The sequence below is a fragment of the Schistocerca nitens genome, chromosome 3 (assembly GCF_023898315.1).
Source record: "Schistocerca nitens isolate TAMUIC-IGC-003100 chromosome 3, iqSchNite1.1, whole genome shotgun sequence".
NCBI classification, from domain to species: domain Eukaryota; kingdom Metazoa; phylum Arthropoda; class Insecta; order Orthoptera; family Acrididae; genus Schistocerca; species Schistocerca nitens.
Window position 1 is genome coordinate 127726767 of NC_064616.1, and position 533750 is coordinate 128260516.

At 43.5% G+C, this 533750-nt stretch overlaps 1 protein-coding gene, 1 non-coding gene and 1 pseudogene across 2 annotated transcripts; 1 reads left to right on the top strand and 2 right to left on the bottom strand.

The window, feature by feature from the left end:
• Positions 1-41520: 41520 nt before the first annotated feature.
• On the bottom strand, positions 41521-448121 carry LOC126248071 (ras GTPase-activating protein raskol-like). Its single transcript, XM_049948722.1, has 20 exons — positions 448042-448121; positions 432613-432687; positions 411222-411335; positions 276661-276717; positions 79835-79929; positions 64736-64830; positions 64458-64608; positions 62907-62980; positions 60049-60150; positions 59439-59623; positions 57230-57399; positions 56817-56979; positions 56394-56652; positions 55597-55745; positions 54223-54389; positions 53084-53340; positions 48938-49737; positions 48049-48167; positions 47705-47850; positions 41521-44706 (listed from the first exon to the last, which is right to left on the bottom strand). Exons 2-20 carry the CDS (start codon positions 432677-432679, stop codon positions 44397-44399), a joined length of 3480 nt encoding a protein of 1159 aa, XP_049804679.1. The 5' UTR covers positions 432680-432687; positions 448042-448121; the 3' UTR covers positions 41521-44396.
• On the top strand, positions 398871-398989 carry LOC126249994 (5S ribosomal RNA; annotated as a pseudogene).
• A 15609-nt stretch (positions 448122-463730) lies between the features above and the next one.
• On the bottom strand, positions 463731-463814 carry Trnas-gga (transfer RNA serine (anticodon GGA)). Its single transcript is given in 2 exon segments — positions 463731-463765; positions 463775-463814. It is a non-coding gene; the product is annotated as a tRNA-Ser (tRNA).
• Positions 463815-533750: the final 69936 nt, after the last annotated feature.

Consider the following 533750-nt stretch of genomic DNA (forward strand, 5'->3'; position numbering starts at 1 on the left):
CATCCCAGATATGCTCAATAATGTTCGTGTCTGGGGAGTTTGGTGGCCAGCGGAAGTGTTTAATGTCAGAAGAGTGTTCCTGGAGCCACTCTGTACCAATTATGGACGTGTGAGGTGTCGCATTGTCCTGCTGGAATTTCCCAAGTCCGTCGGAGTGCACAATGGACATGAACGTATGAATGTGATCAGACAGGATGCTTACGTACGTGTCACCTGTCAGAGTCGTATATAGACGTATCAGGGGTCCCATATCACTCCAACTGCACACGCCTCACACTATTATAGAGCCTCCACCAGCTTGAACAGTCCCCTGCTGACATGCAGTGTTCATGGATTCATGAGGTTCTCTCCATACCCGTACACGGCCATCCGCTGGATACAATTTGAAACGAGACTCGTCCGACCAGGCAACATGTTTTCAGTCATCGATGTTCACGGGCCCAGGCAAGGCGTAAAGCTTTGTGTCTTGCGGTCATCGAGGCTACACGAGTGGGCCTTCGGCTCCGAAAGCCCATATCGAAGATGTTTCGTTGAATGGTTCGCACGCTGACATTTGTTGATGGCCCAGCATTGAAATCTGCAATAATTTTCTGAAGGCGTGCACTTCTGTCACGTTGAACGATTCTTTTCAGTCGTCGTTGGTCCCGTACTTGCAGGATCTTTTTCCGGCTGCAGCGATGTCAGAGGTTTGATGTTTTACCGGATTCCTGATAGTCACGGTACACTCGTGAAATGGTCGTGTGGGGAAAATCTGCGCTTCATCGCTACCTCGGAGATGCTGTGTCCCATCGCCCGTGCGCCGACTATGGCACCACATTCAAACACACTTAAATCTTGATAACCCGCTATTGTAGCAGCAGTAACCGTTCTAAAAACTGCCCAGACACTTGTTCTCTTATATAGGCAATGCCGACCGCAGCGCCGTATTCTGCCTGTGTAAGTTGCTTTGAGGCTTCAGTGTAGATTTACTTGCTGTCCTAGGTATGTACAAAATTTTAAAAATTTTTCTATCCGGGTCCCAAAGGCTGAATATACATGTACATACATGAAAATTTCGTTGAAATTTCTCAAAATAGGTTACTATTTCCTTCTGAAGAAGATGTTGTTAGCAATGTTGAGACCATGGTTAAGAGACTGAAGTAAACCTTCCATTTTGAATTTGATTGGCTGTTTATTAATTCAACAAGCAGATTTCATTCTACACTTGCTGCGCCAGCCATGTATAAAATTTAAAAATTTTTACTTGCCCAGGTCTCAAAATTTGTTTCTACATATATGGACATTTCGTTGAAAATTCTCAAAACTGACTGTTACTATTTCCTTCTGAAATGGTTCAAATGGCTCTGAGCACTATGGGACTTAACTTCTGAGGTCATCAGTCCCCTAGAACTTAGAACTACTTAAACCTAACTAACCTAAAGACATCACACACATCCATGCCCGAGGCAGGATTCGAACCTGCGACCGTAGCGGTCTCGCGGTTCCAGACTGTAGCGCCTAGAAACGCTCGGCTACCACGGCCGGCCTTTCCTTCTGAAGAAGACGTTTTTATAAACGCTGAAGCCGTGGTAAAGGGGATTAAATAAACCTCCCACTTTGTAGCTAATTGGCTGTTTATTAATTCTACAAGAAAATACAGTAAGAGTAGATGTCTACCAAACTCATCCCGAGCGGGAAGGCGTGCCGGACCACGGCACAAATCCGCCCGCCGGATTAGTGTCGAGGTCCGGTGTGCCGGTCAGTCTGTGAATGGTTTTTAAGGCGGTTTTCCATCTACCTCGGCAAATGCGGGCTGGTTCCACGTATTCCGCCTCAGTTACACTGTGTCGGCCATTAATGTGCAAACACCGCTCCCAAGTACGTGTACACCATAATTATTCTACCACGCAAACATTCTGGGTTACACTCGTCTGGTATGAGACCTTCCTGGGGGGTCCTCTGGGGGCCGAACCGCACAATAACCCTGGGTTCGGTGCGGGGCGGGGCGGCGATGTGGTGGGTGGACTACTGTGGGCTTGTGAACCACTGAGGGCTCCGGCGGGTCGAAGCCTCTCCGTCGTTTCTAGGTCCCCAGTTTAGTACATACATACATACATACATACATACATGCATACCTCACAAGCTATAAATTCTACCAATCTATCTGTTGACTAAGTAGTTGGGTAGCTAAACGCCAAATAAATACTATAGCAAAACAGAGTATTTCTCTCTCTCTCTCTCTCTCTCTCTCTCTCTCTCTCTCTCTCTCTCTCTCTCCCCCTCTGTGTGTGTGTGTGTGTGTGTGTGTTTTGTCAATATGGCAGCTTCGATTAGTTTTTTCAGTAAAGAGCAAAAATTCTGCAGCTTGGGTTGATGTACCTACTAAAGTTATTAAAGCAGTACAAAACATGATTGCATGCCCACTGTCTCAAGTAATCAACCAATGTTTTAGAAAGTACTTCTTCCCAGGTGCACTGAAGTGTTGTTGTTGTGGTCTTCAGTCCAAAGAATGGTTTTATGCAGTTCTCCATGCTAATCTTCCAGTGCAAACCTCTTCATCTCTGAATAACTACTGCAGCCTATATTCTTCTGAATCTGCTTACTCTATTCATCTCTTGGTCTACTTCCATCATTTTTACCCCTCCCCCTCACCCCACATCTCTCCAGTACTAAACTGGTGATCCCTTGATGTCTCAGAAAGTGTCCTGTCAACCGAATTCTTCTTTTAGTCAAGTTGTGCCACAAATTTCTTGTCCCTCAAATTCTATTCAGTATCTCCTCATTAATTACGTAATCCACCCATCTAATTGTCAGCATTCTTGCGTAGCACCACATTTCAAAAGCCTCTTTTCTCTTCTTGTCTAACATTTTTCATCGTCCACGTTTCACTTCCATACATGGCTATACTCCTAACACTGGAATCTACGGTCCATGTTAACAAATTTCTCTTCTTCATATACGCTTTTCTTGCCATTGCCAGTATCCGTCGGCCATCATCAGTTATTTTGCCCAAATAGCAAAACTCATCGACTACTTTCAGTGTCTCGTTTTCTAATCCAATTCCCTCAGCATCACTTGATTTAATTCGACTAAATTCCGTTCTCCTGGATCTGCTTTTGTTGATGTTCTTATCTTATATCCACCTTTCAAGACACGGCCCATTCCGTCCAACTGCTCTTCCAACTCTGTTACTGTCTCTGACAGAATTACAGTGTCATCGGCAAATCTTAAAGTTTTTATTTCTTCTCCCTGAAATTTAAGTTCTACTCCAAATTTTTCTTTGGTTTCGTTTACTGCTTGCTCAACGTACAGATTAAATGACATTGACGATATGTTACAGCCCCGTCTACCTGCTTTCTCAACGACTGCTTCCCTTTCATACCCCTCGTCTAAGTTGTAGATATAAGCAGACTGAAAAGACGAATGAAAATCTGCACTACCGCGAGGATTCGAATCCGGGTCCCCTGTCCACTAGACAGATGTGCTAATCACTACGCCACCCAGGTAAAGTTGCTTTCAACTACATGGACTACCCTAGCATGCTTCTCTCCTTAATACAGATTCCCATTCACGCCTCAGCCGGCCGCGGTGGTCTAGCGGTTCTGGCGCTGCAGTCCGGAACCGCGGGACTGCTACGGTCGCAGGTTCGAATCCTGCCTCGGGCATGGGTGTGTGTGATGTCCTTAGGTTAGTTAGGTTTAAGTAGTTCTAAGTTCTAGGGGACTGATGACCACAGCTGTTGAGCCCCATAGTGCTCAGAGCCCATTCACGCCTCGGACCACTAAGTTTGTTTCGACTTAGGTCTTTCTGTGCTCACTCAAATTCTTCTCGCAGTATCGTATCTCTCATCTCATCTTCATGGACTTACTCTTCCCTTTCTATAATATTGTCTTCAAGTTCATTTCCCTCGTGCAGACCTTCTATACACTTCTGTTTTCCTTGTTAAATATTTGACTAGCTGCTGTCCCACGACCACAGTGGATCAACAGAGATTCTATATACTCCTTCCACCTTTCAGGTTTCCCTTCTTTACTCAGTGTTGGTTTTCCATCTGAGCTCTCGATATTCACACAGTTGCTTCTCTTTTCTCCAAAGGCTTCTTTAATTTTCCGTAGCCGGTGTCTATCTTACCCCTAGTGATATATGCTTCTACATCCGAATATTTGTCCTCTAGCAATCCCTGCTTAGCCATTTTGCACTTCCTGTCGATCTCATTTTTGAGACGTTTGTATTCGTTTTCGCCTGCTTCATTTACTGCAGTTTAATATTTTCTTCTTTCAGCTATTAAATTCAGTAGGATAAGTCAGGATGATATTGTGAATCGGGTGAAATGGTGAATTGCTTTAATTCTTTACTGGTTAAACAGATGTCTGTATGTCTGCATGCCAACAGCCTCTGATCATCTGTGCAGTGTGAACGTGTTGAAAACCAGCTCCGTTTTAAAAACCGTAAGTACTTTGTACAAAACTGTTTTCGATGCTAAATAATTTTTATATGCTGCATGCATTTGTAGATGTTACTTGAGGTGCGTAGTCCGCGGGGTATTTTTTGATATATTCTGCCTTCTTATACTGCTTATGTACTACATAACCTAGAAATCGTAGCGTCCAGTGTTTTGAACTTCTTGCCGTGCTATTCACCGTTTCACCCATAACAAATGGGAGAAATGGTGAACTCGGACAGGGGTGATACGGTGAAGTACTTTTCTTATGTGTAAAGTATAAAGCTTTTATTTAGGTACATCCCAAGCAGAGTTTTTCACAAGTCATGAAATGTTATGTAAGGTGTCAGGCAAATCCAACACCTTCCATGAAAACCCTGACATGATAGCAAATCTGACAGTATGTCACATATTTCCTAATAAATCCTGACATTAAATTAACCAAAGTAATACGATCAACAAGTGAGCAAATGGAATACCACAGACTAACACAAGAACGCCTAAATGCATGTCATACCTTCCCATCGTGAAACAGACGGAGTTCCGAGGGGAGAAACGAGAACAGAAGCCGAGAGCAGAACCGTGTTAAGCTAGAAGGCCCTGCGATAAGGGACGGACACCCACATTGCCGGCCGACCCCCAAGACCACGCCCCAGCCCATGTTAAAAGATAGAGCCCTCCAGAAAAAGAACAGTATAGATCTTATGCTAACACTAAAAAGGCCACACCAGGTGCAAGTTTTAGTGTGAGACTATACGCGTCTCTGTTACGTAGCAAACATTAAAAACATTGCCCCACCACGAAAAGTATAACGTTTCTCATTGGATAGACAGAATTTTTGTAGGCGGAGCTTAAGGTTAACATTGAGACCCTGATTGGTCAGTTGAAAACACAGCCAGATAGCTTTCCTTAAACTAACTTCGGTAAATTGTAGTAAGGAGACGTTAGAAAGAGTTGCTTCCGAGACGGCGAGGTGTGTGGAGATGCGGCGGCCGCCGCCCCCTGACGCCACCTAAACACCGACAAGGTAATGAACGCACGCGATGCCGCATAACAGCGCATAAAGCTTCACTGAGAACTGCAGAAGCCTCATCTGTTACATCCCCTTTTTACGTAATACTAGTGTCGATCGTCAATTAAACTTCGTGGTATTCACATTTGCTATTAGAAATTAAAAATCTGAAACGCGATGATTTTTCTGTTATATAATTATTGAGAAGCCACATCAGCCACTGTAATTTACGACAAGTTACATAAGTAATTAAAGATAATTGAGGGTCACTGTAGACCATTTTTGATAGTTTTCTCTTTTATGAAACTTCATTTAAACCTAGATTATAGATGTGATATGGCATAGGTCATCCTTCGATCCATTATAGAACTTGGAAACCCGTTCAGGGAATATTCGTCACATTTTTGTTGAAGGCAGTTGGTTTTTATCATCCTGTATTAAAATATTTCCTTTTATTAATAGTGCAATTTATAAACGATGTTTTGTGAGTAGAATAAAATTTCCAGTGGTAAACTTAACTGCTTTTTCGATGTTATTTTACCAGCTAATTAAAAATAGGAAAGCCTTGAACCCCTTCCACTAAATTTAGTTAGTATTAAGATTCTTTTATAGGGAGTGCAGTGGAGCTGACGCTGAAATCATTAAGTATTTGGTTATATCATCACTAGTCTCACTGAACTCTTCTGAATTCTACACGTCATGTGTGGTCTGGCGTCTCCTTACCAGCAACAGGTCCCAGGTTCAAACTAGTCAATTCCCTAAAAAACATGCTCAGAGCGTCGTTGCGCGAAAGTGGTAGGGAGACACGACTTAGAACAAACAGACACCACAAAAAATGTTAGAGTTAGCGTTTCCTATCCCATGCGAGAGTTATATTCTGTTTTATCCGACGTCTCAATACCATCGTTAATTTAAAAATCGGTTTATATATATTTTTTGCGAGTACAGTTTGGTTTGTCAGTGATTAAAAAAGTAAATGTTCTAACTACCGCCATTGTTCCAGGCAAAGATGCCTACATTAAACAAAAGACAAAAAGGATCCAGCCGTGCTGATTGGACGGAGGAGCAACTTAACGATGCAGTAAAAGCGGTGCAAAATGGAATGAGCCTGAATAAAGCCTCAAAGGAGTTTCACGTTCCATGGTCAACGCTGAAGAGACGATTAGCAAACGGGTGCTTTACGAAAAAACCTTTGGGTGGGCCGGCTGTACTAACCCAAGAATGTGAGAAAAAGTTGGTAAAACATGTCATACAAAACTTCGGATTTGCACCGACAAGGACAGAAGTACGTACCATGGCATATAAACTAGCTTTAAAATATGACCAACATCACAAATTTAACCGAGAAAAGAAAATTGCTGTAATGGACTGGCTATATTTATTCTTAAAGAGAAATCCGGAACTCTCAATCCGCAAATCGGAAGGACTTTCACAAGCACGGTCAAGGGGTTTAAGTAAAAAAAAGGTTTCAGACTATTTTTCATTGCTGCAGAGCATAACCTCCTTGATAAGCCGGGAAATATATTCAACGTAGATGAGTCCGGACTTCAGCTGAATAACAGACCAGGTTACGTGTTGGCAGCAAAGGGGTCTAAGAGCGTTCCAGCGATAACATCCGGTGAAAAGGGTGAAACCATATCTGCAATCGCTTGCTGCAATGGAGAGGGAATGTATTTCCACCAGCTTGTGTTTTGAAGGGAAAAAATGAAAAGGCCGAGTACAAGGACGGTATGCCGCCGGGTTCCACGATTTTCATGTCACAAAAGTCGGCGTACGTAACAACTGATATTTTTCTTCTGTTACTAAGGAACCATTTTTGCACCCAGGAAGCCTGAGGGAACAGTCGTGCTTATTTTGGACGGACATAGCTCTCATTGCAGCAGCGTGGATACATTAGAGTTTGCACAATAGCCACACCACACACTATCTGCAGCCGCTAGACAGAGCATTTTTTAAAGCTCTGAAATTCTACTATTACAGTGCTTGCAATTCGTACATTAAAATGAATCCAAATAGGAAATTTTCGAGACTAGTGTTCTGAGGACTGCTTACAAAGGCATGGGTACAAGCAGCTACGACAGAGAATGCAATAACGGGGTTCAGAAGCACAGGAATCATCCCGTTTAATCCTGATGTCATCCCCGAATATGCGTTTTTGACATCAGCTTCAGATCAACATCAGGAAAACAACGAACAACATGAAAACAGACCTACTTCACTTCGACCAAGTTGTTCGCACTGGCAGGAGATACCTGACCCCTCGGAAGAAGCAACTGCAGACGTTGATAACGATCAGGGACGTGAACACATACAAGCTTCACCACAACTGGGCTGTTCGTAACGGGCGGAAAATCCACAGGAAAACATGCAGTCTTCATCAGAAGCAACAGATATGACTCGACAGTGGCAACAGAAGAATCTCAAATAACCCTTGGCAAACTCTTGGGCCATATTTCGCCGATACCTATCCTAGATAAAGTTGCATCTGCAAGGAAGAAGTCTAGAGCTTTAGCTGAGGTTTTGACTTCTCCAGAAAACATCGACAACCTGCGAAACAGAAAACGACAAAATGAGTCAGTGAAGAGTAGAGCAAATGCTAAAAAGAGGACCAAAGGAGAAACCGTAACCAAAGGAAAAACCGTAACCAAAGAGACTACCAAAGGAATGGATATCCAATTGCAAGACGATGATGACGACGCGGATGATGAAGAGTGTTGTAGTGTAGGGTGCGGTGACCTGTACAGTTGCACTAAAAAGGATGTGGATTGGATCAAATGTATTAGCTGCCAACGTTGGCTGCATGAAGACTGTTCAAAATATGAATCTGTGTGTGACGTATGTGGCAAAAAAGCAGGGGAAATAAGTTCACCATTTTACCCAAAGGGCATTTGCCATTTCACCCATATACATGGGTGAAATGGTGAAATTGATAAAAGTAAGTATTGTTTTTTTTAGCTTTTGTAGTGCCTTAAAGAGGATGTGGTACTGTTAATGTGTTACTTATGTATTTTGTGAAAGGAGAGTGTTTTTATTTTGTTTAAATAAACAATTTCTTGTCTTCTGCGAGGTCCAAATTTTTTGTTCACCGTATCACCCTGATTTGCTCTATATCTTCTGTTACGCAAGGATCTCTACTAGCCCTCGTCTATTTAATTACTTGATCCTCTGCTGCCTTCACGATTTCATCTCTCACAGCTACCCATTCTTCTTCTATTGCATTTCTTTCCCCCACTCTTGTCAATCGTTTCCTAATGCTCTCTCTGAAACACTCTATAACCTCTGGTTCTTTCAGTTTATCCAGGTTCCATCTTCTTAAATTGCTACCTTTTTGCAGTTTCTTCAATTTTAATCTATAGTTCGTAACCACTAAATGGTGTTCAGAGTCCACATCTGCCCCTAGAAATGTCTTACAATTTAAAACCTGGTTCCTAAATCTCTGTCTTACCATTATATAATCTATTTAAAACCTTCCAGTATCTCTAGGCCTCGTCCACGTATACGACCTTCTTTCGTGATTCTTAAACCAAGTGTTAGCTATGATTAAGTTATACTTTGTGCAAAATTCTACCAGGCGGCTTCCTCTTTCATTCCTTACCCCCAGTCCATATTCACCTACCATTTTTCCTTCTCTTCCTTTTCCTACTATCGAATTCCAGTCGCCCATGATTATTAAATTTTCGTCTCCCTGAACTATCTGAAAAAATGTATGATGCGATAAAAGAAATTATTCAATCTCTTCATCACCTACGGAAGTAGTTGGCATATAAATTTGTACTACTGTGGTAGGCGTGGGCTTTGTGTCTATCTTGGCTACAATAATGCGTTCACTATGCTGTTCGTAGTAGCTTATCCGCTTTCGTTCCTTCTTCAACCGCGTCTGTCGCGAAAGCAAGTTCCCATCGCAATGGCGGGGAAGTTTCCTTGTTCCAGTGCTGGAACCTGGTAAGAACCCCCTACAGATGGACAGCTACAGCCCTATCAGCCTCACCAGTGTTCTGTGTAAGTCTCTCGAACCGGCTGTGTTGGCCCCTTGAATCTCGGGGCCTCTCCAAATCTGGTATTACGCTGTTCTAACATAGCTCCGAACATGATCACATCATCTAAGTATATAAATATCCCGTGTCCCTGACGTCCGAATAATACTGTGTTCATGAGTCTCTGGTATGTAGCTCCACTAGCTGCTGTATTATTCCCATTCGTAATATTCTGTGTAATGCCCTTCTTTTATAGAAGAGGCTGCTTTCTTTCTATTATCCTCATTCAAAAGTATCTGCTGGTAACCCTTTGTACAGCCTAAAGCAGTGAAGTACTTGACTTCTCCTAAGCTATCTAAAATCCGGTCAATATGGGTTACTGGAAAACAAGAGCTAACGCAGATGTCATTTAATTCCGATTACCCGCAACTATTCTCCACTTTCTCTTCCCTGACGCATCCATCTCCTTTGCAATCATCAATAACGTGAAATTCCACCCACTTGTGCTCTGTATAATGATATGCTCTCTTAACATCGCATCTGTCTCGTTTTATAGGGGTTGATTTTGAGCCTCTGGTAGCGATACTGACTGTAGCATGCGCCTCTAGTTTCGACTTAATCCCATGCCTCACCGTCTCAGTGTATGTTAATCTAACTCTGGCCGTGTGAAATACAACATGATATGCAATACACAGTTCAATAATCGAACTCATTTCCTCTTTGTTTAAGTGATCCACTGGAACCATTTCCTTTAATCTACTAATTCGCTTATAACTTCTTCTTCTGTGGTATTCATAACACTCGTGACTCATGTTCCTCTCTGCACGGCCACCAAGGCTGCAGGCAAATACACGCCCGTTTGCAGCTGCTTCGGTATTCTACACTTTAATCCTTAAGATCTTTTGTTCTCGTCGGCCTACTCTTATGAGATCGCACAGGCTCTCTTTCCTTTCCGTCTGCTGCTCATCTTTGTTCCTTGTTTCCCTTAGAGTGGTGTCTTATCGCTTTTGATCTCTTTTGGTTCCATCTTCTCTGTCGGCTGTAAGTGTGATTCTACCTGAGTTCCTGCTGGTAGCTGTGGTGCCACATGTGCCCTCACGACCCTTTTCTCTCTCGGCGCGGCTCTCTCCCGTTCCACAAGATTCGCTGGTTCAGCTCCACTTCCATCTGTAATCGTACCGGTTTTGCCCTTTACCCATAGCATATTAGTTGCATAATCTGTGACTACTGTTAAATTCTCGCAGAAGTCTCTGCCTTAAAATTTCTTCATACGAAATATCCAACTCGCCCCCTATCTCTATCTGAGATCGTCATCTATCCTCAACGTCAACATCGCGGCTCCGCGCGGGTCCGTTACTTCTTTAGTGATCCCTTTAAGTTTTATTCTTGCCCACCGTACTCTTCGGTGCTGATTTCTTTATTACGCTTACCTGAGCGGCACTATCTGCAATGAAACTTGTGGTTCCCGTGATTCTCTGCGCCTATTTTAGACGTACGAAATTACTCCTGCTCTTGAAATCTACCGGGTATAACTTCGCTGTTCTTTCGTTTCTCGGCTTGTGAGTCTTCGTATTCACTAGCCTATCGTCGGGTTAAGTGTCCTGGTTCTTTACAAACGCAAAATATCACGTGTCTCGCCGGATCACGCGTTCTGGATGCCCTTGAAGATCTCATCGACGACACACCATCGGTCGCTTGCTTCCGATTTCCCTGTGATGATCTCCACATAATGTTTCCTCTATCCTTTTCGGCGGTGGTAGGCGGTAGTGTGTCAGTTTCTCTGTTCTACTACAACACTACTGGATGCTGTTTATTTTCCTGACGTGTTTCTCCATAGCGTAATTGCCCACATGATGGCCTCCTCTCTTACACCTAAAAGTATTCTCTCAGGTGACTGGATTCACCGAACTTATCGTTACAAAAGGCGATGGACGCTTCTTCTGTTAATGCTGGATCTACTGCTTGTGCTAACGTTTAATTCTCTCCCGATGCTACCACCACTGTTTTAATTCTCTTATCTTCTATTCCTTATATGAACACTGCTCGCACCAGCTTCCCGATTAGAGCATGGCTACAGGGAATATTTGATGCCCTCATCACTGCCTGAATGGCTTCTCGAAATTGGTGTTGCAATGTGTCAATGCGACTCGCCCATTCGATCGTACTTTCGGCCCTTTTCTGTATATTAGAGAACAATAAACACAGATGGTAATCCAAAGTCCGTTTTAACTAACAGTTCTCCGAAAAAATTATCTTTACATCTGCGCAAGTTCTTGTCAAATCGCGTTTGAGTAGTTTACACCGAGCTGCAGCCACAATCCTACTTTTTAAAAATTTTACTAGTACACTATGACTACAGCTTGGTGTTAGATCAAACTCTAGGTCACAGGTGACCACGAATTCGTATTAGATGTTTTTTCGACCTTTGTCACAGCTGTAGACTTCATTTCCATACTGTCTCGTGAGCCACTCACCGTGTTTCTCGGTCAGGTGGCGGTGCTGTGTTGACGTCTCGTGCAGGCGTGAGAGTGGAATTCGGTGCGGTCAACACACACCTGCCGCTGATTCGTATGTCGCTGTCCCCAAGCCCGGCTGTCGTAAGTGCTGCTAAGACGTACTGCCTCGTTTATTGCTGCGGGCTGCTCGCTGTGGTCTCGTAATTCTTCGACGCGGGATGGTGAGTTAACTCGATTTTTCCTTGTTGTCTTGTTCCTGCTGAACATCGAAAAGTTCTGCTTTCCCTGCGCACCGTACCTGACCTATCTCGAACTGGCTCGGCCTAAGACGGGCCTTGCTAGTTCTCCTACCAGAAAATCCTATCCTCCGTACTCTACTATGGAGTTACAGCTTTAAAGGTACTCGGCTAGGAATCGAATCATGAGCCCCATAGCTCTCCGACGTGGGTCAGGACATACTTACTTTAGAAGCTCACTCTCAGATCAGAGGTGAGGTCATCCGTTTTTTGGTACGTGAGCGGCTACGAGCACGAGTGAAAGAGCGACGGAGTCACGCTGAGATATATCAGATCTCTGTGGCTGGAGACAGTATGATGGCACGGGAAATGAATCTCTGGATCAGTTTGCTGGTCTGCTTCTTATTTCTTCTTTACGTGTTAGCAAGGAACATTCACAAGAGCACAGACACTGCTTTATAATTTCAGTAAGTATACAACGCAGACGAGGCTTACTAAACTCTCCAATCAATTACCAGAATAAATGGCCACCCCGGTCGATAATTTTATAAACATTTGGGTATACACAGTAATGTATGGTCTACAGACCACGAACCGTGTAGGTGCCAGATTCTATTGCCTAAGCGAACGTCTAGCTTCAAGTACTCGTCACAATGTGTGTGATACAGACATAGGTACAAGTAGACAAATGTACGATTGAAACTACTAACCCTTGCCTATAGGTACTTACAGATAAGCTTTGCAAGTCCTTCTTAGTTCACAAAGTTAGCTGTGTCTGACTGCTCACTTACATAGCATCTGCCGGAGGCCGGTCCGTCCGGGGCGGCTGTCGCTGGATCTCCAATCTTTGCTGGAATTGTCGTACTCTCGAACGTCTGTACATTTCCACGACTCTGCAATCTTCCTTTACTCGAGACATTTACTTAACCTTCACGCGCTCGCGCGGGCGGTGAAGTGACAGCCTTTTCGCAATTTCGCGCCATACTTACTCCACAAAGGTAACGAGGCGGCGGGAGGGACATGTATTCTCTAATTGCACTTTTTTCCGACAGATGCTGCTCAAAGTTCGTCCAACTCGCACCTCTCTGTCTCTCAGGACAAGTTCAAATAGGTCCGAACACGTTCTGCGGTCAGTTTACCGCCTTGCGAGCGCTTACGAGACTTTGTTCTACTCGTCTACTTCGGAATGTAAGTAAAATTGAGGAATTATAGGGGAATTACAAAAAGAAATATAGACTCTTCCAATTCTCTAGTGAATGTGCATGTGCCCCAGAATTTCAACATCAAGAAGGAGACAAAGGTGGCCTGCATGTACATTTTTCCGTTTACTTGACTTGGCAGGAATAAATTCGTTAATCATTTTTCAATTCAACACAGGTAATATGAAAGAAAAAACGAGAAGACAGTTGTAACATGCGTTATCTTTGGAACTGATGAGCGAAAACCTGAAAGAAAGAGCTAAATTGAAGCATTTACCAAAAGATTTGTTGGTATTTTTGGAAAATTACACAGAGAGTGATGTAGTTTATCCCAGCTGTATCAACCCCTACAAGGAGAGGAATATGTTATTTGTGTTGCTCAAAAAAAGAGTATAAAAACAAAGCGAGAATACGGTGAATGTGAAAGAAACGTCTGTCTACGACATTCAACCACGACAGTTACGTGCAATAATTGTTGTCAGCCTCAAAACGAAAATGAAATGGATACAGACTGATCAGCATTTTTCATCTGACAGAAATGTTTGTGGCGTTTTGAACCAAAAATTCTTTTTTGAAAGCAAAATTAGCTTTTCTTGTGACGAGTTAAGACAATAAATAATTCTAGTCTTAAGTATTACATTATATAGTCCAAAACATTACAATTAAAAAAATGTTCTTATATTTCATTTGGGCATTAGGCTTCCTTTTTGTATTCCATTGTATATTTTATTGTTCAATAAATAATTTTGATTACAAATGTGTTTGCAATATTGTGAGATATCCTATGTCGATATTTTATGGAAATATGACCTTTAAAAACGGAAAACCTCAAGAGATTGATGAAAACTCTCGGGCGGACGGCCGACCGCCCGCGCGAGCGCTCGCGTGACTATTTCTAGCGCGAGCGCATGAAGGTTAATAGAATTGGGAATCCTTCTTCATCTTTCCTCCAATGTGGGGCAATTGGCAAGTGCTCTGATCTCCTGGCGTCTTACAGTTTCTGAGCTGTTTCAGAGCCGTTTCCAAATAATTTTTGTCGACATGTTCCACTTCTTACGACCTCACATTCATAGAAAATATTCGTGACTCATCGTGCATGCTGTGGCTTGAGAGTGATTGTCGTGGACTTCCACTGGAAGCTCTACAGTTTTTATAATTTTGTCTCTTTCGGTAACAACTTCTCCTCGGCCATTCCAAATGTTGTGGATGATAAGCTTGTCTTTGATTGACTGAAACGAACCATTCTCGTGTTCACATTGACTTTGATGAGCAGCCTTGTGTTTTGCCTCCACTCATCTCTTCTCATCGCCTTATTTACGTTATCGTTGACGTCTCTGTGTTTGGGTTCGTCTTTCTCATTGTTTCGCCTTTCCTCTATAAGCTGTTCTATTTCGAGGCTGAATCTCGGATTTTTCTATTTTTTGAGTGCACTGATATTCTTTACTGTTGGTAATTTATGTCAGGAGTTGGTTCAGTTTCATTCTTCTTAAGTTTTCTGTTGGTAATTTCTTTTCTATACATTTCTTGAACTGACTTCTTTCCTCTTTCAACTCATTTATTGTTTTGTCGGATCTTCTTTTACTTCGTAAATTTTCCCTCTAGTTTAGTGCTAATATGGATCCCAGTTTTAAGTAGCCTATATTGAAGTGATTTATTACTGACACATTTTAGCACAATCGGTTGTTTGATGTGAGAATGTAATCTATATTATTCTTAACCGTGCCGTCAGGGGTATTTCAGGTCCACTTTCTTTTCGGATTTGTCTTGTAAAGTTTGTTCATGCAGTATAAACGTTCTTTCTTAGGAAAATTCGTCGCCATTTGTCCCCTCTGGTTTCACGTTGAAAGTCTAAACTTTCCAATGAAGGGATTGTCTTCTACGGACTTCACTCCTATCTTGATATTGCCGGCCGCGGTGGTCTCGCGGTTCTAGGCGCGCAGTCAGGAACCGTGCGACTGCTACGGTCGCAGGTTCGAATCCTGCCTCGGGCATGGATGTGTGTGATGTCCTTAGGTTAGTTAGGTTTAAGTAGTTCTAAGTTCTAGGGGACTGATGACCTCAGAAGTTAAGTCCCATAGTGCTCAGAGCCATTTGAGCCTTTTTTGAGAAAACCCACCACTGTCCGCAAACAGCTGGAAGTTACGTTGGCCACAGTCAACAGGATTCAGGCCACTTCTCAAAGCTTCAACAAGATGGGGCTTCAGTGACGGACTCTGCGACACCTTTGTTGCCACTGGAATCCCCGGTAAGCACGTTGTTGCTGCGTCATCTGATACGCAAAATCCGACCTTTCTGTCTTCAGTTAAGAGTAAGTGGTGAACGATGGTGGGTTCGCGAGTCTGGGCGGAGGGTGAAAGTGGGAACAGTCTGCACAGCTGATTATTTACGCCTTAGCAACAGGAATGAGCTGTTACCCAGTGGCCGGCCGGAGTGGCCGAGCGGTTCTAGGCGCTTCAGTCTGGAACCGCGCGACCGCTACGGTCGCAGGCTCGAATCCTGCCTCGGGCATGGATGTGTGTGATGTCCTTAGGTTAGTTCGGTTTAAGTAGTTCTAATTTCTAGGGGACTGATGACCTCAGAAGTTAAGTCCCATAGTGCTCAGAGCCATTTGAACCATTTTTTGTTACCCAGTGTTGGAAATACCTCTGAGCCAGCCTGGAACACCTCTCCTGTTGAGCCAATGGCCGACTTTCTTGCCCAGTCCAAACAAGTGCAGAGGCCGGGTATGCTAGTCATCGGAAGCTCCAACGTTAGGCGGACTATGGAGCCCCTCAGGAAAATAGTGAGTAGGTCGCAAAAGAATGCCAGTGCGTGATTGCCGAAGGATCTTGTCTGAGAGTGGAGAAGGCGCCGGCGGCGGCTATCAAACGCAGTGGGTGCATCCGGCTGCAAATTGTAGCTCATGTTGACACAAAAGACGCCTGTTGCTTGGATTCTGTGGCCATCCTTGGTTCCTTTCGGAAGATGGCTGATTCGGTGAAGGCAGCTATCATCTCACGCGGGCTGCAGCCCAAGCTCACTATTTATAGCATCGTACCCAAACTACATTGCCGTCTTCTGGTTTGGAGCACAGTAAAAGGACTAAGCCAGAGTCTCACACGATTCTGCGGTGGTTGTCGGTTGCGAATTTCACGACCTCTGCTATCGCGTTGAGAATTGTAGGGTCCCCCTAAATAGGTCAGGCGTACACTACACGCAGGAATAGGCTACTAGGGTAGCGGAGTACAGGTAATAATGCTGCAATAGTATTAGGAACAAAAAGTTGGTTGAAAATGGAAGTGAATACCAACGATGCAAAAAAATAAGATTTGAATATTTAAGATAAGGATAGGTTACATGTCAAAGGAGGCGTCCTATTCATTGCAGTAAGGAATTCGATAATATCTACTGAGGTTATAATGGATTCCGAATGCGGTTTAATCTGGGTTAAGTTGAGCATAAAAAATATGTTAAAAATGGTAATCGGATGCTTTGTAGTTTGCCTACGTCAGGACCTGTAGCGGTAGAGCGCTTCAGAGAGAGTTTGCAGGATTTAATGAATAAGTTTCCTGACCATGTTACTTTATTAGGTGACTTGAACTTACCAGGCATAGAATGGGAGAGTCATGAGATCAAAACTGGTGTCAGGTGAAGCAACTTCCCGACTAGACATTCAGAATAATGACAAACGAATCCCTGTCTCTAACTCGTGACGTTAACACCTCCAGCCTCTTAGTAACAACAAAACCTGAACCTCCTCTACGTTAACTGATTCGAAAAGTTATCAGTTATCAGGCAGTGTAGCATCTATGGATACGGGTATTACAAGGAGTGTTAAGAATGATAGATATTCAGCAGTTTGTATCCTGCCTGCTAAGCAAAAATATTTTACTGAGTGGTAAACATCAGATATTCAATGTTGAGAACGAATATGTAGAGTACAAATGGGAAAAATTCAAAAGGTATCGTTCAGTATACCCTAGACAAGTATGTTTCGAGCAACGTCTTAAGCGATGGGGAAGACACACTGTAGTTTAATAGTCGTGTTAGAAAGTTGCTACATAGTTAAAGAGAGCTTCATCGCAGATTTAATAGAAGTCAAAAGCTAGCAGACAAACAAAAGCTGAAAGAAGCGAAAATGAGCATAAAGGGAGCAATGAGAGAAGCGTTCAATGACTTTTAAAATAAAGTTTTGCCAACCGACCTTACTAAAAACCCCAAGAGATTTGGGACTTACTTAAAATCAGTTAGCCGATCGAAATCATCTGCTCAGTCATTCATGGACCATAGTGGCACCAAAAGGGAAGATGACAGAGAGAAGGCTGATATACTGAATTCGATCTTCCGAAATAGTTTCACCGCAGAAGATCTTAATACAGTCTCTCTTTATAAGCATCATACGAAGATCGATATTTCAGATATTGAAGTAAGTGATGGCGGAATAGAAAAGCACCTACATTGGCTAAGTAGCGGAAGGGCATCAAGGTCAGGTGAGATATCTGTAGCATTCTATAGAGATCATGTGAAAGAACCCAGTCCCCTACTATAACTTGCTCGCTTTCTAGCAGCAGTTTAACGTAGGCCGCTGGAGCAACGAAGGGTACCTTGTGACTGGAAAGTAGAGCATGTCATACCCGTTTTCAGGAAAGGCCGTAGGACAGATTTTGGAGAAAGAAATTCTCCTCCATAAAAACTCGGCTCGCTCCATCCTTCGACAGAGCTGTAGGCATTATCACCCAGGTTGATTCCGTGTTCCTCGACTTCAGGAAGGCATTTGACACCGTCACGCTCCGCCGATTGGTGGGAAAAGTACGAACTTACCGAGTATAAGATCTGATTTGTTACTGGATTCAAAACTTCCTTGCAGAGCGAATACATCACGTCAATCTTAACGGAACAAAATCGACAGATGTAAAGATAATTTCAGGAGTACCCCATGGAAGTGTGACAGGACCGTTACTGTTTACAGTTTATATAAATGATCTATTACAGGGATGGGCAGTTGTAGTTTGGGGGCCGCTTTTTGGAAGCAGAGGTTAGCGAAGGGCTGCATGTTTTAAAATGTTTGCATTCATTACTGCATGGATTTCAGAAAAGGTAGAATCTTAGTTGTACACACGACATTCGTCACTGATTTGCAGTTTTTTTCGGAATTTCGTGATTTCACTAAAGTTGGAGATTTATGTATTTGCTGTTGCATAGATTAATCGGAAAAGCACTGTGCGTCGTACTGTACATGAAAACCATGTTAATACCCTTGACACTCGACATGGTGGTTGATGGGAGCGCTTATAAATTGGAAATTTCTTTATGGTCACCCTTATTAGCCTCTGTGTCGAGTGTCAACTTGGTTTGCGCAAATAATATCTACACTGCGCATGCATATTGGTGTCGCTGTTCTGGTGAAGACCTTCGGTCGGGAAGGAAATCTTGGTTCAAGGCAGATTTTTCTGACTGTCTTGGTGGGCCGCACAAAATCCTACACCGTGCGACGTGGCGCAGTGATAAGCACACTGATCTCGCATTCGGGAGGACGACGGTTCTAACCTGCGTCTGACCATCCTGATTTAGGTTTTCCGTGATTTCCCTAAATCGCTTCAGGCAAATGCCGGCATGGTTCCTTCGAAAGGGGACGGCCGACTTCCTTCCCCATCCTTCCCAAATCGGAGGGGACCGATGACCTTGCTGTTTGGTCCCCTCCCTCAAATCATACTACCACCCAAGAAAAAACTTTGGTGGGCCAAATGTGGCCCACGGTCTACTATTTGCCCACCTGTGGTATAATAGAAAATGTCAGAAGGTTATTTGAAGATGATGAGGTTGTATACACGAAGATAACAGTGCCAAAAAACTGCAGTGATTTGCAAAAGGACCTGCAGAGGGTTGATGAATGGTGCAAGGTCTGGCAGCTATTAGTGGATCACTGCAGTTTCTGGCCAAAAATTCACGGGCATCATCGTAAGCACTTCCTTATCTTCGAGGCCATTCCAGGAATCCTACCATGCTCAGGCAATTGTGTGTCTAATGTTTTGCTGGTCTCAGCATCAGAACTTCCTTATCTCAGAGGTCATTCCAGGAACCCTGTCCAGCCACATGCACCACAGCCATACTGGCAACCCAGATACCGCTCCCCCCTCCTTGTGTCCCAACGCCCCTGCGCCACCACTTGGCAGCCAGTTGCATGCAAAATCAGCTCCCCACCCTTCGAGCATCCGTTTTATACTAAGGTGACTGCATGTGCATCATTATTTGCAATGATCAGCTGTGAAAAAGATGACTATTAATAAGTATTCTGTCAATCCATCTCTAATTATTATTATTATTATTATTATTATAGTATGGATATGCCATTATACTTGGCGCTTTGTTATTATTATTATTATTATTATTACAGACAAGGACATGTTAGCCGGCCTCTGTGGCCAAGCGGTTCTAGGCGCTTCAGTCTGGAACCGCGCGACCGCTACGGTCGCAGGTTCGAATCCTGTCTCGTGCATGGATGTGTGTGATGTCCTTAGGTCAGTTAGGTTTAAGTAGTTCTAAGTTCCAGGGGACTGATGTTAAGTCCCATAGTGCTCATAGCCATTTGAGCCAAGGACATGTTACAGGAGCATCCACTGCCATAGGATGTCTTCCTGTCATAGTGTCACTCAACTATACAGAAGCACAGCTTCGGGAGCAGTGACTCCAGGTCTGACGCTGGGCGAGAGCACGTAGCCATTTACTGCAGCGCCACAGTAGCTGCAGCCCAAAGAATGTATTCCTGACCTATTGGACCTGTTGCCATCTGATAATATCATAACACAACCACAGCGGCCTGAACCTGAGTCTCATACTGTATGTACTGGTGAGCAATAGTATTGTCCTGACAACTAGTTAACTGCAAGTGGGTCTAAACACGTAACTGCTGGTCAAGCACCTCACAGTGACTCTGATGTGGTGAACATCAACATACAGAACATCCATCAGCTTGATACTAGAATGCAGTATGCGTGGTTTGAATGGGCCTACGTGCTGTGTCCTGCTACTAGTGTATGTGCACCGAGAGTAGTGCCGCCCCATGTGTGGCCACTAGAGGCCACCTGTTTGTGTTACTTCGATCAGTTTCGTGTATCACTGCGTCACTACACTATGTGCGTAGTATGCTCGACTTGATAAAGAGAAAGATGATGACTGAATACAATCCATCACATACTCCTATTAACAATGTCATGTTAAAGCGTGAGGCACCAACTTTTTGCATTGAACAGGAGTCAGTTCTCGAGTTAAAATCAGAGGGAGCTAGCATATGTGCTAAACATTTTAGTGCGGTAAATTTAACTGGTCCGTGCAATCCTTTACTGCTTGCTACAGACAGACTGAGCCGTGGGTATTCTTAAATTATAACTCAACTAGAAGACTGTATAAATGGGTGTATTCATCCAGCACCAAAACATGCAGCTAAAAACCCTGTAGGCATAAAATCTGTGGAATCTGAATTTATTAATAGGAATGTCTAGGTATGTACACTACTGGCCATTAAAATTGCTACACTAAGAAGAAATGCAGATGATAAACGGGTATTCATCGGACAAATATACTAGAACTGACATGTGATTACATTTTCACGCAATTTGGGTGCGTAGATCCTGAGAAATCAGTACCCAGAATAACCCCCTCTGGCCGTAATAACGGCGTTGATACACCTGGGCATAGAGTCAAACAGAGCTTGGATGGCGTGTACAGGTACAGCTGCCCATGCAGCTTCAACACGATACCACAGTTCATCAAGAGTAGTTACTGGCGTATTGCGACGAGCCAGTTGCTCGGCCACCATTGACCAGACGTTTTCAATTGGTGAGAGATCTGGAGAATGTGCTGGCCAGGGCAGCAATCGAACATTTTCTGTATCCAGAAATGCCCGTACAGGACCTGCAACATGCGGTCGTGCATTATCCTGCTGAAATGTACGGTTTCGCAGGGATCGAATGAAGGGTAGAGCCACGGGTCGTAACGCATCTGAAATGTAACGTCTACTGTTCAAAGTGCCGTCAATGCGAACAAGAGGTGACCGCGACGTGTAACCAATGGCACCCCATACCATCACGCCTGGTGATACGCCAGTATGGCGATGACGAATACACACTTCCAACGTGCGTTTACCGCGATGTCGCCAAACACGGATGCGACCATCGTGATGCTGTAAACAGAACCTGGATTCATCCGAAAAAATGAAGTTTTGCCATTCGTGCACCCAGATTCGTCGTTGAGTACACCATCGCAGGGGCTCCTGTCTGTGATGCAGCGTCAAGAGTAACCGCAGCCATGGTCTCCGAGCTGATAGTCCATGCTGCTGCAAACGTCGTCGAACTGTTCGTACAGATGGTTGTTGTCTTGCAAACGTCCCCATCTGTTGACTCAGGGATCGAGACGTGGCTGCACGATCCTTTACAGCCATGCGGATAAGATGCCTGTCATCTGGACTGCTAGTGATACGAGGCCGTTGGGATCCAGCACGGCGTTCCGTATTACCCTCCTGAACCCACCGATTCCATATTCTGCTAACAGTCATTGGATCTCGACCAACGCGAGCAGCAATGTCGCGATCCGATAAACTGATAAAGGTCGGATTGCAGCCTATCGCGATTGCAAAGTCGGAAACGTGATGGTACGCATTTCTCCTCCTTACACGAGGCATCACAACAACGTTTCACCAGGCAACGCCGGTCAACTGCTGTTTTTGTATGAGAAATGGGTTGGAAACTTTCCTCGTGTCAGCACGTTGTAGGTGTCGCCACCGTGACCAACCTTGTGTGAATGCTCTGAAAAGCTAATCATTTGCATATCACAGCATCTTCTTCCTGTCGGTTAAATTTCGCGTCTGTAGCACGTCATCTTCGTGGTGTAGCAATTTTAATGGCTAGTAGTGTAACTGTTAGTGAGGTGCCCGTAAGGTTAACAAATCTACGTGGCAAGTGGTGATAGTTATTTTCCATTTTTGTGGCGAGCAATAATTTTGATTTGGGTTGTTTTGGGGGAAGAGACCAGACAGCGAGGTCATCGGTCTCATCGGATTAGGGAAGGAAGTCGGCCGTCCCCTTTCAAAGGAACCATCCCAGCATTTGCCTGGAGCGATTTAGGGAAATCACGGAAAACCTAAATCAGGATGGCCGGACGCGGGATTGAACCGTCATCCTCCCGAATGCGAGTCCAGTGTGCTACCACTGCGCCACCTCGCTCGGTAATAATTTTGATTATCAGAAGTCAGAGCGAAAGACAATTTAATAGGAGCTTACTATACAGGTCGCCTCTGAACTGCTCATAGTGCTGTTTAGGATAGATATATTGTCAGTGTTAACATACGGAATATTTCAATGTTGAGCGTGTGAAACTTTACCAAATATATCTATCAATTAGAACTCAAAATGTTCATTTATAATTATAGTCCTGATCCCGCTGAGCAAATAGAAAATAGAGACATTTCTGTTAGTGGACTGCATCTCGTGGTCGTGCGGTAGCGTTCTCGCTTCCCACGCCCGGGTTCCCGGGTTCGATTCCCGGCGGGGTCAGGGATTTTCTCTGCCTCGTGATGGCTGGGTGTTGTGTGCTGTCCTTAGGTTAGTTAGGTTTAAGTAGTTCTAAGTTCTAGGGGACTGATGACCATAGATGTTAAGTCCCATAGTGCTCAGAGCCATTTTTGTTAGTGGACTGGATAAGAATGTGGGCTTGTAGACTGCGAACTATGGCCAGTATGTTCTCAGTCGCTTTCTGGCTGACCACATAAATAGTTGCCAGGCTCTCGTAATAGACGGTGAACAATATTTCAAATATTTTCTCCTATTACTTCTGACTGATTATATACATTAATCACTAATACTATTAACCTTCCGCCCCACATCATGAAGTTCAAAAATTCAATCCCTAAAGCCCTAAAGTGACAAATATTATCTTTAAAACAACAAAAAATGTATTCTGATAAACAGACATCTTTTGGAAAACATACTGACTGAGTGTGGGACACTGGATATTATTGAGAATAAACCAATGTTAAATGTGCTTCAATCAATCATTGTTGTGATCAGTGTTACAACAAATGTTCAAAATAGTACATTTCACTTTCGCACAAAGCTGGTATCGACATACCGAGACAACCTGTGTTTGATGGGATATGTGTAGCATGTTCTGTATGTGTGTGATCTCTGCAAGATTTCTTGAAACTATTTCTTCCTATGAGAATATACTTCAGTTTTCGTGTAGCGACAGAGCAAGAAGTCCAGTGGCATGATGTCTGGAGATCTTGCAGACCGACGTACAGATCCTCCCCAGCTGATTGCTGAAGATGGTGGAAGCACTGGTTCTGCAAAATGTAACAGGACCACATCGTGCTGGAACCATAGTTTCCCTCTGATACACAGGGGTACCTGCTCTAATCATGTCAGCAGGTTGTCTTGCAAGAACATTCTGTACATTGGCTACCTGAGTTCAACATGCAATGTGTAGGGTCCCAGCAAGTAGCTGTCCACAATACTGGCCCTCATGTTTACTGTAAACTGTCTATGATGACCTCACATAACTGTTGTACATGGGTTTTCATCTGTCACATTCGTGGGTGTTACGAGAACTGAACATGCCTTCCCAAATAAAAATGCCTTCCCATCAGTAAACAGATCAACTTCAGAAAACTGAGGGTCTTTGGTAGCCTGTTGCAGAAACCAGCACACTAACTGCAGACGAGGTGTATAATCATCTGGTCCAAAGGCTTATACTCTTGTGGGATGGATAGGAAACAGCAGCTGCTCTTGCAATAAATTCCTCACCAAACTATGATGAACTCCAAATTGAGCAGCAATTGCTCGTGTGTTGTCATGCCTTGAGAACAGGCCAAAGATAAGTACATCTTCTTCAAAGGTCATTCAGAAAGTAAAGAACGTTTTTGTCTACAGAAATTTTTAAATGAAACTATATTTTACATACTGTTTTGATACCCAAAGCTACTAGTCACCATTCAAATTTAGGCACATGTGGTACCGTTTTACCAGTTTTTCTGTGCGTTCTGCATACTCTGTTACCACTAAGTTGTTGAACCACTAACAGCTTCATCATAACTTCTGTAGTATTGTAGACTCAAAAAAAATCTTTCAATTTGGGGATAAGTGAAAATCACTTGGGCAAAGTCCAGACTGTATGGCGGATGTTGAAAAGTTTCACACTGAAACCGTTAAAGCAAGTCTTGTGTCATTCCCGTTGAATGTGGGTGTGGGTTACCATGAAGGAGGGCGACTCCACTGGTCAGCATGATACGCCAATTGTTTTTAATGGCTCAGCGAAGTTGTTGAAGCATGTGAATGTAGGCTACTGCATTTATGGTCTCACCTCCAGTCATGTATACGTATATGTATATGGTGTCTGTTCTTTCGTCATCAGGTCATCAGTCCCCTAGAACTTAGGTTAGTTAGGTTTAACTAGTTCTAAGGACATCACACACATGCATGCCCGAGGCAGGATTCGAACCTGATCAAAAAGTCAGTATAAATTTGAAAACTGAATAAATCACGGAATAATGTAGATAGAGAGGTACAAATTGACACACATGCTTGGAATGACATGGGGTTCTATTAGAACCAAAAAAATACAAACGTTCAAAAAATGTCCGACAGATGGCGCTTCACCTGATCAGAATAGCGATAATTAGCATAACAAAGTAAGACAAAGCAAAGATGATGTTCTTTACAGGAAATGCTCAATATGTCCACCATCATTCCTCAACAATAGCTGTAGTCGAGGAATAATGTTGTGAACAGCACTGTAAAGCATGTCCGGAGTTATGGTGAGGCATTGGCGTCGGATTTTGTCTTTCAGCATCCCTAGAGATGTCGGTCGATCACGATACACTTGCGACTTCAGGTAACCCCAAAGCCAATAATCGCACGGACTGAGGTCTGGGGACCTGGGAAGCCAAGCATGACGAAAGTGGCGGCTGAGCACACGATCATCACCAAACGACGCGCGCAAGAGATCTTTCACACGCCTAGCGATCCTTTGTTTTTTTTTTTTTTAATAAAACCCCATGTCATTCCAGGCATGTATGTCAATTTTTACCTCTCTATCTACATTATTCCGTGGTTTATTAAGTTTTCAAATTTATACTGACTTTTTGATCGCCCTGTATATAGTTCTGGCAATACCGGCCATGACCTTACTCTTCTGTGCGGATGCACACATATTACCCGTACTCTTACGGGACTTGGTAAGAATATCTCCCACGAGTAATGAGTGTGTTGGGTAGGGACACTACGAATGTAGTGTGTGGACATATCAGGTGAGAATGCGGGTCTCGCGGGAGGCGTGCGCGAGATAGTCCCTGCAGTCGCACTATGCTCTGTGCCCTCGGTGGCTCAGATGGATAGAGCGTCTGCCAGGTAAGCAGGAGATCCCAGGTTCAAATGGTTCTGAGCACTATGGGACTTAATTTCTGAGGTCATCAGTCCCCTAGAACTTAGGTTAGTTAGGTTTAATTAGTTCTAAGGACATCACACACATGCATGCCCGAGGCAGGATTCGAACCTGCAGCGCCTGGAACCGCTCGGCCACTCGGGCCGGCGATCCCGGGTTCGAGCCCCGGTCGGGACACACATTTTCTCCTGCCCCGTTGATATAAATCAACGCCTGTCAGCAGCTGAAGGTATTAATATATAATTCTAATTTCGTTCCAGGCATCTAGTCTGTTTCTGGTGTGAAATATGATATCCAACCCTCATCACCAGTGACAATGTGATTCAAATATTTGCCCCAATCCTTTTCATATTGACTGAGAAATGTCAATGCAGCTACCAGTCGTTTGGTTTTGTGTTTGTCTGACAAAATTCGAGGAACCTAACTGGCACACACGTTTTTATAGCCCAGATCTTCACTAACAATGTCGTACAACACAGTTCTTGAAATGTCTTGAAAGAATGAGTACAATCCACCAATTGTGAAACGCCTGTCTTTTTGGATTTTTGTTTAAACCCTTGCTTTGAGTCTGTCAGTCGCCACTGAGGCCCAACCCGAGTGATCTTCATCATCAACATTCTTCCGTCCGCCATTAAACATGATACACCACTTCCGAACTGAAGCTTCGTTCATCACTTCACAGTAAGCCTCAGTTATCTGTCTATAAATTTCGATGGGTCGGGCTTTATGTGCGTTTGAAAATCGGTTAACACAGCGAACCTCACGGTTGGCAGGATCATCAGTTTCATCGCACATTTTGAAGTTGCACAGCTAAACAGTAAGCAACCGTATCGAATCTAGCTGCTGCCAAACTGAAGCGGGTGAACACCAAGGGCAGTGGTAGTCAGGGGCGGATCCAAGGGGGTCCCCCCCCCCCATTGCCCCTCCCCCCCCCTCTGGTGCTTGACCGATCTTTTTTTTTCCGACTGCTTTAGTATCTAGTATGTTTTACTTGAAGTCGAAGATGTAAACAATGGCACGCAGTTTGATGTAACAATTCAAAAAGAGACCTTGAAGCCTCTCCCATTTAGCGAATAAACTACAGAAGAAACAACTATACTTACGAATAAAATGATAATATTCGCTGAGGCATGAGCGATGTGTGCCTTTTTTAGCACTTTCGCTGCAGTGCCTATGTAAGATTTTGTTTCTAGTGGCAATTTGCAAAAGAGACGGTGTTGATAATTAATCGATGATCACCGAAGGAATACTTGAAAAATTCTCATTTGTTGCAAATAGTGAGAACCTTACGACAGTCCCTTTTATTCTGCAATTGCACATTTTCGATCTGGATGAACGCTTCTCCCCCATTTTGGCTTTCTTTTCACTTTTGATGCGGAATGTGAACAAACATTAATTAGCCAAATGTAATAATGTACACGAAAATAACGTCTGTGGATTCATTCACAATCCATTCTCTCATACAGTAAGAATATAAATGTTACGGTCAGCAGATTCAAACAGATATCAAAATCTAGAAAACTCAGATTCATTTCTCTTTCTCCAAAGTGCAGAGGACAACTCTGCCAAAGACTGAGGAAGATGCTTTTTCCTCATCAATATGATTTATTCTGAGGTACTAAGCGTATGCTTCTGCCGCAATCTGAAAAAAGCATGAATTTGATAACAGTTTTAGAACTTAGAGTTGTGGCTTTGTTCTAAACTGTTTGCTTATTTAGGAAGTCAAATCTTGAAGAAACGAACTGATGTTTGCAAATAGCCAAGGAAATTGCCGGAGTAGAAGGAAGAATCTGCTCTCGAGCTTGCTAAACTGTCATAACTGTATTTAAAGAAAAAATGAGCTCCTGTTGCTAGTTCATGAATTTTTATTGTTTACGTCCTGTTTCTGAATCCTATAATGCCATCATTCCCCACCTGCTTTTATTGATAATATATATTTCGCCACCAGTCAATAAGTATTTCACAGGACTCTGAAAACCCAATGGTACTCGGTCGCTGTAGCGGAACAGCTTTAGACGTTGTCATGAGCCGCGCGTACGCGAGGACTGGGTTCGTGTCCCCCGTTGGGTATCGGTGTTAGTGATGTCTGTAGATTAAGCTACAATAAGTTAGCACTAAGCTGTCTCAAATGACCACATTGTCAACAGGACGTAAAACAACAACGTAAAAAACTTAGGCTTCGCATTTTTTGCTTCTCAAATTCAGTGAAACACGATAGTGATAATGTAAGTCACCACTGTAGTAGGCCTAGAAGCGTGATTTGAGAGAAAAAAAAATCATATATTAGAAACTATTGCGAACCACTGAAGTCAAGAAGGTTGTGTTGAGGTGCGGTTTGACTGTTAAGAAACTGACAGCGTGCGAACGCTTTGGGTGGCCACCGGCATCGAGCTCAATATCCCTTACATACCTCGCCACGGTCAACGCCAAGTTTATCGTGACAGCCCTCAAACAAAAATTGGGCAGAAGAATATTACAGAGTAACAGTCTATGCTCCCCTACTGGACTTCATTATAACTGATTTACGAGAAAGATTGTCTGCTGAAACTTTGGATGTGTTCAACCTTTCTGTTTCCAGTCCAGAAAGTATTGTGAAGATCTCTGCAGGTGAAACTGATAAAATTGCAGAGTCCCTCACCAACCGCTTCGGTTCGTTGCTTGACGTGGACAAAGGCATTGCTTCTCTTATGTTACGGGATGAAACGTTGTTGTGGCGAGAGAAATGGAATCAAGAAAAGAAACGACAAAAAGAGCTTCCAACCATCGCCCTTGATATATTGGCTATATGTGATAAGGGTGCATATCCTATAATACGCAAGGTTTTATTGATCCTGGCAACGCTTCCAGTGACAACTGCATCTGCTGAAAGATCGTTTTCGTCGTTGCGGCACCTGAAAACTTATTTAAGAACATCGACGAATGAAAACCGCCTCCTTGGTCTTTCACTTATGCATATTCATTACCAGATTCCTGTAGATGTAGAAAAAGTAATTACAAGATTTTAAAAAAGTGGGCGTAGAAGGAGATTAGAATTTAATATTTAAGAGCAGTATTTTGAATATACATGTATATATAAAATGAAATTTAATATTGAATTTTTGCATTTTTGTTTTATTTCTTATTTTTTTACAAGAAGAAAGAAAGAAATTTCTTATTGTTAATATTTACATTCAAGAGGAAAAATAGCTTATTATGAGCATAAAATGACGTAATTAACAATATAAGATGATTTCCTGAACACAGTCAAATATCCTATTATAACTTTTCGCAGTCGTATTGTCATTGCTGCGTATAAACACATGCGCGAATTCGATGGCAACATTCTGTCAAATGAAAGAAATTGATGAACTAATTTCGAAGATTTAAGAATGGAAACAAATGAACATTATCATTTTTATAGATTATTTTACATTAGCAGACAAACACAGAGTTTTTCAAGTGCACGTGTCGTATTTGAAGAATATTTTTTAGGTAATGCAGTAAGTTATTTCATTAAACACACTTAACACATAGCGATACACAAACTAAAAACAGAATATATATATATATATATATATATATATATATATATATATATATATATATATATATATATATATAGCTTGTTCCACATGTGTTCATGAAGGAGAGATCTAGAGAACGTGCTGGCCATGGGAGTGTCTCAGCATAATGCAGACTGTTCATGAAGGCACATTCCGTGAGTGCATATATATATATATATATATATATATATATATATATATATAATGGTTTTATTTTGAATTAATTTTTTGGAAGGCAGGTACCAAAAAATTTGCCCCCCCCCTGACCGAGGTCCTGGATCCGCCCCTGGTGGTAGTGGCGGGCTGAGGGCAATCACGAGGCGAAACAATGCCTTCTTTACTTCCCGAACGACCCTCATTGATGTAGTCATTGTCTGCGGTTTGCTTGCATAAGACCTGTGGGCTGTGGTGGTGGTGGTGGTAGTTAGTGTTTAACGTCCCGTCGACAACGAGGTCATTAGAGACGGAGCGCAAGCTCGGGTTAGGGAAGGATTGGGAAGGAAATCGGCCGTGCCCTTTCAAAGGAACCATCCCGGCATTTGCCTGAAACGATTTAGGGAAATCACGGAAAACCTAAATCAGGATGGCCGGAGACGGAATTGAACCGTCGTCCTCACAAATGCGAGTCCAGTGTCAGTGTGCTGTCAAAATGCCAGTATTGTCAACTCAGTTCTGAATTTCAATAAATGTGCTATGTTTGAAGAAGGTAATTTTTGTTTGATCAATAAGCACACATGAGTACCCCAAGATGAAGGAGACAGTCAATAAGCAACAAATTATATTTGTTGCTGTCTCTGTCGTAATATCTGTCAGTTTAGGTACAAAATTTTTGAACACCCTGTACGTGTAGACGTAGATGAGAGCAAGGTGAAAAGTTTTCAACTTGTCACAGAGATGAATGATATCAGTGAACTTTTGTTTCCGTATTTTGGTAAAAGGTATATAATAACATAACTAAAGAGTCAGTTTCATCTGTGGGTTAGTTTTATAATTTTTTTCTGGCTATCTGCATTAGTTGTGTTATGTTACACTGAAATAGATAACATGAAAATTGTGTTGTTACTTTTTTTCAGTTTTCTGTCAAATGAAATTCATTAACATTTGAGGGTTAATAGTCTGATGTTTGGTTTTCAATAATGAAACATTGGTTCTAGAAGGTGAGTCATTAGTAGGACATACTGCTACCATAAACACAGATGAGAAATGCAGGAAATCACATACTATGATTGGATGATTGGCAGTGGAAGAGTCATAAAATAGCTATCTCCATTTGCCTATCACAATAAGTAGTATTAGCCGGCCGAAATGGCCGTGCGGTTAAAGGCGCTGCAGTCTGGAACCGCAAGACCGCTACGGTCGCAGGTTCGAATCCTGCCTCGGGCATGGATGTTTGTGATGTCCTTAGGTTAGTTAGGTTTAACTAGTTCTAAGTTCTAGGGGACTAATGACCTCAGCAGTTGAGTCCCATAGTGCTCAAAGCCATTTGAACCGATAAGTAGTATTCATTGTGCACTTTCCCTAAGGACTCAACTATGAGAAATCTTTGTGCTTTATGGGTACCGTATTTGTTGAATGCTTACCAAGAGCATATGTAAAAAGGAGTCTCTTATCAATGTCCGTAGCATTTTAAAAAGAATCCAACAAGTTTCGTTTGCCAATTTTTTACTGTGAAGGAGATGGGTGTCCACCACTTCATGTGCAGAATAAAACAGTAATCAAAATAAAGTGGTGGCCCTGTACAGAAAAGGTACAATTGATTGCATCTGCTTCAAATATTATAGGTAGTGATTTTTGGGATATGAAACAGATTCTCCTGATTAATTTTGCTTAAAAAAAAACAATAACCGGTAAAGGAAATGCAAATCTCCCACCTACAACTGAACAAGGTGGTGCAGTGGTTAGCACACTGGACTCACATTCGGGACGGTGGTGGTTCAAACCTGTGTCTGGCCATTCTGATTTAGGTTTTCTGTGATTTCCCCAACTCGCTTCAGGAAAATTCTGGGATGATTCCTTTGAAAGGGCACGGCTGACTGTGACCTCGCTGTTTGGTCCCTGCCCCCAAACCAATCCTGCCTACAGAGGTGCTCCAGCAGTGAAGGTTTTCAGGTATGACTTGTTGAAACACCAACCCTATTCACCAGACTTGACACTCTCTGACTTCTACATAATACCATGTATACAGAATGGCAAAAACGTTAAGCACCAAGAAGGAGATGAGGAAACAAAATAAAATAAAATGTCATGGATTGAGAGTGTAAACGTGATGTGATTACAAATTAAGAGTCAAATTTATAAAGAACTTGGCAGTATGAGCCCATTTCCCAGTATGATGTTGCACCCACTCTGTCCTGGATGCATGCACCTATTCACCTGGGAAGTGTGTCATAAAGCCATTGTATTCTGTCCTGAACAAACTGACACACATCTGGTGTAACTGGTTCTTGATCTCCTGGATACTGGCCCTGGGGTGGACCCTTAGCTTGTTCCACATATGTTCATGAAGGAGAGATCTAGATAACGTGCTGGCCATGGGAGTGTCTCAGCATAATGCAGACTGTTCATGAAGGCACATTCTGTGAGTGCATGAGCATTATCCTGTTGAAAGATGCCACCACAATTATGCCACATGAGAGATAATATGTGAGAATGCAGGATGTCCTTGATGTACTGTTGCCCCACCAGAGTCGCCGCAATCCCCCTCAGCCATGACTTGAGGTCACACCCAACGCGTACCAACACCATGAGGCCAAGAGTAACATGGCCGTGCTTCTCCATAACATTGGTAGAACGGGATCTCCCCCCAGACCACCACCATTTCTTCAACAGTGGTCATCCATTGTAGTGCAGAACTGCATTTCATTACTGACATAGTGTGAAGCCATTTATTAGCAGTCCATGCTTCTACATTATGGCACCACTCAAAACTCAGTTGTTTGTTTGTGTTGTGGTGATAATAGCCCACCTGCTGTTAGTCTCTGATCACTGATGACAGATGATACGAAATGCTGCAGGGAGTCCATTACTTATTTTCAGACAATAGGTGCAGATGTGAGGGCAGTGTAGCGTGCTCAGTGCACAATACGGTGATCCTCTCTTTCGGCAGTCAGATGTGGTCAACAAGAACCTCAATGATGAGTGTGTTTACCTTCACATTTACACGCAATCATGCATTAGGCCACTGTCCCATCTAAATGCCCCACAATTCTGGATATTGCACGATTCAACCAGCTGGCCAAATGGAGATCCAAAATGAGGGCCATTGGAAAATCTGTTAGTTATTGATAATGTTGTCTCATTTGCGTACGCACCGTCTCTGCGTCCTTTACAGTGGTCATTCAGCACTTGCTGTTCATGCCATTTATATACCATAGCAGACATGATAACAACACAAATGCATTCTGGTGACCATTACACTTGTCACTGAGAATTGTAATTCTAATCAGTTACATACCCACCAATCGTTGTATGTGTACAAAGTTACATTGACACCAGACCATATCTCATGGCTGCTTCATATTTTTGTCAGTCAGTGTATTATGTAATTTTTGGTTAGAAATCTGAGTGCCACATAGTGGTAATGGTAGCCATAGACAGGTATTTAAAGGACTTTCCAGAATCGTGCTACAGTGATGGGATCCACTCAATGCAAATGCTTTAGATAAAGGATATTGGCCAGAAAGATTACACATTTACTCTATTAATACTGGACTGGGATGACATATGATGTCAGATCACATTACAATGACCCATCCAAATTCCAGGACCCAATTCTGAATCCTTTATAATGCCTGAGAATGATTCAGGTACCTAATTATATTTCCAAGCTTAAAGCAATTTACTACCTTCAGAAGACAACAGTCAGTTCCTCAATCCACTAAAACTGAGCTTATTCTCAAGTGAGCACACTACTGAAAATATATTAAAGCAAATAAAATAATGGAACAAAAAAATCATTTTATTTCATACATTGTTTAAAAATTTCGTATTACTTTAAAAGCACTCCGTCTTCAGGCCACGAGTGGCCTACCGGGACCATCCGACCACCGTGTAATCTTCAGTGGAGGCTGCGGACAGGACGGGCGTGGGGTCGGCACACCGCTCTCCCAGCCGTTATGATGGTATTCTTGACCGAATTCACTACTATGCGGTCGAGTAGCTCCTTAATTGGCATCACAAGGCTGAGTGGCAACAGTGCATGGCAGCTGGATGGTCACCCATCCGAGCATCGGCCATGCCCAACAGCACTTAACTTCAGTGATCTCGTGGGAACCGGTGTATCCACTGCGGCAAGGCCGTTGCCTTCATGTTACTTTACACATAAATAATTAATGTGTTAGTGAAAATGTCATCTGTACAATACTAAGCAGATGAACAAATCACTTTTCCTTAAGACTGGCAGAGAAACACAACAAAAAGGCAGCTTGAATTTTCTCATTTTGAAAAGACAGAAGGAACAATCTGTTTTACTTGCTAAAACATTCTAAAGCCAAGTTTGCACAAATATTTCTGTATTTAAAACAACCAGTTTTGACAGACTTCAGGTTCAAATGGCTCTGATCACTATGGAACTTAACTTCTGAGGTCATCAGTCCCCTAGAAATTAGAACTACTTAAATCTAACTAACCAAATGACATCACACACATCGATGCCTAAGGCAGGATTCGAACCAGCGACCGTATCGGTCGCACAGTTCCAGACTGAAGCACCTATAACTGTTCAGCCACAGTGCAGACTTCAGGTCTTAAAATGAACACGTTTTGTAACAAAAGACTGTTTAAGTTGGACCTCATGCCAAGTTGTCATGTGGATAAAAAACAACGCACTGTAAAAGGTTTTTCATAACTAAAATATTTAAATACATAAAGCACCCTGTGCAAATGGCCATGTCCATATATACACCACTCACAGATCATTGTTATGTCACAAAAAACACAGTACAAAATAGTACATCTGTTTACATAAGCTGGACCTACATTGAAAAGCCGGCCGGGGCGGCCGAGCGGTTCTAGGCGCTACACCCTGGAACCGCGCGACCACTACGGTCGCAGGTTCGAATCCTGCCTCGGGCATGGATGTGTGAGATGTCCTTAGGTTAGTTAGGTTTAAGTAGTTCTAAGTTCTAGGGGACTGATGACCTCAGTAGTTAAGTCCCATAGTGCTCAGAACCAAATTTTTTTACATTGAAAATTTAGAGTATGTCCAGCCTATTTAAACAGATGTGCTACTGTGTACTGTCTTTTTTTGTGACCTAATAATCATCTATGACTGGTATATACATAGTGGACATTGCCATTTGTACAAGGTGCTTTATGTATTCAAATATTTTACTTATGACAAAACTTTTATAATGTGCTTTTTTTATCCATATGACAACTTAGCATGAGGTCCAACTTAAAATGAACATAAACAAATGAATAACAAAAGATCTTTTAAAGACCTCCTGAAGATGATAGCAAAGTCTGTTGATACTGGTTGTTTTAAATAAAGAAATATTTGTGGGATCTTGGCTTTAGAATATTTTTAGCAAAAAAAAAAAAAAAAAAAAAAAAAAAAAAAAGAAAAGAAAAGAAAAGAAAGAATACAGCTATATGTTTGAGATTCGCACATTTCCAAACTTCTTTTTTGTTCTTCCATCATAGATTTTTCTTTGTTTGTCTTTTTTAAGACAGTTTTTCATGCTGCAGTAGAGTACATCCCAGTAACTCTACTAATTGTTGGCTGGTCCTCATGTTGTTGTTGTTGTGGTCTTCAGTCCTGAGACTGGTTTGATGCAGCTCTCCACGCTACCCTATCCTGTGCAAGCTTCTTCATCTCCCGGTACTTACTGCAACCCACATCCTTCTGAATCTGCTTAGTGTATTCATCTCTTGGTCTCCCTCTACGATTTTTACCCTCCACACTGCCCTCCAATGCTAAATTTGTGATCCCATGATGCCTCAGAACATGTCCTACTAACCGATCCCTTCTTTTTGTCAAGTTGTGCCACAGACTCCTCTTCTCCCCAATTTATTCAATACTTCATCATTAGTTATGTGATCTACCCATCTAATCTTCAGCATTCTTCTGTAGCACCACATTTCGAAAGCTTCTATTCTCTTCTTGTCCAAACTATTTATCGTCCACGTTTCACTTCCATACATGGCTACACTCCATACAAATACTTTCAGAAACGTCTTCCTGACACTTAAATCTATACTCGATGTTAACAAATTTCTCTTTTTCAGAAACGCTTTCCTTGCCATTGCCAGTCTACATTTTATATCCTCTCTACTTCAACCATCATCAGTTATTTTGCTCCCGAAATAGCAAAACTCCTTTATTACTTTAAGTGTCTCATTTCCTAATCTAATCCCCTTAGCATCACCCGACTTAATTAGACTACATTCCATTATCCTCATTTCGCTTTTGTTGATGTTCATCTTATATCCTCCTTTCAAGACAATGTCCATTCCGTTCAACTGCTCTTCCAAGTCCTTTGCTGTCTCTGAGGTTCGCCGATGACATTGTAATTCTATCAAAGTTTTTATTTCTTCTCCATGGATTTTAATACCTACTCTGAATTTTTCTTTGTTTCCTTTACTGCTTGCTCAATATACAGATTGAATAACATCGGGGAGAGGCTGCAACCCTGTCTCACTCCCTTCCCAACCACTGCTTCGCTCTCATGCCCCTCGACTCTTATAACTGCCATCTGGTTTCTGTACAAATTGTTAATAGCCTTTCGCTCCCTGTATTTTACCCTTGCCACCTTCAGAATTTGAAAGAGAGTATTCCAGTCAACATTGTCAAAAGCTTTCTCTAATTCTACAAATGCTATAAATGTAGGTTTGCCTTTCCTTAATCTTTCTTCTAAGATAAGTCGTAAGGTCAGTATTGCCTCACGTGTTCCTATATTTCTACGGAATCCAAACTGATCTTCCCAGAGGTCGGCTTCTACCAGTTTTTCCATTTGTCTGTAAAGAATTCGCATTAGTATTTTGCAGCTGTGACTTATTAAACTGATAGTTCGGTAATTTTCACATCTGTCAACACCTGCTTTCTTTGGGATTGGAATTATTATATTCTTCTTGAAGTCTGAGGGTATTTCGCCTGTCTCATACATCTTGCTCACCAGATGGTAGAGTTTTGTCAGGACTGGCTCTCCCAAGGCCATCAGTAGTTGTAATGGAATGTTGTCTACTCCCGGGGCCTTGTTTCGACTCAGGTCTTTCAGTGCTCTGTCAAACTCTTCACGCAGTATCGTATCTCCCATTTCATCTTCATCTACATCCTCTTCCATTTCCATAATATTGTCCTCAAGTACATCGCCCTTGTATAGACCCTCTATATACTCCTTCCACCTTTCTGCTTTCCCTTCTTTGCTTGGAACTTGGTTTCCATCTGAGCTCTTGATATTCATACAAGTGGTTCTCTTTTCTCCAAAGGTCTCTTTAATTTTCCTGTAGGCAGTATCTATCTTACCCCTAGTGAGATAAGCCTCTACATCCTTACATTTGTCCCCTAGCCATCCCTGCTTAGCCATTTTGCACTTCCTGTCAATCTCATTTTTGAGACATCTTATTCCTTTTTGCCTGCTTCATTTACTACATTTTTGTATTTTCTCCTTTCGTCAATTAAGTTCAATATTTCTTCTGTTACCCAAGGATTTCTACTAGCCCTTGTATATTCATCAGGCATTTGTTATAACTGACACAAAAACAAATCTTCTTTCGCAGATTCTACTTCCTGTCAACAAAAAACTCCTATGCCATACAAAGATACTATTAGCATTCTTACTTGAACAAGTATTACACACTTACGAAATGTGCAGCACTCTTCCACTTTAAAAAACACACCAGTTATAAAATATAAGTCTGCACTATAGAACATGTATTGCACAATGCATGATGAAATGAACAATTGTCAACATCACATAAGCATGTGTGATTTTATAAATCTCTGAATAACATAGCACTTTGAAGACTCAGCAGCAAGGTGTAGTTCAAGTGGCAGACACTGTGCATTTTCACAATTTTTCTGAATTTTTTTAGCAGGGTACATTTCACAGAACTTAAGTCTGTTTATTGCATTTGAAAGAAGGGTCCTTTTTTTCTATGAAATACTTTGCAGAAACTTAGAATTACACCAATAACCAATTTTAAATTGAAATGAAAATGGGATTGTTTTCACAATAAAAAATTAATTTTCATCTTTCCTTTCCAGAATGGAGATTATTGGTTATTGTTACTAAAAATAAAGCTGTTTGAAAAGACCATTTTTTGTTGAACAATTACTAAATTACATTTGACTTAATATGAAAAGTTTTGAAGCATTTTTAAAGGTAAAGTCCTACATCACATTATTCACAAAATAACTTGGTATCTTTTCTTTCCGCTTTCCCAGACTTTAACCTTGCTGCATTCTGCACACATCTTACACCGCCTCTGAGAACATTTTGATTTTTCTGTATCTAGAATAATTTTGGAAAATGGGTTTCACTGAGTCTGCTTACAGGTGAACTATTTTGAGTGGAAGTTGACTCAAACAGACCTCATATGTTCCCAATTCAATGACGAATGCAACAAAATGTTTGCTAGCAGGCCTCACATTTTTATATAAAACATAAATTTACAATCATCATGAAACTCTTTAAAAAAGCTTTCTTCCACCTCTTTATTCGCTTTCTCTCAAAATTGTAGTTCCCCATTAGCTGGTAGCTGTTGTCCACATCAGCCTGGTTTTTACTACAATCCAAAATACAAGTAGGTTTCATCTTCTCTCTCATTCCTAATTTTGTCCTGACTGATGTTGGATGCAGTCATTTTGTGTTTTATCATCAGAAGAATTATATTCTTACTGTCTTTCCATTTCACAAACAGCAAATGAGTCTCCTCTGTGACATTAAAGCTGATTTTTTGCTGCTTCTGGGCAATTAGACCTTTCCTCTTTTTCAGTACAGTATTATAAGTCCATCTTGAAAATAAATACAAAGTGTGCAGCAGACAGCAAATCAATGCCCTTTCCACCATGTGGGACCTCGTGAGACACAGTGCATGTCAACAAGGGGAACGCGAATGCCGCAAAGCAATTAACGCATGGTGTTGTCTGCACTCCTTTTCTGCCAATATGAGTGACAAGTACTGTTATCTGTACTTTTTCACTGTAGTACAAGCATCAAAGTGTATCTTTATAAAGATGACAGATTTAATACAAATGTTGGAATACAGTTACAAAGTTGAGAAATGGGTGATATATATTCTACTTCACTTGTGTTTTTCCAGTATAATCCAAACAACATAGGAGCTACATGACTCACATTCAAAGTGTTAATAGGCAGCTTCAAACCCAGGTATGCTATTCAGATGAAGTCTTGACCAGAGATCAGTTTTTCTTTTCTTCGTCTAATGTAAAGCTGTGCTAATGATGCTGCTCATAAATATGTGATAATAAAATTTTTATATGTACACGTAGTGCCAGTATATGATTCAATAGCCTTGAGGCATTGATTGTATCTGAAGAATGCTTGTTTCCTTTTAATAGCCCCATGATTTTCCCCAGTAACACAATAAATACATTTATTATCGGCTTGCACAGTTTCTTGTTTCGTTAATATACTATGTTGATCATCAAGAAACAATACAACTGGCAAAAAATAGACATGAATTACCAGATACTTTTTTCTTCAGCAGACTGTGCCCAAGAATTTTGAAGTTTGTTAGTATTGTGTGCTTTTCTTAACTTACTAAGTTCATCATTCTTATTCTGCAACACATTTGATTGTTTGTTGCAGTTATATGGTGTTAAGTCTGGTCACGATTTTGTAATGTCGAGTTATTTTATACTGTCTTAACAGCAGCATCAGAAGAAAAACCAAAGTAGTTGTTTCCCAAACGTATTTAGGATCTAGCAATCATAAGAGATGGGAAAACGTACTTCAAATTTAGATATGTGATTGGTGAGAATAAAGGTCTGTAAACACATACTGTGCAGATATTTGTTTTGTCCACTAAAAATGTATTTTTTGAGTTCAGAAAAATATTAATGTAATAGGAATGAAAATTCAAAGCCTCTAACATCCAACAAGGAGAAAACCTCAGATATGATCAGCCGATTCAGCTCATATTTGAAAAATCACTTGTGTGCAACCAGAAATGAAAGATTAAGATATTTTGGCTCAACACCCCCTGCTGCACCCCTCCCCCCATGTTTGACTACTCCTTAAGTTAATGACACACAATCAACTCAGAATTGATGGGATCAACAGATAACTGAAAACTGTTTGTCAATAGGTAAGAAATTTTTCAGCTGCTGCTCATGTATCCATAAGGTACGAGATGTTCAACAAAAGTTCTGCTGGTCTAACAACTGAGGCATCTGGCTGGGAAGGAGAGAACATGTATTCAATTCTCAGTTGCATTCTGCAGTGGTATTTTTTTTTTAATCGAAACTTGTAGGACTAAAAAGTTAATAAAGTAAGTAAATCAATAAAGAATAGTGACAAAGTACACAAATAAATTGCTCATATGGCTTTGGTTAGTAAAGTTGCCTACGGGAACAATTCTGAATAAGACTGCTGCAAAGATGAGCATTTGATGCACATAATGGAAAAAAATAACCCTTGTTGCACTTGGTAGTGTACTTCAAATAATATATTCATTCATGGCACAAAATTCCATCGCAGCCTTTGGAAAATTGTTGTCTAAAGTTTTCTGATGCTTATAAGAAACAAACCTCTGAGTGTAGAAGAGGTCAGTTGTTGAACCAGTCCATAAAAATGTGATTGCATCACTAGATTCAAATCTGAGAAATTGGTGATTTCAGTCAACTGAGAACTTCATGGAGAACTTTTGTCTCATATTGGATTCCTGGGGTGGGCAAACTAACACTGTCATGTGTGAGAGCATGCTTATAAGTGATGAGGGTCACCAGATTGGAACGGTAGAAATAACACCACTAAACTGTACACCTGTGTTCCAGCCATTAGATGTTTACTGCATTGCCAAATTAAAAATTTTATTTCAAGGCCTCAAAATTACCGTCTGCTTCTGGAAACCCAGTTGGCATTGCACAACCAAGCAGATGCAATAACAATTCACAGCATAATTCACAATCAAAACTTTCATCGTCAATTTTTTAGATAATGTTATGCAAGAAAGAAATACTTTTAAATTTAGACCAATTTGTTTTACTCTGAAGGAATGATGCAGATGCACAAAGACTGCATTCGTTAAATCTTCTTGGTGCCACAAGTATATTTGCTTCACATATCTATATGACAAGTACCATCCAGGTAGCTGTTTGAAAAAAAACTGACGACGTGTAAAAGAGTGAGTAAAAGAGACATTGGAAATCGACCAGGGTAAAATTTTTAATTCTTTACTACTCAGTCATTTTGGAAATTTATTTGCCTACTTTTTCATTTTTCCCTACTGATTTGCTTACCTTATTAACCCTTCTATGCCTACCAGTTTTCAAATGGGATAAAAAGACATAAAGAAGGACTGCTGTATGCAACTGGGTTCTCTGCCCCACAGCCAGATGCTTCACTCACTAGACCTGTGGAGCTTTCGTTGAACAGCTCTTAGCTTTTGGGTGCATAAGCAGCAATTGAAATAGTTTTTTTCTCATGGTTTCTAGGAAAATATGCATTTGCAGATCCCATATATATTGATGAAAAGTGTTCAAGTCTGAGTCCTCTATTTATCCAGCCAATTCTGAGTTGACTGTGCATCATTAACTTCATGGATAGTTTTCCAAAAAAATTGGAGGGGGCTGTTGAGCCAAAATATCTTAAGTTTTCATTTTTTAAGTTGTACACAAGTGATCTGCTTAATATGAGCCAAATCACTTGGCCATGTCTGATATGTGCTCCTTGTGAGTAGAAATAGCAATTTTTCAATGCACCTATAGACTCAAAAACAAATCTAATGTTCAATCATTTTAGGTCATGAAATGCTAACAATAATCCAACAAAACATTCACCACTTCAGGATCATCTTACTGCACAATGTTTAGCAACCAAATAAAATTTCTGTCAAAGATAAATCACTTAATTTCTATATATTCATTGAATATGAAAAAGAAAACATCATTTGTAACTGGATAGTTCTCTTATGTGAGACTAGGAGTAAAAGTGACTTGGAGGGGGCTGAAGGAGTTGTAAGAGAGGAGTGTAAGAAGTGTTTATAATTACAAACAGGTAAATAATTTAGGGCATATACTAGCTCAAATGAAATTTAAAACAACAGAAAATTCAACTAAATACTTTATTAAATCCTGGGGTGGGAATATGTCAGTTATGATACAAATTACACAAGTAAGACTCCAACACATAAATGGAACGAGACTAACATTTGTCTTATGTAAAAATAAATTACTGTGTACATAATGAAATACTATTTAAATTATTTATAAATCCGATGTGACAATAAAGTAAACAAACAAGGAAATTATCTAAAAAGAAAACAAAACACACATTACAAATACTTTGTATGAAAATCTGTTTTGCACTTTGAATGTAAAAAATGTAAAATATTTTACACAATCAGCAATAAAAACTAACATTTGTGCTCATAATCAAACAATTATATATAAATAATTACATAGATTATTTAATACCACTTTCAAGTGCAATATACATAGTACAGTGTGTTTCTATTTAATGTCAGTACTATCCCTACAAAAACAGAATAACATTCAGTACACAATATGTAGAGACAATATGACATAGATTTGAACAAAACTAATCTTTGGTAATAAGAAATTTACAACATACATATACACCTTGAACTATACGTTATACACTAATCACAATTAATACAATCTCAATTAATAGATGAGATGTAACACAAATGTTGTAATATAGAAGTCTAATGAAACAACCACTGTGACAGATGAAATGTGTATCAGATCAAGATTAAAACATGCAGCGAGAACAGATAATCAGGTAACACAGAACTTCATACACATGACTACAATATTTTTTTCAATACAAGCCTATCATAAATACATGAGAAATTCATTTCAATTATACTGGTATGATCTGAAGGGTCAGCTGATTTAACATTCAATATTTTATATTTTGACACTTACAACAGCACACAAACACAATTACAGAATTTAAGTGCAATGACATTTAAGTAAATGACATCTATTTTCTTTAAATGACAATAAAACAGTACACATATTTCTCTGTTCATTGGCGACACAAATATAATACTAAGAGAGTAATTGTTTTTTATGATTATTTCTTTTTTCTCTAGTTTGAATACTCCTTTAAATAAATTTTAGGAAAAATCAAACTTCAAAATACTGCTTTGTTGTATTTAACATAATATTAATGATATTTGTTCACTGAAGTAAGAACACATGAAAGAGAGACATAAAAGGAAGCTACGGTAAAATAATGCTAGATTGCATTAATAACAGACTTACAAAAATTACTGGATTTGGTTTAAACCATTTACAAGAAGTGAGACATATACTAACTTCCAACTAGTTGTACTATCTTCATTTATAATTTAAACATAAATGCAAAGCACAGAGGAAGAAACTATTCAGAAATTTCTTCATCTATTAAGACTATTTCATGGGTACACTTCAAGGGTCATACATTATGATAGCAGTTCTAAGCATTGGTGCACCTGTTTAAATAGACTATTTCTGAAAGTGCAGTTCTTACAGCTAATGCTCTGAGCTGAAAATGAGTCTTGAATGGTGTCTGCAATGATGATGAGAAATGTTTATGACAAGATTTGGGACAAGCCTTTTTTTCTTACAACTGGTCTGAAATCCCTATGACAAAATAACAAACTTCATTCTCTTTCCAGCTTTCACAGCCTTTACCTGAATGTACCATTGAATTCTTTGTTAGCAAGAGAAAGTTTCTATCAGTTTCAAATACATTTTTATCTAACGTTCAGTACAACAGTGAAAAAATATTTGTGCAATGGAAGTTTTGCACAGCTGGTTAGTAAAATACCAATATCTAATATTTGAAAAATACTTTGCACATATTATTTCCTAGCATGTGATATATTTAATTGAAGAATGGAGTGTGCAAATAAAATACTGTATTTAAAAAATCACAGGTTTTAAGCTCTGGCTTCAAATGATGATTTCTTTTTAGTGAATTATTATCAACACACTTTAATACAATGCGTGATGAGAACTGGTTAGCTTTGTACATAATCAAAATTGTTCTCAGAACTGAAACAGCTTTACATGTGATGGCTACACGAAGAGAGAGGCAGTCTATTTTGAGTGAGAAGCAGCTAATAGCTGCAATAATATTGTAGGAAATAACAGTTATGCAAAAGTGAGAACATTGCAGTGACATTTTCATATATTCCAGATTCACATGGTAAAATTGTTGGTTTTATACAGTGTTGTGAACCCCATTAATAATGTGCAGCAAGTAGCACCCTATTAAATATGGGACAATTCCTGCAAATGTCCATCAAATATTCTTTCACTTCTATTGCAAGCAGCATCACCTTTTCCACCATTCCTTGCTATGACTGATATATGGTTATTACAATTCAAATCAACTTTCCAATTCATACAGGCCAAAATAACAGGAAGTGAGATACACAACATGCTTCAGACATATCAAATTAAGTTAACCTCAACAGAACCACACAAAATTTTGGATGGATTACAAGGAGAAAAAAATATTATTGTTACTGTATGTCCTATTGTGTATAGAATAATGTTATGACTTGCTGTTATGGTCTCTTTTACAAATACTGATACATGTTTTAAATACTAACATAGCCACAAACATTATTAAAAGTATCAAATCCACAGGCATGGCCATGTCCCATTTCACTCGATGAGGATACACTATAATATAACTGCTACATGTCTTTTATCACAACATTCTTTCAACATTAGGTCATTAGTTCCTTCAAATAGGTAAGCCATCACTCTCTCAAATACCATTCATCTATTCACATGTTACTGTTTCATAGTATTTCCATACAAAGAGGTATATACCAGCATGACAAATCAGATCTTAATATACTTGTCCTCTATTACTATCAGGCTATTATTTCACAATCACAGTAAATATGAGGTGACATCAAACATAATCTCATATGTGAGTGAAACATGGGTGTGAAGAAATGTGAAAAGCAAGAACTGCAGCATGACAATTCTCTTTTTAGCAAGATGAACTCTTCAGTTCACCAAGTTCAGGCAAGAGGTGGGAGCTCTGCCCAGAAGCATGTAGGTCATATTTTTCCTTCAAAGTAGCAAGTGCATTTATTAAACGAGTGTTAGCTGCATCTAGTGCAGCTATTTTGTTCTCCTGTGCTTCAATTACTCGTTGCTTATCTGACAGAACTCTTGACATTTTCTGTTGTTCTCGCTGAAGCTTATGTTCCTGAGCTTCAATAACACGTTGCTTGTCTAGAAGAGCCCTGGACATTTTCCGCTGTTCACGGTGAAGCTCTTCCTCCACAGAAACCAATCTGAGAAGCAAAAATTTTACACTGTATATCATGTGCATGTTCTACAAATATCTAGACAGTGTTCAACACTACAGAATTTAAATGTACATAAAAAACAAATAAACATGCAATAATCAGATATGCATACAATAAAAATAAAGCCATGTGATCAGTTTGCACATAAAAGAAGCACAGTGATGAAGTTGAGAGGTATCAGTACACATTGAAGAGTGTCTCTTACTTTTGTGTATTCTTTCACAAAGCCTATGGTGTCATTTTCTCAGTAGTTGAACATGGTGACACGAGACATTAGTTCAGAGAAATTAACACAGTTGTTGTAACAACAATACATTTTCTACATTTAAGCTTTGAATCATAGCCACTCAGCAACTGAAGAGGTCAAATGACAAAGAAAGGAACATGATTCAATAAACATACATGAGGCATTCTGGTCACTAGACACATAGGAACCAGTACATTTCTGACGTGAATGGCAGGAGATGGAGAAAATACACTGATATTTCTCAGCCGAGATATTAATAACATTACAAGGAGTAACTTTTATTTGTATGTATGAAACAGGACATGTACCTCTAACTGAAATAAGTAGAGGTGATATTGTAATGTGAAGAAAAGCCTCATGAATCTTCATGCATAAATAGATTCTCTCACTAAGAACTTTGTAAATTTCTCGTAAATAACTACTGTAATATTTTATATGTCACCTTATCAATGTGTATCTTATCATAACTTGTAGAAAAAGTTTATCCTAAAAAAAATGCTAAAAATAATTCATATCATTACTGAAACACCTCATTAATCATGGATGCAAATTTCACATGTGTGAGTACTACAATTGTACTGTGTACCTTTGCACAAAATCCTCAGATGTGCATTTAGATAATTAAATCAAGTTATAATAATTGAAGTAGTCATTGGAATAAGATTTTGAAATGAGTTATTTTTAAAACTGTGTTCCCTGTATAACCCCCTGTTCATTTGTAGTATTTTTGAAATCTCATCATTTCTTTTTGTTTTACAATCTGGTAAATAACTGCTAGTGCAAACCAGTGACAAAACCTACTTGAAATATTGGACTGATAGCTTGTCTTAGGAAACTGGCTGTACATACCATCTTCCAAGGAATGCAGTAGCTGTGAATGAACAGAACTGAACTACACATTGTTTGTTAATGTATATTATTTGATGTTATTTACACATCAAGTAATGAAACCCATTCCAAAAAATCACAGAAATGTGTGGAAAAAAAATCAAGGTGACAAACAACATGCTCACATTTCCACAGCTCCCACAAGAGCCATTGTGAAGACATAAACTAATTAGAGCTGTATGGTTGCAAAGGCATTGTTCTGAACAGACACTTATACCTTTATATAATTTGGAAATTTGAATAACATTAATTCATAACTTGTCAATGGTGACAAGGAGCTGCTGCCCTTTAAGCAACTACATAGATTTGCCTGAAATTATCACAGAAATTTTACATTTAATTTAATTTGCCATTAACAATGAAAACTGTAACAAATATGAATACACATATTCAACAAATTTATCCTAGGAAAACTCTGCTCACCCAGGAAATAAGAAAAAAGCAGTCTTCAGTTATGCAAAATTGCTGCATGCCGAGGTGTCCATTCATACTACACATTCAGTATATTATGCATATAATTTTCAATCAGAGTGATAACATAAATGTTGTTAGAATCCAGTACTTGGAAAACAGCATATGTTTCACCCTAGATGGGAATCTAATACTTTTTCCTCACTCACTTATCCTAACACTGTTCTAGCTCCTATTCTGAGCATCAAACATGTTTATCTCGTGTCATAGCCTTGATGAGAAGATGAAAAAAAGACAAATTTAATTAATCAATTTGTTTGTTTCTGTTGTGGCTTCATATCATTTGTAAATATCTGAATCCACATATCCTATTTAGTGTTTACATTCACCACCAACACTATCAAATAAAATATAAGAATAAGTACATCACAAATAGCAGCCCTTCTTAACGGATTCCTTTGAAAATAAGAAAATCTGTACCACTTTTACCAATGGCTTCCCAATGACACCTGTCGCATCCAGCTTATAACATTACAGAGCACAGCAGTTTCCCTGTGCTCCGCAGGCTGAGCAGTATTTGTCTTGAATTGTCCCTCACTCAGAATGTGGACCTATTTGCTACATAAATAGCAAAAATTCACATTCTAATAAAATACAGTGGCTCCCCCATACTCTACATAGGTTGCCTATGCAGGCATAATGAAGGTAAAATACAAGCAATACCACTGAGATCCAAAGTCTCATTGCCACATCCTGCAGTTTCTTAAATTAGCACAACTAATAGTATGTGGGTAGTACATAATGCTTGTCAAGCCAGTGGTGACGGGAAAGACAGCTGTGCCGTACAGAAACAAACAAACTTGTTTCCCATTAGTGGGCTCTTATATCACTAACATTCTGATAGAGACTAGAAACTGTACACAAATTAGTCTCTTCTGGATTTGATAAGAAAATGTATAAAACATGTAAACATTCATAGTAATCATAGTGCATTGATTTACTGCAAAGGATACATGGTGTATCTGTTAAAAATTGTTTTCATGAAGAAACTGAAAGGAGATCTAACAAAGAGGGATGAGATCCATATTTCCTTTTTAACACCAATGTATCAATTAAACATCTACATCTTTCATATCACATACATTGTCTTTCTCAATCCAGATCTTATCAGTACATAGGATGTATTGTACAGCAGTGCTATAATGGCTCCTACTGCTTTACCACTTTAATATTAGAAGCATGTGATAATTTTAATTAAGTACACAAATAAGAATATAATGTTACTTCAATGTATGATGCAAAGATGCTGATAATGGACAGAACTGTCACTTGAGTACTTTGAATAACCTGAGAAGAAAAAAGTAAAGCTCTTACATTTACTTACTGAATCAAGGTCTTATAGCTACAAAGCACATATAATTAATTTATGGGACTCACCTAGCTATAATGACTTTCATTTTATTTTCACTGCTGCCAGCATCCCGGTCATGTGAATCAGCCAAGTTTCGCTGTTGTTCGGCCTGCTCCAGTTTCAGGGTCAACAGATGAACATCTGCTTGGAGCTTTTCAATTTCCCTTTCATACTGAAATAATAAAGTTACCTCATTAAATATTAAATAAACTAGTCATCTTTGAATGAATAATTACAGATTGCATCAGAAATCATTAGGTAACAAGCTTATACATCAGTTTCATTTTAATTACATATAGATTTTGTAAACACAAATTGCTTTACAGTTCTTGTAAAATTTTGTGGAAGTCAACAGAAAGATGGAACTTACCTCTTCTATACTTTTTGCACTGCAGTTCTTGCTGCATCGGATGTGGCACGTATCTTCCTCTGAAGAGTCAGACAGATCCCGTGTAGAATCCAAGGACAGCCGCCGCCTCAGTATCTGGTCTGTTATAAATGAACAGAAATATGAGTTGTTAGAAAATAACAAAAAACAATATGTTTAGATTTGCAGTATTGGCTTTACAAGTTCCCCAATATTTATGAAAAACTGATGATGTTTCAAATTTTTTTCTGCAGTTTTTTAAATGATGAACCAGTGTACTTCATGTTTATAATAATTACTGGCTCTGTAATTTCTTGTCTTTTTTATTTTTCTGATGTTTTCCTTGATATTTGTTTGCCAGTTTGACTTCTTTTCTTGAATTTCTGAATTACATGATATTATCTTCTCTAATAGAAGTTCCTCTTTTTCTTAATTTACATGTCCATTTCAAATTCTCCTCCTTACCTGAACAGTACTATTTTGATTTGAACTACACTATTTTATTTAAATGAGTAATTTTGTTTCTCCTTCATCACTACATCACATCTTTTCCATTTTCTTCTTCCATTCAACTCAAAAGTTTTAACTTATCCTACAACCTCCTATTTTATTACACTGACATGCCATGAAAACCTTCATTTGCACTATGAAAATAGTCACCAGTTAAAATTTTATTGTGTCCTCCACATTATTTCTTTATTGTAAATTGACAAAAAAATCTTGAAGCTACAAAAGCCTGATAATATTAACTTTTCCTATAAGTGTTGCTGTCTCATTCACAGTTATACTAATAATCTGAAATCTGAATTTACTTATTGCTTCAGCTCTTATTTTTGTAAAAAAAATCTAAGTATACATTCAAATATAACAATAAATGAATTACTAGACATACCTGTACTTGTACTGTGGACATGGTGATGAGGCTGACCATTGACTGCCCTCCAGTTTGCAGCACTACGCATGCCACATTGTGGGTTTGTACGTGGTACTCTAACTGCCGGTGAAAAATGCCGAACTAGTGGAGGAGTAGTGGCAGAAGGCAGTTCCAAAATACCAGTGTTACCACCAACACAGCCACCATTTTCATCAGAAGAGGAACTGCACGAGCGCCTTCGGGGCACCGGCCGACAGTCTGGAGGTGTTGCATCCATGTGGTATACGGGATTTGTAAATGCTAATGGTGCTGAAGCAGTTGTAGGAACAACATTGTTGTTGCTTTGAGAGTTGCTAACAGGTGCAGGAATATTTGCACTGTTATTGTTATTTGCAGCATTCAAGTCAACTGGGCTCGAACTTTGGCTGTAAGCAAAACTCTGGTAGCCTGATGAGGCCACATTTGACAGCTGAGAAATAGATATTTGGCTCCCTTTGTTAATGCAGTGCTCAGGTATAACCTCCTCATCAGCGTAGTGAAGGAGGTCAGATATTTCGTCTAAATTTCCATTCACAACAGCATTCAATGGCCTAGGGGCAGGCCTCTGTGCTGGAACAACAGCCAGTGCTTGAGGACAGTGAGGACTGCATTGGTGAGCTCCCTCACTGGTCCCAACAAACAAATCATCTGACGCAGGTGACATACTAAGTTTTGGCAGAAATGCATTACGAGGAAGAGTGGCTGCACGAGGCGATTTATCTCGGTGCACGGAAGTTGAAATATCACTGTTGTTGCTGCATACCGTTGGGTCATTGTACCTGCAAGAAAAGTACTGATTAGTAAAGAAAAGTACTGATTAGTAAAGAATATTATGCATGGATTGGAGATAGAACAAGAGATGTTGTGGGAGGAGACACACCTATTCTAACTATATACGATTTTTCTTGTATGATTTTAGAATTTTCTTGTTGTAATTGTACTTGAATTACGTAACCATTACGGCACCTCACCTCAACCTCTCGATACCAGCAATATTCTAGTGTTTCTGTAACGTAGTTAACATATTTCTGAGACAACATTCAGATTTGATTTCATTAATGTAGAGGTACTTTGATACATCGATATGTTTATATTGCAATGATATTATTCTTATGTGAATTCTTTTTTTTTTTTTTTTTGTCAGTATGATCTTTGACGAACTTGTAACTCTGATTTTTGAGTGCGTAAGCAGTTATTATTAAACCTGTATATTGAGCAAGCAGTGCAGGAAACAAAAGAAAAATTTGGAGTAGGTATTAAAATCCATGGAGAAGACATAAAAACTTTAAGGTTCGCCGATGACATTGTAATTCTGTCAGAGACAGCAAAGGACTTGGAAGAGCAGTTGAACGGAATGGACAGTGTCTTGAAAGGAGGATATAAGATGAACATCAACAAAAGCAAAATGAGGTTAATGGAATGTAGTCTAATTAAGTCGGTTGATGCTGAGGGAATTAGATTAGGAAATGAGACACTTAAAGTAGTAAAGAAATTTTGCTATTTGGGGAGCAAAATAACTGATGATGGTTGAAGTAGAGAGGATATAAAAGTAGACTGGCAATGGCAAGGAAAGCGTTTCTGAAAAAGAGAAATTTGTTAACATCGAGTATAGATTTAAGTGTCAGGAAGTCGTTTCTGAAAGTATTTGTATGGAGTGTAGTCATGTATGGAAGTGAAACGTGGACGATAAATAGTTTGGACAAGAAGAGAATAGAAGCTTTTGAAATGTGGTGCTACAGAAGAATGCTGAAGATTAGATGGGTAGATCACATAACTAATGAGGAGGTATTGAATAGAATTGGGGAGAAGAGGAGTTTGTGGCACAACTTGACAAGAAGAAGGGACCGGTTGGTAGGACATGTTCTGAGGCATCAAGGGATCACAAATTTAGCATAGGAGGGCAACGTGGAGGGTAAAAATTGTAGAGGGAGACCAAGAGTTGAATACACTAAGCAGATTCAGAAGGATGTGGGTTGCAGTAAGTACTGGGAGATGAAGAAGCTCGCACAGGATAGGGTAGCATGGAAAGCTGCATCAAACCAGTCTCAGGACTGAAGACCACAACAACAACAAGAAGCGGTTATTAGAGAGTCAAGTCTTGGTCGTCATGTTGAAAAGACGCAAATTGTAGACAGTTTATAAAATGTGAACTTTTACAGTGAGGAAGATATTTTCAAGTATGTTTTATATTGTGAAGTGATGTTTTGTGAGTTATGTAATATTGCAACAAAAATAATAAAAAAGAAGTGTAACTTAAATTCGGAGTGCTGATTACTTTTTTACATCACCATTGTGCTAACTTGCACAAGTTTAATCTTCAAGAATGGTTTATGAAACACATCTATAAAACTTTTGAATATCGCAGAATAACACCTAGGCCTCTTTGCATCCGAGCTTGGAATCATCACCACCTAGATTTTCGACGATTGAGCTATGAGTTCACAACGAGACCAGCGTGGGAAACACGAAAAGATGAGTGCCTAGTTTATCCACTATTTCATGAAAGGACTGTAGTAACTGTGCTCTAGTGACACCTGAAACATAATATAACTTTGTTGTTGCCCAAAAATGCAATATTTAGCAGCATGAGCAACACTACAATCATAATTAATTTTTGACCTTTTGTTAGATTGTGATGGTCATTATCGCAGCAGTTATATAAAAACAAACTGCATTAGTTTCCAAATAAAACTACCTTTGGCACATTAAACATTAATTTTTTTTAATTTTATATAATAAATAGAAAACAAAAAATAACATGCAGCATTCAAAATGCATTTTTCTTTTAAACTACTGCAATTTTACATGTATAACTGTATGCTGAAATCAGGTAAAACTTTCATGATATTTTAAACTAGAGTCTATTTGTTTTACACTGTTCATCATGCACCCAATAATGAAATTATATGGTGCCATTGTACTTTTAATAAGTGAGAGGAAAATGCAATGAAAACAATTTTTTGACATTTATGTTCTTTTGTGTTTTTACATGGATCACACTGAAATTAATTGAATTTCTTTCATTTTGATATAAACTAAAAGGTTGTATATTATAAGTATCCAGTCATCAATTACAATTTATTCGAAGAAACTATGCAGAAAAATATAGATGTTAAATTGATTCATCTTACAGAAAATAGCATTAAATTAGTCTGATGATTTTCTGAACCAGTTTAATGCTGTCTGCAGAAAATCAGTATTATTTATATCATTGCATTCATAGAATATCAAAAATATTACAGTCAGTTACAAATCAGTACTGACATAGCCATGTGTTTATTGAGAGACGGCTTGTTTTACCATCAACTCTCCTGCTGAGAGACTGAAATATTTATTCAGTGTGTCCTGTCACATCAAAGCTATAAGTCATATATTCACTTGTTGTAATACATAATCTCATCAAAACAGCAGTGAGAGAAAAGAAAGGCTAAAACTCCAATGATTGACAACAGTTTCAAGAGCAGATTACCAACTTTTCACATTTACATTTCTAGCTGATTACTGTGTTCTAAGTAAATTACCTTATTATGTATATTGTGTTTCTATGAATTTCAACAACATTTCCTTTTCTTTCTTTTTCCTTCAGAAGGTAAAAAAACCAGTTCCAAAATGTCAAGATGTTAAATTGTTTACTATAGTAGCCCCATATCATTTTGTGAACCACCACAGAAACCAATCTAGGTCTGTTATATCTACAAACTTTTAATTTCTGATTAGAATTTTCTGTTTTGTATAAAGGCTATCTTTGATTTTCCAGATTTAATTATTTTCCTCTTAACACACATTTGATCTTGATTTGTACAATTATTACATGTCAAGCTAAAAATTCAAAACTACTATTTCTTTGTCATCTTGTCTAGGGTCTACATTATGGACCCTTTCAAAGATTTTATCTCTAATGACATTGTTGTCAATGGTATGTTAAACTCTACTCCTTTTATTCACAACCAATAATTTCTTGTATTTGTCACTGATGTATGTAATACAGCATATCAAGAAGAAATATAAGTGTCTATAGCATTTTTGTTAATTTTAACAGATTTGTTTGAGTAAAAAAAGCAACTACATAAGTGAAAATTTATGGTGGTAAGGCAACATCCAATGAAAATTATCTTAATCTATTACCTGAAAATGTTCCTGTTGAGAGACTGATAATGCATTGGCTCAGAACGTCGTGGGGATGGTAGTTTGCCAACTGGCTGACTAAGAGCTCCATGAACACGATCAAGTATATGTTGCAGCTGTTCCATCTCCAGTCCATGGTTGGTCATACCAGACTTGCCTCCACATTCCCCCAACAATGCTGCCAGAATACTCAGCTGTTTCCCAAGGTCTATATATCCTTCAAATTCCAAACAATTCGGTGAGCCCACTGGCCGACTCTGAAAACAGAATTGTTGAAAAGTGAATAAAGTGACTTCTCATTTAGTTTATTCAAAACCAAAATTTTGTTTCATATTTTAACAAAATAAATCAGAGTACAATGTTCTGTTGATGGCATTGTCATTAGAGACAGGTTCAACAATTATGAGGAAACTGACCATGGAGAGCTAAATCTGGATATGAGTTGAACCCAGTGTCCTAGTGAGTGCAAGTGAAGTGCCTTAACAATTGTGACACCTCACTCAGTGGTTTTATATTGATGCAGTACCAAAGTCAGGAACCAATACAAACTGCCATTGTGACTATCAGCCAAAAAGTAGCATACTTCTACAATCAAATAACAAGAGGGTGTAATAATGAGATTGTTATATCCTACTAACAGCTGCATTCCATGATTCACAGAGCAGATGATGTTACTAGCATGCAGAAAAGAGTTCAGAAGTGATGTTTTCTTGGAGTTCAACACTCAGTTGACAGTAAAGTTATTAGGACTGAATTATTCTTGAAAACAAATTCTATATCACTGTCTAAGAAATGCATACTTTTAGTGTGTTGTCATTCACAGACGTGAATAGGGGAAGCATTACCATGACAGCCAATAAGGCACAAACAAATAATTACAACAGCACTTGCTTATATTTTTTTCATAGTGCTGAGTGGTAAATGCCACAATAGCACTCAACTTCCTCGTTAATTAACTCCTAGGATACAATACATGGATGTAGATTCTAATACACACTGTATCTACTGACACCAGCACACAGTCTAGCCAAACAGTGGGCACATAAATATGTAGCTACAGCTATATTAATATCTTAACCTATCAATTTCATTGATATGATTGTACTGAAGATGCAGGTAGTTAATACTGGGTAGCTCACCGAGATAAGTTGTAAGAAATTTTTCATAGCTGGAGCTTCACGTTCTAGGAAGTCATTCATGAATTCCATAAAATTTTCTTTGCCTTGAAAACGTGTGAAGTTTGCAAGTGTTTGCAGTGTTTTTGCAACCAGAGTAAGATTACGAGCAGCCTTCTCATTGGGATATTCTGAAATATACAAGAGGTTACTGTGATAACATAATGTTCATATAAATATTACATTCTTTTTGCTGTTAGTAAATTCTACTGAAGAATAAGATATATTTAATATGAATTAATTCTACAAAACTGTGTAAATCTTTAACTAGTTATGCCAGTTCATTTTATGTAATACTTATACCAGCAAAATACATGAAAAGTGGCAAAAGGACATGTGTTTCGAAAGTTTTGATTTGGCTGACTCCTTGACCCTACCTTGGGTATGCTCTTGTCATTGTTCAAAAGAGATTATCAGTGTTTTCTGTGAATGTAACCATTCTTTCTACAGGAACAGACTATAACAGTTATGTGAATATTATAACTGTGGGGATTATTGCTGTGTGTGTAAGTATATGATTTCTATTTTTTCTGCAATAACACTGTTGGAATGTGTTTACGTACTGCTGATGCCGTATTTCTTTCCTTTTGTCAGCAGTAGACACACATACACACATGCACACACACACACACTCACACAAATACAACTTGCACACACGTCTGCAGTCTCAGAGAACTGAAACCACACTTTTTGTAGTGCCTATCGCAACTCAGCATCTCTGCTATATGGTGAGTAGCAACTTTCCTTCTCTGGTACTGTTACATTCCATCCTGGATTTTTCCATTGTTTGATGATTGCCTTTATGTTCTGCACTAAGGATGACATTCTAGACTTTCAGTTTGATACGTCTCATAATGTCATTATATGAAAATTATTCATGAAGGACGCAAAATGAACAAATGAATATTTTTAGTGTGTCTGTCTTGGAATCTACAGCCATTTACCTCATGATTAATTACATTTCGGTTTTGTAATGGAATTGGTTTTTACCATATTGATGCATTCCTGATTTGGAACTAATTATTCAAATCAACAGACAATTATGTATTTGTATATTTTCATTCTCTTACGATGTGTATAAATGTATGTACTGTATGTGTATACAAGAATGAGATGAAACCTTCCAATGTTGTTTATTAATCTTCCCTAGAATTGTGTGATCATAATATTTTGTTGTGTGATATATTTGACCCTCTCTTGTGTACTGCAAGCATGTAGCTATAAGAATATTGGCAATGCTTAATGTTCAAGAACACTGAAATACATTAAAACATTACAATAATGACAAACACATAAATTTACTGATTTTTTCCAATTCTGCATAACACCTTAACCTACCATGTGTTATGTTAAATAGGCTCGGAGATAAAATGGCTGGGCATAAGAAGCGTAAAAATATAGATGCTGATATTAGGTTATCACTGATATCTTCTCGCCCCATTTCAGTTAGCCTCTGTCGGAAAGTGTAGAAACACTCACGCAGCTCTCTGAAAAACAAAAAATGAATATAAATGACAAAATGTAGGAGAAAATAGTAATAGGCAACACTATATATATAAAATTTTACAGCTTGTTTCAGAGCTGTTAGTATGCACATTTATTATGGTGTCATAGTAATAAAACATATGTATGTGATGATATGATATATTCGCTACAGCAGACAGCTCCTCAGTGGAAGAAGCTAGTGTGTCTATCTCTCTATGGATTTCTTCCACAATATTCGAGTTTTGCACCATACATCAGTGCAAGCACTAGTATCAGTTACATCTGGTGACTAGTGCCGTGTGCAGTCAGTGTACTTCTAGAAGCCTTGAATAGTAAGTTTAGGAAAATGTTCACCATCATTACCATAAGTAACTGTGCACTGTCAGAGATGATTGAATAAACTATCAACTGTCTCTGTTTCTGTCAGTGACAAAGTACCACCAGCTATAAACTGCACCTTTCAGTTAATTCATGGCTTAGTCACAACTTTTCTTCCATTTGTGCTTATTCCCATTTTTATGTGTTTCAGTAAAAAATGCTAAGTAATAGTACAAAAACATTTACAACTATGTTAATGAGCTTACGAAAATATCAATCTGTACCTTTATTGTTTGTCTCGAGTAATTATAGCAACAGTTGAAACTACTTACACTGGAAAAGTATTATGGGAAGCCAGAATGCGAGACCAAGCCATCTCGACAGCTGCTCGCAGATTAGATTGCTGACGATGAAGGGCAGCAACACTCGACACTTTAAGAGGATCGACTTCACAGTCGTAGCCACTCTCAACGACAGCAGCCACAAGATCCCCTAAAGTATCTTGTAAATATCGGTCTCCCACAAGCTTCAAGTAGGCTTCCATTGCTTTGGTAGCAAGTGAATTTCCCCGAAATGTCAAACGTTCATCATCTGGAAGACAATTTACGTGTAAACCAGTGGGATAAGGTCATACAGAAGAGTTAAAGAAATCTGTTTGATAAGTATCTTAAAAGTTCACATCTTAATGTGACAGAAATTAAAGGGAATACACTTGAAAGAAAGTTTTAAATCTTCAAGTATTTTGAAACTCTTACCAATTCGATCAATATCCATCATTACAACATCTGCCAGAAACTCTCTTGCCATTCCTTCACGTTGCATAACATGCACAAGAGCTGTAGCTATATCCTCCTTAGCTTTTACACTTATAGCAGGCTCCAAGACTTCACATAATATACGGTACTCAGTTTTCAGAAACTGAAATAAGAAGAATACATCAGAAAGGTTTTGACTGATGAACACATTTTTTATATAAAAATGGAAGAAACATTTAAAATCATCTGCTGACATACACATTATTCCAACAATAATTCTATCATACATACATACAATAGTTAGCTTGAACCAAATTAATTCTAAACACATTGAAACATTTTTGGCGTCACAAATTCATGTTATTTTCCAATATTTGATTGTGTTTATATTTTTATTATTAAATTTCTCATACCTGTAAAAATTCATCATAGACATGCACAGGTAGAATGTCAACTGTCTGAAATCTGCATTTCACCCTTAAAGAGGGGGGATCCTTTGAAAATCCTTTATCTGAGAGCACAGGGTACCACTTCTCTGTCAAATAACGTGATGTTACTTCATGAACTGGGATACAAACACTACCTGTAACATAAGACAATGATTTCTGTAATAAGAAATCTGCAATTATCCATGAAAACTTATAGCACAAAACGATACTTAAAACTGAAAAAGAAATTGAGCTCTGTCTTCTCTCATTTTAAGCTTACATAAATCTACAAATTTAATCATCACTAACATTTGGTTCAAAAATCATGAAAGAAGGCTTTACATATGGAACAGAGCTGGAGACGCCGGAAGGTTTCAAATTGATTATATAATGGTAAGACAGAGATTTTGGAAACATATTTTAAATTTTAAGACATTTCCAGTGAAAGGGTGGACTCTGACTACAATTTATCGATTGTGAACTGTAGATTAAAACTGCAAAAAGGTAGGAATTTAAGGAGACAGAACCTGGGTAAGTTGAAAGAAGGAGAGGTTCCTGAGTGTTAGTGAGGGAGCATTAGGCAATGATTGACCACGACAGGGTAAAGGAGTACAGTAGAAGATGAATGAGTAACTTTGTGAGACAAAATAGTGAAGGCAGCAGAGGATCATATACGTAAAAAAGAAGGTGTTACAAATCCTTGTATATCACAGAATATCCTAAATTTCATTGATGAAAGGAGAAAATATAAAAATGCGGCAAATGGAGCTTGAAAATGAAAAAGATCCTTGAAGAAAAGAAGCAGCTGCATGAATATGAGCTGAAAGGTGGAAGGTGTATACAGAGGTTCTATACAAGGGAGATGAATATTATAGGAAGGAAAGGGGAAGTAGTTGAAGTTGAGATGGAAGATATGATATTGTGAGAAGAATTTGACAGAGCACTGAAAGACCTAAGTTGAAAAAAACCCCTTGGAGTAGACTACATTCCATCAGAACTACTGATAGCCTTGGGAGAGGCAGCCATGGCAAAACTATTCCATCTGGTGTGCAAGATGTATTAGGTATTCAGAATACCCTCAGACTTAAAGAAGAATGTAATAATTCCAGTTCCAAAGAAAGCAGGTGCTGACAGGTGTGAACACTACCAGTCTATCAGTTTAATAAGTCACTGTTATAAAACACTAACATGAATTCTTTACATAAGAATAGAAAAACCAGTAGAAGCTGATCTCAGGGGAGAGCAATTTGGATTCACGTGAAATTTAGGGGCATACGAGGCAATACTGACCCTATGACATAAAGGACAACAAAGAAAAAATTGGAGTAGGAATCAAAGTTGAGGGAGAAAAAATAAAAACATTGATGTTTGCCAGTGTCACTGTTATTCTCTCAAAGACAGTAAAGGACCTGGAAGAGCAGGTGGAAGGAACGGACAGTGCATTGAAAGGAGAATATAAAATGAACATCAATGAAAGCAAAACAATGATAATGGGGTGTAGTCCAATTAAATCAGCTGATAAAAGAATAAAATCAGGGAATAAAAACTAAAATTAATGGATGACTTTTACTATTTGGGCAGCAAAATAACTGATGATGGTTAAAGTAGAGAGGATATGAAATATAGACTGGCAATGGCATGTGAAGCTTTTCTATAGAAGAGAAATTTGTTAACGATGAACATAAATTTAGAGTTAGGAAGTTTTTCTGGAAGTATTTGTACAAAGTGTAGCCATGTGTGGAAGTGAAACATTGAAGAAAAATAGTTTAGACAAGAAGAGAATAAAAGCTTTTGAAATGTGGTGCTTCAGGAAAATGCTGAAAATCATATGGATAAATCATGTAACTAATGAGGAGGTACTGAGCAGAAGTAGGGAGAAAAGAAATTTGTGGAACAACTTGACTAAAAGAAGGGACTGATTGGTAGGAACATAGTAAGACATAAAAAGAATCACCAATTTAGTACTGGAGGAAAGTGTGAGGGGTAAATATCATAGAGTGAGATCAAGAGATGAATACAGTAGTAAGCAGATATAGTAGTATATAGGTTGCAGTAGTTATACAGCAATGAAGAGGCTTGTACAGCATATAGTAGCAGGGAGAGCTGTATCAAACCAGTCTTCAGACTGAAGGTCACAACAACAACAACAACTACAACAACAACTGTTTGTAAAAGCAGAAAGTTATATACTTACCAACAAGAACATTTTTATCCCGTTTTTTCTTTCTGTCAGCCTCACGAAAGAGATTAATATTTATCATGTTTACAAGGGGTAAATTGTGAAAGTCAAAGTGTTCTCCCCAGAAACACATTTCACCCTTCTGTTTTGATGATGTTCTGGCATAAAGTGTCTTATCAAGACACAATTCACAAAAATACCTGAAAACAGAACACAGTGTTTAAAAATCAGACAATGGAAAATCTAGGATACTGTTACATTGTTTAAAAAGTAATTCTCTTTATCTGCTCTACTTAATGAATGCATCAGTAAACTAACATGCATAAATTTGAGCACTTAATAACTTGCCAAAACTATATTTATCCTACAGGATAGGTTCACATAGTGCAGTCAGTAGAGCTCTGTGTGTTAAATGTAGATGCTGAATGGAAACCATTGGATGGTAAGCCGTTTTAATCCACTGTGAATGTTCAACATAGTATACACTCTGTTGTGTCTATTACTGAGAATACATAAAGCTACTATCAGGGCACAATGTAAAGAATTACACATTTATTTAAGTCACATATAAATGCAGTGGCATATAAGAAAATTACATTAATAATCCAGGGGAGAAGATACTAACCTCTTCTTATTTGCAAGCCCCTTTGCTTCCAGTATCCATATCTTCATAGAATTGTCAATACGGCGTATGTTCTCTTGGTGTGGCTGCACAGTTTTCCGCACACTGAAATAGTCAAATATTTCTTTAAAATTATTGACAATTGTGTCAAAATTTAAATCATTCACCTCTCTCATGTGTGTGTGTGTGTGTGTGTGTGTGTGTGTGTGTGTGTGTGTGTGTCCACTTTGCCTACTTGCTGTCTAAGGTTTTACTGATATATATAAACCATCCTTGTAACCATTGATGCCACTTCCTTATACACAAATATTCCGCACGCCCAGGGCCTCGCTGTGATGGAGCACTTCCTTTCATGCCGATCACCTGCCACCCTACCTAAAACCTCTTTCCTCATTACCTTAGCCAGCTTCATCCTGACCCACAACTTCTTCACTTTTGAAGGCCAGACATACCAACAATTAAAGGGAACAGCCATGGGTACCAGGATGGCCCCCTCGTACGCCAACCTATTCATGGGTCACTTAGAGGAAGCCATCTTGGTTACCCAGGCCTGCCAACCCAAAGTTTGGTACAGATTTATTGATGACATCTTCATGATCTGGATTCACAGTGAAGAAGAACTCCAGAATTTCCTCTCCAACCTCAACTCCTTTGGTTCCATCAGATTCACCTGGTCCTACTCCAAATCCCATGCCACTTTCCTCGACGTTGACCTCCATCTGTCCAATGGCCAGCTTCACACGTCTGTCCACATCAAACACACCAACAAGCAACAGTACCTCCATTATGACAGCTGCCACCCATTCCACATCAAACAGTCTCTTCCCTACAGCCTAGGTCTTCGTGGCAAACGAATCTGCTCCAGTCCGGAATCCCTGAACCATTACACCAACAACCTGAAAACAGCTTTCGCATCCCGCAACTACCCTCCCGACCTGGTTCAGAAGCAAATAACCAGAGCCACTTCCTCATCCCCTCAAACCCAGAACCTCTCACAGAAGAACCACAAAAGTGCCCCACTTGTGACAGGATACTTTCCGGGACTGGATCAGACTCTGAATGTGGCTCTGCAGCAGGGATACGACTTCCTCAAATCCTGCCCTGAAATGAGATCCATCCTTCATGAAATCCTCCCCACTCCACCAAGAGTGTCTTTCCGCCGTCCACCTAACCTTCGTAACCTCTTAGTTCATCCCTATGAAATCCCCAAACCACCTTCCCTACCCTCTGGCTCCTACCCTTGTAACCGCCCCCGCGTAAAACCTGTCCCATGCACCCTCCCACCACCACCTACTCCAGTCCTGTAACCCCTAAGGTGTACACGATCAAAGGCAGAGCCACGTGTGAAAGCACCCACGTGATTTACCAGCTGACCTGCCTACACTGTGAAGCTTTCTATGTGGGAATGACCAGCAACAAACTGTCCATTCGCATGAATGGACACAGGCAGACAGTGTTTGTTGGTAATGAGGATCACCCTGTGGCTAAACATGCCTTGGTGCACGGCCAGCACATCTTGGCACAGTGTTACACCGTCCGGGTTATCTGGATACTTCCCACTAACACCAACCTGTCAGAACTCTGGAGATGGGAACTTGCCCTTCAGTATATCCTCTCTTCTCGTTATCCGCCAGGCCTCAACCTCCGCTAAGTTCAAGTTGCCGCCGCTCATACTTCACCTGTCTTTCCACAATATCTTTGCCTCTGTACTTCCGCCTTGACTGACATCTCTGCCCAAACTCTTTGCCTTTACAAATGTCTGCTTGTGTGTGTGTGTGTGTGTGTGTGTGTGTGTGTGTGTGTGTGTGTGTGTGTGTGTGTGTGTGTGCGCGCGCGTGCGAGAGAGTGTATACCTGTCCTTTTTTCCCCCTAAGGTAAGTCTTTCCGCTCCCGGGATTGGAATGACTCCTTACCCTCTCCCTTAAAACCCACATCCTTTCGTCTTTCCCTCTCCTTCCCTCTTTCCTGATGAAGCAACCGTTGGTTGCGAAAGCTTGAATTTTGTGTGTATGTTTGTGTGTCTATCGACCTGCCAGCGCTTTTGTTTGGTAAGTCATGGAATACATGTTGCATATTTATTTTTGTGATTCTATACAATATTTGCAGTTTCAGCATATTTTTAATTGTATTTGACATTTCTCCATCCTATAAAATAATCAAGTCATTTGCTATCTAGCTGCTTTTAAAGGTGTTTTCCATCTCTGATGATCTTTATGTCAACAGGACATTAAGTCATAATTTTCCTTGCACCCCATTTTAAGGTGGATCCCAGGACATTCAACTAATGGTAGATTTCAGGTAATAAAAAAATAATAATGCTGTATGAGCCATCAGGCTGGTGCAGGTCTTTCAATTACATGCCACTTCAGTGACTTGCGTGTACGTAAGCCACTAGCACCTGGCATACCGAGATGGTCTCTCATATAAGTACTAACGGTGCATGACATTGCTTAACTACGGTGATCAGGAGGGAACCAGTGTCCCAGTATGGCAAGTCCACTGCTTGATTTTGGGTGAAACATTAAGAAATCATTGACATAAATGTTATTCAGAGAATGAAAGACATTCATTGAAGAACAAGAAGATGATTTTATGGCTATTGATGTAGATGTAGTTTCTTTCAATTGCCATCAAAATTCCCTCCACCTCTCTTCAAAAATATGATCCCTGATGAGAGTAGGCTACACTGAGCATGCATACAGAAGATAATGAAGTAGAACTGAATAGTTGGAGTGTCTTTCCAAACGTTCTATCATCATCAAGGAATTGTTAATTTAATTTAATTTAATTAGTGTATGATTATCACACAAAATTTCATATCATTGTAATGCTATGACACGCTCACTGCAAAATAACCGTACCTGTGCATCCACTTGTCACGTTCATCTGCAGTGCGGCATGAAATATACCATGTATTCCCATTTGGTGGTGTTATCTGGAACATAGTAAAATTCACACTTAAAATTGCAATCCTATCTCATTTGATTTACATCTACCATATTTAATAAATCAATAACATGAGTCATTCACAATGATTTTAATCCTTCATGATTAACACGAAGTACAGAAGCAGAACATATTTGTTATCATTAGTTGTTCACATTGGATTGCAGTATGGCACTGAAATGTAATTAAATGTGCGGATGGCATTCTTAGATAGGAGTCACCTTCTGTGATTTTGGCCGCCTGGTGATAGTCTTTATATTTGATGCCACATCAGCAACTTGTGCATTGATGATGATGAAATAACGATGAGGCCAACACACACACAGTCCTAAATGGAGAAAATCCCTGACTGGGCTGAGAATTGAACACGTGGCCCTGTGATTGAGAGTCAGCAATGCCAACCACAAGATCACTGATTATGCATTCTGCAAAACGTTAGTTGTGAAATACCCTTTGGCATCATGTTACCTCTTCTAACCATCATGTTAATTTTCATACTCTAACAGAGCAGTTTTTCTTGCTGGCCTGAATACTTAAATCCATGTTACAGCCTACAATATGGAGCAATCTGCCATTCATTTACTAAATGTTGTCAAAACAGTTTTGACTACCATCTTTAACAACACAGTAGCTTTTACACTCTGAGACTAGCAAGCTGAAATCTGACAAGGACTCTTCTTCTGCATCTTTCCTGTTACAGATGCACATTACACAAAAAGATTACTTTTGGTAAGCCTTCATATATGCGCTGAAGAGCCTAAGAAACTGGAACACCTTACTAATATTGTATAGGGCCCCCGCGAGCATGCAGAAGTGCCACAACATGCCATGGTGTGGACTCAACTAATGTCTGAAGTAGTGCTGGAGGGAACTGACACCATGAATCCTGCAGGGCTGTCCATAAATCCGTAAGAGTGCAAGGGGGTGGAAATCTCTTCTGAACAGCATGTTGCAAGGCATCCGAGATATGCTCAATAATGTCCATGTCTGGGGAGTTTGGTGACCAGCGGAAGTGTTTAAACTAAGAAGAGTGTTTCTGGAGCCACTCTGTAGTAGTTCTGGATGTGTGGCATGTTGCATTGTCCTGCTGGAATTGCCCAAGTCTGTCAGAATGCACAATGGACATGAATGGATGCAGGTGATCAGACAGGGTCCTTACGTATGTGTCACCTGTTAGAGTTGTATTTAGATGTATCAGAGGTCCCATATCACTCCATCACATCAGATGCAAACATATAATGCTAATTTTGTAATGACATTCTCTTCTGAAAGGTAACAAAACTGATAAGGACATATAGCCAGTAACGAAAGTAATACAAAAAATGATGGTCTTGTATTATTATGCAAAGGTATTTAATAGATACTGGTATTTCAAGTCTTACAATATGACTCAGAAATGGAACACAAAAACCATTTTCAGTTAAAAGAGTATAGAGGAGATCAAGAAAGCACTATTTTGGACAGACCTGGAAGCAGTGATCTCTTCCCAACACAGATGGGTGCAACAACTTCATCTCGACAGGTCCAGCACCGAGGTCCAGAGTCTGCATAACACTCTGTCCTGACAGGAGTGACTCGTGAGAGCGACTTGTACGTAGTCGTGGTGGTCCACATACCCTGTAATTGAGATGCAAACTCCCTTAAATTCACTTCCCAATTGCTGCATTGCATTGCATTGCATTGCATTGCATTCTTGGCTATCAAGCAAACACGAAAGTAAAACTTTTCAATGTGCAGTACTTACCCTTCAGCATCAACAACCCTCTTCCTCTCTAGTTTTGTGACACTCTTAGTTCTCTTTAGTGGATTGGATCGAAATGAACGTTTGGAGAAGAAATTCTGAAAACAGAAACAGAGTTTGAAATATAGACTTTGATATATTTCTTATAGTAGCTCAAACGAGTACTGCCTATAAACTAAATATCTGTGATCTTGTAATGTATAAGCTAGCTTGAATGCCTTAAATCATTATCATCAGTTTAATTGAATAATGAAAAATAAAATAAACTGAAATTCATCTACATACTCAGTCTTTGCTTATCATGAGTACTGAAAAATTTTGAGTGACTTAAGGTTATTATGCAGGAAGCAGTTAACAGATTTTCATCACTTACTAAGTGAAATTCATTTACTGTCATGTTTGGTGATTTACATGTGTATGCAGGGCTTATATATCCCTCTAACTACCTGTTACTAACTACACATAACCAATGACCAAGTAACAGAACAAATTGATTATTCAGCCTCATACAGTTTCTCCAATCAGCAACTTTATGGTTTGGGCATAAAAAGGAACTAGTATACAAGTGATGCTTTGAGGTTGTCCTGCTGAACACCAGTCCATACATAATTTCATCATATCTACATCCAAAAAACCGCTAGGGAATATCGTGCCACATGAAATCATTAATCATTAGACAATTGTAGTTGGGCAGCGGGAAAAACATACCGCAAGATCTCTCTTCCGGTCATCGACAAACATTAATGTCCTTTGTCATACCACAGTACAGTAATCTAGCACTGCTGTCTTCTCAACCAAGTGCACATTTAATTGAGCATGGTTCCTGAAAAGATGACGATGAATACCTCTTGCAACAGTTCACACGGTATGGTGCTTCAAAGTGCACAATTATCCAGGAATAATGATGCAGAAGCAGCATGGTCACCTCAAGAGGAGATCAGTAGTTGATAGATTATGACTATCTACATCTCCATCTACATCCATACTCCGCAAGCCACCTGACGGTGTGTGGGGGAGGGTACCTTGAGTACCTCTATCGGTTCTCCCTTCTATTCCAGTCTCGTATTGTTCATGGAAAGAAGGATTGTGGGTATGCTTCTGTGTGGGCTCTAATCTCTCTGATTTTATCCTCAGGGTCTCTTCACGAGATATGCGTAGGAGGGAGCAATATACTGCTTGACTCTTCGGTGAAGGTATGTTCTCAAAACTTTAACAAAAGCCCGTACCGAGCTACTGAGCTTCTCTCCTGCAGAGTCTTCCACTGGATTTTATCTGTCATCTCCGTAACACTTTCGTGATTACTAAATGATCCTGTAATGAAGCGCGCTGCTCTCCGTTGGATCTTCTCTATCTCTTCTATCAACACTATCTGGTACGGATCCCACACTGCTGAGCAGTATTCAAGCAGTCGGCGAACAAGCGTACTGTAACCTACTTCCTTTGTTTTTGGATTGCATTTCCTTAGGATTCTTCCAATGAATCTCAGTCTGGCATCTGCTTTACCGACGATCAACTTTATATGATGATTCCATTTTAAATCACTCCTAATGTGTACTCACAGATAATTTATGGAATTAACTGCTTCCAGTTGCTGACCTGCTATTTTGTAGCTAAATGATAAGGGATCTATCTTTCTATGTATTCGCAGCACATTACACTTGTCTACATTGAGATTGAATTGCCATTCCCTGCACCATGCGTCAATTCGCTGCAGATCCTCCTGCATTTCAGTACAATTTTCCATTGTTACAACCTCTCGATACACCACAGCATCATCTGCAAAAAGCCTCAGTGAACTTCTGATGTAATCCACAAGGTCATTTATGTATATTGTGAATAGCAACGGTCCTATGACACTCCCCTGCGGCACACCCGAAATCACTCTCACTTCGGAAGACTTCTCTCCATTGAGAATGACATGCTGCCTTCTGTTATCTAGGAACTCTTCAATCCCATCACACAATTGGTCTGATAGTCCATATGCTCTTACTTTGTTCATTAAACGACTGTGGGGAACTGTATCGAACGCCTTGCGGAAGTCAAGAAACATGGCATCTACCTGTGAACCCGTGTCTATGGCCCTCTGAGTCTCGTGGACGAATAGCGGGAGGTGGGTTTCACAGGACCGTCTTTTTCGAAACCCATGCTGATTCCTACAGAGTAGATTTCTAGTCTCCAGAAAAGTCATTATACTCGAACATAATACGTGTTCCAAAATTCTACAACTGATCGACGTTAGAGATATAGGTCTATAGTTTACCACATCTGTTCGACGTCCCTTCTTGAAAACGGGGATGACTTGTGCCCTTTTCCAATCCTTTGGAACGCTATGCTCTTCTAGAGACCTATGGTACACCGTTGCAAGAAGGGAGGCAAGTTCCTTCGCGTACTCTGTGTAAAATCGAACTGGTATCCCATCAGGTCCAGCGGTCTTTCCCCTTTTTAGTGATTTTAATTGTTTCTCTATCCCTATGCTGGACACTGTGGCTGCACTGTACTGTATAGGGCACAGTAGAAATTTTCCCCATATTTGGAGAGTCATGCATCCATTTTGAAGGACAATAAACATCACTTCCAACATCAGAACAATCACAAAGTGCTAAACATCCTTGGATATCACAGTCCACACTACAATTAGTTGAAGAGAGAAACATCTGAAGAAAACTGGTATCCACACTACCCATGATCAATACAGATACAAGAACCTATGCAGAGAAATACAACAGAATTGCAGGAAGGACAGGTCACACATCATTAACAGCATTTGCAATTAGATAGAAGAACATCACAATCACAGTCCAGTGCGTGATCTCTTCAAGAAACTCAAAAGCATCACCAGTGAATTTAATCCTCATATATGGGTGGTAGACAATGAGGATGGCAACCCCATGAGATGTAAGGAAGATGTCATTGCAAAGTGGAAACATTACAGTGAAACGCTGTGTTCTGGAATTAACAACAGCATGGTCAGTCAAGTAGTTGATCAACTTATGTTGGAGACTACACTCTTATGTAGTGAAACAGAGAACACAATTCAACATGTGAAGAACTATAAATCTCCTCATTTAGACTGTACACCTGGGGAGACGATGAAAAAAATGTGGCAGGAATGTGCTGCGTTCATTGTGTACAAGAAAATGGGAAACTGGAGTTGGCCACATGACTGGCTGAAGCCTCTCTTCATCCTCCTGCACAAGAAAGGCTCAACCAAGAACTGCTCGAACTACAAACGATTGCTCTCATATACCACTCGAGCCAAATTCTCCTCTACATCTCAAACCAGCATTTGAAGCCATGTATTCAGTCTCACACATCCACAGAACAAGCAGGTTTTGTTGAAAGGAAAGGAACTCGTGAACAGATTCCCAACATACAACAAATAACGGAGAAATCTTGACAGTTCTGTGTTCCTGTTTTCATCTGTTTCCTTGACTGTAGGACTGCATTGACTGTGTTGTTTGGGAGAAGTTGTGATTAGTGTTTGCAGAGTTTGATGTCCTAATGCACTTAAGAGCTCAGATCAGAAGTCCACACAACCTCACAGCTGTGACAACAGATTCTGGTGCATCTGATTTTATCAGTGTATCAAAAGGCGTCAGAAAGGGTTGTGATCTAATCCCCTCAACTTTACGACATTTGTGCAAAACATATCATTAGGAATGCTCTTCATGGTTGGACTAACGGCATCTCAATTGGTGGCAGAACTACTAACAACATGTGATTTACAGATGATACCATGCTATAGGCAGTAGCAGAGATGAACTTGCTGAGCTACTAACAAAAGTAAACGACATCAGTCAATCACACGGATTAGGAATGCGATCTCAGTAAGTCCAAACTCGTGATAATTGATCGAGGAGCACGGGTTCTACTCACAGGTCGATTTACAGGAAGTGGAAGTCACACAGTCTTTCATCTATCTCGGGTAACCATCTATGACACGGGAAGCTGTGAAGATGAGATAAGACGACGGGTCACATTAGGGTGAGTGGCTACGAACAGAACTATAACAAACACCACAAAGGTCTGGCTAGTTGAAACACTGGTGTTTTGTGTCTCCTTTTATGGCTGGTAAACATGGACCCTTAAGGCCAGAGACAAACAGCGTTTTGATGCATTTGAGCTCTGGTGCTGGCACAGGATGCTGCACATAAAATGAACCAAAATAATGAAAAATGTGTCCATCATTAAGCAATTCACTATCTCCAGGCACCTTTCTTCTTGTATCAACCAAAAAATTCTCCAGTTCTCTGGCCATATTGTGAGAAGAGTTGGAGAAAGTCTAGGGGCCACTGTAATGTGGATGTCGACAAGTGCGATTGTGGTACTCTACGAGACATGGTACACCTCCTGGCCTGTCCAAATTTTCCCTCCAGATGCAAACTCGACAATCTGTGGCTGGACAAGAAAGAAGCTACGGACGTGGCTCGCTACTGTGCTGAAAGGCTACGATTTGGTTTCCGGACACGAAAAAGCGAAGTAAAGCAAAGTAAGCAGGCTCTATGAGAAGCTGATAACCATCCAATACGGAGACGCATTTCGACAATGCAATCACAATGGTAGTAGCATTAAGTAAAAGTTGGTAGTGAGACCCCTCCTGGGTCTATTCCTACTCCGCAGATTGAGAACTTATCCTTCCAAGACAAAATAACACCGATCATCAACTAAGGCACAGACTACTTCGGAGAACAATATCGACAGTGTGTCACGACAACAGACATAACATGAGAGCTGAGCGAGATGGTTAACAACACTTTTTTTTTGGGGGGGGGGGGGCAGGAAGGTTGTTCAAATCCCTGTCCCAACAGGTGGATGCCAACACAAATTTTTCAACAAGCTACACCCTGTTCATCAACTGTGCTATTGCACTGTCTCTAACAACTTTGCCGTCGACGAAACGACTACTTCCCTTTAGATTTATTTCCAGTTTTCATTCCACTGGACTAGAGGTTCCTATGACTCGAGATCATGGTACATGTCGTAACGTTTCTAAAAGTTACTACTTTGGCGAAATTTTGTACTTTTTTGAAGTACAACTCAGTTTCAAAATTTCGTTTTTAACTCGATCCATCATATCATACTGACAACTGCAGAATAAAATATCCAACACAAAAAGCGCTAAAGATTACCGCCGTACCCAACATATGTTGATTAAATTCTTATACTTATGCAATACTCAATCCATGAGCAACTGGATTAGAGATCTCCGTTGTAATGCAGAGAGAGTGGCTCTGTCGCTACGGCGAATGGAATAGTTATGCCGGTCAAGTGGCTGGGATGTCGTCGGTCGCCATACTGCCGAAGATGGACAAGAGGCATTTGATTGTGACCAGATTCTGGGTGCTGGTAGTCCAGCAGACACTGGGCCACATTGTTAAGGGTGGATCGCCAGTTTTCGGTTTGGGGAAAACATCACTGCCTCAGTCAAATGCAACGTGTTGATGACAGGGATCGCTGTCGACTGTAAGAACAGTAAGAGCAGGGAAGAGGACCACCACAGTCCCGCAAACAGCTGCTGGACAATAACAACTGAGGGCTGACGCCGCATCCAGAACCAGCTAGTCACTATTGCTCAGGCGGCCCTACTCTGAGATGCAATGGTTGCACAAGGGGTGCTGAAGGCTGGGAGCACCACCATCCATCACTAAGCTAGTTTGTACTCAGGGCTGATATATTACTCATTTTATTTTACATATAAGCATGAGCAACACATCCGTCTTACACGAGTGACTCGCGTGCCGTCTTACATGAGTGACTCGCGTGTTTATTTGCGCCCTCATTTGAGCTGATTTTGTAAATATGCAATTACAAAAATAAATGGTTCAAATGGCTCTGAGCACTATGGGACCTAACATCTGAGGTCATCAGTCCCCTAGAACTTAGAACTACTTAAACATAATTAACCTAAGGACATCACACAGATCCATGCCCGAGGCAGGATTCGAACATGCGACCGTAGCGGTCGCGCGGTTCCAGATTGAAGCGCCTAGAACCGCTCGGCCACACCGGCCGGCTACGCTGTTACAAATGGTTCAAATGGCTCTGAGCGCTATGGGACTTAACTTCTAAGGTCATCAGTCCCCTAGAACTTAGAACTACTTAAACCTAACTAACCTAAGGACATCACACACATCCATGCCCGAGGCAGGATTCGAACCTGCGACCGTAGCGGTCACGCGGTTCCAGACTGTAGCACCTAGAACCGCACGGCCACCACGGGCGGCACGCTGTTACATTTTCTGTAAATGTTTTTATGTTGTAGATGTCACAATGAATTAATATTCTACGAAATGTGTTTTCGTACTAGTCCTAAGATGAAATTGAAATCTCAACAAATTTTCGAATTAACTACTGAATTCCAACTTCAAGCTGGGGGCGGATGGGCCTAGAAACGTCCTTGCCTACACGAGCACCTGCGCGTATTCCACGTCACAGGTTGGAAAGATTAAACACTGTAAGCACGGAAAGGGCGCACGCCGGTGACGCGGGACTTTCCATTTGCCAACAGTTCACATTTAAAGAAATTAGTGGATGAAATGGCGGCCCTAACACGTCCGCCGGCGAACAATACAGGAACCTATTGGCTGGTCATGTGCATCCGTTTGTTTCCCTACCTGTACGTTGACAGGGGCCACACCATCGCTGCAGAACACTTCACAGACATGAGGATTCTTGTGGGGTGCTTCCGCCCACTTCTCCCCTCGTAAGGCCACTAATCACAACCCCCGACGACACATCTGGAATTGCAGTGAGCGGGATGCATGGCCCTTGGACCCAGCTGGGACAAATATCCGCGATTTGTTCAGTCACGGAGCAGAACAGGTCCCTAACGTGTATTGTGGAGTCGTGTCACGACGCATCGCCGTCTTCATCGGGGCGAAAATGGGCGCTACCATTACTGGTTAGGTGTGTCTGATTCAGTTTCTCGTGAGTGTATTTATGGATCGACGACACAAAATGTCCTTCCAAACGGGCACAGAATTATCTGACGTTTCTTTGTATCTTCGTCCTTGATGGTTAGGCGAATGACAACTTTTTTGAAGACAGAAATATTTCTCGATTATTTATTCCTGTTCTCTTTTTTGCGGCACTGAACTTTCAAAACGTAGTACAGCCGATGACATGATACGCATCATTTCATGATGTCCCACATCTATTTGAAGAATTTTACTAGCACTTGCCACGATAAAGGACCTTCCCAGCAAAATGCACTCAACCTGCTATTAGTTAAACTCTGCAAAATGTATTCAACCGTAGAACTCTAAAAAATGGTTCAAATGGCTCTGAGCACTATGGGACTCAACTGCTGTGGTCATTAGTCCCCTAGAACTTAGAACTACTTAAACCTAACTAACCTAAGGACATCACAAACATCCATGCCCGAGGCAGGATTCGAACCTGCGACCGTAGCAGTCGCATGGTTCCGGACTGCGCGCCTAGAACCGCGAGACCACCGCGGCCGGCGTAGAACTCTAGTAGCAGTGCTTGTAGCAATCAATTTTCCATCTCACCACGTGTATAACTCGTAATGCACTGTATACCTATATGCCATAAAATCGAATTTGTTCCACAATTATGGCACACGGATTTCTGGACAAAAATGAGTCTTCTTTTTCCTGGTCATTATACTATTATCCCATACCTTTAAGGGGCCAGTATGATAATTTTTGGATTGGCAATGTTAGTGGTAGAGGGATGCCCCACCTGTCTGCATCTACTGTTAACAATGAGAAAGTGTGCTAATGTTACCTAAATGTTTGCGGATCGTGTAACTGAGGCAGCACTTTCGGACCAGCACAGTATTCACCTTGTCGGATGTGGGAAACCGCCTAAAAACACATCGCGGCTGACTGGCACACTGGCTCTTGTCGTGAACCCGCTGGGCGCATTCGATTAGAGGCCAGTGCCCTTTGCCGAATCCCTGAAGTGGCGGCTTTCTGGACAGAAATAAGGAACTGCCAGAATACGTCCGTCAATTCGCTGAAACGGCCAAAGTGAAATATCTCTCATTCAACAATATCAGTTCAGTACAGTATTTCTCAAATTTTGAAAATCAGTTTCTTCGAGAAATCACACCTACAACGCGGACTCCTAAATACAGCGCAGTCTTTAAAGCATCGTAGTAAATCTAACAAATCATTTTGAAAATTAGGATATTATGATTGCGAGTGCATTTCCTCAGTGCCAGATAAGTTGGGTTTAACTAATTTCATTTGTGTCATTGGAACAGCTAGTTTAAATAATTAAAGTGTTGTGCCATCCATGATATATAACTGCTGCAAAGCTCTAAAAACTCACGTTCTTTTCCTTCCGTTTGATTCTGAGCAGGTTACGAACATTACAGTTTTGCCACTAGAAATAAATAGCTTAGCACGAGGATACTTGTCACTAGAAATAAATAGCTTAGCACGAGGATACTATCAACTTGAAAGGGTAAAGTTAAATGGTCACAGACGTAAGTCCAACATTATATCGACTGGTCATTTCGGAATATGTCTACCCCCGCCCTCCCACTTAACGATTTGGCGAGCTGTGTTCATTTGAATAATCAAAGAAATGGCTGGGTGATTCTGAACGAGTCACTAGCCGTTCCTAAATTTAGATAAAAGCATACAATTCATGAGGGGCATACAAATGAGTGTTGTGATGAAAGCGCGCAGCTGGAACTAGCGATAACCGTTATGCGATAGTAGGTTATGAAGCCTCAACTCTGCTCATGACATCAGGGTGTTTTTTCAGCGATCCAGTAGGACCAAAGCGCAAATGCTGAACAGACTGAGTCTCTGATACGAAAAACGCATATGAGAAAGCATAATATTTTTCACAGGCTGTCGCCCAGGAAAGTCGAATGAACCTGAGCTACAAAAATATTACGACGATGAGAGAGAAAATATATGTCTTTAAGGAAAATGACGCTCATGACTGAATGCTTGGTCACATAAGAAATTTCATCTGACCAAGGCTGCCGCATGATACTGCTATTACAAAAAGTCTTAAAAGGCGGACAATAAAAGACAAATGAATGTTTTCAAAGAACGTTTTTGAAAGCTTTCTGCTCAAGCTCGCACGTTAACTTCGTAGAAAAACACCGTGTTATCAATTTCGGAAGTCGTTAGGTACGCCGGCCACTGTGACCGATCGGTTCTAGGCGCTTCGGTCTGGAACCGCGCGACCGCTACGGTCGCAGGTTCGAATCCTGCCTCGGGCATGGATGTGTGTGATGTCCTTAGGTTATTTAGGTTTAAGTAGTTCTAAGTTCTAGGGGACTGATGACCTCAGAAGTTAATTCCCATAGAGCTCAGAGCCATTTGAACCATTTGTCGTTAGGTACAACACCAACCACAGATGTCGTGAATGATAAGGAGTTGATAAGTAGGTCAGTTTTTTATAAAGTTCTAATTACGGGACAACTCTTCTTTTAGAAAGAAAGTTTATATTGAATAAAGCCGTACCATATAAATAAAATATGGTATTCGCCCCCTGTTCTTTTCGTAGTCATCTTACTTAAGAGTTGGACTATTTAACTGCAGCTTCACATTAAATATATATTTCTGTCACGAAATATACTGAAAGTAATGTATCAGAGATCAAAGTTAATTATAAAATCTATAAATACAACACTAAGAAAAAACTTCATTGCTCTTCTTTAATACTGAATTTGGGCCATATAGTTGCAAATTATGCTGTAAAATTTTTCCATTACCTACCCAGTGATGTAAACTGCCTGATAGATAGCAAAGTCAGGTTTAAAACTAAACTGAATATGCTCCTTGTTGACAACTCCTTGTAATCCATTAACACACAGCAATTTATAACCTTTTAGTATCTGTAGGGGAAAAGACCGCAACCAAATTTATTTTCCATTTTTGTAGGCTTATATATTCGTTCGCGAATGAAAAGGTTGGGCTTGCATGAAAAAAAGATTCATATATCAAAAGCCTGTAAGCTGACTCGTTCCACATCGTAACCGTATTTCGAGTAAACGAAATCAGTTAGTAAAGTAACTCCATACATGAGCTAACAAGAGAGAAAGCAATTTTGCGGACTTCTTGCACTAGGTGACCTGTAAGTACTTCCTCGTTATCATTCACAACACATCATCGAAATACTAAGCCCTAGTTTCTCATAAGTAGAGAAAACGTGTTTTAGTTTATATTATAGAAATACTTGGTACTGCTATTCCTATTCGACAATGACAAAATCTAGCTGACTAAAACGCTTACAGGCAGTATATCACCTGTTAGAATTCAGACGCTACTACAACAAAGCCTTCGTGTGGGTGAATTTCCCAACAACATTGAACACTGCACTAGAGGATTGTGTAGACTGAAACTAAATGCGAGTTTATTTTTGCGAAAGTATACTAGTACATTATCATCACTCCATGACTGACGCTGCGAGGCTTCCGCATCTGGAACCTTCTTTAAGAGAGCTACAGTTTCCCATCTTAGTCTGTAGGAAGGAAATGTTTCCAGTATCTGCTGGCAGGGGGTGAACTAGATGTTATTTTTTCTGTTCCTAAGGCGTGTACGTGTGCCGGAACGGTGCAACGGGAGGCGCTGAAACCCAGCAAAGAAGCTTACCAGCCTGCCGAGGTTTCAAATCTCCTGAGCGCCGCCGGATTCGTTTCAGCTCTTCACTTACTGCCAACCTACGAAAGGCGGAGACGTCGCCTCCAGTTATGGCTTTCACTAAGGTTCATATAACCTGCTACACTGTGAGACAGTTTATTCTAGTCGTGTCACAAGTCGTCCTAACTTGCATTTAGTTCGCTATTTCTTCCTACAACTCTTTTCACTTGATTTCAATAATGAATCTAACTCGTTTACTGGAAGCTACGGCTTTGATTTTGTAATATAGAATAGCGCCTCGAATGAGTAAATACAATTTATTACTTCGTACACGATCGCGATGTGGGCAGAAGAAAAACAATTGAACTGGTCAGTAATGACAGATTTCGTACCTCTCGAGGCGAGCGAAATACTGAATTTCGGAACATTACAAAAAATATTATTCTTCGCTTTTAATTTACGTATTTTCCTGGTCTCTTGGGCGAAACCCGAAATTTTTTTATGACTGTGTGAAAATGATTGCCTGGATGACAGAAATGTCTGTTTCACCATTTAAGAACGTGAGTCACGTCGGTACACACTACTCATGTCGTACAGGATGGAGGCGCACTGCAGAAGCAGAAGAAAAGGACTATGTATTGCGAGAGGACGACCTCAGACACTCCATCTAGTATTGAAATATGTTTGAAGTTGAGAAGCTCAAAAATGCGTCACTGGGTAAACGTCAACGAAGACATGCAAACGGTAGTTTCTAGGCGCCGCGCCACTCGACTTTATTCTGCGTCCAACAGCGATAACTGCGGCGTGCGAGGTCAAAAAATATAGAACACGATTAAGAACATAAGCTCTGGATATAATCTCTCTACAGAAAAAAATTCAACTACTTCTGTAAACTTCTGCACAACATCCCATCAACGGCAAAAGTGAAGCCGACTGTAAATCCGCAGATCGTACGGAGACAGGCTGACATAAATGAATGCCACAACGACGACTTGTTACTACATATTAGACATATATGTTCATAGCACAACCAAAAGCTACGTTGTCATACACGACAAAGAGAGAACCGAAAAAAAGAAAAAAATATCTGCAGTCTGTCCACCTTGCTGCTAGTATAGAGACACGCAGAGGGAACTTCCAAGCAAGGAACGGAATCCGTTCACTCAGACTGCTCCCAGGTAGAATAAGGCTCTAATTGAAACTACATATTTCCTTTAATGTCCTCTTGGATTTACAGGGTGTTTCACGTAACGTGAATGTTTAATATTTCACTTAAGGATCAAGATATGGATGAAACGGGTTTCAATAATTACGCATAGGGATTACTTTTTTGTATTGTTACTACACTTAAGTACGAGGGCGTGCTGAAAAGTAATGTCTCCCAGTTTTTCAGGTGAAAACTCTCAAAGCTTTTAAGTATAACAAACTTTATTAACATTCTACATCTTTATTTTTCATATCTACATATTAATTTCTCAACATACTAACCCTGACGACGAACACATTTCTCCCAACGAGAGACAAGTTTGTTGATACCGTCACTGTAGAATGTCTGACACTGTTGACGGAGCCACAATCTCACCTCTGCCTGTACCGCTTCATCACTATCAAAGTGAAGTTCTCTAAGGTGTTCTTTAAGTTTTGGAAACAGGTGAAAATCGGATGGGGCCAAGTCGGGACTGTATGGAGGGTGGCTGATGGCGGTGAACCGAAGGCGTCGGATTGTTACAGATGTCACTGTGCTCGTGCGTGACATTGTCATGCTGAACGAGATGGTGCTCCATATGTCGACGAACTCTTCGAATTCAAAACTCGATTACAGCAAGCTGTTCCCCAAATACTGACATAGCTACGTTACACACCGCCATGTTACACGCTACAATTTGGAGCCGTCTAGTGGCAGAGGGTCGCAAATATGTAGCCATGAAGAATGAATACAGATGTAGAATGTCAATAACGTTTGTTTTATTTAAAAAGCTTTGAGAGTTTTCTCATAAAAAAATCGGTGGCATTACTTTTCAGCACGCTCTTGTATTTGATCTACTGTTTAACTGAAACACATAACGAGTTTTTATAAATGGGACGACGTCCAAGGTAAGGGAACCCGAATGGGATAAAGATCCCGTCAACGACGAACCCGCTGGAGATCAGCTCGGATTTAGACAGGGATATGGAACGTGTCCTTTCAGAGGAACCGTCCCGGCATTTTCACTCAGCGATTTACGGAGATCATGCAGAACCTAAATCTGGATGGGTGCTATTCTCCTGAACGAGTGTCCAGCGCAATAGCACTACATCTCGCCAAGTAAGGACATTGGAGATTTTTTAAAACGCAAGGACAGTAATATAAGACCTGTCAGTGGGTGTAGTGAAATTTTTCGCGGAGAGGCGGAAATTGTGCTAAATGTGAAGACATAGAATAGCGTAGTTTAACCTCAATTGATATCTAAAAACAAAAACCCAGGTCACACATTTAGCACGTGCGGTCTCTTTTTGGGTAAAGTTTTTCACGTGGCTCATCACGTCTTAATAGCGTTGACAAGGAAAAAAAAAAAAAAACGGGAGATGATAGCGAAATAGTTGAATTTCTGAACCACAAGATACGCTTCTCATCAGTTATTCAAATCCACTAGTGGATAACTAGACATTTGTATGGGTTACATCTGGATACAGGGTTTCCAGCGAAGAAGTCCCTGATTTCAGAATTAAATATCTCGAAATCTAAGATCGATAGACGAATGCAACCCAAAGTATGTTTATTGTGAAAGTTGCAATAATTTTTTTACAGAAATTATACAGAAGTTTCGAAATAGTTCGAAAAGCTGTCAACAGATGGTGCTGTAGTTGTGCAGCTGGTACAGTATCTGCGTGCATATTTAAACTGGTTCTCTACAAGCAGCCTTTGCGATCACGCCACAATCTCTTCGACATGTCCAACACTCGCAGTACGGAGATGGCGCAAGCGAGCAATGAAATTTGCCATCACATCCTGTACTGTCTCACGGGCGAATATGGAGACCAATCCATCGCTGCGCCAGTAAAGTTGCAATAATCGAACGCAATGATTCTACTCCCGAAGTATTCGCCGAGAAAGCGAAGCATCTTTTCGGTGTGATGTTGTCTGGCCCCATCGTCCATTAACCATTCTGTGCTCGGTCGATCCTTTGACGCTGTGTGGCAACAAATTGTTCCAAAATTGCAACGTAACGTACACTAGAGATATCGCGCGAAAAAGCCGCCAGTAATGGCTCTGCTGCATGTCGCAACCCAAACACTAACTTTGGGAGAATATTAGTAGCTTCGCTTCACAAAATGGTTCTTTCTTTTTTTCTTTTTTTTTTCTTGTGGGACATAATTGCTAAGGTCATCAGTCCCTAAGCTTACACACTACTTAACCTAAATTATCCTAAGGACATACACACACAACCATGCCCGAGGGAGGACTCGAACCTCCGCCGGGACCAGCCGCACAGTCCATGACTCCAGCGCCTTAGACCGCTCGGCTAATCAAAATGGTTCAAATGACTCTGAGCACTAGAGGACTTAACATCTGAGGTCATCAGTCCCCAAGAACTTAGGTTAGTTAGGTTTAAGTAGGTCTAAGGACATTACACACATCCATGCCGGAAGCAGGATTCGAACCTGCGACCGTAGCAGTCGCGCGGTTCCGACTGAAGCGCCTAGAACCGCTAGGGCACCGAGGCCGGCTTCGCTTCACACAAATGAGGCTTTTTGGAACCCCAAAATAGCAAATTTTATTTATTCACGACTCCCTCCAGGTGGAAGTGTACCTCATTTGTGGACCAGACGCAGCCAACATAAAATCCTTCATTATCATTCATTGATAGAATCTGGTTCACAAAGGCAGCCCTCTGTTCCAAAGTTGGCGGCTTTGGGTTTTGAATGGAAACGTATGTAGAATGTGTCTCAGTATTTTATGCGTGCTGGAACGCATCAAACCAGTCTGTGCTGCAATTCTTCCGGCGGATTTCCTTGGATTTTGCTGAATAATTCCAGAAACCGTGGCGACATTTTGAGGAGAAACTACATTTTGCCTGGGTCCAACGTTAGCCGCTAAGCATTTCCCACGCTGCCCGTCCGTTGGAATTTGACGAAGAGCTTGCGAATGGTTTTCGCATCGGCTCCTTTCGGAAAATTAAATCCTGTTCGAAAACTGCACTTTATTCCCGTAGGACTGCGTTCTAACCTGTGGCACTTCAGTACCAGGAAACCACGTTGTTACATGAAATACATTTTTTCAACCTCTTTCTTCGGTACGCTAATTCCTTTCACGTTTCAAAGATGGAACTGATCCCTCTGAGCTCCGACGAACTATTTATAGGCACTACGTATTGTGAATTATAGCGCTGTCTGTTAGCAGCTTTTCGAACTATTTCGAAACTACTGCATAAATATTTCGAAAACTAAAATCGATAGAGTGCAACAAACGACGTGTTTATTGTAAAAGCTGTACGAATTTTAATTTTGAAATCAGCGATTCCTTCGCTGGACATGCTGCATAAGTACTCACCACAAGCCTAGATGGCGTTAGTTCCAAGCCCCGGCTGTTGAGAACGGGGGTAGCCGGAGCGCTGCCTCGCCGACAAGCCTTCTCGTATGAAGAGTCTGCAAAACGAAACATCCATGTAGTAACACCTACCAAGATGAAACATCACATAAAATTACTATATTGGGCATTCACGATGAGATTTGCTATAGTCGAAGTTAAAATGCTGCGTAGAACGCATGGGACACTTCACAGGGTCAGCGTCTTCGCAAGCGACGGAAGGTGGTGGTGACGCATTATATTTAGGAAGCGGGAGAACTTCTGCTGGGCTCGTCCAGTACACACAAAGTGCCCAATCTGGTACAGCGCACGTTGACTTGTATGCACGTGCAAACAGACAGGAACGCAGGAAGTATTGGTGGATTCTTTATCTTTAGGTTGGTCGCGGCCACAACGTGCAAAAATTATTGAGTTACTTCTTTCACTTGACAGACTCGAAATAATAAGAGGCGCATCAGCTTTGTAATTGCAACCGTGCCCCTACATTTTAATGCCATACACGCGCGCTGATTACTTTACCATTAATCTTTCTGAAGTTTTATTCCTCAGATGTGAACAATAAATATTTACGAACATTTACAGTATCAGGCATTGCACACCCAGTGCAAAACGTAACAGAACAAAGCAATGAGATCACATATAACACTTTCCCGCTCCATTTTTACTAGGCCCAAGTGAGGTATTGCAGAGGTTAAGGATATGGGTTCGTATCCCCCTTTCAGTCATCCAAATTTTGTTTTCCTGTATTTTCTGTGAATCGGTAAGCTAATGCCCGCACGAGTGCTTGGTCCATCCTTAAGCAAGAAGCCTTCTCTTTGCAATGACATATATTGCCACGGTGTTAACTCCCTAATCTTCCTGTGCAATTCTACATTGATTTAATGCATTGCAACAGAGTGCTTAAAAAGCAATAGGGTGCCATATTTTTCAATAGCATGGTATGTCAACGAACGCCATGTTACGAACTGGAGCCACAAAAAATGTTATAAGTTTCCTAATAACCTTGTGCACTGAACACGAGGCAGATTTTTGATTGCACAGATAATTCGATTTCAGTTAATAATTTTCAACTAGAATTTCGAAAATATCTTCATTGTGCCAACACAACCTAATCGTAAGGCGGCAGCTTCAAGCACAGAAACAGGAAAGAGGCTTAATCACGTCGACATCGAGGTCCTTAGAGATAGAACAAGTAACATAAACGAAGGACATGACGGAAGCGCGCATTTTTTTGTTGGCACAGCACGGACTATGAGCAAGTGATTTTCCTATACGGTGAGACATGTCTGTGAATGAACATGTAATGCGAAGGCATTCATCATCGGCTGTGCCGCAATGCAACCTTACCGTTTCACGTGGGCAGAACATTTATTAACTTGTTCTTACATCGCAAAACGTAGCCAGCCGTGGGAGCGAAGTTTACCACGCCCACTAGATACACAGTGTTTTCCCCTTTTTTGTGATTCTTCACACCTGTTTGGGCAAACATTATTGTGATTCCTGTTTTACATCTCTGAGTAATGAAAACATGCCACTGCTTAGAAACGGAATACGATTCGGCGCGGTTTTCTGCCGGCTTCAGTTTCCTTATTTCGAAACAGTAACAATGCAACAAATGTTTGATAGACGCATAGTGCACTGTTTTCTATATTTGGGAATCGCATCAGACTCATACCCCAGATCAAAAATGGTTCAAATGGCTCTGAGCACTATGGGACTTAACATCTGTGGTCATCAGTCCCCTAGAACTTAGAACTACTTAAACCTAACTAACCTAAGGACATCACACACATCCATGCCCGAGGCAGGATTCGAACCTGCAACCGTAGCGGTCACGCGGTTCCAGGCTGAAGCGCCTAGAACCGCACGGCCACACCGGCCGGCTACCCCAGACCATGCGACATATTCAACACATACTGGAAACAGCAACAACAACAATCGGATTACTGAAGTTACTAACAGAATTCGTATACAGTCGTATGGCAAGTACGTCGTAACACTTCACGTTATTTTCTGAGTATGAGTCCAAAAAGTACGGGATATTCGACTGTAACTGAAAAGCTAAAACTGTGTGTCGGACCGAGATGAGGCATTGGTTACGAGTTACACGTACTTTGGATACTATGAAGCTAAATACATAAACTCTTGCCTGTCTGTTTCTAAATGTGTGTGTGTGTGTGTGTGTGTGTGTGTGTGTGTGTGTGTGTGTGTGTGTGCGCGCGCGCGCTGTTTCATAGAGCCAGTCTCCTGTGATGATTATGAAGTTTGCCTATGGATCGTTTTTCGTCACGCATTGATAAGGGTTACTGATGTGCCAGAAACTCTGAAGAATGGCTCGCAGGAGTTCCTTAAGATGTAGATCACCAACGAAAATAGTCACGATTTCTCCGAATGAACTGTTAGAGGAAGGTGGTGCAGTGGTTAAGTCGCCGAACTCGGATTAGGGGGGAGGCGGGGGTGGGACTGTTTGAAATGCACGCGCGCTCATTCGGATTATTTAGGTTTCCCTGAAGCGCTTCAAGCTCGACGCCGGAATCTTAGTATAAATACGCCACAGGATTTCTTTGCTCCTACGCTTTTCGGCACAGCACGCGTTCCACTACTCTAATGAGTTGGACGAATAGTCCTTTACGACAAGCGATGGTGATAGCTGCACGAGAAACAGACCTTACGAGCACAGTGGTGCGGCGAGCCGTGGTAGAGGTGTGGCGCGCGCAGCGACCGCAGGCAGACTGGCGCAACGGGGTCGGCCGAGGAAAGCACGGCCACCGTTTCTCCGTGCTCTCTATCGGGATCCTGCTCTATTTGGCAGCCGACACTCCGCATCTCCTTAGATCGCCTGCTCGCTACGAATAGACGAGCGGACCGTAACGCGCTACATAAAACATTTCTCGCCCTGCTGCCGAAAGACTGTGTTTATAGCCCCGGGTATTTCGTACAATGTTTTTCCAGTGAGTTCAGTTCAAATCTGAAGAATGCTGGATCATCAATTACTCGACTCAAAACGTCATTCGGACTTGTGGCTCGCACGTATTATATTCCTCCTATATGCTCATCGAAACAAGGTCCCAAATCTGGTGAACGAGGGAATGTTCCTTCAGTTCATTTTTCCGAGATACGTACGTCTTCCTAGATTTCCGAAAGGCGTTCAGCACTGAACCGCATCAGTAGACGATCGTACGGACCGTAACATGTCGGTTTAGACCATACGAAATTATAAAAGAGATGCTCGGAGAACTCGAATGGAAATTTTTGGAAACTAATTTAGTAACTTTTACTCGAAGACTACACTGTGGCCATTAGGCTGCCACCCACATATATATCGCGCAAGGACAGCGAGAATAAATACGAGAGATTAGGGGACGTACAGATCGATAGTGGTTTTCCCTCGCTGTATACGAGAATGGAACAGGGAGGAAAATCTACATTACTGGTACGATGTACCGTTCGCCACGCACTGTGCATTAGTAGCTATATACACGATGTTTTCACCAGTTTTTGTGTTACACATCATTAAGGAGACTCCCTTTCGTAGCCAAACGTTGGCCATAACCTCACCGGCAGAAGAAATCTACTATGCCTGCTTTGACTGGTGTTTCGATTTTGACTTAAAATCTCATCCGCCGTAAACCTTTTTTATACTGGTGCTAACATGGCTGAGAAACTATTTCGAAATTGCTTTTGGCCATCATTCAACTAATGCGATGCCCGTCTTTCACAAGCTTTCTCGTAGTTAATTATACGAGTGAAATATATTATATACTCACGCCGCGAAATGTTTCGTCCACCTTTAATCGCTGGTCATCAGTTACCGTGCTGTCCACTTCGACGATGATTTGATCTGTGAACGCATTTTTGGGATGTCCTTCACGTGCATCACTTCCAAAAGAAGTACGCCCACGTTCGAATCCAGTCGCCGATTTCTTAACTGCGAAAACGAAGCAGTAGACTATTCGTAAACGTCCACGAAATGTGGAGGAGTTTCCAATGGCTAAAAGAGGAGAGGCTGTACGAAACAGTAAATACTAAATAAGGAATGCGGTGCTAATCTGTCAGCCCTTTCACATTTCTTAATGGTTTCCTTCTTGCAACATGTACACGAGAAAGAGAAAAGCGAGAATTGTGATGGCGTGACTCCAGCTTCCGTGTGACAAGTGTGGTGGGAACTGGTGGCGGGGAAAGCGACGGTCACGATTTTTGGACGCAAATCTGGAGCGGCGACCTGGAGTCCCGTGCTCTGTGTATCACGTTACATTGCTGCACTTTAACGCCAATAGGGCAGCTGAGGTTATTCCCCTATAACGAACCGGATCCCGATAATTCTCTGATACCAGACAACGGCAATATACTCGAGAAAAAAAAAAAAAAAAGAATGTTTCCCTGCCCAGCCATTCCTTCTTCCCTTCGACTTATCAGTGTAATGAAATGGTCATTCCTCACACTGCCTGACACTATAACTGAAACTATGCAACATAATTGAAACAGGGTCTTTAAGTCTTAAAAATGTGCACCCATTATATTGAGGCGAAATTTCATCAAGACGAGACACCACCGGAGATGGCACGAATGAAACTCGGCCGCTTATCATGAAACAGGTTTTGTTCAAACCGCGTGACGGCAATACCGGAGGCACCTCCACCCCCAATTCAAATCGAGGTCACTTCGCAATGAAGGTATAGCCGAAGAGGTGAACAGTTTTAACATAGAAGACACAGCAGCATTCAGGCCAAGGGAAATCAACGGATTTAAATGCCAATTGTGGCGCTAGCATTTCGTCTTACGGCTATGGTGACGTTCGGAACATACAGGCACGAAATGTATCTGAAGGGCTCATATGGAAACAAATGTGGTTGAACGCACTTGAAAGTCATCTGGACGTCCCCAAACGTATACGGATTCAAGTGCACAACATACGAGCTGTATGGATCGAAAATTAACTACAAACCGTTCGCAGTGAAAAGCGAACCATAAATATTGTTCCGTGTCAGGAAGTCTTAAGAAATTTATTTGTCCATATTGACACTTGGACCAAATCTTTGTGAAGAACATAGATGAATGGCCAAATGGTTATAACAGTGAACATCGCTTCAGGAGGAACACGCCTCGAACTACGGCCTCGACCCACGATTCAGTATCTCATTAGTTTACCTACATCATAGTTACTTCGGCGAGGCTACGGCAGATTTGTCCTTCCCTTTGTCCCAATTCAGCTAGTGCTGCATCTATAATGCCTAAACTAACATTAACAATCCACACACGACGTGCTGATGCACGTGCCGCTTGTTCGAAAATTATTCGACCGTTGACTTATTTCCGACGGTATTTCTTACAGTTCGCCATGCAGTGCATTACTTACCGAGAATGGCTGAGGTAATCTGTACCAGGTACTGTGTTCTAAAACTGACGATGAAGGCTCGACTCCTCACAAGTCGAGGTTGAGCCATCTTACATAGTATCAGTAAAAACTTTTTTCTCTGGGTAATGCATCCTTAGAGATGATCACAGATTTAGCAATTGCCATACGACTACGGATGTTCAATCTGTGCAGACAGAGTTTGCAGAAGCTGGTGGTGCAAGATGCTCGGCCGTAAATGATATCTTTCTTGCCAGCCTGCATTCCAGAAATTTGCTCTCTTTGCAAATTAAAAGCGTATCTCATTGTATGACACGTTCGCCTGGTTGTGGCTACGAAGTACTGCAGGAGGGACGCATAGACCGTAGACATCTATAATGCAATGCGGGGCGTCGTCAGCTGATCGAGACCAGCAGAGTTGCGTACAGGGGATGGACTCGGCGTAGCGCTGCAGGTACGGGAATGCGGGCTTTAGGGGGAGCTGCCTTCACACAGGGGTGCCGTCAAGGTCACCCGGTCGGTTCAAGGTCACCCCCAGCCAACAAGGCCCCCACAAAGCTGTAGCTACTCATGTTCTCACGTCACAACCTTATCTTCAGGAACAAGTAGGACTGTTCGTATAATTTTTTCCCATTATCGAGGCGAGGTAAGGTATCAGCGGCCACGATAAAGTCGCACTTGGTAAATAGTCATATTTCTGATAATTTCCCAGCTGAACCTAGTTTTCAGAACTACTATTAACGTCTAGATTATACGACAGGTCAGTGTAGCACATTTAAACTCTAAAAATAAAATTTCGGCATTTTATTAGCAAACTAATGGCAACACGATCAAATGAATAATACAATTAATAATAAAATTTCGAATCGAAAAGCAGCCAGAGAGATATGATTTAAGATCAAAAATTCTTGAAGAGACACAAAGTTGAAAAATTTATTTTAGCGTAAGTCGGTATTAAACAGCCTCTTAATCAAACGGAGACGTTTAAACAAATTATGGCATAAACATCGCGCATTTCGCCACGATCGTTGTAACTCTAGGAAAAACTGCAATTTTTATGGTTTGCTCGTTATTCCCGCGCTCTATCCTCTAACTGAAGAACAGTAAATGTTAATACAATGTAAAGTGTATTGCACGGTAAACTTTTTAGTATACATTCTTGGACTCGAATAATGTCCCCCGAAGGAGCCCAGAGAATTAATTATTGCACACTTTACCGGTAGGTTCGACATTGGAAGACAGCCCAGTGATTATGTCATGCCACCTAGCAGCTCGGAGTACGACAATACAGCTTGTTCTTTAGCAAGTTTGAACTATTACGATAGTACACAAGTCTGGCACTGTACGAGCTTTGGTGACAGAATAAGACTGCGAGAGAAGTTCCCGCTCGATACAGGCGACTGCTGCCTGCATGAAGCTGGTTGGTCCATTCGACTGGACCTGCTTGCGCACGGTCACTGTAGGTTGTCAGAACTAGTGGTACAGTCGGCTCTTCCGTACCCCCAGAAACGACTGAAGAATTGTCCGACAGCCATCCTGAGAGTTGCGGGGACAGTAATGTCCCATTCTGTATTCAGCTGCACCAAGCCAAGGGATCGCATTCAAATCCAGCCTCTACAATGACGTTCCTTCATCGCCCATCATCGTTGGAATGGTGTTACGCAAGAGAACTATGTCTACGCGTGTGAAATGGTTAAATATTGATCGCCATACCATCCCAAGATGATCTGTTCTGATGTGGAAAGTAAATAATAACAATGACAGTTCACCTCATCCGAGGTAACTTAAAAGCGTATCGTCATTTTGAGACGATTCAACCACTTACTTCCTCTGTCGCTCGTCACCTCATTCTATGAGTTAGTTTTGTAGCAAGACAGCACCCGATCCGAACACTGCTGCCTAAAAGCCGTGAAAGCCAGCGCCCCCTGGTTGAGCTAATCTGTCCACAAGGTGCTCCCTACAGAACGCCAATCCACTTTATACCATAGGTACACTCTTTTTTCGTCCCAAATTTCGTGCATTCTACAAGCGACTACGCGGAGAAAGCTCCGTTTTCCGTTTTTATATCGGCTGAGGCGCAGCTGACCGGTTCCCGCAACGGCAGCAGGCAAGCGGCAGACGCGCCGTGTTTCCGGAAGCCGCCGAGCAGCGGCGACTGGTGCCGAGCGGCGCGACCGGTCCCGCTGTCCTACTGAGCCCTGACCTCTCAGCCTCCCAGACATTCACCTTCGCGCCGACCACCGTCTCGTCGCATTTCCAGGTCATCGCGTATAAAAACGCCGCCGTCTTCCTCGTACGAGCTGACACGCTACCGCTCACTCGGCCAGCAGCAAAGTGCGGAGATGACTCGACCCACGGTAAACGTTTTTCTTTCCATATTTGCTAAAATAAACGTAAGATACGTAGCAATGACGTATTCTAACAGGCGATTTTATAGGGTTACTCTAACCGCATTTCTCGACAGAAATGTTGCATTAGCATCGTTAGCTTGACGAGACAATCAAATAATTGTATCATCGCTAAAAGACAATTCTGTTTCATATTGCTTTTATTTTGTTACGTTTCGCCGGCTAAGTTATAAGCTCTCTTCTTGCCCAGTATCCAAAGAACAAGTTTCAATACGTAATCTGCGATGGACTTTTAACGTGCTCGTAGGCTGTCTGTTATCGAGCGCTCGTTGTAAGCAGCGTATACGCACCGTAAGGTTTCAGGAAAATATGTCTTAACCACCGTGTAATGGTCACAATAGCGGAATATGCATCTCCTCACTTTTTAGACGGTAATGTATATGCAAAGTAGACAAATAAATACAAAGGACGCATACACACTTTCCAAACTGTACATACGATATAGGTCATCCACAAAACGAATCGTGGGAATTCTGCGGAGCGATTGCCATCCTACGTTCTGCTGAATTTGACTAGGTGTATACAGGGTGTTTCACAAATCCTGTTACGGGCTTCTAGGAGTTGTAGAAAGGTCTTAATAAAGTTTTGGTAAGGAACCTATGCCCAGAAATGTACGGTTTCGATCTAAAATACATCACTTTCAAATCTCCCGCTTCACAGTACGCACACAGCGAAGACGATGAGCTGTGACCTGTGTGCTCCACAGGAGCCCACAGCATGGGCAATCTTTCGAATATTTGTCGTCAGGTTCTCTTCCACGTGACGAAGGAGAGAGTACGTCGCGTCCCCTAGACGCTTGTAACAGGAATTGCGTGAAACCCTGTGTAAGACAAGCAGTTACCCGTGAACTGTGTAAAAGCACTATCTGTCGCTTGTAGAGATGAGCGAATCGATATGACCAGTGAAAACCTTAATACGAACAATCGATCAGGTACTGAACGTCCTCCTCCCGAATATCAACGCGCGTATTCTGTTTGGCATAACTGTTTTATTTTCCCGTGCTTTCCCTACGGATAATTTCCCACCCAGGCCACGGTCTTTCTATTTCTGGAGCCTTGTCCAACAAGAATAGCACTCGACGTCGATGAGAGGTTCATCTCTCACTTACCGTGCCTAACCGGCTAACTGGAAGTCCGAAAATAATCTGAACGCAGCTGGACTTGGCTCGGCGTGTTGCTGGTGCGAGCGGGGCAAACTCAAGAATCGCTCCAAATTTACGCGCAATATCGGCACAGCGACACACGTACTCTACATTGCTGCTTATAAACAAACAACGCGAGTTAGCCGGGTTTGTGAATCACGCAGAAGAGCCAAGATCGGCCAGTTGAAAACAGTCTGATAACCACGTACGATTGCTTATATACAGCAGACAATACGTATCACAGAGCGGGTGTAAAAATTCACTCTATCCAACATCCATCCGGGTCTTCTTCTTTTGCTACTGTCTTTGTCCCGCATCGTGCGCAGTGTCGGCAGGGTAAGTACGGATTTGACATGATTAATTTTGAAGGGGTGGGCGGACACCCACCCTGCCGCCACCCCATACACACCGGGACGGAATTAGTGTAACCCAGCTGTCTGTGTCTAGTGTAAATCATGAAATAGTGCGAATGTGTGTCAAATGTCTCCGAGTCGTGTAACTGAGGCGAGACGTGGGGACAAGCCCAGTATTCATCTAGGGGGATGTGGAAAACCGCCTAAAAACCACATCCAGGCTGGCCGGCACACCGGCTCTCGTCGTTAATCCGCCGAGCGGATTCGATCCGAGTCCAGGAAGCAGCGCATTAGCGCTCTCGGCTAACCTGGCGGGTCCAACATCCATCCGGGTAGATGATACAAAACTACCTATAGTCTCGAATGATGGTCTTTGGCAAAAGGAAGTGTTCGCTTTCTGAAATTTAGTACGCATAATTTTCAGTATCAAAAACGTACCAGTTAGTGTGAGATTTTGTTAATGTGTCAGATACGTAATAGAAAAACTGAAGACTGAACGTAGATTGATCGAAGATTTATATGACTTCCATCCGTGCGTTACTTCGAATGTACCGATCGAGATGACGGAGTGGTTAGCACGATGGACTTGCATTCAGGAGGAAAGCAGTTCAAATCCCCGCCCAGCCATCCAGATTTAGGTTTTCCGTGATTTCCCTAAATCGCTTCATGCAAATGCCGAGATGGTTCCTTCGAAATGGGCAAGGCAGATTTCCTTCTCCATACTTTCGTAATCCTGGCGTGTGCTCCGTCTCTAATGACAGCGTTGTCGATGTGACGTTAAACTCAATTATTCCTTTTTATTCTTCCGAGAGTACGAGAACAATGCCAAGTCACACAGTTATTCAGAGATCTTGTTTTATTGAAGTTCCTGTCACCCCCTCCCCAGTCATCAATTACTGCATGGGTGACCCCATGGCAAGTTCATATGAACGAGAGGACGCACTACATCCATTGTGATCGGACCTAATAAAGCCCTGTGTTGGTCAAACCAAGTTTTATATAAATTACTGCTTCACTTCATACGATAGTTACTCGGACATTGGTGAAGAAAAAAGTAGAAATAATTCTCCGGGTTTGAACGTGGCTGCTACCGAGTGTTTCGGTAGCACGAGAATCAGAGGAAGCCAGCACGGTGGGCGCCGCTATCTCATTACCTACCGGATTACTTCCCGTGCTATTCTGGCGGCTACCGAATGTCCCCAGCAGCATTAACAAGCCAAACGAAAGCTTTGTGCTTCATCGCTAAACGTCTTGTGTATTCACTGGACTCTAGCACGAGACTGCTACACAGAAATTTAAGTATTATCTGTGTTCGATGAAGAGCCTCAAAAGTATTGCGGTATTGTTAATGTAACCGCTCTACCGCCCCTCTGCATGACCTCAATGAAGTGCCATTAGCCTAGAACTGACTGGCTGAAATCCCGATGACGGAAAAAATTATTACCGCCAGAATCTGACTCACCTAAAGGAGTTCTTAATCACTAAATTATGAGCCAACGCCTTATATTAAATTGTGAATCATTTCGCTGCGTTCTGTGGAGTGAAGGCATAGAAATCGCTGTTGCTGCCACCCCGCGCATGGGACTGTGAATCTCGATGTGCTCCGTGGTACTAAGATTAGTACACTACGTGCCATCACCACATTTCACTGCGATCTACCAAGATTTACTAACGTCTATTCAAGATTATAGTAGCAAAGTAACTACACATACCACTGACAGTCTCAGCACCAACAAGTAGGAATAGTGCGTACCGCAAATCGGCGACAAAAACATAACTTGGAAAACACAAGTTACAAGTAACTGAATGTTAGGTTCAGACCACCACCACTAAAACACTTAGTGTGTCGCTGATAACAAAAATTACCCCCACAATCTAGTGAGAGAAAGGAGATCAGTTCACAGAAGCTGGAGATTAAAATAGTTTTCGAAGTCCTGCAGACCATTTGTACACCATATTAGTGAGGAAGAGAAATTAAGAGTTTAACGTTATGTCGAGGATACATTCATTAGAGACGGAGCGGAAGCGCGTATTGGGCAAGGATGGATCAGAAAATCAGCCGTCACTTTTTCAAAGCAACCACGCAGTTGTTGCTCTTAAATCATTTAGAGAAACCAGACTAGATACAATCGCTATCACTACCAAATCCAGATCACCAGATTAACATGCCGACACCGTGAAGATAAGAGATCAAGCTACGCAAATATATACGGAGCTGTCACGCGCATTTGCTCCATTGTTTCGGCAGATATTTCCAGCTTTGTTTTTGCAATGTATAACTAGAGCCAGTCCCAACAAATAATGCTCATCACATCCTTCATGCGACGCCCAGTGTTGACGGAAAGCGTTTGCCCGTTGCAAACAAAATGAATTTTAAAGCGTAATTTTACGTGCAATATAGTGATCCCAGTGGGATTTTCGTGTTATCGATACGTATTAAATGGGACAGTAAAACACAAAAAACAAGGAGTACTCCAGCAGTGACCGGGCAACACTGGTGCATGGCGGAAGCACAAAGTCAGCGCGCGCCAGGCCGCCATTTTCTGTCGCTGTTGGCTTTTCTTCATGTTTCACTGTCCCTGTTAATACGTATCAATGATGGCACGGGTGAAGGGGGAGACGGTGGAAGTGGGCATATGTCTGAACATGCATGTTACATGGGCGTCAAATATTGAAATACTGTCACCTGTACACGACACTGTGTGAGTGCACTTTTGTGGCACTCACGTTTGAACGCGATACATTTCTTTTCCATAAGATGAGGCTAAATGTGCCAATTTTATGCAATGCAATGTATAATAACCCATAAAAAGAATGTAGTTCGTCAAACTAAAACGCGAGTGTAGCAGTCCGTGGCGTTGTTTGATATACAAATACAGTAAGGTGACAAAAGTCACGAGACACCTCCTAACAGTATGTCGGACCTGTTTTGCCTGGCGTAGTGCAGCACCTCGAAGTAGCATGGACTCAACAAGTCACTGCAAGTCCCCTGCTGCAATATTGAGCCACGCTGACTCTATAGCCGTCCATAATTAGGAGTGTCGCCGGTGCGGGATTTTGAGCACCAATTGATCTCTCGATTACGTTCCATCAATGTTCGATGGGATTCGTGGCGGGCGATCTGGGTGGCCTACCCATTTGCTCGAACCGTCCACAATGTTTTTCAAACCAATCGTGAACAATTGTGACCCGGTGACACAGCGCATTGTCATCCATAAAAATTCCATCGTTGTTTGGGAACACGACGTCCAGTAAACACACAATTATGGACCAACCACCAGCTTACATAGTGCCTTGTTGACAACTTGGGTCCACGGTTTCGTGGGGTTTGCGCCACACTCGAACCCTACCATCAGCTCTTACCAGCTGAAACTGGGACTCATCTAACCAGACCACGGTTTACCAGACGTCTGTGGTCCTACCGCTATGGTCACGGGCCCAGGAGAGACGCTGCAGGTGATATCGTGCTGTTAGCAGAGGCACACGCATCGGTCGTCTGGTGCCATAGCCCATTAACGGCAAATTTCGCCTCACTGTCCTAATAAGTTCGTCGTACGTCCCACATTGATTTCTCGCAGTATTTCTCGTCTGTTAGCACTGACAACTCTACGCAAATGCTGTCGGTGGTTAAGTGAAAGCCGTCGGCCACTGCGTCGTCCGTAGTGAGAAGTAATACGTAAAGTGGTCTTCTTGGCACACTCTTGACAATGTGGATCGCAGAATATCGAATTCCGTAAAGATTTCCGAAATGGACTGTCCCTTGCCGCGTTCGAAGTCCGTTAATTCCCGTCGAGCGACCGTAATTACGTCGGAAACCTTTTCACACGAATCACCTGAGGACAAATAAGAGCTCCGCCAGTGCACTTCCCTTTTATACCTCGTTTACGCGATACTACTGCCACCTGTATATGTACATATCGTTACCCCGTGACTTTTTCACCGCTGCAAGTGCCAGTGTATGCATGAAATTGCAGTAAAAAAGAACGTGAACTAGAGATTCCGCGCGTGTGTCTGCAAATCGAAGGGTTGGCGAGGCGAGGCGAGGCGAGCTGATGAGAATGGAGCCGTTGGGGCGGCGCCTGGACGCGTGAAGCGGCAGTCAGGCGGACCGCCGATGCTGTGGTCACGCGCTGCCGCGTCGCGCTCGCACGTCACAAACGCATTTGGCGATCCCTTTCTACCCGCATTCACGCAACACCACGCTGTTTAGAACTAGGCGCCTGTTTATATCGCATTCCGCCGCCTACGACGTAGAAGCTAATCGACGAGGTATGTGCAAACAGTCGGCCTTTCTCTTATACTGAACCAAATTTCAGAAGCTAAGTGGGTGCATAGATGCCAACACCGCTGCTCCCAATCGTCAGAGGAAAAGTCTCCACGCTCGTTGCTTACGTGTTGTTGCAGGAAATCGTATCAGCTTTTTACATAACAGGGTCCGCAGCGAGAAATGTTATTCACCCGAACTCAGCAAGATTTGTGTTGACTGAATACCTAATTAAAATGATCAGGAAATATACTTCACCATCGACACCCGTAAAAAATCTAGGGACATTTCGTATTTTATGCCATCCAGCTTGTTCTTTCGAAGAAGGCCTTCCAAAAGCATTGCGCATGACGAATAAATATATAAATAAGTTGCGTGACCGAAAGCAGATTTGTGAACCCAAAAATTTTAATATCAGTACGATCCTCTTATTTCTGAACTACTACACAAAGAAATTTACGCAACTGCTTGCTAGTAGCTGTGCAAAAAAGTTCTGATTTACAACACAAGACTGTATACGCATTAAAAAACGAGCCACGAAAGGTGTCGAGAACGAGAAAAACAGAGCTGAACGCCCAGTACAAACTTTAACAACAATCAGAAGCTAGAGAAAACTATCGATGGAAGATTATAATCCTAACCGCGTCGAGGTCATTCGAGAATCATCAGCAGCTAAATTACAGGAGGATTGGGCAAAAGGAATCGGCCGTGGCATTCCATTCGTCTAAAATAATTTTCGGGAACCACATGAAAGTTAAGTCAGGAAGGCTTGGTGGGAATCTGAACCCCGCTCCTACAGTACATAAAAAGTTGCCCCTCCTCGAACGACAACTGTTTCACTGTGCTTGTGCATCGTACGACGCTTGTACTTGGCATTATTTCTGCAATATTTGAAATATACGTAAAGTGTTCCGGCGTAACATCAAGTGCCAGGACGTCGGCCTGGAACGTTACAGCAGAGAGGGCTGTGAGACGACGTCAGCCAATAGAACGCTGACTAGGGCGACGTCAAGACAGGAGCGGCCCCTATACGAAGAGAGTATAAGCGCCGTGGCGACTAGCCGCGGCCCACCAGCAGGGAACTGAACCTCGACACCGAGCTCCGGCTCTACCGGATGGTTGTCCACCCTTCCCTCACGTATGTCTCCAGTGCGTGGGCTACGATTAGTCCCCCTGGATGCAGACCCTCCAGCGTCTGCAGAATAAGGTGCTTCGGCGGAGCCTGCATGCCCCTCCCATCACGAGGTAGTTACCCTCCACGAGGAAACGGACATGGCCACTCTCAAAACGTCAATGCGAGAGAAGGCGAGGCGTCTCTATGCCAAAGTAGAAGCCCTTACGCGACACGGTCGCTGGTTTACAAAACATTGGCAGTACGACATCCCGGCAATGGCACCGACACCCAGTTCCTCTCACCATCCTTGAGGACTCCGATTCCGACCACGGTTAACGTTAGCCTTCCTACGGCTACTCATGTTGCGACAGTATTGACTTGGCCACTCGATGGGTGTCGACCATCGTAAAGCACCGATGTTGGTACCTAATGCTGTTCGTCGTTATGCCTTGAGCCTGAACTTTCGCCGTCGGAAGGTGTGTAAGAGACTTCAAGTCTCACCGCCACACCTTCAAAGTGCACTCCGGTGATGTCTTTGGAATGGCATCACTGTCAAATGGAACAGTTTTGCCGTCCACCAACACAGTAAGACCGTGAGCAACCGTTGCACTTCTGCCGGCCGGTGTGGCCGAGCGGTTCTAGGCGCTTCAGTCTGGAACCGCGCAACCGCTACGGTCGCAGGTTCGAATCCTGCCTCGGGCATGGATGTGTGTGATGTCCTTAGGTTAGTTAGGTTTAAGTAGTTCTAAGTTCTAGGGGACTGATGACCTCAGAATTTAAGTCCCATAGTGCTCAGAGCCAAGCCAACCGTTGAAGCCGTACTTCAAACCCCCCCTCCCCCCCCCCCACACACACACAAAACAAAACAAAAAGCCGCGGTCGCAGTGGAAGAACAGCCGTCATACAAACGCTACAACAGTGACTTATGAACTGTACTGTTTTGCTTGCATTGAAATTGTATATAGCGAAGGACATTGATTATTTGCTTGCCGCCATTTGCTTGCGGCACATCTTTCTGAGTACGCAAAGATAAATATTGTCAATTTAAATTACTGTAATAAAGTCCATTAATACGATTAGCTTGAATTGTTGTCTAGCGATTCGAGAAAACAGCTTCCTAGGCACCCTATATTGCAAGAGTGGGCAGGATACTACATGAAGACCAGATCGTGTTCCTCAAATGTCAACGGCTTACGCTTATTTAACAGCAGCAAAACCTATGGCAGCGGAAAATAAAAAGCGGTTCTCACGTTGTCAGCAACGTGACTGCTCGTACTGTCACAAATTCTTGCTCTAAAAGACGAAAAAGGAAGTGAGGCAACGTAGAAAACCCCTGGAATGATTCCACCGCAACGCCATCCTAACACACCCCGAAGTGTTGCGTGCAGCTGGTCGTGAGTCTTGCACTTCCTGCAACATCAACTGCTCGCTGCACGAACTGTCTGCACGCGTTATGTCGCGGAGTCGGTTTTCTGCTCAGGTTTCCAGCTTCCGTCTACGTGACTGCTGGCTTGCACTCCTTGAGACACACGCAAAACGTCGAAATATTTTAACAATACACACTGAATGCAATTTTTTCAGTCGCCTCAAAAGACGGACAGGTAAGTCGGACGTACTCACCTCTCTCTGTCCATCTACTCCTCCTCCTTTTGTCCATCTCCTTCACCCTGCGTCTAATTCCATCTCCTCTCTCCATCTTCTCACCTTCACTTTCTCTGTCCATTTAACCCTCCCCCTCTCTCTGCTCATCTCTTCCTGCCCCCTGTCTCTGTCCATCTCATGCTCTCCATTCTCTCTGTCCATTTCTCCCTCCCCCTCTCTCTGTCCACGTCCTCCTCCCCTTATCTCTGCCCTTCTCCTCCTCTCCCTTTTCTCTCCACGTTATCAAAAATCAAATGGCTCTGAGCACTATGGGACTCAACTGCTGTGGTCATCAGTCCCCTAGAACTTAGAACTACTTAAACCTAACTAACCTAAGGACATCACACACATCCATGCCCGAGGCAGGATTGGAACCTGCGACCGTAGCAGTCGCACGGTTCCGGACTGCGCGCCTAGAACCGCGAGACCACCGCGGCCGGCTCCACGTTATCACCTTTACCCCAGTGGGAGGCTGGTGGTTCTTACCGCCACTGTATTTCTTTCCAGATCGTAAATAATGTGTTTACCAAATTTTGTTGAAATCGTACTAGGGGTCTGAGATGAGCTTTTTATCCGTGGATTTGCTGGAGTACGCGCATGTCAAATATATTCCACATACATTTAACATACTTCACACGTACTTGTACACACCTCTATCGAATTTCACGCTGCACTTTCATCTACACGCTGCTCAACGATTATGACGTCATATCTCGTGAACAATGTGCCGTACAGTGATATATTTTAACAGGCACATCCAGTGGTCACTACTGTATGCGAAACGTCTCGAACACAGTTGGTAGCAACGAAGTAATAAATTAAAACCTCATTTTTATGCGGCAGTTTTACTGCATGAAAAGCGAAAATGTAGTAAGCGATACACTTCGTAAAAAAGTTCAGTAAATGTTTGAAATTATGTGCAAAGTTAGTTGCAAGTCGGTAAGCGCTCACATTCTAAAATAACGGATGAATAAATCAAGGATATTCGCGAATCGTGTACTACACTACTTCCCTACCCTCGCCCCCATCCCTGTGATGGGTATGTGGTTCTTACCCCCATAGCAATTGTTTCCAGCCGGCCGAAGTGGCCGTGCGGTTAAAGGCGCTGCAGTCTGGAACCGCAAGACCGCTACGGTCGCAGGTTCGAATCCTGCCTCGGGCATGGATGTTTGTGATGTCCTTAGGTTAGTTAGGTTTAACTAGTTCTAAGTTCTAGGGGACTAATGACCTCAGCAGCAGCCGGCCGAAGTGGCCGTGCGGTTAAAGGCGCTGCAGTCTGGAACCGCAGGACCGCTACGGTCGCAGGTTCGAATCCTGCCTCGGGCATGGATGTTTGTGATGTCCTTAGGTTAGTTAGGTTTAACTAGTTCTAAGTTCTAGGGGACTAATGACCTCAGCAGTTGAGTCCCATAGTGCTCAGAGCCATTTGAACCATTTTTGACCTCAGCAGTTGAGTCCCATAGTGCTCAGAGCCATTTGAACCAATTGTTTCCAGACAGTAAGTTTGGTTGAAATCGGGCCAATGATTTATTAGGAGAAGTGCGACATCCATCATTGTAATATGTATAGACTGAATGGATAGCCATTAACTCTCTGTGATATGATAAGTTTTTTTGTGTCACCCATAAAACTTAGTTCTAATGATATGAATATCTCGCAGCTGATAAACTCATTTACATAAAAAAATGGCAATTTTAGAGTACCGCCTCGAAAAAATTCTGTGGGTGCCTAGGGCTGTTTGTGTCCCTAGTCCGATCAGACACCCGTTACCACGAAGCAACACTATCTTCTGACAGCCTTTTAGCCCCCTCCTTATGCTGATTCACGGTGGCTACCGCCTCACTGAACGAGTAGCGCTCCTTGTCGGCATTCGCAAGTGCTGCATGTGGGTCGCAGCGTTTTGGCTGGAGTTCAGCGGAACGTTAACAGTGTGCGAATGTGTACAGCGTACATCACACAACAGTTACTGGATTTCAGCCCATTTCATTATCTCACGACCCTGCATTGCGTTTGGCAACATGTCGACGTTCTCTTGTCCGTTAGTTGCACGAACTCCGTTTTCTGTCGTACCTAATTCGCTTACTGTAACTTCTGCCACTTTTTTTTTTTTTTTTAACAGCACTAACGAATGATGACGTACAAGCTATTGGATCATTTGCCATATATCTACGCCGAATTGTTTATAAATTTCCTATTACATTTCCAGTTTTGAATATGTAAGGAATGAAGTTAAAATTAACGACAAAGCTGGATTCCTGTGGTTGGCGTCGATTTTACTCTCACGAATTTAGACGCGTAGACAGTAAATTGAAAAATATTGTATTCCAGACTGAAATAATAATAGCCATACTTGAAGTCGCTAACGCGTATTAGTACGGTGGCACGGTGCGGAGGTAGTCGGTTCGAATCCTAGTGGAGGAGACAATTGAAATCATCAGCATTTTGCTGAGAAAGGGAAGAGAGGATATGATGTATATTTTATGATCGAATGCCAAATTACTCAGAAGCTTCTCAATGAGGAATAACACGAGCTAATGTTGATGCCGTTCTGACTGCGAGATGGAAGAGTTTAGCTCGGATGCATCTTTTGTGGTGTCACCGCCAGGCACCACACTTGCTAGGTGGTAGCCTTTAAATCGGCCGCGGTCCATTAGTATACGTCGGACTCGCGTGTCGCCACTATCAGTGATTGCAGACCGAGCGCCGCCACACGGCAGGTCTAGTCTAGCGAGACTCCCTAGCACTCGCCCCAGTTGTACAGCCGACTTTGCTAGCGATGGTTCACTGACTACAGACGCTCTCAGTTGCAGAGACGACAGTGTAGCATAGCCTTCAGCTACGTCATTTGCTACGACCTAGCAAGGCGCCATATTCAGTTACTATGTCTTCTGAACAGATAATATTGTAACTCATGCACCGTCAAGAGCGACGTTCATCATTAATGGATTAAGTATCAAACTAATTACGTCCGCTTTCTGATTCTAATTCCTTGTCATGTTCCAGACCTCACGTCAGTATAGTCCTTCCCTCCTCACGCCAGCCTGCGTGAGCTAAACGCGTGCATTTCGGCCTCCTCTAGTAACACGGTGTTGGCTCTAATGCCAACACTACATCTTTCATACCACACGACACGCTGGGGCTAGGTGTGGTGGAAAGTTTTAGAATCTCCGTTCCTTTCATTTAAACCACGCTTGTCCGTGACAACGACAAAAAAATACGCAAAACTACGGCACACAACACTGACTGCAAAAATAAAAAAAAAAAGCCTCCGTAAGATGAGGAGGAAATGAAATGAAACTTGACGGGTTGAGATGGTATATGACGTTATTTCTGTGATTACAAAGTTCGGTCAAATTTAAAAAGAAGTAGGCTGTACGAGCCCACGGGTCAGTATATCGTCGCACCCCCTGTCCTGGACGCATGCACTGAATCGGTTGGGAAAGCTGCCGTAAATGCATTTTATCTTCTCCTGAGGCAAGCTGGCTCACTACTGTTGTAACTGGTCCTCGATATTCCGGATACTGCAACGGAGATGACGTCCGAGATGGTCTAATACAAGTTCTATCGGGGACAGATCTGGGGATTTTGCTGGCCACAGGAATGCCTCATCATCACGCATACAGTTCACAAAGACACGTGCAACGAGCGGACGAGCACTGTACTACTGACCACGATACTGTCACACGAAAGATAACATACGAGCACGCAGAGTGTGTGCAACGTACCGCTGTACCGTCAGCGTTCCCTCGATCACAACCAGTAGATTCCTGAATGAATACCCGCTGGCGCTAGGAGAAACACCGCCGTGTGTCTCCAAAACACTGGACAAATGGCATCTCTCCCCAGATGTCTGCCATACTCGCCAACGACGGCCACGTCGCCATTCGTCGCCGATCACGATGCGACGCCATCCGTGACCAGTTCCTGCTTCCCGCTCACGGCGGCACTTCAATCGCAGCCGTTTGTGTTAACTGCAGCCTACGCACGGGACGTCAATTCCCTGCTGTTAGTCAGAACGTTGGAGGGGTCGCAAAATACGGCGATGCTTCCTCGTGACGGTGAGACACGGTCGACGGGGCCCTTGACGAAGAGTACGGTTCCCCTCGCGCTCCCGTGCAGCTCGACATCGCCTCACTGTCACATCCACGTGACCGACAAATCTGGATACTGTACGAATCGACCAGCCGGCCAAATACAGACCGTCAATCTACATCTACATCTACATTCACATAAAAACTCCGCGAGACACCGTGCGGTGCGTGGCGGAGGGTACCCGGTAACACTATTAATCTTCCTTTTCTGTTCCACCCGCAAATAGAGCGAGGGAAAAACAACTGCCTATACGCCTCCGTATGAGCCCTAATTTCTCGTATCTTCGTGGTTCTTACGCGAAATGTACGCTGGCGGCAGTAGAATCGTTCTGCCGTCAGCTTAAAATGCCGGTTCTCTAAATTTTCCACTGACATTCCTCGACAAGAACGCCGCCTTCCCTCCAGGGATTCCCATTTGAGTTCCCGAAGCATCTCAGTTAATACTTGCTCGTTGTTAGATAGTACTGGTTTTACAGATGAACACGCTTTCCTAAAATACTCTCAATAAACCGAAGTCGACCATTCTCCTTCCCGGCTACAATCGTCACACATTTGTATCGCTTTACACCGTTACGCCCAGATACTTAAACCATCTGACTGCGACAAGCGGCACAATACCAATGCTGTATTAGACTGTTACCGGATTGTATTTCCTACTCACCTGCATTAACTTACACTTTTCTACATTTAGAGCTAGCTGTCATTCATCACGTAAATAGAAATTTTGTCTAAGTCATTTTGTATCCTCCTATAGTCACTCAACGACGACACCTTCCAGCACACCCCTGCATCATCAGCAAACAGCCGCAGATAGCTGCACATCCTGTCCGCCATATCATTTATTTATGTAGAAAATAATACCAGTCCTATCACACTTCCTCGGGGCAATCCTGGCGATATCCTTATCTCTGACGAACGCTCGCCATCGAGGACAACGCACTGGCTTCTGTTACTTAAGCAGTCTTCGAGCCACTCTCACCTCTGGTAATCTATTCCGTATGCTCGTACCTTCGTTAACAGTCTGCAGTGGGGCACCGTGTCAAACATTTTTCGGAAATCTAGAAAACTGGAACCTGCCTGTTTTGCCCTTCGTCCATAGTTCAATGAGGCCTCTGTCAAACTCTATCAAGTGCTGATAATGCTGTCTCAGAGGAGTAGGCGGCATCTCCGTGTCCTTCACAGTAATCTCAACAAATGGTTCAAATGTCTCTGAGCACTATGGGACTTAACATCTGAGGTCATCAGTCCCCTAGAACTTAGAACCACTTAAACCTAACTAACCTAAGGACATCACACACATCCATGCCCGAGGCAGGATTCGAACCTGCGAGCGTAGCGGTCGCGCGGTTCCAGACTGAAGCGTCTAGAGCCGCTCGGCCACCACTGCCGGCTAATCTCAACATCTACGCTGTTCACGCCTCTTGTACACTCGGGGCTCGAAGCCTGGCGTAATAGACTCTACTTCCGGCGAATGGAAAACGTGGTACAATTCATTAAAACTGACGTCTCCTCCAGAAACCTATGTCTCGTCACTACGTATTTCCGAAGCTGAATTATAAGCCCGGAAAACAAGATCAGGAAAGTCGCCTAGTGTTACTTGCGAACGTGTTCTGAATTTGGAACTCACGAGTATTTCTAGTAGTAGAGCAGCGTTATGGGCGAACTTCCGGTTATTTGTGTATCTTGCCCGCAGAATCGCAGAAAGTGTTCCTCCTGGATACTTTTAAGATACGTAAGAACTGACAGAATTACGACGAAAAAGCCTTGGAAATGCTAATCGAATGTTTATGAAACTGGTTGGGAATTTGAAAGTGATGAAAGAAGTAGTAGATGCCACCGCTGCGCTTGCTCCTGTATTCTTACTGACCGGAAGTGGCACACCCTTCCGTGGCTTATCGCCCGTCGCCTTTACAGCTATTATGAACTGGCCGTTGGTGCGTCGCCTCGTTGTGTCCTTGTAATCACCTCGCCGGCCACATACAGCATCAACAAAACACGGCAAGTCTGCGCTCGCTGCCTGGCGCGGTTCCTTTGTGCGGCCGTCCCCCTCTACTGGAGGCAGCTGCCCGCCTTCTGCTCACAGCCGTGAGCCGCCTGCAGCGCCTCCGGCAAATCACTCTGCTGTTCTTAGCAGTTACTCTTTCTGCCTTTCCTGAGTCGCACCTTTCCAGTAATACATTCCCAGACAATTCCGTTTGGATCTGTTTCTTCTTTAACATCCAAACGAGGGAAAGTTGAAATGTAACAGTTGTGAGTATTCACCTGGCCTAGAACTGGATTTAGAGGCCTTTCTGAAAGGTAAATTCAGCGACAACAGCAACAGTATTAACATTACCACCATTCTGACTTCCAACTCGGATTTGTATTTGCGAGGTGAGAGCTTCAAAATCGCGACGAACTTACTTCCTGAAAGTTTTCCGTCAAATCCCACATTATTTTAGGAGAACTCCGGAGTGATTCATCTAAACGGTCACAACATCATATTTCCTCGTTATCCCTGTAGGTAACAGTTTTAGCTGCCTCTTAAGTTTTAGATACAGGCGGGACATTTAAACTATCTTCCTTCCTTTCCCTGCAACTAACATAGCACCTTGTTGATTGAAAGTGCTAACTGTGATGTCAATTGTGCTACGAAGTATAACTACAAGACAAAAACACACACATTGTCTCACTGGACAAATAGTAAACCTCCAACAGAACGGTGTCAACATACATTAGAAAGCCGTACAGCACTATCAACGCCAACGGTAAGGAACGTTTAATCTAACATAGACGGTGGGAGGGATGGAGAGGGAGGGAGGGAGGGAGGGAGGGAGGGAGGGAGGGAGGGAGGGAGGGAGGGAGGGAGGGAGGGAGGGATGGAGAGGGTGGCAGGGAGGGAGGGAGGGAGAGAGGGAGACTGACCGCTTGCAAAATATGTGGGCGTTGGGAGGTAAAGCGTTTTACATTAAAAAAAAAACAGTGAACAGAATGACTTTAGCGAAACGGGCACTTATTTCAAAAAAATGGTTCAAATGGCTCTGAGCACTATGGGACTAAACTGCTGAGGTCATTAGTCCCCTAGAACTTAGAACTAGTTAAACCTAACTAACCTAAGGACATCACAAACAACCATGCCCGAGGCAGGATTCGAACCTGCGACCGTAGCGGTCTTGCGGTTCCAGACTGCAGCGCCTTTAACCGCACGGCCACTTCGGCCGGCTGGCACTTATTTCAGCGTCCTTCTTAGGTGATAGGAAGGGTGTGGCTATACTCCCCTGTTACCGTTTTCACCGGAACTTTATGATGTACGGCGACCTCTTTGCAGCACTTCCACTGTGATAATCTTAACTCTGCAGTCGAGAGTATGCGCTCTCTCTCTGACTTTTAGTTTGCCCGGGCGTCCATGGGCGTATAGGATCCTAGACCTGACGAACAAGGAAGTAAAAATTTCACCACCGTGCATATCATGGGAAGAAACTGCAGTCCGACAATGCAGCGGGCAGCCACGTTTCAGTTTGTCGGTGAATGTAAAAGAGTGGAATACCACGGGCGAAATGTCACGGCCACGCTGAACCGATGACAGCATTACAACGATGGAAGTCTCACAAGATCACAGGCGATGACTATGAGGTGCCACGTGATGAGCAATGCACAGGTCCACATCGTGTCGTTTTTTCTTGTGCCCAAAGCTCCCCTATCACATCTGTTGTTTCAGCCGTATTAGAGGAGAGCTTATCTGTAGCTACTTACCGTAGGCTAAGGAGAGACTAAAAGTAATACTCGCGTAAGACGCGTAACTCGCATCGTTTGAGTAATGACGTCATGGTTATTAAAATCTTCAATGCTAGCAATACTCTTAATACCTTCTCTAGTGATAACTTTCCAGCAGATGACATTTAAACAGCTTGGAGACGCTCCACCGTAGCAGAGGTCGCTAACGCACTTGAGGAACTGTTGCGCTTCAATTGGACGTAGTCGGATGGTTGGTTGATTGGTTTGGTGTATAATGGGACCAAAGTAAAGGGTCATCAGTCCCATTTTCCTGACGCAAGCAAGGCTCAAGGTACAAAAACACACAAAGTACGTTTGAGCAAGTACAAGGAGGAAAAGGAATGGGGAAGCACAGCTATGAAGAAAACGAATGGAACGAACAAAAAAGGGGAAAACATACACCACAAGAAAAAGTAGAAGAAGGTATTAAAACCATAGAGCAGATGGTCTGGGCTGGCTGATTATAATAATAAAAGAGGATGAGCCAGGCTCTCTGCAATACATTAAAATGACCACCCCAAAAAGACAAGGCGAGATGAACACATGTAGGGAAAGGACGACCATCAACACAAACAAATGCAAAGAAAGTGCGGCAGAGTTAAAATGGAGGGAGGGTGGCGGTCTTTGACGCTAAATGCCCACCATTAGATGGTACGATAAAAAAAAAACTCACGAATAAAACGTAAAACTAAATCTGCTGTTGAGGCATTGTCACCCAACACCGAAGGTATGGCGCTGGGAAGGTTAAAAGACTGCCGCAGAGGGGCTAAAAGTGGACGACAGTGACACCGAGGTGGGACCTCGTGACGGAGGAGGTAGCCATGTGTTAGCCACGTACGGCCAATGCGGAGCCGGCAGAGAACCACAGAGTCCCTGAGAGAGGCCCGCATGGAGGACTTCCACACATTCGTAGTCTCCTTGTTGTGCGTACTGAGATTATGTCATTCCGTCTCCCAAAGCTGAAAACCTTGCGGCGTAATAATGATCGATGGTCACTTACATGGATGCCGATCTCCAGAAGTGGATTCCGTGTAGCCTGTCGGCAAGTTCATTTCCTGGGATTCCGACGTGGCCTGGGGTCCACACAAACACCACGGAACGACTGGACCGTTCCAGGGCATAGATAGACACCTAGATGGTCGCTACCAAAGCATGGCGGGGGTAGCACTGGTCGATAGCTTGTAGGCTGCTCAAGGAGTCAGTACAGAGAAGAAACGACTCGCCAGGGCATGAACGGATGCACTCAAGAGTACGAGAAATGGCCGGCAACTCTGCAGTGAAAACACTGCAAATCATCTGGCAAGGAGTGCTGATCAGTACACCCTCCATGAACATATGGGAAGCCAACGTAACCATCAGCCATCGAGTAGTCGGTGTAAACCAAGAAACGAGAGGAAGTGACAGTGGAGAGCTGCGAGGTTAACTGAGTCCTTAGGACCATGTGAAATCCAGGCGAAGCTTCGGTCTAGGTGTACACCATGGAGGTGTACGTGAATGGACCTCGATTATAGGTGGTAAAGGCAAGGACTCCACTTCAGACAGAAGAGATCGGACGCGAACGGCAATCGTAAGCCTTGACCTGGGCCTCCGATGCGGGAGAAGAACCGCCGTGGGTGGGAAAAGGAGACGGTAATTCGGATGCTCAGGAGAACTACTAATGCGTGCAACGTAACTGGCGAGCAGTTGTGCACGCCTAACCTTCAATGGAGGGACTCCGACCTCCACCAGCACGCCGGTCACCGGACTCGTCCTAAAAGCTCCCGTTGCCAGTCGAAAGCCACAGTGGTGCACTCGGTCGATAAACGCAACGCTGAGGGAGTCGCCGAACCATAAACCAGACTCTCATAATCAAGGTGGGATGGAACAAGGGTTCTGTAGAGCTGCAGCAGCATAGAGCGATCTGCACCCCAGTTGGTGTTGGTCAGGCAGCAGAGGGCATTGAGGTGCTGCCAGTACTTCCGCTTCAGCTGACGAAGATGAGGAAGCCACGTCAATCGGGCGTCGAAAACCAGTCCTAAGAATCAATATGTCTCCACTAAAGTGAGTGGATCATCATTAAGGTAAAGTTCTGGTTCCGGATGCAACGTACGACGCCGACAGAAGTGCATGACACACTACTTCGCGGCTGAAAACTGGAAGCCGTGGGTTAGAGGCCATGGCTGCGCCTTGTGGGTGGCTCCCTGTAGGCGCCACTCAGCAACACCAGTACTGGAGGAGCAGTACGAAATGCAGAAGTCGTCTGCGTACAGAGAAGGTGAGACGGTCGGCCCGACAGCTGCTGCTAGACCGTTAATGGCCACTAAAAATAGAGATACACTCAATACAGAGCCCTGCGGAGCCCCATTCTCCTGGATATGGGTGGGACTATGTGAGGCATAAACTTGGACATGGCAAGTACGGAGCGATAGGAAATTTTGGATAAAAATCGGGAGCGGGCCCCGAAGACCCCACTCATATAATGTGGCAAGGATATGATGTCGCCAGGTCGTCTCGCAAGCTTTTCGTAAACCAAAAAAGACGGCAACCAGGTGTTGGCGTCTGGAAAAGGGTCTTCGGATGGCAGACTCGAAGGAAACTAGAGTATCAGTGGTAAAACGACCCTGTCGGTAACCGCCCTGGCATGGAGCCAGTAGGCCACGTGACTCCAGGACCCAACACAACCACCGACTTCTTATACGTTCTAACAGCTTACAAAGAACGTTGATTGGCCGATAGCTACCCACATCAAGCAGGTATACGCCGGGTTTGAGCACTGGAACGATGGTGCTCTTCGTCATTGCGATGGAAAGACGCCATCGCACCAGATCCGGTTGAAGATGACGAGGAGATGTCGCTTGTAGTCGGACGAGAGATGTTTGATCATCTGACTGTGGATCCGATCTGGCCCAGGAGCTGTGTTGGGGCAATGTGCAAGGACTCTGTAAATGGAGCGTTATAGGGTTCACTGTGACGTTCAGTGAACGAGAGAGCTTTCCTTTCCATCCGCCGTCTGAGGGTGCGAATTGCTGGGGGATAATTCTCCGACGAGGAGGCTGAGTAGTGCTCAGCAAAAGTGCTTGGCAATTGCGTTTGCGTCTGTAGATAACACGCCACTGATGTTCATGCTAGTGACACCTGTCGGGGTCGGGTAGCCACAAACACGTCTGATCTTCGTCCAGACTTCGGAAGGTGACGTATGGCACCTAATGGTCGAGACGTACGTCTTCCAACATTCCTGTTTCCGTCTTTTTATAAGCTGGCGAATGCGGGCACGGAGCCGTTTAAAAGCTATTAGGTGCCCTAGGGAAGGGTGACGCTTATGTCGCTGTAGAGCTCGCCGACGCTCTTTAATGGCCTCAGCGATTTCCGATGACCACCAAGGTACTGACTTTCGCCAGGAGCACCCTAAAGAACAAGGGATCGTGTTTTCCGCCGCAGAAACGATCGCTCTAGTGACCTGCTCAACTACCACATCGATGGTACCATGTGGGGCAGATTCAACGGTGACAGCAGAGGTGAAAGCTTCCCAGTCTGCCTTGTTTAAAGCCCATCTTGGTAGACGTCCGGGGAAATAGCGCTGGGGGAGTGACAGGAAGATGGGAAAGTGGTCACTACCATACAAAGTCATCGTGGGCTCTCCTGTGGACAGATGGGAGAAGTCCTGGGCTGCAGTGGGCTAATAAATCAATGGCCGAGTAAGTGCCGAGCCACACTGACATGTGTGGGGGCCCCAGTATTTAAGAGGCAGAAGTTGAGTTGAGACAGGAAAGTTTCAACATCTCTACCTCGGCCAGTAAGCACGGTGCCACCCCACATGGGGCTATGGGCGTTAAAATCTCCCAAAAGTAGGAAAGGTTTAGGGAATTGATGAATCAGTGCAGCCAATGCATTCAGGGGTACTGCACCATCTGGAGGAAGATATACGTTGCAGACAGTTATTTCCTCCGTCGTCCTTATCCTGACCGCCATAGCTTCAACAGGTGTTTGAAGGGGCACAGGTTCACTGCATACTGAGTTCAGAACATTGACACAAACTCCATCTGATACTCTATTGTAGTCGGTACAGTTCTTGTAATATCCCCTATAGCCGCAGAGGGCAGGGGTCTGCATTGCCAGGAACCAGGTTTCCCGGAGGGCAATGCAGAAAGCAGATGTGTAGCTTAACAGTTGGCGTAGTTCATCCAGGTGGTGGAAAAAACAGCAGCAATTCCACAGGAGGTTGACGTTATCGTGAATCTGGGAAGGCATGAAGCACGCAAAGAGGCAGGTTACGCTTCAGGGTCAGCTGCTGCCACCAACTGAGTATTTGTATCCATTCCTATTGTGGATGAGGCATTAGTCCTCAGGAAGCACTAAGATCTCCACCTCATCCTCAGGCGCTGAACTGGTAGGGAGTTGTGGTGTTGGGGCCGTCAGAGGGTCCTATTTCGTAGCAGACTTCATTGTTTGCTTGCCCTCTCGCTCCTCTTTAGAGGCTTGCTGGGAGGCTTCTCCGAAGTAGCTTCAGGCACAGAGGAAGACTGTGAAGCTCTTCGTCCAGCAGCTTTTGGCTCCTTTAGCCACTGGCGAGTGTCCGCTGTGTCATTAGTGGAGACCTTGGGAGAGAGGGTCCCAAGGGACCCCTTCAGCATGGGAGGAGCTGGCGGAGGCTGTTGCTTCACTGGGGGGAGGGGACCGATGTCTCCTGCATTTGAAGAGGGGGGGGGGCTTACTCCCGAAGTAGGAACTTTGGGAGCAACGGAAGGAGATTTTCCGCCTACCACCAAGAGGTTGGATGTATTCTGGAGGCCCGGAGGGCCTACTGTTGGTGGCACAGAGTGTGGTACGAGTGGTACTTGTGATGGCGATGGTAATGTAGGTGCAGCATATGTGGACGTCAACCGAACAGGGTTACTCGCTCAAATTTACGTTTAGCCTCTTGGTAAGTCAACAGGTCCAAGGTCTTGTACTCCATGATTTTCCTTTCCTTTTCGAGTATTGTGCAGTCTGGCGAGCAGGGGAAGTGCTGCCCTCCACAGCTGATACAAGTGGGAGGAGGCGCACAAGGACTATCTGGATGCAGTGGACGTCCGCAGTCTCGACATGTGGCGCTGGAAGTGTAACGGTAAGACATTTGCCCGAATTTCCAGCACTTAAAGGCGGAAGGACGTATGGTTTAACGTCACAGCGGTAAACCATCACCTTGACCTTTTCAGGCAATGAATCACCCTCAAAGGCCAAGATGAAGGCACTGGTAGCAACCCTGTTGTCTTTGGGTCCCCTGTAAATGCGCCGGATGAAATGAACACCCCGCCGTTCTAGACTGGCGCGGAGCTCGTCTTCAGACTGCAAGAGGAGGTCGCGGTGGAAAATAATCCCCTGAACCATGTTGAGGCTTTTATGCGGAGTGGCGGAAACAGGAATATCACCCAGCTGGTCACAAGCGAGTAACGCGCAGCATGGGGCTGGGGATGCTGTTTGAATCAAGAATGCACCACTTTTCATCTTGGACAGTGCTGTCACTTCCCCAAACGTATCCTCAAGATGTTCAACGAAAAATTGAGGCTTCATAGGTAGAAAGGAGTCCCCGTCAATTCTACTACACACTAAATATCGAGTCGAATATGGCTCTCTTCTTCCTGTAGCCCTACGTTCCTCCCATAGTGTAGCGAGGGAGAGAAACGATTTAGGGTCATATCTGTCAGCATTGTACTCGATCTTGCCCTTCTTAGAGACTACTGGCGCTTTACGGTCACCAGCAAGAGATGACTTAGTCCACTTCATTGTGGGTAATCCGCCCTGATGCCACCCACTCTGATCGGGGGCTCTCTCCACGGGCGCCACCCAGCCACAGCAAACGCCACCTGGCATTATGGCCGCTGCCTGGAGTCCTGATGCCCCAGGAAGACAGGCATCTACTCCTTGGCATACGTGGGGAGTTTACAACTCAGGAATCAGCAGTGCGATCCCTGTGTTGTCAGGGGGCTACCACCAAATGGGTACATGACAGCCCCACCACAACGGAATGGTTGCCATGCTGGATATTGGGCGCACAAAAATCCAATATTGTCACGGGGGCGAAAGAGGACAGGGGACAACGGAAGGAGATGACATACCCCGGAAAGTGTCCTCGCCCAAATAGCTGAATTGCAGGTGGAGATGCAAAGCGTTGACAAGAGGTCCAGGAGATCAAATCTAAGGGCACTATGGATAACTCATGCACCACGTAAGGCGTCCTTCCCCATATGGTCCGCACGTCTGTACAATTTGGAAAGTGGCAGGTCAAACCATAAAATGGGACCTGAAATTATAGGGCCGAGAAGTGTGAATCTCCTTTTACTCGCCTCTTACGACAGGCAGGGATACCTCGGGCCTACTCCTACCCCCAGACCCGCATTGGGGGGGGGGGGGGGGGGGAGTACGTAGCCGGTTCGAACCTTAAGCGGTGGAATAAAGCTTCATCGTCTTCAGAAGTAATGATATACAGATCCCGAACGTCAACGATCCGCGCTAATTATGAACATCTTCCCAGAGTCTTGTGGCGCGAGATGGTGGTGATCGTTAAGTAAATGGAATCGTTCAACTTGGAGACAAACTAGAATTGGATAATGACGGGCGAAGGAAACGGCCGCAGCCTCTAGTGATAATCGCCATTAGATTGTAAAGGCCAGATGACGACTTTAACACTGCAACGAGTACATAGTCTTACCTACAGGGGGAAAAAGCTATTTGACGGTAGTAGTTATCAGTTGTCCATCCACTCTTCTGCATCAACGAAAATAAATGGTTCAAATGGCTCTGAGGACTATGGGACTTAACTTCTGAGGTCATCAGTCCCCTAGAACTTAGAACTACTTAAACCTAACTAACCTAAGGACATCACACACATCGATGCCCGAGGCAGGATTCGAACCCGCGACCGTAGCGGTCGCGCAACGAAAATAAAATTTCACATCGTGCACACACTTGCTTCTGGCTAAACTAAAGAGCTACACTTACTACACGACACTCAAGTCTCAATGAGCGCCAACTATGAAAACCTCTCTGATTACTACGGCGATATCTACACCTTGGAACGTCCCAGTAAGCGACGCTGTACGGAGTTTCTTCGTGCCATGGAAATTATGACTCTGAATTCTCTTTGTAAACATCCAATTCGCGTTGAGGATGTCAAGAAGATAATCTGGCTACGAGTGCATGGCGAGAGTCAAACTGTGGCTGTGATTCGGAAATAAACGAGTTCCATTCTCGGTCATCTACTAGCGAGAATAATTGTGAATGTGGCACCTACTACATTTGTAATCAATTAAGTAATGTAACCGTTCTCTGAGTTCACGTATACACAAAATAACAGTATTCCGGGTCACATCATACATTCAAACGTGTCTTCCTTCCATTGAAATTTCGCATCTCGTTCCACTAATGTAACTTCAAATAGTGGGCACCAGTACCATATCCGTTGGCAGATTCCAACACCGAAGTCACAGGAAATTGCTACCGCTCTTTCGTCCAGTAGGTGAGAGACAGTAGACGGCATAATTTTACATGATGGTTTCCGTAGCACAGAAATAACACGTCTACAGATATGGGCTCCTATCCAAACGATTATCGAACCGCAGCCCTCTAGACGTTACACAAGTTTGTAAGGTTAAATTAAAAGCAATTCGCACGTGCCTGGAAACTAGCTAACGAAGTTCACTCTGCAAAGTGTTTCTCATTCTAGTTGAACGCGATATTTGGCACGCTCAGCACCAGTATTGTACTATGGTACGACAGCGAGGTCAGGTTAGTAGTCTCGGAACGCTGCAAGTCTCACGTACAAGAACTGCCTCGCGACTGGGCCTGCGCTGCAGCTGGCGCGTGACGTCACCACAGCCGAGATCCCTGCAGGTAGTAGCTGACTCAGGCGCGTTCTTTGAAGAGGGCGAAAGGAGGCTGACTCAACATCGTCTCAAAGAAGCAGTCCGTAATGTCCCACGCGGTCCGATATTACGTTACGGCTGTGTGCCACAGGAAATAGCGCAGCTGTCTTTTTTGTTGTCTCCTTGCGCGTTTCTTCCCACAAAAATTATCGCACAGTGTCATCTTTCGCGTATTCGCATACTTGTGTTCAAAGCATAAGTTTTATGTCTCTTCCGCATAACAAAATGTTCGTAACTCACGCCACGCATATTACTACGATGCTAACTGTTAAATTCCTCCGAAATCTTGTTCTTTAGACGGAACTCTGTGTTCGCGTCATGGAATCTCGAGAACATATCGGCCACCTCCATGATCCTTTTAAATTTCTATTGGTGGCGTCTGAAACTCACTGCATAAATTATATCGCTACAACGCTGTAGTAATGCACATAACTTAAAAAAAACACTTTCTTTGATCTTGTAAATCTGATACTTTGCTCCAAACTTCTCGTAACTGTCACAAAGAAAAGAGCTTACAGTACTTCTACCCTGCTGCTGTTATTGGTTCAAATGGTTCTGAGCACTATGGGTCTCAACTGCTGAGGTCATAAGTCCCCTAGAACTTAGAACTACTTAAACCTAACTAACCTAAGGACAACACAAACATCCATGCCCGAGGCAGGATTCGAACCTGCGACCGTAGCGGTCGCGCGGTTCCAGACTGTAGCGCCAGAACCGCTCGGCCACCAGCGGCCGGCAGCTGCTGTTATTCTGAGAGCGTATATTGTTGAGGGAGGTACTCTTGAGGAGCCGATTCCCTGTCCCCTCAGTGTTTCTGAATAATACGCGGTCTTTTCTTTCTGGTAGTTCTGAAACGCATTCATCACCCAGTATTTGCCTCGTTCTTAGACTAAGAAATTAGGTGCTACTTGAGAAAACGACTATTAGGATTTTGAGATGATTGTAGAGAAATGACCCAGTAGCATGAAGCAATGAATTTTGCCATCCCATTATAAGAGCGAACTGTCGCATCTAATGAAACAGCGTAAGCAAACATTGTCATGTGTCACTTATCGACATTTTCAAGAAGAAAGGAAAATATGATTTACTGCCGCGAAATGTTCGAATCCTGTGTAAGTTACCTTTTAAGTTACAAATAACGTATGCTCTCATTTTAATTTTTTTCTTTCCATTTTAATATGGACAAAATTGTGGCATGTTTTCTACAATTCTGTCGTCACTTTCGAAAATTCGTGAATTTGTCGACGTCAGTGACCGCCAGTGAAGGAAGATCAGTGTTTACTGTTGTGTCAACGTCAAGATCATTGATGACGGAACACTTCATTTGTGTGAGTGTAAGAGGGGGAGTAGGTGAAATAATTTCAGAAAATTTCCACACTGCCCCCCCCCCTTTCCCCTCATACTCGACGAAGCTAATGCAAGCTAAAGCGTTTGTGCATGGGCACGAGGTAGCCGGTTCGAACTCTAGTGACAAGAGAAAGAGAGATGGTGATGTCAAATTCGTGATTATCAGACCGCGTGCCAACCTCTTTGCGAAGTAAAAGGATATGAAATTGTAGATGGTGGGATTAAGCTCAGTGGTCGGCTTGGCGCTTTTCATTTCAAATTCATACACAACCTCACAAGCACTACACTGCGTAAGTACTTACCACGGGCACCACACGGTAGACATACACTAAACACTTCATAACAGCTCGGTGATGGACAATGACAACCCACCTCTAATACGCACAACTCAACAGTAACTGTCTCCGCATCTCGAGGGACTAACTATAGAACTAGTTGAGTTGGAGTAAGGAAACCACAAAGAAATTAAAATCTCGACGGCCAGACGGGATATCTGATTAGTAATCTGCTGTATTGATCACTGTGGAAGCTCGATCAGGTCGTATGTAATAGCCAGACAATACACAGACAACATCGTAAGCTCGTATAGCGGTTAGTGAAAAACGAACCGAGTTTTGTTCTTGGTACTGATTTGAAGAGTTTCGCATACTTAAGAATGCTGCGGACTGTTGTCCCAAGATTGAAATGGAAAGGCCAGACGAGGTATCAGGGGTCCTGGAGGTGCCACGGCCGAGTGAAAGAACGGGGCCACGCTAGGCGTGCCCGGGTCAAGCTGCGCTATGCTCTGCTCCACTCTCTCTGGCGACCTTCGCCGTGACTGGCTCACAAAGGCATTTCATCACGAGGTGAACGCCCAATGCGCTGTCCCACACAGCCTCTAACTCAATTTTAAGCGCTCTGTACTTTCTTTCAACAGCAGCGATATCACTTTCCGCGTCGAATCGTCAATTCCTGAAGACTGTCGTAGTACGGTATGAATTCTTTAACAGTTTGCCAATTAGATAGCGATGCTCAAAAATCGCTTTTACGAACTGAAAACATCTTCTGATGTAGCTTACATGTCTCGAAAGAGATAATAATAATGTGTCTGTTTCGTTTTTTGTAGCACCAGTTTCTAAGGTATAGGGCCGGCCGGTGTGGCCGAGCGGTTCTAGGCGCCACAGTCTGGAACCGCGCGACCGCTACGGTCGCAGGTTCGAATCCTGCCTCGGGCATGGATGTGTGTGATGTCCTTAGGTTAGTTAGGTTTAAGTCGTTCTAAGTTCTAAGGGACTGATGACCTCAGATGTTAAGTCCCATAGTGCTCAGAGCCATTTGAACTATTTCTAAGGTATAGGAACAACTTAAATAACACTGCCTATCGGGCAAACCTTACGTACGTAGCCATTCCACTAGAAACAAGGATCTGTTTCTGACAACAACTCGCACAGATAATTCAGTGGTGCAGACATACATCGTAACAAACAGTCAGGTGACAAAAAAGTTGCTGCACAAATAGGCATATCTGCTACAAACCTCGCAGACTTGGGAGCGATGGCGGTTGCAGTGTATTACAGTGGTCCGCGATAGCGCTACAACTTCTCCTTTTCCTCACTTAGTTTTAACAAAACAGAGACAGTTTCGTTTCTTTCTAGGTTCTCGCCAATCTCTAAAGAAATTCCCAGGTTCTCGACATTAGTTCAAACTGATAATTTTTGAGTTTCAATGATACGAAAGGAAAATGGATACTACGAAAGGTATATGACGAGAAAAAAAAAAAAGATCCAATAGGTAGGGCTATCAAGTGCAGGAGGTTTACACGGAAATGGAACCGCCGCAGTACGGCACATGTTTACACTTTTCTGGCTACGAACCTAGCCGCTCACAGTTTCACAATGTAAGTTAGATAGTTAATTAGTTAGTTACGTGTTCCATACATCATTTGAACGTTTCTTTTATCGAAATTTTGTGAAACGGCTCAGCTGTCATATAATTGATTATTTTTATTGTTTTACGCTATTTGTGGATATATTTTGAAACACTTGAATGTATGAAAATAAACCAAAGTTTGAAAAAAGACTAATACACACACGACAGATTTACTATCTAATTAATTGTTAAAGCAAATTGACAAAAAAAAGACGTGTGTATTAATTTCTGAGGGACCAAACTGCTGAGGTCATCGGTCTCTAGACTTACAGACTACTTAATCCAACTTATGCTAAGAACAACACACACATCCATGCCCGAGGGAGGACTCGAACCTGAGGGAGGACTCGAACCTCCGGCGGGAGACGCCGCGCAGTCCGTGACATGGCGCCTTAAACCGCGTGGCCACTCCGCGCGGTTCAGCTTGACCAGTTTTCAATTGGAATGATTAATCGCTGATAGATGTTACTGGCGGCCTAAAGTATAAGCGTCTTGCAGCGAAAATACATAAAGTGAGAGCGTATCTGACAAATTACCACGTTGGTTTTGATTAGACATCAGTCTATGTAAAAATCTTTTTATTCTCTAACGAGAACCATACGGTAACACTATAACGTAAAATATAATTTCGATTGTGGTAGATTACCTTTATCGATATTTGCAATTTAAGAACGTTACGCCATATGACATTACGACAATAACAGTTGTACGTAGAGAGTAGTGACGGACATAGCATACTTCTGACGAACTAATCTAATCCGAATGTGGACGCCGCGAATAGACACTAGAATGAATGTTAATCCTGTTTACCTGGTGATAGCAATTTCCTGGCTTCCTGTGTAATGCTTTTTTTCTGTTACAGGGAAACAATTATCGAACTGTATGAACTAAAACTGTCATAACTTCTGAACAGTTTGCGTTAGGACGTTCAAACTGCACCGCTCGCCGCGGCGCATAATGGGAATTACTACGCGCAAGCGCATTTGGTTTGGCGACGAAGCCCACTAGAATTTGGATGGCTTCGTCAATAGGAAAAATAGGGGTCTGAGAATCTGCATTTCGCGATCGAGAAGTCTCTTCACTCTTAACGGTGACTGTGTGGTGTGCAATGTCCAGTCACGGAATAATCGGAGAGATATTCCTTGGTGGATGGCACGGTCACTACCGAACGGTACGTGAAGGTTTTGGAAGATGATTTCATCCCCATTATCTAAAGTGACCCTGATTTCGACAAGATGTGGTTCATGCAAGACGGAGCTCGACCCCATCGAAGCAGGAGAGAGAGTGATGTCCTATTATGGCTCTGGGGTACACAGAGGCCACTGGCATGGTCCTCGATTGGCCGCCATATTCTCCGGATCTCAACACATGCGACTCCTTTTTGTGGGGTACATTAAAAACAATGTGTTCTGCAATAGCCCCAAAACCATTGCCGAGCTGAAACAACCATTCAGGAAGTCATCGACGACATCGATGTTCCGACACTTCAGCGGGTCATGCAGAATTTCGCTATTCGTCTGCGCCACATCATCGCCAATAATGGCAGGTATATCGAACATGTCATAACCTAAATCCAACTGTAGTGACGTTTACATGTTGAATAAAGTGTGTGCACGCCGTATTTTGTAACTAATTTACATTTTTTTCCTATAGTTCAATAATTGTCACCCTGTACGTAAACCTTTGACGGTAGCAACACGGCGCTTACAACATACCAAGTTTTGCATATTACATTTTCTTCCATTAAACCCTTAGCATTGGCAATCTAAAATCCCACACACATAGACGACAGTCTGCATCGTCCATACATGCTGAATTATTTCGCTTTTGTGCCTGATATATTAGGTTGCAAAGGAAGAGACTGTGACTTACACAATGATGGGGTTCCGTAAATTAGACGCTCGCTGGGCGACTAAAAACTTAAAACTGCTGTTTCTTTTCCCTGGCTGAGCTAAGAAATGAACCATGCCGCAACCATGGTCCTCTAAATCGAAGTAATTAACCATTAACATAAGCGTCACAAAACTCACAACATGGCAGTAGGGCATGTAAATACGCGAGAGAACTACTTCAGTCGAAAGTATGACCTCAGCCCTGTACTTCTTATCGAATAAGCTGAACAAGGCAACGTCTGAGTCTTTTACAGGAACTGGGTGCACGGAGAAAATATGTATGGTGTTGCAATCAGTGAGTTAGGTTTATCTGTTCGTAAGATACCGCTAGGGTGCAGGGGAAATAGATTACTACTACCTTATTGTGAGGTATTTAGTTTAACCAGTTCTGCATTTCAGCTTGGGGTAGAAGATACACGCTTAAAATAGGACCAGTTAAATATATCTGATTAAATCTAGTGATGAATTTGGTACCTAGACCCTCTAAGAGGATACTAAGTCGAGTCATGATATACACTGCTTTTGGATATCCAGCAAATATGTAACGTATCCAAGAAAAACATTTTCGTATCTACATACATCGACTGATTTGTTTCCTCGAATTTTAAAATCTTTTTATAAGTATTGTAGCAATCAGAAGTTCAACCTATTCAAGTTGTCTAGGTTAATAGCTGTCTTCAGCAAGTGTAATAAAAGTCTTATTAAGACCAGACGCGTTTCGTCTTAATAAGACTTTTGCTACAGTTGCTAAAGGCAGCAATTAACCTACACAACTTGTATACGTGCAACTGCAGAGAAAAGAAAATAAGAGGAGGCCGAAAAACAAAGAAGATAACATGTCAGCCTATTCAGATGCCCATATATTATAATCAAAAACTTTTAAAAAAGTAATTCAAAAATATTATATTTGCAATGAGCTTTTACTGATTGGATCGGTCATAGATCTTTGACGGCAAAGTTATATGATAAGCGTATCCCCAATTATTATCGATGAAATATCTCTAATGCACCACCAAAGGGGTCTCATCCCATATCTCAAGTCCGGCGTGCAAGTAACTAGTGGTTGTTGTTGTTGTTGTTTTAGTGAAGGCGATGACCACGTTCCTGCAAACCGAAACTTCGTCGCGGTCCATAATTATTATTCCGCGACTAAGTATCGTTTTCTGTGAGGATAAGGGCTAACTTTGTTTTGTAGGCTAAACTGGTGATCTACAAAACAAAGCTCTGCCCGTGACTGTAAGCCAGAGCTGAATCGTTTCCATAATTAGTATTTAAATTAAAAGCAAGGGACATAGCAGTAATAAATATACTCGTTACAGTTTTTATGCGGAGGCATTGACACTTACTCTGTCTCTCGCCTCTAAAGGAGTATCAAGATGTCTCTAACATCACACTAAACCGTTAAAAATATCTAGATTTAAGCATCCGATTTTTGGTAGGCAATTACTGGAAGTCAAGAAAAGTGGATGGAGTACTTGCACGAAACAACTGCAGCGAACATTTGATACATGAAGCAAACTAAGCCACTGTGGGTGAAAAGCAGACGTTAAATACGTCACAGACGAAGCCTTAAATGAAGAACATTTCGAGTACTTTCTTAAAATGTTTTTCGTTAAAAGGAAGGTTAGGAACCCGGCGCCTCTTTTCTGCACCATCAAAAGTAATCGAGACATGGACTATTGCACTATGGCAGCCAACTTACTCTTCGTCAGAATTATCACTCCAGTTCATGTTTTACAGAATTAAAAGATGACTAACTTTGAGACTCATAGTATAACCACCATGAAATCCCAGCTAAATTTCAAAACGGGTATAAACCTGGAAAAGGGAATCGGCCACTAGCTGCTTTACAAATAGAATGTTTCCACATAGAGCGTAGCTAAGATCTCGATAGTAATACTTGGCGGCAACCTTCAGGGTCCTGCGTTTCCTCATCTTGCAGGTAACCAAAAGCGACATGGACAAGCAGTCACAATAAAATTAGTATTTATCTGCCACCGCGCTAAAAGCCTTTATATTCAGACGTAGTTTGCTACTAGCAGTTGCTAACGTAGAATGTATAATTAGTATCAAAAACAAAGTCCATAATTTAAAAAAATTATTTACTTTCCAACAAAAGATATTGCCACAAAAACTGTTATTTCAGAACTCTGCAAGTGTTCTACGCGAAATCATGACGACACGCGCCTTTTTACAATGAAAACTGTTAAAGGTGTTACATTGTTAATATTTGCAGTCGTCCATCCTCCGTTGCTATTTCGATGTCGTTTAACTTGAAGATAAGAATAACAATTTCTCGACTTTTGCAATTAAATTCCATTTTATTTCTTAAGCGGGTATATTTCCAATAAATTTTTAGACATCTTGTTGCTAAAGTAAAGGTGATTTAAATTTACACTGCAGTACCTACCGAGTGTTCTACCTCACCTGCTCCTACTCGCATCCTACATTCGGCCTACCCTTCAGTTTGAGGAGCAGACCCAAGCGCCGCCTTCCAGGCGGGATACAAAATCTGATAGATTTTTTGGTCCGTATCTCTTCCTATTTGTGTCCACTGACGCATCTGTTAGCAGTTCTGAATTCAAAGTTCCTAGTATAAATACTGCCAATGAACTCTATTGCTACAGTGCCTTGTTGTATATGCATTAGACTAGTGAAACGCAGTTCAGTGGAAACTTTTATGAAAGAAAGTTTGAGTCGAGATGTTCTAATAGAAGAGTCAGTAGGCACAGATATAAGATGAACAGACAAAAACCAGGGGACATGGCTAACAAAATTACGTGAGGTCCTTCTGGTTAAAACAATCAGCTGCAAAGACTAGGAATTGTTCTTATTACGTATGAGGTAAACAGCAATATTAGGGAAGTTCCATCAACGTGCTCTACACACTGTTCATAGGCTTCAACACTAAAAATACGATCATTACACTACGAATAGCACACTCATTGACTAGCTTCACAGTATCGAGAAAATCTCGCCATGTTTTCCTGGTAAATTCCTTCTGGACCTGTTAGTGGCTGATGAGTGATTGCGTTGTGTAGTGTAGTGTACGGTATGAAAGCGAGGGAGAGGATATAAGCTGGAGCCGTTAAATAACCTACTCTTTTCAAATATGCTCCTATGAGGGTCTACGGAGAGGATTCGCGTTTATCACAGGACTTCGACGCTGTACAGGGATCTGGAACCCTACGCCCCCATTCCGCCCCGCTTTCCGGTTATGTTCTGATGCTGAAATTTTCTTCTCACACAAAGATTTAAAGCGCTAACACAGGATAGAGCGCCAGTGCATTAATTTTCACTAGCAACCTTGGATATGGAAGAGGAAGTCGTCATTAGCACAGGAATGTGGTCATGAGTGTGGATGCTCTCACTTTGTCATCTTCGGCAACTTTCGCAGTTTCCTCGGAAACTGGCCGGCTTACGAAATATGGGCGTCTAATGAGTCCCGTGCCGCAAAGAACAGAGGAACGTGGCAAGGCACATCTACTGCCTATTAAAGTACGACTCATCGCCTTGTCAACAGGTTCGGTTCAAAATGGCTCTGAGCACTATGGGACTTAACATCTAAGGTCATCAGTCCCCTAGAACTTAGAACTACTTAAACCTAACTAACCTAAAGACATCACACACATCCATGCCCGAGGCATGATTCGAACCTGCGACCGTAGCAGTCGCGCGGTTCCGGACTGAAGCGCCTAGAACCGCTCGTCCACCGCGGCCGGCTCAACAGGCTCGGGTCACAAAACAAAACATGTAGAGGTCTCAAGAAGTGGTACGGTCTGACAGCCAACCTAAGACCTACAACCCACCTTGTCACCGTCAACAGCAACAAGCATTATGCACCATTTGCCGATGACTTATAGCCAAGCACAGGATGCTTTGTACATTTCAAGTCCCACAAACAAACATCTTCCATTCTCATTCCCAGCAACAAACACTGATTTATGAATTTCCATTGTGTTAGAGATAAATATCCTCCAATGGATGCCACCTCTCATTTTACGATTTCGTTGTTTATCTTGATCAACAAAGGTACTAATAAACGAACAGCTGCTAAATTTAAAAAATGTGATATTCTAACCTATATCTGGGTATACGCAGTAGGATTTGTTTGATGGGAATTAATAAATCCATCAGACTTTCGAAGATTATTATTATTCGCTCTGGTATTCCAAGCCTCCGTCTGTGCCCTCAAAGGTTAATACAACGTTCCTTTTCATTTAGGAAACCTATATGGTATTTAAGTCAGAAAGAGTAGAAGGAACACCAATCGAGATGCGTAACTACTGCAACGCTGTGTTTTATTCTGTACTAACTAATAAATGATAAAGGTGCATAAGAGACGACTTATAAAATGCTGCAAAGTGAATACAAGATACAGGAAATTAGTTGCTTTTTTTCCCAAATATCTAAGTATTTTGCAGACGTTAATTTTCATTTACTTAAATTATTAATTCTCCAATGTGTTTCATTGGCACTATCACGTCGCTTGAAGCTGGAGTAAGTAAACTCTCGCTAAGACTACTTAACCTGCGTTATCTCCATTAAACACAGACAACCTATTTCTGTCGTCTCATAATGTGTGTGTGTGTGTGTGTGTGTGTGTGTGTGTGTGTGTGTGAGAGAGAGAGAGAGAGAGAGAGAGAGAGAGAGAGAGAGAGAGAGAGAGAGAGAGCGAGAGCGCTAGAGAGAGCTGTGGAAACTCAGTTAAGATGTCCACAATAAAGATTCTAATCCTTAGCTGCACCTGGCAATATACGATTCAAGTCTCTAGGTTTGTACCTCGGAAGTTGTAGCAATAACAAAATCTTTCGGTAAGAAAGCTGTTTCTGTTTTGGACTGTGATACCGGATGCATTGACAAAGTTGTTATGCAGAGGTTCCCACAATTGGCCTACTATTACAGAATACGTTATCGCTATTATTTCATTTCACTTTTCCCTCTATCTGAGACAATAATTGCATTGTAGGTCATCACAACCCACACAGTTGATGAGCCATTGTGTGAAGATATCATAATTGTATCTCCTAAAAATTAATGGAGTAAATCAGGAGGGAGTTGAGTTTTCTGGGAGGAAGGACAAGGCCACTTCAGAGCTGGAAGATGAAGTACTACGTTAATAAATAACTGGAATTTAACGCGACAAAACGTCCTTGGCGGTAGCAGACTCCTTAAAAAGCTCCTCTAGCTCATTAGCAATCTGTGTGGTGCTTTGAAATTCGTCCTAGTAATTAATCACTAACAGAAAATCTGATGCTGACTCTGCTGCAACGTCTTCTCCCCCTGCTGGTGTTGGTACATGGCCGGCCGGAGTGGCCATGCGGTTCTGGGCGCTACAGTCTGGAGCCGAGCGACCGCTACGGTCGCAGGTTCGAATCCTGCCTCGGGCATGGATGTGTGTGATGTCCTTAGGTTAGTTAGGTTTCATTAGTTCTAAGTTCTAGGCGACTGATGACCTCAGAAGTTAAGTCGCAAAGTGCTCAGAGCCATTTGAACCATTTTTGTTGGTACATGCAGTCTCATCCATTGTCAGCATCCTTTGTCTCCAAATGGTATTAAAATAAACTAACGGCTTAAATAAAGAAACAGTCAGCACGAGTCATACAGGGCAATGAGTTATCGTCTATCCTTGTCAGTCGTACATTACAGAAAACCATCTGAGACTGTTGAAAAGTCTTCAAAGAAACAGAAGAGAAAATGGATTCGGATTAAGAAGCCCCAAATGTAGACTAGATATATATTGTCTGGCCTTTGCGGTTAACATTGTGATCGTTTCTTCCGAGTAACTGTTTGAAAAGCTCCCAAAACTGGCAGCTAAAATAGGACTCAAACTAGCGATCAAAAATGTAGAATACGAGAAACACAGGGAGGTAGCGTTGCCAGTATAAAAATAACTCAGGGCGTTAGTCAAAGAATCTACTCTTTCAAATCCCAGCAGTGCGACTGGACACGACAACGAAAGGAAAATATGGTTTAATTAGGGCAAAATGAAAGCAGCTTTTATGAAGACAGACACTATCTAAAACAAGAAAGTCTGTTCAGTAATGGTTACTTTGAGTTGCAAGATCAGACTTCTGTATGAGTCGGTAACGCACAACTTGAGAAATAAGGGTTGAATACAGAACATGAGAATATCCTGGAAATTAATATAATAGAACTCGTAAAAACGAACAGATGATGTGGATGAATGACGAAATGCGCACAGAGATAGGAAACTGGTTAGCAGAGTGGTCAAGAAACCGCAGGCCAAAAAAGAAACAATCAAATCAAAATCGAGGTAGGGACCAAAACCGAAGGAAAGAAGGAGCATTACCCAGAGGACTGGTCATCGGAGCACAGGTTTCGATTCGACAAGAACGGGACAGGAAATCGGCTGAATCTTTCAGGCACTCATCTCAAATGGAAAACCTATATCTGGATGACTGCACTGGAATATGATATTAGAGGATGTAACATCCCGTCGACGACAAGGTCATTGGAGACAGAGCAAAAGTTAGAACTGCCTGCTTTTGGCTTAAGGGATTTAGAATAATCACGGTAAACCTTAATCTGGATGACCGGGCAGTGATTTGAAGCGCCAGTCTCCAGTGTCGTATGGGAACTGGGGCCCCGCTCCTTCCGATGCGAGTCCAGGTATGTGCCTCACTAATATAAAAGAACATGGACGGTATGGAAACATTTTCAAACACAATATCGAAAACCGGAATGTAGCTGAAAAGCATAGCGTGTGAACTGACAACCGTGGAAAAAAGAATGTTTTCTTTTTTCCCCCCTTCAGCTGTAAGCCAGGACACACATATACAAAGGGCAAATCTGAATTTTCCATTAGTTCGAGAACCACACTCGACAGAAGAATACGCTGTGGACGTCTCAGAGACCAGAAAGGTACAAAATAGTGAGACACGCGGGGAACAAACGCCGAAATTTAACAAGTAAAATAGTCGGAACCAAACGGGACGCATAAAAAATGCAGGGCAGGTTTTGAGTCGCGAGAAAATGGCTTAACAGCGTGTACGAAGCAAGGAAGCAGATAAACAAAGGGGCGCAGCGCTGCTCGCCGTGTTGTGTAAATGCTGGCGCAACCTTGCCAGCAAATGCCAGCACGCCGCTCACCATTTCATTTCGACACGCGTCACTACGCGCCTGAGCCTACGCCTGCCAAATTGCCAGCTTCGATCTCCACGCCGCGCTTCGAGAAACTAGACATCTGCTCAAAACACCGCATCCAACTGCGAATCTAAAGCACCGGGCGTGATTGATTTATCTAGAACGTTCTCCTGCTGTCAGGGGATGGTCATTTAATGTTCTACCTTTTAAATTTTGAATTTAATGTTACATTTAAATCCTTACTCTAGAAATCATCGTACAGTTTGTGACTCACTTTCCAGAGTTCGCTCTCATACTATGTGATGCAGCAACTACCACTGGAGATTTATCATCATTTTGGGTAACTGTCACGCTGAATGACCGAGCTCGATACGAAGCCTGCACCTCTTCTCTGCCTGCTTCGTTAATGCATCTAGGTAACTGTCTCTGGCTGCCGAAGGATATTATGCTTTCGTAGATTTTAACCAACGAAGCTCAGTGTGGCATGATTTATGTAGTGGTTTCAGCTGACACCACTGCGAATGGAAGCATCTGCATACTTGCCAGCGTGATCGGCAACACTATCGCTGCTTCTCGCCTGTTCAAGCGTCTCGGATTCCATTTGGATACCTTGGAGATGAGATGCCTGTCTCTTCATACATTACTAAGCATCTGGAGGGATTTACGTCTTCCATAAGAAATTTTAATGCTGCGACCCCTGTAGACAACAGCATCGTTTGTAAATAAGCTCACAGAGACACCGATGTGATGCACTAGATTATTAATGCACACCGCGGAAAGGAACAGTCCTGTCGGCGACGTGAGGAACTTCTTGCAAGACGACCTTGAAATCAAGTAATTTAGGTACGTGAAAGGAGTAGCGTGTTGAGACTATTAATAAAACCTCGATTTACACGAATGTAGACAATTCGGTTCGAGTTTTAGATTCGAATACCTCGGCCAGTAATTTTCGCATTTGTCGAAACGTAAGCCGACGAGTCGGCAGCGAGGACGATGACATACTATTTCACGCAGCGAAAGTGACGGCATTGCAGTGTGTGCTCTTGGCAACAGGAAGCAACTAATGCAAACGCTGTCAATTATGACAAACCGTTCCAGCCGAGAAATCTTGCAGTTTCACACCGTCAGAAGCAGTAGGAGAAAGTGAGAGTATTTGAGAGCGTCACTTTAAATTGGTGTGCAGGATCAGTCAGGTATTGCGCTGTGCGTAATGCTACTTGCTGTATAACTGGGGATATGTGCCTTGACCGCAGCGACTAAACAGATTGAATCAGGATAGAGCAGCCTGAGATGCAATTATGCAAAATCCTAAAATATTCGATTGCTAGGAAGGTGAGAAGCCAGACTTAAAAAAATATAGTCCATTTTCCTAACTGACATCTTTTCCAAAATATTCGAAAACTTAGTGTACTCAAGAGTAATCCCACACTGAAGCACAAACAATTTACTTGGCTTATCACAGTTTGGTTTCCAGAAGGAATGCTTGACTGAGAATCCTGCTTATACATTCGCTCACCAAATACCATAGCGCAAGCCTTAAGTAATAAAATATCGCCAGTTGGTATATTCTGTAACCTTTCCAAGGCGTTTGAGAGGGCAGATAATGTTACTCTCTTAGAAAAATTAAACAGCTGGTTTCAACAGTACGTAACAAACAGAATGCAAAAAGTTATGCTGAATAATTCAAAACATTTAGAGACTGGGAAGAAATCGTAAAGGATGTACCACAGGATTCAATTTTTGATCCACTCACCCACTTAACATTCTACAAACAGATTTGTACTATTTGTAGACGATACTAGTGCTATAATGAATCCCATTGGTCAGAAAGCAACAGAGGAGACTGTACATAATATTTCCCGACGAATTATAAAGTGGTTCTCAAAAAATGTTCTCTCCCCAAATTGAAGAAAAAAAAAGAAAAGAAAAACACACACACACACCCTATATTCAGTTATGCACTATAAATAGAGTCATATCAACAATTGATGTAGCACACGAGTAGAGGTTAGTAAATAGGGTAGAATGTTCCAAATTTTTGTATGTATATATTGCTGAAACCTTGAACTGGAAGGACCATATTTCTAAAATTTTCAAACAGTTAAGTTCAGCTACTTTAGCTCTTCGTATATCAGCTAATCTTGGAAATAAGTGAATTCACTTTCTGGCATATTTTGCGTATTTCCACTTATAACACCTTATGGAATTATTTTCTGGGGTAACTCACCACTTAGAAAGGAAGTATTGATTGCAGGAAAGTGAGCAGTAAAAATAATATGTAGTGTTGACCCACGGAGGTCATGTAGTTACCTCTTCAAGGAGCTAGTTATTTAATTGCGCCGTTACAATACGTATATTCACTAATGGAATTCATCATATATAATCCATCTCAACCTGAAAAAGACAGTGATGTCCATATAAACAGCACTAGACAAGGTTTTCCAGACTGTGATCCGCTGAACAGCGGTGTTGCTTACATTTCTGAAAGGAACATTGTATAATGTGAATTGTAAACACAGACATTTTAGACTAAAATAATAACAATGTACGTCTCGCATTAAGAAAGAGCCAGTGACTGCATAGTAGCGTCTCGTGTCTTTCCATCCAGTACACAACGTAACCTCTATGAAGGAAAAGGTGGAAGATTTGGGGTTAACTTCACACCGAGGATGAGATCGTTAAAGACTAAACACAGATACGTATAGAACAAGGATGGAAAAGGAAATCGGCCATGTCATTCTGAAAGGAACACACCAGCTGAACAGCCGACAATTTTTGAGTCCCACTCCTCCTAAAAGCGAGCCCAAGGCACTCAACAGTACGCTACCTCCGTCTGTGTAACCTTAACGAGCAGTTCCCATTACTATTGAGTCATTGTCAGAGGGCTACTAGCTACATGAAATCAACTCAGATGCAGCATGTAACTCCGCAATCTGCTTCGGGATATTATACCATTTCCATGTAGTTATCAGACGGTGTCAGTAAACAAATCCTAACCGTCATCGGTAGTGTTATACACGAGCACACTGTATTTTCTTTACATTTTACATTAAAAATCAAAGATAAACAGTTAAAACACATGACACAGGAAGGTAAAATTCTTCTGATAAGAACACCGAATCCCTGCACTTTCATTTAAAATCTGAACGACCCAACGTAGAGTGAAAGGTTCAGCCAGAGGATAGAGTATAATTCTTAGGGCTGATGGGTATGTAGTGTGGTGTCACCGCCAGACACCACACTTGGTAGGTGGTAGCTTAAATCGGCCGCGGTCCATTAGTACATGTCGGACCCGCGTGTCGCCACTGTCAGGATCGCAGACCGAGCGCCACCACAAGGCAGGTTCGAGAGACTGACTAGCACTCGCCCCAGTTGTACGACGACGTTGCTAGCGACTACACTGACGAAGCCTTTCTCTCATTTGCCGAGAGACAGTTAGAATAGCCTTCAGCTAAGTTAATGGCTACGACCTAGCAAGGCGCCATTTGTACCATTGCATGTATCGCAAGAGAGTCTCACTTGTATCATCCAGAATGCTGTATACCAAAGGACAATATAAAAGTTAAGTGTTCTAGTAGCTACGTTCTTTTCTTTATCACATTCATTACGAATCGTGTTCCAGACTTAACGCCAGACGGCGTGAGTTGACGCGTGCCCTTTCGGCTACCCGTCTCTGTGGACTGGCTGCCTTGTCAGTCCACTACATGTAGTGTGGGTAGGAAGATAGGGGTCTGTTAAACAGAAAAACTATGGAGATCATAGGTAGGAGCTGACGGGAAACACAGTAGGTGGAAAAGACAAAAGGTGAAGATTAGTGTGTCTTGTGGGTAGGGCAGTGGTTGCAAGAGATGGAGAGGGAAAGGAGATAGAAGCCCTACTGTAGAGTGGGAAATGTGTGGATTCACACAAGAACTAACTTATTCCATAATATTTCGGGCGTACATCTGCCAGCTATTCACTTAACATGGCTTTAACTCTTTGAGTATCAGTGATTTCTGCCTGAAATCATAATTTTATTAATTTTGGAGTGCCGGTGCCTTTCGCACGAAATCACCGAAGCTATTGCAAGACAGACACATCTAATGGCACACAGAGATACTTGTACGAATGTAGCAGTCACTTAGAGCGTCCAAAGCAATAGTCGGCAAGGAGATGGTGCTATGTGATTGTACGAGACTGTAAGACGTGGATGATTGTTGTAGTGATCGTAACGATGAGATCACTGAGACTGAAAGTAAGTATATCTGAAGTTATTGTAACGTAGATTTGATTTTCGTCTATTGCTTTTATGAGTGGTTTCAGGAAGAAACTACTGGGGCAGTATGTAGTTTTGATATAAATTTATTACATTTTTGGCTCAGTTTTCCTTGCTATTTAGGTCTATAATTTACTGTACACATATGACTTCATGGAAGTTTCGAAATGTGGGATTCTGCCAAAGAAAAATGCCAAATTGCTTTCAAATATATCGTATTAAATGACGGATGGTTAAAAGTGACTCCAATGCGAAATCATCTACTTAAAACAATTGATTGTTTACATTTTGCCAATTTCTTCTTGTATTCCTTGCTTACTATGACGATAAAGGTCAATTTTGTAAAACATTTTAAAAGTAATTATTTTTATATTATTGAGACTCAAAGGGATAAGGTTGTCAACCTAAAAATATCTGGAGAATAAATGGCTCAAATGGCTCTGAGCACTATGCGACTTAACTTCTGAGGTCATCAGTCGCCTAGAACTTAGAACTAATTAAACCTAACCAACCTAAAGACATCACACACATCCATGCCCGAAGCAGGATTCGAACCTGCGACCGTAGCGGACGCTCGGTGCCAGACTGCAGCGCCTAGAACCGCACGGCCACTCCGGCCGGCAATAAATAATACTATCCAGGCCAAAAGATGGAATATTCTATCCGCAGGGAAAACTTCAAGGAACACAGGAACTAACTTCGTGAAATTAATTTTTTTTTTTTTCGCTGTGAGTACTGGTATGGGGTGTGCGAGGGGGAACGTACAGTTTCGTAGCCATCGCGGAGTCTTTACGAATCCAATGTCCTTTTATCGCAGTATTAACCACTACAGAGAGAGAGACACTGATATATTGGAAACAAAAAATGACCGAGCTGACGCATTTGTAAACAAAGAGCCATATGGCCTTGTTGACTGTGAGCTCACGAGGGGTTCAGCCGACACCTCCGAGGTGTCGGTTCAGCCACCTACTAGGGAAGTGTTTTTCTCGTGTGCAGAATGCCACATTTCCTTGCTGTGTGTCAGAGTTGTTTGTAAAGTGTGCGAGTTACTGCAACGGATGAGTGACTACAGTGGTGTCGTGAATAAGAGAGGAGGGAGAGAGTGAAACGGGGCGCCAGCACACACTGGCCAGTAACCGCCGTCCGCAAACTTAGTTTAGGTGTCCGCTGCTTCACTAAATCCCTGTGCGCGACAGGCCAATCCTCCTGTTCCGACTTCGACGTCTACAAGACGCTAAGCTCTAAACTTCTCGTTTTGTAAACGCAGCACATCAACTCTTCTATTATCTAGCCGTGTTCGCCTTACGAAGGGAACCCAACGACGGTGATCCACGAGTGGTACTTTAGTTTAAAGCGCAGTACCTACCAAGACGGAAGCACAGTGTGCCGCATCTGTTGTGTATCTTGACTTACAAGTCCTTCGAACGTTACGACTATTTACTCTCAGCTAATTGCTTTTTCTGGTATATTTAAAATGTCGTCGGCAGCGTGGTCACTTCAGACGGAGCAAAGGAATATGCCACGGCCTTGTTGCCGGCCGGTGTGGCCGTGCGGTTAAAGGCGCTTCAGTCTGGAACCGCGTGACCGCTACGGTCGCAGGTTCGAATCCTGCCTCGGGCATGGATGTGTGTGATGTCCTTAGGTTGGTTAGGTTTAAGTAGTTCTAAGTTCTAGGGGACTGATGACCACAGAAGTTAAGTCCCATAGTGCTCAGAGCCATTTGAACCATTTGAACGGCCTTGTTGAGAGAACCCTTCAGGCACTTACCAGGAGCGGCTAAATCACAGTTATAGTTCCCTATCATTTAAGACATCCTCCTATCGCAACAAAAGTGTACACGTAAGTAATAAACAGTTTAGATCGCCAGCCGAACGTGTCAAGTCACGCTAATGCAAAGGTGCAAGTTCGGGCTCCGGCTGCCTGAATTAGCATAGTAAGAGGAGAAGAGATGGGGAGGTGGACATTTGATGCGCCCCCCCCCCTCCCCCTCCCAAGATCCATCTCCAGCATTTTAATTACACATCTCCTAGTTGTGTGTCATCGAGTGGGGACTTGAACCGTTGTTGAGGCTGATCCGCCTATGGAATAGGAACAGTGAGGCCCGCGGAAGCCGTTGCTGCACTTCGAGAGGAGTAAACTATGTGCAGGTGCCAATTTCATCCACTAGCTTCACATCCTTCACATAGTTATTTAAGACATACATGAAATGTAATCCCTGTTGCGAATATGGACAACCATCACCTGTATAATGACAATTTGAACGGGACCAAGACTCAAACCCGGATTTTCCTCTTACCGCGAACGTTTGCCATACCATTAGGTTATCCGAGCACGCCCCACGACCAGACCCAGATTTCCATATGCATAATCTGCACTCGTACATCCACTACGTATATTCCTGTACAGGAGAGACAAATGTTCAAATGTGTGTGAAATCTTATGGGACTTAATTGCTAAGGTCATCAGTCCCTAAGCTTACACACCACTTAACCTAAATTATCCTAAGGGCAAACACACACACCCATGCCCGAGGGAGGACTCGAACCTCCGCCGGGATCAGCCGCACAGTCCATGACTGCAGCGCCTTAGACCGCGCGGACAAAAATGGCTCTGAGCACTATGGGACTTAACATCTATGGTCATCAGTCCCCTAGAACTTTGAACTACTTAAACCTAACTAACCTAAGGATAGCACACAACACCCAGTCATCACGAGGCAGAGAAAATCCCTGACACCGCCGGGAATCGAACCCGGGAACCCGGGCGCGGGAAGCTGCGGACACCGCTCGGGCAGGAGAGGCATTTCAATTGAAAGTCGCTTCGCCGGTATCGACGGATTAGTATGACACTGCAGTGAGTGTGTTTTTCAGAAAAAACTATGCAGTACTTCTGAACAACACATGCACTTCACTATTGTATTACACACACATAAAAAAAAAAGTTTTGCATCACCCCAGTTCCCAGAACATCTGAAGATAGACGTTGACTGTGGATATTGCATCACAGACACAGTGCCTTTGACTGTTCACAGATGTCACTAAACCCACCCAAAGATGTAAACAACCATGCATGAGCAGCACCTATTAGACGGAGGGGGTCCGACAGCCGATCAGTTCCAGTCATTCCACCAGGAAAGAGGTAAACGGCTCGTGTTGTCTGTAGTCCTACCATGCCTAGACGGTCATTGCTGCGATTCGATCGCGTCCGCATTGTTACGTTGTGCCAGGAAGGGCTTTCAACAGCGGAAGTGTCCAGGCACCTCGGAGTGAACCGAAGCGATGTTATTCGGACATGGAGGAGATACAGAAACAGGAACCGTCGATGACATGCCTCGCTCAGGCCGCTCAGGGGCTACTACTGCAGTGGATGACCGCTACGTACGGATTATGGCTCGAAGGAACCCTGACAGCAATGCCAGCATGTTGAATAGTGCTTTCCGTGCAGCCGCATGGCGTCGTGTTACGACTCAAACTGTGCGCAATAGGCTGCATTATGCACAACTTCACTCCAGACGTCCATGTCGAGGTACAGATGGGCCCAACAACATGCCGAATGGACCGCTCAGGATTGGCATCACGTTCTCTTCACCTATGAGTGTCGCATATGCCTTCAACCAGACAATCGTCGGAGACATGTTTGGAGGCAACCCGGTCATGCTGAACGCCTTAGACACACTAACCAGCGAGTGCAGCAAGGTGGAGGTTCCCTGCTGTTTCGGGGTGGCATTATGTGGGGCCGCCGTACGCCGCTGGTGGAAGGCGCCGTAACGGCTGTACGATACGTCAATGACATCCTCCGACCGATAGTGCAACCATATCGGCTGGATATTGGCGAGGCATTCGTCTTCATGGACGACAATTCGCGCCCCCATCGTGAATATCTGGTGAATGATTTCCTTCAGGATAACGACATCGCTCGACTAGAGTGACCAGCATGTTCTCCAGACATGAACCCTATATAAGATGCCTGGGATAGATTGAAAAGGGCTGTTTATGGACGACGTGACCCACCAACCACTCCGAGGGATCTACGCCGAATCGCTATTGAGTTGTGGGACAATCTGGACCAACAGTGCCTTGATGAACTTGTGAATAGTATACCACGACGAATACAGACATGCATCAATGCAACAGGACGTGATACTAGGTATTAGAGGTGCCGGTGTGTAAAGCAGTCTGGACCACCACCTCTGAAGGTCTCACTGTATGGAGGTACAACATGCAATGTGTGGTTTTCATGAGCAATAAAAAGGGCGGAAATGTGTTTATGCTGATCTCTGCTACAATTTTCTGTACAGGCTCCGGAACTCTCGGAAATGAGGTGATGCAAAACTTTTTTTGATGTGAGTATATGACAATACGACCATAACACTAAGTTGCACAAGCTATAAGTAAGCCACAAAATACAATTACACATCCACAGCAATGGCAGTCCACGCACCCCTCGACCTGGTACACAACACGATGTGGGATGTGTCAGTGTCACGCCGTCATCAATTTCACTGTCGAGGAAGATGAATTCTGTCCGTCAGATTCTACTAAGTTGCAAGTCTGCTTATCGTACGCGTTAATCAACTCGCGTGTTGTCTAATGTGCACGGCAATATCTGATGCCGATCAAATGAGCGCTGCGCCACAGCAAGGTACTCGGTTAACAACGAACAAAAATATCGCACGCGAAACAGTTATTCTCGACTGCGGCCATGTTTCGAACCACAGACGCTACTTGTCTATCGGCAGATCAGAGCCACTTGACGTGTGGAAGAACTCAACAAATTTACGTTTTGGACGGAAACTAAATCGGAGGCAAATGAGAATCAATGTTGTCTGTCAGCTTTTCTGAGGTAGAAGTGTCGCAATGATATATGACAACTGTGTAACGAGCTGCTATTCAAAATACACGAAATTACTCGCCAAGAGCACGGCAGCGTCTCTCAGACCTATAAACGGACGGGTGTTTTTACAAGCAGACTGGTTTACGGCCTTACGCGTTAACGCTCACTCGTTAACCGTAACGGTAGTCTTAAACCTGATCCTGAGCAAGGCCATCTCCGGAGTGCAGAACGGCGACAGTTCCGGTGGCACTGCACTCGCTCCTCGCCCTCACTAATATTCCTCTCATTCCAGCCTCAGACACTGTCGGAGGCGGGAACTACGTCCACGCAGCCTGCGTAGGCATAGATATCGCTGGCGTATACTGGCTACGTAATCTCACAATACGTTAATTAGGTATTGTATTAGGCAACCGTAGTCCACTCTAGACAGGCGTGTTCGCTCTCTAGAATTGAAGAAATGCCAACTTCAGATCTCGATAATTACTCACCTTTGCGTGGAACTGAGCGTGCTGATTGAAACACTGGGCTGAAATGGCTCTGAGCACTACGGGACTTAGACTAATAACCTCAGCAGTTGAGTCCCATAGTGCTCAGAGCCATTTGAACTACGGGACTTAACATCTGAGGTCATCAGTCCCCTAGAACTAAGAGCTACTTAAACCTAACTAACCTAAGGACATCACACACATCCATGCCCGAGTCAGAATTCGGGCACGGTTCTAGACTGAAGCGCCTAGAACCGCTCGGCCACACAGGCCGGCGAAGGAAACACTGGGCTCGTCTTCGTGAGGACGGTGCTTCAAATTTCCATCCGGTCATACCGATCATGGTTTTCCGCGATTCCCTAATTCAGTATTCACGAATCGCGAGATGATTCCTTCGACAACGTCGCGGGCCGAATTCCTGCGGCACCCGTGTCCAGTCCGGTCTTGTGCTTCGTCTCTTGATGATACTGGCATCAACTGGACGTTAAGTTATAACCTCAATCCCTTGCTTTGACTTACATCGATCTCTGGAGATGCGTGACAACCCGATGAAGAATTTAATTTAATACAGAGGACGCATAAACGAAGTGGACTTCAGTCGCATTGGAATTCTTTTCTGTTTAATTTGGATATAAGAAAGTGAAAAGGACAATTATATAAGTTCATCAGTGTAAGATGAAACGTACAGCGGTGTGCACGAATGTGGAACGGCATCTCTTCTGTGAAAACGTTCGTCCGGAGCAGCGCGGCCTGATGAATTTCGCCGGCGCTGCAAAGTTGTCCCATAAGCAACAAGCAGGCATGCCCTGCGAGAATGCGCTGCGTCGGCAAACCGAGCGCAACTGGGTGAGCAGGCCCACGGCCATTAAAAAGCACTGACGCCTGTTGCTAATGTTATCCATAAATTACGCTTTAACGACCCACCAACTGTCCAGTGCCGGATTCAGCCTCATTATGGGCGTGATAACGTATGCTCGTGCTAACTCTATCGTGCCTGTATGGAATGTTTTTATTCAGCTTGCGAGACGATGTGATTCGTCACTTCGCGAAATAATAAGAGTGATACATTTCTCCCAAGGCGCTAGTGCCCTTCGGCAATGTAAGCACAGATCCAAACGCAATACTGAAGCATGTAAGGACGATACTGCTTATGCACGAAGTCTGTAGGCGGTTTAACAATTGTTATACGAACAATGATTATCGTAGTATTCTTTTTGTTACCACGGATACTACGGATAAAAAACTTAACGCAAATACTGATAATTTGCCACCTTTCTTTACATGGTACGGCAGAAATTCATCACCATGGACGGACAGAGGATAATGGTGGCATATTCCGGCACGCTGGCTTAAGCAATAACCAACACGGCTGGTTGTGCTGAGTCTGGCTAACCGTACAGCGATTATTTCTCCAATCATCTGTTCACTAGTTAAGACCTGCCGTAACTGATCAGGTGAAGTGTATGCATGAAAATGAGGGGAGTACCCGGGACAAATATAAAATTCAAACTAATGTACGACTTATTACATTCCGTATTGTTTTCCTTTATGAAGAAGAATATAAAGGAAAGGGGAATGAAAATGCCATCCTGGTGGTCCCAAAACGCACAGCTGTCTTTCAATGTGCAGATTTCACGTGGATGGACACACGCGACAGTCGTACACACCTTATAATCTAGTTTTTATGACTTCTGCGTATAAACCAACAACACAGTCGCACAGACTGAGTACCCTGATACGCAGCGGGACGTCTGCGAAAAATGTGCAAAGCGTTCCAGGAATGAAGCACACCCGTTTAATTCGAAACCGTGTTGATAGAAAGGAAAGCTGGAGTTTAACGTGCCGTGTACGGTGAGGTCACAAAAGACGGTACATACTCTGACTGGACAAGGATGGGGAAGAACATCGACTACGTCCTTTTGAAAGGAACAACCTCGGAATTCACTTAAATCGATTTGGAAATCCATAGGAAACATAAATTTTAATTGTGTGATGCAGATATGGACACCCCTTCGCACGAATGTAAAGTCTGTGGTTAAACCACTGAACCATCTCGCTGGATTATCTACCTGATATCGGTGATGCAAACACCACACGTTAAGAAATTTGTAAAGAGAAAAAGCTGCGTAAAGAAATCTTGAGACCTGGTGACTGAACAAGATTACATGTGCTTACACAGTTTAGACACATCGAGTGACAAATTTGCTACATAAAAGAATTTTGGGAACAGTATCAAGCCACTGAGGGTAACAAACGAAATGTGCACGTCTATAAACGGCGTATACGACGTCGAATACTAGTTTATTCCAGTTCTCTCAGATACGCCGAGACCCGAGTCGAATGTCAGTACGGGACACTACTGACGCCGCTATTGCACTAGTGCCACAAGCGTGGCAGGAAAGAACGTGAAGAGCGCAGCTTCCGGTAGGCTCTTCTCGCTTTACGAATATTCTGGCGCGTTACCCAGCAAGCGCCAGATGTGCTGCTTTGCTCCGGCTGTCGTCTCATCCGCCCTGAAGTCTCACACGAGATGAAGAAGGTTGCCTGACATCCGCTCAGAACAGCGGTTCGTCTTACACTTCGAACTGTTACCATTTACGAAAACCAACACAATATCTCGGCTTACGTTGTCGTAGGTGAACCTTTAGTAAGAACGCTTGCACGTGGTACAAGCTTAGTTTTGGTAACAACATGTACGAGTAAGTACATCGTGGACTCGTTTTTCGTTACACTGACTCACCTACAAAAGAAAGTCCTCGTCTTTTTCAGTTGTGTATCGGCCGCAATGTCATTTACTGATGGCACTTCGCTCACTCTTCTCAGCTCTTCACTCTTTGTTTATTGTATTTTTCCTTCCTCTTTTTAGCATGCTGTAACCCGATTCTGATGCGGCGAGTATCTGACTTAGCCATGACTGCGACTAAGGAGTAATTGCTGTTTTCTATCCTTATCTTCGTATACAAACAAATTTGAGAGGTTATCGGCACTACACAGCGATCTGTTAGCATGCACTGAAGGAAGGAAGGAAGGAAGGTTCAAAATGGTTCAAATGGCTCTGAGCGCTATGGGACTTAACATCTGAGGTCATCAGTCCCCTAGAACTTAGAACTACTTAAACCTAACTAACCTAAGGACATCACACACATCCATGCCCGAGGCAGGATTCGAACCTGCGACCGTAACGGTCGCGCGGTTCCAGACTGTAGCGCCTAGAACCGCTCGGCCACCTCGGCCGGCAAGGAAGGAAGGAAGTAAGGAAATCAGCCGCGTCCATTCACAGAAATCATGCTGCTATTCACCTAAATTGATTTACAGAAATCGCGGAAAACCTGCTTCTCGATGGTCGAATGGGGTAGTGAAAACGCCATCTACCCAAGCACTACTACGCAAACTCGCTTGGTACTTTGCCTTGAGGCTGCTTAAATTAATTTTGACACAGATATTTGCACTATACACGTCGAACACTAGTGACGATAGAAAGGGCGAAGTGGTGAAAGACTTAAGTCCCTACACATTAGCCCTCAAGCAGAAGTAATTTGTTGGTCCACAAATGACGTATGCTTTGACAAACCAACTGATTATAGCTCATAACTTCATAGCAACGAAAATTAGTGACGCATTTCCACGGATGAGGTACACTGAGAAACCGGCTTAATTTAAGTAAGTTCCATTTCCTCACTGAAACGTGTGTTTGTATTTACGTATACGTAGGACGAAGTGATTTTTGCTGTTGTGAGTGATTTTAAAAAGGGAAGAGAGAAGGTGAAACACTGTGCGAGCATACAGTCCAATTATCTGGAATAACGAGGTCCTAACATTGCCATCCGACGGCAGGATCAATCGGGGCACAGTCTCGACATTAGAAACTGTACGACAAATTCACCGCCGTAGCGTGAGTAAATAACGTAAATCACAATAAATCTTTGTAAGTTTTTTTTTTTTAATTTACTTGCTTTCGGGACCTACATGTAGTGGAGCGTCAATTATGACGATAGGAAAGTGAAGACAACACAACACCCAGTCCCGAAGCGAAGAAAATCTCCGACCGGACCAGGAATCGAACCCGGGCCACTTCGGTTTGCAATGCACCGTGCTAACCGCGCAGCTATCGAGGCAGTCAGCTTTGAAAGTTGGTACCTATCCTGCAGACAGGAAAGCAGCTTCCTCTGTGTCGTGAGGGAGATGTGCCAAGAGACGTAGACGGCATCAGCTTCTGACGTCATAGGGGACGGGAACAGACAGCCACCCTGTGTTTGTTTCCCACCTTTAGTTGCAAGATTAGCGCTACATGACGAAACCGCAGAAGGTCTACTTTTCGAATTGTTTGCTGTTCTAGATGAAAATTTGAGCCCATAAAGGTGGATTAGAAGCGAGCGCTGGGTAGACTGCCGAAACCGGATTGCTGGCCTTGGAAAAAGTTCTTTGTCTATTGAGCAGCAGCGGGGACGGAGGCTTACCGCCGCAGCAGCCGGCCAGCCGCTATTCTGACTCATCAGGAGCGTGGCCAACACTACAACCGTAGCCGCGGGCCACAAGGTGTTAACCTGCCGAACCGTGACCATCACGTCTACATACCATTTCGCTCACACGTCTTGAGAGTTACTCTGTGAAATGTAAACATCCGAGGTGACACAGTGTTTAATACGCTGGACTCGTAATCGGCAGGAGCTGGCCTCTAATCTCTATTCTGGGACCCTGATACCGACATTCTCTCTTTACCCAGAACTAAAAGGCGACAGTACAGAACATGTGAATAGGGGTTAGTTGATTTTTTGGTTGCGGGGGAGTGGAAAGAGCAGGGGAGCGGCGGGGGCTAAGAGACTCTAAACAGCGAGGTTATCACTCACTTTTTTTCTTTTTTCAATTTATTGGCTTCCGGGCCCTGCCCATTCAGCCATCTCAACAGTGTAATGTCAATCATGGTGATACGAACGTAAAGACAGCACATCTCCGACCCGGGCACGTTCACTCGTTCAAGAGACAGCCCGTGTGGAGTTAGTGACGTCGGCCAAAAATTTTATTGCATTCTGATAGTACGTTGGCGTGGTAAAAATCAAAGCCTCGAAAGCAGTATTGATTTATGTAATGAATTTTTAACAATCCAGTCAGTCATGTAGTTACATGTACATTAACATGACATCCGAGAGGATTATTTGCTGGGTGTGCTAGTGCCGTAATTTAACCCTGTACAGAAAGATTCATTTATTTTAGTGTATAATGGACTTTATATGAACTTTATGTTTAAATAATTTCGTTAATGTCCTTACTTACATTTTTACTGGAACTATACAAGAATCATCATCATCATCATCACTTAACATTTTCACATTCAGATGTTTACTTCACAAAGACCCTTAACTGCTGAGATAAACTTATGTGGAATATGAACAGATGAATGTGAAAGTGTTAACTGATCTCTTGTTTATTACTGTGCTCTTTGTGGCAAATTTTCTGCGAAAACGTAAGTAAAGACATTAATGAAATTATTTAAACACACGACTCACTTAAGGTATTAGTATACACTAAAATGAATCTTTCTGTAAGGGATTAAATTTCCGTACATAACCTCATTGGCACAATCAGCAAATAATCAAGTGGTTCAAATGGCTCTGAGCACTATGGGACTTAACTTCTGAGGTCATCAGTCCCCTAGAACTTAGAACTACTTAAACCTAACTAACCTAAGGACATCACACACAGCCATGACCGAGGCAGGATTCGAACCTGCGACCGTAGCGGTCGCGCGGTTCCAGATTGTAGCACCTGGAACCGCTCGGCCACCCCGGCCGGCACTTTACACTACAGATTGATGCGCCTTGAAGCAGTGAAAATTTACTTCATAAATTTATAATACTGACGCCAACCTCAGTCGCAGAGAGGAGAAATGAATTAAGAGGGATAAAAGTATATGCGGGGCACAGAACAGATGAGTGCTCCGCATGGACGAAAGACATCACCCACATCTGACTCCCCGCCAACCCAATGAAGAGCTAAGACAGGAGATTCATAATTGTAAAAGTGAGAAGACTAAAAACGTGAAGAACATCAGGAGGACTGAAAACAGTAAAATAAGGAGAGATGAATATTCAGGTAAGAGGGCGAGTAGGTGGGTGGTTCCGGTCTAACGTCACGCGGGTCTTAAGATGCGGCGGGGGCGTCACTCCCACAACCGCGGCACCCCCGATCCGTTTTAGCAAAGTGTTAAGAGAGGAATAGATTCCACTCTTGGAGATGTGGGGGAAACAGACCACACATGAACATACAAACATTCACTGGACACACACAGAACATACACAGACACGAAGCTCAGAACGCCAATCCACGGTAGTCTCCGCGATCCATAACTCTGCATTAGATTAGACAAAACAGCACAGAAAAATGTCGAAGTGTAGATACACAGTGTGCCTATATCCGCAGTAATGACATCTCTGTGTAGCGCGGTGATGAAGGAACTGCTAGGCACAATGATAGTGAAAGTGCTGCGGTTCGTTTCTCGTAGATTTCCAAGAACGACAGTCCAACGGAGGCAACTGGCTAAAGCTGCAATTCAGCGATAGCGACAACACTGCCACATAAAATCAGAGAAGTATTAGGATAGCAAAGTGACATCTAAAACGCTGTTCTTTTTGTACAGTCAGTGGGAATAACAAGAAAACCGATCATTATCGTCAAATTCAAAAATATCGTGAAGATTGTTGTCAACACCTCATGAGAACGCCAGGTCATAGAATTCCTCAGAAGATCCTGAACTACAGGCCGAATGGGAAAAGAGATACTGGAAGACATCGAGAAAGATGGAAATGATTTTGTTTGTGAGTTCGGAACAGGTAACAGACTAATCCTTGAAAGGACGATGATGATATTATAGTGTGGATTTGAAGCGAACGTGCAACGGCTATTGGAGTTATATTTGTAATGTAGATGATCGGTCTCAGTAGGACTGCAGAGTAGATGACTATCGTTCTCAGACCCAACGAAACCGACGGTTTAAGATAAGAAAACATTTGGATTACTTGGTGCAAGGTATTTCTACTATCTTTCTCGTTCCTTTTGTTTTACTATCGGCAACGTTTTTCCTAATTTTTTAAATTTTGTTCTTATACATAAGTTTTCCTTTCCATAGCTATAACTCGATCATAATCTAAATAGACTTCCGGTTTCTGTTGCTGTTATTATCAACATTCTTTAAACGGTACATCAAGAGCGTGAACAAAAAAGAAGCAATAAGTGAAATTTCTCCGAATCATTGCAAGTGAAAAACGGGGTGGTGGCTTAAGATAGGCCACGATTGCTCACTTCCGCCGTTGTTGCCCACGTGAGCTAGCCCTCCGTCTCTAATGACTTCGATGGGCTCTATGTCGTTGGTCATAATCTTAATTTAGTCGCCGGCCAGGGTGGCCGAGTGGTTCCAGGCGCTGCAGTCTGGAACCGCGCGACCGCTAATACACTTGAGGTGGCCCCGTTCCACGGTCAGGTGGTCGCAATTTATTGGGTTGTTCTGTGGCCATGTGAAGAGAATGTTTGACAAGGCAGTGGAACGCTCGGACGTATCTGGTTGCTGGTATTGTCTCAACCGCTAAAGTTGTTCGCCGAGCCGGCCGAAGTGGCCGTGCGGTTAAAGGCGCTGCAGTCTGGAACCGCAAGACCGCTACGGTCGCAGGTTCGAATCCTGCCTCGGGCATGGATGTTTGTGATGTACTTAGGTTAGGTTTAAGTAGTTCTAGGGGACTGATGACATTAGAAGTTGAGTCCCATAGTGCTCAGAGCCATTTGAACCTTTTTTTTTTTTTAATTTAGTCTATCAACGACAGGATGTCTAACAATATGGTCTGGTATCTAACAGCGATTGACGCTTGAAATTCGAGCGAAAGCCAGCATTTCCTTCCTGTTATACCTTAGTCTAACCAAACGATACACAAATGGGTATCAACCAGACAGACAATTCTGAAGTTGTTCGCGGTTGCTGACGATATAAGAAGGCCGTGTTGTCCTGTGGCTCGTTATCGAGTTCTTGCCCAAATTTTCCGAGAGAGCGAACGGAGACGTGTGCAAGACATTCCTCATACACGAGTTCCCCAACATGCTATTGGCAGCCAATTTGCCTCGCTATGTAACAGCCAATACACTTGAGGTGGCCCCGTTCCACGGTCAGGTGGTCGCAATTTATTGGGTTGTTGTTCTGTGGCCATGTGAAGGGAATGTTTGACAAGGCAGTGGAACGCTCGGACGTATCTGGTTGCTGGTATTGTCTCAACCGCTAAAGTTGTTCGCCGATCTCAGGGGATGCGAACGCATGTATGTCAGTCCTTGATGGTAACCGTATAATCTGTCGTGATCATACGGATCTATAAGCTGAATAACTGTTTTGCAGAAGAAAGTTATTGCGTTACGCGTGTAATCTGGGAAATTTAAAAGGTTTGGCTGCGTGTTACAATTCTAACCAGTAGACAGGTTGGTGTAGCCTAACGCCCAGAGCTTTAATTTCCGAAGGAGACCCGGATTTTATCAATGCGATAGATTACAATTGTTTGCCTATTACATCTGCCAGCACGAGAACCGTTCTTAGGTGATTTTCTACACGCGCCTAGGCGAATGACGTATTGTTTCCTCTTCTGCACTTCCGATGTAGAACATATAAAACCTCACAAAACAATATTAACACGATTTGCAGACTGAGACAAAAATGACGTTCGACGATAAAAATATAATAATAATGCTAAATCCATATGGGAAAGCGCCAATTACTTGTGGAAACCTATAGTAAGTAACAAAGCGAGAGGAAAAGGAAGGAAACAGAGCCGCGAAGAGGAGCTGAGCAGCGGTAAGAAAGCAGAACGCGAAATCCTGGGGAGAGGAGCGCACAAGTCTAGCGCCTAAAAATAACGCAGCGGCTTGCCCACACGCGGCCACGTGCGCGCACCGCCGTCTCCTCTCTCCTGGCCACAACCAGTCTCCAAAGCAGTCTGTATACCATAACACGGTAGCATCCCCCATTAGTAGCATCTTTATGTTTTGTCCGATCGCTGTGGTCTAGTGTTTCTCATCCAATCCACTTGGCAGTCATTTATACAAGATTTTTATGCGGGAAGTTGACTAAATTTGGGAGGGAAGGTCTACATTTAGTGTAACAAAACACTTCCACTTCTTACGTGCGTCAGAAATAAAAGGAGCTGCTTGTTATGAGTCTCTGCAGTCATGGCAGCAGAACGCGCAGATGCTTCGCATGCAAGTAGGTGAACCTTCTCGTACCTTTGCTGCTTTCATTTTATGTGACAATGAATGAAAATAGCTGCGAGAACAGAAATTCCCTTCGCTCGTGAATTACCGATTCCGACGGGATAAAGAGTAAAGGATTTCTTGCTTCAATACGGAGTCCAAACAGCATCCCGCAAACAGTGGCGTCACTTCAATTCAGCAAAGGTGGACAACTTAAAACAAAACCAATATAATCGAAAATGACAACTTTGTTTAAGGACCAAACCCGGCCAATTTCAACGGGTCTAAAAGGAATATCAGGGTTTAACGTACCCTCTACAGTGATACGATACGATAATGCAGTGCCTGTCTGATTCCAAATTACGATTGAAGGTTCCTTCGGACAAGCATGGACGTCCGAAGGTACAGGCACAGGCATTTATGCGCCGACACCGGGCTCGCGACTTTCAAATAAAATGTCTCCCAAGCACGGAAATATACACTACTGGCCATTAAAATTGCTACACCACGAAGATGACGTGCTACAGACGCGAAATTTAACCGACAGGATGAACATGCTGTGATATGCAAATGATTAGCTTTTCAGAGCATTCACACAAGGTGGCGCCGATGGCGACACCTACAATGTGCTGACATGGGGAAAGTTTCTAACCGATTTCTCATACACAAACAGCAGTTGACCGGCGTTGCCTGGTGAAACGTTATTGTGATGCCTCGTGTAAGGAGGAGAAATGCGTACCATCACGTTTCCGACATGGACCCTATCCGACATATTTATGTCGGTTTGGGAAAAGGGCAACCCCCAAGTGTGAATGCGGCGCGGCAGAGGGAACTCCCGACCATGTGGTTTTCGGGTGCCCTCTCTTCAATGATGTCGCGACAACACTCCGAGACAGACTTCCGAACAACGACACATACCAACTACTCAGATGAGAAGACACGTTTCACACTTCGAATGCACTGGCAAATTGGGTATCACGGAAAGTGTTAGCAGAATACCTGAGGGACCAAGAATAGGTATCAACTCATAGATCAAACCGATTGAAACCAGATCCCATTCCCATACCGCCTGTGCGTGGAATGGCCGACTTCCATCATAGCTGGAAACCGCCACGTACGGGACTAGGGGGGGGGGGGGGGGGGTCAGCACCACCGATTATTACAAAAAGCACCGGATATGACGTAGATTAACTTAGTTTTTTGTAGGACTTAGATTTAGGACATTTATTTAGGAAACTGCAACGAATAATAACCTTGGCCAGCCCAGTGCCAGGGGCATGCTCCTCGGGTTTAGCTCTTGGAGCCTGGCTATTCTAAGTAGGTTTGTACTTTACTGGCACACCTGTGACGCTGCAGGTAATAGTCATTCTAGATTAGTTATGGAAATAAAGAATTTAAATACACTCCTGGAAATTGAAATAAGAACACCGTGAATTCATTGTCCCTGGAAGGGGAAACTTTATTGACACATTCCTGGGGTCAGATACATCACATGATCACACTGACAGAACCACAGGCACATAGACACAGGCAACAGAGCATGCACAATGTCGGCACTAGTACAGTGTATATCCACCTTTCGCAGCAATGCAGGCTGCTATTCTCCCATGGAGACGATCGTAGAGATGCTGGATGTAGTCCTGTGGAACGGCTTGCCATGCCATTTCCACCTGGCGCCTCAGTTGGACCAGCGTTCGTGTTGGATGTGCAGACCGCGTGAGACGACGCTTCATCCAGTCCCAAACATGCTCAATGGGGGACAGATCCGGAGATCTTGCTGGCCAGGGTAGTTGACTTACACCTTCTAGAGCACGTTGGGTGGCACGGGATACATGCGGACGTGCATTGTCCTGTTGGAACAGCAAGTTCCCTTGCCGGTCTAGGAATGGTAGAACGATGGGTTCGATGACGGTTTGGATGTACCGTGCACTATTCAGTGTCCCCTCGACGATCACCAGTGGTGTACGGCCAGTGTTGGAGATCGCTCCCCACACCATGATGCCGGGTGTTGGCCCTGTGTGCCTCGGTCGTATGCAGTCCTGATTGTGGCGATCACCTGCACGGCGCCAAACACGCATAAGACCATCATTGGCACCAAGGCAGAAGCGACTCTCATCGCTGAAGACGACACGTTTCCATTCGTCCCTCCATTCACGCCTGTCGCGACACCACTGGAGGCGGGCTGCACGATGTTGGGGCGTGAGCGGAAGACGGCCTAACGGTGTGCGGGACCGTAGCCCAGCTTCATGGAGACGGTTGCGAATGGTCCTCGCCGATACCCCAGGTGCAACAGTGACCCTAATTTGCTGGGAAGTGGCGGTGCGGTCCCCTACGGCACTGCGTAGGATCCTACGGTCTTGGCGTGCATCCGTGCGTCGCTGCGGTCCGGTCCCAGGTCGACGGGCACGTGCACCTTCCGCCGACCACTGGCGACAACATCGATGTACTGTGGAGACCTCACGCCCCACGTGTTGAGCAATTCGGCGGTACGTCCACCCGGCCTCCCGCATGCCCACTATACGCCCTCGCTCAAAGTCCGTCAACTGCACATACGGTTCACGTCCACGCTGTCGCGGCATGCTACCAGTGTTAAAGACTGCGATGGAGCTCCGTATGCCACGGCAAACTGGCTGACACTGACGGCGGCGGTGCACAAATGCTGCGCAGCTAGCGCCATTCGACGGCCAACACCGCGGTTCCTGGTGTGTCCGCTGTGCCGTGCGTGTGATCATTGCTTGTACAGCACTCTCGCAGTGTCCGGAGCAAGTATGGTGGGTCTGACACACCGGTGTCAATATGTTCTTTTTTCCATTTCCAGGAGTGTATATAAAGGGTGTTACAAAAAGGTACGGCCAAACTTTCAGGAAACATTCCTCACACACAAAGAAAGAAAATATGTTATGTGGACATGTGTCCCGAAACGATTACTTTCCACGTTAGAGCTCATTTTATTACTTCTCTTCAAATCACATTAATCATGGAATGGAAACACACAGCAACAGAACGTACCAGCGTGACTTCAAACACTTTGTTACAGGAAATGTTCAAAATGTTCTCCGTTTGCGAGGATACATGCATCCACCCTCCGTCGCAAGGAATCCTGATGTGCTGATGCAGCCCTGGAGAATGGCGTATTGTATCACAGCCGTCCACAATACGAGCACGAAGAGTCTCTACATTTGGTACCGGGGTTGCGTAGACAAGAGCTTTCAAATGCCCCCATAAATGAAAGTCAAGAGGGTTGAGGTCAGGAGAGCGTGGAGGCCATGGAATTGGTCCGCCTCTACCAATCCATCGGCCACCGAATCTGTTGTTGAGAAGCCTACGAACACTTCGACTGAAATGTGCAGGAGCTCCATTGTGCATGAACCACATGTTGTGTCGTACTTGTAAAGGCACATGTTCTAGCAGCACAGGTAGAGTATCCCGTAAGAAATCATGATAACGTGCTCCATTGAGCGTAGGTGGAAGAACATGGGGCCCAATCAAGACATCACCAACAATGCCTGCCCAAACTTTCACAGAAAATCTGTGTTGATGACGTGATTGCACAATTGCGTGCGGATTCTCGTCAGCCCACACATGTTGATTGTGCAAATTTACAATTTGATCACGTTGGAATGAAGCCTCATCCATAAAGAGAACATTTACACTGACATGAGGATTGACACATTGTTCGATGAACCATTCGCAGAAGTGTACTCGTGGAGGTCAATCAGCTGCCGATAGTGCCTGCACACCCTGTACATAGTACGGAAACAACTGGTTCTCCCGTAGCACTCTCCATACAGTGACGTGGTCAACGTTACCTTGTATAGCAGCAACTTCTCTGATGCTGACATTAGGGTTATCATCAACTGCACGAAGAATTGCCTCGTCCATTGCAGGTGTCCTCGTCGTTCTAGGTCTTCCCCAGTCGCGAATCATAGGCTGGAATGTTCCGTGCTCCCGAAGACGCCGATCAATTGCTTCGAACGTCTTCCTGTCGGGACACCTTCGTTCTGGAAATCTGTCTCGATACAAACGTACCGCGCCACGGCTATTGCCCCGTGCTAATCCATACATCAAATGGGCATCTGCCAACTCCCCATTAGTAAACATTGCACTGACTGCAAAACCACGTTCGTGATGAACACTAACCTGTTGATGCTACGTACTGATGTGCTTGATGCTAGTACTGTAGAGCAATGAGTCGCATGTCAACACGAGCACCGAAGTCAACATTACCTTCCTTCAATTGGGCCAACTGGCGGTGAATCGAGGAAGTACAGTACATACTGACGAAACTAAAATGAGCTCTAACATGGAAATTAAGCGTTTCCGGACACATGTCCACATAACATCTTTTCTTTATTGTGTGTGAGGAATGTTTCCTGAAAGTTTGGCCGTACCTTTTTGTAACACCCTATACATATCCAATGAATACCCGTTTATCATCTGCATTTCTTCTTGGTGTAGCAATTTTAATGGCCAGCAGTGTACATAATGGACGTACGAGTAAAGGTTGTAGACTCAGGCTCACGTCATATGGAATTTTGGGTCTAACCGTGTGTCGTGGTCGGGTAGCCAAATGGTATAGCGACCGCTCGTGATACGCGGGAAATCCGGGTTTGAGTCCCGACCCTGCATAAATTTTCATTGTCGGCATTCCATTACACAGCTGATGGTTATCCATATTTGCAACTGCGAATGTATTTGATGTACCTCTACAGTGAGGTGATTAGGGATCTCTGACAGGCTCGGCTGTGCAAGCAAGAGGAGCTATTACAGCATTCTCTTTGAGTAATTCAGGGAAACGCCGGAAAATCTAAACCATGAATACCGGACGGGGACTGGAAGCCAGCTGGTTACCAATATGAGTAGGGCTTGAATCTTCACAGGTAATAAGTGCATATTCAGGTCAGGGTAAATCACCCCACACATAAGAAATCAAAAGTTTTGTTAAAAAATACGTATAGAGTGAAGATTGACTTCCTCATGAGAACTTTCCGGTGAATCAGCGGTATATTTGCGAAAATATTTATTACGGTAACCGATCATCTCTTGTCTGTCTGTACCTTACCATTCATAAGAACTTTAACGCTGTCTCGTGTTTTTTTTTAAGAGGCTCCAAAGTCTTGTTTAAGGTTCGTAATACGATGGAATAAGGTTATCCAGTATGTGCGACACATTTAATGTTTCGACATGTGGGCAGATGGCCATCCCAAAGTTGATCGTGCGGTAAGGCATAGCTTAAGGTGTGAGAATACGTATTGTTAATTATTTTAAGAAAGACAATAACTGTTAAGTTAAAGATACTGATTTCATTTAACCGTTTATTTACTATGCCACATTATATACATTGGTGGCAGTGGTATGCCACTGTTAATGAAAACTAATGATAAATTGGTCTACCAAACATCACTCCTATCCTACACAATAATATACGAATTATTGTTCAACATTAAAGTAAGCACAATATTAAGGGGGCAGTCGATGCTCAGAAACCATTCTACTGAAACATTTTGAGCCGGGCTGAGCTTAGTATCATAACGTTATTCATTACATTACTGACACTAAGCGTGCAGATCAGTAATAAGTGATATGGAGAATTGTATGTAGTGCGCTTAATGGGGGACGACCCCGTATGCGACCAAAATTGCGAAAAAATTTTTATTGGGTCTTCATTTACTACGTAGTATTGAAATTTCAGTTTCTGAATACTACATTCCAATTCTTGTCCTAAGAATGATAAAAATAATAACTGCTAAAAGCTTGCATGGGGCCTAATATTATTAATTCCCGCAGTGTTTGCTTCCTGTTTTATGCAGTCACAATGAGGGGAATATTTAGGTGTTTAGCAGATCCAGAGCTTCTACGAAAGTGTGTGCATGGAAAAACTCAAAATCTTAATAAAAGTTACAAGTCTCTGATATGGAAGGCACGTCCCAAGACAACATTTGTTTCCGCAACTGCTGTTGAAACAGAAATCCACCCGACAAACGGCAAACGTCAAGTTGTAGGCTGTTATTGCGGTATCGGGTTTAACGAGAAATGATGTAATCCCTTGTATGTGTTGAGCAGTTGGTTCAAATGGCTCTAAGCACTATGGGACTTAACATTGAGGTCATCAGTTCCCTAGAACTTAGAACTACTTAAACCTAACTAACCAAAAGACATCACACAGATCCATGCCCGAGGCAGGATTCGAACCTGCGACCGTAGGAATCGCGCGGTTCCGGACTGAAGCGCCTATAACCGCTCGGCCACCGCGGTCGGCCAAACCTTAGAGCAGCAGGAAGAGTTTGAGAACGGCTTACCCACACAGAAGGCAATGTGATTATTACGTACAGGTTGTTACGAACAATGACCTTGTGTCTTGTTTCTAGACCACGCATTCGTTAATACAGTGAATTTAATTTAAGGCAAGCTGAGGTTGAAATTCCATCCCAGACGCCTATATTTACGCTTTTCGTAGTTTTCTTGAACCACTTCGGGCCAACGACGCAATCTTTCTTTCCATAATTCCGATCTGGGTTCACCAAAATCATTCTAGGCGAATTTTAGGATGGTTTCTACCAACAGTCCATGACCGAAAACAACTACTTTGCTTACCAACTCTTAAAGCCTGCATAAAACATAAATTTTATACTGCACATTATTTTACTTTAATTCCGACGTATCATAGATCTACATTATATTACTCTGTTTTACTTTCTATGACACTTGACACAGATGTTCAATCGAGTAACAGCTACAAGTAAATAAATAATTAAAAACAATAGGATATTCTAGTTCCTTGGGTAGTTGTCGCGACAAGATGAACTCCGACTGTAAAGAGTTCATCGTTGACAAGTCGTTAAAAGCCTAATGGACGTTCCTTCTACGTTAAACTACGTAAATCTTTAGAACTGTCTTAGACAAGCAGACTTTACGTCATAAAAATACAAAACATACCCTCTGTTACCAAGGGGCTTTAATTTTCGAACCAACCTTCTTGTTGATAACTACGCCATTTTCGTTATCGATAGTAGACTCGATACCTCTTCTTACGATTTTGAATGTTGATAAGTCACTCCTTTGTCAGTTGAGAGATGCAACGTAAACACAGCAGAAGTTTATGCTTTTGATACGGTAGTACGGTGCGGTGTGGAGACAAGTGAATTGTAACGCGTTCGTTTTCGCACGCGACAGACGGGCGCCGGCGGGCCGCCCCCACCACCGCGCACCAGTAGCGAAGAAAGCTGCCTCCAGCGGCAACACGAAGCTGAGGTTGCCGGGATTGTGACGTGAACTAGAGAGAAGGGGGGCGGGGGGACTCGGTAAAGATATATGTGATTCGTGACGAATTTGTTTAACAACTGCGAGCCCGTCGTAGAAATACTCAACCAATTCCACTGACAGGCACCACAAGTAAAAGTTTGTGCGACGCAATTGACGAATCAGTCACGTATGAAAATTTGCGCCGGACAGGGTCTCGAACCCCTATTTCCCCCTTCACGTATGCCGTTACATTAAGCGCTTCGGCTAACCGTGCACGACTCACAGCCAGAGCTAAACTTCGTATGTCGTGTGTCTACGTCTTACAGTCCTCGCATACAAATTTTATGATTCTCGCACATTGTTTTTTCTCGACAGATTGCCCTACTGTATTTAATGTCAAAGCAAGGCAATGGCTGTATAGTGCGATACAATGCATGTCCGAAGAAACGTTCTTCAGTCTAACTCGCTGCGAATGCATTTCATAATTTAATACGGCTTTATATTTTGCAGTGCCTTCCATCGATCTACACAGACACCGTAAAATACAGACACTGCCGCACTGTAAAGAATACTCTTTATATGATAAACTATCTGCTGTCTGACGTTAATCAATCACACCCACGTTTCGGCTGCAGATCACTAACTTGTGACACGGACCTATCCTCTGGCTATCTACAATGTTCGCTACTGTTGTCAGATACTAGTAACAACAAAAATACAGAGTAAAATATAAAAAACTGATAATGTGTTATGACAAGACAGCACTCCAATATTTCAGTACTATCTCTAGCGGGGAGGATAAATCGAGAACGGAAAAGAACACGAATTCACTTTCAACTGACACTGTCATCTCAAAATAAGTCCGAATTAGATTTGATACTCGCGCGGCTTTAGTGAACTGAAGCAACAGAAAATTACGACTTACTTCCAACGAAAGCCACGGCTTTCCTTGGGAGCTTCCCTACTAAAAGGAAGGTTGGAATTTAACTACTCTTTGACACCGTTGTCATTAAAGAGGGGAGCACTAGCACAGTTGGACAACATCACTGCCCTGGTTTAACAGCACACCAACTGTTATAAAAGCAAGCCATCACCACCCTCACCAAACGTGGCCGCCTCTCACTCCGTGGTGTCAATTAATGACAGTACATTAAGCGGGCAAATGTTAAACACCGACGAAAATAAATAGGTTACCATAGGTGTTCGATGCAGAGGCGTTAGGGTGGAGGGGGCACTATTAACTACGGGCTGCCAACTACAGCAGAAACTGAAGCCTGGGAACTAAATGTAAGAACATGCGACATCGAGATACAATAGCTGCATCGCTTTATGTGTATATTACCCTTTTGCCCGAAGAAATGAACTATAATACTCTTTACATTCTTAAGAGTATGTATACTCAATCTTGTGCAAGGGTGACAGAGTGGACTAAATGTTAGACATCCACGAGCATTTGGGTGTGTTTACTTACACATACTTTGCATTTTCTGTCGCTATGCTTCCTTTGATACAGTTAGCTTGTCACCAGCTGTTTCCGCCAGAGCCTTCCTTGCCTAACTACGCAAGAATTAACACAAAATCCCGGTTATAATACCAACGGCGATTCACATTGAACGGCATTTTGCAACATACTGTCGATCACTTAAAATGGCATTCAGGCTGCAGCAGTAGAAGTTTGTTTAATTTGGTGGCGGTAACCAGTTAATTAACTCTTACTCAGAAACTGGATTTCGATGACGCCAGAGAAGTGAACGACCTGGTCGTACGAAACAGCACCTGTTTCTGAAGACTAACGTAAAGTCCACAGGCTTTCAAAAATTTTCAGTATCAAAAATTCCGTAAGCTCGGTAGCGGCATTTAAAACCTTCGTGCACTGAGTGGAAGGAGGGCGGAGGTCTTAGGAAGCGGAGGAATATTTGCGCAGCGACAGGGCACGGGAAATACCAGCGCCGCAGGGTGACACCAAAATAACTGCTGAGCCAGTTTCCAGAGGCTCAAATACGAAGCAGACTTAATCGCACGTGTTAATCTCTGGTGTCACGATTTATCCGAGCTCGGACATCCCGACTCACATGACGTGGATCATCGTAGGCATGTCGGCATTTATAGGACGGCTTTAGCATCTGACAACAGACAAAAGGAGACTGTACGACAACTCACTTTTACATCACGAACTTATTTGTATAATTATTGTTCTTGGTTCGAGTTTTCAAGTACCTGCTCTTTTTTTTTCTCTTTTTCTTTTTTTTCTGAAGTTGGAACTGATAGCCCTTACTTGTATAAATCCAAATCAGTACCGTACTTTTAACTGAGCATGTTAGTTATGATACTTCGCGAACAGTGCTCGAAAAAACCTCGACTGTTATTTATATACGTCGTCCGCTTTCACTCTTTAGTCTTACAGCCAGTTATTGTTTCCGAAGACGGAAATGGTACGTAGTCTTTTGCAGTCATAAGAGAAGCACGGACGAAAAGCGTTTCACGCATACACATGAGATTAATCTTACCGAGGGTTTTCCAGCTTCTCTATACTAATGTATATGAACGACGGGGTGATTTCTCTCAGAAGACCACGGCGAGATCCCTTGTCAGAACTGATCCATAGAGCGCTGTATGTGCCATCTGTATCTTGCTCTCAATCGATAAAAAACCAATGCGGCCACCATAGGCGTCACTGCGGCAACACAATTGGTTTCACACAGGAGAAGCGACTGCCAAACCGCTCTCTCACTGTCGAATTACTTAAGTATAATTTCACACTGAGGTTTGGCGTCGGCAGCATTCTTACACCTGTGCGGATTGCTATGGATTCGTTACGATGTACAGAGCTGTGGCTCTACCATTCTTTTCTGTCCTCTTAGTTTCGGAATACCTTTACTTGTTCTACCGTACCTACTTCTTTTATCTAGTCGCTGTCATTAAATGCATTCTTTGTGCTAGTTTCGACAGTTCTGAAAGTCTGCTGCTTACAATGAAAACGTAAAATCAGCGAATATTTTTTGCATGATTTGCTTTGCATTTACTTGGACCTTCTCTAAATTACTACGTAACTTCAAACATATGCGGTTAAAGAAGGACAATAATGAATGGCCTCTGACTGTAAAAGGGGAAATTAATGTTGACAGAACTGTTGATACCTTTATGAAAGACTTGGAGAAAGCTTAAGTACTGGAAAGAAACTGGCAATAGTATCAAAAATATTCTAACTAGCCTTGTTTCTTCCATTCATTTACACGGAAACTATTGTTTTGACAGAAGGAAGAGAACGTTGCGAAAATAGCGGCATTTTATACGAAATTGGGGTCGCGTAGAAACACTACGCTGCGACTATACAGCGCTTCCGCACAAGAGCAACATTCGGCACAAGCTTTCCACCCTTTTTAGTGGCCCAACTAAATGTTTCGTTTGTGTTAAAGGAGCATCAGACTTAAAATCTACCAGGATTTGACGACTCCAAGGGTCGTATACAGTGATGAACTTCTTCACGACCTAACAATGAAAGCACTAACGACATTGTTTGGCATTTAACATTCAATCGACTGCAAGCTCGAAGACACACATCACTTGACTGCGACCCTCTGTTATCTTACATTGGAACATTGGGATCGGACACGACGTTATCGTCGTGAAATCCTATTTGTCACGTTTAAAAAAGCAATTCCTGAGACGAAATGAAATCACAGCAATCACTTTTTTCGTCTCCTGAGGACTGCCTAAACTGACTCTAAACATCCGGATGCAGTTATACGCACAGTAATTCTTTCACGTTTCTCGTTAACTGCAGAAAGTAACAAGCGTAAGTAAACTAACGGTTATTGCGTCATGTTGTAGCACATGGACACCTTGGCTGAACTGGACGAAATCTGAGGAATTGTAGTGCAGCTGGAAACGAGACTGTGTACAAAGCCGTTGCACAACATATTCTTGAGTACTGCTCGAGTGTTTGGCACACTCACGAGACGCCGATTTAGTAAGTTACGAGAATTTACAGTAATACTCTAATCATACATGGGATCCTTCCGAAGGAAGACGAAGTTCTTATCACGAAACTCTCCTTGGCACGTTTTAAGAAGGCCACCTCCTGAGACGAAATGAAAACAAATTCTACTTTTTCGATCATATATTTCTCGAAATAAATAAAACAACAACACGAGGAGTTTTTTATGTAGAACATTAGAAAGTGGCAAATAACGACACCGAGCGCACTCTGCAACGTGATTTGGGAGTGTGTAAGTGGTTGTACATATAATTTTGCCTTCGAAGGGATGAATTTCGAGTTCAAGGTTAGTGGTGACAAAGTTCTTTCACCTCACTGCCCACACACGTTTCGCCTTGGCCTCGGCTTCGTGATTCTTGGAAACTTCCCAATCGCAACACAGACGAATATAGTAGCTTCCACTAGTGCAAGGAAGCAATTCCTTTAAACAGTTTGTATGCAGCGAGGCGTGCTAATTTTCTTTGCAAGTAAAACTGCGCCAAGTTACTCGTAGTGGGAAATAGATGGTGAACACAAATTCACCTAAGTCCTTCCGTTTTGCATCGTGGCCGAGGAAGAAGGTGGGAGTCACAATTTCATTTGCGAGGCAGCTATTCTCGTTGCCCACGTTGCCTTGGCATGGCTCCGTATGTGCAGACTGCCCACTTACATCACTCTATATCAATTTCTACGTCATAAAAAGTGTAGTCATCTCTCACTGAAGAGTGCAGCTTATAGAAGCAGATTTGTTGAGAGTTGCTAAATGGGCAATGAAAAGAAGTATGTTGCGAGTCAGAAGAAGGGACAGAAGACGAACAAACGTGCAAGAGAATACAGTCGTACCTAAAAAGATTTTGGACACAGAAATTGGAATAGATGGGATACACAGACAGACGGACTGATGGCTAACGGCCTTATGAATTTCTTCGTTGGGTTTATCGTAATAAGAAACGACAGACAGTAACTCTGAGGAAGATGGGCATACATAAACAGAATATCCTAATACGCGGGGACGTCTGGAAAAGCCTTCATCCAGCAGTGAGTGTAAAATACGACTGAAAAATACCTGCTAATTATGAAAATATTACTCGCGTTGACTAAAATAACACGACTATATCATCTTTGGATTAAATTTTCAATTATTTCACTGTAGCAAGTGGGTCTTTTTTCTGGCACTGAATTTAACGTAACGAAATAACCGATATAAATTCTAGCGTCCAGTCATCCATTTTCATTGTTTCTGCATTACCTTTGCATACTCGGTTAACATACGGAAATTCCAAAGCGGCAGATTCGGAACAGGACCGATAGCGAAAACAAGTGAGAGAGCCGTGTTGCGTAGCGCGGTGAGCGGCGCCAGCGAAGCACGTGTCCAGGTAGGAGCAGGCGGCGTGCGATAGCGCGCAGATAGCCACGTCCGCCAAGATACTGCTCACGAGGTTCCTGCACCACAACGACAGCGAAAGCGGACCGTCCCTCACAAATACTCAAGGGATCTGTACGCTACCGTATACGCAACAGCGTTTCCGCTTGCTGCCAACAATACTCGAGATCTACTTCGACCTTCGGTATACGCTTAAAAACTCCCAGATGTGAACCGAGTAATAAACGACAGTTTTATGGCGAGAAATGCAAGCTACTGTACCAGATAAATATCTTTTCTAATGGAATGGTGGTACCACGAGATCAACTGACTACGCGATTCGAATGCTCGTTTGTAGCGCCACCTGAAAAAGGATACACATGCAATCGACCAAGTAACACAGTGGCTACAAGGACTCCTGTTTGGAGGATCCGGGCTGCAATTATCTCTATCTGTCCTCATTCACGTTCCCCTTAACTATTTTCAGACTGACTGATGAAATCTTCTCCGGTTATCAACCGAGTTGTGGCGTCGTCATGTTGATGCAACGTTTGACGTCTTTGCCGCTCCTCATCTTGATGTGAAATGCCGCGTTCATGTCTTCTTCGTTCCTTTACAGTCGCTGGACCGCACACTCCTCTACCGAGGCCCAGTGATTATCACGGAACCAAATGGACACGAACCCGACACTTCGCCTGAACATGACAAGTAGGAAACTTGTCGAAACGTTGCGACAACACGATGCCACCACGTGGCTGAAAATGTTTTATCAATGAAATTGGCCGAGAAATGATACATTCCCACAGAACAAACTTTTAGACTGTTCACTGAGGCTGTTCGCAGATGGCAGTAGACAATGGGACTGCACCATTACAAAGTTGAAGTGAAATGCAACGAGTGCTTTGCAAAACGACTAACAGCTACCCTTCAACACACACAAATCTAATGGAACAAGCGTAAATAAGCGAAAAGATGCGATACAATTTCAATACACGGTTGCCAGTTTGTGGTACCAGCCACAACCGTAGATTATTTAGCAGCACCAGTCCGGACCTATTATTTAAAGAGGAACGAACACACAAATTTAGCTGTCGAAGGTAGTAGTCAGATGGATTCATGAGACGAATATGGTTCAAATGGCTCTGAGCACTATGGGACTTAACTGCTGTGGTCATCAGTCCCCTAGAACTTAGAACTACTTAAACCTAACTAGCCTAAGGACACCACACACATCCATGCCCGAGACAGGATTCGAATCAGCGACCGTAGTGGTCGCGCAGTTTCAGACTGTAGCGCCTAGAACCGCTCGGCCTCTCCGGCCGGCATGAGACGAATACATCCATGACGGTGGTGGCTTACAAAAATCTCATCCTACTGAACCTGACTATTATTTGTATGTCTAGGTCCCGTACCAAGTAAGATTAACGACGGAAAAATGAAGAAGATTGAGAGACGAGCTGCTGTCTGATTCGTGTACTCATATTTCTTTCAGTGCAAGAGAAATACCGAAATTCGCGGCAAATGGTACGTTGCAGTAAGAATCTTCCACTACTGAAGTAAACCTAGAGGAGTCTGAACTTAATACAGCGCAGAGACACGCCATCCGCGAATGGCACAGTAAATAGACTAAGCCTGCTGTCTCACTACGCGCCCACTGCCTCACCTCCTGGTGTTTCTTGGGGGCTACACACCTTCATATCGACGGGGTGTTTACTATCGTATTCAATAATCAATGGAGATGATAGACGCATAATGTTTTATCCTACTGTCTGTGTGAGACTCAGCGGCGCCAGATTTCACCATCTAGCCGTAGAAATAGATGGAGCCGAGGAAATGTGTCGTCGCCAGTACGGCTGGAAATGGGATTGAAACACTGGTGTGGAGAGACACCTCTGCCAAGCCTGGGGCTCTTGGTGGGACGAGCGGCTCTTCGCAAGTAGCGTATAGGCACACTAAGAGTTTGTGTCCTGTCCATCAGTGTAGCAGCCTGTAGCAGATTACGACACATGTTACAAGAATGAGTTTTAGTATATGCAGAAAGGTTGAAAAAAATGCGGCCAGTCATCTTTTTACTATAATTTACTTTGCCTTTACCGGTTTCAGTCTGGTTTGCTAATCTTCAGACGAGTTCTAGGTTAAGTTGTAATGTGCCAGTGTGGTAGTGATTTGGTGTAGCCAACGAATGTGAAAGAAAGAAAGCTGTTTGTAATGATAGATTGATCTGTAGCGTAGCCCGAGGCCTAAGTTATATTGGAGTGCGACAGTTTGGTTGTGAGTTAACGAAGCCAACAAGCGCAAAAGCGAAAAACTACTCGTGTCTCGGACTCCGCAGAATTATCGAGACAGTGGGTTTGTCAGTGACTACGAGACGTTTCGTTTCTTACATCACTACTTCGTTTGGAGCTACATGTCCATTTCTCCGCGCGTATTTTAATTGTTGGATGCAATAAACGACAAGAGAAAGCTCAATGCTGCCCAGTAACCCAATATTACGCTAAATCGTAAACAATACTGAAGCACAAACAGGCCATTCAGCTTTCAGTAACACTTTGATCTGCCTGCTAGAGAAACACAAGACCGCTAATGAAATGCGGAAATCTTAAATCCGGGGTTAAATGCGTTGTCACAGTGAAGATATACTACTTTTCCACCGTTCGATTGGGCAGGGGAAATGTGTGAAACTGAAATAATCACAGCCGATATTTAGAAATGAAATAGCTTAATACAAATGAGACTAGGACCTGAAGATATTCCTGTTAAGATATTCCTGCGAAAGCGCCGTCGCTTTTCGCTTATCGAGAATCTCTAATATAGCAAGTGTCTCAGGAGGCTGGGTAAGAAAACATATCTCTCTTCTTTAAAATAAGCGTAAAAGATGACATGCATCGAGCCAAATTCAAATATTTGTAATACCTTTCTGATGAAGAAATCTAAAACGTAGTCTAACATAGAACGAAGTGACATTCTTTGCCGAAGAAATACAGCTCCATCTCTTCACATAGTATTGCAGATTCCCCCCGCCGGAGGTTCGAGTCCTCCCTCGAGCACGGGTGTGTGTGCTGTCCTTAGCGTAAGTTAGTTTAAGTTAGATTAAGTAGTGCGTAAGCTTAGGGACCGATGACCTCAGCAGTTTGGTCCCGTAAGACCTTACGACAAATTTCCAAAATTATTGCAGATTGTTGACGTACGCGAACAGATTTACTCTGCATTCTTGACTGCCGAAAAGCCTTCGACATTGTACGAAATTTCGATACGTGACAAGAATGCAAGCGTAAAGAGTACCTTCTAAGGTACGTGAGAAGTGAGTAGATAACTCTCGACGGCAGGTACTCAGAAGTACAACGGTAAGGTGGAGTGTGTCCTAGCCAGACTGAACTCAGTGGCGTTATCGTCCTATAGGACATTGGCCATTAGACTATCGCTTCGTCGCACTCTACAAACGTAAACCTGCCCACATCCGGCACGTCGGTTTCGGTGCGTGACAGAGGAAATCTTACATCGCCATGTTAAAACCGATGAAAGAGCACATGACGAATGGAGCGTGCTTTCAAAATGATGCGTGCCTTTTAGCTTAAAATAATATTGTATCTCAACCATGCCAATCAACTGTAGTCCTTTTTTCAATCAATAATTTTCCGCAAGAATACTCCAGTTCGTAACTGTCACTGGAGAACAGACGACAGTGCTTTCTACGCACTACCGCATCAAAATACTGAAGTCTAGCGCACCACTTAATTATTCTGTTGATATTTAACACTCTTGCGAGACATGCCCCATGTTATACGTGCCTGCATCGACGTTTCTACACCTAGTTCTACAGTGACCCTGAACGTAGACACAAATCTTGGAAGACATTCCACAGTACGGTGCTCTGCTCGTGGGTTTAAGTATAGAACAGCATGAAAGAGGTTCCAGAAACCTGGGAAACAGTATCCACTTGCCTGTGTATACTGTAGAAAGAGAAATTAACTTAAGTTTGACACGACAGATGTTTCTATACTCGGGGATCTTTATCCGAGAGAAAGCTGCACACGCCGCAGCAAACAGAACTTAGCGATATAGTCCTCTAACGTTACGCAGAAAAGGAGTCACTTTCTCTTGTGATACTAATTCACTTGCAGGGTTTGCTTTTCATTAAGCTACAATTAGCAGCCCACTTTCAGCTTTGCTGTTTCTCAGTATGGAATCCACTAATGGGGAAGCGGCATTATCCTTGCACCCTGGCTCCTTACTACGTCTTAGCTGTGGAACTGCACGCTATGAAGCAGAAAAACCCTCGTATTTCCTTTTTCTATGGCCCGCTACTGTCCCTCTTTCTTAATAAATTACTAATGCTTATAAATTACCCTTGCACGCTATATCATCGCTACGTTATTTCACACGAAAATGATGGAGTTCACTCATTCAAAAATGGTTCAAATGGCTCTGAGCACTATGGGACTTAACTTCTGAGGTCAGCCGGCCGCTGGTGGCCGAGCGGTTCTGGCGCTACAGTCTGGAACCGCGCGACCGCAACGGTCGCAGGTTCGAATCCTGCCTCGGGCATGGATGTGTGTGTTGTCCTTAGGTTAGTTAGGTTTAAGTAGTTCTACGTTCTAGGGGACTTATGACCTCAGCAGTTGAGTCCCATAGCGCTCAGAGCCATTTTCTGAGGTCATCAGTCCCCTAGAACTTAGAACTACTTAAACCTAACTAACCTAAGGACATCACACACATCCATGCCGAGGCAGGATTCGAACCTGCAACCGTAGCGGTCGCGCGGTTCCAGACTGTAGCGCCTAGAACCGCACGGCCACCCCAGCCGGCCTTCACTCATTCGCTACGCTGCGTAAGTGAGAGTGGAGCGATTAAATGTGTGTTAGTACTTGTGGCAACATAGCCCAAGAACTACCGCCTGTTCGCCGAGGAGAAACTGGAGCAGCGATGTTGGCAAACGCCGGAGCTGTATGGGAAGTTGCGGACTGCCGGTGAAAGTCGCAACAGCTGGCTACCGAAATCCCGAAACATCTCACATGTCGCGTTTTACCACTACTATACCACAACAAACCTTTCAAGGAAATGGTGTCACTTTAGTAAGCTAGATATCACCTAAGATAGTTTTCGTTACACATATGCATGTTAGAATCAGGCGCATCAAACACAATGTCTCTTAGTGTTAGGTAACTCTTATATACATCGAGGTATCGGACGTGCGATTCTAAAAATCATGTATCGTGTTGTCGTGTAATAACTCACTGAAGCACTAGCCTCTCGTGGCCATGCGATGTCCAAATAACAGAGTCACAGCAGCCGGTTTATGCACACTGTTCGCGTCCATCCTGCGATAATGGAGAGCAGGGGTTAACTTACGGTCGTTGACTAAGTCTTTTGAAGGAATCCGCTTCACGTGATTTTAAGAATCCGCGAAGAAACCTAAATCGGAATGTAGAGGAGGAAATTTTAAACCGGCTTCTCTTCCATATCAATCCAGCAACCACAGCTCCAGCTCGCTCCGTTCTAGGAAGAGATACAGACGTGAAATATTCTTCCCCAGCTGACCGACTACACTAACCAGAAGAGGCTGCTCCATCCTTCAACGGACATAATTTCTAACTAGACAATTACTCGAAGATGAGTGGAACTGATATTCTTAACTTCCTAACCGTTTCAGCAACATGCTTACAGGACACAACTTCAGATACAGTACTAGGAATAATCCGCGTCCATGCAAAAGTTATCACATCACAGCCCTAACTCTTTGTTTTATTCTTAAAGATGTTAATCTTTAGTATTGGCTACTGCTAAAGATATGACTATTTCTGAAATATATTTTTACTGCACGCTTAGGTGTGTTTATACGACGCACAACGAACTGTGATCGTCATCTTGTTACTTTTCACTCACTTCTCTCTTTCTGAGGAGATACTTCCCGGCGTACTCTGGACGGCACAGCTTCAAATGGTTCAAATGGACTATGGGACTTAACTTCGGAGGTCATCAGTCGCCTAGAACTTAGAACTAATTAAACCTAACTAACCTAAGGACATCACACACAACCATGCCCGAGGCAGGATTCGAACCTACGACCGTAGCAACAGCGCCTAGAACCGCTCGGCCACAGTGGCCGACTGGCACAGCTTCACCAGAAGGTGGACACGGCGAGAATCCGGGGCAGTTAAATGCTTCCATCTGGCTGGAAACCCGATAGCTTTTCATACAGCGGAAAAGTCTGCACTCACTCAGAGTTTCCTGATGGCATTAATTGTCACTATAAAAAATATACATTTCTTACAACACACTGTATGGCGCTCATCTAGACGGACTCTAAAACATTGGGATTTTCTCCTTGTTGATTAGTAAAGTGGCAGTGTTATTGAAATATATCTCACCATTTAAGATTGAGTCCCAATAAATTTTCTTCTTCCTCGTCCCTTTTGTTCCGTGTTTGAGTTATTTACTCTGTCCGGAGTTGCGTACGTTCCGCCCTTTACTACTTTCACTTCAGGCGAAGTAAAGCTGCCATATATTCAGAAGTTATCCTCGGATACCTCCCAAGAAACAGGTATCTAACTAACACAATATTCCCACCTTGTGCGGTGATGAACGCCGCCAAATACTGCTACTGCTTCTTGAACACAAGAGTGCTCTACTAAACACGGTTGTCTGCTTCCGATTTCTTCCAAGTTTAGAACTGGAGACCCACAGTTTAACGTCGAATCAGGACTCCAGTGCACGTCAACACATCTAGGTACTGTTCACTATATTAGGCAGGTTAATTCTTAGGCCCAACCGGGGATCACAGAAGAAATCTTAGAATATGTGGCATACCTCCCACCGGGCCACTAAACCAGGACCTCATTTAAAGAGACGAATATTCAACCTGCGCTTCGTATGTGATCGGTGGTAATGGTGCGAATCACAATAAATACGGGAACGGACGAGCGCAGCCGCTCTGAAAGAAAAGCAGGATGTGGTAGTCCCAGCGCAGCCAGAGCGAGCACGGGTTGTTAATGAACCCTTCGCATCCGGCCACAGCCAGCAAGCACTACGCTCAGCTGACGCATCCAAACCGAACCGTAAATGCGCGCCAGCTACGTTTCCAAGCCTATTCACGGACCCTAAGACTATGGCAAATCCGTCTGTTGTGACACAGGCAACCGCAGAGCCCACAAATGTTGTAATGGCCGAGACGTCGGTTGTTTCGGAGGCCTATCTTTTTTATTCGTAACCTGAACGAGTTCGATACAGGAGCTGAGGCTTTTCCACAGTTTCGGTGCGATTTCTGTGAAAGTCGTTCTGAAGTGACGAATTTTTGCTTCTGTATTTCCAGGTGCGGTAAAAACGATCCCAGAATCGGTTATTTTACTTATAGCAGAAATAGCTACTTTTACTTCTAACAATAAGTACTTCTAAATTTCACTCACGCGTCCTTAAAAATTTCCGTACAATTGTACACATCCCGGTCGAAACGATTTACCTGAAAATCCGTTCAATTGCGACGCTGAATTTTCCAAATGCTCACAAATGACACAGCGTTAACTCTGTATCCTCAGTTTGAAGGCATGGGTTGAGATCCAACAACGCAAGCCAGGTAAAGCTCTCGGCATGTAAATATTGTTCTTACATCTAACTGACTGAGAACTATAGCTTAACGTGGAGAAATGCAAAGTTGTACACGGAACGAAAAATGTACGAGGGCTTGCTGAAAAGTAATTCTTCCAATTTTTTTGTTGAAGACTCTTAAAGCTTTTTAAATAAAGCAAACATTATTGACATTCTACATCTTTATTCTTCATGTCTACAAATATATTTCTCAACATAATCACGCTGGCGACGAACATATTTCTCTCAAAGGGAAACCAGTTTCTCGATTCCGTCGCTGTTAAATATTTGACTTTACTGGCGGAGCAACAGCCTCAGTTCTGCTTTCTCGCTTCGTCACTATCAAAGTTAAGACCTACAAGATGTTTTGGAAAGAGATGAAAATCGGATGGGGCGAAGTCGGTGCGGTATGAGAGATGATCGATGCCAGTGAACCCAAGGCGCTGCATTGTTGCAGATGTGACAGCGCTCTTGTGTGGTCCGGCACGGTCATGTGTGGACCAACTCTTCCAATTTCTTCCTTTAGTTTCCTGAGGGTCTCGCACAGTTCACGGTGTTGCCTTTAGACACGAATTCGAAATGCGTCAGATCTTGAACGTCTGAGAAAATTGTAAGTATTACTGTCTCTGCTTATGGCACGGTCTTTAACTTTTTTGGCGTCGGTGATTCTCTGTGGCGAAAGTCCATTTGATACGCTCTTGTTTTCAGGATCAGCACGGTGAACCCATCTTCCATCACCCGTCAGTGTAGTCAAAACGCAGAAGAAATTGTTGACCGCTATACAGCCTCCTTAGTTTCGAGGCAGCCTCCGTACACACAGTGTTCTGTAATGATGAGCCGTACGCGCTCTCGTGATGTGCCAGCTGTGTCTGTGTTATCCGAAGATTTTCTCAGATGAGTTTATCAACCTGGTTCCGATGGGCCTCACCGGTCGCCGTACGCGGACGTCCACTCCGAGCTCTATCACACACACTACGAGTACGAACAACCCAACGTCGCACATTACTCATGTCGATACAACCATCACCGTACACAGCTTTCATTCTACTACAGAGATCCATTAGAAACTCTATAACAGCACGCTGTTTCTTAAGCACGACACAGTTACATTCCACGCCGCCATGTTGCACGCTACAATTCGGAGCCCTCTATATGCACAGGGAAGCAACTTGCGTCGGCGAAGAGGGAGAGTCGTCCGATACTGACAACAGAATAAAAAATTCTTGTTCATTACTTTTCAGCACGTCCTCGTAACAGCCTTTTAACTACGCTATTATTGAATCATAACAACCGTCATATATTATACAAGAATCCGGGACTGGCAATGTGTAGAAATATTAACTGGAACAATTACATAGTCTCCGTTGTTGGTAAAGTGAGTAGTGGGCTCCGACTCATCGATAGGACTCTGGCAAACTGCAGCCTGTCTACGAATGATATTTTTTGTGTGCCTCATACTTCAATATACACTCCTGGAAATGGAAAAAAGAACACATTGACACCGGTGTGTCAGACCCACCATACTTGCTCCGGACACTGCGAGAGGGCTGTACAAGCAACGATCACACGCACGGCACAGCGGACACACCAGGAACCGCGGTGTTGGCCTTCGAATGGCGCTAGCTGCGCAGCATTTGTGCACCGCCGCCGTCAGTGTCAGCCAGTTTGCCGTGGCATACGGAGCTCCATCGCAGTCTTTAACACTGGTAGCATGCCGCGACAGCGTGGACGTGAACCGTATGTGCAGTTGACGGACTTTGAGCGAGGGCGTATAGTGGGCATGCGGGAGGCCGGGTGGACGTACCGCCGAATTGCTCAACACGTGGGGCGTGAGGTCTCCACAGTACATCGATGTTGTCGCCAGTGGTCGGCGGAAGGTGCACGTGCCCGTCGACCTGGGACCGGACCGCAGCGACGCACGGATGCACGCCAAGACCGTAGGATCCTACGCAGTGCCGTAGGGGACCGCACCGCCACTTCCCAGCAAACTAGGGACACTGTTGCTCCTGGGGTATCGGCGAGGACCATTCGCAACCGTCTCCATGAAGCTGGGCTACGGTCCCGCACACCGTTAGGCCGTCTTCCGCTCACGCCCCAACATCGTGCAGCCCGCCTCCAGTGGTGTCGCGACAGGCGTGAATGGAGGGACGAATGGAGACGTGTCGTCTTCAGCGATGAGAGTCGCTTCTGCCTTGGTGCCAATGATGGTCGTATGCGTGTTTGGCGCCGTGCAGGTGAGCGCCACAATCAGGACTGCATACGACCGAGGCACACAGGGCCAACACCCAGCATCATGGTGTGGGGAGCGATCTCCTACACTGGCCGTACACCACTGGTGATCGTCGAGGGGACACTGAATAGTGCACGGTACATCCAAACCGTCATCGAACCCATCGTTCTACCATTCCTAGACCGGCAAGGGAACTTGCTGTTCCAACAGGACAATGCACGTCCGCATGTATCCCGTGCCACCCAACGTGCTCTAGAAGGTGTAAGTCAACTACCCTGGCCAGCAAGATCTCCGGATCTGTCCCCCATTGAGCATGTTTGGGACCGGATGAAGCGTCGTCTCACGCGGTCTGCACGTCCAGCACGAACGCTGGTCCAACTGAGGCGCCAGGTGGAAATGGCATGGCAAGCCGTTCCACAGGACTACATCCAGCATCTCTACGATCGTCTCCATGGGAGAATAGCAGCCTGCATTGCTGCGAAAGGTGGATATACACTGTACTAGTGCCGACATTGTGCATGTTCTGTTGCCTGTGTCTATGTGCCTGTGGTTCTGTCAGTGTGATCATGTGATGTATCTGACCCCAGGAATGTGTCAATAAAGTTTCCCCTTCCTGGGACAATGAATTCACGGTGTTCTTATTTCAATTTCCAGGAGTGTAGTTCGTGTGTCTAGGAGAGAACTAGCACGGGCACGGAACATATCCAGGGTATCCCAGGAGGAATGGCCAACATTCGAGGATATGACAGGAACGATCACCCGAAGCAAAAACGTTTAGTAAACATGGGCTCTAATGTATATACTTTAAGATCTATGAGCACTTGTTCCTCTACACTACTGCGAAACACAGTTCTTCTACTGAACAAGTGCTCGCAGCTCGTAAGTATGCATTTTAGAACCCACGTTTCCTAAGCCATGTTTTACTTCGAATGACAGTTCTCGCCATATCCGTGAATATTAACCATTCTCCAGGAACTCCGCGTATAAACTTAGGCGGCGCGGAGAGTAACAGTCCCGTATGTCTGGCGAGAAAGTATAAGAGAAATACAGAGAATTTCGATTAAGACGGTAAATATCTTGGGAAAAATTGGTACAAAACATTCCAGTAACCGGCTTTCAGGATAGAAAATATGATTATCCTTCAGTTCCCAAACAGAGAGTGAAGATTAAATTAGACCAGTAACATCTCGAAAGCAGCGTCCATTTTCCATTCCTCATCCACGAATGAAACCTTTGCTTATACCGTCTGCCACGAACTTCATGGTGTGTCGTAGACTACAGATATACGATTAGGTGTAGATAAGGTAATTATAAAGAAAAGCAGACGCTGTGTATATCTTCATGGGATGAATTCCGTTCCGTCCCGTCAACATCGTGATCATTAGAGACGGAGCACAAGCTCGGATTGTGTCAAGGATGGAGAAGCAAATTGGCCGTGTCTTTTTCAAAGGACCCATCCCGGTGTTTGCGTGGAGTTATCTTGTGAAATCACGGAAAACCTAAATGAACCTAAATCTGGATGCCCGGACGCGAGTTTGATCCGTCGTCCTCCCTAATGGTAGTCCAGTGTGAATCAGAGTTGAAGTAGTACTTCTAATTTCCGATTACAAACAAAACACCTTTTGCATACTGTAATACTGGGATTATTTTTATACCGTGTACGTGTTTTCCCTTTTATTTAAAACAAAACTTCGGTGTGTGTTCTAATATATTACACGCAGTTGAAGTTATACTTTTCAGTTTTATAACAGTTCACATTTTAATTTTTACATGAAATGAAAGGTTAATTACAGTTAACTTTTTGTATGTACAGAAGACCTTTGTCGTTTTTCGCCATATGACCACGGAATGAAAGTCGAATCCGGCATGTAAAATACACTCACTAAAAAATCCTTTCAAACAAACTGCAAACAGCGTATGGGGTCATAAGTCACAATATTACAGCACCACACAAATCGCGTTTTGTTTATAAACGAATATATACAAATAGCTTCCGTAGTATATGGGCACTCCAATTCTGACAATACTAAGAATACCCCCATTCTTTATTGATTGTAATTAAAGGCGCATATGTCGACAGCCACAATTTATGCATTTTTTTCATTTACTCGAAACTCTGGAACTACAGAGTGAACAGTTTTCACGTTTCTAATGCCACAGATTTCTGTTCACACTTTCGTGCGATGAAACGCTATGTGAACTATCGCGAACGCAATTAAAGTTTTCAACGTTAGCGGGAGTCTTTCAATAACACCACGTCTTCATCTGGATGTCACCATTCGTACGCAAGATGGTTCAAATGGCTCTGAGCACTATGGGACTCAACTGCTGAGGTCATTAGTCCCCTAGAACTTAGAACTAGTTAAACCTAACTAACCTAAGGACACACAAACATCCATGCCCGAGGCAGGATTCGAACCTGCGACCGTAGCGGTCTTGCGGTTTCAGACTGCAGCGCCTTTAACCGCACGGCCACTTCGGCCGGCTACACAAGATGTATGTCGCATTTGAGCAGTACGCTAACGGCAGCAAAGGCAGTCACCGAACCGAATGCTGTCAGTAAAGTAGCAGTTCCAGTTTCTATAATAATAATAATAATAATAATAATAATAAAACAGTGAGCCGAACTTGGACCTTCTGGAGATCTCAAGGTAAAAATCATTCGGTACGATTAAGAGAGTGCGCGCTGGCTGGGGAGAGCTGTGGCAACCGGATGTGAGTGGCGTACAGCGCAATGATACGGGAATGCACTGGCGCGAGCGTGGGCGTGGCCCGTAATGAGGCAGTTCCCACGGTACACTTCGCATGACACTCGCCGGCCTCACCGGCTTCAGATACAGAGGTCATCAGGAACCTAAATCTTCAGTAATTGTGGCGCTTGTTGCAGATTCGAGTTATACACGCCATCCGCTACCTTTCTAAGTAATTACTTCCATTATTAACAAACAAGCTTGAGATGTTTCCGTTTCCTTTGACGTAGGGAATAAAAAACACAAGGACGGAAAATACGGTTTAACACCCGTTCGATTTCGTGGTCACCTGAGATCGAGCACAAGCTCTGATTGCGTAAGGCCTTTTGCAAGGTACCATCCCAGCATTCGACTCACGCGATTCAAGGAAAACGAGAAAAACTAACCTGTTTACGGACAGACGGAAGTTTTAGTCCTGCTTGTCCAGAATGTGCGATCTTCTCATATAAAATTTGTCGTTCCTAAAGATAAAAATTTGGCGACGCTATCCTTTACTTTGACATAATAATGGAAAGTCGTGCAGCGAGAAATAATTTAAATTTCAGGCTGCATCAAACCAATTCATCAGTTCCTTAGTTTACATGGTCGCCCGTTTCGCTGTTCAACGTGTACATCCTAAACTCCAGTCTTAAGGCTTTCGCACTCTTCTACAAACCCTTGCTTCACTCATTGCTCTACCACCATTTATCTCATAGATCTAGAAGCGTGATGTAGAATTATTTAGGGCTGTAAATCATAACGACGGAAAAAATTACGCAAAAGCATTTTAGGAATTACGTCACAATGAACTTCTTTGGGAGACTAGTAAAATCTGTCCTTGTACAGCAGAGGTGCTAAAATATGATGTATTGGTGGTCATTATTTCAATTTACAGCCGTTGAGCGGAACCACAAAGTAAAGCTTGAAAGGGTTCGACTCACAATCAAAAGGAAACACCACCAACTTGACAACATATGTATGGAGAAAAAAGCACACATGGACTGTATCAGCCTCAGCAATCGATCACGCACGAAAATAATTCTGATAGTACCCAGTAGTGACCTTCTGAAAGCACAGCTCTTAAACCTCCGCGTGCACAGGATGTTTGTCACTCCATGCCATTGCAGCCGACTAATACCCGAGCGCCAAGTACTGTACAGTTAAAGTGACATTCGCAGAATGTTGTAGGCGAGGCAATTATTTTTAACAATATTCTTGGATCGCTATTCTGCAGCTATATATACGCCTCGCAACCAAAACGAGTTCACCTGAGCGACTGAATTATTATTGAATGACGGTAATGATTCTCGATTTACAATTTAATTGTGCCAATCACGCTGAAGAATAGCGCATCTCCTGTAAATGTACTCCACTTTAACAGTGCCAGCTTTAAAATCCAAAGGAAGTAACTCACCAAGGCGATATTAATAATTAAATAGCACTTAGCTACTTCTTTAACGACACACTCATTCGTTTCATTCGTTTACAAAACATTTGTGAATCGCAACACAAAAATTTTTAAAACGAAGGTTTCAATTGGATCTGAGCACTATGCGACTAGACTTCTGAGGTCATCAGTCGCCTAGAACTTAGAACTAATTAAATCTAACTAACCTAAGGACATCACACACATCCATGCCCGAGGCAGGATTCGAACCTGCGACCGTAGCGGTCGCTCGGCTCCAGACTGTAGCGCCTAGAACCGCACGGCCACTCCGGCCGGCAAAACGAAGGTCTCTGGCACCAGCTACATGTTGGAAACCGCGCACTTTGACACAATGAACAAAGCATGTTACCAATGATGGAACAGTATTTCACAAACCTCTTACTCGACCCGCTGCACCGTTCATCTCGCTTTGGCATTAGGAGGCTGCAGTGGGGCAGAGTGAGTGAGTGACAAACAAACGCTTCGCGCGGAAGTTTAAAAACTGCACTTTCAGAAGGTCACAACTGCGTACCTATCAGAATTATGGCCCTAATTTTCACGCGGGATCGACTGCTGGGGCCGATATCTCGTAAGTGTGCTTGTTTCTCCTTAAAATATTAGGTCAAGTTGATGATATTTCCTTGTCAGTACGGAAACGAGACGACAAACATAGCGTGATGGTCAACGCTAAAATTCCAGGCGCCTGTCTTCTCACGGCATTTGAAGCATCTATTGCTTCCCTATTCAGATGAATATCTGGCTGAGGGACACGACTAAAATTAGAGAAATCTCAAAGTCTAGGAAAATGTCACTCCCTGTGCGTATCCAGGAACGGAATATGGAGGGAATGCAGGTACGCCTACCTACCGATTAGGTATCCTTCTCACCCGCTATGGATTTTAAAGCATTTTCGTAACTGTGTAATTGCCTGTTACTGGGCGCGGGATCAGATATAGGCAAAGCGCCGACCGCCAGACAGTTAAGCCTGCCTGCAGCTGTTACTTGCGGTTGACGACTGTGAGAGGTAGCCAGAAAAAAAGACACTCGCTTAGATGGGTAGCTGTAATTTTTCTGCTGCGACCCACAGTAAACAGTATAATGAACAGCCCGAAAAACATGAGGGGCACGGGTGGCACAAAAACGGTTTCGGGTCGACAACCCTACTCTGCGACCAGTGGCACTTCTGCCACCACTATTCCGTCACCAAGTACTACTTAGCTGCCCGATGTAGCTTGTCAAAATTCGGATGACAATGTAAGGCTGCTGAAACCAGCTCTTACCAGCCTAGAAGATGAGACAGTCAAGAGCGGTGGAGGGGTCGGACGGAGCGAGTGTCGGAGACAAGGGCTCTGTTGGTGACACAGTACCATATAACTCACTACTACCCAACTGAGACTAATATCACTACCGCCAACAAGGCAAGAATATTTCGCCACTTTGTAAGTAACCCTTCCCAAGTCTTGAGTAGCCGGCCGTTGTGGCCGAGCGGTTCTAGGCGCTTCAGTCTGGATCCGCGCGACCGCTACGGTCGCAGGTTGGAATCCTGCCTCGGGCATGGATGTGTGTGCTGTCCTTAGGTTGGTTAGGTTTAAGTAGTTCTAAGTTCTAGGGGACTGACGACCTCAGATGTTAAGTCCCATAGTGCTCAGAGCCATTTTGAATCAAGTCTTGAGTACATAGGAATTAAATATCCAAATTATCCATTAGTTATAGGTGGAGACTTTAATTTGGCATCTATTGACTGGGAAAATTACAAGTTTATCACAGGGGGCAGAAGCAAAGACTCGTGTGAAGTTATTCTAGGAGCGCTCTCTCAACATACAACCCTGAGCAAATGGTTAGAAAACATATTAGATAGCGCCGGCCGAAGTGGCCGTGCGGTTAAAGGCGCTGCAGTCTGGAACCGCAAGACCGCTACGGTCGCAGGTTCGAATCCTGCCTCGGGCATGGATGTTTGTGATGTCCTTAGGTTAGTTAGGTTTAACTAGTTCTAAGTTCTAGGGGACTAATGACCTCAGAAGTTGAGTCCCATAGTGCTCAGAGCCATTTAAACCATATTAGATATCTTGGCGACAAACAGGCGTGATGTTTTGAGGAAGTTAATCTAGGAGGAGGTATTAGCGACCATTATGTCACTGTGGCTTCTATGTCAGTGGAAGTTGCACAAAAAAAGTGTCATTAATCAATATCTTCATAGTCAGCTCCAAGCATTCGCCGCGGTACACAAAGATATTGAGCATCTTTGGTTGGAATTTAAAGGTATTGTCCACCACGTGCTAGAGAAGTATGTGCCTATCAAAAATATAGGGGGGGGGGGGGGGGGGGGAAGGATCCACCTTGGTACAACAAATACATTAGGAAGTTGCTGAGAAAGCAGAGAATTTTGCACAGTCGTTTCAGACAAAAATTATGCGAAATGAAAGCAGCTGTCAAAAGGTCATGAGAGATTCTTTTAACGAATTTGAAAGCAATATTTTATCTGCAAATTCTAAAAATAACCCCAAAAAATTTTGGTCATACGTAAAATCTATGAACGCTACAAATAATTCAGTACCTTCTCTTGCTGACAGTACTGGTAATGTAACGGAAGATGATAAACAGAGGGCCGAAATTCTAAACCTAGCTTTCAAAAACTCGTTTACGGTAGAGGACTGCAGCACCATTCCCCCTTTCAATTATCGAACAAACACAAGGATGGCTGACATAGTGTTTAGTGTATCTGGGATTGTAAAACAGTTAAGATCCTTAGACGCCAGGAAGGCATCTGGCCCAGACGGTAACCCCAAAAGATTATATGTTGACTATGCTACAAATATAGCACCATTTTTATCCATCATCTATCAGAGATTATTGGAACAGCGGAAAGTTCCATGAGACTGGAAGAAGGCCCAGGTCATAGCAATCTATAAAAAAAAGGTAGAAAATCGGATGCACATAATTACCGGCCAATTTCACTGACATCGATTTGTTGTAGAATCATGGAACATATTTTGTGTTCAGACATAATGACCTTTCTAGAGTCTGAGAAGCTCATCTGCAGAAACCAGCACGGTTTTAGGGAACAGCGGCCATGGGAGACACAGCTGGCCCTCTTTGTGCATGACATACAACAGGCTCTAGATACCGGCTCCCACGTTGATATCATATTTCTCGACTTTCGATAGGCGTTCGACTCAGTTCCGAACTGTCAAATGGTTCAAATGGCTCTGAGCACTATGGGACTCAACTGCTGAGGTCATAAGTCCCCTAGAACTTAGAACTACTTAAACCTAACTAACCTAACGACAACACACACATCCATGCCCGAGGCAGGATTCGAACCTGCGACCGTAGCGGTCGCGCGGTTCCAGACTGTAGCGCCAGAACCGCTCGGCCACCAGCGGCCGGCTCCGAACTGTCGCTTGCTCCAAAAAGTGTGCGCTTACGGCCTATCTGATGACACATGCGGTTGGATAGAAAGTTTTCTAACAGACAGAGAGCAGTATGTCGTCCTGAATGGGGTGACTTCAACAGAAACAAGCGTAACTTCAGGTGTGCCTCAGGGCAGCGTAATAGGTCCGCTACTTTTTACGATTTACATAAACGATCTGGTTGATGGTACTGACAGCGACATTAGACTGTTTGCCGGTTCTACAGGAAAGTAGTTGCACACGAAAGTTGCGAACAAATCAATGAGGATTTGCAGAAAATAAATGCGTGGTGTAATGACTGGCAGTTATATCTCAATATTAGTAAATGTAACCTACTGCGTATAACAAGGCGAATATCCCCATTAATGTACGAGTACAAAATAAATGCCCAATCTTTGGAAGCGGTAACATCCGTCAAGTATCTGGGTGTGACTATTAGAAATGATCTCAAATGGAATGATCAGATTACACAAGTAACGGGCAAGGCGAACTCTAGATTGCGGTTTATTGGTAGAATCCTGGAGCGATGCAGTCCTTCAACAAAGGAAATTGCTTACAATACGTTAGTTCGTCCAGTCTTAGAGTATTCTCCGTCTGTATGGGACCCTTACCAGTTGGGTCTCATTCAAGAGATTGAAAAGGTCCAAAGAAGAACGGCAAGATTCGTGACTGGTGCATTTAGCCATCGCGAGAGCGTTACAAATCTCATAGAAAGTTTGAAGTGGGATACACTTGCAGATAGACGGCGAGCTAAACGGAAGGGGCTGCTCACTAAATTCCGGAATCCGATCTTCACCGAGGATGTTGGGCATATATTATTACCACCAACTTTCAAATCGCGCAATGATCACCATTCAAAGATAAGGGAAATTAGAGCTCGTACTGAGGCGTTCAGACAGTCGCTTTTCCCTAGTGCGATCCGCGAGTGGAACAGTGGAGAGGGGGGGGGGGGGGCGGAAATATGACTTTGGCAGGAATTGTGCCCTCCGCCAGTGGTTAGCGGAGTATATATGCAGATGTAGGTATCAAAAGTCCCCTTGGTCTCTGGTGTAATGACATTAAGGTACAGTTGAAGACTCGAGGCCGTGTCTAAGTAGTGCGTATATTTCTTTCACTGTATGGTCAATAAAATGTGCCGAGCGAACCGTATACGCATATTTGCGATTATTATGTATTGCAACGATGAAGAGCGAGTGAATGTACCGGAAACGTGAATGATAAGCAGTGTTTCACAGTCGTCTGCTTGGAAGCTAAACTTGTAGAAGATTAGTTGGTATTCTGAGACCTTCCTTCTCTGCGGGTGGTTTTTAATCTTTCCGATGACCAGAGCATAAGCCAACTTCCTCTACTCAGCGTCTCTTGACGCTAAGGCTTAAAACGCTACTCGTGGAGATCAGTCTGTCGAACCGAAACGGCTCTGAGCACTATGGGACTTAGTTCTGAGGTCATCAGTCCCCTAGAACTTAGAAGTACTTAAACCTAACTAACCTAAGGACATCACAAACTTCCATGCCTGAGGCAGGATTCGAACCTGCGACCGTAGCGGTCGCGCGGTTCCAGACTGAAGCGCCTTGAACCGCTCGGCCACTCCGGCCGGCTCGAACCGAAACGTTTGCGAAAGAAACAGTGCCTAGAGGGGCACTGAGTTTCGTTCTTTCTCCTTTAAATTCATTTTCCTATTCATCCACAACAAAAGGCAACACTACGCGAAACAGTTAACTGATTGACGTTAGTCATCTAAACAGTTGCACAAGCTACACGAGCTAAATACTGACGGAGGAAGGCAATGGTATGCCATCTCCATTAGATATTGGACAATCCAGCAATGAGTGGCGTTCCCACGTTCACAAATCGTGTGATAAGAGAGGGGTACGGATCCCACCCATCCACTGCAGCACGCTGCAAAACTACGGTCGCTAGGCCAATATGCCAATATGAGGGCCATGTGGTTCGGGAAAGGCTAGAGTCGCACAGTCGTCATCGCACTATAGCCCTCCGGCACTGAAAACGTCCTTTCGGCAGCTAGAAATGTTGGAAAGATTGCACTTACCGATAATCTTGACTGGCGTGCTTGTTTTAGGGAACTGCGCGGATGGTGTATTGACACTGCCCGCCGTTCTACCACTTTTCTTCCTCCCGCTAAATCTGAATCGCAGTCTTCTCATTGCCGTCGCTATAATTGTAGGTGTGACTGGAATAAGCAAAGAAGTAAACATGAGCACGCCTTCTGGAGAACTTTCAGAGACACGAGGTTTATTGCACGAATCTACTTCAATTTCACTGCGATTAATACTGTATTAATTCAATCGAGGAGGAATGACAAATAACTAAGAAAACGGATTTTATACGGACACGCGGAAGAGCGACTCGTCTCTTTCAACTTCGTGCCTGTAGCAGACTGGTTAAAAACCTTATTTCATACTTATCTGTTTGAATGTATCCTGGTACTCAATTCCTTTCACCGCTGCAATGCTCACTAACGCAAAACATATAATTGACTAACAAAATTCAAAAGGTTTGTCGTGAGCCGGAATATGGGCGATGGGTGGTGGGACCACACTGCTGAGGCCATCGGTCCCTAGGCTCACACACTGCTTAATCTAACTTAAACTAACTTACGCTAAGGGCAACACACACTCATGCTCGAGGGAAGACTCGAACCTTCGACGGGGGGAGCCGCGCCCGGAATATGGTTGAAGTCAAGTGAACAAACAGCGAGCTGCAAATGTCGAATGACGATGGTGGCGGATTACTAGAACGACATGTCGTCTCGAAATACAGCACTATTACAGAGGCAGCAAAAATATATATAACGCCAAAATATAAAGGATTGACCAATTCCTACGTAACAATACAGCCGCCGCGGGTAGAAGCACTTACTCAATATAACACTTACTGTCTTAAAAAATCAAATAGTCAAACACTGAAAACATAAATTCAGTATCAGACATGACTGCCTAGAAAACAAAACTACAGCAACAAACATTGCTGATACTTGTCTTGCCAACACACTTACGGTCATAGGATACGCTGGTTTAATACAAATTTCTAAACACGCAGGAAGTTCGAGAACCGTCACGCGCTGGCGGATACATATGGATAAAAACCAAATTAATTGTCTCCCTGGGCTAAGTAGCAAAAAGACACAGGGAAGATCATAATAGCCCAGCTGCCTTGATTTAGTCTTAAGGAGTGAGGCAGGCAGCTCGGTTCCTGAGTGATGTAGTCATTTTCACACGGGTGTTGGATACACATCCGCTGAGAAGATTGGCCCTTTACGTGAAGAACTCTAGTAATGTCCCGCGTGGGAGTATCTGGCGTCACCCCTCCTTTTTCCCTTTGCCTCGTCTCTGCCACTGGGCGACATCATCCACAAACGTTATTCAATATAGGCAATAAGACAGCAGGTGAAAAAGATATCTAAGAGCATGAAAAGCAAATCTGAAGCTCTTAATGGCACACACAATGAACTATAAATTTTACCAAAGAAATTATTACTTTTTTTTTTTTACAATCGTATTGACCAACTACGATCACGTTAACAACTTCAGTTCCCTTCTTCCTTTGTTGTTGTTTCCTATTTTTCCAGTATTCCCTCATTTTCTCCCCATGAAGTCTCTTCCTTTCTTCTGTCCATGTTGTTCCCGATTTTTTATTTCTTCTGCTTTGAAAGCCTTCCAAATTTAGTATTTTGTTTTTAAAACGGTTTCTGTCTGCTATTTCTGATTCTTTGATGTTGTTTCTTTCAAGATCTTTTCTTATTTCTGTAATCCATGCTATTGTCGATTTCTTCTTCCAGAAATATAGGAGTATTTGTTTTGTTAGTCTATTTCCATCCATTCGGTAGAATGTCAAAAAAAGGTTAACCTTCGTTTGGCCATTACTTCAGATATTTTCTCTATATTTTTGTAGATCTCCTCATTACTTCTTATTTTCCAACCATCTGCAGTTTTCATTGTACCCATTATTTTTCTAATAATCCTTCTTTCCAGTACCTCTAGTTTGTCCATCTTATAGTTCATCGTTAGGCATTCAGATCCATATAAACATTCTGGTCGTACCACTGTGGTGTAGTGTTTTAGTTTTGTTTTTCTAGATATACATTTCTTGTTGTAAATATTTTTGGTCAAACCATATGCTCTTTCCATTTTGTTAATTCTTACATCTATTGCAGATTTTACTAGTCCATTCTGTTGTATAGTTTCTCCAAGATATTTAAATTTATTTACTCGTTCTATTTTTACCTATTTGTGTTTCTATGTATTTTGGTGCATTTTTTATATTTGTCATGAATTTTGTTTTTTCAGCTGAAATTTTGAGACCAGTTCTGTTTGTTAATTTTTCCAGAATGCTTATTTGAGTAACTGCTTCTGTCAGGTTTTCTGAAAATATTGCGAAATCATGCGCAAAAGCCAAGCAGTTTACCTTAATTCCATTTGTTTTCCTTCCCAGAGTTATTAGTTCAATTTTGTGATTTTTTAGCTCCGAAATCCAGATCCTTACAATTTTTTCTAGAACACAGTTAAACAGTAAAGGTGATAACGCATCACCTTGTCTAACGCCAGTTTTATTTCAAAAGGCTGAGATACTTCTCCCATAAATTTGACTTTAGATACTGTACCTGTTAGTGTTTCACGAATTATGTTTGCTAGTTTTGATTTAACACCAAATTCTCTAATGACCTTATCTATCGTTTCTCTGTCTATACAATCAAATGCTTTCTTGAAATCTATAAATGACACTAGTATTGGTTTGCTGGTTAACATTCTATGGCGAATTATTGGCTTTAAGTTAAAAATTTGTTCTGCACAGGATCTTTCCTTACGAAAACCACCCTGATATTCTCCTAGTTGTTTGTCTAAAGTATCTACCACTCTGTTGAGGAGAATTTTTGATAATATTTAGTATGCCACTGGCAGAAGTGACACTCCTCTGTAATTACTAACATTTTGTTTGTCTCCCTTTTTATGTAGCGGGTGGATTAATGCTGTTTTCCATTCAACTGGAATCTTTTCAGTTTTCGAAATGTTCTCAAAAAGCAGCTGTAGATCGTTTATGATTTTTGGTTCTGACCACTTCAATAATCCTGCTGTAATGGAGTCTTCACCACTTGCTTTATTGTTTTTGAGTGTTTTGATGGCTTCATGAATTCCTAGCTCTGTTGGCGGGAAATCTTCCTCTAGATTTTGAGGTGTCACTGGAAATTCTAATTTATCTGTTGGAACTGGACGGTTTAACAACTTTTCAAAAAAAATTGCTAAAATTTCACAATTTTCTTTATTATTTAATCCTATTTTGCCATTTTCACCTTTGAAACAAGTATTATTATTATTATTATTATTATTTCTTTCCTTTCTCAGACGTTATGTCTGGTTAAAAATGGAAAGTGACGCGGACCTTGATCAAGCGTGACTTCCTTTTAACTGTACGGTATATGTTACATTGCATTTAGGAACTTTCGGGTAATTGAACATGTATCAATAATTACAGATTTATGTAGTTATATATGCGTTTGGATGTAGCTGTATTGTGTTGATGGGCAGGTGGATATTGGGTGGTATGACTTCTGTAGTTGATAGTATAATTGGTTTAATGTCAACTTTATCGTGATGTCACATGTCCTTGACTTCCTTAGCCAGTTGGATGTATTTTTCAATTTTTTCTCCTGTTTTCTTCTGTATATTTGTTGTATTGGGTATGGATATTTCGATTAGTTGTGTTAATTTCTTCTTTTTATTGGTGAGTATGATGTCAGGTTTGTTATGTGGTGTTGTTTTATCTGTTATAATGGTTCAGTTCCGGTATAATTTGTATTCATCATTCTCTAGTACATTTTGTGGTGCATACTTGTATGTGGGAACGTGTTGTTTTATTAGTTTATGTTGTATGGCAAGTTGTTGATGTATTATTTTTGATACATTGTCATGTCTTTTGGTGTATTCTGTATTTGCTAGTATTGTACATCCGCTTGTGATGTGATCTACTGTTTCTATTTGTTGTTTGCAAAGTCTGCATTTATCTGTTGTTGTATTGGGATCTTTAATAATATGCTTGCTGCAATATCTGGTGTTTATTGTTTGATCCTGTATTGCAATCATGAATCATTCAGTCTCACTGTATGTATTGCCTTTTCTTAGCCATGTGTTGGATGCGTCTTGATCGATGTGTGGCTGTGTTAGAAGATACGGGTGCTTGCCATGTAGTGTTTTCTTTTATCAGTTTACTTTCTTTGTATCTGTTGATGATATGTGATGTAAAGAGTGGTAGAAGTGGTTATGAAATTGCAATGTTGTAGCCGATGTATTTATATTATTATTATTATTATTATTATTATTATTATTTTCTGTGGGGAAGCAGAAACCAATTATATGAAAAAGTACCTAGAAGAGCCGAGGCTAATAAAGAAAAACTAATCGAAGTATACAGAGAACTGCGATAATAGAGGCAACAGTAGTCTAGCTTTTATCATAGTTTAACATACAAGTGGAACCTACTACTGGTTAGAGGTTATTAGAAACTCTGTAGTTTGGCCAGTGTGAGAGGGAGATAGCACGGAATGTGGACAGTGGAGCTGCAGGCTCGATGCGCCATTCCGCTAGCTGCCATCGCTACGCTCGTTTCCGTGCTGTTTATTAGCGAGTACTGCAGTTAGCTGCTTCGCAGTTTGAGCCATTAGTTTGTTTATCTCAGGCGGGAAGACGCGTACCGTTAACGACGACGCTACCCAGCGCTGCGTTCTAGCGCCTACTGAACTACCGTCGGTACGTTCAACAACTCTGCACTTCAGTTATATTCAAAACTGGCGAATGCCTAAAGAAGCAGTACTTTGAAATAATCTGACTCAAAGTACTGCAGTGTGCTACTGTGCAGACGAAGGAGCTGCAGCGCAATTTTCGCAGCTCGTTAACAGAGGGGGAGAAAAAATCGTGCACACACTTGCTCAAAACTAGACGAGTGTGTTAGTGCCTAAGAAATTAGCAGAGACGTGACGTGGACAGAGGAATTTATCACAGGAACCATTCACACAACATACGAAACAGCTGCGCGGCAGAATCATTTGAGGCACGAACATATCCAAAAGAGGCCTAATTGTGATTAGCTTCAAAGCCCTCAGCAGAGCAACAGCACTACCCAGCTGATAACATAATTGAGTTCATGCATGGCGCAAGAGTCGTAATCAACAAACTAGTTTTCAGAATTTTGCGTTTGATTCCAGAGTTCCGAGCATATTTATTTATGTGATAGCAACAACGAGGTGCATTATTTTCTCTGCGAGTTGTCACTTTCGGCGCATAACAGACGACTGCGAGTGTCGCCCTGCTGTAAACTTCAGACTACGCAGGTGTTAAGTTGCCTAATCTTGAACTAGCTCCTTATGTAAGGTGTCCCGCGTAACGTGTGCAGACTACACCCCCACTATTTCATAAGTTGTCAAGATACCCAAACGAAATTTTGTAATAAATTTTAGGATGGGCGGAGCGAAAATTTTGCAGTATGGTTAGCATCCTCAACTATTTATATGTGTAGTGTATAAGAAGTAACTGTGTCAGTAAAAAAATAAATAAAAAACGGGATTATGTACTTGTGTAATTAGCGTTAGAGAGCCCTTGAAAAGCAGTGTAATTCAATATGACGTTTGTTATAATTTAGAATGATCGTTCTCGCAAAAAGAAGGGATAAATTTATTAAAGTCACGACTAGCGTCATAAAGTAAATGTATCGGCTTCCACTTAAACATCGGATAACGGAGGACTACCTGCACTGTTCCTACAGCCTTGGCCTTTCTGTTCACAACACTGTCCGCATTTTTATTGCGAAAAGCTATACTGCAAACATTATCAAGCGTTATAGTACCGTAAAACTTTTTACAAATATTCTCGAATGCTGCTGAAAATTTACATAGTTAAAAATATACTTGCTTCAACTACCTCTCGCGAAGGGTAAAGCTACTGTCATTTCCATATAGCAAAATACTTGGTCCCTAGACGTCCTATCCATGTTTCGGTATGTAGTACGGGTTACGGTATGTTAGAGGTGTGCAAAATACGTTAGGTGCCAGAGAATCGTATATATAAATGCCTTTAATAGTTCATGCTTGAAACGAGGAGACACGCAGCGCTCTGAACAAAGACATAAGCGTCACGTCCACTGCATCGGTGAGAAAACCAAATGTTCCAGCCGGTTCATGAGCGCCTCTTATCGCTGGCAGTGTACGCTAGATAGCACGCTTCCTGCCAATAGCAGCGAAGGCACACTGCAGTGCGAATCTCCGGCCGCTGCGTGCATTGCCATCACGTTCTGCCATACATCACACAAAACTCGTGTCTCGGAAACTATGGAATGTAAAGCACTTCTTCTAAAAATGGAATACTTAAAGACTGTATGTGCCGAAACCTGGCTTGGCACTCTTAAGAAAGGAGGTGTTCCCTACGAAACCGAAGCAACCTCAAAGCAATTTTGGACCTAATGAACTCGAGAAAGAAGCGTTTGAAGCTTCTGAGACGGGATGGGATGATGGGTTGTATGGTTTTGTCATTTACAAGCAAGCGACAGAAAAAAGGCCTGTACGGTACCGACTACTGGTAAATGGGAGCGTCCTGTACTCTGTTTAACGCCAGCAAAATTTTTAATACATCCTGATTAAGAAGGTCCCTGCTATTAAGTCAGAGGCAGTTCGGCAGACACATAGGGGGTTCATCACAACGTCTCAAAAAATACATACTTTTCCGCAAGAGATAGAATTTAAAGGGATGAGTATTTCTGTGTAAGGTTAAAATCCTATTTTAAATACGAATACAAGGTAGACAAATTATGACGAGTGTTAATCATACAGAAAATACACGCCTCTACAAAACCAATTTTCACTCTCTCGACCCGTTCATGGAAAAAAAAAAGGTTCAAATGCCTCTAAGCACTATGGGACTCAACATCTGAGGTCATGAGTCCCCTAGACTTCGAACTACTTAAACGTAACTAACCTAAAGACATCACACACATCCATGCCCGAGGCAGGATTCGAACCTGCGACCGTAGCAACAGCGCGGTTCCGGACTGAGGCGCATAGAACCGCTCGGCCACAGCGGCCGGCCCTTCATGAAAGTTAGAGGTGTCCACATAATGTGGGGTGCCCCATCCTCGTACGTGAAAAGGAAACGAATTAGATCGATTTTACCTCAAAGTAGAAATATTAACAAACTTGGATGTTTTCAAAATATCTAGGGTTTCCGGCTTGATTCAATATAGGCATTGAAAACAAGGACACGAAAAATTCAGTCTAAAGTGGTGGACAATTTACAGTTTTTAACAAACGTATACATGCCTGTGAAGTGCAAAGGCTGTATCGTACCGTGTATTAATGGGTTATTTACATTATGCTTGATCCGTCCTTCAAAACTCATTGTGAGACAACGATTCTCCGCTCCGAAGGGCGACCGCTCAATTTGTGCAGTAGATATTAAAGGATCACATACACTGTCACGCTTACTACATAGAGTAGTCTGTACGATGCATGATTACGTCATTGGCTATACAGCAGTAACCAAACCTTATCGCAAGAAATCCGCAGAACATAAGCGGAGTTCATCTGTTCTGCTCGAACGAAGACACAATACGATATACTACTACACAAAGATACCAGGCATTTCATGACTGTAATAATATATTGAAATGACAACTGGCAAACATGTAATACGAACCATATTCGGTTTAGTCCCTATTTTACTGTCGACTACAGTACACGTTGCTTTATTATAGAACAGCGCTCTGACGTAGTGTGCGTTCTATCCGGGCCTATTGGTGATAGAGGTATTCCTCTAGGGATGAATGGAATGAAGCCGTACTCGTACACGAACACACACGACTCCTCTCAACTGTACAATGGAGCAAGCCAACCAAGACAGACCATTACAAACAATGGTATCTAATCTGGACAGCCACTACGAAGCAAGTCCAGAAAAGAAGATGGGCGAATCATAAAAATAGTAAGTGGATGAGCCAGTCCTTCTCTAACATATTGAAAGCTTAGACCTAAGAACTTTATGTAGAAGGGAAGACAAAACAAAAAATCGTAAAACACGTGCCATATTCAGCTCATTATCAACTAAAATTGAGTACAGGTCTACCGGTAAATCAGCTTGAACCCTCTCGTCATTCTATAAAATACAGTAGGTTAAAATGTGGTGAGCCATAATCAGCACACCACATGCATCACAAACAGGCGGTTCTTCGTGTCTGAGAAGGAAGCCATAGGTGAGGGACTGTGTCCTATTCGAAGCCGCGTTAAACACACTTCATCAATTCTAACTGGCTGGAAGGAGGTGTGCTATGTCCACTCAGTTCCTTTTATTGATCGCAACTTATTTTCCGTCACGCCCAGCCACTCTTCCTCCAAAAAACCCATGACGGCCCTTCGCGGCAATGACAGCGCAGCGCGTACAGGGATACGGCAGTCAGTTACGTTGGGAAGGGTACATGCCTCTTCGGCCGTGGTATCTGCCAACTCATCCTCACAGATACCCAGTGTGCTGGTGCCCAGCAGAATGAGACCCCCTTTTCTTGTCTTTGCAAGTGCAGGATGGCGTCCTGGATGGTCTGGGCAATTCTAATCTGCTGGCATGAACTCGGCGATGTCTTATGACAGAGTCAATATGCCCCCCCACCCTTCTCTTGAACATATCTCAGACATGGTAATAATGTCGAACAACAGTCCTGAGAGGGGGAAGAGGCCTTCAGATACAACGTAATTACTACTTTCGAGATACAGAAATTTAAAAGCTGTACTTTAGAAACAGTGGCATTTTTCTTCGAATTTGACTTGTCAGCGTATTGTTTAACAATAGCAGTATCTACGAACTCCCAAATTCCAACTCTCGTCCGCATCGAAGTTGAGTCGTCCTCATTATAGGAAGTTGTGTCTCTTATTAACGCAATGAATTAATTAATCTTTAGAGGAAATAAAAATAACTCTTTCTCTCTGACTTCCATGCTTACATTTTCTGAGCTACGATATCACGTATAGTTGCTGGATCAATGCTTCCAATACGCAGTGGTTCAGGCCTCTGAGTGTAGAAATGCAGTCGCCGGTTCCATTATCAACGAGTACACACTTTCGAAAAACCCAGTGTGTCTCCCCGAGGAACCTGGGAAATCAGACTTCGAAAATTTTATGCAAAATGAAGCGGTGAAATTCTTATTACTCCTGGCGAGGGTCCGGACGGTCTTTTTCTTTTTTGAAAACACCACGACACACTCTTTTGACGTAGAAGAAGGGAAAAAAAAATCAAATATTGTCATACGATATCTATACATTGCAATGCGTAGGTTGTAACATGTCAGTGTGAAGCACGCAACATGTAATTTTATGAGTGAACATAGAGATCCGAATTTCCGCTATCTGAAGGTGCGCTTGATTCAAAAGTAACATTCGGAGAAATATCTGTAAATTTGAACTGAGTGGCTGCTGTGCGAAGTAAGTTTTCATAATAGTCTCGCGACGTAAAAATGCAGTAATCTTTGACTGCACGATAAGAGAATAACAACTAAGATACGCTTAAAAATATCCTCTACCAAGTTTTTTTTTTTTTACAGTAGTTAGGACAGATATTACATGGTATCTTTACTGGCTGTTATTGGGAAAAACGAGATAGTGAAATGAATGGAAAACTTAATAATAAAATATGTGTGCTGTCCTTCCAATGGCGTTTCTACTTCGTCAATGTACATGTCGAAGTCACAGCTTCATCATAAGGACTTGTTATGTAAGGACCTTCATTACGATGTCAGGATGCCAGAAACACGTACTCGCAGATTTTTCTGGTTTATTTTGTACACGATATCACGATGCGGCAACTCTCACATGCTGTCTACACAATTATATCAGCATACTGTAATGACACGCACAAAAGAAAGCCGCAAAATTAGCAGATACGTGTTTCTGGCGTGTTGACGTCGCAGTGGCTTATCATAACGAACACAGCAAGAGACAACAAATTCACCGCCACAACACCCGAGATTAGGACAGTGGATAGTCGAGACGGCCGGGATGTCACTTGACCGAGACACAAGAGACTTTTCCAATGGTGGCCACGGAAATGATTAGTGCACTACCAAACAGTGTTCATTCTCTACCCGTGGAGCTGATTAAAGAGAAAAAAACTGTCAAGTGACTTAAAAGGCCATTCATTACACTCTGTTGATGAAATTTTTGCTAGTGACAGAATGTAGAAGTCAGTGTTACGACACTAGCAACAATTCTGATACTGTGCTTTTAACATTGTTATAATCACCATTCTACTGTTGTGTTATTATTGTAGATGAATGTCATCCTAGCGCAGTGCATCCAGTCCTAAGTGATCAGTGACGTAGCATCGGTAATCTACATCTACAGGCACATTTCGCAAGCCACAGAACGGTGTGTGGCGGAGGGTGATCTGTACCAGTACTAGTAATTTCGTTTCCTGCTTCACTCGCAAACAGGGCGAGAGAAAAATGAGTGTCTGTCCGTGTCGGTAGCTGTGCGGTCAGCGCGGCGGATTGCTAAGCGAAGTGGCCAGGGTTCGATTCCCGGCCCGGTCGGTTTCTTTCTCCTCTCGGGGTTCAAATGGTTCAAATGGCTCTGAGCACTATGCGACTTAACTTCTGAGGTCATCAGTCGCCTAGAACTGAGAACTAATTAAACCTAACTAACCTAAGGACATCACACACATCCATGCCCGAGGCAGGATTCGAACCTGCGACCGGAGCGGTCACGCGGTTCCAGACTGAAGCGCCTTTAACCGCACGGCCACACCGGCCGGCTCTCCTCTCGGGGACTGGATGCTGTTGTCCTTACATTCATGTTGACACTGCAATTCAGATGGTCGAATGGGTGAGGCCCGAAAAAAAAAAGAGTATTTATATGCCTCAGACTGAGTCCTAATTTCTCGTATCTTATATTCGTGGTCCTCACACGAAATGTATGTTGGCTTCGGTAGAATCCTTCCGTAGTCAGCTTCAGATACCGATTCTCTAAATTTCCTCAATAGAATGCGACAGAAAGAATAAATGGCGATAGAAATGAGATATCTTCGGAAGAACCGAAGGCTCGACGACGAAACTGTGTACTTCGAAATGTAACTGACGAAGTAAAACCGCTCTCGTATGACAGTAGACGGATCTTATTACGATTTCGAGCATAGCTTTATGCAACAGCTACAACGGATAAAAATTTTCGAGAAACGTGCACCAGCTAATGAAAAATACACCGCTAGGTCTTACACGCCGTGTACAGACAACGCAAAGAAATGAGGCATCGAACGACAAGGATTTATCCCGCGATCGAGAAGCGTTACGCTAATGACGCGGAAATGCGAGAATATTACCGGAGGAGGCGTCGTCGGTCTGCGTCGACTTGTCCCGCGCGGACTGAGACGAGGGCGTAGCGGGCGACGCAGGAGGCGGCGTCGGCGACAGCGCGATCTGCGGCGACGCCGGTGGGGCGGCGGCTGAGGGCGCGGGCGGCGTGGGAGGCGCGGAGCTGGCGGCGGCGGCGTCGAGGAAGGCGAGCGGCAGCGGCTGGCGCTTGGGGTCGCGCGCCGAGGGGCAGCGCCGCAGAGACAGCGACTTGACGGCGAGGCGCGGCGTGGGCAGCGTGCGGGTGCAGGCGCGCACGGCCAGCGGCTGGGGCGGCGCCGGCGCCGGCGCCATCTTGCCCGGCTGCAGGTTGGTGAGCGACCTGCTCATCGCCCGGTCCTCGCACACCCTGGCCGCCGCCGTCGCCGCCCGCAGCCGCAGCGTCGCCGACGAGTGGCTGCCGTCCGCACTCCGCAGCTTCATCGACGACGAACTCTTCAGGGCCTTGCCCGGGCTCGGCGTCTCGTCTCCGCAGCCGTCGCCTTTCTCCCGAGGGCTCCTCGACGCCTTTCCCGGCGACAGCGTTTTGCTCGGGAAGTCCTTCGTGCTACATCCTTTGTCCGTAGCTTGCCTCACACTACCCGTCCCGTCTCGGAGCATTCGTTTCTCAGAATTCGGCCTGAGCGTCGATAACCAGTCCTGCTTCTTACTCGGCGTCTTGTTCGGCTGATCCTTCGCAGTTTGCGTTACCTCGCGAGTCTCTTTGTCAGTCTTGTCCCCTCCTTCACTCAGAGACACGTAGAACACTGACCTCCTCTGTCCCGGTGACTCGTTACAGCCACCGCTGTTGTCGAGCATGGTTAGTCCTCTCCGAAACACTCCCGACTACCGAATTGTGGTACGAGGCGCCGAAATTACCGAGGCGTTCACTCTGCGCATCGTTCACACAGGTACGGTGCCGTAAGGCGGCTGGCAGAAACCGTCACTTCCTCTCCGCGGACGCCCCAAAAGTGCACACACAAACAGGAAGCGGCACGACGACGCGAAAACGGATACCGCGAAGGTGGTGTCACACGCAATAACAGCGAACGACACTTGCACAACTCCGGTACGGTGCCCGCCCGCTGCAGGCTACTACTACTATTACTGCTTCTTATTAATGTCGAGTCCAACAACGAACACGCCGTCCGAAGCCGTAAACAGTTAGCACTCCGCCGATACGTCCGTCCACCGCACCCTCACGGCCACTGACTGATCCCACCGCTGCCACAAAAACACGACCAGCCTCCATCCCCACTCCAGCCTCCGCGCGCCACACCAAACACTATCGGCCGCAAAGATACACCCACGGGTTGCGCGAGCGCGCGCGCTCAGACCGCGGCTGCAATTCTGTCGTGTACACGTAGTTCTAGAGGATATTAATGAGCAACAGGCATATCTTCGGTACGCTGTGTGGAGTGTGCATCTAGCGACATACCGCTGCCACGCGATTCAGCCTTTAGGGCAACTGAGAGATTGAAGTTTACGGTCAAGTCTCGGTAGTAAGCTCTTTGCGTCAGTTTTCATACGCCGCTGTGGAGCTTCAAATACAGTCTGCAGCGCATCCTTCTTTATTGTTGCGTTTCATTTGCGCAGCAATTAATACCGCCCTGCAAGTTGTTTTCGACTTTCTCGTACTGCAGCACAAAACTATAGCAAATTCGGCGAAAGATATTATTGTACAAACCTGAACTGAGTTCGTGAACAGCTTGATCACAGTACAGGTAGAGGGTAGGCCTCGTTCCTGTAAACCATTACATACAGTGAAATAAAACTACCACATTTGTCAAGACGGCTGAGTAATGTTACACTCTACCGAAGAAAACAATCTGACTCTTGGGTTAAAAAAATTACCTATATTCATCTGCTAGCTCAATAGACCTCACGAGAAGCTGAAAGGATATTGTACACAGCGTCTGTTCTTATTGTATGTTTCATGAAAGACTGTCTACTAAATTTAACTTCTTGTTTCATTGTTTCCGTTTATCTGTAACGTATAAGAACTCTTTCTGACGGCTTCATAACAGATGAGTTACACAAACATCTCTTAATATCAAATTTTACAATATGGAACCTCCTCTGTCCAGTATAGCGTTTTAAATGACCAACGCTGTCCGGAGGTGAAATTTCTTTCTCAGTTATCATATTCTACTTTATATTCGTAAGCCTCTTTCATGTTTTCACGTTCTGTCAGTCGATGGATATTTGCCACCAGAATTATTGAGAACTGTATTCTCTTTAAACGAAACAAAAAGGCGTACTTTAGTACATCGTTATAGCTGTGGTAAACGCTTCTGTCATAATTGCTTCAACTCACTGGTTTTCAAAATAATAGCTAACTCCTCTGCCTGTTTTCCTCTGGCACTATTTGAGCAAGACACAAGAGATTCTAGAAAGTGGATAGCTCAATATGTATCTATCGGAATACTCCGTGGCCAGCACGAAAAAAAAAAATCATGAACTGTTCCACAATCAGCGTTTGAACTACTGGTGTTTACGCAGTAATGTAACATAGAATGTTTGTAGAATAGAATCCATTAAGTGACGTTCCATTTCTTATGCCAAATTGCATTAAACAATAACAAAAATGCGAAAACACTAGCGTTTCACACAGTACTGCACTTCTGAGAGAGTATTTTTTTACGCTTGAGGAATGGAAGTAGGTTAGGTCTGATTGTTTCAAGTTAATAATATTTTGTTATTGGATTCATATTTCGGAGACGCCTTTCCAAAACAAGTTGTTCTGTTTTAATGTCTTCCATTCAGTAAATATCGTCGATATTTAACGGAGTCTTTTTAATAGTTCTAAGGCTGTGGGCTATTTGTGTTGCATTTTGGGCCGGCCGAAGTGGCCGTGCGGTTCTAGGCGCTGCAGTCTGGAACCGCGAGACCGCTACGGTCGCAGGTTCGAATCCTGCCTTGGGCATGGATGTGTGTGGTGTCCTTAGGTTAGTTAGGTTTAACTAGTTCTAAGTTCTAGGGGACTAATGACCTCAGAAGTTGAGTCCCATAGTGCTCAGAGCCATTTGAACCATTTTTTTGTGTTACATTTTACGTCACACGATAAAGCGTTTGCAGAAAAAAAGTATCATTTCGCTAAACAAAAATCTATAAAAAAAATAATTACAATAAGATCGTCATACACAAAGCAGAGAAGCTTGCGCGTCTTACGGATCTGAAAAAGATGTTACTTTTATCTAATAGGCCCCTACTCGTATATCGTCAACATTTTTACTTTACGTCAAAAATCATTAAAGCGAAAGGCTCTGATTTGTGTTGCGGAAAATTGTATTTCAGATACAACTTGTCCCAGCATGCTTCGGTGAAGACGCTGAATATACAGCAGGAACCCAACTGACTACTTAATGAAAGGAAAGTAAGAGTTGGTGGCGTATCGATTGCTCACAACCAGGTTGCGAAAGGAAAAGTGGGTGGAAGAAAGAGCATTTCGGTTGTGGTGATTTGACAGTGATGTTCCGTTCACAAGAAATTAACCCGGCCTGAAGACTGGTAGATTCCTTAAATTAGAGCAGCAGAAAATTATTAACGTTCCTCGGCTCTGTATTTCTCCTCTGTAACGTACGGCTGTAGACACAGGAACTGCAGAAGTAAGCCGCCAGCAGGGAGACCGAGAATATTTGCTAGATGCGAAGATGCTCCGTTCTGAAACGGATTAGAAAATAACACACAAGCTCAGCGACATTAGTCGCAAACATCCAAGACAGACACACAAAACAGTAAGAATCGAAACATTAAGCGTACAAGTAATATAGGTTTTAACCATCTTCTCGATTGTAATAAAAGTCTTATTTCTACCACACGAGTTTTACTTGGTATTAAAGCCTCTTCAACGGTCAGGTTTTTTGCTTTCTACATCGTCCTAACGTTCTTCCACACATAGGTCCTCGATATTTTAGAAAATTGCACTTCACTAATACTGGATAGGGAAATCAATGTCATAAAAAATGCAGCACCTACGCGGGGAAAAACATAGGATGAAGTAGGAAGCAATATGTCTGACCATTGAAAATGCTCTGAAATAAAGATAAACGCATATGGTCTTAATAAGACTCTCGTCCTTTAGAACCTGTATAACTGCGACTGCGGAATAAAGGAGGCCTAAAAACACAAAGGACAACATGCAATAAGAATCGTATTGTGTGATTTACAAGTGCCAGAAAGAAACCACAAATGAAATGAATGTATTATAGACAGTGTTTTCAGTTTGCCAACGTACATCGTGAGAAGTCTCTAAATGCTGAATAACTGTTCTGCGGAATGTAGATAAATAGATGCTGACGAAATGAAATGCGCAGTATCGAATTACAAGTAGCAAATGAAAATCAACATCCAAACTCGGGGAGGCTATGTAATGATTTAATCAAATGAAAATGATTGGTTCCAGAGGCCTTTTCAAGTCTCAAACATCTATGATATATTTATGTAGACTGAAGCGACGAATGAAAATTTGTACAAGGCCGGGTTAGAATTCCTTAGTAAAATAGCAATCACATGCGAAGTAATGATTTTGTTGAAGAAAATATATCGCTCGATTTGACATGAAACAGGATGGACTCACCGCCTAGATTAGAAGCAGTTAGTGTAGTGAATGAAATTGAATATTGTTAAAATTATTTCATTTCATTTCGGTATCTTTCGTGTACTATACAAATACTGTCCTTGACGTTGTAAAAATCACTTTCGTGTATTTCTTATTCTGATCTTGTGGCCTTGTGACGTACCGTTACCGCCGGCCGGAGTGGCCGAGCGGTTCTAGGCACTTCAGTTTGGAACCGCGCGACGGCTAAGGTCTCAGGTTGGAATCCTGCCTCGGGCATGGATGTGTGTGATGTCCTTAGCTTAGTTATGTTTAAGTAGTTCTAAGTCCTAGGGGACTGATGACCTCAGAAGTTAAGTCCCATAGTGCTCAGAGCCATTTTCGTACCGTTACCGTTAAGGTAACTGACGCAAATTTCAGAGGAGCACGTTCGAATTGCGAAGGGGGAACTGTGATTAAGAGTTCGTGTAGTTTCGTTCTCCATAGTTGTCCAATCTGAAATTCTGCTCAGTCTCTAATGATATTATTTTCGATAAGACAAATGCCTTTACCGTATAGTAACAAGATTTCTGTATGAAGTGGTCATTTATTTTGTACTATGAGTTAAAAGTGCTCTTGGTACAGATTTCGCATCTATAGTCAGGCACTGTTTTTGAAAAAGATCCTACGAGTGCTTTTTACCATTGTACATATTCTTCTATCTCTGATACACGAATATCGATTTTCGCTGGCAGGGTAATCCCATAGCTGAGTTGTGGACCATCGCGATTCGACCTAGAGGCGGCAAGGCCAGCCTCGTCCAAGGCTACTCCGGTGAAAGAAAATGTTGCAGTGATCGCATTGCGCGTGTTGTACCGCGCTCACCTGCTTTGACCGTTGCTCGGGAACGCTTATTCTCATAAGCGCCTCATTTGTCCAGAAAATCTAACTATGTTACGATATTTCTCCATTTTCCTTCCGGAAACCTCACTATTCGTTATTTTATTACTGTGGCCAGTAATTGCCACAGCGTCTTCTAAAAATTCTTATTTAATTCACAGACTAGTCTCAGGCACTTTCGACTTCTTCGCCAGTACCTGTCATCAAAGGGAGAAAGATGTTTTTGTCGATTGAGCTTTCATAAATCTTAGATATTAAGTATCGCAATATGTGAAGCTGTATGATTTTAACATTTGTTTTACGATTTTGTATATAAACACTTGCTATCGCAAAAATTGTACTTGAAAATGAACTCTGAATGAAAGCTGCCGTAAATTAAAAATATATACCAGCCTCACGTGTTAAAAAATGTCATTTCTACGAAAAAATTCCCCTAAAGCGCAGATATTCAAGCTGCGCAGTTACAATGTTATCGTGTCAGTAAGGACACTAACAGAATAACAGAATAAGCGTACCAAAAAATGTAATTTTAATGATGAAAGAGAGCGAAGAAATATATTACCCGACACGATTCCTTTACACATGCAAAAGTGTCGCTTTCAGCTTTGTACTCTTCTACCTATATGTAGAACATTTGTAACAGAGAGAATTTTGTTTGTGAAATTTGGCTGAGAGTGCGTTTCCAGGTACAGCGGCTGAGGTATGAGTCACCGAACGAAGGTCGTTGGAAAGGGGAGAATAGAACCCCTCAGGCAAGAAGGATCGGTGTTTACCTCGCCTTTGTAGATAAGGCCCGAGTGCTACTAGCGGTGTTGACAATCTTAAACAAACACGTGGAAATTGCGAAGGACTGGAGTCCGGTCGACTTAACTGGCAATCGGGAAAAAATTTTTAGTGCAAGATGCTGGAGTTAACCACATCAAGATGCGTAATTTCTGATACTTGATAAAAATATCCTCTGTAAGAAGGGACGGGGGAGGCGGAGATCAACGTGATACAATCCTGATCACATTATCAATAGTGTTTTCGATCGTTTTGGTATAGAATACTACATACTTTATAATGTAGAATAGTTTGTCATTCGTCCTAGCCACGAAACAAAATAAATTTGTTTTTGTTAAATTTGCCTTGTGATTTCAGATTTACCTTAGCTTCTAGTAACAGACGACGACAAAATTACTGAAGTGTTTCCGACATTTCAACTGCCTTTCTGTCGTTTTTCTACGAAACAATTCTGTACTTCCTCCTCGCTGACTTGACAAAATAGAAAGAATAAGAAGCGAAGTATAAATTCCGGTTGTTTCTTTCCTATGCACGTCCATGAAGTAGGCGGTATTTACAGAGACTATGTCGTTATAAGCGTAGTAATATTTGGGAATTACTGAATAAGTTTCTGTTCACTTTCAAATGTTCACAGGTCCTCCATGTGGCTCACGAAACTCGCCAATCTGAGATGATTTTCGTTTTTTCGTTTCGTTGCTGTCGAAGTCAACTCATTGCTCTTTCCGCAGTACGAATGGTTAGAAAGAGAAGGTGTCCAATGTGCTTATTGATGAAGCAGCCTAACATTTTATCTGTCAAGATTAGTTTACAAACAAATAACTTCATTCATATAACCGTCCCGAGAAAACGCAAGCAACGCCTGCAGAGGATACGCGAAAGTGCAAAACTGTGGCTGAGAAAAAGTTCGGATGACTGCTAACAACATACAGGGTTTCCCAGGAGGAATGGTCAATATTGAGTGATATGACAGCAGCCGTCATACAAAGCGAAGTAAAGTCTAGTAAACGTGGACTCTAGAAAACATACCTTAAGAACTATGAGCACTTGTTCATCTTCGCTACTGTGAAATACATCTCATCTACTAAGGAATTTCTCCTAGCTCTTAAGTTATGCATTTCAGAGCTCATGTTTACTAGACTTTTTGCTTCGAATGATCGTTCCTGTCATATCTCTGAATACTGACAATTCCTCCTAGGAATGTATTATTTCACCAATGAAGATCATTGACCGTCTCCCAATGCGTTAGCTATATGTGAAATAAATGACTCCTACTATCTAAAGCCCGCGTTGCCACGAACACTGAGACAGGTTACCGGTAACCAACAAGTTACCAGTTCGAATCTTGTTATAGTAACAGATCCGAACGTTTATTACCTTCGTCTGTATGATGCCTTGCACTGATTATCTTCATGCAGGTATCAGGAGACTCGTTGTATTGTCGGTGCCTAATGTCGTCCAAAAGACATAAAATAGTTTGCGTCAAGGGAGCAGCAGTTGAAAGATTTGGACGCTATAGGGCAAGAGCAACGAAGGGAATCTGCAGAGGTTCCTGTCTGCAGCATTGGTGATTCACTCGGTGCCAGCTCAGCCGCAGCCAAATGCTTCCACTGGCGAGGTTACAGGCTGAGCAATCTCACCGCCACGGCGTTCTTCCTCCGCCGCCACTCTCTGTATAATCAAACAATTCTTTCAAAGCGACCATTGATTTACGTATCAGATGTCTGTCTTCTCTCTCACTCCAAACCGTAAGATCAACGAGAATGAGTATTTCCAATTTCCATCTGTTGCTTCTTTATGGTCTTACTTACAGAAAATCCCAAATTAATGAAATCACTAACACAATACTTTGTAGAGTATTCGCTCAATATTTTTACAGAAATAGTAATTCACCTACAAATACACCAACAGAGAAACAGTAACTTATTTTAAAGTGCATATGGTCAGGTACTTCTGTTCTGAGATTAACTACGAATTAGCCTTTTTATTCTCTTCTGAAATGTATTGTTTCAGCATTTGAATAAAGGTGATGTCCACAAATGCGACGCTGAAAGAATAAATAGCCTACTCTGTTCTTTGGAAACTCTACCTTTGACTAAACAAGGATTGAAGCACACAGACACTGGCATTTTTATTATCTACTGACGACATATCATTTCCTACGGAGAGCACAAACTACCATTAGACGCACATTGAAGTTGTTCTTCGACGACAATGTTTCTGTACTATAAATGAGTTCTCGAATAAAAGTATAAATGTTGCAAATTTTTGCACAAAGTATAAGTTCGGAGGAAATTACGTTGATCGTGAGTACAATATAGAGAAATGTAACTACCTAGTTACAGCAAACTATCTATCAACCAAGTTAATGCGAACACGAGACTGAACGACTAACTGAAAAACACGGTTAATACAAAATACACATGTTTTTACGGGAACTTACTTTTACCGTATTTACAAAACATGTTCCACGTCACATTTGAAAGGCCACTGCATTATTCAAGGAAGGAAAATGAAAAGTGACAACTTATTTACAATTTATTTATTTAGCGTCTGGCAAGTACAAATCACGTTTATAGAGAAATAAGCTGCTACAATAACTTTATAACTTTGGCACTAAAAAACAAGACATAAAGAATTAAATACAGTTATGTCATGAACAACATATATATAATTACAAATTAACATTTAAGTTTTTAATATATTGAACTGTACTTCGAGTCGCATCCATGAAGTCCGTTGTTTGACCTGAGTAGGCTCTCAGAGGGCACTCTGCAATGATGTGCCGGATCGTCTGCTTCTCAGCGCCGCAGTCGCACTTTGGGAATGGTGCTCTTCCCCATTTGTGTAGAGAGTCCGCACATCGACCGTGGCCCGTTCTGATCCTGTTGAGGATGGTCCAGGTTTTACGTGGTAAGCCAAAGCATTGGTGTTCGACGGTTTCAGTAAGGTGTTTACCTGTGGTGGTGCTGATTCTTCCCATTCCACTTTCCAGCGTTCTTCAAGACAGAAATCATTTTCCTCCAGATCTTTGGCCCTTATAAGAGGTGGATGTCTAGAGCGCAATCTATCTCTGTCAATGCCACTGCTCAAAGCGTGAATCTGAAGTTGCGGGTTGTCTTGTATTTTTTTAAATTCTCTGAGAAGCGCATGTTCTCTTCGTAAGTGAGGTGGCGGTATGTGGCTCAGTACAGGTAGCCAGTGAATGGGGGTTGTTTTTATTGTACCTGAAATAATCCTCATAGTTTGGTTCAGTACTGTGTCCACTATCTTGGTGTGAGCGCTCTTTAGCCAAACAGGGGAACAGTACTCTGCTGCAGAGTAGACAAGTTCCAAAGCAGAGCATCGCAAGGTAGAGGCGGAGGAGCCCCAGCTGGTACGACATAGTTTCTGAATGATATTATTCCTAGTACGGATTTTTGCAGCAGTGTTGATGAGGTGTTGTTTGTAGCTCAGGGTTCTATCTAATGTCACTCCCAAGTATTTTGGATTTTTATTATAAGGCAGAATATTGTTATCAAAATATATCTTAAGGCGTCTGTTAGCCAATTTATTATTCAGGTGGAAACACATAGCCTCAGTTTTAGTTGGACTAGGTTGTAGTCTCCATTCACGAAAGTACGTTCCCAGCAAGGACAAGTCGCTTGTCAGGACAGTCTCAGTATGCTCCATATCTCGATGTTGTGTAGCTATGGCCCAGTCATCTGCATATCCAAACTTTTCAGATTTAGTATTAGGCATATCGGCTATATACTTGCTGAAAAGTAGCGGTGCCAGGACTGATCCTTGGGGCAAGCCATTATTGAGCTTCATTGTTTTGCTCCTATAATTTCCAAGTATCACCTGGAATGGTCTGTTGCAGAGCATCTCATTGGTAAGGTTAGCCATTTTCAAACATGGCACGATGCGGAGTAGTTTGTAAATCAGGCCTTGCCTCCATACAGTATCATAAGCCGCTGTCAGGTCTATAAATACCACGGATGTTTTTTCTTGTCTTTGGAAGCCTGCCTTGATGTAGGAAGTTAGTGAGAGGACTTGATCTGTGCAGCTCCTGTTTGGCCGGAAGCCTGCTTGTTCCACAGGGATACACTTTAGGATATCTGGACTTATTCTGTTACATACAAGTCTCTCCAGTAGTTTGTAGATCATGATAAGAAGGGCAATTGGGCGGTATCCGTTTGGTTGGTCATTCGGTTTACCTGGTTCCAGTATCGCTATTATTTTTGATTTCTTAAGGGTATTTGGTATTCTTCCATTTTCCATCATGCTGGAGAAGAACTGTGCAAGCCATAATTTTGCAAATTTACCGCAGTGAATCAGAAACTCTGGATGAATTCCATCAAAACCTGGGGCTTTCCGTGGCTTGATGTCTCTCAGAGCCAGCGTTATCTCTTCGATTGAGAAGGGCTGCGAGTTTAGTGAATTGTTTCCTACTAAAGATTTCAACTTTTCAAGTTCCTTTTTAACTTTTATGGTATGAGCTCGATCCCCTGGAGCTCTAGAGGTTTTACTGATGTGCGCCGCAACTGTGTTTGGAGAAATAGAGCTGGTTGGTCGTTGGTTCCTGCTACTGCCACCAAGAATCCGAAGTAGCGACACGCCTTTCTGCTTGATTTTGTGAATTCCATTTCCTCAACAGTCTCTATCCATTTAGTGCGCCTGGCAGCGTCCAGACTGTGCAACAAGCCATCTGCAGTCTCCCTGTCCCCATGCTCTATGAACTGTTTATAGAGCTCTCACTCTCTTCGTTCCACCCCGGCACGTATTCTTTTCTAAATCCCCGGGGAATGTTGTTCTTACTTATTTACAAATAAACACTTTAAACAAACTGTATTTCTTACCACTTACTTCCAAGTCACTTGCGGGAAATAAGCGTTATGTTCTTTCTGTTTCCGTTTTTCATTCAATTTTTTTCGAGTGGGCGGTTGTCGTTTTCAGAAGTCTTAAAACATCGGCGTAGTCGAACCAACTTTACCCTGCATACTCTAATAAAATATCAACGCATTTCCGAGTCTCAATGTCCTAAAAAATGGTTCAAATGGCACTGAGCACTATGCGACTTAACTTCTGAGGTCATCAGTCGCCTAGAACTTAGAACTAATTAAACCTAACTAACCTAAGGACATCACACACATCCATGCCCGAGGCAGGATTCGAACCTGCGACCGTAGCGGTCACGCGGTTCCAGACTGAAGCGCCTTTAACCGCACGGCCACACCGGCCGGCTCAATGTTCTAAGATTAACTACGAATCAGTCTCATCATTCTCTCCTGAAATGTATTGTCTGATCATTTCAATAAAAGGGATGTCCACAAATACGATGCTGTAAGAATAAGTAGTCTACTCTGTTGTTTAGCACGGTGCCTCACTGCAGGCGGTTAACGAAGGTGCGAGGATATGAAATAAGTTCACAGCTATGTGACTGGCTAGAACCCAGTATGTTTTCTTCGACGGCGAATTTTCATCAGAGACAAGGAGTGCCCCACGGAAGTGTGATAGGGTCGCCGTTGTTCTCTACATATGGCGGACAGCGTGGGCTGCAATCTGCGGTTGTTTCCTGATGATGCTGTGGCGTACGGTAAGGTGTCAAAGTTGAGATACAAGACGACTTGATAAATTTCTAGTTGGTATGATGAATAGCAGCAAAGTCTAAATGTGGAAAAATGTAATTTAATGCGGATGAGTAGGAAGAAAAAAGTGTAATGTTTGGATACAGTATTAGTAGTGTCCAGCTTCACACAGTCAAGTCGTTTGAATATCTGGACTTAACGTTGCAAATCGATATAAAATGGAACGAGCATGTTAGAACTGTGGTAGGGAAGCAAATGGTCGACTTCGGTTTATAGAGAGAATTTTAGGAAAGAGTGGTTCAACTCTAAAGGAGATCGCAATAGGACGCTGATGTTTCGGGAACTCAAATGGGAGTTCCTGGAGGGAAGGTAGCGTTCTTTTCGGGAAACACTATTGAGAAAATTTAGAGAACTAGCATTTTGGAGCTGATTGCCGATTGATTCTACTGCCACCAACATAAATTTCGCGTAACAACTACGAAGATAAGAGTCGAGAATTTCGGGCCCATACGGAGTCTTTCCCCTGCGAGTGAAGCAGGAAAGGAAATGACTAATTCTGGTACAGAGTACTGTTGTGGATTGGCAAGACAGCCAACCCACTATGAGAGGAAGCCAAAAGGCACGCGTTTTAGCTCATGCAGGCTGGCGTGAGGTCTGGAACAGGTCAAGGAAATGAGACTATCAAAAAACGTACGTAGCTGCTGGAATACTTAACTTTAATCCATAAATGGTGAACATTGCTCTTGACGGTACATGTTTTACAGCATCAATAGTAACTGGTAATGGCGCCTTGCTAGGTCGTAGCAAATGACGTAGCTGAAGGCTATGCTAACTATCGTCTCGGCAAATGAGAGCGTAATTTGTCAGTGAACCATCGCTAGCAAAGTCGGCTGTACAACTGGGGCGAGTGCTAGGAAGTCTCTCTAGACCTGCCGCGTGGCGGCGCTCTATTCTTTCACACAGTTCCTTCAATGAAGATCGCAGAGGAAAAAGGTTACTTGGCTTAATCTTTAACATGTGCTCACTGGCTCATTAACACTTAAGTCGAGGATAAAAGTTCATTATAATGTCCATCAAACGATGAATGGATCTATTTGACAATAGAGATTTGTACAACGTCTTAAGCTACACTCTTGGTACGGAAGAAAATCACTTAATATGACCACTCAACTGAAATTACTTGCTTACATAATTTCTCAACTAAAAACAAAAAATAAAAAATAAAGAAAAAGGAAACAAGGCAAGAGCTTGTAGGCGGGTCCCGCGTCTCTATCCTCTCTCGCAGTTGTTTGTGATGGCCGCTTGCGATACGTCCATTTTATAGTGCACTGTCTCCGGTCTGGAAATATTGATGTACGATGCAGATAAAATTCGTAGCCGCGCTGTTCCCATTGTCATTCCAGTCAGTGCCCCAGTAAGTGGCAGGAGCGTAATTATGGGAAGGCTATAAAAGCGGGAAATTTACGTGGGAGGCGGCAGGAACTGAGTCAGGGAGTCAGCGGATGGACCGGTTCCCATCAAAAGCACCTGCAATGTGGTGCTTCTGTGTATTCCTTTCCGGTGTTCCTAGTAAATGTCTGAATGCAGTCGGAGGTGAATAAACAAAAACCTTCGTTTCAAATACGAAATTTCCTTAGAAAATATATTTTTCGTAAACGACGATTTTCAGAGCTTCGAGCGATTCTCTATCGGAAGGAAATGACTGCAGTATACAGATGAGAAATCAGCAACCTCTACTGTTGATTAAATTTGAGTAGACAAAGTTTACGAATCGATTATTTTGAAAAATGTAAAGAAACTTTTCTGGTACCGCTCCCTGACTTATTTCAAATACTATGCTGCGCAAAATTTAAGTAGGAAAATAAGTTTGGCATGATATGTCATTGCCAAGTAACACAGCTCGAAGAAACTTGTTCCTAACTCTGGTCATGTGAGGCTACGTAATACACGCACGAACTTTATCGAACATGATGGTTTTGGAAGTACAGGTTTGGAGAGGCTGTCCAGTCAACGTCACTATGACACTACTTCTTCCCATGTTCTTCGTGGACTGCCCGTTGCCCGAACTTAAATCCTATAGAGCACGTGTAATGGGAGTCGTATTGCCGTCCACATGCAACAAAGACCGTCTAACAGTCGTCAACTGTGCTGGCGGAGGAATCGTACGCCCTGCCACGAGAGCATGGGAGCATGCATTACGTCCGTGGTGATCCCACTGCCTATTAAGAACCATGTCCTGTCTTTTGTAGAATCCAGGGGGCCTTTACAAACCGCGGCGATTTCAGTGGACGTAATGTCTTTGAACATAAGTGTAATTTCTGTTCGTCTCATTTGCGCATTTCTTTCTGTTAAAAATGTGTGTTAATTCCTAAGGGACCAAACTGCTGGGTTCATCGGTCCCTAAGCCTACACACTACTTAATCTAACTTAACTAACTTACGCTAATGACAACACACGCTCACCCATGCCCGAGGGAGGACTCGTACCGCCGACGGGGGCAGCCGCCCGGACCGTGGCAAGGCGCCCTGGACCGTGGCAAGACGCCCTAGACCGCGCGGCTACCCCGCGCGGCTCTTTCAGTTACCTTCTGTACTATACTGTAGCCGTCCTTTCTGCAGGGTGACAATTATTGAACCATATGAAAAAAAAACGTAAATTAGTTACAAAGTAGGGGGTGCACACACTTCATTCAACACGTAAACGTCACTACAGACATTCGGATTTAGGTTATGACATGTTCGATATGTCTGTCATCTTTGGCGATGGATGATGTGGCACAGACGAATAGCGAAATTCTGCATGACCCCCTGATGTGTCGGAACATCGATGCTGTCGATGACCACCTGAATATCTGTTTTCAGCTCAGCAATGGTGTTGGGCTGTTGCTGTACGCCTTGTTTTTAATATAGCCCCACAAAAAGGAGTCGCATTTGTTCAGATTCGGAGTATATGGTGGCACATCGAGGCCCATGCCAGTGGCCTCTAGGTACCATAGAGCCAGAATGCGGTCACGAAAGTGCTCCTCCAGGAAATCAAACACTCTCCTGCTTCGACGGGGTCAAGCTCCGCCTTGCATGAACAACATGTCGTCGAAATCAGGGTCACTTTGGATAATGGGGATGAAATCATTTTCCAAATCCTCCGTGTACCGTCCGGTAGTCAGCGTGACATCAAGGAATATCACACCGATTATTCCGTGATTGGACACTGTGTAAGTAGGCTGTTTAGGTTTTCTTATTGGTAACGCCACGTAGCGCTCTGTATGAAAATCACTGGCTGTGCTGTGTGCAGTCTGTGGCTAGTTTGCATTGTTGTCTGCCATTGTAGTGTTGGGCAGCTGGATGTTAACAGCGCATAGCGTTCGGCAGTTGGAGGTGAGCCGCCAGCAGTGGTGGATGTGGGGAGAGAAATGGCGGAGTTTTGAAATTTGTAAGACTGGATGTCATGAACTGCTATATATATTATGACTTTTGAACACTAGTAAGGTAAATACATTGTTTGTTCTCTATCAAAATCTTTCATTTGCTAACTATGCATATCAGTAGTTAGTGCCTTCAGTAGTTTGAATCTTTTATTTAGCTGGCAGTAGTGGCGCTCGCTGTATTGCTGTAGTTCGAGTAATGAAGATTTTTGTGTGGTAAGTGATTTGTGAAAGGTATAGGTTAATGTTAGTCAGGGCCATTCTTTTGTAGGGATTATTGAAAGTCAGATTGCGTTGCGCTAAAAACATTGTGTGACAGTTTAAACCCAGTCACGTATATAATTTTTCAAAAGGGGATGTTTCAACTGCACACCACACAGTCATCCGTTGAGGGTGCAGAGACTTCTCGATCGCGAAATGCGGATTCTCGGTCCCCCCAAATGCGCCAATTTTGCTTATTGACTAACCCATCCAAATGAAAGTGGGCTTCGTCGCTAACCCAAAACATGCATGCGCATACTAATTCCCATCATGCCCCGCGGCGAACGGTGCAGTTTGAACGTCCTAACGCAAACCGTTTAGAGGTTATGAGATTTTATTTCATATACTTCAATAACTGTCACCCGGTAAGTATGGTACAATATTTACCGAGCTATGTTACTTGCCAGTGACACATCATGTGGAAGTTACTGCCAATCTTAAGTTTTGCTACGTTACATATCTGTAAAAGGAGGCGAGTTCATAACTGAACAGCGTGATCCTGTTTTGGTGAACAGCTGTACAGAGAATAATACATACCGGTGAGATGGTAGAAATTTTCAACCATTTGTCTAAACAACGTTACCAGAGATCCCAGACAGGATCAATTGAGTAACTAATTGAACACATAAGTGAAGCACAAGGTCTGACTCAGACGGCAGGTACGCTGAAGAAGATGTCAGCACTGCTGCTGGCAACAGCGAAGAAACATACAAATAACACACGACTATCAGCGACGAAAAATAGATGGAAACCGTTGTTGGAAGTCCACATTCACAATCGCTATTAGAAACATGTGATGTATGTATTCGAGTACTCCATTGTAGGCTGATGTTCAAGTGTGTGCCTATTCTACGACCACATAATAGTAAATTTATTCCTTCGTGGGGTTATTGGGTAATAGTAGGAACCCCAAGCTACAGCATTCATCACCCAGAGAAAATGAAAGAAAAAGGTCTGTACCTGCATAACATTTATTTAACCAGTTAACACCTAGATGTTCGGCAGCACTCATTTCGAAACGCCATCGAACAATAGTGGAACTGTGTGAGCGCTAAGTCACCGATTTTCAAATCTACGATTAACGGCTTCCTCACAACACACTCCTTTTACGCAGTATGGTGCAAAAAGTGGCAGTTGACTCTAAATAATGAAAAGAATGAAGTCATCCACATGAGTACTAAAATGAATCTGTTACGCTTCGGTTACACGATAACTCACAGAAATCTAAATGCTGTAAATGCAGCTAAATACCTAGGGATTACAATTACGAATAACTTAAATTGGAACGATCACACATATAATGTTGTGAGGTAAGCATACCAACGACTGCGATTTATTGGCAGAACATTTAGAAAATGAAACAGGTCTACTAAAAAGAAACTGCCTACACTATGCTTGTCCGTCCTCTTCTGCATCATTGCTGCGTGGTATGGGATCCGCATCAGACAGGATTGACCGAAGGACATCGAAAGCTTAAAAAAAAAAAAAAAGAAAAGAAAAAATGGTAGCTCGTTTTGTATTATCGCGAATTGGGGGAGAGGGTGTCACGAATACGATAACGAGAATTGGGGTGGCCATCATTACAACGGCGTTTTTCGTTGCAGCAGGGTACTGTTGAGAAATTTCAATCTGCAACCTTCTCCTCCGATTGCAAAAATATTTTGTTGGCGCCCACTTACATGGAGAGAAATGATCATCATTATTAAAATAAACGCAATCAGTGCTCGCACGGAAAGATTTAAGTGCTCGTTCTTCCTGCACGCTGCTCGAGACTGGAACGGCAGAGAAACAGCTTGAAGATGTTTCGACGAACCCTGTGCCAGGCATTTAATTGTTAGTTGTAGGGTAATCATGTAGATGCGTTGGTGCACGCTGCTATGGCTAAAGACGCTGGACTCTTAATTTGGGCGGAGTAGTGTGCAAATCCTAGTTTGGTCATCAAGATTTAGCACATCGGCAGTTTCTTTAAACCACTTAAGGCGATCTTAGCGATGGTTCCTTTGGAAAGAGCACGTCTGATTGCCTTTCATATCTTCGTCAACTCCGAGCTTGTGGTCGGTCTCTGACAACTCGGTCGTCGACTGAACGTTGAACCGTAACCTTCCTTACTCTCTTCTTCGCAGTATGTCGTCATTCGTTCCGCTCCTTGCTGTGGACTAGCGAAGTACGAGTATTGTAGCAGTCGCGTGCAACTACGTTGAATAATTCGAGAGCGTCCCTGTCTGTTACCATAATAATCTGTTTCATGGGAATTGTTTATAGTTTCTCGTCCAACATTTCTTACTTGGGGTGTAGTTTGTAGATATGCCTTAAATTTCGTGCAGCTGCGTAAATTTTGTGCTATTTATGACTTGAAGATATGGAGTGTGAAGTAGAAAGGAAAAGATCACCATAGTTGTATTCCTCTTTATGAATTTAGTACAGAACCAATGCAGCGAAAGTGACTGTAAACATCTGAACCGTGTACGACCAAATTAACTGTAAACGAAACGCCAATTGATTCATGTCAGTTACCAGACAATTAGACGATTTCATGATTTGTGAGGAACCGATGTATCAAATTAGCATTCTCGAAAAAAAAAAAAAAAAGGCTACGTGAAGTCCACAGAATCTGGCGAGTAATCATTTGAGCATCTGTCCTCCTCTTCATTAGTAGCTCATAAACAACATCGTATATGCTTATCCAAAACTGTTACTTACGACTGAGAAAGCTGCTTTTGTGGCAGCACCAGAAAAGAAAGAGAATGGAATAGTTGAGCCCAAACAAGAAAGCAACACCCGCACAAAAGTTTCACTCCGCCCACATAAGTCTGACATTTATTGCCAACAACTCTGGCGTCTTACTGCCGCTGTTGAAGATAAACGACCGACAAAGCTGTATTAACAGCTACTGCACGTCCGCACGCCGTTAACATGACAAACGCAAACACCCAGAGACTAGGTCCAGAGACGATACCAATACTCCACATCCCCTCAATCGTGCATCCCCAAGTTCCAACTCTTCATTTGTTTAACACCCTTCTACAGAATTCTGTTACCAACGAAGACACTATTCAATACCGATCTGACGACTCAGCTCCAGACCGGTATATTTCTTCAGGAGTGTAGTTAAGAAACTGACCCCTCTTTGGGAAGAGAGTCATATGTGACATTACCGCTGTTCATCTCAAATAAAAATTATCGTGACATCCTACGAAATTTCGCTTCGAATACTGGATAAACCAAACCGAATGACCGATGCTAAAGTGTCCTTGATTGCCCCGGCGGCACCTTATCTATGGCTCCAGCAGCAAACAAGGGTTGTCGTGGCGGAATAGAGTACCAGGGTAGGCAGCAACAGACGCTCACCCTATCACAATACTGGCATGACGCACTGAAGTTACCACTCGGTGAGTCACATGAGCTTTTGCCTACCGTAATGTGTTATGTTCTGCTGTAAACCGGAGACTGCAAACATTGTTCTGATAAACTCTCCCGATGACTAAGAATCGCAAATGTGTCGGTTGATGACTAATAACTCAAGTTACATGCACCATTCGCTGCCAAATTAACGAACATTGCGGAACTAACATAACTACATTGTTGTTCTAAATTTTGGCTGGCTAAGACTTACACCTTACTGCGGCTGATAACTACTCGTAATATCCACGATAAAACGTCCCAGCATCGTTGCTAGGTTTTATATCTTGTCTCTCCCCCACCACCCCACCGCTTTCTTTCGTGTAACATGACCCTGAAGCATCTTGAAAACTATAAAAACTCTGTACTACTCCGCTCCCCTTGACTTCGGTGACCAACCAGGTGGTAATGTGTTTACAACTTCTCTAACAAAAATGGTTCAAATGTCTCTGAGCACTATGGGACTTAACATTTGAGGTCATCAGTCCCCTAGAACATAGAACTACTTAAACCTAACTAACCTAAGGACATCACACACATCCATGCCCGAGGCAGGATTCGAACCTGCGACCATAGCGGTCGCGCAGTTCCAGACGGTAGCGCCTAGAACCGCTCGGCCACTCTGGCCTGCGCTTCTCTAACCCTTTCAGGTAGTAACAGTCAGGGAACTAATACTCCATATATACCGATGACTGGGATGGGGAAGAACACAACTATCACAATTTCAGCATGTATGGAAAAAATGTCTCTTACCTTGTAACACAGGCGTTCCGCACTAGGAAACTTGTAAAGTCATGCATATTACTACGTATGTCTACGATTTACAAGGAATATATGAGGCAGCTTTTAAATGTATTAGCCATTGTAAATGAAAGGAAAAAATGGCCCGGCTGGAGAAATATTTATCAAACACACAAGAAAAACATTATTTTGCCCATGTTTCACAGTGTTTTACCAAGATCCCACAGTCAAGTCAGTTAAAATGACGCAAAGTGTTTCTAAATTCTCCTCACAAAATCCCAGGGCATGTATCGAGCGCCGGGTGGATGACGATATGAACAGGTACTTGTCTGTAGACCGTAGACGAATCCTTTTCGTGCTACAAGAATGTACGTACAGACAACCTGTTCTTCTCTATCGCGCTTGCTGAATGACGGAGCAATGGCTTTGGTAATAAATACATTTGCCACTAAATAAGTAATATGATAACAGTACCAAGAGTGGAGTTACACAGAAAAGTATAGAATTCTCACGCCGCATTTCGCAGTTGGTGCCTCTTCTTCCAACAATATTGCGTATCTTGTTCCACTGTTACCACACCTAAAGAATTAGGCACTGTTACCAAATTAGTCGTTTAAAATGCAGTAATTCCAAGAGTACAAGCGCACTACAATCGCTGTTTCACCCAGAAGACACGACAGAGGAGAGAAAATTATTCTACGTCTTTTTTCCGGGGAACGGATCTTGGCAACAAATATAATCCTACACAATCATTTTCTACGTAGCGTCCTCTCCATGCATGAAGAGTATGTAAGGAGAATTTATAGGAACCTTTGGTACAGCCCGAAATAATCCCGAAATGAAAAAAAGTTAGGGTCCAAGATTACTTGCATATAAAAACCTGTTCCATTGTACCATAATTTCCCACTGAAATTTGTCGAAAATAGTTTGTAATGCGAATCACGATAACGCAATTCTGGCTGCTACGCAATTATTTGAGATTATGTTATTTCTGAGGGCTTTTTACGCCTAACAGAGATGCGGATTACGCATAATCGTGGTGACGCCGACGCCTATGTCTCGAAACTACATCGCCACTCTACGCGGTCATCACGAGTCTTTCCACGATTTTGAGCGGTTTCGTAAGGAACTGTTTTGGACTACTACTCGTGTGTTACCTTAACATTTTTTACCCGGGAACTGAGTAGTTGCCAGTCGGTTAACCGTGTCAGTAGGAACTACTTAATTAGCGGGTTCCGCCGTCTGGCAACAATGAAATTTTTGTTTTGATTTTACGCACACACCTTTCATTACAGCTGTGTCTTAGTCAGTGGTCGTTTCCTTAATTCCACTGAAAACAGAGATGCAGGAAACGAGCGAACTTTTTGCAGATACTAAATGGACCAGGGCTCTGTAAGACGCCGATACTTAGAATTTAAGATTTAATTTCGACAGAGACGTTAAATAACATCGAAAGATGCATATATTTACAGTAAGCAAAAATGGCAAGCATTTACACCGCTACCATTACTTTTGCGTTTTTGATGTTCCATGAAAGTAGGCAAATTACTTCTTTTTATAAAAAGAACTGAAATACGCAGTACTGATGTTCCACAATAACATTTATTTTATGGTTCGTTGTGATCCGGTTTTCGGCTTTTTAGGCCATCTTCAGACAACTTATGACTAAACAGGTAGTCCACATATTTTTATATCATTGAAAACAATTGTGAAGGCAAGGAATTTTGATGAAGCTGCTATCAAATATATTTTATTATGTACTATATAGTTAAGTATTACACAGGGTGTCCCACTCACACCTCCCTGATTTGAAAGACCCAGGGAAAAATAAAACCACAGTAGATACGTCAATGAAAAATGCACCACATTGTAGAGCATCTCAAAGAATTTATTTATTTATCATTAATACACCTCTATATGTGAACCATTTGTAGCACGAAGAATATAGAGTCTATATTCAATTTCTTGCCAAGTTCTTTGTAACATTGCTTCCATTATTGTTGCAATAGTATTAGTGATGCAACGTCGCGACATAGGAATATCGTCCACTCTGGTCGCATACACGCGGTCGTTCCCGAATCCCCACATGAAGAAATCAAGCGTCGTAACGTTGGGCGAATGTGGTGGCCAGGCAATGGATCCTCCGCGTCCGATCCAAAGATTGGGAAGTTTCCTATCCAGGAACTTGCGAACAGCCGTTGAGCAATGAGGCAGAGCTCCATCTTGTTGAAAAATGATTTTGGGTTGCAAGTCTTTTATCTGAGGGTACACAAACCGCTCCAACATGTCCGTATACATTGACCCATTCACTGTTTGTTCCGCAAAGAAGAGCGGTCCAACAATCCTATCGTGAATTAGCCCGCACCAGATGTTTAGTTTATGGCCATCACGAACACGTTCAATGATAACGTGCGGATTTTGCGAACCCCAAATCCAAACATTATGCCTATTAATCCTTCCTGATAGATGAAAGGGTGCCCCAACTGAGAATAAACTTCTTTCCAGGAAGCTGGCATCCATATCAATACGCTGCAGCAAATCGTTGTCGGCGTGGTTTGTCGTTCGGCGTCAGATGTTGCAGAATTTGCACTTTGTAAGCACACATACGAAGACGCTGATGAATTACACGATGCAATATTGATGGAGGTACATCAAGTTGCCTAGATGCTTGACTAATTGACTTACGTGGGCTTCTGAGAAACGTTTGTCGGATGTCCTCCACTGGCTCTTCTGAAACTCCGTAACGTGCACCGCCAGAATGTTTCAGAACACTTCCTGATGCCAGAAACTTCCTATACCATTCTTTAATTGTTTCCACATCAGGTGGATCACATTCAGACACACGACGATAATTTCTTTGAACAGTAATCGGCGATTTTGTTTCTGCAAACCACAGTACTGCTTGCGCGCGCTGTTGTGGAGTCGCGATCTTCACTTCAGGCGACCATGCTGCACTGTGGCAACGATAGTGCCAAGCACTTCTGACGCGGGAATATCAATTCTTTGAGATGCTCTACAATGTGGTGCATTTTTCATTGTCGTATCTACTGTGGGTTCTCTGTCCTGGGTCCTAGGAATCAGGGAGGTTTGAATGGGACACCCTGTATATAATACATAATTATATTATACAGGGTGATTCACGAAGATACTAAAATATTTTAATATGTTATTCTACAAGTAAAAGTAAAAAAAGTTCGTACAAACACAGGTCCGCAAATATTTAGTTACGGAGTTACGGCTAATACAAGATTTTGCCTGAAATTTAGCAACTTCGCTAATAGGAAGCCATCGCAAAACTGTATGAGGTTAAAGTAAAGCACGATTTCCATTTATTTTGTTGTTATTGATCTGGCGAATCTAATAAAACATGTCCCTGACAATTATCTGCAGTAGTTTTCTGGAACACCCAGAAAAGCAGAGATATTATACAAGTAAATTCGTTTACTTCCCATTAAGAATGCAGAAACGTTTATGTCATTGTTGGCAACCATTAGTGAGTTTTTTCAGTCGTTTCCTAATCTCGAAACGAGTTAGTTTTCTGTATTTTTCAGTGAAAGAACGTAACAACAACAGTGTATTTAAGTGAAACCACATAGTAACTGTTGTAGTTTGTAGATTATTTATGAAATAGGGATGTCTTTCAAATTTACGACAGAGGATTACGCCGATGTGACGTTTATTTATGGCAAAGGTGATGGTAACGGTACAACTGCAGTTAACGAATATCGTGTACGTTATTCAAATCGGAGGATTGCGAATGCAGGAACCATTATCGGAGTATTTGGAATGTTATGGGAGACAGGTTCTCTACCTAGCGTTCATAACCAGACGATGAGGAGGATGTTATGGATGCTGTTCAACGTAGCCCTGGTACCAGTACACGACGTATCTCTCAACGATTACGCATTTCACAATCTAAGGTATGGCGTACACTGAAGTACAATAATCTGTATCCTTACCATAACCAAAAGCGCATCATTTACATCCGGGAGATTCTGCCCTTCGCTTGGAGTTGTGCAACTGGTTAAATACTAATCGGCAGTTACACAGATACATTTTATTTACTGACGAGGCACAGTTTACTGGAGATGGTACAAACAATTTACATAACGAGCACGTATGGTCTGAAGCAAACCCACATACAACAGTGCAACGCAATTTCCGCACCGATTTAGCATAAATGTTTGGAGTGGTATAATCAACACACACTTTATTGGACCATCCAGTTTCCCAGGACGTCTAACTGTCGAGACGTACTTCCAATTCCTTCAAGAAGAAATGCCTCGCATGCTCGAAGATGTTCCACTTGCTACAGGATTTCAAATGTATTTTCAACATGACGGCGCGCCTCCACATTTGACAAATGGCGTTACTACTCATTTAAATGAACATTTTCCCCAGAAACAGATTGGTCGTGGTCTGTGACCACCCAGAGAGCCCGATTTAACACCAATGGATTTTTGTGTATGGGGATGGATGAAAGACAAGTTTAAGAGGACAAAGTCAATACATGTACGGCATTACTTGTTCGCATAGACGAAATTAAGAACAACCCAATGAAACTGAAATGAGCAACAAAATCTGTTCCTACACGTGCAGCCAAATGCATTGAACTCGGGGGAGATATTTTTGAACATTGATTGCAAATGTATTGTGAAATTGTATGTATCGTGAACAGCTTCCTTAACAATGAGCTTTGCTTTTTCCGGTTTAATATGAATTCACGTGTGCTATAGTATTAATAAAAGCAGATTATCTGACATATTCATACAGTTTCAGTTAACATTATTACCATCATTTTTCCAAAATTAAATTCTCTACGATTTCTGTTGGAAACTTCGTGCAATTGTCTGGAAGTTAAAAAACAAACTGGGCCAAGTAGTTAATAAATTAAAAATTTTACGAAATTACGTCTTTGCTTCTCTGGATGTTCTGGAAAATTGCTGCAGATACACGCCTGGGACATGTTTTATTAGATTCACCAAATCAATAACAACAAAAGTAATGGAAATCGTGCTTTACTTGAACCTCGTACAGTTTTGCGATGGCTTCATATTGGCGAAGTTGCTAAATTTCAGGCAAAATCTTTTATTAGCCATAACTCCATGTCTAACATATCTAAACATTTGCGGACCTATGTTTATACGAACTTCTTTCTTTAGTTTTACTTGTAGAATAACATATTAAAATATTTGCATATCTTCGTGAATCACCCTGTATAATATATAATAGTTATATAGTATATAATTATATTTGTATACTGATTTCAAAGCACTGCAGCTTCATTCTCAATGTAAACAATTTCGTTCGGGGTTGTAGAAGCAGTTTACTAACTCTACATCACAGCGTCGTCCAATCACCATCCTTGAAAAATCGTAAATGTTGATCCAGATGCATTCAGGAAAGAGAATACAAGTAAAAGATGAAACAATGATGGCCATTTGCAAAATACTGTGAAGATGTATGAGATATGAATGACAGATGGCGTTCTAGCATCCACTACTACAATGTCTATACTGCGCAAACCATCTTATAGTAAATAGCGGAGGGTACACTTTCACTTTCCCCATTTCCTGTTCCAGTCGAGAATAGTGCAAGGGAGGATCGACTGTTACTAATCTTCCCTGTAAGATGGAATCTCTCTAATTTTATCTTCATGGTCTACTCGCGAGATATACATTTAAGTAGGCAAAATGTTGGTTGACCCTTATAGGAAAGTATGCGCTTGGATTTTCTGAACAGTAGTCTACATCCTGATGCATAAAGCTTCTCGTGGAACGTCTGTCACTGCAGTTTTTGAGGCTTGTCCGCTTGCTCACTCCGTTGATAATTACTCCTCTCCTTTTGGACTACGAATTGTTTCTTAATTATCATCATTTGGTGATCAGCTAAAAGGAGTACATTAAGCACATTGGGTGGAGATATCACTACTAGTTTATTATAACCTTTGGCGAAAACTATTACTGAATTATTGAATCATATTAAGTTACGACATTTGCATAAAAGCCGCGCGAGATAGTCGCACGGTCTGAGGCGACTAGAACGGTCTGTGCGGCTCCCCCCGTCGAAGGTTCGAGTCCTCCCTCGGGCATGAGTGTGTGTGTTGTCCATAGCGTAAGTTACTTTGAGTTAGATTAAGTAGTGTGTAGGCTTAGAGACCGATGACCTCAGCAGTTTGGTCCCATAAGACCTTACCACAAATTTCCTAATATATATATAAAGCTACAGCTTTCATAAATGCTTCAACCTTGGACGACATTTCCTACTCGCTGATTACAGCTCAGTATTGTTATCAGACTCTGCCCGACACGCGACCGTAGTATTTACTAATCTGCTATTATTCGACTACTTTCTCCGACCGACTGTTCACGATAGACCACGTCTGTAGACACCACTGTTACGACTACAGTGTTGAATCCAAAGATGCTTAATCACACGTTATTGCTCCCCAAAGGGGTTGTATTTGTTCTTGTATCGATCGAGATGCAAGTTGGATAAGTATCTGCGCGACAATTTTTGTTTAATATCCTGATCTGTAACGAAATGCGCTGCTCTTCTTTGGATCTTCTCTGTTTTCTTTATCAGTCCTATCTGGTATGCATTGCAGGTTGACCGTGTAACTTAACTGATGTGCACGACCTGTTAGTTAAATTAATTAAGTGTATTGTTAGCATGGACAATGGACAAATAATAGTCTTGATATCGGTATGTAAAATAAAAACTGTTTGTAGCTGCACGATGGAAATTATTTTGCCTTATACAACGAGTATTTGTAGCTGCGGGCCCAGTGTATTCCATAACTGTGTGAAAAAGCGCTGTATTGAGAAAAATATGCGACGACAATTTGTTAGTCGTAGATATTATTTTTGGAGTAGTGGCAACGTTCAAGCTACGGTTAACGAGTGGTAGTGGTGATTGCCGGTAGGGTAGCAGTTTGTCGCTATCAGATGGCCTGGTGTGTTGGAGATGGACGAGAGGACAGGCTGCTGGGTGGCGGAGCGCTGCCAGCGGTTCAAGGTCCTGCTCCCAGCTGCACCACGTGCCGCCATCCGCTATGGGAGCCTACACGACAGACGCCAGTCGCCCTTCGAATTTGATACCTATCTATTGGACCATTAATTAGTTTTCGAGCCTCTACAGGCTCATTCGTGTTGATTGCACTGCCTCGTGGTATCAATGACAAATTCATACCCGTAACGTACATTTTGCTAGCAGTGAGCCACGTTATGTGTGCGTGTGTGTGTATGTGTGTATGTATGTGTGTGTGTGTGTGTGTGTGTGTACTAGCAAAATTACGAGTACGTTATGGGAATAAATTTGTCACGGATACCACGACGCAATGCAATAACCGTGACCCCAGCGTCTAGCTGCACACGGTCCACATAATGTTCCAATAACACCTCAATCTGATGATGAGTCTGCAGTGGCTCGAAAAGTAGTTAACGATACAGAAAATCGTATCAAATTCAAAGAGCGACTAGCTGCATATAATACCTATGTAAAGCCGCCCATTTAAATCACAGTTGCAGTTCATCATCCACAATGGATGTAAAGAATTTGCCCACTAGTGGTCTGTATGTACACTGGTTTCGACTGGCGCACAGTCTCGTACTTCAGGCTACCTCCACGAAATATTGCGCCTAAGTAATAGGCATATCGCACATCGGGCTGGTTTTTTCCCTCACAATCACATTCTTTTTTTAAACTTGACCTCCAGAGTTTGTTCTCTATTTAGCTATATAAAACACGAGTTTACGTTTCATACAAATCTGTATGGAGAAAGTACATAAAAGCATATTTACCGATTTAAAAGCTCAAGTTGTCAGTTATTCCTACAATAAATTAAAAAAATAGCTTTACAAGTAAATTAGACTTCCTTATTATCAGTTCACAATTAAAACCTACAGATTTCAAAGTCTTAACGAAATCGACAGACACTTTAATTAGGCGAACGTCTTAAACAGGAGAAGCTGATTGAGGGGGGTGGTATCCCGTGCTGATCAGCGTTTTCGGAAATTGAAATCTTTCAGTGTCAGAGTTTGGAAACGAAAACAAGATGCGGTTTACATCAGCGTCTAGCTCAACATCACACTCACATGCAGGAGAACCGTAAATGTTGGTTCTATGGAGATGTAAAGGAAAAGAGGCGTTAAAGCGGAGTGGAAAAATCGTTGATCGGTCCAAACGTGTACTATGAAGCCACGGCCATTTAGCTATTTCTGGTTGTAATACTGCATATTATCCACCTTTCGTTTGTTGGTATACGTTCCGTATTTCTTGCCATTGATGTTTTTTGAGGCTCTTGACCTCATAAGTGGTCCGTATAGGGCAATTTCGAAAATCGAAGACGGTTCCTATGAAGGCAACGTGCTTCGTTAATGCGTCAAGTTATTCATCATAGCTGATGCTAGCGTGGGAATGTCCCCACAGCAGATGGATTTTCTGCCCCTTCCGGTTATTCTGAACACATTCTAGCACCACATCCCTCCGACGATGAAAATTTTTAATGTCACTCTGGGATTCGGATACGATTAATATCTTTAAAAAGGGAGTTGAACATATAAACTTGAGTACTTCCCAAATTGTCACTGCTTCTGCCACAAAAAATTCATGCATTTGGATATGAGAGCATATTAAAGCACATCCAGTGTTGAGGAATTTTGGATCCATCTGTATATATAGAGACACAATCAGGTCACTGAACTTCAACAAGACGACTAAATCTACAATTTATACAGCTTGTCCCAGGAGGAATGGTCAATATTCAGGGGTGTGACAGGAATCATCACAAGCAAAACAGTCGAGTAAACATGGGCTGCAAAACGCAGACCTGAGGAGCTACGAGCACTTGTTAAATAGAAGAGATATATTACGAACAAGTGTTAATATCTCTTAAGATCCCATGTTTACTGCACATTTTGTTCTTGTTCTGGTTCATGTTTACTACACCGTTCTGCTTCGAATGATCATTCCTGTCATATCCCTGAATGTTGTCCATTTCTCCTGGGACTCATAGTCTTTACACTATCTTAGTTTGTCGTATTAAAATAATTGACTGTAATGTGGCATATGAGTTTGTCAAGATCATATCCAAATAAAGGCAGATGCGAAGAATATCTTATAGAATGTAAGACAGAAGACCAAATGTCCAAGCTAGTACAAACGGCCGGAACTTTATTTGTTCTATTGGAGGGAGTCTGTAACTAGTAAATGAAGTCTCTATTATTGTAGGCAGAACCATTCAAGAAGACCTACTAGGATGAAAAACAAAATTATCTGACAGCATTTAATGCTCAAGGTATCTTTCCAGCCTACATTAGAATGGCGTTTGTAGGAGTCGAATGGTTGCAAGACAGGTACGAATGGCTCTCTATTAAAGAGTATCTGATTTGGTGAGACAAATCTTAGGTGCACTAGGATGCAGTGTACAGGCTACATCGAATAACCCTCTGTAAACTGATGCGGTCCCCGTCACATACGGTTGAGTGAGCGAAATATTGTATGTGAGGCGCCCAGCTTAGCCGTGAGTCAAAAATCATTCCCAGCAATCTATCGTTAGATTTTATGTAGAAAGTACATTTTCCGCATGTGGCGTGGCCGTCAATGCGAGCAACGTTTGGTTTGTAAAAAAGGTACGATCACCAATTTATCAGCCGAATTCTCCAGCCCACTGGCAGGCAGCCATTTACCGAAGTGTTCTATGGTAGTGAGTTATTTCGTTTTCACCTGAAGATATGAGTCTGCAGTTGAATAAACACGTACGTCGTCTCCATACTGCAATATTTTGTGCGGAGATGATTATTCGTTGCAAATAAATCAGGTGACAAAAGTCATGGGATAGCGGTTAGCCCAGATGGCGGTAGTATCGCGTACACAAGATATAAAAGGTCAGTGAATTGGCGGAGCTGTTCCTTCTACTCAGCTGATTCATGTGAAACTGTTTCTGAAGTGATTACGGCTGAACGACGGGAAATAACAGTCTTCGAACGTGGAATGGTAGATGGAGCTAGACGCATAGGACATTCCGTTTCGGAAATCACTAGGGAATTCGGTATTCCGAGATCCACAGTGTTAAGCATTGCCCAAAACACCAAATTTCGGGCAACGCAGTGGCCAAGGGCCTTCGCTTAGCGACCGAGAGTAGCAGCGTTTGCAGACATTTGTCGGTGCAAACAGACAAGCAACACTGTATGAAATAACCGCACAAATCAATGTGGGACGTACGATGAACCTATCTATTAGATAATGCGGCGAAATTTGATGTTAATGGGCTATGGCAGCAGACGACTGACAGGAGTGCCTTTGCTAACAGCACAACATCGCATACAGCGCCTCTCCTGGGCTCGTGATCATGTCGGTTGGACCCTAGATTACGGGAAAACCGTGGCTAGTCCCGTGAGTCCCAATTTCTGTTGATAACAGCTGATGGTAGGATTCGAATGTGGCGCAGACCCCACGAAGCCATGGACCCAAGTTGTCAACAAGGCCTGTGTAAGATGGTAATAGCTCCATTATGGTGTGGACTGTGTCTACATGGACTGGACTGGCTCCTCTGGTGCAACTGAACCGAGCATTGATTGGGTTTGAGTATGTTCGGCTACTTGGAGACCATTTCTCCAATGCGCCATGTCAGCGGGTCATAATTGTCTGCGATTGGGTTGAAGAACATTCAGGACAATTCGAGCGAATGATTTGGCCACCTAGATCGTCCGGCATGAATCCCATGGAACATTTATGGGACGCCGGCAGCTGTGGCCGCATGGTTCTAGGCGCTTCAGTCCGGAACCGCGCTGCTGCTACGGTCACAGGTTCGAATCCTGCCTCGGGCATGGATGTATGTGATGTCCTTAGGCTAGTTAAGTTCACGTAGTTGAATGTCTAGGGGACTGATGACCTCAGATGTTAAGTCCCATAGTGCTTAGAGCCATTTCAATTTATGGGACATAATGGAGAGGTCAGTTCGTCCACAAAATCCAGCACCGGCAACACTTCCGCAATTATGAATGGCTATAGAGGCAGCATGGCTCGCCGGCCGAAGTGGCCGTGCGGTTAAAGGCGCTGCAGTCTGGAACCGCAAGACCGCTACGGTCGCAGGTTCGAATCCTGCCTCGGGCATGGATGTTTGTGATGTCCTTAGGTTAGTTAGGTTTAACTAGTTCTAAGTTCTAGGGGACTAATGACCTCAGCAGTTGAGTCCCATAGTGCTCAGAACCATTTTTTTTTAGCAGCATGGCTCAATATTTCTGCAGGGGACTTCCAACTATTTGTTCAGTCCATGGCACGTCGATTTGCCGCACTACGCCGGACAAAAGGAGGCCGTACATGATTTAGGAGTTATCCCATGACTTTTGTCATCTCAGTGTAAGTCTATAGAGTATATAAGAGGAGTATAAAATTGCACGCTGAGGAAAGCCGTGGGTGACAAGAAAAGGTCTGAGCTGGTTTCCTTTGAATCTGACATACAGGGTGTTTCAGCACAGTTGCTGCAAATTTTCAGGACAGACTGAGTACACCTAGACGGTGGAACATCACATAGCAATGCATGGTCGGAAACACTTTCCTGGCGCCGGAGTGACGACACAAAACACAAGAAAGGAAGGACACGAACAGTGTTAGAAAACATCTTTATTATCCTTAGTACAGCAGAAACACAAAAAAGAAGAAGAAAAACAGACAACGATCATCATCAAAAAAGGTGATCACGGAAATTCATGCTCCGGAGATATGAGCACTCCATCACTGTCTGGTGCTCTTAATTTCAAACATGTTCTCTGCTGACGAGCCGGCCGCGGTGGCCGAGCGGTTCTAGGCGCTTTAGTCCGGAACCGTGCGACTGCTACGGTCGCAGGTTCGAATCCTGCCTCGGGCTTGGATGTGTGTGATGTCCTTAGGTTAGTTAGGTTTAAGTAGTTCTAAGTTCTAGGGGACTGATAACCTCAGAAGTTACGTCCCATAGTGCTCAGAGCCATTTTCCTGATGACGATCATTGTCGGTTTTTGTTTTTAATTTTTGTTTTCTGGTGTACTAAGCATAATAAACTTGTTTTCTAACCCTGTTCGTGTCCTTCCTTTCTTGTGTTTTGTGTCGTCCCTACCACGCCAGGAACGCATTTACAACCAAGCGTTGAAAGGTGATTTTCCATCGTCTAGGTGCACGCTGTCTCTCCTGAAGCTGAAATACAGTGTAGAACGTTCTTTAAGCGAGCACGGCACTGATACCATCATTCTCAAAGGAATTCCGAATTTCGTCAGGTTGACCAAGATAATCGGTATGTGAACGTGATTATAAGGTCCCTCAACGTCAAGAAAAGCGGTTTCTCGTTTGCAAGGCGGAGCTGATATCTATAGCAAGCGAATACAGATTGTTCACAGGCCTTTTCCTTCTCTGAATCCGAATTGATTCCAAGACATCAGGTTACTATTTTGAAGCTACCATTCTATTCTCCTTTCTACCATTCTGTCCAATTGGCGCGTTAGATCGTCAAAATCTCGAGCTGGTTGGGAGGCCCCGCCCATAAGGCTCCAAACGGTATCAATTGGGGAGAGATCTGGCGAACCTGCTGGCCAAGGTACGGTTTGGCAAGCACGAAGACGAGTAGCAGAAACTCTCGCCGTGCGCAGGCCGCCATTGTCTTGCTCAAATGTAAGCCTAGGATTGCTTGCCATGAAGGGCAACACAACGGGGTGTAGAATATCATCGACGTACCGCAGTGCTGTAAGGGTGCCGCGGATGACAACCAAAGGGGTTCAGCTATGAAATGAAATGACACCAGAGACCATCACTCCTGGTTGTCGCGTCGTATTGTTAGTGAGTCAGGTTTGGTATCTCACCACCGTAAAGGGTGTCTTCAGACACATCTTCGCTGGACATCGGGGCTCAGTTCGAGGCGGAGCTCATCGTGAAGACAACTATACTCCAGTCAATGAGATCGCAGACCGAAGACGTGTCTGGAGACGCCACAGACAGCGACGGGATACCGACCTAACTGTCGCCATCCATATGTCTCGACAACCAGGAGTGACGGTCTGGAGTGCTATTAAATTTCATAGCACGACCCCTTTGGTTCTCAACCGCAGCACCTTTACAGCACAGCGGTACGTCGATGATGTTCTACGCCCCGTTTCGTTGCCCTTTATGGCGAGCAATCCTGGGCTTACATGAATTTCTACTGGTTGTCTTCGTGCTGGCCAAACCCCACCACGACCAGCAGGAACGCCGGACCTCTCCCCAATTGATACAGTTTGGAGCATTATGAGGAGGGCCGTCCAACCAGTTAGGGATTTTGACGATCTAACGCACCAACTGGACAGAATCTGGCAGACCACCCCTCAGGAGAATATCCAACACCTCCCTGTCAATCATTGCCAATCCGAACAACTGCTTGCATAAGGGCCAGAGGTGGACCAAAGCTTTGTGAAGCTCTTTCTCTTGAATAAATCATCCATATGAAACAGTAATTGTTTGTCTGTCTGTACATCTACATCACATCTACCGATTTCCGTCCCATTCGGATAATTCCTCCGTGGTGTGTCGGTTTTTTCGCTTAGATAGTATAACTTGCGTCCTCCATGTTTCCATTCGATCCTGTCTCATCTAATACTGACTGAAATGAACAACATTAAATCTCTCGCTTCCATGGGCAACTCAAGTGTAGAGTAATGAGTGAAATCAGTATTAGGACAGTGGTCACTCTACGATCTAATAGCATCGTTCATTTCATTTTTAGAGGAGAGATGAAGCTAGATACGATGTTAGTCATCTTCGAAAGGAGATAGCCATGGATTGGGATGGTGTGGGGAGCGAGCACATCGATAAATTCCACTATCGAAACAGTTGTAGTTCGAAGAGTGGATGGCAGTCCGCTGTTTCTAAAAGCCACTGTTTTATATCAGATGTTTTTCGTGCTTGTTGCTTTATTGAGTAAAGAACATAATTTAAACCAATTTACTTTTTTTTCAATAATTCGTTAACACGGGCATTTACTTTTTTCACTTGGAAGAAGTTATACTCTGTAGAATTCTGGCGATGGGAATTAAAAAAAAAAAGTCTGCGTTTTGCAATTTATCTACAGCTTTCGTGATTCCACCAAGGATGGGAGTGTTTCTTTATAATAATAGCCGGCCGCGGCGGCCGTGCGGTTCTAGGCGCTACAGTCCGGAACCGCGGGACTGCTACGGTCACAGGTTCGAATCCTGCCTGGGGCATGGATGTGTGTGATGTCCTTAGGTTAGTTAGGTTTAAGTAGTTCTAAGTTCTAGGGGACTGATGACCTAAGATATTAAGTCCCATAGTGCTCAGAGCCATTTGAACCATTTTTTTATAATAATAAACTATTTTTTTCTTTGGAATATTAACAGCCGCTGCGACTTCCATACAGTTTATTAAAGCTTGGTATGTGTCTTTTTTCCTGTAAGCCATGCCCTGCAACTTCGAGTTCCCTTCGAACTATTTCCTTGTATTTGTCCGTTTTCTTCTGCAGTTTTTCTATTAGCGCAGTATATATGGTTACTATCAACGCCAGCGGTAATTTAGAACTCTACTGAAAGATGATCGGATTCCATGGAGACTGTTCTAACTTGCCAACTAGGTAGTTCAGTAAAACAGAGGGTGCAAAGCCTTACATCTAACGCAGAACTTCTACTGAAAAGATAATATACCATAGTAGGAGCCCCATCGTTGAATATCATTAGGTAGTTGTCTTCGATAACAATCGCCAAATCCCTACCGTTTTTGTCCGTTATGTCCTCTCCCCACGGTACATGACGGGAATTCAGCTCTCCAATGCTGGCTTCTTAGCTTTCTCGTTTTGAGAGCAGATTTTATTTGCACGGCGACTAATTCGAGTTCGTTGTTTCTTACGTGGACGGGTATTTGTTACACAGCAAAGAATATTTTAAAAATATGTGACGCCACCGTTCCCACAGAGACGGTTCCTCCTGTATGCTTGTGACCGGCAGCGCCAGAAAGAGTTGTACGTTTAGAAATCTGGAGCGCCGTAGTTTGAGTAGTAACTGTCGGTTCAGGCAAGGAATGCTGTCCCGCGGCGAGGGAAGGGTTAAGCTGGCATACGAATAATGTTCAGTGCATCCCCGATGTCCATGTTATCATAGAGCTCTTGAGCTCCTCGTCGTCTGTGATACTCCGGGAAGAGCCTACCCCTGGATGAGTGTTGTACCCCATAGTGAGCACAAATGGCAACACGTGAGGACCAAGATTCGACAGAATGAGGCACACTACATTTGACGCATCACATCTGGGACCAACATTGTTTGCTGATATGTCCGTATCGAGCCATTTAAAGCACTGCCCGACAACTGTCACATAAGGACTTACAGGACATTAAGTTCCATAAACAGACACAGCATTGAGGAAAGTTAGAGTGTCGAACGTAGAACGTTATCCTTTTGTTGGTTATTCATCCTTTTTCTAAATTGTCACCTCCCTCTTGGCAGTCGCCTCCCGGAGATCCGAATGGGAGACTATTGCGGAATCTTTTGCCAATGGAGAGATGATGATGACACTTTTTCCAATTACTGGCGACATGTCCTGAGCATACACGTTATGTGTCTTTAATGCAGTGGTTTCCATTGTCTTCTGCATCCTCATGCCGTATTATATAAGAAGTCATGGTTGTAATATACTGACAAATCCTGTACAGAAGGATGGCCGACATAGGGCAAGGTGAACTTTGGGCTCCGGGCGAATGTACGAGCACGCAAAGCTGTAGTTACCCTACGACATATTTTAGAAGATAGGATGAATGTAGGTAGACCCACATTTATAGCATTCGTCGATTTAGACACAAAACCTTTGACAATTTTGATTGCAATACACACTTTCAAATTCTGAAGTTATCAGGGAAAAAAAAACAGAGGGAACTGTTATCACGAATTTGCACAGAAATCAGACTGTAGTTGTAAGGTTTGGTGGACATGTAAAGGAGGTACTAACTGAGAAGGGAGGAAGACATTGGTGTATTCTAAATTCTGAAGTTAAGGTTTGCTGATGTCATTTTAATTTTTTCAGAGACGAGAAAGAACCTGGAAGACCAGTTGAACGGAAAGGATGGTGCCTTGAAAAGAGGTTAAAGACGAACATTTACAAAAGCTAACAACAGTAATGGAATGTAGTCGAATTAAATCCAATGATGCTGAGGGAATCAGATTAGGAGATGAAACATTGGAACTAGTAAATACGTTTTTCTAAGTGGGGAAGAAAATAACTGACGATGGCAGATGTATAGAGGAAATAAAATCCAGACTTGAAATATCGCCGGCCGTTGTGACCGAGCGGTTCTAGGCACCAAAGTCGGGGACTGATGACCTCAGAAGTTAAGTCCCATAGTGCTTAGAGCCATTTGAACCATTTTTGAACTTGAAATATCAAGGAAAAGCTTTTCGGAAAAGAAACATATTTTAACCCATAATATAAATTTGTATGTTACTAAGTCTTTTTGACAGTGTTTGTCCGGACTGCCGCCTTGTACGGACGTAAAACGAGGACGATAACCAGATAAGAAGAGAACAGAAGTTATTGAAATGTGATGCTACAAAAGAACGCTGAGGATTGCGTGGGTAGATCGAACAACTAAAGAGGAAGTAGTGAATGGAGTCGGAGAGAAAAGCAATTTGTGGCACAATGTGACTTAAAGCAGGAATCTGTTGATAGAAAACATTCCGTTCCCTCTTTCAGTGCAATCATTTGTGTCGCTAGGCTGCTCTCACTCATTGCAGTGGTGACAACGGGCGCCTCTACCACATTTTTCACAAATTAGACAACCTCTGTAAGACGCAATATTGTATCAGTCAGTACATGTGCTGAGATGCAAACAGAGTACGTCCCAGTATCTTGTCAGTGATTCGTCGTCAACCTATTGAGGCTACCATACACCATCCTCGAAATAGGTTTTACGAATGGAGTATTCGGCACGATGGAGCATCATGAGGCAGCACGAATTCTAGTGGCTGATGGATGGGGTTGTGCTTCTTACGCACGAGTTATTCCTGATAATCACTGATCCGACTGCGCTATCCGCATGCAAATCGGGCGTGAGTCAGTGCTGCCGTCACGACAGCGCTCTCAGACTGTGTGAAATCTCCAGCCGACGTCTTTCCGGTCGGACCGCGGAGAACAATAGCACTCGGCAAGTTTCACAAGTCCTTGCGTCGAATGGCGTTCAAATCAACCGTACAGAATATGAGAATGCGATTAAAACATATGCGTCAGAGATAACATTCTACAATTTCCGACACAGTCGAAGCACTTTCTGGTCATTACATTCACTCCACTGTGCAAGGACAGCTAATTTTTCCGTCCAAAGCGAATGTATACCTGTCTTGTTTTTTCGGACCATACGAAGAAAGAGCTGAAAGTGGTAACCCAACACAGTTTTTCACACATTCTTCCGGGACATTCGTAGTTCTAGTAAGGACTGAACTCATAACGGCGTCGAATGTTACAGAAAATATAAACCGAAAGAAATAGCGATGGATGTATGTGGTACTGAACATTTTTAGAAGACAAAATTTCTACTTCATCCGCCCTACGCTCTAAGAGTAGAGTTGGATCATTATCCTAATACACAGTCATCAGTTTTGTCGCCTCCATTGTTTGGATTGCCCGCATCTCGTGGTCGTGCGGTAGCGTTCTCGCTTCCCACGCCCGGGTTCCCGGGTTCGATTCCCGGCGGGGTCAGGGATTTTCTCTGCCTCGTGATGGCTGGGTGTTGTGTGCTGTCCTTAGGTTACTTAGGTTTAAGTAGTTCTAAGTTCTAGGGGACTGATGACCATAGATGTTAAGTCCCATAGTGCTCAGAGCCATTGTTTGGATTGGAGTACATTGATGGTGATCGCTCTAGTACTTACAAAGCATACGAGAACTTAATTCCTAATTTGCAGTCTTCGAGAATCTAAGTTGGTACCTCTCTTGTTACAGATGCTACCTATGTGCGCAAGAAACCCATTTTCAACATTTTTAGTCTACATTTCCGTTATACGGTTTTAGTAGAAACTAAGAAGCCACCAATGGCCAATGAATAAAAATTACGGACTGAAATCGCAGATTTCGATGACGATTTGCATTCTGAGCGACAGTACTCGAGTTTGTATAATCAGGTTCTACAAGAGTTCGCCGATAGTTTGCAAATGCCGCAAATAAGTGTATGCCGAAACGTACTGCAGTACTGACGTCGCCTAGTAAGCGTTCAAAGACTGAGGTAGAACTTGCAGCTAGCTAACGTGTAATCTCACGACTGCATTTATGTTTATTCTTGGAGACGTGATTCGTCTACGAATGCAACTAAATGAAGGGCTGTTTGTATTGTCATAAGCAACTAACGAACGACGGAAAGAAATGACAATGTAAATGTATACTGAGTATTTAATTATTCAGTGTATAACGGAGAATAGTTCCAATGATGATGGTGGTGGTGACGACAGTGATGATTACGGTATGATCTGATCAGGCAGAAACACTGTCCTTAACACCGATCTTAAAAGAGTTCAGTATTCGTGTCTGATAACCTGTTTCGGTTAATCAGCCATTCTCGTACCACTTGAATACCCACGGTGAGGAGCAGCATCGGCGAAGTAACATCTTCTGGTAGGTATCAGTCGCCTCCAGTCAGTTGACTACTAGACTACTGCCACCTTACCGTGGCTACAAAGTTATTCTGAAGATGGTAGCATAACCCAAACCGGTTACCAAACGCTGCATTTCTTGGACATTATGGCCTATACTAAAATATTACCAGTTCTGACGTGAGCGCCGAAATAAGGTTTAGGTTTCGATAATAAGGTATTAGTCTCGCATTACGTATAGAAGACCAAGGTTACAAATGGAGATTACACCCCATAGGAGGCAAAATCTTTATAGTTGTTCTCCGACAATGTTTGCAACGAAACAGGAATGAAAATCAACGTCCAGTACAACACGAACGTCTGTGGGGCGTACACGTATGGTACTACATCATAAAAAATTCCATTGTGACACCTCCCTTCAACCCAGGCGTGTTTAAAGGAAATACCTATACACACTTTGCTACGAACATTCTATATGTTCCTCTAGAAGAGATACCTCTGGATAAGCGACAGTGTGTGTGGTACCAACACCACAGCTTCTCAACTCACTCTTCCCGTGTTGTGTTGCTTGACTGTTGCATAGGACGAAATGCTGCAGTACAGTGGTCGGCCAGCTCCCCTGATTTCACTCCTCTTTATTTCTTTCTATGGGGAAGACTGAAAGATGCAATCTATCATGAAACCCCCAACTGCGCCACACGATATGCGCCGTCGAATAAATAATTTAAAAAAATGTTCAAATGTGTGTGAATTCCGAAGGGACAAAACTTCTGAAGTCATCGGTCCCTAGACTTACACATTACTTAAACCAACTTATGCTAAGAACAACACACACTCCCTTGCCCGAGGGAGACTTGAACTTCCGGCGGCAGGAGCCGCTCAATCCACGACGTGGCGCCTCAAACCGCACGGCCACTCCGCGCGGCGTCTTCGAATTGCCACAGCATGCAACGGCACATCATTCGAGGTACTTTCATCTGTTCATGTGTCTCTCGAAAGGCGAATGCAAATATGTCTTGTAGTCGATGGTAAACACTTTAAGTACATACTTAAGTAAAGTGCAACACTATATTTCGATAAAAAAAGTATTTTGTAGGTGACATTAAACTGTTTAGTTTATATAACGTGTATTCCATCTAATTACAATTTCGAGTATTATTTATAGATACGTTTGTCCGACAGCTGGTTGTTTACTTTAAGCAGCATTCAGGTGTCTACGGGCAAAGACAGGTCATGTTTTTTTTTTCTTTTTTTCCATTGTAATAAAGTTAATACAGTAGTTTGCTTTTTCCCTTAAAGAAGGCTGTTTATCTGAAGTATGAATGACAGACGTTTCTGTTTTAGCTTGAAAAGTAAGCAGCAACAGTTACGGTTTAAATTGAAAACTGCCTGAAGAAACTATAGTTCCTTCCTGGAAACGTACACACATCTGAAATAGTTTTCCTAAGCCCCATCTGATGAGCAAGAAGCTGACATATGCCTTAGTTCCACATACAGATACCACTGCTGACCTGGTTTCTATGTCGTATAGGGAATGTGGTTTTATCTTAGCGTAGACCTGTCTTGCTGCATACAATTACTTCGTCTGGCGTAAGAGCTCTCCTAGGCGTTGTTTACATCGCAATAGCCGACTCTCGTCGCATTGCTTTCCAGGTTTATTATACTTCTCGGAAAATTTTCAGCATCAATATTAAGAAGCTCTGTACCACTGTAATTATCTCTCCAACAGCTACTGAATGCAATTATGAAAAATATACGGTTCCATTAAAAAAACCATACTTGCTTCACTATCTCGTTCTACACAAGAGTTAGACTCTTTATTACGTAGTAAAGTACGTGCCCCTTAGCGTACTATCATTTGTCGAAAATCTCGTTTCCATGCCCGGAACCGTTCACGAAATAAAATGGGTGTTGCGTCTTACGTGACTCACCCTATATACATTAGTTACAATTATGACACTTTTGCGACGGGAAGGTATTAAAGTGCGAAGCTCCAGCACTGATAATGGGCGGTCATCAGCAGGAGCAGCAAGTAACACCTACATGTAGGCTAGCACACTAAGGGACCACTTCCGACCTGCTACTGTTGCTGCACACCGTACAAAATCTATATCTACATCATTTCTCTGCAATTCACAATCAAACGTAGAGAGTTCATCAAACCACCTTCAAGCTATTTATTTACCGTTCCACTCTCGAATAGCGCACGGGGAAAACGAACACTTAAATCTTTCCGTACGAGCTCTGATTTCTCTTATTTTACCATGATGGCCATTTCTTCCTATGTGGTTGGGCGTCAACAAAATATTGTATCACTCGGAAGAAAAACTTGGTGGTCGAAATTTCACGAAAAGATCCTGTCGCGACAGAAAGCACCTTTGTTTTAATGACTGCCATCCCAATTCGCGTATCATATCCGATAATACAAAACGAGCCGCCTTTCGCCAGTCAAATACACCAGAGAGTATTCGTATCGCCCTTCTTTACATGATCTCTGCAAGTCCGACATGATACGGCACTCATATGCCTGAGCAGGATACACATGTGTGTGTTCTGCTGTGTGCGATCTCTTTTTGAAGTTTCCCAATATCCTGGTAATTAATCGCAGTCTGCCACTTCCTTTACCTACAACTGAGCCTATGTGGGTGGTTCAACTCCATAGTTCTGTAAATTGTTACATTGTGACTCTGGCTGTGATGTAATCAAAGGATAACGTCCTCTTACCTATAGTGAAGCGCTCAACTTTGTTTTCACCTACATTAAGAGCTAGCCGTCTGTCTTTGTACCATGCTGACTGAGTGTTGAGATGTAACTGGCTGTTAACTGCGACTTGCCCCGATAGATCACTTCATCATATGCGAAAAGCCTAAGATTGTAATCAACGCTATCCGCTAAGTAATTAACACATAGTATGAACGACTAGAGTCCTGTTAAACTCCCATGAGGCGCACCGGATAACAATTCAGTGTCTCTAAATGACTCTCCATGCAGTACAACGTTCTAACACCAGATTTTCGAGCCATTCGCTAACTTCATTACGTATCTGATGAGAACGTGTTTTCTCTAGAAGGCGTCGTTATGGTAGCTCAGTAAAATATTTTCGTAAGTCAAGAAACACTAAATCAACCTGGTTTCCTCTATCCATGGCATTGCAGAGTTTTCCATTATAGATGTTTCCGAGATCCATATTTAGTTCAATGGAAAAGGTCAGTTATGCTTCAGGCAGGCCATTATGTTTTAAATCAGAATATATTCAAGTATATTATAAACAGATGTAAGCAATATTGGAAATAAATACTTACGGGATGAAATTCGTGGTTTAAATTTACATGTTTAATAAATAAAGCGTACAGATTTTAACAACTTTTTATGAATATCGAAATGATGTTATAAAATACTTTCTTAACTTATTTTTCTTTCAGCCGCATATGTTTCAGCAAAATATGTACTTTTGTCAGTGTGCTATAAATTTAACTTCTTACTGAAAGGGTAAAAACTATAGCATAGGGACAATATTCGTACATCATATTTGAACATGCAGATGAAGACTGAAAGATACAGTTGGTGTTATACTATGGAATGTCAACACTTTTTATGGGAGTCTTATGAAAATTACGACTAGAAAATTACTTTGAGAAATAAAAGAATGAAACATTTAAAGTTACATGAAATTAGCTACTGTGTAATATCGACAATGCCACAAGGTACACACTTTTACAGTCTTGCGTATAGAGAGAAAAAGTAGTGTCTTGTATGGAATTACAATACTAACTTTTTTGTATACTAGGAAATCAAAAGATTAAGACCCGAAAATTATTACTACGGTATTTTCCGGCCGGGGTGGCCGAGCGGTTCTAGGCGCTACAGTCTGGAACCGCGTGACCGCTACGGTCGCAGGTTCGATTCCTGCCTCGGGCATGGATGTGTGTGATGTTCTTAGGTTAGTTAGGTTTAAGTAGTTCTAAATTCTAGGGGACTGATGACCTCAGAAGTTAAGTCCCATAGTGCTCAGAGCCATTTGAACCATTTTATTTGAACTACGGTATTTGCTCGAAGTTATTAGTCTGATTTTAGCACAAAGTTTATCCACGGATTGCTGGAAGTAGATTAAAGCTTACTTCCAATTTAGATGGCAGTTTCGCGCACAACATCAAAATAATTCATTTGACTGTCTACGGCTGCCAGAACATGTCCAGGTAGGGCAGTGGCAATGCCGTGCACAGCTTCCGCTTTAGCAACCCTATACGTGTTTACCGTGTGGCCCACATAATAGCACTTATAATGATGACTAACGCTGCGCTGACTCAGCAAACGGCAACAAACAAAACAACATACAGCCAGTAGGATAGCTTCTACGGCGAACTGCGACATCACAAGGAAAATCTTGCTATTTACCAGGGAAAACACAGCGAACACGTGCTACTCTTAAATACTACTGGTCTAAGGCGAACTTATGTTGGATATCATGTATAGATACCATGTATCATTTCAATTATCCGCCATAATTATTACTACTGCCATTGTCCCAAAATATCTTGTAAAACTCCTCTCGCCGGAGGTTCGAGTCCTCGCTCGAACATGGGTGTGTGTTGTCCTTAGCGTAAGTTAGTTTAAGTAGTGTATAAGTCTAGGGACTGATAACCTAAGTAGTTTGGTCCCTTAGGAAATGACACGCATTTGAACATTTTATTGTGAAACTCTATGACACGTAAAACACAGAATACGAAGGACGATTCGACATCCGAAGTCATTCCTTTTGCAAAGCTTAGGTTTTTTCCCTAAATTTAAAATTAGTTGGTTTCTACGGAAAGAAAATTTCTGGTCACTCGTAAGACATGAAACAGGTACTGTTTTACAAAAATCATCAGCGAATACAAGTAATTCCACAATCATTGTAGTCACGCATCCAAAACAAGAACAAAAAAGAAGCACATTGTTGACGTTCTGCACACTTTTTAGTTATTAACAGATTGTCATTTTTGAGTTCATCATCAGGTGACAGCTGCTGTCGCAACGGCAAATAAAGTTAGTTAGAGCAAGGAGTCTCAATGGGAAAATATACACGAGTACATGCCAACATAAAAATTACGTGGGCTGGCTAGAGTTTTTCATAGTGTTCTCTAACTCTGCAGAAAATATTTCACAATTTTAGCGCTCATGAAAGGTCCAAAATGTTGTGCAATAAACGAACAGTAGCCATCATTTCCTGTACGAAACTGCACTGATTTTGTGAGAATTTTCAAGGTTTAAGTTTCGGTGGTGTGTGGAGAGTAAGACTCCGAGTATTCTTGGTACTGGCAGTAACTGTAACACATCATGAACATCTTTGTTCAATGTGAGACGGGATTATTTATAAGACTAGTGAAGCAACTTTTACGACGATAAATAGTTTCCGTTAACTAATCTGCATGTTTATCCTAGAAATGACATACTGTAATGCGTGAAGTTGTTGAATGATTTATTATTAATGGTACGACCGACTTCGGTCAGACACGATTTTCCAATGCCTGTTGTACAACGTTATAGATAAAGGACAAGTTTCAAGCAAAAACTATATTTGAAAATTGTGTTCAGGTATATATAATACGCAATTAAGTAATATATACACAATACTTACAGCTTTTGTTAATAACAGGTGCCGGCCGGTGTGGCCGTGCGGTTAAAGGCGCTTCAGTCTGGAACCGCGTGACCGCTACGGTCGCAGGTTCGAATCCTGCCTCGGGCATGGATGTGTGTGATGTCCTTAGGTTAGTTAGGTTTAATTAGTTCTAAGTTCTAGGCGACTGATGACCTCAGAAGTTAAGTCGCATAGTGCTCAGAGCCATTTGAACCATTTTTAATAACAGGTGTCACATACCTCTCATAAAACAGTTGTTAAAATATAACATTTGTAAATAATATTTTGTTCTGCAAAGGTACAAGCATGGAGTGTCCATTACACAACTACCCAAAGAATATATATATGACAAGTCAAAAAATTGCTGTTAGGACCAGTATAATCTTTGTCATACAATATCAGGAATATTGTCAGTACATTTTTATTTTTGCTATTCAAGTTGCTCGTTTAAAATGAAATTTCGTTGTTCAGTATAATGCGAAGAATTTTGAATTCTTTCCACGAGATCCATATATCTACCTCTATCTGTTTTGTGTAGAATAGTAGCACTGTTTTCCATTTTGTCTATTACATGTTTTTCGTCCTTGTTACACATTTATGGGATGAAAAGCATGCATTAGACAAAATGGAAATCAGTGTTACTATTCTACACAAAACAGAGAAAGGTCGATATATGGAGCTCGCGGAAGAGATTGAAATTTTTTCATATTATGCAAAAGATCCAGATTTCATATTAAATGAACAACCGACAAAAAAGTATTTGAAATTTTCGTGACACTGTATTACAAAGCGAATACTGGTCATAATAGAAATTCTTTGCCATTTCATTTTATATTCTTTGGATAGTTCTGTTTGACACTCCATCCGGTCGCAGGTTCGAATCCTGCCTTGGGCATGGATGTGTGTGATGTCCTTAGGTTAGTTAGGTGTAAGTAGTTCTAAGTTCTAGGGGACTGATGACCTCAGAAGTTAAGTCCCATAGTGCTCAGAGCCATTTGAACCTTTTTTTTTTTTTGACACTCCATTACAACAAAATATTACTGACAAATGTTGTATTCTGGCAACTGTTTTATGACATGCATGTGACACGCGTTAATAACAAAAACTGGAAGTATTGTGTAGTATCTTACTACACGGTGTATTGTGTACATCGTAGTACAATTTTCAAATGATGACTAACTGAAAACCTCAGCTGCCGACAGGTGTTGTTGATATACCTCGATGTGGACAGCTGAAAATGTGTGCCCCGACCGGGACTCGAACCCGGGATCTCCTGCTTACATGGCAGACGCTCTATCCATCTGAGCCACCGAGGACACAGATGAATAGCGCGACTGCAGGGACTTATCCATTGCACGCCTCCCGTGAGACTCACTTTCCCAACTGTCCACAATTATACATATGTATTGTACCTTATAGACATTTGCCCTCACGGGAGGCGTGCAAGGGATAAGTCCCTGCAGTCGCGCTGGATAGAGCCTCTGCCATGTAAGCAGGAGATCCCGGGTTCGAGTCCCGTTCGGGGCACACATTTTCAGCTATCCACATCGAGGTATATCAACAACACCTGTTGGCAGCTGAGGTTCACAGTTAGTCATCATTTATTCAAGGGAAAAGCTGCACGGTCATCAACAGTGACTGTTCTTTCGAGAACAAAGTTACTGTCTTCGTATATATAGTTAAAGGCTACCCAGCCATCGACCTTCGTATGTGCGAATGCGCACAGGTTGTCCAAACTCTTACGGGAATCGCCAAAGCGTGCGCGAGTAATGAGTGGGTGGGCAAATATCTATAAGGTACAATACATATGTAGAATTGTGGACAGTTGGGAATGTGAATCTCACGGGAGGCGTGCAAGGGATAAGTCCTTGCAGTCGCGCTATTCATCTGTGTCCTCGTTGGCTCAGATGGATAGAGTGTTTGCCATGTAAGCAGGAGATCCCGGGTTCGAGTCCCGGTCGGGGCACACATATTCAGCTGTCCATATCGAGGTGTATCAACAACACCTGTTGGCAGCTGATGTTATCATTTATTCCAGGGAAAAGCTGCACGGTCATCAACAGTAACTGTTCTTTCGAGAACAAAGTTACTGTCTTCGTATATACAATTTTCAAATATCCCTTTTGCTTGAATCTTGTCCTGTCTCCAAAATGTTGTACAACAGGTGCTGGAAAAACGCCTCTGACCGAAATCAGTAGTATAATTAAAAAAAGAAATACATATTGAACAGCTTCATGCGTTAAAAAATATCATTTCTAAGATTTATCAAAGCTGTTGAACACAACCAACAAAAACTAAAAAATGGCTCTGAGCACTATGGGATTTAACATCTATGGTCGTCAGTCCCCTAGAACTTAGAACTACGTAAACCTAACTAACCTAAGGACAACACACAACACCCAGTCATCACGAGGCAGAGAAAATCCCTGACCCCGCCGGGAATCAACAAAAACTATTCCAAGGTTATATATACTAGTCAGTATAATTATAATAGCATCGAGGATCAACATTGCTATGTCTTCTAGAGCCTACATTCTTTAACAATTACAACTCAAAGACATGTGTTAGCCTTCACCATCGGAAGCTTGATTAGTTTGTCGAAAAATGGTTCAAATGGCTCTGAGCACTATGCGACTTAACTTCTGAGGTCATCAGTCGCCTAGAACTCAGAACTAATTAAACCTAACTAACCTAAGGACATCACACACATCCATGCCCGAGGCAGGATTCGAACCTGCGACCGTAGCGGTCGCTCGGCCCCAGACTGTAGCGCCTAGAACCGCACGGCCACTCCGGCCGGCGATTAGTTTGTCAGTTGCTTCTACATGATTAGAACACAAACAAGGATTAATGTCTTTGTCAATCCTCAGCTCGCCAGATTCAACTTTCCTCTTCCGAATTCACTTCCATATTCTCTGTATAGCGTATGTGTGATACTAGGCGCAGCTGGCGGCACGTGGCGAGCCTACAAGCACACGTGACGAGTACGGCTGCTTCGCTTCAGTGCCACTTCCAACGGCTGCGTCGCCCCTACTGCTTGCTGTTCATTAAGCGAAGCTGACGTTCACAGAACGGCTTGCTCAGGCATAAAAAAACACGTCGAAAGCCTACAAGCGTCTTTCTTTTATTCGTACGATAACTGTGCTCGTATGCTATTCATGTACACAAACAACAACGATATATTTTTTCCGCACTAATAGGGACCATTGTGAGATAATGACATCTACATCTACATCTAGATCTACATCTACATTCATACTCCGCAAGCCACCCAACGGTGTGTGGCGGAGGGCACCTCACGTGCCACTGTCATTACCTCCCTTTCCTGTTCCAGTCGCGTATGGTTCGCGGGAAGAACGACTGTCTGAAAGCCTCCGTGCGCGCTCTAATCTCTCTAATTTTACATTCGTGATCTCCTCGGGAGGTATAAGAAGGGGGAAGCAATATACTCGATACCTCATCCAGAAACGCACCCTCTCGAAACCTGGCGAGCAAGCTACACCGCGATGCAGAGCGCCTCTCTTGCAGAGTCTGCCACTTGAGTTTATTAAACATCTCCGTAACGCTATCACGGTTACCAAATAACCCTGTGACGAAACGCGCCGCTCTTCTTTGGATCTTCTCTATCTCCTCCGTCAACCCGATCTGGTACGGATCCCACACTGACGAGCAATACTCAAGTATAGGTCGAACGAGTGTTTTGTAAGCCACCTCCTTTGTTGCTGGACTACATTTTCTAAGCACTCTCCCAATGAATCTCAACCTGGTACCCGCCTTACCAACAATTAATTTTATATGATCATTCCACTTCAAATCGTTCCGCACGCATACTCCCAGATATTTTACAGAAGTAACTGCTACCAGTGTTTGTTCCGCTATCATATAATCATACAATAAAGGATCACGCCTATGTAACATAGTTATAACTGCGTGCAAGTGAAAAGGCTTTCCAGTCATCTGTAGGTGTTTCAACGCTGGTGATGGATTCTTTTTTCCAACTTTCATCCCTATTTGGCTGGGCAGAAACAGATACATGGTGGAATACAGTTCCTTTGTTACCAGACTGTGTGCCAAAAGTCTACGTTAAATCGAAAACTTTTCTGCTCCGTCTCATGACGAAGAAAGTAGTAGCTGACAGCCACGTGGTGCTGCATGCTACGTGCCGGCACAGGGTTCACTCTCCCACACTCACCAGACGGCACTCTACTTGCTCCCATCACTATCATAGGCACTCATTAGTAACAATCAAATGAAATGATCTTACGGCATTACTGACCGGCGTTATTCGGCCATCTGGTGGAAGTCTTTCTATCGGACTTCACTGCGGCCAGCTGCGCGTTTTTGTGATGACGATGAGATGAAATGATCAAAACAACACAAACGCCCAATCCTCGAGCAACGAAAATCTCTGCCCCGGCCGGGCATCGAGCTCCGGAACCCGCGATCTAGACGTTAGCGACGCTAACAACGAGAAGCGGACAAGGGCAGCATTTAAGACGCGTTACTCACAATTGCCGATGAGGAAGGTGCCACTGCAGGAGATCTGAAAACCATTGTAGTTTGGAGACGGAATCCATACCTTCCCGTCTCCCAGCCAATAATGCCATGATAATTCATTTACTTTTATCAAGAAACGTGATACTTGATATAGAACTATGGTGGAGAGTATGGTCATTAGGAACTGAACACCATGTTGTCTCTCTCCTCGATAGCCACAAATGATGTTCTTTTTCTTTAGTACAGAAAATCGAGTTAGCTTCCATTGAATGAAGCATCAGTACAACACAGTAGGATCTACATCTCAGCAACGGAATCGTGATGCGCGAAATTTTGGTGCAATAGAAATTGACAATTTTGTGATGCACTGTTTAGTTAATGTTTCGTCAGTAGCGTCAAAAGTTACTCAATGTGTAATTATAATTATAATCATCGTCATAATCAGAGGTCAGGTTGGTATTCACTGACACAGGGTAACACAATCGAGTCTTCGCTCTGACTAAGAATGTGAAAATTTAACTAGACGTTTAGAACATTTCGAAAGACTCAAAATACTTAATTTTTGCTCATAAGACTGCGGATAGGAAATTCGGCCAATATATTATAAAATTTTTCAAGATCTTATTTCTTTCCTTAGTTAATACTTGTTCTAACAAATAAACCTACCCAATGGATACACTTCGAGTTTGATCTGCCGTGAATATGTTGTAGTGTAGAGCAAAATAAGAGACACATTTTTTGTATGTGCCCATTCGGCTGTTAAAGGTGTAAAACACCCCCATAACAAAAACTGAGTTTCATATTTTTGAATGAATACCATCGAAACGGTAGCAGACACAAAAAATCTTCAAATAAAAACTGCATGGTTTTTAATGTACGCTATAGCGGTACTCCCATATTTGTCGAAAACGTAATTATTTTTCTAAATCCCCTCCCACTCCTGTACCATTTTGTTCTTCATTTCAACATTTGACTAAAACAAGATGTACAGCACCGTTAATGCAAAATTCACTTACATATGATGAATCGGAATTCCAAAGAAGAATTTGGCAGAAATAAGCTAGAGATATCTCTATATCGCTGTATGCGACCCCAGTATGCGTCCGCTTCAGGGTCAGCTATAATTTTGGGTCTTTCATAAGTCTTCCCCAGATAAATGAGTTTTGAATGTATATTACACACACACACACACACACACACACACACACACACACACACACACACACACACACACACACACACATGAAATCAAAAGAAATACATATATTTCTTTTAATTTCACGAAATATCTTGTGTTGTATTTCTGCTTTCTTTTTACATTTGGTGTATTTCTTTATTTTCAAGTTGCAACATTTCAGATTTAATTATGTTATATTTGACATTGTTTGTACAGTTTTGTAAATCTGTAGAATAATGAGAAAGGCGCAGAACTGTTCGAGTCAAAAACTGCTGAATGTACTTTGATATGGAGAATTTCGGACTTACTTCTAACAAACGTGTCTTTGGAATACCACTTATCACATATAACTGAATTTGGTATTAACGATGCTACACCTTTTGCAAATGTCGAAACGAAAAACAAAATAATGGGGGAGAGAAGATTCCGAAAAAAATGACTTTTTCGAAAAGTCTGGATGCGCCATTATAACGAACTTTTAAATAAAACTTCTTTTTTTTCTTATTCATGTGCGTTACCGATTCAACAGTATTCATCCAGGAATATCAAACTCAGTTTTTTCTAGGGGGTGTTTCACATCTTTAACGGTCGTATGGGCACGTATAAAAACATATGAAAGACGATCAAAATCGGAGTGTGTCCCTTAGGCAGGCTTACTTGTAAGCTGACAAAGAGTTCTCTGAAGGCAAGCACAGAGACAAGTCGCCCCACTACAAAAGCGTTTAGGGTATAATCCGCCCAAGACGAACGATGGTAAATTTCTTATGTGAAACTGTATCTGTCTTTCTCAGCCCTGCCAGCCACACCCGATACTAACGCTTTTCTTACAAGTATTCGCATCACTCGGACTGTAGCTATAATATATTGTCCTAAGCATAGTACATTCGCAAAATTCTTCCTTCTTCCCTACTTTTGATAAGACTGTAACGGAACTTTCTCGAGGGATACAAGAAATATTGCACAGTGGCAAATTACTTGAGACCACGTTAACGATATGATGACATTGGCAGTGTACGCTCTACGAACTCGTACAATGAGTCACAGAGTGGGCTACCTAACAACACACAGCACCCGTGTGAATCATCCGCTATCAGCGAAAGTCTCAGCGCTGGAACTGGGAAATGTGTCTCCCTCACCTTCTTCCTGTTTGGTGCACACGTCCGAACATTCAGACGTACTAGACGCAGTCCAATTCCCCGGTGACTCAGCCTTATTCACAGACAGTTGCCAACGCAGCACAGAAATAGACTTTCTTCAGCTTCAAACTACTCAACAGAAAATTTATGAAGAAGGAACGAAACGAAAATTAATGTCAGTTAATGCACAACTGTTTATTTTACTTGTTACATCCCCCTCCGACGGTGTAACTTACTCTAAATGGACTAATTACCACTGAGTGACTCACCGACGTACTTTGTAAGTTTTACCTAAAGTGATTTATGACTAATAAAAGTGTAACGAAAGGAACAAATCACAAGGAATTGCGAACTCAGAACTCACTTATCTCATTCCGTATCAGCACAGATGTCAAAAAAAGTAACACAAATGAGACTTTACAAAACAACCGTTTTATTAACTACGAGTTTTAGCTGTTTAATTCAGAGAACCAGCAGAAAGATCAGTATACAGAAATTACATATTGTTCAAAACAGAGTTGTAAGTTGATTTTACATGCTCTTCTTCGGGAAGAACATTGAACGTACATTAGAAATTAAACTCGCCACTATTGATAGTAGTTATTAAAAAGCAAGAGAAATTATACAAAAACTATTTACATAATTAATTTCTACAGTTCGTCAAAGCTGTGGAAACACAATCAACAAAAAGCGTTTCAAAACAAAAGTATCCAAAAAAATTACAAACAGATTAATAACAAGATTTTTCCATATTTCCAGAACGACAGCAAAAGAGGAATATCCTTCAGCCGGCATGAAGTCTCCGGTATTACCATTAAAAAGCAACAATTTGAATTACTAAAGAGAAACAAAGAATCTCTCCCACAAATCAGAAATCATAATCAAATCGACAATCGTAATGGAGCTGTACAACTTATTTCGGGAAACAATACCCGAAAAACTATTAGTAGATACAGTGTGATCCCTCTTGCGAAGATCTTCACGCCACAAAATCTGAACTATTTGTGGAAGGAAATATGCTTCGGAATGCCGATGGCTAGCTACCCGAGGTTTACAACACACGGCTGCAAGAAAGAAATTCGTTGATTACACGGTTATACTGTGTTCTGATCAGGCAATTTTCTTCGTACTGATTGCCTTTTTATGACCTACTGAAGAAGTGTTACTACACTGAACAATAGAATTAAAGCATCACTTTTTCGAAACCCCATATTGTTTCCCATTGCGACGCATTAGTTTGAAATTCAGCTCAACGATACCTACAAGACTCCTCTGTAATGGTGGCGCCGTGCCACGTTACCCTCGGGCTCGACGACGCTTCAAACATAAAGGTGTCGACATGTGCGAAAAAAAGGCCAGAGCTCATAACCTCATGCAACGTGTAAAGGGGTTTCGTGATGTCACATTGGTACCAAATGTGACCACGATTCTGCCGAACGCCACCGTGGACCTGCCACACGATGGGAAGGTCGTCACAGCCACTCTTACCCGACACCCAGCGTCGACATCACGCAGTTTTCTTACGAGTGGCCGAGGAAAACATTTCAGAGACACCGCCGCCGAAAATCGACACGGAGAGGCCTCATAATATGGCATAAAGGACTCAATGAAACCACGTCTTCCATTCGGGCGTCGATTCCCACACATTTCGCGGTTCAAAACGACAGTTTTCAGTGTAATGAGCAACACTACGACGTACTCCACAATATTTGGTATTGCTTACATGTCCCTGACGCTTCAACCCTACTCTAACAATATCGTGGAGTAGCAACTCCACTGACAGTAATTTCTCTCCTTTGGAGTGCAGCGCAAGCGCAGTTTTTGCAATGGTGTGCAAGTGGAACCTCTAGGCACCGTTGAAAACCATTCGACGAATTTCAAAGGTGATCCGAAGCAGTAAAGGGTCCTTATGCTTTTTCAGTGCTCCTGCATCACGCTCTCCTGTGGCGTGATAGCGTAGGGGTGCGACATTGTAAAATTCCCCAGTTCTGCGATGCCCTCAGTGACACCCACGTGCCTTCGTTCAGAACGTGAAAAATATGACTGTCAGAAACGTTGAAACCAGTTCATCTTCGTGGCTACTCTTGCGCGTGAGGGTTAGGCAACACCTTCGAAACCTGTTAGGTGGGGTTTGCCTATCTTCAGGCGGTAGAGCAGCCGCGAAGCTGCATTGGTGCCGAAGTTTCTGACGGGTGCATTTTTCACGTGTTTAACAATGTAGCGTGGGTGGCACCGAGGGTGTTGCCGAACTGGGAGGTCTTAGAGGGATCTTTTACCATCTTATTCAAGCACATGTTAATGTTGCCCCCCTCCCCCTCCTCCGTGATCACGCCACAAGAGGGCGCGAGACAAGAGGGTTGAAAACGGCGTAAGTTCTCCATGCTGCTTCTGATCACGTTAAAATTTCGTCGAATTGTTTTGAACGGCATATAGTGATTCCACCCTGTATACCAGGGCGAAACATGCGGTGACACTTTTTGTGTTAGCAGAAGAGCCAACACCGTGTTACGAGTGGAGGCCGAAATGCACGCGTCTTAGCTCACGCAGGCTGGCGTGAGGAGGGAAGAACTATACTGACGTGAGGTCTGGAACGTGACAAGGAATGAGAATTCAGAAAGCGGACGTAATTAGTTTGATACTTGACTTTAATCCATTAATGATGAACGTCGCTCTTGACGGTACATGATTCACAATATTATCTGTTCAGAATACATTCTTGAAGTAATTATAGTAACTGAATATGGCGCCTTGCTAGGTCGTAGCAAAAAATGGTTCAAATGGCTCTGAGCACTATGGGACTTAACTACTGAGGTCATCAGTCCCCTAGAACTTAGAACTACTTAAACCTAACTAACCTAAGGACATCACACACATCCATGCCCGAGGCAGGATTCGAACCTGCGACCGTAGCGAGGTCGTAGCAAATGACGTAGCTGAAGGCTATACTAAACTGTCGTCTCTGGAAATGAGAGCGTATGTAGACAGTGTACCATCGCTAGTAAAGTCGGTTGTACAACTGGGGCGAGTGCTAGGGAGTCTCTAGACTAGACCTGCCGTGTGGCGGCGCTCGGTCTACAATCACTGACAGTGGCGACACGCGGGTCCGACGTATACTAACGGACCGCGGCCGATTTAAAGGCTACCACCCAGCAAGTATGGTGTCTGACGGTGACAACACTACACTCCAAAGAAGTCAGATCAGGTTGAATGGGGTTGCAGCCCCACAGTGTCCTTAGGGTACGGTTGAAATCGCCAGAGGTTGGCAGCAGTGTCAAGAACGTTGTCCTGTTGCTCATCGCACTGCTTACTTTCGTTTTCGACGGCGAAACGTGTGGGGATGGATGCCCCAAGGGAAGAGGTGCTTTCACTGACGCCCTTTGTGCCACCTCCCTAGGCCTTTCCGTGTCGATTCGGAGCGGCGGCGTGTCCGAAATGTTTTCCCCCGCTACCCATATGAACACTGCGTGATCTGAACGCTTGGTGTCGCGGTTCTGACCTTTATAGCAGAGGCGTCAAAAGAAGGGGTGGAATGTGAGTACGAGGTGCTGTGACGACCTCCCCATCGCGTGACACGTCCAGTGGCGTCGGGCCGAATTGTGGTGACGTTTGGTGCCAGTATGACATCATTAAACCACTTTACACGTCACAAGAATTTCTCGGCTGTGGCATTCTTTCCGCATATGCCGACACCTTGCTATTTGAGGCGTCGCCGACCCCGAGGGTTTTTTCACAAGGCACCACGCTTTTGAAACATCACAGAGGAAGTTTGTAGGCACCTTTGAGTCGAATTCGTGCGTCGCAATGGTAGACAATTACGGGGTTCGAAAAAGTGATTCTTTAATTTTGTTGTGCAGTGTACAATACAGGCACAAACAAGACAAAAAATAAAAAGATAAAATTAACAAAGGGACTAACCTTAACTATCATTTACTTAATTGTTCTTTCTCTGAGCAATCGTAGCACTTTGAGACTTTCAGAGTGGCCACCACTCAGCTCGGTGGTATAGGAGAGAAGGGTGTCCACCCAACGAAATTTTGAGCCAGGTTGCAAAGCATGCTCGGCTAGCTCAACTGGCAGAGTATTTGATGTCCTAATCCAGATTACTATCTTGACCCCGCAGGAACATTTACTTCAGTACTAACTCAGAAGAAGAGCGAGAGATCAATCTATAATAAAATTTTCCGCATTCACAGCGTTTAGGTGAGTGGATGTATCAAAGAAAGGATACTTGTGTTAGGGCAAGGGGACAAAAATGGCCTTGGTAACCTTCACCTAGGATGACAATATTTGAAAAGTAACAGAACGGATCTCATCGTTATAAGAATGCAACACGACATGTCAGTTAGAAAACTTCGCTCACGCCAGGAAGTTACACATGAGTTACTTCGTAAACAGTATGCTGTTTTCCCCACGAAGTCTGCTGACTTTCTTATCACATATACTTTATTTATTTATTTTGGTTTTGGGCAGCAATGACCATACGGCCAGCATTAGTAACAACAGAGTCGTGTTTACATAATCGCAAATTTCACAGTGGAACATTAATGAGACTTTGATGTAACTTACCGATGTAAAATAAAAACTGGAAAAGACGAACGACGTACAGATAGGAGTAGTTACAATAGTGCAAAGATAACAGAATCGTAAATTTCACAAAAGAGGAATGATAAAAGTTTGAAGTGCATGGATAAGTTATTAATGTAAAATAAAAACACAAAATTACAACTCAGCTTTCGAGCCGGGTTGGTTCCATGTGTAGACTAGATCCACGGCAAAACTACAGTTCAAAGTTGGATAAAAAGTCTAGTAATCATGAGCTCTAAAATGCGTACCTTCAGAGCAATGAACACTTGTTTATCTTCGATACTATGAAATACAAAAAAAAAAGGTTAAAATGGCTCTGAGCACTATGGGACTAAACTTCTGAGGTCATCAGTCCCCTAGAACTTACAACTACTTAAACCTAACTAACCTAAGAACATCACACACATCCATGCCCGAGGCAGGATTCGAACCTGCGACCGTAGCGGTCACGCGGTTCCAGACTGTAGCGCCTAGAACCGCACGGCCACTCCGGCCGGCTATGGAATACATCTCCTCTACTTAGAGCTCTATGCTTTCCATATTTTGGGAGGAGGTGCTATGGACCTAACAAGAAAAAAAAGGCTAGTGAACATTGGCTCTGAAATGTTACCTTAAGAATTATGAGCACTTGTTCAGCAGAAGAGATGTGTTTCACACTAGCGAAGATGAACAAATCCTCCTAGCTCACACAGTGTACATTTTAGATCACATGTTTACTGGACTTCTTTCCTGTTTCGGTGCACGGAACCTGTCCCTAAGCTTGTCGGTGTTTTTTTGGGACACCCTGTGTAGCAACCCGGTGAAGTAAAGCAATGACACTTGTGAGGTGGCGGTAACCCTCGCAACCGATTTCCTGTACGGGACAGCTTGAGCGGTTGTGCACTCGGTACCCGCCAATGTGACGTGGCACAGATCCGGCACTACCGTCCATATCACAGTGTTCAGAAGCGATAATTTTCAACCGGTGTAGGTGGGCAGGATAACACCGGTGCCCCAGCTTCATGCGAATGATAGAAGTCACACGACTCCTCCTAAGATGCACAGAGGTGAAATATGGCCGAGAAGAGAAGTTCTGTTGTATGGCTGCCAGGTAGCCGCCCTCATAGTGCTAGGATACATGCCACTCACAGTTTCAGTAGTGATAAGCGGCTTTCTTAATCGTCGGCATACGGGATCGGTGTAGGGTGTAAGTGTTCTTCCGTAATGCTCCTTTTGGCGAGGCGGTCAACAGTTCAGTTATGGCGAAAGCCATTGACAGCCTCGTATCTAGAAGTAAGCGGATATCTGTGCCCGACGTCCGCGCGTCTGTTGTGGCCTCCAAGACATATCTGTTAGTCTGTTTATCAAATGCCGGATGTTATAGTTTCTGCAACACGATTAGGGAGTCCGTGAAGATCAGTACGAGCTTGAACGTCCTTGCGCTATAATACATGGACTCACTGATGGCCAGTAGCTCCACCGGGTTAATCACAACTACAGTGTACTCACCCCCCCCCCCACTCTCTCTCTCTCTCTCTCTCTCTCTCTCTCTCTCTCTCTCTCTCTCTCTCTCCCCTAGAAATGTAGAAAAGTGATGCTGACACTACCATCGAATAACTCAATTGGATTTCTAGCCTGATCCCTTTTGAATGCATCATTGATGTCACATTAAAACAAGATTATTCTGTAAAACTGCTATAATACATAATCGGAAAGCTAAATACACTGACGGAAAAATAGCGACACGAGAAAATAATGTAATGAAACTTCGAGAATACATTTGTCTAGGTAACATACACTCATGTTTAGAAGAAAACCGAACACCTTGAACGACTAGATATACGACGTTCATATACACAGGCCATGTACATTAGTATGTTCTGCAGAAATGATTAGCATTTGAAGCGTGTCGGCCCGCGGATTCGAGGTCAACATCGGTATCACGGCGCCTACTGCCTACCGCCTACCGGTAAACTTGTGCCTGCGGGTCTCGTTGTCGCTATAAACTGAAGGTAATGGATTAGTGTGAGCGGATGTGCACGATGCCTCGCAGACGAATGCGCGATCAGTAGGTCTGAAAGAGGGCACATTACTGGCATGAGAGAATGTGATGCACCCTTTCGGGAAGTTGCCGCTCGTGTGCGACGAAGTGCAACGGATGTGTGCAGAATGGTTCACGGAAGGCCGCAGGACACGACGATATGCTTCAGGTGCCACCACCCACACTGCCCCCCGTGGAAGATCGACATCTCATCCGAATGGCAATGCAGGACAGATCTGCGCCCTCCTCGGCTATGGCGTACGAGTGGAACAGTGTAACACATTGTTACTATCAGCGGTAACAGTCCATCGCTGTTTATTACGGCATTGGTTACCTGCGCGTCGTCCACTTCTCCGCCAACCTTTGACGAAAGTGCAGAAACATGCTATACGGCAATTGTGTATGCAACGACGTCACCGGGGACAGTAATGGCATCAGATACTGTTTTCGGACGAATCCAGGCTCCGTTTGTTTGAAAAAGATGTCCACATTTTGGTTCGCCGCCGAGAGGGGGAGCGGCATCACAGTGACTGCGTTCACACAAGACATATAGCGCCAACTCAAGACCTTATGGTGTTATTGCGTGCAACTAAATACCACAGGTATTACGTGTCCAAGGCACTGTGACTGACCAGTGTGACCTACGTGAATGAAATCCTACGATCCGTAGCCATACCCTTTCTGTACAACACCCCAGCCGCCATTTTTCAGTAAGACAACGCACGACCACATGTTGCTGTACGAAGGCGTGCCTTCTTGGTGTCACAGGATGTCAGACTTGTCACCAATCGAAAATGTTTGAGATATGGTGAAACGGCTGGTGCAGCACTGTGACCAAATGCCAGACACCACAGATGAAGTTTGGTACCAGTTGAATGCAGCACGGATGGCTATACCACAGGACACCATTCGCGCCTTATAAGTGTCGGTGCCATCACGCATGGAACAAGATATCAGGGCCCGTTGCGGACCCTGTGCCTACTAGGCAATAGCACACATGCTAAACCGACGTGACTGAAATGCTAATAATTTCTGCAGAACATACTAATGTGCATGTCCTGTGAACATGGACGTCCTATCTCTAGTCGTTCAAAGTGTTTTGTTTTTTCTGAACATGAGTGCATTTACGTGATTAACACTGCAAGCTCATAGGTTAATGTAAGCGCGAGATAAGTCATCGCATATGTGAAATGCTGGTACATAAATAACCGGTCTAGTCGTCAGAAGCTTCAATGCAAACATGTAAGCGTGCACGCATTGTATTATACAGGTGCCGGATATCAGTTTGTGCGACGGAGTTTCATGCCTGTAGCAGCTGGTCGCTCAATACAGGGACGGTTAATGCTGCTTGTGGATGACGCTGGAGTAGCCGTGCGATGATGTCTCATATTTGCTCGATTGGAACCAGAACTGGAGATCCGGCAGACCGAGACAACACGTCGACACACTGTAGAGCATGCTGGGTTACAACAGCGGTATGTGGACGAGCGTTATCCTATTGGAAAGCACCCCCTGGAATGCTGTTCACGAGGCAGCACAACTGGCCGAATCTTGTGCGAGATAACTCCGACTGTGTTCTTGCTGTCGTACGAAAACGTACCCTAGACCATAACTCCAGGTGTGGGTCCAGTGTGCTAGCACGCAGACATGATGGTTGCAGGCCTTCAACTGGCCTCCTCCTAACCAACATAGAGCCATCACAGGCACTGAAGGAGAACCAGCTTTCAGCTGAAAACACAATGGACTACCACCCTGCCCTCCAGTGAGTTATCGCTTGACACCACTGAATTCGCAGAAGCCTGTGGTTTGAGTTCACTGAAATGTAAGCTACAGGCGTCTGGCTCAGAGCTGTCCTTGAAGTAACCGATTTGTAACAGTTCGTTGTGTCACTATGGTGCCAACTTCTGCCGCAGATGTATTATGATGCGCCAGAGCCCCACGATGAACACGCTCGTCATCCCTCTCGGTAGTGTCACGTGGTTTCCAGATCCCGGTCTTCTCGCGACCGTACATTCTTGTGCCCACCGTTGCCAGCAATCGTGTACAGTGGCTACATTCCTGCCAAATATTTCTGCAGCATCGCAGATGGAATGTCCAGCTTCTCGTAGAACTATTACACGACCTTGTTTAAACTCAGTGAGGTGTTGATAATGGCGTCTTTTTCGCCTTAAAGGCATTCTTGACTAACATCAACTCACTATGTCCAACCTCTCTCTTATGTGAATGGACATCATCTTTCAAATGTACAAGCACGCTTACCAACTTCCGTTTATGTCGAGCAACTCCTTCTCGGTGTTGTGATATTTTTTTCCATCTGTGTGTTTATTTCTCAATATAGTCACATTCGCGACGAACATATTCCTGCCAACGAGAACAGTTTGTATATACTGTCACTGTAGAATGTTTGACTTTGTCGACGGACCCAGTGTGATAAGCATGATGAAAGACCAAAAACTTTTCTTACTTTTATTTACCTGAATATGGGCCCAGTACATGTAGAAAGAAGCCCGTTACATCACGGAGCATAAATGTAATCTGTATATTTCCGTATGCCTGAGAAAACGTTTGAAATCGCGTGAAGAAATGTTAGGGCCGTATGTCCATCGCTTCTTCTGGCACCATCTTCAATTCAACAGACGACAGTGTGGTAGCCGATTCTGTCACATGCATTTGTCAGTTTTCTCATCCAGGTATCTACTGTTCGGAATATTAAATTTCCTCGTGTTACCTGTGCGATCATGAGGGTAGAGAATTTGGTCGCGAGCGTTTTGAGATATAATTCTGTGGAACTCAGACGAACTGAATCTGCAAAAAGGTGTAACTGAATTCTCTACAATTTTTTTCAGTTTAGCTTTGTACACTCATTCCAGATACTGCAGTTACTTGCAGTCAAGACAGACAGACAGACAAACTGCAGAAAAGAATTTCACATCCAGAACAATCGTTTGCACATTTACGTACACATAAAGCTGACGTTATTCTCTCTATTGGTAAATGTCAGACATTGGTTGATAGTGCGAATCACGAAGTGCTGCAAATCTTTAGACTTGACGCCGTTTTCTAAGCATGTGCGCTTAACCGCAACTGAACTACTTGCATTGAGGTGACAGATGTCATGGGATAGCGATATGCACATATACAGACGGCTGTAGTATCGTGTACACCAGATATAAAAAGGCAGTGCAATGGCGGAACCGTCATTTGCTCTCAGGTGATTCACGTGAAAAGTTTTCCGACGTGATAATGGCCGCACGACGTGCATTAACAGACTTTGAAAGAGGAATTGTAGTTGGGGCTAGGCGCACGGGACATTGCATTTCAGAAATCGTCAGGGAATTTATATGCCGCGTTCCACAGTGTCAAGAGCGTGCCGAGAATATCAAATTTTAGGCATTACCTCACACCACGCACAATGCAATGTTCGACGGCCTTCACTGAACGACCGAGAGCGGCGGCCTTTGCGTAGATCTGTCAGTGCTAACCAACACTCAACACTGAGTGAAAGAACCGCAGTTAACAATGTGGAGCGTACTACGAACGTATCCGTCAGGACAATGCAGCGAAATTTGGCTTTAATTGGCTATGGCAGCAGACGATCGACACGAGTGACTTCGCTAACAGCACGATATCGCCTGCTCTCCTGAGCTCGTGACCATATCTGTTGCACCCGAGACGAATGGAAAACGGTGGCCAGGTTAGGTGAGCCCCGATGTCTGTTGGTAACAGTTGGTAGTGGGTTTCGACTGTGGCACAGACCCCATGAAGCCGTGGGCCCACGTTGTCAGCAAGGCACTGTGCAAGCTGGTGGTGGCTCCATAATGGTGAAAGCTGTGTTCACATGGAATGGACTGGAAATTGTTGTGTTCGGCTAGTTTCAGACGATTTGCAGCCATTCGAGAGCTTCCTATTCCCAAACAACGATGGGATTTTTATAGATGACTATGCGCCTTGTCACCAGGCCACTGTTGTTACGCGATTGGTTTGAAGAAAACTCTGGAAGCTCTAGCGATTGATTTAGGCGTCCACATCGCGAGACATGAATCCCATCCGACATTTATGGGACATCGTTGAGATGTCAGTTCGTCACAAAATCCTACACTGGCAACACTTTCGCAATTGTGGACGGTTATAGAGGCAGCATGGCTTAATATTTCTGCAGGGGACTTCCAACGACTTGTTGAGTCCATGCCACGTCAATCTGCTGCACTAAGCCGGGAAAACGCAGGTGCGACACGGTATTAGGAAGCGTCCCTTGACTTTTGTCCTCTCAGTGTCATCTGCTGTACTGACGCAGCGCGAGCCTGTTTGAACACTTCCAGAACGTAGTAATTATTATTCTTTTAAGCTGGATTTCGGGCCGTACTCATTCAGCCATCTCAATAGTAATGTGAGTCAAGACGATACGTAACTAATAACAACACGGCACTCAGTCCCCGCGCGGAGAGTCTCCGACCTGGCCGGGAATTGGACCCTGGCCCCTTGACTTAGCAATCCACTGCACTGACCGCGATGCTACTGAGGCGGATATGTAGTAATTCTAGTAACAAGGATGGAGGATTCACGTTTTGAAAATGGTCGCCTCATTAAAAGGGCTTGTGTGAAGCTCCTGTCATTATTATTTCGAATGGTCATTAGAGACGGTAGAACTAGTAAGGGGAAAGGAATCGGTCATTGCTTTATAGAGAGAGCTGTCTCTGTAGTAGCTCAAGTAATTCAGAGAAAAGATGTCATATTTCGATTATGGCTTCAAAGGTTTTATTGTGCTATTGCAAATTCGGCTAGCCATTATCGAGCAGTCTGACCACCAACCCCGAAAATGTGCTAACACATCATGGCACAGATGTAAGTTATAAATAATGGTATCATTGTTGGGTTACGTTATCATTAACCGTAACTTATATCTGTACTGTGACATGGCACCTATTATTTTAAATACGTGTGTTTTACCCATTCTCGTGTCTACTGTTCAGATTAGTGTTGTCACCCATTATGTTTTCCTGCTACGTTGTATTATGCGAATCTGGATGCTTGACAAAGGCACAATGCCAATATTCAAAGCAGCAAAGTAAAACTTTGACAGTCAAAAGCGGAATCTGACGTCCTTTAAAGAATTCATACAGGCTGTGGACCCATTTTACAAGTTAACGATTCAGAGAAACCACGAAAATTCTGAACCAAGGAAAGAGGAGGAGGAGAAGATTAGTGTTTAACGTCCAGTGGACTACGAGATCATTAGAGACGGAGCCCAGGCTCGGATTAGGAAAGGACGAGGAAGGAAATCAGCCGTGTCCTTTCAAAGGAACCACCCCGGCATTTGCCTCGAGTGACTTAGGGAAATCACGGAAAACCTAAATCAGGATGGCCGGACGCGGGTTTGAACCGGCGTCCTCCCGAATGTGAGTCCAGTGTGCTAATCACCTCGCTCGGTGAACCACGGAAAGAAATATGAATCTCGGATATGAGTTCATCATCGTACCCACCGCAACATTTGTTCTTCACTGGAGAAACTGACCGAGGTGGCGCAGTGTTACGACACTGGATTCACACTGGAAAGAACGGAGGGTCAAATCCGCGTCCGGTCACCCAGATCTGGCTTTTACGTGTTTTCTATTAAATGGCTTAAGGCAAATGCCGAGATGGTTCCATCGAAAAAGACACGGCCGATTTCCTTCCTAATCCTTCCCCTACATCGTGATCGTTATCGTTATCATCATCATCATCATCATCATCATCGAATGAACTATAGATCGGGATACCGACACCGGCATTCGACAGGGTAGGACTTGTATTCGAGAAGGCCGGAGCTAATCGCTCCATTGAATGTCCGCGTGGGGGAGAGTCCGCTTAATATCATGGGCGATTCCTCTCGCATTCTCACATTCATCTGATGTTGCACTCCGCCTCTTATGACTTCGACTTGGACGGGACGTGAAACCCTTCACTAGGTACTCTCCCCACACTGGTCCAATACAAACCCAGAGTCCACAGTAAGCTGTGCTCGTCCTCATTCGACGTCTCAGCAAGAGTGCGCCGTTACACATTATGGTGCTGTAACCCCAGAGAAAGTGGCAGCGAGTGTGTCGCGTCGAGCAGTTAACCGAGCGTAACTTTCGCAGACAGGTTTCGCAAGGGCCACTGGCGAGGCAGCGAGCAGGCTGCAAACAAAGCTACCCTCTCACCTCACCTAGGTATGTTCTGCGGTGACAGAGCGGAACCACGCCAATTCTAGAAACCCAACTCGATCACGGAGGTGATCTCTAGGTCCCGCTGGTGTCCGCATGACAGATGGAAACAGACTGTAAGTGGTTACAGTTAATATTCAATTTCTAATTAGTTCAAGCCACCTGAACAGCTCCATCTCTTTCCTCCAAAACCTGACACGGTATGGTGCAACATTTATGACAGGCTACGATGTTCACAAATTTAGTGAGTCACGCTATACGCGATGTTTATAATCCAGAAGCTTTATTTTTTATGTATCACGCTTTCACGGCGAAACTGACGAGTCCAGATATTCTGTATTCTCGATGTATGTAGAGCACAGACCTAGGTTTCTCGCTGTCTCAGTTTCGATCTAACACTGAACTGGATCACCAGTACGTCGCCTTCTATAATACAGATTCTCAGTGCCGATAGCGTTGTTCGAGCCCAAAAACGACTAGTTACCCGTGTGAACTAATATGATTCCTGACGATATCTAAGAAAATAGAGCTCCGATCGCAAGCTTTATTGAAACCACGGCCTCCGTTCCTGTTGATTAAACGGTCCACCACTCTTAACCTCGATCATCTCTTATATTACAGGGTCCTTGAAGTTCGGCGCCTGCACCACGACACATGTCTTTCTGTTTCAGTTCATTCTAACAGGTGGGATACTACTTAGCGATGGTTGATTTAGTTGGCGCCTTGAAATGGTGTAACACTGTTCTTTAAACATTTTTTCCTGCAGTTCTTACAGTTGTCCAACACCCAACGTACCACACTGGTACGATGTACGGTGTACAGCACGTTTTAGGGGGCCTGAGACTTTTTAAGAAAGCAAAGCTCATATTTTTTTAGTATAGTTGGAAACACCTATTAGCATTGGGCTTCATCTTTTGCACTTTTCCTCTCACGCATCCTGGAGACTGAGCTAGTGATGTGGAGGGGTAGGTGCCCCTCAGGCTATTTCTTCCTCTGTAGGCGTTGTTCTGTCTTATCGCAGCGCATCTTCTATTAAAATTTTTATAATCTGTCTTAGGTGACACGATTCTTCAGAGAGGCTCTCTGCCTACCAGCATATGCACTTTGTGGACCACTGTCCTAAGCATGGATATGTCTATGAAGGATGATGGTTGGTGCTATGGAATAATGGGTCAGTTTATAGTGCTTACCGAAAGTCCAGAAGGGTAGAGAAGCTTTATAAATATCGTATAAGATTACAAAATTAATTCAGCTACAAATTCGAAAAAAATGTACATTCTTCTTTCAGCCGAAATCATGATAGGCGTTCTAAAGACGATCGAGTCTAGGAAAGAAGGGTAGAGAGATGAGGTAGAACACAGGTGAATAAATCTTTACGTATGGAAACTAGAGGAGGAGGGGGTATGCTGATGATGGGCTAAGAAGTTTGATCGAGCAGTTGATTCCGTAACATGACGGACCGTCGGATAGTTTATGGCGGTCAGGAGGCTGCCTGGGAGGGGCGTTAGTGCTTTATCTAAGAGAAGAATATAGTGGCCAGGGCTACAGCTGGTGGGACGATTAGATGTCAGGTCGCATTTTTGGGATGGCATATGAAGGGCGTGGAGGTGGAGCGAGCGGACGATATGTTGGTACCGGCGCGCCACCAGCCCCGGACTGCAGAGGATTGGGAGAAATGGCTCTGAGCACTATGGGACTCAACTGCTGTGGTCATCAGTCCCCTAGAACTTAGAACTACTTAAACCTAACTAACCTAAGGACATCACACACACCCATGCCCGAGGCAGGATTCGAACCTGCGACCGTAGCAGCAGCGCGGCTCCGGACTGGAGCGCCTAGAACCGCACGGCCACCGCGGCCGGCGAGGATTGGGAGACAATGAGTTTGCGGAATGTATAGGATTTGTGGAAATGTTCGAGGATCTTTCTGGCAGTCATAAACGATTTCGTGTGTCATCTCATTGTATCACAGCTGTGAGAAGGGGGAAGGATTAATGTAGTTATTTTTGGAGACTCAGTGTAGAAATGTCGATGTACAAGGTGAAGAAAAAATGCCACTCTTGACACTCGGCATGCGACTCCTCTCCCCATTCAAGACGAAAGTGTCTTTAGTAAAACCTAGTACAGCTAGTAGGTTTAATAGAAATGCGATTTAAAAAACTAAGCCCTAGCAACGCTGTAACTGACTGCAGCGTGGCCAACAACAGGTAGCATCAACTCTGCGCTTTGCGGAAGCTGTCCCATTTGCTTTGTGAAACGAGGCAATGCCGTGAGGAACGGATATGCAGACTCGCCCATGTTTGAGTCGCGTTCGCTCCAAACTTTTATTTTCGGTTAGAGCATTAAACCTTCACAATGCGGTATCTTGTGTATTTCTTATTATTACAGTTACCTTTACTTATTAAGACATAAGATGAACTTCTTACAGACGTAAAAGACCACTTTGTTTCGTCTGTGACACAAATAAAGCCAACAGAAAAAAATAGTGGTTACAGTAACATCGTATGTATCCAATGAGGTTCAATAACACAATAGGTAGGCTACACTAGATTGCACATTATAACACGCACAATAATTCCATTCCGTAAGTTTGACGTCCAGACTTATCTTCACAGAGCCAGTACGCACAGATACGAGCAACATTCACTTTAGATAATATATTCGAAGTTACCTCACTGCATCTGGAAACACTCCACCACTCGCTCGCTCATACTTTGCTGGACCCGACGCAACACGCATCCACCACTGCCGAAGTAGTATGCACGCGACCTATTAGGTCGCGTACATCCATGGGTGGAGTACTATAAATCTGTTCCTTTAAGTGTCCTCACAAATAAAATTCTAGTGAATTAAGGTCCAGGGAACGTGGAGGTCAGAACATTGGGCCTCCACGATCAGTCCATTTCCTTGGAAACAATTTATTTAAATAGTTACTCACATGCATTTCAAAGTGTGGCGGTGCACCATCACGCTGAAACCACAGCTGTCACCGAACCCCAAGTGGAATGATATCTAATGCGTCAGGCAAAGCATTGCAAAAAAATCTTACGATATAGGGGTACCATTCATCTTGTCCAGCAATAGGTAAGACCCCAAAAGCACTCCTACGACTATTCCAGCTCACGTGCTTATGCCAAAGCGTGACTGAAAGCCACGTTTACAGGTGACACGTGGGTTCTGTTCCGGCCAAAAATGGCTGTTGTGGAGGTTGAAAATACCTTCACTTGGAGCAAAATCCATTCACAAAACTGTACTCGTGGAACGCGGTCTTCTGGCCGGATGCAGTTCTTCTTCGTGCAACACTTTAACAAGCAATCTCCGACATATCTGGAACTGCCTTAGAATATCACGGGCACTTCGCCGATGTGACTGATGAATGGCTTCAACAGTCGAGTCCTCTGTTTGTGGAGTACATTTAGTCCTCGGGCGACCACTGTTCATTTCTTATGGACGAAGATTACCAGTCTCCCGAAAGCGTTGCTCCAGGCGGCGAAAAACATTCGTATCGAGATGGCGCCTTTGATGGTACCGTACAGAATACGCACGAGCAGCAGCAGCTTGGTTGTACCCAACACAAAAACCATATCGACGTATTCATCATTTGTGTACCCCCATCAGGAAGCTGCCCTATATGAACCTGACAGGACAAGGCATGGTCCCACACTGCGCCGTTAATAAACACATGCATGCAGTTTAATGGATGTGACAAAATGATACCCTGCTTATAAGCGACGATAACTAGGGAACGGACGTCTAAAAAATTAAAAAAAGGAACCTGACGAGGATTCGAACCATAGGTTGGTCGTTATTGGTTGTTGTATTTGCTCGGGGCGGACGTCCCATGACGCTTGTTCAAGTTCATCGTTTGGACTGTGTAAAAACTGGGACTTTGTACGGGCGCTGATGACCGCGCAGTTGAGCGCCCTACAAACCAAACATCATCATCAAACAAGTTCATCGTTGACCCATTCACTCCCTTCATTGTCACAGAGGACAGCTATCCCTCTGACCAAGCACGCTGAGCTACCGTGCCGGCACTTACGGAGCTACGACGCCGGAGATACACGTTCCTTTGTACATTCCGACGTGGTACACTATGTGACAGTGTCACCAACTTCTCCTTTTCATACACGTGTTTCCAAAATGCACCCGATCTGATTTTGCCAGATAAACTTCTGACTTGAATCTGCAAGTGCGCCGTTATTTCTTCAGCCTGTGTGCTTACTGATCCTTCTGCCTGCAGGCAACGCGTTCCCCAGCGTGCCTGGTGGGGGAGGTGCCGGAGGCAGCGGGAAGCTGGGGAATTACGACGCCGGTTGGGCGCAATATCCTGCCAACTAACGAAACGGCGCCAGCCCAGCCGGAAGACCTTCGGTTTCTCTGCACCACACAACACAGCCACCAGGAACATCGCCGCCGTAGCTCTTGTGTGATAATTTGTCGGAGATAGGAATGGCACCTGCATATACAGTGTTTCTGAGTAGCCTCCGATGTTAAAACAGCCGCCAGAAAAACACTACAGGCACTGTATGCATGGCGAACGAAAAAAGTACGTTCTGTATCGGTACATTTCCCCCATTTGCTGCCAGAATGATTTCCCTTCGTATCTGCTCCGCTTATACAGAGTGTTCACTTACATGTGCGAAACCTCTGGGGAATGGATAGAGGACTTAATTATCTATAAATACATTTTTGTTTATTTTTATCATAAACTTTTTATTTTCTTAATTACAACCACATTTTTGTTGCTAAGTGTTTGCTTTGTTTCTGTCTTTGTTCTCAGATTTCCCGCTTGATTCCACGGGTATTTTTTTCTTTTCAAAAGTTGTCTTATGATGGATAAATAAAATGTTCCTAATGTCTACCATTAGCTCTAACACGAGCTTCTAAACGTCGCATCTTGGATTATATGTTCCCAAATTTCAGGTGTCTGCTGCATCTGCTAAAATCCTTCTCGAACACTCTGGCGAAGAATGCCAACATTTGCAATACGTCTGGAATACACTATGTCCTTTAAATGCCTCCAAAAATAAAAGTCAGATGGATTGAGATCACGAGATCGAGCAAACTAAGATGATGCTTCCTAAGACCTAGCCATTTATTTGGGAATCGCTCATTTAAAATTTTTCTTACTTGCATGGGCATGTTCCGACGTAAGTGTAGTGGAACGCCTTCCACCCAAACATTTAGATGCTCTAAAAATTCACTGTTAAGTGCTCGAGCCAGTGTTCCAAGGAAAATGAAAGGTATGATATATCTGTCTTCAATTATACCAGTCCATACATTAATGCTTAACTGTTGCTGACATCTCCTTTCCAAAACTGAAAATGATTCTCATACGCCCACACGTGAGTCCTATGAAAATTCTGCACTCCATCCCTCATCAACTTTGCTTCATACGTGAACAGTATGATACCGAGATAATGCTGCTTATGGCTACATATCCCCAATAACCAAGTACAAAAAGCTTTTCTGGATTTAGAAACAGTAAGATCTGAAGGTGGCACGGATAAAAGAGTTTTCTATCTTAACACTTTCCACACAGTTGCGTGACTCAATTTCTCAGTTTCTGCTATTTGTCTGGTACTGCTGTCATTATTGTCCTCAATATAATGTTGTACTCTATCTTCTAAATCAGGTGTTCTTCCACAGAGCACTGACCTTTTCTCAAAAAGCTTGTCTGTACAAGACGTTCATGTATTCTTATTGTTCGGTAAATATTTATTACGAAACCTTTCAGCATACAAACGTCTGGCTTCAGACGCATCAGGGCATGTCAGGCATCTGCCGATTAGAATACGTTTTAGCAAGAAATAAAAAGCTGACACCAGTACAATAAGAATACGGCGACACGGCCGTGACTGGAAGTCAGACACAAGACGTTGCTCTCCAGCTGAGGTGGCTTGTTTAGTGGCGCCCCTCTTGCAGATAGCCGATTCGATTCCTGGAGCGGGAAGAATTCACAGTACACACCAAACACTAGTCCAATACGATTCCACTAAAAAAAGACAGAAACCAAACAAACAACACACCAATGTCTCTAGCTAAGAAAATAAAAAATTTACCACACGAATATACGAATTTTTTCGTTTCTTTTTAAGTCCCGTATTTTATCCCCAGAGGTTATCCCACACATTAGTTAACATGTCAAGTGTTCCAGTCGCTGGTCTTACTGTTTTGGCTCTTCAATGTAAGTAGCCATCACTGGCACTGCACCCACAACCAGCTGCTGTTGTTGAGACCCCTCAGTTGACGCAGCTCTGTACGCTAATCTAACCTGTGCAATCCTCTTCATCTCTGACTACTACAACACATACAGGCTAACTCACCTAAGAGTCGTAACGAGCATTTTCTCTCGTGTTTCGGCAGATATTTGCGATTAGGCTTTTGCAAAGTGTCTCTGGAGTCAGTCAAACAAATATTGCTCATCACATCATTCGTGTGACCCCAGCGACGGTTCAAAGCGTCGGTTTGTTTCCCGTTACAAACAAAATGAGTTTTAAAGAGGAATTTTACGTGCCCATTCGACAGAGCGGTCCCAAATTAGTCTAGTGTGATATCCCATTAACAGGGACAGTACAACACGAAGAATAACCACCACTGCACCGCCCTGGCCTACGCTGCCTGCTACCGCCGTGCAGCAGTGCTGCTTTGTCGCTTCTGGAGTGCTTCGTGTTTTACTCACCCTGTTAATACATATCGATAAAAGAAATTCCAGACTAGACTAATCTGGGACCGCTCTGTCGAATGAGAATGTAAAATTCCTCTTTTAAAAACCCGTTTTGCATACAACAGAAAAGAAACCGACGGTTTCCAGTTTCCATGGACAATGCGTGTCACATGAAGGATGTGGTCAGCAGTATTTCTTTAGGCTGACTCCAGCTATAAGTTGCAAAAACTTGAAAATATCTGCTGAAATACGAGAGAAAATGCGCCTGACGATCCTCAGGAGAGAGACGCGGTATACGAGGTCGTGCTCAAAAGTGATCCCTCCGAATTTTTATGTGAAAACTCTGAATGGTTTTTTTTAATAAAAGAGAAGTTAGTAACATTAGATATCTTTATTCTTTGTGTCTACCTATTTACAGCCCTCTGCCGCTAGAGGGCTCCGAACCGTAGCGTGTAGCATGGCAATGTGTAACGTGACAACGTCGTCCACACGTGGAACACCCTATCTTTCAGCATGACAATACCAGACCACACACGAACGCCACGACATGTGCAACAATCCGAAGCTTTGGTATCACTGTTATCGATCATCCTCCGTACAGTCCCGACTTGTCCATATCCTATTTTCATCGGTTTCCAAAACGTAAAGAACACCTTCCAAGACTTCACTTTGATAGTGATGAAGTGGTGAAAGCAGAGATGCGATTGTGGCACCGTCGACAAAGTCAAATATTCTTCAGTGACCGTATGGACTTGTTGGTCTCTCGTTCGGAGAAATTTGTTCGACGCCATGGTGAGGACGTTGAGAAATAAATTTGTAGACATTAAGAATAAAGACGTAGAATGTTAATAACGCTTGTTTCAATTAAAAATCTTTAACAGTTTTCACATACAAAATTCGGTGGCGTTACTTTTGAGCATACCCCCGTACATATGAACGTGCTTACTGTGGTCAACCCTTGCTCTCCCTGTAAAATAGTTACCCCTCCAGTACCATACTGACTATTCCTGTCAACTGTTTCCTTGCTTTATGTGAAGTTATGCCGTAAATTTCTTTTTCCTCGACTCGATTACGTAGCTCCTCATAAATTATTCGATATACTAATCTCAACTTCAGCATTATTCTGTAGTACCGTATTTCAAAATCATCTATTCTTCTCGCGTCTGAACATTTTATCGTCCACGTTCAGTGCCATACAATGCTAGACTCCAGACAAATGCCTTCAGGAAAGACTTGCTAACACTTAAATCTATATTCGATGTTCACAAATTTCTCTTTTCAGAAGTTCAAATTTCTCTGTTGTGAAATTTGTTTGCTGCTATTGCCATTCTGCTTTTTTGCATCCTTTCTATTGCCAGTTTTTTTGCTTCGCAAATAAAAAAGACTCATCTACTATTTTTAGTCACTAATCTTCTAGTGTCATTCTCCGGCTACCGTCTGATTCTGTTCGACTAGATTTCATTAGCATTATCAAAATATCCACGGGTGTGCTGCCGGTCTATAGTGTCCAACGGGCACAATATTTCGGCGATCATACATGTCGCCATCATCAGGTGAACTGACGGACTGAGCTGTGAACGTGCCGGCACGGAGATACGTACGCTATGGCTGCTCAGAGGGAACTGGGTTCGGTCGCGGCGGCGGCCGATTTAAATACCCTCCGCCCGTGGCGCGCTCCCTCCGCCGTCCGCGCCCCGCGCCAATCAGAAAACGTAAAAATTTTCATTTATTTTTCTATCTGGATTTTAACTGGCATTCCGCATTTGTAGTCTCGGGTCCGGGATCCAGAATAGTTTTTCGAATAGGATGCAATCATCATTCAGCCATACAGGAGAGCTGCATGTCGTCGAGTAATACACTGAGGTGACAAAAGTCATGGGATATCTCCCAATATCGTGTCGGACCTCATGTTGCCCGGCGTAGTGCAACACCTCGACGTGGCACGGACTGAACAAGTCGTTGCAAGTCCCCTCAAGAAACATTGAGCCATGCTGCCAATAGCCGTCCATAATTGTGAAAGTGATGCTGGTGCAGGATTTTGTGTACGCACTGACCTCTCGATTATTTCCCATATATATTCGATGGGATTCATGTAGGGCGATATGGGTGGCCAAACGACTCGCTGCAACTATAATTCCACATTCAAAGTCTGTTAATTCACGTCGTGCGGCTATAATAACGTCGGAAACCTTTTCACATGAATCACCTGAATGCAGATGACAGCTCCGCCAATTGCACCGCTTTTTTATACCTTGTGCACACGATACTACCGCCGTCTGTATACGTGCATATCGCTATCCCATGACTTTCGTCGTCTCAGTGTATCACTGCTGTAATTCCTCCTAGCTTTCAACTGTTCGCAGTATTAACATAACAAGACTACCTTGGCTAATGTTAAAAGGCCAGATCAGTCAATCATCCAGACTGTTGTCCACGTAACTACCGAAAAATCTATCTCTCTTCAGGAGCTATAGGTTAGTCTGCCCTCTCCCCCCTGATACTCCTCCGACGAGGTTGCTTCTTCATTATATAGTAGGCCCATCTGTATCGTTGAGTCACGGAAGCAACCCCATAGCGACAAGGTCTGTGGATGGTGCTGGGAGGAGGATGGGGGCGTCTACTGATGAATAATGCCAGCGAACTCTAGAAAACAGTGAAATAATGGCTAGTGCTATATTCCACCAAAAGCACATGAGCCTTTCATAACTGTAGCTGAGGTGGTTATTGTCTTCTCTGGTTTCCAGTGTCGTAAGTCTCAGTATGGTATGTTATTAATACGGTAGTGTCACTTTTTATTAGCGTATGTGAGTTGTATAAACAATACAGAAACACGGACGGACGCACTCTAAACGCTTAATTGTGTTATTGGACCGATGCTACAGAAGCTAGACAAACATTTGCGACTGCCGACAGATATAATTACGTCATTGAAAATACAAACAGCAGCAGTCAGTCCAAGCCCGGCAGTCTGGGACTCGTGCAGCATAATCAGCCGTGCAAGAGGGGAGCCATACCAAATAAGGGCATTCTCGATTGTGTCACAACCTGCAAACTAGACCCCGGCTGCGAGAACGTTAGGAAACAAAATCAGGCCGATGCAGCCGCGTTGATTGCTGCAGCAGGTCTGACTGGTGTCTGAACACAGCCTGCTTCTCTTGTACAGCAGCACTCATTAAGCCACGAAGCGATAGACAGTTCACCAGCGACTCTGTCGTCTGTCCTTACACAGTAAAGATACTGCGGAGGTGTATCCGATAAAAACCAGGACGCTGGTGATCAGTAGAGCCCGGATTTTACGTAATATCAAATTAAGAAACAAGTTCATAAATATCTAACAAAAATTAGTGAAACGTGCAGCCGGCCGGAGTGGCCTAGCGGTTCTAGGCTCTACAGTCTGGAATAGCGCGACCGCTACGATCGCAGGTTGGAATCCTGCCTCGGGCATGGATGTGTGTGATGTCCTTAGGTTAGTTAGGTTTAAGTAGTTCTAAGTTCTAGGGAACTGATGACCTCAGAGGTTAAGTCCCATAGTGCTCAGAACCATTTGAACCATTTTTGAACCTTCGTTTCGTCTACTTCTTGCTCTCCAATTTTGATGTTAAGTTTATTACGGCCCTCATTTCTGCTATTCCTCATTACTTTGGTCTTTCTTGTGTTTACTCTCACTCCAGCTTCTGCGCTCATTAGACTGTTCATTCCATTAAAGGGGTCTTGCAATCCTCTTCATTCCATTGACGACAGCGATGTCGTCTGCGAATCTTATCACTGATAATCCCACTCCTGAATTTATTCTTTATATCCGTCACTGCCTCGCCGATATAAAGACCGATCAGTAATGGAGAGGGATGCATCCCTGTCTTGCGCGCATTTCGTCCTTGGTGATCAAGAACCAAGAGGCTACAATAATAATTGAACACGTAAGGTAACCATAGGAAACCTAAATCAGCATCGCTATACAGGAGGCTGATTTTCCCTCTTCCCGGTGCCTTGACCACTGAGCCAGCTTGCTCTATAGTTAAATTCAGAGGAGGGATAGTACAGTTACCGCCACTTTTTTTCACATCAGGATGCTTATTATTTTTATTACTCAGATGTTGCAAAATCACTGAAAGCAAAAATTTGAGTAATTTTTTGATTTCTACTGAGAAGTCACTATCACAACATTCCATTCCAGCAAATCTAGATTTTGCGACACATAAGTAATAAAAAATAATAGCTTTTTGACCCTAAAAATATTGCATTATTGAATAAGCGACTGAAGATAAAAGCAAAGCGAAAAAATAATATTTGTCGATACAGTCTCCGTCTACACATCTTTGTTCTATTGGATCAAAGCGCCGGTTTTACGCTTTATGGGAATTATTACTAATAAAAACAAAAGCCACGAACCTACTACGGTGTCGTAGCAGGCGGAGAGGTGACACTCCGACGTGGCGCGTCCCAGGTGGCGGATAGGGGGATCCTCACCGGTTTACCGGCGGACTTGAGCGAAATAAAATAGCTCTCGCGGACCAAACACTAAACAACCTCTACGGCTAACAACCGTAGTTGTAACTCGGAGCTTGCTCCATACAAGGTTGACTACCTTTGAAAGTCAAACATGGAAGGAAATCTTTCAAGGAATAATCCACCGCTTGGCAATAACCAAGGAAGACTGCACTCGGATACGGTGGGCAGTCACCTGAAAGATAGCTTGGATGAGTCGGAGCATCTGAAAATACCCAAAACGGACAGACGACCAAAACTCAAGACAGGACAAATAAACTACATTGCGACACACAATATAAATTCCCTCATACAACCAGGCAAACTCAAAATTCTGACGGATGAAATGGATCGCAAGGGGATTCTCATAACCGGACTTCAAGAAATGAGAAATACTGATCAGGAGCCGATAGAATCACAAGGATATAGGATTTATAAGGGAATACCAGGGAAAAGAGTCATGAAACAGTGTCCACAATTTGGAACAGGATTCGTGGTGAGTCTGAAAATAATAGAGTCCATAATAGAATTTAAAGCACAATCTCCCAGGCTCTCAACATTAACTCTAAAAGCTGCAAATAAAATGTACACAATAATAAATGCCCATGCCCCGACAAATGATAAAAATAATAAAAAAGAACACAGAGAAGAGGTAGAAGAATTTTGGGAGCTCTTAGATCAAACGACGAATAACATTAATAAAAATCACATCAAAATTTTAATTGGAGACTTCAATGCCCAGTTAGGAAGGGAAAAGAGATATAGAGACATAATAGGGAAATGGACAGCACAAAGAAGAACAAACAAAAATGGCATAAGACTAGTGGAATTTTGCAGAAACCATGACATGATCTCAAAGTCGACGTATTTTAAGAGAAGACCAAGTAAACTAAAAACTTGGAAACATCCAGACTGGAAAAAAGGAGAATGGCAACTGGACTATGTCTGCATGGATAAGAATTACCACAAGGAAATTTACAATGTGAAAGTACTGAGAGTGACAGATACCGGATCAGATCATTACATGATAAAAATTAAAATTAAATTAACCCCATTAGCAAAGAAAAAATCCCACCAGAAGAAGAAGAGAACCTATGACCCTCATAAACTGATACAAAATGAGGATTATGAAGCACAAACCAGGGATATAAAAATAACAGATGATCTGGAAGAAATAATTCCCAAATTGAAACAAATAGCTGAACAAGTTGCCCCTATAAATCCAAGGAAAAAACACCAGTGGTGGAACGATGAATGTGATGTAGCAGTGTTGGATCGACACCAAGCCTGGTTAAGGCATCAAAATGAAAAAACAGAAAAATCATATTTGGAACTCACAAAACAAAGGAAGACAACACAAAAAATAATAAGGAGAGTTAAACGTCAGTACCAAAAAGATATACTTCTAATGATAGAAACAAATAGTGAAAAATCAAACTCAAGAGACTATTACAAAATATTTGGCAGACAATTACAAAGATATGATCCTCCAACATTAATGTTAAAAGATAAAGATAATAACCTAGCCCATAGCAATAGTAAAAATACAGAAATTCTAGCAGAAACATTTAACAAGTTACTAAATTGTGATGATCCCCCAAAACTTCTTCAGATAAACACAGAAACCCCAATTAAAACACCAGCAGAAAATATAAATCCACCTACAATTAATGAGGTCTACAGAGCTTTGAAAGAACTCAAAAACTACAAAGCAAGTGGAGAAGATCAAAAGTTTGCTGAACTTTGGAAATATGCAGCAGAACCAGTAAAGATAGCATTACACCAATGCATAGTAAAAATCTGGAATGAAGAGAAATTACCAGAAAATTGGACTACTGCTATAATATATCCATTACATAAGAAAGGAGAAAAATCAAATCCAGACAACTATAGAGGAATTTCCCTTTTGGACTGCACGTATAAGATCATGTCAAGAATACTATACAACCGCTGTAAAGATCAACTAGAACTGGAACTGGGAGAATATCAAGGAGGATTTAGCTCCTGGAGAAGCTGCCCAGAACAGACAATCACCTTGAAGTTAGTTACGGATGTCTACAAAAGAAGGCAAAAACAACTAGTCATAACATTTGTAGATTTCAAAAAGGCGTATGATTGCATCCATAGATCTTCAATGATGAAAATATTAAGGAATTTTGGACTTCATCCTAAATTAATAAAAATGATACAGTTAACCTTAACAAACACCAAATCCAAAGTAAAATTTAGAGGAGAAATATCTGAACCATTTACGATTAAAACAGGGTTGAGACAGGGAGATTGTTTATCACCATTGCTATTCAATTGTGCTCTTGAATATGTAATGAGAGAATGGTACAAGGAAAATCCTATGAATATTAAAATTGGAACTAAGAAAGATAAAATAAACCTAAATTGCTTGGGATTTGCTGATGACCTAGCATTACTAGCTAATAATATTCAGGAAGCCACGAAACAAATAACAAGCTTACAAAATATAGCACAAAAATTAGGACTCCAGATATCAATTGAAAAGACTGAAATAATGGTAACGGATCCACTTGTAATAGATCACATCACAGTGAACAATAGGGAAATTAAAATAGTGAAACAATTTAAATACCTGGGTGAAATTATAACACATAAATTGGACGAGAAACCTGCATGGCGAGCAAGAACTGGCCGGCCGAAGTGGCCGTGCGGTTAAAGGCGCTGCAGTCTGGAACCGCAAGACCGCTACGGTCGCAGGTTCGAATCCTGCCTAGGGCATGGATGTTTGTGATGTCCTTAGGTTAGTTAGGTTTAACTAGTTCTAAGTTCTAGGGGACTAATGACCTCAGCAGTTGAGTCCCATAGTGCTCAGAGCCATTTGAACCATTTTTTTGAGCAAGAACTAATAAAATGATAAAAGCTCAAAAACTAACATGGTCTACGTACAATAAAAAATGTCTATCAATTAAAACAAAATTAAAACATTACAAGACGGTGGTTCAACCAGAGGTTACATACGGAAGTGAAATTCTTTTTAAAGTCACCCAGAAAAACAGAATTGACAAAATTTTAAAAGTAGAGAGAAGAATTGCTAGAACATGCATAAATAAGAAATATCAAAAAGCTGGGCAATGGCGGATAGTTCCAAATGAAGTGGTATACAGAGAACTGGAGCCCATCACTGATACTATACGAAAGAAAAGGATCTCTTTTTGTGGTCACATTCTGAGGACACCAGAAACCAGATTATCAAGGAAAATTATTGAGAAACTCTGGAATTTGAAACAACAAGGAGGATGGCTTAAGGAAATAAGAGAGGATATGGAAGAACTGGAAATAACTCTGGATGATTTGCAGAACAAAACGCCAAATTTAAAGAAGTTGAGGGACACAGAAATAAGATTTAAACCAAAAATTGACAAACGACATACAATGAAAAGGGTATTTACAGATAAGGAACGACGAAAAGCATCGGAACGAATGAAGAGATACTGGGCCACTCGGAAGGGGAAAATACCAAAGAAGAGGACCAGAAATGATTGACTGAAGTGGTCCAATGAGGCCGTAAAAGCAGAAGAAGAAGAAGAAGAAGAAGAAGAAGAAGAAGAAGAAAAACAAAAGATGGAAGGTTGGCGTTTAACGTTCCGTTGACATCGGATTCATCAGACACTGAGCATTGTCCCAAGCTAGAACACGCGAAGGAAAGCGCACGTCTCTCTGAAAGAACAACACTAGCCTTTGCCTAAAGTGGTTTATGGAAACGGAGTAAATCCTGAGTCGGGATGGTCATTGGGAGATATAAGGACTTCTCCCCATAAAATACACAGTATCCTATGCCTACAGTGCTTGCAAAACTTACGTCTTCCACAGAGCATCGTTGTTTAAATTCCTGTTCTACCTGTATGATATATTTCTTCCTCATCACTAGACGAGTTTTTAAAACTGAAGAGTAAGGCGCTGAGCAGCTCTCAAGTACAAATCTTCCCCACCAATCGTTATAGTTAGTACACAAAGGATAGCAGAAACGATCACTCGACGCTAATCGACAAAAATTTCGTTCCAGCACAGCGGTTATAACATAAACGAACGCCTTTCTTATAGCTCACGTGTTAGTGTGCACCTTCACCCTGGCAGTTTTCGTGCCGTTACACTTCTCCATTTCTCTCGTTGACAGTTCGTCGTATTTCGCAGCTTCATGCCAACATCGACGAAAAATAGAAAGTTGTACCTTATACCCCGTGTACACTCGTGTGGGGGTTCGGCCTGTTTAGCGTAACGTATCATCGCTTAATTTGTATTTCGTTGTCAGCGAAATCGGGCAGTGTTAGATTTAAAATATAAGACAGTCAGGCGACAGAAACTGAATTTCTTGCCTGTATTTGGACGTTATTAGAAAAATCGCAGTCCAGGTTAAACTACAACGGAGGACACGCGAACCAGGAAGACAGCCTGGCACAGCTGCTGGCATAGTGCCGGCTCTGCCGACAGAAAGGAAACTCCCGGCGCTAAGCTACGTAGCAGTACTTAACAGGAACTTTTCACTGTAAGCGAGCGGGAGATAACAAGTCTTATGATCTGAAACACGAAATATACTTCTTCTGTAGTAAGACTACTCGGCGACGCAACGTATACAAAACATATACGAAAAGCTAACCACTACAGCGCATTTTTCAATATCCCATACAGGCCAAAAAATTTACTCGGCGCCGGTTTTCAGGATGCAAACAATGTAAACTATTGGCACTACAACGAGATCAACATAAATATCAACGAATTCGTCGCTCGGGAACGTACACCACGTAACATTTCTGCAAATTGTATGTTAATCAACTTGTTTGACCATTTCAAGTACGATCCCTCAAAATATAAGTCTTTCCCAGATGTTTATTTATTTTTTTAAAATTAGTACTTTAGAACGCCAAACAATTAACGAGCACAAAGAGCGGTCCCAGCACGGGAGCTTGTAAGAGCCAGCAGGCGACGGACTTTTAAAAATCCGAAACCGCTAATGGTTAAATGTTAATAAACGTATTCTACCATGCTTGTGGCTGGTTGCCTTATCTAAGTTGTAATTATTTCGCCACCAGTCTTTTTCGTGAGTGTGCGTACGAAGGGATTTGCATTTTGTGTACGGCAGTATGTACAGTTTATAATATTTTTCTTGACAAAATACTAAACTGTCTGAACTCTTCAGCTTTTAATGATCCTGTTACCAAGTGTCCTACAGAAAGCCTACGTGATAGTTTCACTTTGCATCTTCACGCTTTGTCATTCACAGCTATTTACACCAACTGTCTGACTTCAGTTGTGACTACAAATTCTCTAGGGAAAGCAAATGCTGCAACATTTTTATTTTTCGTGTCATACATAACTTTACATTTCTCAACGTTAAAAGCTACACCAACATTTGCACCGAGTTGATATTGTGTCCAGACTTGACGGGATATTGCTGCTATTCTTACGGAATAACATTTCCTCATGGTTAACCGTTAACCGTGTCATCTGCGAACAGCCTGAGACTCCGACTTGCGATATCTGCTAATTCATTCACACTCGACACGAACAGTAATGTCCCTATCAGACAAACCTCATGTTACTTGTGTGTCTTTGGAGGGCATTTAAAAATGGTTCAAATGGTTCTGAGCACTATGCGACTTAACTTCTGAGGTCATCAGTCGCCTAGAACTTAGGACTAATTAAACCTAACTAACCTAAGGACATCACACACATCCATGCCCGAGGCAGGATTCGAACCTGCGACCGTAGCGGTCGCGCGGTTGCGGACTGAGCGCCTAGAACCGCACGGCCACAACGGCCGGCTGGAGGGCATTTAACTTAGGACATTAACCAGCTAGCACTGACTAGACATCTTGTGCGAATCTATCTGCCATATTAAGCTTCGGTTTATGTAGCTAATCTATATCGTGGCTTTTGTGATGTTTCTTACAGAAAATATTGTGTGCATTGTTCTTTCTACCTGCAATACTCTTAAGTAAATACAATAACACATTACAGACAGACCTCAACACTACTGTGTGCACTTAGAATAATAAATCCTTCCTTTGCCGCTTCGAATTTGGCAAGCTTTTAAGTAATAATTTCTTCTTATTTTCTGACACTTAATTTTGCTACTTGTATTTAACACGTTACCAATCTTCAGAAAGCGCGTTATCATTACTTCGGAGATCGGACGCCGGTGGAGGGGGAAAAGGGAAGGGGAGTGGGGGTGGGGGTGACGGAATGGAACGTTGCCTGTCGCTTCATAAATTCAAATGTGTAACGTAACGCTTTTGCAGACTGAGCAATTAGAAGCAATTTCAAAAGCGTTACACTGAAGGCTTTGATGTGCACTGAAATTGTCTGGCAACTAAATGTGACAGAAAATTTTGAGTGCTGAACATTTGTCAAGAAGCCCAGCTTCAAACACTTCTGATTGCCTAGTCACACTGATATAATTCAGATTCTAACTAAACCAACTGCAAAATTATGATTATCCTTTTAAGTAGCGTACTCTTCATACCGCAGTCGGAATTGATCAACAACGTTTTCACCTGGTAATCTGAAGGTTGAGTTTTTTCATTGAGGATCAGTAGTTCTCAGTTGATATAGACGCCGCCCTCAGTTCATGCACTCTTTGCATAAGTAGATAACAATTCAGCAGGGTTCAAATATCTCGACTGCAGCATAGCAGGTCGTTACATAGAGAAGCATTTTGTTGTGAATCTTATTGCCATCATGCACTCCCGAACGAAGGTAATGACTAAAACGAGATTTTCGCTGTTTTTATTCTATGTGAATTGGCTTCACCTATAACTTTTGCATTTTATTTCCTTAAAGGGGCCGTTTGCGTACTGATATGATGGAGTATGCTGTATCCGTACGCAGCGAATTTTTCTGATGAAATAAGCAGGAAGAGAGAACACGTAAGAATGGTCAGCAAACGTGTCGGCATCTCCAGAGGCGGATCGTTGAACTGTTCTTTCTGTGTTGTGTAGTGGGCAGGTTCTTTGTTCATATCATTTGCCTGTACTTATTTTTCTGCTTTAGCCAAAAGACTGATGCATGTGGTCGGGTTGCTACGTTCTTATCTCAGTTCAAACAACTTAGCAAAGTACAAGTATGGTGGCAGGCCAGAAGTTAAGTTCATCCAGCCTCAAACTCTTCTAAGCAGCTCTTTGGGTTGATGGCGTGAGTATTTCTAAATACATCTCATTATTTACTTTAGACTTTTCACGTGTAGTCGCTGAGATGGCGTGTGAGCGTTACAACAAGTGCCGACATTTACCATTTGGAATGTGTCCGATGTCAACTGTATTATATTCTGCTATTATGATAGTTTATGTACAACAATGTGAGAAATAGACAAAATTACCTTTTATTTGTTCTGTATTGTAGTTGAATAAGTAGACAGAAAGAGTTACGCATATTTGTTATTATTTCCAGTTATCCCATTTCCGATGTATGAAATCAGAGAGAAGTTGAATTTTGCATAGTACCGATCAAAGCAGGGCAGCAAGCGATGGATATTAATATACGGATTTTAGGTGGAGCTCGGCTTCTTTCAGCTTGCTTTACTTGAGTTGCATTTGAGTGAAACTTCGCAGACAGTGTTGACTAAGAGATTTGTGGTGTCATTGCCAGACACCACACTTGCTAGGTGGTAGCTTTTAAATCGGCCGCGGTCCGGTAGTATACGTCGGACCCGCGTGTCGCCACTGTCAGTAATTGCAGACCGAGCGCCACCACACGGCAGGTCTAGAGAGACGTCCTGGCACTCGCCCCAGTTGTACAGCCGACTTTGCCTGAGATGGATTACTGACAAATACGCTCTCATTTGCCGAGACGATAGTTAGCATAGCCTTCAGCTACATTTGCTACGACCTAGCAAGGCGCCGTATTCAATTGATATTGAGATTCTATTAATGTATCATCAAGAGCGATGTTCTACAAATGTGGATTAAAGTTAAGTATTCCAGAAGCTACGTACTTTTCTTTATAGCATTCATTACGCATCCTGTTTCAGACCTCACGCCAGCCTGCGTGAGTTTAAGCGCGTGCCTTTCGGCTTCCTCTCATTCTGTCTAGGCTGTCTTGTCTAGACACAACAAGATTTATTACACACGACGATGGACGACAGGTTCCTACATCGTCATCGCACCATAATTTATTATGTCTAATGTTGCTGTATGTGGGGACTTAAACCGAAAAGAAATTACGTAATACATTCTTATTTAAGGCGGTGATGTATTACTGGAGTTACCATGATTACCCGTAAGCCACAATCTGTCCCAAAATATGCATCGTCAAAAATATTAGTAAAACAGTTCACGCTACAAACTAGAACGTAATAAGTTGTCTTCTGTTGTTCTTGCACTCTGCAGTTCCAAGTGTTTTCTGTGATTAAAATCCTTCCTTGCAAGTATACAACAAATAAGTATAGTGATTCCGTGGGAAGCTATCGGGACGCGCTGCTTGTTGAAAGAACGGCGCGAATCAGATCTCTGGACATAGTATTACCCGAGACAGCAAGCGCCTGCCATCTAGCGGTCATCTGCACGACTAGCAGCGCGCCATCCCTTCCACGACGACCTCTGCCTCTCTCCCACCTGTCAGTATTCTCCCTCTCCAACCTCTGCCCCTCCCCTCCCCTCCCCTCCCCCCCCCCCGACATCTTTTCCATCGCTCTCTCACTCTCTCTTTGTGCGTTTGTGTGTGTGTGTATGTGTGTGTGTGTGTGTGTGTCAATTAGTCACATTGTTTAAGTTGTGTTGGCTTTAGGCCAGCATCAACTAAAGACGGAAGCCTGAAGATCGTGTCTATTAGTCTCAGAGGCGGTAACTAATTTGGCATCTCTCCTTGCAAGCAACTGGACACTACTTTAAATAATATATAGGTCACGTAAACAAATACGAGTGGTTTTCGGATATAGATCTTCATTCCCCACTAGGGATGGTAGTTACGCTGAAACAATCTGTTTTCGGTTGTATCTGCTGCTGTTGTTGTTTTTCACACCAGTTTAACCTGACCGTTAAAACCACTCAAAATAATCAGTTTCAGAAACAACGGAAGTTTCGGTTTTTGTCCCCATTATTTCCTGCAATAAACGCAGAAATCGAACAAAGTTTGAAGAACTCTGACACTCTCAGTTTCAAGATGTATAGAATCAGAATATTAGATTAAATAGGCAAATGAAAGAAAACTTAGTCCGTCCACCAATGGCAGCTTTTCTCAACAAGTGAAAAGTGGCTAAATACCAGAAAAAGTCACCAGATTTCTCCCACTGATTTTAATTTTTTGAAACTCTGCTCAAAAATGTTGTAATCGGGGGATCATACCACTATTTGGGCATTATGAATAGCCGGTGCCGAAGGGTGAGAACTGAGGTTGAAGAACTATTTTAATTTGTCCGTTTTCAAGGGCTACAAGCAGATAAAGGCATATATTATGTAGACGCAGGTAGCAGATCAGCTATTTTCTATTTTTATTGTACGCTATGAATGCATTGTTAAGTATTTTTATTTATTGTTGTTACCATAATTTTCTTCCTCTTATTATTTCACAGGAATGACAGACCAATCTATATTGATTGTTAGGTTACTTGGCAGACTAGGGTTGGTGCCATGCTACAATACAGCGGACGAGGACCTACCGCCTAGACCAGGCTGGGCAAGTCTTGCACGCTGCACGTACACGCGAACTGCAGCGTGGCCATTATTGTCTCAGCGAAACGAATTTTTATGTGATGTTTGTTGCTCGCTTCTGTCGGCGTTGTTATTAAAACGGTACTGGTCACTTATCCCATTTTCTATAATAACGCAATATTTGAAACCAATGCAGATTTAACGAATAAAAATTACTCCTTTTCTTAGAAAGAAGGTTTATTTGAAAGCTAAAAACTTCAGCACTGCAGCTATTGCTGACTAACGTTTCTCCTTTTTACCCGGTTATTAGTAGAAACTGAAAAAAAAACACCTATTATAACCGAGAACAGACAAATACCGAAAAAAACCGGCTATTCAGATTTAAAATATCGGTATCGGTTTTAACCGGTCGGTATTTGCCATCCCCATTGACGACTACTCATACCTGTAACGGATTTGAAAAGAAGCTTATCGTGTTGAGCGGCTGCTAACCGCAAATGAATAGCTCTTTTTTTTTTCATCCGAGTTGACCTCAGTAATAGATCAGGAGTAAATACCACACTTTACAATTCTAATTGTGCCGAAAATAATGTAAGTTACTTAACAATAGCATCACCTGGGCGCGTAGGCAGCTTGTGTGTCCCCAGTGCTTCGCGTATTGTCGCTCGCCCGTCTTTAGGGGCAAATCAGGCAACTTAACGTGTTTTTCGCATCTGTGGACACAGGCCTGTACGTAAAGGATTCCAATATATTGCGGGCTGTTGATGCGTACACGTGAGATTAGGCCGACAGAATCAGTTGTTTACTCTGCTGTAACAGAGTCGTGTCGGGACTTGCAGAGGGTTACCAATTGCGCTCCTGGTGGCTTCAAGTGGTTCAAACGGCTCTGAGCACTATGGGACTTAACATCTGAGGTCATCAGTCCCCTAGAACTTAGAACTACTTAAACCTAACTAACCCAAGGACATCACACACATCCATACCAGAGTCAGGATTCGAACCTGCGACCGTAGCAGCAGCGCGGTTACGGACTGAAGCGCCTTGAACCGATAGGCCACAGCGGCCGGCTCCTGGTGGGAACAGACTCCCCCGGTCTGTGCACCAGTCAGCTTAATTTCTTTTAGTTTGTCATGGGGCACTGGACCAGCATTTCCGTCCGATCCTACCACCTCCGTAGCATGTGACAGGCCAGAGTTACTTCTCCTGGTAACTAGCCGTGAAGCGGGGGAGGGGGAAACAGAAACGTGATATTTGCACGACGTCGTGTTAGTTGTTAGAGACTTGTAGATATGAGGTTAACTGTACAACGAAATATAGTACAATATGAGGGCTACAACAGAAACGAAGTTACACTAGATGGTTCGTGGGCGTACTGGAACAAACCACAGAGACTTGGATGGAATTATTTGCACTAATAACGCCAAGCGCCACTCTCAGCAACATTTTGTTGCTAACAGTACGGTTTCGTTTAGGTTCATTAGCAGCAGTTTCATCCCGACTGTATACAGTGCCTGAGGATGAACGCCCAATTTCAATAATGCAGCCTAAATAGTTAAATATAGCAAATTTTGTCAGTGTGAGGTTTATACCAACTTAGTTACTTTATTTTATTTGTGGAATGATGTTTTTCCACCTTCGATTGTAATTATTTTTAATTTTCCGCTATTGGTCAATGTTGGCTGTTATGTCACTTTCAGCGGTACTGCTTGAAAATGGCGAAACGGCCAATGCTGGGTTATATCGGAAAATGATGATAATTAGCAGACGGCGGATAATTTTGCCATCGTAAAAATTTTGTACGACTGTAGTACCTTCTCAAGGCATCAGCTCCTCGTATAAAGTAAAGACTGTCGGTTATTATTACAGAATATTAGCCGCGCGGGATTAGCCGAGCGGTCTTAGGCGCAGCAGTCGTGGACAGTGCGGCTGATCCCGGCGGAGGTTCGAGTCCTCCCTCGGGCATGGGTGTGTGTGTTTGTCCTTAGGATAATTTAGGTTAAGTAGTGTGTAAGCTTAGGGACTGATGACCTTAGCAGTTAAGTCCCATAAGATTTCACACAGAATATTAATTCAAATCGGTCACATTTATACCAAGTCTGTTTCAGGTTCAGTTACGTTCTGCCGAGACAACTCAGAATTGTGATTTTATGGAATGCAATTCCGGCGTACTGCATCGTGTTGGCTACTGGTAGCTCGGAAAAGAGAAGGCTGGGAATTGCAATCAGTGTTTTACAAGGTACAGGGAAATGAAGAAGGAGAGGTACAAGAAAGATTAAATGTATGGGGCGAAGTAGTGGCAAATTATAGATTGAAATTTAATGCAAGGAAGTGTGTACTGATTGTGACAGCGAGGAATAAGATGAGAGTAGCAAATGAATTATTAGAGGGTAAATACTAACGAAAGTGGAAAGTTTCAAGTACCTGGGAAGCCTAAGAGAAGACAGAGAGAGTAATGACAAGGAGATTAGTGAAAAGGGAAGGCAAGAATATGGATTTCTGCAGAGTGTAAGATGCCGGATCTGGGACAAGGGTGTATCACCAAAATTAAACAAATATTGTACCGAGAATACTACGCTCCAATACTCAGTTACACATCGGAAACGTAGGCAATGAAGAATAAGCAGATGAGCAGGGTACAAGCTTCGAGATGAAATTTCTAAGAACTAGGGTACGTCCAACGAGAATGGACAGAGTAAGGAATGAAACGCCGAGAAAAACAATGAAAGAGAAGCCCATGCAAGAGAGCGTCGAAAAGACAAGATTATGATAGCACGGACATGCTAAAACAATGGGAGTTGGCAGAATATCAAAGCAGGTCCAAGAAATAACACTCGGAGGCATGAGACCTAGAGGAAGACAGAGACAGATGGATCGCTGGAGTGAAGGAATGTGAGAAGTAGGGAGGAGAGAGAGTGGAGAGAATCGTGCTGGGAGGAGAGAAATATTCCGAGCGGAGGCAGCCAGAGCCTGCAAACTGCACGCCGCGCTCAGAAACCAACTATCCTGGATTTTGAAATATGCGATTCAGGGAAATGACGGAAAACCAAAATATGGAGGGCTGGACGGGACTTTGCACCCCACTCGTCCTGAACGCGGTTGCATCACCTTAATCACTACGCCACTTGGTTCAGCGCAATAATTTTCCATTCTTTTGAGAAAGTAAGGTGAGAAAATACAACAGACGACTTAGCGTGATGTATCGTGATGTTTAACGCCTCGTCTATGTGATTTCATTCTTAAGGTAGTATACCTGTCACTGCCAGTCTTTAGCCCGTGGTTCATTCTATTTTATTCTGTCTTGCTATCGCCTATAGAAGTTACCGTACTTGTACTCATTGTATCGATTCAACAACGCCACTGAGAAAAGATATCTTATTAGCTTTGGCCATTTTTTGTACATTATTTATTTAACGCTTATTGCAGTATGCAGTCAGGACAAGCACAGAAGCTGGAATGAAATTAAGACGGCTACCAGCAAAATTAAATTCCGATACGTTGAAGGGTGACAAAATAAGTGAATCCAGAAGCTAAAAGGGCGAAAATTCTATAAAGCAGAAAGTAGTTGTGGCTGACGTAAGGAGACTGCAGCATTTACAGCATTAGATATTGATTGAAACATGAAAAAAATTGCTTTCTTAATCATATTTAGTACTGTTCGTTTTCAGTATGAAAACCTCTTTTTTTTGCGACAGTCATGGAAATCAAACAGGGAACGCTAAAGGCGGAATAAAATTAACTGGTGTCGAATAAGCTAATGCATGTGGATTTCAAAAATACGAGCAACTAGACCGAGACAAATATTCGCCTGAGAAAGGCCGTCTGTAAGTAGTCACTTTAATGATCGCGTTGTAAGAGGCGGTTGTTTAGTTCATTCTTCGGGTAGGGGTCAGTTTTCTGTTGACCTTACAATAACAGTATGCGCCTAGTAGATAGCTCGCTAATTAGAGAGCAATGCGGCATGGATGAGTTGGTATATATCGAGTTGAAAACAAAGGGAAACAGAACGCTTATAGCTGGAGACAGCAGTGAGGCCAGCATTGTTCCGTGTTTTGCTTCGGAACGAAGCCACTGGACTACTTGGCCACGCTACAATTGTAGCTGGCCTCCCCTGGCCCTTAATGGAAACACGCGTTGCCGTTACACTGAACGAATACAGTGGTGACTAAGGGAAGCACATCGCACTGTGAACTATTCAAAGACAGTTGTGCATATACTGTATCAACTGGTTCATCATATCCTCGTGAAATATCACGATAAAAACACACGATAAGCCGACCGAAGCGCCTTCACTCCCAGTTGCAGTAATATTGTGGTCGACTAATAAATATTCGTGTACGAAATGCAAGCGGAAGATGGAAGTTCGTACAACTTTTTACAGCTCTTATAAGTGAACTCCTCGAATAAGAAATATAAAAGAATGGGACCGGAAGACACCGTGGCCTTACTGCGCTTCCACCAGTTTTTAGAAAGCAGCGTTGTCCCATTCACACAGTTCCCTTCGTCTAACAATAGAACTGACAGACACTTTCGTGTAATAATACGGAAAAAATATTTTAAACTTATTTCCATACTGCGATTATTTGTTTTATATTCGAACAGTGACTCGATGAACAGTTGGATATAACGCAAGTTAAATACGAGTCAGCTATGAGATAATTATAACTGCATTCAGGTTAGCGTTATATCTTCCATTTAGCAAATTAAAGCGGTACGCAAACACACTTAATACGAAGAGTGAAAACAATGTGGAAAGATTCAGTTAAAGAAGAAGCAGTCTCGGTGGCTCACGTGGCGCATTATGTGCGGAACGGGCAAAAGGTGTTGGTCGGATGCCAGCTAGGCCAGCTCGGCTCACAAACACCGCCAGCTGCTGTGTGCTATCCACGCTCTGCAATCGACCGCAGTGTTTCTACCTTAACGTTTCCTTAAGGAAGTGCAACTAAAAACACTACAAGCTTTAAATCTGTTCATTGCATTATAGTGGACCTATTCTAAATTATTAAGGATGTCGGCCTTACGTGCGCTACTCTGTATGCTCGTAAATTACGCATTGTATTTACGCAGACTGCGAGGATTAGTGAAACTGCTTTGCGCAAAATGGGAAAGGGGCTATTCACTTAAACGCAGTGTTCGGAAACCCCGTTACGAACTTCTACGGGTTGTAGAGGGGAGTGAGAACAAAATATTTTGAATTGAAATCCACGTCAGGAAACGCACCGTTTCTGTGCTACAACCAGTTGAAAACATTGGTAACGCGACTACTTTTTCAAGTAACTGATTAGGCATGACCCAATACATCACTCGTTTTACAGTTCTATTCATTAATAGCCAAAGAAATGAGTTGTGTACTCGTCGACGGGTCCTCTTCAACATGAAGCAGAATTCCCCCTTCCAATTCAGGCGTGCGACTCACCTCGGATCGCCACAGTCAGGTACCCTTTCTCGAAGCCGATGCGTAATTGCGGCGAAAGTCGGACGTTGTGGAAAACGATCTCGATAAAGGCGACGAGCAGCTCTTCTATTGCAGTGAGCTTCACCATTCAGAATGATCGTGTTGGTATCTTCTACAAACATGTACTCAACTGGTTTCCTCTAACATTTACAGACACGTCAATGAGGCTCGATCCAGACCAGAGAGGTACGACATGTATAAAATGACACCAGCTGATCCGACGTAACCACCCCTTACCATAACAACTCTGTTGCATATCTAAGTACTCGTAGCAAACATGTTTTCAAACGGCTGTAACATTCCGGACATACGTTCCTGTTCAAAATATTATTCATTCATCCCCTCTAGACGTCATAGAAGTTTGTAACGGTAATTTCCGAACACCCTGTATAATGTTATTCAGACATGATTACAAAGCGAGTAGATAATTTATACCGAGAAGAAGTAACTAACTGTGCACATAAATCTTGAGATGTTTTCACGTCACGGAACGCATGGCCACATATTAGGAAGGGTGACGATGACACCAACATGTACTGATGGTAGACAATGAAAACCTCGTAACTCCATCTATCTCTGAAAACTCTTAGTTCCAGTAACCAGTAACTCTATAATCAAAGAGAGATTTGAAAGTGCATGGCTTGTACTATACAGTCACACATGTAACAACTTCCTGTATGAGTTTATATTATTTTTTAAGAAACTGTTTTTACTTCATCTGCAAAATTTAACAAAATGGCGTTACGAGGCTTTCACTGCCTACCATCGATATGATATTATCTGAAAAAGTTGAGAGAGAAAACTCACCGTCGTCGGGCTGCGGGTCGCACTGTGTACGCGGCAGGGAGAACGACTTCAACTTACCTGGAAAAGAAACAACAAATAGTTTTGAAAAAATGCTGCCATCTTATTAAGGAGTGCCTACAATTTTCGTTCATTTACACATCAAATGGGTATCTTTTGTAGCTGTGAATTAGACTTATATACCACATATTCAAATTAGTTTCATAACCAGAATCCGAGAAGTTTTAATTTCTCTTGTATGGTAAGTGCAAAATAACAGTTGCATAACGAAAAACAAATATGTGTGTTTATAGATTTAGGAGAACAATGATCTGTCATATCGAAGCATCCATTTGTACGAATAAGCTATTGAAAATATAAGTTCAAAACTATCCACTCACCTTTCACACATCCTGAGGACGTACTGATGAATTTAATATCTTGCGGATTAAATTATGTGTTAAATATTTTGACCTACCCGAAGTAAGATTCGTCGAATAATCTGGAAAATTTTACGATAACGTTTCCCAGCAAAGGCATCTGATGATGGTGACAAAGGAAAGAGTCTCTTATTTGTGTACTATGTGTTTAGTCACTGTGTTTGTAGGTCGCAGCGTGGAGATGATGCTTCCTGCGTGAATGAAAGATAACCGGAAATTTATGCACCAGGGAGACAAAAAATATTTACATTTCAGACACAGACCTAAGAAGAAATACGAGCTGTAGGGGCTATAAACAATAAGCTGGAATCCTTGTTCTCACTTCACGATTTAGCTATTCCGTAATTTAATCCGACAGTACTCTTCGTATCAACTGAAGCTCTTTTAGTGAAACAGAAAATTAAAAGAGAATGCGTTATTAATATGAAGGGCACCATTCATTGTTATTATGTCCGAATAGTTATAACACGGAGAAAAGAGCTTGCACGGGAAAAGCGATCGTGCGTGGTTATTCTCGGCTAGCAGTCTGTGTCGACAACTTGCAGATGTGTGTCTTATATTACTTGACGTCTTTCTGGGCACGAGAGCGTAAGAGTCGACTATTTGTGCTCCGATTACGACATACTTTAGCGGAAAGACTGAATTGCGGACCCAGATTAGTCGAGGAAATGAAAGGAAAATATCCGTGGCGCTAACTGCACTGTGAAGTGCGCGGACGTGCACTGTACATCAGCCATCATACTTTATTGTTCCCTCTACCTCTAGTTTAACGAGTGGGTGTCCTTCCACTGTCCACAGTGTCTTTCATGTGACAAAAAACCACAAAATTTTACAGTTTCATCTACAATCAGTTTATTATGTGGCTCGACTTTGCACAGATTTCGCAAAAGTCAAGCCAAGTGTAGCAATATTTCTTACAGCTTCAAAATGTCATTTAATTTGCAGTTATTTATACTGAATGAGTACTTCTTCGATCTCAAATTTCAGTTTCATTTATAATCCTTGTATAGTGTATGCATACCTTGCAAACTGTCGTAAAGTGAGACTATACAGATAGGTTGTGATCCTATATCTACATCTTGAGTATTTGAGTATGACAGAGTGACAGAGGGTACCCTGCACCACTACCTGTAATTTCCTTTCCTGTTCCACTCACAGAGTGAGGAAAAAACGACTGTCTATATGCCTCCCTATGAGCCCTCTTTTCTTCGTGGTCCTTACGCGAAATTTATGTTGGCGGCGGTAGAATCGTTCTGCCAACCTCTCAGCAACAAGTCCCTGGCTAACATCTGCTTCTCGCCATGCAAGTTCTCCAAAATGTGCTACGTATGTGACATTTTCATTATGAGTACCACAGATAAGTGAACCTGTGGCGCCTCCTCCTCCGTGTGTTATTAATGTGTGGACACCCACAAGCAGGGGAACCAAGGGCAGATACCCCCGAGGAATAAAGTTATGATCCTCAGAAACAAAATTTGTATCCAGCTCAGATACGACAGCCGCTGTTCTCCTTGTTATTGAGTATTTCATACATATCTGCCAGCAGCGTTGTACCTTCGATCCACCACGTTTTTTTCTCGAATTACCAGCCAATGTTAAAATGTACTGAAATGTAAATATAGAAAATAATCGCATATATCTGAATGTTACCTACCTTCCAGAAAAATAGTAGAATATGCACAAATCTGGTACAAATTCTACTCTTCAGCAAATACATTACACGTTAGTAAGTTCACATTATAAAATATTAACACAAGCTTTTTGAAAGGCTAATATATAACAGAATAAGTAGCGCTATCTTAGAGAACGTTCCAGTTGATCAGGCAGGCTTCAGACCAGGGCGTAGCTGCTGCGACCAAGTATTGTCTCTCACATCCTTCATAGAGTCAGGATACCAAATGAAGCAGAAAACATCTGTGGCATTTGTTGATCTAACTGCCGCCTTCGACACTGTGTGGAGGGAAGGCCTTGTCTACAAATTTCTCCGCATCATACCCTGCAGGACAATGGCTCGACTGATTAACAGCATGCTAAGTGATCGGAAGTTCCAGGTAATCACTGGAAGCAACATAAGTAAGGAGAGGAAGCTGAACAACGGATTGCCTCAAGGATCAGTTCTCTCACCCTTACTGTTCAACCTATATCTATCTGATCTACCTGACACTTCGTCCAGAAAATACTGCTATGCCGATGACCTGGCTCTAGCCGTCAAACACCAGGAAATGAAGACAACAGAAGAGATTTTAGCCAATGACCTGTCTGCATTAGACAATTACTTTAAAATCTGGAGACTCCAACACAGTGTGAGTAAAACAGAAGTGTGTTGCTTCCATCTAAATAACCAGTTGGCGAACGTAAAACTGGAGTTAAGTTTCAGAGGCAGAATTCTTCGTCACAACTGGAACCCAAAATATCTTGGTGTCATCCCGGATCGTACACTATGCTTCAAACAACACCTTGTTAACTTAGCTCAAAAGCTGAGGACTCGAAACAACATCGTCCATAAGCTATGCGGAACTACCTGGGGATCTTCAGCAACCACCCTGCGATCTTCAGCTCTGGGCTTGGTATACTCAAGTGCTGAGTATTGTGCACCTGTTTGGATGAATAGTCATCATACAAGACTTGTTGATACCCAGCTGAATACAATGCGCATAATATCTGGCACAACACAGATCTACTCCAGTTTATTGGCTTCCACTGTTAACCGGTATAATGCCTCCTGATCTACGCAGATGTACTGCCCTTATGAGAGAATTCCGCCCGCAGCTCGTGGTCGTGCGGTAGCGTTCTCGCTTCCCGCGCCCGGGTTCCCGGGTTCGATTCCCGGCGGGGTCAGGGATTTTCTCTGCCTCGTGATGGCTGGGTGTTGTGTGATGTCCTTAGGTTAGTTAGGTTTAAGTAGTTCTAAGTTCTAGGGGACTGATGACCATAGATGTTAAGTCCCATAGTGCTCAGAGCCATTTGAGAGAATTCCACAAGATCTCCAGGAATTCTAACCTACCCGTGCATAGCGACCTGCCACTTTTAAATCGCAAGAGACTGAAATCACGTCATCCAACTCTGTGCGATGCTGCTGACATGGTTGCTAAGAATTTCAAACCTCTTGAAGAATGGAAAGGTCGGTGGGAAACAGTGACAGATGCGCACCTGCATAACATCTTCTCAGGTGCTAAACTTCCAAGTGGATTCGACTTACCACGCAAGACGTGGTCTACTCTCAACAGAATCCGTACCAGCCATGGGCGATGCAGGGATGCTCTCTTTAAGTGGAAGAAGCTGCCTGGTCCAGCGTGTAACTGCGGGGCTCCATACCAGACTGTTCACCACATTGTCAGTGAATGCAGGATTCGAGCCTATCACGGCGCCAAAGAGGACTTCCTGCTAGCAACTCCAGATACAGTGCGCTGGATTGAAGGACTGGATATTCAGTTGTAAAGACAAACTTAAGTTTCTTGTGTGTCAATATGTACATATGTATATGTAATTTCATGATATGTCTGTATTAGCCATACGCTAAATAAATAAAATAACATTATTATGCTTGGTGATCAATAAACAAAGTTTATAATGTGCGTCCTTTTCTCCCCCCCCTCCCTCCCCGAAACAAACAAGAGTTGCACCCACTCCCCTATCTTACATTCTGGGTGAGCTCTTCCGTATGTAGCTGCCAATCGAGGGTGTCTTGAATAATTTACAACAAATTACTGTACCTTCGTTAAAAAACCCTAACACTGAGCTGGTGGCATGTAATCCCGAGAAAAATATAGTTTTTAGAAGGCTAAAGCGACCATACGTGTAGTATGTGAAAGTGACTTTCAATTCTCCGTATCCTTACTGAAGGAGGCATCCCTACATGCACTCTGAGTGATCGGGTAAACCACGTGTAACCTAAATAGGAATGGCAGAGTGGATTAGAACAGAGCTCAGTTTGTACGGTAACGTTCTTTTTATTCGGGAATAACGGAACCCTTGTTTCCTTATGGACAGCCTAAATAATATTTTCGGTCGATTCTCCGAATCACCTCAAAAGAATTTCGAGAGCTTTCTTCTGACAAATCCTCAAATGATTCTCTCGCCCGTGCTCGCCCATCTGGCCATCTGCATGAACGCTTATCCACCGCAAGGCAAATTACAGCACATCGTACCAATATCAACAATTTTCTTTTCAATTCCATTCGCGAGTTGACTAGGGAACAAATGACTGTCTTTATGTCTCTTTATGTGCCGTATTCTCTTTTTACTCACAGTCCCCACGCGAGTGACAGTGCAATGGTCGCCGTCTTCTTCGAACACGTGTTCACTAAATTTAGCTACTACATCCACTAGAACAACGTCGTCTTTCTTCCAAGGATTCCCATATACGTTCTTAGAGCATTTCTGTTAGAATTTCGTATGGGATATACCGCGCCTCTGAACTCGTTCAATGTCTCTTGTCATGCCTACTTCATAAGGACTCCAAATATTGAAACAATATTCCCGAATTGGTCGCATTAGCAACCTGTACGCGTTTTCCTAGAACCCTTCCAACAAATCTAAGTCTTCCATTATCCTCCACTAATACTGATCGCTCCCTTTCATATCTCTTTTTAGTATTTCCCCTAAATGCTTATATGATATGACGCGATCAATCCTGTAATCAGATACTAATACTGTAATCAGACACTACCGTGTTCTCTCTCTTTGTTGTAGGCATTATCTTTCATCGAAGCTAGTGTTCAGTCTCTGATGATTTAGACGCCGACAGAATCTTAAACCCCCCCTTCCCCTCTTCATCCTTCTTTCTCTGCTGTTTATCGTCCTCCGAACAGAACTATATTTACACATTTACTAGCGACTTGCCCCAGCAGGCGGCAAAACTGTGCTCGGGGCAATCCACGGTGCTGTCTTACTTCTGGCATAACGTCCACAGAAGTTAATGCCAACTCCTGAATGTTCAGAGCTTCCATAGACGTCAGAGAGCCTATTAACGGGAAGAAAATGGACGAGTATGTGACGAAGCCACCGGGTGGATTTCTTAGGCAAAGATAGAGGCGCAGAGATTCAATTTTCGTAACTCACGCGAATGTGAGACTGGCATCTGGCGTGTGGCTGTCAGCACGTCTTTAACCTGCAGGACGCGAAGACGGCAGCGTAAATGGTGTCGAGTTCCGCAAGGATAACGCGTCGGCACGCATTCCTCGCGGGGGCGCGCCGTGGCGTCGCATCTCATTCAGCTGCAGTTTCATCTCATCCGCACCTTTATCTCGGTATAATTTGTCTGAGAGTTTGAAACACTTTGTATTTGTAATAAACCTAATATTATGTAAACATATTTCACCATTTTGAAATAAATATTGAGGCACCTAGTTAATACGTTTTCTCAGTAACAACAGGATTAAATTTGATGCCGTGAATATTTTAAGAAGCCTTGCATGCAAACTGCTTACGTGAACTAGAGCACAATGTCGATTTCATCCGCGTGTAAATGTTGTTGTTCTCGATGGCTGAATGATCGAGCAGGTTACAGAACGTTCTAATGATAAAGTACTGTATGTCATTTCTATAATCGTCAGTTCGAGAGACTTCTCCACTCATATCAATGTACAAGAGAAAATTAGAAATGAGAAGTTTAAGAAAAAGCCTTCTACAATACACATTAAGGATGTAGTATTAAATCCATTACATTTCTGAGAGCAAACACCGTTTTAAATGTTTTTTATTCCAGTCTCTGATCACAATATCAATTCTTTAGACGGTGACCGGTTTCCGTCCGTAATGACCATCCTCACATCTAAAATATATAAATATATACATCTAGTGAGCAGTGTGTCTTTCAACATAAAACAGCAATATGTATCACAATATACTGTCATACAACCAGGAAAATGTACAGATAACATACGGTATAACGTACCTTTTTTACACCATGTCCTGAAGTGATAAGGCCATAATGGCATCTTCAAAACATATAAATAGAATCAGCACAGCATCGTCACATAGATCTAAAATAAGGTGTAGAATAGGCCACATCGTCTATACAGTGATTATTACAACTGGCTACTGAAGTACAGTAGCAACCAGAAACCTGTTTGCCTACATCCTCCCTAGATGTCGTTAATGTGGGCTTGCTTAGATGTAGTCATCATTTACGCAAAAAACATAATCTGATAAAAACACATTAGGTAAAATGCATGTAGCAGACTTATTAAAATTGATGCCTATCATAGAAACCAATTGTGATACATTAAAAGATGAATGCAGTTACCCATATAAAATTGCTAAAAGGAAATATACGAAGAGAATAGGTCCGACCCTTTTTTATGGTGATTTACGCTCAACAATTAATGTGGCAACCTATAAATTGATTATGAAAGATAAAATGTCTATATGACAGGTGAAAAAGAGACAGATCAATGATCAGCGCCCTCTGTTGGGTCGGCCGCTAGGATGTTACGTAGGCGCGCACCGATCGTAACAACTTAACAACTAGACATCGTGACATGTCTCCCACAGAAAACGTTTAAACAACATATAAGCGTTTTACCTTCCTAACCTAGCAACACGTGCATAGATGCTACACTACAAACGGTACCTTTAAATACTAATACGGGATATGAATGCATGTAACTGGCAGGAGTATGTTACAGTGAAATAAGAGTTATTTCTACCAACGTCTCAGTTAACTTCTGTGAGATTAATACATATTCACAATGTGTAACCTTCTGGGATAACTAACAACTGATGGCTGAACCATCAATTCAGCGAGAACCTTGAAAATACTGCGTCACTATTGCCCTAACATTGACAAAGTAGAGGGAGTACATTTCAGAGTACCAGTGACTTTGGCCGGCCGGTGTGGCCGAGCGGTTCTAGGCGCTTCAGTCTGGAACCGCGCGACCGCTACGGTCGCAGGTTGGAATCCTGCCTCGGGCATGGATGTGTGTGATGTCCTTAGGTTAGTTAGGTTTAAGTAGTTCTAAGTTCTAGGCGAATGATGACCTCAGATGTTAAGTCCCATAGTGCTCAGAGCCATTTGAACCATTTTTTGAACCAGTGACTTACTGTGCAATTATGCGTTTACTTGAGGGGAGTCAAGTCAACGACTCGCTTATTGCCTCTCCTTGAAATGCACAAGATCCCTGCCCATGGGAAATATGCTACTGCAAGTCACTTCAAATCGTCTTACTCACTGACGCAGCACACAAATGATAAGGGAACTATGCAACCCACTCAGTTTTTCCAAGCGCCAGGTGACTAGACTTACTGTGCCACTGGAAGAGCCACGACGGATTTACTTTAAACTTTGTACTCCGTTAGTGGGCCATTAAAACAACGTAATGTGCAAGTAGCAAGGTGCACTACACTGGAAATTCCGAGAAAATCGCGAGAGACGTTTTACGCGTCTATTGTATCTGTGTGAAGGTACCATTAGTAAGAAGACATTATGGTCAAGCTGTTGAGCTCGCGCGATGCAAAAGAGTCTTGGAGGGGCGGTGTGGTTCGAATCATTGTGCCGCTTAATTTTTTAATCAATAGTTTTTCATCACAGGTCACATTATTTAATTTATATGACATTTGAGACGTAATGTAACGAAAAAAACACGTGCATTCTCATTAAGTTGTAGTGAATTCCATATTTTATTTGACTATTTACAATTTTTAATTAAATTTTCAAGGACAGGGGACAAGCTTGGAAAGTTCAAATCAACGATGCGAATGACGTTATTCACAATCAGTAGTACAGTAAGTCACAATTTGCCAGACAACAAGAATGAAGTAGAATTACTCGTCGGATGTGCTCTACACATCACACAATGCAGGATGGTATTTGTCATACAGACATGGAAAATATAAATCGAAGCTTCATACAAATATTTCACGAGAAGACGCGTGTTTTTTTTTCATTACATTATGTCTCAAATGTCATATAAATAAAATAATAGTACCAGTGATGAAAAAGTATTGATTAAGAAAGTGTGTCCAGTGATGAAAAAAGTAATTGATTATAAAGTAAGTGGTACTAGGTTTCGAACTACCGCCTCCTGCACGACACGCTTGTATCGCACTAATGCTAACCGCTTGACCACAATGACCTCTTACGACCGATACCTTCGCACAAATACATCAGTTGCTTAATAGACGCGTAAAACTTCTCTTGCGATTTTCCCGAAATTGTCAGAGTAATGCACCTTATTACTTGCACATTATGTTGTTTTAATGGCCGGCTAAAGGTGTGCAAAGTCTGAAGTCAATCTGTGATCCCAACGTCGTGGCCTCCCCTTGTTGGATAACGTTTTCTGCTCTTCGCTCATGATGGTCCAATATGCTATTTAGTCACCTAAGAGCAGTTACAGCTACATATTAAGATACATAATACTGTAAATAGGGATGCCAGCCGAAGCAAATGCACATACATTTTTATATCTGTCCCTTTAAATCATACTAGAAGTAAGTTACCTTCCCCCGTCCATCATTGCTTCGAGGAAATCGAAACTTACGTGTGAGGAATAATTACTTTCGTTTCTTTTTAATCAAATTCAGATAGGTTGCATGCTATTTAAGGCGTTCCTTTGTTGGTGCAGGTTACATATGGCAAACAACAAGAGTATAACAACGACTCAGTCACTTGTATAGACATGAACTTAAAATATGAAATCCAGATATAGTACTTTTATGAATAATACCCTGCGTAAAGCGCAACAAATTAACAAAGAAGCTATTTTTTCCTGTACACGAGGCGTATTCGGACACACATAAAAATATTCCAACGGCTACACCACATACATTAGCCTTTTCTAACGTTTTCGCAAATTGTTGTGCTAATATGAACAAAATGTATTGAGCATTAGTGAAAGTGTTCTGACGTATTTCAAATTCCAGTTTGTCTGGAGACACTGTATTATGACAGGATGAAAGTATAGAATAGACTGGATATTTTTGACTGTCTCGTTGTTTATTAAGTATAAAGTAGTATATTTTTCGCCAAATAAGGGACATTTCTAATAAACTGTTCTCATTCATAAAATATTTCATATTAGGTTCTAGGCTTTACCACAGATATTTGCGGCTCTGTGAATTTTGCTTCTTTCATAGTTTAAAGTATGTAGTATAGTTTCACATGAGAAAGATCGAAAAGAAATAAATTAAGAGATGAAAAAAGGAAAGTACCTACGGTAATCCAATAACAAGTGTCTCTCGTCCTATTTTGCATCTCTGAAAGAGTTGTCAACTGCAATAAAATTATATTTATCAAGCAATAAGCACAGATCCGTCTGTGAACTATGGATGTGTAGACGTCGACATACGTATGTCAGTGACACAGAAAATATAAAGTTCACGGAAAGATAGTGAAATCATGCTTACTGCAGCCTCAACTGTGAACTGCAATCAGCTTTGTAGTGGCAAACAATGAGTGAATGTTTGCCTTGCTGAAGAGCACATTTTATCCTTTCAGATAACAAAATTATTGCAAATATATATATATATATATATATATATATGGCTATGATGATTAGCTCCGATAAATACGCGCCAGTACTTCAAATTAATTGGCCGTACATCTCAGCGGAATTGCTTACAACCTGTGAGCGGACATCTTGAATTAAGTGAATGCCAAAATGAATCAATGGTGAGAAATACACTACGCTGACGGTCTGCATGCAGGGGCCAGCTGTAATACTCGTCCTCTAAAAGTGGAGCAGTCATGATGGTAGGCAAATGTCAAGACGCATTTCGCAGAACAAAGAGCTACTTTATTGCTTTCTCTCTTTTCCTTGGCGTTTATCCGTCTAGTGCTAGATCTGCTGTTTCGGGATGTGAAATTTTATTTTAGCAAACAACTTTGTGGCCAGATGCCATACCTGACGCCACAGTAATCAAGGTAACCTAAAGAGAGGGAAGGCGTGTACACTAGCTGGCTGTGAATCGTATTCTCTGTGGAGGAATTTCGGGAACCTTCAGCCGAGCGGTTCTAGGCACTGCAGTCTGGATCCGCGCGACCGCTACGGTCGCAGGTTCGAATCCTGCTTCGGGCATGGATGTTTGTGATGTCCTTAGGTTAGTTAGGTTTAAGTAGTTCTAAGTTCTAGGGGGCTGATGACGTCAGATGTTAAGTCCCATAGTGCTCAGAGCCATTTGAACCATTTTTGAGAAGAGAGGAGACGTACGGCACAATAACAGAAAAAGGAAGAATCAGAAGAACGCCCGCAGCTCGTGGTTCGATTCCCGGCGGGGTCAGGGATTTTCTCTGCCTCGTGATGGCTGGGTGTTGTGTGATGTCCTTAGGTTAGTTCGGTTTAAGTAGTTCTAAGTTCTAGGGGACTGATGACCATAGATGTTCAGTCCCATAGTGCTCAGAGCCATCATCATCAGAAGAACGACAGAAGAACAGCCGACACTACTATGGACAAAACAGTAAAAGAAAACCACAGAGAGATGCAAGAGAACTGATGACTGTTACTGGCCGACCACGAGAATAAAACGGAAAAGCCAGCCACTCTGCGACACATTAAAACATCCACCCTAAAAGCATTAGAGGCCGGCCGTGGTGGTCTCGCGGTTCTAGGCGCTCAGTCTGGAACCGCGCGACTGCTACGGTCGCAGGTTCGAATCCTGCCTCGGGCATGGATGTGTGTGATGTCCTTAGGTTAGTTAGGTTTAAGTAGTTCTAAGTTCTAGGGGACTGATGACCTAAGATGTTAAGTCCCATAGTGCTCAGAGCCATTTGAACCATTTTTTAAAAGCGTTAGAGTGGAGAACGCAAGGGCCAATGGGCATGCGCTAAAACTTGTATAGAATGAGAAAACCCACCGTCACGTATAAAATGTAAAACTAAATTAGCCGATGAGGCGTTGTCAGCTAAAATTAATGGCAACGAGTCCGGTAACAGAAGTGTCTGTCACAGGGCAGTCAAAGAAGGATAGATATGGGCCACTGTCAGCGGGACACCGCACCGACACTGACAGGCTAGGCGCAAATTGCGCCACGCAGCGCAGCGCGTGTTTTTGTAACATCACAGGTTCAAATGGGACCGCGCAAATTGCGACGCGACGCGACTGGGACGCGACACGCGCCTGGGCCAGGTCGCGCGGCGTTTTGGTTGAGGCACAGTTTCTCGCGCCGCGCGTCGCGCTTGCCTCCCTAGCACCGTGGGAAATTTGAGGCGGGGAGCGGAAAAGTAGCACGGCCATATGCTCACATCGGAACGGCGCATATGAGCAGTGGTAATATTCCCCATACGATAAATTTTGCCTTACTGTGTACCGAATTTTATTGCCTTTGGGTAGTATTTCGTTTTTCGCCATTTAAACGCTCCAGCTTTCTTCGTTAGCACATTATACTTTTCTGTTACTTATATGTGCATAGTTTTGTTTTGTATTTCTTCTGTCAAGAAAAATGTATACTTCAGTAACTGATGGGCCATTGGCCACTGGAATTGCACCGTGTGCCTCCGCGATGTTTTCAGATCGCAAGAAGGGACAGAGGGTAGTGAATAAGGAAGCAAGGAATATTATAAAATCATGTGAATAAGAATCAAGGCAGGAAAGTAAAGCAAGGTTACCTTCTCCCTGCCTAGTAAGCTAGCGTATCTGTACGATCTGTTACAAAAATTTAGAAAGGGATAATCTCCAAAGGTGTGATCCCTTTGTGCATCTGGTAAAAAGCGTCCAAGATCTGAAATATAGAAGTTTCACTGTGATTACTCTGATATGGATGTAATAATGTAATACGACACACTGTACTACATGCATGTGAGCAACATGTTTCCACTGCGAGCTAGAAACAGTCGAAAAGCAGTCACAAATAACAATGTTTTAATTGGTTCGCCGTGATGAGAAAAAGCATTTCAATTGTGGCATGGGCATTATCAGCATTAATAAACTAATTATACAACAACAGGCTACACAAATGAAGAAAATGGTCGGTATTATTACGAAGGTAGGAATATCCCAAAAGAGTGTTATGATTAGATATATTTAATTTGTTGAAATGTGCTGCTGACAAAGGCAGATCTACTTTCATGACAATGTTTTTCGAACTCCATCTCACAAGGCACACATGGCTAGCTTGTGCATTCCTGTCGCGCGCATTATCCTTCGCTGCTGACAATACACTCACCATTGTGTTGTGCGACAGATCAATTGTTTATTTTTCTCAATAACAACTATTTTATTCGCGATCATGCATTGTCAGTTTGGCAAGCCCTAGGTGAGTAAACAGTATCTGGCATGTGCCTATCATTCCGCCTGAAGGAACGCTCGTCATTGTTTTAATACTGCTCAGGTCAAGAGAAGGAATAAAATCCTTTGGTAAGTTTCCATTCCAGTCGCTCAGTGTTAAAAATACGATGGGTTACGGGGATTCCACCAAAATTCCAACAGAATTGCCAATCTGTTTTTGTGTGAGTTGTTAACCTTTTCTCATTCGAAGAAGCATCACCATTTATGAGTAAAGGCCGCATTTCTCTTGGTGACTGGTTTAACTGTACTTCCTTTGTCACAATGTAATTTGCCAAACTCATCTCACATCAGCTACTGAGACAGAATTCCGAAACGGAGGGCCTCATTAAACAAGTAATTGGCAATCACAGAGTTCAATAGCTTACGAAAAACCTCGTAGTATTCGTTTGCAGTAACATAAAAGAAGAAATTTAATTTTTATTTTCATACTAGGAAGCTCTTGTTTCGCTAGCTGTCAATAACTCTTAAAAAATTACAGTCACTGGAGTGAAATAAATAAAAAAGAAGTATAAGTAGTGATATATCACCATAGATAAGAAAGTTCCGTGTGTTTAATAATTGGCAAAACACTCTCCTCATTGTGTGCTATCATTCGCCAAACTTTCGCTTCGATGTCTCGAGCGGTTTAGGAGCTACGAGAGATGTTGCGAGTATTTCATTCTCGCGGGCGTGAGATCGGAAGTAAGCGCGCTACATGGGATCCATTTTCTCGAGATCGGAGGCAGATAGAGATCTCCTCCCAAGTCTAAACAAAAATTCAGCACGTTAGCTGAATTTCATACGCAGCGACATATGGTGTAACAAGCACCAAACGCAAAATCATAGCGACCCCTAATTTTCGTTGCAAACTTTTTGAGTTTTGCGTAGTGTCTCACTAAAATGTGTACATCACAATAAGAATGGTCATTAGCGAGGTGATGGGCACTTCGTCACGAAGCTGACATATAAACGCTACAAGTAAGGCAAAAATCATATATTTTCAGGGAATAGTTTCTGTCAAATCGTTTGAGAAAGATAAGAGGTTGCGCGCGAGTCGGTTCAGTCAGCGCAGAGCGTCGCCAGTCGGCGCGTGCGAAGTATGGTGTACGCGTCGCAATATGCGCTGGACCCGCGCGACCCGTGCGTCACGTGCGTGTCGCGCTGTAGTCTAGTGTCACGTCACACGTGCTATACGCTTCTCAATTTGCGCCTAGCCTGAGGTGGGTCATAACGGCGCAGGAGGTAGCCGTGTGTCATCCAAGCGTGGCCAATGCGGAGCCGGCAGAGAACCATAGAGTCCCTGCGAGAGGCCCGCATGGAGGACTGCCACACATTCGTAGTCTCCTTAATGGCACAGTTTGTTGTGCGTGCTGAGTTTATGCCATTTCGTCTCCCAAAGCCTCAAAACCTTGCGGCGTAGTACTGAACGCATATCAGTTGCAGAGAAGCCGATCTCCATAAGCGGTTTCAGCGTAGCCTGTTTGGCCAGCCTATCGGCAAGTTCGTTGCCTGGGATTCCGACGTGACCTGGGGCCCACACAAACACCACAGAACGACTGGACCGTCCCAGGGCATAGATGGACTCCTGGACGGTCGCTATTAAAGGATGACGAGGGTAGCACTGGTTGATAGGTTGTAGGCTGCTCAAGGAGTCAGTACACAGAAGAAACGACTCCCCAGGGCATGAACGGATGGGCTCAAGAGCACGAGATATAGCCACCAGCTCGGCAGTGAAAACACTGCAGCCATCAGGCAAGGAATGCTGTTCAATATGTCCTCCGTGGACATACGCGAAGCCGACGTGAGCATCAGCAAGCGATATATACCACTTCGTGGCCTCGGTACATGTCAAGAATCGAGAGGAAGTGGCAGCGGAGAGCCGCGGGGTTAATTGAGTCCTTAGGGCCATGTGAAAGGGCCAGGCGAAGCCGCGGCCTAGAAGTACACCATGGAGGTGTACGAGAATGGACCTGAAGTATAGGTGGTAAAGGCGACTCCAGTTCGGAAAGAAGGGATCCGACACGAACTGCAGTTGAAAGCCCTGACCTGGGCCGCCGATGCGGGAGATGAACCGCCGTGGGTGGGAAAAGGAGATGGTGATTCGGGTGCGCAGGAGAACTACGAACGTGTGCGAAGTAACTGGCCAGCAGTTGTGCACGCCTAACCTGCAATGGAGGGACTCCGGCGTCCACAAGGACACTGGTCACCGGACTCGTCCTAAAAGCTCCTGTCGCTAGGCGAACGCCACAGTTTGAGTAAACGCAACGCTGAGGGCGCCGCTGAACCATAAACCAGACTCCCATCGTCAAAGCGGGACTGAACAAGGGCTCTGTAGAGCTGCAGCAGCGCAGAGCGATCTGCACCTCAGTTGGTGTTGCTCAGGCAGCGGAGGCCGTTGTACCAGCCCACAGTCGTTAATTCGCCACGCGGATTCGATCCGCGTCTGGCCCACTTCCCTGTCTCGCAAGCTACGGCGTTGAGCGTTACACGACCAGATAAAATGAGGAGCTACAAACAGGCGTTATTATCGAGGCTCACAGTAGAGAACTCTGAACCACCCATTTGCAACGTAGCCAATCGGATACAAATTTGGTCATCTTATTATGTTCATCACTAAACTCTTGTTTATTTCAGGAACAGCGTGTGCGTGATAATGAAGTAGAGGAACGCTGCGTTACGCAAAGACCTTCGTACCTAAAGCGCAGAACATACATCTTCAACATGTCGGTGGCTATTTGGGTCAACAAGTGTGATAATAACAAGTAATACGAGGTCGACGGTAGATATGCATATTAGCTAGAGCGCATTTTCAGTTTACAGGACGAGGAAAGAGGAACTCAAGCAATACTGACAAAACAGTACGGACATGGAGAAATGTAAGAGTAAGCATTTGGTAACAAGCGTGAGAGAAAGGATGTCATAAGAAACTTCACACACGGTAATTAGTTTGTACCCAAGTTGTGTAATGTGTGGCTGCATTCTCAGAACCACTTTCTCGGATCGTGGAAAAAACAGCTGTAACATCACGTCTCTGGGTCGTCGCATATTGTGGGCAAAACATTACTGTTGTTTTGAGCACTGCGAGCTGAGAAACTTTCTCATTTGCTGGCACTGAATCCACGAGGCAATAATGAAACAGAAGGCTTCATATTCCCACAATACTCGCACACGCTGTCACACTCCCAGCTCTCACTTCTGCTTCAAATTATGGGCATCTGTTACTGTATTCTATAAACCAGTAAAACTGTGGACAGAGGAAAAAGGAGAGTTGGACTAAGTGCGAGAGAGGGCGTTATGTATCCGACGTAACGGGGCACGCGGCCCAACATATCGGAGCTGCCGAGTTGAGTTTCATAAGCAGAAATTAGGCAGGCGGCGCGAAAGCGTGGGCAGCCTATATCGAGGTCGTGCCTGTGCCTGCGCTGCTCGGAGCCTCTCGTTCAGTGCCTGCCCCGATCACTGCCACGCCCTCACTCTTAATCCTCCATTTGTATCGCAACTATCAGCGCCTCCGTGGCACAGCCGTTAGCTACTATGAAGCGGTCTCAGTTTCAGTTCCCAGCGGCTAGCTCGGGTTTTTCTGGCATGGGGGAGATCTGGAAGGAGACTCATTTAGCCTCTTGAGGCCAACTAAAGAGAAGCATTCGGTCAGAAGCAATGTAAGTGACGTCATGTCGAAAGGCTTGCACGAAGTTGGGAGGTGTAAGTGGTAATTTAAAGTAGACTGAGGCGACAGTGAACATTTGGATCGAGGAGTAATCCGTGCAGTTGTGTGAACTGCTCTCCCGAGGTGGATTGGTGGCTAACGCATCTACCTTGTAAGCAGGAGGCCCGGGTTAGATTCCCGGCTTAGGTACAAAGTTTCACTCGCCGCTTCGGTTTGTGTACATGAATGATATTTGGTTACTGCATTTAGTGCGGGTTTGGACGACATACAGCGACTGACTGACGCATCATCGGCCATACGAAACTGCTGAGGACTGAAATTTCGAACGGTTATTGACCTTATATTGTAGGCATCGTTTAAGAAGATACTGTTCGAAATTACGCTCCTCATGGAGTGAAATAGGGAATGAAAGGATTTTTGAAAATCTCTATTAAGGCAGTTTTTAAGCTAGAACTACTAGCATTTGGTTTCTCTGTCAGAAATAAAAAAATACTTATTTCAGCATTTTCTGAAATTCAGTTACTAAGGGAGTAAAATAGGGGATGCAAGCTTTTTTGAATATATATTATTAAAGAACTACTAAAGCATTTTTAAATCTACATCAACGAAAACTCGTATCTGACTTCGCAGTTAGAAATAAGAAATATCTCTTTAAGTGTTTTTGGAAATTGAGCCTCTTTAAGGAGTGAAATAGGGGATGAAAATTTTATGAAATTTCATAATGAAAGTATTTTCAAATCTTAATCTTTGAAAATTTGTATTTGGCTTCTCTGTTAGAAACAAAAAATACGTGTTTCACTGCTTCTAGAAATTCAGCCTCTAAGAGGGTGAAACAGTAGATGAAAATTTTTAGATGATTTATTTCGATGTATTAAAAAATTAAAGCTTAATCTACGAAAACTGGTATTTCGCTTTTAGGTTAGATATAAAGATATAGCCTTAATTAGTGTGAAAACTTTATAAGTGTTGCAATTTGTGAAGAACATAAAAATTCGATTAAAGAAAAAAATCTTTTCAGACCATACAGTTTACGCAAGCAAAGCAGTGGGCGCTAAGCTAGTAAGAAATAAAAAAATACAGGAATAAAGTAGTAAAGGTCTGTAAAAACAATATATTAAAAGGAAGTGTCCAATGATTTGACTGTGTCTGGTTGATTACTAACCACAACATGACAAACTATGAGACACAAAATTCTCCTACCAGGCGATACACAAAACTTTATAATTTTTTCCTCTACCGTCGATTTGCGTCGCACACGTAACTAGAAACACATGTCTCCAAGTCTGTCACGGAAAATTTTCTGCAGCTGCCCACGCTGTCCTCTGCTTTGCACTGCTCTCTAACTTGTGTTTTCTTAATAATTTTCCAGATGTTTGCCAATTGACGCGATATGCTCACTAGCCTCTTGAATACACTGGAATGTGCTAGACGTGCAACAATTATGGAAAACTGGGAGGTAGAATACGTTTTACTGGCCTATTGACGAGTAGGTCATTAGAGATGGAGACCACACTCAGATTCTTTGCGAAGAAATCATCCGGGTCTTAGCCACTCGGGGATTTGAACCGCGACTCTTCCAATACGAGTACGGTGCCTTAAAGATTGCGAAACCTTGCTCGTTGGTATTTATTAAGACTAGTGTCAACACCCAGAACAGACAGAGCAAAGGAATACTCAAGCTTCGAAGACATACCAGAAAAGCCGGCCGCGGTGGTGTAGCGGTTCTGGCGCTGCAGTCCGGAACCGCGGGACTGCTACGGTCGCAGGTTCGAATCCTGCCTCGGGCATGGGTGTGTGTGATGTCCTTAGGTTAGTTAGGTTTAAGTAGTTCTAAGTTCTAGGGGACTTATGACCTAAGATGTTGAGTCCCATAGTGCTCAGAGCCATTTGAACCATTTGAACATACCAGAAAAGCAACGAAAATATCGAATAAACAATTTATCAATTCTGTATCGTGTGACACACAAAAAAGGAATAAGTAAGCGTTTCCGATATTACTTGCAATTTAAGTACCACAAATAGTGTCTGTGTACTGTTAATAACCCTGTTCAGCGCTTTGTTACAGCTCAATTTATCGAACGCTTTATTCGTGGATGACATTCTGCTCTATGAAATGATGGAAAAATTCTCTAAACTGATTCAGCGTGTGCAAATATAATTTTTAGATAACTGTTTCCACAATGTAATCATCCACCTCTTTTTTAGGAGAGAGTAGTCACCTGTAAAGGAGACAGCATGTAGGACACTGGTGCTTTGAGTACTGCTCGAGTGTTTGCGATCGGTACGAGGCCGAAGACATCGAAACAGTTTCGAGGCGGGCTGCTAGATTTGTGACCGGAAGTTTCGAACAACACGTAAGTGTTACGGAAATGCTTCGAGAACCCAAATGGAAATCCCTCGAGAGAAGCCGGCGTTATTTTCGAGAAACGCTATTGAGAAAATTTAGAGAACCGGCATCTGAAGCTGATTGCCGAATGATTCTACAGCCGCCAACATACATTATCCTAAGGACCACGAAGATAAGATACGAAAAATTTGGGCTCATACGTAGGCGTACACACAGTCGTTTCTCCTTCGGTCTATTTGTAAGTGGAACAGGAACCCCGCATGTATGTGAAATGAAAGGTTCGGCTGCAGTCTTATGCAGCACACCATCCCATTTGCCTAAGGCAATTTGCCGGCCGGAGTGGCCGAGCGGTTCTAGGCGCTACAGTCTGGAACCGCGCGACCGCGGGCATCCTGCCTCGGCCATGGATGTGTGTGATCTCCTCAGGTTAGTTAGGTTTAAGTAGTTCTTCTAGGGGCTCGATGACCTCAGAAGTTAAGTCCCATAGTGGTCAGAGCCATTTGAACCATTTGAGCGTTAGGCAATTTAAGAAAGCCACTGCAAATCCAAGGAGGAGGACTTTAACACAAGCGTTCGCTACTAAAATGCGAGGTCGCACCGGCACTTGGTAATCAGTGCAATTTGGCGAGAAGAAGACGCTGTTCTGGGAGGCTGCAGGCCCGCGTCGCCTGTCTGCACGTCGCGGGTGGGCGTCAGCGCAGATAACCGCAGCGCTAGTATTTCACTGCTGGCACGCGTGGCCCCTTTAACCGCTGCACGCCGTGAGGGCGAGCAATTACTGGTCTGCTATACTGAGAACGGCTCAAATACTACAGCCAGCGTTAAGTGTATGGCAGGAGGGCACTTCTCATTTCCGCCCTATTCGCACATGGAGCGCGGATACCGTGCCTGCTTACACGCCTCTGCGCACGATGTAATTCGTCTAATATTGTCTCTGCGGTTCCGTTACGATGAATAATTAAGGGTCTGTAGTAAATGTCTGGATACCTCGCTTAATATTGGTTCTCAAAAGTTTAAAATAGTTGTACTGTTAGTCAGTTTTCAGCCTTTGAACCGTACTTCTAAGCTCTTACGTAGACAAAAGGTTACCCTGTCTACTGCTGTCAGATAAAACATTGCCTTTTACTTCATGTAGTAAATAATGTTCACCATAATATTCATCTGTCTACATCTGAATGTTAAGTAGCTTGTTTGTAACTGCGGCTACTAGATGGTGTAACGTTCACCTGCCCGTAATTGCTAACGCGGGCGCCTCAGTCTGTTGCTACCTATGGCCCGCAGCCAATAGTGGCTTGCCTTCCATGTATTCTTTTTCAAAATTTTATGGTTGGTTGGTTGGGGAAGGAGACCAGACAGCGTGGTCATCGGTCTCAGCGGATAAGGGAAGGATGGGGAAGGAAGTCGGCCGTGCCCTTTTAGAGGAACCATCCCAGCATTTGCCTGGAGTGATTTAGGGAAATCACGGAAAACCTAAATCAGGATGGCCGGACCCGGGATTGAACCGTCGTCCTCCCGAATGCGAGTCCAGTGTCTACCCACTGCGCCACCTCGCTCGGTTCAAAATTTTATGACTAAACCTTTATCGCTTGATATTTATTTTATACGTGACATGTAAGTACTGTTTCTTTCTTGTACTATGAATCAGTACTTTCATTTATTCAAAAAAAATTTCCCATAATTTTTGTACTTACGTTATACGCCAGTTTGAATGTTTTACTTGCGATGAAGGCACTCGTGGTAGTGCCGAAACCTAGGTCAAAAGACTTAATTTTGCGACCGAGGGCTTTTATTGTTTTAATTTTCTCGAAAGTTTATAAGTAGGCGCACGCGCATTTTCAAGCTTCCGCCAGTTGCGGTTTTTCAGCAGCCCCGTGAGGCAGATAAACATGGGTGCTCTTTTCCACTAACCTGTGAACTATCCGAAAGCCGCTGCTACCTGCTTTACATATACTGAGTCAACGTGATTATTCCATATCATATCTCTACTCGTCTATCAGCATATCAGCAAACGAGGTGGAGCAATCGCCTTTTATCCTCCCGCCATGACCCCCTGCTGTAGGTTCTTCACAGATTTTCGAAATAATTTTAGTCGCTTTCCTCCAAACTCTTGTTCAGCTTTTCCCTCTAATGGCCTCTCGTCAGACGAGAAATCAGAATTTAACGTTTCTCATTTCACATCGTTACGTACGTAATTTCTAAATTGTGTTTCGGATTAGTGACTTCGGAGAAACTGATTTCATTCGGTTCAGTTGCTCACTCGAACTGAATAATGTTTAGGGTATTTATTTCATCTTGCAGATCTTAGTTCCGCAAGAAAGTTTCAAGTAACGTAATGATTCCAACTATGTTTTGCTTGTTCTCGCGATGCGCCGAAGTATTTTTGTGCAAGCCCCATGGCAGGTATACAAAGTCTTGCACTTCTAACATTAAAGGCTTCGTGTCGCGTTACATTTCTCTCGTTTTCGCAAATGCATCTACGTACAACAGTGTCTATCATACCCACATAACTGATTTTGTTTCTAAAAAATTTGGTTCAGAACCGCAATATTTGCATTACCTAGTAAGTCTGAATAGTTCCGAACACATTATTTCTATAAGAAATGTTTATAGTATTATTCCAGCAATATCGAAGTTTAATAGCCAGACATCGTTCATAAATAATTAAGACTGTAATAAGTTCGTCAGTAGAAACGGTTCTGTCGAAGAAGGGAATAAAATTTTCACAATCAAAATGACAAAGGAAGTTCTGAAGTGTGGGGACTAATTGGTTTAATTCATGTTTTAATGACAGAACAACAACAACAAACATTAACGTAAATAATTAACTAGTAATAAACCCATTAAAAATGTAAAGGAACCCAATAGGATGTGTTAACATTTCTGATAGATTACGTTTCCCACTGTACCTTCTGGCCGAATGTATTCGCAACAGAAAATTTTATTAAGATTTAAGATAGGATTTTTTTTTAAAAAAATGTTTCATGCGTAACTTATGCTAAGCATTTTATGTAGTATACCGACGAAAGCAGTCCACTTTTTGAACGAAGTTTGCAACAGGTGTGCAGTATATTCACCGTTTGGAAGTCCGTTCACAGTTCTACCTAAACGAGAGCCAGTGCCGCTGTGAGTGACGCTTTAGTTGTCTCATTCGATGCTTCTCTCTTGAAAACTTAATTCTTTCCATTATGTTATAAAAATTATGTTTCTTATGACTTGTGCGTGTTTATTACCTAGAACTTGTTACTTCAGCCCTTGACTGTGTTCTGTAAACTGTCGTAAATGTCACATTATGTCATTTTATTCCCATTCACATCGACGTCTTGTTTATGATTTTACGTTTCGGAATATGAGTTAGGAATGGAGTGTAATACCACATTGTACAAATACATCTATAGAAACACCCGAAAAATTCGTCATTTTTTCTGTTTTCCGTCATTCCTTAGTTGCTTCAAAATTACGTTCCGTCTGTGCAACTAATTGAAGGCAGTTTTCTTATTGCCATACACGTTTCGCTTCCTTTATTCATGATGATGCTTCACAAATAAAAGAAGGGAAACGCGTATGGGAACAAACTGCCTTGAATTAGTTGCACAGACAGAACACATATCCACGAACCCGAAAAATTGTTTAAGAGAGTGTCAAAGAATAAGAAGATGCATAGAAAGCGGTTGTAGCTCGCTCCTAGAGATCCAAATGATGAAGTAGCCTACTTCCCTATATGATACATCAACAATTTGGTTCATAAAAACGGAATTTAAAAAATCGCCTTTTCAAGAGCGTGTGGCGAGTGCAGCTTCAGAAGTTAGTTGTAGTTTATAACGTGCATCTGATGAATCAAAATGTTTCATACATGGTGGTATAGGCTGAAAATATTGTGGTGGGAACCTTTCATGTCTGTCTACTGTTGTCACGATTCGATCTCAGATAAATACTTGTGATAAGCTAGAGTATACAGACGATTGCTGCTAGTTTCATTCGCAGTAATTTACGTTGTGCTCTTAGATTCCTGTCTGACCACACTCTCGGAAATCGCTACGTATTCCCAAAAAATGGTGAATTATTTGTGACAATGATGTAGTATAAATGTCACTGTCAGTTGTTTCACGCACAGTAATTTCATCTTTCATTTCTTAAACATATGGAAATCACGGAATCGGAGAGACTCGTTACTGAGAAAGCACGCACTTACGTGTAAATTACAACGAATATTTCAGAAAAATGCTTAACTTTGACGATTAACGAAGTCTCAGAATGTGTTGCAAACACGAAGACGGAAAAAAAGTATTTTCGCACCCACCTGTATACGAACGTATGCCCCTTGCCACAGCAGTTAGTCGCCTTACGAACTTCACTACTACAACTCACAAGCTGTCAGTGCTTTATTTTATGTAATTCCATTCGAGAGAGACGCAGACTGATATTGTCGCCGAATGATGCCGGTGTAAGCCGTAAATGCATGAAATTTTGTGAGGTTTCCTCAATCAGACTTCACAAAATTGCTTTGCATTGTTACTTAAAAGTTTTAAACGCATTTCGATAATTAATAAGTAAACCATATGCGGAAAAAAGTACGCGAAGTCACTACTAATTTCAGCTAACACTCACGTAATATACGTAAGCAGAGCTGATGTCTTGATATTTAATGATCTGTAAACTCTTAATTGCATAAAATAACAGGTATTTTGAGAGAATACTGACCTAAAACTTTTTTTTTGTATGTTGTAATCATTCACGGTGACAACCTAACCTAACCATATTTCTAACAAAGGAAAATAGTCTACCATGAACTGACTTTCCAACTGGACGCGTCCTGTGGTGATTCTCTAGTAACACAATCACTAAATACAAAGCTAAACCAACTCAATATGTTTAAAATAACAAATTATAGGTGTAAATAAACCACAGCTTACCGAATGACACGGCCATACCGAAATCCAAAACCTCTCGGTACAATTGTCGAAAAATCGAAGGGAAGAGCGTTCGGCAACAGGTCTCAGAAGCTTACTGAATAGGAAATTCGGATAAAGAACCGAAAATGACGTAACTACCGAGACTAACCTACTGCACCGATCGGTATGAACTATATAGAATAGGGCCCCAATTACAGTGCACTGTGTTGGTGTTCTTCAGTACAACATGGCCCAGAGACAACATTTGGATGATTTTACATAGGGAATAGTCATGGCGGAACTGGTTGAAAAACGAACTGTGACCAGCGTAGCGCAGGAGTTTAGTATGGCTCACAGCACCGTTTCACGTGCACGGGGAGCGTGTCGAACCAGAGCCACTGCTTCCCGAAGGAGATGACCGCCACATTGACGAGGGTCCCATCCTTCTGTTGCACAAACAGTGTGCTAGTGCAACCACATTTAACAGTACTGCGAGGCACGCAAATCTCACATTCCACAGAGGCACAGCGACTACATGGAGGTTATCTCTTTGCCCGGTTACCAGTACGTTGAGTTCCTTGACACCTTCACATCGGCGGCAATGTTTTTGATGGTGCCAAGAGCATAGGCACTGGGCCGACGAGGAATCGGGTCGCTTGCTCTTCCCCGATGAGAACAGCTTCAGTATAAGCAGTGCTGCTGAACGTGCCCTCATATGGCGAGAGGTGAGAACACGTAATGCACAAGGAACACTGGCGGTTATCGTCGTTTTTGTGGTCCAGAAGTTACGGTGTGGGGAGGCGTAATGTTGCATGGGCGTACTAGCTTGCAAATATTTGAACACGGTACCCCATCGGTCATCCGTATTGTGAGACTGTGCTCCATCCCCACGTTCGTCTTATCAGGGGTGCACTCAACCCTGACTTCATTTTTATGAATGACAATGCGCGACCGCATCGAAGAGCGGAGGTGGAAGAACTCTTGGAACGAGAGGATATTCGGCGAATGGTTTGGCCCGCCCGTTCCCCCGACTTAGACGTAATGCCGCGCGTCCACATGCGCTGACGACCATCCAGCAATTGTCAACACTGCTCGTGGAGCTATGGAACGCCTGATTACCAACCTTGTGGCCAGAGTGTGAGAACGTACTGCCGTCCGATGTGCTCACACACACTATTAAGAACAATGTTCTGTCCTTTTTTGCGTCGAGGGGACCATCATATCGCGGCGACTTCTGTGTAAATATTTTCTTTGAATAAAAGTGTCATTTATGTTTGTCTCATTGCGTATTTCTTTCAATTACCTCCTGCACTATACTTTGGCATTTCCTTCTATGTACAGCCCAAATTTCATTGAGCTACGTTACTTAGCAGTGACAAATCATGCGAATGTTGCTTTCATCCTTGAGCTTTGTACACCAGGGTATTATGGCTGTTTTTGATAGGCTTCCAACTTTTAGAAATGTCCAAAAACCCGATTTTGTTCTCATGTTGCAGTTCAAACACGTTGACGGCACGTTAAACTGAAACCTACCTACCTTCCTTCTTTCCTTCCGACTAGAAAGCTTTTTTTATCAGCGCATGAAGCGAACACAGTTGCGGAAGTTTGTGCCAAGAACGTAATTGAATGAAGGACAGTTGATATGCTAACAGAAATCAGAGTCAAAATTCGGTTCAGTAGACCCAAAGTTGTTATTCTAAGCGATCTGACAGATACAGTGAGCAGTAGTTTATAACTGCTGATGAAGCTCTAGTGTACGGAAAAGTGTCGTGGTTGGGAGTTTGTAAGAGAATATGGAATTTCTGTTTGGTGTAATCAATGACAGCTTGCTCTAAATGTAGGAAACTGGAAGTTAATGCAGACGAGTAGGAAAAACAACCCTAAAATGTTCGAATACAGCACTGATGATGTACTGCTTGTCACGGTCACGACAGTTAAAAATCTAGGCGTAATGATGCAAAGCGATACGAAATGGAACGAACATGTAAAGTCGGCAGTAGGGAAGACGGTTTATTAGAAGAATTCTAGGAAAATGTACATCTGTAACAGAGACCGCGTATTGAACATTAATGTGACTCATTCTTGAATACCGCTCGAGTGTTTGGGACCTCTACCAGGGCAGATTTAAGGAAGACATGGAAACAATTCAGAGGCGTGCTGCTAGATTTGTTGCCGGTAGGATCGATCAACATACGAGTATTACGGAGATGCTTCTTAAGCTCAAGTTAGAATCCGTGGAGGGAAAAAGGCGTGCTTTCCACGAAACGCTATTGAGAAAGTTTAGAGACCGGCATTTGCGACAGTCTGTATACTCTACTGTCACGAACAAGTGTCTAGCCTAAGGACTGCGAAGACAACATAATAAAGATAGCAGGGCTCGTACGGAAGCATATAGACAGTTGCTTTTTCCTTGCTCCCTTTGCGAATGGGACAAGAAAGGGACTGGCTAGTACTGGTACAAGGTACCCTACGCCATGCACCGTATGCTGGCTTGCGGAGTATTTTAGTTAGATAGTTACATGTTCCACAGATCACTTGAACAATTTTTTTTTTATCTAAATGATCTGGAAGGAGTCAGTTTAAAGGATATGTATACACATTTCGTGTTAACTTTAATGAAGACACAATTTTTTAGTCCTATTCATGCAACTCGACTTAAAAACCGTGTTCTATTTTCTGGCTACCAGTTTTTAAGTAGGCAGACCAGCACAGGGTAGACCAGCGTCGACAGCTGCATCAAACCAGTCTGCCGGCCGGGGTGGCCGAGCGGTTCAAGGCGCTACAGTCTGGAACCGCGCGACCGCTACAGTCACACGTTCGAATCCTGCCTCGGGCATGGATGTGCGTGATATCCTTACGTTAGTTAAGTTTAATTAGTTCTAAGTTCTAGGGGACTGATGACCTCAGAAGTTAAATCCCATAGTGATCAGAGCCATTTGAACGAAACCAGTTTTCCGACTGAAAACCACCACCACCACCACCACCACCACCACCACCACCAACAACAACAACAACAACACGGATACCGTAAAGAGCTTGAAATTTAATTACGTCGATGTTGAGGCCGTTCTAGAAGGAATACAGAAGTAGACAGGGGACGTACAGATCGCAGCCTATTTAAGAAACCGGCCTGACTTTCATATGATAGGATGTAGCGTAATCCTAAATCGCAGAAAAGAATCTGAATTCCACTCCACCCGAGTACGAGTCCAGTGTCTTAACCATTATGCCAAGTCACTCGGTGGCATTGAAAGTGGAAGACTGGCGCACGATATCAAGACAGGGTTTTTCATGCTAGCAACTTTAGAATTCGAAAGTCGATGTCGAACATTTTTTCAACCAATGTGATTCAAACTGTCTTAGTTGGTTAAGAGCACCATCATGTCATAGCGATTTAATAACTTTCTACATTAAGGCGGATCTTTGACAAGAGGAGCCGCCGGCCGGTGTGGCCGAGCGGTTCTAGGCGCTTCAGTTTGGACCCGCGCGACCGCTACGGTCGCAGGTTCGAATCCTGCCTCGGGCATGGATGTGTGTGATGTCCTTAGGTTAGTTAGGTTTAAGTAGTTCTAAGTTCCAGGGAACTGATGACCTCAGATGTTAAGTCCTTTAGCGCTCAGAGCCGTTTGAACCATTTTTGAACAAGAGGAACTGTATTTTAATTCAGTTATTACTAGTTTTGCTACAAAAAACATTTACGCCGCTTTTGGTCTTTTGTTTATGCTGAGACATTGTGAGGTAGCTAGGGGTGAATTACCTTTCTCTCACTCATGTCTCGTTTATTTCAGTCACATATGTACGATAAAAGGTGAACGCGAGTTCTACCGACAAAATTTCAGAAGTTGTTTCTAGACCTCTTTGGGTATTTTGTACATGAGGCGCGTTGTTTCCGGTGACTCACTACAGAGTAATTGCACTTCGTTTGACTTCGCACCTCCATTTATATTTTTACGTCTATTGCGCTGAAAATATCTACACAACAGTGGTAATAAAGTTGTTCCATTCACTCACGAAAGCTGTAATACATACTTTACTTTTCGCCCTTGTATTCAATACTCCTCGGTTCTGTTTCAGGTTTGTTTTTACGGCAAATTATAGTTACATATTGATGGTGATACAGAGTGGTACAAATAGATTTACTGACTAAGAGTTGGCTGATACACCTCTCGTGTTTGGATTCACTAAATACAATAGAAGAACTGAAATCACTGAAGCTACGGCGGGCCTATCACAGTACCATTGCTTCTGTACATAACCACCTATGAGAAACAGGATCCTTCCGTATTAGAACGACTGTATCTTAAACAGTTTTTCATTGTTGTGAAGGTATTTTCACAGAAACAAAGTTAATTTGGAGCGGGAAACGCAATAAGTCGTAATTACGTTATTATTCTGTAACGCGTCACGGGAGACCACCAGTTCCTTGTAGTAAAATGCTCAGAAAATGTCCCCGAATGACCCCCGTAATTTTATCGGTGCATTTCGGGTTCACCATGTATATACTTGAGTGTTAACAACGGTTAGCACGAACGACGCTTCTTTCGAGATGGCCGCTATTCGGGAGGCGACAACAGTCACTGCTATCGAAGTGATTCTGGGCTTCGAGTCAACCTGCAGGTGACAGAGCCTACAGTTATCGAGGTGAAGGCGCGGGCAGTAGCGACAAGAGTGAACAAAGAGCCGCCGGCGGGATAGTTGCCGCCCACGCAGTCGCCCACGGGCTGTCCTCCGGAAGGAACCGGCGATAGGCGCGCGCCGCTCTGCCCCAGGCCGCACCTGCTTTGCCGTGCACGTCTATTGGGGAGCGCCGTGCCGCGCTGAATCCCAACATCGTGCCGGGCCACATGCCTGTGCAGAAATACTCGCCTCTCGTCAGCCATTGTCGGTCATTAGATGGAACACCCGCAGTTACTCGCCGATCGAGGTGGCACTACACTTCACACAATGGAATCGTATTCGGCAGGAGCGACTTTCAAACCGCTGTACGATCCGTCCCAATGTAGGAGTTCCGTGGCTTCACTGAATCACTTGACCGGTCTCTCGACTGAGTCGCCATTCATCTCCGACCCAGCGCTCCTTCAGTCTCTGGGGACGTGATAAACCCCACAGAAGTATTATCCGCAGGTTCAATTTTCAACAAATACAGCCGGCTTTCGCAAGAGAATTTTACTATTTTTGGTAGGAATGAGGCTTCCGAAACACGCCTGTGAGGGGTCTTAATGGGTGAAATTTCTATCTCCCATCGTGAGCCACAACTTCGCAATAACAATCCTCTGACGTTCGGAGGAAGACTCAGCAGTAAAGTTCTGTAAAGTTAATGCCACTTTGATATTGTATGACATTTAAGCTTGTTCCATTCATTTACAATTCAGTATAAACCACGTCCGTATTTATAAAAGCGTGAGATATGTACGACTATGAGTGGTGTGCTCTTTCTATAGCAGGAAATCCTGTGTACACTTTGTAGTTGCAGTCTCAGAGTTGTTTCTTTAATTTATGCTATCTTCCGGGTGTTCGCATTTTGGTTAGTTGCACTGACCCCTCCGTATCGATTACATCCCTGGACTTATAAAGTACTGCGATGTCCATGCCTTACAGCCTGTCCCCATCTTGACTTTGGCACCTGTTTCTGTGGCCACAGTCCCTTCGTGATGCCACTGCGTCACCTGAATCTAGAAGAAAGTACTCCTGTTTTTGTATTTTAACTGTGTGCTGAGTTTGTGGTGTGAATAATTACGGAGACCCGTCACGACAATCGCCTTATCCTGTCTGACAAACCGCTAAAAATACAAGTACGTCCTGACTGGTCTACCAAATTAGGGGTACAGCGATACAATCAGTTATTCCTCACCTGCCTGCCACATAGAAAGTTGATTCGAATCATAGTAAACATGTCTGCAATGTCTTGAAAAATGTGTTCGATTTGTTGAAGCAGTTTATTATTTTCACTAGTCTTCTAAGAAGCGCCTTACTTGGGGCTTGACAACAAGGTCCTCCTTTGAATAACCACCGAAAAACTACGTTTGAGTACCAGTTGCGAATTGGCTGGTGATGCTGTCCACGCAGGATGGTTGCGTAGCCTCACAAGAAATAAGATAAGATAAAGAAAGACATTTTCTGCTCTCCACTTTATACAAATGCCAGGGAAGCATGTCGTCGAATACTGGTAATATAGTACGTCCAACGTTTACACAGAAAGAAGTTCTGCTGTTGAACTTTAAACTCAACCTGCTTTTTTTCCCCTTCTTTCTATATTTCTTCTGATTTACAGGCCACAAATGTAGAAGCATTTCAAGTCGTGAACACTAAACTTATGTCCAAGTTGCGATTCCACGTTTCTGCGTTCTGCTAACCAGTACTGGAGAGAAGAGGGAGTCGCAATCATTGTGCGAAGATTTGTGTATGAAGAACACAGCAACCTCGCGAAAGTAAATGAGCGATATGGACGTTGCAGCCGAGCGGAAACGCGGGTAATCATCGTATTTCTTCCTGCTAAATGGAAGTGTCAGAAGAGCGAGCTGTGTTATTTGCTAAAATGTATGTGGGGTTTGCATCTGTCGCGGATGAACTTCATTCCACCTTCAGTAAAGTAGAGAAAATCTGGACGAGTCTCTCTGTATGTGTAAAAAAATAGGGGGGGGGGGGGGAGGAGGAAAGGGGGCTGAAGCAACTGGAAACGCAACGTGTAACGAGTGTTGTGCGTATCAAGGGGACGATAACGGACCTAAATACAGTGTATTAGACAACGGAGATGGAATAATTTCTAATACGTCACGATGGTTTAGTTTCATGTTCCAGTTCTTTCTTCACCACGGTGTGAAATACTTCTAGTATGGCCACAGATACGCGTAAGAATTAATGTTGGCGATTCCTGACACAAAATTAATTGAGATACACAGGGAAATTAATTTCATATAACGTAATGAAAAACAGCTATACAGTATCACTTCCTAATCCTATGAACAAGAGCACCACGTCACGAATCGCGCGGCTCCTCCCTCTGGCATGGATGTGTGTCTTGTCCTTACCGTAAGTTAATTTAAGTTAGTTTAAGTAGTGTGTAAGATGACCTAAGCAGTTTGGTCCCTTAGGAATTCTCTCTCTCTCTCTCTCTCTCTCTCTCTCTCTCTCTCTCTCTCTCTCACACACACACACACACACAACTCCTATGAACAAGAGATCGTTGATTTTGTTTTGCGTAATGGATTTCTACTATTACGTTTGGAGTAAACTTGAAACTCCAGACAAATAATAGCTGAAAAGTACTCTTCACTCCGCTTTTAATGTTCCAAATGACTGACCACAATAAATCGTGTTGTATGTACCCATATGTGCTCACACAGAGAATCGCGCTATTTGCCTGACATGTTCGTATTCTGTCTCCTTGGAATGTCTGTACTATACTTCCTTCGTGGCTCTTTCATTAGTTACTGTAAGAAATTCCCAAAGAAAATTCGGTTCTACCTTTTCTTAACTTCCAAGCCTACGTTGAAAAAATGTGTTTTCCTTGCACAGCATAAAAATAAAAAGTTTGGAGATTGCAGTAAACTAGAGGACTGTGACAGTTCATAAAAAAAAACACACTGAGGCTTTCACACATTTAGGCGAACTAGAACTGTCATCATATTACATATCGTACACTAATTCCGTTTTAGAAAGAACCGGTCTACAAAGGACAGTGCGGCGTTGCAGAAATTTAGCCGCCAACAGTTGGAAAGTTTGTAGCACATTTGGGCGGCAGAACTCAGCTCAAGACTCGGGTGTTTTATTACAGTATTGAACTTATTCGCTCGATATTCGCTTGCGGCTACATTACGGCGATATCTACGAGTGCGAGAAAAGGAAGACAACTGCGCGCTCGAGACAGATCGAACCTCTTTTGTTATGGCAATGATATCCTCCTGGTAAATCGGCTTTGAAATGAGACAAAAATTTCACAAAGATGCAAAACTGAGTTTTTGGAGAAGTCGTCATAGATATCAATTAAGTAAGCGGAGGCTGCCGAGGAAAAGCTTTATCTAACGCCGTGCAGTTGGCTGCTTTCACCTGGCTCATATGAAAAAAGAAATATACAAACTCCAGACATTGTAGAACAATTTTTCCCGGAACATGAGACGAGCCTGTCCAGTTAAGAACACGAGTTCATATGAAGTGGATGGGCCGAAGTAAGATACACCGTTACGGCAAGTTGAAGAAGAGAGGGAAAGAGGGGGATATACAGGGAGGCCCATTGATCGTGACCGGGCTAAATATCTCACGAAATAAGCGTCAAACGAAAAAGCAACAAAGAACGAAAATTGTCTAGCTTGAAGGGGGAAACCACATGGCGCTATGATTGGCCCGCTAAATGGCGCTGCCATAGGTCAAACGGATATCAACTGCGTTTTTAAAAAATAGGAACCCCCATTTTTTATTACATATTCATGTAGTACGTAAAGAAATATGAATCTTTCAGTTGGGCCACTTTTTTCGCTTTCTGATAGATGGCGCTGTAATAGTCACAAACATGTGGCTCACAATTTTAGACGAACAGTTGGTAACAGGTAGGTTTTTTAAATTAAAACACAGAACGTAGGTACGTTTGAACATTTTATTTCGGTTGTTCCAATGTGATACATGTGCCTTTGTGAACTTATCATTTCTGAGAACGCATGCTGTTACAGCGTGATTACCTGTAAATACCACATTAATGCAATAAATGCTCAAAATGATGTCCGTCGACCTCAATGCATTTGGCAATACATGTAACGACATTCCTCTCAACAGTGAGTAGTTCACCTTCCGCAATGTTCGCACATGCATTGACAGTGCGCTGACGCATGTTGTCAGGCGTTGTTGGTGGATCACGATAGCAAATATCCTTCAACTTTCCTCACAGAAAGAAATCCTGGGACGTCAGATCCGGTGAACGTGCGGGTGCTTCGACGACCAATCCACCTGTCATGAAATATGCTATTCAATACCGCTTCAACCGGACGCGAGCTATGTGCCGGACATCAATCATGTTGGAAGTACATCGCCATTGTGTCATGCAGTGAAACATCTGGTAGTAACATCGGTGAAACATACGTAGGAAATCAGCATACACTGTACCATTTTGATTGCCATCGATAAAATGGGGGCCAATTATCCTTCCTCCCATAATGCCGCACAATACATTAACCCGCCAACGTCGCTGATGTTTCACTTGCCGCAGCCATCGTGGATTTTCCGTTGCCCAATAGTGCATATTATGCCGGTTTACGTTACCGCTGTTGGTGAATGACGCTTCGTCGCTAAATAGAACGCGTGCAAAAAAAATCTGCCGTCGTCCCGTAATTTCTCTTGTGCCCAGAGGCAGAACTGTACACGACGTTCAAAGTCGTCGCCATGCAATTCCTGGTGCATAGAAATATGGTACGGGTGCAATCGATGTTGATGTAACATTCTCAACACCGACGTTTTTGAGATTCCCGATTCTCGCGCAATTTTTCTGTTACTGATGTGCGGATTAGCCGCGACAGCAGCTAAAACACCTACTTGGGCATCATCATTTGTTGCAGATCGTGGTTGACGTTTCACATGTGGCTGAACACTCCCTGTTTCCTTAAATGACATAACTATCCGGCGAACGGTCCGGACACTTGGATGATGTCGTCCATGATACCGAGCAGCGTACATAGCACACGCCCCTTGGGCATTTTGATCACAATAGCCATACATCAACACGATCTTTTCCGCAATTGGTAAACGGTCCATTTTAACACGGGTAATGTATCACGAAGCAAATACCGTCCGCACTGGCGGAATGTTACGTGATACCACGTACTTACACGTTTGTGACTATTACAGCGCCATTTATCACAAAGCGAAAAAAGTGGTCCAACTAAAACATTCATATTTCTTTACGTACTACACAAATATGTAATAAAAAATTGGGGTTCCTATTTAAAAAAAAAACGCAGCTGATATCCGTTCGACCTATGGCAGTGCCATCTAGAGGGGCTAACCATAGCGCCATCTGGTTTCCCCCTTCAAGCTAGACGAGTTTCATTCTTTGTAGTTTTTTCGTTTGATGCTTATTTCGTGAGATATTTGGCCTGGTCACTATCAATGGACCACCCTGTATATGTGCGTACGATAAACCCCTTCTCTCGAAAATTTCTCTCCTTCATACTTCCTTTGTTTTACCACGGATGACGTGTCACTGATCTCATTTGTACAAGGATTGCAGTACACGCGAGATGCCTATTTGCTTTCATAGTCCTGAATGGAATGCGTAAGTTCTAAGAAATGTTCACCAACCAGAAGTCTTCCATAGTTGTTGTGCCCTGCACAGAAAACAGCACGTAGGTCCTGAATCCGTTATCTTGAGGCTGTAATAAATTCTTAGCGAGAAACTGATATTATGTGACTGATTAAATTTTGAATTAGCTTATACGGGATGCCATTCGCTTTTTATTAGCAAAACACGAGAAACTTCAAAATAACATTCCACTTTACAGTCGCAAATAATTTCCATTCTTCAACAAAATAATGAACTGCATATTTCCGTAATGACTATCACAGTGTTCTCAACTACATGTCCAGATAACCATAGATCGCTAGTAAAATCTTAACATCGACTGCAACAGACGACATGTCTGTAATCAGAGACTGCCGAACCACTGCGCCCGCCATCCAAGTTAGCCGCGATCCGAAGATCACCGAAGTGCTTCGTCTCCCTTTTCGTTTAGCAGTTGTTTGTTATTCTGCTGGTTATTAATACTTCTGAAATAATGGAATGAAAGCAAACTATTGAGAGATGCTTAAATATGAAATATAAGTAAATACGCTATTTAGTTTGCCTAATATTAATCACAGAAGAGTATCATTTTGGCGCGCAACTTCCTAATGCAGCAGCCAATCGCGGAGAAGGACCACAATTTTAAGCGGTCTTTCTGATGATACCCGTACCTAACAAACCATCTGTCATCGGTATCTCACGCCTCGTTACGTCATCTTCTACTGCTGCCTTCTCAACTGCTCTAAGAAACGCTTCTTGCAGGCAAATACGATGGCTGTAAAGCCAGAAATATTACACCGTTACCACCAAAACGAAAATTACGTTGTACGAGGGTAATTACAAAGAAAAACATTGGTAGACATTACATCCATCTACAGTGCTGCGGATTATCGCACAAAATCTAATCTCTCTCTCTCTCTCTCTCTCTCTCTCTCTCTCTCTCTCTCTCTCTCTCTCTTGTCTGAAATAGACATCTGTGTCACTCCAAAGACATCAGCATACTTAAATATGACCACATGTGGGTAGCGTATATGGAGTACAGATTTGCATATCAGAGGACGCACTTTAGTTGTGGGTGGAATGTTACTTTTAACATTTGGCTGTCATTCGGAGAATGTGCCGTGGGAGTGAGGTAACAAGAAAGAGCAGCGGCCTTCCGCGTGCAGCCTACACTCGTTCCTGAAAGGCAGCTGGCTGGCCGTCAAATGCTCATACGCCGCATACCTACACCAGTTCACCGTCTGGCTCCTTTTTCTGAACGCATTTTTTCCTTCTGTTCGTACATTTCAAGTATAAGAAATAGGATTTTTCGAGTGTCTCTATTATATCAGCTTCTCGCCCTTTGTGTAATTAGTAACATACTACTTACGTTCAAAGTAATACACCGTATCAAACCGATTTTTGTCTTAAAGTAATATTTTGAATTTTCATATTTACACAGCAAAATTTTATGTTTCGCCGGTCAGTCGTAATATGACTAAGGCTGGAATGAAAATTTCGGTTACTGCATCGCACCGCACCTCACATACTCATCGACTACTAAGCATAATTTACAATACAGGTGGTTTCTAAATGAATGTACGGGTTTTAAAGCTTTGTAACATTTATTACATTCAACTTACAATTATAAATAACACATCAAATGAAAGAGAAACTCAAGGAGTTTTTCTTACAAGTGTTTAATGTGAGCATCATTCGCCACACAGAGTCGATAGGCGGGTTCTTCTCAAATCTCGATCAGTGTGTCTGGAGTAATTGTTAACAATGCTGTTTCTAAAGTCGGATGGATCAGCTGGTAGCGGAGGCACATACACATGATCCTTTATGAATCCCCAAAGCGAAAAATGGCATGGCATAAGACGTCATGCAAAGCAAGTTCTGTCACCTGGCCCCTTGCGGCCAATCCAGTGTTCGGGTACGACGACGTTTAACCAACCGCATACTTATGCCAGTGAGGCGGCGCACCATCTTGCTGCCAAATAAAGTTCTGTGATTCAGTTTCTTCCAGTTCAGGCAAGAGACACAGTTCCAGCGCATCAGCATAAAAAAAAACACAAGTTACAGTTGCTTTGCGGAATACGAAAGGCCCGTAAAGTGTCGGCCGGAACGTGGCACAAAGAAATTCAATTTAAAGGAGGCTCGTACCATCTCGTGGGGATCTGCTGACCCCCAGATGCGCATACTATGTGTGAACCTATCCACTTAGGTGAAATATCGAGTCTTTAGGCTTTAGAGCTTGCAACAACTGCAAACGTTAACGACATAGTTGAAAGTGTATCCTTAAAAGTTTCCCCACAGACTTTACTAGAATTACTAATTCACGACTAGCCTTCCGTACTGATTTTTTGGAGCTGCACATGAAAGACTCTCACTCGTTCAACACGCTCTTCACTCACTCTCGGTCGTTATACATTCATCCCTTGGGCCCAGGTATACAAACAAAACTGTTTGAGATGCCCTGTCATTTGATGTATTATTTATAATTGTATGTTGACTGTAACAAATGCCAACTTCATTAAAACTCATATCTCCATTTTGAAACAGCCTGTATTTATTAGAACTGATACTGTATTCGTGTGTCTACGAGTATATCTATGCTCCAGAGCTACCTTATGGTGTGTGGTGGAGAGTTCTTGTGCACCACTGTCACGTACTTCCTTTTATGTTCAGGGCGCCAAATCTACGTAGGGGGAGCAATTATACTGGTTGCCACTTCTGGGATCACACCTTCTCAGAATTTCAACAGCAAACAACACTTCGGTCACAAAACGTGTGTCACAGGGGCCCCGTGAGCACTTCTGTGACGCTTTCGCGTTTACTAAACGATTTCCGCGACGAAACGCGCTGGACTTCTTTGCATCTCACGTATTTCATTTAGGAATCCTGTCTGGTAACGGCCATTACTGAAGACCAGTGCCCAGGAATCGGCCGAAAAAGGGTTTTGAACACTACCTCCTTCGCTTACGTATCGTCCTACAAACTTTGTGCGCGAGCCGTTATTTATATAAGTGTACCGAGGGCGTCACAAGAACAGCCCTATTGTCGGGTTTCATTTTGCTGCGCCTCTTCCACTAGACGGAAGTGATTAAGTGCTTTGAGCAACGTGAAGTCATGTGGAATTATTGTCTCGATTACTTCCGAGGGGTAGGTTCAAACCACTAATTGCACAGATGTTCTCTCTTCGTGCACTTTGGCGAATCTGGACCACATAGAAAAAACTGCTGCAGTATAGCACAGAAGGTAACTGAAAGAAACGACACTTTTATTCACAGACAATATGTACGCTGAAGTGACCACGATTTGCGATCGTCTCCTGGACGTTACAAAAGGCAGGAGACGTTTCGTAGTTTCCTAGTAGAGTGTGTTATCATGCTCTGCAGCGTGCTCCCATTCCTCCTCCACATTTTCTGGATGCTCTTTAGTGCACGTAGACGTGCTGCACTACGCATCCCACACGTGCTCGGAGGAAAGGCCACGCCATTCCATTCCATTCGCCGAATGTTCTCTCGTTCCCAGAGCACCTCCACCAGCGCTCTTCGATGTAGTCGCGCATTCCCATCCATAAAAAGGAAATCAGTGTCGAACAAATCCCTGAAAAGACGCACTTGGGGAATGAATAGAGTGTCACAATAACGTTGACTGATGAGTGTAACACGATGCCTCCCGACACCGTAACAGATGGACCACCAAAACGCCAGTGTTCCTAGGTGTGTTAAGTGTTCCCACCTCTCGCCATGTGGGGGTAAGCCCAGCATTGTCGAACACGATTGGAACGAGAGGATATTCTACGCGTCCCCCCCCCCCCCCCTCCGATTTAAATCTCATTGAACAGGTTTGAGATGCATTAAGGAGAATGTCCAAATGCACCATAGGCCATCCAGCAATTGTGAGCCACGCTGGTGTAAGAATGGAACGCCATACCGCAGAACTCCTTACCAATCCCGTGGCTAGCATGAGAGCACGTTGCAGAGGATGCACTGCCGTTCGAGGTGATCAAACACCCTATTAAGAACCATGTAATGTCCAGGGAACCACCATACGTCGCGGTCACTTTAGTGTAATTACTGTCTTTGAGTAAAAGTTCATCTGATGGCGTGCTTCTTTTCAGATACTTTTTATACTACACTGTAGCAGTTCTTTCTATGTATGGTCAAAGTTTCATCGAGCTATGTTGCTTGGCAGTAACACATGATTCGAACGTTACTTTCGACCTTAAGTTTTGTAAACCACTGTAGTTTCCTTCTGTCGAACAGCATAACGGAGGCAGCATGCTAACACCGTTATCCTATAGACTGATAATACCAAGTGACAGATTCTCTTACTGCATGCGACGCTATGGAAAGACCTGGGATTTAGCCCGGATCACTGGCGTAAGCTGCGACGATTAGGATCTGTACGTCATCACTCCTCCTCTGGCTTTTAAATACTCCTCCTAAATTTATTTCTACCACTAGGATTCGAAAAGGGTACTCTCGGGTCAAGCATCACGACACTCGGCGTATTTAAGTGAGCTTGGCTACAGAGGAAAACGTAAGGGTAGAGCATTTCCGAAATTGTGCGGAGTACCTTCGAAACTGTAAGAATCCAACACGCTTGACTTCCAGCGTGAAACAATTTTTCTCCAGTTCAACCGTATGCTTGAATTCAGTAATGATACAACGAAGTTTAGGAACGAAGAAGGTTTAGCACACCAACACGCTACATCACTACGGCAGACTACCACGTAATGATGCTGGCAGATCTAACGCGAATCATGACGTTGCAACATTAACTATCACTGTTACCTGACGGGTTTCTTGTTAGTCGCAGTAAACGTGTAGCCTCTATTACCACCACAAAAATGCACAACCGCAAATGCACAATCACGACTTATTCTTACATTCCTTAACGCTGGTGTGCTTTAAAAAACTGCGATGAAGTTTGCTAGGTAGAGAAAGAAAGCAGGATTTATGCATTTCAGTTAGATTATTACTTCAAATGAGAGTTATTAAGTTATGCCAAAGCTTATATACGGAGTAATGCATTATTCAGGCAGAAGAAATTTCATAATTAATCATAACAGATATTTGTTGAGAAGCAAAAGTCAAGGGCAAAAAGGAACATTTTCTTAATCTTCCTAACCTTTTCAGGCTAAAAAGTAAATGAACATTGTCAAGAACACAAACTTTTAAATGGGTGCACCATTTAAAACGTGAAGTGAGGAAAAGCTAATAAAGATTTAAGAAAACTTAAAAACCAGAAGTGACTGAACCGTTCTCGACAGTACAGACGTGCAGCATTTGTTACGAGTCATGAATGCAACTGCAGCAACAGGGACATTTGCTTCAACAATTAACTCACCAATATCTTGTAATCGCTTAAAGTAAGATTAGTGTTAGTAAGAATGTAAGCAAATGTGATGCAGTAACTGTTAATCTGAAATCATTTATAGTTACACAAACAGCAGAAGAATTAATACCGGCGTAGAATTTGTTAATTTCGTTTAAGATTCTAGCGCTTGTATGTTAGCTACCATTTGCATCTATCGGTGCCAGAATCATTCACAGCAGGGAGGAAGAGTCTATATGGAATGGCTAATGTGAGATTCGGGACATTGTCCCATCTCAAGTACGAGTACAGAGTTTCTAAGCTCCTGCATTTTGTGCCACAGACAAAAGAAGTAAAACCAAGGACTGGTTCTGAGAGGCAGCACAGCTTACGTGGCAGTGCTATCACGTGCGTGGAGTGCATTGAATGACGACCTTCGTGGAGAAGGGAATGAAATGCTAAGAACATTAGTAAGGAAGGCGTCCCAGTGCAGCTGGCGAATGAGAATTCTAATCGTCCTGCGACGGAGGCAATGATGCGGCAGGAAGGCGAATGGGGGAGGGAGCAGACGACTATCGACTGACAATGGGGAAAGAGCCAACAGCACAGTTGAAATCATCCGACGTGACTACCTCATGGTGACTGCGAAAATGACCAAAGCTGAAAGCTACGAATGTGCAGATTCTGTAAACATTTTTGTCAGTACGCCGCGGAAGAACACATGCTTTGCACGAATTGAAGCAAAGTGAACTTCAACAGAATGGAAACATCTGTATTCTACGTAGACGAAGAAATTTCACGTAAGCTCTCAACAGGCACATCATTACTAACGCAACTCTGTCGTTCTATGATAGCATGCAGTGTGAGATGGAAGCGTACTCTGATTTGGTGCGGACACTTTTAACAAAGACTACTACACAATAACACGTCCACTTATTGCCGTATAGTGCACTGATATATCGTGAGGACACGAGAATTATACATGTGGGATGGCTACCACCGTGCTGTGCATAGGTCAATGCCCCTTCACCAATGGGAATAATTCCTAATAAAGAAGCCCGACAACCTGTCCGAAACAGAAGCGCAGGCGTGGGATTGGAAAATTGAGAGTGTAATGGCCACGTCGTCCTTAACTGTTACCCTCAGGAATGTTAACCCACCTGTAAGTATAGCCATAAGAAAAATCGTGGCTACTAGAAGAGCCCACGATCGACGTGAGTCATTAATTTCCATTTGATTTTTCAATTTCAATTTAAAAAGTTAAAGATGATGTTCATCTCAGGACATCGCACCTTCAGAAGACCACAAAATGAGATCTCAGGGGGAAGGGGGGAGTTGAAGGCTGCAACAACCCTCTGGTGGATTTTCAAATTCGAAATTGCTTACGGTGTCTTTTAAATAAAATATTTAAAGCTTACTTGAAGCTGGTTGCACTTTTTGCCCACAATTATTATACAGGTACCACAGCCACGTTTCCTCAATCTGTTTGTGAAGAGGTAGCGGGTAGTGACAGTAGCCCCAGGAAGTCAATTAACATCTACATGTACATACACACTCGGCAAGCCAGCACATGGTGCATGGCGCAGTGTATCTGAAGCCATTACTAGTCATGCCCTTCTCCGTTCCACTCGCAAACGCAGCGAGGGGGTAGAATACTGTGTATATTCCTCCTTATGGGTCCTAATTTCTCTTAACTTGTCTTCGTGGTCCTTAGGTTAAATGTACGTAGGCGGCATCAGTATCATTCTACAGTCAACCGCAAATGCCAGTTCTTCAAATTTTCTGAACAGTATTATACGAAAAGAACGTCGTTTTCCCTCAGTCTAGGGATTCCCACTAGAGTAGACGAAATTCTCCGTAACACTCGCGTGTTGATCGAATCTACCGGTAACAACTCTAGCACTTCGCCTCTGAACTGATTCACAGGATTCTGTTTCATATTCATCCGCATTAAGTTATATTTTTCTACATTTACAGAAAGCTGCCATTCATCCTGCCAAAAATAATTTTTTCGAAGTATCCTGCTACAATCACATAACGATGGTACTTTCCCGTAAACTACAGCGTCATCTGCGATCAGTTGCAGTCCGCTGCTCACCCTGTCCGTCACATCATTTATCTACAGAGAGACTAAAAGCGGTGCTATCACACTTCCCTGGGGCACTCCTGCCGATAACTACATCTACATCTACATTCATACTCCGCAAGCCACCCAACGGTGTGTGGCGGAGGGCACCTTACGTGCCACTGTCATTACCTCCCTTTCCTGTTCCAGTCGCGTATGGTTCGCGGGAAGAACGACTGTCTGAAAGCCTCCGTGCGCGCTCGAATCTCTCTAATTTTACATTCGTGATCTCCTCGGGAGGTATAAGTAGGGGGAAGCAATATACTCGATACCTCATCCAGAAACGCATCCTCTCGAAACCTGGCGAGCAAGCTACACCGCGATGCAGAGCGCCTCTCTTGCAGAGTCTGCCACTTGAGTTTATTAAACATCTCCGTAACGCTATCACGGTTACCAAATAACCCTGTGACGAAACGCGCCGCTCTTCTTTGGATCTTCTGTATCTCCTCCGTCAACCCGATCTGGTACGGATCCCACACTGATGAGCAATACTCAAGTATAGGTCGAACGAGTGTTTTGTAAGCCACCTCCTTTCTTGATGGACTACATTTTCTAAGCACTCTCCCAATGAATCTCAACCTGGTACCCGCCTTACCAACAATTAATTTTATATGATCATTCCACTTCAAATCGTTCCGCACGCATACTCCCAGATATTTTACAGAAGTAACTGCTACCAGTGTTTGTTCCGCTATCATATAGTCATACAATAAAGAATCCTTCTTTCTATGTATTCGCAATACATTACATTTGTCTATGTTAAGGGACAGTTGCCACTCCCTGCACCAAGTGCCTATCCGCTGCAGATCTTCCTGCATTTCGCTACAATTTTCTAATGCTGCAACTTCTCTGTATACTACAGCATCATCCGCGAAAAGCCGCATGGAACTTCCGACACTATCTACTAGGTCATTTATATATATTGTGAAAAGCAATGGTCCCATAACACTCCCCTGTGGCACGCCAGAAGTTACCTTAACGTCTGTAGACGTCTCTCCATTGATAACAACATGCTGTGTTCTGTTTGCTAAAAACTCTTCAATCCAGCCACACAGCTGGTCTGATATTCCGTAGGCTCTTACTTTGTTTATCAGGCGACAGTGCGGAACTGTATCGAACGCCTTCCGGAAGTCAAGAAAGATAGCATCTACCTGGGAGCCTGTATCTAATATTTTCTGGGTCTCATGAACAAATAACGCGAGTTGGGTCTCACACGATCGCTGTTTCCGGAATCCATGTTGATTCCTACATAGTAGATTCTGGGTTTCCAAAAACGACATGATACTCGAGCAAAAAACATGTTCTAAAATTCTACAACAGATCGACGTCAGAGATATAGGTCTATAGTTTTGCGCATCTGCTCGACGACCCTTCTTGAAGACTGGGACTACCTGTGCTCTTTTCCAGTCATTTGGAACCCTCCGTTCCTCTAGAGACTTGCGGTACACGGCTGTTAGAAGGGGGGCAAGTTCTTTCGCGTACTCTGTGTAGAATCGAATTGGTATCCCGTCAGGTCCAGTGGACTTTCCTCTGTTGAGTGATTCCAGTTGCTTTTCTATTCCTTGGATACTAATTTCGATGTCAGCCATTTTTTCGTTTGTGCGAGGATTTAGAGAAGGAACTGCAGTGCGGTCTTCCTCTGTGAAACAGCTTTGGAAAAAGGTGTTTAGTATTTCAGCTTTACGCGTGTCATCCTCTGTTTCAACGCCATCATCATCCCGGAGTGTCTGGATATGCTGTTTCGAGCCACTTACTGATTTAACGTAAGACCAGAACTTCCTAGGATTTTCTGTCAAGTCTGTACATAGAATTTTACTTTCGAATTCACTGAACGCTTCTCGCATAGCCCTCCTTACGCTAACTTTGACATCGCTTAGCTTCTGTTTGTCTGAGAGGTTTTGGCTGCGTTTAAACTTGGAGTGAAGCTCCCTTTGCTTTCGCAGTAGTTTCCTAACTTTGTTGTTGTACCACGGTGGGTTTTTCCCGTCCCTCACAGTTTTACTCGGCACGTACCTGTCTAAAACGCATTTTACGATTGCCTTGAACTTTTTCCATAAACACTCAACATTGTCAGTGTCGGAACAGAAATTTTCGTTTTGATCTGTTAGGTAGTCTGAAATCTGCCTTCTATTACTCTTGCTAAACAGATAAACCTTCCTCCCTTTTTTTATATTCCTATTAACTTCCATATTCAGGGATGCTACAACGGCCTTATGATCACTGATTCCCTGTTCTGCACTTACAGAGTCGAAAAGTTCGGGTCTGTTTGTTATCAGTAGGTCCAAGATGTTATCTCCACGAGTCGGTTCTCTGTTTAATTGCTCGAGGTAATTTTCGGATAGTGCACTCAGTATAATGTCACTCGATGTTCTGTCCCTACCACCCGTCCTAAACATCTGAGTGTCCCAGTCTATATCTGGTAAATTGAAATCTCCACGTAAGACTATAACATGCTGAGGAAATTTATGTGAAATGTATTCCAAATTTTCTCTCAGTTGTTCTGCCACTAACGCTGCTGAGTCGGGAGGTCGGTAAAAGGAGCCAATTATTAACCCAGCTCGGTTGTTGAGTGTAACCTCCACCCATAATAATTCACAGGAACTATCCACTTCTACTTCACTACAGGATAAACTACTACTAACAGCGACGAACACTCCACCACCGGTTGCATGCAATCTATCCTTCCTAAACACCGTCTGTACCTTTGTAAAAATTTCGGCAGAATTTATCTCTGGCTTAAGCCAGCTCTCTGTACCTATAACGATTTCAGCTTCGGTGCTTTCTATCAGCGCTTGAAGTTCCGGTACTTTACCAACGCAGCTTCGACAGTTTACAATTACAATACCGATTGCTGCTTGGTCCCCGCATGTCCTGACTTTGCTCCGCACCCTTTGAGGCTGTTGCCCTTTCTGTACTTGCCCGAGGCCATCTAACCTAAAAAACCGCCCAGTCCACGCCACACAACCCCTGCTACCCGTGTAGCCGCTTGCTGCGTGTAGTGGACTCCTGACCTATCCAGCGGAACCCGAAACCCCACCACCCTATGGCGCAAGTCGAGGAATCTGCAGCCCACATGGTCGCAGAACCGTCTCAGCCTCTGATTCAGACCCTCCACTCGGCTCTGTACCAAAGGTCCGCAGTCAGTCCTGTCGACGATGCTGCAAATGGTGAGCTCTGCTTTCATCCCGCTAGCGAGACTGGCAGTCTTCACCAAATCAGATAGCCGCCGGAAGCCAGAGAGGATTTCCTCCGATCCATAGCGACACACATCATTGGTGCCGACATGAGCGACCACCTGCAGATGGGTGCACCCTGTACCCTTCATGGCATCCGGAAGGACCCTTTCCACATCTGGAATGACTCCCCCCGGTATGCACACGGAGTGCACATTGGTTTTCTTCCCCTCTCTTGCTGCCATTTCCCTAAGGGGCCCCATTACGCGCCTGACGTTGGAGCTCCCAACTACCAGTAAGCCCACCCTCTGCGACCGCCCGGATCTTGCAGACTGAGGGGCAACCTCTGGAACAGGACAAGCAGCCATGTCCGGCCGAAGATCAGTATCAGCCTGAGACAGAACCTGAAACCGGTTCGTCAGACAAACTGGAGAGGCCTTCCGTTCAGCCCTCCGGAATGTCTTTCGCCCCCTGCCACACCTTGAGACGACCTCCCACTCTACCACAGGTGAGGGATCAGCCTCAATGTGGGCAGTATCCCGGGCAACCACAGTCTTAGTCCGATCGGGGGATGCGTGGGACGAGCTGGCCGTCCCCGACAAACCCCCATCCGGACCCCCACAGTGATGCCCATTGGCAACAGCCTCAAGCTGTGTGACCGAAGCCAACACTGCCTGAAGCTGGGAGCGAAGGGATGCCAACTCAGCCTGCATCCGAACACAGCAGTTGCAGTCCCTATCCATGATAAAAACTGTTTTGCAAAGAACGTCTGAACTAATCTACAGAGAGCGCAAACAAATCGACAAAATTTAAACGGTTATTAAAATACAAGATTGCCTAGTAAATGCAGTAATGCTGCTACTTGCGCACTGCTGACACACTGCTCGGCGGCGGAAGGAGACTACGCGAATTTATACTATTCAGGTACTAAAACGCGATGCTACAACTCTCAAATACTATAATACGCCCGAAATTTATGTATCAAACAATGCAAGTACCAAAAACACTCAAAGAAATTAAGAATTAAACTATGTAACAAATGAGTGAGCTAGGAGTATACGACTTGCTGCTGCAGCTGCTTATCCAACGGCGGCAGGGAACACTCGCCGTCCAAGACAACGTATTGCGTTCTGTTGGTTAAGAGAGCAGTCTTCGAGCCATCCACATACCTAAGAAACTACTCCGCATTGCTCGGACCTTTGTTAACAGTCTGCAGTGGGGAACTGTGCAGAACGATTTCCGGAAATACAGGAATATAGGATCTTCTTGTTGCCCTCCAACCGTGAATCGCAGAATATCATGTGCGAAAAGAACAACTGAGTTTCGCAGGAGCGATGCTTTTTTTAATTCCGTGCTCATTTATGGGCAGAAACTTTTCCGTCTCAAGTAATTTAATATATTCGAACGGAGAATATGTTCGAAAATTCTGCAGCAGATCGATGTTAGGGAAACTGGTCTGCGATTTTGCAGGTGTGTCTTTTGTCCTACTTAAAAAACATGGTTCAAATGGCTCTGAGCACTATGGGACTCAACATCTTAGGTCATAAGTCCCCTAGAACTTAGAACTACTTAAACCTAACTAACCTAAGGACATCACACACACCCATGCCCGAGGCAGGATTCGAACCTGCGACCGTAGCAGTCCCGCGGTTCCGGACTGCAGCGCCAGAACCGCTAGACCACCGCGGCCGGCTGTCCTACTTAAATACAGGAGTGATCTGCGCTTTTATCCGGTCGCTTGGGACTTTGCTCTGGACGAGAGATTTACAATAAATGCAAGCTAATTAAGGGGCCAATGCCTAAGAATATACTGACGAGTTCTTCTTGCAGCTAGGAAGGAAAACATCTCATTATGTGCTTCCTGCGCCCAACTTTTCAATGAATCGCATCTAAGGCATAAGATGGTTTCGAAGACTTGTGCAGAGAGACATTTCTGCGGAGCCTGGGAGTCTTGCTGGGATAAGCTGCTTTTAGCAGATAGCACACAGGCAGACTAAGAATTTGTTTCCTGTCTATTAGTGTCGCACTGCGTGCTGCAGTCTATGCCATGTTTACTACGAATTAGTTGTAATGTACACTGACGGAAAAAAATCGCAACACCAGGAAGGAGATGTGTGACACAAACGAAAGTTAGTAGACGTGTTCCTGCATCATCTGAAAGATGATGTCTATTCAAATTTCGCACCACTATGAGCTTACATACACGCTGTAAGGATTGTGAGCGTCGGATATCTTTGAAATTGGACGTTGTGACTTGATGTTAACCGAGAATGCCTTTAAGGCGACAAAGGCACCATTGTCGACACCTCACTGAGTTTGAACGAGCTCGTGTAAGAGTGCTACGAGAAGCTGGATGTTCGTTTTGCGGTACTGCAGAAAGACTTGGCAGGAATTTAGCCACCGTACGTTATTATTATTGGCAGGGGTGGTCGTGAAAATGTATGATCACAAGAAGAGTGGGCTCCCGATGGCCAAGTGGAACTACCGAGAGGGAACACCATCGTGCTCAGCGTATGGTTCTGGAGCATCTTACTGCACCTGCGGCAGCAATTTCAGCAGCAGTTGGCACCACAGTCAAATAACGAACTATTACAAATCGGTTAGTCAATGGACACCTCTGAGTCAGACGCCCTGTAACGTGCATTCCACTGACCCTAAACGACAGACATTTGCATCTTCAGTGGTGTCAAGTGAGACCTCATTGGAGAGGAGGGTGGAGGTCTGTTGTGTTTTCCGATGAAAGCTGGTTCTGATTCGGTGCCAGTGATGCCCGTATGTTGGTTAAGAGAAGGTCAGTTGCAGGCGCAGGCTGTTTGCAGTGCTAGACACACTGGACCTACACCTCGAGTTGTGGTGGGGTGCGACTTCGTGTGACAGCAGGAACACTCTCGTGGTTATCCCGCGCAACCTGACTTCAAATTTGTACGTCAATCTGGTGATTGGACCTGTTGCGATGACATTTATGAACAGCATTACAGGGAGTGTTTTCCAACAGAATAACGCTGGATCACGTACCGCTGTTGTAACCAAACATACTCTACAGAGTGTCGACATGTTTCTATTGTCTGTTCGATCTCCAGATTTGTCTCCAATCGAGTACATATGGGACATCATCGGATGGCGATTCCAGAGTCATTCAGAAACAGTATTAACCGACCCTGTACTGACCGACCATGTGCAACAGGCATGAAACTCGACCCGGCACCTATACAACACAATGCATGCACTTTTGCATGCTTGCACTCAACATTCAGGCGGTTACACCGGTTATTAATGTACCAGCATTTCACACTTACAATGTCTTACCTCGCGCTTACATTAACCTGTGTTCTTCCATTGTTAATCACTTAAATATGTTACTTAGACAAAAGTATTCTCTAAGTTTCATTACTCTACATTAATAATTTTTTGGTGTTGAAATTTTTCTCCGTCCCGTACACTGGAAGGATGAAAAATGAGACCAGTCACTTTTTAAAATTTACTTTGCCTTTACCAGTTTCAGGCTGGTTTCCCCATCTTCAGACAAAGTCTAGGGTAGCTTGGAATGTGAAAGTCTGGCTGTGCGTTGGCGAAGCCAGTAAATGTGAAAGCAAAATACCTGGTTGTATTGATTGATCTGCAGCTTAGCCCGAGGTCTACGTCAGATTGGAAGATGGTAGTTTAGCAGTGGATTGGCGAACCCAACGAGTGCGAAAGCAACAAAAAAAAAAAAAAAAAGGAAAAAATACTTGAAATGTCTCACACTTTCCACCTCTGAACTCCTATAAGAGTTCGTCCCGTGGTAGACCCGACATTCCTGTGTCCAAATCACGGACATCGGCCTCTGCATCACGAAGTGCAGCAATAGGAGAGCATCAGCATAGAGAGCGGCTGAAGGCCGGCCGGTGCAGAGCGACGGCGGGATGACGTGGGCGCCCGGCGCGCTGCAGCCACGGTCCAGCAGTCAAAGCGCCGCTGCGCACAGCCTCAAATGCCAGCCGCGGCGCACGATTGCGCTTCTTCCTCACCCGCAGGGCAGGCAGTGGCTACTCTCTCCTCACATTCGTTACACGATTATTTCCCTTGAGTAGTCAGCTGCGGTCAACAGATCGTGGTCTTGTGGTTATTGTTGCTGACTCTCGATCTCGGAGCCCGGGTTCGATTCCCAGCTCGGTAGGGGATTTTTTTCTCCCCTCGGGACTGTTTCTGTGTGTGTGTGTGTGTGTGTGTGTGTGTGTGTGTGTGTGTGTGTGTGTGTGTGTGTGGTGTTCTCATCATCATCGACGCGCAAGTTGCTGCAGTTGCGTCAACTAAAGGGACTTACACCTGGCGGCCGAATTACCTAGCAGGTGTATCACGGCCACAAAAGCCATACGCACATTTCAACGCAAAATGGGCGTGCTCACAATTCTTTTGCTAGTGATGATATGCACGCGAGTTTCTTTTAACGGACGTCAGATTTTTTTCGAAAAGCTTTTGAAAGTGGTTTTTTTTTTCAAAAAAGGGGAATATATGCTAAATGAGGAATCTACGGGACGTCAGTAGTGACACGAAGACATACGACAAAATTTCACGTCAACTATGTCCGGAAATGTCAGTTTCCCACGATACCAGGTAACAGTCTTAAATTTGTAACTAGACTCATTTTTGTCTGAAAACAGATTTGGAGTGAATGTTACCAAGTGCAGCATCATTATGCTCCGTTATCGATTGAGATGATTACTACGTACGGCTAAGGAATGGAAATACACACATCAAAAAAAGAAAGTTTTGCATCACCCCGGTTCCCAGAACTCCTGAAGATAGGCGTTGACTGTGAATTCTGGATCACAGACACAGTCCCTTTGACTGTTCAGAGGTGTCACTAAACTCGCCCAAAGATGTAAACAACCATGCATGAGCAGCGCCTATTAGACGGAGGGGGTCCGACAGCCGATCAGTTCCAGTCATTCCGCCAGGAAGGAGGTACACGGCTCTTGTTGTCTGTAGTTCAACTATGCCTAGACGGTCAATACCGCGGTTCTATCGCGTCCGCATTGTTACTTTGAGTCAGGAAGGGCTCTCAACAAGGAAAGTGTCCAGACGTCTCGGAGTGAACCAAAGCGATGTTGTTTGGACATGGAGGACATACAGAGAGAGAGAGTTATTGTCGATGACGTACCTCGCTCAGGCCGCCCAAGGGCTACTACTGCAGTGGATGACTGCCACCTACGGATTATGGCTCGGAGGAACCCTGACAGCAACGCCACCCTGTTGAATAATGCTTTTCGTGCAGCCACATGACGTCGTGTTACGACTCAAACTGTGCGCAATTGGCTGCATGACGCTCAACTTCACTCCCGACGTCCATAGCGAGGTCCATCTTTGCAACCACGACACCATGCAACACAGTAAAGGTGGGCCCAACAACATGCCGAATGGACCGCTCAAGATTGGCATCACGTTCTCATCACAGACGAGTGTCGCATTTGCCTTCACCAGATAATCGTCGGAGACGTGTTTGGAGGCAACCCGGTCTTGCTGAACACCTTAGACACACTATCCAGCGAGTGCAGCAAGGTGGATGTTCCCTACTGTTGTGGGTGGCATTAGGTGGGGCCGTCGTACGTCGCTGGTGGTCATGGAAGGCGCCGTAACGGCTGTGCGATACGTGAATGCTATCCTCCGACCATTAGTGCAACCACATCGGCTGCATATTGGCGAGGCATTCGTCTTCATGGACTACAATTCGCGCCCCCATTGTGCACATCTTATGAATGACTTCCTTCAGGATAACGACATCGCTCGACGAGAGTGGCCAGCATGTTCTCCAGACATGAACCCTATCGAACATGCCTGGGCTAGATTGAAAAGGGCTGTTTATGAACGACGTGACTCACCAACCAATCTGAGGGATCTACTCCAAATCGCCGATGAGGAGTGGGACAATCTGGACCAACAGTGCCTTGATGAACTTCTGGATAGTATGCCACGACGAATACAGGCATGCATCAATGCAAGAGGACGTGCTACTAGCTATTAGAGGTACCGGTGTGTACAGCAATCTAGACCACCACCTCTGAAGGTCTCGCTGTATGGTGGTACAACATGCAGTGTGTGGTTTTCATGAGCAATAAAATGGGCGGAAATGATGTTTATGTTGATCTCTATTCCAATTTTCTGTACAGGTTCCGGAACTCTCGGAACCGAGGTGATGCATAACATTATTTGATGTGTGTATTTGGGACGCCGTCAATATTTAACCCCGTAGACAATACCACCTGAATCATAAAAAAATTGCAGTCGTTTTAGGCATCTTTTTGGAAAAAGAGGAACTGCGTTTCAACGTGCCATCGACGACGAGGTCGTTACCGACAGAAGTAGTGTGAGTCAGTGTTCTTTGATAACTTTGACGAGCACGAAGCGGAGGCCACCTGGAGTTAGTACACTGGAAGTGAAACAATAGCATCAAAAACCAGTGGATACAATAGCAATACAAACTGGAGGCAAGTTACTTGTTAGCACGTTGGGGATCGCAGGACTGTGTTACGTGTTCAACAGGAAAACTGCTACTATCTCTATATCGACTGGTATGGTTCAAATGGCTCTGAGCACTATGCGACTTCACTTCTGAGGTCATCAGTCGCCTAGAACTTAAAACTAATTAAATCTAACTAACGTAAGGACATCACACACATCCATGCCCGAGGCAGGATTCGAACCTGCGACCGTAGCGGTCGCTCGGTTCCAGACTGTAGCGCCTAGAACCGCACGGCCACTCCAGCCGGCCGACTGGTATGTGTGTGTGTATTATTGTGTTACGTTTTCCTTCACAGTAAAGGTTTTTCCGGTGGCTTTCGCAACACGTTACCTCAGTTCTAGGGTTCACACTTCCCTCGTTGTTTGCTATTTAGATATATGCCAATTACGAAGGCAAAAAAGATCAAACTTAACTTCTTACAGACGTATAGGTCACAGGAATGGGCATCACCTTGTTCGATCGAGGATGGCAAAAGAAATCATCCATGGTCTTTTGGAATGGTCCGGTCCAGGATTTGCTTTAGAAGATTTGGGAATACATAGAAAACCTAAATCAGGATAGTCTGAAGTCATGTTAATACCTCTCAGACAGAATACGAGTCTACATCTACATCTACATTTATACTCCGCAAGCCACCCAACGGTGTGTGGCGGAGGGCACTTTACGTGCCACTGTCATTACCTCCCTTTTCTGTTCCAGTCGCGTATGGTTCGCGGGAAGAACGACTGTCTGAAAGCCTCGGTGCGCGCTCGAATCTCTCTAATTTTACATTCGTGATCTCCTCGGGAGGTATAAGTAGGGGGAAGCAATATATTCGATACCTCATCCAGAAACGCACCCTCTTGAAACCTGGACAGCAAGCTACACCGCGATGCAGAGCGCCTCTCTTGCAGAGTCTGCCACTTGAGTTTATTAAACATCTCCGTAACGCTATCACGGTTACCAAATAACCCTGAGACGAAACGCGCCGCTCTTCTTTGGATCTTCTCTAGCTCCTCCGTCAACCCGATCTGGTACGGATCCCACACTGATGAGCAATACTCAAGTATAGGTCGAACGAGTGTTTTGTAAGCCACCTCCTTTCTTGATGGACTACATTTTCTAAGCACTCTCCCAATGAATCTCAACCTGGTACCGCCTTACCAACAATTAATTTTATATGATCATTCCACTTCAAATCGTTCCGCACGCATACTCCCAGATATTTTACAGAAGTAACTGCTACCAGTGTTTGTTCCGCTATCATATAATAAAGGATCCTTCTTTCTATGTATTCGCAATACATTACATTTGTCTATGTTAAGGGGCAGTTGCCACTCCCTGCACCAAGTGCCTATCCGCTGCAGATCTTCCTGCATTTCGCTACAATTTTCTAATGCTGCAACTTCTCTGTATACTACAGCATCATCCGCGAAAAGCCGCATGGAACTTCCGACACTATCTACTAGGTCATTTATATATATTGTGAAAATCAATGGTCCCATAACACTCCCCTGTGGCACGCCAGAGGTTACTTTAACGTCTGTAGACGTCTCTCCATTGATAACAACATGCTGTGTTCTGTTTGCTAAAAACTCTTCAATCCAGCCACAGAGCTGGTCTGATATTCCGTAGGCTCTTACTTTGTTTATCAGGCGACAGTGCGGAACTGTATCGAACGCCTTCCGGAAGTCAAGAAAAACAGTCCAGTGTCTAAGTACTGCAACACGGCCCTCATGAACATCGCAGCACGGGTTACCACTGTTTCTACGTATAGTAGTCTGTATTCACCTTTTCGGTAGCAACAAAAAAGGTCTCCCTAATTTGGTAACATTATGCAAGAAATGGGAAGCATTATTGCTAGGAAGGTATTTCTCATCAGCATGTTACAGAAAATGAAATAGAAAGATAAAATAAAAAGAAAACGAAATGGCGGGATGTAAATACGGAGTAGGTGACTCAAAAAAAAAAAAATATCTACACGCCACTTTCATATACCCTTGATTTAACTACCCCAAATATATCTTACAAAAGATGGTAACGTATCACGATCCTCTTCTTCTAGGTACATTTGATCTTCTGGAAATGTTTGTGGAAGAAGAAAGGGAAGAGGTGAGCGCCAAACCACTAACACCGTCGTTTACTTATGGAAATGAGATCAACGTTAGTTCACTCGGTTAATGACAGTCATACTCAGGTCAAGCCATACACGCTCAGTGGTCTGATATTCTGACAGGCGGGTAACTTTCTGACACAGATGTACTGCGATTAAACAATAACCAAATAGTCATCTCATCGCACATATTACGACCGTGGACTGTAGTTGTTCTTCTAATACTGTGTAAAATCTTCCAGGCATCAAATTAGCATCACAACGCTTCTGTTCGTATCGCCCTACAGCGAATCTGTAATACATGTGGAAGGTAACTAGCATACATGAAAACCGCACACGGTCTCTTCCGAACGCAATTCTAACAACTTGGACGCATCCCGAAACTACCAATAAAGGTGTGCAGATAAGAGCGTAACTGAGGTGTTGTTCACGACACTCGCGTAAATCTTACGCAAGGACGCTCTGTGGCATCAGAACGCGTTAGGCAAATAAACGTAACGTCTGTGCAACACAGCTGGGCAAACTTCCTGCGCCCTCCTTGCGGCTTTCTAGACACCCGAAGTCACTTACAACGTCTCGACCCGCTTTCTGTGCCGTCCTTCCGAAATCAGAGAAAGAATTATTTGACACTGTCAAGAATGAGAAAAGGGCTGCTAATGTTGAATTTACAGAGCTTTAGTTGCTCTGTTGTAATCGCAATTTCATTACACAACCCATATTAAAAAATGCCACCGCTAACTTTACTACTTAGAGTTGTTCATGTAACAGGTGCTGTGTTACTAAGCAGGGGTGGTGTCTCAGTTGTTCTATGATGTGTGCACAGGCATCCGAAACACGAGGAAGTAATAGTTCATTTATTTCCTCTTTTCACTGTAGGCCTCCGTGTTTAACGTTTTTCGCAAAACGATGTCCGAATTAGAATTTAAGTAAAATGCACAGTGGCAATAGGGAGAAAAGCATTTCTGAGAAAGAGAAATTTGTCAACATGGAATGTACACTGAAATGTCTAAAAGAATTTTCTGATTTATTTGTATCGAGTGTAACCTAATACGGAAACGTAACGTGGATGATACACTTCAGAGAAGAAGAGAATAAAAGCTTTCGGAATGCGGTGCTCCAGGAGAAAATTGAAAATCTGATAACTAATGAAGAAGTACTGAAAAATTAATTTATGCTACAACTTGAATACACGATGGGATTGGTTGATAGTGCGCCTCCTGCAGCATCAAAGACTCGCTCTTAGGAGAAAGTGTGAGGGAGAAAAAGTTGTAGAAAGAGACTAAGGGATGAACACAGTAAGCAAGTTCAAATGGATGGAGGTAGCAGAAGTTGTGCAGAAAAAAAGAGGCTTGCATAGGAAAGCATGGAAAGCTGCATCAAAATGGTATTTTATTTGGCCTGAAGGAGAAGAATACGACTACCACCACCACCACCACCACCACCACCACCACCACCACCACCATCACAAAATAACAACGACGACAACAACAGGGTGCAACAATAATCGAGAAACGTCAGGTGACCTATGTGGCTTTGTAACAACAATGCCAACGCTTAGAGCAGATCTAATTCAGGTCCTGTGCCACTGCCGTAAGGGATCAGCAACAAGTGAGGGGGGGGGGGGGAATTCCATTACAAGTTTATTAAGAGACTTTGTTGTCAAAGGAACTGTTTCGAAACACTCAGGCAACGGATCTGGCGTCAACTGCAGAAACCAAGTTCCATTGAAGGCGCTTGTATAGAATAATGTCACCAAAGACTTTTGAAATCAGTTTCACAGCAACTCACGTTAACTCAGAAATCTACTAGATGTTAGATCGGTCTGTTATGCAAATATTGTTTTTCATATAAATCCAAACGTGTTTCAGCACCTTTGTGACATAGTCAATGGGTATTCTTTAATATCAGTTTGCTATACAAAGAGAATGTGAGAGTTATACAAGTTCTGGCGACGTATCGTGAGAGTGCAATACCCACTTGTACAATTGCGTGTTGGACGTCGTTCCACCGCTCCAGGGCCGTTGTGAACTTTAATTACATCCTGTGATGAAACTTCACGAAAATACTGTTATGGGGAGCAATGTACATCTGCCATTCCTGAGACTGGTTTGATGCAGCTCTCCACACAATGCAAGTTTCTTCACTGCACCCCCCCTCCCACTACTCTCTCTTACCAGATTAACTGTTCCTTGATGGCTTAGGAAGAGTCCCATCAAGCTGTTCCTTCTTTCAGTAAAGTTGTGACACAAATTTCTTCTCTTTCTGTTTGATTCCAAAAGCTCTTGATTTCTTATCCGATCTCCCTACCTATTTCTCAGCATTCTCCTATTCAGTTCTTTTCTGTGCTTTTATTGTCTACATTTCATTTGAAAACAGATGAAAACAAAGCGTATGTTTAGTTTTTCACTTTAAAATAGTTCATATTGTCGGGTCGTCATATTTCTCTTGAGACATCAGTCGCATCTGTCGTCTGCCACATTTTACCAGAATGCATTTACTGCTCTTGGCCTGTTTCTCGGGTGATAGATCTTATTTCACAAATGTTTCTTTTTTTTCTTCAGAAAGCAGCATACCCAGATAATTGATTATAAAATCAGTGTAGTCGTGAAAATGAGCTGCTAGGCCACATAGCGAGCCGCGGTGTCCGAAACGTGGTATGACATAAGATAGAAGTCAAATTCACTAATAGAAACATATGCGGAGTGTCCCAAGAAAACACCGACAAGCCTTAGGGACAGGTTCTTCCTTACATGAAAACAAGAGAAAAATGTACAGTGAACATGGCCTCTGAAATGCATATCTTAAGAGCTGTAGGCATTATTCAGTAGAAGAGATATGTTTCACACTAGCGAAGATGAAAAAGTGCTCATACTTCCTAAGGTATGCATTTTAGAGCCCTTGATTACTAGACACTTTTTTTTCCTGTTTTGGTCCATACTACCTCCTCCTAACAAATGCAAAACAAAGTCCTTCCAGTAGAAACGGTCTGTTTTACCTAGCGAGCTAGTCAAGCGCGCCTCCCGACTCAGATTTTCCACTGACCGGTCTCCCATTTTCCAGTTCTGTTGCAAAACTTGCTGAAGCAACACTCTTGTGATAATGCCATGCAGGGCAGATGGTGAGGAGTGTGGATAGCAACAGTTAGTCTACTACAGATCGACGCTGTGAGACCTCCGGCAGATACAGTGACGGGGAAAAATCCCAACACCAAAAAGAAAATTAATGTAGAGTAAGGAAATTTCGAGAAAACATTTGTATAAGTAACATATTTAAGTGATTAAAACTGCAAAATCAGAGGTTAAAGTAAGCGTGAGATAAGTATTTGCAAATGTGAAATGCTGGCACACTAACAACCGGTGTAAACGCCACATTATCGAATGTACGCATCCAAACTTGCATGCATTGTGTTGCACAGGTGCTGGATCGGGTTCCATGCCTGTTGCACTCGGTCGATCAGTATAGGAACAGTTAATGCGAATAGTGGATGAAGTTGGAGTTGTCATCCGATGATGTCCCATATGTGCTCGACTGGATACAGATCTGGTGATCGAGCAGGCCACAGCAAAATGTCGACACTTTTTAGAGCATGTTGGGTTACGACAGCAGTATGTGATCGAGCGTTATCCTGTTGGAAAACACCCCCTCGAATGCTGCTCATTAATAGCAGCACAACACAGTTACCATACTGACGAACAAATTTGCAGTGAGCGTGCGTCAGATATCCTCGAGAGTGCTGTTGCTGTCGCCCGATATCGCACCCGAGGCGATAACTCCAGGTGTAGGTCCAGTGTGTCTAGCATGCAGACAGACTGGTTGCAGGCTTTCAGCTTGCTTCCTCCTAACCAACACACGGCCCATTACTGGTACCGAGGCAGAACCAGCTTTCATCGGAAAACACAACAGACCTGCACCCTGCCCTTCAATGAGCTCTCATTTTACACCGCTGAAGTCGCAAATGGCGGTGGTTTAGGGTCAGTGGAATGCGCGCTACAGGGCATCTGGCTCAGAGCTGTCCTCGAAGTAACCGATTTGTAACAGTTCGTTGTGTCACTGTGGTGACAACTGCTGCTCGTATTGCAGTACGATGCATCAGAACCGTACTGTAGTCCCTCTCGCTAGTACCACGTGGCTGTCCGGAGCCTGGTCTTCTTGCGATCGTACGTTCTCGTAACCACCGGTGCCAGAAATCATATACAGTGGCTACATTCTTGCCAAGTATTTCTGCAATATCGCACAAGGAAGATCCAGCTTCTAGTAGCCCTATTACACACCCTCGTTCGAACTCAGTGAGATATAATGGTGCCTTTGTCACCTTAAAGGCATTCTTGACCAACTTCAACTCAAAACGTCCAGTCCCAAACGTAACTAACGCTCACGATCGTTCTATCGCCACTCTCATGCGACTGGTACGAGATCTGAATAGACATCATTTTGCATACACAGAAACACGCCTACAAACTTTTGTTTATGTAGCACAACTCCTCCTTGGAATTTCTTTTCCCGCCAATTTAATGTCGGGATAGCTCAAAAAATAAAAATAAAATAAAAAAATGGTTCAAATGGCACTAAGAACTATGGGACTTAACATATGAGGTCATCAGTCTCCTAGACTTAGAACTACTTAAAGCTAACTAACCTAAGGACATCACACACATCCATGCCCGAGGCAGGGTTCAAGCCTGCGACCGTAGCAGCCGCGTGGTTCCGGACTGAAGCGCCTGGAACCGCTAGGCGCCGGCCGCGGTGGTCTAGCGGTTCTGGCGCTGCAGTCCGGAGCCGCCGGACTGCTACGGTCGCGGGTTCGAATCCCGCCTCGGGCATGGGTGTGTGTGATATCCTTAGGTTAGTTAGGTTTAAGTAGTTCTCAGTTCTAGGGGACTTATGACCTAAGATGTTGAGTCCGATAGTGCTCAGAGCCATTTTTGAACTGCTAGGCCACCGCGGCCGGCTTGGATAGCTCAATCACTGAGAAAGGCCCATTTTGCGTTCCAGTGCGGCACACGGGTTCAATCTGTCAGTGAGTTTCGTAGCAACATTTTCTCCAAAGTAGCGTGGTAATGCATTCTGGATACAACCATCTGCGTATCACACACAGATTTCAGACGCACGGAATACAAAACTAACTCCAATGAACATTGCCAAATACATTCAGCACTGGTTAAGAGGATGACCTGCACATCTAAGATAAACACAAAAGTGTTTACAGGTAGCAGGTTGAGAAGAGCGTGGGAGCGAGGCGGGTGGTCGCGTGCGAGAATGGGAGTGGTGGCGTGAGTCAGCGCCGTGTCGTGCGTGCACGACTGCCCGGCGCTTCCTGTCGCAACCCTCCAACAGCCACACTTGCCTCCTAATTGTCCAACGCGTTCTGCTTCACAGCAACTAGCTTTTGCCAACGTACACCTGGAGCCGCAAACACGCCACCATACGTCACATTCTTTTGAGCGAGACATTTTAGGGCGAAAAACTGACAGCATCGCAAGTATGTTGACGTCATATTGAACGGTAAGCGCAGGTCCAGTCAACAGCCGTAAGAACCGTACGAAGGTGGCACACACGAATGAAGCAGAGAGGTCTACGAACACTTATTGGAGTCCTGTCCTCGTCAAGAGTCAACTAATATTAAGAGAAAACAATAACATCCCTAGCGCCTGAACAAAAACTCACATTTTGTAATGCCATCACGTCTGAAGTTTAACGCCGAAACCGACAATCATAATAAAGTGCACATGGGACCAGTGGCTCAATAAAAACTGTACTAAAATTGTTGCTATGATCGTAGGCTCTCAATGTGACTGAGACCTATCAATCAAAAAAATAATTTAGTATTCTTGGACATCTACAAAGCAGTAACACTTGGGGTCTATCAGATGATTTAATTTACTAATAGCCTTCCTCCTCCTACACGACTCCCAGTTGTTTTAAACCTAACGTCATTAGTCTATCTCGTCTAAGCTGACACTGCCGGCTGTCTTCCGTAGTCATTCGATGAACGCCATCGTTCCATATTACTTCAATACTTCTGGGGAACGAAGTGTACCCGTCCGGATGGCCGCACTCGTTACCGCGCCAATTCCGCGATTCGGGGAGGAGCGTCGGCGGCGGATCGAATCCGGCACATTAACGACGAGAGCCAGCCTGGATGTGGTTTTTAGGCGATTTAGTGAATACCTGATTGGGTCCCACCCCGCCTCAGAGGATTCACAAAAATTTCGAAAATGTTCCCACACTTTCACATGGAATAACACTAGGCGCAGAGAGATAAGACACACACCCACTTTTGGAGAACTAAGAAAACTGTGCCATATTACACTGGGACGTAGATGCTGACGAATTTGCTTCTTGGTCATAATTCGGGTCTCGGTCGCGACTGCATCTACTGGAGTACGTAGGTTTCTAGTCGCTACGGAAAGCCACACAACTACGAAGGGGAAGTACTCTCACACACAATTTCGAGGCTAGCGTTCACATCCAAGGACATAAACGGCTCAAAAAAGTGTGGCACTATCCTCGTGAGTTTCATAATTTTCTTTATTTTAAGCGGATACTCCTTTCCAGTCTTTCTTTAATCCTAGGAAATCCCTACCTTAGTAACAGGGCTAAAAGTAACCTTGCATTCTTACTACAGTTCAGTCAGTGAACGGAATAATGCTGATTGCGTACAGTGTTTAGTCAAGCAATATGCCTCGAAGAATCATTTTGAGCTTAGATCATGCGCACATAGTAACTTTATGGCAAGGAATGTTGTCAGCTGGTGAGGATGCCCACCGAATTGACATTTACCACTGTGACGTAATTTCAAAATTCAGTCGCTATAGTGATGCATAAAACATTGAATATTTACCTCGTACTGGTCGCATGTGGTCAGAAACATCAACAGATAACTGCTACCTACAAATTACTTTATACTATATAGTATATACTGATACAACAAAGTATGTAATTTATATTCATAATTTCCCGTACAGTCAATATAATAGTCCAAACGTATTCTACCGGTACAAGACAAGGATGCCTGGGCGGGGTGAATCTGTGTCACGCCCCTGCAGTCAGGCCATCAGTTGCGAATGATCCAGAAGCATTGCTTATACAACAGTCCGAAGACTGGGTTCCAGGGTCGCCTCCGTACGTCTACGAGGGCGAGGTGCAGGACGACAAAGCGGTTTCTTTTTTTTTCTGCGTACTTTCCGAATCGTTAGTGAACAAAGACGGAAGTACACTTTCCTAAATGTGACCATAAAAATGGGTCTTACTTTCTGTTGTAGCTTTTTACAGTGATATTTCGATGCTGGTGTTACAGGCATATTTCATTTTCCGTACACAAGAATGTAACGCAGACTTGATGCAGAGTTACGACGAGGAAGACATGCTGGATTCTGATGAGAATTTGTTTCTCTGCATACGGGTAGCTTCATTTTCCCTTCTCAAGAGAACGTAAACTTGAGTTTTATTTTTGAATAGTGAGACTTTTACTAAGTAAATTGTGGCTAGTGATTTTAAAATCCTCGCTCGTTCAACCAGCGCTTTTTCACAGACACTGTTTCAAATAAATACGGTACGCTGTGCTCACAAGCTGGCGTGGAGTGACGGCTGCGTGATGTAGGAGGTATGCGCGGTCGCTGACCTGTACACATGCGGGCCTCGGCCGCGAACTGTATTGCATCGCCAAAGAGACGCACCGCCCGCCCCGAACGCCTAGCACTAAGTTCACATGTTCCGCTTTGCTTCTGACACACTGATTTCTTAATCTGTCATGTGGAAGCCGCCACTTTTCAACTACAATAAATCGTAATGCTAGCATGCGATGATCTACACTAATAATGAAACTGTAAAATCGTCGTGCCTGTCTGTTTGAACACGCTAATCTGCAAAACTACCAGACGAATTTTAATGGGTTTTAACAGATAATCTGAGCGTAGCTTGGGCAACGTATAGGCGTTATTTCATCAAAATCGGATAGCGAGAAACAAGATATTTCGATTTATAATTTTATCTAGAATCGCCTGCTCAGCAGATGTTTCATCATCACGGCGTAATACAACACAGCACAAATAGATGGCACTGTTAGTTTATTTAACTCAGTGATAAATGTATTTTCGGAAGCTTACGTCAGTGACAGAACTAAGCGCCGCGATCTTACCTTTACAAAGACAAACTAATAGCGAATTTACTTGACTAGGATATACGGGTTTCCTAGTTTCACTCTATGCATTAAAAACTTAACGATAGTGCTTTCCTTCTTTCGGAAGATTTTATTTACATTCTTTGCCAGGAAAAATTTACGAAGAGCACGGAAAGGAAGACACTGCAGTTTCTGTATTGACGATACCACCAGGTGGAACGAGATACTGTCAACCACTAGCTGTATTTGCTTCTACATAATCGGGGGTTTTGTCCACATGTTTACCAACTCAGCACAACGTCTGTGCGTTGATGTAAACTTCGGACAGCGTGACAACATTCTTAAAACACTCTCTCTTCTTTACAGGCAGTTGTGTGCACCAGCATTTCGGACAGTCTTCGGGTGCAGTTGGTATTGAAGCGGCTGCAACAGTGACTGGCCACATAACTTTGAACATTTCGAGAATACTATTTTGACAATGGTAACGAGCTTTATTAATTGTGTCAAAGTGTGAGGTTTCTATACTGTAGCTGGTGCCAGAAATCTCTTTGCTTTGAACGTTATGTTGCGATTCACAAATACAATATAAATGAATGATATTAATGAGAGTGTCATTAAAGAAGTCGCGTAGAGATATTTAATTGTTAAAATCACTGTTGCGACTTATTTTCTTTGGATTGTAAAGCAGTCACTGTTAAACTGAAGTACATTTGCAGGAGTTGCACTGTTCTTTAAAGTGACTGACACGATTAAATTGTAAGTCGAATATCATTAACTTCATCTGATAATAATTCTTAAGTTCCTTAGGTTTACTTATTTTGATTTTGAGCTACACACAACTACTACAGAACAGCACTACGAGAATACTGTTAAAATAATACAGAATTTACTCTTGCGTGAGATTTTCGTATTACATTCTCATATTCTTGCTGCTTTTTCGCGTGTTCTCGAACAGGGTTTAAGAAAATCTCTCTGGAGACACATGACCCCGTCTCCGTCCGCTTCCCTCGCAAATTGGAGGAAACTGTGGTTGTCACACCCCTGTACAATACGTCGCGAGTGACAAACAACCGCTTCACACGCATCTTTAAAATCTATGCGTTCAGATCACCATAACTGCGTAGTATCACAATTATGGCCCAACTTTTCGCACGGTATCGATTGCTGGGGTTAATATCTTGCGAGTATGAGGTCAGTGTGATGATGTTCCCTTCATACTTGCAGTCTGACACTCACCGATGAGCTGCCTAATTTCTCCCGTTAAACATCGAGGTGGTTCCGTAGCACAGCGAAGCACAGAAGCATGGCATTCCACTTGTCCTTTTCATACTCTTCAGTTAATGATAATGATAACTAATAATTACTTTACAGTCTATCGCTCTAAGAGTGTTTTCATTTTTTTCACTTTATTTTAGAAACGGCACAAACTGAGTGTCAAGAACCTAATGGCGACAGCATTATCTCTTGAAACACGTAATTGAATACCATCAAGTATTATTAAAGTGTGAAAAGAAAATCCTGTCTTACCAGAAGCCATCGTCATGTATGAGCTGAGCACACTTACCTTTCTCAACAGAATTTGTAGTTTTATAACATATTTAAGTGCATATGTAATTACTCAAAATACACGAATGAACACAGTGCATCGCGAATGCACAAATTTTCTTCTGGAACCTTTTTGTGACTTATATGCTATGACTTACACCATTCACCACATTTTCAGTGAACAAGGGGAAGCGCTAAAAACCCTCTCAAAGGACATTTATAAGAATGCCAAGCTGCAATCTACCACTGTGGTGAGCATGAGATTCTCATTTCCATTCGTGTGAACAGGGCTCTGTTTAAACTGCCAGTTACCGTGCTTAATGCATTACGGAAATGCCGGTGGTGCCAAATCTAAAATGAGGCTTCTTCTAGAGTTGCAACAACTGATAAAGAGAAAGGAAGGTAGATTAGTGTTTCATCTACATCAATACTCTGCAAATCACACTTAAGTGTCTGGCAAAGGTTTCATCGACCCTCCTTCACAAACTTCTTTTGGTACTGCCTTTATTCCGCATCGTGCGCAGGGTCGGCAGGGTTAAGTATGAATTTGGCATGATTAATTTTAAAGGGTGGCCGGATGCCCTTCCTGCCACCACCCCATACCCCCGGGATGGAATTAGTGTACCCCAGCTGTCTGCGTCTAGTGTAAATCGTGAAATAGTGCGAATGTGTTTCGAATGTCTACAAGCCGTGTAACTGATGCGGGACGTGGGGACCAGCCCGGTATTCACCTAGTGGATGTGGAAAACTGCCTAAAAACCACATCGAGGCTGGCCGGTACACCGGCCGTCGTCGTTAATCCACCGGGCGGATTTGATCCGGTGCCGGCACGCCTACCCGAGTCCAGGAAGCAGTGCGTTAGCGCTCGCGGCTACGCTGGCGGGTCGACCCCCTTTCACAATAATTCTCTAGTATTCCACTCGCGAAGAGCGCGCGGAGGAAACGAACACCTATATCTTTCCATGCGAGCTCTGATTTAGCGATGATCGTTTCTTACTATGGCGTCAACAAAATATTTTTGCATTCGGAGAAGAAAGCTGGTGATTGAAATTTCGTGAGAAGATTCCGCAACAACGACAAACGACTTTGTTTCAATTATGCAAACCCCAAATTCAGTATCACGTCCGTGACATTCTCTCCCCTATTTCTAGATAATACAAAACATGCTGCCCTTCTTTGAACTTTCTCGATTTACTCCGTCAATTCTATCTGGTATGGATCCCACACTGCGGAAGCAGTACGCCAAACGTAGTTTAGGCAGTTTCTTTAGTAGATTTGTTGTATTTCCTTGAAGTATTTAATGTGCAGTTGGCGACAGAGTCTTAGAAATGAACAATACATTTTACTGAGTGGGGTGTGTACGAATACGTACACCAGATTGCAATATATATGTCATGGGTTTCTTGAGTAAACATGAAACTAACTCTCTCTCTCTCTCTCTCTCTCTCTCTCTCTCTCTCTCTCTCTCTCTCTCTCTGTGTGTGTGTGTGTGTGTGTGTGTGTGTGTGTGTGTGTGTGTGTGTGTGTGTACACGCAGACGAATCTGTAATTTCATCAAAAAAAAAAAAAAAAAAAATGGCTCTGAGCACTACGGGACTCAACATCTGTGGTCAGAAGTCCCCTAGAACTTCGAACTACTTAAACCTAACTAACCTAAGGACAACACACACATCCATGCCCGAGGCAGGATTCGAACCTGCGACCGTAGCGGTCGCGCGGTTCCGGACTGAGCGCCTAGAACCGCTAGACCACCGCGGCCGGCTGTAATTTCATCGTCCTCATGATATTTGCAGTTCATTGACCTATCGCATTTCTACACTCTCCAATCATTGTCTTTTTTTTTTCCAAGTTAAAAGTGAAACGCCAGTTATCCACTACTTGTGCCTGTTGATGACCAAATGGTCGTAAGTTGAAGTCTCACAGTATATAATGTCTTATTAATGGATGCAGGCGCAAGATACTGAGAGTCTACGGATAAATGTATCGAATAGTCTATGTTGTGACTATGCAAGACAGCCAAGTCACAACGAGAGGAAGCCGAAAGGCACGCGTTAAGCTCACGCAGATTGGCGTGAGGTCTGGAACAGGACAATGTCTTGAGAATTGCAATAAAGTACGAAAATCTTGTAATACTTAACTTTAATCCATAATCGGTGTACATCGCTCTTGTACAGATATAATCTCCATTTCACCAGACACTGGTAATGGCGCCTTGCTAGGTCGTAGCCAATGACTTAGCTGAAGGCTATGCTAACTATCGACTCGGCAAATGAGAGCGTATTTGTCAGTGTGGCTTCGCTAGCAAAGTCTGCTGTACAACTGGGGCGAGTGCTAGTACGTCTCTCTAGACCTGCCGTGTGGTGGCGCTCGGTCTGCTATCACTGACAGTGGCGACACGCGGGTCCGCCGTATACTAACGGACCGCGGCCGATTTAAAGGCTACCACCTAGCAAGTGTGGTGTCTGGCGGTGACACCACAGTCTATATGGACATCATCTCGTGTGTGTGTGTGTGTGTGTGTGTGTGTGTGTGTGTGTGTGTGTGTGTGTGTGTGTGTGTGTGTGTGTGTACGCGCAGACAAATCTGTAATTTCATCGTCCTCATGATATTTGCAGTTCATTGACCTATCGTATTTCTACACTCCTCAATCATTGTCATTTTTTTTTTTTTTTTGCAAGTTAAAAGTGAAACACCAGTTATCCACTACTTGTGCCTGTTGATGACTAAATGATCGTAAGTTGAAGTCTCACAGTATATAATGTCTTATTAATGGATGCAGGCGCAAGATGCTGAGAGTCTACGGATAAATGTTTCGAGTAGTCTATATGGACATCATCTCGCATAGCATAAGCATATTTATTCTTGCGACAACCATTGCGTCACGATGATTCATTGTGATCTATTACACGCTGACTTCTGTTTATCGAGTTAATGAAGGTTGTTGATAGCTCGGTTTATTCAAGAAGTAGCGACCCGTCCCAGTTTCAAAAAAATGGTTCAAATGGCTCTGAGCACTATGGGACTCAACGGCTGTGGTCATAAGTCCCCTAGAACTTAGAACTACTTACACCTAACTAACCTAAGGACATCACACACATCCATGCCCGAGGCAGGATTCGAACCTGCGACCGTAGCGATCGTGCGGTTCCAGACTGTAGCGCCTTTAACCGCTCGGCCACTCCGGCCGGCCCCAGTTTCACACTGGTACTTACGGCGAACGACTTGTTTATAATATGTAGTGAGGAACGAGAAAATGCAATACGCTCTCAGAGTTACGTCGCTCCTCGCTTTCGGAAGAAGTTTCCAAAGTGCGAGTTAAGGCCTGATGAGCCACACCAACTCTTGCCTCTCGAACTTCATTGTATTCTTGAGACTGCGTAGTCTTCAATCTTTTAACCATTCTAGTGTAGTGAGAAGGACTCGACAGTTTTCTAGGCATTTTAATTCATAATTAAACCAAAATTAAAATGTAATAAGTAGACACCCAAAACACACACTCAATAAATTCGGTTTTCTTATCCAAGAAGCCAAATATAAATAAAGCCTTCGAAAGAAGTAAACAACTGTTAAGTTCTTAAAATAAAAAGTGAAATCAGTAAATCTGTATATCCAAGCCAAGTAAATTCGGTATTGTCCCGTCCAGCTAGCCCCGCGGTCTATAACGCTCTGCTTCCCGAGCGGGAAGGCGTGCCGGTCCCCGGCACGAATCCGCCCGACGGATTAGTGTCGAGGACGGTGTACCGGCCAGCCTGTGAATGGTTTTTAAGCCAGTTTTCCATCCGCCTCAGCGAATGCGGGCTGGTTCCTCTTAAAAGTGGTCTTACTGCATTCTGTTACAATCTCTACATCACCCGCAATCAGTTTTGTAAAATGTTTTCAGTTTACAGACAGGACGATTTACAGTTTTATTATTATTATAGACTGACGCCGCAAGAACTGATACGTTTTGGCCTCACAATGGGGCAACTCTAAGAAAATTATCATCCACATAACTCCTGAATACAATTATATTTAAGTTCACAACTTTCAGAGTCCACCACTTTATCTTTACAACCCTCCATCCGTTTTTGTATCAACTCAGAAGTAGAAGATATTGAAATTCTGTCTAGCAAAAGGAAATGTTTAATCGCGAGACGGTTTCAATATGGATAGTGTTTGATAGCTGATTACTGAAAGCTCCGAATTCCAGAGACAAAGGCACAGTGTCCCCGTAGATAAAGCTTAAATTTATGACCAGCTGTGGAGACCAAAGAAGAAAGTTTCGGGGAACATAAAGAAGGTACTCTATGCAGCCCGAGAGACTTCTGTTTACAGTGTCCGTGGCCGCATGCGCGTTGATGTGGTTCACGGTTATATAAGGTGTGGGCTGTCAACGGCGAATATGATTCTCTTTCAAAAATTCTACATAACTGTGAACCCCGACCAAGAAAGTTAATCATGTTAGTGTTGCGAAAGCGGAAGGGTGGAGAAAACTAAGTCTACTGAACAACTGAATATATTAGCCATTAATCACAAAATATACTAATGCTTCCGCTGTATAATAGGCAGCTACTGCCTACCGTATACTTAATTTAGACTGTGTAGACTTTTATGAGATTAATGACTATACATATTATTTTGTTGTCTGGCATGATACGTACTGGTTCAAGGGAATCCTATTTACTTCTACATATACCGAGTGAGCCAGAACTGCAGCCGTGCGGAGTGGCCGAGCGGTTCTAGGCGCTACAGTCTGGAGCCGCGCGACCTCTCGGTCACAGGTTCGAATCCTGTCTCGGGCATGGTTGTGTGTGATGTCCTTAGGTTAGTTAGGTTTAAGTAGTTCTAAGTTCTAGGGGACTGATGACCTCATAAGTTAAGTCCCATAGTGCTCAGAGACATTTGAACCAGCCAGAACTGCACCGACAATCTTACAGAGGTGGCAGTCTGAACCACACAACGAGACAAACATGTTTAGTAAATATGGGCTCTAAAGTGCATACCTTATTAGCTACGAGCACTTGTTCACCTTTGCTTCTGTAAAACGCATCCCATCTACTGAACAAGTGCTGATAGCTCTTAAGGTAGGCATTTTAGAGCCCATATTTACTGGATATTTTTTCTTGTTTTGGTCCATACTACATCATCCCGATACATCGAAAGCAGCGCATGTTTTCTAGGAATTTTTTTATTGTTTTGGTCTTTTTTTTTTGTTTTGGTCCCTACGATCACAACTGAAAGTACTGAAACGTATTCGGATTTTTGAATATGGACAACCATCGTGCCGTGCGGGATTAGCCGAGTGGTCTAAGGCGCTGCATTCATGGACTGGGCGGCTGGTCCCGGCGGAGGTTCGAGTCCTCCCTCGGGGTGTGTGTGTGTGTTTGTCCTTGGGATTATTTAGGTTAAGTAGTGTGTAAGCTTAGGGAATGATGACCTTAGCAGTTAAGTCCCATACGATTTCACACACATTTGAACATTTTTTTGGACAACCATCAGCTGTGTAATAGAATGAGACAGTGAAAATTTGTGCTGGTCCAGGACCCGAACCCGGATTTCCCTCTTAATGCGAGCGGTCGCCTTATGGTTAGTCTATCCGAGCATGATCAACGGAAGACCCACACTTCCATATGTCGTCAAACATGTGCCTACAACCTGCACTCGAACATCCATTATGGTGGTGGTGGTAGTAGTAAGTTCCTATGGGACCAAACTGCTGAGGTCATCGGTCCCTGGTTTACACACTACTTAATCTAACTTAAACTAACTTACGCTAAGGCCAACACACACACCCACGCCCGACGGAGGACTCGAACCTTCGATGGAGGGAGCCGCGCGAACCGTGACAAGATCCCTAGACCGCACGGCTACCCTGCGCGGCAATTACGATGCAAAGTTCCTTCGGACACGCATGCATGTCGGAAGGAACGTTGCAGCGTACTTCTGGACAACAAAGCACTGCAATATCGTATATATTTCTGAAAGCTGCCGGTGGAATTCTGGTTCACCCTATATACTCCACAATCCAGCTTTTGGTTTGTGGCGGAGGGTACTTTGTGTACTTCTGCATTTTACTGTTCCAGTCGTGAATGAAGTGAGGCCAGAACGACTGTTGGAAAACCTTCTTATGAGCTCGCATCTTTCTAACTATACCTAGATGGTCCTTCCATGCAGTAAACTCAGGAGGAAGAAATACATTAGTTAAAAAAATGGTTCAAATGGCTCTGAGCACTATGGGACTCAACTGCTGAGGTCATTAGTCCCCTAGAACTTAGAACTAGTTAAACCTAACTAACCTAAGGACATCACAAACATCCATGCCCGAGGCAGGATTCGAACCTGCGACCGTAGCGGTCTCGCGGTTCCAGACTGCAGCGCCTTTAACCGCACGGCCTACATTAGTTAACTCTTCTAGGAAAGTACGTTCTCAGAATTTTATTAGTAAATCTCACCATGCCTCTCTTGTAGCATCTGCCACTGGAGTTGGATTAACATCTACGTGACGCTTTCGCACATACTAAAGAATTCTGTCAGCAAATGTACCACTCTTCTTTAGATTTTCTCCGTTTCCTCTATTAATCTCATCTACTAGTGGTCCCACACAGACGTGCAATAGCTAAAAAACAGTCCAAAAAATGTTTTGGAAACTAGCTCTTTCGTGGGTGGACTACACTTTCTGCGTATTCTCCCAATGCATTGAAACTGACATCTACCTTTCCTACGATCAGTTTTACGAGTATATGGTCTTCCCAGTTTAAATCGTACCGTACGCGTACTCATACATATTTAATAAATGTAACTGCATCCAGTGATCATTTTCCAAAAGTGTAAACATGTGATGACAGGGACTTCTGCCTATTTATTCGCAGTTCGTTACATTTATTTGTGGTGAGGGCCTACGTCCAATCTCTACCCTAAGCGTCGATACTCTGCCGGTCTCCATGCATTTCACTACAATGTTTTGATGTTGCGACTTCGTTGTACGCAACAGCTCCGCGAGGAGCAACATGGAGCTACCGATGTCATCCATTAGGTCATTTACATATACCGTAAACAGTGATGATCTTACAACGCTCCCTTGGGGTTAGCCAGAATTTACATTTACACTTGTCTAGATCTCTCTCCGCCAAGTATGACATGATGTGTTTTATTTGATAGTAGCTCCTCAATCCAATCAAAAAGTTGTTCTGATATTCCGTACGCTCATATTTTGTTCATAAAGAGACAGTTAGGATCTGTATAGAATGCGTTCCGGAATTCGAGGGTCGCAACTTCAAGCGTGCGTCGGTGTCTAATGCCTTTTGAATCTCGTGCGCTATACAGGGTGAACATTAATAAAACCAACAAACTGCAGAGACGGATTCCTGAATGGAAAAAAGGTCCTGAGAACATATGTTCGGAAATTGATGGTGTGTGTGCAGCGACAAAAAATCGTCCCAGAACACAGTACAGAGCTGCATCGCATCCACGTCACAACAGATGTTCAAAGTGGCCTCCATGAGATTGCAGGCGATAGTGATACTAGCTGTTGTCATGGAGGATACACATAATTGAACTTTGGCATATACCATGTTGGCGAGCCAACTGCGTGGAACTTGTACTAAGGTTGGTCTCAGTATTCTGTAGAACCCGGTCCTCTACATCTGATGTACGCACAGTCCGTCACCTCCCTGCACATTTGTCTGTCTGAAAGGACCCATCATCACAAAAACGCCCAAAAATGGCTTGAAATGTTGTGCGATGTGGTTGGTGTCTGAGAGGGTGGATAATTCTGTTGCTTACAGTAAGCTTCGTTAATCAAACAGCCTATGACACACAAGAAACACACGGCACGTGCTCAAAGGAAATGTCAATCGTCAGGGCTATCTATCGCGGAAAGACGCATTTCCGGACACATGTTCACAGGACTTTTTTCCTCCATTTCCAGTGAGGAATCGGTCCCTGCAATTTGTTGATCTTATTAATGTTCACTCTGTTTTATATTTTTAGTTGTTTTTATCACCGGCGGGTAATGTAACACAAAACGCCATGGTTTAAAGGGGCAACGCTACTGGAAGCATTTAGACCCGAGAACCTTCTAGCAATTTCAGTTGCATGCTGAATTTCAGAAAATTGTGAAATAATTTTTGAAATTTCAAAATACACTTGCTAATACTCAATATTACACTGGACTCGCATTCGGGAGGACAACTGTTCAATCCCGCGCCCGGCCATCCTGATTTAGGTTTTCCGTGATTTCCCTAAATCACTCCAGGCAAATGCCGGCATGGTTCCTTTGAAAGGGCACGGCCGATTTCCTCCCCCGTCCTTCCGTAAACCGATGAGACCGATGACCTCGCTGTCTGGTCTTCTCCCCCAAAAACAACAACAACAATACTCAATATTCACTATATGACAGGTCAGTTGGTGTGGTCATTATTCTTAGCAATTATACAGATATTCGTTTTATAAGTTCAAATGCCTTTCTCTTGCTGCAGCCCATATTTATTTATGTAATGGACGTGTTTCTCCTTGTACATTATGGCATTTTCAGTGCATTTAAACTGGAATGATAGAATTTTCTTTCTATATGCGACGCTTATAGATTTTTTACATTAACAATTTATAAAAAATCATTCGTTTTTGCGGCCGAAATTTGCGTTTCCTCTTGTGCAGCCGCATTTTCACTTCACTCATAAAACACCGACACATTTGCACGTCACGATCTTTTTGTTTTGTGCATTTCAAGTGTCGTAACGTAACTGCTGCGGAACGCCACTACTGGTCTGGCACTAACTTTACATTTTCCTTACGAGAACTGTGAGTGATTTTTGTCGTAATGTATGTCCACTGGTGTCTTTTCTTATTTGTTTACGTAAGTCTTCCCAACCTAACAACTGTTTTCCATTCTATAAGCATACAGCATATAATAACAAAACTGTATTGTTCGAGATTAAGTTATCTGAGAATACCTTGATTTAAAAGGAGAAACGTGCCTGGAAAATAGATAAATATCGACTGCACTAAGAAAAATGAGTTTCAGTTTAAAACATTTTTGGAATATTAAGTAATGTATAAAATGCATGTTTGACAATCGGCTACTTTTATTTTAAACCTAAATATCGACCGGTTTCATTCACAGATCATCTTCACGGGTTAGTGTTAAAACAGTTTAAGGGGATACGGAATCGGATTTTGGGTTAAAAAATAGAATTTTTTTTTATTGGCGTATTATATTCTGCCATGTTTCCTCTTTAAAATGACGTATCATACATAGGTCTACTACAATTATAACTATTTTATTTTTATATATTTGTGAGATCGGGTATTGCGCTCTTCACAGTGGTATAATGTTCGCTATGTCAAATATCTGGGAGATGGTGACTCTAAAGCATTCAAAGAAGTTTTGGAAAGCAAACCATATGGGAACAGTGTAAATATAAGCAAACTTGAATGTATAGGACATGTGCAGAAGAGAATGGGTGCCAGGCTGAGAAGGTTAAAATCAGTTATGAAAGGGAAAAAACTAGATGATGGGAAAACCTTGGATGGCAGAGGAAGATTGACTGATTCCATAATAGACCACATTCAGAACTGCTATGGCCTTGCAATCAGGCAAAATACAGGCAATCTTGAAGAAATGAGGAGAGCTATATGGGCTTTATATTTCCACACCGCATCCACGGATGAGCATCCACAACATGGTTTGTGCCCCAAAGGTGAAAACAGCTGGTGTAAATACAATAGGGGACTAACAACAGGAGAGAAATACATTCACCACCACAGTCTACCATCAGCCATCATGGCAGAAATAAAGCCCATTTTCAGAGATCTGGCTGACAGAAGTCTTCTGATGAAATGTCTTCACGGAAAAACGCAGAACCCCAACGAGTGCTTGAATAGTGTGATATGGCATCGTCTCCCAAAAACAGTGTTTGTCGGAATTAATACACTACATTTTGGTGTGTATGATGCTGTGGCAACCTTCAATCTTGGAAATATAACTAAATGCCAGGTCCTTCAAAAGTTGGGTATGTGTGTTGGTTCCCGTACGGTACGTGCTATGTTCTTTTTAGATCAGCACAGACTAAGGCATGCTGATAATATAATCAAGACATTAGTGAAAAAAGCAAGACAGGTGCAGAGGGGTGCCAAAAGAAGACTTGAAGATGATTATGAAGACTGTGAAGGGGGTATTAGCTACGGATCAGGAATGTTTTAATCTTCTTTCTCCGTTTCCCGTAAGTTTACTTTTTACTTCATCTAGGAACATTATCTCAGGTACTGGTCAACCTAGAAGTCTGAAATTTTTATGACGTAGTGACATAGGTCCCTATTACATACTGAAACAACGATTTTTTAATTACTTGATTTACAAAAGACTTAGGGGTGATAGTCTAGTAAAAAGCGATGGAAAAAATTTACTTAAAAATAAATGTACAATATCTCTGTAAGAAAATACTTTGACAATAAACTGTTGTTTCAGTATTGTTGTAACATATGAATGCACATACAGTAAAATTTTTACCTCTCTGTCTCCAGTAGTTTGTGAGAAAATGTTCCCTATAGTAGGCATATATTAACATTGCGGGGATAGGTGATTCCGTATCCCCTTAAGCCACAACATCACATCTACCATTACTTAAATAATAGCCACGTCTCATATGTAGACAATGTCATGAATTACAGTATACAAGACAGGACTTTTAGAAGCAAACACACTAATTACAAGCGTAAACAGAGTAGTACTCTGAAACCGGTTCATATTTGGGTTTAAAATAAAAGCAGATGATTGCCAAACATGCATTTATACGTAGTTTCAGTTTACACTGAGATGATAAAAATTATGGGATTTATCGTGTCGGTCCTCTTTTCGCCCGGTGTATTGCAGAAACTCAAGGTGGCATGGACTCAACAAGTCGTTTGAAGTCCCCTGCAGGAATATTGAACCATATGCCTCTATAGCCGTCCATAATTGCGGAAGTGTTGCCAGCGCAGAATTTTGTGCACGAACTGACCTCTCGATTATGTCCCATAAATGTTCAACGGGGTTCATGTCGGGCGAACTGTGTGGCCAAATGATTCGCTCGAACTGTCCAGAATGTTCTTAAAACCAATCGTGAACAATCGTAGTCAAGTGACATGACGGATTGACATTTATAAAATTTCCATAGATGTTTAATAACATGACGTCCGCGAACAGCTACAACTGGTCTCCAAGTAGCCGAACATCCAGAGGACCCAGTCCATCCTATGTACACACGGCCCACACTATTACTGAGCCACCGCCAGCTTGTTGACAAGTTGGGTTCACGGTTCCGTGGAGTCTGCGCCACAGTCGAACTCTACCATCAGTTCTTACCAAATGAAATCGGGACTCATCTGACTAGGCCACGGTTTTCCAGTCGTCTAGGGTCCAACCGATATCGTCATGAACCCAGGAGAGGCGCTGTAGGTGGTGTCGTCCTATAAGGAAAGGACTCGAATCGGTCGTCTGCTGCCATAGCCCATTAACGTCAAATTTCTCCGCACTGTCCTAAGGGATACGTTCGTCGTACGTCCCAGATTGATTTCTGCAGTAATTTCACGCAGTGTTGTTTTCTGTTAGAACTTACATCTCTACGCAATCGCCGCTGCTCTCGGTCGTTAAGTGAAGGCCGTCGGTCACTGCATTGTCTGTAGCGAGAGGTAGTGCCTGAAATGTGGTACTCTCGGCACACTCTTGAAACTGTGGATCTCAGAGTATCGAATTCCCTAACAATTTCCGAAATGGAAAGTCCCGCACGGTTAGCTCCTACTAGAATTCCGTATTCCAAATCTGTTAATTCCCTTCGTCCCCCATAATCTTGTCGGCAACCTTTCCATGTGAATCACCTGAGTACAAATGACAGCTCCCTTCTGTACCTCGTGTGCGCGATGCTATCGGCGCCTCTACATAGGTATATCGCTATCCCGTGCCTCTTGTCATCTCAGTGTACAAAACTAATATTCATTACAGAATTCAGGTTCCTTTAAACTTACACTCTGTCTGTGTGGCAGGGCAGTTTAAGAATTTAGAATCTTTCTCTTTCCCAGCTGCTCTCCACTGATTATTTCTGGGTAATTTGAGTAAAAAAGATTGTTCCAGAGGGTAGTAGGAAAAGAAACCTAGCAGCAGGAAGTGACGAAGGCGGACAAAGGGCAGGGGAGTGTGGCACGCGGGCACTTGAGGCCAGTTGACGGCCCACGCGCCAGCTGTCCCCGGCTGCGTGGGTCGCCTGCCCTGCTCACACACGTATAAATTTCTTAACGCGTTAACACGCAGCGCTCGTGTTGCAAATCAGTGAAGTTCCATTCTCCACGCACCCATCTCGTTTTAGGCGTGCCCCACAACACGGTGCGGTGTGGCAACCGGCCACTCCGTCCGAAACAAATATACGGCCGTCCGGAGTAGTATTTAGGGTTCGTGTTTAACCGAGGAATTTGTAGTAAACGACTGGGAGAGGCTCGGATCTAGTGTAAAACGAAAACTGTCGCGCAAACACAGAACGAGAGTTGTAATTTTGGTTTAGAAAGGAAACACCGAATATTGTGGGACGAACGAAAATCAACACGGCCACTTTATTTCTTACAGACAGGAAGATTCCTTTCCAAGAAAGGTAGCAGGAAGTACTTCGACTGCTAAATCGCTGGATAAGCAACGCCATCTCCAGGTGGTAGGATGACATTTGATCACCACTTATTTCGAATACAGAACAGTGAGAGAACATATGCCAGTATGAAAGAAATTAAGCGCTGAGCTACAGATTTTATTGCTGCACCTAAGGTGATTAACTTTAAATGCGCAGCAAAAGCTCGTATAAGGCGGTCATGTCGGTCGTGTTCTTATCAAAGGAACTATTCCAGCATTCACTCTAATCGATTTAGGCAAACCACGAAAGACTTACTTCAAGACGGCCGAATGGAGATTTCAATCCCTGTGCTATCGAATGCTATCCAGTGTGCCAACCATTCCACCACCTCGCACACTGCAACAGCCACACGTAGCGTCCTTTGTAGACGAGACACAGCCGTCGATAGAAGAGGGGTGAGCTGGCTGCAACTCATGCAGACTAATTGTGAGTTAAGGCTAGCACCCAGAGAGGGCGTCACAGGCAAAGCTTATTTTATGCGTCCCCGTACGGCACCCAAATACCCGGTCCAGTCACACCTATCAATAGCTCGGAATAACCACCTTTGTCAGTGCGGGCGTCCAGGAAGAGAGTCGTCAAGGTTTTGGAAGTGCCGACAGGGATGTGGAGCCATCCCGACTCAAGGCCCGTGGCCAGCTGCGCTAGGATCCAGGGCGCAACCAGCTACATCGAGGTGGTACCACAAATTCTAGATTTCGTTTGAATCCGGGGAGTCGGATGGCCATGGGATTATGGTAAACTTATGCTGGAGCTCCTTAAACCAGAGACGTACACTGCGAGCTGTGTGACATGTTCCGTTATTCTGCTAGTAGATGCCATCCTCCCGAGGAAAAACAAACTGCATGTAGGGTCCCCAACGATATACGCATAGTTGTGTTGCTTCACTGTGACTTCAAGAGTGACGAGATGCTACGAAAACATTCCCCGGACCATAGTGCTCCCTCCTCCGGCCTAAATCTACCGTCGTTGCAGGGTGTTCACTTTCAGACGTTTCACGCCGTACACGCCAACGGCTATCCGTCCGATAGAGCATAAAACGTGATTAACCACCTGAAAAGGATACCTGTCGTCACCCAGTGGGCGTCCAGCTGCAGCATTCGCGTGCAAATTTCAGCCTTCGTCGTTGGTGAACAGCAGACAGATTTGTCTACGAACCATGCGCTTGCTGCAGAGTTCAATATGCAGCAACATTCGCTGAACGGTCATTAAGTCCCTCGATTCATCTAGGCGGTCAGCTGCTCTACAGTCGATTGTCTGTTCGCCCGTAAATGTGTCAGCAGCCGTCGTTCACCCCTGTCATCTACGGCCCGTGGTGCATCACATTTGGCTCGGCGTCGGTTTTGGACAAAGGCATTTTGCCATGCAATCTATACTTTAACCGTGGCGGCACGCGAACAGTTTACAAATTTAGCCGTTTCTGACATGCTTCCACGATTGACCGGAAAGCCAAAAATCATGCCGTTTTAGTCATCACACAAATCGCTTCGTTTCCGCATTACGACAACGACTGCACTGTTTTTCCGCATTCCCTCGACACGCTTTATATAACCTCCACCGCTAATGCTGCCACCTGCCGTCGGTGAGTGGTTACTACACGTCGCCGTCCACGTAGGCGGTGGTCTCACTAATGTGAATGCACTGTGTAGTCTCCAAGTGGACATTCATTCGCCAAACGCGGATAAACACTGAGGTGATAAAAGTTATCGGATAGCGCTATGCACATACATAGATGGCGATACTACGGCGTGCACAAAGTATAAAAGGCCAGTGCACTGGCAGAGCTGACATTTCTAATCAGGTGGTTCGTGTGAAAAGGATTTCGACTTTGTTATGGCCGCACGACGGGAATTAATAGACATTGAAAACGGAATGGTAGTTGGAGCTAGACGCATGGGAACATTCCATTTCGGAAATCGTTAGGGAATTCAATATTCCTTCCGTGATCCACAATGGCAAGAGTGTGCCGAGGATACCAAATTTCTGGCATTACCTCTCGCCACAGACAACGCAGTGGCCGACAGCCTTCACTTAACGACAGACAGCACACAAGCAACGCTGCGTGAAATAACCGCAGAAAACAATGTAGAACGTACGACGAACGTAACCGTTTGGACAGTGCGGTGAACTTTGGCGTTAATGGGCTGCCTTTGCTAACAGCACATCACCTACAACACATCTCTTGAGGTTGTGACCACATCGGTTGGCTCCTAGATGACTGGAAAATCCTGGTCTCGTCAGATGAGTTCCGATTTCAGTTGGTAAGAGCTGATGGTCGGATTAGAGTGTAGCGCAGACCACACGAAACCGTGGATCCATGTTCACAAAAAGATGCTGTGCGAGCTGGTGGTAACTCCATAATGGTGTGGGCGGTGTTAACATGAAATAGGTTGGGTCCTCCGGTCCAATGAAACTGATCATTGACTAGAAATGGTTATATTCGGCTACTTGGAGACCATTTGCATTCATGGACTTCATTTTTGCAAACCACGATGTCACCAGCCCACAGCTGTTCGCGACTGGGCTCGAGAACTTTCTGGGCAATGCGAGCAAATGATTTGGCCATCCATCAAACATTTACGGGTCATCCTGCACCGGCAACACTTTCGCAGTTATGGACGACTATAGAGGCAGCATGACTCAGTGTTTCTGCAGGTGACTTCCAACGACTTGTCGAGTCCACGCCACGTCGAGTTGCTGCCAGACGCTGGCAACACGAGGTCCGACACGATGGTAGGAGGTATCCCACGACTTATCACCTCACTGTAAGCAAACGCACGGAATCACTCGCCTGTCAGTAACCAGTGACTCAAGAGTACCTTAAGACAGCATTTGAGACGTTTCTACAGTAGCTGCCACGAACAACTAAACTGGACATTCTACAAATCATCGTTGTTCTCGTCCACTGGATTCAGGAGTAAATCAAGTTAAAAAGCATACCAACGCAAGTGAAGTTTGCCACCAACCATCTCCAGACTAAGTTAAGCAGTGTAATATATCTTTTACGAAGTTATTGTACACAGTTGCTGATCCGTGTTGCGATACACTTTTGTTTAGTTGTCGCCTAACGCTGTTTGGTCCCATAGTGCTCAGAGCCATTTGAACGCTGTTTGGCCCTGTGCCGAGGCTGTGTATATTTGCCGCGTCCAAGCGAGCAACCTCGTAACAGCAACTACTTTCGGTGGTAGCGGTTCCCTTCCTACCGCGTATTTATGTTTGACACCAAGTTTACTTGGCGAATACAATACTCTGATGGAATTCATCCACGTGCTTTTCAAACGGCAGCAGTACGAAGAGAGGAGAAAAGGCTACTGAAACTTCTCACTGAGTGGAGGAAGGGATAGGTATCTGCCGCATGCTTCAAGGAGGAACCCCAGTATCACTCAAAATTTCTTATTTTTTGGAAAACTAATCTCAAAGAGCAATGTGTAAATTGTGCTATTATTACAGAGCTACTTGAATAAGTATATTAGAGTCCTTCCAATGAGGCCGGCCCGTGTGGCCGAGCCGTTCTAAGCGCGTCAGTCTGGAACCGCGTGACCGCTACGGTCGCAGGTTCGAATCCTGCCTCGAGCATGGATGTGTGTGATGTCGTTAGGTTAGTTAGGTTTAAGTAGTTCTAAGTTCGAGGGGACTGATGACCTCAGACGTTAAGTCCCATAGTGCTCAAAGCCATTTGAACCATCTTCCAATGAGATCGATACAGATATCAACTGCATGGCATGATCTTTGAATTTTTGCCGATCTGTTTTACTGCGAATCATGTGTTAATTGTAATTATCTTCTGAGAAGCCAACAAGAAAAAAAATGTGTAATCTCGTCTACGTTGCAATATTTCAGTCAAATCAGAGTTCACAGCCTAAACGAATTTCTGGAATGGCGATAATCTGACGCTCTGGGTCCAATAACTTAAATTACAATACACTAGCCGGCCGAAGTGGCCGTGCGGTTCAAGGCGCTGCAGTCTGGAACCGCGAGACCGCTACGGTCGCAGGTTCGAATCCTGCCTCGGGCATGGACGTGTGTGATGTCCTTAGGTTAGTTAGGTTTAACTAGTTCTAAGTTCTAGGGGACTAATGACCTCAGAAGCTGATTCCCATAGTGCTCAGAGCCATTTGAACCATTTTTACAATACACTTTTGTCTTTTTCTCTGCTGCACAGTTCCGGCGGTGCAGACATGTTCAGCTGTTCGGTATAATCGTGTCTGTAGCACAGATATGTCCATTTGACGGGTTATACCAAACACTCCAAAATATACAGACGGAAAAAACCGCAATACCAAAAAATAATTAATGTAGAGTAATGAAATTTGAGGAAAACATTTTTCCAGGTAAAATATGTCAATGATTAACACTGCAAGTTCACAGGTTAATGTAAGCGCGATTGCAAATGTGAAATTCTGGTACATTAATAATCCGGCCGGCCGCGGTGGCCGTGCGGTTCTGGTGCTGCAGTCCGGAACCGCGGGACTGCTACGGTCGCAGGTTCGAATCCTGCCTCGGACATGGACGTGTGTGATGTCCTTAGTTAGGTTTAACTAGTTCTAAGTTCTAGGGGACTTATGACCTAAGATGTTGAGTCCCATAGTGCTCAGAGCCATTTGAACATTAATAATCGGTGGAACCGCCAGAATGTTGAATGAAAACGTGCAAACGTGAATGCATTGTTATACAGGTGCCGGATGTCAGTCTGTGGGATGCAGTTCCATGCCTATTGTACTCGGTCGGTCAATACAAGGACGAGTAAAGCTGTTTGTGGATGACGCTGGAGTTGTCGTCCGATGACGAACATGCTATGTTACAACAGCGGCATATGGGCGAGAGCTATCCTGTTGGAAAACACCTCGTGGACTGTTGTTGGTGAATGGCAGCATGGCAGGTCGAATCACCAGACTGACGTACAAATCTGTAGTCAGGATCCGTGGGATAACCACGAGAGTGCTCTTGCTCTCATACGAAATCGCACCCTCGCACCCCAGACCATAACTCCACGTGCAGATCCACCGTGTCTAGCACGCAGACAAGTTGCCTGCAGGTCCTCAACTGGCCTTCTCCTAACCAACACGCGGCCGGCACTGGCACAGAGGCAGATGCAGCATTCATCAGAAAACACAACAGAACTCCACTCTGTCCTCCAACGAGCTCTCGCTTGATACCACTGAAGTCACGAAAGGCAGTGGTTTGGTACTAGTGGAATGCATAGTACAGAGCGTCTGCCTAAGAGCTGTAACCAGTTTGTAGCAGTTCGTTGAGTCACTGTGGTGCCAATTGCTACGCAGATTGCTGCTGCAGATGCGCTACGATGCACCATAACCATACGCTGAACACGATGATGTTCCCTCTCGGTAGTGGCACTTGGTCTGGGGGCCGGTCTTCTGGCAACCGTACATTCTCTTGACCACCGGTGCCATAATCGTGTACAGTGTCTACATTCCCGCCAAGTCTTTCTGCAGTATCGCAGAAGGAACATACAGCTTCTCGTAACCCTATTACACGACCTCGTTCAAGCTCAGTGAGGTGTTGATAATGGCGTGTTTGTCGCCTTAAACAGATTCTTTTCTAACATTAACTCACAACGTGCAGTCTCAAAGGTAACTGATACTCACGACAGTTACAGCCTGTATTTAAGTAAAACCTGATTTGGATCCTAATACTGACACTGCTAGCGCCACTCATGTGCGACTGGCACGAAATCTGAAGAGACGTCATCTTTCAGATTTAGAAACACGCCAACCTACTTTTTTATGTTGCCCAACTCCGTCTCTGTGTTGCGATTTTTTTCCGTCAGTGTAGCTACACAGCGAAGAAAGACAAACTAAAAGGATATTACCACCGACATTACTGCAGTCTGGGCAGCAGATTATTAAAAAATCATTGAAGTTTATTAGTCTGAAGGAAAAAGTTTAAAATTATGGTTACATCATTACTGGAGATGCAACGACGCTTATTATTACCGGTAATAATCTTCTGCAGTTGAAAAAATATTTACATAAATCCATAGTTAGCAGTGAAGGAGCTATGAGATAGTATTCGTAGGTTAATTAAAAAGAAAATAAATAAATAAAAACATCTCGGTGTTTGGTTCAAATCCATGGGGAAACCGTCGTGATAGACGAAATGAGTCTCAACCCAACTTTTCCAGAAACAGAGCCAAGGCTTGATGTGACGCATTTCTCGTAAGAAGAAATACAAGAAGTACGGTAATGAGGATCACACAGGTTAGGTAACACATCAACTGCAATCGGACTACAAAGATCGTTTTTGTAAAATACTTGTGTGGCGACTGTCAGCACCCGAGAAGTCATCGCTGGGGAAACGTGCTCACGAGATTAGCAAATCCGGGGAAGGAAAAAAAAAAAGTCTCGGGTTTCAAACCTGGCTCTTCGGGGGTATAAGTTCAGTGGTTTAACCAAAGCGATCCGCGTGTTACAGATTGGCAAGTTTGCTGGTAATTACGAAGAAATGATTACGTATAGATGATATAAAGTCTCAGCAGAAATAGCTGAAAATGGTGACTTTATATGAATATAGGTGGCTGTATGATGAATGAATTTTGAATTTCTGGTAGGTGATTCAGGGACAGAGGTAGACACCGTTTACATGTGATTACAAGAAGCCAACACCATATTTTAGCAATTACTGTGCACATTCTGTTCAGCAGACCTCATCAAGCAGGTACTGCTGTGTGCTCGAAAATTTTTAGGCTCCTCACAACACTACATTTTGTTGACCATTTGAAGACGGTGGTTAGAAAAGTTTTGATTAGCGCACCAAAACGCTGACTCGTGGCGTCTTTGTAATAACTGGCCAGTTAACCGGGTGGAGCCGCAGCATTTGTCCTTTGTCCCGGCATACAAGGCGGCGCCTTGTTGAGGCACGTGGTGAGCACCAGCCGCCTGCACGCTGTAGGGCACAGGACTTCCGACGACGGATCGCTGCCCATGTCATCTGCAGGCGGTGGTTCACCGAGCAAATTCAGCCAGTACTACGAACGCCAATGCGTCCAGAACTTCTGTTATGGAAAATGAAGTGCTTTGATTAGCAGCAGTTTCAGCTAATCTCCGAATCTCTACGAATACTTGTAACAGGAACTGAGATTAATTAAACTTCTTTTGAAACGCTTATCTGGGAACTTCAGGTTACTTTACACAATATATTACACACATACATTTCACCGACGCAAAGTAGGTTGTGTACATCTTTCCAGTGTGCTGATACAATTGGTTTTCCATTCATTCGTCTTTTAGTTTAACTGCAACTGTTACACAAAGATTTTGTAAGTTCGATGCGCGTATATAAATGTCAATAGCAGAATACTGATTTCCATAACACTTGTCACCGAGCGAGATGCCGCAATGGTAGCGCACTGGACTTGCATTCGGGAGGACGACGGTTCAAACGCGCGTCTGGCCATTAAGAGTTGGTTTCCCGTGATTTCCCCAAATTGCGCCAGGCAAATGCCGGGATGGCACGGCCGATTTCTTTCCCCATCCTTGACACAATCGCCGGCCGCGGTGGTCTAGCGGTTCTAGGCGCTCAGTCCGGAACCGCGCGGCTGCTACGGTCGCAGGTTCGAATCCTGCCTCGGGCATGGATGTGTGTGATGTCCTTAGGTTAGTTAGGTTTAAGTAGTTCTAAGTTCTAGGAACTCGAACGGGACGTGTGGAGAAAAGGTCAGACAAGTGAGAAAGGCATAATGTTGATATTATTAACCGTCATTTCCACAATTTGTTCAGTACGAGCAACGGAGACGTCGACAAGATGCTGTACAGCGCCAGATTTGCACCTGCTGGCCAAAATTGGAACTAATATTTTTTCCGTAAATTGACGGATTAGTATATCTACCAAGTTTCGCTGACATACAACAATGACAGCCCACACTGGACATCGGTGAGTAGCTGTACTTTATTTATAACCACCCGGTAAAATGGCGACCTCAGCCTTAGTTTCAAATCTCACAGTGCTTCTGCTCCCTAAATAAGTATAAATTCGAACGTTAATTTCTTACTTAACGTCGGCAAAACCACACAACCACACTTAATAACTGGACAAAAGAATCCTCGTCAGACAGCCATATTATCACAAGTCGCATGCGACCCATCAGATGTACAGGAATTCCGAGCCACCAGCGATCGATCACTACAATATGCGATCTGTCCACACACGTGCGATCTGCAGGCAGATCGCACAACCATACGGTCTGTTACGATGTCGCGCTGGAGAGCTTGTTGCCAGTTTTACATCGTGCCCCAACGTTGCCGAATTGTGGGCCAACGTTTTTCTTATACAGAGTGTATCATAATTAACAGCGAAAACGGATATAGGTGAAACTACACAATGTGTGGTTACGAGCAGCCGCTGATTTCAGTATGAAATACACTGAGGTGATAAAAGTCACGGAATAGCGACATGCACATTTCTAGGTGGCGGTAGAATCCGTTACACACGGTACAACAGAGCGGTGCACTGGTGGAGCTGTTATTCGTACTCAGGTGAGTCGCGTGAAAAGGTTTCCGACACTTCGAATGCAGAATGGTTGTTGAATGTAAACGCGTGGGATATTCTATTTCGGAAATCGTTGGGAAATTCAGTATTCCGAAATCCACAGAGTCGAGAGTGTGCCGAGAATACCTAGTTTCAAGCATTACCACGGACAACTTAGTGCCCTACGGCCTTCATTTAACGACCGAGAGCAGCGGCGTTTGCGCAGAGTTGTCAGTGCTAACAGACAACCAACATTGTCAATATGGTACGTACGATGAACGTATCCGTTGGGACAGTTCGGCGAAATTAGGCGTTACTGGTATACTGCAGCAGACGACCGACGAGAGTGCCTTCACTAACTGCACAACATAGCCTGCAGCGCCTCTCCTGGGCTCGTGACCATATCGGTTAGATCCTAGACGACTTGAAAACAGTGGCGTGGTCAGATGAGTCCCGATTTCAGCTGGTAATCTGATGGTAGGGTTTGAGTGTGGCGCAGACTTCACGAACTTATGGACCCAAGTTGTCAACAAGGCACTCTGCAAGCTGGTGGCGGCTCAATAATGGTGTGGGCTGTGTTTACAAGGCGCGGACTGGGTCCTCTGGTCCAGCTCAACGAATCATTGACTGGAAATGGTTATGTTTGGATACTTGGAGATGGCTCTGAGCACTATGGGACTCAACTGCTGAGGTCATTAGTCCCCTAGAACTTAGAACTAGTTAAACCTAACTAACCTAAGGACATCACAAACATCCACGCCCGAGGCAGGATTCGAACCTGCGACCGTAGCGGTCTTGCGGTTCCAGACTGCAGCGCCTTTAACCGCACGGCCGGATACTTGGAGATTTGGAGACCATTTGCAGCCATTCATGGACTTCATGTTCCCAAACACTGGTTTTTTTTTTATGGACAATGTGCCACGTTACCAGGCCACAATTATTCGCTATTGGGTTGAAGAACATTCTAGACAATTCTAGCGAATGATTTGGCCACACAGATTGTCCGATACGAATCCCGTCGAACATTAATGGGACAAAATCGATAGGTGAGTTCGTGCACAAAATACTGCACTGCTGACACTCTCGCAATTATGGACGGCTATAGAGGCAGCATGACTCAGTAATCCTGCAGGGGACTTCCGATGACTTGTTGAGTCCATTCCACGTTGAAATGCTGCACAGCGCCGCGTAAAAGGAGGTCCGACGCGATATTAAGAACTACCCCATGACTTTCTTCACCTCAGTGTATTGTCTACGTACAGATGTATTTCAAATGTAATATTTCTGATTAAGTTCCAACCTAACTGGGTTCAAATTTAACCCTTGGCCAATTTTTGCGAACGTGATACGTGCATGATGGAGCACCAGCACATTTTTCTGCCGTCGTAAGACGAGAGCTAAAGCATCTGTATGGTCCAGAATGGATAGGACGACCTGGGTCTGACCTCAATGCTCTGGATTTACTGCCTTCAGTCACCTCAGTAGTGAAGCGCACAGTCCATACGCTTGAAGAACTGCAACAGTTAGCTTGACAGTCTTCTATGAATTTACGAGAAAATCTAGCTATTTTTGGAAACAATTCGTAGCTCGTTCCAGAAAAAGTGCAGTATCCAAATGCTAGGACGACGCGTGGACATTTTTTTTAACATATACAAGTGTAGAGGAAATTGTAACATGTAACACTCACAAGCATATTGCATATGTTTTTGAGGTAGGCCACGAGTGAAATTTGAGCCCATGTAGATGAGTACTTAATAGAAAAGTTTAAATTTAAAAAACATTTCTACTACCAGGCCACTATTTCAAACTGAAGTTAGTGCTGCTCGTAACCACACATCTGCAATTATCTCGCAAATATATCGTCTGCCGACCCATGTTTACGGGTACGGTTTTGTTTCTACTATCGTAGACTTTCACCCGTACGATGTTCGCAATAAAGATATACGTTCCATTGGAAGACGAACAAGCAAACGTCAATAATATGGTTGATGGTTTCATATCTTCACAATATGGAGTATTGCTTGCAACGAAGAGTCTCGTTATTCCTAATGGATCCCTGACCGCTGGCAACAGACCCTTCTCATTGAAGCTCGACTTTATACCTTAAGAACTGACGGCCGGTCTACGAGCCAAAACAAACCTGAACGGCACGAAGGAACGAATTGAAAAATCAAATGAAAAACGCTCGGATACTCATAAATGTACGAAGTGACTTTAACCCTTCTTAATAAAGATTTCGTCACAAATCCATAGATGGACATTTCTCCATCTCTCTTTCTCCCGGCTTTTTCACTGTAGATATACTACAGGCATTCACCCAGCGGGAATTTAGCATTCCTTTACTCCTGCGGCGAGATACTCTTTCTGACACCACATACAGTGGGTAACAGAAAGTCGTGCACGCCGAGTCTGCGTATCAGGTAACTTCCACGCTTATTCGTATTTTAATTATTTTTAAGTTTTGTATCGAGGGCGGAGATGCGGAAACAGACTGCACCTACGAGAGAACCCACACGGATGTGGGAAACCGACTAAATCCATACTAAGGACTCATCAATCCGGGGCGCGAATACAGTTCATGTTTGATTCGTAACTCTGGCCCGCAATTTAGCTCTCTGCACTTAAAGCTCTAAGAGCAGATCTTATATGCAATCACGCTAACCGCGAACCACTGTTTCTTATCTCGTATAACGCCAATTACGGCGTCGTGCCGTTTCTAATTACGATAGTTTCCTTCCACTGTATTCACTTAGGCGGTGAACTCCTTCGGAAAGCTCTTACATTGTAAAGTGATTACATGACACCCTTTCGACGCAGCTGATAAATAACAGAATTCAAAGTAAACCTGATCACCATGTGTGGCAAAGAGCTCGTACTTTGTACCAGTGTCCCAGTTTGTACCCTTTCCTATTTAATTCCGGAAATCCAGATGGGAAGGAAGATATCCAATACACTTTTGTTCTTGCCGTTCGACACAGTTACAACCCGTTCGAGGCACTGTCATAATTTTTGAGCGAGTTTGATTACAACACATATTTCCAGGTTGATGACGCAAACTCAAATCTATGATGGAGCGGCACAAAAGAAGCAAAATATTCCTATTTTTCGACTTCTGTGTTTCTCGGTCACACTCAGTTTTTGTCCCAGCATCAAGCTGTGTGTATACAAGAGTACGCTTACCTAAGACCACACATATAAAAGACTGTGTACGGAACGCAGAAACAGCGATGAAAAGTAGACTGAAATGATAAAAATCATGGGACACCTCCTGATATCGTGTCGGATATAGTTTTGCTTGGAGTAGTGCAACTCGACGTGTCGTGGGCTCAACAAGTCGTAAGAAGTCCCCAGCAGAAATTATGAGCCATGCTGACTCTATAGCCGTCCGTAACTGAAAGCACTGTCGGTGCAGGATTTCCTGCACTGATCTCTGGATTGTGTCCCATAAATATTCGATGGGAATCACATGACGGACGATTTAGATGACCAAATCATTCGCTCGAATCGTCCAGAATGTTATTCAGACCAATCGCTTGTGGGTCGGTGACACAACACATTGTCATCCAGAAACATTCCGCCGGCCGGTGTGGCCGAGCGGTTCTAGGCGCTTCAGTCTGGAACCCCGCGACCGTACGGTCGCACGTTCGAATCCTGCCTCGGGCATGGATGTGTGTGATGTCCTTAAGTTAGTTAGGTTTATGTAGTTCTACGTTCTCGGTGACTGATGATCTTAGATGTGCTCAGAGCCATTTGCCATATAAACATTCCATCGTTGTAGGGGAACACGAAAGTCCGCGAATGGCTGCAAATATCTCCATGTAGCCGAACATAACCATTTCCAGTCAATGATCAGTTGAGTTGGACCACAGGACCCAGTCCGTTTCATATAAACACAGTCCACACTATTATGGAGCTACCACCAGCTTGCACAGTGTCTTGTTGACAACTTGGGTCCATAGCCATGGGGTCACGAGTCGAGGAGTGGCGCTGCAGGCGATGTCGTGCTGTTACCAAAGGCACTCGCGTCGGTCGTCTGCTGCCACAGCCTATTAACGCCAAATTTCGCCGCACTGTTCAAACGGATACGTTCCTCACACATCCCAAATTGTTTTCTCCGATTATTTCATTCAGTGTTGCTTATCTTTTAGCACTGACAACTCTACGCCAACGCCGCTGCTCTCTGTCGTTAAGTGAACGCCGTCGGCGACTGCCTTGTCCTTGGTGAGAAGAATGCCCGAAGTTTGGTATTCTCGGCACACTCTTGACACTGTCGATCTCGGAACAGTGAATTCTCTAACGATTTCCGAAATGGAATGTTCCATCCGTCTAGCTTCAACTACCTGTCCGCGTCCGAAGTCCGTTAATTGCCATCACGCAGCCATAATCACGTCGGAAACATTTTTACACGAATCTCCTGAGTACAAATGACAGCTCTCCCAATGCTCTGGTCTTTTATACGCTGTGTACGCGATCCTGCCGCTATCTGTGTATGTGCATATCAGTATCCCATGACTTTCGTCTTCTCAGCGTATGTACGAAATGCAGAAAAAGTATGTATGACTGAAAATGTTTTGAAATAAAGTGAGCAAAGTATTACTCACGGGGAGGTAGGGGATAACTTCTTCTGCAGGCTACCGGACATACGAGTAAGGCAGTGGGAGCAACGGGCGTCGCATTAGGGCCACTTAAGAGGCGCCAGGAATTAACTCCGCAAATGACGGCTGGCAGAGGCCAGGGCAGCGCTTCCAGCGTGCCGGCTGCATTGCCGCCCCGATCCTACGTTTTCTTCCTTAGCCAAACAGGCGGCAGGTGAGTCACGGCGTGAGTCACGCGCTTCATCTGGGCCGTGTGTCTTGTCCGTCGCCAGCCACCTTCGGACCTGCTACCCCTACGTCGTGTTATATGCAAATCATATCTCCGCCTGTGCATACACATTGGAGATCATATTCTCTGCCAAACGGTGCAGTAAGCGGGAAGAAAAAAAAATTACTTAAGATCTTTAGAAATAATTCTGGAAAACCATTCGTAAATCTAGATGGGGATTTTTGAAAGGGAATTCAAATCACCGACTTCCCTTCAACGCATGTCCACCATGGAATATTGCGCACGATAAAGCCGGATTTTAACCAAGTCCTTTACACGGCTGCCGCTCTACAAGCAATAATTTGCAACGACCTAACTTCGCATTACGAAGAGAAATACGATTCTGCGCTTTTTAAGAGCTTAAATTTGCGCACTGATATTCGGAAAGCCGGCCGCGGTGGTCTCGCGGTTCTAGGCGCGCAGTCCGGAACCGCGCGACTGCTACGGTCGCAGGTTCGAATCCTGCCTCGGGCATGGATGTGTGTGATGTCCTTAGGTTTAAGTAGTTCTAAGTTCTAGGGGACTGATGACCACAGCTGTTAAGTCCCATAGTGCTCAGAGCCATGTGATATTCGGAAACACTTGCGAGAGTATGGAAACACAATGTAGTATTATTTGCATTATCTACATTGTGGCCTTCAGTAATTAGGGAGCCAGAATTTATCTCAACTGATTCCACCTACCGAACCTTCACTTGTGCTAAAATGTTACTTCGACATACGATAATTGTTTGACATCTCACGTTATGTACTTTGTTAGCGTATGCAACTAGACATTGTCAGGAGATAGTCGCTTAGAGTGCTTTTAATTTTTACGACGTGGCATAAGGATCCCTTCGCGCTTTAGCCGTTTCCGTGGCGCGAAAATCTATGTGGGCAATAACTGTCAGCAGAAAATAGTATGCCATACACAGTGATATTGTTTCAAAATAGCTGGTACGTCAAAGGGTGTAAGTGCATAAATTATTCATTAAGTTCTTTCCAATTTTATTTCCGAGACATAGAAATGCAAAGTGTAGCTCGTACGGGATCACTGTTACGAGATATCAGTATCAGCTACTGTTTCAAAATAAAGCAGTTATAATCTCTACTTTAAGGCGCCTTTGTTTCCATAAATTATAAATATGAAAGAAACTGCGCATTGGAGGTTCGAGTCCTCCCTCGGGCAAATGTGTGTGTCGTCCTTAGCGTAAGTTATTTTAATTAGATTTAGTAGTGTGTAAGCTTAGGGACCGATGACCTCAGCAATTTGGTCCCTTAAGACCTTACCACAAATTTCCAAATTGCGCATAAGTCCGTCTTGGTGTAACGCCTAGTCGTCACGTGAAATGCTCGATATACTAAATACGCGACGCGTCTGAGGCCTTCCACAGGGCGTTGACTGGTTTTACTGGAAGTGGGTACTCTAACCATCGCCTGAAGATCACCCTGACTTCAACATTCCAACAAATTGTAGCACGTATAATGTTATTGTTTTGTAGGCGAAACACGGAGGTTGAAATAGTTATAAATAATTTGCTACGAAATCATTGACAGTCAAATATACAATAAAGCCGTCTGAGAGATTGTCATCTATACGTTTAAAAACGTTTCTTACGGAGAATTTGCTTGTATGTATGCAACTAAGAGTGATGTCACTAACAAATAAATCAATTTCCCCTTGTCCCGTGAATTTGGCTACAATTCCACCGCGTAAAATATTAGCTCTCGCCTGTCTAAATGTCTGAATCTGTGGATATGGCAGATATTTGCCTGTGTGGATTACAATTTCGGGCAGAAAATAATTTTCAGGGAGTTATTAAAACTCTCAGATCTTTCCATTAGGGGCGGCCACGGGTTTATAACGAGTGACGGTAGCACCACCAAACCATTCTTCTGGAGGGCTGCTTAACGTTGAGGGAAAGGAACAAGCGGAAACCAAATTTTCATAAACGGATGCGTGTGATCCAAAAGCCACAGTGTAACGGCTGTGTTGCGAGCTGTGATATTTTCCTTCCGAGAATCGCCCCTGTTCGAGGCAATCTACTCTACTAGAAATACAATACAGGACTTTTCCTGAATGACTACCACTTCTATCAAGTAGATCATAAACATCAGTCGATATCTAATTAAATATTTGCCTGTTGTCGGTCCTCAGGCACGAGGGGTAGATGTGCTGGCAGCCTCGAAGCTGTGAGAGCCGGTGAGAGGGGCCTGGATAGCTCAGACGGTAAGAACACTGATCGAGAATGGAAATGTTCTGGGTAAGAGTCCCGGTCTGGCACACAGATTTCATCTGCCAAGAAGCTTAAAATCACACACCGCCGTGGAGTGAAATATTGGTTATCGAAACTTTGTTAATGATTAACCCAAGTACTAAAATACTGTTTGTGGTTATGGAAGATGTTTGGAACTGTCAGAGCAAATAACGTGATCTAGTTTTATGTTTTATGTTGTCGGTGCTTACACGTGTCCTCTATTTTACGCATATGAATATGAACACGAAAGAAAGGAACCACGGAACAGTTTCAACAAAACGTTTTAGTTGCAGTCTAAAATAATTCCAGAAGATTTATAACAGAGTGCCTCAAAAACACAGTATTCTCAGTTTAAAGATGAGAATTGCAAAACAATTTCTATTTGGGTTTGATGCTAACATGCAGTTGCTTGGAAAGGATGAGTAGGACGAGGATGAACACCTTACGGTTCACAGCTTTAACTCGTTAACAACACTGATAACTGAGCTGTTACTGCGACTGGAGAAACAGCACAAGATAGCTGGTGGCGCGGAGGTCGCCGCGCTGTCTGAGAGGCAGCGGATGCGAGCCAGCGTCCGGTCTCTCCATTTGTTTCCTGCTGCCTACGTGCCCACTCACGCACTTCTATGCACATTCTTACGATGCCGCGTCTCTTAACAACATTCTGTGTATCTGCGACCGCACGATGAACCACCCTTACAGCGAATTTCGCAAGTACAATTACACTCTCGAACGGAACACCGACGATGCACACAAACTATCAAGGTATAGTGGAACTGAAACGCGCACTTCACAAAATCTATACTTTCTTTACACTTTTTCCACGATGTAATAAGTTTGTCGGAATATTCATCATTTCTACTGCTCAAATAACGAGAGAGAGAATGACGGACTGGGCTTCTTTCCCTTACTTTTAGAACAAAGCCAACGTCTCAGTAGAGCCTCAAATTCAAATGCAAGAGGAAGCCACAAATCCTGTCCGTTTATCCTGACTAACCGCCATGTAATTTCTAGAACACATTCAGGCATACTGATAGTTGGTGCCTTCCACTAGGTCGCAGCTCATCCTTTTCCTCATCCTTGTCCAGCTGAGTTAATCCAAAGTCTGAAATGAAATCCACGTCGACCGGACGTTAAGTCACAAATTTCGTACCTTCTTCACTCTCAACCTGACGGAACTTACAGGAATTCATTTACACCTGTAGCCTAGAGTTTCCTTCCGAGTGAAAGCAGTATAATGGGAAGTTCTACACAGGATGGACAGAAATATGGAAAAACAGCGAGACACGAGTGCTCCACCGTAAACGCAGCTGCTAGCCACGCATGCAGGTGGCGCTGTTGTATTTGACCACGGAACGCACCAGTGCAATGTCCTCAGTACGTTACAGGTGTCAGTCGAGGTCAGATCAATGTTCTGTACAACCGTGAGTGCGTTACGTCGGAGTTAAGTGAATTCGAACGTGGGAGAATTGTTGGTGCTCGTATGTTGGGCGCTTCCGCAAATACGGTAGCCAAAGCGTTTCGTGTTTCTAGGGGCACTACATCGACGATTTACATCGCATACCCGGAAAAATCATTCGCTACGACACAGTGCGGACGAAAGTGTGTGTCGAGTGATCGTGACAGACGTCACTGACGAGCACTGTGACGAAAACTAAGAACGACAGCTGCGAAAGTCACTACAGGAACGTCGCACTCGCGAATCCTGTCGGCACCAAAACAGCACCAAGGGAGCTCCATACGCAGGGCGACCTGGAATTCCAAAACCACTCGTCAGTGATGCAAATGCCCGTCACAGGAAAACGTGGTGCTGATGCCGTAAACTTTGGAATATGCAGTAAGAAAGTCATTTCACACTGTCCCAACGTCTAGCCGAGTTTACGTCTGGCGTATGCTGTCCCAAGCCTATGACGTAAACTGCTTGCTGCGAAGAGTGAAATATGGTGGGCGTTCAGTGATGGTTTGGGCAGCAACCTCGTGGTATTCCACAGGTCCCACGGTTACTCTACAAGGATTATGTGATCATTTTGGCTGATCAGGTCTATCCCATGGTACAATATTTATTCCCAAATGGCGATGCTGTGTTCCAACGCGCCAGCTCGCATTGTCCAGGACAGGTTTTGTGAGCACGAGGTGAAATGTCGCGTTTACCCTGGCCACCACAGTCACCAGATCTCAATGTTATTGAGTCTGTGTGGTCTTTGGAGAGAATGGTGCTTGATCGTTATCCACCTCCATTATTATTACCTGAACTTACCACTATTGTGCAGGAAGAATGGTACAAGATTCCATCGAAAACCATACAGGACCTTTTACTCGCTACGAGACTACTGGAAGCTGCTTTGAATGCCAGTGGTTTTCCTGACCGTATTAGGCACGCTAATGTGTCGCGTTGTTGGTATTTCCATATTTCTGTCCATTCCTTGCATATAGTGTCAGACAGAGTTATCGAATAAAGCACCGCAACGTATTTCGCTGAAAATCGTAATATTTCACATGGTAGACGCTGTGGTGTGTAATGTCCAGTCACGGAATAATCGGTGCGATATTCCTCGATAGCACGGTGACTACCGAACCGTACGTGAATGCTTTGGAAGATTATTTCATTCTCATTATCCATAGTGGCCTCGATTTCGAAAAGATGTGGTTCATGCAAGACGGAGCTCGACCCCGTCGAAGCAGGAGTGTGTTTCACGCCTGGAGGAGCACCGCATTCCGGCTCTGGGGTACCGAGAGGCCACTGGCATGGGCCTCGATTAGCCGTCATATTCTCCGGATCTGAACACATTCGATTCCTCTTTGTGGGGCTATATTAAAGAAAGTGTGTTCAGCAATAGCCCCAAAACCATTGCTGAGCTGAAAACAGCAATTCAGGTGGTCATCGACTGCATCTATGTTCCGCCACTTCAGCGGGTTATGCAGAATTTTGCTATTCGTCTGCGCCACATCATCGCCAATGATGGCAGGCATATCGAACATGTCATAACCTAAATCCAAATATCTGTAGGGACGTTTACTTGTTGAATAAAGTGTGTGCACGCCGTAGTTTATAACTAATTTACGTTTTTTGTTCATATAGTTCAGTAAATGTCACCCTGTACCTCTCCTTGCATAGTGTAGTCACATCACAATGACGCTGATTAGGTGCTGATATCCTTCAGCATGCTACTTTCTGTTTATAGTACAGTAAATATAGTTGATATTTCTAACTAGAAACGACTACACTAGACAATTATTGGTGTGAGTAACCCGACAGCGTGATATCTATAATCATAAGAAGAGTAGCGAACAGTTTAAAGCTGTACTAGCTGTTGTTATATCGTGAAAATTTGTCCAAATTTACGAACAGGTTTTCCAGGATTTGGTAAACTAATTAAATTATTTAACATTGCAGTATTTTTCGAGGTATAATATCATCATCATCAATAAAACTGGTAGTACAAAAACATTTAGCATAGGTCTTAAAGTAGTTGTATTGTCTCTTGGCATGTGAGCAGCTCTGTTCACCTATAATGGCTGTCTTTGTTGATTTATGAACAGATGTTACAGAGAGCCACTTCAAATGAACAGAGCACGTCACAGCACATACCAATACTGTCAGCTGTTTTTTACAGCCGCTTTGCATGATGATATTGTACCTCGAGGTATGTCGCACTATTAAATAATTTAAGCAAGTTAACAACAAAGTGCGACTGTTACAGGTCTCTGGAAAACCTCTTTATAACAGAGTAGCAGCTGCTGAACACGAGCTAATGAAAGCGCTACGTTCCGACGCGATCGGTCCTTGGAAAGGGCGGTGTACAGGGCCGCGCTCTGAATGACAACTCACTCTTTCATTGATGACACACGGCCGCTGTCCACGCGATTTGGGATTAAATGACAGCTAAAGCTGCGGCCGGGAACCAGTCATTACGTAGCAGTCAATTCACTGCGTCGGCTAGCGCACTGCTACACAAATTTGTATTTCACTAGTTGTCTCTCTGACGCCAGCCAATTCGCTATTTGTGATAGGACACACAACGACAGGACAACGATTTAATCGTTGCCTGAACGAGGGACAGTTCATACTTACCATCATAAATGTCACTGTGAGAACCGGTACAGAGTCCCAGACAATATTCGTTCAGTGGCAACAATTTAAATAACATTTGCTTTCATTTGAGAGTTAAAGAGTAATTGCTCTTCTGTTAGTACGTGCACAAAGTGTGGCCCAGTATAAGAAATAATGCTGCAGTCGGTGAATCTCCAAAAGGTAGGTTACAGGATAATGTTCCGTAAACATCGGAATAATTAGTGACGAGCCACAAATTCGTAACGAACAAATACGAGGTAGAAATACAAACCATCGCGGCATTCGCATGAAACGAGTGAGAGGAAACAGCTGGAAACCCAAATGAGAATGGTCAGACGAGGACTGGGAGCTTGGTCGCCCAGCTTTCAGTGTGCCATGTCGCTCAGTAAGCAAATCATTCACGAACTACGCCACTGTTAAACGTGTTATTTTAAAATTTAGCTATTTATCTTCGTTCAGAGCGAAGACTAGGCATATTTGCATTGTAATGGTTCAAAAATGGTTCAAATGGCTCTGAGCACTATGGGACTCAACTGCTGATGTCATTAGTCCCCTAGAACTTAGGACTAGTTAAACCTAACTAACCTAAGGACATCACAAACATCCATGCCCGAGGCAGGATTCGAACCTGCGACCGTAGCGGTCTTGCGGTTCCAGACTGCAGCGCCTTTAACCGCACGGCCACTTCGGCCGGCCATTGTAATGGTCATCGTATTAAAAATTCGTAGCAAAAAGTAGATTTCAGGCAAGTATCAAATTAAAAGAAATAGTATATTTTGTGAACCGTTTGGATAAAAATATTAATAAATATTGATTTTGCGGCTCACAAAGGCGTAATATTACCGCTAATCTAAAAGATACAATGCAACTAAGCCTCGTGTAGCGATCAACAGATATTTTAGTACACGATATTATCCTAAATGAAAAAGTGGGCGACTGATGCGATGGATCATCAGATGTTGTAGAAAACCTTCAAACACTGGACAAATCGAGGTCAGCGCTTATAATACAGCTCCAAAGAAAGGCTGAAACAGCCAAACGAAAAGGAAGATGAACTCGCGCGCAGGGAAGGTTAACAACCAATCGCGGAAGGAAAATTTGCCCCTCGGATGCAGTAGCAGCATTAGTAATAAAAACTGGTTGTACGTGCCAGGGGGCTTCATACCTAACACTTTCGTCTTACGTTTAAGGTAGGTGACGCGTATCCCTTTGCCCTCCTCACGTTTCAGAACAAGATTAACTAACAAACACTTTAATTTTCAATGCGAACAGCTTGAGTAACGCTCGTTAATCTTGTAGCTGGTTGCGGCAAGCAGTTGGCAACACTAAATGTAGTATTCGGGAGATTTTCCGCAGATTTTCGGCAAAATCTGCAGCTAGCTTGTGCGATCTGCATGTGTCTCCAGATTTACATGACAGATTTTGCCATGAACAGCTTCTTGCATGCATACCTTAAGAGCAAACTTGGTTTCAGACCCCAATGTTGGACAGCAAGAATTATCTATAAAAGCTACAATCGTTTGATGGTGCTGAATATCCTCACGTTGTGTTTTAATCTATGATAATGACATGAATATAATATGACTCCATACTCAAGGTCGCTTTGTCGCTAAATGATTAGATGTCGATGTATCTAATTCGAAACTGGATGGTTGAAATCGGTTTAATTGTTAGAAACTGTCCACCTGGCGAAAAGTAGAGAGGAGTTGGTAAAGCACAATTTCTGATCAATCGACTAAATGACTATTTAATGGATTCGGTGCTAATCGTCTTTGCAGTGTAAGAACACATGATTCAATAAGCTCTCAGCAGAATGATATTTACCCTTCAGTTACGCAACATACACACAGCTCGGAGTAAGGAACAACTAAGTGAGTTCACCCAGACCTTGCATGAGCAAGATGTGGTCTCCACAAATATTCACTGAGTAGAGAGACTTGCTTTTACCTTCTTTATGTGGATGGAATAATCGTGGTAGCTGTAGTTTTACTAGCACTGCGTTAACCGTCAACATTCAAGTAACCAGGGACGCAGTACCAACTCATTTGAAAGAGGGTGGGGAAGGAAATCGCCCGTACCTCTTTGAAAGAAGCCTTCACCAGAAGCATTTTGGCGAAACCACGAAAACCTATCTTAAGGTAGGTAAGATGATAGGCTAGGGCGCGGCAATTTGCGTGGAGTAGAGACGCGATAATTACGGCCGGTAAGGAGGAAGCATTTAACAAGTGGCAGATTTATGAAGCTATGGAAAGTACGTCTCACCACAGCAGATAAATCTGAATTACTCGGCTCCATAAACTCTATAGAGTACTGCTACAGCTGCAGAGGCTCTGCTGTGTCCTAGATCATGGCTCATTCAGGAGCAACCGAATCATCTACTGTGAAAATCGTTTAGCTTCAGAAACGCATTACAATAGTTGGGCGGGAGCGCTTTACGTCTCGCCGACAGAGCATCGTTATGCCATTCCTACAACACACAGCACATTAATCTGGCGAGACAGTTACGGTAAATTTTACAGACGCGCCTGGTAAAGTGTTGTGAATCGGCCGATAACGCTTTCACATTGCGTAAGATGATGAGAAGTAATGGAATTAACAGTGAATCCGACAACTTGTGCCCCTTTGCCTGCGCACGTACTAATGCTGCAATTTTCTGGCGTCTTACGAGGCTTTGGGTCGTTGCTCTCAATGAAGTAACAACGCTCCCGTCTGACGACAGCACCGTGCACTTGTACGGCCAGCTTTCTGAGTCTTAACATGTCTGCTACGCAGTTAGCAAGTATACTGGTACCGTACGAGTGATTACTAGGAAATCTAATGTACATATTGTATGAAGATTTATGGTTGTCAAACAACAATTTGCAATCATCGCGAATCAATTCACGAGTCAAATAAGCTAACATTTTGTAACTACAGTCTGTTAAGTAACAGCGTGGTCGGCATTATACACACTTGTTAGAAGATATCGCCTTAGTTCTTTCATAGCCCACTAGGGGGAACCTTTGCTCTTAATGCAATGGCCATAAAAAATGGTTCAAATGGCTCTGAGCACTATGGGACTTAACATCTGAGGTCGTAAGTCCCCTAGAACTTAGAACTACTTAAACCTAACTAACCTAAGGACATCACACACACCCATGCCCGAGGCAGGATTCGAACCTGCGACCGTAGCAGTCCCGCGGTTCCGGACTGCAGCGCCAGAACCGCTAGACCACCGCGGCCGGCGCAATGGCCATAAACCAGTAGTTTACTGTGAATACTTGACTGAGATTTGCACGTGTTTACCGACAATTTAAATGCAAAGAAGGCATCACAGATTTATCAACGATGCTTGATGCCAACTTCCAAACGTTGATTCATCGACAAAAATGAAGATTGGATACTGCAGGAGGACAATGATCCGAAGCACCCCAGCAGGCTTTGCAGCGACTGGAGAAAGGTGTGAAGGTACTGGACTCGCCCTCACAGTCGCCTGACGCTACTCACATTGAAAATGTATGATCTTACATCAAAAATAAGTTGCAAGGATAAAAAATCTTCACTTTGAAACAGCTGTCAACGCAAATTCGACGCATTTGGAGGTCTCTCCCACACGAATACGCGGAAAACTTGATTTCAAGTATGCCTCGGAGACGCTAAGCAATTATCGGCGCTGCAAGTCACTGGGCGTATTATTAACTGTATTTTACTTTTGTTCATATATGGTGTATGCAGTGCTTGATTTGTAAAAAAAAGAAGAGTTTCCGATACTCTGACCTTCCAGGGCGTGTTTTTGAAACTTAGATTTCTTAAAACGTTATTTTAACACTTTCGACGTTTGTTTCACATCTTTTCAGTCACAGCAAACGTTCTATCGCACCACATCTCAAAATCTGAGGTTTTCATTTTTTTTTTTTCGTCAAAGGTACTGGGACAGCATACCGGTGGTACCGTCACAAATCAAGTGCTAGATGTACGTTTATGTTTTAGTGTGTTGTCAAGTAAATTTTTCGACTGATTAACGCGACCACGATCTCTTTTAACAGACAGTATATAGCAAAAGCTATAGAAACCACAATAAACTCCCTCTATAGACTCCACAGATAGAGAGTCAGCCCATATTTTCTAACTCGTAAGTTCTGAATTATATACTTTTAAGAGTAGCGAGTAACTATTTGTATTCGTTTCAGCGACTCACTCAGGCCACTCGGACTCTGTTTGTGATTACAATAGGCAATCACATAATACTCTCTTTTACCGCCTACCAAGCAATATGTTACAGTAGCCAACGCACTGATCTTGTGTTCCTGGCGAAGGGTGCCAGGTGGTGAGGTAGAGAGACAGGTTGGGGTGGAGGAGGGGGCAGAAATAGAGTTCCTGTCCGGATTATGTTTCAAGTGATTTCCCTGGATCACTTCCGGCTAGTTCCAGTATGGTTTCTTGATCTGACAGGTTTTCCGGTCTTACTCTTCGTCTATGACGACCTCGAGGTCTATGGAACACAGAACTCTTATTCATTTATTTTCGTCACCCCTGGTTGCTCTAAAACATTCCAACAGCATCCACCGGAGGCACTGGATAGGGAGAATGAATTTAGTTGTATATCAGCTAGTTTAATATACCTACATTCATTTTCATGGGGCTTACACAAAACACTCCAGTCGACGCGAAGTACGCGTTCTTTGCACTAATACTGCCCTCTGTTCAAAAATTTCAACGCAGTTCTCGAATTTCAGTAGGAGAGTTAAATAGCTCTTGTGGTGTTATATAAGGAGTTTAATTAGGTCCAGTGTAGAAACGTGGAACGTTACCTGTAAAATGCCTATAGTTAGCCTTTAATGAGTCAGTGCTTCAATTGTCATCATTGGTCATGTACGACACGTAATACATCAAAAAATGATTTTAGTTCACTCACGTAAAAATACAAAACAAATAGGACACGCGAAGGCTTTACGTTAAGCTAAGCTCAATGATACGACTGAAACAAGGCTGCAAATTCTCAAGCGACCTGATGGAACATACGGAATGTTTGACACAAAATTAGTCTTTCGTAGGATTTTCTGTCCTCTGACTTGTCGAAGAGTCCCCGGCTCAATTTGTGTGCAGTAAGTTCGATTCCTTAGTGTGTGCAAAACGACTGTAGGATGCTTAAATGTTTATGAGAAACAGTTTTCTGTTCTCATCGCAACGCTACTGAAAGTTGAACCGTATCGATGACGATCAATCATTGCAGAAGATCGGGACCGGCGGCTCCATAAAAAGCAGAAGCAAAGCTGGCTCCTAATCATTGCATCTGAAGCGAGACACGGCGAGATCTGGCCGCACGTGCGCACACGGACGCTTTTTAGGATGGCAGGATGTACAGCGGCGTTCGTTGAAATCCGGCGGTCGCCGCCCAGACCTCTGCTGCTCTCAGCACAGACACGAAACTCTAGCATCTGATACTTCACGAACGTACGCCCCAAACTTCTGTAACTTTGCCCTTAACGACCTAAATATCGCCCCAGCATTAAGTCCTACGTGAAGGGTGTAAGAAGAGAGGCCCATACGATCAGACGAGAAAACAGTGCTACTTTCACGGTAGGGACAAGTCCAAAAGCGATACCGACGCACAGAGTAACTTACGCACTTTGTATCAGAACAATAGTAAAATATGCGACAACTTTTAAAAGGCAAAGTAGTAATCAACAGTTCGTTGTCAGCTACTTATTCCAAGACAGGACAATGGCAGTTTTTGAGAGTAACTCACGAAAACTTAAAGGAAAAACGAACGCATTTGATGTATGAAAGGGATTTGTTGGGAAACAGTTGGAAGAGAGCCATTTCCCCATCCCATGGTTAATGTGGCACGGCATTTTCCCGATGACTGAGCATACCCGACTCGGGGAAATCTCAGCAAGCTTTTGTCTTCGCCTTACCGTGGCAACATAGCACTATCTTGTTCACAAGACGACGCATAATCGAGTCCTGGAGAGAAGTCAGTTTGCTTACTAAGACTGCTGTTAACTGAATCGACGCCAGTCCGATGCTCAGCTGCGATGGTCTTCGTGACATTCACACCGTATGCCTTCTTACACAGAAATGAAAAATATTTGCGTTATATTTTTTACCACAAAGACGCGTCGATAGGTAAATATTTTTCGGTGATATTTTGCTGGTGATTTATTGCACGTGGGCATGTCCTCTGACTGCTGTGACGGTCGTGTGGCAGTCAGAGATAATACACGTAGTTTCATTACCAAACATATCGCCGAAAAATACGGAAAAAGTGATAATTTCGTTAGTGACAGTCTTATTAAATAGCACTTGCGTGGTTTTAATTCCGAGATGCGTAAAATGAGGGTCAGGGGACGAATCGAATTAACAACAGATTTCATAAAATTAATAATCCGTAAGCATTGTTACTGGCTGAGGAATAAACCTTTATATAAATTAAGCTGGGAGCAGACATTTGGATGTCGCAGCAAAGGTTACACTTCATTAAGTGCCAAATGCAGACTTGTCCAGTTTTTCCCACTAACGCAGACGGAAACTACCCGGTGGATTAAAGATGGTACTTATCGTAAATTCGATGTCAGAGTTAATTTTTTTGCCCTTAATTTCATGACCGCCTTTTACCGACAACCATCACGTAAAGAAACAATTGGTGCGGATGCAGTCGGTGAGATGGCGTTTAAGCGCAGTGTTAGAGCGAGGGTGTGGGCGCAGCTCACCGGCAGAGGCGTGCGTGTCGGCGCCGCGCAGGCAGGAGTGCAGGCCGCGCGGGCGGCGGCGCGCGGAGCCACAGGCCGCCTCCAGCGTCATGGCGCGACTGAGCCGGCCGCGCCGGCCGTGCCAGCCGCGCCGCGCGCCGCGCGCCGCGTCCCCCACCAGCCGGGCCTTCGTTATTGCCCGGCTCCGTTACGGCGCGCAAACTGGGCGCACCGTCCACCCGACCACACCATTTATCGACGCCTCGATGACCCCGTGCCGAGTCGAACTGCCTAATCGACCTGCTCCCACACGGTTCCCGAAACCGCCTCTTCTGGATGACAGCATCCGTCGAGTCCCACCTCGTTACAGCACAGACTCGCACAGTATTTCGCTGTCAGTCGTCGTGTCCACCGTCGAACGTATCCCGAGGGAGTGTTTCGGGGACATTAATGTTCACGCAACATACGTACACTGAGGTGACAAAAGTCGTGGGATACTGATACGGGCACATACAGATGACGGTAGCATCGTGTACACGAGATATACTCGTAGAAGGGCAGTTCATTGGAGGAGCTGTCATTTCTACCCCGTGATTTGCGTGAAAAGGTTTCCGAAGTGACTATGGCCGCAAGACGGGAATTAATAGACTTTGAAAGCGGAATGGTAGTTGGACCTAAATGTACGGAACGTTCCATTTCGGAAATCTAAAGAATTCAATATTCCTAGATCCACAGTATCAAGAGTGTGTCGTGAATACCACATTTCGGGCATTACCTCTCTCACCACGGGCAACACAGCCAACTACGGCATTCACTTAACGACCGAGAGCAACAAACCTAAGTTGTCAGTGCTAACAGTCAAGCGACACTGCTTCAAATAACCGCAGAAATCAGTGTCGGACCTACGACGAATGTACCCATTAGGACAATGCAGTGAAATTCGGCGTTACTGGGCTACGGCGGCACACGAGCGACCCGAGTACTAGTACAACATCGCTTGCTACGCCTCTCCTGGGCTAGTGATTGTGTCGGTTGGACCCTAGACGACTGAAAAACTGTTGGCTGGTCAGGTGAGTCCCGATTCCAGTTGGTAAGAGCCGATGGTAGGGTTCGAGTATAGCGCAAACCCCACGAAGCCAGGGACCGAGTTGTCAACGACTCGCTGTGCAATCTGGTGGTCACTCCATAATGGTATGGGCAGTGTTTAAATGGAATGGCTCCTCTAGTCCAGCCGGCCGCTGTGGCCGAGCGGTTCTAGGCGCTTCAGTCCGGAACCGCGCTGCTGTTACGGTCGCAGGTTCGAATCCTGCCTCGGGCATGGAAGTGTGTGATGTTCTTAGGTTAGTTAGGTTTAAGTAGTTCTAAGTCTAGGGGACTGATGACCTCAGATGTTAAGTCCCATAGTGCTCAGAGCCATTTGAACCATTTCCTCTAGTCCAACTGAACAAGAATTGACCGGAAACGGTTGTGGTCGGTTGTTTGGAAAACGTTTGTCGCCATTCGTGGGTTTCATGTTCCCAAACAGTAATGGAATTTTTATGGATGACAATGCACCATGTCACTAGACAACATTTGTTTGCGACTGGTTTGAAGAGCATTCTTGACAGTTCGGGCAAATGATTTCGCCATCCAGATCGCCCGACATGAATCCCATCGAACATTTATGCGACGTAATCGAGAAGTCACTTCGTGCACAAAACCCTGTACCGGCAACACTTTCGCAGTTATGAACGGTTATAGAGGCACCGTGGCTCAATATTTCCGCACGGGACTTCCATCGACTTGTTGAGTGCATGCCACGTCGAGCTGCTGCACTACGCTGGGCGAAAGAAGGTCCAACACGATATACAAGATATCACATCACTTCTGTTACGTCAGTGCACATGTAAATGTTGTCGGTGGCTATCAAACCCATCAGCGACATTTCAACCCTTCCAAAACTTCCCAAGTAGACTTTTCGTGATATGATTGTGGGCTGGAGACGCAAAGGAACGACCAAAGCTAAACAAAGCCCAGGTAGACCTCATGTACTGACAGGCAGGAGTCGACGCGCATTGAGGAGGGTTGTTGTAAAAATTCGCATGCAGTCAGAAGAAGGAATCACTCTCGAGTTCAAAAATTCTACGAGCAGTCTTACTAGCATAATGACTGTGCGTAGCGAGATACAAAGAATGGGGTACACTGCTTGAGTAGCTCCTTCTAAACCACACATTTCTGTAGTCGATGCTAAGGAAGGCCTGAAGCGGTGTAATGAACGATGCTCTGCACAGTGGATGGCTGAAAAAAAGAGTGATGTCAAGTAATAAATCACACTATAATCACCTGCAATTCGATGAAAGGGTTAGAGGTTGGCGAATGTCTGAAGAACGTTACCTACCATCATATATGCTACCAACAATGAAGTACAGAGGAGCTGGCGGTATTGGGGTGTTTTTCGAGCTAAAGGTGTAGTCCCCTTATTGCGTTTAAGAAAACGCTAAATGCGGAAGGATTCAAATACATTTTACAACACAGTTTCCAGCTTACAGCAGAGGAACGCTCCAGAGACGATGATTGGTTGTATAAACATGAGAATGCACGCTGTCTTCATGCAGCACCTGCGAAGCAATGGTATGTGGACAATAATATTCCCGAAATGAACTAGCCTGCATAGACCCCGGCGGGAATCCAATGGAACACCTCTACGATGTGTTAGGAGGTTGACTTCGCTCCAGACCCTACCGCCCAACACCACGACTTTCTCTGGTTTCGGCCCTTGAGGAAGAATGGGTTGCCATTCGTCCACGGACATTTAGACACCTCAAATGTCTTCAGCAGAGTTCAAGCTGTCATAAAGGCGAATTGTGGCCACATCCCCTATTAATGTCCACTAACAGGTTTCCGGATATTTTTGCTCAGATAGTGTACAGTACTATTGGGTGAGATGTCGTCTACCGATTCAGTCAACTGACCGTGAAATATATGCTTCAGTCTCGCCTACTGGGCACATTTCAGCTGCGAAGTGTTAATGCTACACTCATATACAGTAAATGAAATACCCTGTAAATCTCAAATAATTCGGAAACCGTCTAAAATATAACTTTCATAGACGCCGGTAGTAAATTAGCTCATTATTCTTCTTACGGGTTTGATGTGACCCTTCACAAGAAAACGTCGAGGAGCTAAATCTGGCGACCACAGCGGAGCCGAGGACTTTGTCAACCTCGACCTATCCACCCTTCGCCGTATGTTTAGTTGAGATGCTCGCGGTCGCCTCGTCCTAAATGCGAGTGCGCCATCATGGTGGTAACACATTTCCTGCCGGACTGTCAGTGGCAAATCTTGCAATAAATCCAGCAGTACCTCTTGCAGGAATCCAAAGTATCTGAGACCTGTTAGACGGTACGGAAGAACGAACGGCCCAATAAGACGACCATAAATCATACCAGCCTAGAGATCAATAGTGAATCGTTGCTGAAATTCACGTGAATGTGTGGCATGAAGATTTCAGTCATCACAAATGTGGCTGTTTCAACAGTTCAAAACATACTCCCTGGTGAAGTGAGGTCTATCCGTAAAAAGAACAATGCGTGAAAATACAAGAATATCGACACAGTGAAGAAGCGTAGCGGAAAATTTTCAGAGCTAATGCATGCACCTTCTGTCGGTGGCAAGGGAATAAGATGCTCGCATGGGACACGTCACCAGCATGGGCAATGTTTTGAGCTCGCGTCGTGGAATTCACTTTTACGAGGGCGTGCCAAAAAGCAATTTTTTATCTGAAAACTATTAAATATTTTTTAAATAAAGCGAACGTTATTAACATTCCACGCCTTTATTCCTAATGTCGACATATTTCAGCCCTCTGCCGCTAGAGGGCTCCGAATTTTAGCGTGTCACATGACGGTGTGTAACGTAACTATGTCGGCGCGTGAGACACAGCGAATTCCGAATGTGAAGAGTTTGTCCACACGTGGAGCACCCTCTTCTTCAGCTTGACAATGTCAGCCCACACACGATCACTCCATCTGCAACAATCCGCCGCCTTGGGTCCACTGCCATTCATTGTCTTCTACACAGTCCCAACTTAGCGCCATCCGATTTTCATCTGTTTCCAAAACTTAAAGAACAACTTTGAGGACTTCTCTTTGATAGTGATGAAGCGGTGCAAGCAGGGGTGAGGTTTTAGCTTCGTTAACCAAATGAAACATTCTACAGTGACGGTATCAACAAACCGGTATCTCGTTGGGAGAAATGTGCTCGTCGCCAGGGTTACTACGTTGAGAAAGAAATATGTACGTATGAAGAATCAATATGTAGAAGGTTAATAACGTTTGTTTTACTTAAAAAGCTTCGGCAGTTTTCAAATAAAAAATTCAGAGGCATTATTTTCTAGTAAGCCCTCATACTTCTTAAAGTCGAATGTGCAGAGCGTCCGAGAGCTACATGCTTGGTTACCTACCAGTTTGTCGCAGCCGTTGCTACAGTCGGACGAAAATGCTTTGAGATGGGCTGAGGTGAACCGGAGAACGTTCTCGATATGCGTTGTACAGCTCTACTATTGCGTCTAGCTTCACTGTAAATTAACTTTCCTCACTCTTCAAACCAGTATTCCGCCATCCTCTATTGTTTCGGTCGCCCTTAGTCCTCAATGACGGACTGACAAGTAAACGGAACGCTGAAGGTGTGATTGAGAATAGAGTAGGTCCTCATTTATCTGACGTATCGTGCCGCCTGTTTGTAGTTCGTGTGCGTACCGTGCAGCGAACCGATATTCAAACTTATTTCATATACAGACGGTATTTTTCCGCCACGAATTCTTTATCGAAACTTTATGTACAAAGTCCCCATTACAACCCCTGACAGCCTGTATAAAGTTCAAATGGTTCTGAGCACTATGGGACTTAACATCTGTGGTCATCAGTCCCCTAGAACTTAGAACTACTTAAACCTAACTAACCTAAGGACATCACACACATCCATGCCCGAGGCAGGATTCGAACCTGCGACCGTAGCAGTCGCGCGGTTCCGGACAGCGCGCCTAGAACCGCTAGACCACCGCGGCCGACGCCTGTATAAAGAATTATGAAACGCTCTGTAAATATTGCAGTTATTGTCTTCGCCTACAATGTTTGCCTTCTACCACGAAAGAATTCCCTGACAGCGTAATACGTCTGATCATCATGTCCCTTATTGTAGGTAGTATTCTCTTTCCTCACCTAACCTGCGGAGAACTCTCTCATTTCCTATTTCACTAGTGCATTTAGTTTTCATCATACTTCTGTAACACTGTATCTCAAACGCATTCGATTCTCTTGTTTTTCGTTTTTCCCGTATCCGCGATTGACTTCCGCACAATTATGTGCTCTACTCTAGACAAAATTGTATTAATGTCTGCTGCTAGTACCCTAGATTTTAAATAAAGGAATGCAACGTGATTTCACTTTCCTAATTACGATACATCATTTCGGAAAAATTAGAGTATTTAAAAATTTAAGGATACGAATAATCAGTCGTCAGCTGCAAAATTTTTTATTAAATTAAGTTAATTTAATGAAGTTCATTTAATAAAAATTTGTGCAGTTGACGACTGATTATATTTATCCTTAAAACGTGCTTCACAGCTGCTGATTGACAGTCACTAATAGTATTTATAAATTAAGTTTGTCTCTTTTGAACGTCAAAGTGACTGCTGTATTATGCGGACGTTCGTGATTTCATATCCAAACAAAGAAATATATCGCATCGGATACGAAGGAAATGGACGTATTGGTATAGGTTAATGCGGCGGGTGAGCTTGCATCTGGCTCGAATCGGCGCGGTGGACAACGACCGTTAGTATGGTGCGCCGGCGAGCCTGACTGGTTTACAGGCCGTTTCCGACGCTCATTTGCACAATTGCTAGGCTATTCACGAATTTCCACATCAGAAAATACGATACACAAACGTCTAAAATACGAAACTACACAGAACAAAGTTTACAGATTCATAAACAGATGTGGCACACGAATTCCCACGCTTCTGCATCTACGCCTACGACTACATCTACACCTACGATCCGCATGCCACCTTACGGTATGTGGTGGAGGGTGCTTTGTGTACCACTGTCACTTGCCCCCTTTCCCTGTTCCAGTCGCGTACAGTTCGCGGGAGATCGAGAGCTGGTCAGCCTTCATGGTCTTTTCGCCAGATATACGTAGGAGGAAGCAATATATTGGGTGACTCTCCTAGGAATGCACACTCTCGGAATGTTAACAGTAGACCATAACGTTATGCAGAGCGCCTCTCTTGCAGCACCTGTCAGTGGAATTGACCGATCATCTGCGTGATGTTTTCGCGCTTTCTAAATGAACCTGTAACGAAACGCGCTTCCTTGCATTTTCTATATTTTCTCTCTGTCTGGTACGGAACCCATACTGAAGAACAATATTCAAATACTGATCGAACCATTATTTGTAAGCTATTTCCTTTGTTGATGGACTCCTGAGCATTCTTCCAACGAATCTCAGTATGGAATCAGCCTCACTCGCGATTCATTTTATGTGGTCGTTTCACATCAAATCGCTCCGTGCGCATACTCCTCGATATCTCATGGAAGTAATTGCTTCCAGTGATTGTTCTGCAATCATGTAATCATAAAATTAAGGACCTTTCTGTCTATATATTCGCACCGACCGTGGTGGCCACGCGGTTCTAGGCGCTGCAGTCCGGAACCGCGCGACTGCTACGGCCGCAGGTTCGAATCCTGGCTCGGGCATGGATGTGTGTGATGTCCTTAGGTTAGTTAGGTTTAAGTAGTTCTAAGTTCTAGGGGACTGATGACCTCAGATGTTAAGTCCCATAGTGCTCAGAGCCATTTGAACCAACCATTATATATTCGCAGTACATCACATTTGTTTACGTTGAGGGTAAATTGACATTCCCTGCACCGAGCGTGGATGCTCTACAGTTCTTTCTGCGTTCTCTACAATTTTCTACAGTCGGGACTTGTCTATCTACAACAGCTCCGCGAAAAGTCTTACGGAACTACCGCTGTTATGTACTAGGTCATTTATATATAGTGTGAAAATTAATGATCCCGTAACACTCCCTAAAGGCACCGCCCAAGTTACTTTTACGGCCTTAGTGCAACTGACGACCGTGACAACAGGAAAGGCATTAGGCCACAAAGTTAAGTTAAAATAAATTCGTTAAATCGGAAAAACAATGGATCCCGTAGTACTTAATAACCACTAAAAAGAGAGGACAGTAAAGACTGGAGTGTAGCGCAGGTGTCTCCACGATATCTGTATAAAATTAGGCAGAGAGGAAGTTAATATGTGTCGATTGCTGTATATCTTTCAGAAACCATCACTTTGCAATAAAAATTACACAAATTGAAGTAAGGAAGGGTGAGGTTTAACGCCTCGTCGACGACGATATCGTTAGAGACTGAGCCCGGGCTTAGACTGAGCTAGTGTCCGGTAGGAAAATATCCGTGGCCTTCCGAAAGGAACCATTTCGGGGTTCGCCCTAAGCGACTCAGGTAAGTCATATAAAACCTAAATCTGGATAGCCAGCCGAGCACTTGAATCCAGGCACTCAGAATGCTAATCCATTGGTTTAAATGTTACTACCCTCTACATCCGCATGCATGCATGTATGTCCAAAGACTGGTTTGATGCAGCAGAGAAGCAGGAGAAATGGAACTGGCGTTCTTCTTAGCAATACCGTATTTATCCGCTGATACCAGGCAGCGACTTTCAATTAAAATAACCTTACATAATGTGTGTACGAGTGCAGGGACGACGACACATGGCAATTTCGGTCTGGCCGTGAGGCGTGCACGGACAGCCGATATGGTTAAGGTGACCGCTCGCGTAAGAGGGAAATCCGGGTTCGAATGCCGATCCAGCACAAATTTTCATTGTCGTCATTCCCTTATACATGATGGCTGTTCGCATTCACAACGTTTCATATATTTAAAGCAATTGTTCCAAACGCAGGCAATATGATCACGAGAACATTTGTATATTATGTCGTTTGGACTTTTCGCACTCGAGACGACTGGAGTGCAACTTCAGCGGCTTTGACAGTCGTAGCACCAGGACCTAGAAAAGTGTTGCCGTAAGTCACCTAAACTATACTGTACACATGCGTTGACGCTAATTGGTCACAGAACGAAACCAACACGACACCGAGTAGGGTGTAAATTCACATCCGGCCGTGAACATTTGCTTTTTACGTGGTTACCCATAGTCAGCTTCACGTTCGTTTCCTTCCGAGAGTGTTCATCAGTGAGCACGGCCGAGTTGCCACTGCGCTGCTCCACTTCGCTTCCTACACGCGGTATTTTCGATTTCGGTTCTGCGAAAGGCTACCTTTCTCCATTTAGCTGACCATAAAAGAAAATTTACACGAAGTACCAAATGATTCCTCCCAAATATTTATGACTTTTAGTCTTGGTAAACTACCTGGCGTTCAGTGTATGGGAGTGGGCACTTTATACATGTATCCCTGCACGATCATTTCGTTTTATTCTTTTTATGTTTGGTTCCAAGTCATTTGAAGTTTAATGAATATGAGATTATTTACACCGATACTGTATATCTGCATAGGACAATATTTATTTAAAGCACTATTGGCCAATTTCGACAATACAGCCCTTTTCGAGTGGGAAGTCCACGAATATGCGCCACATAATATCCAAACAACAGCCAGGGCTTTTAATCGTACAGAGTAGCACACAATCAATAAATACGTAAACGTTAGTTCTGCAAAAGAAATCACATTTGTTTCTAGTGTAAAAATGTCTATATTGCAATAACTGGAAAAAGGTGGTTTAAATAAATACTGTTCTATGAAAATATACAATTTCGGCGAAAAAAACATTTTTCAAAATGTCGCTGTATGTGGAACAGTCTTGGAATACATACGCACTACTAGGACTCAATTTTTCTACAGGCTTTTCACGTGACGAATATTGTCTCTATTTCCTTGAGTGTTCCTTTGTGTGTCCTATGTATGTACGAATGGTATATGAATCGTGAAATTTATCAACATTTTAGATACACTTGCAATAACCGCAACCTGTCACATCTGTTGTTTATTTAAAAACCACATCTAATTCTCTGTAACTTTGGTACATGACATGATAAAATAGAAACATATGACAGGTACGATTATAGCTTTAACTCTGCACGTATTATTACAGTCGACACATCATAATGACTAATTGTGTTATTTATTTTTAATATAAAAACTAAATTTTTCGATCCTTGATACATTACATGTCTAAAATATCAATATTGAGTTACTAGATACCTAATCAGTGGGGACGATAAGTTTCACCTATCAAACCACCCAGTAAACATGTCTGAAAAAAATCTGGAAATATGTCGGTGGAGGTCTTATCCGCCCATGTAGAGGTGGGAGAAGTAGAAAAGAACAGTGTTTCTTTTTTCGCTGCCGACGATGTTGGAAGATAAAAAATTTATCGTCGTGCGTCGTAACACTTCATGGCACGTCCGCGTGTGGTGCTGTGACACGAAATAAGCGCGTGCCACTGCAAGACGACACGCACGTTGCAGCAGTATGGTTGACGTCATCGTGCGGGTGGATGGTCCTGCCCAGGACAACCGATGTGTCGTAACAAAAGAACTCCGTGATTTTCTGGGTACATGTCATTCTGCTAGCATGCCCCAATTTTTCACTGGTAGGATTGAGACACAATGAAACTTAACTCGCTGAAAGTAGTGTTTCACCTCCATTTGTTCATTTAGCTGCATGTAAAACTTAATTTACACTTGAGTGAAACGCTGTGTAGAACTTTCTTCCGAGACAGAGAACTGAAAGAAAGCTTAACCCGTACATTATGTCATCCACGAGGCTTCTGGAACAGCGAGTTAGCTGAGAAGTGTTTTCGGCGGTTTGCATACCCGCCCAGGCGGATGCTGTAAATGGCCTTCTGTTTTAACAGTGACTAGCTACAGCGTTACGACCGCCTAATCTCGACTTAAATAACTAAGTGACTGACAGTTGAGCTTGGAAGGGGGCGATGGCGGTTTGCGGGTACCCACGTGCGCAATATGTCTGCAGCAGCGACAACTGTACATTTCTGTTCTTGATACATTCACACACACTCCGTTAACGTGCAAATTTTCAAAAGAAATTTTAAAAGAGCATACATTAGTGGCAAACTACATAAGTATGACGTTTTACATTCTTATTGAAACATGTCAATACTACATGAATACTTAGTAATGGAACAGGGGATTAGCTTTTTCATACAGAACACTCCCCCGTATATTGATTGAGAATGTGGTTTTCACAATTGTAGGATTGAACCATAACATCGGTTTTATACTGTGATATCAATTTATTTACAGTATTTTAATTGTGATGTAGGCCGGCCGCGGTGGTCTCGCGGTTCTAGGCGCGCAGCCCGGAACCGTGTGACTGCTACGGTCGCAGGTTCGAATCCTGCCTCGGGCATGGATGTGTGCGATGTCCTTAGGTTAGTTAGGTTTAAGTAGTTCTAAGTTCTAGGGGACTGATGACCACAGCAGTTGAGTCCGATAGTGCTCAGAGCCATTTGAACCAATTGTGATGTAATTGCATAAAGTCTTTTAACTCTTAAATTTATTTGTGTTGTAGTTTTGAGAGTGGCCGGTAATAGCCGAAATCGGTCATTTCGTTCTGAATTTTGTATGATTTTGCTGGACATTAAATTACTTTTGAAGTAATCATTGTGCGTCTCTGGTTCGACTCGAATGTCGTTCTTTCCAACTGGTATTGTATTTGCTTAGCAGTATGGTAATAGATTATTCCTGTGGCATTAAATAAACATCATACAAAGAAACAATGTAGAGCACAAAAACTAACAACTGTCACCTTATCAGTCACAGGCGGTGTCTGCAGCTGCCTATGGTAACCGACACTTGGCGAAGAAGAAGAATAGGAAGAAGAAGAGCGACATGACAGCGGTTAATAGAACAGACGGTGGGACGAAACACGTTCTCTGACTGGGTGTTGCTATGGTACCTCCCCTGAAAACAAATTTCTGCCAGTCACTCTTACTTTAATCAAGTTATATCTAATAATATGATGTCCTACCTTCGGAAAGAAAAGTAACTATAGTTCGTCGTGGCATTTTTTTCTTCAAGTGCTTCGTACGTTGTGAGAGGTAAAAGGCACTCGATATCATACAAGATTCCACACTTGTAGTAGATTTTAAAGTGGTGGTAGGGAAGTTTAAAGCTGGAACTATATGAGACTCCAAATATGTTCGACACGTTAAGATTGTCCAGTACCGATCTTGAAGAACTCGTGATTGTTTATTCGATATAAATATAGAAAACTGCTACCAGTCACTTTTTTAAATAGTTGTTTGTGCCATGAACCGGTTTTCGAACATTTTCAGGCTGATCTTCAGATGGTGCATAGGAGGTTACATAGATCTATTTCAAAGCTTAATGCTTGGTGCTGGCTTGTGACAGTATGTGCAGCTATGTTGTTAACATCCATCTGTCTGCACCCATTGTGATGGACAGTTGGTAACACAGGCATGCATGTCCAAAGAAGCTTTGCATCGTAATTCAAAATAGCACAGGCACTGTAATATTGTATTTATCCGCCGATACCGCAAGCGACTTTCAAGTAAAATGTCTCAACTGTACGATAATATACACAATAGATATACGAGTACAGGTTGCAGACGCACGATTGAAGACTTATGGTATTCTGAGTGAGGTCCTGAGTCGTGCACGGATAGTCAAATGGTAAGGTGACCGCTCGCGATAACCGGGAAATGGGAAATCCGGGTTCGTGTCCTGGTCCGGTACAAATTTTCATTGTCATCATTCCATCCTACAGATGATGGTTGTCCATATTCGCAATTTCAGAAAGACTTGGGAAGAATGTGTCCACTGTACATGATTGCTGGCAGCGGTGGTCACGAGAACGTACAGCCGCAAGAAGGAAGGGCTCCGGACGGCCACGTGGCACTACGATCGTATTCAGAGTAGGGTTCTTGTGCATCGTACTGCACCTGCAGCAGCAACACGAGCAGAAGTTGGCACCACAGTGACAAAACGAACAGCTACAAATCTGTTACTTCAAGGGCAGCTCAGAGCTGCATGCCTGTATCGTGCATTCCACTGACCTCGAACCGCCTTAATTGCGACTTCAGTGTGAGCCATTGAGGGGCGGGGTGATCTTGCAATGTTAACCACGTAAATGCGTTACCTAGACGAATGTATTCCCAAAATTTCATTATTCTAACTTAATTACTTTTTGGTCTTGCGATTTATTCCGTCAGTGTATGAACAACGTCATTAACATCAGAGGCGCAATGTGCTGTGAGTATATAAATAGCGCTGTAAGTCGCGAATACTCATGGTAGGCATCCATTCTGTGTGGGAAGACAAGTGATGATTTATTATGCACCCGTCACTTGGAATAGTAAATAGTTTACAAGGAGCGTGTAGGTCTCTAGAACACGAAGTAGTGAGCTGGTGCAAACTTTGCCGTCTCCTAAACTGATTAAAACGACGTTGACAATGGCGTTTTCTGATGAAAATGTGATCCAGCGCCAAAGCAGTTGCGATTTCGATTCCCATTTTGCAACTACATATTATTCTTAAAAAATCCTTGCATTTTTACAGGGATGTCCTGAAATTCAAGACTACGTCAAAAATTTGCAAGTTGTTATTCGTTTTCTGCTCACAATGGCAAGGAATGTTAAGTGTGTATTTTAATATTCGTTCACAGCATCACAGAGTTTGTGGGCTCGCACTTTCCTAACATCGTTTCTACATCGCTTTTTGTGGGCTGAATTCGCGCAACGAGTAACATCCGGCCGGAGCTAACGTTCACAGCTCAATCCCCGAAGCTGGGTGTGGTGGCTTGCCCAACCACAGTATTTGTCCACAGTGCATCAGACTCCAGTTTCCGACGAGAACTGGAGGTACTACTTAAAGAATGAAATAAGGAATCATATGGCTGTAATAAAAAAAAGTTACGAACACCATTATATCGTGGAGCTGTCCATGAGGGCACACAACGCGGCGGCAAAACTTTCGAAATGAGAAATATTTCTGTCGATTTCGTGTCCAGAGAGGTTAGAAAGTTGCTGTTTTGAGCGGCTTCACCAAGTCGCAGACAGCGATTCTCTACCGGCTAAGAACTAGTCCCACACAAACAGCAGTGTTCGTCCAGTATTGTTACTGCAATAATTAGTTGAGGAATTGCGAAATTGTTAGTACACGTCAGTTCTTCGTCAGAAGACCATCGACGTAATAGATTTTTCACATTCTGCAGCACAGAACAGGCACCAGTCTCTAGTACAAATGATAGCAGGACTGAAGAGTTCTCTTGTAGGAGAATACAGCAACGCTAAGACAAGTGGAAACATCGTTATGCTAAATGGCGCAACAAAAACACTACTCACATGTTTACTGATAACCATATGCACGTCTTCATGGATATATTACCCATACGAGTAAAAATTTTCCCGCAAAACAACTGCCGCAGGGCCTGTGATTTGTGTAACACGCTGAGTAATTCCACTTCCGGCCCAAGTCCTTATTTGGGTTCGTATTTTAAATGCCACTTCACCCTGGCCACATATCAAAGGCCACAACGAAATACGACTCCTTTTCTTGTTAAAGATGGACCGACGAGGTATTAGATGGATAACAATAAAATAATCATTACGATGGCGAAAATAATGTTACTATTGTTCAGCATGTAAAGTTTTAGAAGTATGGCTATGTTTCATTGGAGCAGGAACTGTTTGAAATCTTGAGAAAAATTCGAGAAGATATGAAAACAGAAGTAATTAAGCAAATATTGTGCCACTTTATACAATGCGGAATTAGTGACAAAATTATCTGAAGAATTTGAAATTAAAACTGCAGTCAAGCGGGAAGATAGAATTTCACCGATTACTTTTCATTAATTACTGAAGAAACTAACCCATGAATGGGAAACTGAATGTCACCTGAAGGTAATATTGAAACAAATCCATACTGGAATGCGACGAACGATGTCAAGATAAGCTTCTTGTTGAAATAAAGCCGCCCCAGTAGCCAGTTAACTATATTTCATTTCCACGACCAGTTTCGATAAATTTATGAATTATTTTCAAGTGTGTTATGGAAATTATGGCGAAGACAGCACGGTTACATAGACCTAATACCCTGTGGAAAGTGATCTCACGATCGCTACTTCATTGTTAATTCCAACGGAGAGTTCCATTTCAGTGAACGTTCTATTTCCACAGACATGCACCCACACCGCTAATCAAGTTGCTCTCCGGCGTAAGGAAGTCGTGCAGCAGAATCTACGAGACATATTTCATCATACCATTTGTTGTGGTACTGATGCCTCTGTTTTATTGCATATCACGCTACTGCCCTGCAGTTCCGCTACTGTGCAAAAGTGTCTGTTCACTTGCATGAGGCGGATCCTCGTGGAGTACAACTGCTCATGGTACAGATGGAAGAATAATTTAACCGTATTTTGTGATCTGCATGTAGGACCGTGTCTTATCCGCATTTTGGGTAAATTTGCGCTTCTCCTACATATATCTGCAGCTATATGACTGCTCTGCAGTTCACACTTAAGTGCCTGGCAGAGTGTTCACAGAACCAGTTTCAAACCATTCTTGGACCGTGTGGTCAGCACACCGCTCTCCCGGTCGTTGTCAGTTTCCGTGACCGGAGTCGCTACTTCTCAATGAAGTAGTTCAATTGGCCTAGCAAGAGCCGAGTGTACCCCACTTGCCAACAGCGCTCGGCAAGCCCGGATGGTCACCCATCCGAGTGCTGTCCAACTCAGAGAGCGCTTAACTTCGGTGATCTGATGGGAACCGGTGTTATCACTGCGGCTAGGCCATTGGCACTCGTATTATGTACGGGAGTCGAATACCTTCGATCAGACTGAGATGTTCCAAAATCGTAGGGCAAATCGATGTACGATAGCGTCTGGATGTGACGCGTTCACCGGTACTAGGGTTCCAGTGAACGCTGGAGGTAGGTCGAGTACGTGAAGACGGCCGTGCAGCGGCTAGTGGGAAGTGGGAAAGCGAGCGCGACCGACACAATGGAAGAGCGTTGCCGCGGCTACGCCCCCTAATTAGCTTCCTCTGTCGGCGGAGGCCAACCGACCACCCGGAAGCGCTCACGCGGCCTGTTGTAGCTGAAATCACAAACCTGCCAGTCACAGATCACCTTATTTTTAGAAGGGGACTCTGCTCGAGCCGAAACGTGGAAAGCAATAACTCGACGCGCTCGGCAAAGCCTACCAGTTGTAGCGCTGACGTTTTATTATCTGTAATCTGTAACAAAGATGTTTAAGGTTTTTAGATGCACACACATTTATTGTAGAAATTTTATACATACGGCCATTAGCGGAGCAGTTATTCGAGGCGTATGTTCTGTAGAAACAGCACAGCTTTACTACTAAACAGATGACTGAAAGCGAAATTCGAGACGCAATAACAGCATACTGATTCAAAAATCTTCAATTATTTGACGTTTAAGAAAAAACTTAACTTTCCATCTAAAACGTTAACTGCACTTTTGACGGTTGGGTGCGGTGCATTCCATAAATCGTGGAGGGTCATTGCAATGGTTTTCAGTACCAGGATCACCTTCGCAAATAATAAACGAACTGACAGAAAATAATTGTGCTTGCTCTGGAGAGCTGCAAGCTACACCTGTTGCACCTACGTTCTGTTACACACCATTGTTGCAATAAATTACTTATTGGGTAATGTTGGAAATTCGGTGAGGCCGTAGCGATTGATGATGTATATAGAGAAGTTGCAACAATATAAAATTGTAGCGAAATGCAAGAGAGCCTGCAGAGGATCGATACTTGTTGCAGGGAACTGTATTTGATTCTCAAGTCGAAAAAAAAAAATGTAACGCATTACACATAAATAGGTCGAATGAATTGTTATTGATTGATTGCACAGTTGTCAGAGAACCACTGGAGACAATCAAGTTCATTAAACATGTAGAAGTGTGTGTAGTGAGCGATGAGGAGAGAAACGATAACATAAAAGTCATAGTAGGAGAGGCACATGCCAGACAAATTCACTGAAACGATCGTTAACAAATATTGTCCCACCACGATGGAGTTAGGTTACAAAATTGTCGTTCAGTCTACACTCGAGCACTGCTGGGGCCTGTAGAGCTTAAAACTAAAAGAAGAACACCACGTTTCGTCACGGGGTTCGGTTGGTAAGTGCGAACGCGGCACGGAGATTGCCGCGGCCCGGAGATGCTCATTCACCAGTGGCAGACGCTACAAAGAAGGTGTGCTTTAGTGTTAAAATTCTGCAAACGTTAGTTAACGAAAGAGTCACCCAATATACCTCAAGAAACGACAGTGAAGGTAAAGTTGAATTTGATGTCACGCGGAAGCTTACCACGGTCATTCTTCCCTCGCACCGAAACAGGAAACTGGGGAAGTGACACTGCAAACGAAGTATCCTCTACCCCGCACAATAAGGTGACTTGCGGAGTACAAATGTAAAAGTAGAAGCAGAATACACAGCCCGAATGGTGGCGGAGAGACCGAGGGCTGCTGAGAAATGCGTCCCTCAAACTTTCTGATTACTATTAGCCGCGATATAACGTTAGCTTTCAGGCTCAACATTTTTCCACACAAGCGACAAATCATTTGGCAATCCTTCCCCTCTCCTCCCGATATATTAAATGTTTTGCCTGGGGCTCTTAGCGAGGTCTTTAAAAATAACCTAAATCTAGTGGTCGGGGAAAGATGATGCATTTTCTTTTGAAATAACTATTACATTCATATTCCTCCAGAACAGAAACAAGTATTTGACCCTTATTATAGTGTTAAATGTTAAAAGGAGAAACCATTCACTTCCATCTTTTCCTGAGATCCTTTAAAAATGTTCAGATGTGTGTGAAATCTTACGGGACTTAACCGCTATGGTCATCAGTCCCTAAGCTTACACACTACTTAAGCTAAATTATCCTAAGGACAAACACACACACACACACACATATGCCCGAGGGAGGACTCGAGCCTCCGCCGGGACCAGCCGCTGAGACCCTTCAACGATTTTGGTGAAAGCAGGAAAAACTAGATCTAGGGTACTGTATTATTCTAGCTTCAATAAAAGAGTGTTACCTATTAAACTGAGTGGAAAGAATGGAAATATAACATTTCTTACTTTTTTAGTTTATTAATTGAACTTTTTAATTCTATAATTTACCAGTTATTTCACTTTCCATCAGAAAAATTGGGACATACGCTATGTGACCAAAATTATCCGGACTCCCGGCTGAAAATGAGTTACAAGTTCGAGGTGCACTCCATCGGTAATTCTGGAATTAAATGTGGTGTTGGCCCTACCTTAGTGTTGATGACAGGTTCCACTCTCGCAGGCATACGTTGAATCAGGTGCTGGAAGGTTTTTCGGGGAATGGCAGCCCATTCTTCACGGAGTGCTGCACTGAGGAAAGGTAATAATATCGGTCGGTGAGGCCTCGCACGAAGTCGGCGTTCCCAAACATCCCAAAGGCGCCCTGTAGGATTCAGGTCAACCTCTGTGCAGACCAGTCCATTACAGGAATGTTATTCTCGTGTAAACACTCTGCCACAGGCTGTGCATTATGAACAGGTGCTCGATCATGTTGAAAGATGCAATCGCCATCCCCGAATTGCTCTTCAACAGTGGGAAGCAAGAAGGTGCTTAAAACATGAATGTAGGCCTGTTCTGTGATGGTCCCACGCAAAACAAGGGATCCAAGCCCCTCCATGAAAAACAAGACCACACCGTAACACCACCGCCTCCGAGTTTTACTTTTGGCAGTACACACGCTGGCACATGACGTTCACCGGGCATTCGCCATACCCACACCGTGCCATCGTATCCCCACGCTGTGTACTGTGATTCGTCACTCTACGCAACGTTATTCCACTGTTCAATCTTCCAATGTCAACGCTCCTTACACGAAACAAGGCGTCGTTTGGCATTTACCAGCGTGATGTGTCGCTTAAGAGCAGCCCCTCGACCATGAAATCCAAGTTTTCCCACTTCCCGCCTAATTATCATACAACTTGATCTAGTTTGGAATTCCTGTGTGATGGTCTGGATAGATGTCTGTCTATTACTCATTACAACCCTCTTCAACTTTCGGTGGTCTCTGTCAGTCAAACGACGAGGTCGGCCTGTACACTTTTGAGCTGTACGTGTCCCTTCACGTTTCCACTTCACTATCACATCGGAAACAGTGGACCTAGGGATATTTAGGAGTGTGGAAATCTCGCTTATTGACGTGTGACACAAGTGACACCCAATCACCTGACCACGTTCGAAATCCGTGAGTTCCTCGGAGCGCCCCATTATGCATTATGCCTTCTCACGATGTGAGGTCGCTGATATGGAGTACCTGACAGTAGGTGGCAGCACAATGCACCTAATGTGAAAAACGTATGTTTTTGAGGATGTCCAGATACTTTTGATCACACAGTGTAAATACAAAAAGTATGCTCTACCGAATTTTACACCGAAATGTTAAACAATGGTTTTATGTTACATGAACAGAACACTCAAAGTAAATTGTAACATACTGAAATAGTATTGTACGGCCGGCCGGAGTGGCCGTGCGGTTCTAGGCGCTACAGCCTGGAGCCGAGCGACCGCTACGGTCGCAGGTTCGAATCCTGCCTCCAGCATGGATGTGTGTGATGTCCTTAGGTTAGTTAGGTTTAATTAGTTTTAAGTTCTAGGCGACTGATGACCTCAGAAGTTAAGTCGCATAGTGCTCAGAGCCATTTGAACCATTTTAGCCAGTATTGTACCTCTTATTAACGTAGGCCTTGGCTGAAAAATTTGAGTCGGATTGTATTGGGAATTAATCGAAAGGTTGACATATCAAATACATTTACACTAACCAGGAGAACTTTCAGTACTGAAGTCGATGGTGGCTCGTAATAACATATTCGTAGTTATGTAGTCAAAGGCTCGTATCCCGACCCATTATTACAGGATCGTTTTTCATTCCATTACGGTAGAATTTCACCCGTGTGACATTTCGCTGCTAATTATGGCACACCACGCATACATATTCTGCATTCGGGCGATCCTCTGAGCGTGGCGCCGCAAGGGACTGCTTGAGTCAGTTGGAACCTAAATTGGTCCTGTTTGCTTTACAGTGAACTGAAGCTACGAGTACTTGTATACTTGTCCCTGTTGTCTAACAATGACTCTCTAGGACTGGCGCCTACAAGGATATGTTTTTGCCACCCAGTTTCAGCAGACCTCGCAGATTACGTACACAGAGATCAGCGAAGATGGCAAGTGACTGAAAATACTCACCGTACTAACGTATCTAAATTAAACATAGTAACAAAAAAAAATCAGGGTGTGATACTGTCAATGCTTGTCATGTACTGTTTATTAATTTTCTAAACGAACAATCAATTTCAATTCAACATTCTATCTATTTTCCTCAAGAAGAGTGTACGAATAGTGTGCAAAAGAACAAAGCCTCCTGTATCTGTTTTCTTCCCTTTCTTCATTTAGATTTGTTTCTTAATCTGCTCCCTTGCAGACCGTCAGTAAGGTTGTCTGAAGGAAGAAAGATTAGGATTTAACGTGCCGTCGAAATCGAGGTCATTAGAGAGGAAATCCAAGCTCGGAATGTTTCAAGCACGGGAACGGTAACGGCCGCGACCTTTCAAGAGGACCATCCCGGCACTTGCCTGGAGCGATTTAGGAAAATCACGGGGAACCTAAATCTGGATAGCTTTGAGCTCCGAATGCGAGTCTAGCTTGTGCTGACCACTGAGCCACTTCGCTCGGTGCGGTTCCTTGAGCTCAAGATGCTGCCCTCTGACTTTTTCGCAGTCAAGAATAGTGCGAGCATCCAGAGCACGATATTAGTCTCGATGCTACTGTAAGCCAATGACATCATCGTAAGAGTGAGTACAGTGAAAATAAAAGCCGGATATTCGTACGCGGCACGTGCTGCTGTCTCGCTAAGACGGCTGGGAGCTGCGATCCTGTGGCCCTTGTGAATCACGCGACCAGCTCCTCAACGACCTTTATGAGGAGTGAATAGCGAGCAGAGCAGCCAAGGGCGTCCTCTGTCCTCTGTAGGCTGTTAGCAGCACGTGACGGAGCACAGGTTCGCTCACCCAGCCCCCCCCCCCTCCACACACACACACACACACACACACACACACACACACACATACACTTTTACTTGGCTGCCGCGCCGCCGCTCATCGCTCCCAAATAAAGACACAATTGTAGCTTCTGGCTTCTTTTCAAACAGGCAACTACCCTACATGCAATTCCTAACGAAATGCAAACAAGGAATCTTTTCATTTTTTCACACAGAAATAATGTGACCGTAGTGGTGAATCTGTCTAGAACTATACATGGCTACGGCGCTAAATATTACTTAATTTAAAAAAAAATGAATCTAGCATCCGTTTTTGAATAAATGATTTCGTCCACAGTACAAAACTTTTCCTCAAGTAAGTAAAATGTGTACACCTTGAATGCAATGTAACAGTACAGTACGACGAACACTGTTATACAGGGTGTTCATAAATTAATTGTACAAAATAAACTTTTGATCATTAAAAGGTAAATAACTTCCAGAGCCGACGGCCATACCGCAGTGGTAACACCGGTTCCCGTCAGATCACCGAAGGTAAGAGCCGTCGGGCTGGGTTAGCACTTGGATGGGTCACGGTCCGGATCTGCCGAGTGCTGTTGGTAAGCGGCATGCACTCTACGTCTACATCTACGTGGGCACTCTGCAAATCACACTTAAGTGCCTGGCAGAGGGTTCATCCAACCACATTCACAATAATTCTCTATTATTCCACTCTCGAACAGCACGCCCAAAAAACCAACACCTTTCCGTGCGAGCTCTGATTTCCCTTATTTTATTATGTTGATCTTTTCTCCCTATGTAGATCGGTGTCAATATCTTCGGACTCGTAGCAGAAAATTGGTGATTGAAATTTCACGGGAAGTTTCCGCCGCAAAGAAAAACGCCTTTGTTTTAATTGTGTCCATCCCAGATCCTGTATCACGTCCGTGACACTCTCTCCCCTATTTCTCGGTAATAGAAAACGTGCTGCTCTTCTTTGAACTTCCTCGATGTACTCCGTTAATTTTATCGGGTAAGGATCCCAGACTGCGCAGCAGTACTCCAAAAGAGGACGGACAAGCGTAGTGTAGGCAGTCTCTTTAACAGATCTGTTACATTTTCTAAGTGCCCTGCTAATAAAACGCAGTCTTTGGTTGTCCTTCCCCACAACATTTTCTATGTGTTCCTTCCACTTTAAGTTGTTCGTAATTGTAATTCCTAGATATTCAGTTGAATTTACGGCCTTTAGATTTTACTGATTTATAGTGTAATCGAAGTTTAACGGATTCCTTTTCTCACTCATGTGGATGACCTCACGCCCTTCATTATTTAGGGTCACCTGTCAATTTTCGCACCATTCAGGTATCTTTTCTAAATAGTTTTGCAATTTGTTTTGATTTTCTGATTACTTTACTAGACGATAAACAACAGCATAAGCTGCAATCAATCTAAGATCGCTGCTCAGATTTTCTCCTCAATCGTTTATATAGATAAGGAACAGCAGAGAGCCGACAACACTACCTTGGGAAACGACAGAAATCATTTCTGTTTTACTCGATAACTTGCGGTCATTTAATACGAACTGTGACGACTCTGACAGGAAATCACAGATCCAGTCACGTAACTGAGACGATATTCCATAAGCAGGCAATTTCACTACAAGCCGCTTGTGTGGTACAATTTCAAAAGCCTTTTGGAAATCAAGAAATACGGAATAAATTTTAAATCCCGTCAATAGCACTCTACACTTCGCATGTGTAAAGAGATACTTGTGTTCCATAAGAAGAATGTTTTCTAAATCCGTGTTGACTGTGTGTCAATAGACCGTTCTCTTCGAGAAGAAAATATATGTTCCACAATCCTGCTGCATATCGACGTTAATGATATGGACCTGTAATTTAGTGGATTACTCCTACTTCCTTCCGTGAATATTGGTGTAACATGTGCAACTTTGCAAACTTTGGGTACAGATCTTTCGTCGAGCGAGCGGTTGTATATTCTTGTTAAGTATGGAGCTATTGCATCAGCAAACTCTGAAAGGAACCTAACTGGTATACAGTCTGGACCAGAAGACTTGGTTTTGTTAAGTGATTTATGTTGTTTCACTACTCCGAGGATATCTACTTCTAAGTTATTCACGTTGGCAGCTGTTCTTGATTCGAATTCTGAAATATTTACTTCGTCTCCTTTGGTGAACGAATTTCGAAAGGCTGTGTTTAGTAACTATGGTTTCGCAGCACTGTCGTCGATAGTATTTCCATTGCTATCGCGCAGAGAAGGCATTCAGCCCCGGTGAGGTAAACTGGGGAGCTACTTTATTCAGAAGTAGCGGCACCGGTAACGAAAACTGACAACGGCAGGAAGAACGGTCTGCTGACAACATACCTCTCCGTACCGGCATCCGGTGACGCCTTAGGGCTGAGGATGACATGGCGGCCGGTGTTGGCTTTTTTTCTTAAATAACTTACAGAAATGTTTTTTACAACACCGAATGACGTATACCTTCAAGTTTTATAAATAAATGTTCTGTGTGGCTCTCTTCTATAACACGACTATTCCACCACATCCAATCCAAGTCGGCACATTCTTAAGAAGATCACGATGATAATGTGGTGGCGCGCTATATTGCTGCAAAATAAATTCTGTGCCCATATTTTGTTGTAATTGAGGCATTAGATGAAGTTCAAGCATGTCCAGGTACGATATGCCAGTTACAGTTGACTCGGCAAAAAAGAAAGGACCATAAATCTTATTACAGCTAACTGCGCAAAAAAAAAAAAACCATTTACCTTATGCGATTCCCGTACATATGTGATTATGTGACATCGTTTCTGCTCACACTATATCCGAATATTGTGTCGATTAACTTTACCGTAGGTATGGAAGGTGGCTTCGTCACTGAACACGACTTTATTAAGAAAATAATCTCTAGTCTGCAGTTTGTTAAACATTTCTACACAGAATTCTGCTCGTGTTTGTTTGCCACTTTCTTTTAAACCTTGCAACAATTCAAGTTTTCTGGGTTTGAATGACGAGCATTTCCATAAAACTTCCCACACTGTAACACTAGGCATACTCAATTCTTAGCTGGTATGTCTCGTTGATTTACCCAGGCTACTAATATAAGGCTGGCGAACTTTGCGTCAGAAACTGCTGGCCGGCGCTGACCCGGCGTCCTATGTGATACAGTTTCGGTGAAACGACTGTATCAATTAACAACATTTTACCTTTTAGCTGGTGGCTTGCGATATTTAAACCTGAATTCTCCCTGAATTGTACGGGCGGATTTGGATTCATGACACCGTAAACAACACTGCGGACGCTCTGCACCCTTATACGATTTCATGATGATGGCTGTTATAATAACTCATTCGCGGGAACGCTGGGAACTAACAACGCTAGGCGGGAATAAAATTCGAAGATACACTTCAGTCAGTGACGTATCAAACTTTTATGTATGTTATTTACTTGTTTCGCAATTAAAGGTTACTTATATATAACTAATTTATAAGCACCCTGTTTTGTAAGGCAAAAGTGTGAAATTTGCACCAGAAATCCTCGCTGTGCCGTTTCACGATGGGTCTAACCCCGAAAATATAGTTTCGGTGAGATAAACACTGTAATTCATTCAAAAAGTGTGGCTGGTTACCGTATATTGTTCCGCAGACAGCTGCAGTGTTCTCAAACAATCATGAATAAAAAACAGCAGGACATCTTTAAGTGCTTTAAGTAACGAAAACATTGTTTATATGCGTTGAGTAACAGATCGCTGTTAAAAATTGCATAGAAAGAACAGCGAAAGTTTTTACCGATCATCATCTTTATTTCGCGCTCACTATTACTGATTTGAAATTAGCATCCCTTATACTCATGATGATAATAATAATAATTATTATTATCCATTACATTTTATTAAACATGGTTCAAATAGCTCTGAGCACTATGAGACTTAACATCTGAGATCATCAGTCCTCTAGAACTTAGGACTACTTAAACCTAACTAACCTAAGGACATCACACACATCCATGTCCGAGGCAGGATTCGAACCTGCGACCGTAGCGGTCGCGCGGTTCCAGACTGAAGGGCCTAGAACCACTCGGCCACTGCGGCCGGCTGCATTTTATTACTTTTCACTTAACATAGTGGGATGATCCATAATCCAGGGGAAATATCACAATGGTACTGTGCGATTAAAATAAAAATAATAAAGGCAGGACAACGCAAGTATGCTCAGCTACAATCTGGAAATGGAGTTTAGCCTCTTTGCCTCCGACCTATTGGAAGATGTGTCAGATGTGTGGCAATATAGGGCGGAAAATTACGGAGCGCTTGCGACATGATGTGTTGCGCGCACATTTATCGAACGCAAACGGAAATGAAACTAAGGGAGAGGCTCATGCAGGAACCATCGACAGTCCCCCACTGCCTCACTCAGCAGGTCACTTCGGAGAAGTTAAAATGTTGTCCAAGGAAGTGGAACACAATCGAGTGAAAATGAAACGAATGTCGCCATTCCTTTGTTATTCCCCAGGTTCTTGGAACCGTACTAACATTGCACCACTGTCTTATCGACTACAGATGACCCACATGGATTTTGCATTCCTCTCTTCGTGGAAAGGCGAGGAATACGCTGAAAACTCAAACTGAGTGCCTCGGTTCTTCAAGTCAAGCTTGTCAGATACGGCAAGTCACGGTATCCACATGGAAGTAAAACGAATCGCTGAGTTGCGCCACACCAACCCAAAAGAGCTAACTTTCTCCGTGCTGAGAAGCTTTGTAGGCGTTCGCCAATTCTGGCCGCGTTTTAAGGTAGCTGGTGTTGCCTCACGGGGCCGAGAAATGCCGGGCCCGCCCATGCGACAGCAGCCTGAGTAACCTCGCACGCTACCAGTTCTTACTTTCTTGCAAATAAACCTTTCAAAAACACTTATTTGCTCCGATATGTGTACTACATTTTAATACACCCCTACACAAATGTAAAGTAATAGCACGTATACAGGTTAATTCTTGCAAAATAGTAAAAACAGCAACCAACCACTGTTAATAATGCTATAAATTAAAAACAAATAGCGCTGTTACCGGTTTAGGACCGACAAGTTTATCCAGAGACAGCTATTCCACGTTTAAAATTACATGTCGTTCATGATGTACATGTGATGGTGGTGCCTTCGAAAATCCTGCGTCATGGGTACTCTGAAGTAATTATTTTGGAAAAAATGATTCAATATCCGCAGAATTCTCATCCGTAATATTGTATCTGGCTGAGTAGCGGATTCCGACATCCGATCGTCCCAGAGACAGCTTCTCTTTCATTCCCTGTGTAGGGGCGCCCAGCGTACCATTGAGGGCGATATCCAACTCGCACTGATGTGAGCAAGTTAAACTTTTAACAGTTTTCGTGATAACAGTCTCTCGCAGCGTCAGAGTTCAACCGGATCACAGATGGGCGGGTGAAGTACGTTTACTGAACCTGAGGGTGATTTTGTCAAAAACTGTCTAACAGCTATGCAGCAACACAAGATTTAACAGCTACACAGTAACAATGACAAGAAATCTCTTTAAGCAAGTTTGCAGTGGTCCAAGAAGAGAGACTAATGGTTTCTGTGAAAACAGCGATGAATGCGTGAAGAGTATCACTTTTCAGTTAAACATTTCGAGTCAGATGGTTCACTGGGAGACACTGATTGGTGGATACGTTGGTCAACCGAACACTGCGTTCACATTAAAGGGAAGATGTGTTTGCCGTCGAACAAATGCCGCCTTGGGTGGAAATCGGGCATAGACTCGTCAGCAAGACGAATCCAGAAAGCGACGGCGATTTGGAGACTTACTTAAAACAATTGGAAGAAAGGGCGGAAGCACCTGTCTCTTCACTGCAATTCACGAACACGTTACACAGTGTATCTACACAGTAGCACGTCGGATCGATCATGGTATGTTGTGAAGTTTCTATGAAACTCTAGTCCCACATTTTAGGCCGGCCGCGGTGGTCTAGCGGTTCTAGGCGCTCAGTCCGGAGCCGCGCGACTGCTACGGTCGCATGTTCGAATCCTGCCTCGGGCATGGATGTGCGTGATGTCCTTAGGTTAGTTAGGTTTAAGTAGTTCTAACAAGGGAACCTCCCCATCGCACCCCCCTCAGATTTAGTTATAAATTGACACAGTGGATAGGCCTTGAAAAACTGGACACAGATCAATCGAGAAAACAGGAAGAAGTTGTGTGGAACTATGAAAAAATAAACAAAATATACAAACTGAGCAGTCCAAGTGTAACATATCCAACATCTAGGACTATATAACACGAAGAGCGCCGTGGTCCCGTGGTTAGAGTGAGCAACTGCGAAACGAGGGGTCCTTGGTTCGAGTCCTCCCTCGAGCAAAAATTTTACTTACTTTATTTTCGCAAAGTTACGATATGACCGTTCATTCATTGACGTCTCTGTTCACTGTAATAAGTTTAGTGTCTGTGTTTTGCGACCGCACCACAAAACCGTGCGATTAGTAGACGAAAGGACGTGCCTCTCCAATAGGAACCGAAAACATTTGATCGCAAATTCATAGGTCAACCGATTCCTCCACAGGAAAACATGCCTGAAATATTCTATACAACACTGGTGACGGCATGTGCGTCACATTACAGGAATATGTTGTCGACCCACCTAACTTGCACAATTGGCGAATGGGTAAAAAGATTCTTCTACCTTGCCCGATTTAGGTTTTCTTGTGGATGTGATAATCACTCCCAAAAAAGTGATGAAAACATTGAGTTTGTCGCATAAACGGCAACAAATGAATGCAACAGTTTCACAGTCGCACAGTTTTCCCTGTGCTCTGTCAAAACAAACGTTTTTAACGTTTTCAAGTTTTTCCGTGTGTAGACCGTCAAATCCTGCATGTGTCCAAGCAAATCTGAACATGTCCTGGAATTTTGGAGAGCAAAGTTGATCATGTCTGAGTGCATGAACTTTGATAATTGTCTGAAAATAAAAAATTAAAACTTTTCACTCGAGGGAGGGTTGAACCAGGGACCTTCCGTTCCGTAGCTGCTCACGGTAACCACGGGACCACGGTGCTCAGTGAACAGGTACCTTAATGTGACATATCTTGCACACGGACTACTCAGTTTGTATATTTTGCTTATTTTTTTATAGTTCCATACAACTTCTTCCTGTTTTCTCGATTGATCTGTGTTCAGTTTTTCATGGCCTACCCCTGTGCCAACTTATAACTAAATCTGAGGGGGGTGCGATGGGGAGGTTCCCTTGTAAGTTCTAGGGGACTGATGACCATAGATGTTAAGTCCCATAGTGCTCAGAGCCATTTGAACCATTTGAACCCACATTTTAGTTACGCGACATCTGGAAAATCTTGGTCTACTGAGGTCCCTCGTACGATCAGTAGGATGTAACTAGCAAAGGATGTAAGGTATTTCACACTTTATAACGCAATACATCAGGTAATTTCAGGCTTTGGTTTTCTATACTTATGTTCAGAGCTTATTTTCAGACGCACGCAATTCTATTGTGGTGCACACGACACGGAACATACAACAAGAAAGTCAGCAGCGGAGGATTACTTCGACAGATCGAGAGTAAGCGACTGAGCAGAAAGTGTCCGAAATAATATATTAAACGAGAGAAAGACGGAGGAAAACAAAGTTTCTAGCAAGCTATTACAGTAACAATCACGCAAAATCAAGCCAATGCTCTTCGACAAGGTGGGGAAAAAAGTAAAATATACTGGGTTATTATGTTGTTAAGACTTTGGATAAAAATAAGTACAGTATTACACCAGATACATGTACCTAGCTGATTACTAAATTGACAACGGTTAAGACAGCCGCTCTGCAAAACTTTAAAGCCTCCTACGCAAATGTTTAGGCTGGAGTTCTGACACTTCCCTTAATTTTTTAATACGCACTAAACTCATCTCATCGACGGGAGGATATAACATATGCCTTGGTAGGCTACCACTACGTAAGAACATGAGGCGCTTCCTGTATTAAGCGCATTTGCATGCAGCACTGAACAGCAGACAATTAGGATGATTTCAAACGTAGTTTTGCTCATCTCAATCTCTCTCAGTTTCATCGTTCAGCAGGATCACTGGTGGTCGGATGAAGGCAATCGAAATCCAGTTACTGAAGCTGAGGGCGATTTCGTCAAAAACAGCAATAGCAGACTTAACAGCTGCAGAGTAACAATGATAAGAAATCTTTTTAAGCCTTAGACTAATCATGTATGTTTCCTTTGATGTATTAAAATTACACCATCGAATTATCCTAAATACTTAGTAGATACCAAAAGGTTAATATGCTATCGTTAGTTGCAGTCTACTCGTCAGATCGCGGACTCATTCATAATCTACTTGGGACTTACGAAAGAGTGCAGGTTTCGTACGCTTACAATACGCGTTGGAAAAGAGTGTCTATACATGGAATACAGAACAGGCCTATCATGTAACGCCGGGAATAGAGCCCACAATATCTGAGGTCATTTGAAAAACGACAGGTTTCTATTTTAGGGGGTCCATTTGCTATGAAAGAAACATTCTTATGACATTTTAGACAATAAATGGTAATTTCCTCTCCAGTGATTTCGCAGTCCCAGGCCAGAAGTCTCTGCGTAACCTCTGCTGGAGGGTGCATTTTTAAGGAACTCAAATATGCCAGTGCTAGCCTCTTTCGTTTTCCGTGTATCTGACACTCCATTCATCTATTTCGACAGTGACTACCTATTATTCACGCAGCTAAACCTAAGAAACACTTCACACAATACACTAAATTCTTCTCAGTCATCTAATCTCGAGACCTGAACGTATCACTATCCTCTTTTCACGTGAAAGGCAGGTTTACAAACGACTATGTTCTACTTTATGGTTACAATACATACGAGACTATGCCAGACTGAATCGTTACGAAATCCATGCGTCGTACTCTATCGCACTTGGAAACTAAGATTTGGAGCAGCACCATTAAGTCTTGAATTGAGTCTTTTCATCGTTTACAATTTTCTCTGCCGCTGGCTGCACTTACCGCCATCACATTTCCTACCATGTAACATACATATTAAGAGAACAATATTGCCTAATGAATCTTTTATTGCCCATATCACTCTCTTTTTAGCCGTAAGATACAACGTTATAGGCCGGAGGAAAGCTCTGCTATTACCTAGCTCAGCTCGACTAAGTTTCTCCTACGTACATACAGAAGAAATAATTGTTAGCAAAATCTGTGATTCATGACAGTCGTTGTTGCATAGTCAGTCTGCTGTGGCCATATTTCTAACTGCTGCTTTGAAGAACATTTCCATACCGTAGCAGAAGCAAAACTGATCAGGCTATTAGCACAATGTAATGAATGTCTTCCTTATGTCAAGCCAATGAAATAATATCCCACGAAACTCCTTAGTTTAGCAATAGGCTTCACATTCGCCTCTTCCAAAACATATTGCAACTACGCCACACATTAAATCACTGTTCGGTACACTCTTCTGAGTAAAATGCTTAGCGCTTAATAGGGAGTCAGTAGCAGTATCCTGAGCGGAATTCTGATACCGTATCTGTTTGTCAGTCAGAGAAAATAAGAACTCTGTCTCGTTACGTCCGTCCAAAGGAAGCAGATGACTCGTTAAATGAAACACGCCTCATCGTCACTGGGTTGTTAGTAACTATCCCAGTGGGGTACCACTGTTACCTACTTCGTATACCTCAGTCGACAAGAAGGGAAATCGCACGGGGGCTGTGTCTCCACACGATCCACAATGACGTTCAACACGTACTGTACGGACAATTCAATCTATGAAGAGACTCAGAATTAGAAGCAGCCTCCCAGTAGCTACTGTCTGAATTCAAATTTGGAGTAAGAAAGGTAAAACGGCTTCATGATGACTCCAGCTTAAAAAGGAGATGATACACGGCGATTAATTATCTCTTGGGTCATCCAGTAAGTTACGGTGTCGATAGAACAGTAATTCGGATGTGTAAAAGAAATTTCGTCGAAAACGGAGATAGTACATCCGTGCGTATGGTGAACAACGGACTATACTGCACGATGCAAACTGTTCCGATTGTCCTGACTGACGTACAGCGGACGGTCTCAGTGATGGGCCGACATGCGCACTAGATGTAGTCAAATTCTGGTCGACTGCGAGTAACATCACTCAAATGTATTCTCCCAGATCAGATACTAGCTTCAGCCTTCCGTCAAATCTGTCTTACGATACACGGAACTGAAGAAGGTGAAGCGAGGTGGCGCAGTGGTTAGCACACGGGACTCGCATTCTGGAGGACGACGGTATAAAGCCGCGTCCGGCCATGCAGACGTAGTTTTCCTTGATTTCCCTAAACCGTTTAAGGCAAATACTTGGATGGTTCCTTTGAAAAGGCGCGTCCGATTTCCTTCTCCGTCCTTCCCTAATCTGAGCTTGTGCTTCGTCTCCAATGAGCTCGTTGTCGATGGGACACTAAACACTAGTCATCTCCTCCTCCTCCTAAATGTCAGAAAGATTTGTGCAAGATGAGTATCGTATATAGTGAAAGGAATGCACGCGTATGATGTGCGAAACGTGTAACGGCAAGAAAATTAGTTATTTGTCGCTGTTACTGTGGCATCACGTATTGACACCATCCCACGAGCGTCTTCACAGCTGGCAACAGAACTGCAAGTTTCCGTAGACGCCTATAGCGGTCGTGGACCCGATGGTGTGCGCACGCCGAGCCACACCACTAGCGTCTCCGTACCACGAGCGCATACAGGACGGCCGGCCCACATAGGCTCGGAACCTCTTCCTACATCGGTAGCCGAACTCTATTCCTCGCCGCGCTATTTGTAACGAACCTATGTTCTGTCGGAGAAATACGAGTTAAGTAAATCTCGCGCCATCTCGTTAGCTTATCATTTCTGCTCCCGTCCAGCTTTCCTACGACGACAGTTGTCGCACCACTCTGTAGGCCACCTCTCCTAACTGTTGTATACGTAAGATATAAATCTTATTTTAACGCATTTTCAATAAAAAGAGTCTTGCAGGTTACCTCGTTTAAGGTGTGGCAATGGACACGAGACTACTTTCATTTTTCAAACCAATCGTGGAATCAATACTAAAATAAGAAAAGCCTTCCCAAATACAAATTTTTTTTTCCCCAGTATGGTGTCCATTATTCAGGAGCACAGATTTTCAATAACTTTTCACAAGTCACAAAACGCTTAACTCGTAAGAAAGTTCAGTTAAAGATAAGCCTAAAGGATCTATCAGTAGTCAACTCCTACTGCAATGACAAGTTTTTCAGTGGGGTGAACTGCTGTATATATAACCAATAATATCGAATAACTTGATACGTAAAGTCTGACTTCTGCACATCTTCAATGCAGTAATGTGATAGACGAAAATATCATACTGTCAAAATTATCGTATTGTACATTCACGTTTTGTGAAACGTCTCTTGTTATCACTTTGAACGTATTCCAGTGCCGTGAGGATCATTTCACTTTGGACCTTATAATGGTTCAAAATGGCTCTGAGCACTATGGGACTTAACATCTGTGGTCATCAGTCCCCTAGAACTTAGAACTACTCAAACATAACTAACCTAAGGACATCGCACACATCCATGCCCGAGGCAGGATTCGAACCTGCGACCATAGTAGTCGCGCGGTTCCGGACTGAGCGCCTAGAACCGCGAGACCACCGCGGCCGGCCCTTATAATGGTACTTGAATTACGTAACCATTATGGCACCTCAACTCAACCTCTCGATACCAGCAATATTCTACTGTGTTTCTGTAAAGTAGTTTACATATTTCTGAGACAACATTCAGATTTGATTTCATTTGTGATACATCGATATGTTTATATTGCACTGATATTATTCATATGTGTATTCTTTCTTTTGTCACTATGATCTTTTTCCCGGGTTCGATTCCCGGCGGGGTCAGGGATTTTCTCTGCCTCGTGATGGCTGGGTGTTGTGTGCTGTCCTTAGGTTAGTTAGGTTTAAGTAGTTCTAAGTTCTAGGGGACTGATGACCATAGATGTTAAGTCCCATAGTGCTCAGAGCCACTATGATCTTTGACATACTTGTAACTCTGATTTTTGGGCGCGTAAGCGATTATTAGTTAGTTGTGTTGGAGAGTCGGACCTGGAAAAAAGTCAAGTCTTGGACGTCATGTTGGAAAGACGAATATTGTAGTCAGCTTATAAAATGTGAACTTTAACAGTGAGGAAGATGTTTTCAAGTATGTTTTGTATTGTGAAGTGATGTTTTGTGTGTCACGTGATATTGCAGCAAAAGCAATAAAAAGGAAGTATAACTTAAATTCGGAGTGCTGATTATTTCTTTATATCACCATTGTGCTAACTTTGAAAGGTTTAATCTTCAAGAATGGTTTGTGAAGCGCATCTACAAAACTTTTGAATATAGCAGAATAAAACCTAGGCCTTTTTGCATCCGAACTTGGAATCATCACCACCTAGATTCTCGACGATTGAGCCATGATTTTACAACGAGACCAGCGTGGGAAACACGAGAAGATGAGTGCCTAGTTTATTCATTATTACATGAAATGACTTTATTAACTGTGCTCTAATGACACCTGCCACATAATAATTTTGTTGTTGCCCGAAAATGCAGTATTTAGCAGCGTGAGCAATACTACAAGTCATAATTAAATTTTGACCTTTGTTGTGGTAGGGTTGTTAGAACCTGTGGAGGGGACATTAGCATCTGCCTTTCTTTTGTAAATATATATTACATATTCTCGGTTTATGACGAGGATCTCGTGTACGTAATGTAAGCTTACCTTGTAGCGGCGGCGGGGCCCTGTAAAGCAGAGAGAGCGCAAAAGGATAGGAATACTCACTGTCGACCGGCTGGTGCGGCGTGTGCGTGGCGGGCCACTCTGCGTCGAGCGTGTGCCGGTTGCTGGCCGGTGCGTCCCTCCGACGGTTCGTCACGGCTCGCCGTAGCACCGGCGCTGCGAACACACTCTCACTGCCACAGCCACCATCGTTACCACTCCCCCTTCCATAAGGCTACATTTTCACGAATTAACTGCTCCACAAAGTTGTGAAACCACTTGCCTATCTGCGAATGTGTGCGGGCGTAGTTTCGAGGGGAGCAGCGATTGAAACAATAAGGCTTATCGAATTAAAAAGTAACTTTACTACCAAATAAAAACAAAACAATAGCCTAAATAATGGCTGTCGGAAAGTGTTCGTTTTTGCACTTCGTCAAAACTAGATAACATCGAGTACCGCGTCGTAGCACCCTGTGCACGGTAAAACGAGCGGACCCTCCTCGGCACGCTATTTAAAAGGTGGTGGAAACGTTGTTGTCCCACTATTGATAGTGTCCCTTCTGAGGTCATTCGCTATGTGGACGGGGTTCCTACAACGATGCAGTACGAGTTGCAACTGATCACAAACGCGCTCAGCGGTATTCGGCATAAGCTGCACGACATTCCATTCGGTCGATTCGTGCCTCCTGCAGGAAGGAATTCGCGGTGTGCTCGTGCATTACCGAAATGTTGCCTGTAGGCTCCGGCGGGATCCCCTCCTAGTACTGCAGTGCCTTCAGATTACTCTGGACGGCTACGAGAGGAGTCCAACATCTGTACGTGAACCGCCTCAAAAAGTGTGAGCCATCTCTCTCTGCTGAGACACGTATTGGATTCTGGCTGCCTCCACAGTCTCTACCGACCGTTCGTCGCTAAAGAGAAACCGACGAAACTGACTGAAATGCCATTCTAAGTGCGTTATCTTTCTTGCGCCCAACGGTGCTGAAGGTTCCTACTGTTGCTTGTAATGGACGCCTAGGGGCCAAATTGATGGTGTGGAGTGGGTTGCATACTGTCAGGATTGACACGACGTTCCCAGTTGCCTCGGAGTCGTAGCGCGTAGTTTTGTAGCAATCTTCTGGGGTTAGTTACGAGATATAACTTTTAGATAGCGGTCATCAACTGGTATTGTTGACCGAGGGCGACCTCTACGAGGCAAGTCTTCAATGTTTTGTGTTTGGCGATAACGGTTCAATGTTCGAATTACGTCGCTGTGTATACACCCGTTCTGAAAACCATTCTTGCTTTAAAGCGACGATGAACGCACGGTTTAAGCTCGAACCGCCTCTTCGGTCACGGTGTTTACTACTTGTGAGAGACCGTTCTAATGAACTGCACTAGGAGCGCAGGTTTACTCCTACCTCCTTGGGTAGGTGGCTGTACGCTGTGATTTCCTGTGACCGAAAGAGTGACGAGAAATAGTGTTACGACACAAAACACTTGCCCAAGTCTTTAGGGCAGTGCAAAACTTTTTTCCAATAATTTACGTACCGTGCAATCATCTCAAAGAGAGAAGTCTGAAGTCGTGACGTGGCATATGAGACCATATTCCAGAGAGCGGGAAACATGTGCGCTGTTTTCGATGCACGTAATGGCTCCCGTAGTTGGTACAAGTTTGAATTCGCGCGAAAAAATTGTGTCGTAGCTCAACGCACGTGCAGACGACAGTTGCGACACGCTTCTCTTGACGGAAGATGAATTTATCATAAAATAAATCGGCATACAAGGTAAAAATGTGTTCGACATACGTCTCCCGCCGAGCACGTGGAAATCAGTGTAGCGAGCACGCCAGCAGTTGCTCGTAACAGCGTCAAAGCGGCAGTTTCAACGGAAGGGTTTGCATTGCCATCTCTACTAAATGCAAATTTTACACAAGCTACAACCAGATGATCCCGCAAAAGGCCACACCTTTTGTGAGAGGATTAATGTATTACAGATTGTGATCAGGGCCTGGAGGAATGAGATTTGGTGAGTGATGAAGTGACATTTTATTTGTCTGAGAAGGTCGATAGGCTTCATAGCCAGACGTGGTCACAGAAACCCCTAGCTGCGATTGAAATCGAACGTGAAAGTTGAAAAGTAAACATGTTTCACTGCATTTCTTAACGATGTCTTTGGACTACATAACGAGTGGTTAATGCCAGCGTGAAGGACGGATAATAGTGGCTCAATTCTCAACAAGACTGTGCCGCATCAAATTTACACACTAAGTCGGCACCATACTATCGCTGGACGGCTTGCGCATGGAATGTGCAACAACAGCCCTCTACTTACAGCAATATAGCCAGAACCGAGAAGGTATGTACATTACCACAGCTGTCGAGATCACGACAGCCGGCTTGACGAGAATGAGGCTACTGGCTGAACAGCTGCCATACAAGTGGCGCTCAAATGGAGCGCATCTAAAAATCTTATAAACTCCATTCTCTAAGATGATACAGTTATACAATTGTGCAACGTTCGTGAAAATGTAGACTTATGAAATCGCTGAGTAATTAGTCTCACTCAATATTACACACACACACACACACACACACACACACACACACACACACCATGGGTGTCCGAAAGGTTCCTAGAAGACTGTTTTTGTACAGTAGCACATAACAGACAAGGTACGTTGCGCTGTTTACAGGATGTGGAAATGTGGAACTGAGCGAGACATACCGCGCTGTCATTAAGTTTATTTTCAACTTGGAAAAACTTCCGAGATGTTGCCGAATGTTTGTGGTTACTACAGATAACCGGATTGTATCCGAGTAGTACGAAACATTTCGCGCAGAACATTAACACCGCCAAGAGGTAATTAAACGACTGGATTCTCTTCCACCAGCAACACCTACAAAATGAGCACCCAGCCTTGAATCTTCCTCTTCGAGATTTGCGCCTGACGTAAGTGATGGCTGCCAACGCTTTGACCGTTTGTAAACCATTCTGTACGTCATTTCAGTAAAGTAAGTCTGCACAGTGCTTGTGTCGTACTTCCTTGTAACATAATGGGAAAAGAAGATGAATGTGTACATTTTTATGGGTTCCATTGGTATGACTACCATAAAATTATTCACACTGTCTTTAACACGTGATGACTGGGTGTTGTGTGCTGTCCTTAGATTAGTTAGATTTAAGTAGTTCTAAGTTCTAGGGGACTGATGACCATAGATGTTAAGTCCCATAGTGCTCAGAGCCATTTGTCATTAACATGGCATCTGCTCCGAAAATTTAGTGCACTCAGTATGAGCTGCCCATAAAATGACAAACTAGCTAGTGGAAGACGATACAGACATGAGAGACTCCACTGTTGAGCAAGATGGAGTATCACGATGGCCACTGGCAGTTCGTGACTCAAGGTCAACTAGTTTCTAGAATTTTCTACGTGGCGGACCGTCTGCCGAAAACAACGAGATGTTTTAGTCAGTATCTGCTCCGAAGCGGGAAATAGTTCTTTCTCCACAGTAAAGATTTGGCAAATGTATCAGCGAGTTGCTGATGAAAGGCGAGGCAATCAAAATTCCCTTTCCCTACTCTACCCCACTACCGGATATAGCGTCGACGGATTCCTCTCTTTTCCATGAACTGGAAGCAGACTTGAAACAACGTGCGTGCCACTGATTCTGAACTCTCGAACATTGTAATGAACATCTTGAACGCCATTCCGATAGAACTAGAAGGTTGTCGATTAAAGAATCTGTAAATTAAAACAACAACCGATTATGTGAATAACTGCTACAAAGTTTAACTGTGAGAAGAGGTATGCAAGGTGCATTGAAGTTAGTGGTCAGTATTTAGGGATAGGATCCTCATATAAAGAGAACGAAAAAAATTTGTATTAACATGGCTCCGAAAATACCTTGTTTGCGAGTTGCGGTACAGTATTTTATGGCAAATGAATCATTCGTGTGTTCCAACTGAGCCCTGAAAGTTAATGAACTGGATAATATATTTCTAGTAGTCTGTCAAGGGCTGTACTTCGTGCAGGACGCTTCCCGTGTGACCGTGTACACCTGAATGCACATTACTCTTGAAAGTCAACAGACAAGAGTTGGATCAATTCCTTTACTTCCACGGTCGTTTTATGCAGTGGGTTTTGTTCTGCTGTTCACGTGACGTTGACGGTTTACGCAACACCTCTCAATGATGAAACATGTTCTATTGCACAACTTGTAGAACTAGGAAACACAGCACGCAACACGCAAGGTGCATTCCAGCGTGCTTGATATCGACTTGCGGGTTCGATGTGAAGCCAATTTTCACGCGGAATGTAAGCACTTTTATCGGGTGTTGTGATCCATTTGTAAAATGTAGCAAATTATGAGTGTAATCAATAACTGTTTCATTTGACAAGCTATAAAGGGCAGTCTCACAACGTTAAAAATTCATATTTTTACATGAAGAATTAGATCCTCGAATATTACCCACTTTAGCTATTTTAATAAAACCTGTATAATAGCTGACACAAACAAGTACATACAACGTTTCATGCAGCAATCAACGGCCGTAGCAACGCCAGTCCAGATACACTATCGGGCTCTTAAGCGAAACGTTAGGGACTATACGTTGGCCTATTGATCATGGCCGTAGAGGTATTAGGACACCGTGGGCAGCTCTGTGAATTCCGCCCGGGACGCGGAAGACAGTAAGTCAGGATTTACGTCTGGGATTTTTTTCTATATCCATCAACGTGAGTGCTGAGAAGGTCGCCAGAGTCCAGTTCATTTGAGTATTTATCAAAGACCTTTCTGTAGCTCACATTTTAGCAGAGTTTATATGGTTCTCGAAGGAAACGATACTTCTCTCATCGTATTATAAGGTAAAATGAGCTATAAATAGATTATTCTTAAAGAAAAGGATATCGTCGGCGTTTTAAAAGAAAAGCAAAAATGAGAAATATTTTATCCGCGGTGTTAAAACAATATATTTTCATACTGAGTTGCCATTTCCGAACGGTGCTCTTTTTGACACGCTTTCCTGGTTATGATTTAAAACCCAATTGACAGCGAGAGCTTTTGCACTAGCTAGAATAGCAGCAGGTGTCTGCCATGGTCTCGCTGAAAGAACCGCCTTGCCACCGTTTTGAACTGTTTCCTGGAAATCGTAAGCCGGCTGAGGGAAGTGCACTCTGCTACTGCGTGCCTTATCGTTGCGCCACCTCACACGGTTATCTTTTATAGCAGCCCTTAGGTGCTCTACGACGGCTGTTTCCGTAATACAGAGCCTTCTGTTTCCATGTGCACACTTCCATCAGTGTACCAGACAGTGCCGACAGGGAAAGTACGTACAATAGCCAATAATGGTATAGTATTTTAACTTTCTATGTTAGTTTTCATATCAAGTATCAAGACGATATAACTGGGTCCGCAAGGTTTCAACTTCCCTAAATGTATCCACGTGAAAGAGTACATTTACCATGAAACAGAAGCTATTCGCACTTTAGTTTATAACCGTTACCAATTTCGAATTAACTTATCCATTTTTTGTCGGGATGCACGGTTCGGTGCTAGCAAATCATAGTGCCTACTTTTGAAAGATGGTGTCCTGAGGGTAACAGATACCCTATGTGATCAAAAGTATCCGGACACCCGCAAAAATATACGTTTTTCATATTAGGTGCATTGTGCTGCCACCTACTGTCAGGTACTCCATAACAGCGACCTCAGTAGTCATTAGACATAGTTAGAGAGCAGAATGGGGTGCTCCGCGGAACTCACGGACTTCGAGCGTGGTCAGGTGAATGGGTGTCGCTTGTGTCATACTTCGCTACGCGGGATATCGACACTCCTAAACATCTCTAGGTCCACTGTTTCCGATGTGATATTGAAGTGGAAACGTGAAGTGACACGTACAAAAGCGTACATGCCGACCTCGTCTGTTGACTGACAGAGAGCGCCGACAGTTGAAGAGGGCCATAATGTGTAATAGGCAGACATCTATACAGACCATCACACAGGAATGCCAAAATGCATCATGATCCACCGCAAGTACTATATGGGCGATTGAACAGTGGAAAAACGTTGTGTGGAGTGACGAATCACGGTACATAATGTGGCGATATGACAGCAGGGTGTGGGTATGGCGAATGCCTAGTGAACGTCATCTGCCAGCGTGTGTAGTGCCAACAGTAAAATTCGGAGGCGGTAGTGTTATGGTGTGGTCGTGTTTTTCATGGAGGGGGCTTGCACCCCTTGTTGCTTTGCGTGGCACTATCACAGCACAGGTCTACACTGATGTTTTAAGCATCTTCTTGCTTCTCACTGTTGAATACCAATTCGGGGATGGCTATTGCATCTTTCAACACGATCGAGCACCTGTTCATAATGTACAGCCTGTGGCGGAGTGGTTACCAGGTGTCCGCATACTTGTGATCACAAAGTGTATTTGCCGTTTCTAAGTGTGAAGATTTAATCGTCTTTCGGAGCATGCAAGCAAGAGTGACTTCGGTGAAATATCCGCCTAGAATACTTAGCTGTGTGTGTCGCACTAATTCTGTGTAGACACGTAATCACGCACAACAGTCTTCACCTTCAAACCTCAACAATATACAGTATGCATCGCATTGTCATTTCATGTTGTATAATTTAGTTTCCGACGCTCCAATGCCTTTGAGCTATTCTGTGTTACAGAGAAAGGTGTGTACCTGAAAGGTGACAGGTGCATGTTGGAAATATTGTAGGGTAATTCGTCCAGGTCTTCTTTGTTTATCTTTTCTCTTGCACTTTTCCTCCACAAATGAGAACAATAAGGAATGAATATGCCAACCTACTTTCTTGGAAAGTGCAGCACTACACTTGGCAGTGATCTAAGTTAGATACAGCATGCAGTGTATTTCCTTAAAGAGCATTCTCTTACAGTATTTCAGTTCACACAAGTTTTCTGCAAGTTGTGAATGAGTGATAAAAATGAAAATAGTTGTGCACCATGTTTTATGTCAAAATAAGATCGTAAATATAACGAATTAGTGGGAAGACAAACTAATTTTCTGTTTGGTCACTTCGAGTAATTGTCACTCAACTACATGCCTCTGAACACAAGCTCAGCCTTATTCCACTAAAATTTTGCACTTTCAGATTGTAAATTTATTTGTTATTCTGGACATAATCTCTTCATACAGGCTTTCCATGAGTCCGCAACATCAAAGAAAAGAAGCAATCAGTCGATGAATTGTTTCCATTCGAAACTTTTAAAAGAAAATGATTGAAAACTGAGTTCTTTTTAGATGAGTTCTGCCATGCTTGAAGCATTCTCTGTTATATAACGGTGATTGTTTTATATGAACGTAATCTTTTTGTGAAATAAAAGTGTAAATTAACTGCTTTCGATTTCATACTGAACTGGGTACGTGACAATGTCTACACTATAAAATCGTGCAGTGATTCTGTCCGTAAGTACTGTCAACGACAACATTTCCTTATTTACGGAAGAGATTATATTTTTTCGTTTATGAACAGGACAGAGAAAAGTTCCTTCTAAGTTTTTGAGGCATTAGGATTTATCCTTCAAAAACAAGCGCTACATTTCTTGATTATGTTACAGTCTGTCGACAGACTTTCTTCCCAAATCTGTTAGTGAAGTATATAGAACATAGTTTCACATTTTATGTCTGCAGCAAAAAATCGCGATTTTATTCAAAATGTACGACATATTTTCTCATCTTAACTTCAGTATGCCATCTTTCGTTGCAGAAAACTGGCTTAGCGCCTGTAACGGGTCAGTTTAGAAAAAGAGTGTAATATCTTGCTGCACATTTACTCTTTGACATGGTCATATTTTTATAATCTGCTTAGTTATTAGAAGTATTATCGCGTATAACTAACACAGCAACGTGAGAACTTTGTTGTGTAATATAAGTTATCTGTGCTTCAGTTCTGTTCAACTGCTATTAGACCTGTAAGTGGATTTTGTGAAAATAGTTATCTTAGTCACAACTTCACAGTCTTGTGTTTCTCTCGTGTGCGTCCAGCAGAAAAGTGAACACTGGTGCATACAAAAAATAACGAAAAACTGAGGTTAGGCACCCGAAGATGAAACCCCTGCGCCTGAAATACATTTTGAATTGTGACGGAGGACGAACTTTTTTCGAATACAAAGTAATACCATCTACAACAGACGAACGAAATTTCACAGCACCTAGTGCTTCATTCTGAAGATTGGAGCTTCAGTCAGTGAGCTAGCTGCACGCCTCCCTTCCCTTCCCTGCCCCTGCGCCACGAGACTGCCAGTAAGTTGTGCCCACGCACAGCGCGTATGTTATAATCGTGACACAAGTGAAGTACGTAAAGCTCCCCATATATTATGCGTCACTTTAGGTGACGCAACTGCTTCGCATTATGCAGTGCCTTTACACTGACAATTAAATGTTCTCTGTCGGCAATAAGCTTGCAGCAATAAAGAAAACATGTAGCAAAAACAGACACAAGAGTAACTCCACTGTACACGCAACGACTGAATTAAACTTAATCTGTCTTCGGTTGTAATCTTAGTAGGCGCTCTATCCTTTCAGAGATACGTGTATACACGGCTAATTATTACTTACAATTATCGACTTCTTCAACTTATTTTTTGCATTGTCAGTCGGAACTTAATTACTTAATAGCAGAAGTAGAAATACTTTATTCAGCCATATCCGGTTGGTGTATGACTTTTCTTGTACAAGCTAAATACTCTAAGATATATTAAGATTCTGCAAATTACAACAGTCCCCAAGGACACAAGAGGTTTTTTGTTGCAGGTATAAGTACTAAACACAGGGATACTACCGAACAGTGGAAAAAATGAAGAAGCAAAAACATCTCAACTAGAGAAGTTTTTCTGTGTTTCACTTGGCTGTAATTTGATTCAGTTGGTGCAGTGCGATTCCTGGTAAAAAATACTTATTGCTCACATGACGCTTCAAAAAAGTAAGTATTCACCCTGAAACAACAAATATCAGCAACCTTGACAGAAATAACCACAAAACGAATGAAAATATAGGCGCATCGTCGTAATTTGTCCTTTACCGATTCAGACTCTTGCATTAACGACGAATCGCTGGAAAAATGCCTTCCCATCCTCTCTTTTCGCAACTGCTTAGACTGCTCTTATTGTGTCCCGCAGTTACCACAACGGGAACTGAAGGCCTCAGCCTGATACACGCAGGTTTCACTGCACGTCCATCTTTGTTTACACAACAGGGTGGTTACAAATTATTGGGTTAGTTACAAATTACAGAAACACAAGATCTTAATAGCATTCCAACAGGAAAATTTGAAGTTTGGACGCTTGTATTTATTTCTACGGTCCATCTACAGTGGAAAGCGCGCATTGTTGCTGCTTTCACTGAATAAAATACGGCGTTAGCACCCGACTGGACAGCCCGATCAAACTGAACGCGTGTCTGTAAGTACAGCAGTGTGTTTTGGAGCTCGCAGGACACTTTTTCTTTACTCCACTGTGTTACTTGTCAAAATAGGACGATAATATGGAATATCAGTAATCCATTTTTCATTTGTTCCAGGTAAATGATTAACAGGATATGTTTCCTCCGAAGCACAAGATGACCCGAGGCTCTACTCATCAGCAGGCACACTCTACGATGGGAGTGTACTTGAATACACGCGAAGTCACTCTTGTTTTGGTATGGGCCCCAATTTGAGCGTTGTGCTCCTGTTGCGATTTCGGTACGAAGATGGCACGAACAATGTAGTGACGGAAAATGTATTTGTCACCGTGGGGCGCCCTGCCACGGTTCGCGCGGCTCCCCCCGTCGGAGGTTCGAGTCCTCCCTCGGCATGGGTGTGTGTGTGTTGTCCTTAGCGTAAGTTAGTTTAAGTTACATTAAGTAGTGTATAAGCCTAGGGACCGATGACCTCAGCAGTTTGATCCCACAGGAACTTACCACAAACAAACAAATGTCACCGAGGGAAATGACACGCAGGGGCCAAACGACAAGTGAAACTTCAGTCGACATATAAAACATATCCTACACAACCTGCAGAAGTCAGTGTTAAGAGCCAGCCAACGGTTGCATCATCCATACTGAGGGACATTTTTGGCAGCTGTTAAGTCGTTCACAAATTTAGCCTAGAAGCAGCCGATGCGTGAAAATGTTACGATCATTACCGAATAAAATGAGCGTGTGCCAGAATGAGTTTTTATGAGTGATGATGGGACACTTCGTTTACGTAGTAATTTCAACAGGCTTAAAGTTGAAGTATGTGGTTCCGAGAAAAACCTTTATTGTCATAGTGATCGCAATAACAGTCTGAAAGTAAGCCCGGTAATTACCATTTTAAACTATGTGTGTTTCGCCTATTCATTTTTGTCGAGAGGGAAGGATGTTGCACGTACATTCGACGATCTACATCTACATCTACATTTATACTCCGCAAGCCACCCAACGGTGTGTGGCGGAGGGCACTTTATGTGCCACTGTCATTACCTCCCTTTTCTGTTCCAGTCGCGTATGGTTTGCGGGAAGAACGACTGTCTGAAAGCCTCCGTGCGCGCTCGAATCTCTCTAATTTTACATTCGTGATCTCCTCGGGAGGTATAAGTAGGGGGAAGCAATATATTCGATACCTCATCCAGAAACGCACCCTCTCGAAACCTGGACAGCAAGCTAAACCGCGATGCAGAGCGCCTCTCTTGCAGAGTCTGCCACTTGAGTTTGCTAAACATCTCCGTAACGCTATCACGGTTACCAAATAACCCTGTGACGAAACGCGCCGCTCTTCTTTGGATCTTCTCTATCTCCTCCGTCAACCCGATCTGGTACGGATCCCACACTGATGAGCAATACTCAAGTATAGGTCGAACGAGTGTTTTGTAAGCCACCTCCTTTGTTGATGGACTACATTTTCTAAGGACTCTCCCAATGAATCTCAACCTGGTACCCGCCTTACCAACAATTAATTTTATATGATCATTCCACTTCAAATCGTTCCGCACGCATACTCCCAGATATTTTACAGAAGTAACTGCTACCAGTGTTTGTTCCGCTATCATATAATCATACAATAAAGGATCCTTCTTTCTATGTATTCGCAATACATTACATTTGTCTATGTTAAGGGTCAGTTGCCACTCCCTGCACCAAGTGCCTATCCGCTGCAGATCTTCCTGCATTTCGCTACAATTTTCTAATGCTGCAACTTCTCTGTATACTACAGCATCATCCGCGAAAAGCCGCATGGAACTTCCGACACTATCTACTAGGTCATTTATATATATATATATATATTGTGAAAAGCAATGGTCCCATAACACTCCCCTGTGGCACGCCAGAGGTTACTTTAACGTCTGTAGACGTCTCTCCATTGATAACAACATGCTGTGTTCTGTTTGCTAAAAACTCTTCAATCCAGCCACACAGCTGGTCTGATACTCCGTAGGCTCTTACTTTATCAGGCGACAGTGCGGAGCTGTATCGAACGCCTTCCGGAAGTCAAGGAAAATAGCATCTACCTGGGAGCCTGTATCTAATATTTTCTAGGTCTCATGAACAAATAAAGCGAGTTGTGTCTCACACGATCGCTGTTTCCGGAATCCATGTTGATTCCTACACAGTAGATTCTGGGTTTCCAAAAACGACATGATACTCGAGCAAAAAACATGCTCTAAAATTCTACAACAGATCGACGTCAGAGATATAGGTCTATAGTTTTGCGCATCTGCTCGACGACCCTTCTTGAAGACTGGGACTACATGTGCTCTTTTCCAATCATTTGGAACCTTCCGTTTCTCTAGAGACTTGCGGTACACGGCTGTTAGAAGGGGGGCAAGTTGTTTCGCGTACTCTGTGTAGAATCGAATTGGTATCCCGTCAGGTCTAGTGGACTTTCCTCTGTTGAGTGATTCCAGTTGCTTTTCTATTCCTTGGACACTTATTTCGATGTCAGCCATTTTTGCGTTTGTGCGAGGATTTAGCGAAGGAACTGCAGTGCGGTCTTCCTCTGTGAAACAGCTTTGGAAAAAGGTGTTTAGTATTTCAGCTTTACGCGTGTCATCCTCTGTTTCAATGCCATCATCATCCCGGAGTGTCTGGATATGCTGTTTCGAGCCACTTACTGATTTAACGTAAGACCAGAACTTCCTAGGATTTTCTGTCAAGTCGGTACATAGAATTTTACTTTCGAATTCACTGAACGCTTCACGCATAGCCCTCCTTACGCTGACTTTGACATCGTTTAGGTTCTGTTTGTCTGAGAGGTTTTGGCTGCGTTTAAACTTGGAGTGAAGCTCTCTTTGCTTTCGCAGTAGTTTCCTAACTTTGTTGTTGAACCACGGTGGGTTTTTCCCGTCCCTCACAGTTTTACTCGGCACGTACCTGTCTAAAACGCATTTTACGATTGCCTTGAACTTTTTCCATAAACACTCAACATTGTCAGTGTCGGAACAGAAATTTTCGTTTTGATCTGTTAGGTAGTCTGAAATCTGCCTTCTATTACTCTTGCTATACAGATAAACCTTCCTCCCTTTTTTTATATTCCTATTAACTTCCATATTCAGGGATGCTGCAACGGCCGTATGATCACTGATTCCCTGTTCTGCACTTACAGAGTCGAAAAGTTCGGGTCTGTTTGTTATCAGTAGGTCCAAGATGTTACCTCCACGAGTCGGTTCTCTATTTATTTGCTCGAGGTAATTTTCGGATAGTGCACCCAGTATACTGTCACTCGATGCTCTGTCCCTACCACCCGTCCTAAACATCTGAGTGTCCCAGTCTATATCTGGTAAATTGAAATCTCCACCTAAGACTATAATATGCTGAGAAAATTTATGTGAAATGTATTCCAAATTTTCTCTCAGTTGTTCTGCCACTAATGCTGCTGAGTCGGGAGGTCGGTAAAAGGAGCCAATTATTAACCTAGCTCGGTTGTTGAGTGTAACCTCCACCCATAATAATTCACAGGAACTATCCACTTCTACTTCACTACTGAATAAACTACTACTAACAGCGACAAACACGCCACCACCGGTTGCAGGCAATCTATCCTTTCTAAACACCGTCTGTGCCTTCGTAAAAATTTCAGCAGAATTTATCTCTGGCTTCAGCCAGCTTTCTGTACCTATAACGATTTCAGCTTCGGTGCTTTCTATCAGCGCTTGAAGTTCCGGTACTTTACCACTGCAGCTTCGACAGTTTACAATTACAATACCGATTGCTGCTTGGTCCCCGCATGTCCTGATTTTGCCCCGCACCCTTTGAGGCTGTTGCCGTTTCTGTACTTGCCCGAAGCCATCTAACCTAAAAAACCGCCCAGTCCACGCCACACAACCCCTGATACCCGTGTAGCCGCTTGCTGCGTGTAGTGGACTCCTGACCTATCCAGCGGAACCCGAAACCCCACCACCCTATCGCGCAAGTCGAGGAATCTGCAGCCCACATGGTCGCAGAACCGTCAGCCTCTGATTCAGGCCCTCCACTCGGCTCTGTACCAAAGGTCCGCAGTCAGTCCTGTCGACTATGCTGCAGATGGTGAGCTCTGCTTTCATTCCGCTAGCGAGACTGGCAGTCTTCACCAAATCAGATAGCCGCCGGAAGCCAGAGAGGATTTCCTCCGATCCATAGCGACACACATCATTGGTGCCGACATGAGCGACCACCTGCAGATGGGTGCATCCTGTACCCTTCATGGCATCCGGAAGGACCCTTTCCACATCTGGAATGACTGCCCCCGGTATGTACACGGAGTGCACATTGGTTTTCTTCCCCTCTCTTGCTGCCATATCCCTAAGGGGCCCCATTACGCGCCTGACGTTGGAGCTTCCAACTACCAGTAAGCCCACCCTCTGCGACCACCCGGATCTTGCAGACTGAGGGGCAACCTCTGGAACAGGACAAGCAGCCATGTCCGGCCGAAGATCAGTATCAGCCTGAGACAGAGCCTGAAACCGGTTCGTCAGACAAACTGGAGAGGCCTTCCGTTCAGCCCTCCGGGATGTCTTTCGCCCCCTGTCACACCTCGAGACGACCTCCCACTCTACCACAGGTGAGGGATCAGCCTCAATGTGGGCAGTATCCCGGGCAGCCACAGTCTTAGTCCGATCGGGGGATGCGTGGGATGAGCTGGCCGCCCCCGACAAACCCTCATCCGGACCCCCACAGTGATGCTCATTGGCAACAGCCTCAAGCTGTGTGACCGAAGCCAACACTGCCTGAAGCTGGGAGCGAAGGGATGCCAACTCAGCCTGCATCCGAGCACAGCAGTTGCAGTCCCTATCCATGCTAAAAACTGTTGTGCAAAGAACGTCTGAACTAATCTACAGAGAGCACAAACTAATCGACACAAAATTTAAACGGTTATTAAAAAAAAGATTGCCTAGTAAATGCAGTAATGCTGCTACTTGCGCACTGCTGACACACTGCTCGGCGGCGGAAGGAGACTACGCGATTTTCACTATTCAGGTACTAAAACGCGATGCTACAACTCTCAAATACTATAATACGCCCGAAATTTATGAATTAAACAATGCAAGTACCAGAAACACGCAAGAAATTAAGAATTAAATTATGCAACGAATAAGTGAACTAGCAGTATACGACTTTCTGCTGGCAGCTGCTTATCCAACGGCGGCAGGGAGCACACTGGTGAGGTCGTTACAGATGGAGGACAAGCTGGTGTTGGACAATGATGGAATATATACCGTTCATCGTAAGCCAATTAGGGGAATCCACAGAAGACCTAAATCAATCTGTCTGCGCGGGGAGTTACATGCTGTTCGTGAATTAGAGTCCAGAGCCTTAACCACTGCGCTACCTCGTTCGGTAATTAGCCCCGGAGAGCGTACATGGCCGTATTACGAGGGGATTTCAATAAGTAATTCTGAAAGTAGGTTGGTTTTATTCAGGATTCACATAAATCATATTATTCCGCCCTCTTTTGGCTACAAAAGTCTATTTTTGAACATAATCTCGTTTCAATGCGACGGCCTTACGCCGCCTCACTGGTACGGCCTGTATGCCCGCACGGTACCACTCTACGTGTCGACGTCGGAGCCAACGTCTTGCTGCATCAATAACCTCCCCATCGTGCACCTACTGCTTCCCCTGAAGCGTACCCTTCATTAGGCCGAATAGTTGGAAGTTGGAAGTCGTAAGGTGCGACATACTGACTGTCGGCTGCACGAGGAAGAACAGCCCAATGAAGTTTTGTGAGCTCCTCTCGGGTACGCAGACTTGTGTGAGGCCTTGCGTTGTCACGCAGAAGCTGTTCGCATTTTTGTGGCGACGAACACGTTAAAGTCGTTTCTTCGACTTCCTGAGCGTAGCAGAACACACTTGAGTGTTTCTCGTTACACCAGGGCCCTAGAAGACCGTTGCCATGACTTTACCTGCTGAGGGTGCGGCGCCACTCCCCGGACTGCCATTCTGCTTCCGGTGCGAAGTGTTTCGTCGCCTGTGACGATGTTCGCGCGACCAATTCCGCACAGATGGTCCTTCATTGCTCTTTACTGTCTTCTGTTAGACGGCGAGGAACCCAGGGGGGGCACACACCTTTGAGAACCTCAACTGGTGGACGAGTGGGTCAGCACTACCAATAGAGACATCCAGTTGAGCAACGAAGTTTTTGATTGTGGTTCGTCGATCACCTCCAATGAGCGTCCGAACGTTGCAAAAGTCACAGCTGTGTGGCGGGAGATGGAACAGGTTTGCGCGACCATGTCGTGATGAAGCCAGACGCCTCGCCCATCGACTCACCGGGGCCTTGTTCACTGCCAGGTCTCCGTATTCAGCAAGCGCCTACGAATGTCTGCGATGCTCTGGCTTCCGCCAAAAGGAAACTCAATGATAGCTCTCTGCTCGGAACGCATCTCCGTTACAGACGCAATTTTGAAGGCTACGTACAGTGCAGCCACCTTTCGGAACTTCACGAAACTACAGGGGTTGAAGCGGGAATATTCCACAATGTCCCACAACAAATTCCTCAGTTTTCAAAAAAATGTGTTGCATTACTTAGAGAACGCTCCCAGTACATCCGGTAACTTTAAAACTCCAGGTGGAGGGGAAAAGACAGGCATTCATTTTCCGCTCACACTGACACTCGATATTCCGGCTGTACCTTAAACAGCTTCAGCAAGGCTGACGACTTGTTCGCGCGTCGACAGCACCCGTCTTCGGCACACAGTCAGCCTGCTATCGTATGTCTGTGTGCGGATTCTCCCTTTGTGGTTTTGTCGAGGACAAAGTACGCAGTCCACAGCGTCCGGCGATGCAGCCAGAAATGAGAAGGCGTGTTCCCACAGCCACAGAGAGCGTCAGCTGGAGTGTGAGGACTCCCGTAAGTCTGTCGTATTACATATACCGCAAGTATCGAATAATCTATGGCCGGTACCGAGCGATGTGGCGCAGTGTTAAGACAATGGATTCGGAAGGATGAAGGTTAAAATCACCGTCCGGCTATCCAGGTTTAGGTTTTCCGTGGCAAATGCCGAAATGATTCCTTTGAAAAGGACACGGCCGATTTCCTTCCGTATTCTTCCGAGCTTGCGTGCCATTTCTAAGAACCTCGTCGTCGACGGGATACTACAACACCAATCTTACTCTCTTTTAACGTCTGTAAGAAGAATGCAAACTTCCCTTTCTTGTATGGTGATAAGATTGTGCAAATATACTATCAAGAAATCGCTTAATAATTTGTAATAATTACACAAATTTCTGCTTAACACGATATGCTGTGTGGAACAGTCAGACACTTCGTTGTCAATACCCTTGATAGTTGAGCTAACAACAATACACATGTACAGAGTATTAGGTCCGTAAACTAAACTTTCCTCACTGGAGTAGCTCAGTGTTCAGATCTTCACGACTATCAAGCAGTGAAATTACGCGCAGCTCACTCCTTCGATTACCTTTTTGGAGCTTACAGAAGATTCTCCACAAAATTTAAAATATTATTAACGTATGTCATTGTTTCCGGCGAACTGAGCCAGTACCTAGTTTTTGCAGCTTTAGTCTGTACCGTTACTTTTGTTTTCTGGCCCGGTGATTCGAATTTACGGTACGCATACTTCATTACGTTCTTTTGTATCGGTGAACCGTCATTTCGTAACACATTCTCACATTATGTCCGCCATCCCTTTCAAAGCCGAAAAAAAAAGTTTAGCTAACGTTGAACTGAGAAGGTGGCGACCGTCTCGGACTTCACACTTGATGTACGAAGCATGTTAAATACATCAAAACTTAGTGGTGACTACGCTACACTCGACGTGAACTACAGTTGTCTGTCTCTGGGTAAATGATTACTGTCCAACGCTAACCGACCAGCAGGTGATGTTTGAAGAGATCGCTGTCTCACGTAGAAATCTACGGATAACAGTCTTTGAATACTACCCCTGTTTCGACTGGACCAAAGGTGGCAATCTTCCTACACGTCGGTCATGGGGCCTGAAGGTGGCGTACTATATCGCCAAAACAGATAGACCAATAAAATAACAATATGGAAATTTAGACAACTGAAAGGTTTTTGATTTGATATTACACTGTGTGATCAAAAGTATCCGGACACATTGCTGAAAATGAGTTACAAGTTCGTGGCGCACTCCATCGCTAATGCTGGAATTCAATATGGTGTTGTTCCACCCTTAGCCTTGATGACAGCTTCCACTCTCGCAGGCATACGTTCAATCATGTGCTGGAAGGTTTCTTGGGGAATGGCAGCCCATTCTTCACAGAGTGCTACACTGAGGAGAGGTATCGATGTCGGTCTGTGAGGCCTCGCACGAAGTCGGCGTTCCAAAACATCCCAAAGGTGTTCTATAGGATTCAGATGAAGACTCTGTGCAGGCCAGTCCATTACAGGGATGTTATTGTCGTGTAACCACTCCGCCGCAGGCCGTTCATTATGAATATGTGCTCGATCGTGTTGAAAGATGCAGTCGCCATCCCCGAATTGGTCTTCAACAGTGGGAAGCAAGAAAGTGCTTAAAAGATCAGTGTAAGCCTTAGCTTTGATAGTGCCATGCAAAACAACAAGGGGTGCAAGCCCCCTCCATAAAAAACACGACCGCACAATAACACCACCGCCTCCGAATTTTACTGTTGGCACTACACACGCTGGCAGATTACGTTCACTGGGCATTCGCCATACTCACACCCTGCAATCGGATCGCCATATTATGTACCGTGATTCGCCACTCCCCACAACGTTTTTCCACTGTTTAATCGTCCAATGTTTACGCTCCTTACACAAAGCGAGGCGTCGTTTTGGCATTTAACGGCGTGATGTGTGGCTTATGAGCAGCCCCTCGACCATGAAATCCAAGTTTTCCCACTTCCCGCCTATCATAGTAGATCTTGATCCAGTTTAGAATTCTTGTGTGATGGTCTGGATAGATGTCTGCCTATTACACATTACGACCCCCTTCAACTGTCGGCGGACTCTGTCAGTCAACAGACGACGTCGGCCTGTACGCTTTTGTACGTGTCACTTAGCGTTTCCACTTCACTATCACATCGGCAACAGAAGACCTAGGGATGTTTAGGAGTGTGGAATTCTCGCGTACAGACGTATGAGGCAAGTGACACCCAGTCACCTGACCACTTTCGAAGTCCGTGAGTTCCGCGGAGCGCCCCAATCCGCTCTCTCACGATGTGTAATGTCTACTGAGGCCGCTGATATGAATTACCTGGCAGTTGGAGGCAGCACAATGCACCTAATATGAAAAACGTATGTTTTTGGAGGTGTCCGGATACTTTTGATTACAGTGTATATACTGAGCAGCAGAGACCCCTCTACCTTCTGTGAAAAGATGGATGTACAGATTCTTCCCCAGTGTTCCAAAACTCTTGGCAACTCCCCTACAGGGTTTGAAATGCTTATATTTCTTAATAAGAGGGACGAATGGACCCTGGAGACCGCTTCAGCACTCACCTAAGCGGAAGAAGAAAGTACCTAACGGCGTTGCTAAGGCCGTGTAAATGGCTGCTACTACGTAAGTTAAAGATTCGACTAGAACGACGTCCATTAAGTTTGCCTTTGGGAAGCTTTAGCTGAAGAAGCATATCCCACAGCGCGAGGTAATGGATAGGTGTTGAGACTATATGAGCTGCTTAAGGAGGCATTTTCAGTATTATATGAGGTGGATGAAAAGCAATTCCGATGTTCATGCAAACATGTGGCCAATTTTCAGTCAATGTGAAGATATAGCGGTTGAAAGTTTATGTACACTCCTCCAAAGCGCACATTTTTCGCGAAACAAGTACCTACATTTCCCAATTCTATGTCCTACTCAGTCGAGACTGCTATTGCAAGTTAAAGGTCGCTGGTAATACAAATAATTAAAGTAAAACTGTACATCATTTAGACATGCCCAACACAAAAACTTTTTTTCGTATTACGTAATGGAATGACTCTTGGTGCTACAACGAACTACATACACTGTTTCCCACCCGCAGACCACCAACATCGAAAACGTTTACGCGTGCTTTCATCAAACTTCAGGAGTCCGGTTCAGCTACCAGTACAGATGTTTCCTGTGCATACGCAACCGAACTAAAAGGAATGGCCAGTCTTAAGGATACAGAATGTAACCCTACGACCTGAGCTTGGGTCTATAAAAGCGTCGGTGTTTCACATAGGATTTTACGTGAACAGTTTGACCATCAGTAGTGCAACTTCCCACAATTTCTCTAATATATAACATATTTCGGTGAACCACTCCTTCAAAGATAAGTCAGTTGCACAGGTAGTGTTCCTTGGCCTCCAAGCTCACCAGAAAAAGACTCACTGGATTTTTGTTTGTGAGAGGTGTGGACAGAAAAGTCTGTAGAGTAAAATCAGCACAAAAGACGCGTTATGAAAAGAGATACCCTCATAAAAGTACACTAAGATGTCAGAAGAACCACGCGCAATGTTAGCAGGAAGGTGAAAAGTTTGTTGAAGTCGGCGGTGACGTATTTAAACGTATGTATGTTATTAGCCAATCTTTGCATTAACCAAATGTTTCAAAGAATTATTTTATATTCTCTACCATTTTTAATAGGTAAATTGAAGGCGTGGGGGGGAGAAAGGAAAGGGAGGAGAGGGACTTACTTATACCGGCTACATAGGGACTTTATGCAGAATCAGTGGCGACGAGCGAAAGAGCGTGCTGGACCAGCACCCGAACCCGATCTTCTGTTTACTAAGCAGCTGCGTTAACCACTGCTCCACACAGAACAGTGTTTATTGCAAAGTGCGCAGACTACCTCGGCACGCTTCCCAGCCGACTCAGGCTCCAGCCTAGCTCCACTTATCCATGTCCTACACGCTCGTTAATTTAAGAGTCTCGTTGGAGCTCGGACGTGAATGTGCATCCACACTGAAGGGTGTGGATTCATTGCCCATCGAGGTGAATCGACTATATGAATGGTGGAAGTTCTTTCGGACATTCATGAAATTTACTAGTTTTCACACAACTGTATCTTCACATCTGCACAAACTACGAGGGCTATTCGGGAAGTAAGGAACGATAGGTCGCGAAATGGAAACCACAGTGAAAATCAAAACTGTTTATTTGCAACAGTTAGCTACAACTTCCAGCTTCTTATCTCCATAGTCGCCGATCCGACTTGGACGTTTGTCGTAGCGTTGTACCAACTTTCTAATTCCCTCATTATAGAAGGCAGCCGCCAGTGCTTTCCGCCAATTCTCTGCGCTGGCCTACAGCTCGTTGTCTGTGCCAAAATGTTGTCTTCATCGGCAGCGGTTCATGTGAGCATAGATGAAACTCATAGGGAGACAATTACGAGCTGTATTTGTGGGTAATCAAACATTTCCAATTGAAAACGATGCAGGAGTATCTTCATTGGCCCTGCAGAATGCAGTTGAGAATTGTCTTGAAGAAGAAACAGCACGACAGTTATGTAATGTTGGCTGCAAGCCCTCGTACTTGGCGGGAGACACTACTGTTCTAGGTATCTTTATGTGCTCCCTGTGTGCTCAGACCTAAAAAGAACCACGTAACGCAATCGACGGGCATACTAGAGACACTACCCAACACACCAGTGCAAAACTTCATCAGATTTTCACTGTGGTTTCCATTTCGCGACCGATCGTTCCTTACTTTAAGAATAGCGCTCGAATTTAATTCATAGCTGTCAGTATCAACGCTTCCTCAAATAATAATAAATGAAAAGCACAGAATCTGATGATGGTCCTGTAAGCCGAGAGCTGGTTAACAAAATAAATAATACTGCAGAAAATAGACAATATTGTGCTTTTCATTTATCCTTACGAAGTTGCTCTGCGTATAAGCGACGGAAATATTTAGTACTACCCCTGAAAATCCCAATATTTAAACTTAAAGGTGCAGTTACTCATTAGTGTAAGTGTGAATAGTTAAAGGAGCATCACATTCCCACAATCGAATAAGATGTCACATTTACAGATCAATTCACGATTAGGAAGTTGGTTGAGAGACAGAAAGTTAGATACGTTACGAGATAAGGGGAGAGACTCACAGTGCGAGGAGGTGCTGGCGGTCTTCCGGCGGCGCACCAGCGACTGCCAAACGCGTCTGCCGCCCATCTCATCGCCTGTTTGCAAAGGAAATGCCTCAAAGTTAACCGTCACACTCACCCGTTCTAAGCCCACCTCGTTTCTTTTATCATTACAAACAACACATTGAGTGATCACTTTATTATAAACGCCGAATATAAGCCGTGAGATTTGCTTCCGTTTGAGAAACAGTGGTCGCAGAAAAAGCTTTACACAGTTTATGTTTCTGTACGATCGTACGCTGTAATGGACCGTGCTGTTTTTTTTCCTTATGACTGTATATTTTAGCAATTCACAACCAGACACGGCATACCGAGCGACGTGTCGCAGTGGTTAGCACACTGGACTCGCATTCGGGAGGACGACGGTACGAACCCGCGCGCGGCAATCCTGATTTAGGTTTTCCGTGATTTTCCTAAATCGCCTCAGGCAAATGCCGGGATGGTTCCTTTGAAAGGGCACGGCCGACTTCCTTTCCTAATCCCATAGAACCGATGACCTCCCCCAAATCAACCAACCAACTAAACACGGCATAAATTGTCTGTGACATCCAGCTTTTGTTTGACGTTGTACTATTTCCTATTTAGATAAACCGTTTCAAAATTCATTTACTTAGTTTTCGTCCATTGCAGTCTGAGGTTTTTTTCCTGTAGCGGGATGCGATTTCAGTATTACTTGCATCTAAAATTCGATTAAATTTTGTTGTCAACCTTCGTGTTTTAATTTTGTGCCTGTTGTGTTTCTCAATATGAAGTGCCAAAGCAGTCACAATGTGGCGCTCTTTAGTGTGTCGCATAGCGCTGTAATTCTATAATACGAGCATGACTCACGGTACCATAGATCTAGCAGACAGAATTCCGAAGCCAAGCATCGAAACGGAATTGGGTTGGGGTTGTTTGGGGAAGGAGACCAGACAGCGAAGTCATCGGTCTCGTCGGATTAGGGAGGGACGGGGAAGGACGTCGGCCGTGCCCTTTGACAGGAACCATCCCGGCATTTGCCTGGAGCGATTTAGGGAAATCACGGAAAACCTGAATCAGGGTGGCCGGACGCGGAATTGAACCGTCGTCGTCCCGAATGAGCGTTTGCTCTAAGTTGTCACCATTATCGCTAAGTTGGTAGGGATGTTGCGAGCAGTTGCAGCAGCGAGTCCACAGAAAAGCAGGAAACGGGAAACGGGAAGGGTGCAGCCCGTGCAGCGCTCTTATACGGAGAGCGGCGCCACGCCATCCACTTGCGCAATGCATAAAAGCCGGCCCTCGGCCCACGCCGTCTGGGAAATGGTCTTCTGCGGGAGGACCTGCTCATTTCTCAGGCCGAACCGTTACGGCTCCCTTACGTGTTGCAGCACATACACGGCTTCATCTCGTGCGCTGCAGAAGTGGCACGTTCAGTGTACACTTATAGCCTGTATCGCACATGGATGAAAAAAGTGTACGAGATGTAGATCAGAAGTGATCAAACTACTATTATTTGTTCTTGGTTGAATATTTGTTACCGCCAATAGATTCTAATTTCTAAAAATAGGGAAAATAAATATGAATGGTCGCTAAACAGGGTGTTTCAAAAATCCATGGTAAAACTTCGGCAATGGATTCCTCATATTAAAAAAAAGGAAAAATAGGCTATGTCAACACGGGTCCGGAAAAACATAGTTACCGAGTTATTCGAGAATGTTACTGTTACGCAGTGCAAGGTGGCAAGTGCTCTTTGACAGCGGAAAACAGACGATTCAGGTTACAATTGTTACATCAGTAGCCATTAACAAAGGTGTGTATGCGGTCGTTTGTAATTGCCTGTACCTGTGATTTACAAACTGGAGACGTACACCAACCAAAAGCTTGCGACCGTGTACTACATGTACGGTTTGGTGGATGGCAATACACTGGAGGCACGGCGCTTGTACGAGAAACGTTACCCATTGCGCAGATTACCAGACCGAAAGACATTTAAAGGAATTCATCGCCGTTTCTGTGAATACTGGAGCTTCACACGTCCACCAGGGAGCGGGGACATCCATGAAGGCCGGTGTGGCCGTGCGGTTCTAGGCGCTTCAGTCTGGAACCGCGTGACCGCTACGGCCGCAGGTTCGAATCCTGCCTCGGGCATGGATGTGTGTGATGTCCTTAGGTTAGTTAGGTTTAAGTAGTTCTAAGTTCTAGGGGACCGATGACCTCAGATGTTAAGTCCCATAGTGCTCAGAGCCATTTTCAACAGCCATGAAGTACAACACCAGAGGATGAGGAAGGATGGAACTCCTAGAACCAGAAAAAGGCGATTAGCCTTGCAGAGGAATGCGCCGCATGGAGTCGTTCAGGTGAAAACGTGCTGTATTCATAATATCTGCAGCGTCTACAGGCCTCGTCTCCTGCGGATTATCCTCCGAGCGTAATGTTTTGCCAGTGGCTCCTGGTGCATTGTGTTATGACGCCCATCTCTGCAACTGTCGTTTTATTTACAGATGAACTGACATTCATAAGGGACGGAATCTAGAATTTGCGTAATCGGGGCATGCGGGAGGAGGCAAATCTCCATGCAACAATACAATTGTCTCACCAACAGAGGTTCTCCATTATTGCCTGGCCAGTCGTTACTGGCGATTGCTTTTTGGGACCCTACTCCCTTCCAACGAGACTTACTGTACAGAACTACACAGATTTCTTGCGTACTGCATTGCCCGACTACTTACAAGACACGCCGTTTGCATTTTCATGCAGGATGGTGCTCCAGCACATTTCAGTCTGCCTGCCCGGAGGAACCTGAATGCACGTTTTCCTGAGCGCTAGATAGGTAGAGGTGGATCAGTTGCTTGACCATTCCTTTCGTCCGATTTAAACTCCCTGGACTTTCACCAGTGGGGACACGTAAAGTCTCTTGTATTCGACTGCTGTTGCGGATGAACCTACTCTCCATGCGCGCACTGTGGCAGCCCTTCAGACAGTGCGAACAACAACAGGCATTTCTGACCGTGTGCGGAATTCAGTGAGGCGACGAACAAAGGCCTGTATTCAGGGAGGAGGAGATCATTTCGAACATTTCCTCCGATACGTTACCAGAGTACACCAGCTGGCGTTACAGACGCACAGTGCAGTTTACGGGGACTGAAGGTCGAATAAATCTGTAACGATGCATTTGCGGACCCATGTCGACACAGCTTTTTTTTTCCTGCTTGTTATACGACGAATCCATTCCTGAAGTTCTGCCATCGAGTTTTGAAACAGCCTGCATAGCAGCGATGCAGAGACCACGGCCCACCACTAATCTGCTTGTGTCCCGCCCCACGCTGGCTGCTCTTGCATTCTTTTCTCTCTCTTTTTACAACAGCGTCTTTGGGTCAACTTATTTTAGTGGACAAACTCTTTCCAAAACGACGAACAAAAAATCAAAAAATAGGAATTGCTTGACGATGACAGTTTAGAGCCAATTTTGCACTCCACTATTAGAAACATTGAGCCAAACAACAAAGCTATTGTGAAATCAGTGGTGTATCATGTTTCAAATTAAACTGTATAAATAATGTTTCTGTAAAGATAAATTGTTGCAATTATATTTGTTATATAAAATGAATTTTGTGGAACAAATGATGCGAGCCTTTCTTTCTTTTTGGGCCCCTTACTTAGAGTGAAGGGTTTAGAGCCTGTGGTACTAGCAAGTCTGTTCAGCCCTGCTACATAGTAACGTACTGCCAACAAATCACATACCTTTCTTTCATCAACTGTCATAGCTTTTGGATTCCCAAATGATAGAGATCCTATATTTGTATATAAAACGTGTAATCTACGACACGAGAACGAGTGTGAATTTAGAACCTAACTGTGGTATCGTCCAGAGATGACGGTGCCACATCAAAGTAGGCAACACAAATCGATACCACAGACGTCACCAACGTTTCACAGCAATTCGCAGCGACGTGTGGGAGATGCTCCTAGACAACAGGCCTCGCCTCTCAGCACAGCAGCACGCTCACATAGGTGGTCAATATACAGCCAGGTACGGAAGCATTCTGCCCCAGTTCGTCACCTCGTCTGGAGTCAGCATTGTAGAGTAGGACCACCGAGTTGTTAAAGTTTCAGATCAGCTTGTACTGTTGTCAATGTCCGACATCGCTCTTCAAGAGAACAGCTTATTACTTAGTGCATAAAGTGATGCTTTAATAGTCACTGACAGTTGTACGTTATCGAGAACTGCTGTGGCAAAAACTGTGTCAAGTAAATCGTTTTTTTTTCATTTATGTATTAAAGTGAACTAATATCTCTTGTGTTCTATTCCTATGTGCCACCTCACCGAGGAGTCAATGCATCCACAGATATGGCCGGACAACTGTAGTTCCATCTGGCCATAACACTAATGGAGGTAAAAATACATTTTTCAATAAAAATACATTGCATTCTCCAACGTATCTTAAAAAAATACCTTGAATATAATACTGAAGAGATTTGAGCGTACACTGAGGTTTACCAACAATAATTCTTCCCGTGAACCATTCGTGACAGTAATAGGAAAGGGGAAGTGACGGCGGTACGATACATCGCAAGTATAGATGTAGATTTAGATGCAAATTCTACATTTCGGAAATAGAAGCACCGTGATGATGGCAAAACTTTCACCAAACTTATTTTGGTAAAGACAAAAAAGCACTGTTTTGCTAAAGGGAGCCAACAAATACTACATTGATATGCTGATTACTGAGTGCGGTATCAAATGGATCGAAAATTAAGTACTTTGCCAGCGCTCTTCGTAGTGTAATGAATTTGCATCGAAGCAAATTCCTTGTTTAATCGCAATGTTTTTGCCACAGCGGAGAAAACTGACAAGTTCGGTACACAAGCGTCTCTGAAGGCAGCATATACAATCGCGGCAAACACCGAACGGACTGTCTGTTACGCAAAACAGCGTCACAAATACTCAGAGCGCCAAAATAAAACGATGTCTGTAGTTTATACAGTATAAACGAAGTGGGAGGCGCTTTACGTACTATGCACCTAACTTTCTTTGTTCAAGATATTTTACAAAGAAGGTAATTGGAGTCGACCCAATAAACGTCTACCGAAGTTACGTGACGAGTTTCACGGCTTATGTAGATATAAATGGACAGTGTGCGAAATTCTGCTAGCGTGTACTAGAGAACTTGCCCAGTAGCGGCCCCAATACTCGCTTCCCTACGCGAGGCAGCAGTTTCGGCTGTTTCGGGGCGAGTGGAGGTTGTTTGTCTAGTGAAATAAAAAGAATCTGTGGGCGAAACATAAAACAGGTAACAGGTAACCTGTTGGTACAGGTGAAGAAGATTAGTAGGTCGCTTGTGCTTAGTGACTTTAATGAAGCAAAAAATATGATAAACGTTTAAAAGAATAGTGACGCATCTCGAATGTTATTATGATGATAGCGATGACAGTGGCATCTTGTTACAAATGTCCGAAGAAAGATGATGGAAATAGCCATAACGGTGTTTGGCCACAAGTTGCAAGAAGCCATTTACGATGAATATTAAATTCGAAAATTTTACAGACACGATGCTCTCTAAAAATGATATACGGAAAAAGAAGAAACTGTAATATCGAAATCGTGCTGGACTCTGTGGAGGATAAAGAAGCGAGAAACAAAATACACGGCCTGACAAAAAAAGTGAAGCAGTCGAAAAGGAGGGGACTGGGTGTTTGTGTTGTCATCATCATCATCATCATCATCATTCCTGATGATGGCTAGATTGGACTGTGCAAAAAATCGGACTGTGTAAAAATTCGGACTTTGTACGGGCGCTGATGACCGCGCAGTTGAGCGCCCCAAAACCAAAACATCATCAACGTCACCCAAAACGGCGAGGGAGACGGGGGGGGGGGGGGGGGCCAAAGTTAAACTTCACGGGTCGAGAGGGTATGCGATATTATTTCAGTGATTACAAAATCGAGTTCAGTGTACAAAGAATTATACGTAGTATGAGCCCCTTTATCAGTACGACCACGGTTCCACTCTGGCCTGTGTGCAAGAACTGATTCGGTTGGGAAAGGTGTCACGAAACTGTCATATCGTCTACTGACGCAAGCTGACCCACAACCGGTTCTCGATATCCTGGATACTGCCACTGGGACGGAGTCGGCATCCGACACGTGTGCTTTCGGGCACAGATCTGAGGATCTTGTTGTCCACAGGAGCACCTCAACATAACAGAGACATGTGACATGTGTTGACGAGCACTACAGCATGTGAGGTGACACAGGGAGTTCCTGGCGTACGTTTGTGCCTTCAGAGCTCCCTCAATCCCTAGCAGCCGTGACCTGGTCTCATACCCGATGTCCCCCCCCACACCACGACGTAACATCGCTGTGCCTCTCCAAAACATTGGATTAATGAGACCTCCCCCAGGTCGTCGCCATGCTCGTAGGGATAGTGCACAACCGCGATTCGTCGCTGATCACAGTGCGACGCCATTCGTCAGCACTTCGTGCATACCAGTCACGCTACAACTCCAAACAGAACCGTTTGTGCTGTGGTGTTAGTAGCAGATGACGCACGGGATGGCAGTTCCCTAGTGAGGATGCCGCCAATCTCCGCCCAGTGGTGCGGGATGCCACAGAATATTGCAGGGAATTATTTACTCGCTCTCGGATGGCAAGCACATACGTGAAGAGCTTTAAGATGTGCTCGGTGCACAATACGGCCAACCTCCCTCGGGGTTTAGCGAGAGCGAGCACTGTCTGCAGGGAAAACAGCGACTGTTGAAATTAAGTTCGTAGGATAGCTACAGGTTGCATTCAGTATCCTTTATTGATTGATTTCGCTTAATTTAACACGAGAATTGTCAGAAACTGAGGAATTTACAATTCAAAGTAGTTGGCTGATTACACTGGTAATGTAACTGTGTCCCACAAATCTGTATACTGCACGATTCGACCATCCGCCCAAATGGAGCCCCGCAGCCACTTTAAATTCTATGAGGCGCTGCCAAAGCTGTCTCACCCGAGTATACGGTATCTCTGTGTGCTTCACAAAGCTCACTCAACATCTGACGCTGTTCTTACCTATCGTATACCGTACCAGGCCTGGTAACATCACTAAACACTAGAATTGCAGCTCTACTCATTTACATAGCTGCCGGTGGTGTGCACGTGTGCGAAGTTACAGTGACAACCGACCATGTCTTACGATCAATGGTCAACTTCTTTTGTCAGGCCGTGTACGATTTGTTAACATTACGTTAAACAATCGATGAGACAAAGGAAACCGGGTCTAGCCCTCACTAGCGGTACTTTCATTTTTCCCGTGATAGATGTAGCTAATGACATTGGGTTAAACGATTTCAGAATATCACTCCACTTTACGCTGCTTTAGAAGGATTTTTGAGCAATATAACGCCGCGTAATCACGGTCCGAGCACAAATACGTAAGAAATAGATGAGTAATATGATGAAGCAAACTGAATCATGAATTACGAATGGTCATTGGTATATTCTGTGCGGTTGTGGATCCGTCAGCAGCCGATCGTATTCTACGAAACGGGAATTGATCATCTCCTCTCCCTGTAGGATATGTGTCTTAACGCGTGTGGTGATTACTTTTGAATGAAACCTTTCCGCGGTCCCATTGTGGCGGATGTTAGATTTTCATTTGACTACCCCATATATATTGAAGGACAGGTAACAGGAAAAGCAACTGCTTGTATGGTTTCAAGAACAGATGCGGAAGTTTGAATCACTTGTGTTTCAAGAGAAATAGGACGGAGATGTCCGCCACATATTTTGGTAGACTCAAGTATCTGCGGGAAGATGGCAAAGGAAAATTTTCAGGCCTTTAGTCAGACCGCCACGTTGCTTGCTCGATGTATTTACATATATCTCGGGTGGCTTGTCTTAGCTGCCTCACCCATAAGCCCTAATACTTCTTAACCGTCACTATTGCAGCAGGTGTCGTATTTCGAAGGTCCCAAAAGCTAATTATGTGTGTGTGTGTGTGTGTGTGTGTGTGTGTGTGTCACGGTGCCTCTGGGATACAAAGTAAGCGAAAGTGACAAAGAGGATGGAGCTATATTTCCATTCGTGTTACCAAGGGACAAGGTTACCGACTGTTGTTAGACACGAAAAAACTCACTTTTTCTGCTACAAAACGGCATGCACAATTTAAAAATCGGCTTTCCTTACAGACGCTATGGAATGAACATGTAAGTTCCTGGAAGAGACGGGTTAGCACGAACAGCGTTATGCGAAAATCACCACGACGACACGCGTAATGCTTTTTAAACGACTGTTCTAAGAGCTGTCATCAGATGGAAGCTGCCGTCGGAGACCGAGATTATGGTAGTTAAAATATGGCGCGTACTACGACTTAACTGCCATGAGAAAGGAGGGAGTGAAGATTAAAGTTTCACGTCCCGTCCGCAGAGTGCGGGGTGAGAGCGCAGCTTCACACAGCGCCGTGGCTGCCATCCCAGTCGTAAACAACAACTCATTCCAGCCACCAATTCCATTATTAGATGGTCTGTTTGAGGCGACGCATAATTTTATAACGAACTGGATAAATCATCCAATAAAATACTTTCTTGTGGTTGTCGGACAATGTCTTAAATTTTTAAGTACTTCGTTAATAATATGGAAGACTTGATGGCTAAAGAGAAAAGACAAGCTACGAGTATAAAGTTGACTGCCCGCCCGTTTCAAGAGTTTCCTCGTACTTGACTTTTCTCTTTCGAAAAGCTTTGCTTCTTTGGAACACAGTAATGTTGCACCGTGGTTCGGATACGATGTTAAACTGTATCTACATATATAACAAACAGAAGATCCAGTTACCAATTTGGAGAAAGGCAGAACCTAACACAAGACTGTCTTGTTCGAACCCACCTTCGGGTTGATAAATACTTGAGAATTTTCCATAGGCTATTGTAGATGATACAGCATATGGCTAATAGTTTATTAGAGCATAGCAGTGATAGCAAGGAATACTAGTAACGAAAGTCGAAGCCCATATGACGTGACTACAGTAGTATTAATTTTGTAAGTAATTTCAGATCTTGCGAGAAATGTATTTCTGCACCAAGTAGCTATTAGTGCATTTATTATTTTATTTCCAATCTCTATTACACAGTTGCAGACTTTCAACACGAAGTAACACTCGGTTCACGACAGCGCTCATACAATTAACTACTCTTGCATTTAGTTTAATACCGCGCTGTTGATGCGTAATAATGTGCCTTTGGTGATAAGTGAAGCTCTGTGCCAGAACGCGACTGGAACACCGATTTCCTGCCTTTCGCTAGCAGTCGCCTTAGCCATCAGACTCTCTCCAGGTCTTATTCCAACTTCCATTGTCACTGATGTGTCTGCCTATGGTTTCCGAAAACTACTATCAGAGATCTATTACATTTCTGCAACTGCAAGCCCGAAACCTACTACGTCAACCAATATGCCTTGAAAATATGAAGATGCCCAGCAACAGCTACCAGAGGGTCTCCTACGGTAAAGCAGCAGTGGGAGGCGGAACAAGTGGAACACAGTGGCTTACCCCAACACAAGAGATACGTGTGAAATAAATTAAATGCACCCCAAAAAACGAATGGCTCGAAGACGATATACAGAGTGTCCGCGCTAGAGGTATACACAAACGCTTATAACGAAAGAACTCAAAATTTTATGTTGTTAGCTAACCATGCAGTGGATCGATACACTCTCCAAGAGCCGGCCGCGGTGATCTAGCGGTTCTAGGCGCTCAGTCAGGAACCGCGCGACTGCTACGGTCGCAGGTTCGAATCCTGCCTCGGGCATGGATGTGTGTGATGTCCTTAGGTTAGTTAGGTTTAAGTAGTTCTAAGTTCTAGGGGACTTATGACCACAGCTGTTCAGTCCCATAGTGCTCAGAGCCATTTGAACCATTTGAACACTCTCCAAGATGTGCTCCTCAATATTTCATTAAGAGGGCTGAGTCGTATGACGCACGCGCACAAGTGATTGCTGTGCAGCAGACATACATACTCTTGACAGTCAACATGTGGACGCCACAAGGACAGGTGTTTATGCCACCGTTAGCAGAGTTAAAATCTGTAACACGTGTTCATCCGTATGCAAGAAGAGAATAGAACGTGGATCCTCTCGCACGTGAATCAATTTATCAGAGGGACAAAACTCTTCCAGAAACGAGAAGTCTGATTTCAAACGCTGCAAAACACTCTAAAACACACGTGACTGAGGTGACCGTGGAATGTGTGAGAGAAGCATTCCATAGAAGCCCACGTAAATCCATTAGATAAGCTAGTCGGGAACTAGGCGTTCCCCGTTCGACGGTGTGTGCTTACAGACTCCAAATGTTGCATCACATTAAGCTGAGGAACACCACAGACGATGTGAGTTTGTTGTTGAAACGTTGCATGCTTACAGACTCCAAATTTTGCATCACATTAAGCCTGAGGAACACCACAGACGATGTGAGTTTGTTGTTGAAACGTTGCATCGTATAGACGAAAACACCGACTATCTCAATGCAGTGCTGTTCAGTGATGAATCTACCTTCGACATCTGTGGCAAAGTTAACCGACATAACTGTCGAATATGGGGACGTGAGACTCCAGGAGAAGTGACTGAGTACGAAAAGGGCACACCAAATGTTAATGTGTGGTTGAGACTACATAAAGATGGTGGGATTGGTCCATATTTTCACGGATTCTACAGTGACAGGGCACACCTATTTCGACATGTTGGTGAACTACGATGTTCCAGAGATGGCTCCCGACATCATTCTCCACCGGGACGGGCCCCCACCACACAGTCACGGGGATAGGGGATATTATCACATTTCTCCACGAGACGTTACCTGAGCGTCGGATCGGAAGGTCTGGTCCTCTCGGTCGCCCGATCTGACGCTGCCGGATTTCAGTGCACGGGGGTTTATCCAGAACATTGTTTACAGAACAACCGTTCGAGAACTGGTAGATTTGAGACAGCGGATCTACGCCGCAGTAGAGGTCATAACGCCTGTCACGCTTACGAACATATGGCGAGAAGTGGAGTACCATTTAAATAACGTGTCGAGCTACAAACGGTGCCCATATTGAATTGTACCACCACGCACAAAAATGTTTGTGCGCCCGTGTACAATGTTGGACAAATACAGTTATAAATCTTAATAGGTATTGAAATACAAACAAATGTTTAACTTCTATCCCGGACACCCTGTATTTCTGGGGGGAGGATTTGTTAATATCTGTACGATGCTGTAACAAACGCTGGATTCATATTCTGGAAGACATGCATTCGAATTCTCATTTAGCTTTTGCGCTGCTTCCCCGAGTCATTTCCGGTGCAGAACAGACTACTTCCTTAAACACGTCACCATCACAGTGCTAGCGCTCCCTCTCGAGAGACATCGGCCACTATTTCTAACCATTTTCCTTAGGTAATCTCTTCGAACGTGAACATTCTAAAAAAATTGAATACTAGGATTTAACGTCCGGTTGTCGACGAGGTCCTTCGAAGCTGAGCACAAGCTCGGACTCGGGAAGTATGGGCACGTTTCCTATACGATTTAGGAAAATCGTGAAAACGTAAATCTGGATGGGCTGACGGAGACGTGAAACGATGCTTTCCTGAATACAAGCCAAGTGTCATAAGCACTGCGCCAGCAGGTCGAGTCACTCTTAAGAAAATCAGCCATGTATAGAGGTGTTTGTAGCGAAACGGGTTAGTGGCCGTGGCAGGTAGCAGAAAACGAGCCGGAGCGGCGTAAGAGGAGCGCGCGGTGACGCACGCGCGCCGGACACGCTTCCGGCGGCCGCTGTGCCTGCACTCTGGAACCCCCGACAACGCCTCTCATCCCGTACACACGCCTAGCGCCTCCGCGTCGAATTAAGACGCTCGCTACTATCGAAGTAACTCGTACAGAAACAGTTATAAAAATCCTAAGTGTGCCTGAAGGAAATCTGGTACACGAGGTGGATGAGGGTCCTGAAAATGTGTAAGGGCAAACAATAACTAAAGTCATTACAGTGATCTATCCAGTTCTAGTGTCTGTCGGTTATAGACAGAATCAAAAGGATTGTTATACAGAACGTCTCTCGTACCTAAAACTACATACGTGCGGTAATTCAAAATTCACTGTAAAGGGCGTAGTGGAGAGAACACGATACCAGTATTAGCCACTATGCGTTCTGTTCCAATCGCGTATGTGGCGAGTGTAAAATTACTTCGTACGTGCACTGTTCTCTCTTATCTTACTCTCGTGATCGCTAGGCGAGACTGAGGAAAAAGAATTGTTACATATATTATTTCTACTGCCGATTCTCTAAATTTACCCAACACAGATCCGTGACAACAAAATCACCTTCATCCCAAATTCCCATATAAGTTCCTTGAGTTTCTTCGTTAGAGTCCTGCATGGGCTATACTTACTATTGCGATTCTAGCAGCACGTTTCTGAATTCCGTTAAAGTCAGTTATCTGTTGTAGCTGATAATATCACCAACCGCTGTAGAAATAATCCAGTAGCGGCCTATAGGTCAAACTAGCGTCTGGCATGGGATTTTCTCAACGGACTTCATTTCCCTTCCCACAAACGCCATTATTCTGTACACGTAAGGCTAGATAGTACGTTAAAAGGAGAGTATTTTTCTATCTGTTTCGTACTCGTCTGTTTAAAAGACAGTGAAGTAAAATATTTTTAAGTGCTACGATGTACGTCATCAAAATAACTTTACAGTTCCTGAAACGAATACAGTATAATAACGATGTTCACTTCGAATATTTTCGTTGAACCAGACGAGATGATATTCTATGTGAGAATTAAGTCCACCGGCACACGCAGCTATAGTACGTTTTCGTGACAGTGGCCATCAAACTACATTGTTCCGGCGCATTTAAGCAACACATGTACTACTTACGTTTGTAAGAACATTCTCACCAAACACTGACACATGACATATCAGTCTACTCCCATTTTCACGATTTTTCCAATACCACAAAAGGAATGCATAGTTCATTAAAAATAATTTGCCATGTCTCAATATGCAAAGGGGTCACGGATGATAATTACACAGCAAAACACGCACACCTTTGCGTAGTCTCTCATAGCAAACATCTTATTTCGTTTGCTTGAACAGTTTATGAAACATCAGGGGAGGGGGGGGGAGCGGCGGGGGGGGATCCATGTTATATGGGATGGCATGCATATGACGGTGGAGCGTTATGATGTCCATTATTTCTTTATGATGCCGAGGTAGGTTTTTTCCTTGTTTTTGTGTGGTTTAACATGAAGCTATTAGGGGGGCTAGTTTGAAGAGTGCAAACATTATCCTTAAACGATGCAAGCAACAAATAGTCAAACCGACTCAATACGTCTGGGTATCTGTATCTCCAACCGCACTACCTCAATCGGTCCAAATTATAGCTCCAAAAATGAAACATAGTAGTTCTCTCTCTTTTTGTGACATCTTTCAGAATATTATGATAATAACGTCAGTCTAGCTCCACCAAGTCAATTCTGGAAGTAACTGACGATTCAATATGCCCAGAGTGTTGCTTGTTTTACATTTTCATATTTCGTACACGGATAAAAACTGATACATAGTGTTATTCATTTAATCTGTTGTGGGTAGACTACCCAGAGACGCAGCGCACAGTTTAAGGGGAGAGGGTTTCAAATCTGCGCTCGGACATCCTGATTTAAATTTTTTCGTGATTTTCGGAAATAACTTTCGGAAAACATAGAAACTGTTCGTTAAACAACGTCACGAACGGTCTTATCCTTGTTCAGCTGAGTCTGTGGTCCGTCTCTACTATCCACAATGTTGTCCATATTGAAAAGCTGACATTCCTTCCTTTCCACGAGTAGACAAGCAGCTCGATCTGCCCTTCTGAAGCACCATACGGCATATTGTTGCCCTCATCGACAGGTACGCAGTTCTTCTTTCCGCGTTATGCCGTAGCCTACATCCGTGTTTGCTTTCTACAAAATGTGCCCTACTTTGCCCTTTCCCAAACGGCAATTGCAACCCAAAATGGATCTTGCCTTTCTTCAGAGCCTCCACGTTCTACTGACGACATTATGGGTGTTTGAAACTTATCTATCTACTAGAAGACACACAAGTGCAAAATAGTGGAGTCATTTGTCAATTCAATGTACACGGTCTTTTCCCGAATCGAACAGCAGTTGCAAAGTGTTGGATCACTTACCACGAAACGTTAACGAGCATAAAATATATTACACGTCGAAGTATTGCGCAGAGATTGTAATTTCAGTGAGCAGTCAGTTGATATTCGCGCTCTGGAATGACCAGCAATCTAGACAGGGTGTGAGCGCCAGTGTGTGAGCCGGCAGAAGACACAGGCGCCCGCTGCCGCCAGCACTGCCAAATGAGGAGCGCCTGTTCACAATGTTACGAATACAGAAATCACGTTGGCCGTGGCGCGAGCCGTTATCAGAGAAGCTCGTAGCGCATTAGTGTCGCGGACGTCCTCAGTTCCTCCCGATAAGGCTACGGTTCTTCCCTGAGGCGGCGGCGCGCACAACGGGGCCTTTCACCGCCTGCGAGCTTCTCTCCCCTCCAGTCCGGCCGAGCCTCTTACGAACAGCACACCCTGCACCGCGGATAACCGAACTAACGAAGTAACCCAGCCAACGAACAAAGGGGGTGAATTAACGAGAGGCGAGGGACAGCAATCGCGGATTAGCGTGACTTGCCTGTGAGAAGCGGCTACGAAAATCGCGCGCTCAGCATTGTCCTAGACCGGAAACGCTTTTTCAGCGTTTAATGCGTGGTGCTAATTGGTTAAATACTAGTGACCGCTAACCATCTGTAAAGAATAGTGTCCCTTTTCTGAATAAGTTACTAAGCACCGTCAGTTCTGACAGAGACGCGAAACATTCCATCACTTCGATCGTGGCAGTTGGCGATGAGAGAAATTCTTTCGATCCGTTTTACAACTGACAAGACTTAGTCGTAGCATATTTTATCCCTGCAGTCCATCACGAAGCGTAACGCGGTAATGAAATCTCTTACCCATCCTGTTTAGTAGAAAATGTTCTCCGGGCTTAAAATATCACTTCCTCCTCGCCTTCTAACCCTCCCCTTCTCTCTCTCTCTCTCTCTCTCTCTCTCTCTCACACACACACACACACAAACGCGCGCGCGCGCGCACACACACACACACACACACAGACAGAGAGGGAGAGAGAGAGAGAGAGAGAGAGAGACTCGGGCTCTAACGCTGAGCTCGTCACTACCACCGAGTCAACAATGACACAGACTAGCCAATTGTTGAAATGCAGTTCGGAATTGCACCCTTAACCTTCGCTTAAATTCGTAACACACAATTTTTTCGCGCACTTGAGCTGCGGCACAATCACAAAAGCAGTGAGTTCTCGCTGCTGCACGGCTCGCTGGCGGCGGGGGTGCGGAGTGCAGTAGCAGCGGGACTTGCCAGAGGGCTGGAACAATGACGGGAAGCTCCACCCAGGGCGGCGTCGGCTGAGGCTACGCTGGGCCCGTGCGGCCCGCGCGGCGCAGTAAACACGACTGAGGCATCCTGCGCTGCCGCTGCCGCTGCCGCCGCCGCTAACCGCAGCGCCGCTTCCGCCGCCAGCTCATCCTGGCCCCACGCCGCGCCACGCCACGCTCGTCCGCAACAAACAACTCGCTACTCTTTCCATTCCACCTCGTCGCATCGTAACGTCCTTCCTCGTTTAATCGAACAGCTCCCCACGAGACACCGCAAAACTAAATATTTTACCAGGGAAAACTCCGATGAGGTCACTAGCAATCGAACGTGGTACCCGCGCGTCTGTGTTAACCACTACCGTATTTTACCAACACCGACTCAAAGGAAGGCCTCGGCGCTTGTTCGTGACGTCACGTCAGATAGGCACGGCGAACGCCAGATCTGTTGCAGGCATACTCATAATGGTGGTGTCTCCCTCCCTGACACAGGAAAATGTGAAACTATTGGCGGTAGTTGACCGGCACACATTGTTATGAGAGATTTCTGCAATCAATTAATTGTGCAATTCATTACACTTCTTAACAAACAGTGTACTCCTGAACTTAAATTTCCACCTGTTTTAAGGACTGGCATACAAAAACAACTTTATGGTCCAGCAGCAACAGAATTCGTGCTTCTTTACCTTATTTGTAAATCTGAGGAAGTTACGTTTGTACTGGGTTGCTTTTACAAGAAACTGTGAACATATTGGTGCTCTTCTATAGGTATCTTGGTTGACTATGGGGTGAGGAGTACTGATTGTTAATGAAATATCTTGCGATTGTACACGTTGGGGGAGGAGGTGGGGGACAGAAGAAGAGGCAAAAGAGAGATACTTGTTTTATCAAATAAATTTTTTTTATACTATAAACTTTCTCCTTTCAGTTGCAAGAGGGGAATATTTATCTTTAGCAATGCGCATGTTTAAAAAAGTTTAAGTTCGGCAGTATTTTCGATGTATGAAGCTATTTTGTTTCCTGTTTAGAATTCCTTTCGTTGAAAACGACTGTAATCTAATGACTGACAACAGTTGGACATTTACACATGTAAATTAGTTCACATTTCCAGTGACGATGTGAAACGAAAATAAATAAATAAATAAAAGAAACGAGTTCATTGTAAAGGGGTTGGGCTAAGTTTCGATAACAAAATGGATCAAGTAAATATAGTTACTTGAATGTAAAATTTCCGAAGCTTGCAATGGGGCAAAGCGTCTTCTCATATTGATCAACGTTTGTTTGGACAGGATTCAGTAATACAGAAATATGATCTTCATTTGTAGCTTTACGATAGTAAGAAAATCTTTCATCTAAATAAAACTGCAGAATCCAAAACAATACCAAATATTTTGTCCAAAAATAAGAGATTTATAGTGATAAGCACACCCAGGCGTTTCTACCTGCAACAGACCTGGCGTTCGCCGTGCCTAGCTGACGTGACGTCACCAACAAGCGCCGAGGCCTTCCTTTGAGTCGGTGTTGATTTTACGGACTATAAGACGCACCTTTTTCTTCGAAAAATTGCCTTCAAAATCCGGTGTGCCTTATACTCGAAATCAATATAAAAATATCCTGTGTTCTATTTAAAATTCCCGTCAATCTTAAAAATGGCCGTATATTCGATGCCGCGGGAGACATACCTCTATCCGGCACCATTAATTCTACTGGCACTTGCAGTGCTTCAGTCTGGAACCGCGCGACCGCTACGGTCGCAGGTTCGAATCCTGCCTCGGGCATGGATGTGTGTGATGTCCTTAGGTTAGTTATGTTTAAGTGGTTCTAAGTTCTAGGGGACTGATGACCTCAGATGTTAAGTCCCACAGTGCTCAGAGCCATTTTTGAACCTGCAGTGCCCCGACGTGACGAACACGAGTTGCGGAGATTCACAAGCTTGCTAACACTGTTTCCCGCCCGATCCGTCATCACAAACCCAGAAACTGTCTAGCCTACTATGCGTCACTGCAAACTACGGTGCCAGTGATCTTGTACTAAAAGTCATTTGTGTTTCCGGTAACAGTAGAATATTTTTCTTAATAGCTAGTTTCTTAACGAGAAACAATAAAAGGTATTCGTAATCTGCTGGGTATAAACTGAAAGTAATAGCATATGCATAAGAACACGGAAACAGAGCAGCTGAGCGACATTTCGGACCTCCACCGACAGAAAAAACAATCCGCGATTTTCGGGCTAGTAAAGAACAACTGAAAACTAAATGTCCACATAGAGGACTGAACGCAAAATGGCTAGAACTAAAGATGATGTACTGAAATCGATTCAAGGACTCCGTCGAAATAGCGTTGGAATTAATACAAAAATGATTCAAATACACGCTCGTAAGCTGCAACTACAGTGGAACTTAACAAACTTCAAGGGTGGAGTTGGCTGGTGCTACAGGTTTATACAGCGTCACGGACTTAGCACGCGCAACAAAACCAAAATATGTCAGAAAATGCCTCAAGAGTATGAAGAGAAAATATTATCTTTCCATCGCTTTATTATTCAACATCGAAAGAAAAGCAGTGTGGAACAGCCAGATAACGAATATGGACGGAACTCCTCTGACATCTGATGTGCCGAGAAACAGAATTGTTGCCATTAAAGGCGCTAAAACTATAAAAACAAGTGGACATCAAAAAAATGTTGTGCTGACGATACTTAACTTAATCCAATGATCATTTTCGAACACAAAACAATGACAAAACCTTCTTAAATACCACCAGGCGTTGTTGTTCGTGTACATGACAAGGACGAGGTTGGTACAAAATTATGGATTAACAGAGTGTGGGAGAGAAGGAAAAGTCCTTTATTGAAGAAGAGTTCTCTCCTTGTGCTAGATCAGTTTAGTAGTCATTAGAAAAATTCTGTGCAAGAGAAATTGAGACAGGGAAATACTTGCTGTTTTACAGAGAGGACTTGTTTCACAACTGCAACCTCTTGATGTCTCGATAAATAAACCACTTACAGTATAAATGAGAGAGGAATGGAGCAAATAGATGATGGATGAAATACAGCATGAATTCAGGCGAAGGAAGTTTAAAACGACTCACAATCAAACAAGTGTGTCAGTGGATAAAACAGTTGTGTTCTAGGGTAAGAGAAGCCATTGTTAAATCTTTCAAGAAGTGCGGCGCAAGTAACGCTGTCGAAGGTAGTGAAGACCATTTATATACGAAGAGGACAACGATGACGAAGAAGAAGAAGAAGAAGAAAGTTCAGATGATTATTTTCATGGATTTTAAAGGTCAGTTCGGTTTTATAAACTAAGAACTTCTTTTTAGTCTGGCTTTGCAATCTAATAATAAAAATAACAATATTTTCTAAAAAATTGCTTAAAATTAAGGTGCGTCTCTTAGTCCTTAGCGTCTTGTAGTTCGTAAAAGAAGGTAGACCCCGGAATCTGTCTACGGAATGAGAGGAAGTGCGACATAAAATTGCGGCCCAAAGAACAGAGATGCTCCAGTACGTAGTACGCCTCGCCACCTCTCTATGACATGACGGAACCGAAAGTAGAAACTCGCTTCATATCAGATGGCTGTCAAGTGTGACGTGCACTCAGATTACCGTTTACAACCGCACACTTACTTAATTACCCTGCGTCCCTGGAATATTACAAGTCTTGGCGCCTTCCTTGAATTCGTTTAATCATTACATACACTCGAAAGAGAGAGAGAGAGAGAGAGAGAGAGAGAGAGAGAGAGAGAGAGAGAGCTTCACAAATTCTGCACGTTCAAAATGGTTCAAATGGCTCTGAGCTCTATGGGACTTAACATCTGAGGTCATTAGTCCCCTAGAACTTAGAACTATTTAAACCTAACTAACCTAAGGACATCACACACATCCATGCCCGCGGCAGGATTCGAACCTGCGACCGTAGCGGTCGTGCGGATCCAGATTGAAGCGCCTAGAACAGCTCGGCAACAGCAGCCGGCCAATTCAGTAAGTTAGCAACGCGCTGGTCCACCTCTGGTCCTTATGCAAGCAGTTTTTCTTTCGGCTTGGCATTGATTGACATAGTTGTTGGATGTCCTCTTGAGGGATATCGTGCCAAATTCCGTCAAACTGGTACGTTAGATCGTCAAAATCCAGAGATGGTTGGAGGACCCTGCCCATAGCTCCAAACGTTCTCAAATGGGAAGAGATCCGATGACCTTGCAGGCCAAGGTAGGATCTGACAAGCACGAAGACAAGCTCCAAAATCTCTCGCTGTGTACGGGTGGGCATTATCTTACAGAAATGTAAGCTCAGGATGGCTTGCCATGAAGGGCAACAAAATGGGGCGTAGAATATCTTAGCTGTGCTGTGCAGGTGCTGCGGATGACAACCAAAGGGATCCTGCTGTGAAAAGAAATGTCACCACCGAGCATCACTCCTGGTTGTCTGACCATCCAGCGGCCGACATTCAGATTGGTATCCCACCCCTGTTCGGGGTGTCTGCAGACTGGTCATTGGGACTCATTTCGAAGCGGGACTCGTCACTGAAGACAGTTCTGCTCCAGTAAACGAGACTAAGCGTGTCAGGAGACGCCTCGAAAAGCGGCTGAATACCAATCTGACCACAGAGCGAGGTCGCACAGTGGTTAGCACACTGGACTCGCATTCGGGAGGACAACGGTACAATCCCGCGTCCGGCCATCCTGATTTAGGTTTTCCGTGATTTTCCTAAATCGCTCCAGGCGAATGCCGGGATGGCTCCTCTGAAAGGGCACGGCCGACTTCCTTCCCCGTTCTTCCCTAATCCGATGAGACTGATGACCTCGCTGTTTGGTCTCTTCCCCTGAACCAACCAACCAACCAATTTTATTGACTTGTTCAATTTGTGAGGCTCTTTATCTTCAATGAATCATCCATTTTTCTCTGAAATTGTAATCATTTGTTTGTCTGTACATATAAATGACATTTACTGATGTCTGTACCATTCGGATAATTCGTCCGTGGTGCGCAATTTTTGTCTTAGAATGTATTATAAATCAAACTCCCCCGCCGCGTTTTTCTGTCTGTATGTGAAGACTAATCTGCAGAAGTACTTGCAAGGAATTTGATACAGTTTTCAGTAATATATAGACTGATTCACGAGGAAGGTTGGTGTACATAATTTATAAATCCACCCTGCCGTCCAATGTACTCTCGCTTGACACCACTGAAGTCGCGAATGGCGGTGATTTGGGATCAGAGGAATGCACACTACAGGGTGACTGTCTCAGAGCTGTCCTTGAATTAACCGATTTGTAACAGTTCGTTGTCACTGTGCTGCCAACTGCTACTGCAGATGCAGTACGATCCGCCAGAGCCATACGCCGAACACAATGCTCTCGGTAGCGCCACGTGACCGTCCGGAATCCGGTCTTCTTGCGACCGTACGTTCTCGTGACCACCGCTGCCAGCAATCGTGTAGATGTACGGTGGTATATTCCTGCCAAGTCTTCCTGCAGTATCGCAGAAGGAACACCCACCTTCTCACAGCCCTGTTCACGACCTCGTTCAAACTCAGTGAGGCGTTTATAACGTCGTCTTTGTCGCCTTACAGGCATTCTTGACTAACATCAACCCGCCAAGTCCATTGTCAAAGGTAACTAACGCCCACGACCGTTACAGAGTGTATTTAAAGTAAAGCTGATTTGCATCTTCATAATCACGCTACTAGCGCCACTCTTTACGCGACTGGTTCGAAATTTGAAGAGAAATCATATATCAGACGTAGGAACTCGCCTACCAGCTTTCTTTCATGTCGCAAAACCCCTTCCTCGCGTTGCGAGTTTTTTATCCGTTAGTGTATTTCGTGCAAATTGGCTGAACTATTACGATGTTTGAAAATTAAGTCGTGTTTCGTGACAACTTTCCTGGCGTGTACTGCTTAAATCGTTTAACTTACATCAAAATTAATAGAATTCGGAGTCACATTAAGTTTCCTTACGTTTTTCTCTTAATTTTAACAACTCTACGAAGTGGCCTATAAAAAAAATTACTGCTGTGGCAGACAAGTCATCCAGCCGTAGATACTTTGTGCTTCCCGTGCGAAAGCGAGGCAGGTCGCTAGTTGTTAACAAATGCGAGAACGTCTAGACATGCCGTATGTAGGTAGAATAAAAAAAAAGATTTCGACGGTGGTTCGTGAAAATTTACTGAGTGTTTCATTATAAGGGACCCGTGGTCTCTGGTGGCTCGTTACAGAGCTATAATGTAATTATGATTTTTCCGTTTTTTACCTTTTATTCTTGAAAATACCTACACAACAGCGAAAAAGCCTGTAATATCGTCATCGAAACATACGACACAAAACAAATGGTAATGCAACAACCCTGACATGCAGAAGTATTGTGATGCGGTTGCCGTCGCTACGAGAACAACTTAACATAGCCTCGTCGCGTCGTTCTTCCATCGCATTCAGCGAACTAGTGCACCAGGCGCGTATCAGAGAACTCCTCATTAACAAACGATCCATACTGCTGTGTACTACTGTTAACGTACCACTGACACTGCCGAAAAACTGCAGCACTGGGTGCAGGCTTCAGACTGGAGAGTAAATTGGACATTACTGTTGTAAAAGTATAGAATAAACAACTCAAACAGAGCATACTGTCGAAATTTCCACTGCTGTGCAAGTATTTCCCGTGAAATAGGGGCATAAAGGTGCATGATGAAATGAGACACCGGAGACCACGAGTCCCTTATGCCAAACTACTTAGACAGTGCCACTGAACAACCTCCGAAAATTTGTCGGCGAAGCTGGGGTACACTCTGTATAGTGTCGCAACACCTCAAGTGTGCCCAGATGACACGCTGCTGCAACGAGAACTACAGGAATAATCAAAACAGTCGGTGTAAAGCTATCAAATCTCTGGCAAATTAAGTCGACATAAAAAATGATCTTTTGCGTTGCAAGGCGCTCAACACCTCAATTAATGCCTATTAGAAAACTGTAATGTGGTCCGTCTCTATTCTCATACTGTTGCCTTCATCAGGGAAAACTTACAGTCCGGAACGTCTCCTCACAGCCGTGAAGCCTCGTGGAGGTCATACCACGAGTTTTCGATGAGTAATTAAGAAAGTTAACGAACTAGAAAAAAATAGACGAGGTGTTGTCGTAGACATCGACACATAACTAATTCTTTGTCAGTAAAACAGGAATGACTATAGAAGTAGGGTTTCAGCTGACAAAAAAAGTGAGAATTATTTCCAAATATGGGGCTCAGATGAGACAGCAGCATTCATCCACATCTGAAGTTAATGAAGAGCATTCAGGTATTTTATTAGATTGTGAATCAGATTAACCAAACTGAAAACAAACTGGAAACACTTAGAGCTGAACAGCCAACCTGTAAGAAAAGTAAGTGTCCTTTCGAGAAATTCGTGTGACTGTAATGTGATAAAGAAGGATTCGTCTCAACGAAAAGTAACTAGAAGTTAAATTATTCGGTATCAGTCCACTGGGCAACATACTGAAGCTGCCTGCGAGGTGGCGCAGTGGTTAGACACTGGACTCGCATTCGGGAGGACGACGGTTCAATCCCGCGTCCGGCCATCCTGATTTAGGTTTTCCGTGATTTCCCTAAATCGCTCCAGGCAAATGCCGGGATGGTTCCTTTCAAAGGGCACGGCCGACTTCCTTCCCCGTTCTTCCCTACTCCGATGAGACCGATGACCTCTCTGTCTGGTCTCCTTCCCCAAAACAACCCAACCCCGAAGCTGCCTGTAGGAACGACGACACATAAGTCCGCGTGAAATACAAAGCTAATCTCTAATTTTTAGGTGAAAAACACGTCTACACCAAAAGCCAGAACAGAAAAAGTATATTTCATTACTGCCAAAGCTCGCCATTCTGAGAGGCTTACACACATGACTTCTTCCAATCACTCTCTTACAGGATAAATCTGACGAATTTCTCGCACACTGCGCTACCCATATTGACCAAGTCACTACACAGAACAGGTTGACTCAGAACGTGTGAGCAAGTCTTCCACCTTATCTCAGCACCATAGGCAGTGTCTAGAAAATATGACCTTTAGTAGTGAGGAACTTAACTCACAACAAACAGAAATGATTATGAGCAAGAGCATTTTCAGCATTCGACAAACATTTAGAACTCAAATATCAGTTCGCAACTTAAGAAAAACAAAAAAAAGGAACGTCAACAACAAAAATGCATTTAAAAAAGTATTACTAATTACGAGCCGGCCGGAGTGGCCGTGCGGTTCTGGGCGCTACAGTCTGGAACCGAGCGACCGCTACGGTCGCAGGTTCGAATCCTGCCTCGGGCATGGATGTGTGTGATGTCCTTAGGTTAGTTAGGTTTAATTAGTTCTAAGTTCTAGGCGACTGATGACCTCAGAAGTTAAGTCGCATAGTGCTCAGAGCCATTTTGAACTAATTACGAATTTATTTTGAGAAGGATGATTATTAAAAATAAAATCTGTAAATACTTTAGACAGCATAATTCAAGTTGAATACTGTCCAAAAAGAATAAACAATCATAAGCTACAGCTGAGCTGAAAACTTCAAGTTTCCTCTTTAGCCCACTCACAGAAGCAAATGCAGCGACATAATTAGAAAAATAAAATGCGTACAGCATTGAGTTTCTGTTGACTAGATTATGCTTCGTAGTATCATTCTGCACCTCACGTCTTTCTGCCGCACCTTACGAACGGAGTGTTGTTTCGTCCGTTCTTTTGGGGACGGTCACTGTTAGCTCTCTCGGCGCATTTCTCCATTGTCGTTATACCATATTTTTGTACTAATTTTTATGCAGATAATATGCAAAAGGAAATGTGTAATGTATTTCAAACATTCAAACATTCCACGATCACACCTCCAAAATACGATTATCCAAGGGGATCCAAATAATCACATCAACGTGAGATTACGTTGTGCTTCAAAAATGGTTCAAATGGCTCTGAGCACTATGTGACTTAACTTCTGCGGTCATCAGTCGCCTAGAACTTAGAACTAATTAAATCTAACCAACCTAAGGACATCATACACATCCATGCCCGAGGCAGGATTCGAACCTGCGACCGTAACGGTCGCTCGGTTCCAGACCGTAGCGCCTAGAACCGCACGCACTGTGCTTCCTATTAGTTTGATTCCCTGCGGATCAAACAGACTATAATGCGCTCAAGGTGTGAAATGAAAAGAAATGATAGTTTATACAACAGCGGCTACGCATCACGGCTGCCAATTGTTTCCTTGCATTTCAACTCCCCCACCTCGCAGCGTCGATTTGGCAACGTCTGACCTAACTTTACGTAGTGTCAGGAGATAACGTCTGGGTAGTGAAAGGTATAAGACTTATTTGACAGTGCACGGCGGTATATATATCTCTACCTGCAGAGCAGATGAGGCGTAACGAACCGAGCCTTTGGCCAGGAAAGTGTGGAGGATCGTTTACGTATTATCTCTGTCATCGCTATCCTCTCCCTTCCTTTCTGTGTAATTTGTTGTTAGGGACTTGAATGTTCAGTGTTTCCCGCCAATCCGAGCGTAAAATAAATATGTGTTATACTTGCTAAATACATAGTCGGACACGATGTAGACTTGCAAAGCCAAAATTTAAATTTCGCTCGCGTTATTGAAATAGCTTGTCGGAAAAGATAGCCCCAGTCAACACGCGGAAATTGAGAACCTATTCACATCCAGGTACAACCAGTGGCTTCTAGAGATCGATACCTCCAAAAACTAGGTGATAATTATAAGAGGAACTACCTGCAGTTTCCGCCTCCACGACTTTTGTCTTGCCGTATACGACCGTCCTATTTCAGTTAAGAAGTACACTAAAATATCTCGGACTAATTCTTGATCCTGAACTAAGATGGAAACAGCGCCTCATAACCATCCAACAGAAAGTTTACAATATACTAAAACTACTAACTGGCTGAACACGGCGACTGCATTGGTCTGCCATCCTCCACATCTAAAAAGCCTTCATCCGACCAATCCTCACCAACGCATATGTCGCCTGGGTATCTGCCCGAAAAACATTCTATCCATCCCTCTAAATCCTTGAAACCTACGTACATCGCCTAGCTTTCAGAATCCGCCCACCCTCCCTTCCTTTATCAGCTTATTTCTTTTCTCCATCACCTCCTCCCACATTGAACGCCTCCGTCTATCCTATACTTCCCATAAATTCGACTCCATCAACCCATTGTTTCCCGCCTAATCACAAATCCCAGTGTGCTGCCGTGCCTATATAAAGACACCCCACCCACTCCACCCAGCGCACTCCACGTATTTACCTCAGTTATCGGATGTAACCTGCCCCTCCCCATCCCCTCCCAACCTCTCTCCCACGTCTTTCCTCCTCTTGGCCACGGTCTAGCTATCTGAACATCGAATCGAGTGCTCTCCAATCAGCCGTCCTCGCACATTATACCTATCCATACCACCCAACCCACCTGAACTTAGTAGCCCAAAACGCTTAAAGTATACCAAAAGACCAATCCACCTCTCCTCTCACGATTATTCCTCCCTCATATCAAGTGGTAGTGAAGTGTAACACAGTGTAGTATTTGTTTTAACTTTTTCGCAACTCATTGTTTTTAAATGTCATACAACGTTTTCCTATACGTTATTTTTAATGTCATCAGTGAAAAGCGTCCAATTACATATTTCAAACCTTTGCACATATTTCATCCTTCTAAAATTTTTATCCCATTTTTGTATCTTTTCGACTCCTTTGGCTGAAGAGCGGCCAATTGTTCCGCTGCTAGCCCAACCTCGTGATTCTGGGACGAGGGAATTACAATAAAGAAAAAACCGGACAAGTACGAGTAGGACCCGTTCTCTGTGGGTTCCGTACAAACTTAATTATGTATACAGACAGTCCATCTATAGGATTTGAAGAGTGAATTTGCGAGTATCAAAACGTGATATAAATGGCTGTGTCTCTTGATTGCATTCACTTAAAAGCTTAAATTTTTTACACCGCTAAGGGACCTTGGACCTTAGTATTTGACATAAATTTCAACTTGATACCTCTGTCCATTTGGACAGACAAATAGGTAGAGGACAATAAAAGACAAAAAATGATGTAATTATAAATTAACAATTTTCCGATTTTTTCCCTTTATTGTACTGTGAAACCTTAGTTCTTGTCAAATTTAATGAGTGAAGGTCAACGGGAAGTTCCCTACAGGTTCTGATAAGTTTGCGAGTATCAAAACATGTGACACAAATCACCGTATCTTTTGATCGTATTGACTTACAAGCTTAAATGTTGTAAACCGCCGAGAGACCGTACACCTTAGTATTTGCCATAATTTTCAACACGATACTTTTGTCCGTTCCCGAGAAAAAGGGGTCACAACTGACACACAGACGAACATCAAAGAGACCTTATATAGCTTCCATTTTTACCGATTGATGTACTGAACCTCAAAAAAGGAAATTGTGAAAGAACAGATATGTCCTGCATGTGAAACAAGAAAGGTGTGATGTCTTGTTGCTGAAACATGACGCCCCCACCATAAAAAAGCGAGCTGGATGGCCATAACACGATACTGCGACAAAACCGCAAGCCAACAGGGAACAGCTCTCCACAAGGTCGGCAGTCACTGGTGGTAGGTCAGCGTTAGTATTCGTGAGGTTAAGTTCTCTTCCGATCCCTCAGAATTACAGTGATCGTATTCATATACCAATGAATGTACACAGACTGAGGTGGAAATTAGAAGTAGTACAAATGCAAGCTTGAAAGAGGAACACAGTATCAACAAATATCTGGAGTTTTCGGTATATTGCAGTTCCTCGAATTTCTTTTTCCCGATGTGAGTGATTGCTACGTTTGAAAAAGAAAATCTCTTTGACAGCTATTTTAGGACTCTTAACTTCGGAATCTTCTTCCTTTCCTAATCGATTTCCAGTTTATCCCTGATTTGAAAGAAGCTAGAACTGAATATTTGCACTCTTTACTGGGTATTATGATGTCTCGGTAAGGTCTAGCAAAATTTATTTTCCATTACATTATTTCGACCTGTAGATGATGTTTCAAATACGTAACTGTGTTGTCTAGATGACTAACGAATATCTGTGTAGTTTAGTGTTGTATCTTTATTGTGAATGCTTCTGCACATGAAAAAGAAAGGCTGAGGACAACGTGGTCTACTCACCGAGCTTAACGTCCCCATGAGACGGAGAGACGAACACCAACGGAGTGCCATCCCCTCACTCCGCGAGATACTGACAACAGCTTTGGAGTCGTGAGTGCAAAGCCCAGTAATTAAGAATTGTCCGTTGCCATCTCTCTACCTTTCCCTGTCAGATACTTTCGATGAACATTTCTTCCACTACCAGGGCTTCGCCCGTCTTTCTCCGGATTGTTGGTAAGTAAGGTCTACAAGAACGGCACACCCCTCTTCTTCTCTTTCAAAAATTCACAGGACACAGATATTATAAAAAGTCTACTAACAGATTATTTAGTTTCTTTGAATCGTGTTCTAAACCGAGCATTAGAGTTAAACGTATGCTGTAGTTACTTTGCGGACTTACCCAGCAACTGCTTAGCTCTCACTGCCGTGTCGGCGGTAATCACACTACAAGTCTCCATTCTGCCTGCGGTACTTTTATCTTCTTATGTAAGCCGGTGCGTTTCCTGACGAGAGAGGATCGAGTAGGGTCTCTGCTACTGTCTCAAGTTTCTTATACGGCCATTCTCCAGCGTAAAACCCACTCAGAATACAACTGTTAACGGGGTGAGCAGAGGCAAGCTGCAGTTCCTGGGATCACTTCTCAACGGAACAGCTGCACCGTAGGGCTCAAAGTCCAGAAAGAGAACTGTCTCGATTGTGATCAACATCAAGGTCATTAGGATAAGATCATTACATTCGAGTGTGGAAGAAAAACGAAGAACGAGTTTTCGTACTTTCTGCGACGACCTGGCTTCGATCATAAGAGGGAACAACCACGCGGCGGTTGTGGCAGTGAAGTCCGACAAATTCAGAGAACCGCCAGCAGAGAAACATACGAGGAATCAAACATGTAACCGCAGTAGGATATCCTCTCCTTCGGTAGGCAAGCGAAGGACGAGCGGAGTCCTCTTCCTGCGCTACATCGTGCCATCTTTTTAAGCCAGATCAACGTTCAGTTGCTTACCACACGAAACAATTTTACTGCGTACAGTTAAACACAAAAAACGACTTCCGATTTCCAGAAACGGTTTTTGTGCTGCAAAACGTGAAGCTTCCAAGTTTTGTGTTACACGGAAAATAATTATAGAGGCTATCCTAAAATCCTGTTACAGATTCTTTGTGTAAAATTCGTGAAGAATAATTAAAGTAGAGTTAATATATATAAGCATTTTCGTTGAATCTGGTATTAACCACAGACGTGTCGGATAAATTATGTAATAGGTGAACTTTTTATGTAGAAGAATGTATAGTTATAGATTACACGTAACCAAAATAAATACTGAAGGTAGCCACATAATTCAGTATTTATTTCAAAAACGTTTTTATTTACGGAAATTCGTAAAATTGCCAAATTTCGTAAATAATATAACTTCTTTACACAACTAATTCTCAGCGGAGTGCCTCAAAACGCAAATAGACATTTCCTTCTAAGAAAAGTCTTTAACATAATCTAGAGTAAATATACTGTTCAACTGTATTGCTTTTTGTCGTCCCCAATTTCTTTCTTCGTCAGTGCCGAGTTTCCTAGAAAAGGCTTCACTCGAAGAGGGCTCGTAAACTTGCGAATGAAGCGACAGCTAGCGCACAGTCATAAAGCAGGTTCCGCAGCTGCCTGGGTTGCATCCGAGCAGAAACGCTCCGTTTGGGGCGGCAACTGGGTAGCAGTTCTGGGAATCGTCGCCACAGCGGCACGGCGCCCAGAGCAGGGCAACTGCAACGTAGACATACTTGCTGCTTTAGTTCTAACTGCTGTTACTACAGTCTTCCACACTCTACTTCTTAAATGTTTTATTCGTATTCAGTGAGATCACCGCAGCAAGAGTAACGTAAGAGTACCCAATGGAGACAGACGGTGCTTGCAAGGAAGGGGCGTTGAATTTTGTTGGAATGCAGCTGCGAACAGAGCGTCTCAAACTGCTAGTCCCATCGACGGAGCTTTCATTAGGATGTGGAGCTCCAGCCTAGTTGCACATAAACTTGGCTTGATGAAGACAGTGGCCTATCCTAAGGAATCATCGTGTATTCCTCTATAGAGACGTAATGAAACTACACAAATTACGTCTAGGGACTTGGACGGGCATTTGAAGCTTGCTTTTGCCGAATACATTGCACATGCACGAAGCTGACTCACAAAACAGGAACATTAGGTTTTATGGTTCCGTTGACGAAGAGGTCGTTAAAGATGGAACACGAGCTCGAAGTAGGAGTAGATAGCATAGGAAATCGACCGTGAACTTTTAAAATGGAATGTCTAGTTATTTGTTTCAAGCGATTTAGAGAACGCTAAAACTGGAAGGCCGAATGGTGATCTGAACCGCTGCCGTCCATTGCCTTATCGCTGAGCCGCTTCGCTTGCTGATGCTTCTGAAAGTGAAGTAACGAAGCTCTCGAGGATAAAGTTTATTAGCAGACATATTATTCTCTGCAGTACTTACTACACAGCCCAGTCACAATAATGTGACCAGCGCCTACGTTCGACGTCAACGTGCAACAACCACACACACAGTAGGCGACAACACTAGAAGTGGAGGCTATATAAAGCGTGTCAGCGGGACGCGCAAAACAGTGCAGTCGTTACCGTAATGCGGAGTGATTTATCTGATGCTAACCGGAGTGGCCGAGCGGTTCTAGGCGCTACAGTCCGGAACCGCGCGACCGCTGCGGTACCGCGCGACCGCTGCGGTCGCAGGTTCGAATCCTGCCTCGGGCATGGATGTGTGTGATGTCCTTAGGTTAGTTAGGTTTAAGTAGTTCTAAGTTCTAGGGGACTGATGACCTCAGATGTTGAGTCCCATAGTGCTCAGAGCCATTTGTACCATTTATCTGATGTCCAAAAGGGCGTTATCATTGGATTTCGGGACAAGGGTAGAGTCATTTCCGAAGCGGCTACGTTTGTACACTGTCCGCGAGCCGCCGTGGTTGAAGTATACCACACTGTCAAAATGGCGCTATCCAAGACCGGTGCCGAGGTAACTGTGGTACACCACGGGCCGTAAATGGCAAAGGTGGACGACGGCTGCGGAGATGTGTACGGGCGAATACACGTGCAACTGTCGAGAAACTGACCGCCCAGAGGAACCGAGGGGCTACAGGCAGTGTCACCTCAACGGATTTTGAGCGAACATTGCTGCGTATGGGCCTCCGCAGCAGGCGACCGGTTCATCCACCCGTGCTGACTGCTGTTCATCAGCGACGAAGGCTGGACGTTCACTGATTGGCGACAGGTGGGCTGTTCAGATAAATCACGTTTTATGCTCCACTGGACAGATGGCCATTGGCGTGTACGGCACTGCAACAATTGTTGTAAGGAGCCAGGCCGGAGCAGGGAGCGTTATGGTCTGGAGAACGTTTTCGTGGCATTACCTGAGTGATCTCGTCATTCTGGAAGGCACAACGGATCAACATAAAATGGTTCAAATGCCTCTGAGCACTATGGGACGTAACATCTGAGGTCATTAGTCCCATAGAACTTAGAACTAATTAAACCTAACTAACCTAAGGACATCACACACATCCATGCCGGAGGCAGGATTCGAACCTGCGACCTTAGCGGTCGCGCGGTTCCAGACTGTAGCGCCTAGAACCGCTCGGCCACTCCGGCGGCTGGATCAACACAAGTATGCATCCACGCTTGGGGTGCATGTAATTTGTTTCTTCCTCGGCAAGATGGTAACTACCAGCACGACAATGTAACGTATCACACAGCTCGCAGTGTACGTGCGTGGTTCGAAACTCCTCGTATTAAAACCCAGTCGATAATTTGTGGGACCACCTGGATCGGGTTGCTCGCATCGTGGATCCTCAGCAGAGAAATCAGCTGGCCACGGGCACCGGAGTCGGCATGGCTCCACATCCTCCAGAGCCTCACTGATTCGCTTCTTGCACGCCTCACGTTAATGTGAGTACCTTTCCTATGTGTTACTGTACTGCTGACAACCTTACCCTTGTCCGTCGAGAGACACAGATTCATTTCTACGATGCTCATCACACCCAACAGCACTGTACATTGATTTTTAAGAGAGAGTCACAACCCTAACAAAAGGCCTTTCTAGAACTAACGTTCGAATGTATACGTATTAAATGTATTACGTACAGTTGCATGTTACAGATACTTTGATTGGGCTGTGTATGGAGAATAAGACAAAACTGCAAAGGAAATTGAGTAGCTGTGTGGGTCGACGTTCTTCGGAAGGAAATACGACACAAATCCCATTTACTAACTGTGATACTAGGTGACCAGTACAAAGTATACACTCGCGAAACAGCATCATGAGATATAATGAGATGAAAGAGACAAAATGGGAAGCGCACATTATTGATTAGAAGTGTAATCGTCAAAAAAGAAACATGCTATTATCTTTCATAACGATAGTAAATTGTTGGCTGATGATGGATTTTGCGCACCGTAACCGTTTTAAATATTAAGCTACTTTATCGACTCGTAAGGGAAGACTCAATATATAGATAAGAATTTCATTTTCAATAAAAAAATTAAAGAAGACGAGAGAGAAAATGGGGGCGGGAGGGATCACGTGCTTCAATACTATGCATTTTGTAAGATATATCTACGAGTGCAGCTGAAGATCTACGAAGTCTTACTAAACAGGCCGTAAGATGACTCTTCAAGCTACAGCGGCCGATATTGGCGCGGCGTAGGGCACCACGCCTGCAGCACTTCTATTTACAGCCTTTCAGCATTTTCATATCTTCAACACAAAACTCAATGCAGCAAAAACATACAATGTGTGTTACGAACTTTTGTAGACTCTCGTCGTCCCGTCCAGATTACAAGCAAACGATACGTTATTAAATGTGACTGAACGCTAGATAATGCATTTTATTGTTTTTGATTACAAAACATGAACCGTCAGAAATTGTGGCACTGGATTCGTCTTCGCGAGTAGCGGAACTCAAACCTGCGTTCGATAATTCTCATTTAGGCGTTTCCGCTGTTTCCTTGAACCACTGAACATTAATGCCCGGATTTTGCCTCCTGTATTGCCATTATACAATTGCTACTCCACACTTCCCCGCGCATTTGCTCCATTTACAATCATCTAATCTTCGATGGCCTCTGGAGAGCTAGTGCTCGTAGAAGTGCTTCCAGCATGAGGGAAAAATTACGTGCGAGAGTATTAAGAAGCTAGTATCGAAGAAACTAATCAGCTATAAATCTACAAAAATTTGGACAAACCGTGACAATGAAGCTTCTTAGCGTGATCGAAAGTAGATTAAAGCCCTGTTATCAGCAAAGGAAGGACGATTAAGATTTAACGTCTTAACGACCATGATGTCGTAGAAACGAAACACAGGCCATATTTCGATAGGTAAGTGTCAGGACATTGGCTGTTATTGTCATAAAGTGATTTTTGGAAACGAAGGAAAACCAACAGTTAGGTGGCCGGACATGGACTTGGATCCAGATCTTCAGAATACCAGGTCAGCGTCTCTACACCGTACCACTTCGGTCGGTACCAGTCTCGGAATGAAATGGATCTACTCTCGAACGCTGGGTCGTTGCAGCCGCTCGATCTCAGTTCCTTGTTTGATATCTGTACCTCGAGACAACGCAACGGTGCTCCAACAGCAGTTGTAGGAATGGCATCGCTCAGAGGATTCACCAGTAATGTCATCTACTGGAGGTGCGGATCTGAACTGGAATACTGCAAGAGGATTCAGATATCCTGGCTTCGAAGGGACTAAATAAATAAATAAAAAGATAGAAAACAACGGCGGCCTTAATTTGTAAGCGTGGCGATACTACCGAAGAAAGTGCTTTTCGCACGGAGCCGTGAGAATGGTGACGCACCTGTTGGACTGGAGGCTCGAGTTAATCCTGGGAGCGGGCTAGCGGCTACCCGCGGCGGGCCCCCAGCCGTTATCAGCGATAAGCTCGCCTTGCCAGCCATGTCGCTCCCGGCTGTCCCCCGTGTCACCAGCAGATAAACAAAACTTGCAAAAAATCGCAAACAGTGGCTCACGGCCTACAAGAGTTTCCGAAACAACGCACAGTTTCAATTACAGGATTTGGGGGCGTTTGTCTTACTCATCGCAATGCAGTAGCTGAGCGAGATTATCTTTTCGTGCTTTTAAATAAACGCAGTCAGCGTATGTAAAGTTAGTATCCAAAATTATTCCACTCAAATAAGGATAAGCAACGTTATGTAAAGTTGAATGTTGTTCTGATCTTCCTTCAGTACTGCTCTGTTGCTTCTAAAAGTCCTGTGTCGTATACTGGAATTCGTGACACGCTCTACACATGAGACGTGGCCATTGCTTAAGAAATGACAGATGCGATGTTGTGGCTTAAACTGTTTTAACCCTAACCCGTGAAGAAGGTCTGTGACGGAAACCGGTCGATATTTGGGCTTAAAATAAAAAGAGCTGATGATCAAACATGCGTTTTGTACAACTTTAGTGGTTGAGTAAAATAGTTTCATGGCACTGTAATCTACACGAGTTGTTCAATAGCTTAATTAGAAACATTTCTTTCTTCGCGCAGCCGGCCGCTGTGACCGAGCGGTTCTAGGCGCTTCAGTCCGGAACCCCGCTGCTGCTACAGTCGCAGGTTCGAATCCTGCCTCGGGCATGGATGTGTGTGATGTCCTTAGGTTAGTTAGGTTTGCCGGCCGCGGTGGCCGTGCGGTTCTAGGCGCTCAGTCCGGAACCGCGAAACTGCTACGGTCGCAGGTTCGAATCCTGCCTCGGGCATGAATGTGTGTGATGTCCTTAGGTTAGTTAGGTTTAAGTAGTTCTAAGTTCTAGCGGGACTGATGACCACAGATGTTAAGTCCCATAGTGATCAGAGCCATTTGAACCATTTTTTTAGTTAGGTTTAAGTAGTTCTAAGTCTAGGGGACTGATAACCTCAGATGTTAAGTCCCATAGTGCCTAGAGCCATTTGAACCATTTTTTTCTTCGTGCACATTGTCATATTTCCTTTGAGGTGAGTGAATTTTGTAATTCAAATGCAACGGCTTAATGCAGAGAAATGCCATTAATGCGAGTGCAGAGTAGTGTTGTGCTATTGTATAACACGTGACAAAACTTATCATACTTGACTTGAATAGCAGCACAGGGGGAGGAAGTGGGCAGCCGATCTTAACATTCCCATCTGACACAGGAATATTGTATGTCTATTTTACAAGTCACGTCAAAATAAAGAAATTTGTGATTCTAGTCATTCAAGAACGGTACAGTACCATCTCTCCGAAGCAACAAGTTACAGAACTATAACAGACAACCGTTTTCGACGTGATACGTCACTGAAATTCACGGCGTATAATGTGATCAATTTGGTCTCGGGTACGCAGCTGGATGCATCCAGACCAATTCTTGCCATACTCTTTTGGCTGCCGAAATTACAGTCTACTTCTGAGTGAGGTTGAGATTATCATAATGTTGCACAAATACGAGTAAATACAGATGTGTTTAAACCACTAGCTTTTTTCTGCGTTCTGAAATTATCTCTTAAAAATCAGGTCGGAACCTCAAAAGACACCATATGAAAATTGTCTTCCAACGTCCGACCAAGATATCAACTGTGCTTGTTTCCCTAAGAGGTGTGCTATTACGTTACGTGGAAGTTTAGAAACTACATCGTGGAAACAAAATCCACAAGTGAACGATACGTGCAACGTCGAGGAGGCATCCACATTTTCCATCCGAGTATATGTACTGTGGCTCAATATTGCAACGTTGCCTGTCATCCCACGAATATGTCAGCGTTCAAATCTTCCGTTTCACTTAATCTTTCAGGAAAGAAGTTGTCAATGAAGCTGTAGAAACACCAATAATGAATGTTTAAATTATCATGATGATGACTTTTGACTCGATAAATCCCGGAATCCAGCTGTATCCGGAAAGCAGACATTGCTACAAGGTTGCGTCCAACAACAGCTCGATGTACACTGTTTTGCCGAATAAATAGTATGCATGTTTAAACAGCCCCACCATTCGTTACGCTTCTCACTTTGAAACCTCTTTGGTACAGTTATAGTACATATATAAATGTAATAAATGCTACTCTAGTACGATGAATTTCTAAGCGTTTTCCAGTTGAAGCCAAGCAAGAGCGAGAGCGGTCTAGCAGCGGCGTTAAGGCAGCTGGCTAAGGTCACAGACTAGGAAGTCCGCCCATACTGTGTTCGTGTCAGTTTTTTCTTCTAATTTCTAGCCAACACTTGTATCGCCACAACAAATCATGTTCCTTCGGAAAGGAACGATACTAATAACGAGAATCAGTGTGGTGTATTCGTGGCGATGTATAATCCAGATACAGACTGAGGTGACAAGAGTCATTGGACAGCGATGTGCCTGTATACAGACGGCGGTGTATCGCGTGTACAACATATAAAAAGGCAGGGCATTGGTGGAACTGTCATCGGAAGTCAGCTGATTCATGTGAAAGGGTTTCCGACGTGATTGTGGCCGCACGACAGGAATTAACAGACTTTGAACGCGGAGTGGTAGTTCGAGCTAGACGCACGGGGAACTCCATTTCGGAAATCGTTAGAGAATTCAATATTCAGAGATCCACTGTGGCAAGGTTTTCCAGAGCATACCAAATTTCAGGCATTTCCTCTCATCACCGACAACGTAGTGGCTGACAGTCTTCACTTAATGACCGACGGCAGCGGCGTTTTCGTAGAGTTGTCAGTGCTAACAGACCAGCAACACTGCGTGAAATACCCGCTGAAATCACTGTGGGGCGTACGACGAACGTATCCGTTAGGATAGTGCGGCGACGAAATTTGAGGTTAATTGTCTACGGCAGCAGACGACCGACGCGAGCGCCTGCAGCGCCTCTACTCGGCTCGTGACCATATCGCTTGGACCCTACACGACTGGATAACCGGGCCTGGGCAGATGAGGCGCGACTTCAGCTGGTAAGAGCTGAAGGCAGGGTTCGAGTGTGGCGCAGACCCCGTGAAACTGTGGACCCAAGATGTCAACAAGACCCTGTGCAAGCTGGCGGCGGCTCCATAATGGGGTGGGCTGTGTTCACATGGAATTGACTGACTCCTCTACCTCAACTGAACCGATGAATGACTGGTAATGGTTATCTTTCCTTCTAGGAGACCATTTGCAGCCACTCATGGACTTCATGTTCCCAAACAACGCTGTCACGTCACCAGGCCACAGTTGTCTGCGATCAGTTTGAAGCACATTCTGGAGAATTCACCTGACATGAATCCCATCGAACGTTAATGGGACATCATCGAGATTTCAGTTCGTGGACAACATCCTGCACCGGCAACACTTTCGCAATTATGGGCGGTTATATAGGCAGTACGGCTCACTAATTCTGCAGGGGACTACCAACGACTCGCTGAGTCCATGACACGTCGCGTTGCTGCAGTAAGCAGGGAAGAAGGACGTCCGACACGATATTAGGGGGTATCCTATGACTTTTGTCACCTCATAGTAGTAAGGAATCGCGATGAAATTAATATTTATTTATCGATACATTCATGCGCGTATTCCAGTGAAGCCACACAGGGTCGTACCTGCATGGAATAACGCACAGTGTACTTGTAACATGCGCACGAATATATTGACAAGTAAATGTTTATTTCATAGGTATTCCTTGTATACGTCGATTATACCTCACAATGAATGTACCACAATTATTACAGTTATTATCATTACTGATCCTTTCCAAAGAAATATTATTCGTGGTGGTGGTAAAAATGTTGAAACTTAGGAATATTAGGAAACAAATGCGTCGATTGGAATGCAGCAAGCGCAGACTTCTAGTCCGTCCCCTTAGCGGTTGCGTAGATACCGTCGCTCGATGGATGGAGCTCTCGTATGTTATTCATGTCGCGCATAAAACATTGAACTTCGATTTCTCGAAAAGGTTTGGAACGCGCATCGTATTAGAACAGCTATCGTTAGATCTAAAAATGTACTAATATCGTGCGAGAGATGAGCAAAATCGGAAACCTCTGTGTATATGCTCCCCTTGCCAGGATAAATTGTGTGAGGGTTTGTACCTGTGACGGCATATGCTTTCTTGTTGTCTGTGCATATACTCTACAGACCTGTGATTCGACACATTCTGACATAGCTGGGAGGAATGCAGCCGAAATACTAGCAAGCAAGGATTCGTGGTTGGGTTCTGGGGGGAGGTGGCTCACACTGTTTCTTACTTTCTCCTTCCGCTTCCGCAAATATAATTTGCTGTGACTCTCACTTTTAACGTACCACAGCTGCTCAGAATGTAAAAACAATAATAAGAATAATAATCAACACTGTGCGTGCCGCTAAAACTCAGAAACGAGTCACGGTTCGATCAAGGCAGTTGCATGGTGTGGTAGTCCTCTACCTCCCATCCATGGATAAGGTTCTCGTTTTTACCTGAAGGGCGTGCTTTCGAAGATGTAAGCGCTGGGACGTTCCGCCCTCTAGAAATTTCCAGAACATTTAGAGAGTATTCTAGAACACTCGAGAGTATTCAAGAGCATTCCACAACATTCCAGAATTTTCCACAATGATACAAGATAGTATGGAACATTCTTGAAGATTCCACAATGTTCGGGAACATCCCGCAACATTCCCAAACACTCTAGAATGTTGTGGAGTGTTCTGGAACATTGTGGACATTTCGAACGAATGCACAGTGGCACATACAAATTTCTAGAAGCCATGGACAGAACGTTACAAGACTTGCGAGGAAACTCTAAAGTCACGGGAGGAGCTCTGCTCATACTCTCTGCAGATTATCGACAGACATTTCCAGTTATCCCCAAGTCTACACCGGCGGACTAAAACAATGAATGCTTTAAAAAATCATATCCCTGGCCATACATACAAATACTGTGACTAACAAAAAATATGATAGTTGAACTATCGAAATACGAAACAGCAGCACATTTTGCTCAACAACTGTTACAAACAGGAGAAGGTACATATCCTACTGACCAGACGAACGACCTCATTAAACTCAACAGTGATTTCTGCAACACAGCCACTCGTGAAAACAAACTCATCGAACAAATTTATCCAAACATTGTTCACAACTATACCAATCGGGACTGGCTATTTGAAAGGGAAATTTTGGCAACTAAAAATAATATTGTCGACGATATCAACTTTAATATTCAAAAGAAAATTCCCGCTGAAGACAGAGTAAACAAATAAATCGACACGTTGGTAAACTTCGAAGAAAGTGTGAACTTCCCTACGGAATTTCTGAACTCTTTGCGACTACAAGGAACACAATTACACTGCCTTCGACTTAAAACTGGATCTCAGATGATACTATTCAGAAACCTCAACTCACCAAAACTATATAGTGGAACAAGGGTGATCGTCAAACAGCTGGCGAATAACACCACCGAAGCCGAACTTATGACTGATAAGTACAAAGGACACACATTACTTATCCCCAGAATACCACTAATCTCTACTGAACTGCCATTCCAATTTAAAAGACTGCAGTTTCCAATCAAATTAGCCCACAGTTTTACAATTAACAAGAGGCAAGGACAAACATTAAAATATTGCCGCATCAGCCTCAAACATCTCTGCTTCTCTCACGGTCAACTACATGTACCTTGCTCTCGAGTAGGAAATTTTAAAAATTTGTGCATATATACCCCGGATAACAAAACGAAGAATGTTGATAAACAAGTATTCTACATAGTGAGAATATGTTTTCAATTAAATATTTTTACCTCTTATCCTTTATCAAGTATTGTAATTAGTTAGAATATGTTTTCAATAAAAAAATTTATCTCTAGTACTTAGTTTATCCTTTTATTCCAGCCACCACACAGTCTCATATCAACTCTCTCAGCGAATCCGGGTACCTCAGCTAGTAGTAGTAATAGCATATAATAATTCACATAAAATGTTTTATAACGATAATAATGAACTTGGTTACTTCAATGCTAAATACATTGCTTTAGCTAACTCACAAGAATACTACAGTAAGTTACACGATATAAAATCATTACCAGCATTTCACTTAGCACTACGATTATAAACAGTGGTGTGCGGACTATGACATGTAAATGAGAGGAACGTTGTTTGTCTGAGTCACTTCCGCTACGGTCAGGGAAGTCAGTGTTTTTGTCAGTTTTTTCCTTATTGGAGAGCCTTTCCCTTTCTGTCTTCGTGTGATTTCCCGGCTCCACCTGTCGACTCACCAACCGTGTCGGATTTCTTGTTCATAGCAGGTATTAGCAGCTTTTACATGGCTTCAATGCGCTCTACGCAAGCTCGTCAATGTCGGCTAGACGTCAAGCGAGGAACTGACAAGTGTCCTGTGTGAAACGTAGCTCATAATTTTTCTAGATTTCCATGCCATTTGCTGACTGTTTTTGTGCTACTTCATTTGCCAAAATTTATCTAAGGAGCTGTGTACAAATATTAACGCTTTTAATTAAAACGTTCCTTCGATTTGAGGGAGGATTCATGATAGCCTCGTACGAACCCTCTGGATCCACGCCCGAATACTACTGCCGGCCCAATGTCTCAGCCACTTTCCACTAGCCGATAACTATAGCACAACAAAATTTAGTGTATGTATGTTTGAAAATGATCATTTTAATTGTAGGATTTATGTAGCTTTCCGCAAGGTACGAATGCTTTTAGGACTCCGTGTCTCAGTCGGTAAAAACGGAGCCCGTACAAGATCACTTTGTTGTCCGTCAGGCAGTCTGTGAAGACCAGTTTTTTCAGGAACGGGCCGAGGTATCGAGTTGAAATTTCATGTCAAATACTAAGGTCTACAGTCCATTGGCGGTGTAAAAAATTTAAGCTTCTAAGTCAATGAAATCAAAACATACCATCATTTAACATAAATATACTCGCAAATTAACTCATCAAGAATTATAGGGTACTTCCCGTTGACCTAGAATCATGAAATCTGGCGAGAAGCAAGGTTTCACAGGACAAGTAAAAAAAAAAAATGGTTCAAATGGCTCTGAGCACTATGGGACTCAACTGCTGAAGTCATTAGTCCCCTAGAACTTAGAACTAGTTAAACCTAACTAACCTAAGGACATCACAAACATCCATGCCCGAGGCAGGATTCGAACCTGCGACCGTAGAGACAAGTAAAAGAAAAAATCCATAAATTGTTAATTTGTTATTATATCATATTTAAAAAAATGTCAGTTGTTCTCCGTCTATCCATTTATTGAGACTCAATTTTTCTCAAAAACAGGTAGAGATATCAAGTTTATATTTATGTCACATACTGAGATCTACGGTCCCTCGGAGGTGTAAAAAAGTTAATCTTGTAAGTCAATCTAATTTAAAGTATGGCCATTTATGTCACATATTTTGATAGTCGCAAACTCACTGAACACCACGAGTCCTACTCTCACACGTCAGGTTTTTCTATTTATTTACCTTTTTTAAAGAAGCTTTGTAACCAAAGAAAGTGTTTTTCTGTTGGGCCAGATCGTTTCACGCTGCAGTGGATCAAGTCTGACAGTGACATCACGGCGCCGTCGGGAACGGTAAGAGCGAAACAAATTTTGAGAGCAGTGCGAGGCGGCAGCTTGCGGCAGGAAACGCTGCAAGCCGCGCACTTACGCAACATCCTCGAGTGTGCACGGGGTGGCCCGTATAAGGTTGCCACACGTCACCGCCCACGTGGCTGGCCTCTGCAAGGGGATCGCCAAGTGCTACCAAATTGCGTTCGGGGTCCATCACCGCCACCGCTTAGCACCTCATTTTCGAGCCGTAATGACGTCGTTAGCGCACGGCCAGCCTTTCCATTTTGCTGTAGCTAATGTCTACGTAAATATTACTAGAAAAATATAGGTTCGGACACACGTACTTCATTTAGTTTGAAAATTAATTTCTCTGTACTGCCGCTCGCATTCCGTTGAAGTTTAGCGTACAGTCTCAGAGACTACGTACGTCTCCAGTGCCGAGTTAGCCAAATGTTCAGCTGCCCACAGATCGGCAAATCTACAACGAAAAAGCTGAATTGAAAATCTATACCTGGATCTGAGCAACAAGAGTTATATTCCCTTGCACATTTGCTACTTCAAACACAATCAAACGCAGATCGTGTTATGTAGTAAAAGCGTCTAAACTGCTACACGCTCATAAAAGCTAAAGAATCAGTTTTTGCTTTAAATTTGTTAACACACAGCACAGAAAGTCTTCTGTTAGCGAAATGCTCGATTGATATCGTGGCCACAGACTCAGAAATCTAACTTAGCTGGACAAGGGAATGGACTGAAATAGCACGTGCTATTTCAACCGTAAGCAGTACAAGAAAAACACATTAAATCAAACGATGATGCCTAGACTGAGACTGGCAGCCTGCTCCTCCCAAGGTTAAGTCCAGTCAATGTATTTTAAACAGTGTCGCCTTACGCAGTTGTTCGGAACCAGCTACAACACAATTTGTGGAGTCACTGCAGGCAATTACGACGCGAAAGGCTGAAAAGCGAAAGTAACAGACAGTCTTGATAGATAGTCGTTACACATTTCAAAACATCAAGTCAGACGTTACACACAAATTTTCCGCCTTGCGTCGTGAAAATGACGATAGGAAAAGTAAAGTGTGATGTGGAACTATTTTTAGAGCTATAGCAGCTCGTTAGACAATACCACTGCGCTCCGGTATATTATCTACGAAACAAAATTCAGCTTTTAACTCCTCGTCGCGGTCATACACGCGAGTGTTTTATGAGTTACGTCTTACGTGTTAATGTCGTATATTGAGAGGTGGCGGTTTGGTTTCATGTTGTGTTAGTGGTTATAGTCGCGTTTCTGTATCAGAGTCTACGTGTATCCTGTGTTGCGCAACGGTTAGTGACGGGTATAGGTATTTGTGTTCTGGGGTGTTTCCGTTTGTTGGTTTATCGGTTACGTTGTGACCCATGTCTCCTGATTTTGCAACAGATACAGGAAAGCTGGCGACCCTCTGTACACACCGAAGTTACACAGGTCAAGAACAAACAGTGCTTCCCGTCATCCGTATATATCGTGCACAACATTAACACTAATAATATTTTCTGCTGGGCGTTGCGCAATCTGATGCCGTATAGCTGCACATCGTCCGCGCAGGTGACGATCCGTCATGAGAAGAACACGTACCCCTTCTGCCGTTCACCTACTTCCAGATGGCGAAGGACCAGACATTCCCGCTGGTCAGCCATTCAGGAAATGGAGCCCTAATTATGCGTCGGTTGTTAAGAAACAGCTGCGTATAGAAAATTTATGTCATGTTACGTAAGGATCATGAAGTAAATACTCAAGCTACTGGAAAAAGCGGTATCTCTTGTAAAGAGACGTAATCCTGAAAATTCCTTGTAATACACGAACGATACTTGTTTACGTAAGTAAATTATTGCGAGAGCCTTGGGAGTTTGCAGTCTAGTAGTCGCTATTAAGGTTATTGATAATTTGGAGAAGAGGGGATCGCTATTATATCCAATTGCACCGCACACCACAAAATCCGGTGTTCGTCGCATAAGATGCTCTCTGAAGATTACGTTCAGCTCAATATCATGTTGTGCTTAGTCAACCACTGGAAATTGGAATATGTTGGACAACCGGTGTGCCATTCGGATACTGAGGTCACATTTCCTGCACCCGTCTGGTTATCTTCGTGTCTATATATTTCCCACATAAAACTTACACGAGCAGAATTACGCCTCGTATGGACTGCAGTTCAATTGTACGACAAACATCATTCACTAATGCTCATCATTCGTACATATTCAGAGTCTGTAACTTGATTATATGAAACTCTTTCATAGAAACCTCTCGTGGGTCATTTACCATTGGCGAACAATTATACATAACTTTCCGTGTTTGCACTATCACCGTAAAATTAGTAATTTTATTTATTTTTGTGTCACAACCTGCTTCGAAAGTCCCATAAATTTTATATCATTTATATTCTTCCATTCCGGTATTGTAATTTCCACAAACAATAGTTTATGTCATTAGTGGAGCGAACCAGTCACACAGCGCCTGCTTTTGCTTTGAGCATTGGTACGCATGTCATCACCGCTGCAGTGAACACCATCTGCACGAAGAAACGACGCCGCACCGTTTGCGTATCGAATTTCACTTCAGACAGATAGCAACCAATTATCTCATCACGACACAGCACTCAATACTAAATTACAGATGTGCAGCAGTCGAATGTGTTTTCGCTTATGATCTGTAATCATACCCTTACAATGGAGATACGCAGTATCCTCGGCAACTTGCAATCACAGTCATCGATCCTCTTTGCTGCAATTTTATCCGACAAAATAGTTACCCAGAGCGCTCCACAGTTCTTGAAATCATTATTTACCCGGAATGCTATCCACTTCTTTCCTACGAAGAAAAGTCCTACACTTACAAGTTTGTTTGCAGAAAGGGTGGGAGGTTGTAATCAAGCCTCTATACTTCGTTTTCCTTATGTTATAAGCGCAAACGATGTCTAGGGAAGTGACAAATCTTTTTTATCCAACACTACGTCGTAACAAGTTGGCGACCTTTTAATTACGTGGTACAACATTCAATGACCATATGAGTACTTTCCTCATGAACAGCCAGTTTCTAAGCTGATGTGTGACTTGAGGCGAGCTTAGAGGATTTGGTAATTTCAGAACATAGAGGTGCCATCGAGCAGACCTTAAAAGGAAAAGGGTGGATCTATGGGGCTGCAGCTTCCTCCCCCCCCCCCCCCACCCTCGAGGAGCACACCTGCTTAAAAATCGCTTAAAAATGATTCTTTGCAACACAGCTTTCGGATTTAACAGCCTCGGAAATTTTCTCGCTATTTTAGTCGGTTGAGTCTAACTTGTAGTGTTGAACTGCTCGGAGACATCTTTCGGCTACACCTTCGTCATTGCAAATTTACTGCAAATGTAAACAGTACTCACGTATTCTTCCACACCATGTATTACCTCATTGCTGGTACAACCCAACGATGGGAAACAACCTCACTATGCTGTGCCAAACCAACTCTCGCTTCACATTTCCTATCGATCATCTGCGGTGATAGACATAACACACGGAAGAAACGAAGTTCCGTGAAATTTCAGTATAGAGACTTTTATGTTCGAATGTGGTGCTTATATTTGCTAATGAAGTTAAATTAAACCTGTTGTGACACAATTATTCACTCGATCGCTGTCAACAGTGGTACCTGGCCATAAGTCTGGCGACTTCTACCCACCTGTCCCGATCAAAACTAGCAAGCCATGGCTCTTTGATTGGTGTACTAAGTTTTCAATGACCGCGATAGTACAACGATATTTGAAATAAAAAGTAGATGGCTTAAACGTTGAAAACTACGATTAGCAAAGACCTTAAAGACTAATGCTTTAGAGTGTCTCAAAATTTCATTCACAATATCATAACAAAAAATACCTAATATATGAGTAGGTCTACTTCCAGTAACGTAACAACAGCGTCTGCTATGAGCTATGATCGCTGGCTAATCGTCAAGCGTGCTTTTGTTTATTTGATGGTTAAACGAAGGATGAACAGAGTAAGGTTCAAATGGTTCAAATGGCTCTGAGCACTATGGGACTCAACTGCTGAGGTCATTAGTCCCCTAGAACTTAGAACTAGTTAAACCTAACTAACCTAAGGACATCACATACATCCATGCCCGAGGCAGGATTCGAACCTGCGACCGTAGCGGTCTCGCGGTTCCAGACTGCAGCGCCAGAACCGCGCGGCCACTTCGGCCGGCAACAGAGTAAGGTATACACGCTGCTTCTACAGAGATGCTGCTCGGCCCCATAGTTCTCCTCGATACCTATGAGTACAAGTCGATAGTCTTCGTGATATCTGCAGCGATCTAGAAGTTATTGTAAGTGCTACAACAGGCTTAATTTAATTTCATATATTATATCAAACTGAACATGAATGTGTCTATAATGCGCAAAACTTGTTACTTCAGTGTGTATTTTCTGCGACAGTATCCAACCCATACATTGCACCTGAATTGGCAGCAATGCACATGAGAGTGAAACACTTCCTCTGGTCACAGCGCGGTGGCCATTATCATCTTTCTATGCTACCCGCCTCAAGTAACAGCTAGACGGTGACAGACTGGCTAATTTCATTGCGTTTTCATTAAAGTACCGAACGTATTGTAGTGTCCTTTATGAGTGTTAGTGTGAAGTGAGTAAATAAAATCTTTGAAGTTAAAGTGTTTTATATGATTAGTTACTTGGCCATTATTTCTCCTGTAGTTGCTGTTTAAACGCTTCATTTCATATTTATATCACTAGTGCAAACTGTAAAACAAAACACAAATAGGTTTGGACCAGATGAGTTTCCATTTTATTTTAAACACTTTCTTCGTGTACAAAATTTGTTTACACAATAAATGTTCAACATAAGTATTTCCTTTGGCATATTTTGTAAACAGGTCGTCCGTCACAGTTGGTGGCGTTAAATGACAACTATGTTGGTGCAGACAGCACTATTTCACCATGGGACGATTATTGTTTTCTTCATAATTTTTCCTCTTGTGGCAATAACTGCTCCTGTGCCACCTTGAAAAACATTGCCAAACAGTGTTGAAAGTTTTTGATCTCCCTGCGAGTTTATTATTAACAAAAATTCTTTCATTTCAACATATAGAACCATGATATACCTTTAAAAAAAATTCGAAAACTGGAAGCAGAAAATGTTGGCAGTGTGCTTGTTAGTGCCCTCAATCATTACATTTTTCATTTTGTGTTTATTTTTTACATGAGTAATTATATTAGCACATTTTCATTATTCCAGATTCCAAAAACAAGAAATGGAAAGACGAAAGAAAGCTCCTCTGCTACATATTCCCAAGGCAAAAGATCAAAAAGTATTATATTAATGTAGGCCAAACCAATCAAGAATAGTGGTGTTGGTTATGGTGGTGATCATAGTAATTCCTTATTAATAGCAGAGAGCTGTATTACACTGATGGGTAATGGCGTACCTAGTTCCAGTTGCTGTGGTAGTCATAGTACTAATGATAATGAGAACAACGAGGAAAACTGGTTGTGTCGCAACATTTAATTACAGATAACAATGACATTGTGCTACTGAAAAAAACTTCGAGAAAACCTCAAAATGTTTGGAGTTGTAGAAACTTATATGGAAATCATACGAAAATTGCTATTTCTCGTCAAGTAGCGCGCCAAGTGAAAAGTTTTCCAGAAAATTTCAGTATGCATAATTTAGAAAGTACCCCTGGTTGGCATATTCGAAACTGGAAGAAGCAGCACACTGCAAATACTGTGTGTTTTTTGTGTGAATTATGCTGGACATACAACTTCACAGCCTCTGGGCTGATTGGTGTACGAAGGATTTGGGAAAGGGAAACGCGCCTTGCAGTACTTCAAAAACCATGATTTGCTGGAATATCATAAAAAGTCTTTTTACATTACAGCAACTTAAGGCAAATAAAAGAAACAATGGGTACCGTACTGGAACAAAATAAAATCAAAAAGGCTAGAGAACCGAGAGCTATTAAATTTCAGAGCTCTTTTAAGATTTGCCGCTTGCTCTGAGACAAATTCCTGGAAAGATAATTCCTGGAAAAATAATACTTGAAATCTGTGGTTTTCTGATACAAACAAACATTGTAGAACAAATTTAAAAAATGTAAACAGTTCTCAGTCATAATTGATGAGACAAGTAATGTTACAACTACATAGCAAATGTCTGTCTGTCTTAGATATTTCGAGGAAGAGTAGATGAAGAGATGTGAAGATTTTTTTGTTTCGTTACTCTTACATCAACAGCTGCAATAAGTATGTCTTGGGCAGTTTTGAAAATTTTGAAAGATCTGGGTCTGGATGTCAAAATACCTTAGAGGACAAGTTTATGACGGCGCTCGTGTTACGAACGGAGAGTTTAAAGGGACACAAGCAGATATTGCTCAATTACAACCTAAAGGTATTTATGTACATTGCACGTCGCACTCTTTAAAAGTTGCAATCTCAGAATTTTGACAAATCCAAGACATCAGAAGTTGTTTCAGGATTAATGGAAGTACATATTCGTTTCACCACGCTGCCAAGAGGCAAGGCATTTTTATCAAAGTGTACAAAAAAAATGCATCTAAAGAAATTATGAGCGACAAAGTGACTGGAGAGGCATGACTATAATCCTTTTTTTAGAACTTCTGGGTGCTTTTTGCGAATGTCTGGATGACATTAGCCATTTGATCGATCGTGAAGCGTCGACTGGTGTCAATAAATTAGTGAACTCTGTCCGCACGGTGAAATTTATGGTTCCCGTTTTTGAAAGTGAATTAATTTTTAGAAACAGAATTTTATTAACTTGATACGTAAAAGAAGAAGATTTGCGCAGTGAAACATTCCTAAATGCTTCAAGATCAGTTTCTGGACATCAGAAAATGTACAAATGTCATTTTGAGAAACTTTTCACTAAAGCAAGATCGAAGTGTGAAAAACATGAGATGCCAATCATTGTTCCAAGAACAAATAAACGGCAAGTAACGTTCAAAGTCTCCTCAACCATCGATATTTAGCTATTCATACAGAACTTAAAAATTTTACTTTCTAGAGAAAAGGAAACGTCATAGGATTCCATTCTCAATCCTCGTCCAATATGTGCGTGTGCTCCCACTGTAACGACGTCGGAACGTTAAGTTCTAATTTTCCTTCCATCAAGAACTTGATCGAATATAGTCCGGAGGAATGCTTACCCTGGAAGATCGAATAGTACCATCTTTCACGAGGTGAAATTTATTTTTGAGATTGAATTTTTTTCTACATGGACAAACAATTAGATATTATGGTCTTAATACTGAAAAAGGCAAAGAAGTAGTATCTGAGAATAGAAAAACCGTACCATCCAATATGCATAAAAGATTTCTTGTGGATAATTCAAGCGATGCACGTGTTTCGACAGTCAGAAAATCAAAGTTCTGTAGGACGAAAATGCCAATCAGTGTAATTTCAGAAAGACCTGATTACCGGACGAGGTTATGAAAGGTGCCTTACGTCTACTCAGAAGAGCAACAGAAAAAGATTTCTGGCGTAATACCGGTGAAATGGCCCGAGTACTGGATAACCTGTGATGACTACCCCATTGCCAGGGCAGCAGGAAATCAGATACGAGCGTTTGTGAACAGCCTCAGAATTATTGCCCTACCACAAAAATCAGAGTGACTTGTTCTGTATAACAGCGAACAAAAGGGTAACTGGGCAAAGCCTGCAAAGAGTCGTTTGGGATCTATTCTTGGGATGTAGCCCTTTATCCAGTCTTGAGAACGGTAGGACACAGGAGAAAGGGATTATAGTATATGCAGATGACCTCCTTCTGATTAACTGGAGGTCACAGCATACAACTAAAAGGTAGCAGCGAACATTTGCTGCTCACATTGCAGAACTGGTGTACACACTATATCTGACTACGTACAAGGTAATATATACGATGCTCAAATTGAAACTATCATGAAGCAGGAATGAAAGCTGTGTCGCGAACAATTGACAAGACGAAGACAAGATGATACCAACGATTTATGAGAATAAAAAAGAAATATCGATTTTTCCAGTTTTGATAATGATTTACGTGTATTCTCAGCATCGGGATTTCTGTGATCTACGTGTTGGGAACGTAAAAATCGCAGTGTGAGCCATTGGCGAGTAGGAAGAGCCAAGACGCTTGTCAGAGGCGATGCCTACATGGCCGCAACCTTGGTGCGGGGAGAGCATTGTCCTTCGCGCCTACTCCCGCCGCATGCCTTAATGGTGGCAACACCATTTATCCTCTAGGCTAGATACGCGTCCGGCAATCTTATACAAAGCGAAATTCCTCGCACTACGGGACTGGAAATTCTCATAATAATATCTTCCAATTTTAACCATTTGGACTGAGGTTTGTAACATACACTCCTGGAAATTGAAATAAGAACACCGTGAATTCATTGTCCCAGGAAGGGGAAACTTTATTGACACATTCCTGGGGTCAGATACATCACATGATCACACTGACAGAACCACAGGCACATAGACACAGGCAACAGAGCATGCACAATGTCGGCACTAGTACAGTGTATATCCACCTTTCGCAGCAATGCAGGCTGCTGTTCTCCCATGGAGACGATCGTAGAGATGCTGGATGTAGTCCTGTGGAACGGCTTGCCATGCCATTTCCACCTGGCGCCTCAGTTGGACCAGCGTTCGTGCTGGACGTGCAGACCGCGTGAGACGACGCTTCATCCAGTCCCAAACATGCTCAATGGGGGACAGATCCGGAGATCTTGCTGGCCAGGGTAGTTGACTTACACCTTCTAGAGCACGTTGGGTGGCACGGGATACATGCGGACGTGCATTGTCCTGTTGCAACAGCAAGTTCCCTTGCCGGTCTAGGAATGGTAGAACGATGGGTTCGATGACGGTTTGGATGTACCGTGCACTATTCAGTGTCCCCTCGACGATCACCAGTGGTGTACGGCCAGTGTAGGAGATCGCTCCCCACACCATGATGCCGGGTGTTGGCCCTGTATGCCTCGGTCGTATGCAGTCCTGATTGTGGCGCTCACCTGCACGGCGCCAAACACGCATACGACCATCATTGGCACCAAGGCAGAAGCGACTCTCATCGCTGAAGACGACACGTCTCCATTCGTCCCTCCATTCACGCCTGTCGCGACACCACTGGAGGCGGGCTGCACGATGTTGGGGCGTGAGCGGAAGACGGCCTAACGGTGTGCGGGACCGTAGCCCAGCTTCATGGAGACGGTTGAGAATGGTCCTCGCCGATACCCCAGGAGCAACAGTGTCCCTAATTTGCTTGGAAGTGGCGGTGCGGTCCCCTACGGCACTGCGTAGGATCCTACGGTCTTGGCGTGCATCCGTGCGTCGCTGCGGTCCGGTCCCAGGTCGACGGGCACGTGCACCTTCCGCCGACCACTGGCGACAACATCGATGTACTGTGGAGACCTCACGCCCCACGTGTTGAGCAATTCGGCGGTACGTCCACCCGGCCTCCCGCATGCCCACTATACGCCCTCGCTCAAAGTCCGTCAACTGCACATACGGTTCACGTCCACGCTGTCGCGGCATGCTACCAGTGTTAAAGACTGCGATGGAGCTCCGTATGCCACGGCAAACTGGCTGACACTGACGGCGGCGGTGCACAAATGCTGCGCAGCTAGCGCCATTCGACGGCCAACACCGCGGTTCCTGGTGTGTCCGCTGTGCCGTGCGTGTGATCATTGCTTGTACAGCCCTCTCGCAGTGTCCGGAGCAAGTATGGTGGGTCTGACACACCGGTGTCAATGTGTTCTTTTTTCCATTTCCAGCAGTGTATTTCAACTCCAGTGGTCACGGTAACTCTAAGTGAAAATTAAGTTACCTAGTTTAATGAAGTGGATAAGAAAAAGTCTGGACCGTGCTGGAAATTTAATACTATATTGTTTGGGAACAGTGTTCCTTTATAAGATCGAAAGGTGTTTTACATCGCGGCAACTGACATGAAACTTTTCACAGTTATTGTAAAATTACTTATGCACGAATCACGGAACCGAAATCAATTTCCGACGATGTGGTTGACAACACCTGCTACGGCATTACATTAAGTTTATTCCATTCGTGTCGTCTCTGGGTGATGAAAGTTGTTTTAATTGGAGCATCTTCTTCGTTGACACTAGTACTTTTTTCACATTGTTGTTGCTATACACAGCAAAATCATTTGAGGTTTCTGGAGCGGCGGAAATTTAGAATCGTGTAGAATGCAGGACCTTTCATTCTCTCGGCAAGAAACGGCCTGCATTTAAGATGTTGAGAGGTATCGTGCCACCTTGAAATACATGACCAACAAACGCTCTTCAGTTGATCTACAAACATAATACACCCCGTGTTGCTTCTCTCAATATGACGCTAAAAGTGTGAGGAAAAGTATTACGCACAAAAAGGAGACCAGTATGAAATAATAAAGCAGTTTATTGTCATCCCAAATAGTTTAGGTAGTGAAGCAATAAAGCAGAAATTTGAACGATGACCGAAACCAAAAGTTGGCAGTTCACACCGCTCATGTGAAGGGCAGAAATATATCGAGTACTTAATGTAAGAACTTACGTGATAATTAGAGGAAATCAAAGGATTTAGGAAAACAGCGAACACTAAGTTAACAGATAAAACACACGAGAAAAGTAAATCTGGTTGTATCAACAACAGATAAGATACGGCAAAATAGCCTACCGTTCAAAAAGTAGGAAAAAAATGGAAATGAAAAGAGAAAATGTTAGGTATTGTCGTATATGGTCGTCAGAATTCATCACGAAATCAGATACTGGATGTTTGTATAGAGAAGCGGACACATCGCGAAAATGCACGTTGTTCATCGGGAATAAAAAGCAGTGCATTAGCAACACAATGTCCCTGTCATGTCTGCAGTGGCGGTGTTTAAATGCCACAAAGGCACCGTGGATCCCGTTTCGAAGGGCTGAACCTTCGGTCACCGCGAATTCGGCCAGAGACAAGCTACCGGCTCAGCAACGTGGAATTTGCAGCGAAGGGCCATATGAAGGTTCTGGCGACGGTTTCGAGGCAACTGGAATTTTTAGCGCGGTGCAGTACGAGGTCGATCAAGAATAACTAGTGAATTACATATATTGGTCTTAAATGCAACCGCGAGACTGCTACGGTCGCAGGTTCGAATCCTGCCTCGGGCATGGATGTGTGTGATGTCCTTAGGTTAGTTAGGTTTAAGTACTTCTACGTCCTAGGGGACTGATAACCACAGATGTTAAGTCCCATAGTGCTCAGAGCCATTTGAACCATCTTAAATGCGTAATGAAAGTAAACAGCGTTTACCAAGAAATTGTCTGCACAGCTTACGGCTGTTCCAGACATGCAGTTTCTTGCTAAATGTGTGTCGGAGGCTGAGGGCCGTTGTTTCTTATGGCAGTGCATGACAGTGCTGACAAGGGCCTTGTGGTGTCACCTCCAGACACCACACTTGCTAGGTGGTAGCTTAAATCGGCCGCGGTCCATTAGTACATGTCGGACCCGCGTGTCGCCACTGTCAGGATCGCAGATCGAGCGCCACCACACGGCAGGTCTCGAGAGACTGACTAGCACTCGCCCAGTTGTACGACGACTTTGCTAGCGACTACACTGACGAAGCCTTTCTCTCATTTGCCGAGAGACCGTTAGAATAGCCTTCAGCTAAGTCCATGGCTACGACCTAGCAAGGCGCCATTAACCATTGCATGCATCTCAAGATAGTCTCACTTGTATCATCAAGAATGCTGTATACCAAAGGACGATATAAAAGTTAAAGTGTTCTAGTAGCTACGTTCTTTTCTTTATCACATTCATCACGTATCCTGTTCCAGACTTCGCGCCAGTCGGCGTGTGTGTACGTGTGCCCTTTCGGCTACCCGTCTCTGTGGACTGGCTGCCTTGTCAGTCCACTACAGGCCTATTTATCATAGTCGCCAACATGGGCTAATCTCCAGAGATAAACCTCACCTCAAGTTGCAGAATGTTTCTTGAATGGTAGTGTGGAAGAAAAACAGCATTAATGGAAAGTGACCACTTTCGTAAAGAAGTGTGGGGAGGCATCATTTCGTAGCGGCGTGTGGAGCTTGACATCACCGTTGGTGGTCGGTGGCATTCTGTTAACACTCTTGACGTATAGAAATAAGGTGCTCCATCACATGTGCGATTTTTTAGAAGTGCAGTTGGTGTAGACTTCTCCTTAGCGAACAATAATTCCCGATCAAGCGGAGCCGCTGCATGTACTGGGCAGCGACGTCTCTGGCTTCTTTGATATACACTCGTGGAAATTGAAATCAGAACACCGTGAATTCATTGTCCCAGGAAGGGGAAACTTTATTGACACATTCCTGGGGTCAGATACATCACATGATCACACTGACAGAACCACAGGCACATAGACACAGGCAACAGAGCATGCACAATGTCGGCACTAGTACAGTGTATATCCACCTTTCGCAGCAATGCAGGCTGCTGTTCTCCCATGGAGACGATCGCAGAGATGCTGGATGTAGTCCTGTGGAACGGCTTGCCATGCCATTTCCACCTGGCGCCTCAGTTGGACCAGCGTTCGTGCTGGACGTGCAGACCGCGTGAGACGACGCTTCATCCAGTCCCAAACATGCTCAATGGGGGACAGATCCGGAGATCTTGCTGGCCAGGGTAGTTGACTTACACCTTCTAGAGCACGTTGGGTGGCACGGGATACATGCGGACGTGCATTGTCCTGTTGGAACAGCAAGTTCCCTTGCCGGTCTAGGAATGGTAGAACGATGGGTTCGATGACGGTTTGGATGTACCGTGCACTATTCAGTGTCCCCTCGACGATCACCAGTGGTGTACGGCCAGTGTAGGAGATCGCTCCCCACACCATGATGCCGGGTGTTGGCCCTGTGTGCCTCGGTCGTATGCAGTCCTGATTGTGGCGCTCACCTGCACGGCGCCAAACACGCATACGACCATCATTGGCACCAAGGCAGAAGCGACTCTCATCGCTGAAGACGACACGTCTCCATTCGTCCCTCCATTCACGCCTGTCGCGACACCACTGGAGGCGGGCTGCACGATGTTGGGGCGTGAGCGGAAGACGGCCTAACGGTGTGCGGGACCGTAGCCCAGCTTCATGGAGACGGTTGAGAATGGTCCTCGCCGATACCCCAGGAGCAACAGTGTCCCTAATTTGCTTGGAAGTGGCGGTGCGGTCCCCTACGGCACTGCGTAGGATCCTACGGTCTTGGCGTGCATCCGTGCGTCGCTGCGGTCCGGTCCCAGGTCGACGGGCACGTGCACCTTCCGCCGACCACTGGCGACAACATCGATGTACTGTGGAGACCTCACGCCCCACGTGTTGAGCAATTCGGCGGTACGTCCACCCGGCCTCCCGCATGCCCACTATACGCCCTCGCTCAAAGTCCGTCAACTGCACATACGGTTCACGTCCACGCTGTCGCGGCATGCTACCAGTGTTAAAGACTGCGATGGAGCTCCGTATGCCACGGCAAACTGGCTGACACTGACGGCGGCGGTGCACAAATGCTGCGCAGCTAGCGCCATTCGACGGCCAACACCGCGGTTCCTGGTGTGTCCGCTGTGCCGTGCGTGGGATCATTGCTTGTACAGCCCTCTCGCAGTGTCCGGAGCAAGTATGGTGGGTCTCACACACCGGTGTCAATGTGTTCTTTTTTCCATTTCCAGGAGTGTACATCTAGGAGTAGCACCAAATCGCCACTGATGACATTTCATGACCTCCGCTCAGTTTATATATATATATATATATATACACCAAGGCACTGCTATTTTCTGAAGCTTTATTCAAGAGTTGTACAGTTAGACGATAAGCTTCTTTCGGTTGCATTGCCAATTTCAAGCGCTTTCCATATCTCTTCGTTGACATTGTAGCTGTCGTATCGCAGATGATGTGTTTATATGTATATATACGGTAGATGTTGTTATTGTTGAGTATGTTTTGTTGAAATTTTTGTCAAGTAAAACTGTCAAGTAAACAGAAAATGAAAATGTCAACGAATATTACCATAACAACATCCACTGTTGAGAATATGTATAACAAAAACAACTCAATCTGTGCCACATATACAACACGCAGAAATATTTGAAGCTACGCCAACAATGAATTATGGAAATCGCTTGAACATGGCAATGCTGCTTATCGCGTAAATGTACAACTCTTGAATAAACCTTCAAAAAATAGCTGTGTCTCGGAGATTATATATATATGACGTCTTTACAAGGTATCTCCTGCGCTGCAAGCCCTAAGGATAACAAAATCCGCCCAGTTCGTTCTAAGGAATGAGGTGGACTGCCAATAGAGCTCTCGAACCACTCCGCAGGGGGCATGCAAGTTTATTTTGGCCAAGCGTGTGTGAGAGCCAGGGGATAATCACACAACCAGTTAATTGTATTCTTGTTGTTAAAGAGATTTTCCAGTCTTGTTAGTTCCCATTTAGAATCGTATCTTCGTCTTTTGGGCACTGTTGTATGCCAAATGCCTTGTGATTAGATTTACCTTGCCCCCTAACCTTTCCAATATCTCTCTCCTAACAAGGGAACCTCCCCATCGCAACCCCCTCAGATTTAGTTATAAATTGGCACAGTGGATAGGCCTTGAAAAGCTGAACACAGTTCAATCGAGAAAACAGGAAGAAGTTGTGTGGAACTATGAGAAAAATAAGCAAAATATACAAACTGAGTAGTCCACGAGCAAGATAGGCAACGTGAAGGATAATATTAGCTAATAGCGCCGTGGTCCTGTGGTTAGCGTGAGCAACTGCGGAACGAGAGGTCCTTGGTTCAAGTCTTCCCTCGAGTGAAATTTTTTATTTCTTTATTTTCGCAAAGTTATGATCTGTCCGTTCGTTCATTGACGTCTCTGTTCACTGTAATAAGTTTAGTGTCTGTGTTTTGCGACCGCACCGCAAAACCGTGCGATTAGTAGAAGAAAGGATGTGCCTCTCCAATGGGAACCGAAAACATTTGATCGCAAGGTCATGGGTCAACCGATTCCTCCATAGGAAAATACCTCTGATATATTCTATACGACACTGTAGACGGCTTGTGCGTCACATGACAGGAATATGTTGTCGACCCACCTAACTTATACACTTGGCGAATGCGTAAAAAGATTCTTCTACCTTGCCCGATTTAGGTTTTCTTGTGGATGTGATAATCAGTCCCAAAAAAGTGGTGAAAACATAAGACTTTGTCACATAAACTGAAAATAAAAAATTAAACTTTTCACTTGAGGGAAGACTTGAATCAAGGACCCCTCGTTTCACAGCTGCTCGCGCTAACCACGAGACCACGGCGTCCGGAGCTAATATTATTCAAGAAGTTGCCTATCTTATACATGGACTACTCAGTTTGTATATTTTGCTTATTTTTTTATAGTTCCACACAACTTCTTCCTGTTTTCTCGATTGATCTGTGTTCAGTTTTTCAAGGCCTATCCACTGTGCCAACTTATAACTAAATCTGAGGGGGGTGCGATGGGGAGGTTCCCTTGTAAGAGTCGTCATGCACAATTTCTTCGGTGTTCCTAAGATATTTGCAACTGCGTTCTTGCTATGCGCAGCTGGAGTGAGCCCAGCCCAAACAAATACTGCCCATCGAGTCTTTCATGCGACGCCCAGTGTCGACAGAAAGCGTCCGTTTGTTTCCCGTTACGAGAAACATTATTTTTAAAATACAATTTTAGGCGCCCAAGCGATTGAGTGATATTTGTTTTATCGATCTGTACTAACAGGGTCAGTAAAACACGAATAATAACTAGTGCTCCAGCAGCAACTGAACAGCGCGGCTGCTTGCCAGTAGCAGTCAGCGCAGGACAGGGCAATACTGTCGCTGCCGGCGTACTTGTTATTCTTCGTGTTTTACTCTCCCTGTCCATAAAACAAATACCACCCTAGTCTAATTTGGGACCGCTTTGTCGAATGGGCACGTCAACGTCCTCTTTAACAATCATTTTACTCGCAACGGGAAACAAACCGACGTTTTCTGTCTACAATGGGCGCTGCATGAAAGACTTGATGCGCTATATTTGCTTGGGCTGACTCCAGATACACACTGCAAAAACGAAACTTCCCTGACGACTCATGGGAAACACATCCTGAATGCTCTCACTTCTTTATTATGCCGTAAATTTGGACGCTATGGGTACATAAAGAATGTTCACAACTTCGGATGTAAAAACATACAAAATGGTCTTACCAAATAAGCCATAAAATTCGATTAGCGTTGTTTACTTCAACAAGCAAATTTAGCGATAAGTCACAAGAAACTACGCGTATGGAGGACAGAAGAATGGCAGTGAGAGGTGTGCAGAAAGAACAGCGCCGCAAGCGTTTTAATGCAGCTTTAGCTGGAGCGTAACAGGGGCAAAATATAAGAGACTAATGATCAATGGAATAATTTCTTATCATAAATGGACTAGATTTGTAATGGAAGGAAGACTGAAAGTGAAATAGGAAATACAGGCCACTACCATAAGGCATACGAAAACGATTACTGTGGACATTGTACGTACTTATTAATTAACAATAGATAAAAGAGAGGCGCAACACCTACGTTGAGATACTTACAAGACTTTCGAGTTAAAGAAAACAGATGTACGACACAGTCAATTCCAGGCCTATACGTCAGGAGATTTAAATAAACTATAATTTATCGCTCACCATAAGAAGAGATCTGCAAAGATCGCCAAATCCAGCTATACAGAGGTAAACACATGACTGCTGCCCATGTAAAAGATGAATTGTCTGACTTTTCCAAAGCTTTCAAATGGTTCAAATGGCTCTGAGCACTATGGGACTCAACTGCTGAGGTCATAAGTCCCCTAGAACTTAGAACTACTTAAACCTAACTAACCTAAGGACATCACACACATCCATGCCCGAGGCAGGATTCGAACCTGCGACCGTAGCGGTCGCGCGGTTCCAGACTGTAGCGCCAGAACAGCTCGGCCACCAGCGGCCGGCCCCAAAGCTTTGTGAAGCACGATTTTGGTACATGATTTCATTATAGAAGCAATCCGTAAGAACATGTATTTTTGGCTTCGGAAATTCGTATTTATCTGCGAACAGAAGGATAGTATTGCCCAATAACGGTTCTGCGTAAAGAAATGTCACTGAAGAGAGCACAGGAAATAGTAATAGCGCGTCCGTGACCTCGATGAACAGCTACACTGAGGTGACAAAAGTCATGAGATACCTCGTAATATCGTATCGGACCTCCTTTTGTCCGGCGTAGTGTAACAACTCGACGTGGCGTGACCTCAATAAGTCGTTCGAACACCACTGCAGAAATATTGAGCCATGTTGCCTTTATAGCAGTCCATAACCCCGAAACTGTTGCCGATGCAGGATTTGGTGCACGAACTGACCTCTTGATTATGTCCCATAAATGTTCTATGGGATTCGTGTCTGGCGATCTGCGTGACCAAACCATTCGCTCGAATTATCCAGAATGTTCTTCAAACAAAGTAGGAACAATTGTGAACCGGTGCCGTGACATCGTTGTTTCGGAACATGAAATCCATGAGTGGCTGCAAATGGTATCCAAGTAGCCGAATATAACCATTTCCAGCCAATGATCGGTTCAGTTGGACCATTCCATGTAAACATAGCCCACACCATTTTGGAGCCACCATCATCACGGGTCCATGGCTTCGTGGGGTCTGTGCCACACTCGAATCCTACCGTCAGTTCTTACCAAATGAAATGGAGACCCACTTGAACAGGCCACGATTCTCCAGTCGTCTGTAGTCCAACCGCTATGGTCACGAGCCCAGGAGAGGCGCTGCAGGCGATGTCGTGCTGTTAGCAAAGGCACTCGCGTCGGTCGTCTGCTTGCATAGCCCACTAACGCCAAATTTCGCCGCACTGACCGGACAGATACGTTGGTGGTACGTCCCACACTGATTTCTGCGGTTTATTTGACGCAGGCTTGCTTGTCTGTTAGCGCTGGCAACTATAAGCAAACGCCGCTGCTCTCGGTCGATCAGTCAAGACTGTCGCCCACTGCGATGTCTGTAGTGAGAGGTGATGTCTGAAATGTGTTATTCTCGGCGCACTGTTGACACTGCGGATGTCAAAATATCGAATTCACCAACGATTTCCGAAATGGAATGTCCCAACTACCATTCCCCGTTCAAAGTCTGTTAATTTCCATTGTGCGGCCACAATAACGTCGGACACCTTTTCACATGAATCACCTGAGCACAAACGAGTGCCCATTGATACCTCGTGTACGCGATACTAATGCCATATGTATATGTGCACAGCGCTATCCCGTGACTTCAATCACCTCAGCGTATAAATTGTCTACATGCGTGGTCGATACACTAGGCAGCGTACAACGCAGTATGGTGAACGTTGTCTGATACAGCAGGTTATTACACTCCTTTGAGTAATTTCGCTGCGATGCACTTTATTTTACGCAACTTAAATACAACTACAGTAAACAGAACGAGATTTTCACTCTGCAGAGGAGTATGCGCTCATATGAAACTTCCTGGCAGATTAGAACTGTGTGCCGGACCGAGACTCGAACTCGGGCAAGTGCTCTACCATCTGAGCTACCCAAGCACGACTCACGACCCGTCCTCACAGATTCAATTCTGCCAGTACCTCGTCTCCTACCTTCTAAACTTCACAGCAGCTCTTCTGCGAACCACAGTTCGAGTCTCGGTCCGGCACACAGTTTTAATCTGCCAGGAAGCTTCATCTACAGTGAAAATAACACAGCGTCGGTTCCAGACTTCATAACAATAGGTCTCGATGACGCATCGAGGCAGATGCTGAGAAGCACACACGAGGCAAATAAGGCGTCGGGCGCAGACATAAGGGCATCTGCGCAACAGCAAGAACTCCCACTCGGGAGCCGCTTCCTACGGAGGAACGCATCCACAACACACGCGAGCCCACCAACCACAAGCGTACCATCCTCGTTTCATCACATGGGTCACTCTGTAATACAGCACACCCTCCTTTACTTGTGCGCAGTAGACCAGGAAACCTCTCTGCTTAAACAGCTACGGTAAGGGACGCTGTGCATTGTCTTCGAAACAAGTATTTCAGCCGACAGAGAAAATATCACGATATCTAATGAATCTTGTAGAAGCATAACAGGCCAACATTATGGGAGTAGACTTTTCGGAACACATAAAAGCGGGTGGTACATCATGGGGCATAAAGATGATGATGAACACTTCGAATTGCCTCAAGAAACTGCAGGTGTTCCGTAAGGGAGACGGGATGAAAATATTAGTGAAAGTTATATGGAAAAGAAGAGTAAGAATCCTGTTGCGTACGTCTGTTGTAACAAAACATATAATGGGTAATGTCGATATAAGGAACAAACTTCTGTGCCGACACGACTGATAACTAAAGCAGTTAAGCACATATGAACAACACGACTATCATTCTAGGCAAATACACATACATAGATGAATTACTGAGTGGGAAGGGTGAAGTCGATAGTGTCATGTACTGTCTGTTAAGTAACAGCGTGGTCGGCATTACGCACAGACGGTAAAAGATATTGACTTAGTTCTTTCGCAGCCCTATAGAGGGAACCTTTGTCTTTCATGCAATGTCCATAAAACATTAGTTTACTTTGAATTCTTGACTGAGGAACATAAGAAGAGATATAAGTGCAGCTTACGCATCGCGTTTTGAGGCTATTTTTCTTTGTAGCCACTCAAAGATACGAAAATGAGTCATGCTGCGGCGTCTAAACATATGGGGAAATCAAAGTGACTTGTACAAAAGTGGGTAACACGCTATAAATTGGTTAAAAACGTGGAGGACTTCGAAGAACGTGGCTCAATCGGTAAAATGACCCAAAAAGTGGAGAAAATGATTATTAACCTTTTTTCTGAAAACCCATTGGTAGCACTGCGTCAAGCGCACGCAGAATTAACTTTTAAACAGCTGTCAACGCAAATTCGATGCATTTGGAGGTCTCTTCCATGTTAATACGCGGAAAACTTTGTTTCCAGCATGGCCCGGAGATGCAGAGCAATTATCGACGCTGCGGGTGACTGGACATATTATTCATTGTAATTGCATTTTTCTATTGTTTACATATGATATGTGCATACGTTTTACTTTGTTGTCAAATACATTTTCCTACTGATTTACCAGACGACGAACTTACTTAGCAGACTGTATATTCCGTGACATCTCTCGGACAGCAGATTCACGGAATTTAAAGTGTTAGGATAGAACGGACTAATTAGTCTCCTATTGAATAACGCAGCTATTCTTTGGAATTTCTCTTGCTTTTGGTCGTTTCTACTCGATATGGGTGCCAGAGAGCTATGAACAATATTGAACTGCAAATTAGACTCAAGTATTTTGTATTCATAGATGAATCATAATGTTACAGACTAGCTTGTGCTTGCCTCACTACATTTGATGGGGGCGTACCCCCTTATATTGCTTCCAAAGGACGTCGTTAAAATACTGGTGCCAACTAATCAAGGAAAAAAACACAAAATTATGTACGTCAAAACCGTAGGGCTCCAGTGAGAAGTACTAAAACATGTTGGAAATTCCCGGCATTCTTTTAGCAGTTTTAGTAATCACTCGGAGCAGAATCACAGGAAACATACACCACTTAATGCCGTTAATGGTTGTGGCTGTGAAATTCATAGGAAACATTATTTTTGTGAGGGTGTATTGAAAATGGTTGCGAGCAACAACGAAGTTTTGGAGGATCCCAAATACGCTGTATGAGATTCAGGGAGTGAGATCGAGGAGGCCATCCCGTTGGCCGAATTGTTTGCTGTTGAAGATATTCTTCCACAGGACATCTGCGTACTGCAGACCTTAAACCTGAATACAGGACGAAGTCGATAACCAATATAGGCCGGTGGGATATCGAACGGAGCTTTGGTTTAGTACAGATCTAGATGGAGGTCTGTGATGCGACGTGCAGGACGAAGGAATCGGCCGCAGAATTATAGCCGCGGATGAAAGGAAGAGACTTCTCGCAGATCACCGACGCAGGACAGGTGTCAGCCAAAGAGAAAGTATGCAGTACGCCATGTCGTCTTCCGGAAGAACATCTTGAACAACAAACGATTCAGCCCCTGGGGTGTCCACTCCGATGTCTCATCAGAATGACTACAAGGTAATCGTACCTCATGTGTTAGCAGCGACCAATACGTGGGCAACATGCACGAAGACACTGCTCTGAGAATTTAATGGGTATCTACACGACACTTTAACTAACATGATCCACAATCTCTCACGAACTGTTGCAGTTGTCAAGCACTGGTCTGCACAACTGCGCTACTCACCCACCCGTAAAATAGTAAAAGGACATTACTCTCCGCAGTTTACTGTGACACCGCCTCCACTTTACTTTACTGAGCGAAATAGTGCTCAGGATTAAAACACTGCAGGCGTATTCGATTAAAATTCCCGCGTAGCTCGACGAATTTAGGTTTCACGTCATCTCGTTACATCATACGGGAATAGTTCCTTCAGGAAGCCCCTATCACATTTCTATCCCGTGTCTGTGCGATAAGAGTTAGTGCTCCGCGTATAATATACGCGACGTTGACTGCACGCTCGACAATAACTTCCCTATCTTTCTTCTGTTCTGCAGTCTAGTGCCGAAGGTTTCGTTTCACTATCGCCTGGACAGAGCCAGATTACTGGGTATTTGTTCCTTGCCTAAAATATTTATTTATTCATTTACTGTTTTCTCTAACTTGATAATCTAGATTTTATAACAGAACGTATTTTGATATAATGCACAACATATTTGCACGAAATTTAAAATGTATTAGTGTACTTCAGCAATGTCATAGTTTTCACATCCCATGGTCTCTCTATTTATTTACTTCCCTGTATGGTACAACTGTTAATAAAAATTTTAGTTCGTAGTTCTGCAAGTGTAGGCGGAATAGGGGACCACTAAGTAAGAGCAAAAAGAACAAATGAAAAAGCCTGCAGCGCTGCGGAACAAGTTCTGTAAAGTAGCCACAGCCTGAGTGCTATTTTAATAATGCTTTCACCGTGTTTAAACTGTTAGGCCCTGTGTGTGCTGAACGTCCCCGCTCTTATGTTCACTGCTGTTGGTTAGTTGGTTGGTTGGTTGGTTGTTTTGGGGGAGGAGACCAGACAGCGAGGTCATCGGTCTCATCGGGTTAGGGAAGGACGGGGAAGGAAATCGGCCGTGCCCTTTGAAAGGAACCATCCCGGCATTTTCCTGGAGCGATTTAGGGAAATCACGGAAAACCTAAATCAGGATGGCCGGACGCGGGACTGAACCGTCGTCCTCCCGAATGCGTGTTCACTGCTCCTCGCAGTTTTTGCAGACCTGTGCGTGTCTCATTTAACGACTGCATTATCTTCCGCGCGCTCGAGATAGAGCATCTTGCCAGCCGCAGTACGAATGGCACTGCCGATGATAAACGCAAGCGAAAAAATGTAAAATTTTGGTTCTAGTACCTTAAATTCTTAGAACGCTACGATGAGACAGTGCTGCCCTTTCGGCTGTTTGCGCTGTAACCAAAACAAAAGGAGTAAATACGTTGCAAGAAAGCAGGCGTTATAATGTGAGAGCCGCTAATAGAACATACAGACGCAGGGATTAAATTACAGTATCGGTCTTCAGAGATACATATTTCATATGCAATAACGTCTTAAATATAACTCAGTCTGTAAATAACTCCTTACGTAATTCTCCAAACAGTTAACGATTAGAAACATAAGAAAGAAAGACATCTGCGCAGATAATAGCGTTTCATTTAAAGCGACGAAAGGAATGAGAAACACATATGGTAAAATTAAACAATGCTATTATTTCTCGTTCGATGTGGCACTGATCATAATATTAGTCATCTATAGAAAAAGTCATTGGCAGTTAGCAACCTATACACTACAAACAGCAACATACAAAAATTTCCATTATACCACTATTGCTTTCGAAGAGTCTATGTGTGTGTTGAGCAGTACTGGCAATCAACTATTAGGCACGTGTATAATCTACAATGTCTCCCCGTCAAGATGTCTCTTAGAAGAAGTGAATGAGATTCGTGCATAGCCCTATAAGAAAAGTGAAGAAGGAACGGAGTACGGAAGCATCTGTGTATTTATGTATTACCTGTCGCCTATCACACGACTCCCCATCTGCTGGCATCGAGTCACGTTTCGGAGCGCATGTTGTCACTCAGAGTACAATGACTGGAAAGCTTTATGTCTTGAGAACGCAACAAGAACCTCAGATTTACTCATTACTCACTCTCTCATTAGGAAACGACAAACAGGATAGCCAGCAACGTTCTCAGTTTAATAATAAAATTACGCTTATCTATAACATATGTTTCGAAATTTTCCTCGATACTTATTAATACAATGGCTGGATCGTAATAAAAAAAGGGCGAAAATCCAGCGCCATACTCTGACAGCGAGCACTGGGAAGAGTGTGGGAAAACAACATTGCTACCCTGGACAAGGTGCTGCTTGTGCAGAGCCAGTATAGTGTAGATATGTACCACGAGTGTTTGTACAGCGTAGTGTCGTGTTTGAGTATCGAAATGAAAGGTGCGGACAGTGTGAGACGTGTTGCTGGCTCGCAGCTTCCTCCTGTCCAGTAGCAGGCAGCATAATGTTAACACCGTCAACACTTTGACCGATTCCTCCTCAGCTGATGCTTTCCCGAATGATACAACCTCACGCCCTGATCAGAAACATCACGCCACCGTATCTCCTCAGAGCATTCGAAGTCGAGAGTGGCTTCCCCAGCGTGCTTCAGGAACCTCGGATATGCAGACTAGTTGCTCATTTAAAGGGATTTATAATACCTGAGGAATACCGCACGAGTGATTAGGAGAGACGACGATACCTCACCTGGTCAGCAAGTTGCACAAAAGTCCACATGGCAGCAAACTGCTTCTTTAAGGATCCTCGTCGTTAGCTCAAAGTAAATAAATGGTTACCGCGGACGTTAATCCTCCCCTGCCCTTGCTCACAAATAAACACGTTAAAAATACAAATGAGGCGCGTTCTGACAACCTTGCTGCTGACAAGTCTTAAAGCTCGGAGAATATGGCTGCGATAACAAATAAAAAGATACGTATACAGTAAAATAAGTTGAATACGACATTTTCGGACTTCTGGCGTCTGATATCAAGTTTGCACTCAGGTCCTAAAGTGAAAAAGGAGATGGGCAGCAAATATACTGCCATACGTTGCTGAACGGAAGAGTAAAAGTAATTAGATTTTGCGTTTCACATAAACAAAAACTTTATTTCACGCCAAAATCTGAAAGGTGAATGTGACAGCTTAGTACATTATGGCCCCCGACACCCATAATGGACGAAGAACGGTCTGTGTGCTGGCGTACGCTATCGCCTGCATACCGGTCGGCAAAGAGGTTGCAAGAAGGTCGATAACAGGCGCTGAATGAAGCGCGCCTGTCAGGAGACCGACAGATTGTCAAGCAACTGGCCGACAACGCCCTCTCGACCGCCGTCTTTAGATCGCCGCAGCGGACCGGAGGGCCAGTCAGTGGCAGCCCAGTCACTTGCAGTCGCAGTCAGTCAGTCAGTCTCGGGCAGCACACAGCGACCAGAGTAGTGTGCATAGCGGGGCGTGTACTTCACCAGCAGTGAGGCTAACGTGAACTATCGCGGAAGAGCTTGTACCACAACACATCCACTAGCTTACAGGTAAGTAGCTTTCTGTTCTGGAAAATAAAGAACCCTATTAATACATGTATGCAGTTGTGTTGTAGAAAGAGGATACCGCTTCCCCTGGTACGAGACTCTACAGTGGCAACGAGACGACACAAAAGTTTGGACTACGCCATAGCAGCCTTAATAATCGGAAGAGAAATACACCCTTTCCCTTGCCTAAGAACCACAACTGCGACCGTTATACCAAACCAAAGATCACTGTCCAGCATTTCAGTTCGCTCCTCTCTCCCGCATACTGCGTGTAACTCTGTACAAACATGTTTTGATGCAGTTATCAGAAAGCTCTCTGTTCTTCCTTTATTAAATTTTTAATAATCAGAAGTTCAACACCTGTCACGGACAAAAACTCAAAATTTGGAGGTGCATTGATTTTACATTCGTTCAACGGTGAAATTGACAAAGAATATTTTATAAAAGGTATTCGCAGACCAAAGGATATCGTACTACTTTGTGTAGTTTAATTTTTATGGCCTTTGTTCGCTAAGTGGCACTGAAAAACTGTTCAGTAAAAGAGGTGAGCCTATATACAGGGTGGTCGATTGATCGTGACCGGGCCAAGTGTCTCACGAAATAAGCGTCAAACGAAAAAACTACGAAGAACGAAACTTGTCTAGCTTGAAGGGGAAAACCAGATGGCGCTATGGTTGGCCCGCTAGATGGCGCTGACGTAAGTCAAAAGGATATCGACTGCCTTTTTTAAAATAGGAACCCCCTTTTTTACTACATATTCGTGCAGTACGTAAATAAATATGAATGTTTTATTTGGACCACTTTTTTCGCTTTGTGATAGATGGCGCTGTAATAGTCACCAACATATGGCTCACAATTTTACACGAACAGTTGGTAACAGGTAGGTTTTTTAAATTAAAATACAGAACGTAGGTACGTTTGAACATTTTATTACGGTTGTTCCAATGTGATCATGTACCTTTGTGAACTTATCATTTCTGAGAACGCATGCTGTTACAGCGTGATTATCTGTAAACACCACATTAATGCAATAAATGCTCAAAACGATGCCCCTCAACCTCAATGCATTTGGCAATACGTGTAACGACATTCCTCTCAACAGCGAGTAGTTCGCCTTGCGTAATGTTCGCACATGCATTGACAATGCGCTGACGCATATCGTCAGGCGTTGTCGGTGGATCACGATAGCAAATATCCTTCAACTTTCCCCGCAGAAAGAAATCCGGGGACGTCAGATCCGGTGAAAGTGCGGGCCATGGTATGGTGCTTCGACGACCAATCCACCTGCCATGAAATATGCTATTCAATACCGCTTCAACCGCACGCGAGCTATGTGCCGGACATCCATCATGTTGGAAGTACATCGCCACTGTGTCATGCAGTGAAACATCTTGTAGTATCATCGGTAGAACATTACGTAGGAAATCGGCATACATTGCACCATTTACATTGCCATCGGTAAAATGGGGGCCATTTATCCTTCCTCCCATAATGCCGCACCATACATTAACCCGCCAAGGTCGCTGATGTTCCACTTGTCGCAGCCATCGTGGATTTTCCGTTGCCCAATAGTGCATATTATGCCGGTTTACGTTACCGCTGTTGGTGAATGACACTTCGTCGCTAAATGGAACGCGTGCAAAAAAATCTGTCATCCTACCGCAATTTCTCTTGTGCCCAGTGGCAGAACTGTACACGACGTTCAAAGTCGTCGCCATGCAATTCCTGGTGCATAGAAATATGGTACGGGTGCAATCGATGTTGATGTAGCATTCTCAACACCGACGTTTTTGAGATTCCCGATTCTCGCGCAATTTCTCTGCTACTGATGTGTGGATTAGCCGCGACAGCAGCTAAAACACCTACTTGGGCATCATCATTTGTTGCAGTTCGTGGTTGACGTTTCACATGTGGCCGAACACTTCCTGTTTCAATAAATAACGTAACTATCCGGCGAACGGTCCGGACACTTGGATGATGTCGTCCAGGATACCGAGCAGCATACATAGCATACGCCCGTTGGGCATTTTGATCACAACAGCCATACATCAACACGATATCGACCTTTTCCGCAATTGGTAAACGGTCCATTTTAACACGGGTAATGTATCACGAAGCAAATACCGTCCGCACTGGCGGAATGGTACGTGATACCACGTACTTATACGTTTGTGACTATTACAGCGCCATCTATCACAAAGCGAAAAAAATGGTCCAACTAAAACATTCATATTTCTTTACATACTACACGAATACGTAATAAAAATGGGGGTTCTTATTTAAAAAAACGCAGTTGATATCCTTTTGACCTATGGCAGCGCCATCTAGCGGGCCAACCACAGCGCCATCTGGTTTCCCCCCTCAAGCTCGACGAGTTTCGTACTTTGTAGTTTTTTCGTTTGACGCTTATTTCGTGAGATATTTGCCCCGGTCACTATCTATGGACCACCCTGTATATATACATGTATATATTGTTTACAGAAACTGTCAGAATCACTGACAATGCTAGGTCAACAGACGAACGGTACAATAGAAAGCATTATTTTATTTTCTCTTCAATTTTTGTCTTATTTGCGTACAAAAGTTTTCGTTTGTGGTAATTAGTTTCGGACTGCATTGTCCATTCTCAAACCATAGCCTTCGTTGTGAATGTCAACGTACATTTCCACCACTACATACAGTTGTATTTTTATATATGAAGCGACGAGAACCGTCATCGATTTTGAGATTATAGCATGTATGTACGCTCCTGGAAACTGTAGATCTTACGGTGAACCAGATTTATGTATGTCTGTAGCCCACACTCTATATACGAATATTCACGAAAAGCAGTCTCACCGATTTTTCGGATATTCATTTCCATATGGGCATAAAGCACAATTTTGTTGCTCTGCTTTGCTCAATTGTTTTAGTGTCTTCATCATGTGCGTTGTGGCAGTACTTCACAATCGTAGGTGGATCGGCAGTTCTATCTGAACCTCACGTCACAGAATATGCTTAATGAATATTATAACAAGGACCATGAAGTGCTGTAATAGGTCATAGTTTTGTGTGTGTCGTGCATTTAGTACCTGTTCTTTATGTTCTGATTCTAGTTTCACATTAAGTACAAACCTTAAAACAGTCAAAAGACGCTACTGTCACTTTTTGTGAATTAACGTTAATAATAAATATAATCGTAAATATTAATTAATATTTCATAACATAAAATGTGTACATTATTTTTTCAAATGAAATGTAAGGTACTGAAACTTGTTTAAAAATAACTGAGATGTATGAGACTGGTGATTTGTCTATAAATTTGATTTTCACAAACATCTATTTTTCTCCAAACTTTGTTTCTGTGTTTTGGGCACTTATAGTTCTCAGTGCTCATATGTACAGAGTAATAATGCATATTCAGGATCCACTAACTTCAATAAGATAAGTAGGGTAAATTCCCTCTAAACATACGTGATATACTGAAGGCCAATATTATGATCGTGTCGAAGACAACTCGATCGCGTTCACTTCGACATGTATAAAAATACCAGTTATGGCTATTATGTGTATTCACTGATGGAAACGTACCATAATATTACCAATTAAAACTATGGTTTGAGAGTGGAGAACGTAGTCATACACCAGTCACCACAAAAAGAAGTATTTGAAAGTAACTGTGACAGAAACTGAAGAAAAATAAAATTTAGTAATCCAAGTTGCTGGTCCTCGCTCATAAATTATGTTGGGACTTCGCAGAAAGCATTATTGCCCCATCCGGCAAACGTCAGCCAACACATTATTTCAGACACTAAATAAAATTCTGGAATGAACCATGCTGTGCGTTTTTTACTACTCAGCATAGTGCGCAATGCATCTTCCGGCAGCGATGATCTACGAACACGTGCCAAAAACTTTTTCTTCGTGTGGTAAAGAAGGCCTTGTCTGCTTTTAACTCCACGTAATTAAGGTTCACATTCGCCACATTATTTTACTCAGCCACGTTACGATGCATGATTCTGCCGTCAAGTGAAATTGGGTCTTTAAACTTTGAAACTATTATTCTCCTTATACACATACTACCGTCACGAAAAAAGATAGTATCAAAAGGCAAGCAGACAATATGTTCCATTATTTGATAACAAACACAGGACAACGTCTGTCCCGTAATGGTTACCTTCTGAGGAATATCAACGTAACGAGAAAATAAAGTTTCTTTTGATAGACGAAGATTATAATTCGGCGTTTCGTCTCCAGCGTGATCATTATAAGCTAAACACTTCCTGTATTGGGCAACCGTTGGAAGTAAACAAGTCGTGGTCCGTTCACCGAAACCACCAGCACATTCGCCTGAACTGATTTAGGACCACCACACAAACCCAAATGCCTGATCGGGAGTTGAACCCCGCATCTCCCGCCTAGTTGTGTTCTCTCACATAGCGAGACCACCGGTACTAGTATCATCAAATACATGAGTACGAGACATAGTGTTTGTGTGTTAACAGGGCGTTCAGTCTAGATTTTTCTCTCTTCTTCGATTACTTGAAGTAAGGGAATTTGTCAGAGAAACCAACAAATCAGAGATAGGCATACGGCTAGGGCCAGTAGAACGTATGGCGAAACCGAGAATTAGAAGTGAATGTGCTTGCCAGACTTCATGGAAGTGAGCCACAGCTACAATTGTCTGTGATTAATTAACGATAACAGCGAAGACCTGTCGAAGAAGAAAAAAATGGTTCAAATGGCTCTGAGCACTATGGGACTTAACATCTGAGGTCATCAGTCCCCTAGAACTTCGAACTACTTAAACCAAACTAACCTTAGGACAGCACACACATCCGTGCCCGAGGCAGGATTCGAACCTGCGACCGTAGCGGTCGCGCGGTTCCAGACTGAAGCGCCTAGAACCGCTCGGCCACAACGGCCGGTTGTCGAAGAAGAAACACGAGAAGAAATATGTAGATGGCTCATCATTCATCTCGTTCGATGTTACTCAAATATACTTCAGCGTGAGGGGCGATTCAGAAATCGTTGCGTTGCAAAATACACAGTTCTGCGAACTTCTGTGTAATCTAGATGCCAAACATCTCGCAGTTTCCTATGAATTCAAACGTATGCTGACAATGCTTCTGCCTTGAAAAATTCATACACAGTAGCAATAATGGCACACTCACAGCATTTATTAAACAAACGTAAACTCATCACACTTGCCGTTCTGGAGCATGATCGACCAAAGCGATTCATAAACAAATCTCTTGACCATTGTATAACCAACTTTCATCACTCTTATAATCTGTTTTCCGCTAACCGCAGTATATCACATTACTCATATACCGCACTAAGAGACCTCAAAATAAATATTTATATAGCAGCCTCAAGATGGATTTTTCCAGGATCAAAACTGGTCAATCTGGGTAGGTCGGAATTTTATATCTTGTTGCAAGGCGAAGACGAACGAGGCAAGGATATGACAGAATTCGTCACGGCATCCGTTTAAAGTGATTTAGGAATTGAAGTGTCGCTCGCCTGGACCAATAGTGCAGTATGTTGACCATTACGTCAGCTCGATCGATCTCTTCATCTGCGACAACCACGTTTTGTGTGTTTTTTGAGTTTGGAGCAGGCTGGCGGAGGACGCCAGCGGGAAGTGGCAGTGGCCGACGGCGAACGTGCTGCAGCGTTTAACCTCTCCGGGAGCGGGTCACCACAGCCAGAGTACGTGTCAGCTCTTCGGGACATAGACACGGCTGCCAAATGTCACCCGCTCAGTTGTTTCACGTGCATTTAACATCGTGCAAGAACGTACACATGTTTACAATAATCCCATTTCTTTGTTAACATTTCTATGCAGGAGGCATCGTAGCTGTCGTGCCTCGTTAGTGAGGTAACAAGTCAGTAGGTGAAGGTGTGTTCGTAAGATTCACGAAGAAAGAAACTGGCTTTCGTAGCCGAGGTCGCAAACGCATGCTAGTTCGTAGCCTGGAGTTCGGTTCGAAAAGTGTCAGTAGATGAAATTTAAAAAATTGAATTTGGCCGGCAAGGGGAAAGTTTTGGCGGCTTTAAGTCACGAAAACAACACATTTCTTTTACATACGTATCGTAAGTTAACAGTATAAATTCTGCTCGACTAATTTAGGTGCTGAAATTTTCTCAGACAATAGTGCGTTCCATGCAATTTAACTGCTGAACTACGGATTTCATGTAAGGGAACGTAAATGGAGCACATTGTTGATGAGATTTCGTCATTCTGGTACTGTTGATGACTATAATTAGACACACTGTTACTGTGTCGTTTGTGGTCACACAGTTTGTTACAGACCGTAATTCCGTTGAAAGGATTAACGAAAATAATGAGCAGCACCTCCTTACCATGTTCTTAAAACGTTGGATTGGAAAGTAAATCTTAAACAAAATATATTTGCTTCACAGAAAATGAATGTCACAATGGCTCTTTATTAACGGTCGCACAATAAATTGCAAACATCCCTTACCAAAATAGCGAATCAGAGGCAGACGACAGTTAAGGACAATGTGTACAAGTAAATTGGAAATCGGAGCTTCTCCCTGGGTGCAAATGGTTCAAATGGCTCTGAGCACTATGGGACTCAACATCTTAGGTCATAAGTCCCCTAGAACTTAGAACTACTTAAACCTAACTAACCTAAGGACATCACACACACCCATGCCCGAGGCAGGATTCGAACCTGCGACCGCAGCAGTCCCGCGGTTCCGGACTGCAGCGCCAGAACCGCTAGACCACCGCGGCCGGCCTTCTCCCTGGGTCACAGCAGCAAGAAAACTTCACAGTTTTCTTAGAGACGTATATTCCTTTGTAATTTATGCGTTGGTCATTTGATTTATCCTTAAGGGTATCGGGCTTTCAGTATACATTCTGTTGCTTTTGAATCCACAGGTGTTAAAAATTAGAAAACAGTTTCAAAGCCAGAATGCAACGGGGCGTAGTAACTGTTGTTCGTCATTCATCAAGCAACAAATGCTCCATGAATGCCACGAGCGAAATGCTGCGAAGAAACCGCAGCATGCCAGTTCACTGACGTCTTGTAATTCTGAATCTGTTTACTACCGTAAAATGTTAATGTTGTCTAAACGTTTACCTGACAACAACCTGTTGCTCGAGTCACGTAATGTCATGTTTAACCCAATACCAAAATGCAGTTTGCGTAGCTACTGCCTATTGTGACTGGTGCGCGCATAATAAAAACTTACTCTTCGCTAACAGTCGCGGACAGGGCAAGAGATTAATCTAAAGAACGCTATTTGAACACAATGAAGCTCGGTGTAAACCTGATGAAACTTATGTAATATAGTCGACAATGATGTGACGTTGGTTTAATTACATCGACAATCTGTTAGCTACGGCCGGCCGGAGTGGCCGTGCGGTTCTAGGCGCTACAGCCTGGAGCCGAGCGACCGCTACGGTCGCAGGTTCGAATCCTGCCTCGGACATGGATGTGTGTGATGTCCTTAGGTTAGTTAGGTTTAATTAGTTCTAAGTTCTAGGCGACTGATGACCTCAGAAGTTAAGTCACATAGTGCTCAGAGCCATTTGAACCATTGTTAGCTACGTGTACAGTAAGATGATGTCAACTCTTGGTACTCAGAGAAAAACTGCGGCTAATTTATCCATCTGTATCATAACATTAGGAAGTAAATAAACAGACAATACAGAAACAACACCCACTACAGATTTACGGTGAGACTAACAAAAAAGAGCTCAGAGCGCTTGTTTGTCTGCGAACAGAGGCTCAGTGTGCTGTCATCGTGCATCGCGATTAACTGGCCCCCGGCCATACAGTTCCTCATTCAACCGCTTCGCCTACCTCATACGAAATAAGACCATCCATGAACTACGTCAAAGAAACAGCCTCAGTTCTTGCTCCTTTAACATTCTCAGCGTGCTCATGCGCATGACTGAGAAATCCAAAATACCTTATGCTGACAGAAAAACCTAGAGTGTTCATGTCGTTTGTGATTTGGGACCTTAGTTAAAGGACAAACCTACAAACGATAAGTTTTCCACTACTTCATTTTATTGTCATCCGAAGGGAATTTCCTGGCCTAAGAGTCATAACTCAAGTCGAAGACATCTTAAGAGCAGCTAAATGTAATACTATTATATCTTGTTCATCCAAAACAATCTTCACAACAGGCAGCCAGCACGTCAAAGAGCAGATGGGTAGAAACTTCAGTGTTAGATATCGCCAATACATTGGATATAGCGACAACAATCCATCTATTTGTTTCCACCACCTAAAAACCGAACAACACACAGGAGCTAATTTAGAACAACCTATCCAAATTCTACATGTACATTCCGAAGGACCATTAATGAACATTATGCAAGACATGGAAATCTATTTAGATACACACAACTACCCACTAAAAATGCTTAATGAGAAAAACGACGTAAAACACAAAAAATACATCGAAAACTTATCGAAAATATCAGTCAAGGAAACGGATAGAGATATAAAATTACGAAACAATTACAGATTACACTAGACCACCAACGATACCACTAGCGCACATTATTGAAAACAGCATGATAAATAAAACTTTTGTAACCATACAATATCGCTGGTGCATCTGGCAAATACGCTGTACCATAATTATTGCTCTAAGGGAAAGAAAGACAATCTGAAAATCTAATATAACCAACCGCTATTACTCGAAGCACTAACAGAGAGTAATTAAAACAAAGAGACAATGACAGAGTCGCGATACCGTATAGATGTCAAACTCATCTGACGAACGTCGCAAATTTTATAATAATGTTTTCTAATTAATATTTACCGATAATATTAGAAATACTGTACCACCATTATGTACCATTTACTTACAGATAACCTTATGATATCTATTTTGCAGAAATAGGCCTATTGTAACGAAAAAAACGATATGACTTAGCAGCGTTTTTGAAATCATAATTAGAAATGAACTTATTTTTGTGACTGAAGGAGCACTCTGTAGAGAAATGCATCTCAGTGACCACAGCCACGATTATTTTAAACACAATCGGTGAGATTAAGCAATAAGCAACACGCTGCTGGACTGATTTGAAAATAATGCCATTGAATAGGGCACCAATGAGACATTCATACCGACTGATTTACGGAAACTACTCGTACAAAGGACCCTAACTAGTCTGGTCGACCTTGGATGACGAACACGGCTGCTTCGTAACAAGTCCACTGCATATACGGTGACACTGAACAAGATCACACAGTATTTAAGGTTTTGTAAGAGTTTAGGTTTTGTGTCGTTTCCTTGACTCACTTAAAATTAACACTGAGATACTTGTTTGAAAAACGCCACGGTCAGTCGTCGGCCCCTTTTTTGCCCTAGCCGAGATAAAGCTCCACGTCTAAAAATTTAGTCTACGGGGTGTTAAACGCAAATACTCCTTCCTTTCTCACATACAGACTGACACTGCAAGCTCTAAAAGAATTAACCTGTCACTCTTTGCTCTGCATTCGTCAGCCGCGACATACAAAGTAGTATATTGGAAGTTACTTTTACGTAAGTGCTTACGTCACCGATACACAGTTGTTTGGTTGACAGTCACGATACGTTCGATTTCTTTTCAACGAGTGCAGGGACGCTTGTGTCATCGTGCACTTGCTGTGTACAGCGGAGTTACATTTTTTAACCCAGCATGATCGGGATACACTTTTACACCTGCAAGGCGGGTGAAGTCAGGGGTAAAGGTTACATCATGGGCAGCTCAGAATGCTGCTGTCATCTTCAGTCAATGTTAGTATGTCGCCGAACGTAGTAAGGCCTTTTACCGTAGCTTATTATAGTTACCACAGAAATAACAACGCAATAGTAGCTTATGGAATTTGCTACGAAGAAGACAGTTCCAACACAGGACAGCAGTAGCCTCTGATGCTGTAAAAATCCCTTCACATCAGTGAAAAAGCCTGTAATACACAATGAGCAAAACGTACAACATAAAACACTCTGTCCCGTGGACGCCTACGCAACATCGTACAAAAGAAAGTTCTAGGTTGAAAGTTAATATTAGTAAAGGGGACATTTGTGTGCGCTACAACTAGGCACCAGTAGGGGGACAAGGGCGGCATCAGTGCACTTTGTCACTTCGGGTCGCTTACATCAGGAGCAAGTATACTTTCAGGGACAAACCAATTTTTCTCCTTTGATCGACAGGTCCTTAACAGTTTGTTGTGCTGAGAGGATTATGATCCCCAGGGGATAATCCTTCCCTTTAATTGACAAGTACTTAACCTACTGTTCTCTCACCCCTCCCCCTCCTCCACCCAAACCCTCAGGAAATCTCCAACCCTCCCCCCTCCCCGTCGCTGATACAGGTACACTTTCAGACCTCAGTTATCCAAATAGCCCCCTCTCATTCTATCAATTTGACTGACTACTTAATTAAATTGATCAATTAATTAACACATCACCCTCTAGGAAACCCCCCCCCCAACACTCCCCTCCCCTCTCTGCTTCCGCTACCTAGAAACTGGCGACTTTGTGCTGGAGACGAAGGACCTCATGAGAGCAAATTCAGTTACATAACAGAGGGTATATTGTTTATTTCATTTTGCAGAGGTTGGATCTCTCTTGCTCACATTCGCTGCCGTTTGGGAAGATGCAGGTCTTGTAAAATACATCGAAAAGAAGTAATTAATCGATCGCTATTTTTTTATGCCGATCGCACAAGGAGTCAGGGTGCACCGCAGCTCCGCGAAGCGACTTGACCATCAGCGGCCGTGCCACGCGGCGGTGTCCAAGAGGTGTCCGCTCAGGCCCCGCCACTGACAGACCAAACACGTGCGTGCTCTCTCTCTCTCTCTCTCTCTCTCTCTCTCTATCTTTGTCCTCCTGTAACGTCCCACTGCCGGGCCTGCACACGCCGACGGTCTTGGTCCAACCAAACCGCAAACAAAGCAGCGCTTACCCGATAAATCCCTGCAGAATATCGACACATGCGAGAACTCCTTCCAAGGCAAATGCCAGACTGAGAATCGATTCCGCCATGGGCTCTAACCTGCTGTCTGTGCTGGACAGGAATGATCTCACAATAAGAAATTCAATTATGTAGGATTGGATATAATGTTAATTCAATTCGCAGGGGATGGATCTCACTTTTATTTGATGGAAAAAGCTCATATCCAGCAACTACATGTCCTAATTATATAATTACACTGCTGCAAATTGGAGGTGTCATTTTACTGGAAATGTGTGACATGCAGCAATCGACTGAGCTAGTGCACAGTGACACCACCAGAAAACGTCTCAACCCCCTCTCCTCGCCCCTCTCTCCCCATCTATCCCAGAAAAAATTGTAGGACTCACCCTGTGCTGCAGAAGAAGGATCTCACGACAGGAAATTCAAATCAAAGCCAATAATATATTGATACATATTCTTTATTTAATCAGTTTGTGGGAGACAGGGTTCCCCCACTTGGGCAGACATCATGACTGCATCCCCCGCCCTTGCTCCAAACGACCTAATAACTGTAATCACCAGGGAATGGAATGAAGTTGATATCCCGTGTGTGTGTTTATCTTCAGGGCACCGCCATGACTATGACAACTGCCCAATGTCTTAATTACAGATCACGTTACTAAATACCACCGACGGAGGTCCGGATATCAGTCTCGTTTGATCTCGTAGCCCCCAAACAAAGCATCAAGTGGCGCCACTCTGTTGATCAGCAAATTCCAGGCCCGCTTCCTGTCTCTGCCTCTCTCAATAGGCCTCTTCCTGCTTGTCTGTGTGAACCAAGGTCTCCAAACTCGAAGATGGAGCTTTTCACCTCAGAATACTGTATTCCTATTGGCTAATGATGGAGAGAAAGGCGAAGCTGACGCAATTTCGATATCAAAAATAGAATGAAATAATCCATGATCAGTACTCCATTAACAATTTACACGAGTCAAATACGGTGCTTAAAACACACATTTCCACCTTACCGATGATCCTTCTTCATAATAAAACGTATTTTCAACAACTGAGTATCTCACACAAACATTATGCTAATCAAGAAATGGAATTTCCGTCACAAATAGATCGTAGCACTAAATATATCCGACGTCTTGTACACATCGACGTCCGACAGCATAAACACCCTCCTCCATCACACCGTTTCCACTAAGCATATGTGGTGACAAAAAGAAAAAAATGCCGACGATCACACTAACTCACGATCAGAAGCACGCCGTCCGCCACGTCCGCGCCGATTGGGAAAGGGAGACCCACACCCGCGCCGGCCATGCCCGTTAATACCAAGCGCATGCGTGCACGCAATACAACTATCAGAAAAAATAAATTGATCAGTCGGGAATTTAACATCGCAATTGGGTTTTTAAAAGTACTGTAGAATTCCTAAACTGGTTCTCTCCGCTACATTCGGAAGGAAGGAGGAAGGATCCAATGCGTGACAGAATAGAGACAACAGCAAATACCACTGCAAGACACAGTCCACTGCGATGAATTGAGGAGCACTAAACATGACACACTCGCACCACGATCCAATCCGAAGTACTAGTAGTTGTCGTATCTAGATGTTGGAGATCGCTATCAGTCGAAAATTTGGCGTCGCGACTACATTTTTAAAGCACTATAGACTTCATAAATTGGTTCTCTACACTATATTCTGAAGAAGGAAAACTCTACTGTTTGATAGGATAGAGACAACAGCAAATACCACTGCAAGACAGAATTCACTGCGATGTATTGAGAAGCACTAAACATGACATGCTTAACCACGACCCAGTGCAAATCCTGTACGAGACTGTGGCGTGGGCTATATTCCCTGTAAGTATTCTCTCATCAGTTAGAAAAATATATTTTCTTATCCGTCATGTCCTGCATCATAGGACTAGAATATTAAACTCATTTTTGGCTCATGACTCAGAGCTAACATCCACCACTGTCACAGGACGCCTCCCCCTTCAGACTCTCTCTTAATATAAGAGCACAGAGAAGTTGTGAACATAAGGTTTATACTAGGTATCATTTATACATTCCGTAATTCATTCGATTTTATTACGATGGTCGTCTCTCCTTGTGTAGGTGAGAGATTCAAATATCGTTAAATGATATCATCCGAACGAAAAAAACACCAAGTAAAGAATCATATCCGTGGTGCCCTAGCCATCGCCTCCATCCACCAGGCGGCATGTCACTGATATCAAATTCATAGGCTAATTAATTAAATTGATCATGAGAGTCACTTAGCATAGCGAGAAATTTTTCTTTTTCAGTAGTGGGATTACACTCACCAGGTAGGTGAAATGGAAATCCCTGGAGTGAAGACGGTGTTCTTTTCGAGGAACACTATTGAGAAGTGACATTTGAAACCGGCCACAGAAGGATTCTACCGCCGGCAGCATACATTTAGTGTAAGGGCTGACTACTAAAAGCGCGATCACAACGACTATGTTACTGTTACCCTGCACAAAAATCAGTTTTGGTTCTATAGGTACACACACGAATCGCTGATAGCGTTACGCTTTCTGGTAGAAATGCTTTCTCTGATTTGGAGTCAAGTGTCTCCATTCAACCATATACCGGTGTTGGGTCCTATGGAGATGTCTTAATGATTACAACCACTGGTGAATCATATTCGTGTCAGTCTCATATCCCAAAACGAGTCACCTTTTTCTAACCTATCTGCTACAGCAAAAGTAAAACGTGGATTTTTAGGCACTCCCTCTGCATGTTGTAACTGTTCCTCAGTCTGTGCCAGGCCCTCTCTGCAAATTTGGCAATGTGATCGTCGTAATTTAAGTTGTAACTGAGCCGAAGTCGGACAGCGCTATACCTACCACCTTCTGCAATCCGTGTACAAACATGTTGAGCTGAATTAATGTGACAGGGCCGTTTTTGTGACCACTTGGTGGAAATGGGAAGATGTTGTCGTAGCTCCGCCAACAATGTGCGGTGTGTAAGGTAAGCACTATACGAAGCTTTCTCCTGCACCACGAGGTAGTACTAGAAAAACACAGTACGGGAACTGGAAGAAGGACAAGGGTTTTGCTGTGAACCTCCAAACTACATACAGGTACTGCAGTCTGAAGGATATCTGCATCCCTCAAGGTGCATTCCCAAAGATTCTCTCTATCATGCCCCATCCACCAGAGAAAAACTACAAACTATAAAAGCTACGTCATCCGGTAGAGAACTCGAGAAGATTTTTCCACTTTTCTGTGTTCCAATATATATATATATATATATATATATATATATATATATATATATATATATATATATATATACTCCTGGAAATTGAAATAAGAACACCGTGAATTCATTGTCCCAGGAAGGGGAAACTTTATTAACACATTCCTGGGGTCAGATACATCACATGATCACACTGACAGAACCACAGGCACATAGACACAGGCAACAGAGCATGCACAATGTCGGCACTAGTACAGTGTATATCCACCTTTCGCAGCAATGCAGGCTGCTATTCTCCCATGGAGACGATCGTAGAGATGCTGGATGTAGTCCTGTGGAACGGCTTGCCATGCCATTTCCACCTGGCGCCTCAGTTGGACCAGCGTTCGTGCTGGACGTGCAGACCGCGTGAGACGACGCTTCATCCAGTCCCAAACATGCTCAATGGGGGACAGATCCGGAGATCTTGCTGGCCAGGGTAGTTGACTTACACCTTCTAGGGCACGTTGGGTGGCACGGGATACATGCGGACGTGCATTGTCCTGTTGGAACAGCAAGTTCCCTTGCCGGTCTAGGAATGGTAGAACGATGGGTTCGATGACGGTTTGGATGTACCGTGCACTATTCAGTGTCCCCTCGACGATCACCAGTGGTGTACGGCCAGTGTAGGAGATCGCTCCCCACACCATGATGCCGCGTGTTGGCCCTGTGTGCCTCGGTCGTATGCAGTCCTGATTGTGGCGCTCACCTGCACGGCGCCAAACACGCATACGACCATCATTGGCACCAAGGCAGAAGCGACTCTCATCGCTGAAGACGACACGTCTCCATTCGTCCCTCCATTCACGCCTGTCGCGACACCACTGGAGGCGGGCTGCACGATGTTGGGGCGTGAGCGGAAGACGGCCTAACGGTGGGCGGGACCGTAGCCCAGCTTCATGGAGACGGTTGCGAATGGTCCTCGCCGATACCCCAGGAGCAACAGTGTCCCTAATTTGCTGGGAAGTGGCGGTGCGGTCCCCTACGGCACTGCGTAGGATCCTACGGTCTTGGCGTGGATCCGTGCGTCGCTGCGGTCCGGTCCCAGGTCGACGGGCACGTGCACCTTCCGCCGACCACTGGCGACAACATCGATGTACTGTGGAGACCTCAGGCCCACGTGTTGAGCAATTCGGCGGTACGTCCACCCGGCCTCCCGCATGCCCGCTATACGCCCTCGCTCAAAGTCCGTCAACTGCACATACGGTTCACGTCCACGCTGTCGCGGCATGCTACCAGTGTTAAAGACTGCGATGGAGCTCCGTATGCCACGGCAAACTGGCTGACACTGACGGCGGCGGTGCACAAATGCTGCGCAGCTAGCGCCATTCGACGGCCAACACCGCGGTTCCTGGTGTGTCCGCTGTGCCGTGCGTGTGATCATTGCTTGTACAGCCCTCTCGCAGTGTCCGGAGCAAGTATGGTGGGTCTCACACACCGGTGTCAATGTGTTCTTTTTTCCATTTCCAGGAGTGTATATATATTATATATCAAATACCGTCTACATGCTGTCATCGAGCATATGTGCTGACTCCATTAAATATACAGATACTAATCCACTCAGTGATCGAAGTTGCCTGCACAGACCAGTGTAAAGTGACATTGCTTGTACTGTAGGGAACTATTGTGAATTACTTATATGATCGAAGTGCTAGGAGTATGTAGGACACTGTCTGGTATACTTTGGTATATATATACGTTCGAGAATTAACAATGAATGGACATGCTGCACACTCGTCTATCTACATTCGCAATCTATTATATGGTTCTCGTAAAGTAGTTGTGGGGTGGTTTAGTGATGATACAGAAACTGGGAACCCTCTACCGTTTCACTGGTAGGCGTTGAGATTACGTAAAAACTGGTAAAATTGCTAAAATTGATCGCATTATCAGTTGTGATGCTTATTATAGTACATCGACAGTGTCTTTTCCATCCCATCCGTCCACTGGTACACTGTTGATTGACTGACATCACTTGTTTGAGATGCAGAAAGAGTCTTGGTGGAGGGGAAACACCTTCCGGGCACCAAAACAGTGATCGTGTACATATGACTGCAATATGAGGAATCAATCGAAACGGAACACTGAGCTATCTGCTACCCTGTCACTGTGAAAGATGAGTTTAAGTGTAGAGATCACTAATCACCTTCGGACAGCTGTTTGAAATGTTCCACAATGTTGCAAAACTCTTCCAGTTTCCATATTTTGTGACTGTCTTTTATTTAAAATAATGCCCTGTGCGTGTTGTGGGAGCAGCAGCAACATTATTTACACTGTGCGATGTCCAGCTTTCCGTCAGAGCCAAAGGATCGAAAAATATTAATGTCAGTATAGAACCCTCGAAGTTGTGGGGGAAAAAGCAAAATGTATGGTGGAGTACAGATTGTAGGAACAGAATGCTTGAACATGTTACAGCAGAAAAAAGACAATGTATCGGACAGCACAACAGGGACCCTCTCTTACGACTGATAGTCTGTAGGATATGGTCCTCCTACAGTACAGACGATGTCACTTTACACTGATCTGTGCAGGCGACTTCGATCACTGAGGGTATCAATACCTGTATATTTAACGGGGTCAGCATATATATTCGATGCCAGGATGCAGATAGTATTGGTTTTCGAGATATACAGGGTGATTCAAAAAGAATACCACAACTTTAGGAATTTAAAACTCTGCAACGACAAAAGGCAGAGCTAAGCATTATCTGTCGGCGAATTAAGGGAGCTATAAAGTTTCATTTAGTTGTACATTTGTTCCCTTGAGGCGCTGTTGACTAGGCGTCAGCGTCAGTTGATGCTAAGATGGCGACCGCTCAACAGAAAGCTTTTTGTGTTATTGAGTGCGGCAGAAGTGAATCGACGACAGTTGTTCAGCGTGCATTTCGAACGAAGTATGGTGTTAAACCTCCTGATAGGTGGTGTATTAAACATTGGTATAAACAGTTTACAGAGAATGGGTGTTTGTGCAAAGGGAAAAGTTCTGGACGGCCGAGAACGAGTGATGAAAATGTAGCACGCATCCAGCAAGCATTTGTTCGCAGCCCAGGAAAATCGACTCGCAGAGCTAGCAGAGAGCTGCAAATTCCACAATCAACTGTATGGAGAGTCCTACGAAAAAGGTTAGTTATGAAACCTTATCGTCTGAAATTGGTTCAAGCACTGTCTGCAGCTGATAAGATTAAAAGAATCGATTTCTGTGATTTTATCCTTGCTCAAATGGAAACAGATGAATCTTTCGTTTCAAAGATTGTGTTTAGTGATGAAGCAACTTTCCACACTAATGGGAAAGTCAACCGTCACAATGTCTGTATATGGGGCACTGAGAATCCGCGGGAAACAACTCAGTATGAACGTGACTCGCCTAAGGTGAACGTTTTCTGTGCCATTTCAGCCAATAAAGTTTTTGGTCCCATTTTCTTCGAAGGTGCTACTGTAACTGGACTACAGTATCTGGAGATGTTAGAGAATTGGCTGTTCCCTCAGCTCGAACAAGAAGCACAACAATTCATATTTCAGCAGGATGGAGCGCCACCACATTGGCACTTATCTGTCTGTAACTACCTGAACGTCAACTACCCGAGGCGATGGATCGGCCGCCAGGCAGCCCGTGACAGAGCACTTCATCACTGGCCTCCAAGAAGCCCTGATCTTACCCCCTGCGATATTTTCTTATGGGGGTATGTTAAGGATATGGTGTTTCGGCCACCTCTCCCAGCCACCATTGATGATTTGAAACGAGAAATAACAGCAGCTATCCAAACTGTTACGCCTGATATGCTACAAAGAGTGTGGAACGAGTTGGAGTATCGGGTTGATATTGCTCGTGTGTCTGGAGGGGCCCATATTGAACATCTCTGAACTTGTTTTTGAGTGAAAAAAAAACCTTTTTAAATACTCTTTGTAATGATGTATAACAGAAGGTTATATTATGTTTCTTTCATTAAATACACATTTTTAAAGTTGTGGTATTCTTTTTGAATCACCCTGTATGTATATATATATATATATATATATATATATATATATATATATATATATATATATATATATATATATATATACAGGGTGAGTCACCTAACATTACCGCTGGATATATTTCGTAAACCACATCAAATACTGACGAATCGATTCCACAGACCGAACGTGAGGAGAGGGGCTAGTGTAATTGGTTAATACAAACCATAAAAAAATGCACGGAAGTCTGTTTTTTAACACAAACCCAGGTTTTTTAAATGGAACCCCGTTAGTTTTGTTAGCACATCTGAACATATAAACAAATACGTAATCAGTGCCGTTTGTTGCATTGTAAAATGTTAATTACATCCGGAGATATTGTAACCTAAAGTTGACGCATGAGTACCACTCCTTCGCTGTTCGATCGTGTGTATCGGAGAGCACCGAATTACGTAGGGATCCAAAGGGAACGGTGATGGACCTTAGGTACAGAAGAGACTGGAACAGCACATTACGTCCACATGCTAACACCTTATTATTGGTCTTTTTCACTGACGCACATGTACATTACCATGAGAGGTTAGGTACACGTTCGACGGGCGTTTCATAGGATGTGGAGGACGCATAAATTGGCCAGCCCGTTCTCCTGATCTTACACATCTGGACTTCTTTCTGTGGGGTACGTTAAAGGAGAATGTGTACCGTGATGTGCCTACAACCCCAGAGGATATGAAACAACGTATTGTGGCAGCCTGTGGCGACATTACATCAGATGTACTGCGGCGTGTACGATATTCATTACGCCAGAGGTTGCAATTGTGTGCAGCAAATGATGACCACCACATTGAACATCTATTGGCCTGACATGTGGGGACACACTCTATTCCACTTCGTAATTGAAAACGGAAACCACGTGTGTACGTGTACCTCACCCCTCATGGTAAGGTACATGTGCGTCAGTGAAAAAGACCAATAAAAAAGTGTTAGCATGTGGACGTAATGTGCTGTTCCAGTCTCTTCTGTACTTAAGGTCCATCACCGTCCCCTTTGGATCCCTAAGTAATTCGGTGCTCTCCGATACACACGATCGAACAGCGGAGGGGTGGTACTCAAGCGTCAACTTTAGGTTACAATATCTCCGGATGTAATTAACATTTTACAATGCAACAAACGGCACTGATTACGTATTTGTTTATATGTTCTGATGTGCTAACAAAACTAACGGGGTTCCATTTAAAAAACCTTGGTTTGAGTTAAAAACATAGAATGAGATTTTCACCCTGCAGCGGAGTGTGCGCTGATATGAAACTTCCTGGCAGATTAAAACTGTGTGCCCGACCGAGACTCGAACTCGGGACCTTTGCCTTTCGCGGGCAAGTGCTCTACCATCTGAGCTACCGAAGCACGACTCACGCCCGGTACTCACAGCTTTACTTCTGCCAGTATCTCGTCTCCTACCTTCCAAACTTTACAGAAGCTCTCCTGCGAACCTGTCAGAACTAGCACTCCTGAAAGAAAGGATATAGCGGAGACATGGCTTAGCCAGAGCCTGGGGGATGTTTCCAGAATGAGATTTTCACTCTGCAGCGGAGTGTGCGCTGATATGAAACTTCCTGGCAGATTAAAACTGTGTGCCCGACCGAGACTCGAACTCGGGACCTTTGCCTTTCGCGGGCAAATGCTCTACCATCTGAGCTACGGAAGCACGACTTACGTCCGGTACTCACAGCTTTACTTCTGCTAGTATCTCGTCTCCTGCCTTCCAAACTTTACAGAAGCTCTCCTCCGAACCTGGCAGAACTAGCACTTCTGAAAGAAAGGATATAGCGGAGACATGGCTTAGCCACAGCCTGGAGGATGTGAGCTGTGAGTACCGGGCGTGAGTCGTGCTTCGGTAGCTCAGATGGTAGAGCACTTGCCGGCGAAAGGCAAAGGTCCACAGTTCGAGTCTCGGTCGGGCACACAGTTTTAATCTGCCAGGAAGTTTCAGTTTAAAAAACATACTTCCGTGCATTTTTTTATGGTTTGTATTAACCAGTTACACTAGCCCCTCTCCTCACGTTCGGTCTGTGGAATCGATTCGTCAGTATTTGATGTGGTTTACGAAATATATCCAGCGGTAACGTTAGGTGACTCACCCTGTATATATATTGGAAGACAGAGAAGTGGAAAAATCTTATCGAGTTGTCTGTCAGATGACGTCGGCAGTGCTTTTATACTTCGTAGGTTGTCCCTGTTGGATGGAACATGATAGAGAGAATATTTGTGTGACAGACGTGAATGCACCCTGAGGGACGCAGATTTCCTACAGACTGCAGTACCTGTATGTAGTGTCGTCCTTCTTCCAGTCCTCCTTCCAGTTCCCATGTTGTCTCTTTCTAGTACTACCTCGTGTTGTAGGAGAAAGTTTCGTTTAGCGTTGACTTTACACATCGTACACCATCCGCGGAGCTATGACAACATGCTCCCATTTCCACCAAGTGGTCACAAAAGACGGTCCTGTGCATTAACTAAGTCCTGTCGCATTAACTCAGCCGAGTCTGTTTCTACATGGGTTGCAGAACATGGTAGATATAGCGCTGTGCGACTTCTGTTCCATTCCGACTTAAAGTGGGACGATCACACTGACTAAGCTGCAGGGAAGGCCTGGCACAGACTGAGGAACAGTTACAACATGCAGAGAGACTGCCTAAAAATCCACGCTGGATTGCTATACGAAATAGGCTCGAAAAAGGTGACTCGTTTTGGGATATGAGAATGGCACGAACATGATTCGCCAATGGTTTTAATCATTAAGACATCTCCTTTAGGATCTAACACAGGTGTGTGGTTGAATGGAGACACTTGATTCCAACTCACAGAAAGCATTTCTACCAGAAAGCGTAACGTTGCCAGCGATTCGTGTGCGCCTATAGAACCAAAACCGATTTTTGTGCAGGATAAAAGTAACATAGTCGTTGTGATCGTATTGCTGGCGGTAGAATCCTTCTATGGCCGGTTTCAAATGTCACTTCTCAATAGTGTTCCTCGAAAAGTACACCGTCTTCACTCCAGGGATTTCCATTTCACCTACCTGGTGAGTGTAATCAGACTACTGAAAAAGAAAAATTTCTCGCCATGCTAAGTGACTCTCATGATCAATTTAATTAATTAGCCTATGAATTTGATATCAGTGACATGCCGCCTGGCGGATGGAGGCGTGGCTAGGGAACCACGGATATGATTCTTTACTAGGTGTTTTTTTTCGTTCGGATGGTATCTTTTAACTATATTTGAATCTCTCACCTACACAAGGAGAGACGACCATCGTAACAAAATCGGATGTATCTCAAAACTCCCTCATGAGCCAAAAATGAGATTAATATTCTAGTCCTGTGATGCAAGACATGACAGATAAGATAAGATATTTTTCTACTTGATGAGAGAATACTTATAAGGAATACAGCCCATGGCACTGTCCTGTACAGGACTTTCACAACAAGCAACGACACTTTAGTGATGTGAAAACGCGTGTATTGTCCTCTTTCTTCTATCTTCGAAAATAATTCGTATAAAAGGGAGAAATCTACATTTCGCGTGACAAATTTGAGTTGCATGATCAACAACATCCCTGCCTTGGATTGGCTAAAGTAGATTTTTTAAACTGGTGGGTCTATGTCAGGGTGGATTTGTTTAGAATTACTGTGTACGCCTAAGCTGCAGCTGCTTGTTTCACAGCCCACCATGGCTGGTTGCAGTGGAGGTCACGAGGAGTCGGGAACCGGAAGTAACGGATTAGCTTGGTCTGGGCCGGGTACCAAGAATGCGCCGACCTGTCTGATCTTGCCCACGGCAGGAGGGGCTGTCGAAGTGACCGGCGTGCTGCGTGAGTGTGACAGAGACGGGCGTGTGTGTGTGTGTTGGGTGACAGACGATTAAAAATAATGGATGCTTCCGCTGGACGTATTGATAACATCTGAATTCCTACCACTTCAATCATCCCCGGATGCCCTCCATGGCTGGGGGTGGTGTACTCTGGCATACACGCGGGTCCACGACTGCGGCTGCGTCGCTGAACGTTGGCACTGGCGGTGTAGAATGAACTGGCGTACTCTGTGCGGACTTTTGGGAGGTGAGTGCGCTGGTTGTGCGAGTGTTTCGGCGCTCTCCGACATCTACACACGACAACTAATGCTACGGACTGGGTTGTGGTAAAGTGTGTTGTGTTTAGCGCTTCTTTATACATCGCAATGAACTCTGTGTTGCAGTCGTATTTGCTGTTGTCTCTATCCTATCAAGCAGCAGAGTTTTCCTTCTTCAGAATGTAGCGGAGAAAGCCAATTTAGGAATTCAACAGTACCTTAAAAACCCAATTGCGATGTCAAATTCCCGACTGATCACTTTATTGTTTGTGATAGTTGTGTTGGGTGCACGCAAGCGCTCGGTACGGGCAGGCAGAGCCGGTGCGCGTGCGGGTCTCTTTCTCCCAGGCGACGCGGGCGGGGCTACCCCGCAGTTGGCAGACAGCGCGCTTCGTGATCGGGAATTTGTGTGACAGTCAGGATTATTTTTCTACCAGATAGGTTTAGTGGACATTTTGTAGTGGACGAGGGTGTTTATACTCACAAATGTCAGAGCCTACAAGACCTCCGATATATTTAGCGCTACGACCTATTTGTGACGGGAATGTCACTTGCATAATGTTTGTGTGAGATACTGAAATGTTGAAAATATGTTTTATTATGAAGAAGGTTCATCATTAATGTGGAAACGAGTGTTTCAAGCACCGTATTTGACTCGTGTAAATTGTTAATGAAGTAGTGATAATGGATTATTTCATTCTATTTTTGATATCGAAATTGTGTAAGATTTCTTTTGTCTCCAGCATTATCCAATAGGAATACAGTATTCTGAGGAGAGATAAAAAGCTCCGTCTTCGTGTTTGGAGACGTTGGTTCAGACTGGAAAGCAGGGAGTGGCCTCTTGAGAGAGGCAGAGATAGGAAGCGGGTCTGCAATTAGCTGATCAACAGAGTGGCGCCACTTGATGCTTGCTGGGGACCACGAGATCAAAGCAGACCGAGCAGACCGATATCCTGTCCGTGGTCGGTGGTATTCAGTAACGTGATCTGATATTGGGAGCCGGCCGAAGTGGCCGTGCGGTTAAAGGCGCTGCAGTCTGGAACCGCAAGACCGCTACGGTCGCAGGTTCGAATCCTGCCTCGGGCATGGATGTTTGTGATGTCCTTAGGTTAGTTAGGTTTAACTAGTTCTAAGTTCTAGGGGACTAATGACCTCAGCAGTTGAGTCCCATAGTGCTCAGAGCCATTTGAACCATTTTTTTGATATTGGGAAATTGGGCTGCTTCGATATTCGTGGAGGCGCCCTGACGATAGATACACATGCAGGAGATTCCAAACGGTGGCTACTGTACCGCACTTCATTCGATTCCCTGATGAGTACAGGTGTTGTGTCATTTGGTGCAAGGGTAGGGGTTGAAGTCATGAAGCCTACTCACGTGGGGGAACGCAATCTCCCGCAGACTGATTAAATAAAGAATATGTATCACTATAGACTTTGATTTGAATGTCTTGTCATGAGATCCGTCTTCTCCAGCACACAGTGAGTCTTTTCCCTACCATTTTTCTCTGGGATGGGTGGGGAGGGAGGGTTGGCTCTGAGTACTATGGGACTTAACTTCTGAGGTCATCAGTCCCCTAGACTTAGAACTACTTAAACCTAACTAACCTAAGGACATCACACACATCCATGCCCGAGGCAGGATTCGAACCTGCGACCGTAGCGGTCGCGCGGTTCCAGCCTGTAGCGCCTACAACCGCTCGGCCACTCCGGCCGGCGGGGAGGGAGGGGGCGAGGGGAAGGGGATGAGGCGTTCTCTGGTGTTGGCTCTGTGCACTAGCTCAGTCGATCCCTGCATGTCAACGTGAGCACACACATGAAACGCCGGCCGAAGTGGCCGTGCGGTTAAAGGCGCTGCAGTCTGGAGCCGCAAGACCGCTACGGTCGCAGGTTCGAATCCTGCCTCGGGCATGGATGTTTGTGATGTCCTTAGGTTAGTTAGGTTTAACTAGTTCTAAGTTCTAGGGGACTAATGACCTCAGCAGTTGAGTCCCATAGTGCTCAGAGCCAACACACATGAAACGACACGTCCAATCTGCTGCAATGTAATTATTAATTAGGACTTGTAGTTGCTGTATGTGAGCTTTTCCCATCAAATGAAAGTGAGATTCAGCCCCTGCGAATTGAATTTTATAAATTAACAGTATATCCTATGCTGTATAATTGAGTTTCCTGTCTCCAGCATAGACGTCAGCTTATAGCCCACGGTGGAATCCATTCTCAGTCAGGCATTTACCTTGGAAGGGTTCTCGCATGTGTCGGTGTTCTGCAGGGGTTTACCGGCTGAATGCTGCTTTGTTTGCTGTCCGGTCCATCCATGACCGACGGCGCGTGCAGGCCCGGCAGTGGGACGCTACAGGAGGACAAAGAGAGAGAAAGAGAGAGAGAGAGAGAGAGACAGCACGTGTCTGGTCTGTCAGTGGCGGGGCCTGAGCGGACACCTCTTGCACACCGGCGCGTGGCTCGGCCGCCGACGTACACGCCGCTTCTCGGGGACTCCTGTGCATCCCGACCCTGGGCAGCCTGCACGAGTGGCGCGAGCCGGCATTTGGTGCGTGCGGGGTGGTGAACGGTGCGTACTTTGCGATCGAAAGATTTTTAACAGTGTAATTACGTGTGGTCGGTGTTTCATGACGGTATTCCTTGTACAATCGGAATAAAAAAAAGGCGATCGATTTAATTACTTCTTTTCGATGTCTTTTACAAGACCTGCATCTTCCCAAACAGCAGAGAATAATGAGCAAGAGACATCAGAACCTTGCAAAATGAATTTTTAATAAGTAAACAATATACCCTCTGCTATGTAATTGAATTTCCTGTCGTGAGATCCTTCCTCTCCAACAAAGAGCCGCCAGTTTCCAGGTAGGGGGAGCAGAGAGAGGAAGCGAGGGTTGGGGATTTACTAAAGGGGAAGAGGTTAATTAATTGTTCAATTTAATGAAGTAGTCAATCAAATTGCTAGAGTGAGAGGGGGCTATCTGAATAACTGAGGCCTGAAAGTGTACCTGTATCAGGGAGGGGGGGGGGGGGGGAAGGTTGGAGATTTCCTGAGGATTTGGGTGGAGGAGGGGGAGGGGTGGGGGAACAACAAGTCAAGGACCTGTCAATCAAAAGGAAAGATATGTTCGAATTTTAATCTTGCAGATGTGATCATGAAGTACAATATTGTTAGGCGTTTCAATGCCAGGTTAGAAAGTAGTTTAGCGTGATCCCGTAATAACGACGTATTTGAAATAGTTTTCTGTTCCCATTGAGATTTTTGATGTCGGAGTATCCCTTTGCCTCTCATTATTGGGCTGCTCGATTTCGGCGGGTCCCTTTGCCTCTCACCGTTGTGGTGCTTGATTTTGGTGAGTACCCATAACACGTGCGCCTAACACTTGATGGACGTTTTAGCTAATTATAGTGGTTGTGGTTTGTATTCCGCCACTAGCCGCTTAGCAGCCAGTGCTTGAGTTACGGCAGTCATCCGGAAACACGCACAGAAGTCAGTCACCCAGTAGGCGGGGTTTGAGGACAGTCGCCGAAATTAAGCATTTGCTGGTTTGGGGACTCAGCACAATCAACCCTGTAGCGAACAGAAAACTATGTTACCATACAAGTAGCTTATTTGACAGAAATATAAATTTCTAGCCATATTATTTGTACTGTACAGTCACATTTGCAACACTGAAATAACTTCTGAACATCAAATCAACGGTTAGAACACAAAACTTTACATTTACAACGTAAATGAAATGTAGAATCAAATGCACACTGGATGTAGTGCCATCTACCACGAATGGGAAACATTCGTTTGAGTAAACCGTACGTATTTTATGGCGTAGAATCCGAATATGCAGTAAAAATGGTGGGTTACCATTTTAAAACGCAAAGCTGACCCCCTCCACGCAGAAGGGGTGGTTCGGAGGTGGCCAGTTTTAGCACAGACAGATGTTCCCTTTACTGATATTAACTTTGCACCTTGAGCATTTTTTTCGTACGAAAATTTCTAATCAGAGGAACAGCCGCTGCTGATAGAGGCCTTCTAGCATCTAAATACTATCAACGTCTAAAGTTACAAATGTTTTTATGGGGCAAATAAAAGCTGATATTTACGTGTCTTGAAATCTTTGTACTACGCTTCTTCCCTTCTTTTAGTTTATTGCAGTGTGTAGAATTTACCCTCATTTATACTACTTTAGCCATAAAAATGCCACTTCCTTGATGCTGAGATTACCTCCTGGCTAGGCTTCCAAGTTACAGCATCACTTTAACCGTTCAGCGCTAAGTGAATCCGACGTAAGGCTCCTGTGCACGATCAAATAATTTGTCAAACTTTACGATGTTTCTCAAATGTTTGGCCGTGCACGGTACAGTTTGACGTGTTTGTCAAACATAAAGCGTGTCTGACGAGTCCGAGAGAAATCCTGATTGACGGAAAATTTGAAAAGATTGTGAACGTTGTTTGTGTTGACGTTTCGCCGCACATCTACATCTACATGGATACTCTACAAATCACACTTAAGTGCTTGGCAGAGGGTTCATCGAACAATCTTCACTATGATTCTCTAGTATTTCACTCTCGAACAGCGCGCGGAAAAAACCAACACCTATATCTCTCCGTGCGAGCTCTGATTTCTTATGTAGATCGGCACCAACAAAATATTTTCGCATTCGAAGGAAACAGGTGATGACTGAAATTTCGTGAGAAGATTCCGCCGCAACGAAAAACGCTTTTGTTTTATAGGTGTCCATCCCTAATCCTATCTCATGTCCGTGACACTCTCTCCCCCATCTCGTGATAATATAAAGCGTGCTGCTCTTCGTTGAACTTTCTCGATGTACTCCGTTAATCCTATCTGGTAAGGATCCCAGACCGCGCAGTAGTACTCCAAAAGAGGACGGACAAGCGAAGTGTAGGCAGTCTCCTTAGTAGATCTGTTACATTTTCTGATTGTTCTGCCAATAAAACGAGTATTTGGTTTGTCCTCCCTACGACATGCTCTAAGTGTGTTTTCCAATTTAAATTGTTTGTAATTGTAATTCTTATGTATTTAGTCGAATTTACGGCCTTTAGATTACACTGATTTATGGTGTAACCGAAGTTTAACAGTTTCCTTTTAGCATTCATGTGGATGACCTCATACTTTTCATTATTTAGGATCAATTGCCAATTTTTGCGCTCTTCAGATATCTTTTCTAAGTCGTTTTGCAATTTATTTTGATCTTCTGATGACTTTACTAGACGATAAACGACAGCATCATCTGCAAACAACCTAAGACCGCTGCTCATATTGTCTCCTAAATCGTTTATATAGAGAAGGAGCAGCAGAGGTCCTATAACACTACCTTGGGGCACGCCAGAAATCACTTCTGTTTTACTCAATGACTTTCCGTTTCAGACAGGAAATCACGAATCCAGTCACATAACCGAGCCTATATTCCATAAGCACGCAATTTCACTACATGTTTAGCGAAAAAGTTTCATTATAATTTCTCTGTGTATCGTCAGTTGCCTATGGAATCTACGATCAAGGAAAAAAAAATAGCACAGGCAATTATCGAAATGGTAGACACGTCGCATCTTTCCCACCCATATGTCACGCAGGACGAGGTTAAGAAGAGAATCAATATTGTAAGTACAGCATACAAGCGGGATTGGAATAAAATAAAAAATAAAAAAATCTGTTCTCCAGGTTTCCACAGACGATGTAGGCTGTGTGTTCCCTACGTTATTGTATATTAATGAACTGTCATTAAAGAACAAAGTAAAAGAGAATAAATTTTCGCATACTTTTGTCCTCATTTTCAAAGTGAGTCCTAATTAACTTTCACGGGTTATTGAAAATTTCACTGTAAATCCAGAGAAATTTGGTGTAATCATCTGTTTCCGAGTGCAACATTTCCTTTAACAGGCTTTCATGTGTATATTTCTCTCTCAGTAAAACCATTCCCTGGACCAGCGTCATGTGTTATCCTGCTTCTTCTTTAAAGACGCAGAGTCAACGACAGAAATGTTTTATTTGCATTTGTAGCCATTCTCACTACTGTCAAAATACAGCCTACACGAAGAGCCTCTGCTTCAACAGTGAGTTAATTGATGTATGTGTACGGGCTCGTTTGACAAATCCGTGGATAGATAAGAGCGAGTTTTATACTATGTTTGATCGTGTACTGGGGCTTATGCGATTGACTTCCAATGTGAATGGACCCTTACAGCGCACTCACTGTCAGATTCCAGCGGATAGGTGTTGGCACCCAGCCGCGAAGCCAGCAATGCTGGAGCCTAGCAGAGCCATCTAGCAGCCAACGGATATACAATGTGAAGGGTACGTCCACACAGGTTGTTGCGAGCTATACGCTCTGCGGTTGTGCTGAACGTGTGTGAACTGAATTTGTATTTTTGTAACTGAATTATTTTTTGGTAGTACTGTTTCCTTTAAGCATCGTGTGTGTGTGTGTGTGTGTGTGTGTGTGTGTGTGTGTGAAAAGGGAGGGGCGGTCATGGAGACGTTACGTGATCGTTAAACGATTTTGGAACACATGGACGGAGTTTACACAATGTGAATCAAATACTAGGAACGGTTACTAGTTTTTTTCTTAACTTTTGGTAATATTAATTAAATAACGTGTCGACAATTTTTGAGTTTGGGAACTTGACAGTTATTACGATAGGTATATGAGTAATGACTGGAATCTACACCGCTTAGCCAGCTCCTGAAGCTCCAGGTGATTGTAGAGCATAACAAGCGTCCCACTATGTTAGAGCTAGTGCTTGGATAAGTTTCACGCCAATGGCAGTAACTGTTGACGAAAGACAGTGAGTGAGAATTTGGGTGAACCTTTAGTGTGCAAAAAGCGACTATTAAGGTCTTTCAAACTACGAACGAACCTACAAAGAGAAGAACACTAAATACGCGAAAATGACAGATGACACTGAAGCTGTATTAGCAAACCGCATTTATGCTGAAAACAAGTCCAAAAACAAATTTGTGACGAAGAATAGTTATGGACTTCATTCACGAGATAAATGAATTCGAACAGTTATTTCATTATGTTAGACTAATGAAGAAGCGAAACAAGCGGGCAAGCGACGGCGAGCTTAAATTTCTCGGAAACCCAATGTTTGAGAGCGTTCTTTTGGCAGTACACTAAGATAATTATTTGTCATTCTTGTTTTAAGAAGATTGCCTAATATCTTACAAACATTCAACTCTCAGAAATAGCAAAACGTTCAGAGGTCGAAAAACTATTTCGAGAAGGATTTCATTGATCACAAAGCACTGTGCTGAAATATTTTAAACCAGTGTATCACAGAAATGGATGCGGATTCGTATCAGTACACAAAGTACAATGCATTCTAATTTTCTGTATTGTACTCGCCGCTTGTCGTGTGCACCAACTGCAATCAACACGTCACGAGAGCAACCCACAGTGCCAGTTAGCGGCATCTAGCGACCCACCGCACAACTAAGCCGCAACGACATCTGGCGATCTCACTCTGAACTGCTACGAGTCACTCAGCGCTGAGGCGCGCATTTGTCCTTCGCCGCTGCAAACGTGATAACTGCGAACCTTCCATTACGAAAAAACTGAGCTTACAAGAACACAATAACATAATGTGCTGACAGGACCCACATTATGCATTTGTTCGTCACAGAATGATATGACAAGATGGATTTAAATTCGTGGTAGAAACAAATGTTATTCCCGTATACGTAAGATGAGAAAGTAATCCCGACATTCCATATTTTTTCGATGATAAACAGAGTTATTTCAGCTTTTAATTTTATTCTTATGTTCCACTATTAACATTTTCTTCAAATTTAACGTGACTACTTTTAATTTCAAATAGTCTTCACCTTTAATGGATGTAATGCTGAACTTTTACATTTGCGTAGGAATCTCGAAATTGTGTAGTCACTAGTAATAGAATCTTTCCCCGAGATGAAGTACGCTTTAGTTTCAGGTCTAGCAACAATGTAGAAGTTTTTTTTTTCTGGAGATGGTAATCAAACAACCAAGTTCCATACCGGTATCTTTTACATACCTTTTTACCCTTTTTGTTACCTTATCGACGTGGTTATGCCGTCAGCTATGCCTGGTCATGTATCATGTGATAAAGCTTACCTTAAGCTCAAAGCACTGGTGTACAGTCTTCGGTCTTCGTACGTACCTGTGGCTGTATACCTGCAGTGGACACATCTTGACAAAAGCTGTATTCGCTGTTGGAGGAAAACAAGAAGCAAAAAGCACACCTTCTCTCCAAGTAAACAGGTACAACAAAAAGGGTAAGCACGTGTACCTCACTCCGTTACTTTTCATGTTCGTTTACGTTATTATTCCGAATTCATCTTGTTATTAATCACTCAGTTTCCTGCCGTGTCTCACAGAAATTAAAGAGGAAACGTGTCTAAAACCAACTGAACAAGTGTTACTGCTTCACGACACTGGAATATAGTTCGACCGCTCAAAATCAAAATGGTGATTTCGTTTCGCTTTCTACTTAAATGCCTCCACTTTATCATTGTTCACTGATTTTTTTTTATTGTTAAGGTTTTAACAGTCTGTAGAAGCACGCATAATTAGTCATTGTTTGTTGTGCGCTAACGTACAATAACCTAACTCCAGTACTGAAAGAGTGAGATTGATGATTTAAGAGAAAATCTCTCGCGCTCACATTTTCTTTTACAAATAGCTGTATTGATATGCTGTGGTGTGACACTTGTACACATTACTTTTCGAGATAGTCATGCTCGAACAAGCTTATGCTACATGTGCGTAACTAGATTTCGATGCAATACAACCCATCATCAAAGTACTTCGGACAACATACGTACATGCAAATCTACATATATACTCCGGAAGCCATCATAAGGTGCATGATGGAGGCTACCTTGTACCACTACTACTAATTACTTTTCCAGTTCCACCACTTGCAAATGCAGCGAGGGGAAAGCAACTGTTCATACTGCTCCGTACGAACCATAATTTGTCTTATTTTGTCTTCGTAGTCGTTTCGTGATATTTACGTTGGCGGCAGTAGAATCACTATGCAGTCAGCCGCTTAAGCCGGTTCTCTATGTTTTCTCAATAGTGTTTCGCGAAAAGAACATTTTCTTCCCTCCGGGAAGCATTTGCATAATACTTTCTGGTTGAGACCGGTAACAAATCAGTCAGTACATCTCTGTATTGCTTCGATGTCTTCCTTTAAGTGAGTACTTTGGAGGTACGGTACATACATTCGATATGAGAATTAGCTGGCTGCTGTATCGTGGTTGCAGATTCAGTCTACCGCTGAATGGTAGTTCTTGAAAATAAACAAGTACCAGGGACACAACTTTTGTTACCTTACTACTGGAATTGCATGGGGAGAAACGACGCTGCACAAGTGTAGCGTTCCATCAATGAAAGTTTTTTTATGTAATAAGCAGATGCCAGTCACAATTTTTAACTTATAAACTTTGTTTTCCTATCATGCAAAAGGAAAGATGGCAAAATACAATTAAACAGAATTATCTATAACAGCAGCGCAGATCGCTCAATCTCTGGAGGGAAGGAGGACAAAATTGATTGCGTACGAAGTACGGGCTCGGATAGGGCCAACCACCCTGGCATTAACCTTCACTGATTTAATCAAACCACAGGAAACCTAAATCTGGACTACACGGGATTTTGGAACTACGTAGCTCGTCCTAAACACGGGTTCGGAGTCGCAACCATTGCACCACCTAACCCGGTCGCTTCACCTAGGTGTGTGACAGTTTTGTGGCGTACAACCAAGAATAACTTAGCAGCACATGCATAGAACACTTGAACACGTTGCAGCTTGGCGACAAAAAGGTTAACTGTGTGACTGCAAGCACACCGATTGGGGATTCAGCCCCCTGTCGTCCCGAAAATTGTTTCTGTCACTTATTGCTTTCTCACCTCTGGCAATGGTTTGTATATGAGAAAAATGCCCATGTTGTATCGTCCAGTTTAAACAGCAGGTCACGCTATAGGCCTTGTAGAGCGTTCTTGTATTCCAATCACACTTAGGGTTGATGCCAGGTTGACCATTCTGAGCGAGATGGTGCAGTGACATGACAGGGAACTCTCATTTGCTGTTTATTTCACCGCCCGGCCATTCAAAATTTGATTTACACATGTTTCCCTACACAGCTGAAGACGAATGCCGGGACCTTTCCTTTGGAAAGGACACTACAGATTTACTCCTCATTTCTTGTCCTTGTGAGCCTCGTCGTCGACTGTACGTTAAACCATAATCTCTTTTTTTTTTTAAACGAGTTTTGAGAAAATATGCTGTCACAAACATCGAGTGAAGCAAGTACACCAAAAAAATCTAGCATAGACAGGAAAACTATTAGATTTTTTTCGTCTGTGGGTTTGAAGTTTGGTATAACAGTAGATAGTGAAATAATAACGCTAGCCGTTATAATCCTTACGTTTTACGAATACAGCTGACACATCGTTACAACAGTGAGGCCTCTACATTCCTACTTTCAGCATTAAAGAAAAGTATTTTTCTAGGGAAGGAACTATAGGGCTTTAACAAAATTTCTAGCATTTGCCTGATACTTTCGGAAGTCCCAGGAACTCGAGGTATGAATTCTTCCAATGTCTCTATATATTTGGAATACATCAAACTTTTAAAAGCACCGAAAGAAATCAGTCAACTAGGCCTTACCGCAGTGCTAACACCGATTCCCGCCAGATCACCGAAATTAAGCGCTGTCGGGGTTGGCTAGCACTTGGATGGGTGACCATCCGGGTCTGTCGAGCGCTGAGGGCAAGCGTGGTGCACTCAGCCCTTGTACGACCAATGGGCTCGCGATTATCCGAGGGCCTATTTCTCCAGCTTTCTTTATGCTGAAAATTTCCCATTAACGCGGGAGTCGTCGTGGGTGAAGTAAACAATGTGCTGCTCGAAAACTGCAAGAGTTGGACTGTATTTTGTTTCAAAGTAGTGTAAGATAATGTGAAGTTGGAGTGTACTTTATTTGCTGCAAGTATCCAATTTTCACATATAATTAATTTGATGATTAAAATGGAATTTATTATAAAAATTAGTGAATGGTTGTACTTATCATATTGTAATTAATTTTTGTTTTCGAACAACCCTAATACATTACCGTGAACTTTAACTGCGGGTTATCCGCGATTTTCAAGTCCCCAAGTACAGCGGATAACCGAGAGTTTACTGTACTTGACTGAGACGTAGCGGCTGCGCTCACGAAAGCTGAACGACCGGGTGAGTGGTGTGCTGGCCAAATGCCCCTACTTAACTGTATCCAGCGGCGCCTATCGGCTGAGGATGACACGGCGTTCGGTCGGTAGCGTTGGGTCTTCTGAGGCCTGTTCGGGCAGAGTCTTTGAATGCCGTATTTCGTGTGATTCGCTGGTACTAAGTTGCAAGAATTACGGTGTCTATAGAAGCGTTTGCGACCCATGACTTGTAGCCTTTTGTGGGAATAATTTCTTTTAGTGTTTTCTGTCATGCCTGAAATTTAGTAAAAGTAGATTTTAGGCATCCCGTATGCTGTAGAGAGCAGGGCTATGCACTCGCTCCCACAACAGGCGGCGTCACATACTTGCAGCACAAAACAACGGCCTGCGGACACGCCCTCCTTCGTCACGTAATGTCACATGGCACGATCCCGTGGTCTTAGAAGCGGAATGAAGCCACAACAGCTCAGTCTCGTACTCAGTCCATATGCTTACCAACCCATCACCAGATGACGACACCAACGACTACCAAGCACATTCGTTATACCTAACGTTCCACAGTTGCAGTTCCGCTCGCACTTGGAAGTTCAGCATTTCCAGTTACGTTAGCCGACAGCAACAACTCAGTCCTCGTACTCAGTCCATATATGCGTCGGCTGTCATTCTGTTGGCGACCGACGCTGGGAATCCAGACTGTGGCTGGATTTCTCGTAGCATTACGACAGCATTGGGCTTCAGTATTTCAAACTGTAACCTTCCCAGCCAGAAGCTTTTGTTGTGCTCCAAACTCTTTATCTGTACAGAACTTGTAACTGGTGTTTGTGTGCAAATAATGGGAATGGAAACACCGTTCCAGCATTGTACACAACGTACGAGGACGAGGAGAAAATTTCTCGTCCTGACAGTAAAACTGTTTGGAATTTTTATTTGTTTTTCGTAAAATGTTTCGACATAGTCCCCTAAGCAGTTCATTCCTCAAGAGCGGTTCTGCAAAGTCTGCATCAAAACTCTTTCCAGCTAAAAATTTTCTTACGTTTTTGCAGTAGGTGGTAATCATAGCGTATCAAATCACAAAAATAGGGTGATGCCATCACGAGGCAGAGAAAATCCCTGACCCCGCCGGGAATCGAACCCGGGAACCCGGGCGTGGGAGGCGAGAACGCTACCTCATGACCATCGCTGCCGTATTACATTCGCATACTGCGGACTATCCATATTCCTCTGAACGATTCCTAATATCCCTAATCTTATTCTCACTACCCTTACACGAGATATACGATGGTGGCAGCAGAACGGAAGCATAATTTTCCTCAAATACAGCTTTTCTAAATTTTCTCAACAGGTTTCCGCCGTAACTATTTCGCCTTTCTTCCAACAAATACTCATTTAAATTGCTAGAGCATATCTGTTACCTCATAGTATCGGCTACACCGACCTATTGCGATCGTAGCAATACACTTCTCATTCGTTCGTAGTTTATTATGATGGTGATTTGATATGGACTCTAAACGATGGAACAGTACTCCACGGTTGGTTGCGCTGGCAGTTACCTTTACACATGCCTTGCGCTCTCCAACAACCGTTCCAATAAATCTAACTCTTTCATTCACCTTCGGGTATACTGATTTTGCCTAACTCTTAAATACTGACACGGTGCCAACTGCTCAACATGTCGAGCACGAATACTTTTTTTAATTTTAAACACCCAGTCTCCGAGCGGAGAAAAATCTCTGACCCGGCCGAGAATAAAACCCAGGCCCCTTTGCCTAGCAATCCGCCTTGCAGTTGGATACCGTCCGATTCTTTTCTCTTCGGGTAGGGATTATCTTGCACTTATCGTCTCCAACTGTAGATGAATTTCAGTTTGTCATAGCTAGTGCAAAAGCCGCCTAACACTTCGGCAAGAT

What these genes read in the sequence shown, in the direction of transcription:
- LOC126248071 (XM_049948722.1), bottom strand. Translation starts at nt 432,679, where the DNA reads ATGGGCGGCAGACGCGTTTGGCAGTCGCTGGTGCGCCGCCGGAAGACC. An exon ending in TCCCATAATACTTTTCCAGT is followed by an intron (nt 55,746 to 56,393) that starts GTAAGTAGTTTC and finishes TTTGTTTTTCAG; the next exon opens with AGAGCTGCGTGAGTGTTTCT. An exon ending in CTCAACAGGAACATTTTCAG is followed by an intron (nt 49,738 to 53,083) that starts GTAATAGATTAA and finishes CTTTTCTTGCAG; the next exon opens with GTACAATGACCCAACGGTAT.